Source organism: Calypte anna, chromosome 11, assembly GCF_003957555.1.
Source record: "Calypte anna isolate BGI_N300 chromosome 11, bCalAnn1_v1.p, whole genome shotgun sequence".
Lineage (NCBI taxonomy): Eukaryota > Metazoa > Chordata > Aves > Apodiformes > Trochilidae > Calypte > Calypte anna.
Window position 1 is genome coordinate 10,582,472 of NC_044257.1, and position 494,341 is coordinate 11,076,812.

General features: G+C 38.4%; 7 protein-coding genes and 1 long non-coding RNA gene across 17 annotated transcripts; 6 read left to right on the plus strand and 2 right to left on the minus strand.

Moving 5' to 3' along the window:
* Positions 1-466: 466 nt before the first annotated feature.
* Positions 467-114,456, plus strand: CHST8 (carbohydrate sulfotransferase 8). The gene is made up of 3 exons (XM_008491619.2): positions 467-575; positions 110,908-110,945; positions 113,311-114,456. The coding sequence occupies exons 1-3, from the start codon at positions 467-469 to the stop codon at positions 114,454-114,456; spliced, it is 1,293 nt and encodes a 430-aa protein (XP_008489841.1).
* A 34,504-nt stretch (positions 114,457-148,960) lies between these two features.
* KCTD15 (potassium channel tetramerization domain containing 15) lies at positions 148,961-190,402 on the plus strand. 3 transcript variants are annotated; one of them, XM_030457751.1, is made up of 6 exons: positions 148,961-149,132; positions 149,856-149,950; positions 154,493-154,668; positions 175,986-176,130; positions 182,539-182,844; positions 188,735-190,402. In XM_030457751.1, exons 1-6 carry the CDS (start codon positions 148,979-148,981, stop codon positions 188,888-188,890), a joined length of 1,032 nt encoding a protein of 343 aa, XP_030313611.1. In that variant the 5' UTR covers positions 148,961-148,978; the 3' UTR covers positions 188,891-190,402. The 3 variants fall into 3 exon arrangements, with proteins under 3 accessions (XP_030313611.1, XP_030313612.1, XP_030313613.1); XM_030457752.1 differs by lacking the exon at positions 149,856-149,950 and having other exon boundaries at positions 154,557-154,668; XM_030457753.1 differs by lacking the exon at positions 149,856-149,950 and having other exon boundaries at positions 149,045-149,132.
* A 1,538-nt stretch (positions 190,403-191,940) lies between these two features.
* LOC115598951 (transcription initiation factor TFIID subunit 4-like) lies at positions 191,941-324,714 on the minus strand. Its single transcript, XM_030457972.1, has 15 exons — positions 323,565-324,714; positions 319,591-319,763; positions 309,753-309,890; positions 308,317-308,544; positions 307,360-307,482; positions 305,604-305,693; positions 303,517-303,774; positions 295,650-295,755; positions 291,385-291,499; positions 284,475-284,644; positions 266,363-266,493; positions 265,481-265,606; positions 256,758-256,814; positions 234,224-234,346; positions 191,941-194,155 (listed from the first exon to the last, which is right to left on the minus strand). Exons 1-15 carry the CDS (start codon positions 324,712-324,714, stop codon positions 193,988-193,990), a joined length of 3,156 nt encoding a protein of 1,051 aa, XP_030313832.1. The 3' UTR covers positions 191,941-193,987.
* A 5,261-nt stretch (positions 324,715-329,975) lies between these two features.
* Positions 329,976-347,999, plus strand: LSM14A (LSM14A mRNA processing body assembly factor). 4 transcript variants are annotated; one of them, XM_008491623.2, is made up of 10 exons: positions 329,976-330,379; positions 336,718-336,881; positions 337,765-337,897; positions 338,931-339,053; positions 340,855-341,031; positions 341,342-341,404; positions 342,099-342,278; positions 343,759-343,930; positions 344,782-345,010; positions 346,667-347,999. In XM_008491623.2, the coding sequence occupies exons 1-10, from the start codon at positions 330,259-330,261 to the stop codon at positions 346,688-346,690; spliced, it is 1,386 nt and encodes a 461-aa protein (XP_008489845.1). In that variant the 5' UTR covers positions 329,976-330,258; the 3' UTR covers positions 346,691-347,999. The 4 variants fall into 4 exon arrangements, with proteins under 4 accessions (XP_008489845.1, XP_030313383.1, XP_030313384.1 ...); XM_030457523.1 differs by having other exon boundaries at positions 338,934-339,053; XM_030457524.1 differs by lacking the exon at positions 341,342-341,404.
* Positions 348,000-348,887: 888 nt separating this feature from the next.
* On the plus strand, positions 348,888-350,541 carry SS18L2 (SS18 like 2). Its single transcript, XM_030457628.1, has 3 exons — positions 348,888-349,003; positions 349,167-349,243; positions 349,977-350,541. The coding sequence occupies exons 1-3, from the start codon at positions 348,935-348,937 to the stop codon at positions 350,062-350,064; spliced, it is 234 nt and encodes a 77-aa protein (XP_030313488.1). The 5' UTR covers positions 348,888-348,934; the 3' UTR covers positions 350,065-350,541.
* Positions 350,542-351,296: 755 nt separating this feature from the next.
* Positions 351,297-408,647, minus strand: KIAA0355 (KIAA0355 ortholog). 5 transcript variants are annotated; one of them, XM_030457626.1, is made up of 16 exons: positions 408,563-408,647; positions 402,974-403,039; positions 400,280-400,320; positions 380,179-381,520; positions 372,456-372,662; positions 370,316-370,456; positions 369,989-370,084; positions 369,692-369,853; positions 368,576-368,734; positions 364,178-364,275; positions 362,541-362,666; positions 361,039-362,030; positions 357,609-357,774; positions 356,650-356,784; positions 354,392-354,470; positions 351,297-353,819 (listed from the first exon to the last, which is right to left on the minus strand). In XM_030457626.1, the coding sequence occupies exons 4-16, from the start codon at positions 380,671-380,673 to the stop codon at positions 353,502-353,504; spliced, it is 3,174 nt and encodes a 1,057-aa protein (XP_030313486.1). In that variant the 5' UTR covers positions 380,674-381,520; positions 400,280-400,320; positions 402,974-403,039; positions 408,563-408,647; the 3' UTR covers positions 351,297-353,501. The 5 variants fall into 5 exon arrangements, with proteins under 5 accessions (XP_030313486.1, XP_030313487.1, XP_030313484.1 ...); XM_030457627.1 differs by lacking the exon at positions 408,563-408,647 and adding an exon at positions 407,137-407,160; XM_030457624.1 differs by lacking the exon at positions 402,974-403,039.
* A 38-nt stretch (positions 408,648-408,685) lies between these two features.
* LOC115598946 lies at positions 408,686-422,486 on the plus strand. The gene is made up of 3 exons (XR_003988034.1): positions 408,686-408,728; positions 409,028-409,167; positions 421,087-422,486. It is a non-coding gene; the product is annotated as an uncharacterized LOC115598946 (long non-coding RNA).
* Positions 422,487-427,881: 5,395 nt separating this feature from the next.
* GPI (glucose-6-phosphate isomerase) lies at positions 427,882-449,976 on the plus strand. The gene is made up of 18 exons (XM_030457521.1): positions 427,882-428,218; positions 432,730-432,820; positions 433,455-433,523; positions 436,347-436,466; positions 438,451-438,534; positions 438,622-438,768; positions 440,016-440,087; positions 440,955-440,999; positions 441,798-441,851; positions 442,699-442,759; positions 444,440-444,483; positions 444,712-444,864; positions 445,237-445,366; positions 445,732-445,808; positions 446,831-446,959; positions 447,487-447,562; positions 447,647-447,713; positions 448,949-449,976. Exons 1-18 carry the CDS (start codon positions 428,100-428,102, stop codon positions 449,070-449,072), a joined length of 1,662 nt encoding a protein of 553 aa, XP_030313381.1. The 5' UTR covers positions 427,882-428,099; the 3' UTR covers positions 449,073-449,976.
* Positions 449,977-494,341: the final 44,365 nt, after the last annotated feature.

Here is a 494,341-nt window from a genome sequence, read left to right on the forward strand (position 1 = left end):
TATTGTTTAATGGGTGAAAAACAAAAAGTGACACATTCTTCACTTGAAGCAAGCAAACTATCAAGAGGGGTTTGTGTGTAAATTGCAGCTGTGCCATCACTGTTTTTCCCAGACTGAGCTACTTAATGATATTCTACACTGTCTTTTCAACATGTTAAAAACAGTGACATATAATTAAAGACAAATTGATGGGGCAGAAATTGACTGGATGACTGTAATTAACTGTAGCAAAGAAACTCTAGAGAAATCAATTATTTGGTCTAAACAAGTACTTAAATCTACTAATCTGCACTGAAAAAATAAATGCTCTATGTGTTAAGTTTTAGGGGTTTGTTTTTTTACCTCTTGTAGATGTATTACTCCAGACTTCCAGATGAGAGGAGGAGACTATGAATGAAGAGTGTCCTGGAGATTGCATGCAGTTCTTTTCCTGGGTCAGAACTGGACTGATCTGAGAACAGTAATTATGAGGCTGACGTGTATGTTCTCCTTCATCTTGCTGTTTGGAGCAGCCGGGCTCTTTGTCTTCATTCACCTGCAAGATCCAGAAGAAATAGCTCATCAACAGACACCAGGTTAGCATTCCTATTTGTGTTTGACTCACTGGGTCTTTGTTATTCAACAATTTGTACTTATAGTCTTTAACATGGTTTACATATTTCACCGAGGTTGCCTCAACAAAGGTATGTTCTTTTTGTAATGAAGACTCTTTCAAAATTAATTAATTTCTAAAAAAAAAAAAAAAAAAGAGAGAGAGAATGGGAATTTGCTTTAAAAATCAGCTCCAGGATCCAACTGATAACACAAGTAACTTTGCCAAGGTGTACAGAGTCCAGCTGGATGGAGTTAAATTCCTGCTAAAGCTGAGATCTGCAACCAGTTATATATACCACTACAGCTATGAAAATGAGAAATGTCACCAAAAGTTCATTTTCTATATTTCTATAAATACATGCCTCTAATTCTACCTTTGCCTGTATATAGTACTCAATGTGTCATGGAGATGCAAAATAAGAGACGTATGAATGAGTCAGGCAAGAAACATAAAATACTTTGGGATCTACTAATTTAATGTGCTTAACTTCAATTAAACTTTCAGTAACTTTCATTCATACACACACACCATCTTCCTGAGCTACTCACTTCAAACTGTGAAGACCCCCAACAACCACAACACTGTGAAAACTGGAAAACTGGGCTGAAATAGTGATTTCCTTCCAAAGGAGGGTCATGCAAGAAGTATGAAAAAGCACGAGATCTTTAGATTTGCTTACAGTTACTTTTTGTCTTTGACTCAGGTTGTAATGATGACTGGTTTAGAGCCCAGATAAATGCCAGTGCAGTTACTGCAGCTCATAATAATGTCCCAGTACACCGAGGTTTGGTCACCGTCTCTTGTATGCACTGAAATTTTCCTTTCCCTAAATATGTGCTTTATAAAAAAGTCTGTTTGAAATCTTCACTGTACAATGAACATGACTGTGGGTGTTTTAAAGTATTACTAAAATTTTTAAAGGAATTAAACACTAACGCAGAGAACTCTTAAATAACTACATTAAGTGCTAATTTCTGTGCTTGGGTTTATTAAGTGCTGATTTCCATGTCACTAACAATCTATACTTTAATATGTTTATTACTTAGTCCAACTGCACACCAATTCTGAGAGCAGCTACTCAGCTGAAACTATAGAAATAATGAATCAGCAGTGCTCTGCAAAGCAGAGAATTAACCCTTTGGTGCTTTTGAGATTTGTTTTTATATACTTAGATGCAAGAGAACTTAACAGATTAAAACTGGTGGCACTGGCCACATTCACATGAAGTCAGCCAGTAGACTGGGAGTGAGGGAAAGGACATATCGACAGCAAATGCAGGCAACTTAATGCATTCTTAATGAATTTAAGAATGTGCAACTTTATGTTGAAAAGTTAACTCTTTGCTCCTGACAGGGAAGGAATTGCTAGTGGAACCTCAGAAACAATTCTGCTCCATTGTTTCATTACTGGTCCCTCATCTTGAGCTGTCTTACCTTTGTTCTCTCTGCCACAAATCCCTTGAACACTGACTGCTCATTGTAGTACACTGTGAAGTGATTTTTGAGTGATATAACTGTAGAAGGGGATGCCCAAGCACATTTAAATAAAAGCTCATTTGAACAGAGGTCCTACCCACAGCAGGGAAACTTTCCATGTAACATATGTATTTTCTGTGGGTAGGGTATTGTGAAGCTAAAACATGAACATCCCAATGATGCTGCTACTGCCAGAGGTGTGCAATCAATTGTAATCAATTCTCACATTCAATTACTATTTATGTTAATAGGAACCAGACTGTGCCCTTGAGTAAAAGGTGCTCAATACAATTACTCTTATTTCTGTTTGGCTGATTTTCATGTGTTAAGTGCTTTCAAGTCCCCGTGGATCCAGAAACTCCTTATATCCACTGCTTCTGAAAAATGATACCAGTTATCACTAAAGCATATTCGGTGGCTTAAGGGACACAGGAAAAAACATCCATTCATTTTATTAAAAAGAGAGGTAGGAATATTTCGTCTCTAGACAGTTTCCTGTGAAAATCTGTCAATCACAAGTGACATTTTTGGCATGCTGAGAAGGATCCTTCCCCTGTTCAGAGCATTTCTCCTTAAAAGGTCCTGTTTCTAATGGAGATCGGATATTGCTCCAATTTGCTTGTCTGATCGCTCCCTTAATAGAATTGATCAAAGGAATGTGTTATTAAGCTGCTTAGAACAACAGATTCTGCATAGCAGTTTTCTTGGATGAGCTTTTGCTTTTGTGTTTCCCAGGCAGTGAGTTACTGGGTAGAAAACATATTGGCCAGGTGCTGGGATCTCATCAGGAAGGCTGGAGAAAAGTCAGTAATGTTTCATTTCCCCTGCAAAGCAGCGTAGGAGAATTTTGTATTGTCCAAAAGGACGTTTATCATTGTTAGTACATTCAGTCATCTTTAATTTAAGATAGTATAACTTATAAAACAACATTAATAAAAATACTTTGGTACTTTAGTTTTATCTGTCTGTTTCAGAAATTGTTCTTGATTGGTTTAGTCCTAGCAAGCATGATGGTGAGACCTTGATGTACTACTTAAACCAGTATAAAATCCACAGTCATAAAACTTTAAGTAATGCTTACATTACTTTCAGTGAGCAAAGTACTCCTGACAGTAGCTGTTTGTGTTGATTTGTTACTATTCATTTATTCTTTCCCTGTGCTTCACACTGCTACCTAATTGTGATGCTGTACTGAGAAAGCAATATCAAAGTAATTTTCCACAACATTAGTTACAATTTTCTTCTGATCTTTCGAGTGAAACAATCCCATCCTGTTGGCTTCTGTGAGCATATAAACCTTGATTACATTTATCTGTTGGAAACCAGTGCTTACAAAGTATATGTGCCTGGGATAGCTGGTGTAGAGCCTTTTTTGCTGATTGACAAACACAGTGCCAATGTAGTTTTATTTATTTAATGCACATCACTCTGAGCAGATGTATCTGAGACAGACAGCCATTTGGGGTGGGCAAAACAGATTTCCCAAGCCAATATATTAAATTCAGTAGATATTTCTGTGGTCATTAAACAGACAATAACTTTACTTACAGCAGTCATTTTCCCAGCATCTATAAAGTGTGCTATTACGATGGAGAATGCTGGATAAAGCAGGGATATGGGCTGAGAATTGGTATAAATGATAGTAATACACCATACAGAAATGCAATGCTCTTCTAATAATTCTCCCCTATAATTATATAAAACTTGGCTTCTGCAATATCCATGCCATTAGTCTTAAGCAGGCACAGAAAAGGATTTGTCTGGGGCAAGTCAAATGCCTTTGCATATGGTGCACAAGAAAAATTTAATACATATATCCCTATCCTAATGCTACGAGTCTTGAATGTATACATCTCCTGTCTGTGACAGGATATTAAACATGCAAAAACTTTATAGTAATTATGTAAACGTGCAGCCACTCCACTGCTGTCTTTGTCCTGCAACAACAAAAGCAGCTGGGAAGGGGCCTGTCCAGCCCGTGGTTAGCAGGAGGTTTCTTCAGCATAACGGCAGATGCCCTCTCTTGGTGTGACAGTGGAAGAGGTGACAGGACTAATGAGCACCTTCACAGCCTTGGCCATGAGATCACTGGCAGCACAGAGAACCTGGATTTGTGAGAGCTGCATTTGGGTGTTACAAGACAGAGCAACCTGAATAAATGACATCAGCAAGTGAGGGAGGAGTCTAAAGGATGCAACCCATCCTTACTGCTCCCAGGATTTCAAATGCTTACACAAACTTCTGAGCTGCAGACTAGCCAGTCCATGGACTGGAGACAAGACTGTGGTTGTGAATAGCTGGTGGTCAGGTAAGGTCACGAATACCAGGACTACTGCTCCCAAATTGCACCACAGTATCTATAGCTGTAGTTAAGACCATGTGCTCTATGCACTTTAGTCAGAAAAGATATTCTAAGATAGTATCTACTTTTCTAGTAGGAGATTTTGCCAAATAAAAAGTAGGGGAAGTATTAACATTCCCCTGCACCTTTATTTGTGTAGCAAATTAGCAATTAGCAAATTTCTCTCTGTAGATGAATAAGTTGGGGCAGAGTAGAACTTGGGGTTTTGCCATATGGTTACTGAATTCACAAACCTGTAATAGTTTTCAGATAGAACTTTTAACGTGAATATATATGGACACACACTCCCTTGGGAGCTGGTAAAAGGTGGAAAATAGATTTCCAAGGATGCATGTTGTGAAAGCTCCTAAAGGCTGAAAACAGAGCATAGAATGGAAATGGCTTTGCACTCAGACTACATCAGAATTTGAAAGTCATGTATGAATATAACCAAGGCTGAAACTCATCTGAGATTCTGCAGTGACTGCTGTCCTTACCTCATCTACCAGTTTCTAACATAACACTGCCACCTTCTTTATTTTCTGCTTTACTAAGGGTGTGATGTGGAGGAGAGGGATGGAGAGGTGACAGTCTGAAGGGCTGGCATGTGAATGCTATTGCAAACCTGACAGCACAAGGGAGACACAATGCAGAAATCTTACTGTATATTGCAGGAGCCTTAGAGCAAATACCAGTATTACAGCTATACTGAAATTTCCTTAATTACTTATTCAGGGCACATACACCTTGCTACTCACAAATTATAGTCCTATGCTCATCTCCATGTTCACTGTACATTTCCATAATACTATCCTGGTGCACAATGTACCACTTATTTATCATAGTGGAAACTTCTTATAAATACAATTGAAAATTAACTAGCTTTGATATATAATTTCAGAAGTAATTTTCCTACAATTTACAACTTACTTCTTTTTATAAACTGAAGGCCATTTAATCTGCTTCTGAACTATCAGCATCAGCAGAAATCGTGAAAAAAAGAATCTAGGGACTGTAATGAAGGCAAGTGGGCTCACCAATACTCTTTTCAAACACAAGCAGCACACTGCTCTGTGTGCAAGGGTCACCTCCACCAACTCAAGGGTAGATGAAGCTTCCACAGTTGCATCCTCCGAGGCTTCCTTAGCCAGACTTGCTTCAGCAAAGAATTTCCCTGTGTGCAGCTGAAGAAAGCCACTTTGAAGGGAAATGTGGATCTTATAAATAAGTATTCCCTTTTCTGTTGCTTGAAATGGTTGTGGTTTAGACTGACTGTGAATGTAATCCTGGTTATTTTTTTAATTGGAAAGAAGTGCTGGCAATGACTTTATCAATATACTGCTATAGGGAGATCAAACAGTGCCCAGATGCTTACAAAAGAAACTGTACACCACGTTGCCAGTGCTGACCTGTTAAAAAGAAATTCAGTCTAGTGCTGAAAGCAAACATGTATGAGCTGCTTTATCACAAGTAATATATAGAGATTGTCTCCTACAATACTTTTTCCCTGCTTTCATGAGTATGCCATATCCTTGGTAGTCATATGGAAAACAGCAGTTATTTATGATATGGTATTGAGAGAGGGGTTTTTTGGTTTTGTTTGGGTTTTTTTTTTTTAGTTTCTGTTAACATGCTTTAGCCTAAAGCCCATTAATGAAATACAGCTCTTAAGCTCTAGCATCACAGGCCAGCATTTAAAGGAGCAGTATTTCCTGTCAGCCACCAGCAAGTGCTTCACAAGAGTCAGAGCACTTCAGTGCTAAGACTCTGAAACTGGGATCCAAAGATGTTTGTTCTTGTCCTGCCTTATTCCTCAGATTGTCCCGTGTTGTGTAAAATAAGGCAAATCACCTGCTAAATTTCTCCATTTCACAAGGAGTTGCTTGCAGGTAATGCAAGGTTCCTAAGGACTGCAAGGCCCTCCCTACAACAAAAATACAAGACAAAACCATATTAACTGTGACATTATGACAAATTCCAGTGTGTTACTAGAAGCAGTTATAATCCCACTGCAGTGGTGCACACATACATCAGATGACTTAACCAGATCCCCTGCCCATTTTTTGCTGGCATATAGTCCACGTCACCTAATCCCAAATGTATTTAAGAGCACAAAACCAGTGATGCAGTGCTAAACCTCTCACACAGTGCAGCTTCCACTACCACAAATTTCCCTATCCCCTCTTCTTCTCTGAGCATTTCTTCTCAGATGCTGACTGGTTAATAAAAAGGTTTGATATTTCTTTTAAAGCCTATTTTTAAAAACTGTCAGAAGTTGACACTTCTTTGTTGTGTCTGGCAAAATAAAAAGTGACCTGCCATCTCAGAGCTGCATTCGTTTATGGTACTTGGCAACATATCACAGGCAAAGCTCAGCTGCACTGTGAGATGTCAGAAGACTCTCAGAGTGGCAGCTTTATATAAGTATATTCCTAGGGAATGAGCCTGGATTCTTCTCAGATTCCCCTGGAAATTTGCAGAGGCATCACAGAAATGTGCAAAAGTTGATCAGCAGACTTTCATTGCACCTAAAACATTTATTCTAAATATAAGGCTATATTGATTTTTTCATAGAAAATGTGTCAGCACTAGAAAGCCTCAGCTTTGTCAGCTATCATTCTGTTTGCTTGATTTTAAACACCCAGTACCACAACGAGGAGCTTAGGTAAGTCTAAAATACTCTCTAGGTTTTCTAAAGTTTATGCCATTTTAAATGTTTTCTAATACATGTTCCCATATGTCGAAGTTATTAATGTTTTCCTAAAAGCTTACCCAAAACTTCCTCTCTCCAGCAAGATCATCCTTTTTCATTTAGTAAACATTAATTTTCCTTTCATGATTCTAGTGAAGCTTGAAATTAAAGGTGGATTTCTTCTCTATTATAGCTTGCTTTGTGTATCAAAACTACCAGTTAACTGCTGCTTTAACAGCAGTGAGGAGAGCATTAAAAGCCAAATAACTGATCCTGTATAGACCCTACAGAAGAGCAACTTCTTGTGGACATCTTTATCATTTTCTCCACATGAATAAACTGTTTTTGAAAGCAAGTTTTGGGTCTGTCACCACTGGACATATACAAGGTGAATAACTGATATTAATGTTACTCTGTACAGGTCCTATCCTACAAGCTGCTGGCTTATAGCATCAGTGCAGAGAAGCACTTCAGTATCAACTGAGTGGCTCAGCTGCTACCTCCACTTGGATGCCTGAACCATCCATGCTCTGCTGCCTGGGGGTCTGAATATACTGCATCTTGTAAAATTAAGCTCCATCTCTGTCCCTTTTTGGTCTCAGACACTTAGGAAGCCTTTGTGGTGACTAAGGGGAAAAAGGCTCCACCCAGGCCCTTCCTCCAATGCCATTTCTGCATATCAGGGCAATTCAGACATACTTCTTTTTTTTCTTTTTCTTTTTTTTTTTTTTCCCCCTTTTCTCTTTCTTTTAGAATCACCATCTACTAGCTATTCACACCTATAGAAAATGAGTTTTTGGAGCTTCTGTTCCTGCTTGATTTTGGTTTTTCACACATTTTCTTATAAAGCACGTTGCAGGGACTAAATGTATGATGTTTTGCTCTTTATAGTGCATTAGCCAAGAGATCAGTGTTTACAGACTTCATGTATCCCTAGAAATCCCTATGTCCCTAAGAGAAACACGCTGTGGCACTGAGTGTATATGTGCATACACAAGGAGGGTTACATGGGAAGGAGAGTTAGGTGGGCTGGGAGATCAGGGGACATCAAGTCCCTTTATGGAGCAATGGGAACTGAACAGCCTCAGGAAGGAAAAAATAGCAGGTTGTGAATAAAATTCATTATCCTTTGAGAAGGTGCCTGTGCTCCAGTGCCCTGTTTCTTCTCTGTTCTGATACATTTGCCTTTTCCATTCCATTTGGTATAATGATTGGCAGTGCTGAACTGTCTCTAATGATGGTGCAGATAATGCTTGAGACAAATGAAGGTATATTTGGCTTTAGAATTATTTTAGGCTTGAATTGCACAGTGCTTTTCAGATGGCCTGCACACGCTGCAGTCAAGAGTGGCAACACAGAAGCAGAGGAGATACATAAATACTTGCTCTTGTAGCCAGGAGGCCAGAAAGCACAAACTTAAACAGAGGAAACTGGTCATTTTCACCCAAGTGACTATTTGAGAGGGGAGACTTCTTTTCTCAAGCTGTAAGTAGTGCACAAAAGCCAAGGTCCTACATACGAGCTTTTTTTCTTGTCTGACTTGACTTTATTTGTTAATAAAGTTCTGCACAGCTTAATGCCCGTAAGTCAAACCACAGGAGAAATTACAGACAGCAATCACTGCTGCTCTGTGTGAACTGAATGCAGTTCCTTAATTGGGCCTTCCTAATTGTGCATGCAGCTGCTAGGGAAAAAATGATGATGCTTATCTCATATAAGAAAACAAATTCCTCTCACTTCTCCTTTGTAAACAAATGAAAAGGTCTGTATAGTCATCAAAGTAAATGTATACATCTGCAGGTAGATACCATGAATTTTATGGCATAGCAAGGTGATCCTGTAGCCATTGAGATTTTAATGTAGCTCACTGTAATGATTTAAAACTCACCCTAAAGACTTTGTTGACACTCAAGCAGTCCTGGGATAACGTTCAAATGCCCAAAGCAAATATTGGCATCTCAGCCACCAAGTTCACTTAAATGCTATGAACAGCCAAGATTAATAGTGAAAACCAATCAACTGCTCTTTTATAAGCTGTTAAACTGAAACCTGCCCCTCCATTCATTTAGCTCAAGAGATGTTATTACCTTGTAAACAGGAGGAATCCTTAAGTCACTATGTAATTAAAATTCCAATTATTTTGCATTTATGAGCTGCCAATTCTCATGCTATTGAAGGGAATTAAGCTACTCAAGAATGTACAAAGTCAGGTATTGTTAACACCTAGATATAGATTATGTGTTCTGTGCTGCATGTTAAACCAGCCATGTCACTGCCTATTCCAGTAGCATATTTCACCAATACCCACAGAACATTTCTTGGGATGATTTGTATGTAGTAGGAGAAAGATAAAACAAACAGAACTTAGGAAACCATTTTAACAACAGCATTAGGAAAGACGAGCATGTAAATGGGAGAGAAACAGGGAAAACAATGTGTGCAGCACAAAAACAAGAGCATTAGGAAAGGAAGTCTGAGAAACAAAATTTGAGATAGTATGTTCTGTTTTTCACACGTGAAATGATACAAAGAAAGGAGGTTTTGGGGTGGGGGCTTTTTGTAGAAAACCATCTAGCGAGACTAGTTCTGCTAGTCTCATTAGAAATACTTTTTAAAGGAAAATTTTAAAATGTTATTAAAACCAAAATGTCTGATTGAATTAAAAAAAAAAAATTACTGCAATTTTATAATTCATGTTAACAGAGAGCAGCCCCAGAATCGGTATGACTGAAGTTCCCAGGGGTGAGAGACTAGGGAAGTCGGAAGGAGCATTAATATTTCCTATTTCCTTCCTTTTATGTACAACTTGTAGTAATTAACAAACTTAGAGCACCTTAAATAAAAGCTCTAGATATTCCTAATTAACACTAGAGATCTAGTTGTACTATACTGCCATGTATAAATCTTTGAGACATACCACATTGATAATGTCCACACATTTGCACACCATATTTTTCCTCTTGCCTTTTTCCAGACATCAAATTATATATTCAGTTTATTCTGATTGTTCTCTGCATTTTCCTCTAAAGGCACTGGCTTCACTTCTTAATTGAGACCCAGTGGAGATAAGTTCACCACAACACAATTTAATGAACTACGGAAGAGCTACCTTTTACTGCATGAAGTATCAAGCTGCATGACATAGAAAGAGTATCTCCTAGGTGATGTTTCATTAGATAATAATTAACTAAGACACCTCCTAAAATAATACCACTCACACACAAATGCAGCCTCTTTCCCTTTAGAAACTGGACAACACATGGTGTGCATTAATAAACCAAGGACACAGTTCCTAAAAGGAGTTCATTGACACAATTTCTTTCCTTCATTAAATCACAGATTAGCAATCAGACCTGCAGTATAGATAAATGAATTTTACTTTTTCCCCTTTCCCTTCGAAGGCTGAATTGTACTTGATTTACCATCCACATTAGTCTTGGATGTGCTATCACCCCAGTCCCTTCCAAGAGGGAAAAAGATCTTCCTTTTAGCTCTGAACAATTCTGAGCAGATCAGCAGTGGTACTCAGTGCACACAGCTGTCATCTCAGCACCTCCTGCCCCCTTTACTTCATGGCTTTGGGGAGAAACTTCTGCAGCATTGGCCTCGTTGTATTTTTTTTTTTATTTACTTATATTTCTGGGCAGGGGAAATACTCTGACATGATGCAGCCTGGGGAGCAGGACTGAGCCGCCTGCAGTCTCTCTCTCAGGACACAGCAGACAGCACACTGCCAGCCTTCTTCAACTCCCTCATCCAATTGTGCTGCTCCCAGCCCTGTCCCTGCCGTAATCCTTCTGCTGCTTGATAGTTTTATAGTTTTGTTGCAATTTAATGTTAATTAGATTTCATATTCCTCAAATTAGGGAGTGTGAGTCAAGCACTGTCTCGTACTGACTTCAGAAGGGTTTGTGTATTTAGAAGCATTTTTACAGCATTCAACCACTTTGATTGCAGCCCTCCTCACCACCAAAACCACAGTCATTTGATTATAACAAAAGATGTTTCAAAAAGAACTGCTGAGACAGTACTTCAAGAATTTTGAGTATTATAATATTCATTAACTAAATGTTTCTGGGTTTCTGTCCTTTTAGCAACCAACCACTGATGCTGTAAAAACAGTGAAGGGCAAATTATTATTACTCCAAAAGAAACCCTATTTGCTACAAGAACAGGTCTAATTGCAAGGCAAACTATCTTCTTTTATAGGAATGAGAAGTAAGCACAGCAACACTGGTCTTGATAGTGACAAAATATTTATTGTCCCCTGTCTCAATGGGAGAGATTTACCTTGGGAAAATGCAGCTCTGTTTCCTGACTTTGATTTTGCTCCCTAAACAAAGCACTCATTGTTGCATGTTAACAACTGCATTTTCTTAGCCTAGTTGCATGAATCTGTCTCATTTTCTTTTATCTAGCAAGCAAAACTTTCTCTGGCAGAAATTTCACAAAACAAAGATTTCTTGAATATATAGCTGTGCTTGAGTTGCTGTGTCCATCTTCTCCACCGCTATGGCTCAGCTGTGGAGCATCTGTAGGCAAAACAAGAACTGAGGTACAGGTGGCCAAGTGCGTTTTTTAGACACAGAATGGGACAATCCACAAGTGATTTCTCTGATAATGTTCTGCCAAAAGGAGATTATTTTAAACTAATAAATACAGACCTCACAGTCAAAGCAAACTCCCTGCTAAACAGCAGAATGCAGTCATGGGGTAGGAATGACCACTGATTCCTGTTAGTGCTGTTGAGAAAAACCCACATGTCCCACAGGGAGCTGAAAAGCAATAGGGTCTGATTCTGTCATGGGATGAAAGTATCATAGCAACCAGTTGCTGCAATACAGCATTCAGCACAGAGTTCACATTGCCATGATGTTTTGCTCCAGGCAGCAAGCACTTCATCCTGACATCAGGCCAGTGAAAGCTCATCCAGCCAAGGCCAGATTTAATGGCTCAAAGCCACCAACGGGTGGTGGCCAGGTCAGATATAAATGTGTGCAAAATATACAAGAACAGTTCCACACTATATTTTCAAGCCTTGTTATCTCTCCATACTATTTTAATTTAAGGAGCTAAACTGTCCCCTCTTCCTTACCAGTGGGCCTAGGTATTGCCTAAGGAGATCATGGAACAGAGCTGATTGCTGTAGCCAGCTCCTTTTCTCTGCAATGTGTTTGATAATTGTACAATTCCTGGGCAGGAGCAGGACCTAAAGATGATAGGGCTTTTAGCCCTCAGCCTAGAAGCAGTAATAAAGCAGTCAGAAAGTTTCTCCATCCTCACAGTGGGCCACTGGGGTGTTGGTGTCAAATATGACTTGACCACTGATACTAGCAGGATTCTCAGAAACAGTGAAGGTAATTCAACATATTTCTTCAAATCAAATCTAACTTGCAGATTATTTATACTGAAGGATAAAAACCTTTTCTAGTTTTATTCTTTGCATTTCCTGGACTTAGCATAACACATTTTGTTTTTTAAAAAGGAATACTCAAAATCTATTGAAACATACTGCAGTTAGCATGTTACCCAGCAAGGCTGTTTCATGACTGCCATGTGTAAATGCCAAATAGCTCATGTCACTGACTGGCCTTGATAGATCAGAGTTTAAAACAAATATCTCTCAAGCTTATCTACTGGTACTATGGCTTATTTGCAGTCAATACCCTAGGGCAGTGCCAGCTGATAATGTGCTTCCCAGTACAGGGGAAGCTTCCTCACCATTCCCACCAGAACACTCCATTCTTCAAATAGGTAATCTGAAAAGTGTGGCGAAAGCTGTAAAAAAATCTCCCTCATTTTTATCTAGAGAACTTCATTAAGGTAAAGCATTCTAGTCTTAATGAAAATAATTACTGCCAATTAATATATTTTTCATAGAACACATATACTAAAAAACCACTCTCCCCAAGTCCAATCACGAACCATGTTGCAGGATCACCTGCTGACCACCACACCACTCCTGAGGAACCACCTTCCCATGGGTGCCTATTTTCAACTATTTTCAAATCTGAAAGCAAAGTCCTGCATACATGCACATACAAAAACTAATGAACCCCCAACATCCAACTTGAAAATGTTTATCAAAGCTTTATAGAGAAGCTAATAGCATTTTAAGTGTCACTCAGATTTATTCAATTGGAAAGACTATTAACATAGTATGCTAATGAAACCTGCAATTATTAAGACATATATCAATTCAAATTCTCTGTACCTTTCTGTCAACACAGCATCCTGCATAAATGAACCATCGAGACCGCAGTTTAATCTGATATAAAATCAAATGATCCATGTTAACAAGACGATTAAATAACTGTCAGAAACTAAAGAAAAAATTATCAGAACTTCACCAGATATAAACTGGTTTTGAATAATAGGAAAGAACAATTACACAGTGCGTAAACTGAAAGTTGTTACTCTGATTAGAATAATATGGGTGGTAAATAAGATATCAATTTTATTATGAAAAAAATCTAGATCAAGCGCTTCAGAAAAGAAAGGGAAATTGAAAATTACATGCTGTTTGTGTTAGCCTATTTAAAATTACTGAAGAATGCAATACAAGGAAATTAGTATTTGGAAAGGTTTTTGAAGGCATTAAAATTAAAAATTATGCCAGCTGCTTTTCTGCTGGCCACGGCAAACAGACTGATGCACCACGTTTGTAATACAGAGGCTTGGTACATACTCTTTCCCCCAATAAAACATTACCATGCAATGAGTGCAAACCAAGGGAATTAAGCCTCACTTAAAATTCAGCAGCTTGTAGATAGTGATACTGCATACCCAGTCTGAGGATGCAGTATAGGGACCTCTCCTCAGCAAAATTTTATTCAATTGAACATACTGTTGATTTATTGTACAGCTTCCTCACAGGCACATTTGTCAAGCTTATTTTTGCAAAAACAGCCCAGGTGGTGGATGCTTAGAAACACTGTGAAGTTGATTTGTGAACACAGCACTGGGATCCCCTTTTCTCCCTCTCCGTATCCATAGTTATCCATAGAATAATGTATCAATAATATAATATAAAATTATCCATAGAAAAAATTTAGAGGCTTGAAGATTTAATGATTTAATGGTTAATTAATATCAGATATGCATCTAGAGCTGCGCATATGCTTTCAGCTTCAAAACTGAAATTCTGTCTCCAGAAGGAGCTTGAAGTAAAACACAGTTCTGCCTGAGTGTGTAGTGTCAGGAGGGTTCCCAACAAGATACAAATAACCACAGAGCTGCAAAGATGCATTACTGCACTGGGCCAGCAGAGGAGCAGGGTCAGCAGTAAACGCGCCTGCACTTAATGGCCCATTTTTGTAGGCTCACTCAGTTTCAAGGGGGAAAAAACCAGCACCACATTTCTTCAGAAGTCACACAGTATTTGTTTTGCCTTTATTTGAGGATGACTCTTCATGTATCTGTTCTCTTCCCCCCCTGTGGTTACCTATACAGCTTATCCATCACCCCAGCAGTGAGCAGTGCTGTGTTCAATTCTTGGGGGGAGCAGACACATAAAAACAGCACATTAGATATTGTCTAGCTGTTCATGGCAACCATATTTAACCCTCCTTGAAAATGCAAATCTTTCAGATCTCTTCTTCTAAAATTTATTTATATATCTGAAACAGCAGAAAGAGGTGTCTGGAGTAAAACAAACAAAAAACCTCAACCTTCAGAATTGCCAGTTTTGTTTAAAATTCAACTTCCCTCAGAAAGGATGCAGAAGTAATGCACAAAGCCTCTGCTAGAGCTGATGGCAACCTCATCCCTTTAGCTGCAGTTCTGTTCAGCCACTGACCTCTGTCCAGACAACAGTGCAAGTCCTCACAGAACTGACCATGACTGGACAGAGAGAGCATCCAGTAATCCTACAGGCAAGTTAGAGCCTGCCCACTTCAACACACAAAAGCATCAGGAGTCTCAGCAGGTGCCAATGACACCTCTGCTTTCAACCTTTTGGTGCACTGGGCCCATGGATTTTTCTAGGATTGCTTTGTCCACTCATAAATAGCTAATTTGCTCAATGATTATGGTACAACCTAAAGCAGGTGAAGATTCATGTACATAACTTCTTTATAAATAGCTTCAGAAAAGCTGATTCAAAGACCAGTGAAATCTCTGGGAACTTTTCCATTGAGTTGCTTTTTGGATTGTGTCCCAAGTACTTATCAATTCTTTCAGCTCCTGTGCTTCAATAGAGTTGAACTCAACTCACTAAAGATGATACTCTGTTTTTTTCTTATTATTGGTTAAAATTCATATTCACAATGCAGCACTTTGAATCAGTGGTTTTCCCCAGATGCTTTTGATGCTTATCCTCCTTTGTTGAAGAGAATGCTAGTTCATATAAGAGAGCTGGTAGCCTCTATTCAAAATCCACCATGCTGCAAAGAATGATGTTGTCACGCAGACTGATCTTTCTCCAATAGCTTCTGCAGCATTTTTGTTACAAAGATGTTAAAGATAACATGGAAGAGAAAAGGAACAGATTTACAGTCTTGGGATAACAAAATACAATGCATGACAAAGAATCATAATACTTAGAACTGAAAGAGCTAGTGAGAAAGTGTATCCTGGGCTTTGCAGAAGAATAAGGGAGATGAGTAATGTAGATTGCTAAAAAAATAAATAGATTTTTTTGAAAAAAGTTAACAATAATTTTTGAAGGATCGTTAGTTGTTTTGTTTCACTGTTGTAATCACGATTTAATTGTAGTAACTGGAAAGAACATCTGGCCCAAATAGTGCACCTTCAGGAGTATGAGCCCCCAGTTCACAATTAAATTAATCCAGGGATCTATTAAGTACAATAAAAGAGTAGGAATAGCATGTATATCATGGGAACAGAGATTCACAGCAGTTATTCTAGCTCTGTGAAATAGAAATTATAACAGATTTTAAAATGCATTGATATTTAGATTCCTTAGTAACATTGCACCAATTTACCTTGTGGTGCAGCCTTTAAGGCCAGATTCTGCTTAGGTGGTCAAGGTTTGTATGTAGACTTTTAGAGGGCATTTTCCAAAGCAACAACAAAAATATCTTAACCTCCCAGCATTAAACTTGAACTGGTAACTCTATGGATAGCAGATCTATGCTAGTGTTAAATACTTTTCAAATCTTAAAATACTGAAGAGTAGAAAGTCATATAAAGAAGAACGAGTTAAATATACAGAGGACAAACTACAGGTTGGCCTCAACTCACGTTAATTTTGTTAGATTCCATGTTTCTTGGAGTTAGTCCTTGTCCTATTAGAAAGACAGACAAAGAACACCCCAACAAGGAGCCCCAAGACAGCACCTACAGTTAAATAAAACCTGGATTTCCTCATTGCTGAGTAATGGCCATTCTATTCAGCATGCACCAAGGTGCAATATCCAAAGAAAGGTTTTTGAAGCACACTGATGGGCTGTTTAATGGGCTGAATGTGTTACAGTGTGCAGCCCGGCTTCCTCACATTCACTCCTGCAATCTTTCCCTCTCTTTGATACACCTAATGAACAAGTTTGAAAGGATCACACCACTGACTTGATAATGTAATGACTGGTGGGCTCTCTCCAAGTATCTTTTTCTTGCTTTCTACCTTTGTAAACAAGTTAAAAATGCAGCAGAGAGGAAAATTGCTAGTGACACCTCAGACCTTGCTGGCTTTCCTACATTACCTCAAGTTGTAAAAAGCCAATCTGAACAGCATAGAAAAGTAGTTATGCCAATTAAAAGGCTTGGAGTGCTAATTCTGAAGTAGCAGATGTCTAACTTGTCACTTTTAAGTGAAGTTTTCTAACACAATTTCTGTATTTTCCGGGTTTTTTTGTAGGAAGTATTGTAGCTTGCAGAAGCCTTATAATTAAACACCTATCATAGTGAATAGCATGCACCAGGGTTGAGGATTAGGGGATCTTATTCCTGTAATAGGATTTTCCTGCTAATTGTCACTGAAATGACAGCAGCCTCTGTTAGTAGGAGTGTATGAATTGCCACAGTGGCTCAGATACGCAGCCCATCTACCTATTAAAATATCCTGTCTTTAGCAATGGACAGTATGATGTGATTTCAAGGAAAATGCAAGATAGTCTACTATGGAATAAACCACTAAATGTAAAGTTTCTTTAATAGTCTCATTAGGAAAAGCTAGGTTACACCCTAACCCAGAAGCACTCATATTTCTTATAACTCTCCTTTTACTCTGGCGAAGAAGCTCAATCATTTTAATTTCTCTTCATAAAATTTTCTTTCTGTGACTCACAAACCATCTTGGGATTCAGAAGACATACAGTGTGATGCCTCTCCTTGTTCTTCATTTGAATTTGTTTGCAGCATCTCCATCATGCACTGAGCAGCTCATGGTGGTTGCATGATTAGAATTTCAGGGAGGACAAAGACCAGAAATTGATGGGTTCAAACAAAACAGAAATGTGTGACATGGTGGTGCCAAAGCTGAGATATGTAGAGAAGACTCCTTCCTACAGCCTGTTGAAGGTAAAATGGAGTTTTGTGATCAAGAAGTCTTGGAATTCACAAGACAACAGCAATGGTAGTAGAAATTGCTACTGCATTCAGTGGTAACTCTTCCTGAGTTCAGGAGAAAAAGCTCAAATCTTTAGGCAGAAAGATGTGAGCATCCCAGAAGCTTCCCAGTAGCCAGGGATCGAGAAGGAACAAAGAACCACCTGTGCTGCATCAGCATGGTTCTGCCCTGTCACCTCATACATATGATGGGCAAGGAAAGAGGATATTGAGGAAGCTGAGGAATGGAGGAGAGTGATGAGAGCAGCACAGCTGTCTTAAGATTTGTCTCATCAAGGCTCAAAATAATATCTGCCCTTGGGCTAGGTCACACATCAGTTTCTGATTTCACTTGTAAGCTGCATTCCTTTAACGATTTCTTCCTCCTCCATACTCACAAAAGCAAAGTGATTCTTCAGAAAACTTACCCTGTGACTTTTGCATTATTGTTTCTACTGCATAAGTACGACAAAAACAAGCTCTGACTCTGCAATATCAGGTAATTGTATCGCAATATACTCAAGCTCTTTCAAATAATTAGTTAGTCAAACATCTGCTGCAAATTAATATTGGGCCAAAATTGTCTCCTGGGTAATTCAATGGACTTCAGTACCATTAGGCAAGGGATGATCTGTTCCAACACATTTACTGCCTGTGGATAATTTGCTCTGGTTTAGAATCTTCCTTGCATTGCTGTAGCTTGAAATCCTCTTGCAGTGCAGTTGCTATTTACCAGCTTGTGCTGATGCATCCACTTTTTCTGGCTTAACTAGGGAAATTTCAAAATGCACACACTGCCAGGGAAATTAATTTATTCAATAAGCTCTGCAATGTCAACTCGTACTAATTTTGTAATGCTAGAATGAACAAAGCCAAAAATTATGCTTGGCTTTCTAGTCATCAATAAAACCTTATAAATCTGTAAGGACTCATAAATTTCACTGTACAAAAACTGATATTAAGACAAATCTTAACTTAGAAAATTCATATTGCATTTTAATCAAATAACACATGAAGCTAATATGTATTGACTGTATTTCCAATTCATAAAAGGCACAGAAAAAAAAAAGCCTTTATAATGTTGCCATGTCTTTGAGGCATTGATTAAACTCTAGATGCCAGTCTGTCACTCTAGCAGCTATTCAATAAGTCCTGTGTTTGTCCATCAATGTCCTTTGTCATTGGTCTGACTGTCCTGCTCAGGTTGGCAGATATTTCAAAAAATGAACTGTCACTATGGGATAATCAATTAATCAAGCATGAATTGCTTGAGTGAGTCTTCTAATGAATGTTAGCATGCAAACAACTTGTCAGACACTTTGCAGGGTTTGTGTGGCTGTATTTGTATCTGGGAAGCTGCCTGGCAGCAAAGCCTGTAAGCACAAACCTATCTCATTGTGTTACTAATGTACATTGATTACAAGTATTTCTTTAAAATAGATTAGCTACAACCATAGTGATTTTATTGATTTTACAGTCTTTTTCCCTTCTGTGGAAACTGAGGTGAATTTCTGTGGGAAGAAGTTAGTACCCTACAGGAGTGAGGCGAGCCTGTATCATCTCATGCCCTGATGTGAAAGGTTAATGCATTTTCATGGGCCATTACCTCCTCTCACATGTAAGAGGAATTTATATCTCAGCCCTATAATTACAAAACTGCTTAGCAACACCCTAAAAGTTGCATTATTATTTCAGTGATAAGCCTCATTCTTAGGGATTACATTTCTCAAATTAACACTAAAACCATGAAACAGTTCTCTGTGAAGATGTACACTTTAATAATTTTGTATAAATGCAGTGGCTCAATCACTGTGGTTATTATTAGCAGAAGAGTGGAGAATTAATTGTCTGCTAAACTGCAGAGGATCCTGAGCCACACTAAAGTATCAAATTTGTTCCCTAGACTTATTCTCAAACCTTTAAATAAATAATTTTACTATCTAAACTGGTGAACAGAATGGGTTAAAGACCTTCCTAGACAAACAAAAGAATTTAATTCAAAGGCAAGTAAGTGGATTACAACAACCAAACACTAAATTTTGTCCCTCCCAATTTTTGTTGCCTTTTTTTTCCACTGAAACCTCAAAAAAAGCCCGCAAGAGAAAGGTCTGTACATGAAGTTCATGTATTGAACACATGAATACTTGTAGACACATGAATACATGTAGAATACATGTAGACATGTCTATGTATTACACATCTTTGATGTAGACACATCAAAAACCACATCTTTTTTGAGCATTTCACCTCCTGAACAATCTCCAATGAAAACCCTGCACTTTTTGAAAACTCATTTAGACGAAGAATTACAGAGCTGGGTGTCAAATATTAGTCAGGGTGGTTGTAAATTCAGAGCCTCTAGTCATGTATTTATAATTATGAGCTTCACTGTACCAGTTCATAAGCAGAACTCCCCTCTGGTTAACATGGGGAGGTGTGCTGGAGACTGGCTGGATGACACAGCCAAGCATCAGAAGACATTGCACACAGAAAAGATTTCACAGTAAGTCCTTTTTTAAATTCAAAATCACAATTTATGGACAAGAACAAATTTTTTTTTTTTTCAATATTGCCTCTACTCCAAGCATGTTTTTGAAAATTATTTGAGGTAATTTAAATATGCAAAATGTCATTCTCTACCTCCATGCCCCATCTCTGTGTGTGCGTGTCTGCAGAAAAGGGCACCCATTAGGTACAGGAACAGGGGCTGGATCCCTTCTGGATCCTTCTGCTGCTGGCACACTCCAGCTCAGCATATGGGAACGTGTGTGACCCACAGTATGCACATTATTTTGTAAGATCTGACATTTATGAACTTGGATTAAACTGCTTCTCATGATTACAGATTCATGTTTCTGGATGACTTTACCGGGAGAGTCTTGGAAGGAACCCTCTGGGACTGTTCCATGAGGCACCAGAAGGGTAGCAGCATGCCTCATATGGTTAGCCTCAGAATTCTCTGAATTTGAGTAAATGACACAGGCAATCATTCTAGGAAAATGCCATTTTAATTATAATAATTCTTATTTTGCAAATTCCATTTATAAAGATGGCACACAGTACTGTGATATCACATGCACTGGGCTCTTCCAAGTACTAAGGACTCAAGTAACACTGTTTGGAGACAAAAGCAAGGATGCTTTTAGATATGGAGATTCACAACCTAATTTAAGAACTCTGAAGAACTCTACAAAAATGGCCATAGAAGCAAGCTTACATATCCGTGTGTTTGATAAATTGGGGGGGAAACATAAGTAGTCTACCACAACTTTAGAAATAAGAAAAAAATTTAAATTTTTGTTTCTACTTCATAATCCTATGATTGCTCGTTAGTGACCTAATATTTTGAATGTACTTTTTTGAAAATAATGTATTTTGCAAGAATAGATCTGAGGCCAAGACTGGAGTCCAGTTCAGGAAGCTAATTCCAATGAGATCCATGCTTCTGCCTCTCTCCCAGAGATCCCAATATTCCTGCATTACAGCTGGCCAAAAACCAAAAATTAATGAATTTTCATTTTCAATGGAAAGTCAGGCAGTTGCTTATGAAACCAATATGGATGAAAAAATAACTTTTTCTCTGGGTTATAACAAGTCCAGCTCAGTTACTCCAGCTGCTTCATTCTCCAAGATATATAATTTTTTCACCAAGGTTAGCTGCTTGAACCAGCCCAGTTCCCATTTGTAAAAGAATTATGCAGCTAAAATAAGAACATGGCAGCCTGGACTCAGCCCAGCCATGCCTGGGTCTTAGTTTAAACTTGCCTTAATTTAAGCCACCAGTAAAGGTGTTTTGAGCCAAGATTACCACCTGAACATGGAAATACCTGATGTAATCAAACAAAGACAAATGGATAAAGGGTAGCAGCATCTTAAAATGCCACAGTCTCTACTACTTATCTGGCAACTTACTCAACTTCCAGTGGTTTCAGAGATAAAACACTGCCAGGAGGATTATTCTGTTCTGAAAGAAATCTCTATGTTCTTTTAAGCCTCCCAAATCACACAGTGTTACTAGTCTAATATAAAAAGCATCAAAGAATGAAAATAACATCTGAGGCAATACACATTACACTGTACACCTGCTTTTAAAAGCATAAGTTTACCACTGAAAATACACTTCCATGTATTTCTCTTTTTGCCACATTATTGCAATAGAATATTTACTTGCAAATACATTATTTCATTCATTGCAAACACCTGAAATTAGTTTCCAGAAAGATTAATTTATAAGCCTTGAGCTTTACCAACTTTCAGGTTTCCAAAGCTTTAAGTCAGATCAGCCAATATACAGAAATTTTGTTTTAATCAAAACTGATTTTTTAATATTATCGCCACTTCTCTTGATTTTCTGGAACTGCATGAGTGATAGGGCAGAGCAGCATGTTCCATTCGTTCCTTAGATTACTGCTAGTAATTTAAGTACTTCTTCTAAACATCCATGAAATTAAAATATGTGTGAAGTAGCAGATGTTTTCTCAAAAAAGAGAAATGCCTTTGGAGGAGAGGCAAGCAAGAAAATCCCACCCAGGCTGCACAAGATGCTCTCTACCTGTGCCCTTTTGAGTGTTGTCTTCAGAATAAAATGAAAAAGATAAGAGAAACATTCAAGCGTAACAAAAATGTATCAGTTAACACAGCTATCAAGTTCAGTTTGCTTAATGCCATGGAGCCTGATTCTCCTTTATGCTTTTCTACTCTAATTTATACACTGGGAAGGTCCATGTAAATTGCTAGAAACTATAGAGGGGTGTTAATGTAACTGAAAATAAAGCCCACAATGTACTTTTTTCTTTTCTTTTTTCTTTTTTTTTATTCCCCTACAACACAGCCTGGAATCTTCAGACATTATTTACAGGTTTTATTTAAAGGACAGACATTTTTGCTCCTTCCCTGGGCTTAACAAAGTCGGTAGAAGGTATACATAAATGTAAAGGATTGAAGAAACATTCTCTAAATTTATACCCACATGGGTTCCTCAATCTTTTCAAAATTCCGTGATGGCATTTCTGGGTTGATAATAATTGTTCTACAGTATTGCTCAGGTTTTGTTCCCAAGCCCATTTAAGTCTGCAATATCTGTATAGCTGGAAAAAGAAAAAATTGAACCAGAAAGGCAAATTATAGCAAATACATTAAATTTGTGACTTCAGTGGAACCAGCTGTGCATTAGCACATAATTTAGTCCACTGCCTCCTTCTCCCACATGCTCTAACCAGGCATCACTGCACATGATTTCCTGTCCCATTGAGGGTTTACTCATTTCCAACTGGTACAGAGGCTGAACAGGGATACTCAGCAAACCCAGTTTAGCACTAGATTTTAATGAAAAATGGCCAGATTAAATGTGCATGAAAACTACGTTGCACTACACCTGAGAGGACCATCTCTTTTCAGCAGCACTCACTTTCATTTACAGAAGAGTGATGAAATTTCTGACACATGCTCTGTTGCCATCATAACATTTTTTCATGCCCTTTTGCCAAAAGCACCTCGGGCTGGGAGCTCCCCACCATCTACCACTGACAAGTCTGCTGCATACACTCTACAGGAGCAATTCCAACATCACTCTTAAAGCATCAACCCACCAGGAGCTGCCTGGGAGGTTATTGCCTGTCAGGCTCCTGCATTTTCCTATCCAACAAAGACTTGACTTTGGGGAATCTGTGAGGTTCAAATACATTTCATAGTTTCATATACATTTCAGTACCTTCTAAAGTGTTTTATCCACAGCACATCTACGATTCTCTGGCACCAGATGCTGGGGGCTTTTTGGAAAGACTTTGCCTGAAGCACTGGTTTTGCAAATGCAGTTATACATGCTCAGCCTTAATCATGTGCCTACTCCTGTGGAAACCAGTGACACAGTGTCAGTATTTGCTTTATACTTAATACTCTACAGAGTGATCTAACAAGGACAGGAAAGCATCTCTGTGCAAATAGACCAAGGATTGTGAGAAACAGAAGCAAAGAAACAATACCTGCACTTCTCCCTTCCTCCTTCATTCCAAAAGCTTTTTTTCTCTTTTGGTGTATATTCCAGCTTCTACCCTTCCAAAGCTCTTTTTAATTCAGTGTTTTCATTTAAAAATGCTGGCTGAAGATTTAAAGAACCTATAGTATCAACACTTCCAATGCTATCAGAACTCAGTATCAATTTGCAAGATTTTTTAAATTCCTTTGTATTTATTTGGTTAATCTTCACATAATAGAGGACTTTTTGTATAGCAATCTCTATTAGTTTTTCTGTTAATATGAGGGCAGAACAATTATTTCAAGAAAAACAAAATGAGAACTATTCACATTATCCCCTGGCTGTTGGAGTCAGGGATTTAGAAAACAGCTCATGATTATAAACAATTTTTTAAATCATGTTTAAAATATGATTACTAGGAATAGTTTTTAAAAATTGTTATTATTAAAACCACATCCTCCTGATGTCAACTTGAGGTTTGCTAAGGCCTTTAGCATAGAGAAAAGTGCCAGATGCTTCAGTGAGCTGGTGGGCAGGATTATCAGAACTAGTGAGACAAGCTGTGAAAGGGGCAGCACAGATGCAGGAAGAATGCTCAGATAAGGACCAGTCCTTACAGATTTGAGAGTCCCCTGCTGATGCCTAAAAAACTTGATTCATCAAGGAGCAAGGATGTGGACTTCAAGGGAAAGCAGGATCCCAGGCTGTCAAGGAGGGCTGACTACCACTACACCAGGAGCAACTCTGGTGAAACACTGTTCCTCCAGCTACAGCCCAGTGACTCATGATGACTCTGGCAGGCAGCAGTACCCCCCAGACTCCAGTGACATGGCAGACTGTAATGTCAACCTTATCCTGCTGCTCTTTGAGATAAATACAACAGGCTCCTTAATATGACAAGTTGTTTAGCTGTGCTTTTTCCCTACCTACCGCTTACAGGATCAAGCCTGGAATTGTTAAACAATCCAAGATAAGTAAGTTACAGGATGTCACTACTTTCAAGCTTTGCAAAAAAGGGTATTGGTGAAAAAGACAGTGAATAATGATCTTTGTTCTGCTATAAAGTGGCCAAATAATAATGAATAAAGCACTGAAGTAGATCAATTCAAAACACTTATGCTGCTATGGAATGCCACCTAAATAAAGCTGGGTAGATCAGCCGGAAGATGGAATTCACCATTGCAGTTGGAAGTACAGTTTGCATACAGTATGCACCTGATTAATCCCCAGAAAGCAGCAAAATACACAGGCAGAAGGAGAATCTGAAACCCCTCAGCAGCACAGTATCACCAACTCAGGTCTGAACTTTACTGTGGAGCTCACCTCTAGCAGGAATTATTTACCTTTCACTGGGAGAACATATCATAGGAAGCAATGATTGAATTACATTTTCATGAGGAAATGCAAGATTTCTGATCAGCTGGTGAGACACAAACACTGCAACTACCACTTTCCTCATACAAATACATCCCCCCCCAATTCAATTGCACACCCTGTTAGGCAGTTGTCATAGAGCTGTTTACAGAAGAAAGTATTTCAGGCTGCTATTCCTGTTAGAACACTTAGTTTAACATTTACCTGATGCATTAGATAATAGGATCAGATCTTCAGTTACTGTAAATCCATGAAAGAAGTCTTTGCCAGAAGCTAAGGAACTAGTTACCTGCTTGATTTCTTTGGCTAATTACATCTTCTCCACAAAGTATTGTTTTGCAGACAGCATTGCACACATGCTGAAAGAGTAATAAACTAGTAGAGCAGTTCATGTTAAGTGTTCGTACTACCTATACTTTGTTAAAGAAAATGTAAATCTATTTAGAAAAGAAATCATGGCTATAATACAGAAAATTAGCTCGAAGATAGCTTATTTGTCAACTAAAATGCATACCTCTATCTCTCTCCATATATAGCTATAAAAGGATGAAAATAAACCACTTTGTGGGTTTAATTTATTCTTGCTCTAACGTAATTCCTCTGTGCCTGTTTAAAAGGAATGCCTGGCACAGTTCATGAGCTGGTTTGAGCTGGTATCATGAACCTCAAGGATGCCACAGCTTTTTCATTGCAGAGGTACAATCCTTGCTACCCAGACCTCTCGATCAATGAGCAATTCCAAACACAACACAGATTATAATATTGACTGATTTTTTTGCTTGCTTTGTTTCAGCAGTTGAGGGCTTTTACAAATGCAATTTGAAGTACCAGACAAGCTCAACTGTTTCCCACCTACGTGCTCAAGGCCAAAGGAAGAACTCCCACACAGTTTTTATCACGACACCAAAGTCATTCTGAATTAAAACTTTGGATAGAATACATGACTACCAGTAACATAGAAGGTCCATCAGTAGCATTAGGAGACCTTCTAAAACCCTAAGATGAATTTACCTAGGGTTCCTAATTTTCATAAATGTTACAAGTGGTATAAAAGGAAGGCTTTCTGCTATATTTAACAACCAGCACATGTAGGCATGCTGCCAGCCCTCACATGAGCCAAGGGACACACAGTGAATTCTTACAGCTTTAGAGTTTACTTCATGGCTCCTTTGAAAACAACAGTGACTAACTATGTTGATGGACGTCTTGCCTGAGGTCCCCAAACAGTCATTAAACTCTTAGCCTTCTGTTCAATATAAAATGACATGCTCATTCTGCATTTCTTGCACTGAGCTGCTATGGAGGAGCCATTATTCGATTGATATGCCTGGCTCTTGCTCAAAAATGATTGCATTACACTTTCCTGTAGCAGGCTGTCAGCTCACATTCAGAAAGCCATACAGGATGCAATTGTGTGGTCACTGAAAATAGCTTTGGTGTATATTTAAGCCATTTGACTGTGGCAATATCAGAATTAATTTCCTCTTCTCCTTCTGGAAATTTATCATTTGCACGGCAGTGCCATTCAGTGCACACAGAATCATCGCATCCCATAACATATTAATATTTTACTTTGTTATCTCAAGTTATTTTTAGCAGCCAACTGTCCTTGCGTGAGGCTCAAAGCTGCAGCAAGATGCTCAGACATGTTCTGTGCGTGGTCAAGGACGTTCCATCATACATCTGCTCAGCAGGCTCCAGCCTTGGCTATTATTAAAGTAATCTCTGAATTGCTACTGCAACACATGTAATCATCAGACGCAGGGTGTCTTTTTCCACCTGCTCTCTATTTATTGCCCTGTTATCCTACAAGTTTTAACAGTAACTTGTATTTCAGCTGATAAATACCTAGAAGTGAGACTCACTATAGCAAAGTAAAAAAGATCAGACTATTTGGGGTTGGTTTTGGTTTGTTTTTTTTTTTAGCCTATAGAGCATATAGTCAACCTTTTGCTATATATTTCTATTCTTAGCATTAGTTTAAGGACACAAATTCAAAACAATCGAACCTAAATAAATATCAATATTCTGAATTTACAGGCAAGAGTCACATTTAATAAACCAAGCAGGTAATATAGTTTATTGCTTTGTCCTACTTTTTGAAAATGCACAGGTTTTCTATAGGAACTGGAGTATTATAATATCATATTGGAAATTGATTTATGTCAAATTTGATATGCTTGAAGCTTTTGATGCTTTTTCATGACATATTAAAGGTCTCAACAATTCTATAAAGTGCTAACTGTATGTACTTCCCTGCCAACATATTAACTCTAATTTTTCTATTCCTTGAGAGCGAAGCATTTGCATTTTGGCAAATTTAGCATATTGCATGTAGGTTTTAAGGGATAAATTCCCTTTCCTGTTCAACACAGAGGGTGAGAATATGAGTTGACACCACCAGCCAGCATTACTGTTACAGCTTTTGAAATTACTAGATATTCTCTCAGAAAACAAGGCAAATAACCATGTCACTGGAGGTTGCCTTGCAGGCTCCCAGCCTCCCAGACTTCACCTTCTAGAATCAACCTTTCTGAAACTATGGCTTTATCCATTTAGCTAGCTTGCCTTCCCCAACTAACTGCATTACACTCATGCTGTTCTCTGGAAAAAAAAAAAAAAAAAAAAAAAGAAAGAAAAAAAAAAGAGAGAGAGAAGATTCGAACTTTCTGAGAATATAGAAAGCAAATTCTCATATTCACCTTCAAAACTAAAACAAAAGAACTGTAGAGAGCTGCAACATGATTTTGCTAACATATAATTTTGTGCCCAGCCCTACTGTTGTGCAGTTGCCATCACTGCAAAAAGGACACTTTCCAGAAGGGGCAAATACCAAGCCAGAGCAATCCCCTCCACTCAACAACAGCACTTGTGCAGAACCCCCATGCTCCTTGCTTGCTCCCTCCACTGAAGCATCCAGACTGCCCCTGCCTGCAAGCAGGGCGTGTGGGCACTAAGTTACCTTCACACCTTCCCTTCCCTCCTGCTGTTTCATCTCTAACCCTACAGCTTCTGCTGTCAAAACAGTTGATCCTGATAAACCAGCCAAAAGCAACATGGCTGGAATTTTTGTCCTTGGGCAGAGGTCAGGGCCAGCTGATAGCCTGTGACAACTGGCTGGGAGAGAGCAGAAGAGGAAATCTTTGCACCAGTTACTCTGCTTCATCTGGAGCAGATTTGCATCATCTCTAAAACACCACAGCATTCAATTCAGCATTTCGTTCCATTGTGTTTAAGCAGTACTAAAGGACAAGAGATGAGAAAACAAGATCTGGAAAACAATTTCTAATTCATGTATTTCACAATACAGCTTTATTTCACCAAAGTGGTGGATCCTACAGGTGTTATATGTTGAGTAGGTTGTTATCCATAGTACAGGTTAGGTAAATATTTTACCGAAAGGTAATGAAGTGTGGTGCATTCAGCTTTTGCAATTAGTTTCCAGCCAACTTCAGCAGTTTTTAATTTTTCTTTCTTCAGCTCCTGCTTATAGATACATACTCACCTGTACTGGTTCAGCTGAAATATGATGCAAAAAAGAATATGAGCAGGCTCTTCCTGAGCAAGTTATATTCTCAGATCTGTACCATTTTCTAATAATAATTCTATAATCATTTGACAATTCTATAAGAGGTTATAAAATTCAAAGTCTCAGTAGTAAACTATTTGGAATATAGGAAGCATATGACAAAATACCTATGCAACTGATTTAGCACTGTATTTTTCAGGGAAGATATTAGAAACATAATTATTTGATTCATAATTTGTTACTAAAAAAAGTAAGAAGTTGGAAAGGGGGGCTTTGTTTAAAACATCTAGACTTCCCTGTAACCACATGTTAAAATCTCAGCAGGACTGCTTTTAAGAGGAACTGGGATAAAATCACATAATTAATTAACTCATAACTTATTCATGAAAAAGGAGTTAGAAGAGATGGCCTTGTTTAAAACATCTAGACTCTATTGCTATGAAATCTCAGTAAGATAAACAAGTCCTTGACTCTACCCAGTGTGTAAACCAAGGACTGTACCAATTACTGTAGACATCTCTGGGTGGGCTGTATGCACACATGGGCTCTTCACAGAACTTATAACCAATAGTCTTGCCTGTGTTTAAATTAGAAAAGATAGCACTCCCTGGAAAATCAAGAAAGTGCTTTGGTACAGTAAGTACAGCCTGACTGTACCCTGCCTCTGCTCAAATTCCCAGGCTATGGAAAACTTGTTCTGGATACTTGTTCAGTTAAGGTATCAATATCTAAACTGCTCCAGGAGCCTCTGGGCTGAGAAAAACCTGGGATGAGCACCTAGACCTAGACATAAGAGCATAGCATATGGCAATTAAAGCTGATAATGGCTTACTGTGGGTCTGAATCTAGCAAAGCACTTACATGCATGCTAAGCTTGAAGTAAGTAGTTTTGCTTACATGCTTATAAAGAAAGTCAGATGAATGACTTCCGCAATTAGCAGCAGGTCTGGAAAATTAAGCTGAGGCTTATTTTGCAAAGACAGATTTCTAAAAGCAACCAGCAGTTTTGTTTCCCTCCTTTTCTGCATCCCTCTCATCTTTCAACCTCATTGTTAGGTTTTACACGGCAGCACTACACCCAAACATACCCATTCACTCTTTAAAGCCACTGCACGTCTCAAACAACCTAACAAAAGGTTTTAGGTTTCAACAACACTTTCAGGATAAAGCTTGTAATGAGAGGCAACTACGTGTATGGCGTGCTTCCTGAGTAACAAAAGGTAAAAGATGAGGACTCCTGCTTGTACTCATCTACAGTAAGATGTAAGCTCCCAGCTGCAGCCCCAGCTAATTGCAAAAATCAGGTCCCATGGCTGTGAAGGGGTAAGAAGACATCAGAGTCCCACCTGAAAGAGCAGCTTTTTGTCATTTCTTCCCTCTCTTCTGACAGCAGGGAAAGTAAGAAATAAATAGCTGAGTACTGTATCAGACATCAAGAGTAATTCCGTTTCAGCTCTTCTGTTGGAAAATGGTTTTAGGAGTAGCTGTGCAAGCGACAGAAAATATCCTGTGAAATATGGGCAGTATTTAACATGACTTCAGTGGCTCACAAGAAATGCAATAATGACTGATGCGCATTATTTCAAATGAGTGTCATCTGCACCTCCCTGTAAGCTCATGAGCATGCCATATATTGTCCAGAAAAGTGTTTAATACCTGTTTAATAGACTTGTTCTGCAAACATATACTAATGGAAACAGCACTTGCTAACAAGGACAGCCCTGCCCATGGCTTTTAGCAGGACTACTCAAGGACTAAATTGTGATTCTGTGCTAAACAGATGGATATCATTGCTACACTACAAAGCCTGTGCTTACGTTCATGTTGGTAGAAAAGGTAGACTGAGGCTTGTTTTCATACCTGACTGCAAAAGCAAATGCAACAGTTAAAACATGTCCCTGTGTGGAAAAATCCCAAAGAGCCAACAAAATCTCCAAGTATGATCTCCAAAGAGCTTTTCTAAACTTCAATGACACAGCCTTAACACAGCATCTATAATTAATGTAATCATTAAATTAGATGTGCAGAGAGGCAAAACAAGACAGCAGATAAATGGGTGACTGGTTTACAATGACTGATCACAACCACAGTGAAATGGCTGTAAACCAAAGCAGCTACCTCACCGCATCTGTGCATGACCACTCTACAAGGGCCCCCAGCCTCTGAGTAGGGGGACAGAACCTTTCCAAAGACTTGGAAAAAAAGAGCTACCCAGGGACACCGCCTGGGCTAACAGGAAAGAACTGTTCTAGGTTCATTCATATGTTGCAGTTATTTTAGACTTTGTCTTCAATGAAGTCTGAACCAAATTCCACAGCCCTAACACAGATACCTGGCATCCTTCTACTGTAATTGGTGAGGCAGATGTGTTTGTGACAGAGAGTAGTTTTATATCAAGTTTGGCTTTCTCATAGAGATTCATTTCCACAGTCTTTTATTTCTCATTGACTATAGAAATTCACAGCAACAACAGATCATGATAACATATGATAAATTTGCAGTTTAGCAGCAGGAACTACATGAAACTGTGTCACCTGTACACGTCAGTGCATTGCAATCAGTACCACTTCTATTGAACAAACAGATATTGAAGTTCCTCTGAGCTAAATTACTGTGAGACAAACTTCAACTGTATAAATCACATTGGTATCAAGGGGTCACAGACAGACAGGTAATTAGGAACTAAATGTCAAAGCAGCCAAGTTGAAACTCTTATAATAGAACATCCTTAATCTTTAGAAAACACAACAGGTTGGCAATAGTATCTCCTAGTATCTATTCTTTCAAAACTATCAAGCAGAAAACTAAAAGCAAATACGGGCTTAAAAACACTTAATTATTTGCATAATTGCTTGTTTAAAGGAAAGAGAAGCTGCCTGACAAACAGATCCAGGTTGCCTGAGAAATGGAGTACTCAGGAGAATAATGCCAACCTCTGCCCTGCTGTGTGCTGCTTGTGATAAGAGGGGGATTCCTCAGATGGCTGTGCAGACCCAAACAAGGTCAGAGACACTGCTTTAAGCAGTGCTACATAAAACACACAAGCCAGCTTGCTAAAGTACCTCTGCTATTTTCCTCAGCAACCTGATCCTTCCCTTTGATTTTTGATTAAGGTGTAAATCAGGTCCAGTAAGCCAAGAAAGGGTTAAAAAGAAAACCTGGCCTTCATACTTTTTTGATTTTGTGAGCATGAATCTCTTTCATGGAACAGCTGTCAAGTCAGCCAACGAAACAGGTCTGCTTAGGTCTCCTGATAATACCAACTGCTGTTGTTCATGTATCCTCAGTGACAGCAGCAAGATGAAAATCGAAATGAATTGCTCTACAAATGAGACACTTTTCTGCTTTGACTTTCCAAATGTGACAGTGTTGTTTGTTTTCTCAGTCAGCAACATTTAGAGATGTTAGAAGGCTCTGGTGTCAGGCAGTTGCTCAGGGGGCAATTTCAAAAAGAAGAGAAAAAAAAAAAAGAAATCTGCATACTAGTTCTGGCACAACTATCCAATTATCTTTACATTTCTGTCTATTAGTATTACTTCCACTAAACTGCAAAATATCCCTAGCATTACAAACTAATGAAAACTGTGAGCAGCAACCGTTAATGTTTCATATCTCTTCTCAAAGTATTTACTCAATATCCTTACTGTGCTACAGATGTAAAATGTTGGGTCTCACCCTAAGAGCTACTGATGAACCTGAGCCCACTGACGGGCTGCAACAGTCCAGATGCTTTACCTTCTGTGTCTTTGCTTAGGAGAAAAGGGTTTTTCAACAGATCACAAACAGATCACAAATTACAGAGAAAAAGCATTCTTGCTTCAGTATGAGTTTGAAATACAAATATTTGCCCTTCTATTGAAAGAGCTGAAAACACTCTCCAAAAATAAATTAATTAAGCTTGTGCTGTATATGTGAAATAAATTCTGCTCTCCAGCTTGCAAAAGAAGAACCTAAGGCACAGGGTACCCACTGGAACTTATCAATTACTCTCTTGATTACTGCAATATGTAGCTAGAAACAAAAATTAAACTTGCAGAAGGCTTATTAATTTTTTTCAGCAACCACACTGAACTCATGAGCCAGACTGAAAAACTGATAGTTTATGCATCCAAATGAAACTTCCATTTTAAAATGTTTTATAATTTTCCTCCCTATCTAGCACCAATTCTTAATACTAGAAGCACAATCCAACATTAAGATTTCCCCCCACTTTTGAGAGCAGAAAAACTTTTTTATTCATTAAAAATTTTTTTCATAAGGTAGCTTTTAAAAATGTGTTATGTATTTAAGTTCATTTGGCTTCAAAGGAACAGAGACCCTAGAGATATATCTGTGTGATGGTTACAGACATGCTTGCTAGACTAGACCAGCTCAAGGCAGTACTGCACTAAAATCTCTCATATCATTATGGTTTTGGAGTATACCAAGGGATATCATGTGCATCTACCTCAGTTACACAGTGACATCCCAAATCTCTGTCATATTCTTGAAGTTTTACTTCTAATCGACAGCAAAAATCTGTTCTCAGTCCATGAAAATATCTCTGAAGCCCACCCTTGCCAAATAACTAACTTTAAAACCTAACTCTTTTGTCAAACAAGATTTGAGGGGCTAGCCATCCAAAATCCCCCAGTTTGTACATGCCAGCTGTGATCATCCACAGAGCCCTATTATGATTTACTAGTTAGCATCAGTACTATCTGCTAACAGCACTTTCAATCTGAGAGTCTCAAGATGCTTTGCAAATTTGCATTAAGCCTCCAAACATGCAACGAGTGTCCCCATGTTACCAATGAAGGAAATAATACTCATCATTTGGTCATTTTGTACAGAAAATCTGTGGGAAATAAAAAATAGTATATAGAACCCAATAATCCCCATTTTATGCTGCTAGCATAAAGCCATCTTACCTTTTTTTTCTTTTTTTAAAATTATTTTTAAGCTATTTTCTGATTATACACAGACAACTTTCCCTTGAACAATACAGCCATACCAAGCAACTAGGTCCACAAACTGGCCATCTTGAAAGAGGTTATTTAAGATAACCAGATTATTTTGCATGAAGGTAATTTTTTTTCTCACCTTGTGGTTTTGGAAACTGAGGAAAAAAGTGAAGATAAGAACCATGTCACTGCAGTTACCCACCACATCCTTACAAAATCTTGTATGTTAGTTGCTAAACTTGGAACCCGTTCTTCAAAATTTTCCATGCTGCATGTGTTTAGTTGCAATGATTTTGAAATTTTTTCTTTTATTAAAAATAAATGATCTAACAGTTTTTTTAAAAGTTAGGGAAAGAGAAGAGGCAATTTTATCAAGTGAACATTTCCTTCTTTTGTTTCAGCTGAAATCAGGTGTATATTCTGAACACGAGGCATTCTTGCTAGAAAAGGGATAGTGCTAGTGTTAGAGAGATTTGCCTCTCGTTCTACTTTTTTAAAAGTGCTCACATATGACCCTTTGCTCCCACCAAAGACAATATCTGTGAATTTCTAAGTTGAAAACCTGAGGTTCAGTCCAAGCTCACACACTGGAAAAACTGAAAAACTCTGACCAGACAACTAACAGGGTAGGCAAATAGATAAAATCCTTATCAAGTAACAGATGATACTGCTGTTAACGCGTTTTCTTCATTTCATTCCTAAAACTTGTGCATCACAAACCTCCCTCAGTCCATCTGTGGAGGATGTCAAAGTAGAAGCATGAAGTATTTTCTTTAGGCACTCTGCCTTCACCTATAAACATGAGGTAGCTCACTTCACAGGACTGTGCTCCCCAAAATGTGGATACAGAACAAAGGAACGAGTGATCCTGAAGTACACAGAAATGCTTTCAGTGCTGATCAATCATTTCACATTCCTTCCCTAAGAAAACAGAGCTGGTGCCACCTGGCACAGTGCCTGCATTCCCAACTGTCACCAAAATAATTAGCTCACCTGTAGATTCCCAGCCCAGGCACTGCAGGGAAAGCTGGCAGCACAACACAGGCACTGCCCACTGGCCAGCCTGGCCAGGGAGGCTCAGGCAGTGCCAATGCTCCCTCCCTTAACAAGAGGTTGGAATGTTGGGCTCACCATGGGTATGGTCACTCTCCTGGGTACTTTAACAAGTAACTCCAAAGGCAGCATATGAAATTTAAATAAGAAACCTGTTGATACTTAATGAAGCACAGTTTAGTTCTGGGATATTTTTGCATCATTGAGCAAAAAAATAATAATTAAAAAACTAATAGGCACTTCCTGAGCTGGTAGCACCAGAATGCAGATCTCCTGCATGGCAAGCCCTGCCACAGGGCCATACACATCAAATGAACACCTGAGCTGCTATGGATTTCAATCTATTGATATGAAGCCACTGCTTCCACCCTTCAGATAATTTCCATGTGACGACTTCTTCTTCCTAGATCTCCTGTGGCAATAGCCTGTATTTTATAAGTCTTCTATATTTCCCCCAATACATCTGGTCTCTTTCCATCTGAATCCCCACCTAAAAAGCACTCTCAGCCTTCGAATATCTCTGCAACCCCCTCCTACCAATCGGACCAGCAATTGGAAATTACTGTACCATGCCCCAGAAATCTGCTGCCCAGGCTGCTGCTGATGCAGTGAGCTATAGATAATGCTGAGGGATGGGAGCTCCTGGTGTGAGCTTCATGTGCCAGTCGGAAGCTGTGGTGAAAGAATGAGCCTGACCCAGGGCAGTCTTTTACTGGGTTAAGTGTGGACACGCCAAAGGAATTGCCACAAGGACATCAGGGTCGCCCTATTGTAGGAGATAAGTGGTTTTTTCATAGTATTTAAAATGTATAAAGAAGTTGTTGCTGCAGAACTGAGTTGGTTTGGGGGCTGCAAAAAGAAGGAAATTTTCACATCTGACAACTTTATATAAGGCTGGTTGGTCAGGGCAGTTTGACTTTGGAAAGTCCAACTAAGTTCTTAAGACATGATGGGGGCCTCAGAAAAGCTGATGATAAACATAATTTCCAGTAGGCTAAGCAATTTACTGAAAGATCCTATACAAGTGAGTGTAAAAGCAATGTGTGTCTGCAATTTGCACGTGCAGACACACATTCACAAGCCAGACTTCAAAGAAACAGTGAGAGGTCTTTTGTCCCTGAACATATTAAAGCAGAATGGATTTAATCAGCAGTTTGATAAATGATACAGCTGCTTAATTTGCTCAATTGCCATGGCATAGATTCTGTGCAGTGAGTGTCTCTGGATAATGGATGAATGGCAGACCTGCAGGCATGGCAATGGCATTCCTGGTCCTGTCCACAAGCAGCTACCAGGCACACATTGGTACTTTGGAATTTCTTGCTGTGTGGTCCTTAGCTCATTGCAGGTTACCTCCTTGATAAAGTGTAGCCTCTGAATTAGTACTGCCTTAATACTTTTCACATCATTTTAATGTCTTACACTAGGTGTATGTTTGAAGAATCCAAATCATAATGATAATCTTATCTTTTATATTGTATTTTGGTATTATATTCGAGCTACAACAGAAAGATGTAGCATTGACTTTCTCCCAGCATTTTGTAGTGTGCTTCAGAAGCCCAGGAAACCCTGTATGATCTCCTTTTCTTTTTACCCGAGCACTTCATTTTCAACCAGAGTACCAGTTTGACTGGCTTTTCTGCATGTGAAACCATAAAAAAACAAGTGTTTCCAGGACTATAAAGCAGGTACATCTCATGGTTCAAGCATCAGCTATTGATCTTTGCTCTTACACTTAGTTATAGTACTAGTGCAGCCCCTAAATAACACACAACTGAATTGCTAGACTATAAACAAACCATTTGTACAGATTCTCCGTGACAAACATAGCAACACCCAAAATCCTGGGTAACTCAGCTTCTCCTAATACTGCACAGCATAGATCAATCTACCAGTCCTTGATCTCTTTCAGATCAGTATAAAGAACTGGATATAAACTGAGGACAGAATCTGATACCCCAAGATCAGACACTTACCCTGGTTCATTTGCTCTGCACCAAGGACCCCCTGAAACAGTTTGCTCTTGGAGGTGGGGAAATCTGCTCATCCAGCCACCAGCCTGCTAGTAAGACAGTTCCTAATGTTTTGGGTGTTTTTCCAGATTATCAGAGAGCCTCTGACAAGGACTAAAACTGCCCATAAAGAATTAAACTTGCAAGACTTAAGGAATGTGGTTGTAAATTTTATATATTGCAGACAATCAAACGCATACAGAATAGGTGAAGCCTGTGTTATTTGGAAAAGAAAGGCACAAGAAGGTGAGACTAAAAAGCACTATGGTGAGAGCCACATTCTCTTGAACCATCAGTACACTGCTGTATCCCAGGCAATCCCTACTTCTGTGCTCAGTGCACATAAAGCCTTGCTTCACAGGAAAGAATCTCTTACTATTTTTGTTAAAGATACATGGAAGTACTGACTAAATTTTAAAAAAACTTCTTGCAGATATTTTGGCCCTGTGATATATTTTAGGTATGATTTCATTAAGAAAAATGAGGCATTAATTTTATAGGCAGTATATGTAGTGCAAAAAAAAAAAAAAAAAGGTTTCTGACAGCATAAAAGCCACTTGAGTATACAGGAGATCAGATCAGGAGTCTACTTCTATTGTTATTCTCCTCTGGTTTTGCTGTTGTCTTTTACTTTACTATTGACATATACCGTGTAAACTGAATTGGAGAAAAAAGTCATAAGCTACTGCCTCTGAAGCATGCAATAATACATCATGCTTACAGTCCCTACCTCCTTAACAAAGGACATTTTTCTGGGAAGCTTTGTTTCTCCTGTTTACTGTTTCCCTATTATGCTGTTTGTGGAAGTTGTTCTTCTGATTAGAAGCTGACTTTTGTCAGGAGATTGCACACAGTATTTTTTGCCCAATAAATTTAAGAGAAGGAAACCTCATTATGCAATCATTCATGTGAACATTAGGAAAGCTATTAAAATTTCATGTGATTGTTTATCACAAGCATAGTTATTACAGATACTAATACAACAGATGTGATTAGTTTACAAGTCAGTGCTACAAGAGACAATGAGATGTTGGCAACTGTTATTTGTCACACTTGGCTGAGAATTAAATCATATTAAATAATATTTTAAATGCATAATTTTGTTTTCTCCACTATTTTCTCAGATGGATGTCTGTCTTCTAATAGCTAACTGTTTAAGTTCCATAAATATTTGTATTTTCTAAGGTTAAAATGGGTAAATTCCCCAACGGTGCTAAGCGTTACTGCTCCACTTGTCAAGCACAGTTTGATACAAGTATTTGGTTGTGCATTTTTCAGGGTGCAGGGCACATTGTACAAGATTTACAAGGAAATGTTCTTCCTGGCCTGATTCTATGAAACATTTTTTCTGAAAGGAGTGTATATATTTATGTACATTGTTTATTTTTAACACATATGGAGAAAAACAATCCTACCATGTGGTTTCATTTCAGAAATGCAATGTCAGTCAGGCATTGCTCTGTTAGCCAAGAACATCTGCCTGCTCTATGTCTAAATAACATACAAACCTTTGTGTTCTGTGTTTCCATTTTGGACAGCTTCTTTTAGGCATACATATTTGCTAATATCAAAATACTAAATAAATCAATAAAATGTCAGACCTTGTGTGAACAGTAACAAAAGATGGGGTGTCCCAGCAATAACCAGGTCACATGAGTGACAGTTAATAATTTTCTACCTGATCTATAGATAAGATCATTTTGCTTTCATCTAAATACCAGAGTATATGCAGATATCATCAGAAATACCTCTTCTACTCATTTATAGCAACTCCTGCATTCAGCTGATCCAACAACCTCATTTATGAACTTCAGAAGCTGAGTTTCTGACTGATCAACCACATATAATAGTATAATCCATTACTACAGACATTAAAACATCTTTTGTCAACTATTTAGGGCTGAGTATACAATATGCTTCCCTAGAAAAAGCCACAAATAAAATCACATAATGGTTTTGGTTGGAAGAGACCTTAAAGATCATCTGGTTCCACCCCACCTGCATGGGCAGGAACATTTCCCATTAGACCAGGCTGCTCAAAGCCCCATCCAGTCTGACCTTGAAGACATCCAGGGATGACGCATCCACAACTTCCCTAGGCAACCTGTTGCACTATCTCACATGAAATAATTTCTTCTTAATGTCTAGCCTAAATGCACCCTCTTCCAGCTTAAAAACATTACCCCTTGTCCTAGTACTATGTGCCCTTGTAAAAAGTCTCTGATCAAATACTATACAGAAATGATATTGCACTCATTTCCAAATCTCCCTGTTCTGCCACCAATTGCTATTCATTCACGCATCTCGACTCTGGCCACTCCCCACTTCCACCCACTCAACACCTACCCACTCTTCCCAGCTTCTCCCAGTTATCACCATCTTCTCCCTTACATGCAGAGTGGCTCCCCAAACAACAGGAGACAGCCAGAGGGAGAGGCAGCAGGGCTGGCTGTATTTGCCCTCCCTGAACCTCTCTCTCAGGTACCTGCTGAGACAGACTCTTTCATCTGCCTTTGGTGTGGCTAACAGTGTTTGTTTGCTTGGAAATGCAGGCAAGAAATGCACTTGGCAGGATGAAGAGCATGCTTCAGTTTTATGGAAAGGTTATTAAAAGCCTTTTCAAAAGTTGCTTCTGTGATAAAAAAAAAAAGAAATGGGAGGCAAGTTTTGTTGACAAAACAAAACCCCTTGAGACATATTTTATTTGCCAAGCAATGTACACAAAAACCTGATTAATTTAAAGTTATATTCATATATTTTAAACAGTCTTAAATTATTCATTTCCATTTTAAAAAATATATCTGAGCACAGTTGTTTCAGTAATAAATTTTTAAGACGGTAGGACATTTTACATCATACTGTTCTCCTGAGACTTTAATTTGCATCTTGAGTTGTTCCTCAAGCAAGGAATAGTAGAATAGGAAGGACTGAACAATACTGAGCAAAATATTTCTGGATCTGGACTCACTGGGCATAAACTCTGGGAGTAGCTGAAAACAAGGAACTGGGGGCTCTGGCTGCTACAGGTGGCTGCTGCAGCCACTGTGCATGTCAGTGTAGTAGCTACACATAAATTTTACTAGCAAAAGTAGGAATTTCAAGTGCTGCTTCTGTTTTGCTGCTGTGTCCCTGCTTGAGCCCCAGGCCTCAAGTGTGCTCTGCTCCCTATCAGACTGTGGACTGAGGTGATGTTCCCATGCTGCCTCCTGAAGAAATTCCCCTGGTTAAGATAAGAGGTACCTCATATATAAGGATTTCCTACCAGTTTTGTGGACTAATCGAGCCACTCTTTTACAGGACAGCATCTCTTGCCATTCTAAAGTTGTCCAAATCAAGTATCATACTGCACCAGTAAGCTACAACTCTGCACAGAATGTGTAATGCAATGATGCACAGAGTGCTTTACTTTTTAAGCTGGAAATCTAGTGAAGTTTTACACACATATGATATACAGAGAAGCCTGTATAGGCTGAGATTTAAGTCAGCAAGTTCTTGCAATTTGTTTTCAAAGACTGAGAAGTAATAAAAGCACCTAACCTGTCTCTCCCCAGCTCCACAGAGTGAGCAGAATGTACAATGAAGCACTACCTGAATTGGTACTTGACATGGAGTACAGCTACCAAAGCTGAAGCTTTTGAGCTTTTGACAATTAGAGCTCTACCCTGCCATCCTTACTCAGTGAAGCTGATGGGAGTTTTGCCTGAAATTGGTTCTGTGAAGCCAGCAATGTGAGACTGCCATGAATATTTTAAAGTAAAGGAGCTAGAATACTCTAATGATCTTATGTAAATCTAGTCTGAGAATTTCACGGGAAATTTTTTGAATGGGTCATTAAGTAGGGGAGAAAAGGTTGGAAAGAAGCCTGAAAAGGAGAACATTTTCAAAAGCCAAAATACTCCCCACATTCTTCAGAGCCATCCAATTAGCCTAGCTTGGGGAAGTCAAAGAAAAAGTGACAGAGCATCAAGTCTAAGAGTAACGATAGCCAGACCCTCCAGATTGTCAGGAGGTGGCAGAAAGTCAGTAACATGTAGTTAGCATGATCAAATACTAAATTTGACCATTAGATGCATCTAAAAATACCTACGATTCTCCTTATCATCAGTGCTAAAAAAAGATGTCCTGCAAAAATTCGATATTAAACAATAAGAGTGGTGGTGGTAGCACTGGTAAGAGTGCAAGTGCCCCATGAATCCCTTTGGGCCATGGCACCTGGCCCACCTGAAATGGTCACCAAAGCAGAAACTGGTGCAGATTTGATGAGATCCTCAATTAATTTTTGTTGTTGTTGTTGTTGTTGTCAAGCATCATAAATATTTCTTAAGGAATTGCTCTGAAAAAAACCCAAAACAAAATACCTGTCTGACAGCTGAATGACTTTTAATGCCTGATTTCATCAGTCTTTATGTGAATGCATGCTATTATTTGTGATGTTGGAAGAAAATATTTATGCATATTTTTGATGAATAAGTGATTAGGATAAAGCTACATATGCATGGTAGGCAAACAGTTTTACAGTGTGCATCTGGCACAGCTCACTCATTAAATCTCATAATTTTTCTGTAGACTTTTCTCTTGGAGATGTATTCCAGAAACAGCACTATGTCAGCATAATCTATGCTGCATTAGCAATTACTTATATGTATTTGGAATGTTTCAATACATAAACACTTACTCAGCACAAGCCTGGGTAAAGGAGTTTTCTTCAATATAAGGTTTTGTTTAGCTGTGCTCAGAACCATAAATGCTGTTCAGCCCTATTCCTCTCCTGCACTGGTGCTGTACTTTTCTCTCAGGTTCATGAGTTTCAAGCTAAGGAAGCTTGTGCCCAGTTTTAATTTTGACTGCTATTATTGCTTTTTCAGGGAGACAGAAAGCATGAGTTACTGGGATACATTTAGGGCATCTTCCTATTTATTGATACAAAAGAATATTTTTCTCTAATTCCTGCTAAAAAGAATTATCTTCCTATCTGGTCTCATCAGTGCAGCACAATGATCAAGTTCCTCACGAGCTCCAAGATGCCACCTTGGCTTCTATGAGGGACAAAAAGAGCCATTATTCTCATTTGGTAGCAGGGAACTGAGGTTCTGCAAGGCTAATTGTCCCCACCAAGGGGAATGTAAACATTCAGTTCACATTTGGCTGCTCAAGCAGCAGTCACATCACCATTTTTAATGAGGCCACAAAACAGTAGCAGTGCACAGATTTAGGAGCTCTCCTTCTGTATTTATAGGGATAAGCAAATTTGCCAATGAAACAGTCATCTGAAGCACTTGAATCATTAGAATGGTCAGCTCTTACTCATGTTGAATTCCTGAATTAACTTGAAAGTGGTAGATGACTGAAGCAACAATTTGTAAGAGATGATTTATTCTAATTATAAACACCAAATTATATTTTACAAGAAAAAAAAAATAAAGCTTTCACAGTTTTACCTAGAATTAGTGCTGATGCCAGCAGTTCTGGGAAAAGTCTGGGTTTATGTGACAAGGAAATCTTCACGAATTACTTAGGCTTTTTTGTCACAAAATGATCACTTGTTGTTCGTGCAATATGCAGGTAAGATCTGGGACCATTCCAGTTATTTTATAAGAACAAGTACAAACAGAAGTAAAGTTTGGAAAAAAACAGCAGATGAGCCTCCTGTTCATTCAGCGGATTAAAGCAGAAATCCATTAAGGTAGATATAATCCCTGGTAACATTCTTAGAGGCTTCACAGCAAAATCAAAATCCATGGAAGATAGCTTTTGTGTGTGTGCTAGAGAAAGAATTAATATTCAGAGATGTGCTAGACATCTTTGTGTGACAGACAAAAGTATTTAGACTGTTTTCAGTGAGAATTAAGGGATCTGGACCACTAAGTGACACTCAGAAGGGCAAGTAAAAAAGCAATTTCAGTGACATATTGTGAAGAATAACTAAAATAGGTCAGAGAAAGTTTATCTAGAGCTCCAATTACATATCAGATTCTTAGGAACATCATTCTCTATGCTTCTTATTGAGGAAACCAAATTCTTTTCTGGTTCTCTTCCTGCCAGTGTCTACTTTGGCCTCTAACAGAATATTCTCCTAACTGAGGCTCGCAAAGCAAAATAAGACTTCCCAGCCATAGTTCAAAAGGTAAATATGTAATGGGAGATGGCAGCTGAATACAAAATGACTTAGACATCTAATACACTTCCTACATAAAGAGTATGTTTGAAAATACCACACTGACTAGGAAGTTCATAGTTGTTAATGACATTAAACCTCAGGTTTTCCTTCATACTTGTTAGGAATTAGGGAATGGAAAATAATGCTCTGTAGTACTGATAGGGGTGAAAACTTACCTTTAGACATAACAATAATCTCCATGCACAGTCCTTTAAATAGGTCAACATGTATACTGGATATTTATAAACTGATTCATCAGCTGATTACTTCTTTCTTCCCTCCCATAACAAGGATGAGCAAGAGCAGAAAACCTCTCATAGCACCATGGTATTATTGATCACAGTCAAAACATTCTTGTGTCAACTCTTTACATTTCCTACTGAACTGAGTTAACTCAAAGGTGTTGGCATTATTAGAGAAAGAATTGGTTATCATATTTCTGTGCAAATTCCATCTTTTCATCCTGCAAATATCAGTGCATTTTAAATATTTGAATTTTCACTGCATTAAAGGTTCTAAAGTTCAACAGTAATTAGTGCAATCAGGTGCCAAATTATTCAGTTCCCAGGAAAGCAATATTATAGAAGGAACTGTGGCAAAATTCCAGGAACCAAATCTAGTACTACTAGCAGCATATAACTCACATTTCTAGCATAATAATTTGTTTCATGGACTTTGCAAAGCACTACCTTCAAAATAATATCTAAAGCATATTAATTTGACAAACGTAATAGCTAAATTATCTTATAATGCTGATGTTACAGTTTGAGGGGGAAGTCTTAGAAAAAAGTCTGGTTAGTTGGGTAGATGTTACTGTAGCACAATTCAGAAATCAAAGTTACATTTATGTAAGTACTGTTTAGTTTTTCTTACTATTTACTCTCTCATTTTCCACCCACCAGACTAATTTCTCTTTCACATATTTGATAATGAACAGGCTATCAGCAAGAGGTAGTACTTCAGAAACAAGAGCACATCCATATGTTAACTGAAGTAAAATAACTAAACTGCATGTAATAATTACCAGATAACAGTTCAAAATCTAATTTTAGATTCTAGATTCTGGAAAACATGACAAATAGCAATGAACTCACATCAACAGCACAAAGGGATCATTGAGACAACATAGTTAAGCCCTTGCTTATTGGGAATGATATCTTTCTGGACATCATTGATTCCAAAGGTAAATTAAAAGACCTCTAGTGCTTATCTCTTATTAAAAAAAAATCTCCAAAGATAGTATTTAATTAAAGCAATATCATTTCCCCGAATACATAATAGATGCTTCTATCATAGTCTCTCAGTAGTGGTCTATTCAGACTGGTCTTAGATAACAGCAGTTGTGTAAGAAGCAGTTTTGTGAGCACCAAGATTAATGAAACCCTCATTTCCTACAGATTTGTGTGTCATGGTTGACTGAAGAACTGAGCTGCTCAGGATGAAGCTTTTCTAACAGCTGGGATATTTATAAGTCTTTTTTCCTTGCAAATTCTTGCACACTATCTAGCATGAAAGCTCACCCACCACCTTCCCTTGGAGGGGGCATTTACAGGGCTTTTTAACCCACTTCAGTGAAGCTGGTAGAAGTGTAACTATTGCCGAGACCCCTTCTGCTCCTTTTACTTTATATTGGCCAGTGGGTTTAACAGGTGTTAGAGGCAGAACACACATGACACACATGACTCTTGTATAAGGTTTTTTCCACATAAAACTAAGTTTTAAAAACAAGCAGCTGCATATAAGTGACAAAAGCAGGGAAAGACTACATAGATTTTGGCAAGTATAAATATTATGCTTCTGCCCTATGCCCTTCTTTACTCAACACCTTTCTATCTTGTTAGAGTTGTCCCCTGTGGGAATCAATGGAGCATCTTTGAATCCTATGCACTCGAAAGCATGTTGCAGTTCAGTCATTCTCTCCATGTAGCCCCAAAGGGGAGATTCATTACAACTGTAGGATAAAAGAGGCACTGATAAAGGCTGTCTTCATCATTTTACATTGCTGGGACCCATTTCTCTCGTCTTTCTCAGGAAAAGTTTATATTATGGGAAACTAAATAATCTAAAGGAAACTGCAATACTCAGTGTACCACTTAACTGTTTCCCCCAGCTGAGAAAATTGTAATGGTGTGCCCTGTGCAAGGCTGATTAGTACTTAAAATGAACTAACCTGAATGTATTAGGTCTGTCAAGAGCTGTATTTTTTACGAGTAAGTTTCACAAAACATTCATAAACTATGGCATCTTAACTGCAATTTGTTTGATTGATAATTTAATATCTTTTAAGATTTTTTTTTCCTGGAAAAGGTTCCCCACTTCACATAATGTCTGCTGTGCTTTTAATCAAATGTCAGGTTTGAACATCTCGGCTCAGGTCCCTTGGTGGAACGCATTTGGCAATTCAGGTCACGTCAAATTGAATAGAGCTGTAAAAGTTTAGTAGAGGAAAAGAGCTCCCAAATATGTTCTTCTGCTTCAGGGTTGCCTCTTAGATTGCAGATTAGATGTTCATTTGCCTTGGCTTATGTCAGAGAGTGCTGTCCTAGGCTGTAAGAACAACTTCTGTTCCCTCAAAGTGCAGACTATGCTACATTTAATGCCGAACCTTAGGCAAAAAACAGGTAACATGGGGGAGAAAGCTACAAACTACTCAGTGTTTCCTCCTCACATTGAGATACTTTCTTACCACTGCAATACTCCAGCTAAGCCTCACAGTAAAAACCTCTCATCTCCCCTCCCAGAGAATGCTTATGTACATCTTAATTACCGCATCAGAGTTTCAATATTTACTGACACGCTGTAAATCCATTGTGTACAAAGCAGACTAGAACCCAATAATACACAGTCATTGTTTAATTATGTGTTTATTAGAACAGTAAAACTAATAATCCCCAGTAAAATCTTTGAAAATTATCCAATCATGATACAGTAATCACTCTCCTTTCAGCCCAGGATAAAAGCAGAGCAAACAGACATTGCTGTAGCAGAGTTACGTCCCACAAGCCCAATTCATACTGCCAGCCTCACATAATCCATGCATTTAAAAACATGCATTACAAAAGCAACTGAATAATTCAAGTTTTGGTGCCTATATCAATTATTTCATTTCAATGGGTCTAACTCACAAGGAACAGCTTCTAGAAGCTCATTTTATGCATGCCTATCTGATCCAAAGCCAGCAACAGCTCCTTTGTATCCACTGCCTATGGATGAGGCCAGTCCTGACAAGCCCCCTCTGGGACAATTCATCAGGTTTTGAGCAAATTTTTTTTTTGTATGTACAGAACACATCCCTGTTCAGACAAAATAACAGAAGGGCACTTTGGTTTGTGCATGTTTATTGTGTGCATGCCCTCTTGGTTACAGGGGCCCATATTATATGAGAGAATGCAAGTCAGCCATGTAAAGAGACAATGTATTTAATACAGGCTTTCCCTATAAATTATTTCTTATGAAGAGGAGAAGACAATACAATGTGCATGTATTTTTCCATGAGGAGACAAAGCATCAATGTCTCTTTTTTCCATTTGTGACTTAAGAAGCTGTTCTTTAGCTTGGGGGATGTGGCTGTTGCTAAGACAACTGTGGTGCAGCCACTTACAATGTCCGTGATCATGCACCACGAGCTGTAATTTACTCTCAGGTTCCTCATTTATTAGAGCAGAGAAACAGCAGGATGGGTACTGCACCATGTCCCACATGATGCAGCCTGATGCCAGTGGCTGTCACTACCTGATCTGGGTCTAAACCAAAGCTGCATTTGAAAGAAAACCAAATATTTACTTAATGTTTGTCAAAGCAAAGTGTAACATCTGAGCGTGGGAAGGGAAATGAAGGAAGGCCCTACCTCTCTGCAGTTGCCTCAAATAAATACAACTTCCTACATTATAGACTTCTGAAGGATTTCCTAGATGTTTGTGCATGCTGGCAATGAGATTTAAATGCAAGAGTCCTTCTAAGTCTGGGGAAACAAGACAAAACTGTCTGGAGCTTTATATTTGATCTCTCCATTGTTGGGCAAGGAACAGCGTAGTAATTAGGTTTCTCATGCAGAGCAAGCAGTACCTCATGTTGTATGTCTTTTGACTTAGAATTATGAGCTAACATCAAAACTTCTTTGCTCTGTGGATGCTCTGCACCATGCTGTTCTGAGAACACCTTCAGGATGTCAGCAGCATTACAGTGTCCAAATCTGTCATGGGGAGCACTCCTACAGTAAATCCCTACCTCCTGATAGTAAGTTTCTACAACACAGAAACTTAATTTGGCCAGTGTAGTCTTACATTCTTGTTCTAGCCATGATATAAAGTAATTTAGGGAGATTTGTAAGGCCTGTGTGTTGTAATCCTATGTTCATGGAAAAATCAGTGGTAAATCACTATTACTAAATGTTCCTAAGATCAGAGATGTATGTGCTAGGCTGAGCAATTGCCTACTTTCACAAAGATAAAAATGAAAGAAATATTGTGCCTGAGGGTGGAGAAAAAGGCACTGTAAGAAGGTAACCATTCAAGAGAGACAGAAGAGTACGTAACACAGACTGTCCATCCGAGGAGTTATTAGAGCAGCAGCACCTGAAATCTGAGTTCAGTAAAGCACCTTGAAATATCGAAATTCCAATTTTAAAAACTTCACAGCACTTGCAGCATACAGTGGTGTCATATCATCACTGCAATGACACCGAGACATGTAGAAAAAGCTCCTTCTTGTCTTGCTTTGTGTTTGCAGTCTTAATAGACATGCACCTTGTGTGCAGTAGCGTGTCAGTGCTGAGCAGTCTGCATTACTACTGATAACAAGCATCAGTGAGGAAAGAATTGAGAGACAACTATGGAAGATAACTATGAAATGTATGTCAAATATTCATTTTCTTGTAATCCAGTACTTCCATTTCTCTCTTAGAGGTCTACATATCATCAAAACATTTCTAAGTACAGGTTCCTACTTAGATATTCATGTGGACGACAACTGAGCCATTCATGGTATTTGAACAGTTCACACTCTATGGTATATAGCTCTCGTTTAATCATGTATTTCTTCTGTGCATAGTCATTTTAGTTTACTGCAATAAAATCCATTCTTCTTAAGGCACATTCCTTAATGGACAAATAAAAAAGTATTATTTTGTTCAGAATGTGTTATGGACAGCTTAGTATCAATTTTAAAGAAGTGTGACTAGCTTCTTAATGGCTTCTTATTTCAGTTATTTCTAGCTGCTACTAAGCCAAAAAACACTTTAATATAATTTTTATTAAAGCTTTTTAAGAGGTTTTTAGCAATGCTTGAATGTGCCATCAGTATAACACTTTAACACACCTAAAAATAGAACTGTTTCTAGAGATCATAGAGGAAACATGCTGTAAGAAAATACACTTACGATAAAAGAGAGATCTTACACATATTCTTAGCTTTATAAAGCCCCTTGAAAATCTAAGCCTACAGAGAGGAAAATTATATACCTTAATCCCTATTTATGTTGCTTTGAAATCAAACTAATTTTCCAAGTTGCTTATGTTTGTATGCTCCATTTCAGTCCATGGAAGTTGCTAAAGGTTCAGCATTTTGTGACAATTTCTGTCTTGAAGGGCCCCAGTTTCAGATTTAGTTTTTGAGTATTCTTTTTCTATACTTGGAGTCACAGTGGAATCCAGTGTATGTGAACTCAACTAGCCCAAATTTTCCCGCAGCAATTCACATCTGCAAGGTTTCAACATAAACTCTGATCGACCTTTTGATTCCCTGAGTTCAGCTTCATAACAGAGCTTCTCAAATGCCACTGAAATTTGTGAGGCTGCTGAGCATAAACGGATTACCAGAGCAGCAGGTGAGGTACACTTATGTCCCACTGAAAGTCTTCCTCCTGATGCTCCTTCCTGCATTACTTGTCTTTTTGCCAAGAAACATCTAGAATCTCAAACAAGTGTATGTTAGAGTAATACCTTACTCAGAACTGAATTAATACTAAATTAATACTACCAGGATGCATTAAGATATTCTGTTGAATCTTTCAAGCACCTTGTCTCTACTGAGCATTATGATGGTGCATCCTGACTTCCCATCTTCTACTCAGTCAGAAAGGAAAGAGAGAATTCCAGTACAGAGGAGCAAGGTCCAGTAATTTCATTCCTTTCTTGCTGATTAATTCTTTGGTTTGAACCTGTGTAAAGACGAGTGCTTTGTTTCAGAAATTGAATAACAGATTTTCTTTGGAGAAGCAACCCTTGTCAATCTTATACTCTCAAAGGAGTAATGAAAATTCATATCTGCTTGGATCCCTATAGGGTGATATTTATCCCTGCTGGGTCAACTGCAAAGGTACTCAGTACAAAAGTAAAAGGATGTTATAAATGTCAGTAAAGGCTGGGCCAGGAACAGTTAGAAATAAAATTAAACTAAATGGAATAGACTGCTCTGAAGAGTTCTAGATTTCTTTTTCTAATTATACAGATTAAAATTTATATTTGAAGGGATGTATCCACAAGTAGTGAGCCAATAATTCAAGGAGGAGATGTAGCAGTAAATAACTGGGAACAGAGACACCAGGGACTAAAAGATCTGTTGAGCTGCTTTTTTGACTGATGGAAATGTTGACATTTTTCAGGAGGGGAAAAAAAGCAGATTTCACATAGAGAGCTGAGTTTTTATACTCATCCAAAACAACAAAGGATTTTCACTGCAAGTGAAGCTTGATGGTACAAAAAGCAATATTATTAATAGGTGGGGTTGACAGTCTCTTTTCTCTCACACTCATCTGTTGACTCCCATCTCCCTCCCCCAGGCTTTGTTCCTGCCTCATGGCACTTTGTGCCTCTCTGCCAAAGCAGGTCCCTGACACGAGCAAGAAGAGGAGGGGAAGATAAATAAAAACTTAGAAAGCTTGACATATGTGCTATCCATTAAAAAAAAAAAAAAACCAAAAAAAAAAAAAAAAAAAAAAAAAAAAAAAAACAAACCACAACAGTTTGATTTGGGGTTTGGGAGGTTTTTTGTGGCTTTGGTTTCATTTGGGTTTTTTGTAATATTAGACAAAATATCGATCAGTTATCATGGTAATATTATATGTTCATTAGAAAAATGGCTCAAAAGTAAACAATAGAGAGGAGCTGCTAAAAGGGAGTTCAGGTAAGCAATAGCCACCAAGGCAAATTTACCTCCCAAGACTAAAGCTCAAAGTTCCAAAGGCATGCAAAATTACCAAAATTAGGCTTCTATATTTGTTTCAGTCTCCTCTGAAAATACAAAATCTATTTACTGACAGTGTCACAGTTTAACACTGCATTATTTTTAACTGTAGCTAGTAATTCATGCCATCTAAGAACCAGACAACATTAGGGTTTTCTCCATTGGTAACACTGGTGTACCATGGTGGAAGAAAAGATAAATGACTACAAAGATATGTTTCTATCTAGGGAGTTACAGTAAAAACACTATCACTAACAAAATCCAGATCAAAGACCTTACTATAAGTCTGAAATATCCCAAATAAAACCAGATTACTTAAACTGCAAATCCCTGAACAAAGTTTAAGGCCTTCATAGTTCAGTAAATTACTCCAATAATGGACAAAACATAACACATCTGCCCTAAATAACTTCTCAATAACTGTCACCAGTGAACTTTCACAAGGAACTAATTTTTAAAATATCTTAATTAAAAAAACAAATATAAAGTATTCCTACAGAGCAATTGTGGTATTCCTTATGTCTGACATGCCTTCACTAATGAGGAAATATAATGAAGCTAATTTTTATGAAAGTTCTTGTCATCTAATATTGTTAAATTGGTCCAGCTTTCAAGGGGCTCGTAAGCAATTTATTGAAACTGAATTAAAAGGTTCATGTACTGAATTATAATAGTAAAAAATTTGGAACAGAGGCACAGAGAACATTTCTGGCTCCAGTTCTCCAGTTATTTACCATGCAAATTATGTACCTTGTGTTACTCATTTTAATATTAACAATTTATACTTGCAAGAATATTGAATATTTTTCCAGAGTTGCATACTGTCATGTTATCTTACTCTCATGTTTGTATTTTGGTGATGATTTTTGTAATGAATTCTGTGCCCTTGATGTGTATTTTCCATTTTCTCTGTGTCCTGGTCTTTTTTTTTTTCCCTCTCCAAAAGGGTGTGCAGTTTAATTTATTCTAAGTAGAAAAAAATAGCTGAATGGAATGAGAATTTTAATTTCTTCAGGAGGTTCAGGTATTGAGCCTTACTAGCCCTGTCATTGTCACTTTAACTTAAGACCTGTAAGGAAAGTGGCTGCCTTGCAAATCACACATAATGGTAATTTTAAACAAAAATTGACACAGTCAATATAAACATCCAACTGAAATGAAAACAGCCTCTCAAAGGCACTAGGTATAGAAAGAGAGCAATTTCAGACTGACGGAGCCAAAAGAAAGAGTGCTGTGAAAGTACCTGCCAAAAAGATGGACCTGTAGTACATCCATATAGTAAAGCCCAGTACCCCACTGCTCCTGGGGTGAAAAATTTAGATGCTAAAATAGAGGCCTGGCATGCAAACCACTTTTAGAAATGAAAACAGTGGTTTTCAAAGAAAGTGGTTCAAAAGCAAAGCCACTTTTCACCATTAACTACCTTGATTTGATGTTAAAGGTCTTACAGTCCACTACAAAGCATCCAAACTGCAAACCTGTGTTCATCCAAACATCTGAGGGTACCACAAAGACCTTGGAGAGCTATAACCAGACTGTGATTAAACCATTTCTAATGACTTGATAAGCAATAAAAATGGTGCGTGAGAGGCATTGTAAACTGATTAAATAAAAAGGTGTCAAATGCAGCACTGAGGGTACGAGAGTGTACTGAGGAATTCAAGTGTTCACCTAAGCAATTTAACTCTCTCCACACACAGATATGATTCAGACTCCAAGCATGGGTAATTTTCCAAAATAATACTTTCTGGGTGTCTCAAATTTTGTCTTACAAGAGGAAGATGAGACCAAAGAGAGCTGGGTCCCTGGGGCTGTAGGCTGCTGTCCATTTGTGCTTGAAACCCCTAAACCTCAAAAATTTCAGCTTCTGTTGTAGCTACAAGACAGACTTCTGTTAGCTTTTGTGGTAATGCCAGCTTTGGTATGTTTGCAGCACTTGGTGCCAAGCTATAGATGGCATACAAATCACTGGCCAGTGTTGCATCATTTTATTGCTTATATTTCATGGTTTACTTTAATCTTAATACAGTCTCTGGCATTATATTTCCCATTTAAGAGTAACATGTTTTTTACTTCCCCCACAGTTCATTACACAGAGCATTCAATAATTTCTTCTTGTATTGCTGGCACATTCTTTTACCAATTCAGCCTGCTTTTGAGGCTTGCTTTTAATGTCAAATAAAATGCAAAGTAGAACAGATATTAGACTACAGTAAGATCACGAGCTTTCATAGCAATGGCCAAGAAAGGTGCCAGGTTGTTAAAGTTGAGAACTGATTCTCTGTACTTGTCTGCATAAACGATGCAGCTTAGAAAACTAACTTCAACATTCTCCTATGCCATAAACCATTCCTCATCTGCCATCCAAACCAACAGCTCCAGATGCAAGGGAAGGTGAACAACTCAAGTCTTCTGCTCTATCAAAACTACATCCAGTTGCAACAATGCTTTGTCAACAAATTCTAGTGGCACATGAAAGTTGAAGTAAAAATCAAAATACTAAATTTGGACTTCCCTGTTCTAGTCTTATTTTATATTGGAGCCCACTCAGAGATGTTTTGAGAAACAATGAAAAAGCAGATGGGATACACATCTTCCAGAAATATTTGCATAATGAAAAGATCTTCATTTGGGTATATGCAGTCAATTATTGATGGCATGTAACCTCTTTTTACTATATTATTGACACAAATTACATCAGAGGCATTGCAGATTTGATTTGGGGACCAATTAATTTACAACTTCAGAAGCAATTACATTGCTCAGTTTTTATCTGAGTAAAATCTGCACAAACACATTCTCAAAATACAGATGAGGAAACCTGGTATCTCTTATAAAAGCCAACCCATGTGTTGCTAAGAGGGCATTTCAGAATACAGCAGGTACCCTCAGCAGATGGCAAGTCACTGACAGCTTTAGATGTTCTAAATTAAATGAATCAAGATACCACTTGTTCCAAGTGAGTGGGTGGTTAATCACATTCACCCTTTGTATTGTTGACAGATAATGTTGATTTTGGTAATAAGAAAACTGCGAATTTTGCAGGAGATGGAAATGTGTTTTAAATTCAGAATAAAAGGTCAATTTTGCACTCATTACCACCTCTCACATTCTCCTATCAAGCCACATTTGAAATTTAAAAAAAAAAAAAAAGCATTTCAGAAGGCAGAAAAATCTGGCAGCATCCACGGTGAAGGTCAGGAAGGGTGTATGCAACTGATTCTTTCTCTTACTCAAAACTACAGCATAGGTTACCATATTTGATTTCAAACTTTCAGGCATGTCCATCTATATGTCAAAATTCACATGAAAATGTAAATCATTTCCATGTTCAATTACTATGAGAGATGTGTACAAATGAGTGCCATTTTTTTCATTACTCTCCTTCCATTACAATCCTTTGTATGTCAGCTTGCATTATAGGCCTTCAAAGGCAGAATCTGAATCCAAAATCTGAATGAGCAGTTATAAGGTTTCAATAAAAAAAGGGAGGGGGGGGAAAAAGCATGATTTTGTTTTTCATGTGTGTTCACATACATGAAATGTGAAGATATCTTCATAGAAGTTAGGCCCAATTTAGGGCCTGAACTGACATTAAGGAGTCCACTGAATGGGCGACAGCATTAGGAGCACAGGAGACCACTCACTGCTGTTCAGAATTCTCTTAATTGGCTTTTCCTCAAGGAAAGCAATTCTGTTTTATGATCCTGACAACAGCCGCTGCCTGAGCATGACAGCATTATCAAATATTCTACTTAATGGCCACATTTGGTCAGTATTGAGAAGTAAAGCTGTGTTTTACCAGGTGTTGATGAGGCATGAAATGTTACTCTCTTGTCTTTTACCAAATAAGCAACCCTAAAAAGATCAGAAAAACCTAAAACAAAGAATGAAATGCAGTGAATGTTTTATGAATTTACTTCAAATGATATTGTACTTTGCCATTTTAGATTTGCCACCTTCCTATGAATTCTTCCTACCACATGCAAACATGCTACATTCAAAGCCCTGCAGAATAAATTACATTCCCTTTAAAGGAGATAATGGATCCACTGTGGTGTCCCAATTAAGAGAATTTGTGTGTGCTAATTTTATGCTTTCTAATTAAGGCTCAATTATGGCTCTTTGAGGCTGGCCTGGACTCTGGTTGAACAGCAAAGAATCTGAACCACCAAGGCTGGAGACATTCAGGCTTCCAGGTCATACGCAGCCCTAACATCTCCCCAACGCATGCTTGCCAGCAGCAACACTGCTGCAGGTAGGGCAGATGTAGTACAGATGTACAGAACTCTCCTGAGACTGTCCTAAGCTGCCTGCCAAACCTACTCATGTCGTTTTCACTCTCTATGAGGACTAAACCCAGCTCCAGCAACACTGTGACAAGCAGTCCCTTGCTGACAGGTTGAACCCTGGGCACTTGGAGTAAAAAGCAGAACTCTCAGCCCTTTCAGATGGATTTAGAAAAGAGGTGGAATAACCTTCTGGGAAGGTTATTGTTAACCATGTGAGGGACACAAAAGCCCCCACTCCCTCACCAATATTTTATCATCTAAACAATCAGTGGTAAGAGACCATTAGCAAATGCATTATACTCAGGAAAAACAAATAACCCGTTTGCTGTCAATGTAGTGTAACAGTGTTAACACTGCATGTTGCTGAAGGATTTCCCAAAAGAATACATCTGCTTTGTGTTAAGAATAGTAACAGGTATTTATTATATGTCTATTCTGGAGACAAGGACAGACACAGAAGCAAACCTCCTAAGGACTTCACTGGTCCCAGGGCACCAGATAACCGAAGCTGACAATGACCTTGGTAGCAACAGAAGGCTGATGTTTTCACAAGGATGAACTGACTATTCCTGAACAAACTCTGATGTATTAAGGTACAAACAGGCACTGATTCAAAATCAGCCACGTATGTCTTCAGATCCAAAATATCTTCCCCAAATGGACAGATTTCCAGGGGCCAACATAGCACATCACTGACCACCTAGATCTGAGTTCTTGTTCTTCCAGCAGCACCGAATATCAGTGCTGGAGAACAGATGCACACAGATGATACCTGCACACACAGACACACACACACACACACGTACACACCTCTGCCACATTGGTGGCACTGAGCCACAAAACACAGCACCCACATTCATAAGTCTGTTAACCCTGCCAGAACCAGAGAATGCATTTATCCATCTGTGTGATGCCCAGAAGAGCTCTCAGAGATGAGCACATGTGCCTCTGCTACTGCCACAAGAGTCATCATTACTGAATGTCTGACTGGCCTCCTGTTCCAACAAAACTCATTTCCTCCTCCAGACTATCATTTGAGCAAAGAGCAGAAAATACTACAGGAGTAGAAAAAGAAAAATGAGAGTTGGTAGGATTACAAAGATCAGATGGGTTTGTTAGACTGGGAACAAAATCACATTTCCTGTTAGGAAAGAGAACGGAGAGGCATGTTTCCAACCTTCATTTTAGCCCCTTCTGGAAAGGCTGTAAATGGGTTTGGAGGAAAATGCTTTCCTCAACAAGTTTTCTCCTGCTTCAGTTGAAATTTTACCAGGTAGTCTGGAAGTATGCTAGGGAGACCTGATGCCTTAATTTTTATTTTGTGTTATAAATAAACAATATTATGAAAGAGAGAAAAATGCAAACAGAAATGACTATGTTTACAGTACGTGCTTAAGAATTTGTGGGCAGAAATAGAGCAGCTGTCAAAGCATGGCAATACAGATGCACTTCTCTTACTGTGACACCTTCATTTTTTGAGTGTTGATAGCAGGGAAGAAAAAGCAGCTCAGGGAGAGAAAACACACTGGTTATTACAACAGCAGTTCAAACAAAAAATTAAATAAAATAAAAATTTAAGCATCCAGGAATATTGAATCTCTTTTGTCTCCACACTGGTATAACATTAAAATGAGTACAAGCTATAAGCTCATTATGCAACTATAAACCTTGTCTGTGCTGCAACAGATTCAAAGGGTAGCTTACCTTTTAGTGCTCTCATTGCCAAGAAATGATTTTATTAGTAATGACTTTAAGCTTCTACTTTGTGTAAAAAGTAGTGTAGCTATGTAATAACACTAATAAAAGATGGCCCACGACTCCACAGCTTTTCTTTGTGCTTTGTGTTGCTGTGAATCCCGAGTAAGGCATTCACATCTTCTAATGTGCTCTTCTGCCTTTCTTCCACACACAGAAAGCCTTGTTTCCTTATGAAAATACCTGAACTGGGTGCCTAAAGAAAGACAAAACGAGTCCTTGGGGAAAAAAAAAAAAATAAAAAAAAAATCCTCAACTCAAGGCTGTGTCAGTAACTTAAATCTTTGGGACTAGTACAGCAAGCACATAAATATCCAAAGGCAAAGATAAATTACTCCTGTCTATAAACACATTATATGGGTCTTCCCCCACATCTCCACTTCCACTGAAACTTTTGTGGTCTAGATACTAAGTTTTTCTTTTAAGATTTTATTCCTGCTGGAACAGACCTTTCCTTGGTCCCCCATGGGACTGCTAAAGGCATGACCTCCAATGATTCTGTGCAAAATCCATCTGAAGGTTAAGCTGTAATTTGGTGTGGGCAGTCAGTAAGTGCAGTCTTTGCTTACCTTTGCTGCAGAAGAATTTACATGTTACAAAATAACTGACTGTGGACTGGATTATTAAAAACATCTTATTGACCTGCCAGTCAATGGTTCTTGAGGTCTTAAACTACTTAAGTGTTTTCAGAAATCCAACTCAAGTCTGCAAATCAGATTGGTTCCATCCAGTTTGCCCAAGAGGCAGCACTTTAAAGTTTTCTTCCAAGTTCCAGAATCAGTATGCACCACAACCAGTTACTTTATTCTTAAATACTCAGAGGTCACACACAGAAAATGAAAACTGTCTGAATCAAGAAACCTGTATTACTCAAACTTCTGAAACTTCAGGTATGACATATGAATGCTTCAAATGTTCTTACTAAAAATAAAAATTAGAAACAATTTTTTATGAAATAGAGAAACAATTAAATTGATAAATTTCAGTTTGAATCATTAGTCTTCCCTTGCTAGGGGGAAACCATCCTAACTTCAAGAGAAGTAAATATTCCCTTCTTTACGAATTGGAAATTCACTTATTATCTGCTTCTGTCACAGTGCACCTGCTCTTTTCAGCAAATAGTTGAAAAAGATGTTGCTGGACCATGGAGAGTTCTGTGAATTATGACCGACATGGAGGAAATTGCTTTGTGTTCTATCTGGTGTACATTAAATATGAGCAGTGTTGAAGCAGTCAGATGAATTTTGGTACTGATGGCTACATTTTCATCTGGGCAACACGTGTAGATTGCTGTGCCTGAGCTGCAAGCTCAGGTTGTGATAGAATCTCCATACATGAATAGAGACAAACTTAAATTCAGTTGAGGTACTGTGGTTTGTTTGAACCTTCACCATGTATTTCTGTGTTAATTTAAAAAATCTGATCTGGCTTTTCTGCTGTTCCAATGAGCTACTGTGCCAAATTCCAGCAGAAGCAGAGCCACAGAGAAGAACTGCTCCATCTATACATGCCTGTGTTGCTGGAGGTAGCACTGCCTGCACTGCCAGGGCAGAGGTGTTGTACAAGAGCAGCCTGAAGTGCTGGAGGAGGAGTGGTAAGGTCCTGTTCTGTCCCTTACAGGCAGGGTACCACCAGCAACCTGTGTACTGTGCTCCCTCAGCATCCATCACGGCTTTAACAATGTGAGCCATGAATGTAATTATATAAAACATTCATCCAGATTTACATGGTATCATCCAACTTACTTTGGAAGAATTCTTAGAAAAAAGCAGTGCCTGTGCAAGTGGGTGCATTATTCCAAAGCCCTTAGTTGCACAGTGCCCCATAGACAAATAACTGAGTACTTTTATTTTTTATTAAACTTGCTTCATTGAATACCTTTGCACTTACACCATCATATTTTTCTTATTCTGAGCCAAAACTTAGTTCTGTGCATTTCTAAAATGGCAAAATCATCAGTCAAGTGGGGGATCCAGGTTTTAGGGCTCTTTTGTTCATTACCACCTCTCCCTATTTGCCTTTGCAACAAATATTTCTATGTTTATGCCACTTTTTCCTACTGGAAACATTTTTTCCTCAGTTTAGGTTGCCTCCTGCCTCAAGACTAAACCTTCATGTTCTGACCTTTACTTTCTTCAGATTATTTCTCACAGCATATGACCACTATGCCAAGGACAGCATCATATAGGCAACCTACACACAGGCAGACTCCACCTGCTGAAGAAGCCCTGCTGGTCTCCAGACACTGGAAGCAAATCTTTCTGATCTCAGAGGTCAGGAATTCACACAAACTCTGTCAGAAACACATCAACTTTCAGTCCATGTTAAAATCATTATATGTTTTCCATTAATTTTCTAGGAAAACAAAAGTACAGTCAGACCTAATTCAAAGCCTTGAACTTTTATCGTATCAAAAGTAATGGAGAAGTAAAACAAAGAATTGGTATTCTCCCCACCTTTTGTTAGTCAGAAACAGTGGACATTAAATGCAATTGGCAAGCTCAGAGAATTTCAGACAAGTTTAGAGATTGCCAAGGCAGACAACTAATGAAATGCCAAATAAATGCCTACTGCAGCACCATCTTACCCTCTGTTCTGAGCGTTTCCCAAAAGTGCCACCCTTGCACACAACTCTTACCAAACTGTGCCTGATTAAATTGTGTGCAGCTATTTGAAAAAAAAAAAGGTACAAAATCCATTACAAGAATCAAGTTTCAAAATGCCCTTTTAAAACTGAGCCAAAACATTTAGGATTAAGTCTCCCATGAGAAATCCTACTGCTCTTGTCAAACAAAACAGGAATTACATTCACTAAGCAAATTACTGGATTATAAATTGAAACTGATAACTACAATTATATACGGCAGAAAATAAGCTTGCAAATACATAGGTGTAATGTTGAGGCTGTCTTTATATTTCCTTCCCTCCTTTGCCTTGTAATGAAGAAGCTGTTACTGGCAGATGGAATTAAGCATGCACTGCTTTGAATGCTTTTAATCTGTCATTTGGCTTTGCTCTCAAGAATTGACACTGCAAGTTACGCCCTTCTAATAACTGTGCAAAGGATTTCCTGAGTATTCTGCTCTCTAATCAAAAACTGTGGACATTTTCCAAATTAAGTCTGACAGAGCTTATCATCACACTGGCACTTTAAATAGCAGCAGAAAAAGTCTGTCTATTCCACGTAAATTTAGGGAGGCGTAAACTTCTGTTTTCTTCAGTTGCAATTTGCGAACATCTAAAATCAAGTCCACAGTCTTACAATAGCTGCTAGAGCTGTTACTACTGGCTGGGCTTGTTTGTGCATTCAAGTAGTTTCTATCTATGGAATTCAAAGCACTTGGAAAATATTGATGGGAGAGAAGCCCAACTGCCTCTATGCATCCATCCCCAAGGGTAAACAGACAGGAGCAACCCCTGGGTGCCTTTGAAAACATCTACTGCTTTCTCCGAAACACACACAGAACCTTGGCACAGACTTGGAGGACCAGTGCACTGTTTAAAATTCATGAATGCATTAGGTGATACCTATGCTAAGGCAGGCAATACTTCTACAGTATTTTATCTTGTCTTTTCAGGAGGGTTTACCAAAGTGAGTTCTGTTAATGGCATCACACAGGAATTTCCTGAAAGAGATAGGAACAGATCCTAGGAGTTCTGACTCTTGAAACCGACCAAGTTGTCCTCCTTTTATGTTATCTGCATTTAGTTCTCATTTGATCATTTAATCTGGTATAAACTAACAAAGCCACACTGTGTTGGGAGTTTTCCAAATATTAAGAAGGACACAAAATGGTTTTGTGTAAGATGTATGTCTCTGTGTAACAATTTCCAGAACCTGAATTTACAGTGCTAGAGTCTCTGTTACTGTACCGAGCTCACTTCCAGACAAGCTGATGAGCCTGGCAAGATCCTACAGCCACACACTCCTAAGGCTGACACTGCAATTTTCAGCAGCATCGCCAGTACAGAACCTTTTTCCCTTTTGATGTGAAATAAGTCAGTGTAATTGTGTATTGTTTCACTAGAGGGACAGACTGCCACGTGTGCCTGCCTGTGGCACACACCTAAACATCATGGCTCCCAGGATGGCATTCCCCCTACACTGCCTGCTCTACACTGAGAGCTTCATGCTCTGATGGAAAAGTGACCCCCCACTTATGTTCAGGATAAATTCTCAAACACCAGCTTATTAGAATCATACCAGGGAAATGGTTTCACTGAAGTTATCCAAGGATGGATACTGTGTAGAGTCTTCCTGATAGCAACCAATAAAAATGTTCACAGCTACGGCTACAGAAATAAATATCCACAATAGGTATGGCAGCTGCTAAATGAGAAGCAGCTTGTGTTGGCCACAAACTGCTTGAAGGAAGGCAGGCCAGCAGGAATAAGCCAGTTAAGGATACAGCAGTGATAAAACCATACAAACTGTGTACATACAAACTACTTCTAAATCTTTGTTGGCCATAGCCCTGCTGGGCTCCTTCCCTTGTATATCTGACAAGCTTCTTTTCCTACTACATACAAGGAAGTACCTATCAATTACATTTAACCTTGAAACTCTCTTAGAAAATATCATGTGCCAAGCCTGCTGCAAAGAGATGAGATCACCTGAAAAATTCCTAAATCAAAAATAGTATTTCTGGAGGTAACAAAATGCAGTGTCCACATATTTTAAGCATCATGGTACAGAATATAAAAAGCCAGTATGGAAACTGACTGAGATCTTAGGGGTTTTTGCCCAATTGTTCCATGAACAATTATCTTGTTTTTAGATTGACTGTATTCATTCAAATTACATTCTGTTGTTTAAAACAAAAAAAAATTAGCAAGTAGTTTCCCAAGCAGCAAAACTAATGTAAAGTGTGGAGTCTCTGGTGACTAATAGGGTACAAATGCTAATTTAAGGTTTTCTTGTGGCTGCTGGTGTTCAGAACATCTTATTAGTGCACTTGTGGATCAAAAACAGCTGAAAAAAAATGTTGCTCCAAGGTTGGCAGCAGAGCTGGATGTGCAATCCCTAGCAATGCAGTTTCTAACACACGATAGGACAGCAACAGGAACTCCCAAAATCCAAAACATAATGAAACTTCCTATTTTATATCTCTTTAGGAATGGTCAATTTCTTTGGGGGCTTTAGCAAAGCAAAAATCTTGAGTGGGAGAACACCACGCTACACCAGTGTTCAGTGACTTCAGTTTTTAGGGAACAAGCAAGCACTGCTGGGTGCATACAGAAGTTTCCTAGAGATAATCTCACCAAATAACAGAATTTCTCATTATTCTTTCTGTCCTGTGCCTTCTCCTAACATGGCACAGATACAAATGCCCTTAGTGCACCAGCTACCACACTATGGGCAATCCCCTTAAATTTCGTGGAATGTTCAGCAAGCAGAATGTTGTTCTGAAGTGAGGGCACTGAATCCTTATTACTTTGTAAAGAAGCTAACTGAACACAGAAGAGATTAAGTGTGGGGTTTTTTAGTTTCTTACACAGATTTCAGACTTCAGAATACTGTGCTCTCACTGCAATTTTAGCAAAAAGCCATTATTTTTGTTGGAAAGCATTTAGACCATATGTGGGTATAGAAACCTTATTTAAGAAATGCTTCTACAACATATCTCATTTCATTAGATCTATTTTTCAGCCTATATATTTGAACACATTAATAAAATATGTCCAACAGATGGTGTCAAATTCATCAGTATTCAGGAAAATAAAATTCACTGCTCTATTTCATTTTGACTATTTCACACACCTTTCACCTTGTATATTCATCAACCTTTCAACAGCTGCAGGGATCTACAGGCTCTGGAAGTAGTTCAGCTGGTACCAAGGATGCAATTTACATTGCAGTGTTTTAACACCCTGACCTCTACTTGTAGAAATTTATGTGCATCCACAGCTACCTAAATATTAGAGGTGTCGTGGTGAACATGAAGCTGAAAGAGAATGATTTGTTTTCACTTATGACTTTTTTCTCTGAAGTTTCACATTCACAGTCCAGAGACCTTCCTGTTAATCATTCAGCTTCTGAGAAATTTTATTGCCTCAGAAAGAATCTGGAGAATTTCAGACTTGTTAGCAGACTGCATCAGGTCAAGCCTGACATGCAGCATGAGCCTGGACTACTGGCTGCAAGAATGGGCTTTCTTTTGCTGCCAGATTTGGTGACTAATAACAAAAATGCATGGTCTATCATACCAGTTAATGAAATTTCAAAATATAAAAGATGTCTTAAAATTCACAAAAGAAAAGACCTGTAAGGTTATCCAAGCTATCATCCTTAAAAACATTGGTTTGCTCTTGACAGTGTTTTTTGAAAAGCAAGTTTTAAAAGAGCAAAGTGATGATTTTTTTTCAGCACTTGCCTTGCAGCAAACAGAGACAGGAGTCTGTATCATACCTGGCAAAGGGCACAGAAATAGCCAAGGTCCTTCACACTCCTTAGATCCAGATAACAGAGACAGCTCTGTGAGCAGCACTCACACCAGGGACATCCATGCAATACAGTGGCAGAGGATGGCACAAGTTGCCAACACAGGAGCCTAATTAATATTTTTCACTGCATTAGTGAAATTTTAGCCCATGTAAACCAAAGATGCTGCATTAATTGGCATTCCATTAGGGTTTTCAATAGCTTCTGAGCAGAAAGCAAGGACAGAGAAAAATATTCATAATGGGAAATTAACTCCAGAAAATCTTGTCTTTTTGGTAGTTGTAAGGGATGTGACTATGTACTACTTACTTTCTGAGAAAAATTTTTTCAACTGCATGCTAAAAACACAACACCACCACTCTTTTCAGACTTCCTGGTGTCCTATGGGTACACAAAAAAAGTAAAAAATTAACTTATTAGAATTTTCAGCCACATGGGGGTCTTTTTTTTTCCTTCTAGAAAAGAAATACAGATGCAGATGCTTTTCAGGCTACTGTGTCTGATTCCATAATTTTAACTGTAGCACCTTTCAAATCAAGCTTTCACTTTTTTCTTAAGGTGTGGTAGGTGGCCACTTTGATCACTACTGCTTGTGGCTTTCTTTTCTTGCATTCACAGTATTATTCTCTCGTACAAATACAGAAGAAATTGTAGCTTAAAAATAAATGACCATTGTGCAGCATAAGGAGCTGATGCTAAAGTAGACTGAATGAGTTTTAATCTAATACTGAAGCTTGTGCTTCCTAAAGCTCCTAGCTCAAGGCATAGTAGTTCAATGGCAAATTAACATAGACTCGCAATAGACTTTGAAAATGAATGTTATACACCTTCTACTACACAGACAAAAGAAATATCATGCTGTAATATGTGAGATTTTCCTGATGCCCTGATGCTCTGATGCCCTGGTGAGAAACAAAAAAATCTTCATATACACACCGAGTCATATCATAGCTTAACCACAGCACACCTGAGCATGGAAGAAATTAATACTATTGGCATGGGGTGAGCTTTATTAGAAAAAGGAACAGGATTAGCTTAGAGTTGAAAAATGTGAAGCTCTGTTTCAAAAGTATTGGTAATTCAGCACTGTAAATCCACAAAGAGGAACTGGGCCAGCTGATCAAGATATCCAGGTTTAATGGATGTCCTGGTTGAGAGAACACAGAGCTGTAGCACTGAAAAACCACCTAACTCAGCAAGAGAAATAGCAAAATTACCATTAAAGGGAAAAATCAGTATATTCTACCTCTATAAATGATCAACAGGAATTCTGGCCCATGGTAATAAAGTTTACACTAGTGTGAACACACTGTCACCTGGTCTCCTTTCACACTGCTCTATGTATATCTGCTCACAGAATCCAAGGACTCTTACTAAGCCCACTGTTTCTGATCTCAAAGAAAACTCCTGGTTTGGAATACATATTTTTCCATAGCTCTTTCTTGAAACATTTTTTTTTTTCCCTCTACCCCGAATGCCCCATTTGGAAGGCAGGCTGGTTCATCTCTGCTGCTAAACAGCACCCAGCCTGGCACCACACCTGCCTGTCTCACACCATGCTCTGCTGGCATTTCTGGAAGTTCTCCAGACCACCAGACTTTTTCCTCTTCCAACATTTCCAAAAGCTTTATGCTCATAGCATAGTTATGCTTGACCCCTAAAGGCACAAAACCAGCACATTTCTGCTATTAATTTCACATGTGATTTTGCAGTCCCCAGTGTTTGTAGCACCACACTCCATTCACGCAAGCCACAAATTTCAGTAAACATCTACTTCTGCACACATCATTAATGAATACAATGAGGAGGCTTAAGCCAGGACTGGTTTCTGAAGGGCATCTCAGTAATTGCCAGCTGACCCCTTCTAACAGGATCCGCTGCAACATTCTCTTCATTTAGCTCCCTACACACATTACAATTCTTGCACTGATTGTTTTGTGTCTTCAAAAAGAAAGGTTTTTTCCTCTCTCACTTCTTCCTCTCTTCACAGACCCAGAGCTTCCACTCAGGCTGTTCATTCATTCATTACCTCCCTCTCTCCAGTAGCACAGTGTCAGCTGAATATAAAAAATATCATCATCTTTTCCAAACTGCTCCGTGCATTTAATTTTTAAAACTGTTGATTAATCTCAACTCTTATGCTGGAAATAATTGAAAATGGCCTACCTGAGCAAGATGACAAATATCTGCATTACAACAAACTCATTCATTTCTAATTTCATGCTTGCCCTTTCCATGAAGCTCATTAAGCTACCAGACAGGACCTCAGCCTTCCTTGAATTTACTGATCACATCCACACTACTCCAGGTAAAGGTCATTTTACAAGTTTGTGTCAGTCTTTGTTTGAAGGAGCTTTTGCTCACAGCTGCTCTACTTTACTCTTAAAATCCAAAATGCACAGCCTTGATCTTGTGTCTTTGTCCTGTTTCTCTTTCCCTCTTTGGCATAATTTTCAAAGTATTTCACTGCAAAACTTTGTCAGAAGCACTTTTAGTATCTGTAGGGGTTCTGCAAGGGGTAGCAGTATGGTCGTCTCTTAATCCTAATATTGATACATTCACCATCAGACATCGAAAATATAAAATATTCACATATATAGATAACAGCATTAAAGAGTTTATTGGGCATTTTATGTCCATCTCAATGGACTCTCCATGGTCTCTTCTCCAATGACACAGGTAACTGACAAATGGCCTAATAAACAGCTACAAATTCTGTTCCAGTCTATTGGAAAATTTCTATTCAGTGTGGCACTTCATTCAGCTGACAGACGTAACAGAAAACATTGTAACATGACCAGGGTGAAAAAAGGTGGATTTAAATTTTAGTCGATGAACATTACAATGTATATGCTCTCCACCCATGTGAAGGACTTTTATTGGATTGCTGGCAGTTGAAGTTCAGGGAAAGGGGTGGGCAAGGTGGGGCACAAGGTAAAAGAAATACAATAAACATACCTAATGGGAACACAAGCATAATTTTTGTCTGATGGACAGAGAAAGAACAATGCAAAGAAGAGCAAAAACTTAAACAGAACATGACATGACTCCCTTGTTTTCAAGAAGCCAATAAGGTTTTTCAAGTTAAGTATACTGTCCATAATAGATCTACTACATTATGTTTGAAGAGTCTTCATAATACAACATCCTTGCTATATGTTATTATTATATCCATGCTGAAAGGCCTAACTCTGTGCATAAGGGAAAAAAAAAAAAAAAAAAAAGGAAAGATGCTAAGTTACTTGTTTTCCTGTTAGAACAAAACATTTGCTTATACCAAAGGACAGACATATCATGTGGGAAACATATATAAGCAATTCATTTGTTAGGAAGATCTCTACATAACATCTAAATATATTACTAGATGGGAAGCAGAGAAGAAAGGTCATCATTCATTTAGGTAAAACGACAGAGGGAGAATTCATCTGATTAAAACATTAGCATATAAATATGACATGAATACTGAACCACATTGCATTCCAAAAACAACACAAGTTCTTAGGGGTTTAAGTCATCCTGCCAGACATTTATATAAGATATCAAAATGGCATAGATTCACTACTAGGAAGGAAATTACACCAATTTGAGAAAAAGGATAGCTTGAACATAAGTCTTTTCCAAAACTTTGTGATACACAACTAGAATGCATCATAAATTCCAGAAGCTGGTAAATATATTGCCTATATAGTGCCTGGGAAGAGAAGTGTACAAATACATAACCAAAGTACAATTGAATTACAAAAGCTTTATAAGTTACTGCTTTTCATCTAAATCACTGCAACTGACTGAGCAGGCTTTTAGCACTGTAAACCTCAATAAGGATTCTTTCAGCAAATAAATTTCAATTCACCATTGCCATGACATAGAGTTTGTCCAAAGACAGCAACAGCAGCTCAGCTGAAAACAGGAACACAGGAAAACACCATAACCTGATCTCATACAACTGCAAGCTCGCTTCCTGAAGGACATTTGCTATGAAGCAAAGCAAAAAAAATTTCAAATCTTCCTGGTATTAAGCAGAAATTTATGATGGAGAATGCCTTCTCTTACCCAAACACATCTGGTACTTTATATCTAGTCAATGACAACACATTTAGCTGAAAACAGAGCATGGTATATAATTGGTATACACAAAACTCTGATAAGAAAAATTTGGTAGTATATTATCTGAATATTCCATTGTTTCACAACAGTAAATCTACTGTTGCTAAAGGAGGCTGGATGTAAACCACAGTACTTTCACAGAGTTCAGAAACAAATTGTCTCAACTTTTATTATCTTGCATCTCTGCAATGAGCAAACTCATCCACAGACATCAGAATTCTGCTTCCTAATAAGAGATTAGGCATCTTAACAGCCTTCACACATAGCAAGAAATTGTTTTAACTTCTTTATCCACAGTTTTACAGCCATCAGAACCATCCAACAAAACAAACAAGCAAAAAATTCCATATGATAAACTAAACCTTTTCATAAATCTGCCCTAACAGTTACTTTAATTTAGAGATAAAGAAATAACTGCACTGCACTTTATGATCACAGATCCGAGACTAAAGTGAACTCAGTGAATAAACAAGCTGGGGTTTGCTTCATGCTGCAGGCCAGATTCCTCTTCTGTTAAACTTATTGCCCAGGATATGATCTGTAAAGTGAAGATTTATTAATCGGAAAGTGGAAGTAATCAAACTTGCAATTCAAAGAAGAAACCAGTAACAAAACATGCTGCCCCAGCTGTTGGTGGGCAAGAACACTGCCAATATAGGCAACTAAATTAGAGAACTTTGGCTGATCCTACTGCAAATAAAGCAGGAGTGTCAGGAGGGCAAGACACAGCAACCTTAAAACTCAAGATTAAAACCAGGTAGCTGATTAAAATGTAGTATTCATTTCATACTGTTAAAATAGAGCTCTGTTTGCTTAGTTCAGGGTCCCAGTCCAGCTCATTCTGTCCTCCAAGAAATCCCTCAGATGAGCAATGCAAATGGAAACACTGCTGCACAGCTATGCTAGAGGCTCCAGAACAGAAAGGCCATGCAGGAACCCTCCATCTGCACTGCAAAAATCAAGGCTTGTTTTAGGAGGAGATGGCAAAAGAGGCTGATCACCAGAAAATCAGCTCAGTTTCCTGGATTCAAGAAGAACAAATACATGAGAGTAATGCAACACAGGCACATCCAGCCTAAAAAAAATCAACAATAGTGTTTTACCACTGACTGGGATTTACCTCTTATTTGGTAACAGCCTTATACCAGACAGACACTGTCTTTACTGTTTATTATTTTAATGTGGATAGGAAGCTTGAGGAAGTAGAAAGCTCACCACTACAAAAAGCAGGATCTACACTTCAGAGTGTGCCTGGAGGGACAGAAACATTTCTTTCTGACTGGTACTTAGTGCCTTGCCCAGATCAGAGGTCTGTGCCTGGGACTAGACTCAATTTTACTACCCCCTCCATTGTGCACTACTTCAAAGCAGCTCTTATAGATTAAATTACTGCAGAATATCATAGTAAGTTTCCTTCCTGCATTAAAAAAAAAAAAAGTCATATTTCACTTTCCTCTCCTTTACATAATTGGTAACATTTTTCTTCAGCAATTAAAGTCTTATTTTAATTAATTCATTCAGAAATTAGAAGATAGAGACATCTTTTCCAAGCTAGAGATTTCTATTTCAAATACTTGATAGAACTGGGGAAACAGTTTTCCTCTAATTTCCGGGACTTCAAGTCAAAAGGCTTCAAAAGCTGCTCTGGTTTTTTCATATTTGCCATTTATGAAACATATTTCAAAAACCACAGTAATGTGGACAACTCAAGCTTCTGAAAATTACACTTCAAATATAATGTTACAACCATGACAAGTGTAAAAATGGATCCAAATCTCAACTGCAGTGGGAAGGACATCAGTTCTCATTGGAACTCTTGTAGAAAACAGTAATTTCCAACGATATCACTATCATACTGGATTTCCACCTTATTTGGTGGGATTTTACAGCTATAACAACATCTGCCCCATTATCTAATGTGATCTCCTTCAAGTAAAACAGTGCCAACATAATTTAAAAATTATGTTAAAGCAGACGGAATAGTTCAGTTGCTTGGGCATTAAGGCAAACCTTCATCACTAAAGATGATTAATATCCTAAATGCAAAAAATTATATGCTCTTTATACAGCCTCGGTATTAGTAAAAGATTGTCAGTCCAAATGGGGGATAAACAACTAAACATTTTTTTAAAAATATTTATTTCAGTATTTGTTGATTTATAACTACTCAGTGAGATAACAACTGCAGGAGCAGAGAAGGAACCTGCTATCACTGCTGAAAATTTTAAAAGATGACCCCAATTTAGGAATTTTTATGTTTAGCTACAGAAATCCTCAACAGTGGCTATTAAGGGAATCATATGCTCCCAGATCACATCCAACACCCCCTGAGTCACTGATTACCAGTACCAGGCATCCTAAAGATCTGGAATCTGAAAGGAAGTTCATCTTTTCGGCTTCTGGGCATTCCCTGTCAGAGCAAGCAGATTAGAACAGAGAGTTTCAAGGAAATTAGTTTGAATGCTAAGAGGTCTGGAAAAAAAACAAAAAAAAAGTTCAGTTTGTTTTTTTTATGTAGAAAAGGGAATCAGAAGACATGAGACAAATTGTCTTAATGTAAAAGGCTCTTACTAAGAGGGGGTTTGATGAATTATTTTCTGTGGCTGCTGGGGAGAAGACATAATTGGCTTAATTTTCAGTGAAAAGGACTTAGATTGGGAAAAGCTCGATACATCAAAAGGTAATTATAATGGAACGGGAGGCTAAGTGAAGCTATGGAAACCCCATCATTCTTCATAGGTACAGAAAAGGTAGACATCTGTCAGGCACTTTGGAGGTATAGCTCATCTTCTCCAGTGCTGCTGTTCCTAAACTTTTCAGGTCAAGAAAAACTTTTTATACCTAACAGATTTCAGCTTGTCTCTAGGTCTAACATGTGACCCTTTATAAAGCATTTTGAAATTAAGACACTATCAAAGAGGGATGACTTCATGGACCTCCTCCCTGGGACTTGCAGGCCCCTTTTTGCAATCTGCACATATTGAAGGGGGGGGAAAAAAGGAAAAACAAAAAAAGATACTAAGCTCATACAGCTTTAAAAATAGTGACTGCTTAATTCTGCTCATTTCTTTTGCTTCCTGCTCCTCTATCCACAGTTTGTGGTGTTGCATATTTATCTCTAGGTGGATCACAGCCTCCCCCAGTTCTGCCCCATTCTCTAGTGAGGGCTGAGGAATGGCTCTGGGCTCTCTCATCTTACTCTGCACATTTCTAGCAGAGGAAAGGTAATATGAAGACAGGAGCCTACATTTTGCTCAGTTTATGCAAAGCCTCAGGTTCTTTGATCATCCTACTAATATGCTACTAGCTACTTTGAAATGTACCTCTGCATTCCTGACCCACGTGACAGAATTTCTAGGTTCTCCTTTCGCTTAAAGGGATTCTAGAAAAAACAAGATGAAGCCTACAGACCCTTTCCCAATGCAGTCACTGAGGGAAGATGACAATTCTTACACACCCAGTTTTACTAAATGATAATTGGCATTAACTGCTGCTTAAGATATTTTTGAGTTCAGCAGGATCCAAGAGAAGCCCACACCTACTGAGCAGCAGTATGGAACAGAATTGCTGCCAAGGGAGTTCTATTAGGAATTATCTGTAAATTTCTGTATCATTTCTTAAAATCTCTTTTTGTTACTACTTTAAATATACCCACAAGTGCTGATCTAGGGAAAAATCTGACATTATATGATTGCTGCATTCTACTTGCTTTCAAGTATCTAGAAAAAACATAGGGGGGATAGGAAAACAAATCAGCCAGTGTTTTCCCTCTGTAGGACACTTTTCTCACCTCTTGGACAGTTGAATCTGTATTTTCTTGAATAAGAAATCTGTAGCTGGATTAGTGTTCCTTGCCTTTGAGTTGCTTCTTAGTAAAATCACTATTTCACCTACAATCTACTGAAATCAATGGAAAAATTATTTCTGGTCTGTACCAGTGGTGTTATGTTGCTTATGTAAAAATATCAAGTTATGGTTCAGCATTTAATTCACTCCTAGAGAAATCTTTACTGTCATCCTGAGTGAGAAGTGGGTGCAGTTTTCATAAGCACAAGTAAAAACCGTAGCTGAAAAAATAGATGTGTGACTTTAAACCTACATAAGGAACATCTTGACATTTAAATCCAATTACCCTTTCTCCTTCCTGATGAAAATATGGTATCAAGTTGTGGGAAATTCTACTAGACAAATATATCACATTCTCCAGCTCAAATGAACTTTTCAGCACCACTTTTAGCATTAGATGTCATTTTTAATCCATCTTTTTTACCAAAAAAAGCATTACAAGTGTGTGGCATTGGATACGTGATGCCAAGAAGTCCACAAAATTTTTGTTTGGGAAGTCTTCCTAGAACAATGATCTTCTCCCCAGTAGAAATTATTACCTGCAAAATGGAGATGAACTCCAAATTAATAGACTACTGTTTTTTGTAGGAAATTACTGTCAATCACTCAGAGCACCCTTAATATTATACTGTTTCCCCAAGCTCTTAAATTACAGGCTAAATTTCATTTATCAGCCTGCTGTATGTGGAAAAAAGGATTAATTAAACTCATTCCAATGTTATAGTAAGTTTCTATTTCACTTAGTAGTAAAGAATAATTGACTCCAAGTGAATTGGAAACTGGGTAAGTAATTGTAGTTATTATTCTGATGTAAATATTAGTTCTCTTCTAACATTTCAAAAGATTTAGTAGAATCATTTTAGTGATCAGACAGATCATTACCCTGGCTAGGAAGGAAGAGCTAGCACAGGGAAAGTGGAATTACAATAAGTAGTTTATATACCTAAAAATACCCCTATCATATTTTTTTCATATACTCACATACCTTACAGCACATTTTCATTAACTGCTGCTCCTGATTTATTGTAGTAGGTATACTGCAGTGAAGTGAGTGCATTATTATCCATTTATTTTGGAAAGAAGTAAGATGTAATATGAGTTCTCATGCTGGAAGGGGACTTAATGGAAAGGCTGTCTCAGAGCCATTCATGACACAAGCAGTGCTATAAAATTCAGATCAACTGATTATCTTTGTGAATGATGAATTGTGATGAAAAATCATGCCAACAACACACTGAACGCAAGAAATCACCTTTTAACTGGACAAACTACCTTAGACAAGAAACTGCAGCACCTTCAGAATAAGCAAAAGGTTTGGGCTTTAAGGATCGTGGGTAAAATGAGACACTGAGACCATTTTCTAAATACAGCATTCTCCTAATACCTCTCTAGAGATCAGGGCCACACATTCAATATTAGCAGCCCAAAATTCAGCTTCTAAGTCTACATTTTCATTTTGGGATAGGAAGACTGATCTCAGAAATTCTTTGACCACAGAAGTCTATTTTTAAAAACATTCTTGTAAAGCAAAACTTGAAAAAAATACTTGCAATCAAAGCTTCTGAATCTATTTTTCTCAAGCTTTGCTTTTCTCCTTTTACTTTTTAACTTCTCTGCAGTTTTGATTCTCAACCTCTCAACAGAAGATCACAAGAGAACTTCAAAGCAGTTTTAGCAATCTGGCCTCTTGAGCAATGATTGAAATCTAGTGTTTTGTTCCCCAAGCTGACCTAGGACTTGGCTGTTTTGACTGAACTGTCAGCACAGATTCTGCAGTTTTGACATTATTACCATGAAGAAGCAGTTTAGACAGAATGCTCATTATTGCTTTTTTACTGCTATTATTTTTCCAGGCTAAAATGGGCTGTTTACCTGACAAAACTTTAAATAAATGTTTCTCCCCCAAGTGCACAAAATCCAAACCTGGCAAGGACTGCAAAAGATTTAATTTCTGAGAAGGTATCTGTTCTCTAAAGATATCCTCTTTTCTAATTTTTTTTCTCCATTAATTGAAGTAAACTCTGCAGCAGTTTGGACTAACATTTAATTTTACATATCTTTGAAAGCAGACTGTCAGAAAACAGATAGAGTTGAATTTTGGTACAAACAAGTTTTCTAGTACATTGTGTATAATAAGAAGAGGTAGACAAATACAAGGTTGTTTTGAATTATTGTAAGGACACCCAATGGTATGTGGGATGCGGAATGAGAAAACCATTAAGATCAGTTAATTCAGAGAGTCAGCTAGCAGATGAAGACTGTAAAAGATGGATCTTGCACAATCAATGGTAAATGAACTACAGCAACAAGATCTTTCTTCTTCCGTGAATGTAAAGTTAAATGCCACATTCATTGATTGCTTAAAATAGTCAAGACAGTATTGAGAATAAATAAACACCAATTAGTATACTGAAGTGGATAATTATAATAATATAATAATATAATAATAATTTTCAGCTATACTTTCAAGACCATTAGTATCAGGGAGGTTTAGCATTTTCTCTTTATAGGCTTGTTATAAAGTACTGCATTTCCTAGACACTAAGACATTTTGCAACTAGCTGACTCAGTTTGTTCATATTTTGCTGTACATTAAAGTAGCAGATCAATATGGCCATTGAAGCAAAGTGATTCTTTAAATTAAAAACAAATGTCTCTGCAATTTACATTTTGCTGGTTTTGCCACTACCCACCCTGCCTGACTTGCCACCTAATGTTTCAAACAAGCACTCAGATATAGTGATCATGAGACAATTTTAAAACTTGGCTGGAGACAATTTAAATAGCTGCTGTTATTACTTAGTTATTTACCACAAAATATGGAAATAGGGAAAAGGAGAAATAAAAATAGATTACAAAGAAAAAGGGATCAGGGACTTGATAAAACTGCTGTAAGACAAATCTACCATAACATTAAGGAGTGATCACGTGTAGTCCATGGAAAGTTCAATACCTTAAGTAAACTTTACAAAGGGTCACTTGAACCCTTATAAAACTCCTCTGATTTGGCAAAGGATAAGTATCTCAGCTTTAAAGTACAAACCAGAGGAACATTAATTTCTCTAACTTGTATGCGGGGTCATGAGTTTTATATAAATCTGTAACACTCTTCTGGAAATTAGGCAAAACCTTTATCATGAAGAGCAAAGAAAGAAAGAAAAAAAGTAAATGCACAGCAATTCCAGAGAAAAAGATACCAAAGATAGACTGAAAAATAACATCAGCCAAATAAAGTTGCACTCATCATGCAGACATACAAAGTTTAATGTGAAGGGCAACACATCAGATAAACCAGTCAACACTTAAAATCTCAGTAAAAGATGATGGATATTGTCAAAAGTAGTTTAAATTCAAGGTGCCAAAATTTGTCTGATAAAATAAAAATAGAGAGCTTCAATATACTGTCTGAATAATATTTGCTGGCAGGTGGGGTAATGGGAAACATGGGGTGAACACTTCAATCAGTTTGCCTCAGAACAATCATCTATTTTTCAGAAAGAAAGCCTCTGCATCAGAAGCTCTGTATAACTTTCACAGCATTGTGTCTTTTTCTGACTCTTCAGTTAGTGCCATTATGCAGCTCAGTGAAATCACAATGCCCTGCTGCAAAACCCACACAAAATAAAAATCAGCCTTTAACCAAATCCTGAGATACATTTCCAGGAAAGCAATTCCATCTAATGAGGACCAGTGTATTTCACAGAGTATGTAAGGCTTAAGACCCAGGTTTCTCAAACATCTAAGGAATACTGGATTTCAAATGGAGTTATGGCAATAAAATGGTAAAATAAGATTTGAATACAATTGCCTAGGAGGCACAGTGGAGAAGCAGAGGACAGAACTGTCTGGTCCTCCTCCTGGCTGAGCATAGTTGTAAATCAGTTATTTCAAGTAAAAACTGTGTCTTTAAGCTTCAGTTTTCCAATTATGCAGTTTGGGGAAAATTCCCCTTTTCTTTGAGACACTGAGATTTCTCAAGCTATGATGTGTAATGCAGGAGTGTGCAAGCATCTTCCCAGGGCTTACTGTACTCTTGGCACCAGGGTAAACACATGGAAGTAGAAACACAAATAAGCAGAGTTCATTGGAAGTAGCAGTTAAGAATAATGGAAAACTGCAGATGAGGAAATGCTTTGAGGCATTCCACATGTAGTAATTTCAAGTAAATTTCCAGAATGAAATAAAAGAGGTAAGAATTCTTGCTGACCCAGAATCAGGGGGTTTTTAATGAACACACAAACAAGCATTTATTACCTGAAAGCAGGTAATAAGAGCATTCTGATTATTTAAATAAGTTGTCATAAAAATAAAGCAATACATGCATCCAATTCTGACTCAGACTGAATCAGTAGAAAAGCACCTCTAGCTTCAGTAGAATTAATATGTAGCCCATTTGATTAAAGTCTATGGATAGTTACAGTCTTGATTACATATAATATGGTAGTACTATTAAAACTTAAATTGAACATAAAGCTTGAATTGCAAACTATTCAAATCTTCTACAGTGTAATTATTTAAAATTTTAGTGTAACAGGTAACAAATAGAATCTGTACCTATTCACTCCTCTTCCTTTGTGTGTTTTAAGTTGTGAATGCTTCTCTAGCAAGAAACCTGTCCCTGGGTGTGTGCAGGGGATTCCCACTAAATTAAATTGCCTATTATTATGCACTCTAATCAATTACAAATAGCAGATTAACAGAGAGGGTGCAGCCGAGATTGCACGGTGCATTTCAAATCTGGTTTCACATTAATGACACAGGTCAAGTTAATCACATTGTTTAAAATTTTCATTGCATAGAGGATTCAGGAGAATCTTCAGACTGCATTCAAAAGCAATGGTTTAACAATGCCTGGCAGGCTTCTTTCTTACGTAGTTACATTTTGTGATCATCGTTCTAGTGACACCTCATTACCCAAACAGGCAGCACTGCCAACTTGAAATTTCATCAATCTGCTGCTTCTCATGGTCTTTGATCCAATTGTTGCACAGGTATATGGAAAGAGCAGAGTTCAATTGTATTCAGCTCTCAGTTTTTCCTCTTGTCCCCCTTTCTTGTGCCACAGTTGACTGACACAATCTCACCTGTGCCTTCAAAATAGCTTAGCACACCTTTTGCATTTAATATTATATCCTTCTCTTACTATCTTTAATAACATAGCAATATTACAGATTGCATTTAGGTCAAATCAAAAAGGAAAGTGCCTTTCTTCCTTTTGCCTCCCAAAAGATACAAGTCAAACAAATTACTAGGACTAAGTATTCATGTAGATACTTACCTCAAAGTACAGTTTTTAATGTGCCTTTTAAAAATTGAACGCCAGGACCCTGCCAGCAACTAAAGGGCACGAATCCCTAGGGTTCAGAAAGGCCAGTCTACCCTTACAAAAATAATTTCTTTGTTCCCTAGCACCTAACCTATCTGAACTGGTCAAGTCAGGATTTCAAATTAGTCTCTAGCTCAGAGTGCACTGCTGATTTCAGAAGAGACCTGCTTTCAGGAAATGTAAAGAGGAAAAGGCATCTAATCACAGGTTAGCTATCTATAGGGTCACAGACACTATGAAAAACATTCCCAGTATGAAACAGTCTGCCCAATATATTGCTCTGTAAACTAAAAAAGTCTATATAGAGTTCATTCAAATCATGTTCCTTTCAGTCTTTTCCTTTTTTTTTTCATATTTCCTACAAATTTAACATTGCATCATTCAAAAGAAGCCTGATAATGTCTCAAGTAGGTGGAAAACACTTTAACACTGCATGTGAATGGTTACACTCTTTCACCAATAAGTGAGGAATATTTTATTGAGTGTTATTTTCACCTATGCTCCTAAAATATTTCTTCCCATGTTCCCCATTGTTCACCAGCCAAAATATTGAAATAATATTCTTTTTCTCAATACTACATTAAATTATGATCACAATAAAATCCTCCTGTGTTTGACACACAAAATCAAATTTATTTTCTCAGAACTTCTAGCAGCACAATCCACACAAGTCATTTACACACATAGGAAAAACACCTTGATCAAATTGCTTTCTAGTTATTCTTAGAAAAAAACTTCAAATTAAAGTGGTGCATTCTTAATTGCTATGAAAAAAAAAATTCTCTCAAGAACTGCCAGAAGGCAATATGTAAAGTTATTGTATGTGATCAAGAATTGACTTGGAAACAGGAAGTAGATAAAGATTAAATTAATCTTAAAAGTGTATTTCACAGACTCATGTTTAAAAGATCTGGAGTTCTACTGATGAAACCGGACTCCAAAACTCCTTATCTGAAAACTTTCTATAGTAGTTAGAAAGAAAAAATTCTCATGAGAATAGAACACCACATTTGCCAAGTTAATGCAACCTCCAGGCAGTCACCAGGAAGTGCAGTTAAAGCCTTGGTGTGTCATTGTGCCTGTACCTGGCCCACAGTCCCTCTGCAGCCACAGCTTTGAAACCCAGCAAGGTCAGCACACAGCTCTAATGCCACCTCCTCTTTTCAGCTATGTACAGAAACCATGGAATCAAATTTCTTCAACTCCGCCTATATTGGCTGAAAAACAACTTGCATGAAGGGATATCAAATGTCAGCATAAAACCCAGCTATACACCTAATTATTTAGAGGCATGAACAAATCTGTGAGCAAGACATCTAAATCTCCTTTTTCTCTCCGTACAGTATATGTTATACAAGGACCAGATATTCAGTGACAGTTCATACCAAATCAGACCCTAAAAATCCACTAGCATTTTTGAAAGTTAAAAGCTATATCCTGCTCCTTGCAAACCACTGGGAGTTTAGTCACTGAGTTTAGTTTGCCACTTACTATATGCCAAGTATTGTCTCCTCCCAGCATGGCTGAGATACCTCAGCCCAAGATACCTCAGTGAGTTCTTCAGGCTGAAGAGAGAAAACTGTGGAGTGACTTTTCAGATATTAGGACATGAAGGCATATGCTTCACAGGGGTTTTTTCAGCACTTCTGAAAATTTAATTCAACATTTTGACTGCTAATATACAAACAGGAAACCCAAAAAGCCAGTTGGCAAAAAATCATCTTAATGTACAGGACCAAAATGCGTGGAATGTTTTTTTGTTTTTTTAACTCCACCTGTAAAGAAAACACAACCTTCTTTTATGGATTGGACAATTAAAAATACAACTCTGTAGTGACTGCAACATGCTACACAGTCGTTTCTTTTCTGTATATAACTCCCTAATTTCCTTTGAGTCCATCGAGCTGTCTATTACATTAATGGGGGAAATGAAGCACTCTGGTAATTTACTCTGTTTACACTCCCACTGAACACCACAGCCTTAACCATAAGATGGATAAAGATTATTTCCTAGGTGAAAAGGGTTACATGTGTGGCAATAAGACATGTGCAGCATGACAAAGTTACAAAATGCCTTCAGATCAAGTCTGTGTGTGTGTCTGCTCCTGTAAATCAGGAATGACACCAGTGGACATAAACCAGAATAACACTGGTTAGCATTATGTGTGACATTAATGTACAGCGTCTGCAATCCACAGCTGGCATTGATGAGCCCAAGAGAAAAAAATGGGTTGTATGACTTATTTGGATTTTTAATTAACCTTCTTAAAAATCACAATCAGAAGCACAGTATTTCTTAAAAAAACTGAGTTAGAGCAGTGCAAACATTAAAGGTACTAATCACAATTTTAAATAATCATATTTTCATTAAGGGACAAATTAACTTAAGATTCAAAATGAGGATTTAGCTGTATAGGACATTAAAAGACCACTGAGGACCTTTCCTCAGGACCTCTCTGTTTCATGACCTCTTTGTAGTAACATAAATAACTTTTCCATCCTCTCTGGAAAAGAAGAATGTAATTCTTTTTTCTTTGGAAAATTACAGGTGGTGTTGGAAGACTGTCAACACTTGACAGCACTAGTCTGAGTCCTCATAAATGGCCCTAGTTGTAATTACCCAATTTATAGTACCTTCAAATTCAGGAAAATCAAGTTAAAAAAAAATCATCTTACAAGCTCACACTGATAGTGCTTTATGAAAAGTCTGGGACTCTGGTTAAGGCTAAAAACACAGTTTTGATTTCAACTACCATTTTGCATGAACTTACAGAAATTATACATGATTATGTCTCAGAAATCCTCCTGAATAACTATTCTAAAATACTGCAGTTTCTTATGCTATTTTTAAAGCCATTGTCTGAATTATTCAGAGAAGAAACTGAAGAACCCAAATTAAAGATGCTAAACTGTGTTAAAGAAAAATACATATTGCAAAGTTCAGACCCATATTCTAAACTTCCCAAAACAGGTGGGAAGGCAAAGAGCTATAGGAAATTCTGGGTGATCCATGACTGGAAGGAAATCCTTGCAGGAGGATTTCAGTCAAGTTACTGTTGTTTACAACAATCAGGCACAGACCATGCTTACAGACATGGCTGTTGTTCCCACCCTGTACAGTGCTGTTTGACTATCAGTGCTGCAGAGAAGATTAACAAGGCTCCTTTGTTAAAATTCTGCCAACTTGCATGTAAACTTGAAGTTACTTTGTTTTAGTTTCATGGGCTAAACTCCTCATAACATTAAATCTTCCACAAGAAAAGGCTTTTTAAAGGAAAATTGTTAACGTATTGTTAGTTGCATGGTCCAGTTTCTCAATATTGTTACCATTTTGAAGATTTGGTCATGAGGCAACTTGTCATGAAGCAATTTAAGGAAAGGCTAATGGGGATGCTTTTCCTTTCTCATCCATAACTGTGCTGGCAGCAGATAACATGGTTCATTATTACCCCAAAGCAGTTGTTTGGAACTGGCACAAAACAGCAGCACTGCACCTTATCTAGGGCTGATGTCTGGAGCACTGCTGCCAGTTAAGCTATGCCACTGACTTCTGTGGGTGATCAGGCCTATGTATTGCCACAGACTGAGAAACAGAAAAGGGAATTCTATTTTCTGAACTATTTGATCAGTGAAGCTTCTTCAAATGGCAGAGGAAATAGAACAGAGTTAATTGGATAGAAGAGAATCTGGACTGAAATATGAATAGCAGAGAGAGATGAAAGAGGCCAGAAAGATACAAAAATTAAATTGTGAACAAAATAGGGGAAGTGCACTGATAAAGGGGTCAGGAACTGTGCGGCGAAGGGCATGAAGATCAGAGGGTAAAAAGCTGATTAGCTGTTAATATACAAGCATATCTGAAATGAGGAGGTAATTGTTTTAGGAAGCAAAAGAGACTTAAAACACATGATAATGCTATCAAGTACAGAAAACCCTTTGAAAAATAATTTTTAAGAGAGCTTCATACAATAAAAACCTAAAAGGGAAATGAGGTTGTGACAGGAAAAAGAATTCAGAAATTGCAAAAGGCATCTGAGCAAAGGGAAAGCCACAGGAAAAGATCCAAACGTGAAATGCATTTAGCATTAGCTGCCCAGCATCTCCAATGTCACAGTATTGATGTTTGGTGTCCTGGAGTTTTTTCCTTTAAACTGAATCAATTGAAACTCAAATAGAAAAATTTTGGCTCTGCAGAACACAGCTTTAGGCACCACTCATAGGCAAAATTCTTGCAGAAAGGGAACAGCAGACAGGTAACTTAAATCATGATCACACTGGAATTAGTGAGGAAGAACACCTTCAGATCAACTCCTTAAGCCCAGCCCATATCTTGTAGCTCAAATATTTTGTTTAATGTAATTCATAAAATCCCTTTCTAATTATTTTGGGCATCACTGAAAGTGCAGAGACCTTAACACTGCCAAAGGAAGATAAAGCATTTTAGTGTTGAAATGTAGCACTAAGCAGTACACAATAAGAGCATAGTAGAAATGTGATGACCTGCTACAAAAGTGTCACGGAATCATAGAAAACTTTGGGTTATAAGGCACCTCTGGAGCTCTCCAGTGCAACCTCAGCTCCAAGAAGAGCAGGCTTCAAAGTTAAATCAGGTTGCCTCTGGCCTATTGTAACTCCCTGAGAGTTAAAAGATTAAGAACATATTTCTAGGAGCCGGTTTTCTTTCACTGTTTCTGCCAAATCAGAAATAACACTCTCAGAGTTCTGCAAAGCAACCTCATGCATCAGAGAAAAATCAGAATTCACTGTTAGTGGAGCAAATGCACTGATTCTGACTAGATGATGCTTCGTGTAGGTGAAGCAATAGCTCTGATCAGGTCACTGGCATATGATCCTTGGATGAAAAGCAGTGTGGGTTGCAACAAGAGTGAATGGAGGCTATTACAGCACTTCCTGCTGTGAACTCATTAAAAACTATGCACCAGTTCAAGGGAACTGAAAACGCCATTGTATTGGCATTTCTGTTGGGAAGAAGAAAAGGAAGTGCTTCTGACCCCACAAGTTAAATTTTGTAGAAATTGGTTCTCTCATAGATAATGGATTCATTTCTGTTGCATTAACCAATGTCCTCATGACTAACATGACTTCAGTAGAACAGAGAAGAAAGCTTTGCCCCAGCACCATCAAAATCCTAGTGATGTTAATAGGCTATTTTAACCACAGCTAAGACTGACTTCAGTATCTGGACATGCTTGTGAACCACACAGAGATAAAGTGAACCAACATTTCATCCCAGCTCCAGACTCCCAGAAAATACAGAAACAGCAGACTGCTGTTACAGACCTGAAGGGAGGAAGGAGAAAGTGGCTTTGGTAAACATTCCAGTTCCCCATACTAAACAATTACATGAAGAAAAACAAACAACAAAAAAAGTCAAACTTTTGCAAAACAGACACTAGTTTCTTGGAAAACATTTAAAAATAGGTCTTATTGAACACAGTAAAAGTTGTAAGAGAGCTCTTTTGCCTCCAGTTTTACCAAGAGTTCATTAAATGATGCTGTCATTCAATGATTGTGCTGTTAAATACCAGATTACTGCTGTGCTGTGTCTAAAGGCCATATGCATATACTGGCAACAGGCACTGAATCATTGTCAGTGCTCAGAAAGACAAAGAGGGAACTACAGTCTCACTCAAAACTGTATTAACCTTCTATTTACTGTTGTTTTCATAAGCAGTAAAAGTCAGAAATGGAAGTACAGTGGCTTCTACCTCGTAGTCACAATATCTGGCAACCCAAACTGTTGCTTTATGAGTGAGTCTGGAAAACCTGGGTTCTAGGTTTGCTAAGAGGAAGATAAACATTTCTCTGAATTTGCTTCACATCTAGTGATTGGCACTGCTTAATAAAAAAGTACAAACCACAAATCAGTCTCAAAGTTGTAATGACATTTTTACATAGACTGGTCTCTTTGCCACCAGTGTTCACTGTTCTAGTCTCAGTCCTCTGACCTCTGTTTGTCTCGTAGACCAAGGAGTTAACACAGCCTCTCTGCAACATCTATTGAGGCCAGCACAGCTGAGCTGTTGCCTAAGAAAAACTCACTTCCATAATATGGGACCAGTTCAATCTGGTTTCCACAGTAAGCTCTGGGTTAGGAAAGAAACAGACAGCTGTGCTCAGATACACAGAAGCTGAACATGTAGGCTGGGACAACCTCACAAGGGACTCCTTTCATCACTGAAAGTCCCTTATGAAAAACTGTGGTGAAGAAAAATGCGAAGGGAACCTGAAAGAGGAGAACAGCTAAAGGAAGAAGGTTTAGAGACCTGCCTCCCTTGCAGCCAAAGATCAGAGCCAGTCTGTTGCAGGCCACGCTAAGAGCTCGACAATTCCTAATTCCTGTTGTTCTTTGGGAAGTACACATCCCAGTGTTGCCCATGCATAGCTTAGCCTGTAGGTCTCATCATCTGTCTTGTGGTATGTGATGGGGCAGCCACTAGGGAAGACTTCTGTGCTGGAGGGGTAGAGACTAAAGAATCTGCCTTTTCTTCCTAGGCTACCATGCTGTATTAGTTCTCTCAAATTTAAAAGGTTTTGATCAGATGAAGCAGTGCTACAAGGAACTGTGTCTCACTCATCAATGTCTCTGAAGGAAGACATCACAGATGAGTACAGTTTAGGCTGTCAGAACTGTCACTTTGTGTTTTATTTAATGCAGATTTATTAATCCCCATTAACAGTGAAGTGAAAATGTAGTGAGAAAAAGGAAAGGGATACTGGAAACATTTCAAGCTCTTACAAAGGCTACTAAACATAGGACAAGATTATGAAAGCACTTATTTCACAATCCCCAAAAAGAATTAAGCTGTTTCTAATGTGAAACACATTGACCTCTTTCATTATTTAAAAGTCAATGAGAAAGAAATTTCTGCCTGAGGCAAATTTTTATGAACAGAGGCACTTAAAAATATTTGGACATGAATCCATGGCTCTCTTTACAGAAGCAATTGCATAATGGACCCATCCTTGTTCCATGCACATAGCCTGGGAGGCTGGCTGCAGGCTAGGATGGTGCCCCAGGCTGTGGAACAGAAAAGCAGAAATTGCTTTGCTAGGCTCACAAACTGAGCTCACAAACACTAAATTTCACTCAAGTCTATCATGGTTTCTAAGACTCACTGCAATTTTCCCATACAAATATATAACCACCTTCAATCACACCCAAGCAATTCCAATCACACCCCAGCTTTTTTATAACTCTCCTGTTGACTGACAGAGGCTTCTCTTCCACTGAATTAATTCCTTGTGTTAAAACTATAGAACAAGCCTCTTACAGAAGCCAAATGTTGAGGGAACCCAATCCTCCCCATCTTCCTCTCAATCATACTCTCTCAGTTTGCTGAACTGCAGCAGATAATGTGCTGGAAAATCACAGTGCTGCATGTATCAAGGGCAGTTTTGCAGTTCCGTATTTTAATTGAAAGGCAAATTTATTAGAAGTGAGGGTGTCTACTCTCCTGCACTTTAGGACTCATTTCTGCATATGCAGAGTAGATATAAGAACACTACCACCTTCCTCTGATACCATCATGTGAATCTGTACAGGCATTACTGTGACACAAAGTTGAAAGAAGAGGGAATTAAACCCACAAACTCACTGCTCAAATTGTCATTTGAGAGAAGACTTGGTAAATGTCAAGTGCTCTTCTTGGAGCAAACCAAGACCTTAACTGTACACAATGTGAAAAGTTTCCTATGTCATCTCCAGAAGCTTTAATTCTGCTCAGCCATCCTTTTCCTGATCTCAGTCTATGAACCTATTCTACAAGCAAACAGAGAAATATAAGCTTGTTCAATTAAGTCAAGAATCCTATAGCAAAGACAGGAATAAAACACCAATGATGGATGAGCCTCTCATCTTAACCTCACACTTGGAAGTCAAGAGCATTATGTTCTTCTGAACCTCAATGCTATGAACTCCAACACATTGCCCTTTGTGATCAGACTTTGTAGCTTCAAAGAAAATTGAAGTTTTGAGTCCTTGCTCTAAATAAAGTACAGAAAACAAAACATATTGCAAGTCTCCGTGTATTAACCTTCTTGAATTGACATACAAATCAAAATAATTCAGTTACAAAAACCAGGTTTACTTGTGTATTCAGCAGTTACAAGATGTAGATCTATTGTAAAATACACTCTTCAATTTGTTTTTTGAGTTTAATCATATCTATCGTTCCCCATTTCAGTGGCATTTGGATACTACCCTGTTTTTGTAATAGTAGTAACAACATAATCTTCATTAGTATGTAAATCTACACCATCTGACAAGCTCCTGTTCTCTTTCATGAGTTCCTTTGTTGTGTGGCCTCGTGAATTTCATTATGAGGCTAGATTATTATCTAATAGTGGGAAGGGGGAGTTGGGAATACTGAAAATTATCAGGAAATTATAATCTCCTGGTTTAATAATGAACCCAGCTTCATATTGCAGTTTGTTCTTGCACCAGATGCTGCTGAGAGAAAAGAGAGCAGAAGGGAGAGTATTCTTAAAAAACTGCTTCTGCACAGTAACCTTTCCAGCAGATGCCACTGGAGGGGTGGACCGGAGGGAGACATTTCCCAGCCCTGCCTCTCATTTACATCTCAGATAACAGCCATGATTCTATCCATATGTTTTTGCAATGCACAGCTTCACAGACAGCAAAATAAAACAAAAAAATTCTTGCCATTCAAAAACTGGTGGTCATTTCCTCTCCAATTAAACGGATATCAAACAACTATGCAATCACAATAATTGTTTAAAACCCATAATTATATTTGGAGCAGTCTGTGCCTGTAAAAGTTAAGTACAATTTGTCAGAATAGGAAAAACCTTATAGGAGTGCAAACATTCCTTCAACTCTGAAAACATCAGGGCTCCTTCTCCTGGGCAGGGCAGCGATTTCCAGATTTATTGCTGCAGAGAAGCCATCAGAGCAGCCAAGGTTGTGCCACTCTGGTTCCTCTTGCTGTTCCATCATTCCCATTTATACCTTGGTGCCCTTCTGTATCTCACCACCCAACATCAATGTATTTTTAGACTACAGGGAATTTAGGGGAAGCTAAAACAGGAACAGAGATATTAAGTTGGAAATGTCCATCGCACCTCCTGGTGTCCCCCTGTTGCCCTTCCTGGCTGCAATCACAGGCAGACCTTCCAGCCATGGCTCAAGCCCAGGACACCCACAGGCACTCAGCAGCCATCTCTGCACCAGTGCAGCTCCCCACAAAGGCAAGGGAAATGACACTGCTACTGTCACACCAGAGGGGTATCTAAAATTTTCTTAGTAGCATAAGAATTCACTCCTCTTAAGCCTAACAGAAATAAGCAGTTTGTGAAAACAAAGCAAATGCTCCAAGATCTGATATTCAAGAGAGAGATCTAACCCTATTGAAAAACTGTGTGACCTGAATTACTGTTTAGTTGTTATTAATACCAATGTAAACTCTTTCATTAAAACCTACAAAGCTTTCTACAAAGGACTAAACATAGAACATATTTTTGAGGTTTAGGCAATTGTAGAAATTCTGATCATCACTAAGTATAGGTGTATCTTCTCCTTTCCTAGCAAGCATGATTATACATCAGTTAACTTGATCACATGAATTTAAATAACACTAACTGCTCTTCTTCAATAGCCCGTTTGTTACAGATCTTCCCTTCTCAAGCACAGATTTTAGTACTAGAACAAGACTCCATGAATTGTGTAATTACTCTAAACTATTTATCACTCTCAAAATTCACAGAAAAATTGGTGAACTTAACAAGAATGACCAATTTTAAAAGATAATTTTTAAAATGTATAAGAAACAAGAGTGAATGTTCTAGATTATGTGACTTACAGCATAAGATTTCTTTATCTTTTTGTTATTTAAGACATTCAAATGGTAATATAAAAAAAGTTTCTATTTTAAAATGCATACTAGGAATTCATAGCTTCACATTAATTAAACAAACTGCTTGCAGTTTTTCTGTTTTCTTAGTGGGGGCTGTAAAAAAAAAAAATCAGAAATTTTGTCATATTGAAGTCACATCAACATGTTAAGAGTTCTCTGTGTTCTGCCTTCTCATTAAGGAAAAACCTGTCATTAAGAGAATCTATTTAAAGCAAGCAGAGAAATATGTTTGGACTTTGATTGTGGCAATTAAAAAAACCCTGCTATTCAAAGATGGTGCTTTATTATTATTTAAATAACATTTCACATTCTTCTATGACATTTTACTAAGCCAGTTAAATTAAGTGATAAAAGGTTACTTTTGTCTTTGAAGCTGAAATATTTCTTATCTGTCTAGAATTAGAAAAGCTTCAATATCATGTATTTTAAAGAACTCATTATCAAAATTCACCAGACTTCATAAAATAAACAAATGCTTCACTGCCTGCCCTTCTTGAATCCCAGACTAGACAATTTCTTCTTCTTTCTGAAAAGGAAGATTCCTTTCAACACTTGACAGTGCACTGTGTTTTTATTTTCAAATTTCACTGTGTGGTTGGGAAGTCACTACGCTTTCAAAGGGTGTTGTCAGGGATATATTGTAAGATAAAGGCTCAGGCAGGACAGGGTACCTAAAAGAAAAGCACTTTTTTTTTTTTTCTTAAAGGCAAAATAAGACTAACACGCAACCCAAAGGGGCCAACTAGGTCAGATCATAACACAGAAGTACTACAAAACAAAATCTTAATTCTCTTTGCCTTCTACATAATTTAATGTTGTTAATTTATTCATAACCTCCACACAGAAAAATTTCTACTGGCAATATATACAGAGCTGAAATAGATGATGAAATAGATTTTCATATACTTTCAAAGTTTTGACAGCTACTGAAATTACATCATTTCAGAGCTCTGAGCAGACTTGTAATGTACCATCAGCTTTTAGATAACCTGACAATAATATTTCCCCCACTGACCTTCAAATCTATTTCCCTACTAAAATCCAAATGATATCAGGATACTGCTTATTCACTCCTGGGCAGATAAGTGGGTGGAGTTATTTATAATAAAACAAAAAGCACAAAATATTTGCCCAACATATAATGAAAGACAAAGTGACAGCATGAAGGGTAGAGCATATACATGTCCATCAAATATATGTTTCATTTTTCCAAACAAATATGGAGTTACACAAAAGAAATTTACATGAGCTGTCTCATCACTGCTGAACTTCAGCTCCTGAATTTTTCACTCCCTTTTTACATAAAAGTAAAAAGGCTCTCTACTGTGAAATAATAAAAATGTTATAAAAACTTATATTGGATTTCTTTCACTGCCCTACAGCCATCATTGAAATGCTTGCTGGTCTTCTGTCAGTGCCAAGAAAGCGATAGTTCACAAAATAACATGTCTGTATTTGACACTGACCAAGTCCACAGGAATCTAGGGCATCCACATGGCCTTTCTAGTGTACCCTCAGAACCAATCCCCAGTCTCCTACCTGGCAGGGCCCAGCAGGCACTACTGCCACCAGCCCCTGCTCAGCACCACAGGCTCCAGCTACTCCAAAAGCACTCCAAAAGAACCACCCTGGCACAGCTGTGCCCACTCCTGCATCCCCCAGGATGAACACTAACTCTGCCCTAGGAGCTGCCATGTGGTGCTGCAGGCTGCTCTGTAACCAGCATATGCAGCTACCAATTCCAGTGGCACCACACCCATCAAAATCATTTTGCAATATCTGACTACCCGAAAATTATGCTGCCTTTATGCAGTAAGCTTAATTCAAAAAATAATTGAGTCTTTTAGCTCTGCCTTTTATCTTTCTAAGATGATGCACTGTCTTCTTCCAGATGTAGCCATCAAATCCACTGATAAGCCAGTTCAACACCAATCTTTTTGGCTGTTATGTTTTAGCATCTCAGAAGTCTGAAGATTCAGTCATGAAATCATATAACTGAAGAGATATAAATGTAAAATAGAAATTTTGCAATCCAGCTGCTAGCCCGTGTTATTTTTTAATCGACTCAGAAGCTTATGTGACACACAACACATTAAAATTCCCAACATTTCTGCAAGATTAACTACAGGGACACAGGCCTGAGTGTTAGAAAAGTGAGCATAGGCAAACAGTCTGGAGAGAGATACTCAGTTTAAATTGATGTGATTTTCTGACAGTTGTTTCAGAAGTCATTTTCAGGTTTCCTAAGGCTCACTCAATTATAGCTTTGCTAATGAAAAAGACACTAAGTTAAACTATTTTTCAATGATAATACATATTAATGAGGGAATGCAAGATACATTAGACCATTCTACCTTTCAAACTTCATCCATTTAAAAAGCATAAACAGCTCAGCATTGTACTTCAGAAAACAGCCCTTTTTACTAAGCTCTCTTCTGTGACCTTGAATTAAATAGGATTCCTTGTATTTCTTGTTGACTCCAAAACTGGAGCATGTCAAGCTATTATGAATGCTTTTCTAAATACTATCAAGTTGTTTTTTTCTTCTCTATCTTAATTAACTCTTGTAATAGATATTTAATAGTAGGCATTTTTTTGAGATCTAATACACTAAGGTTGTCTTGCAGTTACATGTTAATAGACAGAAAGGTTTACAGAGCCCTGTTAAACAGGATAATTATAGACTATTTAATGGCAATTTATAAAAATATCTTGTTAGTCCCAAAACAATATTTACATAATTTTGTAAAAATTAGCCTCTCTAAGAAGGAAGCCCTCTCTTCAGCTCTAATTATGTTGAACATGCTAAAGCATTCACATTTGACACCTGAATTTTGTGACTTTGCAATCCTTGTTCTTGTAATTGTTTATAAACCAGGGAAATACAGTATTTTCTTAAAAGAAAGATACGGCGTACCAGTAATCTTGATATATAATATATATGATATATATAAACTTTATATAGTAAACCCAGGCGCTACTGAGAAAATTTTGTGTGCAGTTGAATTAAAATTATTAGTTAAACCTGAGAAATGTTTACTTTTTCCTACTAATAAATAGACTCAATATGAGTATAAATAGTAATCCACAGCCTATGATCAAGCATCCACAGTTAGTTATGGTATTGTAATTCTCAAAACCAGAAGCATTTTAGTCTCATCATCTCTGCTTTCTGAGAATGTCTTGTGGTATTCTGACAGCTGCAGGATGTGCTATACTTCAAAGGAAGCAGGAAACTAGCTTAGGATTTCTTTTTTGATTCCACCCCAGTGTGACCTCCTGCTATACAGACAGCTATCCATGAAACTGGACTGACACTGTATTTGCAAGCTGACTGTTCCTATTTGACAGAATATTTCTGGAGATGTTACGGTAGAAGACAATGAAAAATATAAGTCTTAAATAGAATATCTCAACTTTAGAAACACTGTCAAGCTTTATAATGAATTAATTTCACTTTCAGTTCGGGAACAAAAAGTAATACAGTGAATGTTTTCCAGCCTTCGTTACTCCCATTGTCTCCATATCTCCTCCTAGACAATACAGTTTGTAAAGAGTGGCCCCATGTTTTGATTGTGTCTGCAAGTTATACAAGTCCAGAAATACAGGAATAGCTAATAGTGTTTAAAGGAATTTCCTGCATAAGTTTGCCTCTTCAAAAGACAGAAATAATGAAGTGCATCTGGAGTGATAATAAATAGGTCTTTAAAATGGCCACCTAAAGAGCTCCTACGAAGAACTTTGGTAATTAAGGGGTTCAGTATCAAGCTCCAGAAAAATTGCTGGGAAATCCATGCATATGCTCAAGGATGTCTGTCATCAGTATGTTTGAAAGAACCAGCTAGTTGTGGGCACTATATTCTTTTCAATCAACCAAGGAAGAATTTACTTTGGGAACTTAAATCCAAAATGTGGCTTAGGACATTCATATATTTCTAATTAAAAAGTAATAATAATAAAAAAATCTTTCATCAGTATTTAAACATCTCAGTAAACAGAACTCATTTTCTTAAGCATTTCCTTCTTTTAGAAGGGAACTCTGTTTAATATGAAGACACCAACAAAAACCAAAGCAAATGGCATTTCAAATCCAAGGTGAAGCATACATTATAGGAGAAAAATTACTTTCTGAGACACACTTACACCACCTCAACATTATTATCCAGTTGTTCTCCTTTAAATGTTTATCATACTGCACTGCTCACTTGCTTTCAGGTTTTGTCCCATGTTTTTCCCTTTTTGGTTACTTTCAGAAAACAGAAACACAGAGACTCATAACTACATATAAATAAACTAATTATACTGTATAATGTAAATAATTACACTCATACAAAAATCTTCAGGTACCTTTTCATTCTGTTTTGAGTAGATGTAAATCTATCCCTTTTTGAAGCAACAGCCCATTTTATCAAGAGAAGGTGAAATCTGGAGAAAAATATAATTAGCAGAAATCACCCTGAGATGCACAAACCACCGATCTAATGAACAATTCAAAGATATTGCTGCTTCTTACTTCATCACCATAGGACAACAGTTTTTTTGTGTGTGTAATATTGACTCTTCCTTATTTACAGACTTTAGAAATATTTCACGTCCATTTCTTTTCCAATGTTTCTTGCAAAAAGTAGAATTTTTCTGAGTGATTACTACTTCAGGTACAGCCATTATGATCATCTGTAAAGCCAATAAACTATATGGGAAGAAACACACACCAGATGGACATTTTCCAAAGTGCATTACTTAGGTGGTAGCACCTTGGGGCTTTCTCTTTTATTTCCACTGAGTACTGTGGATTTCTTAATATATCTACGTGCTTCATAGAATCATAGAATCATAGAATTAGCCGGGTTGGAAGGGACCTCAGAGATCATCTAGTCCAACCCTTGACCCACCGGAGCAGTTGCTAGACCATGGCACTGAGTGCCACATCCAGTCTTTTTTTAAATGTCTCCAGGGACGGAGAATCTACCACCTCTCCGGGCAGTCCATTCCATAGCCTAAAGAAGAACTAATCTGGCAATTAGTGTTAGCTAATGGATATTTCATAACTTTTCATAACTCCTCTTGCAAGGCTGTTCCACAGATGTATTTCATAAGATGATGTACCTTTAAAATTTCAGTACTTACTATTGATTGCTACCCACTTCCTGCAACGCACAGGGCATCTTGCTGCCTCACAACCCTTCCTATTCTGAGCAATGAAAACTAGTTTTTAATATCTTTGTCTGCAAAAGACAGACATAGGCAGTAGAAAAAAAAAAAAAAGAAAAAAAAAGGCAGGAAAAAGCAAAAAAACTTTTATCAAGCTGAGTCCCAAAACTCCCCTTATATAATACAAGAATCTGAAATGCATGTTGCTCTTTCTACTTTTTATATCTGATTCATTTCGTTAGACCTTCTTTCATCTCTCCATAAAGTGATTCAAACAACAGAAATGGTCTGAGTAAATAGAGTTGGTTTTCATTTTGTTCCTAGAACAACTATGCTGGCAGAGATGAAATTTCAGTTATTACATTTAACATGGTGAACTAGTTTTTCAAACATATGAATTTATATTAATATTCAACAAATGGGACTTTGTCTCTCACTTGGGATAAATCATGATGTGGTGCTGCTTCCATAATAGCTTTAACTAAATCTGTTCTCTTTCTGTCTGGTTGGAGACCACTGAAGGGCCCAATTGGCTGTCTGAACCTTTTGGCTATGATGGTACCAATGGCCAAGGCATGGCACAAGCCATTGCCAGTTTTTAATATGCCTTGCTAAGGTCATTTCTATCCACAGTACAGTAACAAGAGGCAAAAAGAAACATAACAAAGGTAACACATGTATTTGTATCTGGTCATGTGAAAAGTGCATTTTTTGATACACCACAAGAGGAACAGCAGCACTGACTTGCTCTGCTAACTGTGAAAAACATCTTGTCCTAAAACATGGTTAACAGAGCTACCACCAATCATGGGTTCTGTATTGTGTCTTCCACTGGGGACTTACCTTTGTTACATAGACATTTTTGTATACAGTGAGATACTCAAAATAGATCTTTCTTTGCCAAATTCCCTGGATTCAAATGCAGTTATGACTCAGATAGAAGCAATAAAAATGGTGACAATGAACCAGATTTTGGTTCAGCTCCATGATATTCAGTTCAGCAAAATTCAGTTCAGGGTTCAGTGACTACACTGAATGTGTGGGATAAACAGCTCAAATAAATATCTCTGGCCTAAGTATTTTCCACCTGTACAGAAAAGGAGCCTAACAGCAAAAGAATAAGTACTCCCATTAGCAGGAAGGACTGACTTGCACAATATCCCCCAGGGAACCTGGAGCAGAACTGAAACTCAAAGCTGGTAAGCCCAGCTTGCTCCATCATCTGCAAAAGATGGTGCACATGTAATACTTAGGACTCCCTGAAATTAAAAGGATTTTGACCCCACAAATCAATAGCCATGAAAAAATAAGAACTACATAAGAAAAACTAAGCAAGACAAAGAAAACGCATATGCTTTTTATGACGGTTGCTGAAATACATTTTCCTTCTTTAACTATGCTGTGGAATCGATAGGAAAGGTTATTTATCCTGTAAGTGCACACAGCAGTTTCTCTCTACTAGAGCTGCTGTTTAATTGAAAAACCCAGCACTTTTGTAACATTTATATCACATAGAACACTTAAGAAAAGCAGAAAGACCCTTTCAGTTTGACACGCTTATTTCTGATGTGATCTTGATCAATGAACTCAAGTGGAAATATGAGCCAAAGAATTATTTCTTTACTGCCTGTTTCAGTCAGTAACTCCAGCAGCAGAGGCAGCTGCCTGCAGAGAAGAAAAATGGGCCAAGATTGGCTAACTCAGGGGACTGGCAATGGGATACAGAGCCTTTCATCTACAGCTCACTGCTTGGAATCCAGCACAGGGCTGTAGCAACCAAAAAGTTCATAACATCAAATTGAGATTCCATAGCCTAAGAGAAATAATTTACACGGCTTCAGCTCCATACATGCACCCACAGCAGAGAAAGTATGGTTACAATTAGCTGAGCTGCTTAGTCTTTTGGCATTTCTCCACTTTCCTAGAAAGGAGAATGGTGTCACTGAAAAATCCTGCAATGATTTTTTTTTGGCCAAAAAAACCTTTATTATAAAACTGAAGACATGGGGGCTTTTTCCATTTGCATCATTATTTTAGTTTTATTTAACTCCCTTTGGTAGCTTTCTTTGCCTTTCCCCATGCTGTAGATCAGAAGATAAGCCTTTTATGCTACTTTTTAGGAAAAGTCATTTTTACAGTTCTGTAAGGTGAAAAATTACAGTACCTTCAAAGGCTAGGGAAGGGGAAAATTCTTCTGAGGAAAAATGCAATCACTTTGCAGGGAAATAAAATTATAAATCAAGTGTAATCTAGACAAAGTAAAAATTCCAGTCAGAAGCACACCTATAGCATCTGGTCAGAACCAAACCACAGCAGCACGTCCAGGTGAGAAACCTGGCTTAAAGATTGAACTGTGCTACACATCCAAACCAGAGCTTTTCACTGCTAACCTACTTGCATTTAGCTCAAACATTAAATGCAAAATACTTTTAAGTGAAAACTTAAAGTTTTCCAGAGAACTGGTGTGTGAGTCTCTTGTGTGAAACTGTGGTGTTAGTCTTATCCTGAAAGTTGCTAATTTACATTCAGACTTTGTAATGAGGCATTCTTTCATCTGTCCTTTACTCCACTGGTAAGACTGTTAATTGTTTGAAGACAAGATTCTTGTAATACGTGGAATTAAAAATCCTTAACACTTCTTTCATAAAATCATTGAATCAAAGAATGGTTTGGGTTGGAATGGACCTTTAAAGGTCATCTAGCCCACCCTCCCTGCAATGAGCAGGGACATCTCCAACTAGATCACACTGTTAGAGCTCCATCAAACCTGACTTTGAATGTTTCCAGAATGGGGCATCTACCACCTGTCAGGGCAACCTATGCCACTGTTCCACCACTTTCATCCAAAATCAATTTCTTCCTTATATCTAGTCGAAATCTACCCACTTATTTTAAAACCATTACCTCTAATTCTATTGCTACGGATCCTACTCAAAAGCCTGTTCCTATCATTCTTGTAAGTCCCCTTTAAGTTCCAAAAGGCCACTGTAAGGTCTCCCTAGAGCCTCTTCCAGGCTGAACAACCCCAGCTTGTCCAAAGGGTGTTCCATCCCTGTGAAAATTTCTGTGGCCTTCTCTGGACCTGCTCCAACAGGTCCCTGCCTTTCCAGTGCAGAGGAATCCAGAGCTGGACTCAGTACTCAAGGTAGTCTCACAAGAGCAAAGGAGCAGAATCACCTCCCCTGTTCACTGAAACATCTTATGGATAGATTAATTGTTTCATGTGTACAGATATAATCCACTGAAGTCTAGAGCAGTGGTTATACATCCTCCAAGTGCCACAACACTGGCTGTCCCTCTGCTTCCCTTCAGAGCATCATACACCAAAAATCTCATTAAAAGGCTTCCTGATACTATAACAAACAAGTTGCTATTTCACAGGAATAATTACTTGGCTGTAGCTGCTTAGGAAGAATTTTGTCAGCCCCTTCTATTTAATGATACCACTTTCTGCAACTAAAATGAGTGAATTGACTCTACTGTGGCATATACACAAGACAGAAGCTTTCTCCAGAATCCCAGTACAGCACTTACACCCTTCTTATCCGAGAAGCAACTAACCACAGTCTGTCAAAGCATTCAGGAAAGCTAAAGCCAGGACTGGATTCAGGCAGAGACATTGCTTTTGTATTTTGTATTCTAGTTAATGTTCCTGATCTTATCAAGCACATAACATCAGTGCAAATGTTACAGCAAAAGCCAAACAGTTATTCAGAGTTTAATAGTTAAAGAGATGCTACTGCTAAATAAATCTGTGCAGTTGCATTGTGAAAATTCTGCGTTCAATAGGTCTCATCAAATCTTGTTACCTGGCATGCCTTGATTGGTTTAATAGCATGTTCAGATGTAGAAAAAAACATGCAAGGGCAAGAGTTAAAGGGTCTTGATCAGTCCTTTTCTACCTTGTAGGTACATGTAATGTTTGTGCAACTAGAAAACTCATGTGCACACTTACTGCGTTTCTCTATTGTGAAGAAAAATGTTTCTGCATATTTATAACAGCTCTGAGTACCCTGCTCAGGGCTTTATGTTGCATAAAGCTCAGAGTACTAAGATTATCCAAATGTAAGATTTCTTTAAAACAAGAAATTGCTGCAAATATTTACAAGATGAAAAGAGATTGTTGAAAAGCTGGCTGTATATGACAATAAACATGTAATATTCACTGTGAAACTTCACAGCAACACTAAATATATTTTATATAGGTAGTTATAATTTAATTGAAGGGTATGACAGATACTTGAGTTCATAACAGACACTCCAGGAAGCATCCATTTAGGTACATCCACAAAGGCAAATAATGCCTTTCGTATTTAAGAAGAGAGACATTACAAAAGAGCTAACCCCTGGTGAAATATATGAATGGAAATCCCAAAGTTTCCCTCTAGAAGATACAGAACTATTAAAGCAAGCTGTGATTTTGTAAAGGTTAGGCTTCACAATTCTGTCTTTTGATCATCTTGCAACAAATGGCCATTTATTTGAACTTTTTGCTTTCTTTTTGACATATTAGTTTGGTGCACAATGTAGTTTGACCTATAATTCTCAGCTCAGCAGCCAGGCATCTCTCATATAGTCAGTATTCTTCACTTTAAGGTACCTCTGTAGAACAATAGCCCATTCTATTATATGAGCCAGCTTTAAGGACTATAGAGAAAAATCTGGTTCCAATGAAGTGAGCATCATGGCTTCAGCAAAACAGACATTACACCGTATATTATGTAATTATATTCCTATAGTGAGGAATAAAAGTATCTCAATGAAGTAAAAAAGCAATTAAGTTTATTTCTTTTAATGTTTTAATCCTATCCTTTGCCAAACCCTCTTGTAGGCTTCCACAGCAATTAGTCTTTTTCAATGCTCAGCTTTGTTGGTTGACTGTAAAAACCTACAGGAAAGCATGGAGTTGGATACAGAAGAGATACTGAGGACCATGGTAGAAGTAGAGGCTTTTCTTTATTAGATAACTATCTGCACCAATTTGCACAACTATCCAACACATCCCATTAGCTGTGCTTTTAATTTCCAGATGTGAGGCACTACCACACAAAGGATGGAAAATGGTCAGCCTCGGTGAGAACTGAAAAATGACCCATCACATTTTACTTCCCATGAGTCTTAAGTTACCAGTTACCTCATACACAACCTCTTCTATTTCTCTCCAGTCTGTAGTGCTTGTACACAGAACACTTTTGTTCTTGTTTCTGTGTGCATTATCCACTAAACATTATTCTTCTGGATATCTATGACACCTATTGAATTAAGCAATTTAGATTAAGATGAATACCCAGTATGTTTAATATAAAAAGCCCTCTACCTAGACCAATATAAGGATGCAAAACTGGCACACTCTGAGTATATGGCAATGTAATTATTTTGTGGACCTTGACTCTAGAATGGGATGCTCATTAGCTCACATATATATATATGTTCTTCTATTAATTATGTTAACATGGCTAAATGATAACATGATCACTTTATGCCTCATTAATGCTGCCACAAGGCACACAGCTGATTCATGTTGTTAGCTATGTGGACACAAAATTATTTATAATATTCATAAATTTTGAAGGAGTAACAGAAACGGGACTTAAAATCCTTAACCTTCTGTTAAAACTAAGCACTGAAAGGAACAGTATTAAGGGATGATATAAACACCAGGGTTATAAGGAATTAATGACACACGAAACTATCTTTTTACTCTGAGTCATGCTGCAAATCAGCGGCAGAGGTCAGGAAAGCAACACTTGAAAGGCTACAAAAATAGAGCTGTTAGAAATAAAAAAAAAAAAGAAAAAGAAAAAAAAAAGAAAAATACAACATAAAAATGTCACTACCACGTCTTTGTTAAAATCTTACACCTAAGTTCCTAATGGCACGTGTAACACCTCAGTGCCAGGTCTCTTTAATCTATAGTGTGCTGTCTGGAGATGAGCAAGCCATAATTTTACTTAAATTCTTTTCTTGTCAATGGGCAAAATACCTCGATAGCAATAGAGCAATGTGTATTGATTAGGAATTCCTCAGGTGTTTCAGTATTTCCCACTTCATACCCACCAGGCACATATTTCACACAGAAGTGTCAAAACAATGTATCGACATCCAAAAATGTTTCTAACATTTCACGCTCTGGGAAAATAACCACCATTTTCTGAGGTACAGAAGGCAAAATTTATAGAGCAAATTGCTTATTAATGCAGTTCACATATATAGTCTAAACCTAGCACTCCATGACTGCATGCAACAAGCATGATCCCAAGTTACAGAGCCTTCGTCTCTGACACAAGGGAATACTTGGCACTCTGCTACAGTCAGTCAAATTCCTGAAATAGTTAAGAATTTACTGTGCAGAATCCCTCTCATCATATCATCACATTCTTAATCTTTCCCTCTGGTTGCTTCATCCCTGTCTCTGTATTTCTGAGACAGAAAAATATTTGACAGAGTTGCCTCAGCACTTGTTGATCAGTTCTGTGGAGTGGAAGGCAAAGCACAAGCTGGGAGCACAGCAGTGGCTATGGAGCCTGGGAGAGTTTACCAGATATAAAGGAGAGTTAGGATTGTATTGGTTATCTTACTACCTCATTCTCCACTAAATTCTACTGGGTAAAGCTGAGAAAGAAGTGCAAAGGGAGGGGGAGGAGAGAACAGGAGGAAAAAAAGCGGGACCCTGCTCCATGTGAACTCATTATTTCCACCTTAAGTTCCCATCTAACTGCATTCTCCAGGGCAGAGAGCAAAAAAAAGAATAGCTAATGCTAAATTTCTCATAAAAGTATGACCAGTCATTGAGCTGTAACTGTGGTAAGGTTTGTATATACACTCAGTTTCAACCTTGGCAATTCCTTTAGATTACTCATCAACACTTGTTCACCATTTGCAAGTCTTCTTGCACTATCAGCATAGCAGGACCCCATCCTCCTGAAAAAACTGTTTTTTCTAAAAAAAATTTGGTAAGCCTTACATTAATTTATGCCTTAATTTTATCCTATAGTAACAGGAAGAAAAGTAATTGGGCTATAGGTCAATACAAGTAGTCAGGAACCTGGAATTTTCCCCTGCTATATACTTATATAAGAAATAGTAGCTACACAACAGCTCTAACCAGAGTTGCTTGCTAATAATTATTTATGATTTAATCTCCTTAGCAATTTTATACTGCATACTGAAGGAAGCAAAATGTATTGATCTGATACAAAGACCTGGTTTTTTTAGATAAAAAAATCTCTTTATGGAGATCTCTACAGCCAAGTGAAATACTGCTTATTTACCTCTTCAGTTCTGTTTAACATGTATTTAGGACTATAATATACCAATTAAATGCTGTCTTTTAATTGTCATAATCTCCCTGTCAGTTGTGGAAAAGGTAGATTTTTGTGCAATATTAGAAAATGAAAGAAGGTCGTGACATTCTAGTTGGCTTTTTTATGGTTTATGAAACCTTCATTAAACTTTTAGAAGACACAGCTTTGAGTGGCTTGGGAAAAAGCAAAAATCTCAGAGTGCTTCTGGGGAACATCACCTGTAATTCATTCTCTTTGAATGCTTTTTATGGTGCAGCTCAAGACAGATGCATGACATGATTCCAACATCCACAAACCTGAGGCATGAAGTAATTGAATCCATAACCAGAAGCTGGTAAATGGGTAGTCTTATGAGTGATTCTGTAAGTGTTACATGGAGAACAGCTTGCTTCACAATCATTATTTTGCTGTAGAGCAGAAATCATGTAATGAGGACTACATGCTGTTAGGATCCTAACCCTCAATTGTTATAACATTTCAGTCATATTAAAAAAATGATTTATTGCAAGAAGATAGGGAGAGAAATAGGAAATAGTAATTGGAAGCTCAGCAGTGGGTTAACACACAATTTATTTACCATTTCCCTTACATTAGATGAAGCATTAATAGGATTATTAATAAGGATTCTGTACTGGGTTTGTCACATAGCAGTAATGTATCAAACTATCCTGCTACCAAAAGCATTTTTCTTAAGTCTACAGAGGAATCTTATCTATTCTAAAATTAGTGAAAAAAGTTAATGTTTATAGTTGCTTGAATTAGGACATGATCTTTAAAGTAGAGAGACAAAACCAATACGTCCATCCACGGACACTGATTTCTCAGTTACATGAGGCAAATGTATTGAGGAAATTGAATTACAAATTAAAATTCAAGACTGACTTATTAAAAATAAGGTGCTGATGAAAAGTTATTTTCTTTACAAGATGCTTCTCTAATTTCTTATGCAATTGCAATTAGCACTGTAGTCATTAGACATGAGAAAACTCAGTTCTGTTTTTTAACATGGACCTATAACTCAGAGGTTTGAGGCTTTTGTATGTTACTGTTCCGTTTAAATTAGCTTGATTCTTTGGTCTAGGACACAAAAAAAATCTAAATGCTCAATCTCCAGTTCTGAGATGCCCAAATCAACTTAAGAATAGCAACAGGGAAAGAAGATAGAGAGGTAGCCTTTAACCTCTGCAAATGCAAGCATATTTCGTTGTGGTAATATAAAGCTCTTAACAGTTCACTTAAGCATTTACCTCTTGGGCTTTGAAGAAAATTCAATGTTTCAGGATAAAAATAACAAAAATATTACTCTTAATATCTCAAGTGAAATCAGTCAAATTGATTTAGACTTCTGCTGTGGCATCTTCTCTATATACTACATGGCTTTTATTTTTAAATTCCCAAGATGAAACCATTATAGGAAGTATTCATTTTCATAGTTCATAGATTAACAGAAAGATGAGTTCATAAAAATAATATGTGCATATGATGAAGTATATAAACTCCCCTATAGTTTTTAACTATTCCTAGTTTATTTACTCAAAGGAGAAATGTACTTTGAAACAGATTTTGATTTGTTACTTTTTTTATATACACACACATTTCAATTTTTTTTTTTTTTTTTTTTTTGCAGTAATACACCTTAGATCAGTCTCAGAACACCAACTTTTAAATATGAACCCAGCTGCTGTTGCTAACAATTACATGAAAAGTCACAAAACAATAAACAGGAAGACTTCTGATCTCAGGTTAAGGATGAGAAGGAAGCAGCTTGCTCTGAAATAATTATTGTACTGCAGAGCAAAAATGGCATAATGAGAACTTCATGCTGCCAGAAGCTGTAACCCTTGATTGCTGGAATACAGCTGTCACATTAAAAATGACACATTGCCAGTAGACTGGCATAGCTGCAGTAATCATAGACCTTGCATCTGTGCTACACTTGCCCAATTAAGGACATCCTTAGTGCAAGTCCAAGACAAGGTTAGGGAAATTATTTAATATGCTTGATTGCTGCAGTGTTGTTCAAAGAAATAAATGGAAAAGTACATTAAAACTCATTATTCTGACTGACAGTAGGAAAAAAAAGAAAAGGCAGAATCTGTTACTCTAGCAAACTGTCTTTAAGAAGCCATTGCATAGAACTACAGGTAGTTTAACCAAATTGTTCAGTTACAGCTGTATACTTTAAAGATAAATGCTTAAACCAAACAAAAGAAAAGTTTTGATGACACTGATGAGGGAAACCAAACATATCTTCAGTACAGATAACATTTCTACATGAAATTCTAAATTAAAATTTAAAAAGTCCTTTCATTGCTAATACCTTGTATTCAAGAAAAACACATTATGTAGAAACTTGTTTGTAAATCTACAATTCCAGAAAAGCAAAACTTCACACTGAAGTTTCACCAACCATTATTGCTTTGCTGTGAATATCTCAACTATCACAATTGTGAATATTTAAAATATTTGGACATGCTTCCTATCTTGAGAGTGGGAGCATCTTTAGCTCTGGAAATAAATATCTTATAGTTAAAACCCAGTCAGAACCCATTTGAAGAATCCTTTCTCATCACTCTGAAGACTTCAGGAACTCCAATGAAAACCTCAATACAGTTCACAATGATCTAAAAAGTGCTTTGGAGATGCAAACTCTACAGCAAATCCTGAAGCACATTGCATTACATTGGACTAAACACAGAATCTGTGTAGTCTCAGCTGGGTGAAAGCTTCATTTCAGTTGGTCACTGCGTTTGGGCAAGTTTGAGGTTCTTTGTGGGAGCAGGGAGTAGGTTTGTTTGTTTTGTTTTGAGGGTGGTGAGGAAGTCCTCTCTTTCTCAAAAAAACACTAAACTTTAACATTTGGTGGCAGGAGAATGGGATCAGTTATTAGCAACTTGACATGCCTGCAGCTATTTATGCAGCTGGCTGTCAGTCAAGAGAATTCGTTTAAAAATTCTTTACAATGTGACAAGGAGGATCAATATTACACACCACATAAGAGACATTGTCTTCTACAATTTACAAGTTTATTACCTTAATTTTCTACCCTTATGAGGAAAAATCCAGACAGGCAACAAGGATTAACGAAGATAGAGGGGAAAAAATAAAGATGGCTTTTCAATGTTTTGTTATCAGAATTTAATAAGTTGAATTTTCCTATTAATGCAATTGAAAATTTAATGAGTTGCTTAATTTATTACTTCACTAGGCTTGAATTATAAAACAATAATACAACTGCACTCTAATTGCTTGTGTCTGAAAATGACAGCATGTTTAGGCTTTCACTTTAGCATCTAATCTAAATATATTAACAAATAACACAAAAATCATTGTAGTTGTTCCAAGAGACAGGACAGAATTAATTATTTCTGTGACAAACAACCCCATGCTATTAAAGCATTAGCCTTACTGTTATATTCCACATTGTGGTGGAGAATCTCCAAGCTCTTTGCTTAATATTAATAAAGTTTTATAGCACCCTTGACAGCTTGCTAGGAAAGATTATTCCCACTAAACGATAAACCAGAAACAAGATCAAACTGGAACCACTGAAAATTTAGGGTCTAAGCCAGTTCTTAGAAGGTACTGAATGTACTCAGCTCTTGAATGTGCCTGGAGATGGAGACAGGTATCACTGCAGAAGACAGAGCCAGTTTGCCTCGTTCTGTGATACTGCAGCCTCTCTCTTGAATGACTTTCCCATTCATTTCAAAACTTCCTGGGGCTAGACAGTTACTAAAAAGGTCACTGAGCTGGTTACAGGTCAGCAAAAGCATTACAGCTCAGAGTCCCTGTAGTCTAACACAGGGCAGTTTCATGCCATGTCTTAAACTCCACCTGTTTGCACTGCGTGGCAAATAAGTGCACAACACCACAGCTGAGCTCAGCTTGCTCAGGCCAGATCTCATCAGTACAGATCCTTACTACAGCAAACTACTCACAGAAGATATTTCCCATCTGAAATTCAGGTTTTGAGATGTATCTCCCATTATCCCAAAGACTTTTCTATGAGATATTAATTCTTAATTTTTAATTTAACAGTTTTATGATGAACGGTTTATCAGTAGTGTTAACTACAAAAAACTTTTCCATTATGTAGAAGTTGACCTGTTAACTTTAAAATGTTTAACATTGTCTGAACTGTTTTCTTTAAAAGAAAAAAATATACAATATTAAGACACTTCATATTGCACTAGTAGATTCAGGAGGGAATTAATTGTTTTGGGGTTTTTTTAATAATTTCATATGCATTACTCATACATTAATGCATTATGCAATACTCATTATTCATATGCACTGATATTTCTGATAGTCATGAAATTATGTTCCAGGAATGCCTTTAAGAAAAACTAAATATGAAGATACAAGATTCATTTTAGGAATTTTACTAACTTACATTCTAACCTAGAGTCAAAAATCCTGTTTTCACCTGAATCTTAATTGGAAAAAGGAGTACAGTTTATTTTATTTTGTCCTTGGAAATACAGTTATTACTTCATTACATCTGCCTTTGCATTTTGTCACTGACAATAATGTTATTCATATATCCGAGATGCTACTGTACCTGTCTGCTAGTCTTCCCATAGTGGTAAAGGTGAGGCAGACCCATAAGTTTCAGAGTCCACTATTGTTCAAGCCCAACCCAAATCAGCTACTTACATGACATATGCTACTTCTCACTCATTGTATGACTTTCCCCAAGAAAGCCATTGGCTACTTTTTTTGCCACAGAGGTCTAGAAATTTTAAAAAGCAGATTACTGGGCTTGCTGGTTGCTCTAAGGTGCTGTGCGTTACTTTTTGAAGTAATTGGCCATACAGACAATTTTTTCAAAGAATACAATAAAATCATTGCAAACAATCTCAAGAGCACAAGATATTTCCCACCTCTGAAGACCGTTTACCTACTTCAAATGGTTATGTGCATTTTTGTTGGAACTAAGTGATCCAGGTGGCTGTGGATCTCTGATTATCTAACATTACTGAACTCATTACCCAGGCAAACACATGGTTTTTAATCAGTTAACTTAGATTTAGAAAAAAAAAAAAAAAAAAAGAAAGAGAATGTCTCCTAGTTTTTGCAGACACAGTCAGTTTGAGGAAGGGGAAGAAAAGGAGGATGTCACTTATAGGCATTAATATTCAAACTGTCTTCTCCAGTCCTATTCCCCTCCTCCTCCCTCTAAAGAAAACACACAAGGAAGAATATGAAAAGAAGTAGTTGCAGGATCCAACAGTGCCATTTGTCACTGCCAAGATTCATCACTGATAAAGGATTACAAGAGGGAACAACTGAAAGGTTAAGGATTTATCTAGAACATCTGAAACAGTTATTAAACTGAGATTTATTGCTGAGTGCTTAATGAAAATTAATGTTTACTGTCCTAGCTATTATAATACTGGAAACAGAAAGATGTTCCTATCCCAGGAGCCACAGTTGTCCTCTTCCACTGGTTATCAACACCCAAAAGCAGGTACATTTTGTATGCTGACTTTACTAGAAGAAACTTAGAAAAGAAATACATTCAAAAGGGTGGGGCACTGTAAGCACAGGGGCGAAAACTTCGAGTTTTAAGTGCCTACTGCTCCCTGAGACTGAGACCTTATGAGCACTAAAGACTTTTATAAAAGCTAATAAAGGCAGCTTTATTGGTTTTGTAGAGCCATCATCAGCATTTTCCTTTCAGTATCTATCTAATGACATACTTTTAAAAAGAGTTATAGGCTTGTAAAGATCAATGGAAAAGGAAGGGACCATAAGCAGAAATATTACAAGCCTGACATCTTCATGCCCACGCTGTTGTACAGGTTCACCTTAGTCCAATGAGAGATGATGGTACTACTGTACAAGCTTACTTTTAGTAAGCAAGACTCATAAAACAGGATTTTATCTTTCACTACTAAACCTGGTTGAGATGGATAAAGTTCTAAAAGAATACTTTTTTAATTTATATGAAACCACAAAAACAAAATGCTTTCATCTATATAAAAAATTTCCATGCTCTGCTTTTGTCAATATCTGCTTCTTCTCTGAATATGGACAGTGAAAGTAACATTTTTGTATTTTCTGCTTTTAATAAATTATTTTTAATATCTGGGCTTAGTCCTGTAACTTACTAACACCACACAGAACTTTAATTAAAATACCTTATTTGGAATGAAACCAGCAGAAGTCTCATGAAAAAATAGGATTCAATTACTACCTCAATTTCAGAAGCAACGCATAGAAGGGAATTTCAATTCAATAGTTTCAAAGTATTAGCAGCATTTTTTGTGCCATGAAGATCTGAAAAAATGTTAAAGGAAACATTAAATACAGACAAATACAATTAAATCTAGCTGAAACAAATGCAATTCTTCATTTCACCCAGGATTTCTCTGTTACTGTAGTCTAGTAATCGATAGCTCTCAAATTCAATAAGTAAATCAGGGTTCCTCAGTCCTTGTGTCACTTTAAGGCAAGAGAAAACCCTGTTTGAATTTCTAATTATTTGCAAGTTTACTCCTTAAACAAAGCCACATGCAGATACAGAAAGGTGGAAAAACTTTCCAAACATTTAGAAATCTTAACAGGCACTTCTTTCCCGTTCTGATGTATGTGTATATTCCTTTTGGGTATTACAATGCCTTCAGGGTGTTGAGGAAGAAGAAAGAAAACCCTAAGAACAAGGAGGTGGAACAGTTCTATGGGGAAAATTGATGCACAGCAATAAAACAGACTAATTCCTTCTGGAGAACTTGGAGTATGGTTTATGGAAAGATACTACAACTTCTTGTAGATCTCCATAGCCTTAATAGAACAGGGAAGAACTTTTTTTGCATTAGCTTGCTAACAAAGGGAAAATAATAAAACCTGCTGAAACAGGCTTATTTTAAACAGCGTTACTGATGCAGATTTTTAGAATATGACCAGAAAGTAGTACTTTAAAAAAAACCAACACAGACACATATAAAAGCCTCTTGGTTTAATATCTGCAAAACCATCTATATCTAGGTTAGTTTTAAACACTCTGTAGGATCAAATAAAACTTACAATCCTCCACACTGAAAATCAGGTGGATGGTTCATGTGTACACAAATCTAATTTTTGTAAGGAAAATTTCCATTCACTACATCAGTTAGTCCATGGTAACACTAAGCGAGATAGGATATGAGGCCAAAAAAATGGATAACGGTATTTGGAAAATTATCCCATAGGAACATCCACAGTCAGAGCACTGTCAACAGTAAGTCTGTCAACCTCAACTTACAAACTCAGACAGTACTTGCAAGAAATTCCAAGACAAAAAAGGCAGCACAGCTACCAGAATTTATACCAGATGTTCTGCATTTGAACTTTAAGGTTATTATTGCTTCTCTCTAAAAATAAAAGATGCAATGAATCATTTAGTCTTTCAGTGAGCTGCCCAAGACAATACACCAGTACGAAACTGGCATGGCTGGTGGCTGATTTCAGTATATTGGCTAGAAACAAGCTCCCTAGAGACTACATCATCTGCCTTTCCCATGGTGTATTTCTGTTATTGTGAATATAGTTTGAAAGCCTTGTGTGAAGTCTGACAGTCACCAAGGAAATTACTCATATTGCTTCTTCCAGCACTTCCTGTCAACAGCTTGACAATTACCACCTTTCTTAATGGGAGGACAAGGGGAAATTATGTCATTTGATAGTCTGGAGTCTCATTCGTTAGCAAAATACTTTTCATAAACCTAAATAAAATGTAATGTCCTTGTCCAAGTCACACTATGAAGGCACTGGAAGGTATTAAGTAAAAATTGAAAGTAACTGCTGACGGTGCCTGAAAATTAATGATGCTAATTAATTATATTCCCAGGGATAGGTCCGCAAAAGGAGTGGGGAATGCAACAGCACAGCCTTGACCTTCCTGCTTTCTCCATAAAATTTTTATTAAATATAAATTAAGAAAATGGCACTCCTTAATTAGGATGGCTCAATAGCAAAGAGAAGACAACGTAAAGAAAGAATGGTACTTTCTTCATAAAACATTCATACCCAGCTTCTTATATTCATTCAATTAAGCTTGGAATATAAAGATACCATGTATTTCCCTTAAAATATGAACTTACGAACATTATGAGAAAACACAGTAAAACACTTCTTTCTTTAAGGATTCATATACCTGTTCCCTTAGAATGTTGGAAGACAAAGTCAGGGCTATTCTGCCTGGAAAACGCACAGCTCAGGGAAGACCTTATTGTGGCCTTTCAATACTTAAAGGAGGCCTATGAGGAAGATAGGGACAGGTTTCTTGGTAGGGTGTGTTGCAACAGGACAATGGGTAATAATTTTAAACTAAAAGGGTAGATTTAGTCTACATATAAGAAATTCTTTACAATGAGCATAGTGAAACCCTGGAACACGTTACCTGGAAAGGTTGTAGATGCTTCAAAACTTCATGAAGTTTTGCTCAATTTGGATGTACAGGATTGGCTAATGGTGCCACAAACAAACTGGGAATACCTTCTCTGATACTATTAAAGTTCTCAAGAGGCAAACATTAAAAGTCACTTAATGTGCGTTCTGCTTTTGTTCCCCCATTTGTAATTTTTTCTTGTTCAAACTGATGGATGAACCTAACGCTTTTAATTATTTCCAGGGTATGCCCTTCAGAACTGCACACATTTCCCCATATACAGAACTTCTGTCCAGAGACTCCCTTACTTCATTAAGATGGAAAGTCATTTCAGTCAGAAAAAGCCAGAGTAATCGTGTTTTAATCAACTGAAGTGCACTCAAACTGCTACCACCACAAGTACCCCATGATACAAAGCAGGACAATTCTGCATTGCCAACTGCCTAGGGGATGAAAAACTGCAGATTTGCCTACCTTAGAAACATGAAGCTAATGGTTTCGCTTAGATTCAATACCTGCCTCTCTGAAGCCGACTCGGATTGAAAAGCACAAGATCAATATGAAGTAATTCAGTTTGTGCACAATACCATCACAGGAGAGAGCAAAACAAGGGTGAACAGATATCTTTTGGGGAAATATTCTACTGCACAACTTCTTAAGAATAAGCCACAGATCAGAGTTCTATGTTTAGATTGCATTTAAACTTATTTGGCAGTGGTAGGATTGAAATAAAAAGCTACAACTTCAGAAGCTATGAATTATCTAAAGGAATTTACATATGAAAGAAAGCTCATAGAGGAGATTTAAAGACCCTTAACCCTTGGCAGCTTGGCAAACATCTTACACCTTTCCAAAATTAGGGGGGGAAAAAAAAAAAACAACAAAAAAGCCGCACTCTTTACTTAAAGAACAATGTTTAACTACTTAGAGCTCCAAATGGCTACTTTGGAGACAGGGAAATAGCCACACTATCATTCTATTCATCCCCCCCCTGTACAAAGGAAATAACCATAAAATCTGTTAACTTTTCAGCACCTTTAGATCAGCAATGGATAATTTAATTTTTATTAAAAATACTTTATCTGTGGTATCGTCTGAGAACAGAAGAACACACCAGAGGCAAACCAAAATTAGGTCTTGAAGCAGAGATACAGGAGAAAGCAGAGAGGCAAAGCTATATAATATTACACAAGGAAGATGAAGGCCATTTTATTGTGTTATAGTAGCATTTTAAAACAAGAAAATGCTCTCAATGGGCTTGGCTTTATGGTAGGACTGGATGAAGCATAAGGCTCATATTTCATGAAAGACAACAGAAGCAGACATAAAACATAGGCCAAGCTCAAGTCGGGAAAAATCACAGTTGCACAAGGGAATGACAAAAGAACACCATGAAAACAGACAGAAATTACGTACAATTGATAGAATGATTCTGTCTCTTTGCTACTCTCTCTCTCTGTTTGAGCACTAGCAAGATGTTGGCCATCATCATGTCTGGCACCAAATATTTAATGATCACTAAAGTTCACCTTTGTGCAGACACTAGTATTTTATTTATGGCCAAAAAACCCCAAACCATCTTGTCAACAGCATCTGAGAGCTGGTATGTAACACGGATACTAAAGATGTAGCATAACATTAAATTTAGATTTTGATTAGCAGGGATCCATGCAATATAACTTCCCTGAGTTCACTGCTCTTGAGGTTTTTTCCATGAAGCTTTAAATCTGAAGTGACAGACTGCATCATAAAAAAGACAGTTAAAAGAAGCCAACTTTAAAAGTCACAAATTTAGACAACATTGAAGAGATTGGCAAGTGCTTCACTAAACATTTACATTAAACATGAATTGTTGTTCTGATTACATCTTAGAGCCAGTAAATGAAGCTTAATTTTTAAACAGTTACTCATTTCCTACTAGCATTTACTTTTAATTTTTTAAAGCACAACCTATCAGTGCAAAGTACTAATGTCAAATAAGTTGCCCTTATGAAACACTACTACAAAAATGTAATTAGTCATAATTAATCACAACATTTCATACCTGCTCTTTGCACTTTTGAAGGGTTTGTTAAGCAATCATTATTCATGAGAGACACATACCAACTTCAACAGGTAACTAAACAAGTATTGCTACAAACTATCACTGCTCCCATTGATGCCAGGATAAATGACCGCAACTAAACAAAGGTGGGGAAAAAAACCTAGTAACTTTTACATTACAAATAGGACACAGGAAATGCTGATATTTACATCTAATTGGCTGAAAATACTTGCTCAGTTTTCAAATAAGTGACCAAGCTCAAAGTGCTTTCAGAAAGGAAGTGGATTTTTAGGTGCTATATGATCTTATCTTTTTAGGAAGTTTGCACCACCATCCTCCTATCTTGCACTGGTAGGCATTAAAAATGTCTCCTAGTGTAAAACAGTTAAAATGTAAATTCTGACCTATCCATATTAAAAGTATTGACAACCAAACTAAATCTCCAAGACTTGCAACAGAGTATGAAGCAAAAGTTACTTAACATGACTCAATCCAGTTTAAAGAAAGACCAAAAATTAAATAATTGAGAGGAATAAAGTGGTACTGAACAGAATGGTGACTGTTGCCTGTAATAATATTATTATGAGAATTATAATAATTCTCATTGTATTATATATACCTAACAAGCAAAAAGATATCCACAGACATTGAGCAGAATTGACCAACTCACAACAGACTAAATTTCTTAGGGTTAACTTTTCAAAATTGTATCTGGCATAAGATTTCTGCCTGTAAAAGGAGAGATAGCATAACAATATTCTTAATTTATAATGAAAAATATTTACTTTCAAGCTCTGCTACAAGAAAGACTAAGTGAAAGTTAAGCAACTACTCCAAGGACCTGTCTTAATGACCCAACAGAGGCTGAACAGCCAACACAAATCTAGCTTAAGTAGCTTAAAGTTATGTCTTTGAGGTTAGCAAAAAAAGATTACATCTGCTAACAGAACATTTTCATAGCTTAAACAGATCACTCACTCATGCTCTACTATCCATTCTTTCAAAGTGCTCAGTTTTTGAGATAGCAGTTTCCTTACCTTCATTAACCTGTACACATTACACAGCAGGAGAATAAATGCTTTTTAAACTAATCACATCAAGAACTGGACAACAGTTCAGTAACATCTGAAGCCTACTGCAACAGAATCAGCTTTAATCCTCCAAAATCCACAAAAGGATGCTATAGATTAGCTCTGTTTCTCTTTAGAATACACATTCTGACTTTATAGAAGAAGACAGGAAAAGGCTTAGGAGTCACTCTGTAAGATATCCAAAACTTATTTCTGATCAAGTAACATTCCCTTTGCTTTTAATAGGCACAGAATCACAAGATGCCCATCCACCTTAACTTGATTTTCTTGCTAACAAGTTGCTGCAGTGGAACTAAAGCTAAAACATGAGCCAAAAGAGTAATGAGCACTTTTATATGAGCTCCAAAAGCACAGATCTAACCACCACAGTTTTACTGATACTCTACTATAGACACCAAGTTGTAGATCTGATTTTTAAAAGCAAAACATGCTTGATCATGTAAGTAGGACTACAATAAAGTACAAGATGAACTATGGATACCCAGTGTATTTGAAAGCTTTCATAGTGCCATTAAAATTAATCTGATGGGACTGATGCTTTCTCTTACAATGTTTTGCAATACTTGGACTTGTAATATTGTTCTTGTCAAAAAGATTGTGGATTCATAACACAGACTTACTAAACTCAAGTCTTAAAGCAGCTGAAGTTCTTGAGCAACTGTGACCATGCCAGCAGTTTGGTAAGTTGACAAGCCCTAAAATAATTTAATTATGAAGTGTTTTCCATTAACTATTCCTTTATTATTAACCTATCTTTTGTAGAGGTTGGGAATAGTAAAGAGATCCTACACACCTGCTGCTAAAATGCCTTCTAGGATTTTCATATCTTTATTATTTTATTTCCAGGTAGACATCACTGTAGACACCAGCAGATTGGGAAAAACAATTATTTATTGCTTCATCTCTCCAACACTCTACAAACATTACCTCTCTTACATGTAACTCCACTGTGTGTTGCTTTGGTTTTACAGCAAAGGATAGCACTGAATGCCAGCTGTTATTATGATTAAGTACCATGCTATCCAAAGCTGGAGGAAGGGGGATGGCAGGGACAGGGAGAAACCACACAGTTTTATGCAAGTAAACAAAGAATAGCCTTATTTTAAAGCTCTAACCTGGGATGACAAGTTTCAGCTATTTTTCATTCTGCTGATGGTTTTTTACCCAAGGTTAAGGAATAATTTTCTTCATGTGTAAAATGGAGATAAATACATTCACTCTATTTCACAACTGTTATGACATGTATGAAAAACAAAAAGAAGAGGCTAAGAAGTGCTATTCCTATGAAATATAAATTATGATTTGTCATTGGTCTATTCATCATTGTATTAACACACTTGTTCTTGTTTTTCTTTTAGTTACTGAGAAGACACAGTTAACGATCCAGCTAAAATGAAACTAATGTTTTATTTTCACTAAGTAATGACTTTAATTTCTTTCATTTTTTAGGGATAAAACATAACATGGGATTCCAGCAACCAAAAAAAGTAAGTTTTCAGAACTACTTAAAGGAAACTGAACCCATATTCTGCATATGGGCTACTGATAGAGATGGCTTAGATAAGGCCACTGACTGGGGCTGAAGAGATGAAAAGTAAAGATGCCACAGAGTGCAAATTTTCCTTTTACAACATGGATTCAACAAACTGCACAATTCCACTTTTATAAGTATTTCTAAACTGGTTACTGTTAAAAATTACTGTAAAGTTTGTATACACTGATATTCTAGATAAAATCAATCTGATCAAGTCAATGTCTTCCGAGGTACTTGAAAACAGGCGAAAGAAAAATCCTGGTGAAATTCCTCCATCTAGTGGCTGTCAGCACATTCACAGCAGCAGTGGTAGCCCACCACCACCCTTCCCTGTTTCGTAGTTTAAATACAAGTACAAAATATGCAAAAGAACAGCTGTGCACCTGCCAGCTGCTACCCAAATACCATTGCCTGGTGAAATCAGTGGGATCAATATCACTCTATCTCTGCAGCCCCAGCTTGATTTTCTGGAAAAAGAGTTACACTGACAGAAGACACTCAAAGCATGGCACGGGGTTTCCCGAAAACTATAAGCTCATCACTGTCATTCCAGGTGAAAATACCTAGAAATTCCAAATTTGATAACCTTGAAATATCAGGCACATCATGAACAAATAAGATTGAATTTCAGCCACTCTGAGAAGGGTAGATTCATACATCTGGTATTTTACATAGACAAGACCTTTGATACACCTTTCATTACTGGAAAAAACTGCAAGATAAGAAGGGAGTATAACAATCACTCCCAACAGCTGAATACATGGTGTCTTGTATGACAAATCATCAGTTCATTTCCCAGTCTGCACACCACATATGACCTCCACAATCAGAACAGCAGGAAAAACATATTTTAAGCCTCAGTTCTGCCAAACTTGCTCAGCACTCTGAAAGTTATATTTAATAACAATCTGTTCTGTTTTTCATATTATAGGTATCAACTTAAGCAAGCCACCTATATAATTTTTAAAATTGGGTTTTTTTCTTTATTTACCAGTGCTTTTTGTAATTAATACTTCATTTTTTCAGCCTTAAAGAATAATGTGGCAAGATATAACCTCCATGACAGCACAAATTTAAGTTGCACTGCTTTTTCAGCCAGACTTGCAAAATCACTATTATCATTAAGATTTAATCTGCCATGTTGGAAGAGTATGACCCTACTGATCCACATACTATACACCTCAAAATTAATCCACATCTTATTTTTGAAGCCAGTTTTAAATACTATTAGGGAGCAAACAAAGATTGAAGATCAGAAATTTGTAACTTACAAAACCTCTATATAAACATTTAAGTATTTGAGGCAAACAATAATCATGCTACTACTACATTGGCTTCCTCTGAATCACTAGGGAGTACTTCAGTATTTGCCACTCTGCTCCCAGGTAAGTTCTCAAAACATGGATGACGTAGTTAAAAAGTGTCCAGAGCCAATTTTAGTCTTAGAGGCATGGACACATAGGCATGTATTCAAAGCAGCTGGCTTGAGAAACAGGAAGCAATGAAGCACATCTGGGCTATATGCCAAAAGAAGTATTGAACAGAGATCCACCTAATGAAAAAAAGCAGGTCCCAGGAACCCCTTATCCACAAATGGGATACTCTGCTTACTCTGTTTCCACTTGGCCACACCACCATTCCCACCCTGTACGGCTTCTCATCAAGTCTCAATGGCTTTGGTCCCAGGCTCACCTCACTCAAGCCTCTCTTTGGGCTCCCTATTCATGCTGCTCTCAAATTCACTTCTCTGTGTTCTCGTTGCAGACCTTTCTGCTTCCCTCTCCCTGCTCTTGTTCTCTCTACATCTTCTCTTCACTTTACAAATACTACAGACCTCCCTTCCCCATTAGGCTTCATTTTGTGCACATCTGCACAAGGTGGGGGTGGGGGCAAGGAAAAAAATTAATAAAAAATAAAAATAAATTAAAAAAAAAAAGTCACACAATATGTGACAACAGGCAGTCTGGATTTTTTTTTTTTTTTTTTTTTTTTTTGACATTTCAGAGACAGCACATCAAATGCAAGAGTATTTATGAAAGTCTGGGCACAAGCACCAGCCAAATACAGTTAAACCCAAATGTGAACTGGAATTCACCAGTTCAAGCTCAACTCAACCTTTTAATTTGTGTAAGCAAAAAACAAGATGGAGGGAAAAGTAATTACTATGATGTAGGCACAGGCTGAGGTCTTGTAGCATGGCATTTTGTTGTACAACTCTGCTAAACTCAGTGTGTGAACAGATACATGCTTAAGTTGTACAAGCTGTTAACGGTGACAGTCATTTACTAACATCTTTCATCTTTCCCTCCACCCATCAGGACTGTGTTTCCAGCAATAACCAGGACAGAAAATTAAGAAAAAGTACTGCAGATGGAGTAGCAATGGTAAAGCAGACTGATTCATCACACCTACCTGAAAACATGCCCAAGTTTCAAAGCACAGACAGAAGCCAAAGCAGCGTAATGTTTGCAATGAAAGATCAACAGAAAGGTGAAGACATTAATTCCATCAGGCTCCATAAACGGAGGAGGAGATTTATAATTAAGAAGAGCCCAATTCTGATTTCCATGAACAGCTCCATTCTCAACCTGCCCACACTTAAGTCTGAAGATAGAAACAACAACAAATGGAAAAGTCTCTATCAGATCCAAAGAGAAAGAAAGCAGATAATGAGGGAAACTTGCTCTAAATACAAGAGTAATAACAGAAGAATAATCACCCCTTATCATGTTTCTAGAATATTCGTAGAAGATAAATATAGAGTTTTATACTGTGAAGTACCAAAAGCTGGCTGCTCTAACTGGAAACGTGTGCTCATGGTTCTCAATGGGCTGGCTTCTTCCACAAAAGATATACAGCACAACACAGTGCACTATGGAAACTATTTAAAAAGGCTAGATGGGTTTGATCACAAAGGAATTTATCATAGGCTCAACACTTACACAAAGATGCTTTTTATTCGAGAACCTTTTGAAAAACTGGTATCTGCATTTCGGGACAAGTTTGAACATCCAAACAATTACTACCACCCAGTTTTTGGGAAAGCTATCATTTCCAGATACCGTGCCAACGCCACCAAAGAAGCATTAAGGACAGGCTCTGGAGTAAAATTTAAAGAGTTCATTCAATATCTCCTGGATGTGCATAGGCCAGTGGGCATGGATATCCACTGGGACCATGTCAACAGGCTTTGCAGCCCATGTTTAATAGACTATGACTTTGTTGGAAAATTTGAAAGTATGGAAGAAGATGCAAACTTTTTCTTGCACTTAATTGGTGCTCCACAAAACTTAACTTTCCCCAAGTTTAAAGACAGGCACTCCAATGAAGAAAGAACTACCACTAAAATTACACAACAGTATTTTGCAGAGCTTTCTCCTTCTCAGCGACAACGAAGCTATGACTTTTACTATATGGATTACCTGATGTTTAACTACTCAAAGCCTTTTGAGGATTTATATTGAATTGAGAGCAGAGACATTTCCACAGTAGCATCAGTTGAATTATATAACAAATCCAGGTGGCTTCTGTTCACATATACTTGTCTGTTAGTAAACAACTGTTTAAGAAGCAGAAAAAACACAAAATGGACCATAAATGGTTAGTGATGTTTACACCTTCACCTTAATTGCCTCCTTTTTCAAATCATATTTTTTCTATAATTTCTCCATAAGAAATGTATGTACATATGTGTATAATATTATATGTCAGGGCTCCCAAATAAAGCACATAATTTTCCATGCTAGTGTGGGTGTGTGTTTGCACTGGGGAATCACAGATGACAATTCTACAGCAGAGCCAGGCTTTCACAAAAAGCCAGGCTTTTTACTGTTTAGAAAGAAGTCTGAAAGTGACAGTAGCAAATAAAAAATACACTGAGTAATATTTATGGCTTGTGGAAATCTGCAACACATGAAGCCATACACTAAGCAGGTACTATATATTTGAAGCCATTGATCATTATTTCCTGATATTTCTAAGTTAGTTAGGGAGAAAGGTAAGTCCATGACATACTGTACAAAAACATTGATGAAAACAACTAATACTCCATGACCATGTGAGTGCAGTATTAAACCAGATGTTGTAATTCAGAGTGAGGACATGTTCTCCCTCTTCAATAATTCCCTTATGGCACATTCATCTGCAGAAAGATAAAATGTAGTCGAACATTTGCATCTTTATAAATGTTATTAAGATTCTTTTAATCCTTTGCATTAACATAAATCTATGGTTTAATCTTCATAGTCACCAGGAATATCAAATCTTTCCTTCATAATAACAAGCAAGAATAAATGCAACTTCCTGCCCAAGAGGGCAGTTGTTTTTATTGCTGCAAACGATCTGCACAGGTTTATTCCAGTAACAAATAGATCTGAATAAACATGCTAAAATTTTTCAAAGTGTTTTACTTCAATTGTTCATTTTATATACTTAAGAGAAGGCTTGCTTTCCTCTCTAGCAGAAATTCCTTGTAATAATCAAATACTCTACTTCCATTGGTTTTGTAAGCCTACATTCACACTAGCTCTATGTGCAGTATCCTTGTTTACATGTCATTTAACCTCTGGAAATTAGTTCAAATTGGCCAAATTGGAACAAGACTCAAACTCAACCACAAGGTCAAACTTGGACACCCTAGTAATTTCTAGAGTTTGTATTTCACAAGCAAGAATTCCTCCACAACTGGCACTGTACAAATGCACAAACATCTACGAAAACAAACCTGATTCCGGCAGTTTCAGATTGACAAATTCAGATCCACAAACTTTTACTCATACAGATGTAGTTACACACATCACAAGTGTTGGCCTTGCAGTTTATGCAGGCTCCCCCACATCATTTTTAAGTTTTAAAAATTTTCCATAAAGTAAAAAATGTTTTAAAATACTTTTCATCAAAAGCTTGACTGACAAATAACTCACACATGTCTGATGTACTTTTTTGAGAGAGAGAAAATTAAAAAGGTAATGTGGAACTTCCACTGTTCCATAATCCAGCTACCATTCCGTCTGCTCAAGCTCTTCATTGCTGCTTTGCTGCTGCCACCTTTCCACTCCCCTCAGATGCTTGATCAGCTCACCTGACTAGGGAACAGCCTTTTTATTCAAAGTAATTTTTCTGCTAGACCAGCCCAGATCAGCAGCAACAGACTAGGGGTCATTCACCAACAGGTAAGCGTGGCAGATAACTCCACTCAGAAGATTAGGAATATCCAGGAGAAAACAAGGCACATTAATCCCTTCATGGTGCAGACTGATAAGAACACCCATGTCTATAAGTGGTAGGATTTATGGGCAGATAGGGGGAAGAGTTGTAAGTCAAGACCACCACTAGCAAACAGAGTTATGACATCCTTAGATTTAATGATATTAAAGTGGCCTAAGAATTAACAGTAACCTAATTAATGTAATGCATTTGCCCATAGTTACAGAAATCTCACATGGTCATCAACATAAGGAAAGGACATAATAAATATTGGAGCCCTTATAGCTTCTTTTTCAGAGTCTGATCTTGCAAGCAGGTCAGTGCAGAGCAGTGTTTTCACTGATTCTGCAAACTAGTGCTGAACTCATTCAAGTCAGTGGATGAGATTCCATTGAGAGAGGAATCCTAATTAACCTATACTGCAGCATCATTACAGCAGAAGAGAACATGCAGACTCATGGGTTAGCTCAGTGCTGCAACCAGGGTAAAGCTGGATTTCATTTGTATTCAGATCTCCACTATATTTAGAAAATTCTAAGGGAAGGATTAAATAACTTAATCCTATAGCTAGATTACCATCCCAGACCTGACTTTCTCCTTTGTCCTCCCTCATCTAAGCTCCTTTTCACCTTAATCTACATCTACACCTAAATTAACAAAGCCACAAGGTCATGTTTACATCTGAAAGACTCTGTTGGTACAGTTGCACATCAGTAAACTGTTCACTGTATGAATGGAAAAAAAAAAACACCAGCAACATTCCACTTCTGTCTGTATCAAACTGGTTCTTTCCTCTGACTACCTTCCAAATCTATTCCAATTAAAAACATTTGCTACTCCATTAAAAGCTAACAAGTGAATAACATTTTCAATGACAAATGAAGATGGAGACTTTGGCAGGGTTTTTTATCTGGAGTAACAAGCATTCTTAAAACAAAGGCTTAAATAAATTATTTTCATGTTTATAATAAACTGTATATGGCAGAGTAGCATCTGCTTTACAGTATCAAGGAAGACAGAAATACACTTCTAAATACTTGAACGTGTTCAATACTGGCTACTTACATTAATTTGCCATTGTTACTTTCATCATGTATTCCCTACTGACTAGTAGAAACACATCAAGAAATAGCTTCAAAGAAAAAAATAAATCAGATCTGTAAAAATACATAGTTTAAAGTGAGAAGAGATCATTATCTTGAACAAAAAAAGCTAAGCCAACAGACAACTAATAATTTCATATCAATCAAATGTTTAAATAAAAAGCAACAATTTTAATGAGGTGGTATTATGTTTGACTGCTCATTTCCTTTTGGGTTATCTTTTTTTTTTCCTCACATATAAAGTCTTGACATTTACTTTTCTGAAAATGCAACTGAATTCTTTTCAAACTTGCTCCCTCTGAGGTGGGTTTTTTTTTCCTGCATTTTACCTTTCATATAGAAATTGGTATTCAATTTCATATAAAAAGGAAATTCAAGATTAATTAGCCAAGACAATTCAAATGGTATCACATTGTCTGGAATTACCAAATAGAAACATGGTTTCTTTTTTTCTTGTTGTTCTGTTTAATTAATATTGCTTTATTATTGAGACAAGTTGCTTTAAACCATTAAGACATTCCTTTTTTACACCAAACAAGAAATCACATAGGTAGCTGCACATAGTCCAGCCAGCCATTTGGGAGAGAAAATGTACAAATAAACACACAAATCTCAGCCTGATCTGCTAATTTTAATTCCAATGATACCAGAACAACAGCATCTGCATGCAGCAGTGGTTTGTTTTCAGAGCACAACATGAGAAACAAGTCACAGCTCAGCCGGTTTGAGCTGATACTGCTCCAAAGGATTATTTTCAGGTTGGCATTATTATTTGTGGAGACTTCAAAGCCTCAGCATGCACCTGCACCCTTGAACAATGACTTGTAAAGTGTACCAATTTTCATATGCCAAGATGGATATAACGAATTTTCAGCCCAAAGCAACAGCTACCAAGTTAAAAAAGGCCCAGAGTTTTTTTTGTTTGTTTTTTGTTTTTTTTTTTTAGTTTTCATTAACATGAACCTAGCAGACAAGCCTGTAAACACATATCTCTAATGGCTTCCAGCATAATACTGCTGTAAGAATGCACTGGAGTGAAGTACAAGAAAGAATGAGATTTTAGATTAGTCATAAACAGTGACAACTGATACTTGCAGCTGATAAGTCACTTCAGAAAGAACTTTTCAGAACTATCCATTCAAATAGAGGTGTCCAGAATTAGACATGGAGTCAGATGCACAGTGGATTTGAGTTCTAAGAATGACAGGTCCCCTGTTCCATGCTTCAATTTAATCCTGAAGCAAGTGAAAGCATTATACATAATGCATCACTTGAGCTGTAAGGGCAAGACAGTATAGAACACAGTGACACAGAATGGGAAGACAGACAGATGTGATCAAGCCTTCCTCACTGTCACCCAACTATTTGGTTACTATTTTATGAAGCAATTGGTATAGGTAGTTGTGACTCATTATTAAAGAATAAGAATGTTTAATTTATGACTAGTAAAAAGAAAACATTCGGCCTTGTAAAAATATTCTCTGGTCAGGTTTAACAAGTATGTAGTCTGTAAGTTTCTCTTTGGGAAATCCTATGCATAGAGACAACTATTGCATTAACAAATTAATTGCATGTAGCAATTACATAAAATACATAAAACCTATATGGGTAAATCTTTTAAGTGTCATTTCCAGGCAGTTTGTGCCACAATGATTTTTACTCATTTGTATGAAGCTCTTTCAAATTCTGCAATCTATTGCCACTTTTGCCACTAACTTTTTTTATTTTTTTAACTGAAGACACACATGAAAGAACTGAAGTGGAGATCAAGTTCTCTATCATGTACCTACTGGGTACAAGACTTGAATTCTTGTGTTTAAATTCAGCTCTTAGAGTAGTGCTGGCCCCATGGTTCACATTTAGCTTTATAAGATTCTTTATCAGAGATCTTTTGTACCAGTGTCATCATTTTTTCCTGGAGCTTAAAATTGTGCTGTCAAATTATGAAAAATGAAACAGGCTTTCACAATCCAACTTTTTCACAGTTCTTTTCCCAATCTGGGATTCCTGCCCAGATTTATTTTTGCTTAATATGGGAATTTTTCTCTCAACATACCCAAACATTAGGTAATGTCATCAGCTGCAAAAGGTGTTAAGATTATGTTCAAGCATAGGGAACAGCAGCATAGGAAGCAATGGCCTAAGGCAACTGCAGTAAGAGCTTGTCCCAATCCATTAAACACTAGTGGAGGTGGCTTCTTTCCTAAGAAAGGAAAGCTCTAGGCTACAGTTCACCTTCAACTTTATAGATACAGAGTAATGCACGTTACAATCACAAGAAAGTTCTTTTATCTTTGTTTTGAGTGTGCATCCAGTCAGTATTACCCTTTCCAGATGTCATTATGTAGCCACTGGGAAGTCACATGGAGGTGCTGCCATCCTACAAACAGATAGATTTACATTCTGAAGACCACAGGGCACAGTTTTGGCTGTGTGTGTATAACATGTCCAATAGCTGACCTGTTTCTACAGTATTCATTCAAACAATACTCCTATACCTAGTAGTAGTCAGGTATGCTAATGCTTAGGGCAGACAACTGGGAGAATAGCTCTACTGTTTGTCCATTATCTGATTTTCTTGGGTCTGATCCCCGGGAATTGCTCTGCTTATCTCTTTCTTCATTTCTAGTGTGGAGGAAATTCAAGAATGACATAGCCTTTAGTGGTTTTCATTGCATTTCATTGACTGATCTCAAATTCATTTTTAATTTGCATATAGCAATGTAAAATGGGAAAGGTTTTAGACTGAGTTTTTCCCCAGAAATCCCTCTTTTTCTGTCAATGTTTTTAATAAAGCTCCCTCCCAAGCTGGGAAGAAGTGTGGACCAACTCGAAGGCAGGAGGGCTCTGCAGAGGGACCTGGACAGACTAGAGAGCTGGGCCGATTCCAACGGGATGAGGTTCAACAAGGCCAAGTGCCGGGTCCTGCACTTTGGCCACAACAACCCCATGCAGCGCTACAGGCTGGGGACAGAGTGGCTGGAGAGCAGCCAGGCAGAAAGGGACCTGGGAGTCTGCATCGACAAGAAACTGAACATGAGCCAGCAGTGTGCCCAGGTGGCCAAGAAGGCCAATGGCACCCTGGCCTGTATCAAAAACAGCGTCACCAGCAGGTCCAGGGAGGTGATTCTTCCCCTGTACTCAGCGCTGGTTAGGCCACATCTCGAGTACTGTGTCCAGTTCTGGGCCCCTCAGTTTAAGAAGGATGTAGAGGTCCTGGAACAGGTCCAAAGGAGGGCAACCAGGCTGGTGAAGGGACTCGAGCACAGGCCCTATGAGGAGAGGCTGAGAGAGCTGGGGCTGTTCAGCCTGAAGAAGAGGAGGCTCAGGGGAGACCTCATTGCTGCCTACAACTACCTGAAAGGAGGCTGTAGCGAGGTGGGAACTGGACTCTTTTCACAGACGACCTTCAACAAGACAAGAGGACACAGTCTTAAGTTGTGCCAGGGGAGGTTTAGGTTAGATATTAGAAAGAATTTCTTCACGGAGCGGGTGATCAGGCTATGGAATGGACTGCCCGGAGAGGTGGTAGATTCTCCGTCCCTGGAGACATTTAAAAAAAGACTGGATGTGGCACTCAGTGCCATGGTCTAGCAACTGCTCCGGTGGGTCAAGGGTTGGACTAGATGATCTCTGAGGTCCCTTCCAACCTGGCTAATTCTATGATTCTATGATAATATGGAAAAAAAGTCACAGACACTGCAGCACAAGTAACCTGACCAAGAAAACAGACAATGTGAAAGAACAAGAGGCTATGATATATAGTTTCACACTATATTTCTCCACTAAAATCCATAAAGACATAAATCCTGCTCAAGTGACACACTGTGTACTCATCAAGGTGATATTGTCTTTATAAATCAGGCACACAATGACCATTTCAAGCAGCATGGAAAATGTGGCAGACATAATATAAGGTGGGTTATGAATCTGACACCATATCCATGTTTATCTATGAAAAAAAGGAGTTTATTTTTATTATCTAAAATAAATCTGAGAACTCCATTAGATCATCACACCAAAATTGAACGTCAGGTTTATATTACCATCTGTGAAGCACGTAGCAGCTGGTAATGATCAAAAACATTTTACCTTGGAGCTATTCATAGGAAGTCTCAAAATTAACCACTCAGAATAAAAAGCTAAGCCTGCCATATTTGGCCAAAATATACAGTTTATGAACACAAGAATGAACTTGTGTGGCAGTAAAATTAATTTTAGACAAATTTAGAAGATAAAGGGATGATATTACATCCTGAAACACACATATATATGATTACAGAGAAGAAGAGAGGCAAATAGATAAAAGCAATGACATTACAGTAAATTATGTTAAAACACAAACACTATATATTTTCATTTAATTTCTGCACCACTGGTTCCAAAATAGCATCATGACATCCACCTAAACATTTTACCCAGTCCTAATTGGAACACTGCTACCCAGTTACTCCGGAGAAAGGATGAGCTGAGAAGAGGAGCAGCTTGTTAAATCTGTATCTGAGCAAGGCAGTGGTGAAGATTTTAAGCAAAAGAGTAATTTGTTCAGAGCCAGCTTAGCTGAAACAAGTGGACTCAACTTGCTGTTCTAGCAGGTGGCAGACAGCCCTGACTGCACAGGACAGGACAGCCCAGAGGAGTAATTAAAAAAAAAATTAAAAAATTCTTATATTTGATTATCAAGACAACACCAACAACAAATTTGGCTAATGCCAGAGTGCTACTATGTGAAAGTAGAAACCCTCTAATGAAACAGATTTTCAAATCAATTAGTTTTCTTTGGTTTCTGGACATTCTGAATAAGTTAGAGCTTTGTATTGACTTCATTTAATCCAGAGACTAATGAGTTTAACTGAATCATTGCCCTCTCCCACTGAAGATGCATTTTCACCTACCTTCTGCATGGCTGCATTGCCCAGGGAGGTCCCAAGTGGCATATGCCATTTATAACTTTTTTCTCTCCCACAAGGAGCTACTTCTCCCCCACTATTCATCATTCTAAACTACAAGATACAGAGTTACAGTAAAGCCTTGTTTCTAACACATTTTCTCATTCCCTAGTTTCAAATGAGAATCAGTTTCCTTGCAGATGTATCTGACAAGCAGAGCACCCTTAAGTACCACCTTCCCAAATTCTGAGCTACCAAATCATTTTACTTTGAAGACATTGACTCTCTGTTCTGTTTCTGCAAAAAAAGGAAATACTGACTTGCTATTTAAGGGGCACTGACCACTCACCAGTCACAGTAACTTGGGAGTAACCTGTGAATGTTCAATGTCAAAAGTATCTTACTCCTCTTCTCTTGTCTTTGGTTCAGATGTTATGTTGTTGTCTTGCAGACTATCTGCAACCATAACATCTCCAAACCAGATGCATCCATTTCTTGCATATTCAAATTTCCCATCCCTCCTGAAATAACCATAAAGAAACAAGACTGGGGAGAAACTACATTGCCCTGCCCAACTAGCAGTCAGGTTCTAAATTGCCTGAATCTAATCACTTTATAAACACATCTGCATTTGGACTAACACCTACCTTTTGCAGGTTTAGCATATGGCATAAATAATACATAAAACTGGCCTGCCAGTTTTGAAAAGCTAAACCCATAACTTGGATTCCCATTCTCCACGAGAACAATTACAATCTGCATATACACTCATGCTCACTAATCCAAGTCTGTGGAAGAAATACTGATGCAAATTCAAGTACATGCATCCCCATTTCAGTTCTGCCTTCGTTGACTGATTGATAATTAAGGCATATATTTGGATCCAAAGATATAGAGAAAACTTTAAATCCCAGAGGAAGCTGCTGAATTTGAGCCCAAGGTTATTAATCATACTGGCTCTAATTGTATATGAAGTATCTTTACTGCCTCAAAAAAAATTTTTTTAAATATTATGAGACTTAAATATGTCACAATATTCTAGATATCTTGATTAGATCTCCTTTAATATACTGCCTCCAAATAATTTGTAATTTATTTAACACCACTATAAATCTCACAGAAATGAAGAACACTTGCTAATCATTAAGATTAAGCAGAATCTTTAGCCTGACTAGACTAGCAACAAAATTTGATAAGGGGATTTTTTTTTTCCTTAAACAGTGCTTTTTAGTGTCTTCTTGTAATTAAAATTTCAACCAAGGTCCCATTAGGCCAATACTGATCCCGCTGTGAATCAGGCAGACCCTCAAGTCTTCACATGTTCAGAGTTAAGTCTCACTGGTAAGTAGCATCTGGGAAGGCTTTGACTAAATCAAGCGAGAACTCAATAAGATTAAAGCCTAAAGAATTTTGCTCCTCACTGACATTTAAAAAATTTTCTACATCATTGCCCTGATCCTGCAGGATCACATGCCCTCACAAAACACCACACAGCTACTTCACAGGGCTAACTGCAAGGGAAGGCTGGCTACAGTGGCTATAGGTATTGGTAGCCTAAGTGCATTAAAGCTCACTATAGATGCCTCCTTCCTTCTGTCATCCCTCAAGATTAGGGCATTAACAGTACAGTGAAGTCAGAGAGAGCACAGAATCTCTATGGAGCAGAAAGCCAACTCCAGGGCAAAAGGAATAGAAGGACTATGCAGAACCCCTGGACAGAGTAAGAACTGACTTGGGAGAAACACTACAGGAACTGCCTAAGGGAGAACACACTGCACTTAGGCAGCTGGACCAGGACTGGTCCTGAGGTGAAACCCCTTTATATGCATTTCTCTCACCTACAGAAGCTGTGGCAGTGGCATTCTTGCTTCTTTTATGGCTTCTTTGCCCCTTCATCTTCATAGTCTTTCCATGAGCATCCCTACTTTGGTAAAAGCCTACCTCCTGCCTCTGGCAAGAGCACTTACAATTTCTCTTTTCCAAACTTTTATCATAAATGTTCTCCATAGGGCTTCATCCACTTGTCACCTTCTGATCCTAGCTTTCAGTTTATCTTCTGTGTTACCCATACAGTTTATAGGAGAACCTCTCCCTTAGTCTTTACCCCTCCTCTCAATCAATGTGCCAGACTGCAAGACCCAGTTCAGCCTTTCAGACTCTCTCCTTCATGGCAATGTCATTTTTGACATGGACCACCGAGTCTACTGCCTCACCCAAATAACCTTCCTACATTCCCCATTTCATTTGGTTTCATCTTCTTGCAGACTATCTGTAATTACTAAGCAAAGATATTTGCATGTCTATAAGCATACATTGGCCATCAAGTAATGCTTACAGATCTTGAGAAAGCTCAGTTTATTATTTTTATAATCCTCCTTCTTAACATTTGTTCCTCTGCACAAATCCAGAAGACCAGCCCACAGGCAAAATAATAAGCTGTAAAGCTGAACTGATAACCAAAGTCTCAGACTCACAACATAGGTGACATCAGTCTTGTCTACCCATCAAGGTCTTTAATAAAGGCAGTTGTATGGTCCATCTGCAGGCATGGGTAGTCAGTGCCAGAGAGATGACATGTCTTTAGGTAAGAAAGGGATACCCAAATACAGGCAATTAATACAATTAATATAATTGCTCGATGCACAGCTTTTTTAAGCCCTTCCAAACACACCTCAAAACAAGCAATAACTTTGAGCAAAGGCAGGTCTTAAGCAAGCATTAGAATACAAAGGACACTGTACCTTTTTCTACACCATAGCAGTGTGAGATTGTTTATATTTACCATGAACCCAAAACAACTGTGTATATAATAATCAGCTTTAGTTTGCTAATATCAGTTGTGTGTTATTTTTTTCTTCTTCAAAGAACTGGAAATCTGACAGCATTGTAGTACAGCTAGTCAAGACAAAGGGAAAGTAAATCAAAGCACTGAACAGAGAAGAGGTAGGAATCTACACACATCAGCTCTGCAATCAAAGTTACTTTCCTGCTTAGAGAAAGTTTTCCCTTTCATTCTCTTCTGAAGCATCCAATACAGCTAAGTGCCAAAGGCAAGATTTCTCATACTCAGTAGAAGAACAATTCTGATTTTATTATGGAAAGTCTCATGTAGCTCGTCCCAGTATGTTTCACTTACTTCCTACTGCCAGTCTGTAGCCTTAAAGAATAAGGACATTTTATTACAGAGGTGATCAGGTGACAATGTTATAAACTATTCATGTAAAACACCTTGCTGCAGTTCTAATATTTGCAGACTCCCATGTTCCAGTTTTGGGGAAGATACTTGATCTTGTTGGAAAAAAAGAAGTTTTTAAAGTCTAATTAAATTCCTTAATATTTAAGCTATGGCACTTAAAGTTGCAGGTATTTAAGTCCTATGACCTGGGAAAAGCAAATTTATTTTTTTGTTTTAAATAGTCAGGTCTTCCAGAAAGAAGTGAATGAAAGAAGATGCTGCCTCCATTTAGAAACACAAAAAGCTCAAGCAACTTTTGATTGAAGAATATTGAACTGCTTCAAAGATCAAGTTACTACCACCAGAAACATCTGAAGTAAGATTGATAATGTACTAAAAAGGTAAGCAGCTCAATTATTTCTTCAAAGACAAAAACTGTTATATTGAAGTTTGTCAGAGATCAAAAGTATCAAACCTATCTAGGGGCACCAAGGCAAAAACCATCCCACAAAGAAACTACTTGTTTCTTTGGGATCAGAATATGGGTCTTAAGAAATGTCACTGCCCTCAGCATGTGTCCCCCAAATGTGGGGTGGTTCTTATACACCACTCAGCATTTCACACAGAATGTCAGTGAAAAAGACAGAAATGTTGCAAATGGCCATAGGAAGTGCAAGGCCACTTGAACAATTAGTTTATTGTAAATAAGAACAGAGTCAAACAAATTTAGTGTGAGAGCTATTGCTCAGACTTGATCTGTTAGGAATCCTTTCCAAGACACTAAGTGGATGGGTAGGAAGTCTGTCAGAGCTTTCCATAACTTGAGAATCAGTTATGAATTCACACTAGGCAGGTTAAAAATACTGGCAGTTAAGCACAGAGACACTCCAGTAGAAAGCAGCCAGCTCTGTCTTTGACCACTGGTGTTTTCAAGTACCACATCAATCCAATTCAGAATGACAAGAAAGAACAAATCCACTCTTCACAATTCTCAACATGAGTATCAACTCAGTCCTACAGGATACATCTTAAAATGCATTACTATCTTCCTTCCACAATCTTTTACTCTTCTGTCACTCAGCCTTGTTGCAGGTGGGCCTTTTTTTTCCATAAGAACAGGAAAACACATGACAAACCAAGATATTTTATTTATCCATATAGAATATACCACATTGTAATACTGTTTATCATTAGCAAAACAATATAGATCAGCAACAGCACTAGAATAACTTGAAAGGGTGACTAAAGCCAGTGAATGGGGTATTTACCATAATTACTGAAAAATTAAACTAATCTCTTTTCACCCTGGATGACTTTCACCTCTTGCCAGCAGCATTAATGTAGAGTATGGGTCTTAATAATGAGAATAGTAGGAACTGGAAGCATTTTAAGATTTAAAGGCTCACTTTTTAATGGTGTTCATTTGGCATGCCACATAATTACTACAATTCCTTTTCACTAAAAGTACAGTGAGTACTTTTACAGTGAGTACTTCTCTACACAGAGCTGCAGTTCTGATGTTATTTAGGGCAATACTTGGCCCTTTTGCAGTCTGTCTTATCTCAGATCATTAAGTATTTCAGATCAAGTTGTAGTAATGAAAACTACTTTCATTTTGTAAGGCCTCTACTTTCAAAAATATCATAGCTAGACCCTTAGGATGTTTTAGGCAGTCACCTAATACATAAGGTTGATTGACAAGTATTCGGTAGAGACTGACACAGTAAAGCTTTCCTACCTTTCTCTAAGCACTGCCTACATTTCTTGTGCTGCACTCACAATTGCAATTACTTACTCCAACCACAAGGTTGTCTCAGCTTCTAGAATGCACACAGAATGCAAAATTTAATCTTGTGTCTTTTAATCAAAGAACTAATATTGTTGGACAGCTTTTAAATTTACACTTCTACGACTATGTTGTTTCAAAAGATAAAAACTTACTTTCTTAAGGATGACAGTCTTGCCTTTACCTTCTGCCCTGCTTTTATATATTCACCTGTAGACTTCAGTATCAAAATATTTTAATATAAAGATGTTTTCATGCACTGTTTAAATAGTGTCCTATATAAAGTAGAAATAGCATTAGCTTAATTTCATTACATAGGAGGATGGGAAAGAAAAGGAAAAAATAAATTTAAAGAAATATATATATCACATTCTTGGGGAATATAAGCATGCAGTAAAACACCAGCATCAAATCTCTATCTAGTGTACAGCAAAGCCAGCACAACAAGGTTTCTATAAGTCAGGTAGGATCTTCACCTCTCCCATGGACTTTTACTCACTTTTTTCTTTTTTTTTTTTTTTTAAAAAAATCAGCAAATGTCTGTTCTGTATCTTTGTAAGTGATAAGATTTCCATGAATAGCACAAAATGATGTGGAAAATGCCTTCTCTAATTACTCACTACTAAAGCAAGAAGTCCAAACCAGAATTCACAATTGGCTTAAATAATCAGTCTAATGATTAGGTTGGTGACACAGAGACAGAAGTTTGAAGTAACAGACTGTGTGACTGCAGGGTTATCACAGAGGAAGCTGTTGCTGATGAGATAGGAGCTGCTGAAAAAAATAAGACTTTGAAGAGACTTGCAGTGAAGAGCCACAGAGATCCAGCACCAATTGAAAGAGTTATGAATAATTTTGTACCAATGCACGTTCCATATACCAGCAGCCAGAGGATGAAAAATCCCCTAAGAGACTAGATTAATTACAAAGACCACCCCCATAGAAAAGGAGGCTGCAGTTATGCTCACATCTTTAGCATACTGCAGCAAAATGAAAGACAAGGACTGTAGAGTGAAGAGCTACATTGTGAAAGTGTCACCTTTGATATTTACACAAACATTAAATTGTGAAGGTTACAAATAAAGCAAAAAGAATGAGTGGCTGCTTTCAAATAGATAAGCAAGCAGAAGCTTATATGGGGTAAGAACAATTGGTTTCTGCTTTGTAAGGATTCATGGCTGTAAACAGTCATATGCAAAGCCCCAAAAATGCCTGTGGCATAGAGAAGTGTTCAGTCTCAGCTTCAAAACACATTTGCTCTTTGTCTCTTGCTTCTTTTAAAAAAATTCAAAACATTTGCCATTTCTGACAGTGAGTTTTCCTGTATACATGTATCAAGGTTTCCAGTGAACAAGAGAGGTAACAGCTAAGAATCAGTAACATTTACCTTTAAAATGCTCCTGCTACAGTGGGGACTGAATTCTGTACGTTTTAAGGAACACTGAAAAGAAGCTCTATGCTGGAAATATTCCTGATCTTTCTATAGATATACATGCCAGTAAAGAGAAAGCCTGGGGACAGTGTTCAGTACTGGTCTTCTGCATCCACTTATTCCAAAATGAAGAGGGGATGAAGCAAGCATAAACTCTGGTTTCATTTGTACACCATGCTTTTTTAATCCTTCTCTAACTTTGCCCTCTACATTAGGTAACTAAACTCACCACAGCCTCCCAAGAACCCAGTCTTGAATCCTGCTCTGTTCCATCTTATTCACTTTTCAGCAGTTTACACTACATGTAAAAGCCCAGGTCTTTGTGTGCAAGAGTACATATCATACTTCAGCTACTTTTACCTGAAAGCTGCAAACCACAAAAGGTAATGATATTCTATTTAGTCTGCTGTCTGAGACACCAGCAAGATGCCTATTTCTTTAGTCTTGCTATACCTCACAATTTATCATGTGAGCAAGCCCATCATATCAGGCCACAGCAAAGCCACTCCACGTTCATCAGCAATGAAACCAGTCATACTGCAAGCCAGTGAGAACTGGGAGAACCTTTTCTTTGTATCATATAATATAAATGGGAACTTTGGATGGAAGTGAGATGAAAACACAGCTGAATGCAGAGCTACAGGTAGGATAATTTGAACAGTAGCCTCTGCTACACCTAAGACAGAAGTAGAAACACAAAAGTGCTCTTCTGAGAGCAGCTTAGATGACTGCTAGGAATTCTCAACAGACATGGTAGAGAGCACAGGCAACCATTTTGAAGAGGACCTTTAGTAAGGACTCTAAATTACCATGATTTCCAAATTGCAAGGACTGTGTTTTTTCTGACCATACGTATACAACTAGAGAGGAACTGAGCAAAGCCCAGCAAGTCCCACAGTTTGTCAGCAGTGGGCCAGTTTCTTGGGTAGAATGGGGCTTAAGGGCAGGTACCATGGCACAGCTGGAGCTCTGTGAGGGGCTGCAGGAGACATTTATTTCTCCTGACACTGTAACTTACTGTGTCAGTCACAACATTATCTGGGTCACCACTACAAGTTTATGCAGCATCAACAACAGTAGCAGCTCTGCTGGCAGGCTTCAACAATGTAATATTAGCATCCACTCCTGATCACTGGAAAACTTAGATTACAACACCTAATCCAGGCAAAATTTCAGCCCAGGTTCCTGAAGACAAAGGAGAGTTACCAGCAAACAGCAGCATAATGAAATTGCTTTCTGTCTGTCCAACATTCAGCATAGGGGATGCTGCAGCTTCCACTCCATCTTTGAAAATAAACTTGGTACATTTTTTTGTTTCTATTTCTCTCCCACAGTTCGAGTTATAAACCAGTTGTGAAGCAGAACAGATATGCATTTTAACCTTCCCCCTCCTGCAGCCCCACACAGGTTACGTGGGTGGTGCTGCCTCTAAATCCGCAGGAGAACCACAAGGCCGGGAGAGCCGAAGGGATGCGGTGCTCCTGTGCCGTTTCCATGGCACTGCCGAGGCCCCGCGGCTGTAGCCCTGCTGTCTCCCTTCTCCCGCCCAGCTTGCAGAGGGAGAATAAACGTGCATTCTCAGGGCTACATGGTTATTGCTTCTTTTTCCTTCAGAGCCCTCTCAACAGATCTTTCCATCGTGTGTGCCTTTTCTCCACATTTCTACTGTCATTAACTGGGCTAGCACATTATGGAACCAGTAATATTTAGGGCTTACCCGATCAAGCAGGAGCAGAGCAAACTGAGGTCCCTGCCTCCGAAGAAGCCAGGCCAGAGGGCTGCAGTCACCACCAGGGCACTAGAACAAGCTCGTGTGTCGGGGGGGGTTCCAACATTTTTTCTTTCTTCTCCTACAGGAAAGCACAGGAATTAGGTGCACGGAGAATACAAAAATCAAGCCATCTGAAAATTAGGCTTCAGGTTTACTTTATTTCATCTAATTATTTAAATTTTGGGGGTGGCTTCAGTCAAAAAAAGCAAAATAATTTAAAAAAAAAAAAAACAAAAAACCAAAACCAACATATAAATACTGAATGACTTAGAGAAAATCCCCTGAGTTGCCAATCAGGTGTTACAAATGAGCCTGTAGCAAGCAACAGCCATCAAAAACTCATCTGATTACCTTCACTCTCCCTGTTTCCCCTAAGGAGGACAATATTGTAACAAGCAAAAAACATTCTTTCAAGTACAAAATGCCCAACATTCGGGAAAGGAAATAAACAGGCCTTAGCAAAACTGACCTCCTACCCTGCTTTCTCGGATGACATTAAAACAGGAATAAAACCTCAGTGTCCAAATCTAGTTGTGATTAACACAGGGATTCAGAGGCAGAGAGAAGGAATTCAGTTACAAGAAAAATTGGCTGCTCTTTCATCTAAACTTTTCTTCTTTTAAATAATATTTTACCGAAGGGGAGGAAAAAAAAAAAACAAAAAAAAAGAAGAAGAAGAAGAAAAGACAATTTTGTGTCATTCTCTTTTCTTTCCTGTGACAAGCTGTCACTTCCAGAGGCAGCAATTCTATCACCATGTTGCTGGAGAGAATAAGTAGGGCATGATTTCTCTTTCGCTTTGATATGAACAAAGATTAAAGTAATAAAGAACTAAGAAGAGAGTGAAGGAAGTTTTCAAATACAGAGCCAATGTTATTATTGTGTGATATTCCATGAAGCAACAGTGGCATCCAGTGGTATATTTCCATAAGCAACTTTCATATACTCTTTTCACTAACTTTTGCCTTCTATGAGAATTACTTTTTTGCAACAGGTTCTCAAGGAGCTCTTTCTCCTCTTCCCCCAGCACACACCATCAGAACCATAAACCCACAGTTATTGGTACCAGTAATGGAGACTGACATGTACAAGTGAAAACTATCAGCTTTCTAGAAGGCTGTATCATACCTGCATAGTCAAGGAATTAAAATCTTTTCAAAGAAGCTGCAATGTTGATGCAAACACATTTTTTAATTTATTCTAAGAATTCTAAAAAAAAAACCAACCAAAAAAACCACAAAAACCCAGGATATTTTTTCTTATCAGCATCCACAAGAGTATAGCAAATATTGTTCTGTACTGTTGCTCTCCCTACTTTGTTTCTCTCTGAGGCAATTTATTAATTTTTTCTCATTTAGTGACAGTAAGATTATTCACAATTTATGGTATCTGAATAGATGCTCTGCAGCATACTTTTACAATTATAAACCCTTCACTTTTCCCAGAAGGAAATTCATTCAGTGAATGTATTACGATACTTTCAGACTAAGCTCACATTTCACATTTGCAGTTAAGAAAGCACCTTGTACTACCACAAGCTCAGTACCATCCCAAGTTATAGTTTAACATTAAAGAAAATTATCTCCTCACTAACGCAGATCTTACAATCAAAAGTTGCTAAGCCTGATCTCAGGTCAATCAAAACTTCTGTTGTGCCTTTTTTTTTTCCTATGTTAGATCTTGATCTTTTAAAAGAAACAGGTTTCAAATTCACAAAAAGGAAAAAAACCAACTGTTTCTCACTCAAATTTTCCAAACAGTTGAACTACAGAATCTGCCCGTTTTTAACAGCAGTACTTCTCTGTCAACATACCCCATAATAAACCTCCAGAAAGCTATTGACTGGTATAAGTAGGCTCCCTGAAGGAAAGGAATAAGGCTTCTTTTCCTTACATCCAATAAAAACTAAACTGAGCAGCTTGCGAAGAAACTGAAGCTTGGTTTCATCCAGTCTTTGTATGACAGTACAGTAACAGAGTTTAACTGACTGTAATTCATGTGATTCCACAAGTACAAGATTGTCTACATAATCTACCCCAGCAAACACAGAAAAGGCTAATTACTGACACAGGAATGATGAGGAAGAGATAGATTGGGAAGGAAGTGTTCAACACAGCACTAGGCTGTACCAGAAAGCTCTTCACCATAGGCCTTCCTCCACTCAAACCCATGTGGATTAGCAAAAACTCTCATGGAAGATGCATTTCAGTTCTGCCAGCTCAGTAGAACAGTACAGTCTGTGAACAAAAAAATGTGCTTTATTCATTGTGGTACTAAAGCACCATGGTTCATAAATATCACCCAATTTGTGACTAACAATCAGGTGACCTGAAGGATCAGGTTAATCACTCATGCTGATGTTAAATGCTCAGAGTGGCTGACCAAGCAGCCAGTCACCTCATATAGTTCTATCCCATTTCCATGTTGCTTCATTCCAGCTGGGACTGTATGACCAAAATGCTCTGTCTGTGGTTTTGGGTGCTTACTAACTAGTTTCCCTTCTTGATACTGCCCAATTTCTAAAAGGTATTATTTCTGAGCAAGGAGGCAAAAGCTTGCCCTCAAAACAAGAAAAAAAAATCACCATCAATAGCAATACAGAACTGGTTTATAATATATTATTCTAGCAAGTGATATGCTAACATTGAAAATAGAAGAAAAACAAACAAAGAACAAGACAAGCTTATGACCTATTGCCTTTTTATGAAGCAGAAAATTCCAGATGATCAGGGTGGGGAGGGCACATATGCCCAGGAGATGAGCCTGAACTACAAAGCAGAATTGCAATTGAGCTTGTACTACAGTTAGAGTAAAGCAATCTTTCAGTAGCCAAGTCATAGCATCGAAAAATAGCAGTGACTTGGGCAGATCAATACCATATGGAATGAAGCCTCAGAAGAAGCAGGCATTTTAAAACACAGCTGAAAGATTAAGATGAATTTTCTTATTTTCTTTCCCTTGCGCTTCTCATTTGATCAAGGAGCTTCCTGAACAACCTTAACACAAAGGTTCCAAATGAATTCCAGACCACTTTTCTGCAATGTACTATAACACTTTGGAAATAAACATAATAAAGCAAGATCTCTGCATCTGTGAGCCCACCATGATTTCACCCAAGTTCTACTAGCTGAAGGACAGCAAATCCTAACTCTAGCAACTTGACACCAAGTAAAAGGTATCTCCACTTTTCTCCCCTTCCTCTTCTACAGATTTCTTCCTCTATCCTCCTTCATGCATACCATATTGCAGTATTCCTGCACTCTGCAGAAGAGCATGCTCACAATACCCAGTGAGCAATGAGGAAAACCAAACAGGGCCTCTACTGCTAGGCTGTAATTGCATCTCCAAGTCATTATCAGACCAGTATGTTCCAGACTAACAAACAGAGCTACACAGCAGCAGATTGTCCTGGTAATCTGGGATTTGTACCTGGAAATAATACTACAGAAGACTCGAATAACTCAAGCTTCAACAGAAGTGCTAGGATATGCCACCTAGGTAATTATGATGCTTATTTCCTGAAAAATTACTTGAATCTTCAAAGCTAGTTAAGCCAGTATCATGTTAATTTCTTTTTAGCATAGATTACAGGTTTAGGGGAGCTACTTCACACCATAAGCATTACTTGGTATCTTCGAAGAAGAGATCACTATTTATTAAGAATATAATTGGCTTGGCACATTTACTGGTTTGGACAACATGAACTATGAGATCACAAGATAAATCACCCACTCTGGTTTCATCTCCATCAGTGGTGTATATTTTTTCAAGCATCAAATATTGCATTTTCTTGTCAAATAAGCCCGTTTATCATTAATGGGTCTCATACTCCTGATACCATCTTTCCACCAGGTGTCACACTTCCCCTTTATTTCTTGCCTACCTCTTTACCTGGTAATTTCAAACTCTAGTATAAAGGAACAAATACACCTGTGTATGGGGTTTATTAATAATCACTTCCACAGTCTCTCCTAAACTAAATATTAGCTTACTTGGCTTGCAGTAAAAACACTACAGTTAAACACCATTTCATGCATTATTTGTGTAGCTAAGTTCCAGGCCTTACTTACACAGTAGTTCTTTTACACTATAACCAGAAACACTGCATTGTTCTGCTACAGTCCAAAAGCCACACATGAATATGCATCAACAAGTTATTGAAGACTACCAAAATCCCTTTCTTGATGCCCTGTTTTAAAAGAGTTATTTTTTAGTGGTTCTATTTTTCAAGCCCACCAATACTTACTCTAGAGAAAAAAAAAGAATATCTATTAGTTAAATGCACAAATTAGGAATATTATTTTCAAACCAGATGCTTAAATCCCATCATTAAATAAATGCTTCATGGAACAATTTAACACAAGAAAAACGAGTTATTTGAAATTAGTGGGGTTTTTTAAGCATAGAAGCAAAGTTTGGTCCAACCCTGCTGCCTTCCAAGTTGACCTAAAGTTTGTTTCATTCTGAGAATTATTTTCAAACCAGTGTGTCAGGCATAACCCATTAGCATTAGTGATCTTTGAGTGTGCAGCCAGCCTTCCCCCACTTTCCTAAATGCAATGCTAATAGATTATTCTAGAAAAATAACCCATGGAAAACTACAATTTTGAATACAGCATTTGAATTCAGCTTCAGAGTGTGCTATCATATTAGACTGCAGTGGTTTGGTATATAAGTTTATACAAGTGCTTTCCTGTCCTTTGACAATGACCTATTTTTAGACACACATCACACTGAGTGAGTATGTCACTTGATAGAATACCATCCTGAAGATTCAAGTCTGTCATAAATAAATATGTAAGACAAACTGGTACATACAAGTTGCCTCTGAGACCTGCTTTCAAGTCCATTCCAGAATGCAGTGAATGAAAATCATTTCAAATGAATGTCTGCTGGTCTCTGCCATGTTTCTTCTCTAAGAATTGCACATCACAGCACAGCTGAGCATCTCCAAACAGACAGCTCTAAGAAGGTACAGAAGGAGGAAGCCAGAAAGGAAACTAACCAGGTGACAACCCTTCCTGCCTCTTAGACGGGAAAGTATCTTTTGGGATTTTGTTGATGCTTCTCCTGTTAATTCTGCAGAAAGAAGAAATTGCTACCCTATTAAAAACAGAATAATATAAAGAGCAAAGCAACCTACAATAAGTCCTGTTCTGAGGAGACAGTGGTTAACTTCTAGGGTTTTGTTGTTTGGGGTTTTTTACTGTTTTTTTTAACTCCACCTAGCAAATATTGCCTAGCAACAATGGGAGAACCCTCCTAACGAAATGAATCATGCAGGTATTGGCTGTTTATTCCCATGAAGGGCTGTGTTTCCACCCTGTCAAATGACATCAAGGCCATATTGCCAGAGGCATTGGGAGTTTTGACCTCTAAAAGGCAATTTTCTCACTGTCTGCTCAGAAATGTAACATTTTTCATATTGAAGGCTTTTATATCATATCTTGTAGGTTTCAGATATGTAACATACTAAAAATCTCCAACACAATAAAGCCACATTACATTTTTTATATTAACACTGTAAAAATCAAATATGACTAAGTTAGCATTCTATTATCATGACTATCAGTCACCACAAAAAAAACCACATTAAATTGCCTGACCAAATTTACTGCAGATAAACAAAGGCCAGAACTTGGTTCATACAAGTTCCAAATTTGAGAAATAAAATATCCACTAGATCACCAGATATCCATGTACGATTGGCTTTGGGGTTTTTCATACTTAAGTAATTCCTCCTCAAGCTATTTACAGTGAAGAGTTTTAAGTTTCAGGATGGACATAAGTTTATAACAGCATGTGAACAGAAGACCTAAGAATTGTTATTTGCACAAAGCGTAGCAAGGGTGCTGTAAGTTTCACCAATAAATGGGTATGGACAGTTTAATTCCCATCAATAATTATTACTTAAAGCTTCCTATATTTTAATTGCAGTGAGCTTTAGTCCTCAAATCATTGCTTGCCCAGTTGCTCTGCAAAGAATGAAGTACTCTTATACGCAGCTTGTGATGACTCAATTTGTCCAATCAACATAGTTAACACACACTGGAACCAGTAGAATGTTTCTCAAGTAAGGAGATACTGAGTAGTTCTGGAACACTACCAGCACTGTTCTGTTAGCTGCACTGTTAAATACCATCAGAGGTTTTTTGTTTCATTGCTTCTCCCCCCTTTGAAAGAGTCATCAAATCTCTAAGAGGATCAGCATTTGCAAGCCAGGCAGAGGCAAGATCAAGTGATCCTGAAAACATCAGCATTTTCACAAAATTGTTCTACCCTGATAGTCAGCCTTTTCCACAAAATTATTCTACACAGCCTACAGAGACTGAGCATTTAGACAAGTACTTTTGATGCTTTCCTCAGAATGAAGATTTTTTTCTTAAGCTACAGAAGTAGAGGGCAAAGAAACTCTGTTCCAAATACTACAAGATAGACTTCCACATCCAGAGACAATCTTCACAAGATGCATTTGTGAAAAGAGATGGAAGGAGTCTTAGTGTTGGGGGGTTTTTTTATTTTTTCTTACAATCTGTAACTGTTCTTAAAATAACAGAAGGTAATCTTGCATGATTAAGCAATGCTTTCCTTCAGAAATGGTAAAAAAAAAAAAAAAAAATCACGCTTGGCTTCCAAACATCAAATGCAGATTGGCAAGCTTTTCCAGGTATCTGTACTCAGGAACAGATATTTGTGATTACATTCTTCCACAAAGATGAATATTTTTTTTTAATTAGAAGTAAAGAAAGTCAAGGTAAAGTACTGTTTAGAATATTTTTTTAGAAAAGTAAAATATTAAACTGCTTAATATCCTATCTCAGAAGTCTAGACCAATAGTTTCTTAGAACTGACTAATGAATTCCAATATTGTGTATTTTCTATCCTAGGAATGATCCATTACTCCTAAACAGAATTTTACTTGCTAGTCCATTAATTTGTATAGGACATAAAGAAGAAGAAATTGTAATATTATTTCAGCATTCAAACACTTGAGTTAAACATCTATTTCTGGCAGGCCACGCGTCAGCAGTGCTGGCACATTATTCCTTGACGAAATTAAAGAAAAAACAAAAAAACAAAAAAACAAAAACCACCACAACAGTTGAGAAAAGCTTGCCATGCTTTGCAATGCAGTGTGAAATTCTAAAACTCTACATCTTACAGATATCTAGATGGCTATATTTCTTCAGTCACTGTACATACTATACCCAGCTCCTAGATTATTTCCTTTCAATTTAGCTTTAATTGGGAGAGACTTTCTCCCTTATTATGTCTCAAAAAAGAATTAACTCCAAAATAAATATTAATGCATACATATTTGCAGACAGAAATCAGGCCTTTTAAATCAAGCTATTTGTTTGAACCACATAACTGCAAACAAGTCAGTCATATCCTAAATATTTAAGTGCCCTTCTGAAACTGGGTTCTTATAAAATACACTTACAGAATGCTGAAGAAAACTCGTATTAGACACTTCCACATGTACTACAAACTCGCCCCACATAAAAATTAAAAACTTACTATAAAATGAAATTGGAAACTATTTCATAGAATTGTTTCTCCCGAGGACTCCTGCCAAAAACTTCAACCCAGCGTGCAGGCACAACCAAAACCTTAGCCCTGCTACAAATCTCAACCCTACAACCAAGCACAGCTACAGGGGCAGCTACCGGCATTGCTTCTCTACCCACCACCTAGATGGGTGCTTTTCTACTGAGAAAGCTGAAAGCAGGTATCAGCCCTGCCCTACCCTCTCCTCTGCTGAGCATTCAGATAGCAGGCGGAGAGCAAGCATTGGGTATCCTTTGAGGAATGACTGAGATAAGCAGAGAAAGAGCTCTACAGGAGGTTATTCAAACTATTGCTGTAACTGTATATATACGGTATATTTCTTCTGTGGTACAGCCACAACAGCAGAGTTTAGTTAAGTGCAACACAGGACCTAGGCAGATTTATAAGTAATTTTTAATTAACTGAACCCTAAAATATACCTTTGCTGCTACAATACTCGTGAGAGCCCTGAAACACAGAGTAGGCTACCACACAGGCATTAATTAGAAACAACACCACTGCCTACCTCTCAGAGGACCACCACTCTCCAAGCAGCTCCCTCGACACCTCACACTTTTTTCGGGCTGCTGGGAGTTATGGCTGGCAGCGGCCCGCGGCCCCTGGGCCTCCTGACACCGAGTTTTTACATCAGGCTGCGGGGCACACCGCCCACACCCCGGGCACACCTGCCTCCCCTTTGGGCTCGGGGCTCCTGCCAGGCCCTCAGCCCCACAGCCCCCTCTGCAGGGCCAGGCGCTCACCCTCTGGCCCCTCCATGCTGCTGAACCCCCACCCCAGAGAGTCCCCCACAGTGCCGAGCCCTCAGCCCCGAGAGCTACTGCAGAACCAGACCCCCAGAAGGCCAGCACCTCAGTCACAGACACGGCCCCACAGGGACCCCAGCGAAGCGCCGGGCCCCATCCCCCAGGCCCGTCCCCTCAGGCCCCTGGGGCGCCGCTCGCCTGACAGACCCCACAGCCCGCCCCCCCGCGAGCAGCCGCCGGTTTCCACGGCAACGGCGGGTGGCGGGAAGGCCGCGAGAGGGCTGAGGCGGCAGCGCGAGCCGCGGGCATCTTCCCCCCCGGCCCCCTAGCGCGGCCTCCCCGGCCAAGCCCTGCCCTGCGCCTCGGGCTCCTCCATGAACTCACGGGGAGAAGGGACCCGCGGTGACCCGGGGCCAGCTCGCCCTCACGGGCCGGACGACATGGGGGCAGCCGGCCCTTCGGTCGCCCATCACTTGTCCTGCTCAAAGTCTCGAGTTCTGCACTACGAGCGAGCGGGAAGCCACAGCATTTGTCCTACATTATTCATGCTCTCAGCACTGGAAATGAGGGGGAAAAATGAAAAAAACCCCACCACACCAATATATAATATATATTAATTTAAAACTATTTTTCAGATCGCTTCAAAATTCAAATTAATTAAGATTAATTAAAAATTAAATAAAAAATAAAAAGCTCTGAAAGTGAATTTTATTTCACTTACATCTTTAATGTAGAAGGAACTCCAGTGGGGTTGATATTTTTAGTTTCATGTGGCATAACGAGAGATGGGGACTCACTATCCTACTGCAGCAGCGCCAACTGGGAGAACAATGTGGATGAGGACCTTCACCTGGGGAAATGGAGGACAAAATATGTGTACTGGGACAAAGAAGGGACAAAGGAGGAACACTGTGGCCGACATGTCCTCCTTCCCCTAAGCCAGACCAATTTCCTACCAGTTCTACCAAATGAAGAGAGAAAAGGGGAAAGGAAAGGACGCTGCTTTTTTCCATCCCTTGACCTTGAGGAAACCACTGCAGCTGTCACCCAACCCTGCTTCATCGTGGCCCAGATGCATGAAAGAAGAACCTTTAATCCTCTTGGAAGAACTGCCCTTTTCACAGTCAAAACCTGTCATAGTCATCATCCCCTGCTAACCTGGGAATATGGATGTAGATGCTTCTGAAAAGCAAGTAAATATGTGGCCCACCTGAGGGAAAAGTCTGCATTTGAATTTCAGGCCTGTGACTGAAGCGTGAAACTCCAAAAAGCAGCAAATGCAGAAGCAATATGGGATCCTTGTGCAGACCCAAGTGTATTTATTACGCACATCCCTTATCAGTTAATCATCTTACCAGAGCTGATGCAGTAATCATGAGGTGAGTGCTGTCATCCAGGTAAGAAATGGATTCCCAGCATGTCAGGCCATTGAAATGCATTGCTGCTCCAAAAATTTATGCTTCATCTGAAATAAGATGCAAGAATAGAATGAAAAGCAAGAAAAGGAAAGGACTAGAGGGCCACAGTGACATAGACATGATAAAGCCTTGGACACCTTTATGGTCCTCTTGACTGAAGATCATTTCCACTTGTTCAGTTAATTTACTTATAAGACACCAGTTCCTCAGAGGAAAGGCAGTGGCTAGCCAGTAGGTCCCTTTGTTATGTCCTCGCTCAGGAATATCTCAAGAGGAACAGGAGGTAGTATAGAAAATTAACTCAAATATGAGTTTCTACAAGGAGAGTCCCTTCTGAGCAAGTAGAGGAGCAGAGCCAAGGTTTACCTCCTGTGTTACAGATAATGCAGTGCATTCAGAAATACAAGATTAATGTGAAACACTGATGCTAGGACTCTTTGAATACTTTTACTCACCCAAGACTATCGCATCTCCAAAAATTTACCTTCACTTTTTTCCAAGATGATGGAAAAGCTTCCAACAGGAAGCTTAACTGAATAACATGCACAAAAATATTAAACATGCACAACAGTTCTTTGTATAAAGCAGAATGAGTGCAATGTTCTAAAAATGGACAAAAACATAACCATGTAATTGCTGCTACAAGCCATTTTAAGAAGAATGCTATGCCGGGTCCAGTAGCATCAAAAAATTTTTATATCTATTTGTACTGGAGTCATCTGTTTGTAAATTTATTCCTACAAGTTCCACAGCTCAAAGGATAAGTAAAAGCTGGATATAAAAAATACAAATTTGATTTCCTTTAATAAGCTTTCAAACTGAAGACTGAATACAACATAGCAAAACCTGTGGCGTTGTAATAACACTGAAACTAAAGGTTAATCAAGGGCTTAAAGACTGGGCATATACTTCATGGTGAGAAGTATGCCTCTCATTTAAGAAGTTTATTCCAACAAGAAAACAGACATCCCACTTTTCTCTTTCTGGAAAAGTGGAATAATCCAGTCTATAAGAAGGTAAGAGTGAAAATCCATTAAAAATGATGCTGTGGCACATGCATCCTCAAAAATACAGATTAGAACAGGTAAGTATGATTTTTGTTATGTGGCAATGCTCTTTCTATATCAGAATTTTGGGGCTGCTTGTTTTATTAACTTCACACACTTGCTCACAGTCTTAGGTGATACCATGGATATTAGCATTTTTACAGAGCTGGGATTCTAAAATTTTACTCTCACAGTATATTGGTCTCTGCTTTTTCAACCAAACACACTGATTAAGTAAAGTATATGCCCCTGTGTATGCCTGAAAGGATGCCAAACAGGGGAAATTAAAAGCTCTGAATATCTGCATATCTGAAATCAGTGAAGCAAAGGAGAAGAGACCATCAGGGAGACTGCTAAGGTCCCTGATTCTCAGGCCCAGTGTAAATTAGAGCCCAGCTGGCAGTGGTACTCGGGAGACCATACGCTAGCTGAGGATGGCTGGAGCACAGCATGTTTCAACCATATGTCTGACATACTGCCTCCTTTCCAAGGGTCTCTGGCATAGCAGGATTTGGATAGGCTCTCGCTCAGCTGGCCAGGTTCAGAGCTCTCCTCGGCTTTGTGCTAAAACAATGGCACTGAGGCTGCAGCTCAGCTCACCTCCTCAGCCAGGAAGAGCAGCACCCACTTGGTAGGAGCACGGTTCCACTATAGCATCTGGTGGAAATGCTCCAGCTGAGCCTGCCTGCATCTCAGGTGGACAGGGATAACCATGGGGGGGGGAGGGGGGTGGCCGTTAGGATGCAGAAATTTTAAGACCACGACACTGTTATTTCTCTTTTCTTATACTGTAAAAAAAATGAGTAATGAGTTTTGTTCTGTGGTATATCTCAACCTGCAAGTTAGTCACAGTCCCACAAACTCCAATTCACTATTAATTTCATCCAACAGATAAACATCACAACCTCAATTTTTTTTTTTTAGTTTGTGCTTTCCATTTGTGGGTTTTTTTCCTATTATTTAGACATTTTGCAACATAACAGCGTGCTTAATTCCATCTTCACATACTGCTAAATTCAGGTTCTGCTTCTAGCAGCCAAGAAGTCATTCTTTTGCCTCCCAGGAGAATCCATCTATCTACTCAGCCTGTTCTCTGGGGGTCATGACAGCTTGTACTGCCTTACGTTTGGAGTAGATCTTGAAGTGGAGCCGTTGAGAATATTCCCATCTCTGCCACTGACATTAGACTTTCCCTGGTCTTTCTTTGACTACCATGTCCCTTTCTAGAACCAGAGGGCTTCCATATCAGGAATAATTTGCTAATTTTTTTTTCTTTAATTTTCATGTCATTGTCATGATGCTTTACTGAGCTGCTGCTCTCTCAGCTTCTGTCCCAGCCGTGCATGATCCAGACCCCTCAGTCTGTATTTGCCAAAGAAAAAGCACACTGAAATGCTGCTACATAAATAAGAAGGAATTCACCTATGATTCTAGATGCGCCTGTGCCCAAAGATCTTAAAAACAGCAAATTATTTGATGCAAAAGGGCCATTGTGGCTCATTTCTTTGTTCTCTGTATTCTGTTAAGTGGTATTTTTGCAGTTTAACATATTCCAGACCTTTGCTGGCAGAAGCAATGCATATAACCTCCCTTAGAAGTGTATTCAGTTGGGAGCTGCCTGGCTACACAGGATTTTATACATTGTTCAGCTAAGTCAGCAATCCATATGCAAAAATCAAGCTCTCAGGGACACCATGTGGATTTGTGACATTCTTCAGAGTACTTTGTGTCTCTAACAAACCAATGAATGGATTACACTCAGCCATAAAAACGTTTTTTCCTCTCTGTGACATATATAATCTGGATAAGCTTTACTTAATACATAGCTAAAAACTAATGCCATGCACATTAAAAGGTTAAAAATATTCCTCAGTATTGTGACTACTTAAGAAGGTGAACGAGAGCGCGCAACAAAATGGCAACGTATAAAGCCGAGAAACACCATGCTGACTCCTAACATGGGATATATTGATTAAGTAAATTTAATTTCTGAAACTATTTTTGTCTTTGAACAGTTGGAAGTAGAAGAGACAGGAAAACTTTTCCTATACTGTATTTCCTGACAAGCTATTTCATCTTGGCCTTCCAGTGAAAATTATTTCTTTGTATCATGCTGTTGTCATGAGTTAGATGCTGGATAATGGATAGTTTTAAAAACAGCCCATCTGTATTTAGTCAATAAAGTAATGGTTTGTAAAGTCACTCATCAGCAAGATGTTTCCTGAAAAGAATATAAGAGCATTCAAGGGAAAAGTGTGACAAGACTTGGTGATTTCCTAATGATCAGATTTTATTCTTTGCATTGTCATGCTTACTGCTCCAGGAAACCCCTTATCTATTCACAAAAGACAAATAATTATTTTACTTACTCAGCATACCACGGGCCAAGTTTCTATTCCAGAATGACTTGGTTCACCTGGGAGATGTTCTTAATTCTTCCTTTTTATCATGCCTTATATGTCAAATGACTGTAGTGAGTGTTGGGATTTCAAGGTGTTTAATACTTTCAGGTTTCTCACAAGAACAAGCCTTTCTGGGATCTCAACACATTTGTAACATCATCCTTCCACACCTTCTGCTTCTATCTCAGCTTCAGTGACAGAAGCAATGGTTCTAGTCACAGGATCCACAGCTGCCTGCTCTGCATTCAGATGTGTCTCTCCCCAGTACCTCTGCAGGGTAGGAGACAGGGCTAAACGCAGTCATATCCACTGTAAAACCTCACAGTTTTGCTGACTGAAGATGCACCAAAGTCCAACAACTTCTTATGAAGTACAAATTTCTCACTCAAATGTTCTCTGCTCAAATGAAAGTCCACTTAGACTACTGTGATGTCTTCACTGTAACTAGGAAGGGTACTAATCTTCATACATCAATTCCTTTGTTTCAAAGGCACAGATTCCTAATTATCATTTATCTGTTTAAACATTTAATTAAATGATCCATTTTTTTTTACTTTATTTACTGCTTCATCTTAACATGCCCAGTAGAACACAGTGTATTTTAGAGAGGAGGGTCAGGCAGCCCATTAATTCCTTCCTGGACCTTTTGTAGTCAGTGGGAATATCGGTGTCATCACCAGGAAGCCAGAATCAAGCCTCAGGTTAAGAGATGTAACATAAGAAGTCCTGCAGTCAGGCTCAGACTTCAAGATAAGACACATAAGGAAAACAGTTAAGGACTGAGACAGCATGAGGCCTGGTAGTATAAATCCATATGAAGCTTTCAAGAACAATAGTGACTGGAAGATGTGGTTACTCTAATTGATATATGGAAGAGGTCAATGCCATTTTTTCATCCATGATCCTTTCTTTCACACAGTCAATAAGTTTCAAATCTGATAGCTTCAAAATATATTTGGAACACCTTTTTGATAGGAAATTTATGTTTCTTCAGATCTGGATCTTTCCACTATCTAGACATTTTTGCTTCTGCAAAATATACACAATTTGTTAGTTATGGAAAACATATACAAAAGAAAAAAAAAAAAAGGAGAAAGAATCTGGGATTGTTTGTGGGCTTCTCTTTCACACTGTCTCAAGTGCCTCAATAAACTTTTTACCTGCTCATTGAATAAACAAACAGAAGCCAGCTATGGAATAATTAGATTAAAAAAACAAGACAAAGAAAGATTGTGTCCAATGCCATTTTTAAGCACCTGCACACAGTACAAAGAACTGCTGGTAATAAAAAAATCCAAAACACTTACTTTGAAGTATTTAGCATCTTAATAAACACACACTGAGCATTTGGCCAAGAATTTCTAAAACACTTATCATAAAGTTACAGCTTATCACTTTTAATTATAATATCCTGAAACTGAGCTCAAGAATCGTCTGATATAAATTCTGTATTGCTTTATAGGGAGGAAAATAGAATTGCTGATAAAATAAGTTATGTCCAGTTCTAAAAGTATTTCTTCTTTTTTGTTCACTACATGCCATTTTTTTCCTTTGTACACTTCTTAATAGTTGAGCTTTAAGTGAAACTCTTAAAAACAACATTAGGATTCAAAATACAGTGGAAGATTTTATTTTCAGGGTCACAAGTACCATAGCGAGATTTCTCTCTTAAACAATGACACTTAGTATCTCTGTAGTTCTATGAATACTTTTGAAGTGTCATATTAAAACCAATCTCTTGGCCTTCAGGCAAAGAGAAGCAATTAGTCTTGGAGTTGTGAATAAATAAAAATCCATTTATATACCCGTCCTTGACACGTACCTTGCAAATCTTAGAAACTTCATCTAGTGGGAAAAGAAATGTTAAATCATGAACGCCAATTCTAAATCATAATGCAATGTTGCTTCCTAAAACTGTTTAGTTTATATCAATCTTTTAAGTATTAATTCATATGTATATATTCATACATATTGAAAGATGACAACAACAGAAAGGAATTCTCGAGCTCGGGTGGGAAGAAAGAATGAGTGAGTGCCTATAGAGCTGTAACGTGTGCCTTGATTACCCTCAACATTAACAGAGGCAAGAAAAAACTCTAGAGCTCTCAAGTACACCGTCCTTTTCTTAGATACCGTCAAAACAATCCTGCTCAAGTTACATACCATGCGCATGTCTTTCTCATTCCAAATGCTGTGTCTTTGCCTTTATCTACAAACAAACAAAGTCTTTATTAGCCATGCATCCCATTTGCATGCCAGCACAATGAAATGATACCTGTCACAGATTCATCGGGTTGAGTCAGAAAAACAGTTTCTGCTTTTTGTTCAGTGCAGTATTTTTAGATCTTCTGTTTCGTCTTTACTGTGTCTCAGTGCAGAAGCATCCTATTTTTACGATACCCTGATTGCGGTTCAAGAGTCTCGTATTTATTTTTCATTTAGCAGTTAGTAATTCACAGAGGAAGTAAAAATTATTATGCCAAGTCATCCTAAAAAGTCCGCCTGCATCTTTAAAGAAAAGCTGAGCGAAACTTGGGTGCACGACAGGTCACTAAGTCTCGGTGGAACCCGTGCGCCCTACACGCACTTGTTGAGCAGAGTGCTGGGTAAATGAGGCTACTTAGGCTACAGCCTTGCCCGGTGATCAGGTGAAGCCGCTATCTGGGGACACGCTGGTGTTCGTTGGTTATTTTATAATAAAATCGACCCCTTAATGCCGCGCTCTCATAGGCGAAATCCCAGCCCGAAGGTCAGGTGCGATGGCGACCCCCGTGAAGGATCTCACCTGGGCTGATAGGATGGTCAAGGAAAACAAATTTTAGTCTGTTCTGGATGCAAATCTCTCTGCTGACCTAGTTCTCATTCTCCTTTTCATTTCAGAAGCTGAGCTAAAAATCCATAAATTAAGGAAATTAACTGATGGAGCCTCCGGCATCTTTGTAAGCTATTTAAATCTTTAAATTTACAACATCTTCTGCATATATCAAGTAATTGAACTAACTGCAGGGATGTAACTTTAATGAGAAAATTTCCCTCTTCTCCTGTAGTTTATACTCAAAAAAAAAAAAAAAAAAAAAAAAAAAAAAGCTACCCTTAGGAGAAAAGTTTCTGTTTATTCCTGCTATTCTTGCCACGGAAAAAGAACTAAAAAAAAAAACAAAAAAAAAACAACAAAAAAAAACCAACAACAAAACACCTCCATTTCAGGGGGTCCTGCCTGTCTTCCTCCTTTGCCTTCTGGCGGAGCAGTCCCGGGCCCAGCAGCGCGGAGGGGACCGCGGAGCCAGCCCCAACCTCCTTCCTCACCGCCGCCCTGACCTTTCCGGCGCCGCGTTGCATAACTCCCCACGCGGCCGCGCCAGGCACTAGTGGGCGCTGCAGCCCCGCCAGCAGCCGACAGCCGGGACGCGGGGCGCCCCTCCGCGGGCGCGGGAGGCTGCGGGACATCCCCCGCGCACACGCACACACACACATGCACACGCACACATGCACACGCACTCCCGCCAGCGGCGCGGAGGGCGGCCCAGCGCCAGAGCCGCACTACGAGGCTGCCCGACAGCTGCGGCGCGGAGCAGACCTGCCCCCTCCCGCGGCCAAACTTATTCCGCGGGGACCAGCGCATGCCCTGCGGGGGGTCACGAAAACGCGCAGGCATCGGCAGACCTGCATATTTGGCTAAAAGTTGAAGGAGATTAACGTGGTTTTTTTGTTTTTTTTTTTCCCTCCTTGGGCTGCCTACCCCCTCTTCCCCCCCTCCCCTTCCAGCGCGCAAGCTGGGCGCCGAGCGCGCCCGCGGAGCCGCCCGCGGAGCCCCGCGCCATCGCGCCGCGCGCTCTAATTGAAATGGCGCTTTTGGCCGGGGGCGGGCTGCCAGGGCGCTCCGCAATAGCACAATGCATGTCGATAGACGTCATTTGGTTTTAATGGCCTACAGGAAATTTGGCGTTTACAATGCGAGACATTAGCAAAGGGTGAAAGGGAGGGGGAGGCAGGATGGATGGATGGATGGGAGTAATTGCAGCCCCCTGTTCCGCCTTAGAAACCCCCCGTCCGCACCCCGGCGGTGCTGGGTGCTGCGGGGGAAGGGGGGTGGTAGTGGTGTCGGGGCTATTTTTTTTATTATTTATTTTTGAACTTGATCTAGTTTATCAACAAGTGCAGAGTGGGTGCTACCCTAATTGTAACAGAGGAGGCAAGAGATGTGAGAAACGTGCCCTGTGTTACTTATTTGGGGGCTGAAAATTTATGCCTAGTTGAAAATGCCTGGGGAAATATTACATCAGACCAAATGACAATGATTAAAATCAGCTTTTTTTCCCCCCTTCCCCCCCCCCCCCTTTCCTCTTTCTTCTTTTCAGTAAGTCTGTTGAAGGACGTGACAGTGGCCCGTTCTTCCCCAACACCGAACCGTTATCCCCCGGCAGAGCCGGACCGGGCTCCGCGGGTCTCCGCGGGGCAGTGCGGATCTGCCGCCCCAACCGCGCCGCGGCGCGCGGAGGGGCTCTGCGGGCGGCGGCGCCGGGGGCGCGGGCTGGGGCGCCGGCCGCTTTCCCAGCCTTATTTCATTTTCAAGGGTTGTATTTTATTTTATTCCTGGGGGGGGGGGGGGGGGGAACGAACAAATCTGGAGACCTTCACCAAAAGGAGGGAAAAATATCCAATTTTCATCGCAAAATTAGCTAGGGCGAGAGCAAAGGGCTGAGCTAATTGTAGCCTAATCCTCTGCCCTGCAGGCGTTTGCAAAGCCCTGAGCAAGAATTCGCTTTTTTTCCTCCTCTTCTCCCTTCCCTCTGTTATTTAGAGACGGGATTATTGCCTTTCTTCTCATAACAGCCTCGGCAGTTTCATTTAAAGGCTTTTTCCCCCCCCTCACACACACACACATACACACACACAAAATAAATAGAAAAAGAAGCAGCAAAAAAACAGAGGGGGAGAGAGAGAGAGAAGCTTTAAAAATAATAATAATCACAGCAGGATCTGGGGAGCAAAGATAGTAATAAAAGCAAAAAGCTGAGCCCATCCACACACAAGCCCAGCAGAGCCCGCAGCCAGAGAGGGGCTCGCAGATCTCTTCTGTGCTCAAGGTAAGGAAAAAGGGAAGCGGCGGCGGCTCCCGCGGCCGCCCGTGCAGGGGCCGGAGCGCGCAGTGCGCGCAATGCGCGCCGAGCTTTCATCGCATCGCAGTGCATCGCGCTGCACCGCGCCGCGCGGCACGCTCGCGCCTTCCCTCGCCCGCGCTTGCTTTTTCTTTCTTTTTTTTTTTTTTTTTTTTTTTTTTTTTTTTTTTTTTTTTTTTGGGGAAAGTGCCTCTTCAAACTAAGTCGTCTCTTGGCTCCGGAGGAGAAGCGGTGGAGGGGTGTTTTTTTTTTTTAAAGCTACAGGACCCGCGTGCAGCCGCCCTGCTGTGATAGCGCTGCGCGTGTGTGCGTGCGTGTGTGTGTATGTTTTGTTTTGCTCCGCTCCAGCATGGGCAGCGCCGGCGGAGCCCCGCGGCCCGGGGTGCCCGCGCTCCCGCTGCCGCCCCGGCCCCGGCTCTGAAGACGGCCAAGCCCCAGCGCGGCGGAGGCAGCGCGGTTCTCTCCGCGCTCTCGCATGGTACACGCGGAGCCGCGGCCGCGCCGCGGGGGTCGGGCGGGGGGAGGGGGCGCGGCGCGGCGATGCGCGGGCCGGGGCGCGGGGGCTGGCGGCGGGGCGGCTCGGCACAAAGGGAAGGCGGGCGACAATGGGGAGCGCCGCGTATGGAAAACACGGGCGGGCTGTGAATGAAACTCTGGCGCCAGTGAGAGTGGAAGGCTTGGTTTAGGGTAGACTTCAAACCACTCTAGGCTATAGTTTGCATTTCTGTTCCTGCATGCGATGTGGCACACTTCTGCAAAATTAATACATTAGCCTGGCTAATGCTCACCACCATTGGCTGCACGGAAAATGTACAGGATCGGGAATTCGGGGTTGGCTTTTTTTTTCCTTGCATGCATCTAAGACATCTCCTTTCTTGTTACATGGGAATAAGTAAAGGACGCCATGTTGTGCCTTTTTTTTTTTTTTTTTTTTTTTTTAATTTTACCTTTGGGCATACAGTATGTTTAAAAGAAAAAAGCAGAAGTTGAGTGACCGGGTGCGTTGCTTGCTGGTGATTTCCCTGACCATCAGTAGGGAAAGGCATTTGGGTGACGTGAAACTTGCACTAAATAGACTGGAGACTACCAGAGATAGGCGGGTTGCGGGGGGGTGGGGGGGGCTAAGGGGAGTGGGGGAAGGAGAAAGCCTTTCCTTTTTTGTTTCTTCTTTTTTTTTTTTTTTTTTTTTTTCGGTAACCAGCGCTCCAGAGGGAGCTCCCCCCCTCCCCTGTAAAAGTTTTGGGCACGATCTCCCCTGTCACTCGGTCCAGCGTTCAGTGGAGCAGCATGGAGGAGGTGTGTGCAAATGTTTATGGACTTTTAATTTTGGAGCCATCGAACCCGTGGTTTGCAGTCCCCGCTCCCTGCTTTGTCTTTAGGCTCGGTTCAGGGCGTAAACAGTTGTCTCGGAGTGGCTCTGGGGGCAGACCGGAGCGGTCGCCGTCCCTGTTTATAGAGACAAAGGTAATTGCCAAGTCTGTAGCTGTGCCCCTCTGGCTGCGCTAAACGCAGGCTGGGGAAATGCAGACCTTGCCATCAAGTCACGGGAGAGCCGGGGCAACTTCTGCAGCCGGTTATTGCCCCAGAGTGCTGGGGATGGGGCGGTCGGGGGGCTGCTGTGGGTGATTTTCCCCCTAGGGCTCCTGTGGGTCTGCTGGCAAAGAAATCTCTGGGGAGGGAGAACAGCTTCCCCGAGAATCCAGTCCAGTGACTAGTCGGGGAGCAGCGGCTCCCGTTACCGCCTAGCCGGGGGTTCTGCAGTCGGGGTCCTGCGGGAGGGGGGGCGGAAGAGGGGTCCTGCAATCGGGGTCTTGCAGCCGGTCGGAACCCCTCGGCCGGGTCGCGGCCCCGACCTGCCCTCCCTCGCTCCGGTTCCCCGGGAGAGCCAGCTGCTTCATGGCAGGTCCTTAAACCTGCCGTTTTCATTTCTAGTCTTAAATGTGCATGAAGGAATTAAACTGCACGAGTGAATAACAGCATTAGTTTCAATTAATTTTTATCCTGGCAACAATAAACTTTAGAAACAAAGCGCTTTTACATCCTTAATTAGTTTTGCTTCCCATCTGTAGTCTTTTAAGTGCCTGATCCTTGATTTAACTTGTCCCTCCTTTAGAGCCGCCTCCTTTTTCATTCTTTTCCCTTTTTTCTCTCGTTATCCCTTCTAGACTGCTGCTTGTTTCTTTTCCTGCAACCTTTCACCTCCCTTGTCCCTATCTGTCTGCTCTGCTCTTTGCAGTTTATTTCTACTGTATTTTCCCAACATCAACAGCAGTATTGGTTACCATGGCCCCGAGCTATGTGCAGAGGTGGGAAAGCTTCATCCGCCCAAAAGTTCTTACACTTTTGAAGTCTTTCTTTTAGTAGGATCTGAAATGTATCATCTAGAGTGTGTATTAAATGAACAGTATTCCTGAAGGCTTTAGAGCAAGAAAGGCAACACCCTGGAAAATTCTGCAGTCTTTCAGCATTCTCTGCCCTAGGGTTATAGCCCTGGGCACGGAGCTGAATGGAGCTCTTACAACTGCCTTCTGTTTACCTTTTATGGTTAAAATAACAGCTTAGCAAAGAAGCAACTTCATGGAGAAACGATTCAGTGAAATCATCTCAAGCTGTAGCAGCATAGCTAGTTTAATCACCCCTAGAGAGCTGAACAACTGTGAGCACAATGGGACACAAAATCATTTTGTGTGTAAATGAGCATGGCATTGTGATTATTTCACTTTGCATGGGCAAATAGTTTTTACAAGCAGTACTTAGGCAGTTAGCTTACAAAGGCAGAAAAAGATAAGCTGGCTCTGAAAGATCTTAGTGTGTAATGTCTGAAAAACGAAATACTCAGATAATTTGGGAATCGGGCTCTATTGATTTTGCCTTCAGCAGGTTCCTGTGTTACTTACTAGAGCAGGGTTATTGCCTCTGCCACTAGTTGGGATGCTGTGTCCAGTTGTAAGCAACCAAAAAGCAAGGATTATTTTACATGGTTTAATAATTGAAGTTTGTTAGTGTTTCTGTGATATTTACCCTTAAGGTTTTAATTTTCACATCAGTATTAGAAAATATGAGCATAAAGACTTTCAGTGGATAAATACATTTAGCATTTTGCTTTGTGCATAAAATAAGTACATTACTCAGTGTGATGAATTTTAGCCAAGGAGAAGAGGAAAGAGGCATTAGAAATAGGGTTATGGTACCTTAAGAAATAGAAGATATTTAATTTTTTTTTTTTGAGTAGCAGGAGTGTTTCCAGTGCCGTTTGTGTAGTGCTTAACAATTATGCCCCTTGATAATTTGCTCATACGAAGATGATTGAATTCCACAACTTAAGTAAAAATGTAGGGTTCCTTTTTTTAATATGAATCCTCTCCAGCCAGGGGAAAAGCCTGTGTTTTAATTTCCCTTCTTCTCCCCTCCCCCAAAAAGCCAGTGGCACCCTCTATAAGTATGAAAAACCATAAAAGTTTGAGAACTATTATAGCTTTCTAGTGATTTTCTGTAATTAAGTCTTTTTTCAGCACATGCTCTAGCTGAGATGCCAAAAGCAGAGGATTGTTCAAAAGGTCCCTCCAGTGAATAGTATAAATTAAATATCTACTGTGTGAGTATGGCCTCACTGAGAATCTCAGACTCTTTACAGATCAAGGAATTTACTGGTATACTAACATTAAACAAAATCCTAAGATAGCAGCAGTGTTTAAATATGCACAAATAGATTCAGATCACTTGATCTTTAGCTATCTGTGCATATTTTAAAATTGAAGTCTGTATTTCAAGACAAATGGTTAAATGTAAGATGCTTTTACAGAGGACTTGAACTCCTTTGATTTCATTTGGAAATTGTAACAAGGGGTGCAGATGAGCCCTAATTAGGCACTTGGTTTGTGAAACTGCGTGAGATTTATTTCTAAGGCAGCTCTGTACCGTGCAAGGTCTGTACCTTTATCATTAGTGATAATAGTTGGGGTCTGAACAAAGACAGGGTTGACATTCAGCCTGGATCTTCTGACCCTTTCATTTAAGTGAAGGAATAGAGAGTGAGCATGAGTTTACGATGCTCTTTGGTAAGAAGAAAAAAAACAACCTTTGTCTGTGTTGGCAGACAGATGAGGCACCCACAGATTAGTAAACACATAGCTAAAATACTGTAGGTACTTACATATTAAGTTGTTTTCAAAAGTTAGTTATTTTATATGACATATTTACTGAAGATTGCCCACAACAGCCTCTTGTGGGAAACAAGAAAGTAACGTCTTGAGTCATGAAAGGATTCAATCACTTTCCTTGAAGGTGGTGCTGTACTAAAAATGTTAATGCCCAATTTCACATCGGCTGACACAGAAGTCTTAGGACAGAGTTGGTATTTGCTTCGTGTTCAGTGCAGATGTCCATCCAGCCTCTGAAGAGAAAAGGATGTGGATTCATAATGGGGTGATGTATTTCTGTCCTGTAGACACAGGAAATTCTTAGGAGCTAACCAAGATGAAATACAGTAAATAGAGATGTGATGACTTTGTGAAGCTGTCTAGATGTATTAAGATTTTTCATTTATTTACTATATAGCTCAGAATATTTTTTTACAAAGAATGTTGCTAATTAGATGTTCATTGAGTGGCGTAGCCAGGCATCTTGTGCAAAATACTGCTGAGAGAAAGACGAGATCAGCTTTAGGTTTCTGAGAAACATTGTCAAAGTAATGTGGGAGAAAAGGGAATTCACTTTGCAATGCTGCATGTAAAGTGCTAGTCAGATGTAAGAAAGAGCCTGAATGCTTGGTAGCATACTTGCAGAACAAAATACCAAGAAAATTAGATTACATTCAGAAATGTCTTCAACTATAATGTTTTGCATATGTTGCTTTACCCATGAGAGGGGGAATGGATGGTCATTTTCTTAAACTTCTATAAAAGGTTTTTTTTTCCGTTTGACATGTATGCCGTCTATACCGATTTAACTGAAATCAGCTTTGAGACACATGTTTCATGCAGAATAAGATGTGCTTTTCTTATAGAAGAGAATTGAGGAATCTTCTTGTGCTATGGTTGTCCCGTTCATTTTTAAGACAGTTCAGTATTTTTTGCTTTGCACGTCAGCTGAAGACTTTCAGCTTAATTTAGAAATTTCACTAATCTTCAAATATTTTTAGGGCAGTAAATATTACGTGGAGTCAATTTTCTAATTTCATATGTCAGATTGCACAGTAATTTCTAACATGTCAAGAAAGCATGGGTCATTTTAAATACCTTCCTGTTTTTACTTCTTCCAGGTATTAACTGCTTTCAGTTTGAAAGCTTACTAGTTCTTTATGTATAAAATTAAAGCTGAACTGAAAATTATCCATTTATTTCACAATTATTGAAAATAAACCAGAAAACTGATCTTAGTTTGATGTGAAATTTACTACATGTATAAACTAAATGCCTTAGGTACTGAGGAAGTCACTAATTTAGAGGTGTCTCGTTACTGAGACAAACTTGCAAAAACCCCTGAATCCCAATTCACAAATTGGTTATTCGTTTGTCAGGGGATATTTCACATCTAACATATAAGCCCGCGACCTTTAATTAGAATTTTGCAGTTTGTTTTATGCCCCTTGAGGCTGACACCTTGAAAATTTTTTTTCTTGATTTCTTATTGCTAATAAGCATCTTTCTCTTCCCCTCTGGTACTTTGAAGAAAATGATGCAAATACACTTAATTACAGTGGTGGCAATAATTTGTTAGTTGAATATGTGATCAGGCAGATGCAAAAATGATCTGATTAGATCTGTGATCACACTGGAAAGAAAGGTAACACGCTGCTACATTTAAGAGAAACTGTTCTTTTTTGCCTTCCCTTTGCAGGAGGGAAGAAGCATGTCCCGTCTGTCTCTAACACGGTCCCCGGTTTCTCCTCTGGCTGCTCAAGGAATTCCTCTCCCAGCTCAACTCACCAAGTCAAACGCGCCCGTGCACATCGATGTAGGAGGACACATGTACACCAGCAGCCTGGCTACCTTGACAAAGTACCCAGACTCCAGGTAAGACCTTGGTGTTTTCAGACTTGCTGCCCGTTTCTGATCACTGCATGGGAAGAGGCACGTACCTGTGAGGAATATTTCAATGAGAAATACAATTTATTATATATTCACTCGTTATGAATAATTCAGTTTCCGATTTATACAGTAACTTCACTGGGGTTCTACAGGAAAAGAAAAGCCTGTAAAATTTATGCATAATTTAGAGATTCTATTCATTTTCTCTTTCAACATCTGCACTTTGCCAATACATTTGAAGCACCTGTTGGTGTGCTGCCCTAGATTATTTCCAACTGTATCAGGCAACTCCTTTCCTGCAGATTTAGGGGAAAAAAAAAAAAAAAGCTTTTCTTCCTTTAAGAAAACAGAACCACTCTGTTACATTGGGACTAATGGATGCTTCTGTCAGTTAGTCAAAACTCAAACCTCAGTAATGGTGGTGTGCCTCAGTGTCAGTGGCCATCTCCTTTGGGCAGTGGCTGACTGACCAGCTTTGTCTGCTTGCAGCTGCAGATCAGATTGAATCCTGAAAGGTAGCTGATTTGTGCTGGAGAGGTTGGTGATATGTCTGACATGATTTATTTAGATCTGGCCAGTATTATCACAGAGTGGACTATAGACATGTCAGATTATGAACAGATGCGGCATGAGAGTGTATTTGTGTATGTGACATAGAGTCTCCACGATTTGCCTGGCTCCCAGTCCCATGAGGTGCAGTGCACTGGGAAGGATGGGGCAGGATCAGGCTGTCACAGACACTAGCATGGAAGACACAGCTATTTCACAGGCTAAAGCATATTGGAGCTCTGCATTAAAATATACCTGATTTTGGTTTACAGTGGTGATCACTAAAACAATTCAGCTTTCTGTCATTCAGACTGCAGAGAAGGGTAAGTGCCTCACGAAGCCAAGGGAAGGTGTGGATGTGCAGTGTCAGAGTGCCCTGCAGACTGGTTAAGGGAGGCACTAATGACACAAAAACAAGCCAGAGCCCAGGTCAGCAGGTTTTGTTGCCAGAGGTTTGCTGTGGTGCATGGATGGCCAGCATTTCCATAAAGGATAGATTTGTTTTTTTGATACAGCAACCAGTGTAAAAGCTCTAGTTTCATTTGAAGATTTTTCCTTCAAAAGAGACTAGGGATTTTTCCACAGATTTGGCAGGTTCCCAATCAGTAAATGACATTTATAGAGGCACCTTGAAACGCCTCTGATGTCATAAAGCATATGGCTGTGATTTCATTCCAAGGAAAGCGAGCTGATGAAATTCTCTATGGAAAATAAACAACTATTAAAATACCTATATTTTACAACAAAACAATATTATTTTTTGGGCAATGTCTGTTTAATGATGTAAGTGTGGTAGTTCTTTAATCATAAAGAAGAAGGCTCTTCAGTGGGAAGAGATTTATAACAGAGAAGCAGATAAATGCTTCATAGTATGAAAAATACAGAGAAGACTCAGCAGTTGTAATGGAGTAGCACATCTGTCTGCACATTTTAAAATATCACCGCTGACACAATTTTCAAAATACGTCCCCTATCAGGCTTACTTAGTAAAAACTGAAATTATGGGACCTTTGTGAAAATAGGTAAATTCACAGATTTTATTTAAAAAGAACAGAGTACTTATCCAAAGCCCTTGTTTTGTTTCTTCTGTTTGCTAAATATCCGAAGTGCCTCTTTTCAGGTTTTGTACATTGTTTAAACTAGAAGTACAAACCTGTGACTTATGAGAGTTCATGTGCTGCCTCAGATTTTGCTGTGTATTGTGTTACGTTTGTACTTCTGTGTTATCTCAGAGGGCTTGAATGCTTTTTCATCTGCTGAAATTTCAGTTCTCACTGGAGTAATAGCTTACAGGACAAGACCTGTGAGTCAGAATAGTAACCATGTATATTTTTACAGCAAAAGATAACCCTTCACCAGCATCTCGAGTAGGACATACTGCTAAGGGCATTGTGCAGCTGGATGGAGGGTACATCTTAATATTTTTATTTTTTTGGTTTTAAAAATTTGGTTTCCTGCAGTGTTGCAGAGTAGATTTGGTAGGTGTACCCCCCATTGGGTTTGGCTGCTCTCATTCCCCCTTAAGGCAAAGTACTTGCAGTTATTTTACTGGGGATGGTTGGAGCTACTGATGGTGCTTCACTCTCCTGGTGTGTATCTTCTGTGAGGCGCAGACTGGTTTTGCAGGGGTTTGGCTGGGAGAGGAATCCTGGGTCTTTTGCAAAAGGAAGGACGTAGTTTTTCAGAGTGAGACATCTAGAACTAATGCCAAAACACTGTTAGTTTATGCTCAGAGATAACAAGCATGGCCCCATATAGAGGCATGGCCATACTCATCTGCATGCAGAGGTTTCTGGACTATTTTGGGCAGCATATTAAACTCTTGGTTTAAGCATAAGCTTAAAAGCTTCAAACATAAGAAACTAAACACATTTGTGAATTGTATTTCAGCAGAAGATGTAAGCATATGCTGAACTGCTGTGTTAAATCATAGTTTCTGTCACATAAAATATGGTTTGCACTTACTAAAATTGAAAGCTGTGGGAATAAACTTCCTGTTTATTTGTGTTAAGACCTCTATTTCTTTCTCTATGCCTCAAAATCCTAACTAGGCTGCGACTTGTGATATATGCTGTATATATATGTTTGAAGACATACAGATTGTGAGCATGTGTCAGGATATGCATACACAGAGATATTGCACACTAATGGAAATCAGAAAAAAAAAAGCATCAGATTATGTTTATCCTTCCATAGTATTTTGAGGAGGCCCAGTCTTGTTAGGTCTGAACAAACCCATTCACAGTGACTTCAGTGGGAGTGAAGAGCTCTCAGCAGCTTGCCAGATCAGGCCCAGCAGGAGCAAGTATAGGTATGACCAGTTCCTGCCTATACCTGCTCTCCAGTCACCCCTCTGGTATGATATAAATTACACCTGACAGCAGGCAGCGTGATACATTTCTTATTGTAATTTGTTAGGATTGACTGTGCTCAGCCCTCTTTGCTGGCTCTGCTCGGCTGTTCCTAAGTTATGTGGTTGGCTTTGATTTGGGGAGAGAAAGGATCTGATTCTGAAAGTTTTACATGAGTGAATGACTGGTGATGTGAAGTTGGAGGCCAAATCTTGCATTTCAGTGATCCCAGAATTGTTTCAGAGGAACTTTTTTTCAAAGTCTTTGATGTTGTTTATATTAGTGCAGCTGCTGTGAGAGGAGCATTTGTCCATTGATTAAATTTGCATAAGTAAAGGGTACCAGATTAGGCATTAAAGGGGGTAGATGCCTTCTTTCCGGTGCATTTTTAAGGGCTACATAAATTCTCTCCTCTAAAAAGAGGAAAACTTGTCACACAGCTGGTGTGACAAAAGAGAAGAGGGCTAAACAGCCACTATCAAAGATGTTTTCTAAACCACTCGCACTCACCTTACACTCTACTATTACACACCTTTCCAGTTGGCTTTTTAAGTGAAGGATCAGGGGCTGAAAGGGAAGGAAAATTAGAAATACAGAAAAGAAATTTTGTTCAACAGCAGCATAATGATGGAGATCACAAAAATTATTTCAGAAATAGTTATTCCCTTTTCCTACAGCTACTTGAGGCTGCTTCCTATGCATACCCAAAACTGCCAAAATTAACAAGGTCTGAGGGTACAAGAAGGCTGACATTGTCCTACCTGGATCTGAGGCTCAATTTCAGTAGTCTGTTTTCAGCAAGTTCTCCCACAAAAACTCCCAGCTCTAGCAGCTGTGAGGTACAGGTAGAAAGAAAAAAGAAAAACATATTGAAGATCTATTGAAGATGGACTCTTACCATCAACATCTTATTTTTAACAGTTAACTGATTAAGTAGACTGATTACTCATCTTTGAGAGCATTTTCTCTAGAAACTCCATTATTTTACCTAGAGGACCTCTAAAGCAGCCCCTTCACACATTGACGCTTGAATATGGATTTATAGGACAGTTGTAAAGGCTGCCAAAGCTCTGTCACATCTCTAAAAGTGAGTTGCAAACTGTATGTATCCAAGGGAGTGAGACAATTCTTACCTTTAAAAAACAAACCCACACCAAAAGGCCAAGCTCCTGCAGTCAGAAACACCCAAAGACACTGCCAGATCCTCCAGTCTTACTGCTACTGAATTCAGTTGCAGATATCTCATATTTACATTACATTCTTGGTTAATTAATATTTTCTGTGTAACCTTCAAAAATAAGTATCTCCTTTTGTTCAAAACATATTTATACCAGCTTATTATATCTGTGGCATATTATATCACGTGACAGAAGCCAGCAGGAATAATTTAACCAGGGAGCCCCCCACCCTTGACAGTTCATAGACCATGTTTCAGACCTCTCTGCTCCCAGCCTTTCCTCTTCAAGAAACTGGAGCTTTTTGGCCCCACAGCCCAAGGCATGGTTAGCCAGTGCTTACATTGTGCATATCCTGATCTCAGCTTTTGGGGCACCTGGGCTTTACCACCACTTTCACTGGAGCACTATCCTCCAAAGAAAACCATCACAGGCTTTAGCAACTGTTTAGCACTTTCAGAAACAGTGACCTTAGCTGTTACAAAGCATTAGTGGAATTTTCAGGGCAGATCCCCTGCATCACTTTCATCAGAACCCACAGACTTTTTTGGTGATTTATAAAAGAGTCCCCTATAGCATCTATCTTCTGGGATGTTTCTTGACAAAACAAACTCTCATTCTTGTTAGAGACTCTCCATCTGGCAAGCTCTCCTACCAAGCATGACCATATGATTCTAGCTACTTTGTAGGTACCTGTGGTTTTCAGTTCCCCTACCTCTTCCTCCAGCACCTCCATATCTCTGGTTGCTGGAGCTCAGCACTGACACCCAAGATCATCTGCTTCTCCCCTCTTTTCTACAGCCACACCAGGCTGGACTGACTTCAGGGGAATGCTCTTCTCCAAGTTTAGGGACTCTCACTTGTCCCTGACAGAACATGGTTGCTGACCCCATGTAGGGTCATAGAGGGTCTGGCCAGCTCACCTTCTGCCAAAAGCTACAAGACAGATTTTCTACATCATTATTTACACTAAGGGCTCTGTAATGGGCCCTACTGTGCACTTCTTGAGAGGGAGCAGGGAAATTCTTAAAGTATGTTTATGATACACAGTTCTTCAGACTTAGCATACTTGAGAACATCTCACATTCCTTGCTCACGTAGGATCAATCCAGTGTCACTCTTACAATAGCTTATTTGCTTTCCCATCAAATCTGTGCTAGTTATTGAGTGCCCTGTTTGTGGGGTGACACCAGGTTCTGACACTAACAGGCTGTGAGCTGCTGTATATTACCCAAAAGGCAAAGAGTTTCCAAGTTGGAGCCAGCAGCCCACATTCAGGCAGAGCACTACAAAATATGTCTGCATGTAAGCTGCAGTGCAAAGCTCATTAATTTTAATAGGCATTGTGAACTTAAACCATACACACAGGCTTTAAAGCAAAACACCTGAAGAGGCAGGAGCGTTTTCCCTGCACATCACAAAAGCTCTGAGATGCAGGCTGTGGGCACAGTGTACAAGCAGTGCACACACATAACAAGACTGCACATCAGCATGGCAGCTCTGCAGAGCAGGGTGAGCCTGCCAGGGCTCCCTGGGGCTCTGCTGTTGGTTGAGGCAGTCAGGTGTATGCTGCAGATGAGAACAAGTAAAGGAGATGAAAACCCGAGGTTTTGGTTGTATGCAGCACCTTTTCTGAATTGACAGAAGAATTTTCAAGGAGATTAAAATATTTTTTTGTTTGCTTCATTTCATGTACCTGCAATTTAGAGATAAATCTTTTGAGTCCTTCTTATTTGGTTGTTGAGTGAGCAAATCTCAATATAGTTTCCAAGGGAATTTTGACCAGCAGAACCCTTTAGGAAAACCCCCCTAAAAAGCACTTCCTCCCTTCCCAATCTGTCTCCCTCCAGTCTGCCTGTGGATGTTTTACTTACCAGAGCAGGAGCTGGAGCAAGTGAAGGAACAGTCTCATTGCCAGGCTGCTGAATAGGATGGTGTAAAACGAACCAATCTTTTCCCATCTGCAAAGCCAAGTATTGCCATTTTGTAAGGGGGTGCTCCTTGGCTGAGGTCACACAAGTCCATGCAGCACTTTGATAAGCTCTGGGAAAGGCGTGAAGCATTTGTTCCTGTGGGCAGACTTGTTGCTGTTGGGACACATCCAGCACAGCTCCCAGGCAATGTGTGGGACAGAGCACAGTGGGTGGAACCATTTCCTCCTGCAGACAGGATGGCCAGGGCTATTACAGGAAGAGTCGCACCAGTTCCAGCTCTGTGAGCACCAGGGCATGACCTCTGCTAGAGGAGGGATGCATGGCTTGGCCTCTATGGAAAATAAAAATATCAGAGGGATGTAATTGCAGCTTGGAGTGATGCTGTCTCTACCTTTCACTAATGGGAAAAAGTCCTGGATTCAGGTCTTTTTTTCATGGGTCAGCCCGTAGAAGCGCACCATGATAACAGATTTCCCCACATTACCCAGGGCTGTTGTTGCACTGCTGGAGTGGTGGCTTTGATAGTAAAGGAAAATAGTCCCTGTGACCCAAACCTGAGGTCTTGAGAGGGCAGGGAAGGAATTTTTATGGAAACAGATGTTTCAGATCCATCTGTGTCCAACTCTCCAGGATCTCCTACTAACTGGTATATAGGGAGCCACAAAAGAGCTGAGCTGTCTGTGGTGATGAAGATGTTTACTCCTTACTGGACTTCGAAACTGCTGCCTTGCCCAGCATAGCTGCTGCCCAGGGACTGCCCACAGGCTCTGGAGAAGAAAGCAGAGTTTACTCTTTGGAAGTACATATCTTACTGTAATTGGGTGCTGAGGTTTGGCCCTGTCAATGAATGAATTATTTGTGTGTTTACTTGGAATATTTGATGAAATGTACAAGAAAATACTGCCTAGCTAGTCTCTGAACACTTCTTTTGGAAATTACTGTTTCTCTGTATACATTTGCAGCCTGGGTTGTGTGGAGTTCTAGGCATTAATGGCTATTACAGCATCTAGGAAGGGCAGGCAAGCTAGTCCTAGGGAGGAGAAGATTGCAAATCAGCACATAAAATTATGGCTACAGTGCTATGCCTGGCACAGGCTGTTAAAAAAAAAACTTGAGAAAATTGCACATTGATATCTAGATGCTAGTTCACTCAGCTCAGCTAGTCAAAAGGAAGAACCTCTGTGCAGCCTGGCTGTGGTCAGGAGGGATGTCACTTCCAGTCTGTGAGAGGAGTCCAGAAGATGTACATTGAACAGCATCTCCATTACTTTTGGTGTAAAACCCAGCTGACCTTGTCTCATTTCCTACTCTTTCCCTTTCTGTTTTCTGTAATGATAACATGACTGTTAGCTGAGTTACACATAGCACATTAATAATTCCCACCCTTCCTGCTTACAACAGGTTGAAAACTAGTCTGGTTTAGTAAAACTCACAATGAGAAGCCTACAGACAAGGAGACAAAAATTCAACTTTTTCTGTTTGTTAGCACTCTGTATTGAGCAGTTTCTGAGGTTATCTGAATTACTTTGTAATTTCTTTCATTGCTACTTTTGCTTACCACTCATCTGGCAGGGCACTTTGGTGCCAACAGTGCCAACAGCACCATTGTATTTCTCAGAACTCATTTCTGGGGCCATAACATGAAAAGCATTAGGAGCACATTTTGATAAAACCACTGCCCTGGGATGCTCTAGAAGCAGTTTGTCCCCGCCTTCTATGTGCTGGGAGTGGAGGCTGTTCCCTGCTGCTGAGCACAGTGTAAAGTACTGCACCTGTACTGAGGTTCACAGAGCAGGTGTAGCAGCTTTACATGTAAAGCAAAGAGGAATCTCCCTTACTGACTGCTTCTGCATGTGCTGTGCATCCAGCTCTCTCATCACATGGAGAAGAGTTATGTAAAGATGTGGATTCTGTAGCTTTGTACTGGAAGATGTGTCCTGAGGTCACAGCTAACCACCACACCAGTGGAGCAGATGAGGCATTACCTCTTCATATTTGGTCTTTGAATACATGTCATTTGTGTTTGTCTTTTTATTTATAAACTTTTGATTTATAAAGACTCCAATGACAAGTAGACCTGGTCTGCTTCAGGGGATATTTCATGAACTACTTAGGAAGTTTATAAAACAGGCTCCCTAGATTATGAAGCAAGGGGGTATCTGTTTTGTAAGGAGCATGTTATGAAATGAATTTGTCTCTAGGCCTAACTTAATTATTTTAATGATCCCACTGGTGGTTGTCGTAGGTGTCGTTCTGTGTATATATTGTGACCTACATGCCTGTGATCATTTATGAAATCTTAAGATTTAAAAATATGTTGGACCTTATTAATTCCTTGCCTACTTTCACTGAAATAAATGGAGGTGGTTTGGATATTGGTACATTTGGCCACATACCAAGTGAAGTCAATGAGAGTTTTACTGTAAGATTGAATGGAAACAAAATAAGCCCTATTCTTTTAGAAAACTGACCTAATAATAAACCTAGCCAAAATAATCCTTTGTGTACCCTGTTGACCTCTGTGGAGTTACACCAGGGATGTATACTGATGTGATGTGTGGAGATGAACTTCAACATTGTAGTGAGGTGCATCTACTGTATATCCACAGTACTCAGTCTCAGAAACATCTGCATGTTAAAGCTAACAGGCACGTACCTTTCCTGCTCAGGTGGACTTCCCAAAGAGATGACTCCACTGGTTTTGAAGGAATTACTCCGAATTAATACCTGTAACGGAAATCAGAACTATCACTATTGATGGATTAATAAAATCTTTAAGAACAAAACATATTTAAGTAGAAGAAATATTCAGGCTTGCAAACACAGGATTCAAATGTGAAGACATTAGGGAGGTTAGAACTCTTGGGCAGAGTAACAAGATGGCGTGGAGGATGCCAGGCTGTAGGTGACACAGGTTGTTCCCCCTGTGGCTGCTAATCACATTGGCTTTGCAAAGTTTTGCTGTACATTGAGTACAATGAACTGATGAGTATACCTGGTACTTGCAGCACATCAGGTTATTGCCTTGTGCTGTCCTGACATGAAATGTATAATCTCCTGACTGAAATGGGTAAGTATTGTCAGTCAGTCATCCCTGGCATAACTCCATTTTTAAACAGCTACACCAAGTTGGTGGCTCTCCTAACCCAGTTTGATAGCTGGGAGAAGCTGCAGAGCTGGAATTAAACTCCAGTTACAAACTCACATCTCTGTGCTCTGTTCACCAAACTGCCGATTCCTTCACCTCATCTGCTGTGATTAGCATGTAGTTCAGTCTTCTGTTGCTTAAAAAAAGAAATTACACCTGTAAACACTTTAGAGGGGTTTGTTTTTTGTTTTTACCTGATTTGCTCTCACTTGAAACTCTGCCAGGCAGGATGGCTATTAGGTTTGCCTGTGTGCACAATTGCATTCTTTACTGATGCAGTCACTGTGAGGGCTGCCTGCCTCTCAGAGCTGGGCACCAGGACACATAGGCTGAGCAGAGCTATTCCAGTGTTCACCTGTACTGTGTTGATTTCACTCTACTGCAGTATGGTATGCGTTCAAAGGCTAAAATTGCTGCTTTTTTATCTGCTGAGGACCACATAGAGCAAAACCTGAAAGGAGTTCTGCACATGGATGCTGGGAAGCTATTATGCAGCATTTGCACTGTTGCTCTTGGTCAGACTCAGAAGGGATCAGTTGGCAAGCATTGGAAACAGATTTGCATCGTAAAGCTGAAACGCTGAAGGAATCCCAGTCCAAAGGGCAGGCTCCTGTTACGCCTCTCTCCTAATGGAGTGCAGATGCTACCAGTCCTGCAGGTAATCTGTTTAGATCTGGTAGATGCTTTTGCAGCAGCAAACCTCTCTCTTGAGAAAGCTGACAATGAAAACCACAGACTCTTTTTAACCTCTTTGGTGTCATCCCGTGTTATGCCAACAAGTTGAACCAGTACAATTTACACCAATGGCTGCAGCTTTGGCATTTGGGGAATGTGGTGTGCCTTCCAGGAGACTGCTGCCTAAATTCTGACACAGCAAAACTTACATACAGTTTCACAGACAAATTTGGCTAGTGGAACTCCATGGGAACCAATAGATGACAGCAGAGAAACAGGTTCCTCTGCTTGTGCTGAGGTTGTCTGGGAAGGAACAAGGGCTAAATTTGTGCAAGTAGTACTTAACAATGCTGTTGAACGAAGAAAAAAATTCAATTACTGCTTTTCAGTCTTTTGGAGGGGAAGGGGGGGGCAGAAGATCATGCCTGGATTTGTAAACAGTTCCAAACATATTTTCTCTTTTGGTCACATTCAGTTATATTCTGTTTGCACATGCAAGGGTTAAAGAGCTTCTGCTTTCAATTAAATCAAAGTATGTTTGGGCTTGACTTCACTGGGACCAGAATCAAACCTGTGACCACAGTATTTTATTTAAGAATTAATCTTTTGTAGTCACATAAAAAGGCCAGGTTCAGCTGTCAGTGTCTCATCAGAACCCAACAGTTAACAGATTTCTTCTTATTTTGAAGTTCTTGCCAAGTTTTAATTCTGGAGGGCCAGTGTCCTCTGTGCAGCAGGTGTATTTCAGTCTCCTTCCTCCATGCGGATCCCCTCTCCATAGCACCTAGACAAAGGCTCCTCCTTTTATCAGGATTGTGTCTGTGGAGCTGGGCTCTTCCCAGTAGATGTGTCGATAGGTTGTCTTCTCTCTGTCCCTGCTCTCCATCTGCAGTAACAAACCTACTGGAAATTCCTCTTTGCTTCTCCCTTTCATCTGCCAGTGGCTCTGGCTCTCCACCATAAACTGTTACACAAGTCTTCTTACTTCATGTGGGCTTGAGGAGGTTGTTTTCTCTTCAAAATAGCATTTTAATAAATAATTTTTGTTGTGTTCAGTTTCTTTAAGTGAACAGCCAGGAAAAATACATTAGGTATGGCTTCATCAAATATAAGCAAAAACAGGAGCATCATTCATTCCTCTTTTTAGTGTGTAACAAAAGTATGGCTAGAACTATATTCATCTTCCTGATCACATAGATGCTTGTTGAGAATTATAAGCAGTTACATCTTGCCTGGAACTCCCCACAGTATCTGCATCCCAGAATGAGGGGAGGTGTGAGCTATACTGGAGGTGTACAGTTGTGTAATTGCAGCAGTGTTACATTCTGGGCTTCAGAAGAACTGGTGTAGTTTACTCGGTGGAGAAGAGGAGGGTGAGCTGCAGGAGAAGCAAAAAGGAAAAATGCAAGATAAGCCTATTTTTTTTTCCATATGATCATTCTCAGCAACAGAAGAGCTTTACCAGTTAGCATACAACCGAATGCCCAGGCAGCATGGGCAGCTTCTGCTAAACAGAAAGCTTATTTATCACTACCCAGAGAGGCTGCTGTCTGTCATTCCCACTCCCATCAATGGAGAGTGTCCCACTGCAGCAGAGGCCATTGTGAACACCAGAAGTCATCTGGTGATCCTCCTCATCCCAGACAATACAGTGTGGCAGCATCCTGAGCAGCCCCTGTCTGGGAACTTTTTCCTGTGGGTCTGGAAATAAATAAAAGAATCATAGGAAAAAGCTGCTCAGCTGTATGTCTGTCTGGGATCAGAAGTAAAGGGCTGTGGCTCAAGCTGATTAAATATTCAAGCTGTTTACTCAAGCAGCAGGTACCAAAGTGAATGTGCTAGCTGTCACCAGGTTATGCAGCCCTTGAGTATCCATCCCCTCTTTTTCCTGCTGTCTACTGAAACATGGTGGTTTCCCAGCACCCACACATGCAAAGGATGTGGAGGGCCAGACTTGCACCCTGAAAGGTAAATGAGTTACATTTGAAATTTTTCCTGCCTTCAATGAGTCCCACTGGGAGTTTCGCTCTTGACTTCAATGAGTGAGGATTTAGCCCATTTATATTAAAATATGACTAGTATCTGCATGTTTTCTAACCTCCCAGCATCCCCAGTTCTGCAAGGGTGATGGCAATAGAAAGCAATGTCCAGATCCAGTCAGATTTTTAAATCTCACTAAAAATAACAAGTTAGCTTCTGCTTGCAGTTAGAGCAAACAGGTGAGTAGCAGGAAAGCTGGCATTTGGAGCAACTCTGTTCTCATCAGGGCTCCCGTAGCACTATGATTTAGAGGAAAGGGATGGTTAAAGGAGTAGCAAGAAAAGGCTTGTATAGGCAGGTATATGTTATTTGAATTGTCCATCTTCTCATGTATTAACAACTTTATGCTCTTGGGTGCCCAGAATTCCCAGAGTTGAACTGAAATGCAGTTCTTAGAGGATTAGGACCTTTGGTAAACTAGGGAACACTTTGACTAAGATACGAGCTTAGGAGTTTGTTTTAAAATAAAAATTTTTGCTCCTGCATTGATTTTCATGCCCAAAATTTAGTGTAAATTCTCTGTTGAGAAACTTAAAAGGCCAAGAGACGTCACAGGGCTCAAATCACAACAGGAGCAACAGTGGCATAATAAACCCAGGGTACTTTTGCAATATAAATTTGTATTAATATTTTTAATCTTCACCAACTATTTAGACAAAAGTTCAGTTAGAATGAACTAGAAGACACAGAAGAGCAAAAGTAGCCTGAACTTTATAGTGGAAAAAATTATGATACTGGAAATCAAGCTAACATGCTTCTTTAGCTACAGACACAAGACCACAATTTAAAATAAAGAGATGAATTCCCTAATAGATAGGCATTACTTAAAATGTGTGAACTTCAGTGCAGTTACCTGGACTTCAGCATATTTCACTAAAAGAATAATATTTAGCTCCTACCCTTAACAAGTTGTGTTTTGAGGGTTTATATTATATTGTAATATTATTTGGTTACTTTTATTAAGTAAATGCAAGTCAGCTAGACTCGGCCCTTCTCACAGTCCCGAAGTAGTTACTTGTTAGGAACAGGGGTGGCAGAACTGGCCTATCTTGAACTACAGTATCTGCAGCCTCTCCACTTGTGTCAGGCTGCCATGCATCTGCACACACACCATGGTCAAGGCCTCTGTTTTCTGGTCATGGTTACCCCAGAGCAGCTCAGCGCAACCAAATGAATGCAAATGATATGGTTAAACATCACAAAATAATGGGAGGCTGTTTGTCACTGTCCCTTTTACAAAGGATGAACAAGCCACGTCAGTGGCACATGGAAATGAAAATTGTACCTGTATTTGAAACTACTTTTTTTTCTTGTTGAGCACAGCAAGTGCATTTTATGACTGACAACTGGAATTAAGGTGGTGGGATGCTGATGTGTCTAGTGAATGAGTGCCATTCAGTTTGAATGTGTCTAACTTATCCTACCTGTAAGTGTGGTTATGGGCTGAATGCAATAAAAGAACTTGTAATACAGCTACTGACAAACTAGATACTCTTTCGTAAAGTCTTTTTATAGCTGTTAAAAATAAGACACTAAAATATTACAAATGCTACTTCAGTAAGGCAAAGTAAAATTATGAGCCTGACAGAGGGCTGGATTCTGCCATCATTACTCATGGCTAAGCAGAGCTTTGGTCCTGAGCTGTTGACTCCCTGTGAGATGGGTGGCAGAAACAGCGGTCTTGGGAACAAACATGCTGATAATTTCAGGAGGAGTGGTCAGTGCTGATCCTTGTATCCAAATAAGGTGAAGGGCTCAGTGTGTAAAGCTGGTGGGAATGAAAAGCCTGGGAAGGAAAGCTCATGGGAGCCTCAGTTCCCTTAGTCACTGGTTGTAATTGTTGTAATTGTCACTGGTTGTAATTACGCATTTTAATTGTTTGACCTCTCCTCCTCCATCCAGACCTGATGGGATACTTGGCCACATGGATGCAGGACCAGGGTGGCTTGACTACCAAGAGAATCTTTTAATGCAGGGAAAGATACTGGCTCCTCTACCTGGGATTAGTGTTTCCAGTTTATTAACTGCTAATTTATATATAGGAGATATGGTGTCTACAAACTAAAAAACAAGTGCCATCTATCAGATTCTAAAAATACCCATGAAATTCTGTATCAGTCACCCGCCAAAATGATGGAAGTGTGGAGATAGGCTGCTAGCAACAGGCGGAAGAGAAAGAGCTGCAGGATCTTCTATCCTTACCACGAGTGCTTTGTAGCATTTTAAAAATATTAGGTAATATCTACTTGAGTGGATTTTATTACCTATTCCTTCAGTGGGCTTTAATTGATAGTAACAGAGAACTGAAAACATAATTGTCCCTGCCTTTGTTTTAACTACAAAATCCATTACATAGCTATTTTTGCTTTTTAGTGATGGTATAAAAAAAAGAAAAAAAATTATTTCAGAACTTCCTAAGAATTATTCTGCACTGTAGATGATAATGTTCTTTATGGATTATTGACTTTTAAAAATACATGTTGATACTATATAGTCTAACTCTGATCTAGGTAATAGATTCTGCAGTTCCTTCAGGTGCTTAGTAGTTAATGAATGTAATATCCTTCAAAAGCACTGCAAAGTGAGATTATGTCTCAAAGAGCTCCAATAGCATTCCAGGATCAGCACTGGAAGCAGGAACAGGAGGTTATAGGAACTGGAGATGGATAAACCTGTTACATTATGAGTTACCTCCTTTATCCCTCTGCTGAGATTGAATCATTCAACTTGATGTTCTCATTGAAAACAGAGCAGGGTGTGTTGGGGTTGCAGGCTTTAGTATCTCCATTTGGTTCTCACAGGTCAGTATCTGTGGTGCCAGCAGGACTGAAGGGTTTGGGGCTGAGTGATGGCTGTTACAGGGTCAGGCAGTGCTTCTAGGATGGTGGCATCTGAGGCTACCCTGCTGAAACATGGGTGCTCACCCTGATCTTGTAGGAGTGGTGGGAGAAGGAGTCAAGAGGTCAGGGTGGCTGGAGCATGCATGGAGCAGTGACCTGCCCAGTGCTGCTGGATTGATGCCTGCAATCCATTTGGGGCTGGAAGGCAATATCTGATATGGGCTTACTTATGCCAGAAACACCTTTGAGGCACTTTCTGTGTCTTCAGGCCCGTGAACCAGTCCTGAAGCACACATGGCTGCTTGGATTATATAGTTTGTAGAGCAGCAGTCTGACTGTCCCCCCACACACATTTTTTTCCCCATCACTGTACAAATAAAAGATTTAAAAGGTGCTTACAGGAAAATTCTCCCTAGCTCAAACACCCTCTGAGCCAAGTCTGTGCCAGAAGCAATCTGAGGTGGTCAAGATATTATCTTGGATTAGAATGGCTCTGTGGCAGAGCTGTAAGGGTGAAGCCCTTGGAGAGTTTCTGCATCATATTGCAGCCAGGCCATGTGTGCACAGACCCGTGCTGCAGATGGTGCCTCTCCTTAGCACCTTTTTCCCTTAATGGGAAAGGGCTTTAAAGTGCTGGTCAGGTAACAGGGTGTGAAGGTATGGTATAACCACCATACAACAGAATATTTTTTATGGACTTCCATGCTAATTACAGTTTTAAACTGAGGTAGATAAAAAAACCTACTGCAGCCAGATGCAACATTCAGCCATGTTCCTCGCTGTACAGGGCATGAGGGAGCATGAGGGTGTCCTGGGAGAGACAAGGTTTTAACATCTCTCCCTCGTAACTATGTCATGCCAGAAGACACCTGTTTTTTGCTCAGCTGGGTTATTCCTGCCTTCCTCTGGCCATCCTTGCCTGTTTTTTGGGTGGGTGGGATCTTGTACTTTCCTGGGGAAAGCAGCTGCTGGTGCTTTCTCCATTACAGTTTGCTTTGCTGGGAACTTGTACACAAACAAAATCACTTTTACAGAAAAGCAATGGAAATGTCAATAATACCACTGCAAAGATCTGGCAGCACTGTGCACTGCCTGCCTCAGACCATGCTGCTGTGGCTGGGATGTGGCAGGGCCAGCAGCTGGCTCCTGGCACACCAGCACTGGGAAGGGCACAGCTGCTTCAGCAGCTTTCCACTGTTTCTTCCCAGCAGCTTTCCACTGTCCCTTTCTTGTGATGGGGCAAGTAACTGACTTCAAGCAGACACAGCTACACAGGCAGCAGTGCCAGACACAGTGCAAGGCACTCCCACCTCTCAAGCACCTCTGCTCCAGTTTACAGCATTTTTTCTTTTCCAGGCAGATAACAGATTCTATCCTACCCACCTTGAGCAAATATTTTAAGAGATAAGCAGCACTGTTTGTTCAGCAGCAATAACTGAACTCCACTTGTACACCTGGGATGCTTTGCTAATGCGCTCCATGGGGCAGTTTCAGGTCATGCTCAGATGTGCCAGCTCTAAACAGCCCTTTTCTCTGCAGCATCCCCACAACCACTTCCTCCACAGCAAGGCCCAACAGCCAAGTGTAGATGGCAGACACTGTACAAAACACAGGCAGAGCTCATGTAAGCTTTGCTGCATGATTTCATTGAGGGGAGCAGGAGGGTGCATGGAGGAGTGGTAGGTACAGGGGAGGGCACCCAGTGGACCACAGACCTGCACACTTGCAGGATCCATGGACGGGCATTTCTCTCTTCTTCCCCTCTCCTCTCATAAAGTTAAGGAAGAGACACATTTTCATGATGGTTTGCTGAAAATGTGCACTCCCTGCTGATTTGACATTGGGCAGAAGAAGTGTCTACAGAATCAATTTTTAATCAGTGTAAACAACTAAATTATGAATGACAAAAATATCACTGAACAGTTAAATATTAATCGTGTAATTACTTAAATTAATACTTTTAGTGCAGCGTTGTGATAGTTTTACTTACGTGGTCTTGCTGTGCTGGCTGGCTGGGTGGGTATGGGGGGGGAACAGGACCACAGCAGCCACCCCCAGCATTGGGGCTCAGGAGCAGAGGGCTCTGCTGGTGCTTGCCACAGCCCCAGCTGGTTGTCTCACAGGTCCCACAACACTGGGTGCTCCTCATAGAGCTTCTGGAACCACATTTATTGAGGAAGAACTTCTGTTCTCTGTTCAAAAAGAGAGCTGTCAAGAAAATGGCTAAACTGGTCCCAAAACAAAAAGCAACCCCAGTCCCCCCAGGAAAACCCCCACAATTTTCCCATCCCAAAGTGCCTTTAAACCCCTTGACAGCAGTGTGTGATGTGCAGAGCCCTGGCTGTGCTCTGTGATGATCTCAGGAGGACCAAGGGTTCTCCAAGGGCAGCACAGTGTGCAGAAAGCCCTCTCGCCTTTTAAGATGGAGTTGGGTGAGTTCATGAAGGAGTTGTTGAGCTGTGAGCTCTGCTGTGGGGGCAGGAGTCACTGCCCTGTGGGCCCCCTCTGCACTCCCATCTCCACAGGCACCGCTGGGAGCTTGCATGGTGGAAAATTGGTTGCCAGCATTCCGGGAGGTGTGGGTAGCAGCAGTGTCTGTAGATACTTGGAGGCAGCACATGGCTTCCTACCCTGCCCAAGAAACTAAGAAAAGAATTTACTGGCGCTCTTGTCCTTGTGGGCTGGCTGGCTGCGTTGTTTGTTTTTAATCTAATAAAAGGAGATCTTAATATCATAGTAAAATCGGTACAAAGCTAGAAACTCACCCCTTGGCGTTCTGGCGAAACATTATTGAAAATGTGAAAGCCTTTAGCAGAAACAACAGAAGCACAAAGGAATAGCAGAAATAGGATCAACAGGTTGTGTTCTGTATGTTGGGAGGAGCAGGGAAGAGCACCCAGCCAGGGTTGGAGGTGCCAGCCAGACCCAGTGTGCTGGAGGCTGAATGCCGTCCCCATTGTGGCTCTCCTCCGCAGGGACAGGATGCAGCAGTGGCTGGGAGCAGGGGCCCTGCGAGGGTCGGGGTGGGCAACAGCACAGAACAGTGGCCAGGTGGTAGGGAAGAGCATATTGCTGGGAAGGCAGGAGCCACTGAAGGGAAGAAACAGACAGCTAGGAAGAGCCAGGCACCAGGAAGATGGCATGACCACAGCGGGACCTGGCCAGGGAGGTAGAGGCAATGGAAAGGCAAGCTTGCTATCCCTTAGGATGGCAACTACTCATATTGACCCTGGTGCAGCCTGCTCCCTATCTGGAAAATAAAACTTAGACATAAATTTGAAGAGTGTTTTTAAATTAGAAAGTGAAGTATCTCTTGCAAAAGGTGGGAATGTGGAGGAAGTATTCACCCGTGAGGCTCACCCATCACTGGGGTATCTAAGTGGGGCTCTTTTTGCCTTGTCTTTGTTTTCCTGTGCCTCCCACCACTTCACAAACATCACTGGAAGTACCATTCCTATGTGCCATAAGCAGCTGCCTCATGAAAACACCATTACTCAATGTGTCCACCAGTACAGTACTAGGCACCATGACCACTCATAAAAACAATCATTTTTGACGTGACTGCTGCCCAGTCTGAGAGCTTTAGCCACTCCTCATGACTTCAGTTCGTATCACTGAAGTTCATGGCAGGGCAAAAGGGATGGAACAACTTCCTGAGGCCATTAGCTGGACTGCTAAGTTCAATTTCTGATTGAACTTAAGTAAGTTTGCACAGTGCAGAACCATTCCCATCACCTTGGACTCACTGACTTGCTGGCTTTCTGACAGCCTCTGTGCATTTTGCTTCCATGCTTCTGCATGTAGCATTTCATTCTGGCCACCCAAGACCCCATTCCACTGAACACCTCAGGTCCCAGTGGGGCCTGTGGGAGCTGCCCCTGCTTACTGTGTTCTTTTCCATGGCTTCACATATGATGAGTAACCCTCTCAGGCAAATGTCTTTCAAAGCTGCCATTTGAGTTCACTTTGTGCTCTCACAGTGCTGCTTTTTCTGTTGGACTTCCTACAGGTATGGTTTATACTGGTGAGAAGGGAGAAGCAGGAGTGCTTTCTGCACACAGTGTTACAACGTGCTACAGTGAAGCTGGTTCTTGGAACAACTCTAAAACAAGCCCCCTAAAATGTCAAATAAATCCTTAAACTATTCATCACACTGGTTTTGGGGTAGCAGTTAAGTCTTTCAACACTCTACGAGTTTCTTTCCCCAGCAGTAATTTTGCTGGTGAAGAAATACAGCTCAGGGCACTCCACAGAGGCCTCAAAATTCATGTTTTGTTTTCATTACCGAAAAAATGCTTCACTACATTAAAGAGCAGCCCATTAAAATTCTGTACCCTGTGTTCCTTGTGCCCCGTCATAGTTGGCAGACCTCCCCCCTATACATGGTGGAGCCCAGGAGCAGCCATCACCTTGCTCTGCAGACTTCTCAGAGAAAGAGCAGCAAAGGGGAGAAGGTTGAAGCAACAGCCTGGCTTGTTCAGGTGTAAGACCTCAAAGCTTTAAACAGCCACAGAAATTTACTCAGTAAATGTACTGTACTGAACCTTACGCTGCTCTATCAGTGCTTCCTCTGCTTTCAGTAACCCACACAGCATACTGGCCCATGCGCATGTCTAAGAAAATGAATTAACTGTCTGGTTCCTGGAATAAAATCTAACACTGTACAAACAATGTATTTAACCATTTCAGGCAAATAGCCCTAAAATAACAGCCAAAAAAGAGAATAATTAATTACTGGAGACTTACCAAGCGTTGGGATTATCTAAATTAGATGTTGCACCGTGAACTGGATAGTGTTTTCCAACACTGTTGAAAACTAGAGCTTGAAGAAAACCAGTTACCATTACAGTTAGGGTTTAGGGGAGCATTTGATTATTCTCACAAGTAACTCAGACTAGCTAAACTCCAACATGGACATGAGAGCAGGCAGGAAAACCTGCAGCTTGCTTAAGAGGGCAGAAAGGTTTTCAGTTGAATTCAGTGGGGACTTGCTAAGTCCAGTTCTTTTTAATATCTCCACAGTTAATTTAGAAATAAATGGCATGTTAATTAAATTTGCAACTAAATCAGCAGGTTGGAGTATCAGACCAAGGTGCAGCTGTGGAGAGCAAATCTCAACGTGTTACATGACCCCACACCCCAAAGTGAGCGGCGTGGGGCACAGCCCCAAGCATCAGCACTGCATGTGGGGGGCAAACCTGCCCCTTTCCCACTGCCCTCCCCAGCCAGGCTGTGGTCTCTCACATCAGCTCTAGAAAAAGCTTGGGGTGGGGTGGTGGTGCTGGAATGAGGGAGGCAGGGAGGCTGTGGCTGCAGCATGTGCCAGCTGTGCTGGCCATTACCTTTGGCAGGGTTTGGTGAGGTTGTGATCCATGGCAGGGGAAAGCTCTGCCCCGTTCTCAGCAAGGGACAACGGGGGGATTGCCCAGCACAATTGAAGGGATGGCTCAGCAATGAAATCCAGCAGGCAGTGGGGTGGTCTCTCCAGGAAACGGAGTCCTCCTCACTGGCAGAGTTATTTAAGACTTGACTTTGAAACACGAGACACTGCAGTTGGGAACAATGCTGCACTGTCAGAGAGATGGACTCAATTACTTAATAGGTCGTTGCTGTCTGTCTCCTGCAATTTTCCTTTCAAGAACATATATTCAGCTGGGTTATTTCTCATGGGAAGACAAAGTGTTCTGAGAGCATCCAGGCGTTTGGAGGGCTGAGGCAGGAGGAACAGCAGCCAGGCAGATGCCCAGTTTGCTTTCTGCAGAGCGTGTTCCTCAGGACATGGAGAAAGCTGGAGTGATGTAGCTGATGTGGTAATTTCATCCTGTAAGCAGATGGTTTCCTGGTCTCATAGGTCTCACTTCCTTTTCTTTTCACACTAGAGATTTGCCAAATTGCTCTCTTTTACCAGACTAATCCCTAGGACTACCTCTGGTGGGACTTTAGTCCCACAGGCAGCACAGCAGATGGCTGCACAGGTCATTGGTTGCTGTTTTGCCAAAACATTGAGCATGGGATGGCCACATAGCCAGCACTGACAGGTTCATACAACTTACCTTGGTGCATGGGCAGCCTCTTCTCTAGCATAGAAAAGATTTGATGGCATTTGATCAAAATGACAGCCAGGCTGGAGGAAAAGCTCATTGCCAGGAACCCATCCCCAAGTAGCCCTTCAGTTCTCTTGTTAGCAGGACATGGTGGACGGGGATGTATAATGGAGCCAGTGATGCATGTTCTTAGCAGAATTACTCTGCCAGCTGTGGCGTGAGCGTTTCATAGGTGCTTTCCTTGTTGGGGTTATGGACCTAATTTACAGCCCAGATTCAGGACAGTGTGAACTTAGCACCAGGAGGTGCAGGTCTCCCACTACTGGTGTGTATGCCTGTGTCTGCTCTGTGTGTGTGTGTGAGTGTGTGGGTGCACACATGTGTCTAAGACACCCATCTTTGTGCTCTTGTCACCAAATTAAGATACTGTGATACCTTATGCACATGGAATTGAAGCAACTAGAGTGGCTGGATGTTCTTAGGCCCTAAGGGTGTAATGAGATTTTGTCTCTTTTGCCCATTTCTTCTTCTTTTCTTTTTTTTCAGAATAAGTCGTCTGTTTAATGGCACAGAGCCTATTGTCTTGGACAGTTTAAAACAACATTATTTCATTGATCGAGATGGTGAAATTTTCAGATATATATTAAGCTTCCTAAGGACATCTAAGCTACTGCTCCCAGATGACTTTAAGGTAAGGAAAGCTACAGTCTGCAATCCATTTTTTCCTTCCATTCTATCATTTGTTTTGGTGTAGGTTGGTTTGTGTTTAGGCTTGACCTAAACACATTTAACTAAATGTTGCTGTTTATTGTTAGGATTTTTAGGACTTCTATATTACACCAGGGATGCTATTATTTAATAAATGGACCAATGGTTGTCATGGATACTGTAAAAAGTTAAACGATGAAGCTTACAGCTAAATCAGTTTTTCTAAACTAATTTTATTTTCTGACATTTTTAGCTTATTTATCAGAGTATAACAATTAAGAAGCAGCACCAGCAACTAGCACTTACCAGGGTTTAATGCTCAGAATCTAAAAGCAATGTTTTAAACTTGGTACTTAGAGATCTTAAACTACATAAATACTTTTCTTGTTGCTATATAAAAGCAACACACTTAAACAAGCCCATGAGGGGTTTTGTGAGACATAACCAATGTAGATACTTTGATTTCAGGAACTAATCTTTTACACAAAATATTATTGGGAGATAGAATTTAATGTGAGCTTTTAAAGGAGTAATACATGTTTTCTATGAAATAATGATGCTGGTTGGTGCTTTGCAAATCCCAGTTGTCTAAAGACTCTCCTTCTAGCCTTGCTTATTTGGCTCTGCACTTACAAAACATGCAACATTGTCATCCTTATGTATGAAAATCAGAAGACAAGAGTGTCCAAATGGTAGATAAGATGCAACAAAAGCGCTGACTCTAGGAATATATGATGAAAAATTGGGATGGCAACGGGGAACTGCTCAGTTAGAGGCTGTGGAGCATTGCTGGAGAAGAAAGTTCCCGCGCCATGCCGTGAGATTTTACTTTGCATGTTGGATTAGGTAGGCAAGATAATTTGGCCAGTCACAACTGAGTCAGCCCACATTTGTGGTTGCTGTGGTGGCTTCAGCTTTGGAGTACAGCTGATCCTCACGCTGCAAACCGCTGCTCAGCCATTCTTGCCTAAGCTACAAGTATAATGGTATTTGACTGTGGCAGGGCAGTGTTTACAGTTATTGTTGAGCAAACACACACTGTGTGATGGGAGAGCACATCTAGTGCCACGGCAGAGAGAAGTTTTGTCATTCACAGCAGTTTTGGAGCTCCAGCCCAGAAGGGCTGTCCTGAGTACTGGTTTTCCTGGGAAGCAGTGGGCAGGTTGGGGCGGCTGGCCTGCAGGTTGAGGTGCCACAAGGCAGGGTGAAAGTCAGAGCACTGAGACATGGGTACAAGAAAAGCTCTTTACAGATAAATAAGAGAAAACATAGGTAGGAGTGAAACTAAAGACCAGACCAGTCCTGTGGATTTTAAGAGGTGTCAAGTAAAGAGGAGTGGGTGGAAAAGTGGTACAGGTGAAATGGCAGAGAGATGCTTTAGCAGCACTGTTTTGGACAATCTAGTGGGACAAGAAGGCATGAGAAGAGAGAAAAAATGTGGTCTGAGCTGATCACGGCCTGAGCCAGAATCCAGATTTCAGAGGTGCTGTGAAACAAAACCAGCAGGATTCAGTCAGAGCCTGGAGGTGAGAGTGCTGGTGTATGCCAAGGACTTGTCTGCACAGCAAGCTGCTGGCAGGGCTGGGAGAGACTCAGGAGAGCCGGCGCTGTGCCCGGGCTCAGTCCGTTGTTCCAGACCATCTCTTTGCATAGGGTTAACTGTATTTTATTTAGTTCCTCCCTGGGAGAGCTTTAGAGCAAACCCCAGGCTAATGAGGGCTCAAGAACAAAGCAAAGTACTGCTAGGTAGGGAGTAACAAAATAAAAATGCATAGAAGAATGCGCTGCAAAGCTATATTAAAACTGCATTGTAAACGGATTTGACTTCACAGAAATTGTGTAATTTTACCAGCATGATTAAAGTGACAGAAGACAATAATCAAAGGCAGCAAATGCAATCACTCGGTGTTTCTAAATGCAAAACTCTATTTAAGGTATAAAACCTGACAGGTTTTCCAGTGAGACTTGCATTAAATGTTCTTTATGTCAAACAAAGCATTATCAAGTGTTTTGAATATTTATTAGTTTTTACCCCTTAATTTAATCAAGCAGTTTATTAGCCTCAAGGTTTAGCCAAGTTGCTTTTCAACTTGAATTGCTGCTCAGATGGTTATTTTGGAAAGTTTGGAATGTTAGTACCGCACCAGTGTTATTGTGCTTGCTATTTAAGTGTTGTTTTCAGACTAAGTTAACACTGAAATGCAGAGAAAGTGGGGTATGTGTTCCTAGGCTAGTGATTCTTTATTATCAAGTCTGACTGGTGTGTTTACAGTGAATATTAATTACACTTCCAACTACCAATAAGCCAGAACTTGAAAGTGTTTAGTATCTGACAGGTCACCCTGCTGAAAGCAGCACAGTAATAGTTCATCTAATTTTCCCAGGTTTGGGGGATTTTAAGCCGCATGAAGTAAGCTTAGAAATTACCATGAGTTGTTTGGCTCATGCTCCTTTGCAGCCAGCCCGCTCTGAGTGAGGCGATGGCGAGCAGCCCAGAGCAGCTCACAGCTCCCTCTTCCTTCACCAGCACAGCTCCCCATGCCTGGGACCATCACACCTTGTGCAATAAATGTTCTTGAGCAGAGTGTGGAGCCAGTAGCTCCCAGTCTGCCACTGTGCTGGGTAAGGGGGTGGCTAGACAGAAGCTGTCCCTCCTCTGCAGCCGATATGTTCCCTGCCTTGATGTCCCCCCAGCATCAGCACTGTTTCTCTAGAACATACATGAGCAGCATCTGTCCCCCTCACTGCCAATACATGGCTGCACACAAAACCAGGGCTCATTGTACCTACTTATTTGAGACTCACTCAAACAAAACCAGACATAGGCAGTACATATATTACTGCTCCATCCTAAGAAGGAGCACAAACACACAGGACTTTCAAGTTTCCTATCAATTCTTACCTGTAGCACTGGAACCACAAGGCCAACACACTCATTTATTAATATTGCTTTAAAATTAGTATGCTTGCATCTAATCTTAAGGGCTTTCAAACTGACCTTAGCAACTGGCACAGTGCCACTGTAGAAGTGAGCAGCTTTCTCTTGTAGCCAGGAGTCTGGTCTTCACAGCACTAAAATATAAAAGAAATATTGAGTCAGGGTGACAGTTTGTTGTTTCATGTAACAAAGAATAATAGGTCAAAAATGGGCAGGAAGAGCCACTTCAGCCTGTTCGGGAGTCAACATTAGGTACAAAAACGGGGGCCTTTTTAGTGTTGAGAGAACAGCATCAGGTTCATGGGAGCTATGGTTTTACAATTTCTGTCATCTGTCTCTGCTTGTACTTAGCAGACCTTTACTGACCCACTGGCACTAATGGCACAACTGGCCTTGCTGTCACACTTCCCATCTCCTCCCCCAGGAAGATGTCACCCTTGTCAGAGCTGACTAAAGAATTTTAGCCAATGTGAAATCCACCAGAAAAAAAAACTTTTCTATCAAATCATGAGCAGGAAATTATTTTGTGAAAGGCAAAAAGCCTCATCTTTGGAAGATGTTTACCTTTCCCATGAGATCTAAATGTTGTCCAGAAGCTGTGAAAGGAAAAAGGCTATGTGTGCATGCCACCTGGCTATCTGCTCTCTTGTTTTAGAAACTAACCCAAACGTCTTGGCTTAACCCAGGCAGTTCTGGGAGGTGCACACCTCACCTCACAGAGCATGTGATGCTCCAGCATAGCCCCCGTTTCCACACAGCCATCTGAAATGTGGCTGTGTCTTTCTGGGAACAGTAGCGGAAGAGCTGTTGAATTTGAAAACTGTCTTACCACATGATACCAGAATCTTTTTTATTTTAGGTATATTTTAGGATGAATAATGGCTAGCAGGAGTCACTAAAGAGCTGCATTTGACGCAGTGGGCTAATAGCTGGCTATGGTAGAGGTGATGTGATCTTGTGGTTGTTTGTTTTATGGCATTACTGGCACTACAGGGGGTGCTGGACCATTGAACTCCCGTGATTTGGATACTGTCAGCCCAGTCAAAAGCCCAGTGAAGTCAGTTAGAAAGAATCTTATGAATGGCCTTGCATCCAGCCTCAGGAGCACTGTACCTTTCTCTGCTTTCAGAAATGGTCTGGTTTTTACTACCTCTTACTGTTGCGTTGTCTTAGCACATATTCACTTGATTGGTCTTACAAATAATATGTTATTTTACAGTGACCATGAACACAAATATTCTAAAACTAGTTTTTCAGGACCTACTGAAAACAGCAGGGGACTTTCAGATGCCTTTAGTAAGCCCTGGCTGCTCCTGTGCACTCTGCATCATCACATTTTTCCTTATACCAAGTTTTCCTTTGATCAAAAAAGAGATTCATAGAACCAGCAAATGCCCAATGAACATTTGATAGGCCCCTGCACACCTCTGTAGTGAATATAGTTGGGTGGTGGACTGTTGCTTCATTGTTCTGCACAAAGAAGATATCAGAAAGTTTGGGACAAGGGTTTTTTAATTTAGGTAGGTTTAAACAGATCACATGCTCAATAGCCAGGGAGCCTCCCTGGTGCACAGAGAAGAGCAGCAATGATTCAGCAGAGAGTGCTGACTTTGAGGAGTGGGGAAAATACCTTCCATCAGAGGATGAGGCTTTGGGGCTGATGCAGTCTTACCTGACACCAGGTAGTGAAGCCAATTTCCACGCCTCCTCATCTGGCCTGTTCCCAACTCCGGGTGTGTGCAGCTCACTTTCTGTATGATTTCTTTTTTAAGCTTCATGATGTTTTTCATCTTCCAGCTACTTCCCATGAGTGTGTTGTTGCCCCTTCTTGCTTTCTGCTTGCTCTTATCACTCCTTCCTCTCCACACCTTCTCCTGCCCTTTTTTTTCCTCAGTGGAGTTGGTATTTTTCAGTCTCAACAGACATCAAAGAGATGCAAAGGATCGGATGTCCCTTTTGTAACATGATAACCTCTCTGGTGTCACTGTGAATATTCACACATCTCCGGGCTGTAGGCAGCCCTGGGGTGAAGGAGCACCTCTGCATTGCCACGGTGGGGTCTCTGGTGCCAAGTTTGAACAGAGCTGACTGCTTTGGTTCAATAGTATCCTGCAGCAGCAGATTGTACAGGTTAATTCCAAGCTGCTATGACAAGTTGCACGTTTTTGTGCTGCACATCATTTGCCTTTGATTCTCCCTCTTCCCTGACACCTGGAGCAGCAGCACTGCCATATTTTTCATGTAATTTTGGTGCCCAATTCTTAATTACTTCTGGTGCACTTTTTTCCAGTCCTGATGATTCCAGTCTTTTCACTCTAAAGATTTTTTATCTCACTTCATTGCAGTGGTAAAGAACTGGCCTTTATGTCCAAATGTTGACCTACAGCATAAAGTCACATTAGTGTACCTGCAGTGCAGCATTTCCATCTGTTAACAGGCAGAAGAGACAGGGAAGCAAACAGCATCTCTTAGCAGAGAAGAGTTGGTGCTGTGCTCTTGGTGCCCCTTTTCCCTTCAGGAGGCTGATGGAGGCAGTGGGGCCGGTGTAAGCAAACTGCCCTTGGGTGCTTTGCCCTCTCTTTTTTTCTCTGGCTTGCTCTTGTGGGTTCTGCTACCTCTTCAGATCTTGAGGGGGGGGAATGACACCCTTTGCCTTAATATACTCTCATATGTTGAAGATCTGTTGGAAACCTGATGAGAAATTATTAATGAGTATGTGCAGAAGACATCTCAATCAGCAAACAGGGAATTGGCTCAAACTGGGAATTTGAAGTGCCCAAAGCCCAAGTGAGGTGATAGCCATATGACAGAGAAGAACTGTTTCTTTTAGTTGTTGGTGTGCACAGCTGAGTTCCCAGCCAGCAGGGTGGTCACTACCTCCATGTAATTTACCAGGCTCCAAAGTAGGCTTTAAATACATGAATAATTGTGAAATGCAGGGAGCAGCTGGGCTGCTGCAGCTGAATTTCAGACTCAGGAAAGACAGGTGAGAAGTGAAGCTGAACTGACATCTCTGTCTCGTAACGTGTGTGAGAGGTGACAGAGAAGCCCAAGAGCTTCTGTTGTAAGATCAGAAGTGAGTATCTGAGGACAAGAGTGAAGATTAGGGCTCAGGACATCTTCTTTTAAATCAGCAGGCTTTGCTTATTGCAACCAGTTATTTTGATTTCTTAATCCAAAAGTAAAGCCCTCTGGCATTGAGCTTGTGGGATAATAAATGAAAGAATATGGAACCTCACGGTCAGCTCAGACTGAGCACTAACACAGTGTGGTTTTCTGTGTAGGTGTAGGATGAAGATGAAGTGTGTGGATACCTGTTGCCTTTGCACTCTTGCTGACAATACATAAGCCTAAGTAGGTCAAACAGGAACACTTCTCATTTTTAGAAGAGAACTATAAGCTTTTCTAGTTTCTCTCTCTCCTTCTCTTTTTTTTTTCTTTTTTTTTCCCCAGGACTTTAATCTTTTATATGAAGAAGCAAAGTATTACCAGCTGCAGCCAATGATTAAGGAACTTGAGCGATGGAAACAAGAGAAAGAACAAAGGAAACATTTCCAGCCTTGTGACTGCTTGGTCGTGAGAGTGACTCCAGATCTGGGGGAAAGAATTGCATTGAGTGGGGAGAAAGCTTTAATAGAAGAGATCTTCCCAGAGACCGGGGATGTCATGTGCAACTCTGTAAATGCAGGCTGGAACCAGGACCCTACCCACGTTATTAGGTTTCCTTTGAATGGATACTGCCGGTTGAATTCAGTGCAGGTAATGGCCTTTTGGTGCTGCCTCATCTATTTGCTGGGGTGGGTTTTTTTATTTCTTGTTCAATTATATGCAAATTATTTGCTTCTGCCCAATTGCCTTCAGTGCTCATACAGCAAGGAGACATTTTCTGCCTGGTGAGATCACAGTCTTTCAGGTTTTCCTAAGTCTAAGCAGAAAAATAGATTTAGATTTTGTGTATGTTAGTGCCATGCTGGTCTCATAATGGTGTTATAGTGATAAATGCTAATTTTTTCATCAATGTATAGCCTGCAGCAGGTTTTTTTTCCTCCAAAGTACCCCCAGGAAGAAAGAGAGAGTTCCAAAAACTACAAAAAAAAATCTCCACACCATTTTATAGAAAATGCAACAATGTGTAAATGCATAATTTATGTCTCACTCATAATTAAATGATGGTGCCTGCGGGATGGACTTAAAAAAATTGATCTCTGCACTTTTTTTTTTTTCAAAAGGATGTTCTATAAAAATTGCCCAGAGTATTTTAAACAAAATGTATTTCATTTTGTACTCAGAGTTTTGACATTAGGTTTAAAATTAAACATATGAAACAAAAGAAGATAACCGGACAGATAGGTGGATGGCAGTGGAAATAAATATGTGGCTTATGTTTAGGCAGCAGCCTTATGGGCAAGAAATGCCATTTAACAAGGGATCAGCTCCACTGCAGCCAAAGCTTTGGTGTTGTAGCTGTCCTTGGGTGGCAGAGAATGAACAGTGTTGATGATGCTCTTCACTTGAGCCTTAATGAACAAGGGCAAGGCAGAGTTCTTGGTTTTTGCTTGTTTACCTTTAAAACACACTGCAACTACTTATATTATGGAAAGTGAAATCAACCTATAGTGGAATATTTCCAAAGTTACTCTCCCCTGTAGATGGGTTGTGAGAAATGCCTGGCTGGTTTTGATAAACTTCCCTGCGGGCAAATACCCACGGAAGAGCTGGTCCATGGGCCTGGCAGGCCAGGCAGGTTGGGGAGGGAGACCTAACAGCAAGGGAGGGCAACAAACTAGGGCCCTTGTTTATCTGTGATGCTATTACACAGCAAGCAGAGGCACCCTCCATCTCCCTTCCTGCCAGCTGACATTTTTTTGAGACCTGCAGTTACTTGAATATGTAAAGGTGGATGGTGTCTCTAAGAAAGTTGGGGTTGTTCAGCCTGGAGAAGAGAAGGCTTTGAGGAGACCTTAGAGTGGCCTTCCAGTACCTGAAGGAGCCTTACAGGGAAGCAGGGGAGGGACTTTTACAAGGGTGTGTGGTGACAGGACAAGGGGTAGTGGATTTAAATTGGAAGAGAGTAGATTTAGGTCGGACATTAGGAAGAAATTCTCCAGTGTGAGACAGGATGGGGGTTGAAGCAGCCTCATCTAGTGGGAGGTGTCCCTGCCCATGCAAGGGGGTTGGAATGAGGTGATCTTTAAAGTCCCTTCCAACTGAAACATTCATATGATTTGACACTGATGATTCCTATGATTTGACACACTCCTTGGGGCAGCATTCCCTGGTGCCCTGGGCACTAAGGGACACCTTTGTCTGAAACCATTCTAAAACCAGGTACTTTTGGTGATTTTTGGTTCAAGACTCTCAAGTGTTTTATTTGGTTGAACTTCAACAGTGGTTAATTTTGCACAGTCCTTAGCAATTTCATGTTTGGCAAGGTTAAGAGTGGGCTGTCCCAAAAACAGAAGGCTGGAGGTGGGTCAGAAGCAGATTTGTTTGCTGGCAGTGGGAAGGGTGCTAATTCATCACTGTGCTGGGTGGAGAAGGGAGCAGCTGCAGTGTAGCTAAGGTAAGTGCATTCGTGTCTCATCTGCACTGTCCATGCAATAATCATAATAATCAGTGTGTGCAGGAAATGAGAATAACTGGAACAGGGTCCCTGTCAGCCACTGAGGGGCTCAGCACTGCAAGCAGCCAGTCACAAAGTGCTGATGCCCACATGGCTTAGGACTTCCCTCGTATTTTATCCAAAGTTGCATACTGGTAGGAAACGTGCTTGTAGTAAAAGCTGTATGCTAATTATTGTTATTATTTGAATGTGCTTTGAATTCAGTTAAAATTCAGACAGAATCAAAGAGTCTCTTTGCAGGTTTATGTTGTGAAAAAAAATTCTGTCAAAGAGTCTACAGTCTAATGTTATTAAATTACATCATTTTACTAAATTACATCATTTTACTATATAATTAATAGAAAGTGTTTTCAAACACTTTCTGGAAAATTGTGTCTTTCTGAGACCAAAGGCTTATGAAATGAGCCACTAATTATTATTGGCTCTTATGGACCCTGGTCAGTGCATAGGCACTGCCCTTCCCCTTCCCAGGATTTTTTGGCAAAACAGTATTACATCAGAAGTTGGGAACAGAATGAAGGAAATGCACAGACGTAAGGGGGATGGGTTAAAAGGGGCAGTGGTTGAAAGAGCAGAATAATTCCAAAGAATCTCAGAGACGCGGCGTGGTGATTCTGCCTGCTGTTTGCCAAGGTTCAGCACTTTGTTCTGCCTGAGCCCTGCTGAATGGATTTGGTAGCACAACTGCTGTGAATTATAAATTCTTTGGATCTTTGGAAAATATTTTCATTAAATGTTTTGTGTCAGGAACCACGCATATGAAAAAAAGAACGTCAACACTGAGTAAGTAGTAGCAGCCAAAAAAATACAGTGGTTCTTAACACCCATTTGTAATTACGGAGAGGTACAGAGTTCTCTTAAGACTGACAGTGTTTTTTCAACTCCTTGGAACTGGTTCTTGTGAGATATATGAGCTTACCTGGGAGAAAATCCTGTGGTGCTTGTATATGTTGAACATTGAGTCTTCATAATTAAGAATGTATTCGTTAGTATTCTGCAAAATTTAAATTAAATGCAATAAGTGAAAGTATCATGTTTCTATTTGGAAAAACCTTCCAATAATATTAGAGTCTGTATCTCGATGTGCTTGGAATACTGAAAGACAGAGCATATTCAATCCTAGCACAGATCCTCTAATATTGTGTCTCCCTGTACATAGGAGAATCACAGCTGATACTTATTTACTTTTTGGCATATTCTCTTTGGAGATTTACAGGAAAGCACCTCTGATTTGATTCAGAGACACTTACTGGTTTCCCTCTGTCTGTACCATCTCACCTTCAGAAATAGTAAAGCACATAGAGCCAAACTCCACCAAATGGCATTTAAATCTGTTCATCTTCAGCATGCCACTTAGTCTCTTGCAGACACTGGCACATACAGACCAGTGCTCAGTGCACATGGATGCAGACTTTAGGAGGCTTTCTCCATACACCTGAGCTCAGCCTCATCAAAGTTACACTTAAAACTCTACAATATTTAAACATTCTCTGCATTGTTTACAGGATTTGGCCTGTTTTGTCTCTTGCTGAGAAAATTGATGATACTGAGGTTTTTAACACCAGATTATAGCCTGCAGTCTCATCCTTCCAGCACATAGGTAGCAAAAATGCATCTCTTTGTTCTGCCTGCGATGCTTTAAGGTGTAATGTCTACCTGGACTGTGTGTTTGCAGAGAGCTGGCTCTGTGAAGATGAGCCCTATGTTAACATGCAGCCTTCCACAGCTTTGGACTAAGGCAAGCCAAGGGCACCCCTGTACTTTTTTTGTCTTACAAGCAAATTGATTTTTAAAAGTTTTAGCAAGGATTTTGAAGTCACGTCCTAGAACTCTTACCTGTCAGTCCTCTGTTTCATTACTCAGTTCAATGGAAGGAGCCTTCCTGTAGCTGGGTTGCCTCTTGTCCTCGTATTGGCAGGTCTAGAAACAGGATACAGGATACAGTCAAACTACACTCCGGTCTGTGAGGCAGTATTTCTGATGGTGTTTTTTAGTCCTCCTTCCCTCCCAGACTCCTGCCTTCCTCTTTGAGCCAGGAAGAGTTAGTGGCTGCTCCTTATTTCTGTCCTACAGGCTGCATATATCCTGGACAAATAGGGACCCTAGGCTTTCTCTCTTTTAAGTATATTTTGGTAACTCACTCTCCTCCTCACCCCTTCTTTTAATCACTCCCTGTTCATTTTTCTTCTGCACACTGGGGTGGCTTTTTTGATCTTTCAGTTTTACAACTTTCTTACAGTATAAAGTATATAAAAATCAGGGCAAAAGTCAGTGAGATTTGGCAGATGTGGCTTTCTCAGAACATAAGTCCTTGTGTCCCAAGGTCAGGCAGAGCTCCTCAGGCAAGTTATTTCTAGCAGATTCTGCATGGCTTAGGGAAAGCTTTCCTCTGCAGCCAGAGTAGCAAATACAAGGTTTTAGTTGCCACTAGAAATCCAACCCATGGATTAAAACACAGATGGCTAACACAGGGAGCCTCAAAGCAGGGTTCCCATGGATTAAAAGCAACAAACACTGCCATGGTTTGCACTGCACTGGGATAACACCTTGGTACAGTTGTCCTTTGCAAATCAGTTACCCTCAATAAAGGCTCCAAGCTGATGTTTCTGGAGAAAACAAAGACAATATTCAGTCAGAAGAAGCGCTGCACTAAGAAATGCACCTTGGCCTCACGTGGCTCTGTATGCAAAAGCAAGGACAGAGGCCTTGTGTGCAGATCACATGGTCCTTGAAATGTAAGACTTCTAAGTTGTGGAACTTCATGTGGCTAGTAAAATCAAAAAAAGAAAGCAAATTTCTTAACATAAACCTGTGAAAGCACAGGAGTTGACTCCAACTGAAGGTGGCTGTATTGCTCAGACACTTCTCTAGGTTGAGTGAACAGGTTTTTAAAAAACTTTCCCTCTCTCACTGTGGGTGGCAGATGCTGTCATACGAGGATGCTGGTGGTCCTCAGGTTTAGTAAATCATCAGGTTCACTCCCCAGAGCTCATGTGCTGCAGCAGTGGGAGTGGTGCCCTGGGTGAGACTGCCACAGAACTGTACAGGCTGCTCCCCTTGATGGCATTTATCAGTACGGAGAAAAACACAGTAACCACGTTTCCAGGCTGCTGCCCTGGACTTGAAAGAGCCACCAGTGGGAGGGAGGGAGCACAACATCTCCTCCAGCAGATCTTGCATTGCAGATCTGCCAAAGGTGAATCTGGCATCCACTCTCACTTAACACTGAGAAAAGAGGCTGTGTGCATCCAACTCTGCTGGGAAACTGTATATCAACACACTCACCCATGTGAAAACATGGCCCTGATCACATTGCCAAGATCAGTATATCCTAGGGTAATGTGCTGTGTGACAGTCTCAGAAATTAAAGTTGCCTGTGGGTTCCTTAAATTCACACATCTAAATTGCACCAACTTTTCTTTAGAAGGAGAAAGAGAAAATACATATTTGGGCAATGTGAATTAGCCTTTCTTGGGCCAGAACTTTTCTACATTGTCCATGTCTCGGCTCCACATCGCATCCCTTTCCTAAAAAGCAGCACTCCCTTCTAGCAAGGGAAAAATCACAGTAGCGATTCCCGTGAAGATCTGGTGGAGGTGTCACTCAGACTCCTAATACATTTTCATCTGCCAAGGAAGAACTGAGAATGGTTTTCAGCTCCTTTCTGTCAGACTGTTCATATTACTAATGAGTAATGGGCACTTTTTAGTATGACTTAAACCTGATGTTGCTTTCTGCAAGCAGTAAGAGGTCCAGTATTTTACTATACAATGTACTAAGCTGCTCTGCAGAGTGCTTATTTGTTTGATTAATTTTTGTTTTCTACAGAGGTTTGCTGAGAGCAAGACTTTAATCACAGTGTAGTCATTTAAGAATAAGTTATAGAATTATTGCTGAATAATATTCATTCAGCAAGGACTCAAAAGACTAAATCCATCATTTAGATCCGGTGTTGCTGAATGCTCGTATCACTAGAATTTGCTAAATATTAATCTGTAGGGTTTTTCTTCCCCCCTACATTTGCAGGTGCTCGAAAGATTATTTCAGAAGGGATTTAACGTGGCAGCTTCATGCGGCGGTGGGGTGGATTCCTCTCAGTTCAGTGAATACGTGCTGTGCCGCGAAGACAGACGACCACAACCTACCCCAACAATCAGAATAAAACAGGAGCCCCTGGACTAGACCCTACCTGTACTCCTTTGTAACCGTAGAAGTGTTTAATAGTCCCTTATGTGAAACACTTAAGGATTTGCAAAACAGTATTAGCAAAAAGATTTTGACTTTATGTTGCCAATTAGTGGTATTCTGAAACTACCTGTCACATAGCCAGCCATGAAATGCATTTGAAAAAACAGCTGTCCGTTTTTCACAATGAAATTCCTGAGCATGCTCAGCGTACCAGGCCTGCTGGGAATGTACTTTGGGCTGAACAGCTTTGGTGGTGAAAAAGGCAAAGCTTCTTCATACACCCCCGATCCTAGACTGGACTTCTGCAGAAGGACCAATTAAGGCAATTTGAATAGATCAGCAGGAGAAACGGTTCTGACAGCCTTCCCAACGATACCCCGACGCCTCCGAGAGGAAGATGGAACACTAAAAACTGCACTGAGTATCTTCCCCGAGTGCTGCATCTCCTTCATATCAGGCGTGCTTTACACCTCCATATGTTACATGACACTTCTGTGATTGTACACACTCATGCTAGCAAATGGCTTATTTTTATACAACATTTCCCACTGAAATACTCTCTGTGGACAGAATCCAGAATCAGAAAAGGACCGATTTATTGTCAACTGGTGCTCAGTAATAAAAATCCCCACACAAATAAGACAAAAGAACAACAAAAAAATTGTGAAGGCCAATTATGGCAATATTTGCAAAAGTAGGGATCTGGAAGCACAAAAAAAAAAAAAAAAAAAAAAAAGGCCATCCACCATCTCACAAGAGTCACATACCTACTGTGGAGCTGTAGTTCTCTTGTTTTGACTCAGAAACTGTAAAGTTTTGCATCATCAAAGAAGTGTGGCTCTGCCAAGCAAGCTCTGCCACCCCTTGGTTACTCATTTACTAACCATCTCATAAGCCCACATTTAGGAGGAAGCATTAAGAATTGTGGACAAGCCTACTCTTTATGGGTCGGGAATTTTTGTGAAAATATGTTAAAACCCTCTACTGCCATTGTCCAATGAAAGCAGGCCACGTTTTGTTTAGATTGTTTTTCCCCTATTATTTTAAACTATTATTAAAATACTGATTCTGTAGCTGCCCTCTATCTGTGTAATTTTCTCTTCAGCAAAGCCCACTGTCTGCAGGAGGTTACTGCTCCTTCCATGAATCAGTATTGACTCTGACTTGCAGGGCTTCCTAACTCAGGAGACAGCACCATGTTTGCAGGTGCAAGGTTATAAATAGCATTCTGCTAAATCCTGTTTATTGCTGTTCAGCATGATTGGGTCCTCAATAACTAATTCATGTGTTAATCACAGTTTAGTTTCTCCCACATTAATTTACAGAATACTGTTGTAGATGATGAATTTTAACTACTCTTTTAGATTCATAAATATGGCCGTTGTAGAACAAGGATCAGAGTATTGAATGGTCAATAATTCTCTAATACCAAATTGATTACAATCAGGCAAATTTTTTTTTAAATCCATCTTTAAGACTAGTATTTTCCAAAAGCAATGGGCTGGACTGACTATCCAAGGTACAATCTAGGCAGGGGTCTAATTTTTTGGAAAAGGGCTGGATACCTGTCCGTGGAAAATCAGACCTCCACAGGATTTCTCACCTTGGTTATTCAAGTCAAGAAATGTCTTCTGGAAATCTAGCCAAATACCTGTTGGCTGCAAGTTAGCAGAACAGCTGAGCAATTTGTCTACTTTAAAGAGTTGTAAAGTTTATTTTATTTTGTGGTTTTATACTTGTATGACATTCTAAAGTCGCTAGGCATTGCCATATTGGAACATATGGCACAACATTCATCTTTGTATGTAAGATATCTGTAGAATTATATTATTTAACATTTAATATGTAAAGAACTTAACGTATAATTGTCATGTATTTGTGTATGCACATTTCTTATACAGTACTTCATGCCATAAACATTTCTGTAAAGTAAATGATCAAAAATAAGCAAGTAGGGTGAACACTCACTGTATCTCCCATGTGTTTTGAAAGAGGTGAGAACTTCTGATGCGTCTCCTCGGCCTTTTGCTCCATTCAGCTTGATGTAGCCATGTTTTACCAAAAAGAAAAGGAAAAAAAAAAGTGGTTTATTTATTACTTTCATACATTGAGTTCACTTTTAAGTTCAAAGTATCCTCAAATAATTTGTTCATGTTTTATCCTATGTACGCTTTTGTCCTGCCCTCTGACCAGGGAGTGAGCCTCAGCCCAGGGGTATTCTCTCCCTTCCTTACCTCTCAGCCCGGGAGAGGCGAACACCTCGCTCGTTTACATTTAAACACAGGGGCCCCGTTCTGCCGCTCGTCCTCAGGCCAAGCCTCCCCCCAGGGCTGAGGCACCTCCAGCTCCCCCCGGGACTGCAGCAGCGCTCACTAACCTGGGAGCAGGATGATGCTTTTAGGTAGCTGTAGCGTTAACACCACTGCAAGGTTTGTGGATGGTTTGATTTTCTCAGTTCGGTGTTAGTGCTTGCCTTTTTTCTTTTTTTCTTTTTTTTCTTTTTTTTTTTTTTTTTTTTATAGCTCAATAGAGCAGCTCCAGTACTTCAGGCAGCTTGCTAAGGCGGCACCGTAAAGGGTTCCAGGCTGTGCCAGCCAAATTAAATGTGAACTTGAGATGGAAAGTTTGAGCCATGACATCACAGCATTGACTGCACTAAGGCAAGGAAGACATGTGGAAACAATCACTTTGTTAAAAAAACAAAATATGCCTTTTAAAAAAAAAAAATTGAGCTAGGACATGTTCTTTTAGTTAGTAACTTCAGGTCACTTATTTTTAAATTTATTACAGTTTTCATTATATATATTTTTACTTATTTCCCTAATTTTTAGGCAGCAATATCAGCAAAAAACTGATTTGAAATTTTTCTTCTGGCCTTAAACCACAGCAACATTACTTAATTAAGAACATTGCTCAGCATCGCTAGAACAGGTTTAAAAATACCATAGGAACTCCAGCAAAGCTGTGGTGTGCAGCCAGCAAATGTTTTTGTTCTGAAGGCCAAGAAGTAAACGTAGCCTGGCTTTTTGCCTGATCTGATTGAAGAAAATTGTCCGATTCTCTGTTGCTGAGCACTGCAAACAGTGGCTTGCAGAACACGAGTCTCCACTAGCACTTTCTGTACAACCCTGTTACACCACTGTGCTCCCAAGTCTCGGAGAGAAGAGAAAGAGAAAGACAATGTTATGTTGTGCTTTTTGGATCAAGCGCTTTTGAAAAAAAGCAACTGTTGAGTGCATTCATTCACTGTATTTAATGGCATCGAGGTTTGTTGACAATTTTATTAGATGTTTGACAAAGGATAAGAATCAGCACAACAAAACATTGAAGTATTTGGTTTTATATTTCTTTGTGGGTATTCTGTTAATATTTTAATGCAAAATGTTTCTGAACAGTGCTTAAGAACAAGGACAATGTGAACTCATTTTTGATAACATTAATACTGTATTCACTCAATGTGTTACTTTAGTAAATTGTTTATTTCTTTACAAAATAAGTACAAATAAGGAGTATGTTTCACACAAATTGGGGGGTATTTACGAGTATGTACAGAAATCATCAAATACGCAATTCTAATAAACACAAGGCCTTTATAAACAATATTGTACAAATTATCAATACATTTAAAACATAATTTTACACTTCCTGCCCTTTAAATACCTTATGAATAATCTTTTGGCTAAATAGCAGCAGTATAAATTTTCTTCTGCTTTTCATAAACCTTAAAAATAATTTAAACTTTTGGTTTTTTAAATATTGGACAAAATACTTCTATTTGTGGCTTTCACTATGGTTTCCATCAAAAAAAAAAATATTGCCTCAAAAAAGTGGCAAGCAAACATAGTAAAAATTGAAAAGATAAAATAAGCAAATGTCTCCCTTCAGGGTACTGATAACCACTGTTATGTTTGAAGTACAACTTGTGCCCACCTGCCTGCTTAAAAGTCCTATCCGATACCCATTTAAAAAACTCGAGTAACTTCACTTGGCTTGGTGGTGGGCCCCTTAAATCCCAAGTCAGCAAAGCATTTAAAAAGCATTCATCCACCTTTAAGTAACTTACATCTACTCAACTATGCTTTGAAGTCATGTGCTTGCTCATGAGCCTCTGGGGACTGGAGTCTTGGGTCCAATCCTCCGAGGCAAGGGATGGCGGTCCCTGGTGGCCACCGGCTGCCAGGGCTCACTCAGCCCTGCTCTCTCATTCTCCAGGAGTGGAACTGGCCCCCAAAACTTCCTTAGAGTGACTTTAAAAACTCATATAGAATACTCTAAAATCTTCACTGAACAATACTCTCTTTTAAAACCACATTAAACCATACTCTTTGCAATAAATAAATTAAGGTATTTTTTAGAAAATAAACCAACTTTGATTTTGTGTTACTAACCAGCTGCTACAAATGTGCAAAAGGTTGAAGAGATGTAGAAAACAACTGGAAGCTGATCAAGGTAACTCAGCTGGGACCCAAACACACAGATTTCATACACTTGGATTTGGTTCAGCAAATGGCTCCAGAAATGAGCTGTGCAGTAAAAGCAAAATCCTAAATATATAAATTGGTTAAGAGTGTGCAGTGGCTATCTCTAGCTGTTGCAAAAATTGCAATTATAACATCTAAATAACAACAGGTATCACCATGGTTAGTTCAGTGGAAATGGTGCTAATGAAACTTGAAAAAAAAAAACCCTCAACTTCAATAAACCAAAACCTGCACCATAAGCGAACATACGGGTTAACACCATGGGTAGGTCCCAACCCTCTTGCCATGAGATGATTTAGGTTAATACTGCAAAAGTCTTTCCATTTGTGAACTTTAATGCCATCTACTTCAGCCTTATCTAAATGGCCATTTCAGATGCCAAGAGCAAGACTGATGTTGGTTATATCTGTGGATTTAACACTTTAAACCTTTTGCACATTTTTTGTGTGTTTTTTATTTTTTTTTTACATAAAGGGACTTTATTGCATGTGTCTGGCAATTTTACAAAACAAATATTACTGGAACATTGACTTCTGAAAAAAATAGAAGGCACATTAAAATGACAGCTTTTCAATGCAAGTTGAGCTTCTGTATGGAGAAATCAGTACAATTATTTAAGCAGAGCTCGGTAGAGCAGGAGAGAATGGTTCATTTCTCTTTCCTGTTCCATGTAGAAGATGAAGTCCCTGAGGTTTACGCGAGTTATTTTCTGTCGTGCATACTGTCTGGATGAAGGAGTCCCCAAGCCAGCCTGACTTCCACCAGACATACCAAGACCCTACAAAGAAAACACAGCGAAGTCAAAAGTCTGGCAAAATAAAAGAGTTTCCTCATACTCCCAGGTTTACAACTCCTGACTGCTGGATTATTTTAAACATTGTATATCAGTGAGATGAATTCTGAAAGTACTACAAGAGATTTTTTTTTTCTTTCTTTTGAGTTTCACCAAGTGAGGAAAGAAACTCAAGAGAAAATATATGTGGGGTTAGACCTTATCCATTTACAACTCAGGACAAATATGCCTGACTAATTCTTGCTGCAGTCATGTTAACTGTAGACCACTGACCAGTTTGATTTCGGGAGCCTTTTAATGACAAAGCAGCAGATAAAGCCATCATTATTATATCAAATGTGTGGCCCATCCTACTCCACATCCTGAGTCAAGGACAGGAAAAAGGCAAGTAGTGGCTCAGGCTGTTGCTACTGCAATAACCCCCAGAGCTGAAAGGCCCACAGGGACCCCAATTCTCTCTGTGTATATTGAAGAGAAGGGGCTCAGCATGGGGAGATACTGAACATTCTTCCTCAAGTGCACAACCAGTGCTCCTCCAAGAGAGAAAAATTAAATAGAAGAATCAGAATGTGATGATAAAGACAATCATTAGTATCCTATTTTCTAAAGTAATGTTAAATAATCTTTTCTTTGTTTACATTGGTTCAAAGTACTGAATTACTGAATACCTTATCCTGGCTTTCTACTGAAAGAGAAACTTAACAAACTGGGCCTGGAACACTGAGATTTGTATATTTAGAAACTGTCAGGACACAACTACAGGCTGCAGTCTTCTTGAGTTTAAACCAAAAGCCTGACACATGCACATTAACACTTCTTTAATCCTTAAGAGACCATTGTTTGTATTAATTCCAATTTATTTCTGTCAAACTGTTTTAACGTAGAAAAATAAATTTTAATCTCTAAAAAGATTTAAAATATTTTTTAAACCTCTAAGACATCTGGCAAAGTTTTCAATATTTTTAAAATCCCAAATTTACTTAATGCTGCTTTTAATAAGCTACCTTTCTTTCCCAGGAAACATTCTAGGATCTTGATTCTATCCATACAGCTAGGCAAAATTTTACTACTGAAAGACTGCAGGGGAAGCATATATGGTATATTGCAAGTGAGATGGGGCACTGTTTTCTCTGTTGCTTTTCTCTGTGTACCATCAGACTCCTTGCAGAATGATGCAATTCAAGTTATTTATCCTGTACCTGATGATTAAACTGTAGTAGTGAGGCAAATCCTACTCTCATGTAACCACAAATACAAAAGGCTTAATGTAGTGCAATGACTGTGGCTAAGCTTGCAGGCAAGAGAGGGAGAAGCCCACAACCTTTGAGCACCGTGAGCACTTGATCTGAGGGATTCTGCTCTCTAGTATGGAGTAGTTTTTGTTAATAGATTAATTGATTTACCACCTAACCTCACCACCCATAGGAAAAGCATGGGTTGCAGCTGCAAGGGTTGCTCATCCATGCTGAGGCCAGACACATCCCCAGTGCACAATCCATTTCTTTAGCTGTGCTCTGAATTCAGACTTTACACCTAAACACTCTGCAGTCCTAAAAGAAATAGCATGCAGATTTTCCTCAAGAAAAAAAATCACATTTTCTTATCAGTGTGACAAAATTTTTCATTAACCCAAACAAGTCCTGTGTTTTGTGTCTATATGGCAACTAATAAGAGTTACAAAGATAAAAGCTCTAATTAAAAAAAAAATTGCTGTAATTGTTTACATCCTTTATTTCCTGGCCTGCCACACCCAAGCTATAAGCAAATCACACCATTCAAATATACAATACTACTTCTTGTATCAGTTAACTTCTATTTGTAATTTAAAGGAAATTTCAGAGCTTCCAGACCAGAAAAAAAACCCATCATTTATATATAACTCTTTCTGCCTCTTTATTGTAAGAATGCTTGTGTACAGGAGTTACAGCAACTTCTTATCCCCTTCCATCATCTCCTCTCCTTTTCCCCACTGCCTTTCTCCCTTGCTGCTTCAATCCTGCATTCTTGCCACACACCAAGGCAAGTGGCGACTGCTCTGAGCTTGGCAGCTGCAAATCCACAGGACAGTGAGGAAGGCAGCAGTGAGCAAACATTATTTTGTGCTCCCCTGTTCCTTGTGGAGCTACAACAGGGCTTCCCTGAGAACCTCACACTCCTGCTCCCAGCTGGGACTGAAGTGAAAATCAGTTCACAAAACATCAAATGCAGGAATTTGCAAAAACATCACAGTGCTGTGCTCTGTTATCCTGTAATCCAAAAGCCACTCAGCAGTCACTCTGCCTACTGTAATGTACAATATTCTTGTCAGAAGCAAAGACTGCATTTCAGAAGCCTTTATCTTTGTGTTTCCTGACAAAATATTGTACTGTATTTCCATGGTTCTAGAATTTCAAATTCAATACAGATTCAGTCCTGGTATTTCTCCTTGAACATAGTCTTGAACTGTGGCTACTGCTTCTCTGTGACCCAGAGGGACAAAGCAATAATGATAAAAGATCTGCTGGTTTTCTTCCCAGGCTACGTGGCACATCCTTGTGGCAGACTTTCACTTCAAGCCCAAGTCTGAAAGTGGGAATCATACAGCAACAATTCAAGCCAAGCTATGGAGTAAGAAAAAAATGCCAGGAGTTTTGTCTCTCCAACCTCCACACACTGAAAAGGAGTGGGAAGACAAGGTATATATTAGTCTGCTCTTATATAAGAGATCTTGGATCATAAGAAATATTCTAGAGATATTCTGCAGCAACTATGTTTACTTGCATAAAGTGCTATTAGATCTTTGTCTGAGAGGCACTTTGTACATGAAAAACAGGTAGGTGTTACGTCTGATCAGGTGTCCTACATAATTCAGGGTTTAATTTAGCACCTACTGAGGCTAACAGTGATTTCACTGCTTTAAATGACAGCCGAAACATCCTTAAATCAGTATTCCCTGAACTACAGAAACAAAGAATAATTTTGTCAGCACTCAAAGATTAACAATACGTAATAATAATTATATCTACAAAAAGATTGTGCATCTTCATATGCACAATATGATGGCTTTACAAGTGTCTTTAGAAATATTCATTACCAAAAGCTATCATTTAGGCCTTCGGATCAGCTACATTTACAGGTAGGATTAGACACCATCATTTCTTCAGAAACGAGTTATTTTCATTTGCAAACATTTTTATCCAGTACTATTTTAGTGCAACTGTTCCTGCAGACTCTGTTTTGGCACACGTTTGCTTGCTACACCCTCTTGGATGCAAATGCATCTCACCTCCCCTCGGCACATAAACACACACCTCACCCTGCAGACAAACATCAGAAAAACTGATTTGCACAAGTATTTACAAGTACTTCAAATACCATCACAATTGCAACATTTCAAAGACAGCATGCAGTAATTTTTTATATTAAGAAATAATAAGAGGAAGGTAAGTTATACTAAGACATGGATGCAGTGAATATTTTTTCTTGAGATGTGATCACTTCGGTTTATAATTACATGATTAATTTGAACCCAAAGGAGGGGGCTGGCCATTCCAGGAGGAATGTTTGATATGTACCTGCTGTTTGCCTTATGTTACACTAAGTCACATATTCAAGTCTTACTATAATTGAAAACCTGCTTTGTAAAACAGCTGGGAGAACTTGGTTGGCATCTATTCCCAACCTGACCATCTATTCCTTCCTCTAAGAGAGCATTTTCCACACAAACTGTATGATAGCAAAGGCAAAAAGCAGGCTATGAGGCACTGCAGTAGGAAACAACTGAGAACTCTACCCCAATTTAAATAAATAATGCAGATGAAGTGTGTGGCAGCTCTGGGCTATGACATTCACCTGCTCAAGGGAGGTGGGTGGGTGTTCCATTGCCCAGTCCTCCACAGGTCATTCTCAGGAAGAGACTGGGCTGCAACTGATTATAACTTCTTAATCAACTCACTCATAATGAATAATTGGTGCCTTAATGTGAGAAGAAACACTCAAGTTTTTCCTGCAGAGAGATGCAGCACTGCATTCTGCAAGGACTTTTAACCTTTCAAAGATCTTTCTGTATCCCTTGTTCCTCACTTGGCATGTGATAAAAACTGATGCCTTGTAGCACCTAACTTTGTGCAACACAGTCATGATTTGCTCCTTGGTGCAAGCTCCAGGTCTTTCCATTTACTCTTGTTCACAGACCTGCTCTTCATTGCAGCTATAGATCTTGCCAACATCTTTATCCACAAACATCTCATACCTACCACAATTCACTGCCTTACTTGGACTTAAAAGCAATGACAATTTTACCTGATTAAGAACACTGAGTTTAGGCTGCATTCTTGCAGTGGTAATTATGAAGTGGAATATTCGACTTATCCTGTTTCCATCACACACATATTTTCATTTTGCTTGGAATGTTTCTCCTCCCATGCTTTCCAAATGTTTAATCAAGTGTTGCTCCCTTTGAAATACTAATTCCTGCCTTTTTTTTATTGTTATTTTTCAAGGATTGTGGTATTTTTCCTTCTCAACCTTCAATATTAGAATGGGTTGGGGTTTTTTTTGTTGTTGCTTCTTTTTTTTCAAAGGACTTGCCCATCTCACTCCAGCCCAATCGCTGCTGAACACCCCTATGTTACCTCTCAGTTGGAGTCACAAAATGTCAAACCAACTTTGGGAGAAGCCCTACAGCCCAACTTCCAGGATTCACATTTTCCTTGAACCCTGTTTAATCCCCATCTGAATTTTCTCTTGTCGTAATCCCTGATCTTAGTTAAAAACGAACTCAGTTTTACATAGCAGGTTTCTTTTCAACCTTATGATTGAATTAATTTATATATTCTCACATTCGTCAATCTCTAGACACAGATAACTGTAACACTTAATTGTTTAAACATCTAATTAAAATACACATAATTGCTATGCAGTAAAGGTTGCTTTTTGGTCTAGATCTTACTGAAGATGCTGAGCTGAACAACTATAGGGGACAGGGTAACTGAGAGGGACCAGATTCACTCATAGCTGGTTGTGTTGAAGAAAAAAATCAGTGCTTAGAAGTGTATCATAACACTTCATGCAGTATCTGTATCTCACCTATTTAGGGTGAAACACAGACATCATTCAACTGTTTCATATATTGCCCATCCTTCTGGGAGTGGGGAAAAGGAGGCAAAGTATCTAAACCTTAACACTTGTGGAAAAGAAAATAATCTTTTAAATGCAAAATCTAACCACAAAATTATTTTCTCAGTTCTTGATAACATGAACTACCCTCATTCATCTCAACTAATTTTCAGTTTTAAGCCTCATTATGATATAAAACACCTTAGGCTTCAAAATAATTATTTTTGCAACTGTTGGCCATCTTGCATAACCCCAGCAATTGTGCAGGTTGCCAATCAAGTGACTTCATGCACCACTTGTCCAAAAAAGAGCAAAAATAAGCCACGGATCTACCAGCACTTGGTACATTTTAGTCCTGTATAAAATCTGCTCGTAGATTAGTTAGTATCTAGGGAAAGTGCCATAAACCTGTCCTTATAATTACCAGAGGTCCCTCTGTGGACAGAGAGTACTACATGACCCTAATTCAGATGCCCAGCCCATTAAATAAAACAAAACAAATGCCAGTGCAGTTATCTCTGGATTGAGTGGCAATAATACTAAGGCCTAAATGCTGCTGCCTTCAGTTAGCAGGATAAACACAATGTCAGAACACAGTCCAGTGGACAGGAAATAGATGTTAACATTTGGAAATAAAACATGGAATATGGCTAACACGTTTTATATTACTGCAATATCATGGAATATAATTAAGGGGATTTTTACATATAAAAAACCCACCTCCTCTCCATACTGTCCACTAACCTCTTAACATCAGTACAAGTTTTTCCTTTCTCTTCCTTAACAGGCAAAATAAAACAGCCAAGCCTTCAGTAAAAAGCAGATCAGTTTAACTTATAACCACCATGCTTACAATTTAAACCTTGCTCTAACATTTTAAAACTCCTGTAACCCCTTCTTTCTTCGTGAATTCCCAAATTCTTATCTTCCTCCAACTCATTTCACCACAAAGCAAGCAACCAACCAACCTTATATAAAGACACACTTAACACAGCCAAAACAGAGAATAAACTTTGAGTTTCAAACTAAGCCATTGGAAAAAACCAAAACTTACTGTTTTTTTATAAAGTTAACCCTTTTTCCACTCTTGTAATTATCCTAGATTCACCTCTTTTTATGAAGTGGGATTAAATGCAGCACAAAAACTGTCAAGATCCTTTAACCAACTGTATCTTGCTGTAGGAAAATAGCTGAGCAATCCATACCAGTATCTTAAAAAAAAGAATCTCTTCAGTCTACAGATGATCATGGAGCAGACTTGGTGATCCACAAAAACATTTTTTTCATACATTACAACACACTTATAACACATTTATCCTCACTACCCTGAGAAGTTTGGATATGACCTAGACTACCTCAAGAAAAGAAGAATTGACAAGTAAGTAACACAACTATCACCAACTTTACTTTCTTAGAAATAAACCCAATATATGTAGAGTTTTTAATTATATAGAATAAATTCAAAACCAGATAGCCAAAATAAAAGGCTCCATTGTGAACAACTGCAATGAAAACAGATAAACATATATCATAATATATAATAGGAAATAAGTACAGACACAAAATCAGCTAGTACCATAAATCATCTGATACCTATTGAATAGCTATTACTAACAGGTCCTGATGTTGACAATGATCAATGTGTAAACTGACAAGTCACTCATAACTAATTACTCCCAGAAGAAACACAAATACTATATAAAAAAAAGAAGGCCACAACTACAGAAACCTTTTCCAAGTGCTAGCCAAAACCAGAGGCTTGTGATGGGATTTTTTTTGGCAAAGTTAAACAAAAGGCAGTGGAGTGTAATAGATTTACTGTCTTTGCTTGAGAGCTGGCACAACCAATCATCAGCAACGTGAGAACTCAAACAGATGATGGAAGAGGGCAAGGGAGCGGGAGCAGACACTGCAACCTCCACATGCACAGACACTGCAGAGATTACTGCATTAATTAGAGAGGCAAGTGAAAAAACATGGAATTCAGAACATGCTCAATAGTATGGAATGATGCTACTGGCCTATTTTTTCCATTGGCAATAAGAGAGGAGGAACAGCTCTAGTAGGAGCAAGTGCATTATGATACAACACAACATGAGCATTATAAAATGCGAGATGAATCTCAAGCCCAGAGGCACTTTAGCACCACTCCAAATCACAACTCTCTGCCTTCATTTTTCTTCTTTGCTACCATTCCACTTCTTCTCTCAGTACTTCTGACTTCATTAACCCTTTTTTCTCCTTCTTGTCTTCTACTTTCCTATTTTCATGGTACCATATCAGATTCTTCAAAAAGCAACTGAGTAACAACAGCAGACAATATAGATCAGGAGTCAGATTTTCTTAAATACTCTGACCCAGCGAAGGTCCAGTTGTTTCCAATGAAAAACATATCACATCATTGGTGCCTCAATAGGGCAGCATGCTCTTTGGAAAATCTGACCCTTGATTAAAAGTTACCGAAATCATAAACCAAATCATAACCTATTTTTAATGGTCTGAATTAAATTCTTTGAATATTTTCCCCAGAAATTCAAGTATAACGAGCCTGAAACAGACTTCCTGAAATACAAGCTTCATTTTAGCTTTCTGGCAATTGGAAAAGACATAGTTCCATGCTATGCTTAATTCTTTGTATCCCTTTTAGAGTAGTGAGTTGTTCTGCAGTTTAGCCAATTACGGCTTTCTGTAGAACATGGCCTGAAATTATGAATTATTCAAGAGCATTTTTGGTCTTTCCAAAAACTCACACTAGGACCTCTTCTGCACAGAGTAGGATCTTTCCACACAGTAGGTGAAATGTGCTACCTGAACGTGTTTGGCAGTGACATATGGTACAGTAGATTGTAACTATTTAACCATCTGTTCTATCTGAACTCTAACCTTGATAATCCCATATCAGCTTTTCCCTCTAACTGCCACAGTTCTTAGATCTTGGCTTCTACTTACCCTCTTAAAATTAAATTGCAGCAAACCACACAGCTGGATTATGTGCTGCTCTTCAGAAGCCTTCACTGCTCCCCAGGTGACTTAACTTGGCTAGGGTCTTAAATTATTCCTGCATAACTACAGACCTTTTTTCCCAGTTAATAAGTCATTAACTAGAACATTCTTTATTCTGAAAAATATTGCACAAGATCCTCATTTACAAAATTTACTCAAACTCATTTCTAATACACTCTTATTTAGATTTTAGCATTACCTTCAGTGAAGCTACAGTGGACTCAACACTTTCTAAGAGCCAACTTCAGGTTTAACACAGTTCTCCACAGCACTTGACTCAGTCTCTGTCTAACCAGCTCACACTATGGAGCAGATTTGGTCTAATTTGGTTTTTGCACAAACAGCAATGTTATTATAACACCTTACCATCTTCCTACTCCATGTACCCATAAAACCTAATCAGTAGAATCCTATCAAAAAATGAAAAGTCAGTTTTATGACAATAAACATGAAATCTCCCCAAAGCTTGGAAAACTGGACAGTCTGTAAATCAAGAGAAGATACTTGACATTTTTATTGGTATTGAGGTTGTTTTGTCTGGGTAGGGGTTTTTTGTGTGTTTTGTTCTGTTTCTTATTAGGACTTGCATCCCATGTCAGCAAGTTCTATTTCATATAGGTGCTGGGAGTTTGAAAGTCTAAGCTTTAATTCTCGGGATTACCAGAATAGCTCACCTGGCAGACTGCTTTCAAATATAAAGTCTGCCTTGTTCACAAAAACTCAAAGAATAGCTGAGCAGTAATTAAACTCCATGAAGGCCCATGGCTTTGGTCTAATTTATACATACCCATACAAAACTACTGCGTACACACAGACATATGGAAGACAAATATATGTCTTTAATAAATACTAATGATAGCTACAAGAACATGTGCACCTCTAGTTTTTATTATATGTAAATAAAGCATTAGCACTTAACAGTACCATTTCTTTTATAGATGACAGAATTGAAGAATCAAATCATCAATTACTCTTTTGCAATAACGAGATTCAAGTCAAATTATTAAATCCTAACAGCTCAGTAAACTTCTCACTCATTATCAACTGAACCAGACTGTAATGCCTACACAATGAAAACTACAATTGTAAAATAATACCTTTGTAAAATGATTCAACTTTTTAAATTAGTATAATCCCTTGTTGTTAAAAGCATTCGTATCTTCTCTATTTTTAAATACTGTATCATTTCTACAAAAAATGTTTCCCTTCTGATTTTTGTTTAGCATCTGAACAAAAGGCAAATTCAGCTTTTTGAATGTATGAAGAAATCAGTTCATGAGATATAATTTTGCTTTTTCACACATGAGTAGTTTAAATATGTTATTCAATGTTATCTTGAGGCACAAACATCAGGCATGTAGGTTAGAGAAGTCAAAACTACATACTAGTCTGCTACTTCAAATGTCTTTCAAAACAGGCATCTGAAGGATATAATGGAGCCTATTGTTCAATTAAAGACTTAAATTTAGTTGTAATCAGGGTCCTATAACATAAATAGCATACAGAGACTATACATATTTATAGAGTCTCTGAATATACATATGTAATTACATACATGTTTTCCAGCTACAGAAAAGCATTTATATTTTTTAGCACTTCTTGGGGGAAAAGAGTAGTACTTAATTTCTTTTGGGGTCTATGTTAAAATAGTCTCTTCCTTCCCTATGCAATGCAAGAGAAATAAAAGCTTGAATGGATAGCAACCAGAGTTTACACTTCAGTTTTCCTCTCCAAATACAGAAGGACATTAGCTCCTCCCCACACCCCTCGTCCCCCCCATTCTCTTTTGCATTCGAATATTTTCACCTCTGCATAAAAATGACTTTTATCATGCAGTTTCGAGGATTTCCCTAGGTTGGCACCCCAGGATCAGAATCCTGATTCACAAAACAAAAACATCTAATTACCCTAGCTGCATAATTCATTGGCTCATAAATAAAAGTTGGCCAACCCGTGATCTTATCTGACAGACTCCAGAGAGCACAGGTGGGAATCTCACTACGGTAGAAGCTGGTCAAGGCTGGAGGCAGCCCTTGGGCTTTGCAACCCGGAGGTCAAGAGCCCTGGGTGGGTGTCTTGGTCTCTCTCAAGAGAATGAGAGGATGGCACCTGGCAACTTGGGCCCTTGCAGGCAGTTTGGGCACTCAGTCTGATTGCAGGTGAATCATTTAACAAGAGGTTTCTCTCTGAGCTGTGACCCTCCACAGCCTCACACACTGCAATGAGCCACATGCACTTTGTGATTAACTGAACTGCAGTAGTAATGAGCAAGAGAAAATACCTGAACTGGCAATACTGCAAGTGTATAATACAGGTTTGGTTCAGTCACACTGAGAGGCAAGACTGTAATTTGAAAATCAGACATTGCTCAGATGACAACACCAAAACACTCTTATCGAGCAGTCCTTACTTTGCATATATTTTTCCTACAATGCTGATGAGGAGCTATTTACATTCAGTATTCTGGCAAACTGCCCAACACAAATCTTCTAGACACCATCTATGAAGAATTTCTCCAAGTCCTTTCATTATTATTGCTTGTTTGTTTTAATTTACCAGTGCTGCTCTTACATTCCACCTCACCTTTGAAAAACAGCATCCTGTTTGTTTTCATCATTAAGTATCTGCAATGCACTAAGTTACAAAGACAAGACCTGGGCCACTTTTGGTGCCAGCGAGCAAAACACCTTATGGTCTCACACGAATTTCAAATGGAAAGCTTTTTTTTTTTAAGAACTATGAATTGGGTTCTACCGTGTAACATTTTACCACATAATAAAGACTAAGCCAGAAAAAATTTCAGTTCTCAACAATGTTTTCATTCTGCATGACAACAAACATGAGTGGCAGAGAGACTCCTCAACCCAGTGGCTAAAGCACTATTCATCTTTCATCTCCCAGATCTGGGCTGCAACCACTCAGCAATAGACTCACTTTCTCACTAGAAATGTCATCTCAGAGCTGAGAAACCTTCTTGACAAATATGTTTTTGGAACAGATGTATTTTTGCTAAACATTTTATCTTTGACAAAAATATGTTTTGACAGAGAAAGTTTCACTGCAATTTTTTTTTTCACCAGCTCTAATAAGAAGAAGTTAGACTTCTAGGACCTGAGAGAGGGACTCTGCCTTGCTGACAGAGGTGAGGTCTCCCTGGTTGGATCTGTAACCACAGCAATAGGAACACGTGTCAATTACCCATTCCTCTGTCCTGAGTTACCTGGGAATACCCTCAAACAGAAAGCTGATAACCCTCACTGTGGCATTCAGGGCAAGGCCAAGAATGGGACATAAACCTGTCTCATGCCCCTCAGCTGGTCTTCACAGCTATGTCTGAATGACTACTTCATGTACTTAAGTAGTAATTAACAACAGAAATGTTTAGAGTAAATGAGTAAGGAAACAGGGCATTTGAAAAAGAGTTAACAGATGTCCTTAACATTGCTGCTGGCCTAATAACATTGCTGCAGTAATTTATTTGATGTGGAGTTTATTTAGCTGCTGCAAACATATAGGGTTATAATAATCATAAGCAGGTTGCATTTAAGCACAATACATCTTGGATGTGTAACATAGTGTTAAAAATAATCCCAGAAACAGTATGCCTTTAAGATATTTTATGTGCAGTATCTCCTACAATCTGATTGTGAAAAGCTAGCCAGAAAGTGTATTTCAGACTTTTTAAAATTATTTTTAAAAATATAAAAAACAACACTTATTTTATAGATAATTCTGCCTATATTTTGGATAGCAAACATTCAATTCAAACCACCAAATCCTGGCATACTTCAGAAAGCTATCAGCACAGCAGTGCTGCTTTTTTCCTTTGAAAAATGAAAGAATTAAATTCAAAACAAACAACTCAATTTAACACCAAACTACAGGATAACCAATCTTAAAAATGTCAAATTGTAATGGATCTTATACCCATATAAAACACAAAAATAGTGCATTGTTCCTTGGTAATGCATAGCAACCTTACAGAATTTCAGTGAAGGAGAAAGAAGGGAAAAACACCTTATTACTTCTAACTCCTGCGAGCCATTTTGGTCTCCAAAGGTTTTAGACTGCCTGAGGCCATGTGTCTGCAGTGTTCGGGAAATGACTTGCCTTCGCAACGAACACTGCTATGTTCTGCAGCACTGCTGCCCCCCAGCATCCCCGCTCAATTTCTATTTAACTCTTCCTTACCTGTATCAGCCTTTCCCCCCTTTTTTTGCAGCAGGATTTCAGAAAGGTTCTGCTTAAAAAAAACCCACAAAACCAGCAACCAAACCCCACTCTGCTTTTTCTGACAAGTTGTTCTCAGAAGCAAACAGGATTGGAATTTATCTCTATAAATTTTTAAGAGCAAAAGGAAATCAGTTCTGAACTAAAATATTGATAACAAAACTAGTAAAGCCAGCAAGCATCATGGAGCTTTGAAGTTTGACATGGCTCAAATGTTCGTTGTTTTACCTCAGTTAACAAAAAATAGTTAGAAAAGTCATACACATCCTCATAGAAAACAATGGCACCACTAAAATACTTTGCCTATCCACTGCATTTAGATTTTTAATTACATGGCCAACACCACATAACAAGGTACATTAAGTCACTGATAAGGCCTTATAACTATAAACTTATGTGTCTTAGTAGCAGCACAGGAAAGGTAATAGGAAATAATTCATCTTATAAAGAAAGAAAAAATAATCCTTTTATTTTTTTAACATGCTTAGTGGAGATGTTTTGTGCTTACTTCTATTTTCTGTAAAGATTCAAGGCTATGTTTTGTAGGCTATTTTTCTTGATAGCTTTTTAAAAAAAAACCCTATAAAATTCTTAGCCAAGGTCACCGCTGGTTGACTCAAAATATGACAGTGTATGAGGCTACTAAAATATTCTGTTCATCTCAGAGGTTAAGTAAGCAGCTCTAACTAAGAGGAAAATCAATATAATACTTCACAGTGAGGAAGAAAATGGAAAATAGTTTAGCAGTTAAGTGGTTAATGCAATTCCTAAGTGTTCAGCAATCATTGCAATTTAGTGCCATTTCGATTATTACACAATAAACAGACCATGTTGTCTGGAAGCAAATTTTTATGAGTATAGCTGAAGGGGTTGCAACTTATTTAGCTGCTGAAACTCTAAGGGAAAGAACATTTCTGAATGCTAACACTACAGATCAGAAATATACAGGTACACTAGAAAGGTTATTTTTAGGTCACTACTATGGTAACTAGCCACACTGACCTTTAAAATTAGTATGCAGTTCAAGAAAAATGAAGTTCAGTAAAATGTTCTTTAAACAGGATCATTTTAATAAACAATGTTGCACATCTTAACAGCAGAATGTTGCCACTTTTTACAGCTATTATTTCCACTTTTGGAATCATAATTTTGGAATCATAATAGAATCATAATGTAATGTATAAGAATACTGTGATGCAGAACTGTCTAGGAAAAAACACGTAAACAGCCAGAAAACTGATTAAAACTATCATTAATTTAGGTTTAAAGAATTTTGTAAAAATGGCTTTTTTTTAGAAACAGCTATGTTTATTTTCAGAAAAAAACCCCAAAACCAACTGCTAGCAAGAGGACAGTTTTTCACATAATGTGAAGTCAAGGAAACATTCAAATAGGTATAAGCTAAAATAATCTGATTTTGTCTTATTTTGTTGAAATACAAATTTTTAAGTGGATTTCAAAAGCAAACCCAGTTCTGCAATTTTATAAATGCAAAGACAAACAGGCAAGGACAGATGAGATTAAATAGCACAAAGTTAAAGTGTATGGTTGATTTGCAGCAGGGGTTCAAGAAAGAAACAGTATTTTGAACAAAAATACCTTTTGAATCCAACATACTAATGCTTACTAAGACAAAACTTCAATTAGAGTAATGGTATTAATGAGCAATATATCGTGTGTCAGTCCATTAGGTGAGAAATGGAAATAAAATTCTGGCTGGTCATCAAGGTGTGCTGGCTGTTCAACAAAACCACCATTACTGAAAATCTATTAACAAGTAGTATGACGAAACTTGGAAAGATCCAATCTACCCTGTCAAGTTACAGTCATCAAACACACAACACAACTTCCCTAATTTCATTAAGATTAGTTTTTACCATGTTTGAGACAGATTATAATGCTGTATCAAATGGCTGATAGTAAACCAGACACAGTTTACGAAATATTATATATGTGTCTGTGTATGTATATATATAGAGAGAGAGAGTAAAGATAGACACAAGCATTTTAGTAATGGTTATAGGTTATTTGTTATATTGTTTAAACTTTTAAAACTGTGGTTCTTCCAGAAGAAGAAAAAAAATTTTATAATGCAAAAATTATATCTGTATTTTTCCAAGACTTAATATGCTTCTGAGTAAGTCTGATGTCAATTTTAAATGCCTGGATCATAATTTTCTATGAAAAAAAGGCAAAAAAGCAATTTCTGCAGATAGTGGGATTATGTCTCACCAGTACAGTTTTCATTTGTTCTTTGAACACTGCATTATACCCACACCTCTGCATTAGTCACAGGGAGAGTAGATGGATGCTGCATCCACCTTTAAGCCACAGTTGAAAAAGAGCACTCATGCAATATATGCCATACAAAGACACAGCCAGGAACAATTAGCTATTTAACAAAAAAAGCCAACCAACCAAAAAAACCCACAACACAACAAAAAAACCTCCCAACATCAGTAAATCATAAAAAAAGATGGATGATAAACTGCACTAATGCCCTCATTTTAAAATCAGGGATCTCAGTGCAGCCGTGGGATTGAGCTGGTCCTCTTCCCAGGGCCACACAGGAAACTGCAACTCAGGGCAAACGGACCCAAACCTGTGCTGAGGTCCATAACCACAGATAGAAAAACCAAATCTTACACACAGTGGGCTGAATGTTAATGTAAATGTTTTCCAGGTTGATAATTCAATAGAGAAAGCACAGAAATATACACCTAATCTGTCCATACATAAAACTGGGCAGCCAGACAATCTGATTTCTCCTCACTGGTGCTCACGGATCTACACTGGCAGCCATACTCTGTTTTTTCCTGTCTAATTGATATTTACTAAAGCTTTTCTTACTGAAAAAAAAAAAAAAAAAAAAAAAAAGCAAGTTATAAACATGTAGTGATATGCCAACAAGGTCTTGTCTCCAACATGTAAAGCAAAATCTTAAACTTCACCTTTCTGAAAATGTAAGACCTACTGGCTGGCCTTGCCCACCTTTCCATGGTGTCATTTTGCTGATAATTAGAACTCAAAACTGTCATTTTTTGAAAGCCAACCAAAACAGAGCATTCTTCTTGACATCTTTTCAGCCAATATTGCTTATAGCTGTTGGCCACTGAATGAGCTTATTTATGGAATGGAAGGTTGTAAGTATGCCAAATGAGAATGCTAAGCAGGAAGGAAACAACCTAATACAACAGGTAGACTGCCTGTATGGGGAAAAATTCCCAAAATAAGTCTCTCATCAGCAAAGAGCACCAGCCAAGACATTAATTGCACTGTACTGTACGTTAGAAACTTCAAATTAATGTTAAAATAGATCCAGGTTCTGACAGGCTATTTTTCATTTTGTTACATGTCTGGTATTAACATTAGCAAAACCAAATTTCTGTTAAAGCAGAAAAAAAAATTCTTGTGTAAGAAGCAATTTGGAAGTAAGATTCCACCAATATTACATTTTCCAGCCTGACATAATAAGAGAAACATGAAGCAGAAATAATTACTGTATGACACTAGGAAAAACAATGGTGATTAATTACACAGATTTAGCTTTAAAATACAGATTCACTGCAGTACTACTGCCACATACAAGTATCCAGCTTTAAATAAAACCCTGCTAATTCAAAGGAGACAGTGAAGGGGATTTTTGTGTGTGTATCAATATATATTCTTTTAATCTATTTAGCGTGTAACTTTATTTAAAATACAATAAAATGACAGGCAGGTCTAAAGACTAAATACAAAAATATAAGAATGTCAAATGAACTAACTTTTTCAGTTTGCAGTTTTTATTTTATTATTAGATGCTATTCCTAACTTGTTAAAATTGATCAAATAGAAAGCTGTGAATAGAAAAAAAATTAAGCCAACTAGAAAAGTGTGACTTGGATTTAATATTTTATAATTGCCAAGGGACATACTGAGATCAATGAATTTTTGCCCGAGATGAACGTCAGAAAGAGATGTACTTCAGTCTTTTAGGGAACATTGGTCTATTTAATTCTTGTGTCTGATGCATGTGAAATATGCCTGTCTTGGCCTTCTTTCTTGCCTCAAGGCCATGCTAGAGGCAGACATTACCACTTTTAATAGGCCGCCATCTGAGGAATGGCAAGGGATCCAATAACCCATCGACTCTAATGGATTTGCCTGTTTATTCACTTACACCTTTTTTGCAGCTAATTTTAGTTTTGCATGCTGAGTTGCTTCACTTTAAATTAAATGAATAGAAACAAAGGGGAAAAGACTGTGCAGCTAATAAACCATGATTATTTTCGAAGTTCTTCACAACAGGATTCTCCATATACTAAGGTATATCACTTGACAAGGGATTCACTGCTGTGTTTTTCCACTTGTTGTCAAAATTAACAAAGCTTCTTTTAAATTTAGTGAGACAAAAAGTAGGTTATTACGAACTCTTGCTTATAATGTACTAATGATTTGCAGCAGTAAAAAGCACCCAGCTTCAAATCATTATGAGGGTCATGATCATTTTCAAAGAATAATACAAGCAAAGGTAATGATTGTGCAGTATTATCACCAACAAAAACAGTATACAGTTTAATCTAGCCCTTCATGTATACTTTGAGAAATATATCATAATAATTAATGGGTTACTTATAAACCAAATGGAGTCCCTCTAGATACAAAGAAACTCTCAGTAATAAAAATTTTCACTACATTTGATCCTTAGGAAAAATATACATTACAGGCTATAACTTGTTAGGGGATATAATCTGTATATATGGATTGCATTAATATTTGTCCCTTTACAGAAAAGTTCCTCTTCCCTTTCCTTGGGGGACAGCCTCTTGCATCTCACCTCCCCAACCTGGGGGTCCTCTGCAAAGAGTACTGTTCATCAACCTCTTTTTCCAGACCCCTCAGTTCAGATGCTTGGCTTTTATGAGAAAGGCTCCAAGAAACTTACTCAGGGGCCACCACTGCAAGTCTCAGCGTCAAAACCAGCCTTCAGTTAGTTACAAAGAGGCCTTTTCTCCAAGCTTGGTTCAATCTCACCATTCTCAATGTTCCCCAGTCTCCATCAGTTAAGAAAGTGAGTGGAGAAGGGCCAGGTGTCACCTGCTGATGACAGGTCATTCACTGAAGCTCTGCAGGAGCCTTTGTGTCCCCACCCTGGGGGAATGCATCCCTTCTGGGTACACCAGCAGCCTTTCAACAATTGTCTGCCATGAGGAAATCCCCCGTCAGCTTTCTGGCAGCAAGTAATCAGACTCAGTCAGGAGTCACCTTTTTTTAAAGGCATAAAAATAATATGGCTTCTGCTTCAGGAAAAAGAAGGCCAGGCTCAGTCCCCGAGGCAACCAAAATACAGCACTGCTGGGGTCATCACAGCAAAAACAACTGCTGACCTGTATCAAATCCTGGAGACTCCTACTTCACCCATGTAAAAAACTTTTCTATCATGAAATTGCATAAAATAAAATACAGCAGCACTTGGATATTTGCTCATTCTTGATGATAGAAATCCAAAATGAGTGATGCACACAAAAGATAGTAGTGTGCTGCAATCTTTGTTGACTGAATTACAGAAATACAGCTTCAAAAAAAAAACATTTAGAGCCAAAAACCTGAGAGCCAAAATGGAAGCTTCTGTCCCTGTAAAGCAGTATCTGAAGGACTACATAGGCATAAAATATTGTAAAAACTCTCTTCAGAGAAGAACAGATTTGAACAAAAAAGGGCCTGTATGATTCAGACAGGTCCATAGTGGTACCAATTACTAATGCAGGAGCAGAGCTAAGCAGCTACAAGCAAGAGGGCTTTTTTTCTCTAGCTGGTTGTTTTCTTTTAAGGGATCATATTACGAATCTGGAATCTCCTTATTTTTGCCACAAAAGGACTCTACCTCCTTTTATACCATTTGCTGATCTCTTACAGACTCCTCAATAATATGGTGTGACATGGAGTCAACCCATGACTTCACCACGGCTTTTGGGCTGGATGTGGGGCTGGGTTTTTTTGTCACTCAATGCCTTACAAGATATAGAAGTATGTATTTCAAAGGATGATCCACCCAATATGAAAATTGGCATCTTAGCTTTGCATTCATGTTATTGTGAGTGATTCAGAATTCAGATTGCAGGGGGAAGCCTTTTATTCTGACACAAAACTATTGTCAGTATTCCCTTAAATATATTTAGCAAAAAATAATTTCAAACAGATCTAAATGTCTAAAGCCTAAATCTGTTTACGATATGAATATTTTTGGATAGTTAAAATCCCTTTTTCCTTCTAAAAAAATCCAGTTTTCCTTCTACTCAGACCTATTATTTAAATGTGTCTAGAACACCCAAACTAATAGGACATTTCACAACCACTGTACAGACAAGTTAAAATAATCTGTCTGCTTTAGATATGTTTAAGTGAAACTGCAAAACAGAAGTTACATAGCAGTAGAATAATTTTTTTTCCCCAAATTGTATTTGTAGACCTGGATACTAACTCCCAGACACACTGTGCAAAGAAAAATGGGAACAACAGACTGAAGTTGGGATTGATTTACTTCATTAGCTGGGATTACAAGTTTAACTTACAAACCAGAGGTCAAAATTTCTCATTAACAAGGGGGCCATGAATCGCTGCAGGGCTTGGTTCAAGAGGAGACCACTCTTATTACTAACTACACATTTCAATCTGTCTTTGATGTTCTCCTTCTACCCTCCTCCCTTTTATTTTTTGGCAGAGGAGTTGATTTTAATTGTAGCTATACAACACAGCTCAGTTTGCCTGAGAGCCAGCCTCCACATCTGCAGTGAGTGCAGTTCTAGTGATATTGGGTGCAGTCCATAGCTTAGGGCTAATTTTAATGGCTCCCCTTTTCATACAAGGCTCAGATTGTTTTCCACGTGATTCCTGTTAATTTAGCTGCAGGAAAGGGCATCAGTTTTCCTTGTGAGTTTCTGATCCATACTTCTAAACTAGGTGAAACGTATTAAAGAAGAGAAATGATCACAAAATGAGATTCAATTTTCTACAACCTCCCTAAACTGATAAAGAAAGTAATCCCAGTATTTTACTACCCAAAAGAGAAATGCCCTATATAAATGGTATTTTTCTTATGTCTGTATTTTGATAAGCCTTTAATTTATGAAACACTGCAAAGAAGCTCTTGAAAGCTCTAACAATGCTAAGGGTTAAAAAAGGAATGCTTACATGTCTGTATATTGTATGTTGTCAAAATCTACAGATTCAAACTAAGATTTCACAGCACATTTCTCAAAACGAGAGTTGTGTGCATAATGGCAGCAGATGGTGTGGTACACCATCAAATAATAAAATGTTTAAAGCATTATTTTCTATTTTTGATGAATAGAACTAAAATAACTAAACAGCCAAAAGGTAGAGTATCCAAACAGATGAAAAGTGCTCGTTCTGCAGGACCTACTACAGTTTTTAAGGGAAAACATGCCACTGATGCTGGCTGATCAGCTGAAATTTTCATGTATTACGTATAGTTAAAATTATAATAAAAATTGTCTCAAAGTTATACTCTATACAACTGTAGCTGCTTTTAAGCATGGCAAAATTTATACCCCCTGAAAAATCGAGCATAGTCAATATTTCATGTAAAAAATCGACACAGATACCATTTTAAGAGAAATATAATAATTGGTTGGGGTTTTTTCTGTAATTTCAAGGTAAAAAAACAACTACTGAAAGTAATGGTTACCAAAATAATTTTTTCCCAGATATACAGTGTCTTTTCTTTGTTCACATATACCTATTTTGACTACAAAGAGATATCATCTACAGCTTCATACCTATTTATTACTAGTAATGAAAGACAATTCTGCACATGGTAAATTCATAAAGGTTTGTAATGCAAAACACTAAGGTGAAAAGGCAGGCACAATTAGCCGAGTAATTTTAATTTAGAACCAGTACAAATTCCTATTTATCCCAATAGACAAAAATTTCTACATTACACAGATCTATTGTCTCTCCCATTTTCTACTGGGCCAGTGTTCACTTCAGATGTAACACTTAAAGGTAGCACATATTAAATCACCTTCTTTTACTTGCTTATATTAACAGTTGCTGCTAATACTCCATTTTCCATGCTTTTTCCAGTTGCCAGGCAGTTAAAATATTAAAAGGTGTGCTTTTAATTCACACTCTGATTTGAGTCTTAACTTTTCCTGATGGCCAAGTCAGTCCTCTTTTGTGTAAGTGTTCTACTGGCAGCTTGTAACTAATCTGCCTGCTGGAAGTTTACAAAGACCCTTTGTTTGCCACTGGAACCAAGATTTAGGGAGATACAAGGCCAGGCAGCTTGGTCAGCTATTGGTTTCATTCCTGTTGGCAGCACAGGTCAAGTCACCGGCCACGACTTCAGTCACCTTTACAAAATCTGCCACAGTGTCAGGAGTGCCTTATCAACACTGGGGTGCTATGGCTACCTTCAAGTTTCAACAGGGGGTTATCTTAACAACTAGACATCTTTAAAAGGTCATTATTGCAGTCTAATTTCAAACTGGCACCAAAATGAAGGGTTGTCTTTGTGTGGGATTAATTTAAAAACCTCAGGATTTGATGTCAGTGGGAAATAACCAGCGTGGGACTCATAATGCTGCCTTCTCCTGCTTCTGGCCAGCACCTAGGGCTAATTTCTTAGGAGATGAAAACTATGACAAGCCCTTCAGTTAAGCTGAAAGCAGGCAGCAGTCCAGTAACACCCACAGGCCTCAGAGGCATCCTGTGACCCCCTTAGAAAAGTCACATTCACTTTGCTCTTGAGAAAGGAAAAATAATGCTGGAGGCATTTTGTTTTAAACCATGTGAAATAAGGAAATGTGAGGATGTGAAAATGAAGTGAAAAAAGTTAGAATTCATTTCCTCTCTTTGCAATGGCTTAGAAGCAAAACTGGTTCATTTTGAAAGTGTGTGTAAAAATCTGATACATTCACCAGTAGGCAGTGACTACAAAATGCTTAAGGTAAAATATGTAAATATGTAAAATAATCTCTTGAAAACCATCTCCTTTTGTGCTTGAAAGCATTTTGTAAAAGCATCTTTATTTCTCAGTAGCATTAATAGACAGTCAGAAAGAAAAGTTACTTATTGTCAAAACAGAAAATAACAACAAAATTCAAGGTACTAGAAAAATATTTTGAAACAAATCTGCAGAGTAGTGAAAAGGAAGAAAATTAATGCGTAAGTTCCTTGGATGACTTCTGCCCTTTTAGTATTAATCTGAATAATAATAAAGGAACATGTAAATTACAGTTTCAAAATCTTAAACAGGGTTATTTTAACTATCACAGACTTAAGGCAAACCTCATCCGCCAAGTCTTCACTCTAATTTCCTTCTAAAACTGTGCCTCACTTTTTTATTCCTATTATGCCTTTTAACTTAGATGGGCTTTTTATCTCCTAGCTAAGCAGATCCAATCTCATCTCCTCGTTCATATTAAAGAGGTCTACACAAATGTACATTCAGTCTGTTTATTACTTGCTACAGACTGCTAACCTTGTTCCAAAATATTCTCATTAATAAAAGGTTATACTATAAGGACCCATTAGAATTCTCAAATTAAGAGTACATGAATACTTGAAACTTTTGTTCTTTGTCCTAAATTCTTGAGCTGTATTATCATATTATCAACTATATAATCAAAACCAAGTAACAAAGAATTCATTAACAATACAATTTTCAAAAATGTTTCACAAGTCAGGTCTCTATTCTGGGAAATGAACTCCAGCAATTAAAAAATATGCCTTGATTTAATTTCTTTTCCTCATTTGAAGAAAGAGAATAGGAGAGGAAAGGAAAGCTAAGGTAAGGAACACATATGGAAGAAGATGGGGATCCTGAGTTACTGCAATACACAGGTACCAAATGATCCTTTTATAATAAAACTACTGGGAGATGATTGGAGAAATTCACATGGCAGCAGACTTCAACACAGTAATGAAACTACATAAGCACCCACACTAAAAAGGAAATAATGATAAATTGTAATTATTTTGAGACATGGCAGAATTTGTGTAGTCCAATTTCTTTAAGAAAATTTTCAAATTAAAAAAAAATCAACAGCTTAATAATAATAATAATAAAAGAATCAAATTATTTGCAACATCACATCTAAACCCCACAACCAGGCTACTCCACATACTCATTGGTGGAGAAACAGCCATATTTACTATTTTTAAAACATCTTCTTACTTGCCCTCTGTAATCTTAATAGAACACTATGAGAAACTGAAAGGAAATTTGAAAATTTGGTAATGCCAAAGCATGACATATCCAAAGCCTTCACCATGCTCTTTTCCACAATATTGGGGTTAAATGGCTAAATAGCAGGAATTGCAAAATGATGGTATCTGCATGAAAAGGAGTCAAAACACTCAGCTTGATTTTCTTCCCCCTGTCATCCTCTCAAAGCAGTATTTTTTCATTAAAATGAGAATGGAATAATGCATTTTAACATGCTTTTACTATGCAGACAAAGTATTAATCTTAGAAGGTACAATTCTGTCAAATTTTAACATCTGAAGTGCTTGCTTAAATGAGAAGTATTTAAATAAATTGGAAGGTTTTTTTCTACCTAAGAGAGCTATAGTTAATGGGTCAAAACATAATTTGCCTGTCCTGTTTGAGCTCACAGACATTTGTCCAAGTGTCACAGTCATTCATGTGACACTTGCCTGCTTTATTATTCCATGCCAAAAATAAGCAAATGTTTACAAGATTGTTTCTCTGAAGCATATAGAGAACATGGAAGAAAAGGGAAAGACATGAATAAGTGTATGCCGGGAAGCTTAACAGATACCAAGACTGCTACTTTGCAGCACTGCTTGTTTTAATCTAAGCTTCTCTCTGTGTTCTTTAAATTGTCATTAAAATTATTATAAGACTGTATATAATCAACTTGGCTATGGTCAAGCATGTAAATTCAAACCTCCTGTCCTCCCATCCACCATTTGCTTCCTCACAGGCATGAAGGAGCTTCATGACTCTTGGAATCAGCGATATCCTGAGTATATATGGGCACATGGATGACTCTTTATTAGTTCTGCGACAGAAAGAGTATTTGTGCTCTTTGATGGCAAGCAGCACAACTAAACAGCTTCTTTCTGTAATTCCTGCATTTTAATTTCACAGCTGCTCTTTACTGAGTCTTACATATATAACCATTTGTAGAAAAGTATAGGAAAGTTAATAATTGTTAAAGGGTTACAGGAAGAGGATAATTGTTCTGTTCCTTCTGAATTGCCAACACCGATTTTGCTGTGAGGGGGGATTATGGAAAGAAATGGAACACTAGAGACAGGAAAGTACTGTTACCAAAATAACCTAACAAATGCAAATACAGCTCACAGTATTAACAAAAGTGTCGAGTCTAAGACTATAGACAGATGTTAGCTCTGGATCCAGCTGTGCTGATCAAAGGCTTTATGCCCCCCAGCTGCTCCTCACTGCCCCCTGCTGAAGTTATTATCCTGAAGATCTGCCAGCAGAACAGCTCATATGAGTGCTCCCTAACTCACCCCGGGCAATATCAGCTCCTGGATCTCATGCCACCTATTTACATTATTAAGAATAATCCAGTTGATTTTGTCTAAAGTGTGTGAACTTGTATTAACCATTCCACTTTTAGAACTTCAGGGTGGTGACCTTATACAAAATCATATGGATGGCAACTATGTAGTGTCCTGCACCCTGATTGTCCTTCTGAATCCATAGAAAACAGTCACTGCTAAAATACCATCTACCCCAAAAATATAAATAAAAGCCTTTAAAACAATCACCTAAACAAGTAAAGCAATACCTAAAACAAGTTTCTTGGTTTTTTTCTTTGTTCCCTTCCCTCCTCCCAACAAAAACACTCATGGAATTTTCCTACAGATAGAACTAACAATTTTACTGCCATATAAAAACCAGCACCAACAACAATGATACAGATCTCCCATAACTTAGAATGTGCACAGCACCCAAACCATCACCTTTGTTCAAATAAGACTTGTAAGATCATTAAGATTAACAACTTCAATCACAAGCCAACACATTGTTTTCTTTGGTAATTCTTGATTTTGCCTGAATAGTTTATGCCTGATGCAACTTTCACACTGAAAAGAGCTGAGATTTTTGTTAATAAAGAAAAAAATTAATACAGAAATCAGATAATATTTAGAGCTGCAGATACCCTTTCCATGATACATTCCATTTCCAATCTGTAGAATGCATTGCAAAATACTTTTTTTTTTTTTTAAATTTGCAGGAGAATTTTGGATCATTATCCAGTTATTTTTGGAGGTACAGTTCAAGCCATACAACACACATTTCTCAACCTTATCAAAAGATGTTTATTGGTACATTACACATGTTAAAACAGTTCTTTAAATACTAATCATGACCATACTTTCAATTGGGTTTCAGCCTGCTCTGGTAACTTCTGTCTCTTGAGGTGACAAACTAGCAGTACCTGAATTCATTACAGCCTGATTAATTATGCTGCTTTCATACAAAGGGGAAAGAGACTTCAATCAGAAATGGTAACCTTAAACAGTACCTGTGCAGCAGTGTATCAGAATATCAATCCCAGATCCATGCACCTTTCATGTTCTCTTTGTGAATTCTTAGTAATTACTTCTCCCTCACCTATCACATAGGTCAGCTCAACTGCAACTTGTTGAATAACTAAAGGGAGAAGATCAGAACATTTTAGTTCTAGTCAATACAATTTATGCAAGCTAGCAGAAGATACTGAAAACTATCTTGTGCTCTCCACTTGCTTACCACAACCTAACTGTGCTGTGCAATCACCCTTTCTCTCCCCGAGCTGAACTAAACAGCAGGAATTTGGGGAATAAATGGGGAAGAGTGGAGTCAAAATGTCAGAGACCTCTCTTCTTACACTGCTGAAGACTTGCCCATCTTTTACCTTCAACACTGGGGGTGATCTCCTTAAATTATCCAGAAACTGAGAACCACCTATTTCACCAGAACACAGAGTTGCCCCAAAACATTCCTGTACCTAGAAAGCAGTACTGTTTCTGCTTGCTTCCTTCTCATGTTTGGTAACACGCAAAGGCAAATTTATATAAGACAAGAATCAGACATACATGTCTAAAATACACCAGCATAATTAAACTGAGAATGAAAACAAATCAAAGGTATATATGTTCAAAAAGTATTTATTGTTCCTTTATGTAAAGGAACAAGGAACTTGGCAAATATTTCTTATGAATAAAGGCCCATCTTCACACAAGCATGGGTTATGAATAGCAATGAACAAGATAAGAACATGCAAGATAAAGTCAGCTACAGCAAGCCACAGACAGAAGCAGAGCCAGACTGACAATGGAAGAATTCCCACCCTACAAGGCTACAGAGCCTTCTCTATACAATCGTTTAATGCCAAGGCACATCAGCATTTATACTGAAAGAGACACTTTAGAGAAATATTTTTAAATGCAAAGTTTGGGATATCTCTTTTTTTTATATGGATAATACTCAAAGCACATTTCTCTCTACAGACTTAGGTCTCTTGTGCCTAAAGTCTGTAACATGCCTGTGTGCTCTGCTGCTAACGGCGATTTATAGAATTTGCTGCACCTACAGAATTGTATTAGCAGAGATCCTAGAGGGTATAACTAAAACCTGTTGAAATTAAGTTCGAAGAAAATATATAAAAATGATTGTTTAGGGCTTGGCTAAAGTCAAGAACAGGAGGTGCTCCCAGGTGTCTCATAACCAATTACCTCTAGTAATAAACACACAGGGCTGACTATGGAATCGAGTGCTTCAGAGAAAAATAATACATTTAAAACATTGCCAGACCAAGAGGCTTCCTTCTCTCATTGGAAGCCATCATTTTCCTGTATGAGCAAAAGCTGCAGGAAGATAGCTCCAGCTGTCATTGAGACAAAGGGAGCTGGTTATACCTTCAACCAAAATCCAGTAACAAAATATCATCCCTCGTGTTCTTCACCTAGGAATGCCACTGCATTGAGACTTCTGGACACTGGTTGCCACATCCCTCTTTTAACTAGGTAAAACAGTGCTGCAGCTAATGCACATCAAAAGAATTTAATCTTCAAGTGTAAGTGGGAAAAGTACAGCACCAGCTTCCAAAAGAAAAAAAAACTAATTAAAAAAAAAGGAATTATTTAATAAATAATATTTTATTTAAGCAATACTGTTTTGTTTTAAGCAGCTCCTCCTGTAAAATCTCGTCTTTACCCAACTTCTGTAGACAAAAAATTTATTTTTGTAATTTAAAAACAGATTTTAAAACAGAATAACAAGTAAACAGAAAACATCTTGTAAAATGATTGAAACAAGGTGTAAAAATGTATTATTCAGTAAACTGCTAACACCTAAGGAGAATGAAATACAAAGAAAAACTCAATGAGTTCATTTTGAATTATAAGGTTGCCATCTTTTCAACATTTTTGAAAGTAATACCATTAGATTTCTGAACAATAGAGATGAACAGATGTACTTAATATTTTATAAATTACTGTTAACTCTAACATTAGTATTCAAAGATAAACATACATGCATTCTAAAGATATATAAACCAGGTATAAATTAATCTTAACAACTGTAATAGAGAAGGCATCTCCTTGAGAGTCTCTTTGCTTTAGCTAGCTCAACCAATCTGCTAAGGCCATTCAACCAGTTAAATAAATTTCTATAATGATTTCACCATTTTAGGCTGCCTATCTGCAAGTTCTTACTGTCAACATGAATTACTCTGTATGCTGCAATTCCCCCATCAATTGAGACAAAGTATGACTGTTGTAGTGTTCTGTTAACATGACATGCTTCTCGTGTATCTGTATTCCAAACGTCAAGATGATACGGCACAGCCAGCCAGAAGTGTTCTATTATCAGATCTAGAGGAACAATTCACACTAAAGGGTAGACTTCAGAATAGGTAGGTAAAGGATTTTCTTTGATATGCAATCTCTAGTTTGGTGTCAATTCTGAACAACTTCTCCATGTTATGGTGTCTTTCTATGCAACTGGAGCGTAAGCCGCTTAAGGAGGATTAATCTGACACAGCTTGATTTGTCTGTTTTACGTGATGCTCATTCTAACCAGACATAAGTCAGGAAGCTTTGTCTTGAGAAGGAGAGAGGGTAGAACAAGGTATTAATGAGTTGCTTTTGGTTTGGTTTTTCTGGAGGAAAACTGTATCAGAAGTTCAATACAAATCAGAATTCTTCAGAAAGAGCTACTCAGATATACCAATTGAAAGCTGGAGATAAAAATACACCTCTGAAAGTCTTTAAAAAATATCTAATTTTTATAAGGTTTGTATGATTACACATTTAATTTAAAAAGCAATGACTCTAAATCTGTAGTCTACTGAAATAATAGTGGAATAATTTAGAAGTTGACCATGATACATCATTAAAGGAATACCTTGAAATAAGAAAACTGGGATTAATTCCACTATTTAAATAAGAAGAGCAAAAACCTAATTTCATAAAATCTGTAGTTGGAAAAACATTATCACAAGAAGAAACATTGCTTTTTTTTTCCCTACCCACTCACTTAGTACTATTTACTAAATTTACCATAGCACTATGTAATACCTTTACAGTAAGGGCAAAAATATAGAAAAATGTTAAAAAGTAATTGCTCTTTATCACCACCAGGATAAATGGCTTAAAAGACAATATACAACCTTTTAAAAGTCATCTGAAGTCCAGAAAACCTTGAGTTAGTGTAAAAAATGCATCTGACTTCAGACCAACCAGGATTTACTCAGCATAGGCTGAACAAGATGAGTTATGGATTATATTACACTTTTTATATTTGTCACTATAGAAAATAAACTCCAATAGGTCAAACTGACTTATGAATCACTACAGCTAAAAAAAAATACTCTCCATGACATCAACCAATGGGCTGAAAACTAGATCTGCACAGAGACTACTTCTAAAGATACTTGGAACATTGGAGTCTCCAGTATGTATCAGGAGTGCCAGCTAAAAAACATTAACATGTTCAACTATGCATTCTTAGCATTCATTAATTGTTGCAAACTGATGAGGTGTCAAACTGAAATGCACAACGTATACAACCTATAGATTTGATTACAAAGAGACCAGAATCACCAGAAACAGACTAGTTGACTCCTGTTTATTTAAGACTTTACGCTGGACACTTGAGACAGAGCTTCATTAGGAGTTTTCTAAAATAATGTATTATTACTTAAGCGATTTGGACACTGAAAAATGCTCAAACCTGAATATTGTGATTTGGCACAGAATTAGTTCACCTGTAATTCCTTTTGCCTTTAACCAAGAAAAGCCACAGAAGATACTCTATTACAGGTAAGATCATCAAATGAACGAACATTTCACAAAACAAAGAAGTAGCTAATTGAAGATTCAGACTCAAAGTACTCCTCTAAGTAAATAATTCTTCTAGATTCTCAATCAAGAAATGGGACACTCTGATGTTAAGTATTTCCAAAGATCCTATTTTGATATACAGTTTCTTCCAACAGAGAAAACATACTTCCTACTTTAATTTTACTCTTCTGGAAGCATTTCCTTAATTGGCTCTAAGTTATTTAAGTATATTATGTAATGGAAATATTACTTGAAATGTTGATTTTTTTTTTCTAAGATCACTGGCAATCTTTATTACTTTGACTACCTGATAACTGACAACAATGTAGCTGTACCTGTACATTGTGCTACAGTACCTGTAGTTCTTCAGTAGAGATTTGTCCTGTTACTTAGTGAGATAAATGCTAAGTCAGGGAGCTGAGGAGAAAAACTTGATAAAAGAATATTCTGACAACAGACTTATGGCTGTCAATGCTGTCCAAGGGGGAAGAAAAAAAAAAAAAAAAAAAGAGGTTGAGGAGCCTGTAATTTGAAGCTCAATTAAAGCAGGGAAGGTGAAACAACATACTGAACTTGCATTTTATGTTTTTCATAGAGAATTACTTATAGAGATGAGAAAATTAATTGCTGCTCTGAAGAAAAGCACCAAGCATATTTTTCATGTCCATCAGATTTAGTTCACCTTTTGCTTTGCAAAGATGTTTCTTAATCATTTTTTTTTAATTGTAATAGCATAAAAAGGAAAACAATTTAAAAGAAGAAAATGAGGGATTAATGAATCTTGCTAGAGAGAAGGTGGCTCCTTTTATGAGTTGGGGAAAATGTATCACAGGGCAGAGATAGGCCTGGGAAAAAAATGCCCTCTGCCAACACCTCCCCTATAGATAAAGCAGGCTGCAGTGCTGCTGTCTTTTTGATCAAGAGAAGAAATCCCACGCCAATGACTGTTTCCCCTGACAGACTGCTTGTCCTTTTTAATGTTACATGAGAGCACCAGCCTGAATTTCCCTCCCCTCAGCGCTAGTACCACTACCACTGATTAGAGATGCTGGTCTGCCTAGGGGTACTCACTTCTTTGGCCAAGGCTGTTTAACCTGTTGTGCTCCTTTTATTCCCTACCTCCTCCTTTGGAGATAGAAACTTTGCCTTTTTTTATGGATCTTAAAGTATACTCATTCTCCTAACAGAGCTTCCTCTAAATTGTTCAGTAATTGGTCCATCATACAGAACTTCAGCTCTTGTTATGCTTCTAGCTTTGCAAGAGACTGTCATGCTCAAGAAGGCTGAGGAAATATCTCTCTTATTGACAATTACAGCATGGGCCAACACTGTTATCGTGCTGCTAAAGCATGGAAATCACTATTTATAATGTCTACTGCTTTCTCAAACAGTTGCTGAAAATTTCATCATTATCTTCTTTTGTCTCCCCATACAACACTACTATTCTTTGTCCTTTTGTTTGCTGAGATAGTTATTGTACCAAGATTACTACAAAAATAACAAGAGCAGCAGTAGAACTAGCACTGGAAATAGGTCTACTGCACTACCTTCTTCAGACAGCTAACCCATGGGCCTTGCTTGAAGTTCATCATAAAAATGAGAGGGTGAATTAGGGTACCATTATCCAAAGTGGTTCAATGACACAGGAGGTCTTAGGCTCATAAATGACCCAATATTTCAATGCACAGCCTTTATAATAGTTTAACCTAGTTTTAGTTAACTATGTGAAACAAGTTTGGAGATTCACTCATAGTTGGAAAAGCGCTGATAGGAAACTAACTTAATAGTTAGAGAAACTGCCCAGTGAAACTAGATTGCCACAGTGGTACCAGTTAAAAAAGGTATAGAAATTATAATTTTATTCAAATCTGTTTAAATTTACGTAGACCAAAAAGTGAGATTTTGTTCCAAAGACAGGAAAAGAACACAAAAACCCCAGTGATTGATAATTCATGGATACGCTCATGATAATTTTATCACCGCAGTCCCTCTAGACTGCAAAAAATTTCCTTAAGTTGCTTCCATTTTTGAACTTCTCTGCTTTTCTTTTTGACCACCTCTCCCATAGTCCATATAAGAAAAAAAGCGAGTTTAGAAAACATGGCAAGGTCGGGGAGCTGCGATCTGCAGTACTGCACGATGCCCTTCCCTGCATACTGCAGCTCCCCTGCAGCAACTGGCTGCAAGCCTGTAACTTGAAGGCAAGCAGTAACTAAGTAACTAATAAATAAGGAGTATACCACTAAAGTAAACAGTACCCTAGCTATAATTAGCTAGCACAGACAAGCTGCTGGTGGTAGATGTCTCTCCGAGTTCCCTCAGGCCCTCTCCAGCCCAACTCCCCCACACAATCCCTTTAACCAGCATGCTCCTGTTTGACTCCAGGCAAAACAAAAACAAAAAACCCTTTTTTCCTAGTCACTCACTAGAACAGAGTATGTAACAAAAGGAACACCAAGATGAAGATCCCACTATCAGATATTTTTACTATATTATTTCTTTGAAAGCAAAATACAGACTGCAGCATTCAAGACACATTGGGAAACTTCATAAACGTGTGTTTAACACACATGGGTAGCTACTGAAAGACTTTTGCATCAAATAATGTGAGACTCTTCAAAAGCCTGCAATATGCCTATTTCCAGAAACTAAACCCTGTTTCTATCATTAGGAAAAAAAAAAAAAAAAAAGAAAGAAACAAAGCACTTCCTACATAGGAATCAGTTACAGATTAACAAACCCGAGTTCACGGAGTAGGAAAGATGAGGAAGAGACAGGAACACTGACATACCCAGCGACACAGCGATCCAGCAAAAGCTTATTGCATGTAATTAATGTTCTGCAGGAGGCATGTTACTAACTTCAAACAAACTAACCACTGTGCTTAAAGTTAAGCATGTGCACATGTCCTTGCAGGTTTGAAGCTCAAACACTTCTCATGAATGTGGCCAAACAGGACCCATTTTACTGTCTCTCTTACAAAGAAAGGATGTGCAGTACACACTGCTCATGTAAAAGTTTCTAACAAAGTTTCTAACAAAGCTGAAAGACCACTTTCATCCCAAAGTTTAAATATTGAAGCCACACCTTTCAACGTTACCATTGGCCAGTTTTAGCCAAGTTCTGAAAGAGGACTGTGGAGAGTAGGAGAATTGTCAGTGTAGGCAGAAGTGTGAACATTCATTTGCAAGTTCAACAAGTGTTTGCTCAAAATATTCTCACAATGGAGAACAGATCATAGGAACTAAAAATACATCATGTTCACTGAACAGCAAAGTTCATCACAATATTTTGCCTGCACCACAAACTGCTGGTATTGTGTTATTCCATAATGACATCACTTACCTAACCTGTAGTAGGAAACTGATTCTAAAATTTGTGTACACACATGAATAATATTCACACATTAAATACTCTCAAACTGATAAAGAAACCCTTTAGACTTGACTATAATTTTGGAAGACTTGCATACAGCAAAAGGAAAACTATGAAAGACCTGTCTTTGTTCCTCTCTCTCACACACAGAGCTTTATTTCAATTAGAACTACATAAAAGTAAGGGATAATTTTTTACTGCACATAATAAGACAAGTTCTGAATGAAATGTTTATCTGTCAGGCTTCTTTTCCTTTTTTTTTTTTTTCTTTTTTAATTCAGGAACCTCACCTTTTCTTATCTACAGAATATTGTAAGGAACACTCATCTGTAACAGAACACATAGGGGTGGCAAGATTCATTTAAGGAGAATCAATTCTGAGCTCCTGCAAGACTTTCTAAAGGTTGGACTGATAACTTCATATTTTCAAAAGAGAGAAGCTTGTCTGATTACTGCAAATTGTTTTCTATGTATCTTACACTATGAAATGTATAAGAAACTCCCAGGTAGATTTAATTACCCCACAAGACAACGTTCTCTGGAAGTGTAAAGACTTGACAGAAGCAGAGTTCAGCTACCGTTGTTTGGGAGGGGGACTCAGACAACGGTTTGGTTCTACAATTTACATCAGGTAAAGTAACAGCAATTTTCTGTTCTGCACTTCTCGGCAAGGTGTTTACATTAGAAGCTGGCAACAGGATTCACTTGAAGTTCAAGCCTGTTTGCCTAAAGGCTGAGGGTAAACTGAAGTGTTAAATTACTTGTCACCCTAATTGTCAGTCTTTGTATGACTAATATATTACTTGACTTCCTGGAGAGAATCAGACTGGAAATATCCAAGAATGGTCATCCTAATATATTTCAAGTTCTTTAGACTTCTTCAAAACACCAGTAACAGATTTTTTTACCAAAAAGAAAAAAAAAAAAAAATTCCACAAAATTTATTCATATTAAATGGGATAGAAGGGAGAAGGGAAATTCATCTGCTTGAGGATTTATCTGACGCTTCTAGAGAAGGATCAACTGAAAGGGAAACATTGCCACTTTAGGATCCAGGTCTAAATTGTCCCATAAATATACTGAAAAGTTACACCTTGGAAATTTTCTGGTCAGGTTTTTAAATTATTTTCACTGACATCTAAAAATGCCATAGCATCTTGGACCTTCCCTTCTGAAGTCTATGGAATGACTCAAGTCAATTTTGACAAACCCTCACCTATACCCTTTCACACTTACTTTCTTAATCTTAACAGCTTTATTTAGCCAGAAGAAAGATAAATTCTGGAATTATAAGTGCCAGGAAAACAGACGCTTCAAAATATACTTTATCCACCAGTCTCTGAAAACCAGGAAGACAAATTAAGAAGAACTGAAAATACAGAAGAATCCAATGCAAAAAATAACCTCCAGACAAAAAACAAGCTCACATACCCTCTGTCCCCACAAATCCTCAAGGTAGCTGCCTTTTGGAAGAAGAAAAACAATACTCTTTCACAGCAGCAAACCTCTATAGAGACTGACAAATAATGGATGAACTACTCAAGTCATGCTGACAAGTTCTCATTTTCCATTGCTATTAAGCTACACACAGTATATTTATAAAGTATCCATAAATACTGTATTTAATATGACCACAATGATAAATTTATTTTCTTTTAAAAAATTCATTCTTTCCTTTCTTTTGTAAGATTTTAATTGAAAAACAGAACAGAACACCAGGAACCCCACTATTTAAGACTCCAGTAAGAAACCTTTGAAAAGGAGAAAAAAAAAAAAAAAGAAAAAAAAAAAGAAAAGAAAAAAAAGAAAAAAAAGAAAAAAAAGAAAAAAAAAAGAAAAAAAAAAAGAAAAAAAAAAAGGGGAAAAAAAAAAAAAAAAAAAGAAGAAGAAGAAAAAAAAACCCTCTAATGGTCTCCTTTTGTGTGCTAGATCAACATCATGCAGCCAGGTGGGATCAACTACTATTTCCAGTCTCCCAGTGGAGTAAAAATCAAATTTGTCTCAGCCAATAAGGAAAAATTATTAATATCATTGAATCTCTGTCAGAGTATTTTGTGTTATACAGATCAAAGGAATACATACAGTATGCAAACCTGTTCTACTAGTAAAAAAGAATGTTTTTGCTGGCACAGAGCCACTTTGTATTTTCTTGCATTGCTGCCTGACTTTTTCATCCTGTCAAGTGAGATCCATGCAAAATTGTTCTACTGCCTCCTGACTCACTGTATTCCTGTCTGTCTGTAACAGACACAAAAACATATTGCTATACATTCCTCCAAACTAGAATTATTAATCACCAATGTAAACAAAGCATTATACATCATCTTACAGCTAAATCCGTAAAAAGCATCAGAGTAATGTTTACAAATCTTGTTACACAAAATAAAACCAGAATATGAAAAAACACAGAATATTTGTCATGAGCTAAACCACAGTTTTAAATTAATTTTTTAAAAATGAAAATTCACCATTGTAGAAATTATTTTAAAATTGAAATCTCATTTAAGAATGAGAAAAATAGGTGCAATTATTCATTAGGTGAACATGTCAACATACAGTCTTCTAAAAGACTGATTTTCAAATAGATAGACATATTTCTTGGAAATTATTTTAATATTCATTAGACTTTTGAACAAAACAGCAAGTAAAGCAAGACAGAGAAGCTTAAGCTAAGCCTCAGATTTTTCAAGAGTCAAAGTAGTATTCATGTAATTCCATAAAAAATTATAAGAACAGACTCCTTAACTTTTTTTCAGACTCTCTGAAAAATCAGCCTCTAATATAACTGATAGTTCTGGGATACCTCAAATCAAATCATACATGTCAGCAGCAGTGACATCCTCCACTAAAATATGTCTGAGATAACCACTGCACTCTATCCTGTCAGTGATACATGGAGCAAGGAGTGCTTGAAAAGGCAATGATACAATAAATCATAAAAATTTCTCCTGTTCTGCCTTTAGTCTACAGGTTTAAAGGCGTGAAAAGCAAGCTTTAACTTCTTGGACCATAAACACTTGCAAAAGGTGCTCTGGTCTACTGTATCTGCTTTCATATAACACAAGCTTAAGAAGCATAAAGAACTTTTAGATTTCACTGCTTTCTAAACATATCTTGACCACTTAAAACAAAAAGTTATTTATCAAGAGCCAACTATGCCGTATGAAGACCAAGCTGAGACTTGAGTTGTAGAACAAGTCATTCCAAGGATCTTTGAAAGTGGATGCTATGAAATTACTTTAGTTCCCAAAAGGCAAGGGAATAAGCCTAAAGATTTGCTCAGAGAATGGCAATCCCAGTGACTGGTGTTTTCCCCCAAATAATAGACTCTTCATTGGTTCTAATTCTCTCATATCTGCTATAAGAAGTTACACATCACAGTTAGGTTGGCTGGTTCACAAACTTCTAAAATGGCATGATATTTTTTGACACTTTAGAGGGAGCCCCATGCACAGTCCATCTAAAAGAAAGACTTCCACAAGACACACTATACATCTCTTTTTGTTTAAAAGGGCAAGAAAGGAAGGACAGAAGGTCAAGGTTTCCATGAGACAGCTCTGCCATACTTACGATGTCTGACCCATTCCAAAGACAAAATTACCTACTCTCTTGATTTCTTCTTAATATTGTTAAAAAACTAAACGGCTTTGAGGAATAATAGCAGAGGTTGCTGAAATGTCTATGGATAACCCAAGCATAAACTGAGAATGCCAGCTACCATGTGTATAAAGAAATTCATCACATTCAGTCCTGGATAACTGAAAAGAGACTGTAGTCTAAGGTACATTTTTCCAATTATGTCATAGTACCCAAGTGCTTCCTCAATAATAACGAATTCATTCTTACATTTCCACTTAGAAAGTAGGAATTACTTGTAGTCTAAAGATCTGATGGACAGGAATATAAAGGAACTTTTTCTGTCTGTGCTTCGAAGTCTGGTGTAACACAGATTTCCAAGTCTGAAACCAGAATCTTAATAATCTTATACAAAACTTTAACATGGAAACAGCTTCAAAACGCTCAAATTATACCATCTGAAAGATTAATGTAATTAAAAAAATGAGGTGCCTAGTACACAAAATACATTCCAAAATCACATCAGTAATTAGCTTTTCTCTACACAAAACATCACTGTTTCAACTGCAGTTGCTTTGGGACTTTCCCAAGTCTGCAAGAACATTATCTTTCTTTACTAATATAATGGTTGGAATACACTGGATGAGAAAAGCCACAAAGTACCAGATCTCCCTTGAGCACTGGCCCAACATATGGTCCTGCAAATTGTGAAGATGGTGTTTGGTATAATTTGCTGAATATTCTTAAAATGACTGTTCTTCCACTATGTGAGAAAGAGGTTTTTTCTTGTCCCTAAAATGACTGTCTTCAACAAGCGGTGATTCACTGAACTAGCCCTGAAGCTGCCTTTGGAAGCTCAGTATTCAAAAACCATCTGTGCCAGGCAAGTACCAGGAGAGGGCTTTAGCTTGATATTTAAGCAAATTATACCCTCAGATATTTCAAACATATACTCTGTATTTATGTACTTTGGGATACTAGCCATAGGTCTTGATGAAAAGCCGAATTATTTTATTCTTATTATTGTTACATACAGAAAACTACTTGCAAATTAACCTCTACACTTTAAATTCCATAGCAAAAAATGAGGGACTTTGAAATATGCAAATTCTGCATTCATGCCACCTCAGTGGTACTCAAATATTTAACTTCTAAAGCTACTTGATCTAGTATTGTGATGGTTAATGCTTTTCTTAAGGCTTTGACACCTACAACTACATGAAAACTATGTTTAATCCTAATTCTCAAAAGTCTTACAATCAAGAAAAAAGCTTGAATGAACTGAAAAGATTCAAAATCAGTAAGGTAAACAAAATAACTCAAAATTTATTATTTTTAATGTTTAAAGATGCTAACTAAAGAGCTTATGTGGTTGCTGTCTTCCATTTCCTATATATGTCATCTGTCTTCTCCATTCACTGCTGTGTACCAACACAAACACTGACAGGATTAGTAAGAATTAGGCAGTACTGCTGCTGAATGCATAACCATGGTTCAGGATTGTTAGGTATCTAACTTGATAATCACACATGACATTCCAAAAAGCAGTAATGTTTAAAGATAATTTCTAATAGCTTTGTCTAGCACCCTTAAATAATTTTAAAAACTATAAAATTATGCAAATGCAGTATTTTCAACTCTGCAAGGCTGAAAAACTGAATTCTTACAAAGGTATCTCATTTCTCTTTACCCCCCTTCTTTTTCACTCTTGATCTAAACTGCATTATAATAATAAGGAGGCTGAATTACTGATGAGCTGCTGGCTGCTACAGAGAAAGCTGTATTTCTAGCAGATTATCTAAAATACAAGAAAGGTACTCAAAAGAAAGCAAGAGCAGGTGATCAAGTTTGCTGTCTCTGCCTTGTTATAAGTTTCTTTTCCAGTTCTCACTGGGCTCTAGGCCAAACTACTTCAGCAAGCTAAGCAGAAACCTCACTTTTTATTGTTGTCAGGTTAGTTTTTTTTCTGCCAATTTATCAAATAGAAACGGGTTAGCACGTGGTACAACAAGAGCCAGAGCCAATGAAAGGGGAAGGGGCAGGAATGAACTACTAGGGACTGGGCTAGGGAGCACAGTCAGATTAGCTCAGGCTACTGTGTAAGCACAGGTTGCAACCAATAACGCATTTGGTGGTGCTGTTATTTGAGGATGACTACTCCCCACTAATCCACTTTTCTACTATTTTCTCCCCCATTTTTTAAAAGAAACTTTTATATGGCTGCATGGCATCAAAAAAAAAAAAAAAAAAAAAAGATTAAGCAGATCAGCAGCTTCTGTGACAAAATCTGAATGCTCTAGAAAGAAGAAAAAAAGGCAGGCCAAGAAAGCTCTTGCCAACTCAGACCTTGCAAGCAATATACTACCGGCAGCAAAGGCTTAAGCAGCTTAGAAATTGCTCTGGACAAATCAGATGTGTGAAGGTGGAACTGGGCTAGGGGAATATCACAGTCTTATAATAGTTTTCCATGTTGTTTATAATCTCCAGAAATCCAAAGAAGAGAAATCAGGTAATCTTAAACAACCAAAGTAGATTGCCAGTACCTTTTTAGAGTGTTTATTATTGTTTATTAGAGCTTAGTTTTGTACAGCAGACTGAATAAGCAGGAGTTTCCAGCAGCCAACCTGCATGACACAGCTTCAACAATATTTTGGATTTTATCCTCAGAAAAGACAATGAATAATCTAGATACAGTATCCAAGTCCTTCAAATCAGTTTCCAGCCAGGCACCAAAAGGAGTTGAACAGCACGATTAGAAGGCAGGAGGAGAGGCATAGGAGCAATTGAGTTTGGACCAGCAGAAGATGCACCCAATTCATGGCTCCACATGGATAATTTGTCAATTGAGTAACAAAAGCAAGATAAATTCTCCAGAAGCTTTTAGAATTTCCCACAGACTTTTATCTTGAAACAGTGTGCCAGAATGGTAAGGAGCTTCCAGAAAGCAAGGGAAGCTGTCCACCATAAATCCATTCAGGCACATAGTTCTGAATGAAGTGTTTTACTGAAGGTGACCACAATCTGGCTCATCCAACCATAAAAGCTTAAAAAAAAGATAATTTTTTAAAAGGGGCAATAGACACCAAAAATTAAATTCTGATACTTGGGAGAAAATACTCCTTTGGTCAAGTAAAGACAAGCAAGGAATGTATGTTTGTTAGAATCTCAAAGGGCCCATGTATTATTAGAAGTTTAAAATAATTTTTAAATTAATCTTGAGTGAAAGCCAAAGCTATAACTATTCAGTAGAGTTTCTAATGAAAGCTTCTTCTGCCCTGTTACTGCAGATGTTGCTTACAGGTGCATACAGAGAACAGAATCTTTACTGAATGTAAGACAAGCAGAAGACCAAAAGGAAGGGAATGTAACAGGACAACATAAAGCCCAGGAAACTCCCTCAGTCTGAAAATAATTTTACCAGAAAACAGGAGAACCTCCTACATATCTGAAGTCAGAAGTCAACTTGAGAATATAAACAAGATCCACTTCTATTCCTAGTTCAGTTAATTCCTTAGCACTAATCTTAGCATATGAAAAGAGACAGAAGTCAGATGAAAGCTATCCAAAATGGAAAACAAAAAGGCCTTTGGAAGTGTCTGGCATTTAGACAGCCAAATGTCTGAGCCAAAACTGTTAGTCAGTTATTCAAACCAAAATGTTTGCATTTTCTTAAGAAGAGACATGTAATAGGGAGAATTACTTTGTCTCCTGAAGTGTAGGCATATTTAGTGGAAACAAAAGAAACCCAGTTATATTTGTGCCAAACAACATAATATTCTTACAAAGTTTACCAAGGTAATGAAACCATATTAACCCCAGTGCTCCACCTTGATTAATACATACCATGCTTTGATGATTTTGCATTCTATTGTGTAGTATAGCTACCTCTTCATTTAAGATAACGGGAGATTCATGCTAAAAAATCTGATTCCACCTCTAGAGCACTGTATTCTTAATAAAATTACATATAATTAGCATGATTACAAAGTCACTTTTGCAGTTGCAAGGGAAAACAATTCTGTAAGAAGTTTTGATGTATATTTGTCACAAAACCACATTTACTACTTTTTCTACAAGTTCTCTTGGTCCAAACTGTAAGCAAGTGTCTATAGTTGTGTTCTTTCTGGATATTTCTCCATGCCCTACTCTTTTCTGGTTTCTCTGGATTATAGTGAACTGTACAGGGGAGAGACCTACACATTTAACTTACTTTTGAAGTATTCTTTATTAATCTGTTTAAAGTTAACACTTGAAAACACAGAAGATGCCTCTTAAACTGTGGCAAGATAAACTGGACTCATAATCCTTCTGATTTAGTAATTTGCATCCATTTTTCCAAGCAACACAACACTGAAAAGTATTGGCATGTAGAATCTCTAGTTATTTCTACCAAGTTTAGAGGTAATAATTTCTCTTATCCTGTGTAGAGACACATACCTCTCCTCCTATGGTAAGCAGCCCAGGTGAATCAAGCTTCCGTTTCTTCCGGGGACCGATGGCTGCCAGTGCAGTTAGATTGGCATCCCTCTGCCTCATCTGTGCCAGTTCTTGTTGTTGCATCTGTTAGAGACAGAAAAAAAAATGCTTAGTTTTTATTCTGCTGTCAAATCAAAAAGTTATTTTCAGGCTTGTGAGCTTGAGGTAGAAGTCACAGATGAGCAATCCGTACAGTACTTTGCTGTTCCTAGCAATCCCATTTCAGGAGCTCAAGCACTCAGCTTTCCAATAGAGTAATAACAATACTACAGAAGTTCTCTTGACTTTCCACGACATTTCTGCTTCCAAATAACTGCTTTTGAACACTTCACATCTCCAGTTTAAGACTGATATCAAGAGCATTAATACCAACTCCAATCATAAAAAACATCTCATTTTCTTTATGTCACATTTACTTTGAATGCTTTAAATATACTTCGTTTGCTTTAAAAAAAATCATTATGTAAATGAATAAAACACTCACATCTGTTAAAAAAAGTTACTGCTGACACAAAACCTCTATGAACTGAATTTACAACTACTCTCTGAGATTAGGATTTGGGTAACAACACATTTGACCAGTCTGAGGCTAAGAAAATAATTTGCCAACTTTATTAGGTAATACTGCAGGCATGCTACAGAAAATAAGAGAAGATCCACCAGATGATGAAGAGGTAACATTGAATATTCACTATAAACTATATAATCCTTTTACAGAGTTAATTATAAGAGAAATATTCCCATTAATAGTATTACTTTAATAAATATTCTGATCATTAATACTAAACAAGAATAATTGATTAGGTAACAGTCTTTGATTTTAGACAAAAACATTCATAGCCCTTAGTAATCACTCTTGCTAATTTCAAAACTAGGTTTGCAATAAATTCAGGAATGTTTATTTTGTAATCCCACTGATGTCATACCTGTTCCCACTTCTACAGAAATGAACAGAACAATACCTCAAGAAATTCAGAAGTGGTAATAAAAACATTGCATGACACAGGCACAATTTTCATTAGAGCAAAAATGAACTAACAAGGGTAGATAGAAGTATCCAAGCCACTACTTACATGTGAGCTGCATGTACAAGTAGGGCCTGAACTATCTTGGCCAATGTTAAAAGGACAGGAAGTTGGGGTTTTTTTTAAAAAAAAAGTACCAATGTATGGTGTCTTCCCTCCATTCACTTCTGCCTAGAAAGAGCAGGTCTACTTCATGCAGCCTATTTAGTGCATTTTCCAGGTTACTCATTTAGCAATATAACATTTCATGTTTTACAGAAAAAGCAAATTCAGAGTTTGAAAGCCCATTTTACACATTTTTTGGCTATATATTTTGCAACTTCAGTTATTTTAAGCACTTCAATATAACATTATCTTCAAATAGATGTCTCATTTAGCTACAGGATAAAAGAATTTCCTAAATGCAAAAAAGAAACATGGAAGAATATCTAAATAATAGTGCAAAGGTCTGAACATATTTCTCTTTGCCAAGTCATATTAGGTTTTTAGCTCAAATATCTTTGGCTCTCTTCCAGATTAAATGCCAGTTAGACAGACCTGCCCGCTTACCCTTTCAAGGTAGATAGCAACAGTGGTGAGCTCTAATCATTTACAAAGGTCATGATCGGAAGCTAGCCCGTAAGCAGTCATTTAAAATTCCATTGATCCCTATTTGTAGTCAGGGAAAGAAAATGGACATTTCAGCTGTATTGTAATTATGAGGCTTCAAGGCAACTGTAAATAGATGTGCAAATCCAGATACTGGCAAATACCTTAGAGAAGAAATTATTACTATAGTATAACATATATCCAGGAAAGGTTGAAGATAAAACTGCATATAAAAAAAGATCAATCATCTTTTTGCTAATTTGCCATGCTTGCCAGCCTATAAGGGTTATCACAATTATCAGAAGTTTGATGAATATTTAAGTGAAGGCCAACTGGCTTAAAGTGATCTCAGATGAAGTTGTAACGTGGATGGTTTCACAGAATAAGAAATTCTGCACTGGAGTATTTGTTTCCTGGCAGGTGAAAGACAAAAATACAGTCTGATAACTGATATCATGCTATGGTTATTATGATTATTGTATCCTAAGCCACCATTTTCAAATCAACAGCAAGCTAATACTTAATTGGCTCTTTGTACTATCTGTACTGCAATACATACAGTGATTGTTTCAACACTTAACATTAAGCACAGTCCCTCTGAGAGGTTGCTTCAAGTTAGTATTTTTTTTATATTTTTGCACATTTAGATTGTAAGTCAAACATTCCCTCAATTCAAGACCTGAAAAGTGTCTAGTGTTGTTCTACCAAGAAAACATGGAATAGATTCCAGAGTCTGCACAAGGGTTTGCACTCATTTATTCCTCATTCTTTGTCCTTCCTTTTTTATTTAATGTTAGCCTAGCACTGATATCTAAACAAATACACAAGACTTTCAACAATGTGCAGTTTAGCACATGACAGGAAACCTAGCTCAGTATATGGAGCAGAAGAAGCTGGGCTCTTCCCCACTGACACTGGGTGAATCCTGGCAAGACCTTCCCCTTCACTTATCTGTACCTCCTACCCTGCTTCACCCAGCTTGTCTATTTAGGCTAAAATTCTCCACATGTGGATCCTCCTCTACTACATGCCTTACTTACAATCTATTTGTTGCCTTCTTCATATCTCCATTCCAACTTCCTCTTCTTTCCATCTCCAGGTCAAATGCTTTTTTTTTTTTCATACTCTACATCATATTATCTGTACCAGCCTCTTCCCTGCTCATCCTCTACTCTTCATCAAAAATATCCCCAATTGTATTGTATCACAGAATCATAGAATGGTTTCTGTTGGAAGCAACCTTAAAGATCACCGGGTTTTTGTTTGTGCTTTGTTTTTGTTTTTGTTTTTTTAAAGAAAGGGAAAAAAGAAGGCAGTAACTTGGCTCTGGTTCAAAAGGAGGGGACACTGTACCTTTCATAAAGACATTTGCACATGCAGTGTGACTCTTAACATCTGATTCAACAGAAGCTTTTCAAAATTAATGCCATGGAGATACAAGCTATTTGCAGTAGTCATAAAATCTGATATGGTTATTGCTGTTGTCTTGCAAGAACTTCAGGAACAGCCCAACAGTTTTATGTTAGTTGTGTAATTAAAACAGATTTAATTGCTCTGCTTTGGTGTCAAGTGAGATTACTTTTAAGATGTAGCTCTTGGGGTGCCAAATGCATGACCCTGACCAGTGGAGGCTCTTTTCTCCAGTACTCTGGAATCATCATATCCTCTACCTCAAGTGGAAATGACTTTGTAACCTGTTTTGCATACATAGTTCCAAAGTAATCACCTTCTGAATTCTCAGCACTAAGAACAACCTAAATTAAATGTAGCCATCTTCAATGCTCCCAAATCACTCTAAAAAATATCTGTGAAAATAAAGCTTCTTAAGCTTCTTACTTTACACGGACACATATTTTAAAGTAAGAAAGCAGCCTGTTATTACTACATAGCATTATCTTCTAAGCCAGTTAATAATTTCTGGATATTTAAACAAATGATGCACCTGCTAATATATATGCATCCTGATAAAATAAATAATTTTTCTGCTAATTAATGTAATTTACAAGACATTAATACAAATCACTACATTAGTCAACAAGATGCAACCATTTGATGGCTGCATTCATTTGCACTCTCATTTTCATACTGGAATGCTGATGAAATATCAGTCTTTAACTTGCCATCATCACAATTAATACAGATATATTTATCAATAGTGTTTTAAAATTTCTGCCCTCTGGGAAGGGAGAAGGGTTCATTTAGAACCACACTTATTAACAGTTACCTTTTTTGAAAGAAAAAATATTTATCTAAAACACAGATAAATATTCCAATATATTATTCAAGAAAAATTCTTACAAATGAGATGCTGTTCATTGCTCCTCATCTGATTCTAACTTATTTTCACCATGCCATTTACTTACTGAGAGGTATTTCATTGCTTAACTTTAACTGAAAGAGATCCCCCTGATGAAAAGTACAGTGCTAAGAATTAAGCACCAATATTACTTCACATAATGAGATTTTTCTCTTTGTGATGGTGCCATAACATTAAAACCACAGAAAGAACACTACTTTACAATTTTAATAAAGTAAAGTTAACAAATGAGGTTCTAAAATTTCAGTTTGTTTTCCTGAATTCAGTACTTTTTACTATACATTTAGGTACTTCATAAAAAGATGCCATGAGCCAGATGCCACAAGCAAGACAGCTACATGGCTACCTGAAGTATCAATGTTAAAACTTAATATCTCGATTTAATATTTTGCAATTCATGGCATGCTTTGTAAATAATTTTTCAATAGAAACCAAACATTTACTTTAAGCTGTTTTCAGTTGAAGCTTTTTTTGCAATTGAAGGCATCATGACAACAGTCACTAAGACACTAAGGAATAAATACATGGTGTGAATATTTGCTTCAGTACATTTTCTTCGTTCTTAGATTTCTACTTCCATCAGCAGTTGTGGCAATCCACACAACTGGAAGAAACCACCTGTTCCACAAATGAGTATGGATTAATTTTCAAGATTTCTTTAAAAACTAAATCTTCTCTCTGTTAACTAGTATTACAGTAACAAAAGAGAACAGGGAAGATATAAATTAATTTACCACTTTTCAAAATGATAACTAAAGCAAGAATAAATTTGGTAAAGTTACGGCTAGAGGAACATTGTGGATTTGTCCAAGCTATAACTTGGACAATTGTAAAAAACAATTGTAAAACAAATGTTGGATACTTGTATGGACATATACAGGTCTCAATCCAGAGAAATTAGAATCCAATTTTCCAATCCTTTTCCAATCCAGAAAATTAGAAGCCCCAGCAGTGACTGTAATTTGTACTGCTGAGAAAGGATTCTTCCTCTTCAGTGGGCACAAAATGTGTAAACATCAGCTATGCAAACATGGCAGTGAATCTGAAAAGGGAATGCCAAACAGCAAGTGAGGCAGTGCACTACTCAACAGAAAGACAGTTGTATTTCAAAATGATGAGTAAAAACTATCTTGAAAGAAAGGTGAAAGGAGCCTCAAATGCAGAATAAAACCTAAGCAAATTGAAATTAACTTTCTTTGAAGCAGAGGTGTAGACAAGGTAGGGCCCTGAGTTGTAGCTGCTTGGGACTGCACCAAGAAAAATTTCTTTCAATATGATCAGAAAGTAAGAGGACTACAGGAACTCTGAACAATTCAAGCCTACACATAAAGACCTTCAAAACTAAAAGGGAGATGAGGAAGTGGCATCACATGAGAGAGAAAAAGGTGAAGGAGGTGTTTCTTAACCTACAAGCAGATTGGCCTGGAATGAAAATGACCTGGTGACAAAGAGACATGATTGTGCAGATAAAGAAGGAAGAACTTGAGGAAGTCGTCAAGTATGTTTAAATACTGTCAGTGCAGGACTTAATAAGGGAAGAGATGCTGAGTTGTAAAAGTAAGTTTCTGCATTCACAGAGTCAACTCAGCCCACAAAGAACTAGATTTTGGCTACTTAAAATTCCCTAGGAAGAAAAGAAGACAGAAGAAAAGAAGAAAGAAGACAGAGAAGAGCCTAGAAGCACCACAGAAGCTATAAATATCGACAGACTGTAAACCACAATCAAGAATAAAACCAGGCAGGAATGAACACCCAACAGGAAATTGGCAGTGGTGAGCACTAAATGGCAGAAATATGTGATGAAGGCAAGATCATATAAACAATGATTTAAGCATTGATTTCTAGCCAATAGGCATCGATGGAAATCCCTCCTAATTCTGTTTGCGATGGATGGTTTAATTCCTGGTAACAGGGTCATATGCTGGGAAAAGCTTGTCTTAATTGATGGTTCTACAACAGATATCCATCAGTCTCAGACAGTGATTGCACCCCCTGGAAAAACATCTTTTTTGCTGAGGAAAGCCTGAAATGTGGAACCATTACACATGTCCTAAGATGTCCACAACAGAAGGTTCAATTAAAAAATGAAACTAATTAAAATGCTGGCAGTAACCTCAGCAAGTCCAGGACAATGATCAAGAAGGATCGATACGTAAAGTAAACTTCAGAGAGAGAGAGTCTTGAAAAACAGGTAATGTCTGCAGCATGCTCATGCCATGTTCCCATCTTTCTTTTGCATTACCGAAGTCTCTAAAGGTCAGCAGAACTCCTGCAGCAATAGCACACTGACTGGTAAGAAACTGCTCAAAAGTAGCTTAAGTTGGGAGGTGGCACTGCAATAATGCAATACCAGAGAACTTCATATGTTTAAGAGCAAAACACACAGTGAACACATTCTGTGAGAAACTGACAGCTCTGCCAAAAATTGTATCTAAATTCTCTTCAAAAGTGGATGCTACTTCTCCACAAGCAGTTTCCCCCCACTCAGTGAAAGCTCCTATCTCCACTTGCAATGGCTGTACACTATTTGAAGTAGACCAAGATTTTTATGTTACTGAAAAAGGTGTGTGAGTTGGGGTTTTTTTCTTTTTCCCTTCTTCTTTTCTTTTCCACACACTTTTAGCAACAGTCGAAAATCATTGCACAGTGTTTGAAAAAATCACCCTGGGCAAAGACTAAGCTGGGAACATTTCAGCCCCCAAGATGAATGTTTTTCAAAATAATGAGCATCTGAATACACTTCTGGAACCTTAACTGGGGTACTTTAGACCAAGTGTCTTTTTTACAACTGACATTTATGTTTATTACATCTAATTTCATTATGGTTTAGAAGTTTATTCAAATTTTCCATTAACATTTGCCCTATTATTTTCAACACAATATATATCAAGCTTCTGGTACAGGAAATTCCAAGTGCATCCAGTCTTTTTTTTTTTTTTTTTTTCCCTGAAAAAAGACTTAACTGTAATTTTCTCAAGACATGTACATTACCTAGACAAATGCAATTTAAAAAATAATTATCAGTAAAACTAAAATTTTACCTTCTTACTACTCAAGTTCATAGATTGCCTGAATGATTCATAGATATTCATACTCATAGGTTCAATTTTCTTGGAAGTCTCCTTTAAATATTACTCAAAGCTTACAATAAACTCAAAAGCATGAAGAACTTTCAAAGTGATTTTAAAAGGACTTTTAATTTTTTAACATACTTTGTCTCTAATACTATTTTATTCCCCAAATAATTTTAAGTTCTTCTTATCCCACTGGTACCTTTAATCAACCAAGACTCTTTATGGGTATCTACAAACTTCTTCTAATTCTGTATATTTTTGGTTGGTTGCCTTTTTGATTTTCCAAATACAATGCAAAAGTTATTTCACTTTAAATTAAAGCCATTTCTTTCTCCAACTCTACAACAATCACTTAAGCTACCTATTATTATCTATATTATAAAATGTGTAGTATTTACTTTTTAAAGAAAGATATCACTCCAATTCCTCCTAAAGAGTTCTGCAACAATGTTGGGGTTTTTTTGTCCTTCCAGTAACCTTAATGATTAAATTTCTTCATTCCTCAAAAACTGCTGGTTGGAGCTCCAGCACATTTTGCTTGGGTTTAATTACACTATTGCTCAAACAGTTTATCCCCACCAGTCCCAGACTCTTCTAGACTAAGCTAGAGACACCCTTATTTTAAGCCATAATATTTGTTAGCTCCCATTATGGTGTTTGGTAGATTTTCTGATCCAAACACAGATCATTTGAGCAAAGGGTCTCTGAGGCACAAACAGCTGTAAGGATCAGTGTTACGAGAGCTGGCAACTTACTTGTAGTAAGATGAGAAAGTTCTGAAATTACTTCCCTTATATCTGTTAGTATATTTTTGTTATTGGTCTTAATTTTATTTCAGGCCAACCCAACAGCAAACAGCTGTAAGAAATCTTCTCTAACTGTTCTTCAAAGGGAACAAGACATAGACATACACTATAAATACAACTGGTAAGAATCCAGCCAAAAAGCTTGATGGCTTACTCACAGGGTCCTGAGTTCAGGTGCAAGCAACAGAAGAATATCCTCAAGTCTTGGAGCCTGGGTGAAAAAGACTGGTTTAACTAGAGCTTTTCCCAGTCTCTAGTTAATCAAAGTGGGAGTTTGCTATCCTCTCAATATTTTGAGGGTGTTCTTCTTTCCCCCTGAAGCTATGTGAGGGCTCCAAAACTAATGCTTTAATGAAGATTAGGGAATACAAAAACAGTGAAAACCTGTATGAATGACAGTCGTGTCTAGAGTTACAGACTGAAGTTACAAAGAGCAGCAAACTTGAGCTGTGGCCTCAGTTGGAGAGGTCTGACAGAAACACAGAATTTCACTCAAATAGAGAGAATGGCACTGAAGTTAATTTCTGAACTGTCAGAAAAAAGATGAGAAATGGGTACTGTAAAGGCTAGTTGTGCATTTTTAACACAATATCCTTCTCTGCAGTCTGAATTGTGGTTTGATCAAGTCTAAGTGACATGACAAAAACAATTTAATTTATTCTGAAACTATATTCAACCAAAGAATACACAATATAAGCGAGCATGCTGCTCTCCTCAAGAGAGATTTGAAGCAGAGCAGTACTGGGAACGAAAACAGCCAGACACCCATCTTCTCTCTGTTGAAAGTTGTGGGGGTAGTACTAGGGGTTCACTTGCAAAATGGAAGTTCCAACGGGGATGCAAAACAAGCTCAAAATTTAAATAATCTACATCTTTTTACTTCAGATTTAACTATGCAAAACCGCTACTGCTCATTTCTCCTGCAGATCAAGGGAACAACACACCACAGTGTGGGGACAAAACATTTCAAGCAATTTTTCATACACTGACAAGTAGTAAATTAGGGAATCTTGTAAGTACAATACAGTAGTCATCCCCTTCTATTGATCACATATAATTTACATCTTACAAAGATGTGAATTCTTGCATTCTCACTCCACAAGGAAAATCTCAATGATTTATTCATTTCAAATAAAAAATAGAAGGTAGATGAGAAGAATTACTTCACAGGCTGTAGCTTTCTCAGGGCACTAGTGCTAGGCTCTTCTTTCGCACTGCCCGAAGGGCCTTTGTGTGCAAGTCCCTCTAATTAACAAGGTGAATCATGCAGCAGTTCCCTAATTAGTGAACATGACAAGCCAATGGAAACAAGCAGACAGACCTGGCGTACAGATATGGTCAACAAAAGACACAGCAACACACCATTAAAAAATGTATATTTCATGTAAATAAAATACAAAAAGTAAGAGAACTAGCATAACACCTAATTTCCCTTTTCATGTTTTATGCTTATTCCTCATTTATTTCAGATATAAATAACGGCACAATAAACCAAGGCTTCCAACTGTAAGTCCTATCACCTCCTAAAATCAAAGAGTAGCTAACCTACATGAATGAGCATCTGCTTAAGGGGCACTATTTGTTTTCTCTCATTTTTCTGCCCTAAAGAATTGCAGTTACATTAAGTGTAGCAGCTTAAAAAAACTTTAATTCTATTAAAAATATTTTTTCTTTTTCATCAATAGATGAAATAGGTGCAATAGTTGCACTATTATTATTGCATTACAAAACTGCCTACATTCCCAATATGTAATAATTTCTAACTTTGGTATAGGGATAAATAAATAAATAATAAATGTGAATAATCAAAGAATCAGATTTGCATTAAAAAGGAAATGAGATGATCTAAAATGTAGCTCCTTACATTTATCTTCTCAAGTAAAATACTTTAATCATTCACTCTTCATTCTGTTTTTCCCAAAAATACCCTCCCCATCTGCAAAACAACACATGAGGGTTTCATTCATTTTCAGTTGTAAATTGAACCTCTGGTTTAGATATCAAAATATCAGAAGTCTGTCACCAACAGTAGAATATAATTCTTAGCAAAAAAAATCCACTATATTGTTTGCTCTCTATTTCTTGGAATATTTTAATAAGGGAGGAAAACTACAGATTATATCTTCATCACACATTCCTCTCCCTCACCATTTTGAAAACAAGTATTTCTGACTTTCCTCTTCTAATAGGGCAAAATTTCCTACCATTCTAGAATTGATGTTCAAAATACTGATGTTTAAAAAAAACCCCAATTTTATGACAAACCCTGTTTTGAAAACATGGGATTAGAATACTGACCCCTTTACAATAATGGTTCTACATGTCTTAAAAGATTCTTTTTTTCGTATAAATTTAAAAAATATTTAACTATGCTCCATTATAGAACTGGTTAACTGCTTCAAAGCTGTTTCAAATTCAGTGGAAAAGCTCACAATAAATACTATCAGAGATCATTAGTAAAAGGTTAAAGTCACTACAAGCTATTTGTTGTTTTTATTTCTTTCCCCTTCTTAGTACCTGGGAACTTCCCCTGACTTCTGTTAGATCCTACTCAGAATAATCATTCTTAGGACAGTGCAGAACAGCTTTAAACACAGGCTGAGAGGTATCCCCTTTTAACATCAAGGCACAATGGATAATCTGCTAACAACTGAGCTATGATCTGCCATATGCACAGAGGAAAGTATTCAGCAAACAACCTGTCACAAATGCTTATTGTTTCAGTAACCAACTCACCAAAGGACTTTGCTTTACAAAATACATTACAAACTCTGGCACACTATTTATTATCAGAGACAGCTGTAATTAAATATGAAACTACTGCAAAAAAGAAAACAGATTCAGTGTGTTAGAAACCTTTACATTCTTTGTGCTTTAAATAAAATCAAAATGAAGAGATTGGAAATAGATGCTAAACATGCAAAACCAGAATTAAATGCAAAATCACAAAACTTTTAGTTGATCTTAAAATAATTGGTATAAACACATCTTATTATATATATATATAATTTAAAAATATTTTTCACTTAAGTAAAAATTTAGCTGATAACAATGCATCTAAATTGCCCACAGGAAATGTTTTGATAGGAGATTGTACCTTACACCAGAGGGACAAATCCTGTTTATTTTGAATACTGCGACTGATGTCAATAGTTACTCCAGAGTGACACTGGTGTGACTGACAAGATTAAAATTTCCAATATTTTTAATATAAGGAATGCACATGCAAAAAGTTACAGGAGCAAAAACACACTGAGAAGCACAAAGGGCAAAAAAGAGAAATCCCTGAGACAAAATGGTCTGATTATTCTCACATTTAATACTTAGCCTACACGTGTTCTCAGCATTCTGAAACGTTGGCATGACTGCTAAGGCAGACATTTCCTTCTCCATCAGATTTAGAGGGTTTGTTTCTCAAGTTTCAGACTAACCAGAAATAATGCCTCCACATTGACAGATGGACAGATGAGCATTTGTTTTTTAACTCAGAAATTACTTTTAATGCCTCTGTTAAAATTACCTCAGATTGCTTATGAAATGTGCATTTATTAATTTTTTTAATTTTTGTACAGCTGAGCAGATCAAAGCAATCCTCATCTATTGTAATGCTCATAGAATCATTGATTGACAAATTTAAGAAACTCATGCATTTTAGGTAACATAACACTGTATTAGATACTGAAATATTCATTACAATTGCTCCATATCCAAAAATGTCAAAAAAATCACATTAACAAAACCTCAGCACCTTCTACTGAGCACCATGACTGCAAAAAACACACAGAATTTTGGCTCAATACTGAAGTATATTTTATCTCTGTGTAAATTATGAGATTAAACCTTGACAAAACTGGGATTAAGAATTGGTCTCTGAAAACTGTGCCAGTCTGTCATGACCTGAAGTTACCCTTCTCCTCCAAGAAGTGACATCTCTAGTATAACCCAGAGCACTGTTCAACTTCTGCATCCTGAAATAAGGCCCAAGTTTTCAACCCGAGGCTAAATTAGAGAAATTGATAGGGTAGCAGCATGTCCTTTAGTTGTTTTCCATGCAAGTTGGACGTCTGTATCACTCTACCTTGCAGTCCCCTAGATCATTAAAAAAGGTAAAATGGCTAAAAGATGCAAACAATTTATATTCTTAGAGGGGAAAAAAATAATCCCATGTTTACTTTTTCTGACACACCCTAGTAAACAATGGATTCCCTGAATGTGCTGCTTAAGAATGAAAAACCTGCAACTGCTAATAACAGATAATTATTACAATACAGAACAATTTTTCTGAATAATTAATTTACTCTTCCTCAAACTTTCAGGAAGCTGAAAGTGTTTTACTTAATTAAACAGCAGCATACACAGTAAAATAGTCATGTATTTTAAGTAACCTGAATTATTATCTATCTTAGTACGACAATATATAGATATCCCTATATATTCTGTAGGCACCCTACAATGAGGAGCCCATCTTGCTTCTCCAGGGCTGGCAGACATCCACTGGAGCCAGGAAGTGCTTGGCTGCCTTAAGACTAAGGGGTCCTTATGAACTTCTCCAGAATTTAAACATAGATTTTGAAAGTAAATAGACAAAATTATTGTAAAGATATGCTCTGCTCTCACTGATTTTATTTCTATTGTGTTTCTTATAGAGTGAACATTCTCCCTCTCTCCTATTTTCCTGTACACAATTAACACCTAAGTTCAGTTTTTATGTTCAGTCTAATTTCCCATTTTGTAGATCTGACACCTTCCTAAAGCTTACTTGACTTGTCTGACGTGTTTGCCAGATATGAACATGCCCTTCCAGGATAGATTTTAATGTTTGGCTATTTAATTATTCTTACTTTTTTGGAAATTAATAGATTTTCATGCACCTTGACATGTGAATATGACTTTTGGCCATGCAGGATGAAAATCCCTTTAAAAACCTGATAGTATGTAAAAAACTAAGATTAAGAGAAATCTTCAGAAATCCACAGTGTTATTCCTGTTTCAAGAATATAAATGTCTGCTCTGAATACAAATAGATTTATTAGTTGCAAAGAGAAAGGACACGGCAGTGTAAGGAAGCCTTCTCTGTACTTCAGATGGCTTATTTAGATTTTCGCATGGCTGTGCACAGTCAATAAACCTATGAACTGTAATTGCATCATACTGTTTTTCAATTTGCTTCAATTCTACAGACACCAAGATATCAGTTTTAAGGAAGCTGTAACAGAGTACAGATACTTGTCAGCACAAATATATTAACATAGCTTCCCATCCCAGGAAATCCCATTCACGCTTTTCTAACCGTTTCCATGGAAAACTAGAAGTTCACCATCAATTCAGTAACAATTTTCAACACCAAATGAAAGCAGAAGCCTTACAAATATTTTCTGAACTGCCTAATGAAGTTAAAATACAGTAATACCTTTCAGATGTTTATATTTTAGAGATAATCTATACCTTTAGTAAATCCATACTTGAAGGAAAGATGACCATCCTGTTTACATTGTGAATAATAACAATACATTTTATTTACTAAAAGGGAGCTACTTTTTCAGGGTATGTTGAGCAGTATCTCATCATTCACCTGTGATGATGCTAACTATTGGGAGTCTCTTTCACAGGCTGACACAAATGTACTTTTAAAGACAGCGCTGAACTAAAAATAGGAAATAGATGCTAACACACCTTTCATGACCTCTACACATCACTGACCAGCCACCTATCTTGCAACTGAAGAGTATGCTAACTACAGACAGAAATGTTTAGCATTCACTAAGTCAAAAGTGGTGTTTTTTATCCTGTTATCTCTATTAAATATTCCTTAAAGCTCTACCAATATACACAACCTGAAAATTACTACAAAGTTCATGTTCACATTACTCCAAAATGCACATATACATACAAAGTACACAAATGTAAATTTTAACACCCCAGCACAGATGGACAGATGCTGACAAACCTTGTAGGGAAATTATAGCATACCTGTACAAAGCAGATATGCAGAATCAGGTTATTTCTTTCTGTCTGACTCTACAATCTGCTAAATAAAATACTCTTCAAGTGAGCTGTGAAAATTCATGTCTTGTACATCTTATAAATTACCTGGAGATACACAAAGGTATTGCATGCACATATATCAACTCTCACAAAAATGTGCCAGAAAGGAAGTTTTAAACTACTTTTTTAAAAATTTTTCTACTATAGGTTCCAACTTCAGCTTTAACTCTGCTCCCAAGAAACTGTTTCATCTTCTAGAAACCGATCAGATTTTACAAAACACAGGGATTTCTACGAAACGTCAGCATTTCAACCCAGGGGCTGCCATTGTGAGATGACAGCACATGCAAATACCCTTCCGGACCACAGCCGGGAATGAGATGTGGGGGACCCCGGGTAGATAGATCTGTAGCTCGCACAAAGAAGCGAGTGAAGATTTGTCAGCAGGAGGCATGCAGCTGATTGCTGATGGCCAGCTGCCTGCTGCCGGTGCAATGTGCAGCACCCAGACTGAGTGGGCAGAGGAACAGAAGATTTAGTAGGTGCGTCTCAATCCCCTCAGGTTACAGCATGTGACGCGGAGCGCCCGGAGGAACTGGGGGCAGATGAAAGCTGGCAGCTGTGTGCTGCCCCGGGCGCTCCCAGCCTGCCAAACAGGGCTTACAAACATGTTAGCTCAGCGGCAGAATTAAAGCCCTCATTCAGGTTTATTTTGGAGTAAGAAACCAATGTGCACACAGAGGAGGGGGGAAAACTTGCCCTGCAGGCTGGAGCCTAAGTACACCTTGACCTCTCCTTGCAAGCTTCTATATGGTAGGGCAGGCTTGATTAGGGACCGAAACATCTAAGTAATAATTTGGATTGTTGTCCAAGCAACCTCCTCAGTTTCTGACAAGCAGACACAGCTGACATTTGATGCCCTCTACTTATTACATAGGCAATCATATTCTGATGTCTAAAGTGCTATTATTTTGCCAGATAAGCAGGTAAGGAAATCTGTTGCAGTGTTCATAAAAAACAGTTATCTGGTAATCCAAATGAAAATCGAATTATTTTTTTTCCCTCCCTTGCTGTGCCATAATCACAAATTAAGGACAAGCTTGTTTCTACCTATAGAAGAAACATATTTAGACAAAATACCAATGATGCAGCGTGGGAATTGCCTAAATATGACACAAAGCAGGAGAAGTGGAAATTCAATCTTGACATCTTTCTTGTACAAATGGATCTGATATATATACCTACACGTGCATATATTTAGGATTTCTCCTCCCCTGACTCAATCCATTAGGTAGAGCAGAATTTTAGCAGGTATTGCTCTTTTGGAAATATTCAAACACAAACCAAACATATTTCACAATATAGCTAAACTCTAATTTGAAAACTAGTCTTGAGTTTTCCACACTAGTCTTACTTGAAAATTAGAAACGTAGGTACTTAAAATTTTGTAGGGAAAGGGGAGAAAATTAACAATCCTGAAAAGAAAAGCCAGCTTTTACAAATGTATTCAACTCTTACTTGTTCAGTGCCTCCATATTCTCATAGAGCCACATGGGAACCTTTCAGCAGCAAGGGAAGACAATTACTATATTTCATTTGTGTACATAGCTGCTAATATATTAACTAGCAAATTGCATCTGTAAAAATACATCTGTCATATAATAATCTATGGAAATTACACAATTACACCACTGTTGGGCTCCTTTGAAGGCTGCTATCTTTCAAATACTTTTTCTAGATTCACTGAGACATCAGCTAAATGATGAACAACGCTTCACTGGACAGCTTGCTTTATTGTTCCTTCCTCTTGTCCTACCTGTCCTTTCTTTCTTTTCTCTCTCTCTTTTTTTTTTTTCCCATTAACCCCAGTTCTCCAAGGCTTGCAACCTCATTTATCTGCACATGTAAATACCCCATATAAAAAGATTCACAAATCTGACACAGACCTTCATGACATAGCACAAGACATTACTGAGATATTTCTCACACATTGAATTCAAATTTGTGTATAATTTAGTGAGGGAGTAAACTACATCCTAAGAACTTGTTTTCTAGATTACAAGTACTAACATAAAAGGAGTTTTCTTACTTTATACAATAAGTATAAAGTATAAAAAGTATTTTTACTTAAGAAAGGCCACGTATTTAGCTTGTAAGAGTAAAACAGCATTTGCTTTAAGAAGGCTAAAATAATTATCAGTCACAAAAACAAGCATTCATGTTAACCAAACAACAGTAGTTAGTATATGTACAGTAAAATCACACATCACTACAGAATTTCACCAACATATATAGAAGAAAATTATTATGTTGGACAGGATCAAATTTAATTTAGATTCCTGCTAGACTAATGAGATAACCTTGGGTCAAGCTTGGGTTAGAGAAAAACAAAAAAACTAGCTCATGACTCAGTTCTAATTAATATACATTTTACCTAAGCAGGAATAAAACTACTTGACTCGGCTGAAAAATATTATGGCAATTCCTTGTTTCCCTGGTATTTTCCTGTCAAATACATTGTTTTCTGACTCTGTACAGTGAGGGTAACATCACACTTCATCTTCAGCCAAGCAACTGCCATCACTTCTGCTTTAAGCACATGAGAACAGGTTAGAAGTGTCAAGGTCTTAAATTTTACAGAGATATGCAAAAGTCCTGCTGAATATTAGGACTACTATAGCCTGAAGTTCTTCAGGACTTGGAGAATTCGTGGCAGGGTAGTATCTTAAATCCTTGGATGCAGTAAATTTTTTGACAAAACCAACTGTCTTTAAAACAGTATGAAATTTTGAATATCTACACACTGAGTTTTATATGAATAAATTTATTACTGGTTGTAGATCTTGTTTCTTTAGCAGCAATATTTGCATACGCAAATATAATACCATTATTCTCCTGTCCTTCATAATCAACTCCAGTTATCAGAATTTGTGACCAATACCATAATATATCTGTACAATAAAATAATACCTACTCAAAAGGAAAAAAATACAGTTAACATAAAAGCAGCAAGCTTGATAACACAGCAGGATTTTAATGAAAGCTTTCTGATAGATAACAGGCAGGACCTCTTCCCTCTGAGATTTAAGTTTAATACTAACATTTGAAGTCACTGCAACAACTTCATAAGTTCAGGAAAATCTTGTATACTGAAGCCAAACCCATGGCAGCGCTGCATGGGCTTAGACAATACCAGAACAGCCTAAGCATTTTTCTGAAGCATTTTTTTGGTAACAAACAATGTATCTGTGGTAAAAAGAGAATGTAAGCAAAGTGACTCTGTTATCTAACATTCTACAAGTATTGACAAAAATGTTTGCATTCCTTCTGCACAACAGTTATAATGTTGGTAACCTAATGCAGAAAACTAATTATAAAACAACTCAGTTCTGAGGAATCATTATTGCCTAAATGTCACACTTTTGTCATTATTTCAGGTATCATATTTCTAGCTTTCCCTTCCTTCTACCTACTAAACCTCCGATGGGTTAAAGAGTTAAGTGGAAATTTAATTTAAACTTATTTCTGTCCAAATGCTCCATTTCTCAGTGGAATGTTTTATAAACCTTTTATAAACCTTTTTAAGAAAGGATCGTTGCTTTGGAATCAATATTTTTATGTCAGGCATGATAAAATAGAAAACTTCTTTAGACTTCTCAACATGAGGGATACTGCATTACTAATACATTCTTTAAGGACTTCGGTTTTGCTAAAAATGGTCAATAAATAAACTTACCGAAACAAAATCCCTTTCATTTTCAGTAATACCTTGTGAAAACAGGGATAAATGCAGTAAAATATTAGTTGAAAATTTTGAAAGAAACCAATCCTACTGAGTTGATAAATAAGTATTAATGAAAAAAATAATAATGAAAGAAATTATTTAGAGTAAAACTGTTTTCAGAATCTAACTGTAAAATGTATGATGCTTCAGTAATTCTGCTAGGACAAGTTACATTTTTAGAGGGGATTTACAATTTCCAAGGCAGTGTTAGAGCCACATAAGATAATCATCATATGATGTACATATTTCATTATTACTTTTAGCTAGTGAAATATCCTATGGCTTCTTGTAGAACTCTGCTAACAGTCCAGATATTTTTGTGCATGTAAGTCACAAAAGGATACAGAAGACATCACAGACACAGGGAATGACAATACCCAAGCACAGTGGTTACTGCAAAGTTGCAGCAGATCTAACTCCTGGGAGTATAGAAGAAAACCTGCCCCTGGTCTGCTTGTGCAAGAACTGAGTGCTCCCAAAGCTGCTAGCCAGTGTAACAGCCACAAAAACAACTCACTTAAATAAGTATCAGTGTTGAAACACTTTGTCCAGCCCTAGAAAGATGGGCTATCTGTGCTGACACAAGTATGCAGTGAGCTGTCTTCTGTCCTGCCTGGAAATCAGCAAGGCTTCTATTATGAATATCAGGTCTGAGATCCCCTCTGCATGGTTAAAGGAATACATCTGAGAAGAGATTCAACTGAAAGTTATCTAAACTGATCTAGGTCCTGGATACAAGCCCAGACATTTATGGTGTCTGGTTTAAGTTCCTATTATTATGCAATATTCTTGGTTGATGATGACACAAAGATTTTAACCAAGGTAATCTTTCAGAATCAAATGCAGCTACTCGACTTTAAAATATTTTTAGCCAACAGACACTGAATATGTAGAAAAATATCCATGACAGAAAGGATGTTTTAGGATTTTACCTTCCTTAACTTTCTCTCCAATAATTTATATCACTAATTACTAGGTGTTCACTCAATTATTCCTAATCCTGATCTATTTCTGCTATCAGTTACACAGCCTGTTTTATGTCTTATTTAATGGAACATCTTAATGGGAATTAGGGAACTCATAATTTGTGTTACTCACATCTGTGGCTTTCCATGCTTCCAGTAGACTGCATAAATAAGTCTATTTCCTAAAACTTGACTTAAAAAGTTTTACTCATGCAATACAACGTTGACACTGCTCACAGATTATGCTATTTCTTACATTAAGTTGTAATGAGAGTAAAATATTTCAGAATGTTACAGAACAACATAAGTAACAGCCGAAGAACAGCATTTTCCCCTGAAATAGTTTCAACAGAAAATAACTTTTCACTAGTTTATTAAATAGCTTTACCATTAAGACAATCATATTATGTTTACTGACAAGAAGAGGCACCAATTTAAAAGTGAAAGTAAACTGAGAGTTTTAGGCAATATAACCCCCCACAGGCAGCTTCTCCTACTGCTTTCACTCAAGTCCATTTGAAAGAGGTTAATGCTGAAGCAAAATAAGTCAATCAAACTGAAATAAGAGTGGGTTTGCTCTGTCTTAACTAAAACAGTGCTAGTCTGTGTGTGAATGAAATCTGACTGTTATGTCTAGTCTCTGCAATAAGACCATATGTAGATGGACCTTCTGTTTGTTTAGGTAAGTATTTAAATGCAATTTAAACTTGATTAGGAGCAGTTTGGCTTAAACAGTATGGTGAGTGGTTTGGAGACTGAGTAATAAATGGAGTAAGATGGAATTACAGAACAAACCATACAATAATCTTCACTTTACCAATTTAATTTTTAAATGTGTTCGAGAGTGATTCCCCCTGTACATATTTTTGATTACACAAATAATAGAGAAGGGGATTTCTTAGCCATGGAAGTTTTGTGAAAGAAATGGAAGTTTGTTTTTATCCCATTTTTAAATACAAAGAAAGCCAGAGCATTATGGAATGAAACATTTCAAAATATCCAGAAGCAAAAATGTTTTGGATCAAATTCCCATTTATAAGTCTTCTTTTTTCCTTCATCCTATACTCCTTGTGTTGGTACCTTTATTGTGCATTCCAAGACAACATGTTCTAGAGTTCTTTCCATGTTTTGAAGAGAGTTTCTTAAAGATATAGAAGACTGCCCTATTGACTTTAAACTTAAATTACTTCTTTTGGTATTGTACTTTCTCCCTCTGACTTTTGTCTTCATTAAGCATCTTGGGCTATGTTCCATTTATCAGACTTCATGTATTATCTATGTTTGGTTTAGATATTCACCCATTTCTATCTGTCAGGGAACCAGGGTATAGTATTGATCACACAGAGTTTTGAAGAGGATGGTTCCAGACTGCCTAGTTAGGCAGGAAGGAAGGCAGAACTCTCATTGTTCAAATGCAGGCACACTGCCCAATCTGAAACATTTTTCACTTCTGGAGCACAATAACACAATCACATCACTAAAGTAACACAAGCTAAAAATGCTGCAGTTTTCTTGATGCCCTTTTCTTTGAGATGCCCTCTTTATGCTTTTTAGCACACTACTTAGTGGCCACTTCCCTATTGGCCAGAAGAATATCTGAGCAACCAAGATTTTCATGCAATATTCAAGACACAGAAATCAAGGCAACACAGCTTCAAATCAAGCTTATTATCAAAGCTGACAGTATTACACTCATCAGCTTATACAAAACATGGAAGAAACCCAACTTCTCTTTCAGTTATGGGTCATACACACATTTAAGAGTAACCCAGCTGGCAGTGAAGTTTTGAAACATTTATGTTTTTGTCAAAGTCAATTCAAAACTTTTATCTTCAAACAGCAAAGCCATGCCCAAGATACTCTTCCTAATCGACCTTTTATACAACAAAATTGGTTATTCTTTTTATTTTGGCGGTGCCAGCATAATTCAAAGTACCAGCATATATTCAGTATCCAATACAGAAAAAAAAATTAATCATGTAAACCAAAATCTTGTCAGTGCCACCTCCTCGCTTCCCCTTGCAAGAGTTAATGCAAAAGAATGCTTTTATGCAACTGTATTTGAATATTCTAGGTGAAAGTCTCTAAACCAGTTGAAAAAAAGAGCTTTAGAACCCTAATTACTAAAAACAGAGGCATGCTTGTATTTTTTATGGTTTCAAACATGTAGAATGAAATTCAACTTCAGAGAGAAGCATGGTGCCAGCAAACTATATAATTTCATAAGAAGGGTGGGAAAAAAGGCAGGGCTAATGTACACAAGAATAGGGTGCAACACCCAAACAGAAAACCATAGTATTCATTCTGCATTTACTCAAATATGTTATCATACCCAGGGAATACCACTACTTTAAAAGCATATACCAGCTTGATCTAAACATCTGTAATTAGGTTACCACCAAAATATTTGCTGCCTCTTTACTAATAGCACTATTACCATTACTCAGAACACATTTCATACACTTTCTTTTATTCACATGTCAGCACAGCATCACTCCCTCTAGTGGGTAAGAAACACAGCTTGCACGGACAACCCGAGTTTTCATAGAAGGGAGAAGTACTGCAGCTACACCAAAACCTGCACTGGCTGGAGTGCAAGTCTTCTATCAAAGCTATAAAGAGAAACTCTATTTCACTCTGACTACTAGAAAATGTGTTTTTACTAGCCCTGTTGTTTGCTTTTACTTCTTCAAGTTTCCAATGGCAAAATAAATAAATAAATATAATGAATGCAAATACTGTGGCAGCAAGAAATCCATTAATTTCTACTTTGCTTTTACTTCCAGCAGCAGGGTAGTTTCAGTTCTCAGCTCAACAGCAAGTTTTGCCTGCCATCAATTATTTTCACAAATCTGATTCTTCCTTTGCATACACTGGCTACATAGTAAACTCTGCTATTAAAATCCTGTGCCTTTTCCTGCCAAATAACTTGACTGTTTCATTTGAATACTTGCTTGACAAACCCAACTCTGAAAGCACTATTAGTGTTTCCCAGAACACATCTCAGCAAATCTTACTATATAATCACATAATGAAGAAAAAAGAAAATAAAACTCAGTTACACACTAAGATTTATATTTTTTTTACCGTTCAATATATAAAATCCGTACAGCTAACGGAACTACGGAATACTGCCAACAGGGAAACTAAACAGGAAGAACAGGTCAATACAAAAGAACTTCTTATATGCATTTTTCTGCATATATTACCTTCTACTGTATAATGATTAACTTCTATTGCATGTACCCAAAGAAGCTGGCTAAAGAAAACCATACCAGTTTGCTGCATATGACGCTTTTAATTTCTTAAAATAAGAATGACTTTCAATTGCTAGATTTTTAGTCTAACTGATTTAAGTTCCAACTCTATCCTAAGCCATGAGATGCCTTAAGCACAGGACAGACACCCATTTACAGCAAATTAAGGTACTCAGTAGTTCACGAATTGTTCTTCTTAGAATAATATATCAAAACTTCACCTGAAATTATTTGATAATTTTTAGATTATTGTAATTTAGACTAATGAGTCAACAGCCCACTGAACCACACTGTAGAGAAAATAACTGGCAATTATGTTACTTGAAAGACTGTTACCAGAACAAAATTGTTAAGTATCACATTTCTAAGAAAGTGACATTTTACAAAAAGACAAAGGCATATATTTTCCACCAAAATCTAGTGCTGCTGTCATCAACAACCCAACAAAAGCTAAAACCGCTTAAAATGGAAATGAAAATGTAATGTATGGAAATATTCTCTTATAAAATCTCCTTAGGCTTCACATGTATTAATGTATTAGTTTGCAAACATTAAGATCAAAGGCAAAGCAACAAATACATCCTAAAAAGTTTTTAGTCAGATTTTTATTAACGATATACAAGTAGCAAGGCATAAAAAATTAATATGTTCAAGCCTTGAAATGTCAAGTGTAATGATCTCTAGCTCTGCTTACCTCCTTTGCTTTTTGTTTCAGTCTGGCTTGCTCTGGGTCTTCTTGCCTTGAGCGACTCTAGATGTTTAAAAAAAAAGGGGGAAAAAAGATTAACACATGGTTTAAGAACCTATATCTGTTGCAATAAGTTGAAAACTAGTAAAGGGGAACAGGATACTAGGTGTCAAAGACGGGATGCTTAAATTCATAGAAGTGCATTTCAAACCCCTAGGCCTCACCCAAAAGTCTGTTAAATAGTCAGTTGCAAATAAGATCTACCCTAGATTTACATTTTTTTTAAATACCATGTTTTCATCAATGCTGAAGTTTCCATACGTTTACATTTCAATTATTTAATACAAACAAACTGAAGAATCTGAGAGCAGAAGTGACATCCTTTCCATCACCTCAATTTTTTAATTTAAACTTCTTATAGTCACTGATTTTAAAACAATTCACTCTTTGGAACTAAGCTTTTGTTCAGCTGTCAGTAGAGAATGTGGAGAAAACAGCTGTAAAGTCACCCTCCCAAACAGTAAGTGCTCATAATAAAGACGTTGCTATCCATATGAGCTTACTTTGAGTACAGCATTGAAATACACATAATTTCAACTAATTCATGCACTACTAATAATATTAATGTTGTAATTTTTGCAACCGAAGAAATATTGCCAAATGGCAACTCTCATATTTTTCCTCAAAACCAGGAACAATAGCTCTAAAAACCCTTGAAGAATAACTGTTTAATTGCAATAACAACCTGTAAAAGTACATTTCTTCAGATACAGACTGCTTTAGTACCATATGTTAAAAATATTAAATTCTTGTTTATGCTCACTGAGCATACTAAAATTGATGGAATTCAAAACTTGAGAGGTAGAGAGTACATGCATTATGCTTTTTAATTGCATGATTGGTCAGTAAAGTAATTTGATTAAAAAAAGGTTGCAGTAAAACTTGAGACATCCATGCAAAACTGTTGTTCCAAATACCTGAAAGATGTAATTGTTTGTTTTCAGTATTTCTTTGAGATTTAAAGTGCTATCATTTACACAGCTCCCAGAAGAATTAGAGTACCTATGCTCTCTCCTATCTTTCTGTCTATGCTGAAGACAGACCTGAAACCTGAAAGAATAGCAGCCTGCAAACTTACATATTTTCCCCCATTGCTTGAATTTTCCACTACATAGTCTGTTCCTAAGTCAAAAATCCACGAAGACAACCAAAGCAAGGTAGGTTTTAAGAGTAAGGGGACACGGAATATTGTTGATACATCTGGAGAGAGCCTTGTCTACAATTTGGCAGGCAGGGCACCAATGCCACTGAATTTCTCTATCCTTTATCCATTTTTAGATGGTACTGTTAACTCTTCCACTGCACATTAGCCTAATCTTCCAATATCATGTACAAGTGACTTTGTGCTTGTTAACATAAAAGGCAGTTTTACAGGACAATGTCCAAAGTAAAGAGAAAATCAAATCTGTAGATAGCTAATGATCAAATCAGACTCATGTTGTAGCTGTGCCAACCAAGAAAGAAAATCTATCTTGATGTAGACCAAGATTCCTTCTAACTGCTGTGGCCAGACAAAGAAAAATGTAGATAATCAGATCTAGTTAATGGTTAGAGAACAAAGAGGGATTTCATGAAATACGTGGATCTGCCAGAGAGCTCAGACTCTATTCAGTAGAGCAGCTCCTAAGAACTTGATTATAATTATACCTCTTAGGTTAAAAAACAAACAAAGCCATTTGATGAGTTGCTTCTCTAGAAGATGGCTTTAGGTAAGCATGAACTGAGCTAAGCCTTAGCTCTATCATTTTGTGATAACTGCTCAGTTATTGTGTGCCTCAGTTTCTCCAGATTGACACATGGAAAAATAACCTGTAGCCCTTTCATGGGTTTTCATATACACTGAACTTCTATTGCCTTCTGAGTCTTGCAGAACAGAAATACAAAGTGTTACACTGCTCTATGAAGCAGAATAAATTTCCAAATGCAAAGCATAAGTTAAAAGCATTTCAGCTTAAGGAGAAACCAAAGTGTCCTGGGAGAATCAATCTGAGACATCTAATATTGTTACTAAGTTTCTACAAGAGAGTGATAGAATCCTGGAAAACATACCAGATCTACATTGTTTTGGGGGGGACAGTAAGAAAAATTAAAGCAATAGATGCTAGGTAACATTGCCATTTCCTGGACTCCCTAAGTGAAGGAAGAGCTATGCTACAGATTAAAACAAACAAACAATTAACCCAAACATTTAGAAATCAGGGTTTATTTTTTATTTTTTTTCAGAAAAACTCAAATAAAAGCAGATCTGCAGCTAGGAATAATCTGAAAAAGCAGATCTCAAAACCAGACAAAAAAGCTGATGATCTATTCTGCACAAATCTCCAGTTCATTCACAATAAACAGATAATTACAGTCATTGCAGAGGTGAAAACAGGTACTTAACTCATGACTGACACTGAATTTAGGAATTTTTTCAGTACTGAACATTTAAAATACCATGTGATACATGAACACTGATTGCAAGTGAAGGTAGAACTACTTTTACATTTGGAATAACACAGTGAGTTTATGGCTAATTCCTTGAACCCAAACCAAATGGTCTTTTCAAACAATTCAGAGGTAGCCTTGTTTCAAACAAGTAGAATTCCAGTTTTACATTGGATCATTTATGGTATAGGTAGCACTAAAAAAAAAAAAAAAAAAGTAATTTAATTATAACTTTGTTTCCTCTTCTGTTCAGATAAATTTTAAGATTTTTTTAAAAAGCAGATTGTTAAGGCTGAATTACCTTCCTGCTGACTACCATGTTAGGTTTCAAAGCAGAAAGCTTCAGAAATAAAATCATTGGTATTTGCAGGCTGAAATGTTTTGAAGGAAAAAAACAAGTATAAACTATTTTATTATTTTTTCACTTTATGATCTAAGATAAATTACAAAAGGCTTCTTCAATGCCAATGCAACACAGATTAAAGCAAATATAAAGCAAACGAAAATGTCAAGCTTAACAGAGGTGCCTAGATAAGCTTTAAAAATGTCACTGGCTTCACTTTACACTCCATTCCACATGTGAACATCTTCCTCTGAAGAGTTTGAGCTATTTTGCTGCCGCTCAGCTCTTCTAGTGCTTGTCTGTATGTCACCATTTTTACTCACCAATTATTTTAATATTTTACACTTACTTGTGTCAAGCTGACTAATCAGTTCTAGGTTTTTTTTAATTCCTGTTTAAATTTTCTTCAAAGACATCTCAGATTTCATCTCAATCTTCCTTTCTCTGTTCCCTCTAACATCCAAATTTTAATACGCTGCCTCTCACCTGCTTTGTTAGATATTTTTCCAAAATTTTCCAATGTACCCAATGCCTCCTTTCTCTAAAACTTCAGGAACACCCACCAATCACACAACCTCCCCAACTAAAATACTTTGAAGTTTATTACAACTTCTTTCCCTTCCCCTCTCTGTTCTTCATGTCTAGATCTGTAAATAAAGCAAGCTGGGTTTACGTAATGCATTTTCATGTTGATGAATAAACACTTTCAGAAGCAAGCTAGCTTCCCATAGTAATTTTAGAGAAACCCAGGACTGATCCTAACCAGATAACATACTTTTAAATACATTAAATGCTGTCTCTTACTGAGAATTTATTCACCAAACAAGGTTTATTAAGATTTCTCCCAAACACAAGCTAGTTTTATTAGACCAGACAACCTGATATTTTAATTGTTAAGAATGAAAGTATTTTGTTTTAGAGACTTGCTATCTCATTTATCTGAAAACTGCATAGATCATATTAGGTCTCTGGAAATATTAGACTTTCAAAGTATGAAAAGCAGTATATGTTAAATGTGTGTATTCAAAACACATTAGAAATATGGGGTTTCATTTCCATGTTACCAAACTCCCTAATGTGCCAAACCTCAGATTTTCCCCTTGCTGGTGTTAAGGAGGAATGCCACAAAAACAGAGAACTGATTACAGATGTAACAGTGTAGTTTTAAGAAGGGGATTTTCCATTTCATAGACTTGTTTAAATTAGAGAACAATATTTCTGAACTAATAAGGATATCTGTAACTCATGTAGTACTTAAATATATGCGACAACTATTTTTAAAACTAGAGGATACTTTGGGCATCTATGTGGATGGGCAGACTCACCCTTTCTGATGGATTTCATTCTGATCATTACTCAGTATTCTGTTGCAATTTGTAATGTCAAGGCTGCACTGCTATTACATTGTGTCTCACTAAGAAAAAAATTTTCTGTTAGGTCTGTAATAATTTTTAAGTCTCAGCTGGCCCATGCCAGAGATGTCTCAGAGTCTCTCCTAAATACCAGTCTCCTGCAATTAGCAACATCTGATCCCAGTTAAGGTACCTGCAGCTCTACTCCCCCTTCCCAGTATAAATACTGGGAGTCTTTAATGCTTCAAATTCATCTTTTTCCATTAAATAAAGTTGAAAGTCACAACTGCAGGTGCTGTGCTATTGAGAGGCACTGCTGTGCCAACAGTTTCAATTTTAAACCTATTTTTCCCCATTGATGACATTAGAACTTCACCCACGGCTGTACCAGCTTATAACTTTCACTTTTAATTAAAGAAATTAAATTGGCAACATGAAACACTTTGCTTTCACATTAGCTTTGTTAATAAAAAGTGAAAGTTAAAAGCAGCATAGCTGAAGGTAAAACCCTATTCGGAGCTAGGACCACAGTGAGATGGAATGCAGGAGTATAGGTCTAAAAAAAGATTTATTTCAAAATCATTAAAATTGGAGTAAGAAATTTCTAAAAATTCAGAAGATAATCTCAACACAATAATTCCCTCTTTGCTCTCATCAGAAGTGAGGTATAAGTTCCTGTTCACAGAGTGCTTCATCTCACATAAAGCTCCATTACATCCACTGTAGTCTCAGAAGAGAGGGAAAGGATTAAATTGGCATGACGACTGAACTCATCTCTGGCTCAGGGAGGTAGCCCCTTCAAGTAATCACAGGATGTGTGTGTAAGGAAATCTGCACTGCTCAATTTCCATGACCTCTCTCCAATAAAAAAGCCATCCAGCCTATAGCACTGTAAAAATCACTCTCATCCATAAATACTAATTAACTCTGCAAACAACCCTAAACATAATTTTCTGTTTACTTATGTAATTATTCTTTTTACAGACTAGATCTTACTCCTGTAGTACTCCTATTTAAGACCCCAAACTTGACAGGTTTGTGCTCCTAATACAGAATGCTCAAAGTAACAGCTAGTAGAATGTATATATTGGAAATTACCTTTCAAAAATAATTTGATAATAAAATAAACATGCACTTAGCCAGTTCGAGCAGATTAACTCAAAATAATATTCACTTGATCCATTTTATTATAGATTATATCACAGAAGTGTTACTGATTTTCTGAAACAAGAAGCCAAATATATCTCTGCTGTAGAAAGCACCATTCTTTAAAAAAAAAAAAAAAAAAAACAAACATTTTGGAAATAAAACCAAACCAACAAAAAACACACACAAAAGACAACTATAAACTCCTAATTCCTCCTGCTGCCAGAAATATTCCCATTATTAGTACACAACCAGAACCTCATTCAATTTGACACACCCAACTAGTATTTTCCAGGTTTTGAAAGCAGCTGTGAAAGCAGCAAGGAAAACACCTCTTTAACTAGAGCAAGACCTGTGCTTCACTGTTTGGGTTGGTTTTCTTTTTGTTTGTTTTTTGTTTTTCTTTTTTTTTTTTTTTTCCAGAAATTCTACACAACACACACCATGTCAAATGTAAAGGTAAATTCCTCGAGTGATTTTAGTCTGGCTTTTGACCTTTCTATAGTCTTAAGACTTTCCTTAGCTCTTCTTGCAATTTTCTATTCCAGTCACTGAAGACATTGAAAAGATCTCTGCTCCTGCACACACATGGAAACAACAGCCAGTGAGTTCTTACTGGGAAAACAAACGAGGGCAAAGTGTTGACTCTCACAAATATTTCCTTCAAAGGGGCTGCCCTCTACATCTGAGTTGATACACAAGGTGGCCTCTCCTGGTGCCCCTTTTATTTTACCCTACTACCCAGGTATCAGGAAGATAACCCAAAAGTAATGGCATCAAGGCAGATGCAGTGTCCCCTAGCAGTTTCTCTGTTTGACAGACCATGTTATCTGGATGTTTGAAACAGAAACTGGTCCAGAAGCAGGAGGTGACCAGTATGTCTTTAAACACTTTTGTTATAAAAATAATTACTAGGAAGTAATTTAGAGAAACGTTTTGTGCCATACATACATTGAGGAACACGATGAGGTGATCCCTGAGGTACAAGAGATCATGCTAGCCCCTGAAACAGTACAGTCCTGTTTTCAAATATTTTAAATGAAAATGAAATTGTATGTTGCATTATTACCATAGCACATCTTAGGATTTTTCCTTTCCTTTCAAGTTTGTCTTCCCCCAAAACATCTCATTGGAATGCAAACATCAGTCATTATTCTTCTAGGTTTGTGGTATCAAGTTTCTATTTCTCAAGTATTTCTCAGGCACAGGACATAAGATTTTGTAATATTGTCTCATTTAACAAGCAAAATAATACTATTATTTTTCTTTAAAGATACTCCTGTAGCTTTAGTTATTTTTAACTTGGATAGTGACTTTTCTCAGGATGTAAAAAATTTAAAATATTTTTTGAAAACTTTTTTTCTTCTTTCTCTCTCCATGTGATTTTCTCTCCTATTTCCCCAAAAACATTTCCTGAAGAAAAATGATCTCCATCTGGGTGCTTATAAATTCTGCAGTCATATCTTACTGTAACAACTGAAACTGGGACTGCAGATCAATCAGAATACTAGAGTCAAATATTTTCTATTCTTCCCCCAAAGAAACCAACCCACTAACCAAAACAACAACAAAACCCTCACACACCTGATACTTTTTCTTACTATTATTTACATATCTTTCTTACCCATTCCTCTATTCTACTTCTCTTCATAAACATTAGTGATGATAAATCAAAATTGCTTTTTCATGGCTACTTTGTTGTTAGGGTTTGGGTTTTTTTAATACCTTCATATATTTTTCTAGTATACCAAGCTGTCTTCTATCACTTTCTGATTATAAATTTAATTTATGCATTAATTACTTTCATTACATAATTTCTTCAAATCAAGTAGAGATCTCTCTTACATTTTCTTTGCTCTATAGATCTTTAATTTACTCTTTCTGTAATCTATAGGAATCAAACTTGCTGGTAATATATTCCCTGAATTTTTACATTAAGGGAGTCTATATTATTCAAGACTAAAATAACAACAAAAAACCAACCCAAAACCAATGAATATTGAATCAAAGTAATTGAGGTTGGACAGAACAACATGGAGTCATCTAAGGCAACCTCTCAGGTCAGCCTGAGTGAGGCCTTCTGCTGTCAGGGAAATGTTTTTGAACAAAGGATTACAAGCTACTGTATTTTTCTCAACTGCCACTAAAAAGAAAAAAAGCCCCAACCAATATAATAAACAAGCTGCAGGATACATAGAAAAGTAAACATGCTTCATCAGGTGTATTGGAGAAAACAAGATACAAAAAATAAACATGCATTTTTTTATTGTTAAAAACTAAGCATTAAAAAATAAAAATGGCAAATCTGTTTTCATCTGAACATTTAAAGACCACATATGTTATGTGGAAATTTGTGGAATATTTAATAACGTGAAGAATTATAAATTACAAATGAAGGGTTGGACTCGATGATCTCTGAGGTCCCTTCCAACCCAGCCAATTCTATGATTCTATGATTCTATGAAAACAGGACAGATTAAAGTAGCCAAATAGAGAACCAAATTCTTGAAGTAAGTAAGGGTAGGGTTTTTTTTAAAATCTCACAATTTGTGAACATGAATGGCACAAAATTAGGTGGCTTATTGTAAGAATTGAGCATTGAGTTGCTCTGTATAATATTTTCAGAATATACAACAAATAATTGAATGAAAATGCAAATGCAATGAAAACTGAGATAACTTCTTTGCAGTTTGATATGGTATATATAATTAAATTAGCAGGTATAAACAAGAGGTTTATCTAAACCCATATGCTCTTGAAACAATATTATTTTAGTTTGTCCTACTGCATGTTTGTCTTGGGAATTAAACAAAGAAACACATTCAGAAGAACTGATAGCTACTGAAGACATATATGAATCAATTAAATAGAACAGTTATATACAGGAAACCAGAACACAAATTGGGAAACGTAGTATTTAAATTAAAATAAGTAAGCAAACAAAATTGTTTTTAAAAAAGAGAAGTCTATAAACTCAGGAAGTAAAAAAGCCTCCAAAAATCTGTTAAAATTTATTGAATTGTGTTTAAATACCAGAGGTGTAGGATATGATTTTTAAATGGGACAGAAAGCCTGGCATCTATCAAATTTCAAAGACAACTGTGAAAATTATTTCAGCAAGTTATTTTGAAAACGTTAGCCATTTGCTCCTATATTTCCAAGAACTCATCAAATACAGAGTTGCAATCTTGAAAATGCCAGAGCACTGCAGTCAGGTAGGTCTGGAGTCACCACAGATAAGACAGCATGACTTCATGAATTAAATGTGATGTCACAACAACACTATTTTTTTGTTATAAGAAGCAAAATGTGTTTATGAAACAGATTTCATGAAATTCAATAGTTGTTTGAGGACTATGAATTGTTAAGTAGTTAACCAAAAAATGGACTAAAACAGATACCTTGGCAGCCTTTAGCAAGATTTCCCTCTCCTGTTCATCTTTCCTTTGCTTTTCCAAACGCTCCAACTGTTCAAAAAACTTTAACTGTGATCGGACATCTGTAGCTTGTTCATACCACTCATCATCCTGCAAAATAAGAGCAATGTTTTACAAAAACATGCATTTTCACCAAGACTATGCATTTAAAGAAGAGTACAAGTGTTACACATGAAAATCTTTCTATTGTGCTAACAATAAAAAAAATTCTCTTGATTAAGTTCAGAGAAATTAAGCCAGCCTATGGTTAATATTGCAGTTTGATTTTGATTATCTAATTAATATCTAAGCAAATGAAAAAAAAACCCACAAGGATTGACTTATCTCCATCAGTTGAAAATAAGCCTCTAATTACTATGAACTTTATGACAACTAAGAGCACGCAAGCTTTCCTAGAACCTAAGAGGTAGTAAGAATGTATGACACAGGCCACATGACAACACTCAGAACATCAGTCAGAAAAATCAGCTATCCATATTATTTCCATCTCATTTGTCTGCTTAATATTTTCCCTTTTGACTGCAATGTTATGAAGCAAAAGAAAACCATTAACCAAGAAATATACAGAAGACAATGAAAACGCTACAGCTGAAGCAAAAACAACACATTTTTTTTCTAAGAACCAGTTAATGTATTATTTTAAATACATCTTTGGCTTAACATGGACTAAGTGAAGTGACACCATCACAGGGAGAAGGGAGGAAAGATTTAACACTCTGGAAGATGATAAAGAATACAGAACCAAACAAAATTATTTCACTTTTAGTCCAATAGAGTAGACTATAACCATCAACTCCAAGAGAAGATTTAGTCTGCAACATACAATTCCTTTCTTTGCACACTTACTTTGTATGACTCCATTCGGTGCTGTGTTATCACTGTTACTTTTTCTATCACTGTTCTTAATCTGTTTTGTGTTGCATGGGAAATAAAAGTAACCACCTCAGCTGGCACATCAGTAATTCCTAGTTTTTTAGCTAAAGCAAAAAAAACCAAAAACAAAACAGAATTAGTTTACCTCCCACCAAAACACCCCCAGATTTAAAGAACATGAAGTCATAACTTCATTTTCCTCAACAGAAATATCCATGATAGTGTATTTATGTAGCTTTGGCAATACATTCATGACCCCTTCAAAAGAGGTGTGACTACATTTTAAAGTTTGAAAGAGAAATCAGAGGTGTGTTTCTTTTTTTTTTAACCACTTAGAAAGCATTTAAGAACCTCACTAGATTTTATTCTATCATATTAAAACAAAGCGTAAGAGAGTATGACACAATTTGAGTTCTTATTTGTTCTACACCATAAAAAGCAACTCCCTTATTTTCAGGAGCATTAGTGCAGATTAATTTCAGTGTCAATGAGATGAGGCTGCAGCCCAAAGCATATTGTTGCATACTTAAGTCTGGAATATTGGCATGCTAATGACAATAAAATTTCTTTAGAAATAGAAAATCCTATTAACTAAATTTAAAGACAAAGCCATATTAGCAAAAGTTATTTAAAAGCATCAGCTGTCCCACAAACACTACTAAAAGGTGTATTTGTAGTTCTTGGACATTTGATACTTTGTGCAGAGTTTATACACAGTAAACAGTCTACAGCCTAATGTGTTGATGTATTAAAAAACCACCTGAGCTACAGAATCAAGAACACGTGTAGCACTTAAGAATTTCTAAATTCATTCAAAAATTATAATGTACAGGATATAAATTTGTAGATATACAAATACTAATTGAAGCTAAAAAGGCACACACATATGAGTAATCCCAGTTGGACAGGTTTTTTTGCTAGAAAACAGATATATTTACCTTATATATTTAAAAAATCAGCAGTTGCATTTTGTGTTCATTATTGGATTTGAGCCTCTATGAAAGAGTCAACACTCTGATTATCCTGAATCAGTTTTCCACTGACTTTTCCAAATGTTTGTGGACACGCGTGCTCGTGAGACACTAATGGGCAAGTAAAACACTAAGGGGAATTTGTTGGAGAAGGTTTTGAGAAGTGCTTCCTGACCGGCTAATTACAAAAGTCATCTTCATTAGTGGGAGGGGGCCCTGAGCAAACACAAACCTGAGAGGCTTACGAGCGAGCGAGCTCCTTTTGTGAGGCATTCCTATCTTTTCCTGGCCAAATTCTAGAGCAAGAAACCATCACACGTCGAAAAAATGAAGGCGAACAAGTGAGCAGCGGCCTTACATGGATGTGCACGTCTGTTATTTTAATGATGTGATCTGAGGCGAACTGGCAGCGTTCAGCATCACCCTGGGCTCCTGTCAGGGCCGGGATGGGGACGGTCAATCACGGCGCGCGCGGGCCGGCCCGCCGCCGGCAGGGGGCGCTGCGGCAGCCCCGCGCGCCGCCCCGCGAGCCGGGGAGGGCGGGAAAGAGGGGACAGAGGGGACACAAGGGGGACACAAGGGGGGGCCACAGGGGGGGGCCACAGGGGGGGGCCACAGGGGGGGGCCACAGGGGGGGGGCCACAAGGGGGGGACACAAGGGGGGGGACACAAGGGGGGGGACACAAGGGGGGGGACACAAGGGGGGGGACACAAGGGGGGGGACACAAGGGGGGGGACACAAGGGGGGGACACAAGGGACGAAGCCCCAAGTGGGAATGGGTGGGAAAACACCAACGTCTCCCGCAGCCCTCCTTGTCTCTGCCTCTTCCCTTGCTTCCCTTGTGGAGTTTTGCTGTTGTTGGTTTGGTTTTATCCACGGTGACTATTTCAATGTATATTTTATTACACCTCAACAGTCTGTTCCCACGTTTCCCTGGGCTGAATCCTCTATGTCATCTATTTCTGATCTTAATTTTTTAAATGATTCTTTGAAGCCTTTATCTCTTAAACTAACTTAAGCCATCACTGACTCTGTAACATACAGCGCTACCATAAGGATTTTAGCAACACACATATATGCTTTTTAACTGATTTTTGCTCTGTGGCAATAAATAAATAAATAAAAATGATAGCTTCCTTGGTGCCAAATTTGTCCTCTGTAATAGAGATTGAACTCTGCCAAGTTGCTGAAAGCTGAATATAAAACGGAAAGCAGACACAGCCATTAAGATCCCAAAGCTGAAATTATTACTCATGTAAATTAAGTCCTTGAAGTCAGCAGGACTATTCATACTGGTCAGAGCTACTCGTGCAAGTCAGACTTGCAATATCAAGAAGTATTTGAACATGCACTGTTTTATTATGCAAATGTGTGTAAGCAAAGCTATCGATCAAAACCCCTTAGTTCAAGAGAAAAAATGTAAGAAAGAAGAGACATTTAATTAACTAGTATCAAGGAAAGAGGTTTGAGATGAAAAATTCTGCTGAGTATTCCAGCTAAGAGTACAAATGAGTAATTGTAAAAATAATAATTTTTCAAATTTCATACATGTAACTACAGCTTCCCTGAACACACACCAGCCTTTCACAATAAACTATCACCATCCTGGTTGTGGGGTTTTTTTTTCACGATAAAGGTTTCCCTAATTTCAAACGTGTTTTGTTACAAGTAAATCCTACCACCATTATGCGACTTGTTCTGCCAATTCAGCTCTTCAGAAGTTCATCTATAATCAAAGGATTATTCCCTGACATGCCTGAGTTCTGAAGATTCTCAAGTCCAGAAGAAGGGAGGCCCGTTACAAACAGGGTCCCTCAGGAGCCTGTCCTACGACTTGCTCTTTTTAGTACCTTTCTCAGTGACCTGGAAGACACAAAGCACCGTCCCCAGATGACACCACACTGAGTGGTGTTGCAGGCAGGAGCAGCTGATGAGGCCAACAGGAACTTGACAAAATGCAAAGCATTGCAGATGGGATGGCCAATGCTCTGCAATGATACAGATGCTGGCAACTGCCTAGCAGGACAACATTGCTGATGGAAAGCACGTGAGAGTCTGGTGGGCAGGAGGCTAACCAGGATTCACCAGTGCATCCCAGTAGCAACAAAGACTGAGAGAATAGTGGGTTGTATCAACAGCAAAATGCTACACCAAAGTAACCAATACAACTATTCCTCTTCAATCAGCGTTCAGTCCACCTCTAGAATGCTGCAGTCAGTTTTGGGTCACTCTGTACAAGACAGACTTGGAAAACCTTGAGTCCAGAGATAAGTCACCAAGATGGTTATGGGGTCAGAGCACATCACCTCTGTGCAGAGAACCCCTGAGGGTTCTTTATCCTGGAGAAGAGAAGGCTTACAGGAGAGGCTATTGAGGATGTCTGGAAGAAAAATGAGAAATTCATAAACTGAAACAGCAGAGGTTCTGACTGGATACAGGGAAGAATTCTTCATTACAAAGATAATTAGGTACTGGAACACTCTGCACTAAAAAATTCTAAGGTTCTCCCACCTTCCAGGTTCTTAAGATTCAGCCAGACAATGCCCTAAGCAACCTTGTCTGAATTTCATGTGGGTCCAGCATTGAGCAAGAAGTTGGACTAGGTGACCACTCGAGTTCTCCAACCTGAGCAATACTATGATCCCTGTGCTCCTGCATAGCTCCTCATTCCTCATACATCCTTTATTATTGGACATTATTCCTAGTTCCCTCATACATCTAGGATCATCCTGTGGAATATCTCCCAGTTCTTACTCGTCCAGCTTGCTAGCTGGGCATTCAGCTCACCCTGAGGATAGTCAGGCCAGTCTGTACAAGAGTGCTGACTGGCAGCCAACCAGACACAAGAACAAAGTAAAAAAACAAGCTGATTTCCCCCTCAGCTGGGACATACAGAGCGACTATCTAGCAGATGATTTTTCAATTCAGAAGTTACCTGAAGGGAAAGAAAAGGAAGGTGAATAGACTGTTCAGTCACTTAAGGCTTGCTTTCTTTGGAAAACAGGCTTAGGAAGAAAGAATACCACACAAATTTCCCAAAAAATGAATTAGTGTCAAGAAACCAGACTATAAAAAGACAAATAGATACATTTTTTAAAAGTCAACTTGTCAAAAGCAACATTCATCATGTGCGGAAGCAACACCACATCTTCCCTGCTCTAAATTATATGAGTCAAAATCCTGTTAGCATAGAATGTCAGAAGCAGGATACATTCCAAAGCTGTGTGCTACATGAAGATTTGGCACATGACTTCAATGCTTGGATCGTGTTTGTGGCAAGGATGGGAAAATTACCAGTGTAATTGGTAACCAATGTGCTCCTGAAAGCACCAATCTCATCTACACTTAGAAATGCTGGCCTAGTTAGACTTCTATAAACAGTAATACTTTACTGATCCTGGGAAAAGTTCTGATTCATTGCTTACTCAGAGAAGAGCCAGCTAGAAACTGAATCTATAGAAAGGGCTGGAAACTTAATTTCCATGTTTCTATATTAAGGTGTTAGCATTTTTCTTCTGCACTGCTACATCTACTCCCGAGTTTCATCCACTTTCATTTATACAAACTATATAGGAATTATGCTTGCAATCAATGGAAAATAATGTTGATTTCTAAACAGGAAATTCCTGAGATATTCTTCTGGTGTGCATAATCATTTTTCCCAGTTTTAATACAGAAAGGCTTCTCTTCCCTTTGCAAGATTCCCTAGACCGATGACAATGATTTAAGAAATATAATTTAGAGTTTTAAGAAATATGTATATATACACCTATATTTTTATATCTATATAATTATGTATACACACATTTTTAAAATACTGTACATATTTAATTGGATCACCAGACAGAAATATCTTTTTCACAGTTTAAAGCTCTGCTGCCTATTTAACGAATGACAGATGCTTTCTATTAATCCCTCTCTAATATACTATTCATCTTTCTAACCAACTCATTGGACAGTGGCTTCATGAACAGATATTTTTATTTAGGTCCCAGTATTCTAGACTCTGGTCTTAATTGTGCCACCTGATCATTGGAATACTATAGCACAATATATAGACATATATTACAAACCCAAAGAAAATGAAAATTCAATAAATTAACTTATTTCTATCAACAAACTGCTATAATCTGTCTTTCATTTAAAGGAAGTTGAACTTGTTTCTGCTTTTTATCTGATTATCTTAATGTGCTGTAAATTTGATAATGAGGCCACCTTAACTTTGTAGTTTTGTGACCAAAATTCTGCATTTAAATCAGTAAGGTGCAAGACACTTAAAAGTAAAACATCAAGAAATGTATAATTTGAAAAAAAAGTTCCTTGCCTTTCAGTAATGCATTTGTTAAATTTAGACATTTTTTATAATAAATATATGCTCCACATCTTTAAAATTACTTTAATCAAGTAATTCAGAACTTTTCCCAGAGCTACGATAAAAACACCATCAAGGATAACAACAAGAATGGAGCTGGAACAAAGCAATGCTCCAAGATGTAATTTTAAACAATCTCTTCACTAGAATTTGGGCTTTTATATTTTTAAAGACATAGCTGTGGTCATGTTTTTCATTCAAGTGTTCTTGCCAGATCTGTACTACACCAGAACTGGACAAGTCCATCAGGAATTAATGATGGATTGCATCAACACTTTAATTATTCATGGCTGGACTCAGTTTCAACACAATCTGATGCATCAATTGCTACTGCAGCAGTCAGTTGAGTCACACTACCCTATATAAAAAAATATGAGGGACAATAAATTAATACACTTCAAGTAAGCAAGTTTCTAATCTGCCAGGCACTTATAGAACAAGCCAATAGTCTGCCTACATGTTAATTTCTAATTACATGCTTGGAAACTTTAACAGAGAGATATGGTTCAATCATTTTTTAACGAAGATTTACAGCTTAAGAGACAGCAGGTAAAGGAAGTGTGTTAAGAGTATTTCTGTTTACAAATAAATTATATTCTATTTAAAAGTTTGAGATACTGCAAGAGTCTCTATAAAGTCAGAACTTGTGCAAAAGTTACAAAAATACTGAGGGGAAAAAGCATTCAGCAATATTATTCTGATATTGGCATATGTGTCACTAGCACAAGATTGTTTTTTACAAACATAAAAGCACCTAAAACTTGTCATTGAAAATGTTCAGGTCCCAAGAAGTGAAAATTCTGATGAGAGCTATCATTTGCTTAGCTATCTGAAAGGTACTGTCTTTGCTGCACCTTAAAGTTTAATTATATTTTTATTGATCAAACAAACTGAAACAAATCATAAGAAGAGTACTGCCCTATCTGAGAAGAAGAAAAATACTATCTTTGCAGATACGCTTTCAAAGAATCAAAAAGTTACTTTAATAATTTATACTTTAAGAGGACTGACAGGACTGAGATCAAAGATAAAAAAAATTATTTGTAAAACATTAGGTCTGACTCTGATTATTGAGCTGATAAATTATTGAATGCCTGTATAGAACATCTTTATGTTTACACTTAAAACAGGAAGACCTTGAAGAACTGGTTTGAAACAGTTAAAAAGCATGTATTTAGAGCATAAAATTGCCTTGTCCTTCAACAGAAACATTGGGAGAGTGCATAAATAATGTCTATTTGCCCTAGTCAGAGGTCAGCCAGACCTGCAGAAAGCACCTTTTGCTATAATCTTAAAACCAGAAGCAACTTCCTCTGTACATCCAAGTTGAAACTGGAACCAGGCTTCTTAGGTTCAGGCATCTTCTGCTGTTACTATCTGTCTTGCATACAAGATGGCAACAAATAACAGACGTTCATCCCTCTTGAGTCTGGGGCATTATTTGTTCAAATATTTGATTCCTCATTCAACAGCATCAGATCTACAATAGTGCATCAATGAGGCATCTGGTCCTATCTACCCCCCTGCCTCATCTCCACAGCCCAGGAAGTGCTAGGCTGTACCTTGGACTACATCCACATTTGTAGGCTCAAGCCTAAGACACACAAATCTGCCATCTCTACAGAAGCAGGTAATGAAATCAACAGAAAACAACAGGTGCTTTGCTAATAGTATTACATTAATAATTCCAAACTGAGCAAAAGCATTTAACTATAAGGCTGGCTCAACAAAGGGGAAACGACTCAAATGTACTAATGGCCCTTGGCATCCTGAGGAGCCATAAATGGCAATTATTGAACTTATTTGTCCAAACCTAATAGGGTGGGACTTCAGAGCAGAGTACATCTCCCACACAGCAGTGTTCTTGGCCTACAAATAATCCATCAACACTGCATTCATATTGCTACCACAGGAAAAAATCCAACTTCAAATATTAAGGGTAGAGAATGGGGCACGGAATACAACAAAGGAAAAATCTGAGGAGGTTGTCTGGGTAGCAGATACCCTGAGGTTATGTTGACAGGGCAGGGTGGGGAGCTACCAGAACTCCAGACAGACTTGAAAAATCAAAACTGAAAGAAAAGTTTGTTAAACAGCAACAGTGCAAACAAGAAATCACAAGCTCCGATTATGGGGATAAGAGATTCCTAGGGGTACAAGATAACCTAGTGATCCCAGGCAAAAGAACCGGTATGATAATTTTAGCTGTAATTTTCCATTTTCAGTCCTTCAATAAAAGCTTCACTTTAAGCCTTACTTACTAAATACATTAATAATGTAATAAAAGTTTACTTGTGCTGTTAAGACTGTCTGCTGCTGGAAGACAGGATGAAGAAAGGAGAAACCAAAAAACGTTAGTCAGAACCTTCAGAAAAACATCCAATCCAAATGAAGTCAGTTGAGCCAGCACCTCTGAGGAACCTATAACCTAGAATATGTTTAGGGAAGCCATGGGCTAGGGAGTGTTTCCTGCCAAACTGTACAGAATCAGTGCCAAGTGCTTTGAGATTTGGTAAACAATTCCCTCTAGCAGGTACAAACCAGCACCCCTCTGTGCAGGGCAGATGGCCAAGATGCATTCCACAGCTCCAAAGCTGCCCTGAACTGGAATGGGAAAGATTTTGTAAACCAGTATCTGATACTGTTCAACGCTATACTTCCAGTTCACCTTCATATGCAATAAATTCACTTTGTTAAAGAGAACTTTTTATCACCATGTAATTGTTATTTACAAAATAACGGAAGAGACTACATTAATTACTCAGTAAGCTTGATTGTTAAAGAACATTCCTCTCTCATAGGGTGAAAATTATCTCGTGAGCTGGCTTCTGGGTAAAAGTGGACAATCTTCTTAAGACCTTGAGACTTACTGATGTAGTATTTTTTCTATACTTTTTCAGAACTACCCACCTTGAGATGATCACCCAGGAAGCATTTTGGGAAATTAAGAAACTGGTAAAACATCAGTTACTTTAAAAAAATAAATTGATACATTCCAAATGTACAGATTAAAATCCTCAAAGTACATAGACATTTTCAGTGCAAGACATATCAGAAAAAAAAAGATAACCACCTGTACAATTGTAATGTAAATCTAAAGGAATAAAATTCTGAATAAATGTTACACAAACTTTAATACTCTCTCATCTTCCTGCTCTCTCCAAAGTAAATGCCAAACAAATTATTTTATCAGTGATTCAGAGACTCTTAAGTTCTATGATGTGAATGCACTGGTACAAAATCACTCATATAGCTTGTCTGAAGTATTGTATCTAACTTATTGGGTAGAAATCATACTACAATAAATAGCTATGTTTTTATATAATTGTATAAAATATTAAGAAAATCTGTACTGGGCAACACAGTCCAGCACACTTTCTCTAACAGCAGTAGTGTGAGATGCTGCTAGACTGTTAAAAAAAAATGCAGAGTGATAACTATAAGAAAATAAAGAGCCTAGGACCATCCTAAGTTGCAGGATCCTATCTTTCTTTCTTGTATGGTCAGGATGGAATTTTTATCCCATTACTTTGTCAAGTAATTTTTTGAACCTGCAACATCCTGAAAATAAAAAGCACCAGAGCTTAACTACCCATCTTGCATAAAACATCTTAGAAATAGTCTTTTTTTGCTTGTTTTGACCTTTTGCCTTCTAATTTCATTTGATATCCCTAATCCTTGCAAGAAAACAAACAAAACCCAAAAAAGAAAAATAGCTCAATTCTAGGGGGTTACATTGGTATAATTATTTTTACATAAGAGAGTCAGAGAAATCCATGTAAAATCTATGTGTAACCGAACACAAAATGTCTGATCCTATTTTCTGTGCTGATTATTTCCACACTCTTATGCAAGTTGTTGGGATTTGGGACAGGACAAAAATTCATCAAGTAGAAGAATAATTTTTCAAGAATTGTATTTAACCCCATTTAAAAAAAAAATGAGTGTTCTTTGATGAAAGTCATGCAAGAATGACAAAATAAAGCCTTCATTCCTCTAAGAATTCCCAACCACATGGGTATGTCTTGAAACCCACACATAATTCATATTTTCTGGCAAAAAGAATGAACTAATTTGAGAAGTCTGGCCTAAATATATATAACCAGACAATCCAGTTCCCAAATTCTGTCTCTCTAAGCTACATAATTAAACAGCTGAAAGGTAGCTATTAATCATCCCTAAAGAGAATTTTTATTATCCTTAGTGGTTTGTCTCTAACAGAACCAAGTTAGTCACCCAAGAACATTATGCACAGGTATGTGGAATCTTGGCAAATGGAGTTGCAACAAATCATGGAAGCATGAACATGTAAGTACTGCATCTAGGAGAAGAGAGTACTTGGTATTCAGAGGACAAGGAAGCCTTACAGCTTGATCAGAGAGGACAGAAAGTAATCTCTGAAGGAAGATGAGCTGGGATTTTTTCTGTAACTAAACGATATTGCCTGATTTATTTTTAGAAGAAATAAAATTTCAGTGTGCTAAAGAAATATGTTATCCTTAAATTTGTATGCTTAATTCCTTCTCTTTTCATAATTCCTCTTTAAGATACTTCTGTGCAATTTCATGTGTACATCCTAAGAAAAGAGAGGAAACAAGTTTATTTTTAAAATGGAGGCACTATGACCTCAGTACCTGTGCTGCAGTGACAACAGTGTGAGGAAAATGTAAAGGACAAAGGAGGAGATGAGAACTAAAACATATGCAGGTCTCAACAAGTCAAATGAGAATATACAGATTACAAGGTTTGGTAATGGTTGGTTAGTTTGGTTGGTTGTTTTGGTTTTTTTTAAATCATCTTTTTCTCAAAACATAAATACAAGATAATAAGTATGTCCAAAGACATTTGGGAACATACAAGAATAAACACAGAGTGACTGTAAAGAACTGCAAAATATGTCCATCTTTTTATAAATAATAGTACATGCCTCAATGCACTTAGGTGTTTTGCACTCTGTACAGAGTCAAATCAAGAGGTTGTTGGAGGGACCAGATAAGAAAGAACTAATATGGCAAAGAGACCAACAGGAGTCCTTAAGAAAACAATACACATGTTATGTAGTTATTTATCCCCTGTCTTCAGGCAGGCTAGCAGAATGTGTTTATTGAGGTAAGGCCCAGATCAAAAGATATTAAACCATTACAGGATCTCAAGCTTATTTACAAAAAGTATAAGATTATGAGAGTATGTCAGGTGAGATAGTGATGGAGAAGAACTGTTCTAAAAATGGAAGCAATGACAAACACATACAGAGGCACAGATGCCAGCATCTTGTAATACAGTCCTCAGAGTGACAGAACACACTCTCAACCAAAGCCACACAATGATGAAAAGAAATACCAAGTAAAATAATTTGCCTCTATGCATCTGTTCTTTTAAAGCAACTTGCAGAAACAATGCAAACATTTGTGCGATTTTTTTTCCTGGAGAAATCATCTCAGACACTAAAAGTCTTGTTAGTTACATGTCTGAACAGGTACCACAGTTATCCACTACAAGACTGACACCAGGCAGACAAGCTCACCTTAAGAAGGCAGGAAGGGCATGTCAGCTGGAAAGGATATGCACAAAGAACACAGAAACTTGTAAAGGATACCACAAAGATAGACCAAAGACATAACCTGATTTTCAAAATGTCCAGTGCCTTCATCTGGTGTGTTTTCATGATTAGAGGTCAAGATCAGGACACCACATCACTTTCATTAATATCAAATCTGTGCATCACCAAGATCCTCTACCACCACACTTTTTAGACAGATCCATGATGGTAATTTGATTTTGTCAAAATAGCTGTAGTTTATGATAGCTGGTATTCAAGTCACACTTTTACACTGCTGTGCAAGAATAGATGATAGTACCTCATCTGACACAACATAGTGGTTTCTTGAAAAGAAATACCTGTTCATTATGAGTAGAATGTCTTTGTACCAGCTCAACGCTTTGCAGCATTTTGATCTAAGAAATTTTACTTAATACCAGACACTGCAAAACTGATTAAACCACAAACTAACATTGTCCATATTATGAAAAAAAAACATCAAGTGGCCTATGACTTATAGTAGATTCTAGACTTTGTATGCCACAGACTCAGCAACTTGAAGAAAGCTAACAAATGCAATTCAAACTCATGGGAGAAAGAAAGACTAAAGTGAAATTTATGAGGTTTTTAAGGAATTAAAAAATTAAAACATTACAACCTTAGTATGAGCAGCAGGATTGCCAAATAAACATAATGATCAATAATTTCAACATATTTTAGAAAGTATTACCTTTTACTTTTTTCCCCTTAAACGATCCTTGAAGATGCTGCTCACTGATCAATGACTTCCTCCTCCACAAAGATGTTCCAGCATGTGTTGACAGTTGAGGACATTAGTACCACCTCTAGAGCATGGAGTTTGCCTACAGGGATAACGTAAGTCAGCTTTATTGCAATATTGAATGGTTCTCTAAGGTTTTCTTTTTATTGTTCTTATTTTACATCCAATATTTATTACCAGAAATTTCTTTATGAGATGGACTTCATAAATGAATCTGGTAGAGAATTCATCTCCACAGAATGATGATCGTAATTTTGCCCTCTTCTGCAGAGACCAGGAAATTTAAGTCATTCAGTTCCCAGATACAAACTCTGAAGCTGGGCAACACATTCTGGTAGGCCCTAAAGGCCAGAACTACAAGACTGTTTCAGAAATAGCAGGACTGTTTAAAGAAAGCTCTTCAACTACATTCATAAAACAGAAGCAAGGTATAGTGTGAAAACAAAACCTGATTTCTCCAAATATTTCTGTGAGCAAGTAGCATGGTCATGCTCCTTGTTCAATTGGAGGACAACCCTTGAAAATAATTCCTGAAGAAACAGCTTCATTTTCTCCATGAACAATCATAGTTTGAACTCATCTACATTCATTTTAAGTCATTACGGTTTGATGAAACAACATCAGTTCTGGCACTTAGAGGTGAAACTGCTAAAAGCCTAACTCAGATTCTGTAGTGCTGCAGAACCAATAAGATTAATAAAAAGAAAACCTTAGAAATACACAAAAAATATTGAACAGAACCTGCCCTACCTTTCACAGAAAGGCAGACTCCAAGCTCTCAGGTGGTACTGAAGTTACCATTCCAACACATGTTGGGACATCTTGTAAAACAGGAAGTCTAATCATGGACCTATTAAAGAAAGAACAACAATACAGTTTAACTTTCTGCTGAAATACTTACTGATTATGTTTATTTGGCAACACTGCTGCTTATACTAGGATGGGAAAGGTATTCCCACCTTTTTTAAAGGGAAATAATGGATGCAAATAATATATAATTAGTCTTAGAATACTGTAACATTACCAATGGATTAAGTTAGAATAAAAAAAGATTCTCTGTTGAAACATGTACAATAAACTCCAAACTCACATAAGAAACTGATTTATCACAGCTATGGACATTTGGGCAATAATACTGGGAACAGTGCACACCTCATCAAAATAAAATTTCTATTAAGTTGCTTGGTTTATACTAATAAAAAAACCCCCTAACTCTGAACTAAGTTACAGCACTATTTGAAGATATCAGAATGTAAGTACACTCCACACTTGCCACATGCCTGCATGTGACATACTGAAGTTTATAGGAATAACAGAAAAGCCAACATATTTGGTATGCACAATTACTTGCAATTTGGATCATGCAATACCTAACTGACTTTTTTTTTCTGAAAAAAAGCAACTTAGAGTCACAGAAACAGCATTGTAGGTACAAGTACATGTTACAACTATCTCTAAACAATCAAGAGTTATGTCCACAGGTATTTAAGGAGGCCATCCTGACACGAAGGTGCTGGTGGGAAAAACTGGTATTAAAAGAATATTTCAGTTGAATATAGTTCAATTCAGGAATAAAAAGCTAAAAAGTCAACAACAAAAAACAACTAAGTCACATCAACAAAAAATGCAGTGAAAACCAAAATTATGTTCACAGGCAATCTGATAGCTCGGAATTTCAGAACCCAGAACAACTGTAATTGAAGCAGCTATAAAAACCCTCTAAAGAAAACCAACCAGAGAAATAAGTATACTTTTATGTTAGAACTGCTCTGTATATGAAAGAGCAATCATCAGTAATACAGTTTCATCTCATTCTAACATGAATACAACTGTTGACAAACAAACAGATGAAACGAGGATGACAGAATGTCTCTTATTAAGCTAGTAAGAAATGCTTTAAATAGAGGCTCTGTAATCTACTGGCCTGGCTCCACAAAGGATATCCCAATCAGTTTTCAGATGGTTTTGCAATATTAAATGCCCTTTAGAGTACTCAAATTATTTATTTAAAATATGTACATATGCATACAGCTGGGCTGCCACTCTGATGCGACACAGTAGCTTCAATATACTCCAGAATACAGAAAACACAGAGAAGGTATTTCCTTATAACATTTTTAACATAACACTTATAGCAGACATACAATTGAAGTGTGACTGAGAGAATCAAAGCAGAACAATGATCAATATTTTATCAGACAAAATTAAAAAACACATTACATGTAAAGTAATAAAAAAGCTAAATCTATATAATTATGTTGAGCCTAACCCTACAACTGTTACACTGACAGGCAATGGTTTAAATCTATCAAGCCAAAACATTTGGAAGTTAAGGAAGACTGCGAACCTTTTAAATGCTGGACTAGGACAATTCAGATTCATTAGCCCATTTTCAAGCTTCATAATAATTGGCCTGCATCACTATTTGTGTTCTAACTTAAAAAAAATCTATTTGGATGAAGCAAGAGAATCCAGTACTAATTTTGTGATAGGAAATGCTGCAGGTATATGCTATGTTGTCAGTGTAATTTAGGTTTTCCAAAGGAAATATATAACAATGCTAGATAACAGACAAATACAGTATTTCACAAAATCATGCTATAGAAAATCTGATTTCCTAATGCAGATTAGGAAATAAAATTTCTTCTTAATTAATGCAAAATAAAAATATTACCTATGAATCTCCAATACACGTTAATCATTCACATTTAAGTAAAATTACTTTAAGAAATAAAAGATGTAAAGTTAAAATGTATTCAAGATGGTCAAACATTTTTTATGTTACATTGGTAATAATTCTATTCAGACAGTGGTCTGTAACAATAAAAAATGAAACAGAAAAACTGGGAGAAGAACACTGAAAGCAAAGAGAGAAAGAAACAATTTAAGCTGGAGAATGCAACATGCCAGACTTTTGTTTCATTATTATTGCATTAAGACAGTTAATTATACTTAAGATTCTCCACAAGTTGTGACATTTTAGGGATAGCCAAATAAAAGCAAAATAGCATCATCTGATCGTAGAAGAAAACTATTAGAATTAAAACAAAACTAATAAACCACCACAGATTATAAATTTGTGAGGATATAATCTCTGTTGACCACAAAATGTATATAGAGCAAAGTTTTATGGAACTGCCAATGGAGGCTCTAGAGACCACCAACTCTCAGTCAAAAGACTTCTCAGGAAATTACACAACATATTCATTCCCTTTTCCATGGATTTACTTATCGGGTAATATATAAAAAGTCACCTTTTATCCCAATCTTCACTACATCCTGCCAGTTCTCACCAATTTTAAACATATACTGCAGCCTAATTCTTACCAGTTCTCAGAAACCGTGCTGTAGCAAAGTAATTCCTGAGTCACGGAGTTTCTGTTTTCTCAGGATGAATACAAAGCAGAGAAAACTCATGCTTAAAACAACCTGCCAACTCATACTTGTTTATTCATTAAAGTGTTGCCCCTTTTGGTAAATGGTATAAACTCAGAATGTCAAAAACTGTCTTCTAAAACCTAACTAACACAGCTTTTTTTACCCACCCAGAAATATCTTACAAATGAGTAACAGCAAAACAATCACAAATTAAGGTTAGTTTTCTTGTTTCTTTCCCATAAAACCACATGAAAAAGCTAGGCTTTTTCAGCATTATTATATTCTTAGGGTCTCCTTGGCTTATCTGATCCTTTAAAAAATGCTACGTGTTTTACTAATAAAGCTTAGGACCTAGAAAGTTTTAAGAGTTTGTATGCACATCAGCATGCACATACATGAAGAACATAGACCTCTGCCTCTCAGCTTCCCAAAAAGAAAAACATAAGCCCTCCAAGTCTTTGCATATGATTCATTGTGCCCTGCTGTCATGTAGGAAGATCAGGATTAGAAGTTTTACATACCTGATTGGAATAGCAAAAGAAAAACATTATCTGCTAAGAAATATCCACTCTTGATTTTTCATAAAAGAAGTGGAAAGGTTCTGAGCCCTGTCTTCCTACATGAACAAATGTCAATGGTTACCAGCCAAAGATGACTAGATACAAAACTGGATAAGGAAGCATGTGGGAAGTGAGTTAATATCTCTGCATGAACTATCTTTCAGTTACTTCTTCCATTTAAAAGGATCAATAATAATATGAGTCATTTAGATTTAAAATAAACTTTGGATGATAACACTGCCAAGTTATAGCAGAGATAAGAACATACAATATATTAAGAAATCTCTTTCACTATAACTTTAAGGCATTTGGCTGCTGGTTACTGCCAAAGATTGAATAGCATCTGCTCTCACTTTAGCAGTTTATATTCTGACTCTGGTGAATGGAAGCACAATCTCTGAAACAGCCTTTGGGGAACACTACTGAGTTGCTCGACAGAGTTCTTGCTCAGAAAAGAGAAGGAGATTAATATTAGAGAAAACTTGAAAGATCTAGTTTCTGAGAAAAGAGAAAAGAGCTGTTTCCTAATACTGTACATACCACAAACCTCTCTTTTACTAAAACATTAAAAACATGCCCTAAAACTAAAGCAATCATTAAATATTAATAGACTTGAAGGTAGGAAATAAGGTCTGTTTAAGTCATATTCAGGTAAGAAAAAACAACGTATTTTATCTCATTTGTCAACAGGCATAATGAAAACAGAAGAATGAGGACTCATATAGCATACTTCTTTTTTCCCTAACATGCTTGAGAAGGTCACAGCCTCCTTTGCTTAGTCCTGGTGTGTCAAGGCACGGCAATATATGGCAAGTCTGAGTTTTGTCATGACCTTACAATGTCCTTATTTTAAGCGCCCAGTAGCACAAACTACTAAATTTGTGTGTGGTCCTATGCAATCAACAAATCTGACCACACACAGTGAAAACCAAGCTTCTAAAACTTCAAAATCAGCTGACGGAATTTTCGCCTCAAAAGCCATAGATCCCAGACAGTAGCCACTAGTGAACCCCACAGCCACTTTCAAAACTATAAAAGTCTTCATGTAAAGCCAAAATGAAGCTCTAGAAGTGGCTGCAGGAGATCACTAGGAGTGGCCACTCTTTTGGATTCACTGCTTTTGAGAAGTAAATCCCTGCAGCTGCTTTTAAAAGCTTTGGAAGTTCTATTTCAATTATCAAAGCCAATAAAGCTTCAAAAACAGCCATAGGGATTTGTTCCTCCGAGAAGCAAGCCCCAAAAGGCAGTGATGAATAGTATGATGGGTTCTGTGGCTCTTGAAGTATGTACAGATTCCTGTAAGTCCTACACTTGTAATTACAGCTCCATGTTGTGCAGCAATTGTTACACTCAGACAGTTCATTAAGGCTTATATAACAAATTCATTACTGATTTCCCATTATTTTAAAAAGTTTTATGTCTGTTTTCCCATTGCTTTCTTACACCTGCACATTACTATGTAAGCACTCCTCATGACAGCTTCTCAAATAAATTTCATTAAAACATTGCTGGCTTCCTATGTCAGGTGGGGGCAAGCGTTGTACATATGTTTTCCCAGACTGCATCACATGTCATCATTGTGACAAGGTAAGTATAATATGCAAAATAAATTTCTCTGAATGAGAACTCAGAGGTCACTAATTAAAATACAAGAGTGAAGCTTGACAATAAGTCAATGAAGAACTTTGTCTGCAACTGCAATATGGAAATGCTTCCATTAATTTAATGAACATAAACACAAATAACATTTCAGAAGTAATCATGTGACTGCGCTGATTTGTAACAAGATTTGTCTTATCTTTAAAATTACAAGAATTAAATCCCTAAAAATTGTACAAGTTATGTAAGCACAGTCCTAAAATATATGATTTATGTCATGATTTATTCTGAGCATACTTACTAACCTTAAAGCATCACTGATTTTGAATAGTAAGTTTTTGTACTGAAGTTTTAAACTTTCATTCTCAAATGTCAGAATAAATAAATATACCTTTTTGCCAGGATAAATAAATACACCTGTCTGAAAAAAATTCCTAAGAAAATCACCATGAACTTAAATAGATGCAGGTGTTAAGAACCAAATAACTGGTTTGTATGGGGAAAGAAAATCTTGACAGATAGTTTCAACATTCTGTTAAATCTTATTCACAGGTGTCCTCTGTGACCTGTACTACTTACTTTACCTCTCTGTTTCAACCTCATGTGTAAAACATGAAGGAGGACTGTGAGAAATAATTAATGTTGGCAAAGAGCTTTGAGATCCTTGGATATAAAAAATATGGGGAAAGCATGAAGTATAAAAGCACCAGTATACTACTTTTTTTTCAATTTGAGATGACTAAATTACTTTTATCACAAAAACCTTGAAAGTTTAGAAATGCAAGATATTATATAATAAAATGCTTACAAAACAATCTTAAGTGTCAAGCATATTCTGTTACTCCAAAGGAAACACTATTGAAAGAAAAGGACATGTTTCTCACCCATTTCAAGTATGCGTTTATGTAGAGGTATAGCAGCAAGAAAGGGTTCATCTTTACAGGACTGTATCTGGTTTCCAACCAAGTCAGAATTCGTAGCCATAATTCGGGCACTTTCTTCATTAAGATTAACGCCAGCCATCGAGGCAACATCATTGATGTCATCATCATCTCTATAAAAAAAAAAGAACACACAAAACAAAAACAAACAACAAACCCAAAGATAATTCTGCATGTAATATATTCATTTTGTATATTTACTGCTTCTCCAAAAGTAAACAGCATGCAAGGTGACAGGTGGCTGGCCAATGTGAGGCATAACTACTAGCATCTCCACTTGCATAGAATATATAGTCTGGGTTCTGAAATAACTAAATGTTTTTCTGATCACATTAGAAAATTTTAGAAGCAGGACAATTTGCCTGTAACAGGTGTGACAGAGGTGTCTTTTTTTTTTCATCTGAGATTCAGTGATATCAATGAAACCAGGACAGTCTGGAAACTGAAGGCAATGATCACCACTAAACACAGAGTATTTGGCTTTTCTCTTTATGCTGAAAACAAGGGGTGAAATGATAAAATTAATACCTCACAGACATTAAAAACAAAAGCCTGAATTTGGAATCCTGCCTTGTTTCACATGCTATGAAACAGTCATAAAGGCACTTCCTGCAATAGTCAGGAAAGATGGTTTCACCGTGATTATTTCACAAGAAAGTTTGGGTACCAAGTATAATTTGAATCTGCTGTGATATTTTCTCTGACAACACAGAAAGACCAGCTGAACATATCAGCTAGTTTTAGAAAAATGATCTGCAATTGAGAAGATGATAGCAGCACTTCCCAGACCACTGTTTGCCCTGCAACACCCTTCTTAACAGCTCAAAGAAGAACTAAGAAATTTGAGTTTCCATACCTGTATCTTCCAAGCATCTTTTACCTCCTACCTCTCTGAGATCTGATTCATAACTGTGGAAATAACCATCTGTTTTTAGCACATTCTTGTTTAGGAGCTATTACTGTCATTAACACTGAATTTCAGGGTATTCTAGAAGCAATTACATAGCCTTTCAGAAAATATATATATATACATATACACACATACGTGGAAAAGATCTACATATATCCAAGTCCAGACTCCTACTACTGTATAAAGCAAACAAATAAAAGCTTAATTTAAAAGTTTTTTTTTTTAATTATAGATATCATTCTATGCAACCTGGAATACCTTCTGTAATCTTGTAATGAGTTCAAAGTCTGCAGTAAAAAACAAAAGCTATATTTAAGGTCTGAGAACAAAGAGAGAAATATAGAAAACCATAATCTAGGTCCTTCCTGTCCTCATACCCTCCTTGACACCTGCACTCAAGCAGCCAATTTAGTGGAAGATTCTGCAGTTTTGTTTCTTTTTCTGGGAAGATGTTAAGAAGGGAATTTGTTTACATAAACCTGGAGAAATGTACTGAATGCTTGAGGCAGAAAATGGAATATTTTACAATGATTGTCAGAAAACTGCTACACAAATGAGACTTTATTATTTTCCATGAGTGATAAGCACTTGATTTCTTCTCCTAGAATAAAATTCCTGAGAATAGTCTCACAGAAGTGTTTTCCTACCTTGATGGTTTTCATGTTGAAACTAAAGAATTTTCATTTTTATATTTCACATGGTATGCATGCATTACCCATGGGAGGGTCACAGGGGCCACCATAAAGACACTGGGATCCTATGCATTCATAGATCATAGATGACCAAACTGATCTTGGGCCTTGCCCAACCAATAAATTGCTCCCAAATATCACAGTTGATAAATGTACTGGGCCATGTAACACAGAAAAACTAACAATGACTTAAATATTCAGCAATGAGTTCAAAAGATTCTAATCAGAAAACAAAACAAAAAAAACCCCCCAAAACCCACCAAACAACACCCCCCATACACACACACAAAAAACACCAAAACATCAACTAAAACTGAAAAAGAGGAAAAATTTAGATTTCAGGGTTAAAAACCTCAGCAATTGAAAAAGAATGAGCACCAAACAAAGTAATGTACCCAGGACTCCCCAGGGCCCAAATCCCACAGGCTTGGAACCCACAGCAAAACCAAATTCATATAAAGGCTGTTATCATAACACAAACTCAAACCTACCTAAAAATAGTAGAAGCTACTGAAAAACAGACTTGAGCCCAGAATATCAAAATTAAGCTAAAACTGACCAAACTACAAATCATCCACCAGCTCGTACAGCTAGAAATAAAGAGAGCCAAAACGGATTCCCAGAGGCTGCTCCATGTGCTCCATGGGAGTGAAGGCAGAACTGCTGCTCTGGGGGTCTGGGTACCACTGCTGCCAGGGAGACCTGAGCACAGGGCATCAAAAGCTCTTGGTAAAACAGTATCTGAGCAGCATACTCATACAGTTTCTCTATATACAGTCCCTATGCTTCTGCTTAGCACTTCAGCTATTCCCATTTTTAATTAGAGGACATATCTGTGACCACATTATAAATAAACAAATATTGTCTGAAATAAAAATTAATTTGGGCATAAACCAGGATTCCCATGAAATTGTCAAAATCAATGCAATGGCACTTAAAAAGATCATCACTGTAACTCCTGTATAACTTCCTGCTTCTGACACTGGCAATCTAGTATCTGTGAGTACATCAATGTTTTAAACTTTTTGTAATGTTACATGGAAGACAGATACAAAATCTTTCAGTCACAGATGAGACAATTTTTTTCAGTCAAATGTGAAAAACTATCAACATATCCTTTTTGACTGTGAGGAACTTCATCACAAAGAAGAGCTTGGGTTTGGACACTGAAATACACACATATTAATGTACAGAGAGGGCTGGCATTCTTGCCAAACAGTTTCCTATAGAAGTCAACTTTTAAGTCCAGATGAGTGAGTTTTCAGAAGTCATTCTGTGGAACAAAGATGCCATCCAGTGGTTGTCTAGATTGATGATAATTATCTTTCCCTTTTCATTCCAGCACAGTATTTAAGAATTTCATGTTTCCTGGCAAAGATAACTTTGGTCATACTAATATCATTTCAGTAGCTATTTCAGTGCTTTACTGAATTAAATTCTGAGTCCCAGGGGACTCAATTATGGGACATTTAAATAAAATTCCAACATCTATACTATTTTTAAGACAGCACAGGTGCTCAAACTCTTCTGAATGGAAGCTACATCTTGAAGTAGTCTAAGAGTTCAATTATTCCTCCTGTATTCAACCTCTTGTAACATCTGTCCCTCCCTTCTTCATTAAATACACTTGTGAAACTACAAAAAGAAAAAAGCTCATCTGAAAATAAAAAAATCCCAAAGAATTTCCACAGTTGTCTGTAAAATGCTTCAAAGATTTTTTTAAACTAAGACAAAACATTATAAAAATCTGGTAGCATTTTTTTTATAAACAAATATTAACTGCTTAACTCCCTCCTGGTTTTCTCTCTCATTCACTTTGCAAGATTTTAATCAATTATGTCAAAATCTACAAATCTGAGTTTTCCCCACGTAGGCTATAAGAATACATAAAACCACTGAGACAATGTTATTATACTACTGATTCCCCTTCTCAGAACTGAAATTCCATGTTGTTAGTGCAAAGTCCCTACACATATCCAAGACTAAGTAAGCCTACAAATTCAATGGGTCACAAGATTAGAGATCAACAACAATAAGTTGGATATAATCAATTTACTGTAACAGCCACTACTGTATTATATTTTACATATGCCATTTTGAGATGAAATCTTTCAAGTCATATATTTAATACCCACATTAGATTTCCATCTTTCCTTGAAGATGGGCTGTATGGTACACTATTAGAAGTAATATCATGCATTTTGAAACACTTTACAATAATTGTGTTATTGAACTTTTATTCTAAAAAATTCTAAAAAAAACATATCCTTTTGGCTAGGCAAAAAAAAAGATTTGAAAATAAGTTTTTTATTGCCAGGCTGACTTTAATATGTTGCCAGTTGGCAACATAAAATATGAATATTAAGATAAGCTTCAAATGATCTCAGTCACTTCATACAACTGACTCTGAAAGAAAACCCATCATATTGGCTGTATAAAACCTGATACTGACAGACTCCAAGAGGTTATATACAACTTCAAGACACTGTTTCAGGAAAAAAAAAAATGCTGAAGGTTGCTATGAAAAGTCAGGAGTGTCAGGCTAGCTGGTACCCTATGGCAAACATATCCTCACCACACACATTAAGGGAATGGTTCTGCCCTCCTTTACTTCATCCACATCCAATGCTGCTGAGCCTTACTCAGTCCAGTTAGGAAGTGGTAGGATAACACAACAAGAGTTCAAACATGCATCTCCATTCTTGGAGCTATTCAGAACTGGACAAGTTCCTGATCTAAGGAAACCTGTTCTGAGTTAGAAGTTGGGTTAGTTGACTTCCTAAGGTTCCTTCCAACTGAAATTATTCTGTCTCAGTATCAGGGGCAGATTATGAGAGCAGGAGCTCTGAGATTACCAAACTAGATGATAATGTACACAGCAGTTGTAGCCAAATACAGATGATTGCAGTGGGTCTTCTGCTTCATCCTCTCTGAGCTGGACTGTAAATGGTACAAATGTAAGGCTGGGTCCCTACTGTACAGCCAACAAAATACTGTAAAAACTGTAATTCAAACTTCTATCCTTAGGTATCAACATAGTTGAAAAGTCAACTAAATGGAGATGTCTGTATTTCTTTCTGAAAAATTAAGAAAGGATGAATTTTAATACCAAAATAGGTGACATACATTTTTATGACAACAACTTTCCATTGCAGAAGTCTTGGACTGAAAACTCAATCTCAGAACTGCTACTATAATATCCAATTAACTCATGTAGGCAGTCTTACAATTCATTAATAAACACTGACATTAAAAGCTAATCCTAACTTCCAAAAATCCTAATTGTTATGTCTTGTATGTAATTCCTTGCTGTATTTCCAACAGTCTAGAGTAGAAGAAACCAAAAATAACAGTTCACATTTCCATTTCTAGTGATCAACACTTTGCTCACAAGAGTGAAAAGCTCATCTAAGTTATTTTAAAGAAAACAGAATATAAAATAATGAAACAAATATGCAGTAATAAAACACTAAGGGCAAAATAAATTTATACATAACACAACTATTTTTCAAAATTCTTGCTTTGCTTTAGATGCCAGTTTGCCTTCTGGCTAAAAACACATTCTTCACACACGCTGGGAATGTTGAGGAAAACTAGTCAGCATTCAGAGGATTAATACAGATTTCCAGCTCTGTGCCTTTAGGCTTAATAGTCAGACATCTATTTGTCCTCAGGAGAGGTTAGGGGTTGAAATGCAAATATGCAAACAACTGAATTCTTTGTTAAGATATCAAGAAAAAGCTTGATCTTTGCTGCTATTTAATAAATCCTTGCAATTTTATGGACTTATTTAAATGCAGCTTTGTGTCTTACTATTTTGAAAGAGAAAACAATGCAAGGAAACAAACACATTCATTCTGACTAAAATTTGTTCTCTAGAGGAAAAATGACATACACCCTTGACAGCTTATTTACCAAACTCACTAAAGATTTATTGATTTATCAATCAGTGCCTTGAGCATTTGCTTCTCCCCAAGGGAAAATTAACAATTCCAGCTAACCTAATATATTCTATGTATAAACTAAGTGAATGCAAGAATCAATCCTGGCACAGTTTACAACATCCAGTTAAAAAATGCTGTCCCTTTTGGTGTATGCAAAATTGAAAGCTATACTAACTAAGAATAAATGCTCATGTTGCTTACAAACATAAAAAAATACTTATTAAGACAATACAATTGAACCCAAGACATTTTAAATCATTTAAATACACAGTGGGAGGCAAAAGCATTGGAAAATAAAAAATTGCATTATTTTGCTTCTAGATTAATACTAAGTACTACCACTATTAGTTGCAATACTGATATGCCTCAAAGCAGAAATATTTCAAAGATCTACAAATTCTTTTACTTCACCTGCAAAAGCATATGCCTAAAAATTCACTCCTGGTTTGGTGAAGTCAGAGCAACAGAAGCATTCCAAATGAAATGCTAGGAATATTTTGTCATTTAACAAAGAAAAAAAATGTTTTAACTCACATCAAGTGTACTCTCATCAGTGGGAAAAAAATTAAAACTATGGCAGCAAAAGCAAAACGCAGTAAACCCAGGATTAGCTTTTCACTAGGAAGATTAAAAATATCCAAAATATATATAAAATAGTTTGAAGTGTGTATGGATATATATGAAGAATGGGGATAAGCCGTTTGAACCTCTGCAGCACCCGATTAGCACAGGGACCCAGAGAATGCCCCAAACTCTGCTACCTAAGTAAGCATGTGAAGAACAGATACAGTGGTGTCATCTCTTTAAAACCAAGAACAACAATCCTACACAAAGGCACAAAAAACCCCAAGACCATACAATGTTTTCTCTATGCTAATGAGGGGATAGCTGCAGCTTCACTGTAGCAGCCTATCAACAGGATGCCTTGTTGTCACAATTACTTCTTCTCAGCAAGACACATTCCATATGAACCTTAGAATCTGATGCATAAAACCAACCATGTATTTTTTACAACTTCATACACAATTCTGTTTAACATAATTTTGATTTTAATAGACAGAACTGAGGACTTTACCAAAAATTAAAAAGTGCACATTTAGAGAAAAAACCTCAAGACATGTCATGACCCCCTCCCTTTTTAAAAATAGAACTGTGTAAGAAAATTGTCAACCAATCACAGCAAGAAACGGCAGGAATTATTGTAAAACACTGCCCTCTGGTGTTAAGTCAATTCTGAATTCTATTTTATATTTATGATTCTCCACAACCACCCCTGCATTTTTTAAAATTCTTTTTTATTTTTTTACCTGAAAGAACCACCTCCAGGGTCATTCAGCTTGTTTTTCTGATTTGCAGAGACCTGAACACCAAAGCCCCCAGGACTTTTGCTGGCTTGTATTGTTGGTGCCTTCCCTACTGTGCCTGAAAAACACCAAGCAATGTTATTATGAGCTGTCTTAGACAATTTACATCAAAGAACCTTCTGTCCAGGAACTAAATTTAACTGTCTGTAAATTGCAAACAAAGGAAGTTATTATTATTTTTAAATATTACACTGCTGAAGAAGACCAATTTAAAATACAGAATTTGTATTAACATTACAGTTTGTTCAATATTTACAGAATACTGACAATTCCAAAACTGAAGACTGTTGGCCATAACTGGTTATGATACACATCATGGCTATAAGTGTGTTTGCAATTACCAGTGAACCATTTTTCTAGATAATCTGCACAGGATAAAGAAACAGAATTTGAAACATTCTTAACACAGCTGCTTTAAATCACAGTCACTAAGGTATTAAGCATGTCTTTTACCTTTTTTACATATCAATTGTTCTTTGTTGCAGTGAAGAACATGTATTTTCATAATTGAAAACATCGTTTTAAATATTTTAAAATGCTATCTTTTGCTTTCTTATTTTGAAAACAATTATTTAAAAGTAATTAATATCTGTATTTAGACTTTACAGGTGTATATGTATATCTAAATAAAACTGGGCCTATTAAATGACCCAAAGAGTGGTGGACTTCTTGTGACAGTAAATTAAAAAATTTATATTAATTCCTCTCCAACATTTGATATAATCTAGGCAGAAAATAATTACAAATTTATGTTGCTAATTAGTAAATGAACAGACCTGTATTATTACTATTTGAAATAATGTATCAGTGTGCAACTGAAAAGGCACACAAATTAAACTTTTGGAATAAACTCATTTGCTGCTTAAAAACATTTACTTGGTTTTTATTTTGTGTTTCCTTTAATTCCAACTCTGTTTTGGCATGTGAAAATACTTAATTCATATGTCTACTTGACTTAAAAGATCTGACCTTTTTCTTCTGTATCACTGAATTTTATTGAGCATTACATACACATAGTATCTGTGACTTTGACAAGCACATGAAATTCCTTCCTGCACATATGTAGACTCAAGTACATATAAATGCATTATTTTTCTTCTATAAATTCTAAAGTTCTGAAACATATTCCCAACAAATCCATTTAAAAACACTGCTTTGCTAAAACAAAAGTGGTGTCTTAGGGATAGTCCAGCATTGCTTTTTTATTATTTTGAATTCTTCATCAACTTCAATATTTGATCCTCAAGTGAAACTAACTTGACAGTGTTTGTTCAGTTCTTCAATCTGTATAAAAAAATTGTTGTGTGGAGACTCAACATTAGTAAATACAAAACAAGATTTAGAACTTCAGGCTCCAAGTCTGGAGAACAAAAAATATTGTCATGAGAATATTCAAGGTCCATGAGATGTCACAGATAGAAAGCATTAGCTCATGGACCAGGCAATTAATTTATCTATTTCAGATAAACTAATTGAGAAGCTTTCTACTAAGTGAATTGAAAGGAAGGAAAAAGAGTAGATCTCTATACTTTCTAGGAGTTTAAAAGTATTAACCTTGAAAATTATTGCAATGGTAAATTTAAGTAAACAGTGGCACTAATCCAGAACTAACATTATATTCCTTTAAAACTAGTATAAATGTTGGATTTTTTTTTTCTACATATGACAGCTTTTGATCAAAAATGAAACCAAAAATGTACAGCAATGGAGTAGTTAATTTTTTGGGCTCAGGAAAACAGTGTGTCCACACTGGATACATAAAAACCAAGTCTTTCACTCCATGTATATGTAATTCTACTCATATGGGTCTGGGAAAGTAAATACAAGTTTTGGAATGACATACAAGCTTTCTAGTGTAAATCACAACTGTGCATGATTAAGAAGTTAGACACAAAATATGGCTAAAACATTAACTTATATTGCAATGCAGGGCATATTTTGAAAATTAGAATCACCGGTGGGCCCAGATATTTCATGGGATTGGTAATGACATACAGAGTCTTTCACCACTGAGCACTTGTTTGAAATTTTAAGTAGCATGATCTAGAGAAATAAGACCAAATTTAGTAGCTGAGAAATTCCTAGCTGTATTTCTGCTTAGGTTAAACAGCTGCAGTGAATACTCTGGCTATTTTCTTTGGCTCAATTACCCCATCCACATGATGCAATTCCCCAACTTATTATACTGATAAGTGCTTTGATAAAGGAGTGTGAAATTTTTTTCAATAATTATAATGTTACCTCCCTTGTTGTGGAATTAATTTTATTTATAAAGAAGTCCTTAAAGCCTCTCAACTTTATCTATACTACTGTTTTAAAAAGCACTACAGTGGGTTCATGTGAGTGCATTAATATTAACACGAAGATATATTACACAGGAGATTCACTCCTATCTGAGAAGGAACATGCACCATCCCGTGGAAGTCAGCTCAGTTCTGATATAACTATCCTTAAACAGCCACACTACACAAAATTATACTACTGTAATTTCAAACAGAGATCACAGACTATTCCAGCACCTTACCTCCTTCTACAGGAATACCCAGGCCAGTATAGAATATTATACTGGTAGAAAATTTTAACACTATATCAAGATCAAAATAAACTGTTCCTTTGATTATACTCATCTGGCAGCATGCCATAGAGGCATTTCTGAAAGGTGCCAGCACACAGGTGGACTTTCACCTAGATGTAGGCTGCAGGACGAGCAGTTTTACAATGGGATGTTTTCTAAATTTTTTTGTGTTTACTTTGTCTGTGTAATTACAACAATACAGTGGTGGGCTTCAACAAAGCTGTAAATAGGAATAAGCTCACTTGAAAGCAGGGCTTTGCATGAATGGGCCTTATGCCAAACTGCCAGCTAAGTTGTATTTCACTGGCTGATCAATGACTAGCATGAATAAATTCATATTCTGAATCCACCGTTTAAAAGATAGATGCCAGTATCACACAAATTCTTGGCACACTGTTGACATTCACAACTTAAGAGGCTGAACATGCAAAGATATTAAATCAGCCTTCACTCTCAGATACATTATTCAGAACTGAAAGTTCATGCTATTAGATGCTGAATACCTTGCCTGTTCATACATTCAGAATATGAGTGTCAGCACTATCAAATAGGTACTTTTTATGACAAATAAATGCATTTCTTCCTAACCTGGAAAAACAGCCTACAGGATTACAGTGGCAGCTTGGTCTCCGTGTCCATTTAACCTTTGGAGTCTCTGAAGAGAGCAGAGCAAGTACAACATCAACTGCTATTAAGTTTGATTATGGGAGGTTTTGATGCTTTTTGCAAGGAGAATAGAAAAGACCAAGCAATAAAGTAAAATAGGCACCAATTTCTTTTTTGTGCATTTAAACTAGTTTGCTTTATGATCAATAGCCGAAGATTATAAGCTCTGTATTTCATTACAAACCCTAAATAATCTAAATGCCCACATCCAAAAAGATACTCACACAATCAGGAAAAATTTCAAAAGGGGCCTACCGGGTCAGTGACAGAAAAAACTAAATTAAACTAAACTAAACTTTTTACTAGTAAGTAAAAAGGCTTCAAGAACCCTCTAAAGAAGTGGGATGTATAAGCCAGACATTAATCTACCTGACAGATGAGGAAGTTGTGTACAAACCACACCTCCTGCTCCCCTGGCTAATCATGGCATGTCAGATTGCTGCAGTCGGTCTCTGACTTAACTGAAGAGTAAACATACTGGTAGGGGAAAAAAACCCAACACGTGGGTCGAGAAATATCTGTAGGACTCCCACCTGGATCTCTGTAGCTGCAGAGACAGCAACTATCATGTTCTGTTTCAGGAGTGAGAATTAAAAGTAGGATGATTAAACTGAGGCAGTTTCTAGGCTTCAGTAAAAAAATTATTTCTTTCTTGGCCCAGGGTTAGAATTTAGGACAGCAAGAGGAAAGTTCCTGACTTCTTTCAGAACTTTCCAAGTAAAACTGCTGAATAAGGAACTAAGCATGCAAGAGTTTAGTCCTAAGATTATGTCAAAACATTTCACTGTTTGTCCAAAACACCTTGAAACTGCATAGTGAAAACATGCATTCCTCAGCCAGTAGGAAGTAAAAAATAAATGTGAAGCCTGCCAATGTCAACACTGTAAGTCTTTCCCATGCCACTAGTTTGTAATTACAATGAAATTCATACAAAGGTAACAATCTCACTAAAAATTTAAACCCATACCTTGTGGTCTAATGGTCTGAGTTATTACCACTGGCATCCTAATCTGGGTAGTCTGGCAAGCAGGGTTTCGTTTCACAGTTTGAGCAGATGTTGACTGGATAATCTGCTATTATTAAAAAAAAGTATACTCATATTATACTCTTTATACACAAACACACACAACGTAAATATACTAATACCTGTTATTATTAATATAAGCATGTGGATCTCTAAAAGCACAACCAGCTAGTGACAAAAGTCATATTCATCTAATGCATGTGGTTGTGTGTGTGTGTATATACCTATTTTGCCATTATACTTTAAAAAAATTAAATCAAATAATGTTTGACACAAATGGCATGTCACAACCTTCATCAAAAATATACTTCAAAATAGTAAGGTTAATATTAAAGTTTAGACTTTTGTCTTCAGAAATTTTACTAGGAAGAAAAGCATTTTTGTAGAAGCAAATACTGCAATAATCTTAGTGGTATTCACCTACAATCATTAGGCCTTTCTCCATGTATCTATAAAAATATATACTAAAAGTAAATTCTAAAATATAGATTCCAAAGTCAGATATACACAAGAAAGAAAATGTTTCATGGTGATCATATACTATTCAACTTTTACATGTTAGTTGGATATTCTCACAGTTTCAATTACTACTAAGTCAAGTTCTGAAGTTCTTACCCAAAACTGAAATTGGGTTAGCAACTTAGAATTTGACCCATACATAAATCAAATCAATCAAAAAACCTGCAAGGGTCATGTCTAAGAAACAGCAAAATGTATGTTTATGAAATCAGGGACAAGGGAGGCACAGATGTAATGACCAGAAGATTCAAGACGATGTGTGGGTGCCGCAGAGCTGGAAAAAAAAAATCCAGAAATAAACTTTGAAAACAAAACACTGGCAATTAGCTGCAAATAAGATTACAACCACAACTTAATCATGACAAGTTCAGAAGTTATGTACTCTTCACAGTAACACCTATACCACTCCCATTGCATTATGTGTCTGCTGTTTCTGAATGTCCCAGTGTCACAGCCACGGGATGCAGGATTCCCTCCCAGAAGACGCCACGCGACACGGCGCTGCAGAGCAAGCAGGAACCACTGCACTGGTGCTCAGCAGCAATGGGCACTGCTCTTACACCGTGTGACTAAAACCATAGTTAGCTGAATGATGAATGGCCAAAGCTCTGACTTTAAACTATGCTATGGAGAAAAGGAAAGGAGAAACAGTATTTTCAAATGGCATGTGAAAGTAGAGAATGAAGAATCAGAAATTGTTTCATCAGCTCCCAAACCAGGAAGAAGAAAGGTAAAAACTACAAAAATTAAAAGAGTATATGAGGGAACAAGACCTGTAATCCAGTCTGGAGGAGAAAACAAGTAACGCTGTTCTGAAGTTAGGAAATTGTATTCTGTATATTCTAAAATATAAAAGTTGCAAAGTCATAATAAACCTGTGGATGTAGAAGTATTAGCAATAGCTACCTTGCAGAAAGAGAAAAGGGAAAAAAAGGTAAATGATTCAGCTTCAACAGTGAACACTGAAGGAAAATGCAGTATTTGTACTAAGCACAGAAATGGAGCAAATGGATGTAAATTCACTTGCTCAAGACAGGTAGTGAGCAAACAGTGACACTCAGAGGGAAAAGAACAAAGTAGCTACAATTCTTAAAAACAGAAAAGAAATAGAGGTGATAAGTGAAAATGAGGGAGAAAGTTAAATTTTACTACATCCTGATGCACAGGAAACAGCAACAAGGAGAGAGAGTGGGCCACAGGAGAAAAAAGAAAAAAACAAGACTGCATTGGTGTAAGAGGACAATCTTGCCACTTTTACAGTAATTTATGTTTGAATTTTGAGAAAATAGTGAAGAACAGCAGCCATACCTTAACTGGCCAAAAGCCAGGACAAAAAGGAGCTGTGTGAGACCTGTGGATAGACTTACTACCAGTATTACAGTAAGCAACTAGACAATTAGATTTTTTTGTTGTTCTGAAGGCAAGCAACTTCTACAGTACAGAATCAAGTTCTGTTTCACTTGATTAATATTTTCATGTGAATGCCCTAAATAAAATGAGCCACTAACATCATTAAAGACAGCATTTAACTATTTAACTATATTAATATCAGCAATGTTTTCTTTACTATCAAATACATTCAAAAGAAGTCCTTTAGCAAGTGTTGTGTGACTTCCACATATGTAAAAATGTTGAAAGTCCAGAAAATGCTTGAGAAATAAATGTTTCCAACAGGCACAGGTAAATATTACCATCTTAAATTCCATACAGAAACTGATTACAGCAAGCATGTACTCTCTCTAAAAGGAACAACTGCGCCTGATCTAAGAGCAGTGTTTTACACTAACTTAAATATTAGTTTCTATATAAAATAGTAGCGCTCTCTGGTCCTAATCTCAAGCCAAAAGGGGATGGTCATACCATGACAGGGGTGAATTTTCTACTGTGTATGTTATTGCATGACAAAGAACAGATTACAGATGTGAACATAGACCAGTCATTAAGAACACAAATGACCAATAAATACAGACTAAGAAAGAATTCAGCCAAAGCACACAAAATCTGTTAAAGTAGAAAGACTGATAACTTCTGTTCTCAGGAGACACTAAATGAAAATGAAAGCTACTATCCAGAAACCATTGACAGGTAAAGTTCTTTAGAACAATTAGATTAGAAAACAATGCTGAAGTTTTTGAGGACAAGGATTTTGCTAGTTTCAACAATCTAGATGCTCCTTTGCCTATGCAGGTGCATGAGGTCCCAATGACAATGCTTACCCTTACCTGACAAGGGCTGCAAAATAAGCCTGACTCAATTTACATAAACTACATTTTGTAAAAAAAGTATCTGATCCAAGACTTAAGCATATCAAATACAACTGTAAAAACTAAAGCAGAGGAAACAGAAACTTCTGCAAAGAATGGGAAAAAAATGGAAAATATATCCTTTATCTAGCATTTTTAATCTCAATTATGTTTAAAAAAATATAGTGGAAGAAGGAAAGAAAGAAGCCACTTGTAAATGTACAAAATTCAGAATGGCTCTAGTCTGATATGACATTTATCTTCACTCATGAGTAAACACTTGCTAACTCACTTGTGGCTATGCCACTTGTGATTTATCAGTCTACTCACTCCTAAAGATAAATGTCATATCAAACCTCAGCTATCATGTAATCTGGCAGCATTAACTTACAATGTTCATCCTCTTACAGGCCTAGAATTCATATTTACCACTGTTTACCATGCGGTAATAGTAACAGTTGCAATTCTTCAAAATCGGATAAGCAATTCTTTTTCCTCCCAAACAAAAATTAAAAACAGGATTTCTTTAAAACTCAGCATGTAATTTTTAATATTAACATGATGACAATATTGTTCTCTTGAGAGTATGTTTTCAAAGAAGAAATGAAGAAAAATAAAACCAGTAGCCACTGGATCACCTGTCCCACCTGCTCCTCCATTTATTATATGATTCTTCTTAAAGTATTTCTCCTGGTTTAACTTCGAAGGTTTTCAATAATGGCTTTTTTGTTATTTCCTTTGAAGCCTGATCTACCATCTAACAATCTGTCTTACAGTAAGGATATTTAGCCAGATATTCTACCAAAATCCTACTTTTTAAATTATATTCTGTTACTGATATTTATTCTGTCTTAGACCTCTCTAAAAAATTGATGTATTTTTATATTTAAATACTAAAAAATCTTTGTAAATGTTTTCTATGCTCCCCTATAGTCATTGTTTGACCATGTCTGTATGTTTAATTCTCTTAAGTTTTCCTTTTAGTCTTTGCTTTCACATCTGTCCTTTAATTATCATCTTTTGTTCCTGGTTTCCAAACAGCACTCATTGCCAATATCCTCCATATAGGTACAGCCAATAAATTCTGAATTTGGTAATTCTGTCCATGGTAACAACTCAGAAAACTACTAGGCTGTTATTTCAAATCAGCATACAATTTGTCAAGTATAGGCTTGGTGCCTGTTAATGGATCCCAGACGCCTACTGCTCAACAGACATTTTTATTTACATTTGATTGTACACCAAATTCCAAGCCAGTGAATATATCTTTATTAATTCACAGAAACTACTCCTTTTATACAAATAGCCATCTTTTACTCTTCCACTTCTAAGCTGCCTTGCACACAGGACCTACAGAAAATTATTTTCTGTGAGTCACTAAGATATGTACAATTTACAATCATTCAACAACAGAAAATTGCTGCCAGAAAAAGCTTCAACAGAGAATAGTAAAAGAGAACATCCCCATATAATATGTTTATTATGATGTTGCATCTTGTTTTCAAATTTCATTACTCTGTATCACCTTCTGGGACCTTCCAACCACTATGACAGTCCCTAGAAAAGTGTCAGTAAATGTTTTAGCAAAGACTATTCTAATGTCTTTCCTTACAATTCTAATTCTAATGTCATGTAACTTAAAAGATGTCAAAACCTCCCCTCTAGACACTGTGCAAAATGTCCTGCAGCAACAGTAGACCAGATTTATTTCTATGTATCTTTCCTAATCCTACAACTGCAAAAATCTTTATATTATATAATTAAATTTGTTTTAATTAAGATGGATTACTCTGGATTTCTTTATCATTACTACTTAATAATTGGCTGCAACCTCCAGGAGTACTTGCTCCTTGCAATGCAGTATCAACACATATTTAAAGTGCTAATCAATCTCCATTACTCCTCAATCTATTTACAACTTCAAAACATTCAATAAAAAACATCTCTGTTATTTACAAAGCTTTTATCTGCTGTAATACCCATAACAAGACAGGTAATGTTTGCATCTTTAAGTCTGTACAGAGCTTCTGCCCCCTAAGAATGACAGTTTAGACAAACTTCGAATATTCCACTTAGAACAGTCAAAATAATTGATCACTAGCTTATCTCATTAGTGTCTCATCAATAAAATATTAGCCTAAGATTATTCCTCTTTTCCCCAGCTAGAAGCAGTTACCCAGGTTTAGAGCACAGCTTTTTCATAATTTTGGAACATGACTCCAATACTTTTACAAAACAGAGAAATAAAATGGTCTCCTCTTTCATCTCCACTAGCACTAGACATTTTAATGCTAAAGTCTCCTTTTTGCAATCTACATTGCATGCTGAACAGTGTGCATACAACTCCCATGTTGCAAGATACCTCAGTAAAATAAGTATCACCACATCCAACCCTCTGTAAAACAGAAAAGTCAAAAGAAAGGAGAATCTAACAGATTTTCCACATTCTAAAAGAAACTAGACTCCTTTAAACAGGCTGGTATGAAAGGATCTATATTCGAAAACAGGCTTGCCCTTCTGCAGCTGGACAGTTTGCAAAGCCAGCTGGAACTCTCTCCAGTGAGCTTCAGGCTTGGAAAATCTGGAGCTCAGCCAGTTTCCTCCATCAGTGCTGGCCTCCCTTAGGGAAGCCAGCTGTAATCTTCCTCTTCCGGACAAGCCCCAGGCAAGATGGCCAGCAGCTCTCTGAGTGCTCTGATTTTGGGGAGCTCTAAGAAGTGTGAAGAGTGTGATCACTGTCACCACAAAAAAAGCCAATACTTGCAAAAAATTACTACTTTGATGGGGAGATGCTGCTGGGTTGTCTGCTTGGCACTTGAGATGATGGTTGTTGTGGTATGTTAAGATTTTTTTATGCAGTAATTCTTACTGTCTAATGCTGCTTTTGTCTGTATAGAATAGATTTGAGGGCCATTGGTTTATGCTTGGTTTATATAATGTTTGGTTCTATTAACTAGTCACATTACTGATAAATTGAAAGCAAATACAGAAAACCAGTTCAGCAATAAAGCAAATAAATTCTCATTTTACTATGCATTCACTTCTCTCTAAATATCTTATAGAAAAGGAACAGGATTAAGCATAGTTTTGTTCCTTGCAGCTTGCTACCTTTTGGAAATGTAGCAGTCCTTTCAGGCACTCATTAAGATGAAAATCCAATCCTAGACCTATGAGCTCCTCAGAGACAGAAAAACAACTTCTTTTGCCCATTGGTGTAATCTCCACAAAATATTGCTTCAGCTGTTTCCATCTTCCTCATGTTGCACAGATAGGTTTAACAAGATGACAAAGTAACTTCACATTCTTAATCTCTACTCAGAGATGTAGAATATGTATCTCCCACAAATTTGGCTTCAACTCATTCAGAAAAACTTCATGAGAAAAACAAGCATAAAAGTAAGAATTCCTATGGACTTACTGACATTTTTTTTTATGCAACTGTGCTGCTCAAAAAGTGGGGGTACAACCTGCCTAGTAGGCACAGTATATAAATTGGTTTGCGATGCACTGGAAAAAGCTGTGTTAGCTGGCAGTAGGTTAGCCCTAAGACTGTGATGTGAGATAAAGCTAGATTTACTGTCCATAAACATTTGTACTTGTAAGAAACCTGTCAGCTGCTGTCAGAAATTTGCTTTCACTGGGACAGATTATTTTTTACACCTACTGCCTGTAATTCTAACCATTGCTCCCCCATGTTGAAGAACCAAATCTACTGTCAATTCAGTCTTACAAAACATGGATGAACCAAAAAGCAGGGACAAAAATCTAAGGAATACTTTTCTAAATAATACATCAGTCCAAAAGGGATAGGGAAAAGTCATCTCAGGGGTAAAAAAATAACAAAACCAAAACAATTGAAGTGGCTGAACAGAAAGAATACAAGTTAACATGCATAACATCCAAACGTCCTGCATGTATTACAAAAGTCAGAGTCAGCAGTCTTAGCATCTCAGATGTTCTTACACATTAAAACTATGCTTACTAAAGGATGGTAAAATCATATTAATCTAATTTTTAAGTTTGTAATTTAACTGCTAGAAAGTATTTGTAAGTTCCAAAGGGCCCAAGATTCTTACTTTCTCAGATTGTGCACTGCTACTTTTGAATCAAAGCAAAACAAATAATATTTTCTGTCCATGTACTCTACAAATTATTTATATCCTTTGTAATGCCTATAAACTCAAGGAAAGATCACTGTAAGGTTATGCACTATCACATGTGCTTTCCTGAATCTTAACAATATACATTTTTACCAACTTGATACACCTTCTGGAACTTGTCAATTTGATTTTGAAACCTTAGTCAAGTAGTTTTACTCACACAGAAGCCATAAAGACACTTACACTTTCAAATGATGGTAATGCATGTATAAACTCAAAGCCTTGTAAAAATCCTAAGCATATTTTAATTACAACTGTAAACACACAACCAAAACCCTATGTAACAGTGGAATAAATTCAATACACTCCCACAGGATAACTGGCTGCATCAGTGCCTTACTGATAGTGACTTTGAAATTAATGAGTCTAAGAACATAATACTTCAATATGCACAATGATAAATTTCAGTTAATAACAAAGCATGGCACTATTTCTAAACAAAATATGTTGCTAATGTACAGCTACATTCTATGAGATTTTAAAACTATGTGCAGAAGAATTTAAAATGAGCTAATTTTAATGCAGACTAATCTAAGCAAAGCAACATACCTAATGACATACTAAAAATTATACTCTTGCCTGTAAGTCTTGAAAAGCTTTCTGTTCCTTTGTAATTAACTCCAATTCCACTGAACTCATATAACAATCACTGTGTTCCTGATAAAAAAGCCAAGAGCATACTTCCTTAAATTTAAGCAATGGTAATAGTTATCTAAACCAACAGTTGAGCACAAAAGTTGAACATATATATGAATTGCCTTAAAATGAGGTACTACTACATCTATGACAATATATCATACAAACATACAAACATTTCTCAAGATGCAATAAAAACATAAAAAATTGCTACTCAGTTTAAGAAATTCTCTTTTATACTACAGTACCTACCAGTTGAGAACTCGGATTTGACTGTACCACCTTAACCTGAGGAGGCTGCACTGTATTTGATACAGAGACTGTGCAAATGTTGTTTGGTTGCCTTATTCCTATTGTCTGCGTTGTGACAACAGAGGAAATGGTTCCAGAGGCAGATTGAGGTATAACTTGTGATAGCTTGGTTTGCTGTAGTGATTGCTGAGACGGCTGTCCTTGCAAAACTGAATGTTGACTATTCAGTAAAGATTGTCTCAATGCAGGTAGGCTTTTCTAAAAGCAGAAAAAGGTTTATGAAATACCACATTTAGCAGGTTGACAAAAAATACTTTTATATTTCCTGTAAACATAATTAAAATAAGGCAACTTTCTTTCCAATTGTACTGCCTATTTGTCAAAAAGAAGACTGAACCCATTTTGTTGGAGGGAAAGCTCAATATACATTTATAGTAAGCTTTCAATTTGGATTTAGCAATCCTGTAGATCCTGATGTGCCCTAATTCCACTGTAGTGCTAAGATATAACACCGCCCTCCTCAAGACTATCTAGAACTTGTAGCTCAAGTCTTTGGAAGAGCAGAAGATGGAAAATGAAAACACAGAACCATAGGAACAACCCTACTCCCACTGCATACTAGAAGTAGACCGCACCAATTTACTTCTCCTGACATGCCTCCAGTACCTAGAACAAGATGATTTAACTGTTGATGCCCTACAGCAATAGCTGTTTATTATTACTGATCTAATGTATTCTGACTGGATAAGAAAAGCATACTATTTATGCTTCATGTTCAGACCAGTTCAACCAAAAAATATAGTTCTAAAATGCTATACCATACCTTCACGAATAAACTTTTTACTTTTTAAGTGGTAGTAGTGTTCTTTTGAAGTGCTCCCCCCAGGCAGCTGTAGAATGCAACAGTGTTTAACCCAAGCTACAATCCTTTCTAAACTTCTAATATTTATTTAAAAACTTAATGCCTCTTGCCAAGAAAGGACTTCAAAGGAAACAAGTTAAAACTTATCATGATGCTAGAAGTGACTCCAGTATAAGAGCAGGAAAAGGCATAAATAAGGGTTAACTTATAAAAAACAGAAGCATAGAGAGAGAGTTCTGAAGAGAAGTTGAAGGGAGAGAAGAAGAAAATCTGCCCTAAACTAGAAATTTTGGAATAGAAGAAAAATGCTTTTTAAATTATAATTGTGGTTTTGCTGGGGCTTAATTAATCATGCTTTCTATGTATGTCTATAAATCTTGCATATGGAAGCTATTGTAGCTAATGTGGAAGAAGCAATTAAAAGCAAATATACTAACTACATACACTAACTGACAACCCAACAATAAATCTGGTTGGTACCACTTTATAACTTCTGTCACAGATTAGTTCCAGATTACAGGTAAGATCAGCTAATCAATTATTTAAACAGCATTATCGCATTTGATTTTTTGCAGTCGCCATTACACATGCAATGATAGTTATCAGTGACTCAAATGTAGATGACAAAACCAATATGGACAAAGTTTATTAAATTACTTGAAACACTCTTATAGAAACAACTTACGATTCTTCCAAATATGCACGCTGTACCTTCCACAAGAAATGACCTACTACCACAGTAAAGTAGATTTTAACAGTAAAGGATCACTACAGAACAGACAATGGATGCTTTCCAAACTAGAGAGTGACAGCTTCTTTAATATAAATCTAATCAGTAAAATGTTCTAGATAAGGACTACTTAAGCAATAAACTCCACTCAGCTCTAGATAACAAACATTTTTCTTAAACTCAAACACACACAAGGTATCCCTCCTGTAGGAAATCCCTATTTCTTATCAATCTCTCAACCTGTTAGGGAGCAGCCAGCTGCAGCCCACAGCCACAGTTCCCAACCACAAAAGCAGTGAGCAGGACCTGGCTGGCCTGACAGAAATGGAGCCTGCGCACAATTTCCAGCCAAGCAGATTTCAGCAGAATTGACAACATCAAGGAAAAAATGAGCAGAGTGCTCCTGCTCCAAATAAGCAAAGCTAATTTTACACTCTAAAAGTATGTAGTAACATTTGCATTGAGGCAAATTGATCTAAACAATATCCACATTACCTTAAGAAAAGGTACAAGATATGGCTGAGGAGATGATTTGAGTTCCGACTGAAGGCGGCCTGTAAATTCTTCTGGATCAATCTTTGCATCCTTCAGAGAAAGAAAAGATCACCATTAACAACTCAGTTCAGATGTTTTCTTGTTCTTTTTCCCCAGATAACATATATATGTATATATGTCTAGCTAAATAGGCTACCCTATAAAGAACTTTGAAATCGGCAGGCTCGCAGCTCCTCTATACCTGTGAAGTTCTTCCATCAAAAACTGATTTTAATATATATAAATATGCCACTCAGAAATCAGGGAATTCCCTTGGGGGTGCAAAATTGAAGATACAGTGAGATCCCAAATAGACTCAAGTCATTTCTTGGATTCCATTCTCTTGCTAACATTTACACAGTGACTTCTTTTTAAAAATACTAAGAAAAAAATAGGTTGCTGAGTAACCTTACAAGCTGTCAGCTCTCGTAATAAGAAAATAAATTAATTCCTAAACCAATTGTGAAGGTTCAGTCTAACTTAGTAGAATATGTGCATGCATATATATATAAAACTATGTATGTAAACCACAGGCATATATAAAAAATATACATATAAGTATATATGGAAAATTTTCACCTATATAACTGTATGCGTATATAACTATTATGCTCAAAAATGTACATTTCTAAGTATATGAAGTATATATTCAGTAGTTTATTCAGTAATTAATTCAGGAAATTTCTACAACCCCAATGTATTTTATAATACACCTGAAGTATAATTACAATCTCAGCTTGTAATAAAAACATTCATTAGCCTTCCCAGACAGATACAGAACAAAACCAAAACAAACACTCATAAATACATCTATGTCTCAGCACTTTTAAAAAAAAATCATAAGTAGTTAACTTTACATATTTAATTTTTCTTAGTTTTCAATGGTTAAATTAAGTTTTTACTGGAACCACGGAATATTTTTGTAGTTTATCATACTTGATTAAAAGCCTTAGGCTTGTCTAAAATATGTCAATGAATTCAGAGAAATATATATCAACTACTTTTCAACACAAGTTCTTCATAGACTATATTTAATTTCCTTTAAAAAAATTGACTATCTGCCTAGCTCCATTGTAACATCTGTCTGCAACACATTTATACTGTCCACTCAAATATGTGTTGCAGAGAAGACTACAGTAAGTCTGGCTTCTTTGGGGCCCAACAAGTCTGTTGAGCTGAAACACATCTTTGCTTCTTGGATCAACTTGCAGTTAAACCTCCATCTGCAGAACCACTTGGGCTCAGCAGCTTAGCTTTACTTGTCATTCAGTCCTAGTAACTCTGAACTAAATTGTGGTGGCATATCTCTACATTCATTCTGTGGTTAAAACACTTCAGAGCTTCTCACTGTTTCAGAAAAGACCAGGAGAAGAAACAATGAATCCAAAAGGCATCCTGTACTCTAATTTTCTAAATAAATTGCCAAAAACATATCAATCAAAACTAGAGTGTTTTTGATGAATGCATGCTAAGTACTTTGTTGCATTTCCCCTTTTAGAAACTAAGAAAGCCTCCCTTTAACAGATCTGCAAGGTATGTAACATACAGAACATTCTCAATTTGGTGTACATTTGGTGCATTTTAGCCCAGCTCCTTCCAATTTAATACAGAAAAAAATTAACATCAAAGCAATATTTTTTTGCATATGGAAATAAAAAACTTAATAGAAAACTGACTAAAATAAAGATAACTAAAATAAAGATAACTAAATACTTACCAACAAATCCTGAACCAGAGCTTTCACATTACGGGACGTTTCTGGAGACGGTGAATTATGAGAAGCAAGTTTTATAAGGGTAGCTAAAAAATTTTTACATTTTTTCACATTCTCTTGCATTTCCTGAAAAAGCCAAAGACAAATATCAGACCCATGCCGTTTTCCAATCAGGATCAATGCATGCTATGATCACTACAAATAGGGAAAGTGATAAAATTGTTCTAACTCAGGCAGAACATATTTGAAATACAACTGCTGCTATTTTACTGTTTTTGCTAGTTACCTGACATTTTCTTCACTTATTTATGTAACTGAGCATCATCCATAACAAATACTAACAGAAAAAAATCAATGAAAGAAATATATATTAAATATTTTACAGCTGTTTTGATAAAAATAACCTTAAATATGAGAAGTAACACAATAAGTTGTTGGAGCTGTATTCTCATATGAGATGCCCAATAAACAACGTAAAATGTTCCCCAAGCTATCTTATTTTCTTAAATTATTGATTCAATATGTTTTTGTACAATGTAGCTAGAGCAGTAAAATCAAATTAGAAATAGTCTTCAAACATCTTATCTAATAGTTTCTTCCTTAGTAGGAAAAGATGCTTTATTTTTTCAAGCCATTATTTTTATACAGTATAATCACTCTGAGAAACAGAAATGTGTTTTGAGGCCCACCAATATAATAATGAAGTTCATAGACTGAAGGCCTGACTGTTCTGCCTACAGAATGCTTCTTCACATACATGGCAGACTGAGGAAAGCGGAACACAGAATTTGCATCCCATTTGACTGAAATGAGGGGAAGGAATTCATGTTTATAAAGAATTTGTTCCATCATGGGAAGCGTGTTTACATGAATAAGAAGTTCTTTTGGTTGCTGAATAGACCTTAAAATTTCATAAAGCACTAATAAAACCAAGTATCTAGTATTTCAAAACCTACCTACCTGTGATACAACTGTAGTTCCAGGCACAGGAGAGCTTGGTATGACCTGGGGCTGTGCTGGTACTTGTGCTGTTGTATGAGGTGGAAGTGGCAGCCGAGGCTGAACCTGGTTTTGTGCTGAAGCTTGAGTTTGTCCACCAGTAATTACTGCAGGCTGTTGAGAAGCTGATGTTCCAGTTGCTACTGTTGTCTTGAATAAATTTTGGGCATTCGTTGTAGCTACTGATACCTATCAACAAGTAATTCTTTTAATTATTTTACTTAACAATAAAGATCTTGAAAGCCTGTCAATAAAAACTTGTTTCCCTTCAAACACACTCTTGCTGAAAAAAATAAAACCATTTACTTTACTTATTACAATCCTATTTTTGTCACCCCTTACTGAACAGTGCAATTCCTCATTTAAAGTTCTTCTTATTACAAAAATAAATGTACTACAAATAGATCATTTGCTATTATCCAGCCCTTCAGGTTCCCCATGATGCTGTGATTTCCGTAAATCAGCTTTTTATAAATTGGGCCCTTCATATAAACAAGTCAGTTCCCAATGATCGGTGGTCATGTCATCAGATTTACAATTATCAATACCACAGCTACAGTGACAGCTCAGGTTCAGGTGACAGAAATGTATTGATAAAGCTTCCTAACCTAATTTGAACCCAGCAGCAGAATACGAGCTTTTGCACCAGTGCAAAGCTCTAGCAAACAAAACGGTCCTGGACCAAGCTGAGCTACACGCAAAGACTCAGTTGCACACTCCTCAACCTCCAAATGCTGAAAGCTCCTCAGGCTGCACAGAGTACCACATACCACCCACCCACCATCCAGACCAGTTCTTGTACTTTATCTGACCTAACAGGCCACCTCTCAAAGTGACAAAACATCTCAGACACACCAAATGGGACTGCAGAAGCTAGAGAGCTCAGCCAGGCTGCATACCATGCTGAGAAGAAGCTACCAAGACCTCCTAGTGCAGCCTGATTGAAAATCTTTGCTCTGTCTTGGGCATAGATGCAGAGCAAGCTGACCCAGGCACCTGCACCACAGTTCCACAGGTGATGCCACAGTTCCTGCAGCACTGGTAATCACACAGCAGACACCACAGCTCTCAACAGTGGACAAATGTAGCACAGCATGTCCATCGCTGACTCAGTGCTTGTGAGTCCAGCTGATGCAAAGTTTTTCTTTTTTTAAAAAAGCTTAAAACAGAATCTATACTACCTCCAAAGCTTTATCATCTAGGCAACAGCAGAAAATAAGACTTAGCTATCACTCAGTACCTGCACAACAGTCTGACTATACATCCACTATTAATTTCTGGGATTATGTTTGCAACAAAAGCAAACAAAACCATTAAAATTCACTTTTGAAAAAGCATACAGTTACAAATATCTTTTTCTTCAATCATATCTTGCTATTGATATCGTTACTACTTACTGTGGTATGGGAAAGAACAGAACCTCCTGGAAGAGTTGCAGCAGACGTAGCAGTGACAGAAGTAGCAGTTGACTGAACAACTTTGGCTTGCACTGGAAGTCCCAGGCGGACAGTGGATGTGGCTACAGAAGTTGGTTGCTAACAAAGGAAAAGAAAGCATTTTAATTTTTTTTCCTCCTTATTAACTTGATCTAAAAGACTTTTGATTAATGAAGATTACATGAATAATCATTATTAACATTTTAAAAAAAACCCAAACTGTTATGATGTTCTTAAACATATATTCACAAATAATGCAAAAATGAGGTTTCTTATGTTCAATGATGTATTTGTCGTGTGTTTCCTAAAAACTATTTCTCAAACAGGAATGTGGAAAAGATTAGAAAAAACAGGAAACAGAATGTGACCTGTAAAAAAAAAAAAAAGTGATGTTACACTGAATTAGTTCAGTTCTAATATTTGCATGTCTGTACTCATCAGTATTTAAGTTGGTAATTGCCACAAAACATATCGGTCGTTTTGGTATTTATTGGCCTTTCCTAATGCTTTTTCTTGACAGAAATGAATAGGAAGAGCAAAAAACTTTTTTTCAAAATAATTTCAGGTTACATTATCTAGAAACTAACTTGCACAGAAATCTGAGCATCTTGACAGTCCTTGCCATAGAACACACTCTTGTAACCACAGTGTCTGGAATGCTAGGTGCAGATAAAGGAAAATGCCTGGCCTTTGACACAGTAGCATACTCTACAACTCAGTAAATTTGCCTCACACAGCAAAGGTATGACTTGGTTTTAAATTGGGAGAAAAAGTTTGAAATCTCTTACCATCATATAAAAGGCTAAGATTTAGGAATAAAAAATGTCTTCAGGAAAGTTGTTTCATTCTCCAGGAATGTAAATACGATTATGGAAGAAATACACCACATAATATGGCAATTATGACAAAAAGAGGAACAACTCATAAATTGAGGGCCCGCTGGTCTCTTATAACTTGTATTTATTAATATTTGCATTAAAACACAGAAAACACAAATTTTCTAGTTTTTTAAAGTAATAAGTCATGAACAATATTGTTTCTTGCAAGATAAAACTAACTTTCCTTGATTCACATTTTAAGTGACATCTGCCTCTGTAATTAATATTTTCTAAAGAATGGGTTATTTTAACATTCTCTATTAAAGCTACCTAAAATAGTCCTTCAAAAAACAAATGTACTTAAAAATCTCCAAAAGAAACAGAGGCCCAGACAGGCCTTCAAAGCCCCAAGCATTCCTTACCAATCAGTCTAGCAACATCATCCACTATATATCAATCTTCTGTACTTGGGAAAAAAGGAAAAGAAAAAAATATATCTCACATCTGAACAAAACCTTTTTTTTGTTTGGATAGCTTTCAAGATTTTTAAAATCTTGACTAGAGATGTCTTCCACACTGAGTCAGCCTAGGGGCAATAAACAGCATTATTAATACGTAGAATTGTCTGGTTTTTTGGAAGAAGGATCATACAAGATTTTTCTGGTTTTCAATGCCATAGCTCTTTTATCCATTGTAAAGAAGATCACTTGCTTCAAATTCCTTAAGATACTGGTTGAATGGAACTATATTTACCTTGTGAATGCTTGCATTTAAAAACAAATGCTGTGTAAAACAGTGTTTCCAGCCTAAATATACTGCATGCCTATATTATCTGCCCCCTTCATCACAGGAACATAATTGAAAACAAAACTGCATTTAATTAAGAAAGAGTATTTCAGTATTGTAACAGCATATTAATCAACTAAGCATGCAATATATTCTGCACATTGTATTATACCATGACCACTGCACAATATGAAGGCTAAATTCACCCTCAGCTTTAAAAATCAATAGTGACAAAAGCCTTTGATGCAACATGGCTGTAAAATCCATTGCTATGTTGGATATGAAGAAAAAAACTTACTACCAAAGAACTGCAAACAAAGTAATGCAACAGTTTACTCATGTGGCTCTAAAACTCATAAATGTTAAAAAGGTAAGTACAAAATGAGTGGATGAGAAAGGTAACAAGAAACTAGCCTGGAGAAATTTTTAAGTAACATTGAAATGATCTTCAAATGACAGCTACAAGTTGCCAGGAGATGCTGTAAGGACTCCCAACAGAAATACTTCAAGAAGAACTGATAAAAACTATTTAGAAACAAACAGCTGTGTTTTCTATGAAAGTAAAGCTGTAAACAGATCTCATGAGTAATCCATCAAAAATTGAGAAAACAAAAATTATCAACATTACATAAAAAAATCATAACCCATTGTGTCAAGATTCTACAGAAACAATCTAAAAGAATTTATGATGTTATTTAAAGAAAAATTGCTAAGATTTAGTATGATATTATTAAATTCCAAAATTACCAAGAGAGGCTTGGAAAGGAATATATTTTCAGATGTAACTGTATATTTTTGATTAGACACATCACATACTTTTGCATTTCCTAAACATATGAAATTAATGTTTAAGAGACTTTTCCCCTGCACTCAGACATTAATGGGATGGAAACCAGAACACAAATGAAAACAGCATATACTCCCTTACCAATCTCCATGGGGACACTTGAGAAAGCTTAATGTAGGCTTTGGTATATAGACTTGTGCTGGCTCTGTCTACACAGAGAGGTTCAAAATTGTGAGTAGAGTACAGCACAGTGCTACTGTGAAAATAAGGATTTCAAAATGGATCTCCCATTAGGATGTTTCAATTCTGCCTCCACAAGTCATGCAGATAATCATAAAAGAGTCTGTGTTGGAGGAGACCTTAAAGATCATCTAGTTCCAAACCCCCTGCGTGGTCAGGGACACCTTCCACTAGACCAGGTTGCTCAAGGCCCCATCCAACCTGGCCTTGAACACCTCCAGGGAGGGGGCAGCCACAACTTCCCTGGGCAACCTGTGCCAGTGTCTCACCACCCAAACAGGAAAGAATGTCTTCCTAATAGCTAATCAAAGTCTACTCTCTATCAGTTTAAAACCATTCCCTCTTGTCATATCATTACATGCCCTGCTAAAAAGTACCTCTCCTGTGACAGCCCTCAGGTACTGGAAGGCACTAGAGTATATTCTCAAAGCCAGGCTGAACAACCCAAACTCTCTCAGACTGTCTTCATAGGAGAGACGCCCCAGCCCTCTGACCATCTTCATGGCAATCCAAATGACTCCAGTTTCAGGGTGCAATAAGTCACTTCCACAGAGGCAGCCAGTGCACATTATAACTGTTTATGGAAGAAATCAGTGTGGAATTACTCTGTGCCCCAGAAATCCACTTCCTAAATAACTACCTCTTAACTTTCCTAACTAGACCTTCCCCCCAGAGCACTGGACACAGGAATAGAGGCAAAGCTCAAGGTGTAAATAGAAGTGAATCTCATTGTAACTACTGCCTTTATATTTGAAGGAACATACAAGGCTGCATTTAAACAAATGAGGCACTTAAATGTGGGCAAAATATGCCACAGTATCTGTCACTGCCAAGGCAGGACTACACCAGTTTTAGGGACTGCACTGTGTATTCATGGCTGTATAACATCAAGACAATTTAAACTGCCACAGGTTAATACAGTGATGTATGTAAATCCTTGGACACAGGTTTGTGGCACACCTGTATTTTAGACTGCAGTACCACCTACTGATGAACACCAGGGTACTGGAAACAGTCTCTGCACCACTAAGCAGAAGAGCTCACTTTTAGCAAGGATGTTGCATACATCATTTCATCATCAGTCCTGTGAATTAACTTGACCACTATCAGTCAGAAAAGGAAGAATGAAACTATGTCAAGAGCATTTGAACAAATGTTAACACAAAAGCAGGGGCAAGTTTATCACAATACACATCACAACACCTCCTTCTACATCTTCCAGTACATGGCTTCACTGGGTACAATGCAAAACTCAATTTTAACAGAATATGACCGCTAAGCTTACATTTAAATTCGCAAAATCTGAAATATAACTCAATTTTTATTTTCAATCATGAATCCAGAACACTTCACAAAAACAAAACAGGCCATGATAAGATGCCCTGATGCCTCAGACAATAAACAATGAGAAAACTAATGTGGGATTGCAGACACTGGCAGAAGCATATGCTAAATCTGCTATCTCTTTTTCGAGTAACTAATCCACACAGCCTTTCTCATAGGTATGGCTGGTAGCTCTACTTACTGTTAAGTTATGGTACCACTCAATACCAAGTTCTGTCTTTGACAGTTAAATTTCTGAAGAGTTTATGGAGAAACTTCTCATATTTACTGACTCCCTCAATTCTTTTGGCTATGGTTCACCTGGAACGTGCAATAAAACATCGGTTGCAGAGCAATTTTTATGTCAGGGATTTGATTTTTGCACTCTGATAAAAATATAGTAGAAGTACTAGCCCTTGAAAAAACTTGACATTTCCAGAACATTATTTGAGGCAGAATGTCTAATATTAAAGCCAGCCAACAGAGGCAGAACCTTCATTGCCACCACAGTTCAGGAACATCACAGCATCACTGGAGTCAAGCATAAGAATCCAAAGCAGTGAGATGCTGCTGTGTTCCTCATATTCATGGTGACCCTTCTGGGTTTACAAACCAGAAGGACATTGAGGAAGCAAGATAAGGTCTGGGAGCAATTAGACAAGATAGGCAGAGGGCCTTGAGGCCACTAAAGAAAACCTTAAGAAACCAGGGGTTCTGAAGTCTCAGCATCCTGTTGGTGTGAGCAAATACCTATGTAAGAAACTACCAAAGTACTTTCTCATTCCCCAGTGAAGTGGCTGGTTCATCTATAATCACTAGAATTCATCAAGAATCTGGTGGATAAAAAGCAGCTGAATTTTGGCTCTATAATAAGTTTCTACCCCTGCCTCAATTGCTCAGTTCTTGTGCTGAATGCCAATCTCGATATCTATTGCAACCAATATTCTTATGTCATATTTTTAAGAGCAGACAACTTGAAATATAAAGTTTAGAACCAGGAGTGGTCATGGCTGCAACTAAAGACAAGGAAATCAAACAACAACAACAAACTTAAGCAGTATTTTTAATTTAATATTTGAAACAAACAATTAGGCTCCATTTTCTACTTATAAAAGGAGGCTGATAATCCCCTTAACAGCATTGTTGAGAAAGTTGTTACAGGGATAAGCTTTAAAAAAAAAAAACTGCTTGGTTATTAATTCCCACTTAAGAAGGGGGCTTAGATAATATGCAGAAAAAAAGCCTAGAGCAATGCACTGAACAGTGCAGAAAAAAAAATTAATTTTTTCTTCATTAAGACTGTCCAGCCTCCACGATGTAGAAATTAAAAGAATAATCCATTTACACATGGCAGCAACTATTAGACCGTTAGGAACCTTCTTTACAGCATTTCCTGATCTTTGTGTGTTTAATTTTACAGCCTTACTAATGTTTGAGTACTTTCTAAGAAGTGTTAAAAGATAAGCTATGCTATGAAAATGTACACAGTAGAATTTGTAAGTGGTAAGAACTTAGTGTTTGCTTATGCAGAGAAGATTCACCCAACATGAAAGAAAGGAAGGAAAATGGTTTTGTGGTTAAAGCATAATCAAGACCTCACATTCACTTTCTCTGGCCTTTCAACCTACCCTGCTAACACAGTGTCCTGTGCAGAATATTGCCTGAAAAAAATACTGCCTATACAAAAGAAATAGTACTGAATAGCTTATTGGATAATAGACATAATGCATGTCAGGCAACAATGAAGATTTATGAATTTCCTTGCAATTTCTCCAAGCAGTAAAATAAGCATTTGCCTAAAAAGCAGAAAGTGTGGAAAAAGAGTTAAAAAAGACATAACAATAAACAAGAAAAAAATTACCAAAACTAAAAGATGTCATAATTACATAAAAGCATTGCTGAAAATACAGGCATATCGGAACTATCTCAGATTTGAAAGGCTCTGCTTTAGCAAAAACAGCTTGTGAAACACCAGCCAAGTTCAGAACTGCTCTCAGCATCTCATGTGATGGCAAAGACTAAGCTGCTGTTGTCTGCATCAAACATTTCATAGCAAAGTTATAACCACTTCCAGAGCAGGTGATTCAGCACTTTTCACAAGTTCAAAAGACTTTTTTTCCACTTTGAAAAATTATAGTAAAGTGAAAGTTAATTGAAACTTAACATAGAAACACAAAAAACATCCATACATATTGACTGGACTACTTATGCAATGAAAAAAACCAAGTGACTGGTAATCTTATTTGTAGCAGAATTGTTAAATAGCCCACTTACATGCCTAAATATTTGGACTAGGCCATCAGACTACTACACTGCCTTTACAGACTGCTAAAAATATATAAAACAATACTGAAAAAACAAATTTTCGAACTTGAAACAAAAGCATTAGTAAACCAGATCCATTTTCAACAGCACTCCCATGAAAATTCCAACACACTATTTCACCTGGTTAGTAGGTTCCAACAAAAGCTACTCTGTAACAAACTATTGATGGCCAGGCTAACATTGTCTTTCCTGTATGATACTCACTTTACATTCCTGGTATGCAGCAGCACTTAAATTTTTTTAACTAACAAAGTAAATTTAATTTAAAACAATTTAAAATAAGTTTTTTTTTTCTTTTTGGTTACGAGTGTAAATCTGGGTATTAAGATACTGAAACCAGCAAACAAAATTAAATGCATCATGCATTTTTATGCATCAAAAGCACAAAAAGCCATAAATTGTACAAACCAAAGTAGATAAACAGAAGAAATGCACCAAAGAAAAACTAGATGGCAGCACCTACCTATTTTTCATAATTCCACAAGTACAAGCTTCAAAACAAGATGTGGCGGCAAAATTTAATGCAGGAGAAATAACCTGTTTTTAAAGACTTCTGAATATACTTATTAGCTCTGAAGACCACGGTAATGCAAGCAAAGCCATAGTATTTGACCTGCTTGTAGCACAAGAACAAAGCACAAAACTTTTCTAAGAGCAACCAAAGTTCTGACAAATTAAAGCTTGCTTCCTAAAAATCCTGTGCCTTAACTATGATCCTACAGCAGTTAAAACTGGCAACATTACTTTTTAATATTCACCTAAAATTAATACCAATTAAAAATTAAAAGTGAAATAAAATAATGATTTTTTCAATTAAAATTATGCAGTTAACTCAAACCAGTATTCTCTTTAAACATCCAGTTCTTTTCACTTCCACTAGATATATTGTTTCTAGCAATTATGTTATCACAGAACATGTGTTCACAGTGCAACAAAATTGTACTTCTTAACACATCAAAACATTATAGCCTTCCATAAGACTGAGTATTTTAACATAAAACACTGAACACCAATTTTCAAAAGTCAAGCCTTTGGTAGCTGCATCAAGAAGCTGAAATTCTCAGCAGAAGGTCTCACAATCTGAAAATGCTTTTTTAAATATACTTTAATATTTAGCATTTTTTTCCATAAAAAACCCAAGAGCTTGCTGTAATTAATATCCCCTCATTAGAGTCACCTGCAATCTTACAATTGAACCTAACCTAAAACTATTTCACAGTACAATTGTACTTACTCAAGCATTTCTGAAATGCTTATCAATCTTCAAAATATTTCAGAGGACCCAAGCAATTAAAGTTTATATTCTGCCTGTCTTGAGCTAATGTCATTGACAATTTTTTGTTTCAGTCACAGTGAAGAATAGGGCTCTTTAATATTATACTTTATTGAAATTAAAGCACAGAACATTATTTTCCATACAATTTAAATTTCTACTGAAATTTTGATTGACAGAATCTAGCTTTGACACATCAGAATTTGATCTAAAACAAAAAAGTTAAACTACAAACTCACTGAAAAAAATTTTTTCCATACTATTTCCTGTATTTTAGAACTTGATCCTTTTCCTTGATTAATCATAATTACTACTCAAAAAAATAACTTACACTTCTAAAACATTTTTTATGCACGCATCTTAAGGATGACTTTGGGATCCAGACTGCAGTCTTGTAATAAAGACCTGAACATACAAAGCATTTTTTTATGCTTCTTAAGATTTTAAGTACAATAAAGATCCATTCCTCAAAAGTTTCCAAGATATTCTTTGTTAAGACTTAATTTGCTACGAATGTTTCACTCTGAACTCTAATTCTGAATGCTGGCCACAGCAGCTAAATTTACATGAAAACTAACAGTATGAAACAAAACCAGCTAAAACAAACTCATTTTAATAAACTGAGATCATATTCTTGGCACAGTCCCACTCCACAATTACTGTTTTGCATTTGTGCTACCCACTTGTCTCGCGATCCATTGCTACAATGTGTGCTATACAGTCATGGAGTCACTACTGAAGAACTCACTGTGCTTATTTACAAAGAAAGCCCCAAACAACCACAGACAGACAAACTGAAAAGAACTTGTCTGGATTTTTGTTGTCCTCAAATGAGTTAAAAACACTCAAAATTAACACAGGTTTATCTCTATGTTTATTTTTCCTGAAACATTTTTCTTAGAAGGCTTCTACAAGACACTTTATCCTTCCAGATATCACATTTTAAACATTAAATGGCTGACTTTTCTGCAAAGACTTAATTTACAAATTCCAGACAATACTGTACTTATCTCTCTTACAAGAGCTTTAAGTTCTTCAAGTGTTTCCAGACTTTTATTTCTGTCTTTCCTGAGATATGATCCACTGAGCAGCAATCTTTCTAGTGATACTGGTTTCTCAAGTTTAAATTCTAGCTGCTACTCAGTGTTTTAGACTGCTTTTTCAAGTCTCTAGTTTTATTCTGGCTTCCTTCTCTTCTGAAAAGTTCATCATTTTCTGTTTTGAATTAAACTTGTAGATAAAACTTTGAATTAATCTTGTAGACTATAAACGATGTAATGTACATAGCATATAATGGTACAGTAAGCTAATATTAAACATCAGGAAATGTATGTCTAAGTTATTTCAAGCAACCTGTACAACAATCAGTTAAAAAGCTATCAAGACAATTTGATCTCTTCTTCTCTTTCTAGTCAGAATTACTTACCAATTCTGCAAAATGTTAAGCAAACCTACCTTAAACTCTATCTATTACTATTATGGCATAGCTGTTCTGTACTACCATCCAAAGATGTGTGCCACTATATTTTAGTAAGATAGTTCAACTCTAGATCTAAGTGGCCCAAGGCTAAAAACCCACCCTTATAATATTCCTACCAACTAATTTAAAAAGAAGCAATACATGTTCACCCTTGAAAAGAAATCAGTTCTGAGTTGAAATAAACACACTCCACTGAAGAGTCTGATAGCATGCTATCCTGTCAATCCAAATAAAAAAGAAAACGTCACAACAGACAAAATTTTAAGTACAGAAGAATCACACCCAGGAGTGAATCAAAGGAATCAAACTTTACTTTTGAATAAAGTATATTAGAGAAGTTAATTATTGTAAATTCTTGTATTGCATGTGCTTGGCTTTCTCCTTTCCAGTGAAATCTACCTACCCTGTGCATCCAATTCAGCATGCAGGGGTTCTAGAATGCTTACATTTCAGAGGAACAAGGAACACTTTCTCAACCAGTGGCACACAGACCTAAGAACGTTCTGGCTAAGACTGAGCCTTCCAGCCTCCAATGATCTCACAGTCCGAACATCGTCTTGAGAGACCCTACAAAGTAGATCTTTTTCTGAAATACAAAAAAGCTCCTAGGCCCCAGAAAATAAACTGTATTTGAATAAGTATTTCCTGGTTTTACAACAACAACAAAAAAAAAAGTGGGAGGAAAGCACATTTGCAAAAACATATGAGCTAATCGTGTAAGGCAGAAGAAAACATAATGCAGAGAAGTGAAATACAGCCAGACATACCTGAATTGTTGACAGGCGAAAAACAGGGCCACTTGTGGGCACTGAAAGTCTTGGTGAAATGCTGGTGGGACCTTGTCCCTGTGTTTGTACTTGAGCCTGCATCTGAGCCTGTGCTAGAGCCTGCTGAGGCACCATTACAAGCTGTCCAGCATCCGTGCGCACCAGGACCATACCTAACAAGAACAAAGTCATAGTAACTTTAAAGAATTACATATAAAGAAGTACAGATTAAAATTAATGTATTTCACTGCACTTTTTAATCTTTTTTATTATTCTGGTGTAACATGAAAGTTTACTTCAAAGACAAAAAGGAGCACCTTCTAGCAGACAAAAATTAATATCCAATTCAGTTTGGAATCCAAATAACTGCGGTTTATGGATAAGAGAAATTAACAAAATTGTCACTTTAAAGTATAGCTATAAAGCAAGCTTCAGCAGTCTAGGTCAGCAGAATAAAATTAGAAACATTCATTAAAAGTAAACTGTAATGCCAGTAGATGAAAACAGAATTTAGCATGAATCTATCAGGGACTATGACATGAGAGCTTTACTAAAACAGCAGCTTTAAGGGATGTGTACATGCAAACATTAGGCCAGAAACATTTCTGAGTACACAATACTTGGGATTTAGTTAATTGTCGAGTATTAACACATGGATCTATTGTCACCCATCATCACGCTACAGTAGAAGTCACTACCTGTGGTTTAGTCACAAAGAAAAAATAGTGTCAGGCCCAGAGAACCAATGCTACTGCTCCTCAGCACAAAATGACACAAGTGTAGATATTTTAGGAAAACACCAAAGATTGTTTTGTAATTAGCAGGGTACTTGGCAAGCATTTTCTAAGACCAACAGGAAGTAAATGACAATACTTTCAGATTATTTTTCTACTAACATATTTCACAAAAAGCAGCCTTTTACACAACACAGGCAGTGCCATCAAGTTTGGGCCAGGGTGTAACCAGCCTAAGTTCTCCACAATCAACAGGAGAGAAAAGGGGAGAAAATGGTTGTTGGTCCCTGAATCATCTGAAGATTCACACTTCATTCAAGACAAAAACAAATGTATGTCATCTGCTTCCTATTGTTCTCTTAATTAATCAGCAGTTTCTCAGATTATTTTACAAGAATGTCCAAGTTAGTTACAGAACACATTTTATTAATTCTACCTAGATATGACATAAGATACCATGGGTCTATACACAGAAAAAACATCTTGCTTGTAACTACTGGAGAACAAAAAAAAATAGAGATCAAGGAAGTCAAGCTCTACTCTTTGATAAAGTCAGTAGACATTGCTGATGCAATTTATCTGTAGGTGCAAACTGCTTATATATATATTTAACATCTCAAGGAAAAATAAGAATGGTAAAAGCTTACATCCACTTCTAATTATTACCTTCCCAGAAAAAAAAACAAACCAAAAAACCCAAACTACCTCAGTAAATAGACATGACTGGCAACATATGGTGAGGACAAAGAAATCTAAACACTATTATATCAAGCACATAACAAATTCTGAAAGTACCTTATACCAAGAAAGTCGTTTGGAGTCTGGCAAAGAAATACAGACTGCAGTCCTGGGATGAACAAGTGAGTGGACTGCAGCACCAATAAAAGTCCTCACTCACAAAGTCTTAGGTATTCCAGCCAACTATCACTGCTGGAAGCACAACGAGAAAGGAAATTTCTGCCACTACAAACTAAACAGTTGTGGAAATCAGGCTTAGAGGGAAAAGGCAGAGAGCCACAGCAAGCACCACGACTAAAGGACATGACCCTAACTCTCTTTCAAAACCCTGAGAGTAAATTTTAAGAGCTGGGGGGGAAACCAAACATTAAAAGAAATATTTGAAGATATAACATTTCAGGTCAACTAACCTTTCAAGCACCAAACCTCAGGGTTTATATTTGAAAAAAACCTGTAAAATTATGATATATCTGATGTATGCCATTCCTAAGCTATCTCAGACACACAAAAAAGAGTAAGTTGCCAACTGGCCAAAGAGGTGTCACATCTCTGATTATGTTCTGAACCGTATATAAAAATCTTCATAGGATAATGCCTACCATGCATTACAAAATACACACGCTAATTGCACTGCACTGATTCACAAGAGTTTCATTAATTTAGCTTCCCATTTTCTAAAACTAATTCTGAATAAGAAAAAGAATTAATGGAATGGACAAATTAATAGCAACACATGACACACAGCTTCACTAGAAGTTACATATTACCATTACAGATGCATAAATGCTCATGTATTAATGTTATGTTTTGGAGAAATTAACATTTATTTTAAAGGAAGAATGATATATACAAATTAGAAAATGGTTAAATTATGAGATTAATTTTTCCTTACTGTCAATCCACATAAAGATAAAATACCCACTTTCTAAGTATAATATGTTAAAATAAGCTATTCTCGAAAACTGATTCTGAAGTTCTACTTTAGCCAGAAGTTTACAATATAGGCGTTTCAAAATTAATTATAAATTATCCACTGATTTACAGAGTAAAGAACTCAAAAATAACATTGCATTTCCTGAATGTGTTCATCTTAGAACTTACTACCTTCAAGTTTAAGCAAATGTTACAGATTTCAAAGTCTTGAAATAAAATTATAACTGTCTACAGTATTACTCCAACATTTTTTAAACCTTGGACCAGATTGCTTTCCAGGATTTGTGTTTTTTTCTCTTCCGTTTGAAAATTAAACAGCAAAACTATTTATTGACACAAACGATTTCAGAAACTGTATGCAAAATTATGGGGTATCGTATGCATATATTTATTATCAAACAGATTAACAACAGGAAATCAAGGGCTAAAGGCACTAAAGCAGTCTGAATAACAACTCTTCTAAGTAATAACAACTGTTCTAACATAAAAATGTTCTAAGTTAGTTGGGTCTTCGTGAAACCACTGAGCTTTATCTGGTTGAACCACAAGACTGTGGAGCAGGAGTTCCATGACCTATGGTCCTGGCCACAACTACGAAGTCTACTTAGAAACAAACTTCTCCACTATCACATTTTTGCTCCCATTATCTTAGGTATTAACTATCAAGAAGTATGGTGGAAGAAAAAAGTAATTTCAGACTGCATAAAACTCTCCATGTACTACCCTGCTATCAATATTACCAGAAAAAAAATCAGTTTTAATGTTAAATCATCTCCTAAACCAACAAAGCACAAAGTTACCAACTTTTTGCAACATTAGAATCCACACATAGAGGAGCACAGAACCCTTCAAAATTTCAGATGAAACAATATAGTTAGATGAAGGAATGCTGTTTTAATTAGGTAACAACCTTGCAGAACTTTTGGCAATGAAAGTTAGGAAACTAAAAGGAGATTAAACAGAAAGCAATTCGAAGTATTTATCATCATTTGAAATAAAAGTCAGTGATGCAGACTGCCCAGATGCTGCGGAAAATGACACCATCACACTTACTGAAATAAAACATTTTAGATTAAATTCCACAAATTCGCCTGTATCTTGCCACCTGATTCACGGCAGAAGACAGTCTTTGAAGAAGAAAAACTTTCCCAGACTTTGAGCAGTAAAGCAGAAAACAGAGTCAATCCTTTAAAACATATATTTAAATTATTCTAACACCCTAACTTCTTATCTTGTGCGTAAGTGATCTCTACACCATTACCGAACACCGCGACTGCCACTCTCTGCCCGAGACAAAACAAGTAACTCATCAACCAACAGTCATAATTACTTTGCATTAGCAACCGCCCGTCCCGTACCAATTACACCCTCATTAACAGCAGCCCGTTTGTCACACGTAGCTCAGACAGGTTGCTACCCTTTTGTTTCCAGCACGTCGAGCAGCGGGAAGGCGACAACTTTGAGGGAAAAACACCAATAAAAACCAAAAATAAAACGACCAAAAAACCCTTGGACAAGAAAAAACGTTAGAGACAACGGGACCCCCCCGAGTGCAGCGTTCCCACTTACCGGGCGGGATAGTGAAGCCGGGGGGCAGCTGGATGGTGGTCTGCTGAGGCGGCCTCACGATCAGCTGGGGGGCCACGATCCTGGGGGCAGCGCCCAGCGCCGGCCGGGGCGACAGCGCCTGAGGGGCGGCCGGGGGGGTAGCTCCCGCCTTGGCGATGCCGGCAGCGCTGACCGCTAGCTTGGGCGCGGCGGGGGCCGGCGGGGCGCAGGTGGCGACAGAGCCCTGCCCCGGTGGGGCGGCCGCGCCGGCGGGCGCGGGGCTGGCGGAGTTACTGAGTGCGTTTACTGCGGGGAGCGGGCCGTGCGCGGGCTTGGTCTGTGCTGTGGCGGCGTCGGCTCTGCCGTGGCTGCTGACTGGAGGGACTGCCGCCGGCCGGCCCCCCGCGCCCTCCCCGTTGGGCGCCGCCTCGCCGGGGAGCGGAGTGGCAGCGGCACCCTCCGCCGCTCCCGCCGGCCCTCCGCTCCCCGCCGGGGTCCCGCTCCCCCCCGCGGCCTCGGCGCGTTGCGTCGGCTGTGCGCTGTGGGCGGCGGGCGGGCTGCCGCTGGGGCTGGGGCTCCCCGCGTCCCGGGCAGCGGCGCCGACAGCCACATGGTTGTTGACAGGCTGGGCAGGGGCGCCGGCAGGCGGGGGGGCAGCGGGCTGCGGCGGGGCAGGGGCGGCGGGTGCGCCGGGGCTGCTGCTGCTGCCGCCGCTGCTGCTGCTGAGGAGAGCCGCTCCATGTGATTGCTGCACACTACTACTGTTTACACTCACTCCCCTCACTGCCGCCGCCGCCGCTGCCGCCGCCGCTGCTGCCGCCGCCGCCGGGGGGGACGGGGAGAGGAGCGGCCCCTGGACAGAGGCTCGGCTCTCCGCGGCTCCGGGGCAGCCCGTCGCTTCCTCTGTCCCGAGAGCGGGAGGAGACGCGGGCTGCCCTTGCTGCTGCCGGACAGGGCTGCTGCCCCCCGCTAGGCTCCCCTGGTGCTGCTGCTGCTGCTGCGGCTGCTGCTGGGACGGGGCGGTGGTCCTGGGCTGGGGCGCCTCGGCGGAGCCCCGGCCGCCGGCCAGCTGCGATTCCAAGGAGCCCACCAGGTCGCTGACCGCCTTCTCGTCCACCTCCTCGGAGAAGAGCAGCATCTCTTCCAGGGGGTCCGAGGCGCCCGCCGCCATCTTGCGCTGAGCTGGGAGCCGGCCGCGCAGCGCGCAGGCGCGCCGGCCTCTGCCGCGCGCGAGGCACTCTGGGAGGGGGCGGCTTCCTCCTCCCGCCGGCGGGGGCGGGGCGCGGCGCGGGGCGGTCTCGTGGCAGCCCGGTGAGCTCCGCCCGCCAACGGCTGAGGGGCGGCGGCGGCGTGAGGGAGGGGAGCGGCGGTCAGAGGGCGGGAGGTGGTTCCCCTGCCCCCCGGAGAGGACGAGCGGCAGCTCTGTGTCCAGACAGGTGCCTGGGCGGTGCAGGGCGGGGGGGTAAGAGACTTCTGTCTGCTGTAACTACAGGGATTTAACAGGAGGAGGTCTGCGGATCTGGTACCCAGGGCTGTGAGCTCGCACCATGGGAATTGTCTGCCGTTATCTCTTGGTAGCAAAGCTGCCGTAACTGTGTGAATTGCCGCCACTTTGTACCCTATGAGGACGGTTGAACAGTTTTCTTCAAGCTAGCAAAGCTGCCGTAATTGTGTGAATTGCCGCCACTTTGTACCCTATGAGGACGGTTGAACAGTTTTCTTCAAGCTTACCAAAAACTAAAAGCACATGTGCTGTACTGGCTTGGCCTGGCGTGATAACCCTTTCACGGAAGGGAACCTAATGCCTAATGCATTAAAAAACACTATTTGAGAGAAAAACGGTGATTCTAAACGATAATTTCTTAGACTAGTGACACAGCAGTTTCTTTGGTGCAGCTTTCCAAATAAACTATTTTTCTCCTATGAATAGCTATGGCCCACAGTTCATTTTATCTGTTGTATGCAAGTGATAACCACCAGGGATTTTGTGACACTGACAGCAGAAAGCAGCTTGAATTCCATTACCTGTCCCTGCTGGCCTGCAATAGCACTAATGTCTGCAAACTTTAATGTATTTGAGCTGCTGCTCTGTCACCTGAAATGGCTACTCATTCTTCATTTTGTGACATCCATGACTTTTCAACAAAATTTTAAAAGGTTTGTGAATAACCCACCTTCAGTTGCTCAACCCACTGATGGATATGAGTGAAGGACTCACAGTGCACATGTCCACACAACTCTTCTGCATTCTCAGACTCCATTTGTTAAGTCATACATTATATGACTTGAGTCACAAGACTAAACTGCTAATAACTGCCATGTTACCATCTGTTTCCTCTCAATGTAGGCTACATTTTTATTTGGGGCAGTTTTTCCTCAATTTCTGTTTCTACCTTTAGGATAGGGTTTTTGATGAATCAAAATTAACAACTTTTAAAAGGCATTAAAATTAGGTTGCATCAGTTTAATTAGGATAAGTTTAAATATCTCATGAAATTAAAATGGTGCAGTTAAATACAGTGGCCAGTGAATGTACTGAAGGCCCACAGCTATGGTCAAGACATATAAACGGGAGATGATGCAGTAAGTTAATGTGGAAACAGAGTAGTACTTATAAAAAAAAAAAATTAAATGTACACAGGAGATCTATACATCAAAAATTTGCTTAGCAAATGAGTATTGCTTTTAAGGAATGTTACAGCTGAATTAAACTTAGACTTTTAACAAATGTTTCTACATAGAATATGTAGAAATATGTCGAAATATGTCATCAGCAAATTCGCAGATGACACCAAGCTGGGAGGAAGTGTGGACCAACTCGAAGGCAGGAGGGCTCTGCAGAGGGACCTGGACAGACTAGAGAGCTGGGCCGATTCCAATGGGATGAGGTTCAACAAGGCCAAGTGCCGGGTCCTGCACTTTGGCCACAACAACCCCATGCAGCGCTACAGGCTGGGGACAGAGTGGCTGGAGAGCAGCCAGGCAGAAAGGGACCTGGGAGTCTGCATCGACAAGAAACTGAACATGAGCCAGCAGTGTGCCCAGGTGGCCAAGAAGGCCAATGGCATCCTGGCCTGTATCAAAAACAGCGTCACCAGCAGGTCCAGGGAGGTGATTCTTCCCCTGTACTCAGCACTGGTTAGGCCACACCTCGAGTACTGTGTCCAGTTCTGGGCCCCTCAGTTTAAGAAGGATGTAGAGGTCCTGGAACAGGTCCAAAGGAGGGCAACCAGGCTGGTGAAGGGACTCGAGCACAGGCCCTATGAGGAGAGGCTGAGAGAGCTGGGACTGTTCAGCCTGAAGAAGAGGAGGCTCAGGGGAGACCTCATTGCTGTCTACAACTACCTGAAAGGAGGCTGTAGCGAGGTGGGAACTGGACTCTTTTCACAGACGACCATCAACAAGACAAGAGGACACAGTCTTAAGTTGTGCCAGGGGAGGTTTAGGTTAGATATTAGAAAGAATTTCTTCACGGAGCGGGTGATCAGGCTATGGAATGGACTGCCCGGAGAGGTGGTAGATTCTCCGTCCCTGGAGACATTTAAAAAAAGACTGGATGTGGCACTCAGTGCCATGGTCTAGCAACTGCTCCGGTGGGTCAAGGGTTGGACTAGATGATCTCTGAGGTCCCTTCCAACCCGGCTAATTCTATGATTCTATGATTCTATGATAATTAAAACTTTTAACAGACTATGACTCAATTTGCTATTACACAAAAAAAAAGTATTCATTTGAGCTGGGAGACTGTTAGCATATATCCACTATTATTTTATTAGGAGTATTACATTTTATTCGTTTAACCAGAGAAGACTCCCTGCTTCCTTCAATTATTTGCCCTGATCCTGGACTTCATTTGCATACCACTATCTCCCATTTTTATAAGAGCATGGAAGTTTAGACATAGTTCTTCAACAAGTTCTGACTATAAAACAAAAAGTTCTATTATATATTACCCTATCACTACAACATTAAACTTGGTGTCTCCATAAAAACCAGCCAGAACTTCACTGCTTTGTAATTTTAGAAGATAAAAAGTAATCTTCCCACTGGAATGAGAAATGAGCAAGTTATGATTTATATGACTTTGAAAATAATTTACTTTTAATTACAGTACATTTGTGGGTGGGTATTCTATAAAATATTAATATTTCTTGTCACTCACTTTTTCATAAATGAGCCATTTTAGATATATATGAGCACAGAGAATAACAAAGTATAATAGAAAATTTTATTTAACAAAATGTGATGTATACTAATTCATGTTGGACACTTCAAGTCAAGAAGTGACAACATACATAAGAATGTATATAAACTTGTGGCTAAAAATGGCTTTGGGCTTGCACTTTCATGTAAGGAATGCAACTTCTACTGAACTGCTGAATCTCTGTGCACTTCTGTATTCATCCTTCTATTACAAAATTATTTCTCAAATATTTACATGCTTTTCATCATAGAAAACATGTTTGTGAACAAATTTACTGCTCTTTCATTTTTAGAAGTTAAATATGTACAGAATAAAAAAATACAAAAACCAGAGAAGCCACTGGGATCATCACAACTAATTTAAGTACTATCTTTCCTGAATTATGTTGTATTTAAACAGAATAACTGTTAGGAAAGTTAACTTCCAAGCATGGCTTTAAAATTGCCTGTGAAAGAAAACCCACCACAAGTTGCTGTTCATTTATCAAGACTGTTAAAATTTGTGCCCTGCTTCCAGCCTCAGATTTTCATTAATAACTCACAATGTGACAGAAGTACAACTGCCATGGTTCGGCTGCAGGGGGTAATAACAGTTCACACAGATAAGTATCTTTTTGTCTTCTAAATAAGTGAAAGCACTTAGAAAGGAGCACCGTTTTCCTAGTTATGTGACATGTTTGTTTCAAATGCATACTTTCAGTGCCTTCAAATATACAATATAACTACATTAAGTTTTAATTTAACATTAAAATGGTACCAGCCAGGATTAGGTAAGATTTTGAGGTAATTTCTTAAGATGAATTTACAGACTTCTCTGCATATATAACTGAAATTCACTTTATGCTGTAAAAGTATTTTTCAACTGCAAAGTAAACTTTGACAGTTTTCTGCTTGAATCCTCTCCTGAAATACTCATGAAGCTTACCCATCTCCTGCAAGGAGGCAGAATCAGGAGGAGCACATAACACAGACTGCAACTGAACCTCGAGGTTGTTACTTGGTTCACCACCTCCTCCAACAGATGCTGAGAAGAGACCACATCCACAGACCAGCCTACAGCTGGTCAGGAATACTCCGTCTCTCCTGCATTGTAACAGAATATAGGTATATTTTCTTATTTTTTTTAAGAAGTATCTTTACTTTGAGCTCTATTACAAATGCTGATTTTCAACAGTGGCCTTCCCTGGAATTGAGATGGCCAGGTACATTTATTGTGTTCCTAAATCTTTGGAAGTGCTAGAAGCACATCTCAGTCAATCCTCCATGAGTTAAGAGTCACTTCAGTTTGGGCATAAAGTTTCCAAAGGTCTATTAGGGCTCCTCCTTGGAAACAATCAGGCTGTTCCAGAACAATCTGGTTTGCTATCATGTTTCAAATATCTATTCCGAACAAATTACTTTCTGAAGCTTTGCAACAGTGTCCAATTGCTGCAACAAAAGCTTTTAAGGCCCGTTTCCAGAAGTTTTTTTTGTTGGATGAAATTTTCTAGGCTGCAAATAGAAAGAGTGCCTAAGGCAATATCACATTTTGGCAAGTAAAGTCTCCCACAGGAAGTCTCATTTGTAATTTTTACCTCAAGTGTAAAAGTTAGGAGTAATCTCAAAATATTTAGTGTGTGTTTACTTGGACTAAAAGGGTTATTTTTTTCACGATGAATTTATCTTTAGTCAAGATTACATGAAGAATTGCATTCTTGGCAAGATCTGACTGTCCCAGCTAAATAAAACAGAATTCCCCTTGAAACACAAACCAAATATTTACAAACTTCTACTGCTCTCTGCATAACTGGATGCTAAAATGCTTATTAAGGATCACAAGACTTTAGCATCCAACGCCAGGCAGGCTTCTGCCTTTCTCTCTCATAAAAAACCCCAACCAAGCCGAAACTCCCAAATCAACAAACCTACTTCCACATCCCCGGTGCGCACAGGCTACGGCAGGGGTGCGGTTTCCAGGCTGCGAGCTCAAACTGCCCGAGGAGGGGGAGCCGCAGGCCCCGCACTTCACACCTTGGCCGAGCAGGGAAAGTGCGAGGAGGCACCATCGAGCCCCCCGTGCGGTGGGAGCCACCGGGAGCCCGCACCGGATACGTGAGGCGGGAACGCACCCAAACATCCGGGGATTCCAGGCCGCTTAACAGAATTCCCGCCGGGAATGGCCGCCCCCGCCCCTCAGCAGTACCCGCCACGCCCGCCGCCGGCAGTTCTCGCGAGATCACCTCCGCTCCCGGCATCCATTTCGCGGCTGGAGCGAAGGAGGGCGGCTCAGAGGGAAGATGAAGGCGGCGGCCATGTTGGGAGCTTCAGGGCGCTTTCGTTGCGGGGTGTGCTGAGGGAGTCTGCGCGGGGAGAGCTGTCGCTGTGGGATCGGCGGAAGATCAGGCTCGAAGCAGGAGGAGTAGAGCACCTACTAAGATTCTGAGCTGGGCTTGTTTAGTTGTTTATCCGGCTTTAGGAGCGCTCAGCAGGGGAGGAGGCGGGGGGGGGTGTCCCTGACCGAGGAGCCAGCACCATGAGTGGAGGGACGCCCTACATTGGAAGCAAGATCAGCCTTATCTCCAAGGCCGAGATCCGTTATGAAGGGATCTTGTACACCATCGACACTGAAAACTCCACTGTGGCGCTGGCCAAAGGTAAGAATCTGGCGTAGTAGAAGGCTGGGTCCTGGCGGCCCAGCAATGCTTCGGGAAGGGGGCGGGAGGGGAGCGGGACCGCGGGGCGTGCGACGGCGTAGGGACTGTTGGGAGCCCGTCGGCGATCGAGCGAAAACCTGAAAACGCGGTGGTCGTCCGTGGCATCGTGGCAATGAGAAGGGGGTGCGAGGGTCAGGCCTGCAGCCTACGAAGGCCCAGCAGCAGTTGCGAGGGGGCTCGATGTAGCTTTGGTGACATCGCGGGTAGTTTCGGCCGGAGGCGCGTCCTCTCGCCCGCCTCCCCGACGGTGGGGGCTGCGGCGTCCCGCGGCGCTTCGCGGCGGAGGTGGAAGCGACCGAGGAACGGGTCGGGAGAGCGATAGCTTCTCCCCCGGCTTCGGGATGGGCTATGGAAAGCCCAGAGTGGTGGTGTAGAGAGGGCCTGTCGTGAAAAGGAGCTAGGAACGTTACCTAGTTAGGCGCTACTCAAGAGTCTTGAAAAGAGTAGAAGTATGAAAGCCCTTAGAGGCGGAAGTAGTCCAGAGTTACTGCATAAAAGGGTGTAGGAGAGGGAGGCTGGAAAGAGGATTTCTTTGCATCGTGAGGATTCCAGACCCACAGGGTACAGAGCGGCTAGCCACTGAACTCTTCTGCATCCTGGAGTAGGAAACACCTGGAGTCTAAAGGGAATGCTTTGAGTGTTTGGTTATCAACAAAGAAGGCTGATCATGAGCTCTTAATTTCGAGGGTAGTTACATGTCCCTATATAAACAGAAATTGAGTATAGACCCTAGCGTGAGAATGTGTTTGTGTATGTGTAAGAAAGTTTGCTGAGAAGGTGATCAAACGCTGGAGAGTGAAAAAGAGGATCTTTGAAACTGGGCATCCAAAGGATCTGTCCGAGTGCGTGATTATGCACTCTCAACAGAAGTATACTAGCCATGGCAGCATAGGTGTAATATTCAGGTAAAACGTTAAGTCAGAATTTCTATTAATTTCTTACTATAGATTCTGCAAAACTCAGTGGTGTTTTGCTTTACACTTCTGGAGACTTCAGTCTTACTGTATAATGTATATATAAAAGCAGAGACCTTATCTAGCTGCTAAGTAAGGGGAAAAATTGCTTGTGTAAATGAAATATTTGGGACTGAGATTCAAACTCTGTTCCTGTTTGATATGAAAGGTTTAGCATTCTAGTGCAGTTACATTATGTTACTTTTTACAGAGTTGGTGTATAGAATAGTTGGTCTGTAGAGTTGATACCATATAGTAGTTTGTTTGCTTTCATTTTGCTTCAGCCTTTGTGGTAATTCTTGTTTGTGTGCCTTGCTACTTTAAGGCCCTCTTTTTCCTCCCCTCCCACTCTCCAGCTATTATTATGTAGGAGCTTGCTTTGCTTTGTAAATTCTTACATGTATGCTTTGAAACACCTGGTAGCAGTTTTGGTCCCAGTTCGCATAGTTCATTTATGGGGCATTTAACTTTCATGATACGATTTTTACTTATTTCTAAAGTTGCCTTTAAGTTAAATTACCCTGTTATAGTGGAATTATGTGTTTAAAAAGGACAGCTAGTGTTTGTTGATATGAGAAAAAGATAAGCAATGTTATTAAAAAAATATAGAAATTCCAGTTGCATGGTGGGATCATTAAGATTTGCACAAAGGCACTTAGAAGAATCCCTTCTGTGTGGAGCTTTTCATAGTCTTGCCATAAATTGGACAGATTTGGTGCTGACTAAGCCAATTTTGCATGACTTCTTGAGAGTGATTAAGTCACATTAAGGCATATCTGCCAAATTGTACATATTTAAGATGGATCAAAGGATCAAGCTACGGTTATAAATCTCATCTCCTCTCTTTCCATACCTCCCATCAGAAATGTAAGTCTAAACCATTAAATTTGCTTTAATAAAACTTGGCTGAGTTAGCCAAAGAATGTGTGTTTTGTAATAGAGTGTCATGATTCAGAAGAGAATAAACCAGTATTTCTAGGCCGTTTCGACTGAAAAATCTTGAGATTAATGTAGATACTGATAAGAGCCATATTGGACTGAAAAACAGTTCACTGTGCTTATGAACAAAATGCTCAGCTGTGGAGTACTCAAGTTAGTGAAGGGTTAGGTCATGTGAATGTGGTATGATAGCCTTTATGTAAGGTGGCAAGTGTGGTTAATGATGGCCAGGTCTGTATGTGAAAGCAGCAGATCTTCCTTCTACACTGTCTGTAAGTATGTTGATCAGCTAATAATTATCTCTTTTTTCTGTGGTGAGTCCAGAAGTCAATCCAGGTCTGCTTACTGTAGATCTTTACCACCAATGTAAAATCTTGTGCCAGAAGAAGGAAAAAAAGAAAACCCAAAAAGGTGGTTCGATACTTTCAATTGCTCTGCTATGTAGCTGGTTTCACATGACTGCTACATGGGTCGAGTTCAGGATAGTTTGAGATTATTAATTTCCTAATGGAAATGGCTGAAGTTGTTTTTGACAAAGTGCAAAATCTAGAATCTGTTCTAGAATAACTACACATTTGCCTAACAGCAGGACTTCTGTGGGCTCAAGTCTGAGATTTATCTCAGGAAGTTGGACATGTGGAATGCTTTTGTCTATTTTAAATCTTGTGGAGTTTTAAACAGAAATAAATTTTTTTGTTGTTGCTAACAGAGAACTAATTGTAGACTTCGGTTGCTGAGGAGCAATCTCCTGTAGTTTTCTAAGGAGCATTGTATTTATAGAGCTGTGGTCCTCTCACTAGTGGAAATTGTAGCCTGTGTCTCACGAATTAGAGGAATGCGGCAGCCGTTTAAATATTTAGTACAGCATTTTTATCCTAGGCTGGAGTGTGGTAAGGGAAATTGATGCATTTTTTCATGGAGTGTTAAAGTGTATTGCTATTTAGATAACAGAGAAAAGTTCCATCTCTATCAGATTCCAAATACTAAGCAAGCTATGCAAGTATTTGAGGCTTTTATATATGATTGGTGCATGTGCTTTCTTTGGATTGTCATCTTTTCAGAGCTAGTGAACCACCCACTCTTATTCTCAAGTTTCAAGTTAAATTAACGTGGATTGTCCTCCCAGTTCATTCTTCCAAGTAATACTTAATTTTTTAAAATAACCTCAAGCCCAACCAATTTAAGAATAGAGTGTTTGCAAGCCATGGTTAGGAGTAAAATTTCCCAGTTGTAGAGTGATTGCAGCCTTGCCTGTGGCTGTTAAAGAATAATCACTACATGATTATCAATGATATATGAAAGAAAATTCCTCTCTCTTTTTTACTTTTAGACAATAATAATTGGGTGAGAGACTCAGAAAAGTAGGCAGGTTAAAGTCTTGAAGTTTTAAACATTTCTTATAGTTCAGGGGTGAGAGAAGGAAAGAGAAGGGTTAAATTTTCATGAGGTTATTATAAAGTGTTTTTTTTTAATCAGTTAAGTGACATGCTGACTCCATGTCTTGAGGGTTAGGGGGAGTGCCAAACCAAGAGTCATGTGTCACAGCAGCAAATTTCCTAGTGTCAAAGCCCACCTTACTTCCCTCATATCTATATCTCAGTTAATTTGCCACCCTTGCCAGTAGAGACAGAATTAGTTGATCTGAAGCCTGCCACAAGCTGGCTCCTTCACATTAATGCTTTTCCTTTTATGTCATGTACAGGCATCTAAGCATGTTTCCATGGGAAAGGTTGTGATGTTTTGAAGAAAGGTAGCTCTTGAAATTATTTGTTCTGATAGTGGTGGCACCATTTTAAGTGCCACGTTTGGACTTACTATTTTTGTTGTTTTGGAGTGAGAAGAGAAGACCAAACTCCAGAGGAGTGAAGTTTGCTTACCTCTCTCCAGCAGAGATATTCTTCATTGGGTGAAATTATGTTTATATTTTGTAGAAAGTTGCACTAAAACCAGTTTCAATTTGGGCAGGGAAGAGATGGAGAAAAAAAACCCCAACTCTTAGTAGCAACACTTGACATCTTTTATTGCAAACCTATTTATTGTCTTATTGATGTCTTGATTGAGTTGCATAGACAGCTGAATCTTTTAAATATTTGTTGTAATTGTTGCCATTGAAAATACTTTTTTTTTTTTTGTAATTTATTATAGGGATAAAGACATGCTTTTTGACATACAAAAGAATCTATTTATCTCTAATAAGGTGTCAGTAGATGAAAGTTAGGTTGCTCACCTATAGAATGGAGAAAATAATTGCCCTGTGTTAAATCATTCCTTTATCTGTCATGTGATGTTGGTATTAACAATAAAATGCAGCATAGCTCTGACTTAATTCCTTCAAAGTAATAGTTTGTCAAATTCCTACCTTCTCATGAAGGTGAGATGTGATCTTCCAGTTTTCTACCCTGTTTTGCAGTGTTGCTACACTTCATTTACGGTAAAAGGTAACTTGATTATGACATTCTGGCCATTTTTATGTACCTCTCTAGATGAAATGGCTACGCATTTCAGTGTGAGATAGAGAAGCAATAAAAAAATTAATGCTGATTTTACTTAACAAGGCAGCAAGATAAAAGATGGAATGAAGGGCCCAGTTATTTTAGTTATCTAACAAAACTATAAATTGGCCAGAAATTGAAGGTGGATCCTTGGTCAAGACAGTGAAATAGAGTAGCCTGATGAATAAAAAAGCAATAGGATGAAGTACAGTAATGCACATGACCAATTGTTAACGTCTCTAAGCTGTTGTGCATTATTTTATTATAATTTCTGCAAATTTTTGTGTCAGATATCTCTGTAGAAGAAGAGAGATTGAAATTCACTTAGCAATATATGCCTTTTTACAGCACTAGTACTAGTTACTAGTACTGTTCAGAGCAGACTTCCAGATACACAGAAATAAAAAAGTTGATAAAATTCAGCTCAGTAGATAAGTATGAACAAAATAATCATAACCACTTAATGTTACTTTTCATTATAATGTGCAGTTAATTGACCTCTACCCCTGAATTGTTTCTCAAAAAAACATTTGTAATTCTTGACTGATAAGCTTTGTTTATGCAGTGCTAGAAGAAGCAACAGTGATGGAAGATGGTGCTGCCTGAGAAATGACTCAGTATCACTTTATACAACTAACTACATGAAACTCTTCTTAACTAATGGTTTTGTGGCTGCAAATAAATACCTAATGATGTCTACAAATGGTTGATGCATCTGAAAACAAAGAGAAAACTAATTCTGGTAAATTAAATTGAAATATGGATCTTTTCTCAGTGTAATCTGCAGTATCTTAAAAAGCAAACAAAAACCTGTTAAAAGGCTACAGCAAAGACAGTCATGATCAATTGTTAAAGCTGCAGCAAGTTGATGGTCAGTAGAATGTGATTGTCATGGTTTGTTGTTTGGTTTGGTTGGGTTTTGGTTTGGGTTTTTTTTTGCTGTTTGTTTGGGTTTGGCTTTTTTATTAGTTTGCTTTTTTTTTCTACTCTGATTTAAATTCATTATTTGGTTTTTACTTACAAAAGCCTAGCTTTTGGAGACAAATCTCATCAGATTTACTTTTTTGTTGTTGTTCATTTCGTTTTATATTCTACAGTTGATGGTCTTGAGGTGATGAAAAGTCTTTTGAGAGGGTACTGAAAGTAAAGTGATGCCATCCAGAGTGAGTGGTACAGATTTTATGTAGTGCAAAGGGAAAAGCATGATAAGATTGATTGTTAGGGTGTCGGAAAACTGCTGGAATTCAGCTAAGTACATACAAATAGATTTTGTGTCTTGATATGTTGCATACTATGCAGGCCTACTTAGGAAGACGATTATGCCCCAATGAATTTATTTAATTTGACAGAGCCCATGTGAATATTACACTAGCAAGAAGAATGCAGTTTGCATAGTGAAAATCATATGTACATACCACAGAATTACTAAGTTTTATTTCAGTCTTGATTCAGACCTTGAATCTGTTAAGAAATATTTTGCTTTTAGTAACTTTAAATATTCTAGTTTCCAGTAGCATTAGCATACTTTTTTCTTTTATTTGCAATTGCAGAATGTGAAGTATGTAAACTCACGTAGTCCTTAATTTACAGGATTGTTGGTGTTCCAGTTTCTATAATGTCCAGAAAGTGCTAACTTTAGCAAAAAAACTGCTTTGCTGCTTTCACTTCTCTCTACAAAACAGTCAGAATATTCACCATGTGAGTGATAGCGTAAGTTAAGTCTTTCAGTAAGGAGTAGGCATTTTTTTGCTTAATTTTTAACTGGGATTTGTATTAAGATGTTTTCCCTCAACAGAATTTTATTATTTTTATTTAAAGCTGCTGGTCTCTGCAATGTATTTAAACCTTTTAATTGATGTGGTGTGTTTATTTTTCTCTCTTCCCAATTTTGCAGTTCGCTCCTTCGGTACAGAAGACAGACCAACTGATAGACCTATACCACCTCGTGATGAAGTCTTTGAGTATATTATATTCCGTGGCAGTGACATTAAAGACCTAACTGTCTGTGAGCCACCAAAGCCTCAGTGTTCTTTGCCACAGGACCCTGCTATTGTTCAGGTAAGTCAAAACATATTTTTAGGTATTTGTTGCCCAAGATGTAACCTGTATTTAGGTGCTTTCTAGGTGAGTTTTCAAACATGAAAAATTTTGTCGCTGTGAAGTTCACAGCCAGCTGTAAACAACTCTGAAAAGATTTTCCTCTCTTGAATCTGAAAATTGAGGTTAAAATCTAACTCCAGCACAATGCAGTGGATATCAGAGCTGCCAGTTTTTTAAAATGACTGGACCCTGATGCCTTTTTTGAAAGGTAGTTGGCTTATGAGGGTCCATATGCAAGACTTCTTGGAAAGATCAGACTTGGTATCAGTCAAATGGAGTGGATGCTGAAAGCACTCCAAAATCACTGGTAGTTTGTTTGTATTGGTTTTATTTCGATTTTAATATTAATATTTAATATTAATATTGGTTTAGTCTGTCATTGTTTGTGTTTTTTTAAACTTTAGGGAAAAGCTGACATTTCCCAAGTTTCCCAACAAAAGCTTATACACATTTTGATCAAGAGTCTGGTGTCTCAGGTTCTAGGGAAACAAATTCAAAATTTGATGGTACTGTTTTCAAAAGTTTGATATTGGAAGCGTAAAAGTGCATTCTAAACTGTACATGTATATCTGTTTATACCTGTTTTGGATTTTCATGCTGAGTAATGTGTCATTCTTTTATTTTTGTGTGCTATCTTTGCTTCTTTGTTAAAGACCATAAATTATTGATATTAAAAGATTCAGCTTGATGAATGATACAGTCCTTTATATGTATTAGTCACAGTGGTAGTGTTAGGGTAAGTTTAACACATAGTTTTACAGTTTCAGTGTTTCTTGCCTTGCAGCACTATTTCCTACTTTTTGTGCAAACATGAATTTCTGCAAGTGTGTTTTGTCTTTAGTCTTCACTAGGATCTTCGACTACATCTTCATTCCAGTCTGTGGGCTCTTATGGTCCTTTTGGCAGAATGCCTGCATACAGTCAGTTTAGTCCAAGCCCGCTGGTGGGGCAGCAGTTCGGCGCTGTTGGAGTTGGTATGTTTATTATTAGGTGTTTTTCTGTAAGTGAAGTTGCATGTGAGTGCATAGACAGTAATTGGTGCTTATAATTCTGTCAATGTCTCATCTTAAGGGTAGATACAAATTCTTTCATCTCTGTAAGTCTCACAGTTTAGCTCAAATTGAGAGAGTTTCTTTGTAGTCTTTGCAGTTCAAATTAAACTGATTGTGATTGAGAAATTAACATCCTATTGCAGAGGGGTAAGCAGAGAAAGGTTCCTGTATCCATTAATTAATTCTATTTTGTCTACATTCATTATGTTCATCATGTGTTCATCATATTTCACAAGTGGTAGAGGCAGCTTCTCCACAAAGACCCCATAGCAGTGCTGTGGACATCTGGTATCCCAGGTTGACCAGGTGGTGTGCGCCTTAACCGTGGGATTGGATTATTCAGCAGCCCTGTGTGCCAGCACAGTGCTCCAGCTATTCATGAGATGTTAGCTTGGCATGAAGTACATGCTTGAAGTATTTGTGAGCTGCATGGGTTAGTTGCTCCTGTATACTGCAAATGCTTTCAGAGACTCATCAATCTAGAGGTTTTTTGTGTCACCTTTTAGTTTTTGACATAGGAACTTACATTCTTGGAACTGTTTACAGTGACAGTGTTACTCCTGGTATTGAAAGTTAGCCATATGAAAGGAAAGATGTAAATTTAACAGTAGTTAATACTGGTTAATAAGATGTGACAGTCAATTTTCGTTTGAGATGTTTGGTGGTAGTATATATGATAACATTGGTTTATTACTCTGTAATAGTTTTCATTTGTATACTTTTGTTTTTAAGTTAGCAGTACTTGTTGGATAAAAAGCATTGATATAATACAGTCTTACCAACTTACTATGAATACATACATTACATTACATTTTAAGTGTATGGGAAGGGCACACTTAAATGTATTCTGGAACACTGGCCTAATGTGCCTTCACTAATCTTTCAGCACTAATTAAAAAAAAAAATTAGAAAAAGGTTTAAAACAGATTTTACAACTGTATTATTTCTTTCAAAGCAGGAGGTTCTCTAACATCATTTGGAACAGACTCTTCAGCCAGCGCTAGCATGTCTCAAAGCACTGCAGTTGGTTCTGCATTTACAACAGATGCAAGATCACTAAAAACACAGATGTCTCAAGGTAAATAATTTTTAATAACTTCTTGATCTTTTTTGACCAATTGTGCCCATTTAGGTGATTGCCCAAAATGCTAACCAAAGAGCTGAATTCTGTTATGAAAACACATGATATAAGAACCTGAAAGCACTGAGAGGCTTTGTACTTGTACTTTGAATTTGTTCTCCTACATCTTGGCATGCTACATAGGTAATTGTTAACACATTAGTTGTTATACTTAAAAAAATCTATATCGAAGAGTAGGATTTAATTCAGTGAATTAATGTTAGCAATTGGTGCATATAGAAATCCAGTATCTAGTTTTACTGATAACATGAAAAAGCTCATGATCTTTCACACTGATTGACTAGTGAAGTCCTAGCCTAAAATCTTTACCTTTTTAATCCTAATATATTTTTTTGCTAATGTATATTTGAAAAGGTAATAGTAACAGCAGACCATATTGCCTGTAGAGGTAGTGACAAGATAATTAAGCCAGCTTAGTAGCAATAGAAACTGTATGGGTAGTTTGTGTAATACTGGGAAAAGACAGTGGATGTAAAAAGGAAATTGTTGACGGTCTTTGAGTGTCAAAGAAGAACCTAAATGTTTAGTACCTTACCTCACTTTCATGCAAATATGCCCAAAAGACATTATTTCCTGCTCCTCCACTCTTCATTGCTGCAGGTAAAAGCATGTCCTTCGATATCTTCTTAATGCTATTTTTAAGTTCATGCAGTAGTGTTAAAACACTCATAGCAACAGAATATTTTTTTTTCTAAATTCTAGTTAAGATTCATATATCAGCTAGGACTGCTTTCTAGGAATAGTTGGGTGGCTTACCAAGAACAAGTTCTACTTTGTTGCATTAATTGAAGGGAGAAAGACCTGCAGAGCACTTCCTGTTTTTGTTGAAAGAGTAGCTTGGTTTTCTGTAAGTGAAATTAAAATCTGTATGATTCTTGGACTTAATGTATGACACATGCTCCAGATGAACATACATTGTGCTACAAAGTTTGCTGTGGAGCACCAATAAGTTTTTTTCTGCATGTGTTGCTTTTAAAAATATTTGTCATCTTTGTAGATCATGAGTGTCCCGTAGTTGTTTTGGGGGGACTGTGTGTGTTTGGGTTTTTTCTTTGTTTTTTTAGCTGTTTTATGGTGTTACAATATTAATCTTATCTTTTACTTACTGGGTCTTGAGTCTTATTGTAAATCTTTAGTCAATTTACCTATGTGGTGTCATCAACTTGTCTGGCAGGATCAATTGTCTCCATTTTAAACATGCTTCTGGCTCCAGTCACTCAAGGTGCAAAGTGAAAATGTACAAACAGTATTGAGCCAGGAAGCTTTCATACCTCCCTCATTTGCATTATACCTGCACTAGACATCACGTTTCATTTATTTTGTGGTGGTCATACAACAGAATACACTAGATTAAATGAAATTTCAGTATCATAATCGAATCTTTGGAAACAGTCACTTTCCACTTGGCTTTCCTGGGAGGCAGAAAGTGTATTTTTACCTCCAATCAATAAAACGACGTCATTCCACAGCTAAATGCACATAACGGATGGGTTGGTAGGCATTAATTGTCCTACCCATTTTTTCTTCTAGTCTGGGGGAGGAGAATTGCTAAATATCCTTCATATTCTGCACTAGTAGATCTCAGGGTGCAGAAATACTTATTTCTTCTTTGGACACATCTGTCTTGACTGGTAAGGCAGATAAACCTGTTAGTCTAGATTGGTTGAGACCAGTAAATCAAATCTGTGGATGAGAAATAAATCTTGGGGTTTTTTGTTTTTGTTTTATTCTTGTCCAGGTCGTTCAAGCCCTCAAATAGATCATTTGAGGAGGAGCCCCACCATGGAACAAGCAGTACAAACACCTTCAGCCCACTTGCCTACTCCAGCACCAGTTGGAAGGAGGAGTCCTGTACCAGCCAGACCTTTGGTGTCTGCTAACCAAAAATCATTAGAGAATCAAGAGCACAGACGAGGTAGCTTTTCGTGATTTTCATATGGCTTATTTTCTTCCATAGACCTGTGAAGTGCTCTTTTTAAGGGTAACATGTAGGAATTTTCCTGCTGTGTTATTAGTAGTAGACTGGTCAGCAGAGAACTGAGTTATATATAAATATTTTTTTTTTAAGTCAAGCATATATTCTAAATTAATTCTTTATTTTATGAAGATAAACTTGTGGTTTACTTCTGTAGGTTTGGAATTTTTGAAATCTGAACTATATGACTATATACAAAAGTATAATAAAAAATTAATTGGATAAACAATTTTTTTATTTCCAACTTTAGCTGAAGCACACAAGGTTTCAAGATCAGAAAATGAGCTCAGAAATGAAAACAAACGACAAATTGGTAAATCTTGTTTTGAGAAATAGCTATCGTTGTTTTCAGACTTCATTAAGTTTTATAAAGTCTGCTAAAAACCAGCATTGCATATAACTTGCAAAGTGCTAAGATTTTGTTTCTAACATCCAGAAATCTTGCAGTTGAGATAATTGTAACAATGAATTTATGTATTTAGGATGCTTTCACAGAATTGTGAAAAGTAACCTTGCATCAGGTCAGAATGCAAAAAGTCAATGTTAAAGACAAAATGTCTTCTGGTTGCTGTATATTAAATGATTTGAATAAAAATGCAAAAACTGAGCACTATTCATGGATTTAAAAACACAATAGTGTGAAATAAAAGCTGTTGTCTTATGAAAATAGATGATGGGAAACCACATCTTCTTAAATCTTCTTTAGAAAGCTTTTAATGACCTCTAGAACATCTTCTAGTACCCATGTTTAGTACAATTATGATTTCTGTGTCACTGCTGTAATTATTTTAGGTGCATTTAGAAATTAGAAGCTGCTCCAACAGCTCTCTTAACAACAGAATTGCAGGAAGAGTGTGCATGAAGTTCCCCCCTAAAACAAACCAACCAACAACCAAAAAAACCACCCAAAAAGTCAACCAAACTCCTCTGAAAAAAAACCCCAACCTATCTACAAAATCAAATGAATTTTTTTTTTTTTTTCTTTCTCCTTTGTTTTTTTTTTTCAGTTCCAAGTGGGCCTTCAGCACGGAGAGGCCGTGGGGGTCACAGAGGGGGACGAGGAAGATTTGGTATTAGAAGGGATGGTCCAATGAAGTTTGAGAAGGACTTTGATTTTGAAAGTGCAAATGCACAATTCAACAAGGAGGAGATTGACAGAGAATTTCATAATAAACTTAAACTAAAAGGTAAACATTTTTGCTTTAGAGTTGAGCATGGAAAAATGTTGTCTTGCTGTTTTAATCCTGCCTTGGAGAATAACTTAAGGCATATTCCTACTAAGCTTTGTTTGCAGTCATTACATTAAAAAAATAGATCAATGAACAAATAAACTGGGGTCATCCATTTAATGATACACTTAGGTCAGTATTTGAAATTTGAAGGAATTTTAACTAGCAGATACTATAAGCATGGTCTGACAAGTCTTTTGGTTGAAAATACTGATTTAAGCAAATGTACCAATAATGTGAGTTGATTTTTGAGCTCTGGGTAAGATGCAATATAAAAGCACCACTTATACTTGCAACTATTAATAGACTAAAAGCAATCAAAACCCAGGAGTTTTGGATCATAAATTTGTCGGAGGATGCAAGGGAGTTTGAGTTCACGAAAATTTCTAGAATTTCTCTGTTTCTACCCTTTTCCAAAGAAACACAGTAGATAGAATCCATACAGCCAGCCTTTTCTTTTGTTTTCTAGCAGGCTTCTGTTTTGATTACCTCATTCTCTTGTGACCAGCCACCTGTTCCTTACACTGCTGTTACTATTTTTGGACAAAATTGTTACAGGTTAAAACAGGGAGGTACCAATTATTTCAGTAAATGATTGGCTAAATGCTGAGAAACCAAAAGTAGAAACAAATGATCAGATTTCTGTGTAGAGAAAAAAACACAGGTCCCTTAGGATTTGTTCTCTTGTGCTTGCCTCCTTTGCTGGATTATTTTTAAGCAACTTAACAGTTTGCTGTTGATACTAATTTTGGGGGGAATAATAAAGAGGAATGGGAAAGCTAACCATAAAGAGCTATAGAGATATTTTGAGACAGTAGTAGTCTGTGTATTGTGGAAAGACTGAGCTGGTTATCTGCAGTTTGTGTGTAGTATCATGAGATTTATGGTGCAGGCATTTAAAGTTAAAGATCATGATGGGTTCTATTGAGTCGTCAGCTTCTTTTTCTGTACCAGTCAAAACTGGAAGTTGAACTGCAGGCATTAGAAAAGAAATATTTCATAAAGTCAGTTTGTGGCATAATACCCTGAATTTTAGCCCTGTGTCTCAAAGCGAAGCCAGAAGACAAAGGAGAAGGGCAATAAGGATGAGTGAGAACATGGAATGGCTTTTATGAGGAATGACAGTGAGGCTTTTAAGTCTGGAAAGGAGATAGCTAGGAGGTTAGAAAATAGGTGGTTAGCAAATCCATTCTGCTACAGGTTGGTTTTTTTATTAATTGAACCCACAAAGAATGTAAAGGGTATCAAACCCTCCAGACAGCAGCAGACGCAAAACATCCTAATTTATTTGTCAAAATATTTGATTTCCACATTAAGTCTTGGAGGGTTTTTTGGTATTTTTGAGCATTCAGTGTAGTTTGTCAGTCTGTGAATAAATTAAGTGCTGTTTTGTGTAGTACGATGGTCTGGAAGGCTTCTGTGTACTTTTATTTTTTAGAAGATAAACTTGAGAAACCAGAGAAGCCTGTGAACGGAGAAGACAAAGGTGACTCAGGTGTTGATACCCAAAATAGTGAAGGGAATGCGGATGAGGAAGATCCACTTGGACCCAACTGCTACTATGACAAAACCAAATCTTTCTTTGATAACATCTCCTGTGATGACAATAGGTACGACCTGAAAGAGGAAGCTTGTTAATCTACTTAAAGTATGTGTCACAAGGTAGTGTCAGCACTACTCATTACAATCAGCTCTGAACTGAAAGTGGGTAAAGCATATTTCCATGTGCAGTGGGCAAAAATAAAACAGGAATATGAAGCACAGATTGTCTTTGTGGGTAGGTGGAGTGCTTCAGTAGTAGTTGAATGTTCTAGAACCATGCTTTTAGAACTTCATGTACATACTCCTTTCCAGGTCTAGTAAAGTGGAGTATTTATGTTGTTTTGTTACTAAATTACCACTTCAGTTCAATTAATTATGACTGTGCTCTAGTAATTGTTTAATAGATTACATTACATAACTGTCTTGGCCAGAAAGTGTTATTTGAATGAGAAGATATCATTTCAGGAAAATTAAAGTTTATCTTCTGCTGTTGCCTTTTTATCAAGACAGTGTGGGTTGCTGACCTATTTTGAATTACAGGGTGGGACATGGATCGTTGTACTGCCACTTAGATAAAACAATGTATGTAACTGAAAACTCTTTCTGTTTCTTGTTTTAAAGTGCAGACAGCTTTTATTAATTTGAATATATGATGCTGTTTGCAGAGGATACAGACTTTGTCCTTCCATATAGGAAACTCTTACAGCATTATTAGTATATGTTTAATGATGTGTATCCCTTTTCACTGAGTTAAATGAACTGTGGCAGACACCTAAATTCTTGCAGGAGAGTCAGTGGAGATTTACAATGTGATTAATATATCTTTCTTTTATTTCATGAGCTTTCTTGTGATTCTAACTAGCCAGGCAGTGTTTCTGAAGTGTGTTTTAGAATAATCCTTTCTCCTTTTGTGTGGCAGAGAACGGCGACCCACCTGGGCTGAGGAAAGAAGATTAAATGCTGAGACCTTTGGAATACCCCTGCGTCCCAATCGCGGCCGTGGAGGGTACAGAGGCAGAGGGGCAATTGGCTTCCGAGGTGGAAGAGGACGAGGAGGTGGAAGAGGTGGCTTCACTGCCCCCAGGGGATTTCGTGGTGGATTCAGAGGAGGTCGTGGAGGCAGGGAGTTTGCTGACTTTGAGTATAGGGTAAAATATATTTAATCTTTCTGTGACCTCATTCACTGTTCTTGGAAACTAGTGGTAAAAAAACCTCCAGGTTTTAGATTTGATGTTGCACTAGAATTCCTTGCAGGTACTCTGAGCTACTTAATTGAAAGTCCTGAAATTCTAGTTACATAGCATCATTTTACTATCAAAAGCAACCATCTATCTAAAATCTAAATATCTAAAATTCTAAAAGCTAATTTTTTTCATGTGCTCTAAATATTTGCTCTGTAGTTGGAATTGAAGGGGAGTTAGGGAAGTCAGAGTTCTATAGTTTAAATACCAGTGTTGGAAATGTGAATTGCAAGCATTTCTCTAAGCAGTGTTGTAAAATATAACGATCAAGGGGAAGTAATTTAACTTGCTTCTAGTGTGCAGTGATTTTTTTTTTAATTCTTTGAGTTAGCACAAAGCCTATAGACTTCTAAGATCTTGTATAACACCTAAAATAGAGTAAGTGAAGTTACTGCAGAATATAGTGATGGTCCTTTGCGAAAATGAAGGTAAAAATGTTAGCGTTCAGTAATGTTGTAGGGTTTTTGTTTGGTTTTTTTTTTTTCCCCCTGTGATTTTCCATCATTATGTCCAATAGGTGCTGGGAAAGCTAAGGCAGGACTGACTTTTTTCCAGCCAGTCATTCAGTAAAAAGGAAGTCTGGGAAATAAGGCAAAAGACCCCTGTCCATCCAATAGAGAAAGTGTTTTTTAAAAATAAGTACTAATAATTTATTTTTAGTTAAATATGAGTAAAGCTTAATGTTCGTTTAAGCATTAGGCACAAGCCACCGTGTAAGTCTGCTAACTGAAGGAACATGATGTACAAACGTGCTTTTATAATTATGTAAGCATAGAAACAGTATTTTGTTCTGTAAGAGCTATGATGGCTAAAAGACAGAATCTTCTTTTACAGTATAGTTATGTAATTTGTTGCTTTTGCAATGCTTTGAAGACCTCTGTTTCTCTGTTTCCTGTTGAAGGTCTTAACTCTTCCTACCAGCTGTTCAGAGGACGCACGTATTTGTGAGCCCTATCTAGTAAAGTGATGTGTTCTGTGCTAGTGGTGTCTTAATGGCACTTGCCATAAATTCTTGTCTTTATAAAAGTTTATACAGTTTATGTAAATAAGCAGAACTCAGCTGTTTGCAAAACCAAAATCTTAACAGTGATTTCAGTGGAGGTCACATTTCTTGGCACGGGTTGTGTATGTTCAGCTCAAATGTGGGGGCAGAGGGAGAGGTTTATTCATGACAGAATTCTCTGACTGCCCCTCAGTTACTCATTCACTGATTTGCAACAGTTAGTCCTGGGATTTAAAGACACTTTTGGTAGCTGAGCATGAACTGAATTGAGGGGTTGAAGATCAAAGATTTGAATTTTAGAGTGAAAGAATTTCACAGCCTTCCAAATAATGAGGAGGTGGTGTATAGACCAAGGCTGGGAGTCTGGTTTAAGGACAGGCTGCTTCAGTGTGTGCCAGACTGAGGGTGTTCTGGGTGCTGGCGTGATCACACAGAGGTCTCCTTTCTGATGGCAGAAGGTGGGAAGCAGTCTCACAGTGCATCTTCCTCCAGTGCTGTTGCCCAGATTGATGTGTGATTTTTGTTCTGCAAAATTAATGTTCTACTGTTGTTCCCTCTAGAAAGACAACAAAGTTGCTGCATAGTCTACATGAAAGATGAAACCGGGTGAACGTCTCCATCTTCTTGATCCAGAGAATTAGTTTCGATCTCTGCAAAGAATGAAGTTAATTTGCTGTATACTTGTCACCAGCACTGGGATTTAACTATTTAATTTCAAAGGGGTGTAATGCAGTTACTTTTGAAAAATGGCCGTCTTTGAAAACAGTGAGCATTAAATATATTTGAGACAGAAGGATAAGTAATTTCTTACATATAGTTAATTATAAAGCAGTACTTCGATGGAGTTTAAGTATTTTTTCATCACTGAGAGGATTTTTCTTATTACTAAACTGAATTTGATAATTGCTTCATGTTGTAAGGACAATTGTATGCAGAAGGCCGTCGATACTGTGAGTGTTTTGATCCACTGAAGGTTGTTTTTTGGAAATCCTGTAATATCCCTTTTGAGATAGTTGTACTTTTATCAACTAGGGTGCTGGACAGTAGAAAACTTGCTTTGTCAGTGAAATATGTACACACAGTAAATACTGTTTCTTAGGCAAAGGAAACTTTTTATATAGTTGTAAAATTCCATTATATCCCATTGCCAAAGAAACATTACAAACTTTGTATAGCTGTATAAAAAGCAACTAATTTTTTAAAGAATAAACATTTTTAAGTCGGCAAACATACTGTGTTATTGCAAAAGTTGATATGCTGAAGAACACTGAATTAGTTGGGTTTTTTCTTTAGCAGCTTTTCAGGCTTAAGTGTTTGATTTTATATTTGGATTATAATGAAGATTTGAAAATGTTCTTCCATTACATGAAACTGCATACACTCTTCACTTGCAAGAATTTGATTTTGTAGTTTCTGGCATATCACAGGATTTGACCAAATTAAGGAGATATTTTCAAATAAGGAGAAAAGAAATTTTCGTATGTCAAAGTTTGCAATGAATTTTACTTAGTGATGAATATTAACTTTTTTTAATAATGGACCAGGCAGACACGAGTTCGTGATTCTCTTGGAATGCCTGGGACAAAATTATGTCTCCATTTGTCAATTCTTGAAATGTTAACTTTGTTGTAATACCTGTAGGCATAAGCAATTTAAAGAATTCTTAGTGTTTGAAGTTGTTTGCGTTTTGATAGACCATAGCTTGGAGACATTGAGACTCTGCTTCTAAGACCGTGAATTCACAAATGACATAGTATGGACTTTTTGCCAATTCTGAATGACTAGTTACAGCTTTTTGATATGCTGAAATAGGAATCTGGTCATTTGTGTCTGTGTATGTATGTGAAGGCCACAGGAATAAAGGGATCCAAAGATTAAAGCATTTTGATCTAATTTGCTGATTTTTTTAATTTTTTTTTTTACTTCAAAATGTTCAGTGGTGATAAATATGTGGAAAACTGCACTGTTGGTAAATTGGAATATTTAAAAGTGGTTGATAGAATCTTAATTTTATAACTTTTGTATAGCACTACAAGGAAGTATTTTGTAATTGGTTTCCTTATTAAGGTCAAGTATTTGGCAGCCATAGAGGTTAGATTATATTGTTTAGTAATGCTTTCTGCATGTTAACAACAATGCCTTTTGGGATTCACAGATCATGATTTTGAACAACCGGTGAGGTTTCTGACCAGAGGCACGTGCTGTACTGTTGCAATAACGATGTATATTGTACCAGGTGTCCCAGGTGTATTTAAACACAATTAATTGTAAATACCCAGGGGGGGCGGTGGGGTGGCCTGTGCCCGGCAGCAGCGGGGTGGCACACCTGCAGCTCCCCTTGCTCCACGGACGTGAGAGTTTCCCTTTTTTTTTTTTTTTTCTTTTTCCTTTTCCTTTTTTTTCTTCCTTTTTTTTTTTTTTTTAATTTTAAACCAGAATAAACTGTTCAATAAATCCGGTCGTTCGGAGGTTATTTCTTGCGGCTGAAGGCACTGTCCTGCGCCCGGCCTCGCCCTCTGGGGTCTGCTGCAAGGGGCCCCTTTATCAGCATCTTCCGGGGGGTTTCGTGGGCTGAATCCCGTCAGGTGTTTTCCAGCGGGGGTGACTCCCTCCCGCAAAGGGGTGGGAGTGCTGTAGGGACCCCCCTGAACCGTCCGTCCGCCCCGCGGCACCGCCCCGGTACCGCCCTCCCGCCCTGCGGTACCGCCCCGCCACGGGCAGTGCGCGCGGATGAGAGGTGCGCGAGCGGCCGCTGGGAGCCAATCGGCAGACGAGGCGGGCGGGGCCGCCGCTTCCCGTGAGCCTTTGCGCGCAGTGGCGGAGCCGCCATGTCGGTGGCGTTCGTGCCTGAGCGGCTGCGCGGGAAGGCTGAGGTGAACCAGGAGACGCTGCAGCGGGTGAGTGAGTGCGGGCGTCAGGGGTTGCGGTGGTGCCGGTAGTTCGGGATCTCCCGGCTCGGCTGAGGTGGAGACGGTCCGACGCGTTCTTGCCCGGCGCGGCCTCGGCGGGGGGCGGGGGCGGGCGTGAGGCGGGCGGTGACGGCGCGCTCCTGTGCCCTAGTTGCTGGAGGAGAACGACCAACTGATCCGGTGCATCGTGGAGTACCAGAGCAAGGGCCGGGCCACCGACTGCGTGCAGTAAGTGACCCCCCGAGGGCTGGCGGGGCTTCGTCCGCGGCAACCGGGAACCCTCAGAGAACTTCCAGGTCCCCGAGTTCCTCACGAGAGCGAAACAGCGCTCTCCAGAGCTTTTCTTCCAGGAAGGAGAAAATGTTGTTGTATTTCTTAAGAGGCTTCCCAAAAATTATTTTCTTAGATTTGTAAAGCAGAAATGCCACTGTGTAGCATAAATGCGATGCCTGCTCTTTTTTTGCCAACGTTTTTGTTCTGGGTGAATATGAAAACCATGTGTTGGGCAGGCTTTCCCTTCCCTCCCAGCGTCTGTAAAACACTGAGTGGTGTTTACAGAAAAGCAAAGTCAGTTTCTTGCCTCTGCCGCACTTCAGCTCTTCAACTTGCAGAGTGCCTGAGGGACAGCGGTTGCTGAGCTGGGCCCTGCTGCCTGAATGTTCTGACCACCCCTGCAGTGCCGAGGGTTCGGCATCTCCTGCCCATGGAACTGCTTTCGTGCTGTTCTGTATCGTTTCAGTATTGATCATAGAGATCTTGCTGTGCATGTTTACTGCCATCACAGTTGGTTAGCACCACATGCTTGGTTAGAGTGCAGTTCAGTGCAGTGTACTGGCTGCTAGAATAACAGGATATGGAAGTGTTTATACTAATTCATTACTTTTTTCATAGTTTGCTATTAAATTGTGGGTAGTTTGCAAGAAAAGAACACATATCCCAAAAACTGTTTCTTCCTTCCTAGGTACCAGCATATCCTGCATAGAAACCTGATTTATTTAGCCACAATTGCTGATGCGACGCCACCCAGCACACAGAAGACTGTAGACTGACTGCACATGTCTGGACAGAAGCAGTGATGAATTTAGAAAGACTTAGTTTAGAGTGCCATTTTGAGAGCTGGAAAGGTGTGGTCTTGAAAGGCAGGTAAAAAGTCATCCATATTTTTATATTAAAAATGTGAATGTAGTTTTTAATGCAATATTAAGCTAGCTTTTTTCCCATGACTGTAAGTAGAACTTAAGAGTGGTAATTATCATCATGTTCCTTTTTTCCCTTTGTGAAAAACTCCACATAGTATACTTCTAAAAATAGCCTGGCTGTCAGAACAGCACTACCAGAGGTGCCTTTGGAGAACTCTTGTGGTCTTATTGAAGCAGAGGTTTGTTTCATGACCAAGGCTGTATAATAATAGAGTAAGCATTTAGCTAGGTCATTTCCCTACCTTTACCATGACCAAGTCAGTCATAGGTTGCCATATGTATAAGCAGTAGACTGTTCTGTACTGTAGGAATTGTGCTTAATAAACTCAAGATGTTTGTAAGTTACAGTATGTTCTGGATTAATATAATATGTTAACACAGGAGCAGCTTTGTGACGTAGTGAAATAGAAAAGTTTACTCTTCTAGGAATGATGGGACTGTTGCATAACTTAGAGGAATTAAGTATGAGGGAGAAATTGAGCTTTTATTACAGTGAGAGAGGACTGTGTTTGGCCAAGTTGCAAAGTTTGCCCAATTTTTCCTTTGTTCTTGAAATGTTCTGTATTGAAGACTCTGTAAACAAGTAAATTTTTACATCAAAATGGATTCATATGGATTCTGCCTTTATGTTCAGCTATATGCTTGGTACTCTTATCCTAAAAGAGCACAGCTTGCTTGCACACCTCAGACTGCATTTCAGTGGCATGATTATCAAGGCTACTAGTTTAGTTAATAGTTCTGGTGGGGGAGGAGGAAGAGTTCACATTCTACTCACTACCATGAACATTATTTACAATTGCTAAAAATTCAAGTAACTTGGTTTTGGCAACATTGATCTGCACTACTAGTTCAAAGAGACTGCAAAGGCATCTCGTGTATCGCATCCTTCCATGCAATCTACTGGGAAAAGTAGCCTTAAAGATGCATAAAGTTCATTTTTATGAGTCAGTAAGTAGGCAGTTGACAATTTTCAAACTGTTAAATAATCCCATATTAATGAAATAAGATCTTTGTTTACAAACCGAAGTTACAGTTTAAGGTGCTGCTCATTTTCAGCAAGGTGCATATTTTAAACAGGTATGACCTATTAAATGTATATCTTTAATAAAGCAAATAGTTTACTTTTACAGAAGCTTTAAAATACAAAATGTACAGTTCCAGTTCAGAAGCATTAGCTATTCACAAGAAGCACTGCAATAAGGGTAAGTTAACTAAGCACCAAACCCTTGCACTTGGCAGTGTAAGTGAAGTTTAATGGCAAGACTCATTTGCCAAGTGCAACAATTCTTAAAATTCCCAGTGTTCAGAACAATCGGAAGCAAAGGACAGAGTAGCACCTACGTGGTCAAATGCAGACAAACGTTCTTTGTTTTCTCAATTCACTTGTGTAGGTCCAGAAACTTGACAGCATTTGTAATTATGAATAAACTGCAAAAACTAGAGCAATCATTTTGGCACTTGTTAGAAAAAGTTCAAAATTAAGTATTTTCATTAACTTTCATTTTGGTCTTAGTATGAATAACCAGTAAGAGTACAACCAAATTTAGGACTTAGTATTAGATCTAAATGACAAGATTTAGGAAACTCAAAACCATTCATCAAATTAAATAACCACTAACATTTTCAGCAGAGGGTTTTCAAAATTATAGTAGTACAGACCATTACCAATTTACAGACAGAAGCCACACTGATTGTGCAAAGCACATTACTGTAAAAAGTCTATGTACAGCAAACAAATCTTTGTAAACATGGTAAGTATGAAGTTTCAGAAAACATGGTGACAATATCATAAATACAGGCAACATTGGCATCCTCAAACAGCACAAAAGGTAACAATCTGGGCCTGCAAATGCAGCCCGTCACCATACAAACAAAAAAGGTGGATGGGTTTTAAATACCCAGATGTTTAATAGTTTTAGTGTTGTGTATACTTTTTATTTATATATATATATATAATGTATTTATTTTTGGTATCTTTAGATATAGATGTACTTAGTTCGTAAAAACAAAAACAACAAATGTGCTTTATCTTCATTGAAAAATTATGTAGTTAGAACTAATAACCCATTTTACTAGTAGTTAACATATTAGAATGATATGACTTAAGAAAAATACAAAAATAAGATTAATACTGTCAAAACTCTTATACCAGAAAATATTGTGGTTTTTAGACTCTTTCAAAGATGAAATATGAAAATTTAAATAAGCTCTAACTATATAAAGAATCTTCTGTAATCTCAGTTAATATACAGTGGGATAGCTATACATATATTTACCATTGTTCTTTAATTTTTAAGCACCAGTCACTCTCCAGCTCCACTTTGGTTGGAAGATAATTCCTAATTCCACAGGTTCACTTAATGGCACGTATTGACCGCAAATAATTATCCTTTTAAAAAAAATAATGTTCTTTTAACTAAGCACTACCCCACATTTCAGTTTTGTATCTTCTGAGCCAGCTCACATTTTTTCATCAACTGTAGCATCTGAAATAAGACTTTTAAATATATGCAAGTAGTCTTTTAGGCTATACTTTCACACACTTAAGGAGCACTGTGTGGATAATGCCTTTGGCCAAATGAAGCAGTAAGAAATGGTGTCTTTATTTTAAAACCAGTGTCATTATCCACACAGATGCTGTCTACTTTAAGCAGCCCAGAATAACATTTGTGACACAAGGTTGAGTGGTTTTGCTGATCTTGAGAGTAAGGAAACTACCACAAAACTGTTTCGCAACTGTTTTTTCAGCAGTTTCATAATAAACTCACTTGTGTGGCACACAAGCTGCTGTTGCATTTCATTTAAAAAAGGTGCCCACAGGCCATTTATGGAGAATACAAAGGCTTTACAGCTTGTCCATTATAAATTTAAACACAAACAGTGTTGAGCAAAGAGACCACTATATATTTGCTTCAACATATTCAATGTGTTTCAGTAAGATGTTTAACTATAAATCTATATGAAAAATAGCTATAAAATACAGTGTTTCTTGTATGGTAGTCCTTCAGCAGTTCTTTAAAAAAAAAAAAGATTCGGAAAGTAAAGGCAATATAAACATTTTAAAAGCATTTCTACATCACAGTTTTGGGCTGTTTCATGTACATTAAACAAACATATTGGCCATATTTGCTCAGCACTGCAAATCAGAATTCAAGAGTTTCTCTCTCTGAAACCCCCTTGATTCCATATTCAATGGGATAAACAGGATATAGCCAATACAAACTGTGAATCAAGGTACAAGTAATTCATGTTTGGCCCTGTGCTGCATTTTCCAACATGAAAAGCAATTAGTACTGATGCAGGTAAGATGGTCTGCGTTCATGCTTTACTGGAAAAGATTTAAAGCCCTTATTCATCTGTTTGTGCTGGGAAGCCTGCTGTGATTGCTGCTGCGCATAGGCAAAGTTAGAGGAAATTCCTGCTGCTGGAGCACAGTCGTTGGCTGCTGCCCACATGGGTGACTGGAGGATCTGCATCGTGTCACTCCACTGGCTGACAGGGCTGCTCATAGGATACAAAGATGTGTTCTGGCTGGGTAGCGTATTTGTGACAGATGATGTATGCTGCCAGGGGGCCTTTGGAGGCCAGGTTTTGGTTTTATTATCCTGAGAAAACAAAATTAGTTGGTTCTAGTTAGTTGGTTTTAATAATAAAACACTTCTGTTTTGAGACCATACTTAAACACACCACCTTATCCCTTCTTGAAGACATTTTCAGAAGACTGATCTGTTTGAAAGCAAAATTGATGCATATATATATATATACACACACACAGTATACACTCTTAAAATACCTGCGTATGGAAAAATGTTTTTACTCAGTATGTTTGCTTAACACGTAGTAGCCCTGCTTCAAATCAGTATTTCTAGCAAGAGGGGTAACTAATTATGATGCTTTAGTTTTCTTTGTACGATGAAAATTGATTGTCTTGCCTCTTCCCTTCACTTGAAATCTTTGTGATAATTTCTGTAACAAGGGAAAAAACAATTTTCACTTCTAGCATTTAAACTTGGTAACTTTGATAAAAGCATCTAGTACTACTTGAGTGCAAGTGGTTTGTGTTTTACCTGAGGTAAACAATATGGAGGCACAGATGCTATTCTAGTTGTTTTCCTAGGGTAAAACACCCCAAAATGGAAATGGGAAAAATGAGTAAGCGAAGCCATTTTCAGCTTACCTGATTGCGGTCATCTGCTGCAGAAAGAAGAGGTGGTGACGGTAGGGTACTAGGTTCCTGTTCACCACTGCTGTGTTTTCTGCCCAGAAAAAGAGAGTGACATTTACTTTTTTTTTTTTTTTTAATGAGTCACACACATTCATCTGCCACTGGCACATACTATTCTGTACGTTTCAGGCTGTCATAGTTGACGGCCTAAAATGCGTAGCAATGTTTCATCTTGTTTCAGGTATTTTTTTTCTCAGTAGAGGTAGAAGTAGCAATGCAGAAAGAAAGTCACCACTGAATACTATCAGGGACTTGACAGTGCCATACAGTTCTCTGAGCTACAGCTTCAGTAACATGCACACATTTTTGCAGAGGTGAAAGGAAGATGGGCTAGTCTTTTGCCCACTTTGAAGAAATCTGACTAATTCCTTTTCTTTTGTTACCTGCCCTTTTTTAAAAAAAAAAAAAAATAATTTTTTTTCTGAAATAACTTTACAGATGAGACAAAAGAAACAGTTGTGCAAGTGAAACATCTGCTGAAGCATAGTGACTTTATTAAGGAAAAATGTTATACCTTTAGTTTAAATTAGTGACTTAACACCTAGTATCACATAGAAATCTTGGACCATGTGCTTTCTTTAAGTTTTTTCTTTTGATTTTTTTTTTCTTTTTTTGTGGGGTGGAGGCAGGAACCGTATTTGGATTAAAGCAGAATCTTTTATCTTTTAATCAAAATCCCTGGGCCTCCATAAGTAAGCAGACCCTTGCAGGTCAACTTTAGAATGTTCAACCTTTTTGCTTTTTAGTTTTAGCTAAGGTATTTTGTCAGTCCCTGGCAGTAACATAAGACAGTAGAGTACTTAAAAACTGAAGTTTTAATGAAGCACGCTCTTTGGAAGCAGTCATTTTCTCTTCAGAGCACTACATAAAGCAGAGGGTTTTGTTCTTGCTTCATATATCTCTCCATGTATCAGTCTCTAGATAACTGGTAGCTTGGCAGATTAATTAGCTCATTAACTGCTTACTGTGTTTCCTTTCCCTGCTTCTTTAAAAACACAACTACAGCTTTTTCTATGTCTACTTATTGGATAGCTCTCTTAAATTAATTTCAATTTAGCATTCATTGAAGCTTAATTCCTGTCCTCTTTATATACTTGGGAAGTGTGAAGATTCAGAAAACAGCTCTTCTTGTAGTTGGTGCCTTTCAACCTGTTTGCCTTAGTCTCATTATTTTCAGCTCCATTATACCTCCCTTCTAGCAATGCATATAAAAACATCTACCCAGGTATAATCTACAGTAAACTGGCAGTATATCCACTGACTTTTTCCTGTCACCAGAAAGCAGACAATCTTGTATCACATGTATTGACTCAATTATTCTGTGATCTAAACAAAAAATACCTGGCCACAGAAAAAGCTAATTTTATTTTTTAGAAAAGTCTCTGAAAATAGTTTGAGAGAATGAGCCCAGACTGAAATTGGAATTGGACTGGTTCTCATGCTTCATCTTGTGCCTTTTTGTCTCATTACCCTCTATGATGGAATCCTTGATGTTACGAAGATACCCACCTTCCAGCCTCTTAGAAAAGCAAAAAGCAATTGTAATTTATATGGCTGCCTTTAAGTGGATTGTACATGGCTGAAAATCCTGGCCTATTTTTTTAAGTTACTAGGCTTATTTATGCAATTGAGCCTCCTCTTCATATTGTCAGAAATAAAGGACTACTTAGGCATGTGTTTCCAACTATTCAGACAGCTGCAGTAGTGGTGGTGAGACTAAGTCTACAGAAAATCATCAGCAGTATTTCTGGAGAGCCTCAATGCTGCAGGAAAAGCCAGGAAAAAGGAATTTGCTGCATCCAAATGCACAACACTAGGAGCAGGACAAAGCCACAGTGAAGCTTACAGTTTAGAAAATCAATTCAAAGTGATCTCTTAACTCCCCAGAAGTTTAGAAAGAACTTGCATCCAAAATAGATTCTCTTGGAAAAGGAAAAGCATCAGATCTTTTCTAGCCATGCTGATTTTCAGCTAGCTGGCTATCTGCACAGATGTTGGTTTCCAAAAGGAGACAGCTACTAATAACTCCATTTGGGAATTCCTAGCATTGAAATCAGATATGCTACACACTGATCATCAGTGTAGTGTGAAAACAGGCATTTGTATAACTTCGTCTCATTAGTGCAAATTTCCTTTGTGTGGATACTCAACTGAAATTATCAAAAAAAGAACCTTACAAAGCTGCATGTTTTTCTGTCCATTTTGCTCACCTTCTCTGTTTTACAGCAGCAACAAGGTCTGGCCCTGAGAACATGGAGAACAAACTGTCTCCATTAGCTGAAGAGGTCTCATCACTTGAGCTGGCAGAGTCTCCTTGAGTACCAGACCAGCTATTTGTCACATCACTGTAAGACAAAAAGTTGCATTAGTCCTTTTATTTATCATACCTAGTCCAGACTGTATGCCCTTGCTAGTTATGCTGAACCTTTATCACAAGTAATCTCACTGCTTTATAAAATGTCTCACTGGTTTACTTATGAGTGATCACATCAACTGCTTTGCCTGTTACACTCCCTTTACATATGTACCTTAGTAAAATAATGCTATAAGTGAGAAGTGCCTCTCTGTCAGGAAGGAGGAACAGTGATGCTTGGTTTTGGAATCACTAAGCACTTTTTCATTGCAAAATTGCAAAACAAATATTATGGTGGGCAGAAGATCTTGAAACAATGCTGTTGTAATAAAAAGTTATGATTTGGAAGAGATTAAGAATTACCAACTGTAATTACTTGCTGTAAAGTACCTGCTTTATAGTAGCAAGATTAAGGTGCTAAAATCTGGAAAGCTGAATTCAGCAAAATGCTGCAGCTTTGCTAGCATCACTTCAACACAACTAGGTCTTCAGAAAGAAAAAAAAAAAACCGCAGGATTTTCAAAATACTGGAAGAAAACCATTCTGAATTAATCTATGATATAAATTCCTTATTTCCCCTGCTCAAGTCAAAGTTGGTATACATTCCACTCTAAATAAGACATTGAACAAATGTCAGTGTTCAGTATCAGTGGAGCAAGGAAGGGCTCAGATTTCTCACTCTTGACATAATGAAGTACAGCTTTTGCAGACATAGCAGCAATTGGAAAAAACACCCAGTATTCCCACATTCTGCCAAGTCTTAGTGTGAAATAGAATGACATACAATAAAAATATGTAGCCTGCCCAGTCTCTTACCCTTCTGTGAAATACTCAGGAAAGGGCCAGGTTTTATGAGGATCATCAGGAAGAGGCCAGTTGCTACGTGTGTTACTTGGGCGACGGACATGCTGTGCTTGCCTTTTTTGTTGCATAGCCTGGTTGACCCCAGCAACATAGCGGGCAAATTCTGGATCAGAGCCAACTGAATAAAAGAAACCAAGAAGTTAGTTGCTGACATTCAGCTATTTCTACTGCAGTTATCATCCTCATCTAATCCTTTTGGCTTCACCATACCACACAACAGAAAGTAATTCCCTCGACATTAATAAATGTCAGACAACAGTTGGTACCTCTTCATGGAGTAGGGAAAAACACTGAATGGAAAGTATTTTTAGGAAGTAGATACCACCATCCATACGTAGTGGATAACAGTTCTCACGTGGAAATACACCTTCCCCTTGCATTCCATCAAGGAAATAATATTTGTCACTATAATCATGTCTATACACTGAGAAGTCCAATAACCTACCAGCAGACACTGACGGAATTAAAGCCCGTACATTTCTCCAAGCTCAGAGAAGACCATACTATTCTAGCTGACTCCAGACTGCAACATGATTTCCTGCTATGTTGTGATCCTGCTTACTTCAAGAAATCAAAATTTCAGAGTGATCACGTTAGAACATACAGACCAGAAAAGATTTACTTCCTACAAAGGATAGACAACAGTTTCAAAAACATTCTGATCCTGACCTGCGAAGTATTTCAGAATGAGACATATTTACAGAAAAAAATAACAAAATAAAATTTCTTGCATTAAGTGCTTTTTGTATCCCAACCATCTTCTAAGTGGTGTGCATGCTCTTGAGCACACGCAGCACAAACTTGAATCCAAAAGGGTTTTCCATGCTCAACTGATCAGAGCAAATATTTTGTGTATTAAAAATAAATGCTGCTATGAGTCAGTGCAATTGAGTTTCCACAGCTTCTGTTTATTTTTTGCCTTTTGAGTGAAAACTCTGCAATTTGACTGGATTTATGGAAAATGTCTAGACTACACACATAGTAAGTGTGTGAAGCACAGAGCTGCTGGTTTGCTGTCCCAGTTTTAAATTTAGAGTGAAGACTGAAGAATGCCCAACAAGCATGAACAGCTCAGAAAGCAGAAATCAGTCTCATGTGATGGCTTCCCTACATTCAATTCAGCAATTAGAAGTTCTCATTTTCATTTGGCATATTCAGAAAAGAGCTCCACAGTGTTTTGTTGGATGCAAATTAAAATGACAATGAAGAAAATAAGTTTGTTTCTATACATTCTGTATTGTATAACCAAGGCACAGAGCTGTCTGACAGCTGTGCAGAAATAAAATATTACCACTAATACTTGTTCTTTTTGAGAAACAGCTTTATGTCAATATAAAATAAGGCTGGAATCTAGACAGATACCTGAATCTAAGGATGGATTCTGAAGGGCATCCAGGATTTTTTGCCAGTGGATAGCATCATTTTAAATTACTGTTTACATTCAGAATAGTAACTTGTGTTAATTTTACCCTAAAAATATTTCCGGTAAACAGCTTTTTATCAGGTATTGTTTTGACTGCATTCTTTCACATCTGGGAAAGTAATTAAAGACCTGCAGGTACCAACATTGCTTCTACTAGCTCTTATTGCAACATGCCTTCATCAAGTTCTTATAGAAAATAAAAGTACAGCAAAATAGATTTTTGGTACCTAGTTAAGCCCTTGACATGAAAAGCCATCAAATTTATAGCTTCTTAATTAGCAGAATTGCATCTCAAAAGCAATTTTCAGGCTCTAAAATATTTATCAAAAAAGTAATGCCGTTTGTTTCAAATGACAACTACACAAAGTCCTAGGAAAGCCTGGAAATGAAAAAGTGTTTCCTGTTTCAAAGCTTTATGTACTACATTACCTAGAAATTAAAATGAAATTTCTACATCACAGCTCAACCTGGCAAGTTATATAAGAAATTATCTTTCCAACAGAAAACTCTATTTGTATGAGAGTTGGGGGTTTTTTTGTTTGTGTTTTTGGATCTTCAAATCCCAGATCTGCAGAAGATACTGTTTACTTATTAGTTCAATAAGAAACATGGATCTTAATCCCCAGTGCACCATTTAGCAACTTGTATAAGTCACCTTTTCAGACTATCACTTTCAAAGTCCTTGATATTCATCACACAGAATAGAATAAAACAAGTAGCATTATGTAGATTGAAAGGAAAATACTACAGAAATATAATGGATTAAAAAAGCTAAAAATGCATACATGCATTTTTTCCCTACACATACCTGTATTTACTGCGTGGTGAAAATAATTTTATGCTTCCTAAAAGATGATATTTTTAAAGTAAAAACCATAAACATGTTTAAATAAGATGATGCAAATTCAGCCCTAAATTGTTAAAAAGCTTTGTTAAAATAACTACAATGCCTATGTATGCCGTATAAATTCTTCTCATTTATGAACTAACTTGACAAAACTATCAAAACTGTGAGTCAAATGAGCTGGTTGCTGAGATGCCTACACAGCCCTCACACACACAGTGTGCAAGTGAGAGCAGGAAGTGGATTCACAGCTTAATAAAAGGTTTTCAAGTTAGCTCAAGTGCTGCCTCCCTCTAGGCAGTTTTCATAAATGCATTCTACAAATTTTCTGTAGCTGTATTCCAGACCAACAGAAATTATGTTTACAAGATAATAGATTTGCATGCTGTTCATAGTACTCCTCTATCAGAAGACTTCATAAACCTCCTTTTAGACTCTACAGTCAATTTCATAAGTCTTCAGCTATTTGCTTATGGCTGCAGAATTTTCTCTTACATCATCTTTGACAATAACCCCTCTGCATTTACAATTTATTGGTGGTTCAGACACATCTGGCAAACCACATGGACTTTCTCTTTAGACTCTAATCCTTCAGCATCCAAGGTCTTCACTGCAGTAATGGCTGTATAATAGGAACCAGTGTGGCACCCATGGATTTGCCCAGTAATAGAAGGAAAATACAGGGATATGAGAAAAATGCAATCCGGCAGTATCTCCAGACTGCAAGACTGGTAAAGAGCAAGATTGTTTTGAGTAGAGGTAAAATACATAATTTCTGAAGTTGGGTTTTAAACAATTTGACAAACCAACAGTAGAAGGAATATAATCTGTTAGTATCCATTTCAGTATTTTGATGAAGTCCATATAGGAAACTACAGCTGGGACAAGAAACAAGGCACCTGTTTCCATTCTTACTTATTAATGATAATTGCCTGCACTTTAGTTCAGTTGCTGTTAAGAAACTAACAAGGCCTACGTATAAATACCTCCTTGCTTTGTAAGCACCCTAGCATCTGGTGGAGAGCACTAAGAAATGACAGCTATTGCAAACAATATTTAATAATATTCTCTGTAAAAGGACCCTTATGAAAAACATAATAAAGGAAGACACACACCTGCAGGGTCAAAAGGCAGGATTTCTCCCAACATCCCAAACACTCCATCAGTTTGGTCACGATTTGGCCATGTGTTGTTTCTAGGTCCTTGTGGTTTCTGTCCTAACATCTCTGACATCATATTGTCCATATAGCTGCTCACAAGGCCCAAGCTGTACAAATCAGAGCTTAAATCTGAAAAACCGGGGTTATTCCACTGGTTTATATGAGACAATCCAGCTCCAACAGCTTGGGCTGGCTGCTGTGAAGAATTAGTCAGCCATTTGGCAGGTACACGTTGCTGTGGTCCAATAGGTTGAAGCAAGTGTTGGTAATACTGCATCTGCTGCTGCTGCTGCTTTTGTGACTGTTGTTGCTGTGTCAGGCCTTGCTGAGAAGGATGCAGCGGTGTGTGAGAGACAGATTGCGGTTGCTGTTGTACTGTTCCTGATTTTTGTTCTGTTGCTGTAGAGGATGCAACAGAGTTCCTTCTTTTCACCATCGGAGAAGTCTGCTGGGATTTGCCCATGTTAAAACCAGACAAGAAATCTATAACATCCTGCATTTCTTGGTCAGTTGGTAAATTCATACCTTTGTCATCTTTGCCATCATCTGGTTTGAAGAAGTTATCCCGTCTTTCAACCAGAAACCCATTCACAAGCTGATTATTTGTGCTCTGGATTGACTGCAGTGGATCTGCGGTCCTAGGAAAATTACCAATGTTCAGAATGCTCTGTAACCGTGCGTCCATGTTACAGGGCATTTTAGCTTTGTCCTCTGAGTTGGAACTTATGAAGACATTTTTGGAGGGTGTATTGGGGATTGAATAGCTTCCAGTATTACTTGTACTGGTGCAGGAAGTTTTTTTTGTAAACCGTGAAGTCAGTTTAGAGAACGTCTTTTGTAGACCACCTGAAGATTTGCTTCCATTTCCAGATGGCATGTCAACTTGATTCCCAAAGTCTGATATTTCACGCTGTAACTGGATCTGAATACAAGGCAAAGCTTGCTCCCTGCATCAAAAAACACAGGCATATCAAACCACCTGATAAGTGACCGAGTTTGTACTTTGAAGGAAAACATGTATTTGGGTAATAGGTAGTAGAAGAAACAAAACCAAAGATTGCCAAGTTCATTAGCTACTTCTTATGGCAAAACTATGAATTATTACTAGTATTCGCAATATTGTTAACTACTTTCCATTCCTTAAGAAATTTTAGTTGTGCTTCAAGAAATTTTAGTTGTGCTTCAAGAACTAAATGCAGTCTCATTTAATATAAATCAAATAGTTTTGAAAGAGAGAAGTGCTTTTGTACACTTGAATAAGCTGCTGGTTCTTTTTTAAAAAGACTGCTGCATCTGTGTGTACCCACAAGGTACCTATGTAGATTACAAATCTCTCGCTCTCACTTTGATCCCTTCTGATGAATCAGTACTTTTTAATTTCTCAGTACAGATCTTTCAACAACGATGGCTTTGTTTCAACTAGAAAAGTAGAGTATGAGGCTCAAGAGGAGATTTACCTTCCTTCCTTCCACCTGTGTATGTCAAACACAGCAGTATAGAGCACATCTACTAGTCCCAAAGTCTTCTCTGGATCCAGACTCCTCTGTAGCAAAGACATGGTTGCTGGATCTTCTTTCAGACACCTAAAATAATTAAGTTAAAAAAAAAATTTTTAATTTTTTACAATAAACAATTTTACCATGCTAGTCAGGTAATAGGAGACCAATTGATGCACTAATTCTGCTTCTGCAGAATGGAGGCAGCATAATGTATGAATGCTTGAAGGTTCCTAAAGACTATGCCTGCAGCCCCAGCTACTTCCCACTGTTGAATATACAGCAAATCAAACTAAATTTAGGAGCTATAGAATTTCTTATAATCACGATTAATTATTAGCTCTTCAGTTGAGCAGACATAATTCAGATGCAGAGGTAAGAAATAAATACCCAAAGCCCATTTCTGAAAAATAGCAAGAGTGCCCCACAAACCTGACAGAAAACCTGAGTGCACAGGCACTCTGGATTCTAATGCTAAGAACCCCAAGCCTGACAAACTCCATGAAAACTGGAAAATGATTCAGCATATCCAACAGTCTGAGGAAGATCTTACTGTGAAGATGTGGGATTGTGATTAGGATTAGAAAGATATAGGATTAGTGAATTCTCATCATTAGTGACAGAGAATTGGGACTGAATTTGACGTGAGCTGAGAACAACTAAGATCTAAGTATTAGCACCTGGTCAAGTACTCCAGCAGCCCCTCCAGCAGAGGAGCAGAGGCACTCTCACTGTGTGACACCAGGAGGAGCTCTTCCAGAGCTCACAAAGCCCGGCTCAAGCACTCTTGCATTATTTTAGTTCTTATTATAGAGCAATTTACATAAAAGGAACAGAGAAGTGCCAGTTTACACTGTGTAGAGGAATTAAAAGTCTATTTGGGTGAACAGACTATCAGTTGAGTCGTACTTCTGGACACACCACTGGTACCATCAGTAACAGGCTATCTCGCTGCAGAGTCAGATGAATGAACTGTGTTGTACTGACATTCCCAACACTTAAGTAAGACAGAAAGGAAGTGTTCTAGTTCCAAGTCATTGTTTCAAAAGGGAAGAAATCCTCACCTAAACTGCAGATTAATCCTATCATTCTCTCCTAGGTAGTCAACTAAACTGGTAGGAACAGCATCTCTTGGACCACGGAGTTCTGTGGTTCATGACAGCACCTGAAGAGCAGCTCAGTGAAAAAAGAGCTACAGCTCTCATATTAACCTCATCTAATTCCTGGCCTTCCTGAGGGAACAGCTGTGAGGACCTGCCAGGGAGGAGCATAACAGGAATACTATTGAATTTATTTATTTATTAAACATTCTCTTTCATCATCAAGCCTTTACTTTTTCTTTAGAAGTATGTTTTAGTGCCCCAGCACTGCCTCTCTTTTATTGCCTCCAACAGAGGCAACACTATCACAAAGACAGCTAAAGCACAACTGTCAGTCTGTCAGGAATGGTGGTACTCCAACAGTTCAAGATAAAGGAACTCAACGAAGACAGGACAAAACTGCAAAGTATTCTCTCTTTCATTTGTACTGTAGTATTTATCCCTATATATTCCAGTTACAGTTATCATTATAATCTGCAGTACAGTATTTTTATTTACCAAGTTGATGGAACTTGCACCACAATTCTGGATCCTTCTAAACTTATCTGAGGAGCATAGGCTTCTTTATTTTCAATCTGTGCGGTGTCCACAACCACCTAGCAAATGAAATTAAAGGGAAATTATTTTATCACCCCCATAGTTTAGATGCAACAGTCTCACCTCCCTGCCACACTACTAGTGCAAACAAACAAAACAGGAAAAAGAAAAGAATATAAAATCAAACAAAACTTTTTCTATTTCAAAATATATATAAAAAAGGAAATTATACAGATTTATTAGCTTGACACAGTAAACTACATTTCAAGGACTTAGTTCTCTACTATATACTGTAGTTATGCATCACTACACTCTTACAACTGCGTTGCATAACAGCTGTTAGTTATCAGTGGCTTCATTAGCAGTCCTTATATTTGAGAGGTTTGGCACTATTACTACTTTATTAGCTCCCCAACACCTATACATCAAAGTATTTTAAATAACTTCACTGCAGTGCATGGTTTGATACAGACATAGACAAGTGGTATTTAGTCTGAAACTCTTCATAGCGAACAACTTTAAAGACCCACCCCCCCTCTTTTAGGGTTATAAAGTCCCACATCAACAGTTCTTTATTGTACCTAATGGAACTGTACTATTATTAATTCTCTATTTTATAAAGAGAAGAAAAGTGTTCAATTTGCTGAACTCTGAGCCTTCTGTAAGATAATCAGGAAGATGTATGGAAGATCAAAGTCTTGAAAATTAACCTTCTGTCATGAACCTTTCTTTTTATGGAACTGAGAAGGAATGGATTCACTTCAGCTACATTTAAACTTTAATACCAGTAAGTTCCATATTTGGTTGATGCTTTTTCATGTTGTCCAGTCTGCATGGGTTGGCCTTTTTGATCATTTCCATAATTTCCTATTTTGGTCATGCTGAACCAGCAGCTTTCTGGCAGCAGTCAGCAGTTCTTGCTTCAGTGAGTAGCAGATTAGCTGTATCCTTGAAATGGCAAAAGCTCTATGGTATAAATAAGCCTCAAGGGATATTACTGGCTTTCCTTTCAATCATCCTACACTTATTCTACTTCTAACTGGTTGCCAACAACTGGTTATGAAGAAATGTGAAATATGAATAATGCTGAGAGTATCTTCTCTCTCAAACAAAACCATCTAGTGACACTTGAACACAATTATTTCCCACCTTTTAGTTCTTTAGATATTTCAGCATAAAGCCTTAGTATTCCTCCAGTTGACTCTAAGCATTTGCCTGAGTGTATTCAAACTTGTACAACATGTCTAAGCACAGTGACAAAACACCCTGCTATTATCCACTCATGAAAATACCTTTCATTTAATAACAGGGCAACTCCATTACTTTTTTCCTTTTGTTTGTACCATTTTAATTTTATGTAATTTGGTAATTTGCAATTCACAATTATAACTGGGATAAGGAGAGATGAACTTTTCTCAAGGATAACTTTCTCAAGGAGAAATGAGATTTTTCTAAGCATCTAGGAAAAATACTGTCTTCATGTCAGACCTGGTAAGTCAGAACTAAAATTCTGATTTGTGCAGACCCACAGCTTCTGGTAGTGGTGCATACTAGTGCTCACAGTCTGGGCTTTGTTGGGGGTTGTCCACCTCTCCCCCTGTGTCCTCCTTTTTTGCTTTTAAAAAAACTTTTACACTTCTCAACACATGGTCATTTACAACATCTGGGATTTAAGCATTACTAGGAGATTAAACACTTCTGCAATGTATGTTGGGGTTTTTGCTACGAAAAGATCTACTACTATAAAAAAAGGATGGCTACAGACTCAGTTAAACCTTTTCTTGATGACTTCATATGAGGCTAGTTCACAGTTTTATATCCACTCATCCTCTGAATTCAATTATTTTAATACATGTTACTTTTATTCAAACATGGAGGCTTCTTCAGCTGAGTCAACTCCAAAAATAACATTTTTAATATATATGCTAAGATAAAAACTGAAAACCTGAACTTTTAATTTTTTTTCCCTGATGGTAAAAACGTGAAGACTAAATTAACCAAGCAAGCTAAGTAGCATCTCATTGTGTTTTCCACTTTTAACAAGCTTCTTTTTAAAAAGCACATGGCAAGATAGGCTAAAGATAATGAGACCTGTCAGATAACGTTCTTTTTACATCTAGCATCTGAATGACAAATTTACACACAATTCTACACCAATGCAGACAGCTCAGTTTCTAAAAGCTGTCTAAAAGAGTACGTAATATTGCCCTGTGATTCATCTATCCAAGTTCTACCCAAAATAAACTTAAAATAAACATGTTCTCCCTCCCTGCCTGGTGAGTGCTTACAGAATAGCTTCCTGTGCATCAGACATCTATTGTTCTTGTTTTACAGGTGTTTCCTCTCTCATCTCCACCCAAATAATGCTTTTAAGAAGCAAATTACAATTTCTTGACATTGCATGAGGCTAGCTGCTAGCATCACTGAATCTCGTAAAAAATTATGCCACATACCTATAAAGAAAAACCTCAACCCTCACACCCCGACAAACTGTAACAAATCAAAGTGAGAATGAAGGAAGAAGAGAAAGCTCAACACAAGTAATATTCCTTGTATCAGCAGTGTCTTTAGGAAAGCATGTACATTTTATGCTGAAAACTCTCCAAAAGTTACAATAGACCTGAAGAATATCAGTGTTTTAATTACCAGCAGGTCTAACTAGTTATGTCTAGACGGGGGGAAACCAGGAGATTTACAGACTCCAAATGTGCCTTGGGCCACTCCCCAAATCTCATCAGGGCAGGACTTGGGTGTGCACAACCCTGAAACCCCCATGTAAAGGAAACAGTGGGAGGTGCAGTATCCTCCAAGGCATTCCTCATCGAGACACTCAGGAGCCAAAAACTGCTCCTGAGTGAGGGCACCCTCCCATAGGGCTGCTGAGAAACAGTTTCTTTCCTGGCCTCATTTCCTGTACCTTGCTTGTAACTTCCAGCATCCTACAGGAACTATGGCAAGTGAAGACAAATCCCACTTAACCATATCCTTTTTTCTAGTTCTTGTACTTATTAATTTTTAATACACATTTTCCTTGGAGTAGAAATTTCCTTGGAGTAGAAAACCACAGCTGCTTTCTCTCCCTGCAAAGATTCCATTGTCTTATGCTTCCCTGTACAACTTCCTTATAGAAGGTGGTTAATGCACTACTGCTTACTGTCCTTAAATCCCTGTATCAGACAAGAATTGACAGCAGATGCATTACTGTTATGATATTGATGGTCTGTCCCTTCAATTTTAGGCCTTTTTACATGAAAAGTCAGTTGAAGTTCACTGTGATTTGAACCTAATGCCTCTAACAGATATTTAACAATAAGGGAATATCTGATAGCTATTATCAAATGCATGCTAAAGTAGACATGTCTGACAAATTTAATGTACAGTTTAACACTAGTAGTTAATGAAGAACCTATTAATGGTAGCAAAAAAAATGGTTTAATGAAATAGGACAGAAGGTCAGTCACTTCCTGTGCTGTGAGATTTGAAAGATGTGTTATTTACAAAGTAAGCAGCAATATGGATCCGTTAATCACAAATTATAATTACTAAGTCCTGATGGCCTGAATAATGAATCTGAATCAACGAGCAGCATTTAGATAATTGTAGGTTGATTTACAGAATATTTGACAGAAACTATCATAGGCTACAGTGTACTTCTGTGCTTGTGTTTCCTTTCTATCCTACTGCATTCTTGCCCTCATTTAATTTGTCCCGTCAAATGAAAACTCACAGTAAGCAAAAAAACCTGTGTGTCATGAATTAACACTTTATTTAATGAAGAGATTTCAGTAATTAGTTACGGAAGCACAAATGCATTTTCTTATCTGAGTACGCTCAGAGTATTTATGTCTACCCAAAGTATTCAACTGTTCTGTCCTCCATTGGAGGTGCCACCTTCTACTTGGTGTAGAGGACCTTCTGGTTTACAACAGGCAGGAAATCCAGCTTGCATTCAAAGCAGAGAGGAAATGAAAAAAATGACAGTTCTTTAAACTAGTCTGAGAGAAGGGGGAAAGGGTTTCTTTTTAAACCACTCACGTATAGATTTGAAAAATCTTTCTATTTTACTAGGAACTGGACTTTTAATTTCTTGCGTTCTCTCTAGTAACAAGGACTATGAAGCACACAGAACATTCTCCTGTTCCTATAAACTATATAGATCCTATCTACAAACTTATATTCTACAAGGATACATTTTCCTCAAGAATCAGGTTAGCTGCAGTGTTAAGAATGGAGAAACAATGTAAAACACTGGAAATTAATTTCCTAATGTTTTAAGTATCTAGTTTCAGGATGCTTAAGTTTTTTAGGGGGGGGTTGTTTGTTTGTTTGTTTTTGCTAAGCCTATTCATAGTCACTTACCAGTCCAGCTTGGCCAAATAACAATTGTACAGCAGTTTTGCAAGCTCCTCGCCAAGTGGAAGGGCAAACCTGATTTAGTACTTCAGTAACAGGAGAGTCATCCCGTGGTGTAAGTCCATTATGGCATCCAGCTTCCTTAATCAACTGCAGCATTGTGTGCTGAAAAGAAGAAAAAAAATGAACTTTATTATACTAAACACATGATTCAGAAGTGTTACCACCAATGCTTTCATATGTATTTATCACTGTTCTACATGTTTTTCAGACAACTTAATGTCTGTTACCTCTGAGCCATTTTGTATCACTAGAAGAGCACAACTGCTGAACACAAATGGAAGACAATCTCTGCTATTTGGAACACAGTACTCCTCCAAAATCATTAACAGTATTTTGCTCATATTCTTGCAAAACAATATAATCAAAACTATAAAAAGCACTGCAAAGACAATAGGAAAGCAGCACTTTGAGCTGTGGATTGTATCAACTCTTTCAGGGGCAAGGAAGTGGGTTTACCTAAAAAACACAGGGAAAAAGCTGATAAAATTGCCCAAGTTATAAAGGAATGGAGATGTCCATTCAGAAGTATCAAAAATACAATTAATTCCTCTACAATACAATTTTTAAATATTATTAAAAGTTTGTAAGAAGACATTAAAGAGAGCTTTGTTATAAAATACGTTTTCAAGTACCTCCCTTAGCACTGGGCTAGACTTATTTTGGCATCTAAGAAGATAAAAGCTCTGAAGTGCATCGCTTGGTTGGAGTATCTGCAAAGGCTCACTCTCCTCTGCACTTTTTGATACCTAATCCACCTAATTTTCAAAAAGTTCATAGAAGCTTCATTACCTCCTACATTTCTATGCTTCTGTCAGATAAAACAGAATTTGCCCAGGTGGTTAAAATGTTATCAGAAGCAGGCATGGACCTACAATGTTATCAGCATCTTGTTTCCACAGGAAGTCAGGCTGAAAATATGCACCCAGAAATATAAGTTTGGCACTGAACTTGTGCTGCAGTTGTTCACTGGATTTTAAGGACTTCTACTCTTCAAACACACACCCTGCCCTCTCCCTCCTCCCCCCCAGTAGCTTCTGTGCTTAGATTCAGGGTTTCTACCGTTTTCAGCTTCAGGTTTTCAGCTGCAGACTCATTAAAGGATATTCCTTTCAGAAAATGTGATCCTATCTGCACAGGTACAGTGGGCAGTTCACACTGAATTGGCTGAGATGGAGTCTGTCTCCTTCCTGTTTGCTGGGCTTCAGCTTCACTGCAACAGCCCTGAAAAATAAGAGAACAGATCAATTAGAAGAAGTAAAGATATGGGAAAACACTAATATGAGTCCATTTTTTTTATATAGTTATTTTCAAGGTGAGGAGGGATGAAAGAGAGAGAACAGGGTTAGCAGATCCTACCTGAAGACTTGCTTCAATAGCTTTTGGGTTCAAGTGGAAGCCAGCTTTCATTGCGTATTCACAATGACCTAAACTCTCCAAAGCCACCTTGTAAGCCTGACATTAAACAAAAAAGTTGAGATAGAATTTATCAGAATGTTAGTAAGCATTAAGCATTGTGTCTGGATCTCTATAAGAACTGTTACATGGACATTTATCATATAAGATTGCAGTACCATAATTCCCAAATACCTCATGGCTGCATGTGCAATGTGTTTCCTTCCCTATTTCCCTTGGCCCTCAGCCTGTACTACATGCACATGGAAGCACCAGACTTGAAAAATTCACCTGCAAAGCACGGTCAATTTTCATGTTTAGCTCTTTGAGCTGATGTTCAGGGATTGCCACACTCTGTGAGCAGAAAAGTTGCTGAACTTCAATTCCTGCCAAACATCCATCACAGCCTCTTTCTCGCAGTCGAGATGTAGCCTGTAATGTAAAATTAAAATCCAGGGTAAAGAAGTTCAACATTAAACCAGGTCAAGCTTAATTAAACTTTAAAAGATAGCAAAAAACCTCCACAGAGTTTAAAACATTATAAAGGAGATGAGAATCAGCACCTGGTGGAAAGGGAGTTTATTATAGAACTTACTAAACCTCTACGGCTACTTTGGAAGTACAAATCTGATGTAACTGGTGTGGCCTATAGGTGTTGGCTGGCAATTTAATTCAACATTGTTTGCTGTTACTATTTCCACTCCCTCTTAGGACTAAGGATCCTGTTACACAGGCCACATGATGACTGTGGTTGCCAGAGGAGGGACTCGTAACTTCAGCATAAAGGGTATTACTTGCCACAGATACAGAAGATACATTTAATCATGGGTACAAACACTCCTGTGTACCTAAGATAATGCATTTCATAAAATTAAGGGTGATTACTGTGGTGCAATTTGAGAAGAGACACCCAAGACTAAGATCAACTTAGCACAGCAAGAAAATAGCTTTATGTAATTATTTTGAAAAATAAGAAATGTGAAAAGCCAAATATCTGGTTTTAAATGTAAAATGACACTACTGAGAAGAGTAAAACAAGCCATGTATTCTGCCAAAGAGGCTGATTTTATATGGAAATAGTGGGTTGCCTTCCAATTCACAAAGTAAAGATTTGGAAAGATTTCAGTACTTACAAACCTCCCTTCTACCCAAATGACCTCTATTAGTCTATATACAATTATAGTGAGAGAAAAAATTTTATTTACTTACAGATCATGTATTTTTCTTATACTATACTAAAAGGACACACAAATACTTCACACTAGTTATTTCAGTCAATCAAAAAATTGTTACTCTGGAACTAGGGAGAATCTGTATTTTAATTTTCTCCTCCCCTAGTGTTTAAATAAGGGATTTGATTAGTCCAATACTTGTACTGAACTCGATTTTGAAATACAGGTTTTATTAACAGAAATAGCTGAAGTGGGCTGTTGAGTTAAAAAAAGAAAGTTAAAGTCCCAGATTCCACAAACCCAAGTTTAATTTTAACCACATTTTAAACAAACTTGATAGCAATTGCAGGGCATTTCTAGACATCGTACTACGGTTTTAAGGAACTAAGTATGTTAAGCATAAAATTAACTATTTTAATGCAAAAGAAGTTACACCAGCATTAGACCTCTCTGATACACCTAAAGTACTCCCAAATCTCTATCTTAACCAATGAAATAAATTTATACTGCAGTAAAATTTACCAATAATTCCTCTGCATTCATAGTTGTAAAGAAAACTTGCTTGCTTTCATATACCTTGCAGATGTTAGTTGGTAAGCGGAAACCTTGACGAGATTTCCAGTCAAGATGATGAACATGCCTGTGTGGGCTGCCAGATTAGATGTTTAAAAGCATGTGCTACAAGTTACTTGAATTTAAGCAAACCTTAACTCAGTGTCTGAAAGTCCCTTTTGATCTAGCAGTCTGCAGGCTAAAAAAAGTGTAAGGAAAGGCAGAAAAGCTCATAAAACAATTTTATTTGCAAAGTACTTTTTTTTTCAGCAGGAAAATTAGTAGAATAGAAATAGAATTCATAGTCAAAGCTTCAGAGCAACAGACATTATTCAACTTATTTTTTCATCAAGATTTTGTTCCATTTTTTAAAGACTTGTATGTTGCTGTTGTTCTATAGTCTGCCAAAGCATGTATGAACATTTTTAATTCATTACTAACAAAAAAAGCTGTTTCCACTGTGTGGTCCTTATGTACAATCATATCACCAAGACAACTTCATTCAGGGCTAAGATGGAGTATTTGCCATACAGGTAAAACAAGTTTTAGAATCTGAAATTAACTGCACTACTTTCCCCCTTCAAATACATCATGCCTTTAAAGTCAGAGATTTTCTTCCTCTATTAGAGCATCCAGCCTGACTTTAGGTTTCATAAAATTTAACTGTCGCTTCACTAACTAAAATGTCACTAATTTTATGTCCATACCTCTGCTGCTCCTCTCCATGATCTTATTGCATCTTCTAGCTCGTTTGTGGGGCTTAAGTTTGAGGCTCCAGACCCACTAACATTCTTTCTCTCCTGAGCTACAGCTTCAGCAAAGCAAGAATGTGCCACCGGCTGGACCTTCTGCAAAGCTTGTGACAGGAACTGAAAGTGGACCTGCATCACCGTCAAGAAACATCGCCCAAGTACCTGTGGGAGAAGAAACAAACCAATCTCAAGCAAATCAAAGATTTCACACTTTCCCCTTCTTCCTTTATGTTCAGTGTTTGAGGTAAGGAACCAAGTTAAAGTAATATTTAACCAATCAATTAAAATAAGGTAAAGAGTGAATGACTATTAGCTTCTATGAATTAAGGGGAGATACGAGTGATCCCATGTAATTTTTACTTCTCCACTGAAGTTGTTATTTGAAGAATGAAAAGTTTGTTACATTGTTCAGCAATACTAAGCACATGAAACAATACAAAAATGGGAGCAACATATCACAAAAATGTCAACCGCAAAACCCACTTGCACACAGACCCAGCTGAATTTATATTAAACAACATAAAAATCTGAATAATTTTAAGACATTATCATAAAATTCACAAAAGGTTAATCCAGCTGTCTATTCTTCAAGCAGAAGAATAACCAGTGGTAAGCATGAAAAACATTTTGATATGTAATGCAATAGCAACACAATGCCATTTTTAGAATGTAATAGTGACTGCAGAATACACACATGAAGTTGCAGCCCTGTCACTTGCATTTTCTGATAGTAACTGCTCATGCTGGCACTTATCTTCTCTTCAGAATATTTCACTGTAATACTTGAAAGCCCAAGGAAAGGCAGGGAAGCAGGGGGCTGCCAGTCTCTCCCCATATTGGCTGGGCTGAGGGCAGCATCAGCACAGCACTGTAGGAAGGGTGCCCACCTCTGCCAGCTGGGAGCTGGGCTCCACATCCTGGACCTCTGATCCCCTGCATGTTTCCATCCCCCATTTATCTCCCTCTCTCATACCAATGTTAATGAGACTTATGACCAAAGACAGACTTGTGTCTCAGTTACTACAAGAAAAACAAAACATGTCAAGAGCTGAGTATTTAGGTGCAGCCACCAGATGTGGAAAAACAGATGGGAGCGCAACCATCCAGAAGGACAACCTGGAGAAAGTGGCAGAAACAGGAGTGCTCCATCTTTCTTCAGGGCCACAGTCTCCTAAGCAGAAAAAAACCTGATAACAAAGCATAAACATAATATAGCAGAGAACCAGGTGTCTTCCAAATTACTGCAAAAAGTACTTAAAATCTATTAAGAATGTTGTTTCTTTTATGGAGTTTGTCACACAAACCACACAAAGTGGTTTAAAACGTATATTCGACTTTGATTTATTAAAAAAGACTCGAATTCCATTTTAGGAATAATTCAAAAAATGCACAGATAATGTAAAAAAAGCCATCATGCCTTGGAGCAAATAAATTATCTGGCTTATTTTCAGCTACATTCTTCTGGAACAAAAATATTCAGACACAATGATCTTACTGGCAAGGCTCTGCAGTCACACGAACAGTTATATGCATTAACTATCCACTTCAGAAGAACCAGTGGTGGCAATGCTTTTTTCCATTGCATCCGGACTCCTTTTGACATTCCATTCTGATTCAGTCACTTCCTTTCTTTGCACAGGCATAATATTAAACATTTTTGGTACTTTGACTGACCTCTGGAAGTGGAGTTTGCCTTATTAAAAAAGCAGTCCACAAATGATAAAATGAGTAAAACTCCAACTTTCCTGGTTACAAGATCAGAAAGATTTGTAAGAAAACCAGGAAAAAACAACTGGTGATCTAAATATTTCTGTGTACGAAGAATGCAGTTCTCAGGGGAAGAAGAAACTAGGACTCACTAGGAATTTCAAGCTGATTAAGTTTCAAAGAATATTTAAGGTACAGAGGTTGAAGTTTCCCCTGCCTGGGAATAATGCTCAAAATAAACAAATTATTTAGTTTTTAAGTGGCAGCACACAACATTCCTAGTATAATTTTACAATATTAAACAGTAACGATAACTAGTAACATCTGCTTTAATGCACTTCCATTTTGTTTGAAAAATAAGCTGTTTCAGTCTTCCTCAGAAATGGGTAAGGAGGGTTTTAGCTGCTTAAATAAAATCCAAGTGGTGGAGGATTTTTAAGCACTCACTGCAGATGCCAAACGCACTTTGCTTTAAAGTTCACTTTTGAGGATTTTCTTCCAAAGAGATGAAACTCTCTTAACTGTGGGAAAGAAGTATGACAGCCACCAGTTTAACAAATAGAGCCAGGGTTGGCCAGCAGTTACTGAAACACATAAGCAATATACTAAATCTCTGTAGCAAAATCTGCAGAACAATATTAGCATATGGATGTCGTTTTTTCACAGTTAAAGACATCACCTCTTTTTCAAGTTTATTTTTCACTACTTTCCTATGCAGAAGTGTTTGGCACTCCTGCTTTAGACCATAGTAAGAGCAAACTAAACCCAAGAGACTACACAGTAATCAAAGATGAACTGGAATCATCATAGGTGTCAACCAGTAAGTTTTGCTTGGTAGTGGTGGTGCTTTCTTAATCTGTTTCTTAGAATCATTTATAGTGCATCTATAGAAAGGTCTTCAGTTTGAAAACTTATTGTCCCAAGAGATATAGGTCTAGCATCTTGCCTTTCCCAGCTGTCCTACTTGATAACCAGTTATCCATTGTAGCAGCTAAATAACCTTACAAAAAGGAATCTGTTTTCATGTTTAGGCAGCTGGAAGGAATGGGACTTTGTGGAGAAGCCTCACTTCAGGCTTTCTTGTCTGTGAAACAGGTGAGGAGTTTAATCAAACTGGTTACACACAAGCAGAAATGGCATGTCAAGATGCAGTGTCACTCTGTCCCATATTATCCTCCTAATGGGGGCACACAATCAACTCTGGAATATTTTGCTGGACAAAGTGCACACACAAAATTGCCACACTTCATTGCTAAACACTGGTGCCACGCAAACTCCCTGGCAAGCAAATCTCCTGCAACAGACCCTTTAAAACAGAACATTACCACTAATAATAAAGTCATCAAATAAGCAGTATCAGTCTTCCAAAACTGATGCACTGACCTGCGATTCCAAATACTGTTTTATGTAGTAGTATTTTGTTGTATTCTCATAACCAAACAAAACCCACAAAAAAAACAAACCACTGCAACTCATTTTCCATTAAGAGAGCTCTTAATGGCTTTTGTAACAATAAGCCCTGTGCACAACCTGTTTACCCACTGAGGAGACCAAACAGAAATAGCAATATAATTAAATTAACTTTGAGGTGTGACTCAAACTGGTGTACCAGGTATGAGAACCCCCTTTCCCACATATTACTGAAAGTGGGAACAATATAATTAATTTTTACTACGTAGTAATGCCCAGCAGTTTGTAAGAGTGATCTCATGACCAAAACATCTCCAAGGGGAGAGATGATTCTGCTATTAAAGAGTTACCTACAAGATAAACTAGATTCCAGCAGAAGTTGCAACTTTCCACCTACAGTATTAGGAGACATGGAACACCTAACAGACTGATTTCTGCTGTCAGTCAACATAAAAGCTCAGTAGTGGAATGTGATACTGACAGCAACTAAAATGCTAACTATAATTTAGTAAAAAAACCTTTATGCAATAAGCATTTTAAAAATAAAACCAGCAATCAAAATGTGAAACAAAATATTTCTGAAGGCAACGCCAGCAGTTCTGAGAGCAGATCATGAGATTCTAGGCCAAGAGCACAATATTATTCAAGCAAGACATCGTTTTCTACTGATTTGAAGCAGCATTTTGCTACTAGCAATTCCTCAAATAAGAAAAGTCTGAAGCCAATCCCTGCAAATCACAGGGAAGGTAATAATTTTAAAATATTTAAATTGGGTTTTACAATGTTTACTAAAGAATGCCTACACTTTACATTTACTCAGACATTTTTGTCCCACAAGTGTCTCATTCAAAAATATTATTTTATACATGTAAACCCCAAAACTTATCTCCATTTAATACAAAACGGATCATCCAAGTAAATATTCAGTGCCCGTTCATGCTTCCCTTTTCTATAGGAAGGCAACATTAATACTTTTAATACAATACACAAGATCCACATAACTAAACCACGATTAATTTTTCACATTTTGCAGTACTGAGGCTGCTGCAAAGCTTCACAAAAGATGAGGAAGCAAACTTTTTTCCAGGGGTTTTCAACACCCACCCCCCGGATTTCCTTGCACACTTTTATTAGCAGAGGTACAGTTTTTCTGCTTTGTTCCAGCTTCCAAAACTTTAACAACAGATCTGGAAAACTTAACATGAAACACACTCTTGTTGCCCCTGGTTTCCAAGCTGTTCCTCAGCCATGCAGGCACAAAACACCTGAGAATTCAATGTTTTTTGAAAGGGGAAAAGGAAGGGCAGAAAATAAAAATCAGCATTTGCATTTCTGAAATTAGGAAACCTTGGGAAACTCCATCTATCACCAACACTTTGATCAAGAAAAGTCACCTTCTTACACATCTTGGCAGACAGCTCTGAACTAGCAAGCTCTGTTCTGCTAAAAAACCTCGCCCACTGCTGCTACAGTCCAGGTTGCACAACATTTTTTAGTCCAAATCAAAGTCAGGGTATGTTTATTAGAACTTGAAGTTTTCTTGATATTGCCTTCCCTGAGGGCTAGAGCCAACTACACCAGATGAAAACATGCGGCACCTCAGAAAGTTGCACCTTTCTCCTCAATTTCTAAAGCCAAGCCTGCTCTCCTTATATTTCTCATTCTTCCTCAAAACATACAATCTTTGTTGAGGAAGAAGGCTTAGGAAAAAACAATTTCCCTCAGCTGGGCTCATGCATGGAAAACTCCCCTCATGCTCTTCTCCAGAAGCTGGGATTCCCGTCCTTCCAGCCCATGGTTACAACTCGCCTCCTGCCACTTCCATTATACACGACCCTGCCCCTCAAACACGAGGTTCTGGAGGAGCCCATCATAGAATATTGTTGAACAGCCACATTCAGCCATCTCTCAACACTTTCTGAATCTTATCTAAGTTCTTTCAGTCACCTAATTAGAGAATCTGAAGAAGTGACTTCAGATATCAATGCATTTCCTTCCTTGTATTTTCCAGGGGAAGAATTAAACTGCTTCTCACACTTTTCCCCTGCTTACTGAACTTGATGAAATTAGGCAAGACCCCTTTGTGTTTTTCTGCTTCTGTTGTGAATTTTAATTCTGCTAGTGGTTTTATGAAATGTTAACTTTTCTATAGGGAAGGGCGGGAAAAAAACCCCACACTTTTAAAAATTAGAATTTCAGCATAAATAGTTCAGTCTTTAAATCACAAAAAAGCAGGAGAGGCTCACAAAAGGTCACTGTACTGTCCCAAGCAAGGCACAGTTTCACCCAGGTCAGTTTTGCCAGATGCAGGTTCAACCTGTTCTGTAAGTTTGTCATGATGGAGGCTCCCTACCTTTTGTAGCAATCCACGTCAGTGCTTCACTAATGTGATGAAGTATTTCCACAACATCTAATACACATCTTTCCTTCCGAAATTTAAGTTCACTGGTTCTTGTTCCACTTTACGTGGACGCAAAGAAAAGAACACATGAAGAACCACCACATCCTCTGGCAGCTTCTGGAATACCTGAACAACTGTGATTTTCCTTCTTAGTCTTCTTTTTTGTAGAATGAGTCTTTTCAACTTGTCCTCAGAAATCCTGTTTACTGAATGCCTGATTACTCTTGGTACTCTCCTCTTCTCTGGTGTCTCTCCACATGCTCACTATTTCTCTAAGAGCAACAGCAGTGGTGCATGGGTGCACTGTTTTGTTTAAGTCCATAACAACCAAAGTGAAGAGAGTTGAATGCTTATGTCATAATTGTTGCACTTAGTCATGTTACATGCATGTTACATACATGATAACTCCCTTTCTCCACAGAAGCAACAACAATGACTTGTTATTTGCAACTGCACAACACTGAATCCTTCTCAACATACAACCACCATAAACCCTAAAACTGCTCTTCAGAACAGCTGCCCAGTGGGCTCCACTTGCAGGGCTGAAATTCTTAATTTCAAGATTGTAATATTTGGTTTTCCCCTCTGATCTCCATCCCAACTGGAAAACTCATTGGTTCAAGACTATTTTTAATTCAGTAGGCTTTTCAATACACTAATACTTTCAAGTCACCTACAAACTTTAATATATTCTCTACACTGGCCTCTGCCAAGGTCCATTTTGACAATGAGCAACTGATAACTGCTTCCTGGATGCAATCATCAAACCAGCTTGCCCATACAGCTGGGTCATCTAAACCATGGGTGCTGACTTATAAAAAATCTGTATGAGTCAGTGTCAAATCCTTAAACATTGCTGGTTCTTAAGCAAAACCAGAATGCAGTATTTAACTTCTTACACAAAAATTTCCATCCATCTTGCATATTGACTTTTTTAAAGCTATGTGCAAGATGCAATGTTAATTAAAAAATGGTAAAAGAGAAGTACCATGAGAAGGGGCCAGTTTCCACAAGACAGACCCAAAAAGGACACCAAGCAATCCAGCTGTTTTGCCTGCTTTCTCTCTACCTTTGTTCCTACCATAAAGCTGTGTGGTGCACACAGAGCAGGGTAGGTGTTCCCACCATAGAGTACTACAGGTGCCCATGAAGCTAAAAAAGAAAAGGATTAGTTCTATACAGGTAAAGCAAGGAGCAAAGCAATTTTCTGTGCTTTTGCTTTAAACTGGCAGGACATGGGGCCAACTTTTGCAAACATTGCTTTCTGCTTTTGCTCCCAAACTCTCCTCACTGCTGAAGCAGCACTATCCCCACAGTGGGTGGGGCAGGGTATGAACTGGCACCTACAATAGCTTGACTAGGTCATAAAAGCAGTATACAGATAGTTGTCAACATTTTGCAAGACAGTTTCAAAGTCCACAAAAAAAAAAAAAAACCAAACCTAGAAGACAGGTAGTCTTTTGTATATTTTTGCTTTTTTTAAATTAACAAAAGTCTTCCAGCACAGGTATTACCAGGGTCTTTATGTAAAATAACTTTCAATGACTTTTAGATTTTTTAGAAGCCCTCTTTTTTCCTACAGTCTTAGCTAAATATAGTGGTGTTGGATGGTTTTCAAAAATACCAGTCTGCAGAAGATATTTGTAACAAATACACAGCCAATGTTACTTCACTCTGTACTAAATATACACCACTGAAATCTGCCAGTCATGTTTCTCACTACAATTATATTTACTACAAATAGCATTCTACTTTACTTCATCTGTAAACTGTGCAATCACATGTCAAGCAGAAAATGCTCAATAAACATGAGTATGACATTCAAATAATATAGAAGATTATTATTTAGAATTATATAGGTTGCATAATTTCATTATAAGTCATCTTATTTCATGAAATCTTTAAATAGAGTAGAAGTTCTTATATAGAAATACCTGCAACATCTAATTCAACATACTTCTAAGTCAGGCAGTGCAAATTACTTAATACTTTCCAGAAGAAAACATAAGGATAGAAGAGTTCCTCTTTTTACCAGCATGGTTCACAAATACAAACCGAGGCAGAGAGAACTTTCAGTGTGGAAATGATTTTGAAGAGATGTCCAACTAAGATGGAATGATACAAATTCTCCCACAAAGCAGCATCCTCTGGGTAACTTACCTCAATGTCTTGTAGGCTGAACTCTTTTTGATCTTTAAAGTTTGCAGCTCCTGCACTCAGTTCCATCAGCATTTTTGCTATTTCTGGTTTTATTGCTGCTGTGAGTCGACTCGCTGCTTCCATGACATGTTCCTGCACGTCCTTCAGTTGCATAGCTGCCTTAGAATAGTGCGAGTTCCTAAACACGCTGCTGAAAAGGTCTGTAAGGAAAGTGCTCGTACGGCAAAACACGTTGAGTGCATCCAGATATTTGGAGATTCCCTGCTGGATGTCTGCGATCGGAGTAGTGTGGGGCACAGGGTGGTTGCAGCTGCCTGCAGCAGCTGAGGAGACCAAAGGGGATGCTGGGGTTGTAGATGCCAGCGGTGCGCTCAGGGTCCTGCCTAGCTCAGGCATTTGATACTGCTGGTGTTGCTGCACTTTTTGCTTGGACCCGCCAAGCAAAAAGCGCCGCTTATAGTCCATTTTGCTTTCTTGTGCACTACAGCAATACATAAGTGAGTGCTTGTTCAAAGATTTTTTGAATTAACAATCACTTGTCAAATTCCTTCCTCAAATATATGGTTATGTACAGTAACAGTGAAGGACTGTGTACATAGGTTTCACAAAAGGCATTTCAAAAAGGCAAGTGTCTGTATAATCTGTATCAGCAGTGAGAAAAGCAGCAGATTTGCTGACTTTGTCCTTTCAGTGTTCAGTGCAGCCCTGCTGCAGTTATAAACTGTACTCAAAAAGCAAGCTGAAGTATCTTAATAATGCTCTGTCTCTGGTTTGGTGTTCCACTCTGCACACAGAAAAGCAACACCGAAGCAGAGAAGTTACTGCCTATGACTTCTTCATGAGCATATTACTGTCACTTGCTGTTAAGTCTACAAAAGTTTCTTTTGTCAATGCAAATAATAGTTTTAGAAGCAATACCTTAATACAATTTTTCCATTAGTAGTATCAGGAAAAGTGGAGCAAACCACCGATCAACAGCGATTATAAAAGCAGTGCAGAGGCTCCTTCCTTGAAAAAAAGCAAATCCTTATGTCAGCAGATCAAATATCTTCCAACTGTCTTGACAGATCCAGTCTGCCAAATTAGTTTACTTGTAGTGTCTCTTCTTAATACTGGAGGGGGAAAAAAAAATCTGGACTCTGTTTACAGAAGACGTTGCAAGCATAAGCTATTAAAAATTAGAGTGTTTGTTACTGCAAGTCTTCTTCCCCTTTTCCTGTTTGTTGAGGTAGTTGTTTCCGTTGTAACATTAAGAAGTGGTGCTTCCAGACTGCATTTGCCCTCAATTGTAGACTCAGAACAAAAATGCACAAATGTATTTGTAAGGCCTCTAGGTCATTTCCTGTGAAGGGAAAAAAAAAAAAAAAAAAAAAAAAGCTTAAGATACTATGGAACAATGAGAAGATTTAAGATTTTAACTCCTGCAGTGTCATAGTATACTTCTCTAGGCATACTTTTCTACAACATGGAAGCCGAAAATAGAGTTGCACAGACAGTTTAAAAGGCAGTTACAAGTTGGTGTCATCTTGTTAATAAATTCAAAACCACTGAGTACTTTCTGTTATTAATTCTCCCATCCTAGACTGTCAATCTTAAAACTACATTTAATCCCCAGTGCAACTCTTAGAGTTAAGGACAGTGGAAGGCTATTAATGCAGAGCTCAGGGGGAGTTAATCACATTTTCTAACTTCATCCTTTTTAAATAGTTTAAGAATTAAGTAAATTAAACCTTTTTTCACACACTATAATTTAATGCAGAAATCTGAGACTTCCATTCACTTTATAATTTACCAAATCAACAGATATAGGTCCTTAATTTTTATTTTCAGAACAACAGCAGACAAATCTGTCTATATTCTGAGACTAGCTGAAAAACACAACATACACATCCCATTTCATGATGATCGACAACATCTATCATATGCGAGGTATTACATGAATACAGGACAGACAAGAAAGCAGGGAGGACAAAACACTTGTAGTACTGCTCTGCTGCTAATAGCCAACTCTGGTCAGCTGGAAAGCCAAGAGCCCTTTCTTGAAGGCATTTGTAGGAAGATAAACAGTGCCTGACCAGTGAGAAAGGGTCAGCTTGCAGCAGGAGACATTCAAGGCCAGACTGGAGCAACAGGAGCTTCTGGAAAAGGGCATGAAGATTCTTAAATCCTCAGCCAAACACAGCTTTTCACTGGACAAGGGTCGATACCTCATGAATATGTTTACAGGTTGGAGTCAAATACCCATACAATGGTCTCATCTTAGGAATTCACTCATAGATCTTTATAGATATATTATATAAACACACAAGCAGATTTATACTCACATAGAAGAGAAGATACTTTTGTTCTTTTTTTATGCACTACGAATTCATAGCTTGTTAACTAATCCCAACTCAATCATCTTCCTTTTTTCTGTGACAGAGTCAGAACTGCATTGACCTAATTGCCTCTCATCCCAGCAGCTAGGTTAGGGTGGGAAACCCCATACCACTATCCTGAACAAGTTACTTTACTTTTTGAGACTGCAAAAGACACTGATTAACAATGTCAAGAGCTTATCCATAGTATAATGCAGAAAAATACCAGTTGTTCAATTAGCTTATCTTGTCCTAGCTCTAAGTCACACTTCAGGCCACTCTCTCCCTCTCCTTCACAAACACAGAACCCAATCTGATCAAATCAGGACATTCTTTTCCTTGCTGCAGCAATTCAATATACAAGGCTAATATAAAACAGTAATTCATAATAGAGGTTTTTTTTCCCTGAGCACTTACAAAAATAATCTAGATATAACAGGAAGGAGGCTTTAATTCAACAACAAAATGTTCCTTTACCTGTTATATATGAAACCTGTATTAATACTGTCAAAACGGATAGGGAATATAGACATTATCTTCAGTAAAATATTTTATTTCCACCTGTCTGAAGAAATAAAATATCAGTGCATTCACACAATGTTTTCACATATACATACGATAGAAAATCCCCCAGATAAATAAGCAGGCAAGACATAACAGGACAGAACAACACATAGAGCCAGACAGTCTCCCACCCACTAGATCAACAGATGCTCCAATTTTTCAGGAAGTTGTTGATGCAGATAGTTCTGCTTCTGAGATCTGGAGCAAATATTCTTTTATAATCCCGCTTTTTAAAACATGATAAACAGATAAAACAGCAGAAATTCCCACACGTGTTTCAGCATCCCTTATAAAGTACTCTAAGCTGATTAGTTTCTTTCCTAACTTCTCTCAATATTCACACTGAATGCTTCAGAACGCAGTAAACCCATTAAAAACAGAATTTTCTAGGACATCTTGATATCATATGCATAGCTGAAAATATTTTTCTCCTTGCTTTACAAGCTACAGTGCCTTACAGTGGAAAGCACAATTAAATTGGCTTTCTTGATTGCATATAAATGTAGATGGTACAAAAGAGTTGGTTAATTTATATGCATTGTCTAAGTAAATTGGTTATTTTTTTCCCTAAGTAGACATTAATTTCACACTGCAGAGGAACTTAGGAAATGATCATGAAACATCTAAATGTTCATTAGTGGCAAATGTAGAAAAGGCTAAGAAAGGGGGATTTTCAAGATATATGACACTGAATTAGTCAAACACATTAGAGATGCACTACAACTTGATGGTTCTGATTTTACACTATGCCTTTCAAGCTCAAACTAAGCCACTTGAACTGATCATTTGAAATAGTCTGATATTAAGCCAATATGTAGGAACATAAATGCAATTAATAGAAAAATATGGGGTTTGGGGTTTTTTCATATTTTCTGCAGCTACAAACAAACATGATAAACCACTGTTTTATTTGCAGCCAATTTCATCAAACCTGCAGGTACTTATTCAGTTCTTCAATATTCCCTTGCAATAAAATCAACACAGCTTAAAGGGCACAGCTCATACCTTCAACATCTAAAGAGTTAGTTAAGAGAGAAGGAAGCTACAGTTCTCAACATGTGGGAAATGCCACACATCTTATTACACTCTTTATAATGAGATCTCCAACATACTACATAAAAAATAAACATTCTTCCTCTTGGAAAAATTGAATTATTCTCTCCTCTCTCTTCCCCAGTGCTGTTGTTTGGCTGCTGCTCTTGGTGCATGGACTAAACATGGGGCCTTTCTACTGTAACTACATAAACTTTATGCCAATTTTCTTGCCATATTAGAAAAAAAATAAAGATCAGTGTTTTGTTCTAGTGATACAAGAAGAGCATAATATCAGTCCCAAATGTAAATCATAAGTTTGCACATGATCTTGCAGAAAATAGAACTATTCACAGAAATCAAGTGTAGAAAGTATCAAAAAAGGTAGCATGCTACTAATAAAGAAATTTCATTTTCCTTATGTAACCAAGAACAAAATAGTGTTGTTTATATACTATTAAACATTATAAGTAGCATTAATATTTAGTATATAAACAAGCTGCACAATGAGCATAATCCTGTTGAAAGTTGTAAAATGCAACTGAAAAAGGTCACCGCATTCTTTTATGTTCTGTCTTTAGGGAGTGAATGCTTCTAGTTAAGGAACTGCTACTAGTTTGAACTATTTGAACTTCCACAGAGAATTAGACAGACATCTGCAAGAGTTGCTCTAAAAATGGCCTCATTTGCATAGAGGAAACAGAAATTGCATGAAAATGAGAGCATATGCAAATCAACTTCACTAATCTTTTTTTCCTTTAGTGCAACATCCAAAACTTTTTGCTTACATATTTCCCAGAAAATCAGAAGTATTTTCTGCAACTTCAATGATTGCAAGAGACACAAATCAACAGGAAAAACTTCCAGACAAATGGAATTTGGCACCTTCCAGTTTCTGTTTTTGGACCGGCAACAAGGGCTGTAATCTGTCCCATTTGGGATTACCCTACCACAAAAGGAGGCAACTTTTTCCCTGAATCAACTCAAAATTGAGCAGAGGAAGTAGTGAGTAGAAGTACAGCTCTAGCAGTAGTTAGTTACACAATTACCCCTGCTATCAACTTCCTTACAGCCCACTTGATCTACCATCTACATAAATGCACACTGGTTAAAAAAAATTTATTAAAAAAAATTAATTTCATGCTTTAAACAGGGTTCTGATTTTGATTCTAAAAGCTGTTTGCAAAGATGGTCTTTACAAATTCTGCTGTCCTTTCAGTCGATGTGCAGTGTAACACATACAAGTAAGAGAATCCAAAATACCAGAGATAATTTTTTGCAAGTACCACTTCCAGACATGTTATGTTGATTTTTATTTCATGAGATACAGATTACAGCTCTCAGGATGAACTTAACATCACAAGTACCATTCATGTAAAACAATCAAACCCAAAAACAACTAAATTCGATCTACATCTGAGAAAATGTAACCCCAAAAGAAACACCCCAGGACAGCCAGACTGCTAATCAGGGAAAAGCCTGAACAAACAAAGCCTACTGCAAGGCCAGAAGGTCAGCAAGCTGCTAGAGCCAAGGGCCTTGTGTGGAGGACACACCAATTCCTGCTCACGTTTAGCCACACAAATCTTGTGCAAAGCCAAAAGTTACCCCACTACAAAAAGCTTTATTCCACCTTCAAGTTCTGCTGTCACTTATGCATCAGATGCATCACTCAAGCAGGCCACCTGTCCAAGTGTGGACACCTTAAAACAAACAAACCAAAAAAAGAATATTCCAAATGGTCTTCAACATCTGAACATGAGAATAGCAGAATGGCACGGGAGGCCTGTACACTGTTTCCTGATGACCAGTCTTCCACTGTTCCCACTAATGTGTTACCAGCCAAGGCTCAAGAAACATCAATTTGTGTATCAGCACCTCAGCAACTACAATATCCTGATCAAGGAAGCCCCTGAAGCAGGGACCTCTGCGTGCAGAGTTTCACAGGACAAGCTCTGCTGCTCTGCTCACCTTGAGACCACACTGGCCAGGGCAAAGGCAAGGAGGAGACAACAGGAATTAGGGAAGATACGGCAGCAAGGGATTCTAGAGAAGGCAGCACTAAGAGGCCCGGCTATAAAAATGTTTCAAACCAGCAGTCTACATCAAAGCACAGACATAAATCTTCAATGGGAGAAATGAAAAGTTAGTCTCAGACAGGGGCCTTGCAAAACAGACTCTACCACTGTGCTCAAGGTGCAAATGAACTCTACCAAAACTTCATCTGGAGGCGAGAACGCCAGGCTGTGTGCAGTGTAAGGAGTTACTGCTTACTTTTCCTTTCAGATAGGCTACTGATTGTAGGTAAGAAGTAAAGTGAACTAAGACAGATGGTGGAAACCCTTTCCTCCAATTAAACTTTTCACGATCCCTGTAAATAACCAAGCTAAGAAAAACAGCCAGATATTCCCAACTACTTTTGGAAGGTGATTTTAAGACAGACAGACAGACAGACAGGACTCTACAGATTAGAAAGTGGGAGTTGATTCAATTTACACTATCTCAAACCAAAAATGGATTACATCTACAGTGTGCTTAGCATTTACAAAATATTCAAAATTACTAGAAATTGGAATCCAAATACTAGGGATTTAATATAAAGAATATTAGAGTTTCAGTAACAAGTCTCATGACCTGAGAAATTATATTCTAACTTCAACTACATCTCCAACACTCTCAATTAATACACGACCTTTATTGCCACAAGAATGACAACTGTGTAATATAATCAAGCCATCCATAAAAAGAAAATGCATAGAATTACATGAAGGGTTTTAAAATTTGTTTTTGCTCTTAAACACTGTCTTGGACATAAACTTCTCAGAGTAACACAAGACCTTAAACTATGTCTGAAAATTGAACTTTTGTGTCAACAAGAACAGCCATTCCCAAGTAGTGCTCACTGGCAGAAAATAGGCATTAATCTCTGACATTAACCAAGTTATTTTGCACCTGTAATTTCTTACCAACACACCATAAATACTTAAAGCATGCAAATGCTTTTATAGGGGTTGACAAGTATCATTATCCTCAGCATCAGGGCAAACAAGGCTTACAGTTTCTCAGAACTGGCTTCAGGCAGCTGTCAGGATGCAGGCACAGGACAAGAACCTCTCCAGAGCCAACAGGGAGGATGCACATCCTAGTAGCTCTGCCTACTGGCACACAACACTCATCACCAACCCCCAACTGCATTTGGTCAGGTGCCCATACTTAGACTACAAAGCCAGAAAGGAAAACCAGTCAGGCTTTCTAAGGCTGAGAGCCTCCCCAGTGGGGTGGGCTGCAGCCACTAAAAGACCCAAGCACCTCCTCTATGTTTTTGGCTTTATTGTTTTGCTATTTTTTCTTTGAGGAGATGGGTTTCACACTGAAGTTGCAAAAAACTCCTAATAGAGGGGAGCAGGGGTAGAAAGGGGGAAAGAGACAGAAATAGCCTATTATAACAATATCATTTTAGTTCTTGTTGGCTCATGAATTGCTTATTGGAATTCTTTTTTGGCTGCTTGCCCAGAACAGTTGGAGGAAAAAAACAAAACAAAACAAAACAAGCAGGCAAGCCAATCTTTAGTGAACCCATGAAGCTCCTGTTGGAAACACCCTCCCCTCCAGGGTTTATCCTTTCTAAGAGCAGCTTACCAGACACTGGCTCACTCCTGGTTACTTCAGATTTAGATGGATGGCAATAGCCATAGTGTAAAAACAGATCCAGTGTCTTCCCTCCCAGCAGCTGGGGACCACAGCTCACAGGACATGCTCTACAGGCACTGCACAGTCAATGAAGTTGAACTAGAATCATCAGCTTGAACATCCTACTTATATGTACACAAATCTAACCAGATCCATTTAAATAATACAGAAACTGCTGTCAGTTACCAGTGTAGCAATTACTTGTAGACATTTGTTAAGCCTAAGTGGAAGGCTCCAGCAAGTTTGTTTCATTAACACAGAGACCAGTTTCACTGATGAAATATTTACCCAATATTTATAGACAGTCTCTGAGTTTATTATTGTCTAGTTTTTTTTTCCTCTTCAAAACCACCTTCCCTAAAACAAGGATATTAACTTACTTGTGCCAATTTGTGTCTTTTTCACTTACAACGAAAAATCTTCTAGACACATTTATGCTAGATGAACTACATGACAAGCAAAGACAAAAATATCCCCATGCCCTCCCCAAAATAACCCAAATCACCACAGAACTGGTTGTGAAAACCGCTTGGAAACAGAAAAAACTTGGAAAAGGCTGAAGAACACCTAGATAAGGACTCAAGGTCTTGGCTGCTAAGCACTACACCACCTTGCTTCCAACTCTTAAGCCTCCAGAAAAGAATCTATAGCCCTGAGCTGTATAACTACTCTTTCTGTAAAATACACATGGAAGGTAGGTATCTCTCAATCATTTCAGAGCGGTCAATATATTGAGCTGGATTTTTCCAAGGCAGAGCCTCCAGTGTGTCAGGACATGTCTTACATTTGTTTGAAGTAAAACATGTAACATCAAAAAGCAGCAACTCAAGTCTCAGCAGTAAGACATGACAGCAAACGGAAAGGCTGGTAGAAGGAATGTGTTAAACCAGACCTTCTTTCAGACTTGGGTTCCTCCCTGAATGCCAAAAATAGATGCTTGTGTCAGATCAGGATCACCATTTCAATCCTCCCTTGGCAATAGGTGCTTATGATATCTATTTTGAAACTGGGACCAGTTCCCTTTTGGAAGAGAACTGTGGGTGCAGAGAAAAAGCAAATAATGTCCATTCTTTCAATACAGTAGCCTAACAGTGATTGCATACATCATCAGAAGTTCCCATGCAATGTGACTACCAGCCAGAAGAGACTTGAGACTCATCTTGCATCTCCCAAAAGGGGTCACATCCTTGTGCTTTCTCATCAGAGATGTAAAACTTGCTAAAATGAAGAAAAAGTTCATGGGACCACAATGAAAGCAGGTATGAACAGCAGAAACCTCCTGCAGAAAAGTCACAACAGCTCTGCCTCCCAGACAGGTTGCCTACAGAATTCTTTGATTCTGGCCACTATGTACAGGACTTGGGAAGAAAGCCCTGCTCTCACTGAAGTCCACCTGCTTCAAAAATAGAGCAATGGACTGAAGGCCATGGTTTGAAGGAAGGGATGGAGAACTGACAATTTCTAGAGAAGTCTTGACATCTATTCCTATAAATGGACTTTTATTTAGGCACAGATTTCACTTTCAGCTAAAAGGAAGGCAGGGAGAAAAAGCTGAACCTTTGGACTTACTTAAGCAATGGACTTAATCATATGATTACTTCCAGTAAAGTCAGTGGTGTCTCTCAGACCCAAGTGAGAGTTAAATCAGTATTTATCCACAGACCTAAACACTACATAAAAACCTATTATATCTAGAAAAATGGGAGTAATTTCCATCCTTTGGAAAAGTATTTAGATAATTGAAAGACACTCTAGAAATGCTACATGCATCTTCTTTCAAAAGCCAGGTTCTTCTGACAAAGTTTTAATTGCTTCAGACAAACCATACCTTAAACAAGACTTAGAAAGACAAGCGGGAGTAAGATCCCAAAGTGAAACACTACAGCACTTAGGTGTGACAAAAGACAAGTACCAATATATATATTGAAACAGGTGTGTGTGTGTGTGTGTGTGCATATATACACATACACAAAGCATGGACTACCTTTTACAGGATTAAGGGACTAAGAGACAAGATTCATTATGGATAAATTAATCAACTCATACACGGAAAAATGATCCAAGTCTCTCCTACAAAATTGTGAACTCGAGGGATCATTATCACTTAGGAAGATGATCTTTGTGTTACAACTGGTTTTGCTACAATGTCAGCCTGATGCTGCAAGGTAGAGCAAGTAGAGTAATTCTTGTGTTACAAATTATTAGCAAATGAATCTGGAAAGAAGCAGCAGCATTGGGAAAGCCAGTAACATAATTATGCCATTGCATCAATAGAAGTTCTGGTCATCTTATCACTCTTTCTTCCAGAGGGGCTAATTTGGCTGACTAAATAGACTAACCACTGACCCAGGAAATCCTATATGCATCAAATCATTGAAGACAGTTTTAAATCAGCATAGCCCACAAATACACCCTGTTCTTGCCTCTCCCAGTGTATCCATTTATGACCTGTATGGGATTAAGAAGGGTGAACTGGATCAATTCCGAAGTCTGAATAAAATCAGCCACTTCCACCGTCTTACTCACTCCAACCTGGTGATCATTAAAAACAGTGTATCACAATGATAGACTGATTACAACTGCTCTGGAAACAGCAGCATTTCCTCATCAATGTAGCAGCTGTTAACTTTTAGACCTGACTTTCAGCCATTTTACTGCTCTTGCAAACATGGATACTACATTTCATAAATGCAACAGTACTCACACTTATTAGGCACATACACATTTGATTTTTTCAACTGAAAACAATACCCCTGAACTACATCTCTAGACTATTTTGACAGAGTTTGTGATGTGTAACTTTAAAAAGAAGTGTTAGAGAAGTATTTCAAGCCAGTGAAAATTACTTATCATCTACACACTTAAAGCTCTCCTGTAAAGAAGAGAATTTTGAGTACTAGAAACATAAAACAGATTATATACAAAAAATCCTTTAAAACCTTCATGAGATGTTTTGTTTTGTTTTGCCTGTTTGCAGCAAGGATGATGAAAGCTTTCAAAACATTTGGAGTAGCTGAACACCAACAATCATTCCTTTCCCAAATTACTATGCTTCTGAATTCTCAACACTTGCCAGAGTATGTCTACAACATTCTCTTGCTACTAAACTAAATCAAAAAAGAGAAAGGAAAATGCTCTGCAAATGTGTTTTCTTAGTTGCTTTAAATACACTAACCCTAACCTACTCATATAAATGAAGTGGCTACTATTAGCATATCTTTCCACATGTAAGCTATTCACTTTTTTGTATTTAGTGTTACTGTTCTTGCTCTTTGTGATCTAAAACAGAACCTAATCCAATGCTTACCAATATTTACTGGAATTGGAATATTAGGAAAAAGTAGAAACTTCATACATCTTCATGTTTGCCTTTTCCCCCAACTCGCTCATTGAAAGTCTCCTACTTGAAAAGTATTAAATATTCTGAAATTCATTTTCAGAAACAGGAAACAGGAGTACACAGCAGAAAAACTGACATCAGCACATCCATGTACTGTCTCATGACTCTTGCAGCCCCAAGCTTTGTCATCTAACTAACACAGAGATTTGTGTTTCCATCCCATAACTCCTGTGTTCTGAAAACTGACTTTCCAAATGGTTTCTGGGCTTTCTGTATTTGAGTAGCAGTAGATTCATCACTAGCAGCTGGAGTTTTGCCCAGGAAAACAAACTATATTCTACACTGGAGAGGGACACGATGATTATGCCTTTCATATCCCTCTCATGTTGAAAATTATGGAATTATCAGAAAACTGTAATCATGGAAATGTTAAACTAAGGAGAATGTATTTTTACAGCAAATGAATATAATTATGTTTACCATATTTGGGCCCAAAGTTGGCTGGCAATTCAGTCTGTATATAGACAGCAATATCTGATTCACTGTCACAGGATATGAATAAACCAGAGCAATCCACTGTGAATAACAGTCTTCCTCCTAGAATAAGACTGAACATTAGTGTGTACCTAATACTTCAAAAGCATCATATAATACTCCTGCAAATAGCAATTTCAAAAAAGTAGTAGCTGAATAGTCCAAACAGTAATTCTAAAAATCTTTCTTGAGCTAGATCTTTTGATTTTAACAAGAGATATAACTGTATAAAAGTTGTATTTCTATAAGTCAATGGTTTTTAATGTATTACATAATGTAGGACTAGTTTCTGTAGCTGATGAAGGAACTGTGGTAACAAGCAACTTGAGATGATAAAGATAAAAAAGCATAAGTGTAGCATGCGTACTTCATAACCTTTACTCACTTTTTCTAATCAAAAAAGCTGCTTGTGTGTCTTGGGCACAGCACTCTTCTCCTCATTAAGATCAGAATTCCTAAGTCTTAATTACATATAGAAGAGATTTTAAAAATAGAAATAATTCATCCTCCACAGTTGGGGTCAAAGGATGATCAGTTGTAAGATCAAATGCAGCAGTTTAAAAATCTCTAATGCAAATCAAAAGGGTAAAATACAGCCAAATCTTCCAACTATAACCTTTCCCCCTTCAAGAACACCCAAAACACAGCACTTATCTACTTGTTCTGTCTGCTTTAGGCAGTAGACAATTTTAAAAAATCCTTCCTGGAGCTGCTCAATATTCTGCAAATTCAATTCACAACTCATTCAATTACAAGTTAAGCACCAGAGACAAAAGAATTGTACTGGTGCCCCTCTTCCATCATCCCACCTTCACCACAATGGCAATAGCTTACATCTTAGAGATTCCAGTATCTACCCTCTTCTACTGCTGCTTCAGTAATCCTGCTTTCTATTTCAGTCCACAGAATAATTTGTTGCCTTTCATCCACACAATGTAAATGCCAAAACAGACTACAGGTCAACTTAATATCAAAAAGCTGCAGGCTGAGGAATGCTGGAGCAATCATACGTCTTCTGCATCCACTCCTTACACTGACACTGCTATATAAAATGTCTGGGTTTAAAAGCAATTAGTTACCTGGTTTTTGCATTTTGTATCTTCTTCCTAGGAAGGCAAGCTTACATAAAGTTATTGTCCTTATTTAGGAATTTTATTAAGAAAATATTTTAATGTTTTAACAGACTTGTTTTCCCGCTCCTTTAAAAACAGAGTTAACACTCTTAGTAAGTTTCTTTCAACACAAAGAAATTTACACTTTTGGAAAATCAATTTCAATCTTTATATCTAGTGTAGATGCTACCAAGGCATATAAATAACTTCACACAAGAGCTACTTGCTAACAAATGCATACATGGAATTCTGCTGGCAGGTCTCAGCAGCACACACAGCTTCCCTGGCTTCCAGCTTTTAGCTGCTACATTAAGTATACAGCATGGAAAAGCATACAACAGTCAAACTTATGTTCAGATAAATACTTACATGATTTGAATGATGTAGTGTGACTTTTCCTTTTAAATAAGCACTGTTCTTAAGTTAGAAATTATTCCCTAAAGAATTCTCCAAATATTTCCCAATAAAATTATCAATTGTTAAATAATAAACAATTCTAATTTACAACATATAAAGCAGAGTCAGACCACCCTACCATGTCCTGAAAGTAGAAGTACTGATGGTTTCACATAAACTAAGCCCTCAATCATGGGAATTATTTCTCTCCACATTATGTGCCAAAATTTCTGCACTGAGTTGTGCAAGGAATTTTTTGCCCAGCAGAGTACACAATGGGATATTTATCCTGGTTATAATACATATTGAAAGAGAAAAATACTTTGGTTTAATCTATGAGACAAATTCACATGATGTGATCAATCTATTCAGTAGAAATCAAACGTCTAACAGCAGACCAGCAGACTTTTAAGCTTAAAACTTTTGTTAGATCTTTATGAAAACTCACACACATGTATCAGTACAAGATCCTAACTTCATAGCTAATTAACTACATGCAGTGGTTAAATCAATATTCCTTACAGAGCTGAATTTTGTCCACAACTAAAGACTGAAAAGAAACATTTTAAATTCTAAGAGGTATTTTCTCATGTGTCAGTTACACTCAAAAATTACTATCAACATGAAAGACTAGGATTACATTAAATGATGATTAGGTGATTTAAGCCATGCTGACACTCCTTCCCTGTAACTTACATTGACAAAGGGCTTTCTGCTGCAGAAACTGCCACACAGAAAAGTTCTGACAGCCATAAGACACTGCAAAGATGCCAAACTCATTTAAGCAATATTTCAATACCAGCTGATGCATCTATTGCAGATCTGACCAGTCCCCTTTGAAATATATTTCCCGAGTACTGGATTTAGAAAAAGCAACCTTTTCAGCACCAGGACTGTCTGTGCAGAGGATGTGCTGACAGTCAAGGCCACCCCACTGGTGCCAAGCACTGCCCAAGACTAATCTGGCACCAGCCAGCAATGGTAAGGAGAAGGCTACAATACTCACTAAGCATCAAGCTGTCTGGCCATTTCTACTTTATATATTGCTACAACACCCCTCCAGACACCAATCTGGCCCCTGTTGGATTTCCACTCTTCTCCCATCCCCCAACCAGGCTCCAAACCTTGAAGTAACCTTGTTCCCCCGAGAGACAGCTCCATGCCTGAAATGTAACCTCTAATCTTATTTTCTATTTCTAGCGTACAATTCACGACCCTTATCCCAATTTTTTAAATTAAATATCCTCCATGTTGCAGACTCTGTTTCCTATAGTCGGGATAGCTCACAGAGTACATCAGGATTTACAACCATATGTTTCTTGTTGAGGACAATTTTACATTACTTTTAAGAGCATTAGAAACATCTAGTATTTACACAATATAAGTTTAAAAGCCTTCTCTAAAAAAGAGGTTTTCAATACTACTGTCAGTACTCAACTGCAGTAGAACAGCTTTATCTGCTTTAAAGACCTTAAAATACAATATACCTGCACTTCAGAGAAGTTTGCAAAGTAAAGCATCAACTTCCAGTAATTATTGATACTTGAAGAGTATCTAGACATGAAAGTCTTAAAAATAATAGGAGTTTATTACAAAGGAAGTCTTCTCATCTGACACCATCTATTTATGAGAAGGACTTGCTTACACTTGTTTTTTTCAACAACAAAATGTCATTTGTTTGCCATCAATTCTGTAACATTTGTTACACAAACCAAATTAAAATAAAAGTGGCCAACGGGATCAGATGTCTACTCAGGCTACAATGGAAGTAGTCAAAATTTATGCTTATAATTAATTAGCACTATTCATATCCCCCTTTCAATTTTTTTTTTCAACTACACCCAATCTGTGCAGTCACTAGGGCAAAATGTTCCTCTGTACACAAATCTTCCCACAAAAACACTTTGATACAGAACAGCTCCCTGAAAAATGGAGTAATACTTTTCTGTCTCCAAAGTGTTGAAAAACAAGAAGTTTCCAGGATGTGTCCCAAGTCCGGAGGTTGCAGTCTGACACAGCTATGTCCTCTTAGAGCTGCAGAGATTTACAAGTACATGAGCGTGTTTTCACCAGCCACATGCTAACACTCTTCTGCCCAGCCCAAAATAAACTATTCCAGTCCCAGAAAACACATCCCCACAGAGCATGGAGGGAACATCTGTCACTGTTCAGCTGGCTGAGTGCTTACCCAGCAGAGAAGAGCTGATCTGGTTACTGTGCATTAATGAATACCCTCAAATGCCTTTATTTATACACAGTGAAAGTAAAAAAAAAAAGTTAATTCCAAAATACTTGTATGCTCATACCAAGCTTGTAGCTAGCACTCAAGTCAAGGCCAACTATATTGCTACCACTTACTCTTGATTAATCAGAAAATTAGGCAACCTGTGATGCTAATAACAAAGATATTGCCCCAAGTACTTCACAAAAATACTTTTAAAACTGTATTTTACACATCATCAGTTACAGGACAACTTGAACACACACACAAAAATTGGAAGAGAAAAATAATCGTTGAACTTTGAATGTTACAACCTGTTTTATTAAATTTATATATACCTTATCAACATGGTTTACAACAAATATGGCTTGTTTAGCATTAGTCTGCAAATGCATTGCACAAGCAGTTTTAATTAGTACCTTCAGCTTGTTCTACTTTCTCTCTCCCACTCCATCAGCTTCCATCCTATTCTCAGCAGGGCATTGTTTGTATTTATTGATAGTTCCACAGAAACTCAACTGTGCAAGTGGGAGAACAGCCTCTAGCAATTAAGAATAAAAGCAGATAACTGAACATAAATCAGACTAGAAAAAAACATGTGAGAACTTTTTAATGTAGCAGAGCTGGATTTTCAAATAGATTGGAAAGCAGTAAGTATAGAAAGTCAAGAGTCACCGCATCAACATAATTATCAGATCAATTTATGAAGCAAAAGTATCAATAAAAGATCAATTGTTATGAAGCAAAAGTAAGCCTGGTAGCAGGCAGAATGCAACCAGAAGCTGCTTCACATGAGATGCATTTCTAGGTGGCTACTGGGGAAGGAACAATACTTTCTTTCCTCAGTTAAAAATAAACAAACAAATAATTACATTGTCAACACAAAAAATAATTGCAAGTCAGAACAGCCTTTCCCTCAGCAAAAAAAAAAATAGGATGTTATAGCATCTTTTAACTGGTAACTTCACTGAATCTTAAGGGTCAGTGTTTGAAAGGTTCTCCACCTCACTCCAAAATGAGGACTAGAAACATCTCAGAAAACCTTACACCAAGGTTCTCATGTCAATAAATGACAGCCACACAAATTTATCATGGCACTAGCAAATTATCTGTAAGTATGTTTTTAAAAGCATACTGCTATTCAAATGGAAAAAAGTATTGTACCACCACTGTCCCACAACCCAGCTACTTCAAAACATTAAATTAATTAAGCATTTTATTACTGTGGTCTCCATAAAATATATAATTAAAGAACATGATCTTGTTTGTAGCTGTAACTATAATTTTAAAAATGTTTTCCCACAGTCTCTACACTTCATATGAAAGCTGCAGAAGCAACTCTGAAATCCTCAGTGAGGACAGTATTAAGAAGGTCTTAAAAACTATTTGCACTCTTGTGTTTTATAAACTTCTGGGAACACCGTGGTTTCAGTCATGTAAGAATCTTCTTCATTAGTCAAAGAATGAAAACCAACTTTTATATTCTGCATGATCCTACAAAATCTATCTCTAGAAATCTCTCAGGGAACACTACAATGAGTAAGCATAGAGATGACATATTAACTTTTACATCTTCTTTTCAAAATACTATAATACATCAAGCCTGTAGTTTTTTGAACAGTAAAAATGTATCTTACTTTTTTCCTTTCAGTTCAACATTGGTCCTATTTTTAATTTCTTTTTCCTTCATCTAGATTCACTCCAGCAAGTTTGAACCACACAGCATTAGAGATGATCCCTCTACTACATACTGAGGTATTTATAGATTTGTTTTTGTCCACAATACAAAATGCTTATTTCCTGCATACACCTAACAATACCTGTTATGTGTACATTACACAATGCATGTTCTCCTTCATTAAAGGATCTGAATTTCAATGAGTCATTTTCTCAAAATTTCCATTCTATAAATAAATAATTACCTTCCTTCAAAGTGTCCAGTAACACTATGCAGCTGGAGCACACCATGCCACTTTTTACATTTTATTAGGAACAATGTGTACTACAGTCAGAACTGGGACTAACCACAATCAGAGTATTATTTGATACGTCAAGGGATTTTTATCCTCATCCACCACTCATGCTGCTGTGCTGCAGGAGAGTTTAAGCCCTGCTTCAGCTGCACAGACACCAGCATACCAAACTGAGTTTAGAACAACAGGAAATCTTTCACATTTTCAGCACAGCAGATTTCTCTCCCCATCTTTCAGCTGACATTCCAATCCTAACTGTGTAATACATACAAACAGGAGTTTTAAATATGAATTAAAGCAAAAGGTAGCAAAAAAGCAGTAAAAGTAAGAACAAAAATAATCTCAAGAAAAAAAGAAGAGTGGCTAGATTCAGCAGCATAAGAAAATTAGATGACTGTGAGCTTAGCAAGGAAACCCATGGTTTTCAACTACAGTCTATCGACATCTCAAAAATCCAGGTTAAACTGTCTTTTAGGGCTCTCAAATGCTATTAGTAAGGCATTCTGCTACATTTTGAGTTGCTGTATGCATATCAGCAAATAATTTTAAACAGAATAGCCACTTCATTTTAGAAATCTTATCTCCTCTTCTAGGCAACATATTATTCTGTCTGGAACAAAAAAATCTTCCCCAGATTGCATTTCGTATCTTTCAGGTGTTTATGCTGGCATTTCTTTGCCTCTGAAGTTGAAACACAGACTCCATTTACACAGGCATTTCTTTGTCTGTATTTTGGACATGACAGTGGGGTTTTATTGGTCAGAAGTGATACTTATGCACTACTAATAAAAATAATTTATATGTTATATTAAGTAATTTATACCAGTAAATCCCTGGATGATAATTACTCAAGAAAAAACATCAATGAAAAAAAGTCTTTTCACATCTAAGTTTTTACCATGTTAATGCAGTAAAAATATGAGTATTTTATCCTCATTTGTGTCAGATTTCGGCTTGTTAATCATAAGTGAATGGAAAGGGGTTTTACTTAATTATTTGTTATTTCTAAAAGATTACATAAAGTAACCTCAATGACTCCCCATTGAGTTTCTTACTATGAGTAGTTGCTTTGCTATGTTTACCATACTCTAGTATGAAGGTATTGAACAAGGAACAAAACCTTTGAGCAGAGAAAACAAACAAGACAAGAAGAAAGCAAGAGAGGCATTTTGGTGTAAGTGCAAGTAAGCCTTAAACACCTGCCACATAACCTACAGCTTTACCACCAGTTCAAGTGGAGGCAATATCTTCCAGAAGTGTAAGTAGCATTTTTTAAAAAAAAAAATAATTTCAACAGTGAAAACAAAAAAACAAAACAAAAAAATTGTGAAAACAATTCCTCCCTTCACATCAACTCCAAAGCACTGGTTTCAAAGTATTCCTTCTTAAAATGATGGTTCTTACCTACAAGATACAGAAGGTCTTATGAATGCTAGAATACCTAACTGTTCCAAGGCAAGGGTATCTTGCATTTCAGAACACATATTGATATATTTAAGCCAACTTGTCAAATTCTTCCCTTCTCTGAGTGACCCTCAATAGCTGCAATTACTATTCTCTGCTTTTTTTCAGATTATATTAAGTGGGTCTTCTGAAGTTACCAGGTTTGGACTATTTCAGATGGAGCACTGTTCCTCACACCACCATCTTTTGGCCAGAATGCTATCTGCCTGTGATTGTGTAAGGTAAGTGAAAAATCAATGAACTACAGGTCTTAAGTCAATTGTGTGATGTACAAGAAGAAGAAAGATAACCTCCAAACATAAACCTTTAGAGACACCTAAATAAGGGATAAGAAGCCCACTAAATCAGCACTACTTTGAGACACGATCTGGTTTATCACATGCTACCAAGCACTATAATCAATATTCACACATTTCTTGTTGCATTATATTTGCTAAGTCTACTGTTCCAAATTACATCAGTTTAGCTTTGCTCAAATTAAGATTCATTTTAGAGAAAAATATTTAGCATAGGCACAGCATACAAGATGCCTTCCTACTTCTGCTTGTAATTATGAGGACTGTATCACTTACAAAACCTTAAGCTAAAAGGAAAAGCATAATCAGGTAGAGCAGAAAATTTCATGAACTATACTTACCCTTTTTCTTGGTATATAATTTAATGTGCAGTGAAAACCAACCAACACAGCAGAGATAAGCAACTCAACACTCCAGTACAGAATGTATCAAATGGTATATGCAAGGAAAATACAATATACTATTTCCCCGAAACCACAAGAATTTTTGGAAATAAACTGCCTCAACCGTGCCAAAAGAGTTTCAGAACTAAATACAGGTACAACTTCTGAGCAGAAAGTCACGGAGTGAAGTACATAATTTTCTCATTTCAGGATACAACTTAAAAGTACCAGTAACAACCCACTTTATCAGACAGAGAAAAGCAACCACTGGGTGCACTGTGAAGCTGAAAAATCCCATTAAAAATGTGAACATTTTAGGAAAAGGAACAAACCAACCACAGTTTAACATCAAGTCAAACTTTATCAGTCACAATAGCAGCACCCTCCAACTCACCAGGGTGAGGGCCATCAAGGCCTTTCAAATGGAACAAATACATAGCAAAAGGTGTTGAAACACAACAGAAAAGAGTCTATTCAGACATTTTCCATCAATATCTAAAGTGCAAGTGATGTAGAAGCACACATTAAAACACAAAATGTCAGCTAAGGACAGGGTAATGACAGGCAGTTCTGAAGAGACCAATAGCAAGATGCTTGTGTTCCAGTATTTTCTCAGAAATTGACTTGAGAAATTTAGTTCAAAAACACACTAAATGGTCACAAAGACATGTCAATGTATTACACATGCAATCAATCTGTGCAGCTGTTTAAGATGAAATTAAACTTAATATATTTTTACCTTTAAAGTCAGAGGAGCTACTCAACCAGGAACTCTGGTACCTGTAAGCCACAGAAATTCACACACTCAAGTATTCAGCATTCTCTTCAGAAAAGCATCAGAATCAAAGACACTGTGAAAGTAGTAACTCTTTTGTATGACCAGTAACAACTTAAATAGCATTAGAGATTCAGTGACAAAAACACCTCCTGATGCTTGAAGAGAATATCTATGCATCTGCAGCCCTCATAGTCACCATGATATGGAAAGAGAAGGCAGTGTGAGAAGAGCTATAATATTTTAACACATGTTCAGGAGAAACATAATTAAGAGTCAAATCACGGTCTGTTACTCATTTGTCTGACTGTATCAGACAATCCTAATCAAATCTTGTAAAACCCAACTGTTACAAAAACTAAAATGGAAAAAGAAAAAAGTCTTTTCCTGCTGTGTCTTCAAAAGAAGAAAATACACTCTTCCCAAAACACATTTCTCTAAATCTTGTGTGTCAACTACAGATTTATTCTATCATACCAATCTATCACCACAAAAATGTAACATTCCTATATAAAAACAAAAAATGTATCATTAGTGGTTTTAAACATATTTCATGTCCAGCAACATCTGCAGAGCAGTAGATTTCACTTACCCAGACCAGAATCTTTTCTAACCACAAAACCAAGCAACAGATTCTTTTCAAAATAGCACAGGTCAGATGCACCACTTTTCCACACGGATAAAACACTAAGTGCACTTGACCAAAGACTGCCAAACTACACCATATGCTGTTCCACAACCCAAATCCCTATTTCAGTTTTAAGATCAAATACTATACTAAAGATAACATTTAAATTAGGGTTGATAACTTAGATCTGTCTAATACCATTACTAAGAAGAACTTGTTAACAAATTTGTGTTAAAAATTCACAGTAACTTTTATATAAATTTTGCTACAAAGATATTTTGTAATAACTTGTCTCAAACTTTACAATATTCTTTCCTCTTTGGACTTGAAATGAGGTCAAAGTACTGAATGTGACATCACAATCTGTTGCCCTGGAAATTATTGCATAGTTAAACAAAGAAGTTTATTATGAGATTTGATAGGATTGTTTGAGAGAAAATACTTTCTTTCTCTTCCTGAAAGAGAAACACAAGACAAACAAAGACTGGAAGCTGAGTAAGGACTCTTCCAACATTTTAACACAGAACCAAGATTATTCCCAGTAACAGTATATGTGGTCTTTTTCAGAATTTTGTGCTATTAAGTGGAGTTTTCACCCAGCATCCCATACAGTTTTCATCAAGAAAAATAAGCCACAATTAAAAGTTCACTTAGACTTGCATTAATTTAGAAAATGTAATTTTCCATTAACCTACCCTGCTATTCTATGCATAAGCTTCAGAGCTTCTCTTCAAAAACAGCCAAAACAGAAACATAAATTGCATTACCAAAACCTTAACCTTGCTTGTATTATAACTTCTGTACCTACACTGGAAGCTGTCCAGAAAAACAGTTAATTTGTACTCTGCTGTGAGATAGCAAAGTATGCCCAGTTTGCTCTCTGTGGGTGAAGAATGCACAATATCCACTGAAACCCCTGCTTTCCTGCTGACAACAGCAGCAACCTGGCAGCCTTGATGATTTCATTTGCACTACTCAGAACTGAATTCAGTAAAATAAAATTCTGATCACTACCAAATCTTACACTGTTTTTTCATTTTCTTTTGTTTTTTATTTAATAAAGGGTTTAGCTTTTAAATTATGCATGCATACTTAGCAGTAAATCTATTTCTTCACACCATAGTAAGAAATTTTTTATTACATCATCTTGTGTAGGAAAAATTATACATCTTATTGCCTTGTTATTTAAATACTTCCGAACTGTGCTGCTCAGCCAAAAAGGCACAAATACCTAATTATGTCCTTGGTAAAAGGCTAAAGCAAGCTTATTCTGGAGCTATGAAACATACAAAGATAAAAGTGGATTCTTTAACAACATATTTGCATAGTTTTAGTTACTGCTATTCTACACCACATAGTCTTAAATTCCTGCTTGGTCATAGAATTGCAGAATTTTATCAGCTGGTGATACTGCTCCTCTTTTCCCCCCTGAAATAATCTCCTATCCTCACAATCTTTTCATCTTTTACTAAACATGAGTGCCTTTAACAAACAATGAAAACTTGCATTCATTTTTGCCTTCATTTGACAAATGTAGTTTCTTCTGAGCATTTGGATATGACAAACTCATTCTTCATTGAAGTTATCCCACAAGAGGCATGCAGAAGAACATATAGATCCAGAAGAATAAAATTTTCAGGTAGCTTTTTCCTCCTTGGATTCTTCCTCCTACTACATAAGCACCATCCAGTGCAAGACTTGCAAATAGAGTTACATTTATCCAAAGTGATACCTAGTCTTTCACTCAAGCTGTGAAGATGCAGACACAAGAAAAGTCTTTCAACAACAAGAAGAGTGTTTCTGTGTCCACCTTTTGTAGTCCCTGTAGCTTTCACTGCTTTTCGGCATTTCTCTTACATGCTGGGCCACATGACAAGAATGTCTAACTACTTCAGAACCATACAGCCAGCTTCAAGTGTTTTTAAGTAACTTTAAAAAATATTACCTTGTACTTAGACTCTTAAGAAGCAACACTTAAAAGATCTCCAGATTTTTCTGGAATGTGAGCTGCAGACATTCAGGTACTTTACCTTTCTCTGGGGCAGCTCTTGTGCTTGGAATCAAACTGTTCTTCTAAGGCACAATCAGCCTGTAATCTGTACAGAAGAACAGGAAGTTCGACTTTCATAAACAACAACAAAAAAAAATACCTAGGAGTATTGCCCTGAAGATCCTAGTATCTGAAAAGATCATTGGATATGCTTCAAAGGATCTAGTTTTACCCCAGTAAACCCAGAGGAACTCCTAACACCACCCAGAAACTCACAAAAATACTAAGTTTATCACCATGAGGTCTACCTGGAAAACTAAAAACACACAGCAACTGACAGGGTTAAAGTTATTTCACTGCTAGATAATTCTCACACAATGAATCACACTAAGAATATGTGTGGAGAAGCAAAGAAAAGGTCCACAGTTCTTTCTTGCTACTCTTCTCCTGCCTTCCCCTTCACAACACATTACATACACTGCTTTCAAGTTCCCAAAATACAGCATGTTAGACTAAAGCATTAAAGAATCAGAGTTAACTACTATTCCTACCAAGAGAAACAGACTTTCCCTTGCATTCGGAAACTGTTCTAGTTGAGTTTTGTTCCATCCCCAGATTGCAGAGTACACTGCAGAGAACCTGTGAGGGATTTTCTGCTATCTGACAGTACTGTTTAGGATCAACTTTGATTCCACAACTAAACAAGAATCACACCTAAGATACTGTTACTAAACAACCATCTGACATGTTCCCTTATAATCTCCATGCCAACATACATGTAGTGTCATGAAAGAACAAACACAAAACATCCAAGCCTGAGAACGGGTGGTTGACAAGGTGGTAAAAGGATCTTCCTGTTGAAATTTCCTAAATAAACTTTCTTTTGCAATGCTATGGCACAGAGATGCTTACCAGAAGACATTAGCTTCTGACAAATACCCTATTGAAAAATGATTACATAAAACAAAAATCACATTGACAAAAACCACTTGAAAAAGCAGAAAGCTGTTAGAAAAGCATGAATCAAAAGCCCACAAAGAGGGAATTCAGCTATGTTGCAACAGAATGAAAATCTAGCTAGCCTGAAATGGAAAATAGGCATCAGTCATTTCATGGAGCAAATTTTACTAAAAATATATACAGGAACTTGTCATGATTTAGGAAGGGATTGTAAAGATGTTTCCTAAGAAAATATTTTCTCTGATGGGACCCTAGCAGCACAAACACACAAGGTAAAAAATTTATTTTAAAAACCACAGACAGCTACTTCATAAAATCTTTTAAAAGTTTTTTGTTTACTCTTTAAGTAATACAGCAAGAAGTCTCTCAACTAGCGCTACCATCTTCTGCTATGAGGGCTTCCCTTCAGAGGGCAAGTATTTATTTCCTTTCTAAAACCAGTTATTCAAAGAAAAGCCCTAGAATTTCCCACTTCAAACCTCATTGATTTGAATGAAGTTATAAGGTGCTTGCCCTGATAAGCTGCCACAGTTACCATTAGATAGAAGCTGATGTACCACTGATGGTGTGCAACTGAAAAAATGTTTAACTTGCCATAAAAGCTTTTGAACATTCCTGAAAGCCTCACAGAGCCTCAGTTACTCCCACCTTGGAGACACCAATACTGATCTTCTCTCAGACACCTCAGAATTAACCCCAGCCACATTTGGAGTACTCCACATTGCCCATCTCAGTCCCTATCTTTCATTCTTCAACTGTTAACCAGCATTTCCAGACCCTCTATTCCACTCACATTCATCTCTTTCTCTTGTACCCCAAGGCTACTCCAACCTGGGCTTCATGTAAAGCTTACGGCCTAATAGAACAACACAGATCAAACCTCACAAATTTATCTTAAGTAATCAACACACTAATCTTCATTAAACACAGCAGAGTAAGAAGAGATTGGTAACTCAAGACCACAGCTCTCAAAATAATTTGTCTCATCACATTAGAGAACTTCAGATCTCATCTTTTTGACGTTACATAGAATATTTTTCTTCTTTTACTAATTAATGTTTTGGAAAAAGTAAAGGGCTGGACTAAAATGGTTTATTCACAGAACACTAGAAGAATGGGATATCAGACCAAATCTGCATGGTTTATTTGGGGGCAGAAGGGATGAATATCTAAACCCCTCCTACGTTAAAATTATCTTGCGGTACACAAACAGCAGAAGAAACCCAACAAAACACAACTACTAGTAGCTTCTTTTCAGTGAGCTTGGAACAAATATTTAACAAATTCTACACAACTTAGAAAAAATATTCTCTCATCCTAACAGGAAAATTTTACAGGTATCAAGAAACAGCAGTTTCTGTGATTTAGATCTGCAGTCCCCATGCAAGATCCCAGCATTGCTTTCAGCCACAAGACACAAAATCTCAACAGAACCTGGAATATGATAGCGCCTGGAGATCACAAGATTGCCTGCAGCATGTTACTAATAAATTGTTTTTACTCAAAGGCCAATGAAGGTTAAGAAAAACTAATCCAGATATATCACTAAGCTCTAGGAGGACCAGAATAATTTTCATGTAGATTTTGTCAAGCCTAGCAGAGCCAGTTGCCTTCTGAGCCAACCTCAGCACAATGTGTTATGATGAGGTTAGGCATGCTGATGGAAATGTCATCTTTCATGTATGATATAAAACCCCTTCTACAGCTACTAACAATACCCTGGCATTGTTTGCAACGTGTAGGGTGTTGTTCTGGCTAACATCCAATTCCAGTAATAATATTCTATCTACCTACAGTAACCACAAGATACTCTTTATTTTCATCCCCGAGTGGTTTTGCAGCATAGCAGTGAGCTCAAAGAATTGTCACACTTCACTGAAAGTTCTGCATTTTACTGTGCTTTTATCTGTCTGCACAGATGAGGAATTTCTCTAAAACTGCAGAAATACCTTGAGATTACCAGAAATGAAGGAGCTCTTTTCATATGGCACAATTAGTCATATCAGCAGTGATACCTGTTTTAAGCTGCACCAATTAATCATTAGCAGGATTTCTGGTGTACCAGTACTCATTGTAACAAGAACAAGTGTTTTCCTATTACAGGACTACTATATCAACAAAAGCAGCAGCATAATTTCCCTTGACACAACCCTACTTAGAGCAAGGAGAGGCAAGTGAAAGTACTTAAAAACCAGTCATTTCAGAGTATAAAGGGAAGCTTACTTAGACCTTACAGGTCTGCAAAAACACAGTTCTTTTTCTGCAAAAAAACTGTCTGCCATTTGAATACTGGAGGTGTTTAAAAGTAATAAATAATGGGAAGAAGTGGGGGAAAAAAGCTCTCAGGTTGGAGACAGCAGAGGAAAAAAAACATAGAAAAGTAAAATTCAAGTGGAAAAAGATTCAAGTGATCAAATAAATACAAGTTCACACCTAAGAACCTGAAGAAACCTAGATTTCTCTTTGAAACATCTGTAGCAGATATTTCATATTTATATGAAGGATTATTTACCTGTTAATCAAATTACAGAGTCTCGGAAAAGACTTCAACTAGAAAAATATTCCCTGTATTGTATTTTTCTAGTTTCCTAACATCCCTAAGTAACTCCCAATTCATTACCTTGACCTAGAAGTACCACAAGATGCATGGGAAGGAGCAGCTCCAGAAATGCTGGGATCCTCACACTGCAAAGGTTCCACAAATCACCAGAAACATATATGCTGACCTGAAACACACCTTCTTCACAACCATAGGCTAAATACTTAGAAAGTCTGTCCTTTGTTCAAGGAGGGGAACAGAACAGAAAGGAAGAAAACTACACCTTGTGTAAGTCTTGAACTTAAAAAAATAGCAATTCCTTACAGAAGAAAGGTCCATCTTATTTTCTGTAGAAACTTTTACCTAGTAAAACACAACAGCAAAATCATGTTGATACCCATGACACACAAATACCACCTGTGCACATACCAAGATCGGCCAACACTCCTGATCACACGGGCTGCATACCAAAACCTTTATGTGACTGGGAGCTACACAATACATACCGCATACCTCGAAGGGGTGAGGGAAGGGAGAATACCACAGGAGCTTCAGCCACCCTTTCACCCACAGACAACAACAGTTCCTCAAGAGCACCACTAGCCCTTTGCAAGACAGCACTGAGCTGAGAAAAAAGAAACGTGAAGCAACAGCAGCCTTAAGATCCACAGCAACCTTTCCTCAACCTCAAGGTTTGAGATTACCTAAGAGCCATACTGGTGGTTATGAGGTGCAGTGCCATTTTGGGAACTGGGCCTCAGCCTTCTGCCAGCTGCGTGTGCCTCCGGAGCCACAGGCTGACTGACACCAGAAAAACAAGAACTTTACTGCAGACACACAACACAGATGTACGCTACTCTTCAAAACACCCAGACACCTACTCCTCTTTAAAAACAATAATTTTAAGAATGCCAGTAACTAGGTTTATCATCTCACAGAAGAACAAACAAGATCATCTGACTTCTTTCACATTTCTAAGCCAACATCCACCTGTCAAACACATATACCTGCAGCATTTCTTCTCCACTCAAATTATTAAACCCCTCAAGCAGGGAAAGAAGCATAGGTATAGGACTAAAGTTTTAAGCTACAGCCCAAATTCAGAGCCATCCCCTTCTGCTTTCAGAGCGGATACAAGCCACTGGACAGAAGGTTAGAAAACAACAAAGAGGTACTTTCAGATAGCATCAGGTGAAAAACCCGTACAAGTGCATCCCACTGCAGTGGCCGCCAAGCCGGAGACTCTCCTGCCCGCAAGGCCTTGGGGCCGGGGACCGCGAAAGGAACTCCCGGTGGGCACGGTGCCGAGGTGTGGTCTCGGGAGGCCGCCGTTACAGCCCTCTCGAGGGACAGGTCCCGCCGGCACCGCCCGGGAGGGCCGCACGGCCTCACCGCCGGGAGCTGGCGGCACCGGCCGGGCCGGGGCAGCTCCTGGTCTCTCTGAGGCGAAGCTCCTTCCCCGGGTCCCTCAGCCGAGCCGGGCCGGGGCAGGCTGGCGCCCCGGGTGGCCGTGGGTCACTATTTAGCAGGAAGGTGCGCAGGAATTCCCGCAGGCGCAGTCTCAGCACCCGCCGCGCTCCCCGGGCTGCCCGCACACGGGTCACGGTGGCGCGAAGGGGGAGCGGTGGGGGGACGGGGACGGCAGCAGAGTGGCCACCGCGCCCGCGCCGAGCCGTGGCTGCCCCCCTTGCCGCAAAGGCCGACCCGAGCCGGCCCCGCCGAGGGAGAACGGCGACAACCCCCAGGCCGCGCCCCGGGGCACCGCCGCCGCCCTCCCCCCCGACAGGGGCTCCTCACGGGCGCTGTCGGCGGCTCCTCCCAGCCCCAGCCCCTGCCGCCGCCCCCCGCCGCGGCCCAGGGAGCTCCCCCGAGCGGTCGCGGGGCGCTGGCTGCCCTCCTCCGCGCCCCGTCCCCCTCGGCGCCCGGGGAGGGAGGGAAGGAGAGAGGGAGGGAGGAGCGGTGGTAACGCCGTCCATGCCAGCCCGGTGCCTCGCACCGCCAGGGCCCCGCCGGCCGGGCTGAGGGGCTGCTGCCGGCCGCCCGCGGGCTGTGGCCGGGGACAGCCCTCGCCGCGGGCCCGGGGTAAGGGCGGTCGGCGGGAGCAGGGGCCCGGCGGCGGAGCTCACTCACCTGCCCGCGACAGCCCCCGCCGCGCGGCCAGCCCCGCTCTGTGTACTCCGGAAACGGCGGCTCCTCCGCCGGGCGCCGGGGAGGGGCCGGGAGAGGGGGCGGGCGGAGCCGCGAGTGACAGCGGGAAGGGGAAGGCGGGAGAGGGCGGGCGGCCGCCGGCTGAGGGGTGAGGGAAGGGCAGGGGGCGGAGGGCGGGAAGGGGAGGAGGGGCGGGCGGTGAGGGGCGGCACGGGGGTCCCTGGGGAGGGGGGGGGCTGCTGGGGGCACGGCTGCTGCTGGGGGCACGGCGGGTGAGGCGAGGAGGGGCTGACAGGAACTGCCCGGGGCAGGGCCCGGCTTCGAGGGGTGCAGGAGCACGCGGGTGAGGGACGGCCAGGCAGAAGAGGAGAGGGGAAAAAAAGATGAGTAAATATTTTATATGTGCCTAAAATAATGAAGTTTCTTACTCTGTTGTTTTGTGGTAAGGTGCAGTGACCTACCTCAGGGCAGCAGTTTGCTTCTGGATGGAGACCACCGGTGGCACCTGCAGAGCTGTGTTCCTCCTCCTGCGTTCAAAATCGCTAGCGGGAGAACAATGCCGTTAAATGGATTTATTTGAGAATTAGGTAAAATGCACAAAAATTCTCTCAAGTTGTTCCTTTGGCTATATTTGTCGTGGTGCTACCAGCTTTAGGAATTGTTCAGAAACAGGCCCAGCCTATTATGGCTTGGCTGTGTGAGTTTGAACTACTGTGTTGTTTGGTATTATTTCTCATGCTTAATGCAGATTTTTTACAGAAAAGTTTGCTGTACAGCACAGTGTATTTTCAAATCCTATTTCCATAGACATCCTTCCTTTTTTAGTAAAAAGTGATATATTTTTCCAAGTCTTTTTTACATTTGAAGTGGAACATCCGTTTAATAATGTACAGAAATGCCTGGTAAAATTAGAAAATAAGATAACATGTCATATGACGAGAGCAGCTAAAATTATTGGAACATATACAAGCAATTATTTTGTTTAGACAGTCATCTAGCTGATAATCTGGTCCTAATGCCCCCTCCCTTAAAAAAAAACAACAAACAAAAAGCCACACACACAAAAAAAAACAAAAGGAAAAAAAAAAAACCAAACAAACACCACCTCGCACTTGGATATAATACTAATAAAGTTAAAATAACTGTAATTTTCACTATTTTTAGTGCTGCTAATCAGAAAACTCTGTGGGAAGAAGTGATACTGTCAAATTATTGGACACCTTCTAGCCACAAGCTGGAAACAGTCCTCAAGCAGTGTCTGTGGGGAGCTGCCTAGGAGCAATCAGTGGCTTTGTTTCCTTCTCTGTAACAGATGGTTGCTGGCAGACTGGGCTCCTCATCAGTGCATTCCCTCCGAACTTTTCTAATTCTTGTATGTCTACTAAGCATGTCTCTTCCTAGTAAATTTAGTCTTCAAATTAAGAGATACCTGGGAAATACTTGGAAAGCACACAAGGGAACAGAAGGCTGTCATATTGTTGGCTGCTTCAAGAGAGAGAGGTGTGGGAGTATTCTTTGTACTGGAAGAGTGCAATAAAGGGCTGCAGAAGGCAACTTTTTTTTCTTTTTTTCCCTTTTTTTCCCCTGCTTTTGACTAAATGATAGATGAAACATTATTTAAAAAAAAAAGAAAAAAAGACTGATAGAGTCTTCAACAAGTTTTTGATTGGAAGGAAGTATATGTATGAAGTGAAAAACTTGACTATAAAGGAACTCAGAGGGAGCTGAAGGGGAAGACAAAATAACTGCTATGGATTTTCCTTCCTTCCAGGCCAGATACTGAGGCTACACCATAAAAGTAATCCAAAAATTTGCACAAAACACAACCTGGGTTTTTTATTTTCTGTTTTTTTGTGGGTTTTTTTAAAGAACTAAGAGAGATTAGCACACAAAAACAGATGTGTATTTTTAGGGATACTCTTAATTCCAGCAGAGTGGCTAGTCTGGAGCTTTTTACCTGCAAGCAGCTCTCCAAGAGCTCAGGTGTTGCTCTTGTTCTGAGGCTGTCACATAGCCAGTGCAGAGCAGTGGGAGGGACTGGTGTAGGAAGGAGTTACTAAGGCAAGTATTAACACTCACACTAGAGTCTTGTTGCATGTCCAGTCCAGGCCCATCAAAAAAGAAATCTACAACCCCTGGTGAACTATTGACATTTCTTACCTTCAAACTGTTCCGTTCTCCCAAAACTCTTGCGTTCTCTAAGCCACATACCTTGCTGTTCTGGGTCATACAAAGAACATGCTACAGTACCTACAGGATCACAACCATCTCCAGCTCAGGTGAATAGCTGGCAACTTATATTGCAGTACCTGATGGCCATCCACCAGAACTTTTTCTAATAGAGCTATATGTTTTACCAACATTCAGTGTCACCAGTAGAGCCCAAAATTACCTAAGTCTTGCTGATGAAAGTGTAATGTATTCACAGACAGAATTTGTTCCACAGGCTTAGTCTTACAGTTCATTACATTGTATTAACATGTTCTTTCACACTATCAGGTGGTGTCCAAATCTGCTCCATATTTTGTTACCCTGGTGATTTAATTGTATTCACTGGGTCTGTGTAGAATTTGGTACTGTCAACACTAACAGTGGAGTAACACACAATAAGCTTATTTTTTTTTTACTTGATGGATTTATTTGCATATTTTTTTTTACAATGCTGTGTAATAACTTTTAACTCATAACTGTATCTAAAGATCAGACATTTCATCTGAAATCTGTTACAGATTAAATTTGCAGATTAAGAGCATAAAGGCAGAGAAGACTGGTGAGAATCCTAGCCTTAAAGCTAGTATGTCTTAACCAGATGGTAGGAATTTAAGACAGACTGCAAAATAAATAGGAAGCTCACACTTCTTAATATGATCAGAGTATGAAAACAGTCAGTTCAGCAGAAGTGCATAATAACCAATGCAGAATATAAAGGAAAACTCTTAAGGACCAGATAATATGTAGAGTAGCTAGCTATTGTGACATTGTACATTAAAATTACATTTCTTAATGCTTATAGTGCTATATTTATATTTAATATTCTACTTTTTATTTTATGAATTCTAAGTATGTTGAAAGATGGTTGTATGATTAACTATTTAGTCAAGTCATATGTAAATCAGCATAGCTGTATTCAAGTTATATTTATTAATTTCTGATCGATGTTACTTCTTTGTGAAAAGAGCTTTCCAAGACCTTCACTGAATAGGAAGGGAAGGAAACCACTGCACTGTTTAAACAAAGAAAGTAACAATGTTGTTTAAAGAGAGAGGAAGCCAGCTTTGAAATGTATTATGTATGTAACTTGATGTCATGGGCAATAGGAGGAAGAAATCATTAGCTCAGGAAAAAAGCAGCACTGGCACAATAGCCATGTGCAAATGTTAATAAGGATATGCTTGTCAGCAAGGTGTGGGATAAGATTAGGAAGGATGAATGCTAGTAATAAAATCCCTCAAGAGTGGTTTGTCTTGTTGGAGGAAAAAGCTAATTTACATGAGATTGTTGGTTTTGTTAGTGAGATGGAGATATGTTTAGGAAAAGGAAATGTGGGGGGGAACCGGGTAATTTTGGAGAACAGACTTGGTCATTAATGTCCTATTGTGTCAGCAGTGATTTCCCCTTTGTGGCTACTAATTACTGTGAGTGCTGTACTGGTAGTATGTTGAAGTACAGGGAGAACAGCACTAGTGTTGCTTTAATATCTGGACTGTATGTTTGCAGTTGGAGGGTGAGAAGTAATGAAAATGCAGGTTTACATCTAGATACATTGTTTGGTTTGTACAGTATGTCACAGCCCTCCATAGCCTGACTGCTGTTGCTGCCTGAATGTTTGACAATGCAGGCATACACATAGGCAAATAAGACTTCTAAAAATACATTTCACAAATCATCCATTCCAGCTGTCAGGGTGAGAACAGTCCTTTTGTCCTGCAGCCCTGGACAACTAAAATCCTATTTCAGACAAGTGAAACTTAGTTATTTGCTGCCTGACAGGAAAGCTGCTGACCTATGCTTTATACCCCTCGGTACACTGGCTGACCATTGTGTCCAACCTGGGGCTTAATATGAGAATTGGCCTCTTGCCCAGCTTCTTTGTAAACACTACCAAATGGCAAAAGAAATGTGTGGTTAGGGCCCCCAGCCTGCTGCTTGGAAAAATTCTTGCCTGTTACCTCCAGAGGGAAGTCCCACTTTGGAAAAAGTGAATATGACTGACTATATATGGCCACATAAAAATAAAAATAGGGACAACCACCTTTTCTTGACAGATAAACCCAAGATCCAGGTCACATCAAAAAATCCTAGGCTGCAAGTCAATGGCCATAGGGGAAAATAAATAAATAAATAAATAAATTTCCTAATCCTACATGTGTCAGTCCGGTTTTGATCGAAGTGAATGAAGGCCATTGGCTTCAATTGACATTAGATGTATCCCATGACCTTCTAGTTTATATATTTAGACTCCCCATACTAATCTTCTCTTCTACAGGTCTGATGTCATCACCATTATTATAAGCAGAACTTGTCACTTGATTGACAGCAAATAACCTTTCCAAAAAGTAACCAACAAGTAAGAATGTTTTGTAAGGGTGACATATGATCATGACTGCTTGCAGTCCATTTTTGTTTACGGGCAGTGGAAGAATTTCAGTTATTTTTAAGGTCAGTGTCCCTAGTCCAGAGATGAAGGAGAAGATGTATTTGTTTTTAAATTGCAGTTCTGCTTGGAAAACTGTCTTCCAGTTGCTGAAATGGAGGACTAGACTGAAATAAATTCACTGCCTGTTGCAACAGGCTAGGCGGGCACAGGAATGGAGTATTCCCAACTACATGCAGAAAATCATCATTGACATTTCATATTTTTACTTCAGGAAGTCAGCTACTTAAACATAGGTATAATTTTTTTTTTAATGTCTGGTGATTCAGATGTCTGGGATCTCATTTTGCTTGTTTTCTTGAAAACTCACAAAAAGGAGTCAGCTTGCAAAACCACAAAAATGTACTTCTCAGCCAGCTGTGGTAAAAAAAGAGTTTGCATGGCCATCTAAATACTGGAGAAGTTTTTATATTTGAAAAATTTATTCTGATGAGAAGCACATTATTGTGAACTCATTGTTAGTTAGCCATTAACAGCTGGCATAGAACTGTTCAAAGTATGCTGCTAAGATGGAGGTGTTGAGAGAGTATTTGAGAGGCACAAAGAACTGTTGTTGACATTTTGAAATACTAGTGCTTAGAAGATTGTTATGAAACAGATATGTTGAAAATGTGTGAATGAGAACTAGACTGACTTTTTTATTACTTTTTTTACTTTGAAATGAACATGACAAATGCTATGGCATTGCCTCAGTTTCTGTTAGGGCACTGTAGCAAAGGCAATTCAATTTCAGCTGCCTCGGTGGTACTGTTATTAACTTTTGCCTATACAGATTAATTTGTATTGTGGAAAACTACCAAATAATGAGTAATTTTGTAATGGAGAACATGGAATTATGAAAGTGGGTTGAACAGAAGGCTAACAGAGAAATACGTAAGCCAGTATCTCATGGTTGAAACTTTGCTAAATTACTTGATAACAGACAGAAAAGTGTAGCAGCTAAAGCTGTGATCTGATGCAGGCATGACACTTGAATGAACTGGTCTTTTCTCTAGAGTTTCTTCATTAATTACAAACATATTCGAAGGCCCCAACTGGGTTTGGCTTTTAAGTAATCCACTTACAGGAAAGTATTTCTCAGGGACAACAAAATATGAGACTGACAAAGCTTCCTTGATGAATGACTCTTGCTAAACCTCTCAATACAGAGCTTCTTTTGAGTGTCCTATGCAAGCCAGTCCCGGTCTCCTGGTGACATCATGAAATGTGAGATGGCTATGAGCTAGTCTTTGGCCACTATGGAGCTTTGGCCACCTGTCTGTCCTATGCTTGAAAAGATATTCAGGATGTTGACAGAAAAGAGTGGGATTTATCTACCAAACCTTGGCAACTCAGTCATGTCTGCTTTCCATGGGCCTGGTGCAGCTAGCAATGTCTGGTTGGCTGTGTACCATTTTCCTCTGGCTCCAACAGGAAAGCCAACATAGCTGACCTCAGTGGCCAGTATCAGGTTCCTGATTTCTTTAGTCAGCTTCTAGTGCTTTCATACTTCCTCTGTAACTACAGCCAAGAGTGTATTTGCTTTACCTGCTTTGTGGGCTGCTGCTGGGGCCTGGTTCTCCTTGATGAATCTAACATCAGGTTTGAGGAGCTCACTGTTTATCACTAAGCTAAAGCAGATGATACAGTGCTAAGAGATTTTTGTTTGTTTGTTTGCTTGCTTTTTAAACTTCCTCAGCCAAAACGGTACACAAGTGGCTGTGTTGCTAGAGGCAAATATCCTGCACTGCTGAACACATGCCAAGGAAGCAGGAGCAGATCTCACAGGGTTTATGGTTCACTCTACTGTTGTCCTTCCACAGCCCAGAAATTCCTCAGTTGGGTATTCATTTGCTTGAAGTTTAAGGGCTATCATAAGTTATTTCTCTAACGTCCTACAATAATTTTAGATATTTTACCATCTTCCAAATGCACCATGATATCTAAGGCAGATAGATTCCCTTTGAGTATGAGTGGGCTAGTTTCTCCCTCCAGCCCCCATCTCAATTCCTATGTCTTCTTTGTTTCAAAAGGCACGTGCAAACTTCTTTACCATGGTTTGGCTCAAAAGGTCCTGATTTATCTGTTGTTAATATAAAGTATGTGTAGCTTTGATGAAATTGGTAGTTGTGGTTCCCAGCTCTTTTGCATGACATCTATGCTACTGCAGTATTGTAAAGGGAGGTATAAAAAGCTACCAAGTCTGTATCAGATTGTCAGATCACAGTTCCTGCTGGTTTGAGAGTCAGGAAACAAAGCATCAGTCCCAGAAGAACTGCACATATGCAGTACATAGCTCCTGAGTAAGTTGTTGTATCTGTCAGCATGAGAGACAGGAAGGCAACAGCCCTGTGGTACCAACTGACAACTGAGGTCTGAAAGGAAGAAAGATTTTTAGCTTTGTGTGTGCACTGCTAAATAATTCAAAGACACATAAGCAGTGCCCACAGGTGCATGGGTTTTTTTATTTCACACCGATGAGTCAAGATACTATCACACAAATATCTGTGCTTCAGATCCTTTTAGGCACATAACATCAAGCCAACAATTACTAAAAGATCATGGAGTGGTACAACAGTCTGTAAGCCATATAAATTCTATAAATCAGTTGTTTTCTGTGGTTGAATTTTGCATATGGTAGTTTTCTTTTGAAATTCCAAGAGTTAGAGAAATTGTAGAATCACAGAATGATTAGAGTTATAAGGGACCTTAAAGATCATCAAGATCCAACCCAGTTGCACAAGGCCTCATCCAACCTGGCCTTAAACTTAATATGACACAATATACATCTTCCAAAGTTAAGCTTTCATAGTGGTATTGTGGATCAACACACTATATATATCTCAAGGATTTTTGCTAAGTTCCAAGAACTGGAAGATGAAAAGGCAATAAATAATAGGATACAGAGTAAATTCTTTTCCCTTTTTAATGGGAGAATATTTCAGACATCGTGATGTAGTTTACAGATGTTCAGTTTAGAATAACAGAAAAAGGAAGAGATTGAAATGCATAATCACATACATTAAAAAAATTAGTAAGTTAACTTATTGTGAATTTATTATAATAAAGTAGTTTATACTTAGCTTCCTCTAGGTAATCTAAATATATGCTGCTTCAATATGAAAAAGAGGTAATATAGAATGATAAACCCATCATTATTGATATTTCACTAATCCTAGTGGTAATCAGTTTTTATCCACCTCAAAGACAACCTTAAAACATGCCAAGAAACACATATGTTCATCCACAGGTGCACACTTACATTTGTCTTACCTTTAATTATTACCACAGAAACAGTGAGAAATAAATTAATTATGCATTTTTATAAATATTTCTATGATAAAAATACAGAGTTCATTAGTCATGTTTATCTTTGTTTTTCATCTTATCAAAGGCTACAAATAAACTGCAGTAGCATCAGGGATTATAAATAGGATTCTGAACTGGATACACAGTGCAGATCTAGTTATTTTCTCAGCTGTGCAACTTTGGAGCCGATTCTGTCCTGTCATATATCAGTTAATAATCATAAAAGTAGCGAAAAACTTAGTAGTTTTCTTTGTGCTCTTAAATTAAAATGTACACCATGTACATCTGTCTCCCAGTTTACTCAATATTGCTCCTAGACAACAACTAAACTCTAGAGTTGATTAGGTAACATGATTTGCTGCTTTCTGGAATATGACGTGAGCTTTGCCCTTGTGCCAACTAACACTATGGACACAGAGTGACCCCAATGCTTGTTTCAGAAGAGTAGGATTTGGGATTGGACACAGTTGGCCCTGACAGGAGCTCTCGTTTTTTCTTTTTCCTCCTCATATGGATCAAGTAACATACTGACAGCCTTCAGCATTGCTAATTTTGGCCTTCTGATTTCAAGTTCCATGCAATTTCATGTTTTGCTTCCTCTCACAATTCTAGGAGTGGTGGTTACCTGAGAAAATTAAGCTCATGAAACTTTGGCATTGATTCTCTCATAATTCTTGTGCATGTAGAATTGGCAAACCAGCACAGTACACAATAAGAATGAAGTTCAGTCTGTAGTGGCTTTATACCCTATGTTTTTAAGAGTGTAATAATTTTTCCAAATATACAAAACCAGTAATCTTTGTAAAGCTCATTTCTCCATCTGTACAGAGGGATACATTTCAGGATGTAATTTCAGGATTTCCAGCCATAACTATAGTAGCAGTTACAAAAGATATTTAAAGCCTGTTAGCTTTAGTCATGTTTTTACTTAGTAATTTTCAAAATAATGGTGCTGATCTCACAGTGGGATGCGTTTACACATAGATCTCACAGAACACCCAGAACCTGCAGTTAATATTATTCCATTCTGTGTCTAATTGCACTATGTTACATAAAATAAATGTAGGCATTTGTTTTATGGTCAGCAATTTATGAGCTAAGAATAATATTTATAAATATCCTCAAAATCCAATTCAATGGGAATTTTAAAACCTTAAAAATACAAAAACCTGCAAAACTTACCTCCTGCAGAATTGTATGGCAGCAAGAAGGTAGAAAGTTGTATCTGTATCTTTTAAGACCCTGCAATTATTTGCATTGTTCTGTATGACCATACCCTTTTAAATTCAAGAAGTCTGATAATACACACAAGCAAAAAAATGCAAGGATTTCAAACAGAATCTCTAGAAAGAACAACATTAACATGTATATCTTTTTGAAAATATTAAGTCTGCAGAACTGGGATTTTAAAGCAGGGTACTGGCAAAAAAATTGGGCTTATCTGATATACATGGGAAAAAATGTCAGCTTGAAGGGTAGACATCTTCTAAAACAAAATGTACATTACCAGAGAACTTCCTTGAACTGAAACAAGCTGCAAGATGGGCTGATATCTTAAAATATTAATAGGAAATTTTTATCAGGCATTCTCATTACCCTTACACTGATACAAAATCATTAAATTGCAATAATATGAAATCTTGAGAGATGAAGTTTATAAATGAATATCAAAGGATTGTTTCTGTTTTTTTTAAGACCCTGAGATTTGTTTGGCATGTAGCTGAACAGTCATTTATCTTTGCTGACAGCCTGGTTTACGTTAGTAGAGTATGTGCTGCTGTAGACCAAACGGCATTGTCCAATTGGGTTTTATTTTTAGGCTGCTTTGTAGCAGATGCAGGCTGGCACATCACTGCTTACTCTAGTGATGTCTGTTACATTCCCAGCAGGAGCCCCACTGAGAGGGGGGGAAGGAAACAAGTCGCAGAAATGATAGCAGTGCAAAGCACAAGTCTCAAAACTCTTCTTTAGTGGGTCAGCTGCCAAGAATTACTACATGTGAATGGTACTTTAAAGCTGGTTTTGCTTCCCAGTAGAGACTTCTCTTACAATTGAAAAATCATACGTAGGGAATTTGCTAGAACTTTGAATTAATATGCACATAACTGAAACAGTTATTTGATACTGCAAATTCCTAATCCTCAGATGTGTATGCTATTCATTGCAGCAATTACGAGCATTTAAAGTAGTAAGCATATTTTAAAGAATATATTCCAAGAGCTTGGTTCTGCTGCTTTTAAGATGAGTAGCAATCCTTAACTGGAGCAGATCAGACCCTATGACTACAAAAAATGTATTTTTCTAGAAACAAGTAATTTAAATGTCTGTATTAAACCATTTCCATTGAGATACTTTTAGTCTGGGAATACACAGCATTTTCTCTAAATAGTGTGTTTTAAGACCTGTTGTATAGTGTATGTAATATTTATATAATTACACATAATAACTCATGCTAATAGAATATATGATAAATATAACAATTACCTTGGAAAGTAATAATTCTGGGAACTGACATAATTCCACTAAAATCAAAATAAACTTCCCTTTGTTTTCAGTGGAACTCTATTTTACCTAACTGATTGGCACATCTTATAAAAACAAGAAACAATGATGTCTGGATAACAGACCTGCAAACCAGGCTTGTGCAACGATTTCCTCTGTGAACTTGGCCGATGCTAATACTGTGAATATAGTAAAAAAAGTATACATAATTTAATAACTTTGCTATCCTATCATACACACACAAAATCTGCTTGCTTTCTTTTTTGATGGGTATTTTTACTGCTGGTTTATCTTATTAGTGTGACCCCACTAATGCAGTTATGAAAGAGTAAGCTTCCTGGTGATTGCATCAGTAGCAGAATTATTAATTTTGCTTCCTGAATTTCTATTAATTTTTATATTGAATTCAGCAATAGTAACTTTTAATATTAAATGGGCAAGGCTGACAAATAGTAGATCTTTATTGACGTTGTAAATAGAATGTAGTATAAAAAGCAGAGGAGGCACCATTGCTGATCTTCCTTTCAGAGTAAAAATATTATTACAGCTTCTCTGCCTGTAAAGGGAAAGAAACACTGAATTGCAAGAGGCTGGGTGGAGTTTATATGTAATATCTAAAAATACTTCAGAAGGAATTTACCTGTCAGTATTGATTACACAAAAAAAGCAGAAAAGGCATTCTGCATACAGTTGGTTTCCCGGAACACACAAAAAGAAAACATAAGCTCAGAGCTGCTTTTGTGTAGCCACTGGAAGCTGGTGATTGCAGGCCATCATCATGCAGTCTTTCTGATAAAGCAGAAATCTCAGCTGCTTTTGAAAGGGGCAGATTCACCATGGCCTCTGTCTCAGACTTTGCTGCTGTTCACACTGTGCCTGCAGTAATGTTCTTGACGCTATGTGCTAAGCCAGATGATGAGGCTTGAATAACAGTCTACTGCTGTTTTTGGGTTGTTTTTTTTTTTCACCAGAGGTCTTTTGGAAAAGACAGATTTTTCCATGGACTCTAAACTGGAGTCCAAGTAAGCAGTTCCATAGTGTCATCTGCAGCTTAAAAACAACTCTTGCATGGGGCTTGGTTTTATTGCCATTGAAGTCATTGGTGTCTCAACATTTTCTGGTTTGTTCCCATATTAATATTTATGGCACAGTTGCAAACTGAGCATGAAATTTTAGCTCACACATATGTATCTCAAGTGATTTGGTACTACCCAAGTGTTCTTGACCACCATTAAAAGATCTGATTTCTGTAGCAGTGGCCATTACTGAGAATTCATAGTTCTTTGCACATTATTCAAAAGAATACCCTTCCTTTCTGGAGTATTTCATAGAACACCACGGTAAATTATAAATTAATTTCCTGTTAAAATCCATTGCATATAGAGAAATTATGTCAAAGATTAAAGTATTCTTATGCTGCCAAAACAGATTTAAATCTCATAGCCAGTAATTGCTTCATATAACAAAAAGAGCAGTCTTTGTTAGAACTAGGACACTTTAGACACACTGCGACTTCAGCAAAACAACAGTTAACTGGAGAAAATTTTTTCTGTGCTAATAGAAACGACGCAGTGTTACTATTTGTAAGTTCAGGGATATATATTCCAAAAATAACCCTTAAAACAGCTATATATCTCTCTAAAATGTAGGATTGTACTGCTGGATTTGGCTTCCATGATCATGTACACAGTAGAATCTGTATTCCTCTTAAAAGGAATAAAATGAGCCATGTAATAATGTTTAACTATACATGCATCTTAGCAGAGACCCAAATATGACCCAAAAAAAAAATAGCTCTCATCTTGCAGAGTATTATTAAAGCTTTAGGCATAGAGCTTTTTAGATGACAAATGCTCAATGAAATAATATTATGCCTTTATACGCCAGAGCATTATTAATCTGAGGTTTCGGGACTTTAGGAAATGTTAATTAACCAGTTACCATTCATGTAAAGTGTTAGCATTACAGTCATTTTGTGGGCTGATAACTGAAGCTTGGAAATATTTTAAGTTCTTCAGAAAGGATGAGGCAGGGACTCACTTATGTTTGTGTTCCCCATCAGGTATTTACAGAGATTTTAACTGCAGTTAGTGATCTCCATGGATCTTCCATCAAGTTAGCCCAAAAGGAGCAGAACAATTTTGGAAGAGACCGTGAACTATTTCAGTTGTGCCCAGAGCAGGATGCTAATGCAGCCTGAAGCTTTGTGTTGGACACCTGGGGGCCAAAATATGATGGCTAAGAAGCCCGGATCTGAAGCAACTGCATATTCAATGAAAGAACAGGGACACTGTTGGCTGTTCTGCAGAAAGGTAAATGTTTGCATCACCTAATTAATTTTTTTTTCTGGAAAGAAATTTATTAATTTTTTTCCTGCTGTAACAAGGGTAAATAGCATGCAAATTAGGAAGCCACTGTTAGGTCTATCAAAACGCATCTCTGCACAGGTTCACTGAACTCTATTTATGATTTCAGGGTAATCACTGCAGAATACGACTCACAATACAAATTCCATGCAGTGTGGATATAGGAATTATTAGCTAATACACATTTAGTCATGTCTTATTTCTAGCAGAAACCAGCAGAGATGATTTGGAGGAAGGTGTAGGAAACCCGTAGATAATGAATGGTCTGCTATACATACTATATCTCAACCTGATCTTAAATCTGTTTTGAATGTTCCAAATATGAAACATTACATTTTCATATATTTCCAACTATGTTTTACTCAAAGAAATCACTTGTTTTGAAAATTACTGGTAACAGTTTAACCACTGAATCTCTTTTTGAATCTTGTGAAAGTATTGGACTCAATTATTTCTCTTAACAATAAGTTCTGTAATATAATTACATGCTTATACTATGTTGTTATTGCTATTTTTGCATTTAACAGGAAAACTTCCTCTTGTTATCCTGTTACAGGACAGCAGGAACTGAAGTTTAAAGTCTGCCTTTTCTGTAATATCAATATTTTTATGTTTTGTTTTGGTTTTTTTATTTAATAATAGGCCTTTCAAGCCTGATTCATTTTAAGCATACGTATTTCTATATGCTTCTTCCCTGGCCCAGGTCATTGTTCTCACCGCTCTTTTAACTTCATTTAGCTCTGTAGTATCTTTATTGAGATCTTTGCAGGCAGTATCATTACACTTTCTTCCAGATGAAGATACCAATAATGTTTTCTCTAACGTTCTCCAACTTATTATCATTTTTCTTATGCATCCCAACATTTTGTTTACTTGTTTTGACCACAGCTAAACATGACTTCAGTTTGTTTTCTGTGCTCATATGTTTGTTTAGAATGCTGTGAATTCATGAGGATGCCCATCTTTTCCCCTTCCATAGCACAATACTTTATAGTTACTAAAACTGAGTTTTGCTTGCCATCAGTCTTCCCATGTGATATTGTCTGATTGGGTCTTCTGAAGTTCTTTCTAACCCTCCATAACCTTAGTATAAACAACCTGTCATCTACAGATATTGCTGCTCCCTTTTCAGATCTTTGCTTTCTTTCCAGATTAGTAATAAATATATTAAATCACAGAGAATTATTCTTTTACTTAGTTAAATTGATAATGTATTGCTAATGCTAAAAAGCCCTAGTTTGGCAGTTAGTGTGTTTCTGAGAAAGTGAGCCCATTTCCTACCTGTGTTTTAAACTCTTATTGCCATTACCCATTTTAGAATGACAAGTAATTAAAACATGGTAGCTAAATATTTGTTTACAATCTGACTCCCTTTTTCACATATGAAAAGCTATCTGTAATAGTAAGAAACTTACAAGAACTGTATCTATTATGGACCATGTCTCTGACAAAATGGGAAAATTTTTTTCCACCATAGTGCAATTTATGTTCTTCTGATGCCTGTGTTATAGGCACATAGTTGCTTCTTAAGATGATAAGGTGCTGTATTAAAAGAAAAAAAGGTATTTTTAAACTTTTGAAACTTGTGTTTCAAAAAAAAAAAAAAAAGAAAATTCAGTGCTTTGGATATATCTCTATGATTTTAAGGATGATATCTTTCAAAAATGTTGGTTATTAACAGAAAAGACCACCTCCTATGAAACTACTGAATTTACTATAATTTTCAGTGGGCAAAATGATGGGCCACCACTGATGTCTATATAAGCATCACAAGAAGTGATGTTCATAAATTTTTTTCAGAACGATTATGTTTGTGTGACAGCAGCATGAGGGCAGTTCAGAACAAACCAGCAAGCATTTTGTTACGGACAGGGGAAGTTCATAGGACGGCACACAGATCCCAGATCCTCAGTGCAGTATTGCCATCTGTTGGCAACTGCTTAGCAAAGCTGCAGAGGAACTGGAAGCCCTGGACGATGAACTGCCACACTGACTTCCTGAAGATTATTTTTATTTTCTGCTTCTGAGAGGCTGTGTTTCCTTACTTGGGCGTTTGTCCTGAACTGCTGCATTGCTGGGGACTGGCTGGAGAAGGCATGGGGCTTCTGGCTCCCAGCTCTGGCCCAGGTTGTTCAGACCCTATTCCACATTTGAAAGTACTTCCCAGGGTAAAGTCTGCAAAGAGTAGACAGGTGCGGGCTTTCTTTTTCAGGTACCCTTTTTTTCCATCAGTTTATTTAACTGATTTCCCTAGAAAAGTTAAATTCAGAGCAATGTCTTCTTGTTGATCTTTAGCATGAAGCATGCTCTCTGTGCCAGATCTGAAGAAGAGTGTATCTATTACAATCTGAACATAAAGATTACCTCTGGTTGCAAGCCATTCCTTTCACAAAAATTTAGGGCACTTAAATTTATTATAAATACTTAAAAATTTAGGTATAGATTATCAGCTGAAATATTTAGGAATTAGTACATTGGCACAGTCAGTCCTGACTTCAGATTGTTACCTGCTTTCTTCCTCAAGCCTGCTCTAATAACACAAAAAGTACACAAAAATTTCTGTGCTGATCTGAGTGAGCTCTGTTCCACCCTGTTCACTGTAGTGAGTATGGGATCAGTTTTCTCCCACTGCTAAAACCAAAAGCTGACATCCTTGAAGCACTCTGCAAATCTAGCTCCTTTTTATTTTATATTTAAAACCTGGGACTGTATTCGAAAATCTCATCCTGTTTCTTATTGTCAGTCCTCAGAAGAATCCATTCTACTTTCTCTGTGGCCACTCAAGTATTTTGTTTCATTAGTGGAAAATGAAAGCAAGATTCAAGACTGTAGTTTTGTTTGCTTTTGTGTAATAAAATAACTTAGTACAACTGATTTAAATGGAAGTGGAATTATATATGAAAATCTTCTAACATGACAGAAAATTTCAATTATGGGAAATTAGCCACTTGGTTCTTTCTGATAAATTAATCATAGAGATTATCTATTAAACGTGCCACTTAACCTTTCTGGCATAAGTGCCTGAGGCAGTAGTATTTAGGCTCTATGCATTCATTTGGAAATATTAATTTCTATGCAGCTGTCTTCCAAAATGGAATTTTCACTTGTCTTTTTTATAAGTAGGTCATTGTGCAGCTGTTGTTAATGGAGGCTGGCATTTGTAAAATGGTAAAATCACCATTGTACCCTATAGGTCACAAAATTGATCTCCATCAATTACAGAATATCCTTTATTATAATGCCCTTTTTCAGCCCCAAGGGGTATCAGCCCTTGCTATGATAGCCTTTGGTCTCTCTAGAATGGGAGTGCGTTTCAGTGGGTTATTTTACAAGAGCTGAAGCACCACTATGTTCACACTATCTGTCTTGCATTAGCTTAAGCTTTTGCCTTGACTCTACATTATTGCTTCCATCTACATTAGAGCTGCCTTAAAATTAATCTTGAGGGAAACTGGTAGGACAGCTATCAGCTGTCAGAGAAACAGCTGTCTCAACTGCTGAACCTCCCAGCTCCAAATTCTCCTTCTCAATGAAATCAATGTCTTTGCAACATGGACAAGGCCTTACTGTCCCTGTAATGGTCAGCTGTTGCACAGCTTATGGAGAGACAAGCAACTCCTGGAACTTCTACAAAACTTACCCCGTGGTCTTTAAAGGTAGAATTAGGACTTTGGCTTTGATAGCTTACTCATATTAAATTTGCATAGTCTGCTGCAGGAATAGCTTGAACTTTAGAACGCTCTGAGGTGTGTGTTCCCTGCATCCTAGGGGGAGAGGAAATAAGAAAAGAGGAGGTTTGAGAAAATAAAATGCGAATGGCAGATAATTTATAAATTTAAAGATTAATGAAATGAGGGAGAACATCTCAAAATCCTAAGAGTAAAGTATTACAAAAGGAAGTAAGTGCAATTTACATTATGTAAGCAGCAAGCTCATTACTTAGGGGTGAAAAAAATTCGTTTCAAAAAGTGGAAATGGTAGCAAAAGAGTGATGGTACAGTCACAGTTTGCCCCTACTGTGAACTTGAATTAATGCATGATTGATCACATTATTGATTACCTGAGCCTGTACATTCTTGCACAGATACAATTAAGTATGAGAAGAATCCTTGTAGATTTGGAATGTCAAGCCAACAAAATCCTGCTGACTCTGTGTTTGGGCCAGACAAACTTAAAGATTTTCAAGGCTTAAAATCTCTAGGATTTGGAGATAGTTCAAATACCATGATTAAATAAAGACAGGGATAGGGAAGCAAAATTGAAGAGAGCTGTGTTGAAACTTGAACTGAAGTATAGCTGGGCAGTCGTGCTGCATAAGGATATGGGATTCAAATTTCATATGAAAAGGGAAAGAACAATTACAAGAGTCATAACAGCTGTGTTGGTCAGAGCAGTAAGAAACTACAGAGATATCCTGTGGTTGGCTAGTTTGGAAAGGAAGTGGAAAAGTGAGGTGGCCACAAAAAAGAAATATAGTAATAAATGAGATTTAAGAAAGGAATTGTTAAAGGACATTTTAACAGGTCAAGTTAACAAGAGGGACACCTCAGATACTGCCAGAGTTTTACAGTAAAAGGCAGGACAGAGGAATTGTCTATTTTGGAATAATGAAAGTGGAAAAATAGAAGCAAAATTGAGACATCAGCAGCAGTTAAAAAACTGCAACAGGATAGCTGAGGGGACCTGCAAGAGATATAAATGCAAATTTGTTCATATGGCAGACCTTTGACGTGAGGTTAATCAGTAGAAAGAGATGAAGATGCTCTGAGAACAATGACTAGTGCTTGTAGCAGGAGAGAAAATCAGGAAAATGTGTAAGGGATCCCTGGATTTGATAGGGATGTAGTGAAACCACTTTAATCCACTTTAATAAAAACTTGTTTGTCCTGATTTGGGAAAAACCAAACAGGTGAGTGAGGAGCATTTAATGGCTGATTATCAAATGCTATCAGTGAGGTTAACATTTAAAAAAGGATATTTGTTCTTGTCATATGACTAATAGGAGCTATTTATTAGGTCAAAGAACTTTACATCCGTGTTTACCATGTGACTATGAACAGGAGTGTAGGATTATTGAGGGTTTTATCCTAAAGGCCTTGAAAAGGAAGGATAATATGTAAACCTGGGTCCTTGTGTGCTTCGTAGAATCAACTCCATAGTCCAATTATTACTTATCATTTAATTTTCTTTTCTTACATGAAGGTATGGAGTGAACCTCATGCACTGATGGTTGGTCATGTAGGTTAAGGCACCACAAGAGAAGTAGCTTTCCCATGGGGAAATTGCCCAAACCTATGACTCGCAGTGATAACAGTGGCCTCCAAAAATGTTTAAAAAACAAACAAACAAACAAAACCCCTAAAAAGTTATGAAGATTTCTTAGGCTTTGGCCTATAAACAGTTTCTTTAAGTCTGTGAAAACAAACCTTAGAAACAGGCAAGTATGAGGTAAGAAAGGACCTTTATTAGTGTATTATCACTACACAATATACTTAAGGATCACTTGAGAACGTTCTTTTGTTTGAAGCAAAGAAAAAATGCTGAACCTGCTGCTTAAGACTAGGACTGTGATTTTAGTGATCCGAGTCAAGTTCACACTCAGTGACTGATTTAGGCCTAGATCCATAAAGGGGCTTATGTGCTTAAAATATGACTTCACTGGGATTCATTCACCTACGCTGCAGTGTGCGGTCTCTGGAATTTGACATACTCCTTTACACGCCCTTGTTTAAGCAGCTTTCTGCTTTATGCCCAGGACAACCCTTTTTTCCCAGCTGCTCCCTGCCTGCCTTCGGGGCGAATCCGCCTCTGCCCAGGAGCGGCTCGGCGGCTGCGGCCTGCGAGCACAGCCTGTCATGGCGGGGGAGAAGCCGGGGCAGCCGACATGCCGCACAGGAGCCTCCTAAAGAGGCGGACAGATGCTGCTGGCGAGCAGGGTGGGCTTTGCTTTGGGGGGTTTGACGTGTGCTGCAGGCTGGTGCCAGCCTGGGGCAGAGCTGCATCCCTACCCTGGGGCTCGCTGCAGGAACCAGGCAGGGAGACACCCCACGGTGCTTCTGTCACCCCACACCCTTCCCACCCTTCCGCTGGGCAACGCCACGCAGGACCAGGCCGCGGGGACAGCACAAGATAAAAATAACCCCAAGAGGAGATAATTTTTAATCTGGCCAACTCCCTATGTATCTGCAGGAGCAGAGGCCCTGACACAACTGCGGCTGCTGCCCACAGGCCGGCTGCCAGGCATGGCGGCCAGCGAGGCTCCCGCTGCTCCCTGGCCCCCGCCTCCTCGCACAGGTGCCCGGGAGGGGGAAGCCGCTCTTTCCCCAAAACGGGATTTACAACCGGGGTGCGTTGCACAACCCCGACTCTTCCGTAAATGCTGCTACCGTTGTACGGCCCTGAGCTGAGCGCAGCCGAACCCCAGCACCATCCCCCTAGCTGGGTCAGGCAGGTTCGGGCTCTGCCACCGCACCCTTCGCCCAGGGACCCGCAAAGATGGGGGCTGGGCGCTCGTCCCGCCCCACTGGCAGAGCACTGAGGGAATCCCAGTGCCCGGAGGGGCGGCCTGCAAAGGGGAGGGGGGCCGGGGCGGGGCCGACGGCAGGAGGCCGAGCTCGTTGCTATAAAAGCGGAGGCGGGGGCGTAGCTCTCGCCGTGCCCGTTTCCGTGCGACAGCTCGCGTACGCCTCAGCTCTCCTTGGCCGCTAACATGGCGCTCTCCGGCGACCCCCATTTCAAGAAGCTCGTGGAGTGGCACAAGGCGAACTCCTCCAAGCTCGTCCTGCGGAAGCTGTTCGAGGCCGATAAGGATCGCTTCCAGAAGTTCAGGTGAGGCTGGGCGGCCCCCGCCCGCCTTCCCGCGGGGCTGAGCGGGTCAGCTGCCGCCCGTCCCTTCTCCAGCCACCGCCGTGGCCCGCCAGGCCCTCAGGCTGCCGGCACGCCGGGCAGTTCTGCGTGCGAGGCTCGGAGCCGTGTGGGGCTGGCTCCCTTCTCCCTTTCCTTAGCTGGGAGCTGCGGGAGCGCCGGGGCCTCGCCGGGGGCGGTAGGGATGATCCCCGCCGGCCCTGGGGAGGGAGCGGGGCCCGGGGGGGGGTTAACGCCGCCCACAGGCGCGGCTGCTCGGTTCGCAGCCGTTCCTGCCCGCCTGCGGGGAGCCAAGGGAGGGCGGCTGCCGCAGGCTGGAGCCGCGGAGGCCGATCGGAAGCTGGGCACATGCGCCCGGGGCCGGGGGGAGCACCCTCCCCAGCACCCCCCGAGCTGGGCGGCCGTGCGGACTTGTCCTTGACTCATCCTTGCAGCAGGGTACGTGCAGGGAAGCACAGCGCTGGGCTGCAGCTCGCACAGCGGCATTGTGGGTCCTTCGTGTCTCAGGCTCTCGTACCCGTGTGCTTAGTCATGATAAGCTCGGTGATAAGATCACGAGGAGGCATCCATGTGTCCCTACCTGTCGGTACTACGGCGCTGCCTACCTATGCCCTGAAATGGGGAAAGGGGGGATATTTAGCACTCCCTTGCCTCATGCTACCCACGTTACAGAAATGGCATTGATTGCAACATTTTTGGTAGAGGAGGAAACACGTGAAAGCAGTATGATAATGTTCAGTGGTTTCGTCCTGTAAAGTGCCACATAATGTTTTCTGCTCAAGCGGTGTGAGTGCTTTCATGGTGGGACTATGCCAGCAATCTGAAAAGTCTAGTGCTATGTAGGGACAACTCTGACTTGATTAAGGAGAGCCTGGGTGACACAGATACAGTGTGCTTCTGTTCCCGGGTGTCGGGATAAGACTTGTTGCATGTATCAATCATTTCAGTAGCATCCTAGGTAGACTGACTTTTCTTCCCTCTTGAGTTCATTAGATACTTATTAGATTGTAATTAAATATTGCTTATGAAGTCCTGTATACCGATATAAAAGAGTTAAAACGCCATTTGCATTGATGGAAAAGGTACACCAAATTTTTTGAGTATTGTCTTCATCTGGTTTTTCTAACAGAAAAAGTTAATATTGCACAAATCTACCACTGCTTCTCTCATAGAGCTGGTTCTGGTTGCAAGTTTTCCTTATCTCCTGTGTATTCCAAGTGAATGAATTTGGTAGCATCCTTGGAATTAAGGAAAGCTGAAGCAAACCAGCTAAATAAAAGATACAGTCAAGAGGTTTAGTAAGTTCCTTCCTGAATCTCTTAAGCAAGTGCCCTTATTAAAGATAGCACTGCATTTTAATCTTCATTGACTGTCACTTCAATATTATTCAAGGTACTTTAACCACAAAATATACACTCTTGATCTCAAAATAGTCTGTTGATTTGCTCTTGTGAGTGCATAATATCCTTAAAGTATTACACTAGCACTGTGTACAGTTAACCAAGGGGGAAATATTTAATATCTGTTGTGTCAGATATTCTCTGTTTTCTCCATACTCAAAATAGTCAGTGTTTCTCCTAGAATGTGTTTATCTTTTTTTGGTGAAATATTCTTCATCAAGTTTATCTGCCCAACTTTATGTCCTTATGTGCTACCTGTAAGGGTAGGAAAGAGCTGAAGCATTTGAAGCTTACCTTATCGATTTGCATTCTTTCTTTTAATTATTTTGGTTCTGTTTCCTGGTAAACCTACGCATCCTGGACTAGCAGGAGAACTTTGTCAAAGCAAAACATGATTTCAAAACTGACGGTCTGGGTTGGTTTGCATGTATTTTTTTGCTGATTGCCACTTTGAGCCACATCAGCAGGATGGTGATAGTAAACATCTGATAGTAAACATCTAAGCAGCCTGTTGGTTTGGCCACAAGGTCCTCTCTGTAGCTTGCACCTCTGTCCACAGTGGTATTAATTTTATGAATGAGTCTCAGTTATTTCTTCTGGGTATTTTTATAAAATGATTGACTAAATCTCTTTCTTTAGAAGGAAAAGTGAGACCTATACTTATGTAAAAGTGCTTCCTGATGCTGGTTCTGATGAAATTTCAGATTGGTGTGAATAATTCTTAATCTGAATATTTTATCTCTGAACATGAGTAGCTATTTAATATTTCTATAAGAACCTTACACCTAACTGTGTCCTACAAAATATTGATAGAAGGACCTTTTAGAATTTGTCCTTTTTTATTCCTCAAAATTTGTGTATCCTGTTTTCCTGACTGGGAATGTAGTCAAACCTGTAGAATACACCTTTGACTTGCTTTGCCATCCAAATGTAAGGTCAAGGAGTAACAGTTGGTCTTAACATGGCTTTTTCATGAGAAAAACTAGTAGTTTTGAAGGGATTAGATACGATACAGCCATATGATGCAGCTGATATGATACAGCCATCATAAAATGCAGCAGATTAAGATACCTGGATGCCAATTAAGGTACTCCTGATGCAGTTACCTAGCGTAAGGTGTAAAGCACTAGTATTGCAGTCCTGCTAATGTGCTTGTCCATTTTGAAGGAACAGAAAGAGTCTCCCATCTAAATGGAAAATGTGGGAATCCCCATTTAGGTCTTGCATACAGCTTCTTTAGTGTGTGTTTAGATGGAAGGCAAAACTCGTACAGAGATGGTGCAGGTGACTTCCTGATCAAGGGCCCCACCACTTAGTTGTGGATGGGTCTTGTTTCTTGTGCCACTTAGGTAGTGTTGCCATCAGCTGCTGCATTGCAGAATGGGCAGTGTAACAGAATGCAACTGAGCTGTAGGGTTTAGGGCTTCTATTTAAATAAAGGGTGGACTTCTTGGTGTGAGGGTTTAAGATCAGAGTACATTCTGCCTTGTGTTAGGTAAGTTAGATCTGGTAGCCATTGCTTGCCTTTTGTTTTTTTTAGTATAGTTATTTTTTTTTCATGAAGTGTCTTTGAGATGCCATCTTTCTGCAGTCTCTTCAGATGAATAGCAATTTGAATCCAGCCAGAATTTCATGGGATGCTTTGTCTTCTAGGCTTAGCAAGATTGGGTTTTATTCATGTAAGTAAAGTAACAAAGTCGTTCATATTTTTCATCTGAACTGAATCAATAAATAGCAGATTTGGTGGGTGCAAGTTAACAGTCCTTCCCCTAGCTACCTATATTCCAGGTATTCTTGTGCTGGATGGTCAGGGTTTTGGGATTACTGACCATTACTGATTTGTAGCCCACTAAAAAGAAGGGTGATTAACAGGCTGTGTGCTATTTTCCTTACTTGCTTCATATTCTCTTCTATAAAATAAAAGCTCCTGAGATTATGCTTAAAGACATTTTCCTTATTTAGTGTCTCTTATTTTAGGACCAGAAAAAGGTTATGATAGTGTGTTTTTCCTCAGGTTAATGAAGCCACCCAACTGTCTGCAGTTTCAGCTCTAGCTCTATTCTTCCTTTCCAGAATCTTGCGTGTTCTGTCATATTGTCTGTTTGGAATAGCAATTATGCCATGGTTTATCCCTGTGGAGTCTTTGGCATATGTGGTCACTAAAATAACAGGGCATATTTCTGTTCTCAAGCACTGGCTTATACTGGGAAAGCAAAAACGGGAGATAATGAACATGGAGGAAATATTGAAAATTTAGACAAGTTTCCTGTAGCTTGAGGGTATGGAGCAAAAGCGAGTGTAAGATTTAAAAGGCCTTCTGTGCTTTTTTAGAAGGTCTACTGAATCACTTGCAGGACTTCATTTTAGAGTAAATGTGTATATTTGGCTGTAAACTACCACAAAGAAGTGTATAGAAAACTACTGTAAAGGATTGGAGGGACTGTTAGAACTCCTCACATAGATTACAAGCGAGTAAATGGAGACTTGATTTCTATTGAACTACCACTTGTGTGTTTCATCTGAAATGTAAACCTAAAAGTGCTTATAGTCTGAAGCATTAAACTACAGTTTTCAGATGAGGATTAGTTTGGAGACTTCCACTGAGTCAGTGATAATACACCGTGCCCAAATGGGGTGTAATTCTACACAGAAGAAAGACTGTTTCCTGAAAGGACATGTATGAAGAGTTTAATTTTTTTAGCAGCAAAGAAATGTGGTAAGCTTTTTTACCAGTGATATATTAGGAAAAAAGTAATTATTGCTAGAGGATGCTAATGGCTCAGTAAAACCAGTGTGGATGTCTGTGTGTTAAAAATACTTCACTGTATTTAGAGTTGCACAAGGAGAAAGTGGATGCTATAATTTAGCCAGTTGAAAACCATGGTCTTCAATTAAAGCAACACTCTAAGTCATTTTATGAACCTTGTGAGGTATATCTGTTCCTCAGGTCATCTTTATTAACTCAGTATAATTAGGATTTCAATTATTTTGTAACTGTGGGGGCGTTATCCTTGTCTTTCTTAAAGCTGCCACTTTTCAGGAATGTCCAGTTAAGCTACCTGTTTGTTTTGACAGCTTGAATCTAAATACTGACCATGGTGATATCTTACTGGATTATTCAAAGAACCTTGTTACAGAAGAAGTGATGAAAATGCTTCTGGAACTGGTAACTCTTTAAAATGTTTTAAAAAACTATTTGTTTTTTAATTCAAGTTAACTTTTACTTGTTTATAAGCAATGTGAAAATCATTTAGCTCTGAATTTGAGACTGTCAAAGTTAAAAAGCATTTGTTTACTAATCTTGGAACTGTTCCTAGTTTTGCATTGTCCTTTAGCCCCAAGGTACAAGGCCATTTTTAATGTGTGGATCTAATTCTTGTGCTCACTGGAAGGACCTTTGCCAGCTGGCATATGGCATATCTTACTGAGTTCTGCAGTAGAGGGAGAGATTCTTGTGAAGTTGTATGAGAAGGCAAAATCTTCTATACCTAAAACTGAAACAATACTTCCCATGTCATGCAGTTTCAGTTTGAGATTCATTTGCAGTTGGGTATATTTAAGAATGAAATCTGGTTTGCTAACTTTAATTTAGTGTGGTGTCCATATTTACAACCCTTCCTAAAGTACTGGTTCAGCCAAAGGCTTAGACCAAATAGGACCCGGATTTTTAGAATATATCTAATATAATGAATTTCATTCTTATGTGTTAAACGTTCATACTCTTTAATATAACAGGACTTCTGTAGAGTGTGTTGGATTCTTACTCTTTTTGAGAGTAATCTATTTTTAAATTTTTTCAGGCAAAGTCAAGGGGTGTGGAAAGTGCCAGAGAAAGCATGTTCAGTGGAGAGAAGATCAACTTCACTGAGGTGAGGCTACTTCTGTCCATTGCTCTTACCTCTCAGTTGTGCCTATATGTCATGGATGTTCATGCATCTGTGTAAGGGAAGTTTTAAAAACACTTAAAACCAATTGCTGCTCTGAAATAGCGAGTGCTTGTTATGTTTGCTTCACTACTTAAATCATAAATTGTTACAGCTCTGACAACTTGACAGAAGAGAATTTGAGTGAATAACGTTACTCAGTCCTCCCTTCAACACCCATCTTAATTCCTTTAGAAATTTTGGTGGTATATTTTTTTTCTTGTCTTGTCTTCCCTCTTTTGTAGAGAGGAAGATGAGTTAAATCTTGAAAAGGGCATGGAGCTGAGTTTTGCATTCCAGGTATCCCTTAAATGCTTTTGTCTAATGTCAGTGTTCATAAAGCTCAGTAAACCGAATGCAGAGTTTTAATGAGGACTGTATCACACTTTATACTTTGGATTGTTGATGGTACTTTTCTTTAGGTATGTTTAATGGTAGAGATAAAAGCAGTTCTGGGAAATTAGCCACCTATTTCAGTAAGAGGATGAGTATCTTCCGCTTTTTTGTATATCTCAATATTGTAATTATGGTTAAATATTCACTAAAACATACAGAAAATGGACTGTAACTTTTTTCTGAAATTTAATTTAGGGTGAAAGTTGGAAACTCAACAGGATAGCATGATTTATTAGTCTGCCTTAATATATTAAAGGATATTTTTTATATTTGTAAATTCACAAAGTCTATTTTTTGGGTTGCTTATTGACTGGCTGTTGCACAAGCTGTTTACCTAAAATAACTCAGCAGTTGGACATTGTATTGTTTGTGAATCCTGCATGTTTATAAAAAATGCACAAACAAGTAAAGCTTCACTGGACAAGTGGTTTCTCTCCTTTCAGTATTAATGCATTCAGTTCACAAATACAATTCTTGCGAGTGAAAAAAGGAAGTGGAAAAAGAGGGTGCTAAGTCTTAAATCTGCCTGTAGGATTGGTTTCTCAGATGTTGCCTCTCGCTATCCTCATTTAACACAAAGTATTACAGGGTTAGCACATCTCTGACCATATATTACAGAGTTACTCTTCATTATCTACAGAAGAGGAAATGTAGTAGCTGAAGTCTTCAGAAGGATGCACTTTTCACAGAAAGCACTCAAAGGATATTAAACTGTGATGTCTTTTGGCTTCTGCTGCTAGCTCCCTATTTTGCTGTCAATGTAGCAAATTTATGTAGTCAACTGCCTGCACACTAAGACTAGAAATACCTTTCTCATTATCAGACTGCTGTGCATTTTACAGTTAGAAGTTGACCTGAAATTAGATCTGTTTGTTTTTTTCAAGCCATACAGAATATTAAATGAAGTTGGTTTGGCTCTGGAATATGAGCATCTGGACAATGTAAAAATGTTGTGAGACTTTAAAAATGGGATGACTGAATAAACCTAAAGCACTAAGACAGACTGGAGCTGCTTAATGGCAAGAACTCACTTGTCTGCTATTCTTATTCTGATTTAGGAGATTTTCTAGCTATTTGTCTTAAATATTTTATACTTTTCTGTATTTAGTGCTGCAGGCATTGGCTGTGTGGTGTGTGCTGATGTGGAAATTCTTTATAGTGTACCCTGGTGTGTCATTGCCAGGTGTTTGTCCCAGATGAGTTAAAACTTGCAGCCTGATACCAAAGAAAGGCAGTGCATTACAGGGTAACTCATCTGACTGCTCATGGGGATGGTCAGGCCTAACTGATACTCAAGAAAATACTTGTATTTAACAGTAGGTAGCAGGTTGAGCATGTCTGCTGTTTTTGATCAAGACAAAGCTTTCTTCAGGCCTGCTAGTATTTACCAAATAATGTCATACTGTGTTTGAGTGTTGTAGAAAAATTGTCCTGTTCACACCAAATTTAAGTGGGTGCACTTTGATAATTAAAAGCTGAAAGAGGTTTTTCATATTCCAAGTCAGTAGCCACAAACTCAATGGTTTTTGGATGAGCATTTGGTATTTAAATCATAACTTGGCAGTTCATAATGTCTGTGTTGTCTTTGTCTCACAAAGCCTCTCATTGTGTTGAGGAACAATGAGGTAGAGCAGACTAATTTCTTGATTTGTTCATTAGTATTGACTAACTCCTTCATTCTAGATTAAAGCTGTTAAGCTCCAGAGCAGGCCAGTCACAGGCTACATTTCAGGTTTTTGACTTGCATGTAAATGGAGAATTAATATAATACAGTGTGTGCTAACTTTTTTCCTCATAACACAACTACCACCTACATATCTAGTGTGCAGGTATTCAGGGAACATTTAATTGTGGGTAGTGGATAGAATAATGTAGCAGTTGTATTCCTTTTTTTGTCAAATGTTTAAATACATATTTGTCTCTTGCTCTATGAAAGTAGTCAGGATAATTGAGAAAATTCCAGAGAAAATGTTGGCTGCTCGTTACTGATTTTTTCAGTACTGTCATTAATAGGAAAAAACTTCATCCTTGTATACCTAAAGTGTGCCAAAATCAAAATCATTGAGTACTGAGTACTGCTGCATTCCAAACATCAATTATTAAACGCTTTTCAAGGGAATTTCAGCCTTCTTTTTGAAGTAGCAAATAAGCTATTTGATTTGTTAAATATTACATGACTTTGTAAGCTTTCTGCACATATTTTGTGGAGCGCTGGTGATGAGTGTGCATGTACAGACTTAAACTACAGCTCTACTAAAGTAGTTAAACTGTTAATTTAAAGGATTTTTAAGTGTTGATTATACTACCTCCTGGCTGAAGCACCTGAGGCCTCTGGAACTGCAAGTGTTTCATCATTTTTCCCCTCTGTTTCAGAACCGAGCTGTGCTTCATATTGCTCTAAGAAATCGGTCCAATACGCCAATACTTGTAGATGGGAAGGATGTTGTTCCAGAAGTAAACAAAGTGTTGGACAAAATGAAAAACTTCTGTCAGGTATAATATATTTTTTAATTTTCTTTGGTCTATACCCAGGCAGGTTCTTACAAGTGTATTGTGATGCATTGATTGTAGGCTGGTTCATGTGAACTATTGTGTCTTTGAGGTTTACAATAATTCTGGCACAGCGTGGAGTTGGAGCTGGTTTTGCTTTGATTCATTCTTCCTGCTGTTCCTAGTTGAATTTTTCTTTAATGGGTGCTCTGCATTCTGTTCTTTTAGCAGTAACTTGGTTTTACTTCAGAAGTCCTGAAAATCATTAAAAACTATTCCAATATTGCCTTTTCCTGCTAATTTTTCATCTACTTGACTCTGTCAAGTAAAACCTGCCTCTTAAAATTTGTAAAATCTGAACCGTTAGAAGCTTCCACCTCAATTGCATTTTGATTATTCTCTACTTAAATAGTTTATGTAATAGTTTACTCTCTGGGTTTGGGTCAGATTCCTTTATGATTCGATTCTGTTTGCCCCTAGCAGTGTGGAAGTTGTTTTTTTTTCCTTAGTTAATACAGCAGTTAGCCATTATCTTCAAACTTCATTAATTTTACTTTGATTCTGTACACCTTTAAATGTAGGCATTTGTCCAATCAATAGACTAAATGCTCTGAAGGGCTTCACAGACCACATTAACAAAGTCAAATTTTAGTGTGATAAAACTAATCAATACAAGCTTAACAAATATTTATAAAATATGGCTGTGAGGAACTGGAGGTGCTTGATTGATATTATGGAGTCTCATCCAGGTGGTGGTCAGTATCTCTGCCAACTCATACTTGTTAGTCTATACAAAATGAGCTTGGATTATGTCCAGTTCCCCATGGATAAATGCCAGAATCACTAACTGACACTAATTGTTTTGAATTTGGTAGTTTCTTGAGATAGTGTAGGAAATGAACAGCCACAGAAATTCAGTGGTCTGTTTTCTACTGTAGAGTTTTTAGCTGACTGAAATTTTGGTAGCATAAACCAAGAGTTTTCACTACCCTCTGTATTGGTAGATTATTTCAGTTATCAGAGCCTGTAATTATCCAAACAGACTTCTTCTCTGCAAAATAAAAAGTGTTAAGCAGTTGTTTTGGAAAGATTAACAAATATGGTTGTTTAATCACGCCATTGGATGTGATTTTAAAACTATTGCAAGATCATCTTCAGGCTCCAGGAATGGTGTATGATAAAAAAAGCTTTTAACTTGAACATCTGTAGGGAAGGAGAGCAGCTATGAGTATAACCTGGCAATTTGTTGTAGAAAAATTGCTTTAGAGTTGGGGAATGTTTATAGAAGTGTGCATGATACTAGAAAGATTCCTTTTGTGAATGGAACAAATTTTAATGTATAAGTGGTACGTGATGGATAGAATTCAGTTCAGTGTTTTGGTATTACATAATTATTTTGCTTTTGTCAGAACTATCTATTAAGACAGCAATAATAGAGCAGAAACCTGAACTACATGCTGTTAAGGTGAAGCCCATAAAATCATCTTACTGCAAAACATGCATTCAGTAGAGAAGTTTTTGAATTCTTGGTTCAAAAAATTTCTACCTCCATGGCTTTATTCATATTTTAATGTCTTCCACTTCAGTTAGCAAAGTTGATTTTAATTAAAGACACTTAATTAATCCCTTCAGGCTCTAATTTGTTACAACTAGCATAATGTCGAAGATTTTTTCATTTCTAGCTTGATTTCTCCTGCCTCTGCCAACACTGTAAATGCTGTAACAGTTTATGCAGAAGGAGAGTTTGATCTTGTGGTTTGTTTTAAAGTATGTGCATTAGAGTTCTAACACTTTGTGAAGTGTTATCTTGGACATAACCAAATGTCTAGCTAATAATGTAACTTTAAGCGTAGGCTTTAAAGTCTAGAAGCTTGAAAGTTGTCTTTGGAAACTTCTGATGTCAGTTCCTGAAAACAGAGTGCTAGAATCACTATAGTTGGAAGTATGAAATAGTAATAATATATATATATATTTTTTTTTTCCACAGAGGGTCCGTGGTGGTGAATGGAAAGGCTACACTGGAAAGGCAATCACTGATGTGGTCAATATTGGCATTGGTGGCTCTGACTTGGTAAGCTCCTCATTTCTCTACATCTTTCACATCTTTGTGTGTGTGTGCTTGCAATGAAGATAAAATCTAATTGTTCCTTCTATCCAGGGCCCTCTCATGGTAACTGAAGCACTGAAACCGTATTCCAAGGGAGGCCCCCGTGTTTGGTTTGTATCCAACATTGATGGTACACATATAGCCAAAACCCTGGCTGAGCTTAAGCCAGACTCTACACTCTTCATCATAGCATCAAAGGTATGCCTGAAACAAACACTTGGGTGTGATTACTTCAGCAGTTCATTTTGTCTAGAGTGTAGTTGTCAGTCAACACAAGTTTAAACTTTATTCCCTGTACTTCTTTGTAGGTGGAATGTAGGATCCTATGTAGCTATTTCTTGGAAATTCAACATCTTCATTCCTCAATTTTTATTTAATTACTTTTGGTCCTTTATCTTGAGTACAGTGTTACTTGTTAACAGCATTTGGCTTTTTGCATTAATGGAATGGTTGTCTAGGCAGACTGAAAACAAACTTCATACTTCTGTAGTATAAGTCACCTTCATTTGTCAAGCACAGTAGGACCTTTTTGCTGTGGGAGACAGAATCTGCAACAAATTAATGTGTAATACTGGCCATGTTCTACTGTGGTGCTCTTTATCTTATCTTGGCAATACTGTAGCTGAGCAGCAACTTAGGGAACAATAAGGAAACTTCACAAAGTAATATTTTGAATAATTGAGTTCAGGGATCACGGTTCAAAGGCTTAGAAGACTGCCAGATTGAAAGAGTAACACTTCAATTTCTGTTAGCCAGACTGTAGTTAGATAATTGGATATATTTGGAAGAGGATGAATGGCATTTTTTTGTTTTTCATAGCAGGCTTGTGCTTCATAATGAAATATTTCTGTAGATGGGTGAAAGCAGGTTGAATCTAGTGTTCACCCTTAAAGCAAAATTTTGATGGTTGGGTAAATCAGAATGGTTGTAGATAGTTGCAAAACTGCATGACTGAACTTCTCTACACACTTGATGAAGTAGGAAAATATTTTCCTCTAATCAGCAAAACAAGATTATGGCAGGAATCTTAGCAGAAATGAATGTTCCTATGTGAAAAAAGTAGGAATTTAAAAAAGAGGACAGCCCAGCTTGATTACCCTGTCTGAGATTCAGTTAGTTCCTTTTTAGTTGAGTAATACTTAATATTTAGTGAAAGAATTAAGTAGAAAATTTTAGTCTCAAGTTTGGGGATGGGAAGGTATATGGGGAATAATTACTTCAGTTTCAAATACATTACATGCTAGTTTAAAATTATATACATGAATCTCTCAGCAGTAGTCTTTGCTGGGTTGGTATGCTTTATTTGTTTCTGAAATTTGACAGCAGCTGTCTGTTATGAATATCTAGAATCACTCTGTTCTGTCTGGAACACACAATATTTTAGCAGCCTGAACTCATTTCAATTTTAAATGTGGTGTTTTACTTCCTTGTATTCTGATGTGCAGACTTTCACCACCCAAGAAACGATCACCAATGCAGAAACGGCTAAGGAGTGGTTCCTGAATGCTGCTAAGGATGTAAGTGTAATGCTTTAGATTATGTAACAGAATGCAACAGCTCTGTGTTGTACAGTTTGTCCCTGGTCCTGAAACAGGAGCTCTGTAGCTCAGTAAATGCTCTACATGTAACATTTGCCTTCGAGCTGTTTAATGATTTGGTTGAACCACGGATAATCCAAAAGCATGGTGTCTGTGGCATTACATTCCAGTTCTTGGCAAATAATTAAAAATGAAGCTATGGTTGGAGAGATATTGTGACATTTCTATGGCAGATGGCTGTGCTATGAATAGAAACCTTCTATTTGGCCCATTGCTATTTCTAACCTCTAAAATAAAAAAACGCATACTGCCTGCTCTGGTGATTAAGGTGGTCTTTAGCTTGTTCAAGTTAGGGTAGCTGTACTTAGTTTAAAAGCTGGGCTTTGGAAGTCATTGTTATGATACTGTTGCAAACAGCTCATCTTTGTTCACTAGGACACTTACAGAAAGACTAAAGTATTTCTGGAGCTTGAGGTTTATCAGTAATTCCAGTTGTCTTGATCTTTTGACCCTAGCATATGTACAACAAACTCTGTCCCCTCCAAGGTGGTGATAGTGATGTTCCAAGCTGATAGCATACTCTAAGGATGTAATTTGCTGCTCTAAGTCATGAGCATGACTGCTTCCACTGGGCTTCATGAAGATATTATCAGAATATTATATCAGATAGGCATGCTGCCAGATCACACTGTGAAAATACATTAGATGATTTCCAGTTGATAATGCAAAAGTAACTGATACTCAACAGTATTTTGTTGAAATGTAAATGGTTGCAGATAAGCTTTATGACCAGAAATCAAAATAATTAGCATGCTAGATCTAACAACCAGTTTCTTTTTTATTAAGCCTTCAGCTGTGGCCAAGCATTTTGTTGCCTTGTCTACCAATGGTGTAAGTATAAAAACCTACTATTTTGTCTAGGAATTCATGTTAAAATCCAGTATGGAAAACTATCATAAGATACCCTTAATTGAATATAAATAGTTAGTCTTCTCCTTGAAACAAAGTATTTATTTTTTTTTTTAACTTAAAATATCTGAAACACTTAGAGTAATGAACTGAAGGAAAATTGTATCCTCATTTATAGACTTGGGCTTTTTCTGCTAAAGCCTTAAATCTAAAATCAATCTTTTATACCTGAAATGACTGCCCTGTTAGTTACCTGTAATTGCTTAAGTGTATGTAAATGCAGTTATGTAAACAAATACTACTCCAGACTCCTCAAGTCAGTGCTGAGATGACACAGTTTCTCTGAATAATCTGTAGCACATTATGCTCATCATGTACCCTGATGTTCTGTTTCATGCAAAAATATGAAGTAGAAAGACCAATAGCAATTAGAAGGCTCTGCAGTAATTGAGAGGCTCTCAGGTACTGTTGTGTGAAGTTCCTTTCTTCCATTCTGGTCCTGTTAAATATAAACTAAATGCCACTCTAGCCTGTATTGCCACTTAAATAAAGTCAATGACATACACTAATTTTCTGATCAGTCTGAGACTAATGAATAGGAATAGTGATCTTGGAAATGAAGGTATAATTATTCTGTTGCATGCTATGTATTTTTAAAATGGAGGGTGTAGCTGGGGAGTTAAGTATTTAATAAGTACCCAACTTTTTTATTTGCTAGACGTAAAGTTCAAGAATGTTGAGTTTACTTGTGATGTTCTTACATGCTTCTTTTTATTCTAGCCTAAAGTTAAAGACTTTGGAATTGACACAGAGAACATGTTTGAGTTTTGGGATGTAAGTAAATGTCTAATGTTGTGTGGTAGATGTTAAATGCTAGAATAATCTGACTTCCTTCAGAAAATGCTTACTAGGTGTTAAACTGCCAAAACACCTAAATTGTAGCAGTTGCATTATACTGAACTTGTAACTAAAAGCAAATTGAGAATTTGTCAGGCAGTTTTGTTTGGCTGTTATATTAAAATCATGCAAAGATCTGAAGAGGAGCCTTCTGTGTTCTTGGCTGTCTAATCAGCTGTTGGGTAACAGGAGATAGCCTTAGCTTATTCGCCTGTGTAAGTAGTTATTATAAGCTGTGACATTTGACTCTTGGGTTCTACTGTATATGTTATAGGCCTGTAAAGGTCAAACATTAAAAAAGGGAGCCTGTCTGGGTATTTTCTGGCAGATGCATATTTATGTCTTATTGATTATGTGCCTGACAAGTTTTTAAAGCTGCTGTTTTGAAATTATCTGGAGCGTTGTTTCCCTACATAGTGTCATCTTGTTGAAGCAAGCTTTATCTATGGAGGAGTGATATTAGGAAAATAGTTAGTACAAGCTGTAAATTTATTTTTTGGAAGTGAATTGGAATCACGAGGGCATCTACTTCAACAGATGCTGTATAAATCAGAAAAGAACTTTGAAGTTTCAACAAATGCATATTGAATCCTTACAGATTCAATAGCAAGCTACTCTAAGGTGCAGGTTTCCTTGACCATGCCATATAATGTGAATTATTCTCAAAGAATGTTGATTTTGCTGAAATGGGTCTAAAGATATGCTGCTGTTTCCTAATAGTTTGAATAAGTTTGAATTTAGAAGCCTTTCACTTCTACTGTCTAAATCAGTTTCTTGTTTTCAGTGGGTTGGTGGCCGCTACTCTCTCTGGTCTGCCATTGGTCTCTCCATTGCTCTCCATATTGGTAGGTGTTCCTGTGGTGTAACTATGGCAAGAATTAGTCTGTGTGCTTAGCAACGTAACTGGAATGCATTAACAGCAGATCAGAATTGGGTCAGATATTTTACCCAACCTGCTCTGAGTTGGTGGATGTTTGTGCTAAAAAACATCTGTAATGCAAGGGAAGTGCTGTTATTTCAGTACTGTGACTGCCATTTTGGAAATACCCATACTTGGGTGCCAAAAGGCAAATTGCATCTCTTTATTCCCAGAAGTGCTGGTCAGAAGTGCCAGCTTTATGCAAGCCATGTCAAAGTTGAAAATTAAAACTTGCAACTGCCATCACTCCATCTCTTTGGAGTGCATGTAGTATCTGTTATACAAAAAGCATCAAAACCCCTATGTCTCCAGTTCTACATCTGAGCTTTATTTAGCACTGTTAATTGTTTCCTTCTCCCATTACTTTTGTCCCTAGTACTTGTCCTCGGCAATAGGGCCTATTGTGTACAGGAATGCTGTTTCTATCTGCAGTTGGTTGTGGAGTGAACCAAAATGATCCCTGCCTACTTGTTGTATTGTTATGGGGTAGCTAGCATTGGCATTGCTGATTCAGATAGCAAATGCAGGTGGAGAGTACACAGTGAATGTGAAAGAGCTCCAAGAACTGCTGTTTCTTGGTGACCAGGCTGGTAAGCAGCCTAGTGTTTTTCTCCTCATCACTTTTTTCAGATATTTTCAGATATTTACAATGATGTGATTTATTTTTCTAAATAAAAGCTGCAACTCCTGTAGACAGAAGTTAGAAAAACATTGGGTTTGGTCTTTTTGGAATGATATGAATGGAAGTTGTCATATGTAGAAAAATCAATGTGAACAACAAAATAAACTTCAATCAGGCACTTATTGTTTTGTCTGTAATGAAGTGTTCATCTCTGCTGTCAGACAGATTGGTGCTGGCTGCTGACATGCCAATCTCTCTGCACTGCTTGCTCTTACATCCTTCATCTCCCAAAGCTGGCTTCTGACTACAGGTAGAGCTGCTGCTTTGACTGCCACACAATTCAGCTCCCATTTTTTTCCATACAAGAGTCGGGATTTCTGGCTTTGTAGGAAAGGATGGTATTACTGAAGCTACTCATTAGTGAAAATGAATGGTGGTTTCAATACCCTAGAAAGAGAGCAAAGAAAAATCAGGTAAATTGTTAACAGAACATGGAAGTGGGGACAATTTTTTTTTTTTTTTTTTTTTTTTTTTTTTTTTTTTTTTTTTTTTTTGAGAAGATCTTGCTCAGACAAACACAGTACTCCCACAGTACTCCCTTGCCCTGCTTTTTTGGGGATGTCTCTCCCACAGTGACTGAAGTGACTGTGTTCAAAGTTGATGAAAACTATGTTGCCTTTAATACAGAGCCTGTTTGTAATGCCTCTGCTTTTCTTCTGGTTGCTTTTTCTGCCTGAATGGGGATTTTAGGTTTCTGAAGTGTATTTTATGAAGCTGAGTGGCTCTGAAGTCTAGGCTTTAATCATAATTGGATATATCTGGGTTATGTGATGCAAATTTCAGGAGAAGTGCAACTTTAAATTCAATTAGGAGTCGAGAACCTTGGTTTATGCAAGGTATCCCAACTATGTTATGACTGTATCTACAAGAAAAATAAAATTTGAGTTGTAGTAGTAAGTACAAACTGACTTTTTCCATTGTTAGGTTTTGACAACTTTGAGAACTTGCTTGCAGGAGCCCACTGGATGGTGAGTGTGGGATGTCTATTTCAGACTTGCATCTCTTAAAAGTTGGTAGTAAGATGGCTAAAGGCAGGTTGATTTCTAAAGTTTGATTTTCCCATATCCTCTCTGTTTCTAAAATGACTGCTGGGGAAGCTCTCCCTGGATCAAATCAACAATAAAGACAATTTAAGAGTTGGGAGGGATGACTATGGTTTTATCAAAAGTGTAATTATTTTCCTCTGTGTCACATAGGATAATCACTTTCGCACTGCCCCACTGGAGAAGAACATGCCTGTTCTGTTGGCCATGCTAGGGGTCTGGTATATAAACTGCTATGGCTGTGAAACCCATGCCCTTCTGCCCTATGACCAGTACATGCATCGCTTTGCTGCCTACTTCCAGCAGGTAAGGCTCAAGCAGAGTAAAGATTTCAAGAGGCGTAATAATAATAATACGTAATAATACATAGAAATTATTCTGTCCTAGTTCTAGAACCTGAATGCATGCTTCTGTTAAAATTGCAATTACTTAAACATATAATAAAGGGCCTAGAGAGACTGGTGTCAGCACAAAGATCAGCTAATTTGCTCAGTTAGTTTAGAGATTTTTCCTCAAGCTTCCATTATCTTGATGTCTGTAAATTAAGCAGCTCTATCCCTGGTAGTTACAAATTTTTCATAAACCAGTGGCACTCATTGTAGTTGAACTATGTATGGAAACTTCTACTGATACTGTGTGGTTCTCCAAGAAAGGTGATAATGCCTTCCCTTCTTTTAGGGTGATATGGAATCTAATGGCAAATACATTACCAAGAAAGGCTCTCGTGTGGACTACAATACTGGCCCTATTGTCTGGGGAGAGCCTGGCACCAATGGGCAGCATGCTTTTTACCAGCTCATTCATCAAGGTAAATTGAATGCTTTGTTTTGGAATTAAATTCTGAATAGCTAAACAGTTGTTTGTTTTTTTTAAATCGGTGCTGGTTTAGAGGTTGAACTCTTACCTAACCTAGCATTGCATTGCTGTTGTGCTCTTAATTAGTGGTCTCAGAAGGCTACCTGATTCAGGCTTTAATTCTACAATAAGAAGTGTCAGCTAAAGCTGAAACTACTGAGCTGTATTGTCACTTCCCACTGCTGTTAACAGAAGGCTTTTTTTAACAGCTTTTTCAAGTGGCTGAGTTTTTAAGTAACCTTGACAATGGGGTGAGAATTAAAGATTTTTTTTTTTTTTACTTTCCTGGTGAAGTTATTAACCTGGCTTTTCTTACAGGAACTCGCATGATTCCCTGTGACTTTCTGATCCCAGTCCAGACCCAGCATCCTATCAGAAATGGCTTGCATCACAAGGTAATAATTCTTTGTCGGGGCATGCATACTCTGGTGACTGAAGGCACTGAAACTTATTCAATACTGTAGTGTGCTGGATTTCTAAATGTCTCTTGGAAACTATACTTGTAAACCCTGTGAGCAATAGGCTTGAAAATATCTAAATTAGAATTACATAGTGTATTTAATATATGTAATATGGTTTTTGTTGTTGAAGAAATTGCAGCCATGGTTTTTGAGGTAGATGAGTGGTGTGGGCTGTTGGCCGACTGAGGCTGGAAAGAGTTCAGCTGTTAAGTAAGAATTGTAAGGAGTATAATTCTGTCAGAGTAGGAAGAAGCAAATTGTCTATGCTGATGGAAACTTCCTCAGAGATGCCACAGCAAGTCTTGAACCTCTAGGACGGAACTTGCTGAGTGTCGTACCATGGCAAGGGTGACAGCCCTCTACACATGACAACATATTAACCAGTGTAGTCTCTTCAGCTTAATGTATCATCCAACTAAGGATTTCCAGTGAATTGCACTTGACAATCAAGTTCCATAGGTGGAAACATGTGTAGGTCTACCACTTATTGTCTACTTCAGAAAAAAAACTGTTTCCAAATTTCACTCTTGTCACGATTGCAGATTACAAGCACAATTTAATCTGTGGAATAGTATTTTTTGTCAAGTTAACACCAAGTACAGGTGAGAGTTCTAGAAGCCAACTTTGCAAAAGAAGAGGAGAAGGGGTTTAGTTTGACTGTAGGCATAGTGAGTTCATCTTCAATGTAACAGGCAGGACAAAACCATATGAATGTGTAATCTTATATCAGGCATGGAACAGGAAATTCTCCTGTCACCCTAAGGCAAAAGCAGTAAGTAAACATGGAACTACCTAAGTAATCTTGAAACTACCTAACATTTTACTGCCATAACGCTAAGAGTTCTACAACTAGAGTTGTAATAACTCATCTAGGTCTGGTTTCAAGTACTGGGTATCACTGTTCCAGCGAAGGGAACAAGTGTGAGTTGATGTTTGTTTTTATTTCTACCTGCTAGATCCTTCTGGCCAACTTCCTTGCTCAAACCGAGGCCTTGATGAAAGGGAAAACTGCTGATGAAGCTCGTAAGGAACTTCAAGCAGCAGGACTGAGTGGGGATGCCCTGGAGAAGCTTCTTCCCCATAAGGTAACCGGGCTTTGAAGCTCCACATCTCTCCTCTGGTTAGACTCTTCGGAGGTGAGGGCATTGTGCCTGCTGCTCTGTGGTGTTTGCTAATGGGGCAGTGCCCTCCGGTGGCTGTCAAGTGCCACTGTCCTGACAGCCGTGAAGGTTGTGTTGCAGGTTGTCAGGTCAAGTGGAGCCTCTGTGAATGGCACTCCTAGTAAAGTGTGCGGATGTGGAAGGCTTTTGGGGCATTTTGGAGAAGATGAGCTGTATCTCATCACTGTCCCTGGGATTTTGGCTTGTATTTCACTTCTTCCTGTATCACATAGTAGCCAAAAATAGTGCTTGGAGAGAATGCTTTCTCTTTGTTGCAATAGAACATGAAAATGATAGTGTTACAGTTGAAGTTGTTAGCCTTGAAAGCTTTCAGGATGTTTTATTTGCTGCTAATACAAATAATCCAGTGTGGGTGCTGTAAGGTAAATAAACTGCAACTTTCTTACTAGTTTTGCAACATACAGATAACGGTGTAACTCTTGTTTCCAAAGGTCTTTGAGGGAAATCGACCAACCAATTCCATAATGTTTACAAAGCTCAACCCATTCACTCTGGGAGCAATCATTGGTAAGTAAACAAGTCTCTTTGTGAATGCTTATTAAAACTTTCTGATCAAGTTTATTGATACATCTTTCTTTTTTCTGCTTATAGCCATGTATGAGCACAAGATATTTGTTCAAGGTGTTGTCTGGGATATTAACAGTTATGACCAGTGGGGGTAAGTCTTCACCTCTTGATTTTCCTGTACTGGAGGTATAAGAACATTCTTGGCAGATGTCTTCAGATCTCGGAGCCCTAGGTCTAGTGCAAGGCTGAACCTCTGACCAAGGTTCATGGTAGCATTCCATTTGGAGAACAGCAGCTTTATGAGGAGCTTATCACTTTTAAAATGATAGTAGAATTAATCAGGTCCTTCTAATCTGTAGCAGTAAGAACTGTACAGCACATTGTATCAAGTCTTATGCAGAGGAAAGCAGAACTGGGAAATGAGTAAGATTTTTTGGGTTTTTTTAGGTAAAACATTCTGTGAGGGGTTATTTGGATGAAAAAGTTTGCTTTTACAGGCCTAGAATAGCAGTTTACTCACTCTCTTTAAAGGCTGACGGACAGTTCTTTTTATATTTTTTCTTAGCTCTATGCTACCACAGCTAATCCTTTAACTAAAACACTAGTAAAAATGGAAAATGCAAAACTGTCTGATAAAAACTTGTGCCTGTGATAAAGTCTGAAATCAGGAGTGGGGTAGGAGTAAGCACAGTTTCTACTGTAATAGATCAAAATCTGGAATGGCATCCAAATCTAAGTATGGAATGTGGGATGCATTAAAGCTGGCCTAGCTTCTTGCAGCTGTTGGAATATCCTAGGTTCTTCCTCTGTGGCTGTAACTCCTGGATGGCATCCTCTAGTGTTGGGAATGTTTCTAGGCCTGCAACTCAGCTGTTTGTCTTGATGTTACAGCTCAGTGTTCTGAGTGATGGCATGTTCAGTCATGAACAGTAGCAAACTGAATGTATTGGGCAGTGGGGTGGGCTGGCTGTGTAACACCAAGTACTGAAGGGGAGGAGAAGACTGTTTAACTTGTAAAACAGTAAGAGCTTTGGGTAACCTGGTCTCTGGTGGGAGGTCTCAGGGAGGCTGGAACTAGATGATCATTAAGGTCCCTTCCAACCAAAAAACATTCTGTGATTCTGAAACTTCCTCTGTGTAGACATCCTATAATATGAGAGCTGTTTGTTCACCTAAGTAGCTGTGAACTCAATTGTTCATGTATGGCACTGAATTGAATATTAATCAACTTCAGCAATTTGGAAAGGGGAAAAGATATTAATTTGACAGTGACACTACAATAACTTTTTACTGGCACCTATTTTTGTTGTCAATGGCTTAAACTAAGTACTGTAAGTTGTTAGTACTAATGTTTTCTTCTTTCTTCTCCTGCTTCTATAAATGCAGAGTTGAACTTGGAAAACAACTTGCCAAGAAGATTGAGCCTGAACTGGAGTCAGATGCTCCAGTGACTTCTCATGATAGCTCAACAAATGGGCTCATCAGTTTCATCAAAAAACACAGAGCCTGAAATGAAAGATTTGGAGAACATCGACAATCTAACCACCAAATACCCAAATCTGTTGTAGTTGTGCTTTTTTAGCCACTTCTAACAAAAATAGCACTTTACAGATGTAGCTTTTTCACTTGTTGCAGTTAATCTTGTTGCGTCAAGTGTTACAAATGAAAATAGTTTTGTGAAACCCAGAGATTGTGTATAGTTGCTTTCCATTTTTGTGGCTGTTAATCTGTAAAGTGCAGTTGGTATGTTCCTTGGTTCTTATCCCTCAATTTCCTTAAAGATGATCACATACTGATATTAGAAAATAAAGGGTATGATGGATGAGTAAAATGTAATACATTGCTGAAGTGCAGGCTTGCCTTGCTGACTGTGAGGTCCTCTGAAGCCAAGCAAAACTTGTGTCTCAGACTGGTTTTGTTGTAAACTAGAATGTGTTCAAAGAAACAAATCTACAGCTGCAGGTTGTTCAGATTGCATGGTTTGATGCATTTGGGCAAGATAGACATTCTTCTTAATGCTGCTGTGAAAAGGGAATTTTACTGATATTTGGTAAAAGATCTTGGATTTCTGCATAAGCTATGGAAACCCTGTGTGCACAGCTATGAAGATTCCTGGAGTGACAGTGATATCTGAATTTTCCAAACAGTTTAAGAGCTTGCAGAGCAGAAACTTACGATCACTTGCTAAACAAAATGTATTTTTGGTGTCCTCCAGAGGCAGATTCTCTCACTTCTATTAAATTGTCACCACTGTTCTAACAGAAACAGGTGAATAGAGGATGGCTGAACTATTTGTAAAGAACTTGCTTATCTGCTTTCATTTTCTACCACTGACCTTTTCTGCTAGTGGACTAGCATGCTATGGCTATTGTTCTGTAACACCTTTAATAAAGGTAAGACACAAGCATTGAAAAGAAAAGGTGTTAACTGTGCTTTTCATACCTCAACCCTTCATGACAAATGCTATTGTGCCTATAAATTCTGAGCTTGTAACTCTCAAATGCACGTTTGCTGCACAGGTTTGTTGGCAGGATTAAAAGCTTGATCCCAGTGATGTGGCATGCTAACAGCTCCATAGTGCTTGACAGCCTGGCTGCAGGGATCAGCGTTGTTAAACTCAGACTAAGTACAAACAGTGCTTACATACAGTGCTTAGATGTGTTGCTTTTGATCAGTTTCATGAAGGAATTTATCCTCACAAAACGCCATCACAAAAAGTGAACCCACTAGAGGGAGGCATCAGATTTTCATGTGGGGCTTTAAACCTTTTCATCCAGCTGTATGAAAGCATGAGCTAAAGCACAGCATCATCCTCTGTCCTAGAGGTAAGTGTGAAGTGAGAGCTGCTATGTAGATGCCTGTCAGGGTAACTGTTTAGCCCTAGGCTTTGAAAAAGCTCTTCAGTTTGTTTCACTGCTGTTGTTTCACTTTTTGTTTATTCTTGTAAATTAGACTTCGCTTCCTTCTCCAGGAAAAATTACAAGGTATATATTATCTCACTTTATTCTTTAACTTTTATTTTTCCTTATAGAGAGTTTACTGATATGAAATACAACAAGTGGTAATAACACATCAGGGGGTTTTGCTACCACCTTTTAACTCAAAGCAAAACAGCAGCGCAGAAATACTAAAATAGTTCCTATGTCAGGAATCAGTGCTCCTGCAGTGGGGCTGTCAGACCCATACGCTAAAGGCTTTAAGAAAAAACCAAAAACCAAAAAACCAAACCCAAACAAAACCCAAAGGTACTTCTGGAAGCATTTTTATGTTTTCCCATGAGGAGAGGAGCAGGCTAGGGGAGCCCCTTTGTTCTCTGGATTGGGTGGGATTTTGGGGAGGGGGGGTTGGTTGGTTGGGATCTGGGAGGGGTTGGTTGGGTGGGATTTGGGGACGGGGAGTTGGTTAGGAGCTGGGGGGGGTTGGGTGGGTGGGATTTGGGGACGGGGAGTTGGCTGGGATCAGGGGGGGTTGGGTGGGATTTGGGGATGAGGGGTTGGGATCTGGGGGGGGTTGGTTGGGTGGGATTTGGGGATGAGGGGTTGGGATCTGGGGGGGTTGGTTGGGTGGGATTTGGGGATGGGGGGTTGGTTGGGATCTGGGGGGGGTTGGTTGGGTGGGATTTGGGGACAGGGAGTTGGTTGGGATCTGGGGGGGTTGGTTGGGTGCCTCCTTCCCGCCTTCCCCCACGGCTCAGCCCCCACCGCGCAGCGGCGCGCGACACCGCTCCAGCCCGGCCGCGCGCGCGCAGGGCGGGCCGGGAGCCGCGTGACGGCGGTGCAGCGCTCCCTGGCGGCGCCAGGCTGCAGCGCTCGCGAGGGCTCCCTGAGGTAACGGGCGCGGACGGGGGCACCGCGGTCTCCTCAGGGGCTGCCCCCGGCGCCGTGTTTGCAGATCCGGCCTGACCGGTGTAAGAGCTCGGGACTGCCCCTTCGGTGCGGGCCGATGTTTGCTAATGGATGGTGAGCTTGCAGGGACAGAGGAAACACAACTCTGACCAGCAGCCTGCCGGCTCATCAGCCTGCAGTGTGGGAACGACTGCGGTGTTAGCAGGGCCTATGGCTGCGCCATAATGGGGTGAAAATGGCGTAGCTTTGAAAGATTAATTTTCCCTCCTGTAGCAATTGAGTGAGCAAAGAGTGTGAGCTGAGAGGTCACAAATATGGTGGCAGGGAACAGACTGGCTACGTTTTGAAGACGGCACAAAACCAACATAGGGTTCAGGAAGTTGCTTTCAGTGACCTGAGACAGGCTAAGAGCTAAAAAATCAATCAGGGTTGCCCAGGTCTTGCTCTTCACTGGGTATGTCCTTACAGTAGTGTTGGAGGTGTATGGTGACCCTGCTGGATCCTTGGGCTAGCCCAGTACTGCTGTACTTACCTTCAGCCATCAGCTACCTCCTGTTGAATAAAAAATCTCAAGAAGTTTTTGACTCAGTCTCTAGTGCTTCACCACCAGTGACTTGTTTTGAATCCTGTATAAAATCAAGCCAGACGCTTCCTAAAAGAATGAAATGTATTTTTCATAAATAGTGCTCTGGTAATGAGAAGGTCTAGCCTAGTTAACACTTACTGGGAAAACGTAATGCACTTGGATGAGCTTCCAGACAAAACTGTTGTCATCATTTATACTACAAGGCAGAATCAAACTCAGTAACATGCCTAAAGTAAGAAGAAAACTGTCAGACCCATGGGCTGGAACAAGATCTCTGATCATTAGCCACAAGATGCATTCCTCTTGGAGGCCTCTGAGGAAATACAGAGTGGGGATGCTTCAGTCAGTGTAAGTAATTAAGTCAATGACATGTATATAAAATACAGCCTTTACGCTTGAAATGCTATTTTGTCTGTATAATCATAGCAGCTTTTCAAGGTGAAAATTATTCTATGAATGTATTTTAAGAGATCTCGGGAAGGTAATGACTGCATCCAAGGGAAAAATCTAATATTTTTAAAGAAAGTTGTGTTAAATTTGTATTGTATTCCCACTGGACATGCACTTAATATAGACTGTGTGGGTATAAGATTAAAGGAGGAATATGTTTGCATTGTAATTGATCTAAAATACTGTCTCTGAGAGCTACAATTACAGTACGCCTTGCAGTTCTTGTGTTTAAAGATAATTTGGCAGGAATAGTCAATGAGTGATCCCTTTTGGCCCAGTTCACAGTGATCTCATCTGCTGGGGGTGTTCTGATTTCCAAACTCTGCACTACATGCAGGGTTCCTGCAGACTTGATGATGTTAACAGTTTGAGTTTAGACTGCTTGTGGGAGGGTGGGAAAAGCTTCCTAAGCCACACCAAGAGCTTCAGTTGAATTTGTTGCTGCTCTGGAGGAGTAAAAAGCACTTATAAGTATGCTGAGCCAAGTATGAAATAGCCAGGACATGAGTCTGTATAGATCAGTCAAGTGAAAAGAAGATGGTTTTGCTTCATTCTTTAATTTTTATTTTTATCTTCTTCCAGGAAAAGTGCTTTATATTTAGATGTTCTTTAAACTGTTCTGCTTTGGCAATTCCTGGTATTATTTTTTGTTAAATGGAAATTACTTTTGGGGAGTTAGGTAGATAAGTATGGCTCACAATAGAGCAATGAAGTATGGAGCATTAAAATTTTGCATAAATCTGATTTTGTGAAGTTTCAGTAGGACAGGGATTAGGTGTGCATCTTGTCAGTTCTTATGCAGGTAAAACTGAGCTGACTTGCTGGCTATGTTAACAACAGTATTTTAGGGACTACAGGGTGCAACAAATTGAAAACAGTTTGGCTTCCAGAGTTAAATGTTGAAAAATGTGATTTATTAATGAAAATTCAGGAAAGAAGAGCACACTTTTTAGCTGCTCAGTGAAACTTGATTGCTATTAATTGTATTGCTTTATCCTCTTTGAGAAGCTTTTCAGGTTTTTGTTAGTTTTCTGGCAGGAGAATATTGTCAAAGTAAGTCAGATAAAAAGTAGTCCTAGAGCTGAACATTTCCAAGGGGCTGGTAATGTACAGATAACTTTACTATGCCCTCAATTTTTCCATTATGTGTTCTTTATCATTTTGAGTTTTCTGATGGAAGAAAACCAGAAAATTCTGGGGTTTTCATAAGATGGAACAAAACAACCATTTCCAAGCCTGCTCAATGTAATTGGAATTTCAAAAGCATACTCTCAAAAGCATTTGTAGTCAAGTTGTCCGTCACAGAATCTGGATTTTACTTGTTGGTTTCACAAGTATTTCTCTGAATGCATCCTCTAAGGAAAGAAATATAAGCCCATACTTGTGGACCAATGAGTCCCATGTGGAGAAGATCCGTAGTGTGGCAGTCCCTGCTGAATGGGGTTGTCCCAGGCTGTGAGAAATGAAAGAACGTGGGGAATGGATAGTCCTTGCTGAGTCTGGAAGCAGGCTGCATGGTGGATTCAGCTGAGGTAAGAGCTAGATGTCAAGAAGCTTGCTAAGAAGTTGGCCTGGGACCATGCATCTGGAGCACTCACAAGTATGTGGCAATTCCTAGAAAGGCTGAGCTCTGCCTTTCATCAGTAACAGCCACAAGGGACAATATCTGTTAGAAAAAAAATTCCTCTCACTTGCATGTGCTCATTGTTTGTTGTTGAATAGATTCTGAATGTTAGTGAACTGTGAAAAACAAAACAAACCAACCAAAAGCCTTGAGTAACAATTCCAGTAGATAATTTTGTTGAATTTTCCTGTGTGGTTTTACACTATTTAAAAATGCCACTTTTAACTCAAAGTTGGTGAACTGGGTAATCCATATCTAAGCCATTTTACAAGTTCAGACCCCAAGTATGGCTTTTCATAAAGTTTTCAATTTATGTTTGTTTCTAATTTATTCTTGAATTCTATGCAAGGAGTCCCACATTAACTGAAGTGCTTTGCTGTGCTAGCTGAGCAGCTTGTTACAGGACTGTCTCCAAGCTTCTCAAGAAATGTGTCTATAGCCATACCATTTTTTTAACTCTATAGTCAAATCTCTCTGCAGTTTTGCTGCTTTTTTTTTTTTTTTTTTTTTTTTTTTTTTTGTATGTTAGTTAATAGATATTTTTTAAATATTTGTTTTGTTCTTCAAATTTTATTACAGACATGAGGATTGACAACAGCCTTTTGTTGCCTTAGCTTTGTGGCTGGATAGTTGGTACTCTAGCAGCTGTTTCCTGAACAGCTTAAGAAAACCAGCATTATGAAAGACAATACAGGGAATCACCTGGAGTTTCACTGGATTTCTCCATAAATAACTCTATCAGTGTTGATCTATCATTTTAACATAAATTATATAATTTGGAGTTGGAAGTGTCATAGTGATCTATTGCCTGAGTCATGTTTAATTCTCAGGATATACATGCTACCTGTACTCAGAGTAGATTTTACAATGACAAAGTAACGAAAAGAGAATGGGTAATGGAGACTTCATCCATTCTAATCTTGGAAGTATGCAGCATGGTATAAGGACTACTGGCCAAAGTATATTATGTCTTGGGTTAGTGCTATGGTGTTTTGGAAGTGGGAGCACCAGCTAGGGTCAAATACTACTTGGGTATGTTTCTATGAGACTGAGATTTTACTGAGACTTGCTGTCTCACAGTTCATAACTAGGATTTCATGGACCAGTGAAAATTTCTCATTGACTTCAATAGACATTGGGCTGGGCCTTGGATTATTAACTGCAATAATGAGGGAATTTGAATGACCTGAATTATTTGGTAAAGATATTTTTGGCTATTTCAGCCTGGTTACAGATCTTCTCCATGGAGAGTTAAAAACAAGTCCCTTACAGTGCTAGCCTATAGAGTCTGTCTAACCTGGCTTCATAACCTTTTTCAGAGGTGATCAGCATTCAACAATAAAACACACCAATTTTATTTGGAACATATGTACCTTTGTGAATAAATTAAAATAACAGGAGGGGAATAATGCTAGCTATTTGGCATGGTAGAAGAGGTCTTAGAACAGTGCTCTTCCTTGATAAAAATATTTTGCCATGGAATAAATCTAAGATGGAACAAAATCAGTATGGTGATGTCTTTATATTTGATGGTATCTTTAGTATGAAAGAAAAATGCATATATGCATACATGTTTAAAATATACATATAGGTTTTACATATATAACAATACATTAAAGTTGTTTTCCTCTTTAAAGGCTCAGAGATCTTCCTCCTGGGAGATACTGACATTCCCTTCATATTGGGTGGATTTACCACAAGGAAAGCTAGAGGAAACTTTAAAGTGTCCGGTTTTATTTAAAACCTTGGTGGTCTTTAACGGCTGCCCCACAGTTCCAGCCTGGTACAAACTTAAACAGAGCTCTTTGTTGCTCTTGAATGTGACATAATCCTTTCATCTGGTATGCTGAATGAAGTATGCACATGGCTTTTTTGCTGCCCCTGCTGGGCTGCCTTGTTACACCTTCAGAGCAAACCACCCCCCAGTAAAAAAGCTTGGACTCTGTCATCCACCCTAATGCCAATAAACAACAGATAACTATGGCATCTTTTGGCTTTAAAATGCTGCCCCTTGTTAAACTTGTGTGTTGAGGAAGGAAACGGGTTTCCCACATCATTGTTTCTTGCAGATACAGATACAGAGTACATTTTTTTGTTGTTTGCATGTTTGCTAATTTGAAGCTCTTTGAAGAATCCTACAGGGAGATCAAAGACAAAAGATTAGAACGTTTTTAATAAAGTGAAGAAGGATCAGGTTAGATCAAAGGGACAAGCTGACAGGAAATAAGTAGGTGCCGTTGTTGGCTGACACTTGCATGCTGTAGGGTGATTTCTGTGTTAATGTGAGGTCAGGAGGAGGATTGCTTTACATCTTATTGTCTCCAGACTTTGCTGGCTGGGTGTGTCTTTGTACTCCACTTTAATCTCAAAAATTAAAACCCATAAAGTCACAGTTTGGCTCAGACACATGATTTTTATAGTTATTTAGCTTTGGTTTTGAAATAAAAATAGAATTTGGAATGCACCAGCAGGGTATGAAGGTAATTAATTGGCCTGCAAGAGGATTCAGCAACAGGAATATTCATTATCGGAGGCACTGGGTCTCAATCAGCCCCAGTGTCATTTTCCTGGCTTTAAGGGAATTAAATCTTACCCTGTTTATGAGGAAAAATGATTTCTTTACATATACTGGTGCCTTGTGTGTTCATGTATTGTACCACTGTAATTAAGCCAGAACAATGAAATGAATATATTCCCTTCAGTTTGGATGCAGTTTTGTTGGTACAGAGCTAATTGGATAGAGTTTATTTCCCTGAGAGATGAGTGACAGCACTAACTGGAACAGGCCCACTGGCCTCCTTGCCATCTTTGGCATGTAGGTTGTGGTGGATGCATGGTAGTCTTTGACATCCTGGCATATGTATATCAGAAGTAAGATGTTTTACCAAATTCCCCTTTTTTCTAATAAGAAATCACCTGATGTGCTAGAAGCTAATTCAAGGGCAGTCACAGGAGAACAAGAAAATTTATTATATGATAGGTGATTTTTTAGTTGTGCAAAGCTTGGTCTCCTTCTGTATTTTCACGGGTGAAGAAAACAAACAAATGTTAACAGATTTATGTGACTTTGTCTCCATTAGCAGGAAACCTCTGCCTGAAAGGATGTTTTCAGGCGAAGGTGCAGGATTAATTCCAAAGAAACAATACTTTTTTGTTCCACAAACAGAAGGGCCAGTAGCATTAACTTTCTGCCCTACACAAATATGTATGCAGTTCCTCATTCAGCAATGGGGGTTTCTGCTGCCCTGGTGCAGAGTGGCACTCTGATGGTTTGGTAGGTTATCTGACATGGTGCAAACTATAATTATGCTCTTTTTTGTGGTTGTGTTAAATCAAAATAGCAGATTTTGGTATGGCCTTAAGAGAAAAAGCTCCCCTCATCCATTTGCTTATTAGTACAATAAAGATAATCATTCTTCATTGTAGAAATGTATTCTTAATGTATTTTGTTATTTTTGTCTTGCAGTCAGTCATGTAGATGAGCGATGACTGTACAAAACCAAAGGAAAGTATTCAGGAAAATAAAGTTACTTAAACTTGTTGGGGCAAAGTAAAACAAATAGGAAGAGAAGCTTAATTTGCATTTAAGAAACCGAGCAAAGTTTGGGAGCCTCAAAGGTGTTAGAAACAGCACTGGGTTTGACTGATGTTTGCCCATGGCAGAAAGCATTGCTTTCACTGCCTGTGCTGTGACTGAGCAGAGCTGCTCTCTCCTGGTGCCTATGGCTCTAAGCCAAAACGTCACATACTACACCATTGTTTGCTGATAGTACACATGCCTTATCTAGGGTTCCTGATTAAAAGCTGCATGGCAAGCTGTATGGAGGGCTGACGTTCTGGATGCAATGCAGTCAGAACCACTTCACAGTGCAGTCAGGATTTAATTGCAGGAGAGGTGACCTTGGGGGTGCAGTGCTATTAAGCCAACAGCTGAGAACTGCATGTGGGAAGAAGATAACCTGATTTGATTTTGAGCCCTGTCTCATTTTCTGCATTTGTTCACATTCCATGGAACCTCCTGGGCTGTCACTCTGTTACTTTTCATGATTGGTAGGCTCTAATTAGAATTGCTAACAAATATGCAGCATTCAGACTGAAAGAAGACTAAAGGCTCCTCAAATACTTGAAGTGCTTCATTTTAACAATATATCTCCAAGAGATATCTATCTGTGTAACCATTTAGGCTGCATCCAAAATACAAAAATCAGGAGTTGTAAATTGATTTAGTTAAATTTGTGTAATCTTTTAATATATACAATATCATCAATCTACAAGGATTGCAGGAGTATGATAGGACTGGAATGTCACAAAATTCAAGGTACTCAAAGCAGTCAAGCAGTATGACAGAAAATGAAAGAAAAAGAGAGTCCTTTAATGGACTTTGCAGAATGAAGATAAACAATTCAGGGTGAGGTGCAAAGGAGGGAATGAGGATGTTGACAAAGTGTTATGGTAACAGAAAATTCAGTGATGAAACCCAGGATTCCCTCAGGGAATCATAAATCAGCTTTAGTCTACAAGGTATGTTGGTTCCTAAATCAGCAGGAGTCTGGTACCTAAATAGCTTTGCAGTCTAGTCCCAGATGCTTTGCTTTGGACTTTGTGCTTCCTTTTAAGTTTCATGTGGGTTTAAATTTAACAGGGCACTCATTTCCTTTTGAATGAAAGCATGTTAATAGTGTCAATGTATTTATAAAATGAAGAGGCTTTAAGGATAGCTACGGTTTTTCAGCTCTGAAATGCCAAGTGTTCTAATATAAACTAGAAGGCATTAAGAAAAGGTTAAAAAATGACAGGCAGCATCAAACTGAGACTGAATAACTTGGAGAGGATTGATTTATTCCATGCTTGAAGCTTTAACGGGTCTTTTTGTGGTTCATTACATGTGGGGCTTTAGTGGTAGCATACTAAGAACAAATAATTATGGTCCAAACACAGATACCAGAGCTTACTTGTTGGTTAGTACATCAACAAAAAGAAGCATTCAGTTATCCCAGGTGGATGGAAATGAGAGGGTTGGAGTGGAGCTGCTGGAGGAGCAGCCTGTCCCCGCCAGGTGGTAATGCTGCCTGCTAAATCCTGTCTGTGCAGTGCCTGGCTCCCTCTGGCTCACTGGGGCCTTCCTTGGTCCCTTCTGCTGGAGATCTTTAACACTAAGCAATGAGAAACTTCAGATCTGATAATGTATGGCATTTTCAAGGAAAGCAGGACTTAGGTGAAAGAGACCTGGGGGTCCTGGTTGACAAGAAGATGACCATGAGCCAGCAATGTGCCCTTGTGGCCAAGAAGGCCAATGGCATCCTGGGGTGCATTAGAAAGGGTGTGGTTAGTAGGTCAAGAGAGGTTCTCCTCTCCCTCTATTCTGCATTGGTGAGGCCGCACCTGGAGTATTGTGTCCAGTTCTGGGCCCCTCAGTTCAAGAAGGACAGGGAAGTGCTTGAAAGAGTCCAGCGCAGAGCTACTAAGATGATTAAGGGAGTGGAACATCTCCCTTATGAGGAAAGGCTGAGGGAGCTGGGTCTCTTTAGTTTGGAGAAAAGGAGACTGAGGGGTGACCTCATCAATGTTTTCAAATATGTAAGGGGTGAGTGTCAGGGAGATGGAGTTAGGCTCTTCTCAGTAGTGACCAGTGATAGGACAAGGGGTAATGGGTGTAAATTGGAGCATAGGAGGTTCAAGTTGAATATTCGAAAAAATTTTTTTACTGTAAGGGTGACAGAGCCCTGGAACAGGCTGCCCAGGGAGGTTGTGGAGTCTCCTTCACTGGAGACATTCAAAACTTGTCTGGACACGTTCCTATGTGATGTACTCTAGGTGGCCCTGCTCTGGCAGGGGGGGTTGGACTAGATGATCTTTCGAGGTCCCTTCCAACCCCAAAGATTCTGTGATTCTGTGTGATTTAGGCTTTAACATGTAGCTTGTGGCAGTGCAGCAAAGCCTGGTATAGATGCATCTCAGCCAGTGGTAAATGCCTATCTGTAATGTGTCTAAATTTTGGGATGACTTCTGGAATTGCTGAGCATTTGCTCTACAATAACCACATTCAGCACCTGGTATCTTTAGTTATTTTAAAAAATCTTCATCGTAGTAAATGATAATCTTTGGCCCAAAAGTCATATAAAACTAAAGGAATGACTGTGTGACAGCATTTTATTGGCTCCAGTTTAAAAGTGTGATGTAGAAGGTACTCATATACAGTCTTCTAATGTTGTGCCTTCCTCATCAGCTTGGCTGTCAGGAATTAAGGCATTTGTGGTGAACACCTGGTATTTGGTTTAGGAGTACTTAGTAAAGTTAAATCATGCCTTTTAAAGCTGGAAACCCAAAGTTTCCAAAAACTCTGGAAGACTCCCAAATCCATGTTTAGGCTGCTGATTGTGTTGAGTGCTCTTCAAGAGTTTGGAGATAATTTTGACTTCAGTGGTTGCTGCTGTATGCAAAGCACTGTAAGAAGTCAGGCGTCTCCTTTGAGACTATTTTGGCAGCATGAACATGACAATGATATGTTTATGGACATGAAACAGAATCGAAGTTTTCCTTAAATCAGAATGCAGAAAAAAAATCAGAAAATTATATGCAAAGGGAAGGTAAAAAAAAAATTAACATTTTGAAGTGAAGCCTAAGCTGTATGTTTTTGCATAACTGTAATTTGGAATACACACTGACATGTAGGAAACATCCTGTATTGTCCATTCAACATGCTTTTTTTCTTGCATGGAATTTAGTGGGTTTTCCTGTTTCTGAAGACTGAAGGTACAATTACCTCTGGTTTCTGAGGGAAAACTTTTGCTTATGGCTGGAGAGTGTTGTTTATGCATTTTTAAAGGATAAAATAATAACAACATCTACATTTTTTACAAGGAAAAATATAGTTGTCTCTGTGTGTACTGTCGAACAAAGGAATTGTTGTTTCCCCAAAAAAATACTAGGTAATCTCATTGTCTTGTACTCTGTATTTCCTGTCTTTTTGTTGGTACATGTAATTTTTGTTTCATGTGAAGGAGACAGATGAGAGATGAGAAAACTGACCATGAGACATGGAATGTTTTAGACAGTTGCTCCATATAGCTACATTACCACAGAAAGAGAGATTATTTTGACATGTGCTGGTTATGCAAAGTAGATGTTATGCAAATGGCAATTGGCACATGATGTTAAATTGGAACTGGACGAAGCAAACACAGATTCTGTCCTTTGACATGCTTACAGTCTCATTAGGATAAATTACCCAGTACTGAGCTCCCTGTTTCTATGATTAGATGGTTACTGGGATCCAACCTAATTAGTTTAAAGCTGGCTTGGATATCTCTAAACAACACTGTTGTTTCTGTTGTGGAGACATAGTCTAACATCTTAATTTGAAATCCACTACAGTCAAAGCAGCTCTTTTTGTTGACTGAATGAGCTTTGCATTAGGCTGTAAACACCTCAAGGGTACAATGCAGGAAACAGAGCCTGGCAATGCAGTACAGGGCTGGCATGCCTGTGGGGAAACAGTGTGCCTGTGGGGACACAGTGCTGCAGGAGAGTGCCAGGGGTACAGGCACAGGATGGCACTGGAGGGGCGCAGCAAACTGAGGGACCAGGCCAGGGAAGGGGGATTGTGTATGATGGAAAAGCACTGCCAGGAGAGGGGAAGAAATCAGAGCATAAGAGAGATGCTGGAAGACTTCTGAAGAGTTTTGCCAGTGGTGAGAGACACCTGGATTTTGTATGGAGGAGGGCAGGCAGGCAGGCAGGCAGTCTGGCACCCAGTGGAAAAGTGCTCAACCAACGTTTCTGGGAGAGGCAGGGAAGCAAAGGCAGGGTGACAGCATGCCATAAATGGCACTGCAGAGAAGAGTCAAGGGAGATAGAAGCTTGGTGGAGGAGTAGGCAACACAACGAATCTGGTGTTAATAGGAAAGTCTTCCCTTTCCCAGTGCATGGAATGATTGCTGTAACCGACACGGTCTTTAAAGAAATCCAACCTAACAGGAGTGGGGGAGCAGCAGGTGAGCCCCAGGGGCTGGAACAGGCAGTTGCTTTTCAGACTGGTGGAGACATGAACGTGCTAAGGGGTGATACACTTTCAAAAAAAAAAAATCTGAAAAAGCATAGCAAGCATATTTTAGGGCAAGCTGGAATGTTTGCTCAATTAACTAGTCAAGACAGGATTTCTTTGTGTTTCTCACAGTGCTGCAAAGCGAACTCCCTTTATGAGAATTAGATTCTTTTCCTGTGTCTTCATTACTGAACATATACAATCATCAGGACCTTTACTAGTCTTAGAAGTTCCCACTCTCTCTTGTGGAGTTAAAGAGCTTTATTTTGTCCTGACCTGACTGGATGGAGAAACAATAGGGGCAAAATTAGACAGCTTGCTCAAAACCTCTGGAGGACTGGCTGTGAGAACTCTTTTCTGCTCATGTAGGTAGGACCATAAAATTAGAAGGAATCACCTTTTCATCATTTCTTGCCTGCTACCACCATGCCATGGTTATGTCAGAAAAGTCCAGAATTGTCTTCACAACACCTGCTCCACACGCTTCTGCAAACTGCAGGTTGCAAAACACACCCTAACAAACTTGAAACTATTATCCTTCTGTAAAAGATCAAAAGCTGCGAACTGCCGTGTCCCACTGGAAGAGATCTGGATTAAGAACTTCATTCTGCTCTTAGATCCTTGCATTAGCATGGAACTTGTTATGTGACATTCCCAGATTATCTGGAAAACAAACTATGCGCTACAGATGCAAGAAGATGAAAGAATTATTTTCATGTTCCTTAACACTCTGAGCTGAATTAAAAGCTTTCCTGATGTTTACCTGTGTGCAACAAAGATGTTTAATACCATAAAGAGCATGAATACTTGCTACTCTGGGAGAAGGCATCAATTTTCCTTCTTCCACCATAAATTCTAATAAGCCAAGTTACATGTAAGAAGGAGTAATTAATAGTTTCTTAGCACATTCTGCACAACAGGAATACAGCACAAATATGGTGCAACAAACACAATCTCATTAGGATTAAGCACATTCAAAGCAGACAAGAGCAAACTGAGCAGACCAGCCTTCTTCAGCATTTCACTTGGTCTCTTACAATTGAAGTTGTCTCATAACTCTTTCCTGAATCTTCTCTCTTTTTAAATTTTCTATTTTTAATTAAAGATATCAAAATCATAAGGGGGGGTTGGTTTGTTGCTTTTTTATTGTTGTGGGGTTTTTTATTGTTGAGGTTGTTTTTTGTTGCTTTTTGTTTGATTTGTTGGGTTTTTTTAGGGTTTACACAACAGAATATGCACTAGAATACTGGTTTACCCCAGAGGCCCATGCCACATACTGCAGATCTGGACTGCATAACTGAGAGGACTATTCTGGATATTATAGAGGAATATTCTTGACTATTCACTGACTTGTTGGAGGGAAAAGTAGCTTTTATATCAGGTGCAGGGTCAAGGCCAGAAAGCCCTTGAGACTGCAGCCTTTGGGGGACTGTGTTGTGACCAGATTGGATTACTGCTTTGCTGCAGCCTGCTATAACGTATTTAATTCCTTTAAACCTCATTCTACTGTGGTGTGTCCAGATGCTATAGAGCTCAAAGTAGACAGAAAAAAGGATGGGATGATGCAATAGTGCTATCTGGTTTAAGACCTGAAAGAAGTTGGAAAAAAGGATGAGATGATGCAATACCACTTCAATGAGGGCAATACCTAAAAATGGGAATATTACCTTCTCTGTTAACCTTCTGTTGAAGTCTGTACTCTTCAGAACTGATGTTTTAGCCTCCTTCCTGCTGTACTGCAATGAACAGGATACTTATGAGACAGGAGACTGAGCTGGAGTGTATTCTGAGCTTGACCTGTACTGTTACATGCTCCCTGTAGTCCTCAGATCTGAGGCCTGTAACCATTTTCTTGTACAGTTATATTTTATATGTAGTCCTGCCACATGTCCTAAACAACTTAAGCAACTGCTAGCTAGAGCCATGTCCAGATGTTATCAGTGCCCTCTGAGACTAGTGGTGGATGCTGACTGACAAGGTGATAGCATTGTTTCTGTTACAATAATACACTAATAAAGGAACAAACATTTTTAATGTCATTTGCCTGCAGAAAGATGAGAGAGTACAGCGTGTTTTGATGACTGACCTGGAATGTGAAGAACCCCTTGCTTGGCTTATTTTATGTTACCTTGGTTTTTGTCATATTTGGTTGTTTTTGGGTTTGGGGTTTTTTTTCAATAAAACAGCTTTTTTCATAAATGAAAATGTGGATGCTTTTGCCAACAGCAAGTGAAAAAATGTACTATGGAGTATGATAAACAAATAGCCTGGAGAAGCCTGGTTGCTAGGTGTTTTTTCTACCCTAGTAAATCAGCAAACAAAAACATGTGTTTAACATTTTTTTCCATTTAGTTTAATTCTGTCTTTGTATCTTCAGGACTATAGCAGCCACAGCTGTTTGATACGTGGGCAATCATAGGCCTTGATAATGCTGGTGAGTAGGGTAAAATCTTTATTTCACAGAAACCAGAAAAATAAATTAAAAGCTTTTTCTTCAGTCACAGCAGAACACTCTAGAGAGCTGGTGGAAATTGGATGAGCTGAACTCAAGCTGGGGAATTGCTGAGAAATATCTCTTGAAGTGGTGGAAAGTGTACTGAGCCACAGATGTCTGGGTGGGTGTGCAGGGCAGAGGAGGAGAAGGCTGAAGGTAAGGGAAGAAATTCTGGGCAGAAGCAGAGAGATAGGATATGCTGAGACACCTGGCTAAAAAGATGGACTTGGGATTTGTAAGGTGAGCAGCTGTTTGTTGTTGATAGCACTGGGCATGCATATCAGAGTAGCAGTGTTTGTGTATGTTCTCTTTGAATAAAGAGTTACAGTGAAGAAATACCTGATGTCCATTTTCAGCTTCTTACTCTGGAGCAGTGTACCCCAGAATGCCAAATGGTTACAGACAGACTAAAACAGATATAGGCCAAAATTTCTCCTGTAGATTGAAATTTTTTCAGGTGACAGAGACATTTTAGAAAGTAAACAATTTTGCAATTGTTTATTGAATGTCTTGGGGTGTTATGTTTTGTTTGGGTTTTTTTCTAGAGAAAAGAATCCTCCAGAACTGGCAATAAGATTGATTTTATGATCTCAGAGGTAGGCATGGTTGGTCCTTCTTCCCTCTGCTAGACCTAAATTCATTTCATGCACACAGGTATGTAACCTGGCTTTGTCTTAGTTCATGCAAAAGAGAGAGATGTTTCCAGAGTTACCATATGGGAAATACGTAAACCCTTCTAATATGCTTGTTCTTTAATTATAAATACACCATTCTGCTAATGCTGTCTGAAGACATAAAAATAACTTACTTATTTTCTTGTTCTGGCTTCACTTGTGTATTAAAATTTTTAGATAGAATTTCATTAAGGGAAACGGTGGCTCCTAGTTGTGACTCCTTGAAATGTTGCTCTGTGTGTTGCCCAGTACATATACTGTTTCTTTGATATGCTAGAACCCTTTGAACTAACCTGAGTTTAAAGTTTACTATTATTATTTGTTTTAATATATTTTAGTTTCTTTCTGGTTTGCATTCTTTCTGAGGCTGCCCTGGCTACTTTATAAACATCTGAACAGCTGCTCTGTTTTCAGATACAAAGAACAATAGCTCCTCAAGTGCAGTGAAAATACCAAATATTGATCTGTCCCTTGAATGCCAGAAAACCTCAGCAGGAGGTATACAAATATTTCTGAAAAATGATAGCTTATCACCTAGAGACCCGGAGATTGCAGTCTATTATCACAAAGACTTGCTGGGGGGCTCCAGTGACCTCCAGCACTCAGCTATTTGTGTCTCTTCCAAAGCAAAGAGAAAAAAATCTCACCCTGCAATGTTTTCATTCACCTCATTTCCTGTGTCTTTCACCTGAGTTTATGGAGGTGCAGTGAAGTACATCAGCCACAGTGATGCAGCAGTATACAAATTTCACAGCAGTTGTGGAACCTCATGCATGAGCTGCTGTCAGAGTAGAGATCTGGCTGGCTTGTTTACACCTTTGCAAATTTTCCTGTACCTCTGGAGATGTGACTCTTGCTATATAAAGTTACTGGATTCCTGAATGCTAATTTGCACTGTGCCTTCTGATGTGCTAATTATTTCCCTGTTAAAAACACCCTTGCATCACCCTGGGGATACCAGAAATGTTAATGCCATTTTTCCAGTCAAATTTTGCCCCATGGGGACAATGAGGATTTGTGTTTGCTCTCCATGGTTTGTAAGTGACAGTGGTGATGCACCAATGCTGAGCCTCTCAAGGCCACTGCAGGGAGCTCACTGTAATCTCTGCAGTCATCCTTCAGGGAGAGATAGAGTACTTCTGTCTTGGCCTTTTCTGTGCCTTTTGGACAGTTCATGTGTGATCCCAGCTGCCCATTTCTCCAGTTCTTGGAGCTCTGTCTTCAGTGTTTCCCAGAATGAGAGTGTGTGTCTGAACTGTTGATCTCTAGTCAGAGAAATAGAAGTATGATGTTTGAGTGAATGACCAAGGAGCATTGGAACCCTGAGTACCTCAGCCTTCCCTGTGTCCCCCATCCTTGGCTTCTCAAACTTGTTTGTAGGACTCCAAGGCTACCTATTCTTGCTTCTACTTTCTGTAGACTTTTCTTTTTACATCTAAGTGTATTGTTGTTCATCCAAGAAGGCCTCCTGGCATTCTTGTTTGCCTTCCTTTTGTTGGAACACTTTTTTTTTTTTTCTATCTGCCAGCTCTTGACACAGCAGACATTGATGCTGAATGTTTGTCAGGTGGAAGGTGATCATCCATAAACATAAGGAATTTCAGATGTGACCACTTCAGCTTTCCATTTCTGGCCCATACAATTCTGTAGCATTTTAAAATATGGTCAGCACTGTATATTGAATCAAATGATTAAAGAATGCAAACTTCAATTATTCTCTGTAAGTCAAGCTCTATGGAAGCAGAAGTCAGACTGTAGACATAACTGTATCAACAAAAACTACTTGCTCTTGGAGGTTGTTTTGTTTGTAAAACAATGCAAAGTAGGTTAATTTAAAAACAAACAAACAGTATTTTTTAACTCAAGATAAACTACACCTGTTCTTAGACATTTTGTGCTTTGTATGTGCAGCCTGCAGGAATGGGTCTTGTTTTGGGAAGATGTCTTATCAGTGCTTTCCTCAAAATTTCAGGAGAGTGCTCTACTTGCACAGCAGCAATTCCAGAGCTGTGTTGAACCTGCACCTCACAGAAAAAGCAGGAAGGTTTTCTCTGTGATCCTTATCTGGCTGGATATAATTATAAAAGTTTAGTTTGAGAGAGAACTTGTATCACCACTGCTTGAAGTCAATTGAAATTGTCTTAAGTAATTTGATACATTTTGTCCTTAAAATCTAGATGAGCTCTTTAGTTCACAGGCACAATCAAAAACCTTTTACTGAAACAAAATCTTTTACTGAAAGAGAGGCTGTAGTTAAACAACATAAAATATGCATTGCAGGTGGGGCAGTGACAGAGGCCAGTGTGAACACTGCTTTTTTTGAAAAGAGAAAATCCCAGCCCGGGAATGCTTGTCCTGGCAGATGGAGTAGGAAACATGGATGTGAGTGTTGGGTTCAGGGGAAAGGGGCCAGCACAGTCTCTAATCCCAATCTCTTATCCTCTGCACCACTTGCAGGAAAGCTCTAACTACAAGATGTAGCACTGAGGGAATTTAAAACTCTCCAGTTTATCCTGAGGAAAGGCTTAGCCAGGAGAGATTTTTGACTGTCAGCTAATAAGCTGTTGTGACTGAAACACATGACATCCACTACATATTTTAAATTAACTACTTTATCATGTTCAACTGACTTCCAGTTTAATAACACAGCTGTTAGGGAGGGAGCAGTGGTACAGAAACTTTAATGAAAGGATAGTTTGAAATAGGTCTACAGATGTTTAACTATGCAAAACTGGAACCTTTCCTGGAGCAAGGTAACTGTTTGGTTCTCACAGCCACAAGTGTATCAGCAGGTTTTCAGATCATATTTTTTAAAAACATGTAATAATAAATCTCAGTTGTTGAGGAATTTTTTCTTTTAACCTTTTAAACTTTTTTTTTCAAGACCACAACAGTGTACGGTCAGCTTTGAATAAAGTCCATCTTTAAACAAAAAAATTCCTTCAATACTAGAAAGTAGGAGTAGGCACAAAGCTCATCTAAATAATATGTTTCAAGTTTCAATTTGCTGCCAAGGACAAATGGTGACACCAGGCTGGTGCTTGTGCCCTTGTTTTGCCTGTTTGCATCACCTGAGCATTGCCTTGCTCTCTTGCAGCTGTGCTCAGCCAGTGCCAGCCTGGGGGCTGTGCTGGAGGAGACAGCAAGTTAGCCTGACCCAAGAATAAAACTCAGCTTGTTCCCATGTTGCTTTTCTTCTAGTAGATGTTTGTGAATATGGTTGTGCTTTTCATAGAAGTCAAATGTGCAACCTCAAGCTTTCTCAGACACTGCAATATATTTGTGGAGCATAGGGTTTTGCAAATAGCTATGATACTGGAGAATACAACTGAATTTTGCATACATGAACTTAGGATATTAAGGTTTGTTGGTTTATTTCTTAAGTCAGACTGATATAAAGAATATGCCTTCATATTTAAATATTAATGCTGTCTTTATTTTTCAAATGTGAATAGCTAATCCTATTTATATTTGTCCACAATACTCAGGAACATTGCCCTAATTCTTGCTTTGGCAAATTTGCCATTAACATGAGCATGTACCTAGCTTAAAGTATATAGATAAGAATCCTTCAGTGCAACTGATAAACTCACATTCAGATTTGTTGCACCAGCCACACTGCCATCAAAAATCAGACAGGAAATATGCAATACATATTCAAAAACCCTTCTACCCTCAGTAAGTTTTCGTGCTGAAATTCTATGCAATACAGAAAAACATTATGTGAGAAGCACAGTTGGAGCAATGATGGAGCAGGAGAAAAGAGGGAGAGGGCTATGCAACTATGGACTTGCTCCTCTGCTCCAGGTGGTAGATGTCAGGTGTTGCATGTTAGAATCTGCTGTAATATCTGCTGAATATCCCCAGCTGTAATCAAGGCCAGCTCTGATATGGGACAGCTGTGTACCCTTGAATCAGGCTGGTGTAAAAAAAATCTGTGAGAAGGCTTGCTGGGGACGTCTTTTCTTTGTTCAGAAGTCACACTGAAACTAGGTTCTCTGTCTGAGCTACATTCTGTGTGTACCTGTACCTGATTTGTTGCCTTGCTGACTTTTACCTTGGCTTCCTGGGTTCACCTTGGACCTGCTTCATCACTGCAAACTTGTAAGGTGAGTGCAAGACTGTCACTGAACCCAGTTAATGTCATTGGACTTGCTGTGCTTGCTTGGAGACTGTGACACCATGTTGCTTCCCTGTGAAGCTCCTGCCTGCCTGCTTTTCTCCCAGCTCACCTCTCTGGGAAGAGGTATTGCTGATCCCAGTTATGGCTTTGGTTTTTTTTCTTCCGTTGAGGAGAAACTGCTGTCCTGTTGGTCTGAATGTCTGTGAGAATGGAAAAATTTGCTTGGGAGGATGGGCCTGTGGAAATATGTGAAGAGGAATTGCTCTGATGGGGCATTGATTTCACTTTTTAAAAAAATATCGTGTTGATCTGTATTCACAGATGGTGCTTTATGTCAAAATGGTAACTGTTGCGTGTTATGGCAATGTGGAAAAATAAAAAAAAAGCTATGTAATTGATGATTACACTGTAAATTCTTCAGATGAGAGGCTGGATCTAGCTTATTATCTAAGAGAAGGAGGTTATATCATATATTACCATTTTTGTTGATTCAGTGGGCTGAAAATTCTGAGCTGAAAAGGGGTAAATAGGTACTGCAGGCTTCCTAGATGAGAAACTTTTCACTCAGTGGGTTGCTTTCAATCATGCCTGGAGCACATCATCCTCACCTGCACAAGTCAGTGAGTTTATGCTGCCCATGTGCCTTAGCTACATTCATGTGTGCAATGTATGTGATTTTAAAAAGTGTGTTAAAATGTTAAGATAGTAATGAGAATTTGCTGTTCAAAAGTAAATTTGAAAATAATCTGTTAGATCGTGAGCATAGTGTGCTTACTGTCTCTTAAATACATCCCATTATTTGATAGGAGGTAACTAATTCTTTCATAAGAGGAAATTCTGAAATAAAAGGGTACATTGATGGCTAAAAACCTCATGTTTTAAGTCAAAGTTCTTCCCTGCTGTGACTCTAGCTTGCTGCTCGTGGCAGCTTCTTCAGCAAATTAGGATGTAGAAAGAGAAAATTCCTCACTGCATGCCAAGCTGAAGCCTGGCAGAGCTGCTCTGTGCTACTTCTCAGGCTGAGCTTTCCATCCTCCTCCCTCTCTGGAGGGCTGCCTGCTGGCAAGGGTGGTGGTGGTGGACCTCTGTCGTTCTGCCCATCCACAGGCCACAGTGTTCAGAACAGTGTCTGAAGGAGCCACAGTCCAGGGTGAAGGGTCCCAACCTCATTTCTTAGTTGAGCCTTACTTGGAACAGATTCTGCTCCTGCTCTGTGCTTGCCATCACCTGGGCTGGCTGGTCCAGAGCCACTCTTGTCCATCTGGCCTCCTGTTAGACAACCTTCTTCCAAAGTCACTTAGGTGCTCTCTGCTGACTTCTCTGCTCCTTCCCTGGCAGCTCTGGAACTAAATTTCTGGAAGACTTTAGAGCCTCTTGGGTGTTTCTGTGCTGCGCTCGTGGCTGTGGACATGGGGCCAGGCTGAGTGTTGCCCTCATCCTGCACTGGGCTGCACCTTGTCTGCTGAAAGCCTTTTTCTGTGTATGTAAAGCAGCCGGTGTGATGGAGACAGCTGTAGGTCCCAACGGCCTGTAGTTATTACAGTATTACAATGACTGTAGCTATTACAGTATGCCTAATAATAATAGTAGTAGGGTCACTGTATTGGAGTCTGCTTTTATTTTCAGTTTTGATGGGTCATTATTAAAGGACCAGACATGTTTTAGAAAGGGTGAGTGTAAACATTACTTCATATCTTTGCTATGAGTACTTGGTGGAACCCTGCTCCCCCTTCTTTTTATTTTTCTTTTTTCCTTAAGAAAAGAGGAATGTTTTCCCTTTGTGAATAGGTGTAAAGTACTAGCTTGTGCCAAGATGCCTGGTATTTGGCCTCCTCACATGTCTGCAGGGCATGGGTTGCATGTAAAGCAGAAGTGTAGAGAATTGGGACAATGGATATGGGGAAGTAATTGAAAGATTAAAAAGAAAATTCAGACATTGCAGGCAGACAAAGATTATAAGGATAATAAAGACAAGGGAAGGTAAAAGGGCAAAACTTCGTAGGGCAAGGGAAGTGTTGCTTTTGTATTTTTTCCAGGAATGAACACAACCATGCAGATTTTTTTTTCTGTTTCTTAGCAAGTAGACACTTTTATTATAACAGGAGCAGCACTGTGGGGGAGTTGTTTGATAAGAACTTAGGTAAAAAAAAAAAATTTGTAGTGGCAGGGTACCCTGACTCTTCCTATCCTGTTTATCTCTCACTTCTTCTTGCTTAGCTCTCTGCAGGTAATGTGAAGGGAAAAAAATATGCTAATGGCAATTAAATGGTTTTCATCCTTCTGTATGAATCTCCTCATTTGAATAATTTGAATTATTTGAAATCCAGAGAACTGTTTTTTATATACCTCAAATTTGAGGCCAGTTTGAAACTTCACATTAAGCAAGTGAACAAAATTGCCTCTGTTTTGTGGCTTGACTGAATAAATAGATGTTCCAGTTTGCCTCTTGCACTGTGCTGTACTGTGTTCCTTGATCCAGCTGAACAGCTACTGCCTGGCAAGTTTTCAAGTTAGCTGGAGCTTGTGCATTGCACCCTCCTGGGACAGGAGTGGAAGGCAGGAGCAAGTCAGTGCCCTCACTGTGGATCAGAGCAGTTCAAGCCTTGCTCTGGAGTAACTTGAATCCATCTCCCTTGATTTGTTTGGTGGGAAGGTACCTGACTTGCTAAGGAGTCAGAGGCAACTGGAGATGATACTAGCCCTGCTGGTTCTTCATCTCCTGCAGAAAATGGTGTGGTTTTAATTGCATCATTGCACACAGTCACATAGGCTAAGGCTGGACCTTTATCTCTGAAGTAGAACAGCATGATCTGTTCTGTGTGAAATAGTTGTGACAAAGGATGAGAGTAGTGTATGGCCCTGACATGGTATCCTAATGATGCAGAGTAGGGAAGGCCATCTTGGTGGCTTAAAAGCTTTCAAAAATAATCAGAACTTGAAAAATAATTGAGCTTGGGGAATTCATCTATATGCAGATTAAGTATTCTCACTGATGCTGAGACATTTTTCAGTCTCTGACACTACACATATACTTTGAAGATGAGATTTAGTTGAAATACCAATTGCTACAAAAAAAAGTATTTTCAGAAATCTTGTATCCTATAACAATTTAATAGAATTCCCCTTCCACAAATGAGTTTATACATTAGAAAACTTTCCAGAAAAATAAATCAGAAGAAGAACATAACTTCAGAAACTGTGTTTAGAAGTCTTTTTCTTGTTGTTAACCATCCTTTTACACCACTTCTTAGGAAGAACGCACAGCTATGTCATATAAGATTCTATCACAATGCAAAAGACTTCACAACTGTTTTAAATAAAAATTAGTACAAATATAAACAAATCAAAATTATTCTCAAATATAGCTACACAATAGTTAATATTTGTAATTTTCTGCATAGAAATTATTCTACTTCTAAAACCTCAGGATTATTTCACAAAAAAACAGTATGCCTAACCTCAATACTTAAAACAAAATATTTTAACTCCTGTAATGTAGTTAAGCAGGAACCACAAAAATGTTTTCTCTTTTGTGGAGAACAACCACCAAAATTTTCATTACAGAAATTTTAGTTTCTATTTTTTAGCTGCGTTAGTAAACACCTGTCTTGTAAGAAGGGTTAAAGGGAAGACCCTTCAGGGAAGACCTTATTGCAACCTTTCGATTCTTAAAGGAGGTCTATGAGAAAGATGGGGACAAACTTTTTAGTAGGGCCTGTTGTGAAAGGACAACAGGTAATGGTTTTAAACTAAAAGAGGGTAGATTAAAATTAACTGTAAGGTAGCCATATTTAATGATGAGTGGTGAAACGCTGGAACAGATTGCCCAGAGAGGTGGTAGGTGCCCCATTCCTGGAAACACTCAAGGTATGGTTGGATGGGGCTTGAGCAACCTGACCTAGTTAAATGTCCCTGCTCACTGCAGGAGGGTTGGACTATACGACTTCTAAAGGCCCCTTCAAATCCAAACAATTATATGACTAAGACTTATCTTTGAAACTGGGATGTGTTTTCTAAAAGATCTGCAACTCTTGTTTTGGATTTGCCTTTCATTTATGAGTATTCAATTGACTAAGGAATCAGTCTTTTGGAATATAAACTGGAGGCTGTTTGGTGTCCAAGTGTCACCGAGCTAAGTTATTCTTATTTATTTATTTTTAAAAATAATCAGTCGCTAATGGGATGCAGACCATGACACACATTCAAGCTCATGAGAATTTATTAAGGTTATTGCTCATTTCATTAGCCCCTCCTTCCTCTCAGTGTTTGGGCAATATCCACCCCTGCCCAAAAGCAAGGAGGGGAAAGAGGCATCATCAGGAAGTGCTGTGTCAAGGTGTTTTAGTTTGGAGCAGCTGCCTGCAGCCTTGCATCTGCCAACTCGCTGCCATTCCCCTCACAGTCCATGGAAGCTCTGGTGTGTGCCAGCCCACCAAATTGACATCTGTTGGGGGCAAAGTCCTAGAAACAATTTTTTCAGAGATCAAATGGAAGATTACTCAGAAAAGCCCAGCTTGATTGCAGCAGGCTGACACGGCGTCAGGAAATGGAGGTCACGGCTCACTGCCTTGATGGAATTCTTTGAAGATACTGCTGCTCAGGAGATATGAGCGACAAGCTATAAAAACGGAACTTAATGCTTGCCAAAGTGGATCTGAAAATGATGATGTGCTTGATCTTTGTTTCAAGACTCTGCCTTTTTTAAATGCCTTTTCATTAATTTCTCTGTGCTACTCTGCATTTACAAAGTACAGCCAAACCCAGTTTTGTAAGCATCATTGATGAAGTCTTATAAAAATTACTTAAATGGTGTGCCACAGGTGAGTTTTGCCAGATTAATAGTGACAAATACTGCCAGGAAAATTAGTCCCTATCAGTATGAACATGCAACAGGACAAAGATTTGAAAGCTTCACACAGTAGAACTCAATTGAATTGCTTTTCAAGTTTGTGCCAACGATAAGGAAATTCAGGGACAAGAATGAGAGATTAAAATAAACCCCTTGACAGAATGGATGGTCTAGATTTGTATGTCAGAGTAAACAGATCAGCTTCAGGGTCCTTTCTGAAAAACCTGGAATTAGAGAAGCTGTAACCTCTGTAATACCATCCCTTCCTCTCCTGTGAAGTCCTTCAGCAGCTGCTTTGTGGGGCTTCATGTTCTGCAAATGGAAAAGAGGTCAGATCACAAGGGCAACATCTGTGCAACAAATCTGACCCTCAGCCATGCGTGCTGTCCTTGTTAGAATCATACAGACATGAGTAATGTTATCAGGGAGGTTGAGGTGATTCTTTTTCAGATCATGTTCCACCATTATATCACTGAATGCTGAAGGACAGTCCATTGAGACCAGGATGAGGATGTAATACCACTCCTCTCTGTCCCATAAGGCTTATTTCTAATTCCTCATCTCTGTGAACCTAAAGACTCTGGACCGAGTTTCAGTGCCTTGTGCATAACAGGTTCTTGGTCATTTACAAGAGAAAGAGCAGATGTGACCCTTAGTGGTTACATGTGAATATTAGGCACCTTTGTGAATATTGTATTTACTGTTAGTCAGATAGCAAACTGGTGAAATACCAGCATGTAGGAACATTTGTGGCCATAAGATGTCATTGTGTCTGTGATGGGATGGGACTGTTTGGCAGCTGGGCTGATCAAATGAGTATTTTCTCCAGAGAAAACATGGAAGGCTAGGCTATGATGACATGGGGCAAGGTGGGGGGAGAGAGTTAAGATAATAAAACTGCCACAGCAGCACACCTCAAAAGAAAGAAATAAATGGTGGGAAAAATGAGGATAGGGATCTATATTTCAAGTTTCCTTCTACCAGCAGAAACTGGTGGTGGCCTGGCACTCAGCAGAGCTCTTCATTCAAATACCTGCTTGAATGTAGGTGCCACGTGAAATATGGAGTAATATCAAAGCTGCAGATTGTGTATGGCATTCATTTCAGTTGCTGGTGAGCTGAACAAGGGTGAGGAAAAGTGCAGTTCAACCTTTGCATTTAGAAAGTAATATGAAGGCTGTGTCAAAGCTGAGAGCTAAAAACATAAATAGGAAGTATGGAATTAAGTTTGGATTGTCTCTTTGTGCTTACACATTCTTTTAAACACATAATCTGCTAATTCAATATATACAAACTAGACCCCTCTTTTACAGCTGTGGGTCTGATAATGTCTAGCAGAGGCTGAGTTTGAATTGTGTTTTTTTTCTGGGTGGTGCAGGGGAGCGAGCAGGGGTTGTTGTTTGTTTGTGGTTTTTTTGTTTGGGTTTTTGGTTGGATGGTTTTGATTTTTTTAGATTTCCATGGCATTATTAAGCCTTTTCTGAGCAGCCAAACATAGTTGTTCTTAAAGTGATGTGAAAATAGTTGGGGAGACAGGGGAATGGAACTTTGACTTTTTCTGAAGGAAAAGCTGTATTCATTAGGGAATCCTCTGAGGACCTCCATCTTGAGACATAGAATCTGTGAGAACTAATACTTTTTTTTGCTGCTCAAAGAACTATTTGTTTTAACATCTTAACAAGATCTTTAAAAATTTACAATTAAAGAGAATTGTCTCTATAATTTTGAGGTTACTAGTCCCTTGTGCTACAAATGTTTATGTGTAGTACTAGCCCTGGGAGTTCATTAGGCTTATTAGTTTCTTCAAAGCTATTTGCCATTAAGCCTGTGCATAAATACTTGAAAGATCAGCCCCTTGGTGAAACTACCTAAATGCTGGAGAAAGCTCTTTTCTGTAGCTGCTACGTTGTGTCTTTAGTGATGGTCTATCATGTCCTCTAAGGTTATAAAAAAGGAAAAATAGTAGCAATTCAGCTTGCTCACAATACAGGGAACTGAGCGGATGTCCCTCATAAGTAGAGTTACTGGCTCTCTGCTCCAGCATAGTATAGCTGGGAAAAACAATCTCTGGACAAATTAGATAAAGAAAATTTATTTTATGAATTATGGTGGCAGGAAAATGACTGCAAAAAGAAATTCTGTTTGCATAGAAAAAAAAAAAAGGTAAATGTTCTAAAGTTATTTACACAAGGGAATTGGAGCTGAATAAAATGTAAAAAAAAAAAAAGGCAACACGCTTGGTCTTGATTATTTAAAAAATAAGAAAAAAAAATCCCGCTCTGATGTCAGACTGGCACCGTTTAGGATTTAAAATTAGCATTGAACAGTTTGTTCTAGAAGCCCATGATTTTAGGACATTTCTTTTTCCACCACAGACAGCACAGGACTGGCTAATGTCCTCCTTGCCTCAAGTACTGTAGCTGTTCAGTCAGGAATGTAAAACTAAAATGAACAACAGTGAGTAGGAATTATTAGGATTGTTTACAAATTTAGATTTGCATGAGGGAGCAGAGATGTTGACAGTTATACTTTAAGAATCAAGCTACTGCAGCTGGATAAATATTTATTGGATATCTCAAGGCCTCTCTCTCCCCACCCCCATGGCAGAGAATGAATCAAATGCAAGTCCAAGCTAATCTGAAAAATAATAGAACAGCCTTCAACAAAACCTATTTATCTATGAGGTCAAAAAGGCTCAGCCTAGTTACACTCCTAGATAGAGTCTTCTTGACAATATCATCATACTATCTCAGAGGCCAGGAGTTGTAGTGTTACAGACCACCCAGAATTATTGCTCCCACAAGGCAATGATAATGGTGGTATGATTTCACTGCCTGCAGACTTGAACTAACCTTTTAATAGCTTGAGTAGCCATGGGAAACGTACTGCACTGTTGTGTTTTATGGATCACTTTTCCTGGATGCTTTTTAGTCCCCAACATAACTGAGTTGTTTGATTGAAAAAGTAAAGAAGAAATGTGGGGAAAGAATGAAGAAACAAGTTATTATCAGCATTCAGAGCTTAAGCAAAGCTAGCTGTGACAAATAGGGTTTGTCTTCTTGGGCTTCAGTATGTTTGATACAGCAGAATTCTGCCACATTCCATCTAGAAGTAGAGTATCTGATACTGCTTAAAGTAAAAAGATAATCTGTCCTCTGGAATGAAAATGTGAATGCATCCCAAATGAATAGGACTCTCAGTTTTCTGAATCTGTAGAAAAAGCTTCCTGGGCCTTTGGGTGCATCAGTAATGTAAGTTTGAGTGCAGTCTACAGGAAATAACTGCTTGCAAAAAAGCTTTCCTGACCTTGTGTTGAAAAAAAGATTATAGAAATGGCTTTCCATAAATCCATTCCAATTGCTGAATGATCTTCTGGTTGATGGACAGTCCAATATGAGAGTCATTTAAAAAAAACCAAGCAACCTTGAGAATGTTTTTTGAGGAACTTGAGTTTCTATTCTGGCTTCTTCTCCAGCCAAAAGAAATTGTGCTATAGGTTTGAATGGGAACAGATCTTGCTTCAGAAATAAGCAGCTTTCATGGGGAAATGTTTGTACATATTGAGATCTGTTTGTTTATGTGATGATTTACATACTCAAGTACCTGTTTGCATAAAGGAAGCATATTTGGGCCTAACTATTCATAAATACTGCAAGGTGCACGTAAGTCTCCTTTTCTTTATTATGGTTCGAAGCAGTCTGCTACCATCCAACTACAGTTGAAAAGGAATATCATCTCTTGTCTGTCTTCTCACCCTCTAAGCTCCCCCACTTCCCACATCCAACATGATAACCATGAATTATGGAAACTATTATGTTGTTTTCTTGGTTAAACTGTGATATCTACAAATAGCTTGAAGTTCATCTTTCTTTTTGTTACAGTCATGCAAACATGAGTAATGTTACCTGGTAGGTTGAGATCAATCTTTTTTGTATAATGTTCCATTATGAATAATTAACAGTAAATACTGTAATCAATGTGCTTTCTATTTTTGTGGGTTGTTCTTAGATGGTTATCATTGATGTTTGTGATTGTTTTCCAGTGCACTGAGCTGTAGAGACTGATTTCTGTATGCTTGTGGTGGGCTTTAAGTGAGCATTTTATTTGTTAGACACGTTTTCAATTCTGAATGCTGAATTTACGTCTAGTACCAAATGAGAATGGTGACTTCACTGTCTTCCTAAGAAGCTCCCAAACTTCTAACTGCAATTCTGTCTGAGCTGTAATTTAACATAAGCCCAAATAAAAGCAAAAATATCCGTTGAAACTGAGTTCATGGTGGGCTCCAATAGGTCCTCCATTGCCACACCTGGTGTTGTGATCCCTAGTGTATGAGCACTTGTCTTCAAAGTCTGCTTTCCAGTGATTATTAGCTCTGGTTTCTGGAAAACCATGTGTGGAAGAGGCAGCAGGGAGTGCTATGATGCTTTGCTCCCAGCTCCCTCAAGTGACTTTTATCCCAAGAGCTCTTGATTCAAAACCCTTCATCTCCTTCAGTAAAGGAGATAAGTGGATATATTACACTTTTTAGTTTGAACTAACCTCTTTGATATCGATATCTCTATAGACAGATATAAATGCTAGCTGCACATTGTCAATAATGCTTCTATATGGCTAGAAACAGGTTTCATGTATATTGAGATACTGTGAACTAAAGCTGTTCGTCCAGAATTGGTATGATCCACTTTGAATGCAGCAGCTCTTGTTTACCATCTTGCTATATATAAACCTTGTTACAGAAACAGAGATGTTTGTGTGATTTTCTTTTTTTCACTATATCCTATTAGTCATAGATTTATTTGGGTTTTTTTCTGTTTGTGTTGTAAACCACAATGTCCCACTCCTTCTGTTGTTGTTAATTCTATGCAGCATGCCAAGAGAATGAAGTGTCACAGAATCATCTCTTCCCATCTGAGCAGATGCCTTTCACATCCAGAGGAGCATGGGGTGTGGTGTGCTCTTCTCAGCAGTTTGAGTCATTGAGTCATGCAGCCCAGAAACAGGGCTCCTCTGCTCCACTGATTTGGCAGCATGGGGCCCTTGTAATGTCTAGAAAAACTGGAATAAACTGTGGTGCTTCTCCAAAGAAATGTGGTTTGGGCTGTGATGCACTCTTTGGTCTGATCTTTAGAGAGAACCGTAAAATCTTCCTGTTTCATTTTCTGAATGAACAGTGTATTTTGTTGAAGAAAGTCTCACTTGATCTTATTTGAACACTGACCCAAGAGCTTACCTTTGAGACAGGGCCGTCTGTGCTAGCATGCCATCTAGATCCACAGTGATGTGATCCTCCAGGATCAGAAAGAGCATGGTCTCCAGTTTCTCTTCTTTTTCACCTTCCTCATCTCGTACAACAAAAGATCTGAAACAGAACCCTTTAATATCTGCACTATAAGGGCTAGTCAAAACAGTTGAAGACGTGAGAGGAATAAAACAATTTCTGGGATGATTTTTTTCCTCTTTTCGTTTTCTCCAAATCAGCCTAGTTTTAATTTTTCTAGTTTTTAGAATTGGGTATAACTAGTAAAAAAGGCAGTTGTTCCAAAGGGAATCTCAGATTTGAGAAAACACTGTGCAAAAAGGGTGCTTGTCTGTGACCCTAAGAAAAATTTTTTGAAAGATGACTCAAGTCTCATTGCACTGAATGAGGAACATATTTTATATTTTTGAGGACTCTCTAATACTTTACTGAAAGTTCCGAGTCTGTTTTTCACTTTGGAGGTAGTGAGGTGAATTTTTGTGGTTAAAGCCCACAACTGGGAGGACAATCCTGCCTCGTGCCCTGAATGTGTCAGCAGGAAAGTGGCTGCTGCTTTCCCCTTGTACATGAAGGTTCCCACCCCTGGAAGAGCAGCTTGTCTCACCTCTTGAGATCATACAAACACAATGTGTTCAAGTGGCTTTTGGGTTGAATTGTTTGTTTGTGTCTACTAGGGATGATAGACCCCTTTGTTACAATGACCTGCTCCTGCTGTTGATTTCTCATTTATCAAAGCAGTCTGTGGCCAGTAGCCTTCTCTTACCTTGCAGACAAATCTCACTTCTGAGAGCTTTCAACTTCTAAAGGGCAGAGTGGTTTTCTCTGTGCAAATGTCCCAAATAATGCAATGCTAGGCAAAAAACACACTGATGCATAACAGCACGTGGTATTGCAGAATCCCTTCTTTAAAAGAAAAGGGTGTACCTACTCCTGTGAACTAGTTTAGTGTTTTTTCCCCACTGAAAACCTGCTTTTTCCTCAGAAAGAAGAGATATTTTTATCTTCAGAAATTTGCTATTTATCTTGTAAAAGATGCGAGCATGATCTCAGTTGACTTCAAAGTCAGATGAAAGTGTCCAAAATATTTGCAATGAAATGTTCTGCTAGGAAACAGCTTTCAAAATTTTGTCTAAGGATGGAAAACAATGTCTTGCCAAAAAAAACAAAAAAACCCTAAATGTTTAAGAGGATTTTAGTTTAAAAAGGCAATTTCCTACTTAATAGCAGAACAGCTGCATATTGTATGCAAGGTGATTTCATGTTTTGCTGTTTGGAAAACTTGTGTTCAAACACTTGCAGTAAATGTAACCATTTGTTATTTTTCTCTTTTTAACAAACCTATTATTATTTTTCACTAATATTTATATTTAGGTGTTTTGGCTCAGTCATACCAATAGAGGAGAAATGGACAGGAAAATGTGAAATTTACATAAAATACTTTTAAAGTGTCACCTAGTTTTGATGCAAGATAATTAATCTCAATAAGCATATTTTAGGAAAGTATGGAGGGGATGGATTTGTTAGTTTTTTAAACACAGTGTACTTTTTCATTACTAAAAGTATTAATGGAAGAACAACACAATGTCCCAGTATAGGCTGGGGGCTGACCTGCTGGAGAGCAGTGTAGGTGAAAGAGACCTGGGGGTCCTGGTAGATAAGAGGATGACCATGAGCCAGCAATGTGCCCTTGTGGCCAAGAAGGCCAATGGCATCCTGGGGTGCATTAGAAAGGGTGTGGTTAGTAGGTCAAGAGAGGTTCTCCTCCCCCTCTATTCTGCATTGGTGAGGCCGCACCTGGAGTGTTGTGTCCAGTTCTGGGCCCCTCAGTTCAAGAAGGACAGGGAAGTGCTTGAAAGAGTCCAGCGCAGAGCTACTAAGATGATTAAGGGAGTGGAACATCTCCCTTATGAGGAAAGGCTGAGGGAGCTGGGTCTCTTTAGTTTGGAGAAAAGGAGACTGAGGGGTGACCTCATCAATGTTTTCAAATATGTAAGGGGTGAGTGTCAGGGAGATGGAGTTAGGCTTTTCTCAGTGGTGACCAGTGATAGGACAAGGGGTAATGGGTGTAAATTGGAGCATAGGAGGTTCAAGTTGAATATTCGAAAAAATTTTTTTACTGTAAGGGTGACAGAGCCCTGGAACAGGCTGCCCAGGGGGGTCGTGGAGTCTCCTTCACTGGAGACATTCAAAACTCGCCTGGACACGTTCCTATGCGAAGTGCTCTAGGTGGCCCTGCTCTGGCAGGGGGGGTTGGACTAGATGATCTTTCGAGGTCCCTTCCAACCCCAAAGATTCTATGATTCTATGATTCTATGATCTGTTAAGCAGTGTCCCTTGTGTGAGGAATGCACCCAACACACTGATCCAAAGCTTACCTCTAGTTCATTTTGAGATCCATGGTAAAAGGTGCTTCCTCAACCTAAAACTAAGATTTTTGCCTCAGTTTTTCTTGTGCATATGGATTTTATTTAGAGATTCACTATGTTCAGAAACATACAAATTTGCTAGTCTCCTAAGTATTATAAATATTCTTCTCTGTGCTTTTTTATCCCAGACAATAACTTTTCACTCAGGGCAGCTCAAAATTATGTGACCACAGGGAGTAAGGAAAGAAGATAAATGTCAAGATTAGAGATTGTCAAACTATTTTGGGCTGAACAAAATGTAATCAAAATGCATCACTTTCTGGGAATATCTCTGGGACAACTGAGACAGGGGAGTAAGCACTGGGAGAAGAAAGATTGCTTGCACTTGGGACATGAGAAAACAGGTAAATGCTGTGTCTGAGACAAAGCAGCATTTTTCACTCCAGGGTCACTGGAGTCTGGCAAGATCAGCCTTGAAAGTGGGGATTCCACTTCATAAGGAAGTCCTCCACATCTACTCTTTTGTGTGTTTTGTTGGCCATTCCTATTTGTTTGTTGAGATGAATTGTACCAAAACCTCCATGCTCTGCAGAGCTTGTGTTCTTTGTGCTGTGTGGCATTAGGGAAAAAATAAAATAGGAGTGCAAGATGCAAATCTTTATAGTTGCCATAGCAAAGGCTTATTATCCATCATCTGCTCTAGTTAGGATTGACTCCTTAGTACTCATGAGAAGTACTCATTAAATCTGGAACTGTCTTATTTGAGCATGATTTCTGTGGGAATGAACAGAGCTTACTTAGTTGTTTGCTCTTGTTGGAGCCATACTGTTGGTCATCCCTCTCTCTGTTACAAGTATATTCCTCTCCTGCAAGCCTTGTGTTCCTTGCATCGTGCACCACTGGAACCATCAGGGAAGTGATTTTGTTTGGCTTTGCTGTCACTCTGGGGAAATGAGTGAGACTGAGATTACTGAGAAGACTGTCTTCCAGAGGAGTGAACCTGAAGCTATGAAGAGGACAAGAATTAAGGCAAGAAAAATAGATGTGCAATAGTAGCAACAAATTTTGTACTATAGAAAACTTTGTGATTTGTCTCAGCTATTCCTTAGCAAAACTTTGTCAGCTGTCCTTAACTGAAGTAAAAAGTAGTGGGGGATGATAACAAGAATGTACCAATGACTAATAGTAACTAAAAACTGTCACAGATAAGCAGCTCAGAAGTGCTTGCCCCAGGCACACATTATTTGCTTATTTTTTGGTTCACTGAGATGAATGACTAGTAAAGCTTTTAAATTGTACCTCTCTTCGAAGCTGAGTAAATGCTCGTATTACCCATCCAGTTTTCAAGTCTTGATTGGGGTTTTAAGTAGTGCAACATTATTTTTTGTTGGTGTTGAATACCCATCTTACAGGTTTTTGGGATGCCATTGGACTTCAGCAAGGCACCACTCTCTAGATCCTAACGTTTAAGAGCAGAACAACAGGAATATGCTGGTGTCTAAGGCCAGCAGTCCTGTGGAAACCCAGATCAAGGCTTTGTCATGCACAGAACCTTCTTGTGAGTCTCACTTTTAACATTTGCTGGTATTCTAACCTTACTGATTTCTGCCAGAAATCCTTCCTCAAATATCAGCTGTGCACTTTTCTCACATGGGATGTGAGGGTCTTTGCTAATGGGGAAGATCTTCACCTTGGTTAATTCTCACACAAAATTGACTGGAAATCCAGTCCTTGTGTCAGCTTGACTGAGTCTCTCCTTTTAACCTCGTCTAGATTCTTAGGAGGGAAGACATGTCCCATGCAAAACAGACTCTTGGTTATCTCACAAGCATTGCTAGGGGTACTATCATGGAAACTATAGTCCTTCTGTTTGAATTCTGTAAGAAAAAAATGAGAGACTTTGTGTTGTAGTTCAGTTCATTCAGAAACCATCCTTTAGTTGTGTTTACTAAGTAGAAGTTCTCTGTTAGACAGAGTTGGATTTATATAAGTACTAAGTATTACGTATTTACACATTCACAGGTTTTTTTCCTCAATTTCCACAGACATCTGCTTCTAAATCTTTCTCTGATGTCCATCACTACAGTCAAAACAGCTTACAGACATTGAGAAATTATTTCTTGTGATGCCACTGGGAGATAGATATTGCTATTTCAGCTCTGTGTATGGGTTACTGAGGATTAAGGAAATTGCTTAGATACAGACATTGAGAAAAGGCAGGAGCAGAGGTGTTAAGTATTGTTCTTGCACCCATTCTTCAGGCAGCACTGCACAAATGAGCTATCCATTCTGCTGACAGGAACCCACTCTTGTGTATGACACTGCCTTCCTTTGCAACTTTAAACTATGTCAGCCAGACATCTGTGGTATCCAGAAAAAGACTTGGAAAAAAAAGTCTCTTTGCACTATGAGCTTTTAATCATTTTGGAAATCTCATCTTTAGAAATGTGTTCTGCACAGAAGTAGAGAGAGGCTCAAGTTTCCAAATGTGGTACTTGGGGTTTTTTGTCATTTTGTTGCCTCTTCAGCTCTGAGGTTTGGTGTCAGCTGGCATGTAGCCATAATACGATGGCAGAGTACTCAGTATGTGTGCAGGCCTTGGCAAAATGTCTTGCAACATTCTGTGGGGTTTTTCCCTGAAAGAGCCACTATTGATCTTAATATAATACTTAGCTTCATTTCTAAGAACTGCTTTTACTTAATCTATTTAATTTGTTGCAGAATATCAGTATTACATGCTTACTTGCAGAGCTGCAGTGCCTTTTAGATTCTGTTGGTAAATGTTGTCCATACATTCTCTTTCCCAGTGTAACTATGGGATCATGGTCATAGGCTGTGCACCTGTTCACCTTCTTATGATGAATGTAATTATATTTAAAATTACACAAAAAAAGAAAATTGGGCTGTATATGAGAATCACTTCTTTGCTGATGACTGCCTAGAAAATTAAAATAGGCAGGTGCCTCAGAAGATATTTTTGAAGCTTTTAAAACCTTGTTAAGGGTCTAATTAGCAACTGAAATCTTTTTTTTTGCAACTGGCTTCTTGAGCGTGCAGTCAGTATCCTCATGGGTTACATTTTCAAGTATTTATGCTTTAGCTAAATAGACCTATATATATACACTGAAATTCCTTTTCCCTCCCTAGTATCACTTCAGAGCTTGAGGTTGCAGCAAAAATGAATGTCGAGGGAAGAATGTTTCTTAGGCTTTGTTTATTTATTTATTTGCTTACTATTCAAGAGCCCTTTGAAGCATCCACAACCATGAAGAAATTTTGTCGATAATTTGGGGGACAGGGCATGGAAAAACAGGCCTTCTGATCTATTTTAGTCCTCCAAGGTTGCAAAATATACCTATTCTGGAGGTAGGAGGTTTACTATTTGCCCGTTTCATGCCACTACTGCTTCTCTGGAGACTTCTATAATCTCTGAGCAGCATGAAAGGTAGATGTGAGACATTGTGCAGGGAGTCACGGATGGGAGGCTCTCACAGGCCCACAAAAGTAAACTTTCTGAGGGCAGCTGTTCTGTGTCACTGCTGTCACGTTGCTGTTAAACTGGAGGCAGCAGTAATGGGAGGGAGATGGTGCTGCACAGAGCTGCTCCCTGCCAATCGTATGGGACAGAGCTTCTCCCTTCTTTGGTGAATAAGGAGAGTTTGACAAATACAGAAGTAATCATTATTGTGGTATTCATGCATTGATTGAGGCCTCTGCTTGTTTCACATTACTGCACTCTGCTGTGGGACTGTTTTTTGGATGTAACAAATTGTACATGGCAAACTCCAAGCCCTGCATCTGCTGTTTCTGAACACCGTTGCCTTTCCAACCTCTCCTCTGCTCAGAGGATGAATGTCAGGCTTTGGTGTTCAGAAACGGTGGTTGTCCTGGTTGCTTTATGGCATGATTTTTAGGTGATACCTCGAGACTACCCCTGTTTTGAGAAATAGGATTTTGGGGGAAGCTGAAAATACTCTGCTGCTTCTGGTTCACTGTCATTGTCTTTCAGTGTTAAGATCATCTCTGGTAATACAATTCTGTTTCATTGCTTTCATATGCAAGCAAGAAACAAGAAAATATACAGCTATTCTTATTAGTAAATTTGGCTGAAGTTTAATAAGACTGTTGTAAAAGCTCTTCTTTTAGAGCATGAGAATGGGATTGCTGCTGTGCTATGTAAAGTCACGCCACAGGGCTTTACTGGCAGTACATGTATTAATGAAACTTTGAGTTACTCCTTGGGTTAGCATTGTTATTTCTTGCTTTTCAATACACATTCTAGACTAAATTATGAAAGATAAATAATAGACTCACTATTAAAATGAAGAGCAAAGTTGTGGGAACTTTTTTGGGTTTGGTCAAAAGGAAAATTTATCTTTAATGTTCAGGATTTAAAATAACACTTCAGTGAATCCTTTTGGTATTGCTGCTTTGAGAAACAAGGCAAACTGAAAAAAAAAACATGCAAAGCAAGTCGAGTGGCAAAAAATAAGTTGACTATGAACTAGATGAATTTTCATATCACTAATACAATGCTGGTGCTTTATATGTACAGGAGAACTAACCTTCCAAAAGCCATTCTTAACATTTCTCTCTTATTCAAGGCAGAGCTGGACTGTTTGTGACAATACTTTCTTATGTAACTTGATCTAGGAAATTAAGATTTGTGGGGTTTCCCACTGAAATAACTGTTCAAAATACATGAGGAAAATGCTGTAGTTGCCCTGGGAGAGCACTTGTGGGTGTCTCTCCCTGCTGAGCACCTGGAGGGAGAGCACTGCTGCCAGGTCTTTCATATAAACACCGTAACATTTACTATTTCTCTGATGTCCTTCTGAGCCTTTCTCTTGAGGAACTGAATGAAGCAAAACTCTTACTGAAAACACAGGAGGCATTCAGTGATGTTCCAAACCACACATTTTTGGCAGCAGTGAGCTTTCTCCGGATAGCTGCCTGGGAATTTACAAATCGGTCACATCTGAATCTGTTTTGTGAACCTTACTTGAGACTGCACCTGCCTCCCAGAGACAGAAAGAGAGAGAGGGGCTGTAGATATGTTATCCATTTGCTGATGCTTCATTAGAGCTGAAAGGAAATGAACACTTTTTAATGGTCTGATTACAACACCTTGGGTGGCAAAACATCACATTGCTTGCTGGAAGGGAGCACTCAGTGAGTCAATTGTGCCTTTTTGTTGCGGTTTTTCCCTCCCTGGACTACAGGGATATATTTTTCCTGAGTGAAGCATAACTTCCTCCAGGTTATTTTTGCTGAGAAGAGAGGACAAGTACTCAAAAAAGAGACTGAGTCACCAAGTGGGAGAAAGATTCCTGGCACTGCTGTATTATCACACACTGGAGCCGATAGTGGAATAAAGAGGGCAGCAGCGAGTCGTGGTCATGCAAGACCCGATGCCATGAAACTGTGTGCTGGTAACACAGCAAAAACCTTTTGGAACCGAACTTGAGGGTTCAGTTGTTCTCAAAACACAGTGCTAATGTTCACAAAGCAAATGTTTTCTGTTGAAATGTAGGTCACAGCAATTCCTCCTGCAAAACTATCAAAATGTTTGTCCATAAAACATGAAGGCTTATTTTATTAGCAGCATTAGATAGGTTGTCCTGCTAGATGCAAGTCTAGAAATTGAATTTAAATCTTACCAGTGGATTTTCAAGGCAAATTGATTACTATTCCAGCTCACCAGCTTGGAAATGCACTGAATTCTTTCAGGAACTACATAGGCTTCTTTGTCAATTCATGTTTTTTTCTGTCTGCAGGACAGTTTCATCAGTGACCGTGGCACTGCACAATTGCTCTATTATTTGACTGTTGCAGGAGGGTTGCAGATTGTTTAGTTTTGATGTTTCTCCAATCCCAGGTACAACTTGTTTGATGTGAGGAACCACTTACCAGTGGAACGTGGTAATGATGAATGGGAATTGAAAGGTTAATATCTTGGTAACAGCTTTTGGTCAGCCAGAAAAACAAAACCAGAATACCTGAGTCTGGATTTAAATCTTCAGATGCAGATGTTTTTATAGCCCCACTGGCTTCAGTCTGAACAACCACAGATGTATAAACCTGTGAGGACTTGACAACTTGTGTTCTTTGCATTTCCAGAGTTTTGTGAGGAATATCTTCACCCATTGTGTCCCTGAGGACTTTATTAAAAAAATAGGTGTACATAGGTATCACATACACACAAGCACATATAAATTCCTCTAAAAATAATGCTTTCCCTCTAATTCTTTTTCAGTTCATCCTTCAAGGCTGGCAGTGGCATGGAGGTAGAATACCTGCTGGGTTTTTTACTCATTTTAATATCTGTGTTTTAATATCTGTTTCTAGCAGGAGTAGAATATAGTCTTTCTGGGCTTTCTCTAAGTCATGAACACTTCCAAATGTAATTCATGATGTAGCCACAGAGGGTCAAATGCTTTACAGATACAGAAGACATCTGTACACCTGCAAGACATTTCTATACTAACAAAGAATTATTTACATACATGGATATAAATAATTGGATTTTGTCAGATGTTCTCAAATTTTTATAGTATGAGCAGTTTGCTAAACAAAGTTTGAGGCAGCCTAATATTTTATAACAAGTAATGGTGACATTCTATACAGTGCAGTCCATCTTCACAACAATTCACAAGAAAATCTTTTATTCCTGCCCTTGCTCATTCCTGCTTAAGTCTCCTGATAAAAGCCTGGTTTTATCTGTGTGGATATCAATAGCTTCTCTTTCACACCTCAGCTGAATAGTTGTTCACATGGCAGCTTTAAAGGCTCTGGGTTTACCAGTGGAAAAAATGCTTGAAAAGGAGATCTAGTACTTAAATTAGATCTATCAGAACTTTTTTTTCCCCTTTTTTTGGCTGGGACTTGTTCTCACAGAACTTCAAGATGGACTATTTGTGTTAAACTTCCTGACTGAATTCCGAACAAGTCATCTTTCCCCACAACTCTGACCTTTAGCATGAGGCCAGAATAATTTTAATTTGTTTCAAGTTTCCCTTACAAGCAAGAGGACAAGAAACCATATCCCTCAAAGACCTGGTTATCTAGCTGCATGGCAAAATATTTTCAAATTCTAAGGAGATAAAACCCCAGTAAAATTGGATATTCCAAACTGACATCCAAGTGGCATGCTTTTTGAGTGGGGTTAGCTCTGCTGTCCTCTGGGCAACCATTCTAAAATCTAGGGAAAAATAATGACTTGAAAGAAAGGTATTAAGTAACTGACTTGTCTTTAATCAGGGTTATGCACTAAAAGAGGCATCAGAAGGCATATTTCAGACTCATCTTGGCTGTTTCTTACTGTGGTGGGGGCAGAGGTGATGGGCTAGGATGCAGTTTTCTGAATACATCAGGCCACCACTTTGTGCTGCGGTTACCCCCTGCCTCCTGATGGAACAAGTATCTGTTTGCCTATGTGGTGAAGAGGAACCAGGTATTTGATTGGCTGAAAGCAAACATTTTTTTCTTTGCTAATTAGTTTCAACCCAGTTTGGTTCCCTAATCTATTCCACTGCACAGCTGCATGATTCCCAGTGCTACAGGAAGTGGTGGTATGCAGGTAGGAGTAAGTGACTTGGAAGGAAGGAGCATGCTACACTTTTATAGCCATGAGGACAGGCAGTCTCAGTCCTGAAATGACTGAGAAATTAGAAGGATTTGACTGAAGCAAATCTTGGCAATGCCCCATTAGGAAGAGAGCAACACGTTTGGAGAGCAAGAGCTGGGAGGGCTGGCAGCTTAGCCCAGGAGCACAGAGGAGAGATGCCACAGATAATAACCACAGCAGAATCCACAGTCAGTGTCCATGTCTTTTGTGGGATGTCTCTTAATTTTTCTTCTTCAGGTTAAAACCACATTTCCTATGTGCACAGTTTGTCTGCTGTTTTGCTCTCAGACTTGCTGCTGCTCAAAACTGGGGTGCACTGTCTTCTGCAGAGACTTGGCTTTTGTTTCTCCCTGCAGGACACTTAGTCTCAAATACACTTGAGGGACTGCAGAGGACAGTCACGGAAGTGGAGAAGTGATTTTTTTCCAGCACTAGGTGGCTGTATGGAGTTCTGTACATTCCTGCATACAAATATTTAAAAAGTTGGGGTACGGGCTGATCTCAATCAGAAAAGCTCTTCACACATGGTGTTCAGTGTGATTTTTTTATTTTTTAATACTAGAAAATAAAACAAAAAGAAGGCATTTTATTTCTGTAAGCTTGTGTCTCAAGTATGGAGTCCACCACACAAGGGACTCTGGTGACTGAACTCTGATTGCTACAGTTGGCTGATATTGCTGCTCTGATTTTGGCTTGAAGGCTTGAATTAGAGCTTTAAAGGGAGGGTTTATGTGTGTAGTATCTGGTCCCGATCTTTTGAAATGCTCATACTACTTGGAGGCCACTTGTGCTCCACATGGGAGATGTCCATGCCACCAAAGGACACAGAGTTGTTGGTAGGACCCTGACTTCTAGTGATCCTTTTGCTTCCTGATGGCTGCAGACCTGCACTAAGCTTTCCTGAAAGTCTTGCTGGTGACTGGAGAGAATTAAGTTGTCCTAAGACCTGGCCGTGCCTCTCCCCAGGCTGAGCAGCTTTGCCAAGGCTAAAAAACCGCCTTAGGAGCCATGCTCAGCTGTTATTGGGTTTTTTTCTTTTTTTAAATGAAGCTCAGCCCTTAGAATCAACTTGTCTCCAAATGAAAGGCAGGCAGTTGTTTTCCTCCCCCCTTGGAGTACTGTCCTCTCCCCTTGCCCTTCTCTCAGCCGTGAACTATTGTCTGTGCATTTCCCTGCCCAGGACAACCCTCTCATTAGCAAAGAACAAGACCAAAAACTAGGTTTCAGCATAAAAGGGAATATAAAATCCTAGTGTACTGGTTTGTGCAATCCTGCACCTATAAAGCCTGATGCAGCAGGGGTTTGGCCATTCTCTGTGGTGCCTCTGGTTATTTCTTTGCAGTAAATAGCAGTGAAAGAACCTTTCGCAACCAGGATCCTTTATGTGTTTGAGCTTCACCCTGTGAATATTTTATAGTGATTGGAGCTACTGTAATTTTCCTCTTTTCCAGAGCTCCCCAGAGTGTAGTTTATGCAGCTCTGCAGTGAAAAATGCAATGACGTGAAAGATTTATTTTGCATTCTTATGGTGACACACCCACTATGGTGATGATCTGTATTTTTAAGGCAAGAGGCCTAGCTGAGGATTAAAGATGGTGTGAGTGTAGTGGAGCTCAAATCTGCTGTAAATACAAAAGGTGGAACATCTAATGAATTAGCAGATCTGCTAAAATGAAAATGTTTACTAAGCCATAAAATCTAGAGGCTCAGTAATACATTAGTTCCCCATTGTGCTGGGTACTGTATGTAGATAACAAAAGGCTGGTTTAGGCTCTCAGATGTTTTTTGTAACTGCTTAAAATTTTTAATGATGTCGCTTTGCAGCCCTGTTTCAAGCTTGCTTTCTCTGAATGCTCTTGAATGAAGATCCCCAGGACATAAGAGTAATGTGCAGCAGTGTTTGTCCCCAGGTTTTCACACACTTGATCAGACGTGAAAAGGAGACGCTGCAGTGACTCATCTGACCTTGTAGACCCCAGGCTAAGAGTGGCAACAGTGGTCTCTTGCTAAGGTCCCCATCAGAAGAATGCAAAGCATTTCAGAAGTTTTCGTCAAGAATTCTAGATTGAGGCTGGCAATTTTTCCCTCAGATACTATCTATAATGGACAGAGAAAGCAAAAGACTAATTGGGTAAACTACTGTGAACTTCTTATGAAATGTCATTAATTTATACTTAGCAATGTAACCCCACTGAAGGAATGGTTCTGCTAAGGATGGCTGTGATACAATTTTTAAAGTTTTTTTTTTGTTTGTTTTTTGTTTTTTAAATAAGTACCTTTCAGTGCTAGGTACAGGAATCCTTCTTACAGCAGAACATCAGGTCAAGAACATTTTGGCAGTCCTGAAATATTTCTTGGTATTTACTTGTAGTTGTAGAGTTGAAAGAATGTCTTCCTTAAAATTAAAAAGTAGCTTTTTGCCCTCAGAAACCTACTGTCCAATATGAAGACAGAATAGATGGGTACAAGTGATAGCCACAGCGTGCTGCCAGCTCTAATTGGCAAAATTTATTCAGATATCTGTCACAGCAGATGAGTTTATCAGGGAGGGATTTAAAGGAGGATAACATGACAAATAACTTTGCAGTTCCTTCAAAATGCCAGTCCTTTATAATTGGGAGAGGCCTAAGAGGACAAAGCACATAAAGGCATGCAGCAATAGCAGAGTGCATCCTGGTAGCTGGCAGTGTGGTTTGGGCTGCATCACAAAAGTTTACAAGGGACTGCAGGGTGAGGTGAGCTTCTAGATCTGGCCAGAGGTGGACCAAATGGTGCTGGCAGCAGGAGAGGAGCACAGAGAGAACAGAAATGCTGGCTTGGACAATCTGTGCCGCTCATATACATCTAAATTACTGTCTTGGAGAGTGTTTTATGGCAAAGCAGTTGGGCAAGCGTTTGGGTTTGGTTGGTTTTTTTTGTTTGTTGTTTGTGGGTTTTTTTTGTTGTTGTTTTTTTGAGAGAGAAAAAGTAAAAAGAAGTCAGTTTGTTTCAGTGTCTAATTTTATAGCAAAAGCAAACTTTCTTGTTTGCCCTCTGAAGGCAGCAGCCAAGCATGATGGGTCTCTGGGGGGGGCAGTGGTGCTGGCCGGAAGCTGCCTGCCAGGGCTGCTCTGGGATTTGTTTTCTTTTGATTATGGGAAAAATAACCCAAGATATTTCTGTGCATGCAGAGCATTCCTAATGACTGAAAAATCTGTTGTCAAATAGGGACAAGGGGAAGTGCCATCTTGAAAGCCGACACAAATGTGTTTGGATTAGGTTTTAAAACCCAAACAAACTTATTTTTAGTGACTTCCAGAACCTTCTACTACAAAGAAAAAAAAATAGTTGCATAGTTAAACCTGGACTTGCTGTGGTGGAACTTAACGGAGTTTGCTGCGACTCACAGCTGGGGGCACAAGAGGAGGGGCTTCTTCACAGCATCCCAGCTCATAATTGCTGATCTCCAGGCAAGAAGTGTGGCAGAGGTGTTGTGAGACCTCTTGGGGTTACACAATGTGGGGGGGTTTGATGAGGCTTTGTGCCAGCCCCCAGCTCCAAACCAACCATTCTGGAAGAGGGAGAGAGGTGCTGGTAGCACACTGGGAGGCACTGGGGAGAACACTACTCCTCCTGGGTATCTGTTTTCACAGAATTATCCAAGTTGGAAGGGACCTCTAGAGATCACCCAGTCCAACTCTCTCACTGAAGCAGGCTAACCCAGAGCACATTACACAGGGCTGCATCCAGGCAGGTTTTGAACATCTCCAGAGAAGGGGACTCCACAACCTCCCTGGGCAGCCTTTGCCAGTGCCTTTGCACCCTCATAGTAAAGAAGTTTTTTCTGATGTTTAAGTGGAACTTCCCATGTTCCAACTTGTGCTCATTACCCTTCATCCTGTCACTGGGAACTACTCAGAAGAGTCTGGCTCCATCTTCCTTGTACTCACCCTTTAGGTACCTGCAGACATTAATAAGGTCTCCCCTCAGCCTTCTCTTCTCCAGGCTGAAGTCTCAGCTCTCAGCCTTTCCTCAGGAGATGCTCCAGTTCCCCAGTCATGTTTGTTGCCCTCTGCTGGACTCCCTGCATCTCTTGAACTGGGAGCCCAGCAATACTGGATGCAGTGTTACAGCTGTGGCCTCTTCTTTATGCAACCCAATTCTGTTGGCCTTCTTGGCAACAAGGGCACACTGCTGGCTCATGGATAATTTACTATCAGGATCCCCCAGATCCTTCTCCTCAGAACTGCTTCCCAGCAGTTCTGCCCCTGGCCTCTGTTGGTGCTTGGGGTTCTTCCTCCCCAAGTGTGGGACCTTACATTTGCTCTTACTGAACCTCATCAGATTCTTCTCTGCCCAGCTCTCCAGCCTGTCCAGGTCACGCTGCATGGCAGCACAGCCCTCTGGAGTTACATCCACCCCTCCCAACTTTGTATAATCAGTGAATTTGCTGAGGGTACACTCTTGTTCCAAGTTATTTTGAAATTGGTGTTTCCTGTTCCTATGTCCATCTCTTGCTAACTATTATACAGACCTTGCTTCAAAGTTGCTTATCTGCAAGTGAAGCCTGAGCATGAGGTTGTAGCACCAAATGGGAAATCCAACCAAATTCAATGCTTGTAAAGGCTGCATGAAATCACAGCCCTGCAAGTGGGGCAGCAAGCAGGAAGAAGCTGGCAGGTTGCTGATGCCCTCAGCTGCATGCCGAGTAATGAAGTCTGAGTTCTTGGGTGGGAGAGTGTCTGCAACGGCACACTGCTGGCCTTTGCTTTAAAAAGATTTTGTAAGTAGAAGTGTCCGTTGATATGGTCCAGTGTTTAATATAAATAAATCATGGTTGCAATGAGGTTTTAGCAAA

Coding starts and splice junctions, on each gene's coding strand:
- CHST8 (XM_008491619.2), top strand. CDS start 467: ATGAGGCTGACGTGTATGTTCTCCTTCATCTTGCTGTTTGGAGCAGCC. Junction 576..110,907: donor AGCTCATCAACAGACACCAG/GTTAGCATTCCT, acceptor TTCATTTTTTAG/GGATAAAACATAACATGGGA. Junction 110,946..113,310: donor GATTCCAGCAACCAAAAAAA/GTAAGTTTTCAG, acceptor TCCACCCATCAG/GACTGTGTTTCCAGCAATAA.
- KCTD15 (XM_030457751.1), top strand. CDS start 148,979: ATGTTTTGTTTTGCTCCGCTCCAGCATGGGCAGCGCCGGCGGAGCCCC. Junction 149,133..149,855: donor TCTCTCCGCGCTCTCGCATG/GTACACGCGGAG, acceptor TTCGGTAACCAG/CGCTCCAGAGGGAGCTCCCC. Junction 149,951..154,492: donor AGTGGAGCAGCATGGAGGAG/GTGTGTGCAAAT, acceptor TTCCCTTTGCAG/GAGGGAAGAAGCATGTCCCG.
- LOC115598951 (XM_030457972.1), bottom strand. CDS start 324,714: ATGGCGGCGGGCGCCTCGGACCCCCTGGAAGAGATGCTGCTCTTCTCC. Junction 291,500..295,649: donor TCAGACCATTAGACCACAAG/GTATGGGTTTAA, acceptor GGTGTTTTTCAG/GCACAGTAGGGAAGGCACCA. Junction 284,645..291,384: donor CCTGGAGGTGGTTCTTTCAG/GTAAAAAAATAA, acceptor TTTTTTTTATAG/AGATGATGATGACATCAATG.
- LSM14A (XM_008491623.2), top strand. CDS start 330,259: ATGAGTGGAGGGACGCCCTACATTGGAAGCAAGATCAGCCTTATCTCC. Junction 341,405..342,098: donor TGAAAACAAACGACAAATTG/GTAAATCTTGTT, acceptor TTTTTTTTTCAG/TTCCAAGTGGGCCTTCAGCA. Junction 342,279..343,758: donor TAATAAACTTAAACTAAAAG/GTAAACATTTTT, acceptor TTTATTTTTTAG/AAGATAAACTTGAGAAACCA.
- SS18L2 (XM_030457628.1), top strand. CDS start 348,935: ATGTCGGTGGCGTTCGTGCCTGAGCGGCTGCGCGGGAAGGCTGAGGTG. Junction 349,004..349,166: donor ACCAGGAGACGCTGCAGCGG/GTGAGTGAGTGC, acceptor CCTGTGCCCTAG/TTGCTGGAGGAGAACGACCA. Junction 349,244..349,976: donor CGGGCCACCGACTGCGTGCA/GTAAGTGACCCC, acceptor CTTCCTTCCTAG/GTACCAGCATATCCTGCATA.
- KIAA0355 (XM_030457622.1), bottom strand. CDS start 380,673: ATGTATTGCTGTAGTGCACAAGAAAGCAAAATGGACTATAAGCGGCGC. Junction 370,457..372,455: donor CATGGAGAGGAGCAGCAGAG/GTATGGACATAA, acceptor TTTACATTACAG/GCTACATCTCGACTGCGAGA. Junction 357,775..361,038: donor CCTGCCTTTTGACCCTGCAG/GTGTGTGTCTTC, acceptor TCTTTTATTCAG/TTGGCTCTGATCCAGAATTT.
- GPI (XM_030457521.1), top strand. CDS start 428,100: ATGGCGCTCTCCGGCGACCCCCATTTCAAGAAGCTCGTGGAGTGGCAC. Junction 444,484..444,711: donor TTGCAGGAGCCCACTGGATG/GTGAGTGTGGGA, acceptor TGTGTCACATAG/GATAATCACTTTCGCACTGC. Junction 447,714..448,948: donor AACAGTTATGACCAGTGGGG/GTAAGTCTTCAC, acceptor CTATAAATGCAG/AGTTGAACTTGGAAAACAAC.